Source organism: Lepisosteus platostomus, chromosome 13 (assembly GCF_059453375.1).
Source record: "Lepisosteus platostomus isolate fLepPlt1 chromosome 13, fLepPlt1.hap1, whole genome shotgun sequence".
Classification (NCBI taxonomy): Eukaryota; Metazoa; Chordata; class Actinopteri; order Semionotiformes; family Lepisosteidae; genus Lepisosteus; species Lepisosteus platostomus.
Window position 1 is genome coordinate 25,526,830 of NC_142623.1, and position 576,716 is coordinate 26,103,545.

The 576,716-nt window shown below is 37.0% G+C and overlaps 3 protein-coding genes, 2 long non-coding RNA genes and 1 pseudogene across 10 annotated transcripts; 1 reads left to right on the top strand and 5 right to left on the bottom strand.

The window, feature by feature from the left end:
- Positions 1 to 12,206: 12,206 nt before the first annotated feature.
- col23a1b (collagen type XXIII alpha 1 chain b) lies at positions 12,207 to 129,786 on the bottom strand. Its single transcript, XM_088603841.1, has 30 exons — positions 129,772 to 129,786; positions 116,043 to 116,069; positions 115,408 to 115,434; positions 113,564 to 113,590; positions 113,011 to 113,037; positions 89,519 to 89,590; positions 88,351 to 88,467; positions 78,510 to 78,536; positions 77,998 to 78,024; positions 77,215 to 77,268; positions 75,164 to 75,226; positions 74,626 to 74,670; positions 74,455 to 74,490; positions 73,815 to 73,859; positions 73,185 to 73,262; positions 70,749 to 70,772; positions 67,737 to 67,790; positions 67,129 to 67,173; positions 65,476 to 65,565; positions 64,924 to 64,986; positions 64,385 to 64,441; positions 64,126 to 64,152; positions 60,362 to 60,433; positions 59,846 to 59,899; positions 48,744 to 48,770; positions 48,268 to 48,321; positions 20,099 to 20,185; positions 19,009 to 19,077; positions 17,002 to 17,040; positions 12,207 to 16,767 (listed from the first exon to the last, which is right to left on the bottom strand). Exons 6-30 carry the CDS (start codon positions 89,588 to 89,590, stop codon positions 16,765 to 16,767), a joined length of 1,329 nt encoding a protein of 442 aa, XP_088459967.1. The 5' UTR covers positions 113,011 to 113,037; positions 113,564 to 113,590; positions 115,408 to 115,434; positions 116,043 to 116,069; positions 129,772 to 129,786; the 3' UTR covers positions 12,207 to 16,764.
- A 19,233-nt stretch (positions 129,787 to 149,019) lies between these two features.
- On the bottom strand, positions 149,020 to 377,016 carry LOC148650243 (uncharacterized). Its single transcript, XR_015925828.1, has 3 exons — positions 376,407 to 377,016; positions 374,520 to 374,589; positions 149,020 to 149,066 (listed from the first exon to the last, which is right to left on the bottom strand). It is a non-coding gene; the product is annotated as an uncharacterized LOC148650243 (long non-coding RNA).
- Positions 377,017 to 381,172: 4,156 nt separating this feature from the next.
- Positions 381,173 to 387,720, bottom strand: clk4b (CDC-like kinase 4b). 3 transcript variants are annotated; one of them, XM_088603844.1, is made up of 13 exons: positions 387,542 to 387,720; positions 386,385 to 386,542; positions 384,799 to 385,024; positions 383,931 to 384,021; positions 383,521 to 383,587; positions 383,201 to 383,317; positions 382,952 to 383,118; positions 382,725 to 382,819; positions 382,516 to 382,645; positions 382,181 to 382,263; positions 381,993 to 382,072; positions 381,674 to 381,764; positions 381,173 to 381,550 (listed from the first exon to the last, which is right to left on the bottom strand). In XM_088603844.1, exons 2-13 carry the CDS (start codon positions 386,540 to 386,542, stop codon positions 381,401 to 381,403), a joined length of 1,455 nt encoding a protein of 484 aa, XP_088459970.1. In that variant the 5' UTR covers positions 387,542 to 387,720; the 3' UTR covers positions 381,173 to 381,400. The 3 variants fall into 3 exon arrangements, with proteins under 3 accessions (XP_088459970.1, XP_088459968.1, XP_088459969.1); XM_088603842.1 differs by having other exon boundaries at positions 382,172 to 382,263; XM_088603843.1 differs by having other exon boundaries at positions 382,172 to 382,263; positions 386,385 to 386,581; positions 387,542 to 387,693.
- A 2,056-nt stretch (positions 387,721 to 389,776) lies between these two features.
- On the bottom strand, positions 389,777 to 442,488 carry LOC148650245 (ras-GEF domain-containing family member 1C-like). 4 transcript variants are annotated; one of them, XM_088603847.1, is made up of 14 exons: positions 441,644 to 442,488; positions 418,792 to 418,996; positions 417,178 to 417,300; positions 416,677 to 416,814; positions 414,240 to 414,452; positions 412,224 to 412,298; positions 404,075 to 404,170; positions 402,439 to 402,541; positions 400,957 to 401,036; positions 400,524 to 400,619; positions 398,903 to 398,998; positions 395,416 to 395,539; positions 395,157 to 395,229; positions 389,777 to 394,784 (listed from the first exon to the last, which is right to left on the bottom strand). In XM_088603847.1, the coding sequence occupies exons 2-14, from the start codon at positions 418,966 to 418,968 to the stop codon at positions 394,760 to 394,762; spliced, it is 1,419 nt and encodes a 472-aa protein (XP_088459973.1). In that variant the 5' UTR covers positions 418,969 to 418,996; positions 441,644 to 442,488; the 3' UTR covers positions 389,777 to 394,759. The 4 variants fall into 4 exon arrangements, with proteins under 4 accessions (XP_088459973.1, XP_088459972.1, XP_088459971.1 ...); XM_088603846.1 differs by having other exon boundaries at positions 418,792 to 418,974; positions 441,644 to 442,485; XM_088603845.1 differs by lacking the exon at positions 441,644 to 442,488 and adding an exon at positions 437,636 to 437,759 and having other exon boundaries at positions 418,792 to 418,974.
- A 48,687-nt stretch (positions 442,489 to 491,175) lies between these two features.
- LOC148650246 (uncharacterized) lies at positions 491,176 to 491,554 on the bottom strand. Its single transcript, XR_015925829.1, has 2 exons — positions 491,434 to 491,554; positions 491,176 to 491,340 (listed from the first exon to the last, which is right to left on the bottom strand). It is a non-coding gene; the product is annotated as an uncharacterized LOC148650246 (long non-coding RNA).
- Positions 491,555 to 533,290: 41,736 nt separating this feature from the next.
- On the top strand, positions 533,291 to 534,545 carry LOC148650247 (uncharacterized; annotated as a pseudogene).
- The last annotated feature ends 42,171 nt before the right edge of the window (positions 534,546 to 576,716 follow it).

Below are 576,716 nucleotides of genomic sequence, written 5' to 3' on the forward strand. Positions count from 1 at the left end.
TTTTTAGTGTTTTCTCCTGCTTTTTCTCTTTAGTTTGGAAATGAGACTTTCAACCGTGCCAAGCTCATGAACATAGGCTTTGCAGAGGCTCTGAAAGAGTATGACTATGATTGTTTTGTGTTCAGTGATGTGGACTTGATTCCTATGGATTTTCAAGTGCTACAGCCAGCCAAGGCATTTGTCTGTGTCGGTGGATAAGTTTGGCGTCAGGTAAGTACCTCAGATTAGTGCTTTTTAATAAAAAATACACAAATCACATTTCCTTTCTATGTTCACTGTTTTATATTTTTGAGGCAGTAACTTTTTCAACACTTGTTATACAATCCACAAGTTATGTTATTTAGGGATCTCCCCCTTTGAGGGGTATGTTTTCAACTTAATTCATCCAATCCTGGTTTAGGAGCTACTGAAGGAAACATTTTAAAGGGGAATGATATCTTTGCACTTATTTTGACAATTGGAAAACTTTAATTTGTAAAGGGGGATGCTTATTGTGACAAAGGTACCATAATACTGTTCTCTGTACTGTTATGTACATTGACTGCAGGTTAAGTGCTGTAACTGGAACCAAGTTGGTTCACAATCTTCAAGTTTGCATACGAACCTGGAGCTTGCTCCCTTTCCTGCAGAAGCTCACTCTATTCCATTTATCTGATAAACTTCAGGACAGTCAAAGAAAGAGAACTAAAATGAATTTGGTAATTTTTAACTTTGGTATTATTTCACAAAAATAAAACTACATTAGCAAAGAACACTAAGGATGGAAATTTTTTATTAGCTTTGCAAAATATTTAACGGAATCACTGATTCATGTTTAAAAGGTTGGATAAATAAATCAAGAAGCAGATCATAATTAAGCAAAAACAATGAAGATTTAAGAAATTTGTTTCTTAATTATAGTTTATATGACAATAATAGTTCAGGTGGGTAGCTGCATCAGCATGCTTATTCCATGCTGAAAAGAGAAGAAGAAAACACAATGTTTCAGCCGTGGAGCCTTCTTCAGATGAGGAGCTCACACCTGAAGAAGGCTCCACGGCCGAAATGTGTTTTCTTTCTTCTCTTTTCAGCATGGAATAAACCTATAATGTAATAATAATATAATGTTTCTTTATCAGCCCTATACAATTTCTTGCATTAGGAATTCATCTTTTCGCATACCCCAGCTTTTCTCCATGGAGACACAGACAGGGAGAGAAGCTTGGGGTCAGAGATTTTTATAATATACGCATGCAATTTGGAGTCACTGGCTGGTTTAACCCCCAAGGAGTGCAACAACAAACGAAAGCTGGCCTCCTAATGCATAACACACCCCTCACATCTGGGAAGCCAGACCCTGAACCACAGATGCCCTATACCCATTAGCTGATGTAGAATCAGTCAACGTTGAAGAGGCGCCATGCCAGGTGTTGATGAACACCAGCTCCACTGTGACCATAATCCACCTTGACTGTCTACAGTCAGATGTGCAGCTCCAACAAAGTGGACTGAAGCCAAGTTCAGCAATTGTAGATGCTGTTATGCATGGAGGGACCACGTTATGATGCTGTCACTGAGAAGGAAGGCTGTGGCAAATAGCTAGCTGAGCTCCAAGCACAAAGTTTAGAGTTGTCTGTAGAAACGCGGATGGAGTGAAGGTTAATAAGGTGAATGTGGGAATGTGATCAGGTTAAGAGGATGATAGAAATGAGCAGGTAAAAAACAGTGAGTGGGGTGGGTTGGAAACTGCTTTGTTGACAGTAATTTAAAAAAGGGTTAAATGACCCACCTTAAGGCTAATTCTTCCAGCCAAAAAAAACTGTCTCACAGGAGTCAGCAGAGGGAGCTGGCAACTGGATGTCAATAAGTCAATCGCAGGAGTGTAACTGATATATAGGTGAGGAAGAATTTAGGAAAGCAGACAAATGCTGCAGGTTAAAAAAAAAATGTCTGCTCTTTCAGAGCTCTGTGTTGAAGAGCTTCAATGGAAAAAAAGTCCCGCAAGCAAATAGAATGCCTTTGGGTTCCTGCTCATTCATGGCTGCTGACACTGTAGCACTCAATGTTGGAGCAGTGCGGTGAGCAGTGAAATAGTTTGCTCCTTGAGCAGATTGCCAAATTACTGGCCGACTGATTGAAAAAAAATGACAGCAGCCTGGAATTGTGTCCTGACTGTGTTTGCTTGGGTTTGCGAGCAGACCATGATGTTCTCTGCTGGCTTCTCTCCTTCATGGAGTCAGAGAGATTAAGTAATCTGCAATAATCAAAATATTCTGCCTTTTTAACTGCGTCTCTCCCCTCCTGTACATCTCCTTCCATCCCACACATATTAAAAACTCTTTCTTTTTCATAGTTCCTCAGACTATTTATTGACAGACAATACCAAACACATTATTGACAGGGCCCTTACCCAAGTCATAAAAAGCCCTTGGATTATCAACCCAAATAGAAACTCCAGGACTCAAAAAGGCCACTGGTGCTTCCCTTCCACCCTAACACCCTTTCTCTTCCCAGGACCATCAATAACAACTTCCTCATCTTACAAAATTACTCTTCCACTGGAATCCACTTTCCTGGCCAGCCCTTCTTGTTCCTGTGAACCTGTAGGCTCTTCCCTTAACCGCTACCAACAACCATCCACAACACTTTTCCTAGCACCAGAACATGTGATATAGTGGTATGCAGTAGTGGTGGTATACAGTGGTATGTAGTACTGATACAGTGGTATCACCTGCAAATATATCCAATACAATGCACATTCAAGGAACTCTGTACACTTCCGTATCACCCAGATGACACCATTTTCAACAACCACATTTACTACATCAGAGCTTTAAGGATCAAAGATCTCTCCAAACTGATCGCACCCTACTTCACCTCTAACTGGTTTCAGAACATCTATTGCAGAAAGACAACCTAAACCAAAATTAGTATTTAACCTGGATCATACCTTCTCATAAGCAACATTTTCATTTCCTTCTAAATACTCTCTTATTCCCTTATTTGCAGGTTTCTGCTTTCCACACCTCTCCTCCTGTTTTCCCTGAGTTTGGACAATCATTCTTACCTGCTTTATATCCACTTTATATTCCCACTGCTTCCTTCTTACCTAATCTGTCTTTCCTTCTCCTATGCCTAATTTATCTGCTACTTTGCCTCCATACACAAGAAGAAGGCTTTATAGCTGATATGTTTCTTTTCTATATATTTAAGCATGGAAAGAACCTTTACCTGTTCCTTTGAAGCCAATGCGTGCTGATGCCTCTACCTACACAAATGTTCACTACTATGTTAACTTGTTTGTTAAGTTTTAACGGCACTGTTGTCAAAGACAATTTTCTTTAATTGAAAACTTTTACCTCTGTGGATTGGGGTCATTCATGTCGTCTCTGTTGTGTAGGATCATTCGATATTTTCCAATGACACCTTTAGGGCAAGATATAGACATCCCTTGGTTCTGGAAGCAATCCTTTGCTATTCTCTGAACTCTAAGGCTATAAAATTAGTTTTGTGCTACTGTAAACATAACTTCATACACATTCAGAATTCATCAGCAATTTTCAGAATGATACAAAACATCGTTAACAGCTAAAAATAGCGCTCAAATGCACCGTTTTACATCCAACTGTAATTTGTTACCAGAACGTCATACACATTTAGAATTTATCAATAATGTTAAGAATTATACAAATCATTTACAGCTCAAATAAACGCTACTGTTCACTGTTTTACATCCAGCTGTGACTAGTGTTACAAGAACCTCATACAGTCAGATATTATCAGCAATGTTCAGAATGATACAAAACATCATTTAAAGCTCAAAATACCGCTTAAATGCACCGTTTTACATCCAACTGTAATTTGTGTTACCAGAACGTCATACACATTCAGAATTCATCAGCAATTTCCAGAATGATACAAAACATCTTTAAAGAAACGAATGTCAAAATGTTTCCAAAATGTCTGCCTGTGATATTTTAGCCGTTTAGTTACACGATTTCATATTCATATAACTACCAAGTGATGTTAAATCACTACAACATTTATCTTTTTACAATTACAGTCTAGGGGTTTTGTGAATTTACTGGGACATTTTATTAATTGTAGCAGCAATCACGAGGTGGTTCGTTATGCTTTTGGAAAATCAATCGATCAGCGATGCACACACACACACGGATTCAATAAACGAGATACATTTATTACATAAATTGTGCATAAAACTGTCTGTCTGGATACAGGTGGCAGCTCTTACTGTGAGTGTTATCAATGTGCAACGTATATAATCACGAAAAGATGCAAAACACAAAGAGATACAAATAATATGCTTCAGTATACTGTTCGGCTATACTATCGTTAATCATTCTACATTAGCTACTCAAAAGTAAACACATTACTCATATGAATTGAATTGGTATTGTAGCGGCGCCCTCGCCCAGTGGTGAGGAGGAAGCGCACCTAGGCACTCAGGGTACCGCGAAGCAGGCTGGGGGTTGTAGACCCCGCTCTAGTAAAAAGAATTATGTTAGTTTAAGTGTCCTGTGTAGCTTAGTACGTGTTCCGTCTGTCCTCTTATGTGTGTAAAATGCTATCTTTGGTGCGGTTTTGAAAGGAGAATAAAAGAGTCGCATGTTTTTCTGTCTCATCTCCACTTGTCCTTTATCCTGCGTGAACCCGTAAGCGCTACAATATCAACTTGTGTTGAGGTAACAATTGAATTCTCGAGATGCAATGTAGAATATTGGGTTTACTTATCCAGATGTGGATTCGTATTTCCCGGCACGGACGCCAAAAACCACCTAGCGGTTGCGTCCAATCGCTGCAGCGTTTCATAGGTGTAGTCCCAGCGCTCTCTGGCTCCCAGCCCACCAGTCGGGGTGCAGCTCAGAGTTAGAGGAATTAGGCGACGCTTCAACAGTCTTAAGCTTAATAATGTTAGAACAAGCACGTTAAAACCAGAACCCACTGTAAGTTACCAAGTTAAAGACTTTGATGCATAAAATATTTATGAATAATTACATTATTTACGATGAAGGTGGAAGGTTGTGTACTTGTAACTGAACAATCATGCTTTTATAAACTATACCAACTTTTTAATGTTTAATGATTACCATGCTGTAATACACAGTTTAAAATTATTAAAAGTCAAAAGAGTACTTTTAAGTAAGAACTTAAATTCTTAATTGGAAAAAGCTTGTCCCTCAGTAGTGACCGTATTTTGAATTTTCTGGAGACAGCTCAAATGCTGTACTGTACATGAGAAGTTAAGCTTTATTAGCTCCACCTGGCAGTTTTACAAGATGCTTCCAGATACTATTATCATAACATGCGTTATGATGTGCCACGCCTACCGCATTTTGACGCAGCGTACTTTGCAGATTATGAATGGTTGGATCTGTACATTTGCCTTTATTTATTATTATAATAAAGAGATCTACAGCCTCATTTACCAGAATCCAAAGAATCCAAATCTAAAGCTGGATTCTAGAAGTTTCAGTCAATAAAGAACTGGTTAACTTTAAGACTTGTGTGTAGAGTGCGTCTGTATATGGGGTCTTACCAAGAAGCTGTTTTCCGGTTGTGTGCCGCCTCACATGACATCACATTAAATATTCACAGATATATAGATAAATGTGAATGAAATTTACACAATTTTATTCTCAATTTCAATCAATGATTTAACCTCAAATATGTGACAGTCTGATAACTTATTAAAGTAAACACAATGATAAATGTACAGATGCAGCCATTCAAAATGCGCGGGCGATACCGCATTATTTTCCTGTGTGCTGTACGCAGTCTACCGTGAGTTACCGGTAAATACCGCTAGTTACCGTAAATTCTCCTATAATACCGCAAGCAAAATAATAGTATCCGGAATTTCCGCAAGGTGGAGCTAATTAAGCTCAACCTCTCATGTTTGGGCTGTCGCCATCAAAGTCTTTAACAAAGATATTACTAATAGTATTAATAATGAATGACCTTGGACAAGCTGTAAGTGTAAACTCAAAGTATTGCCCTGGTCCACATTCTTTTTTCTATTGACCGTCTTTGTAAAAGTAACACCACAGCATTTCGCAATCACGCATTTGTTTCCAATCATGCAAAGTACAGTAATTTTTGAGAATCGATTCACCATGCCTTTCACATGCTCATAAAAGAGATTGATTCAGGAACATAAACATATTACCGTATGCAAACTGTACTGTATACAGTATGTATATTTAATGTCTTAACTGTGCCCGTTTTAGTATTGAATATTTATATGGAATTTTACCACTGAAGGGAAATCTTAGTGCCTGAGCATAAAAAGAATAGGAGCATACTGCAACGTGTGTGAAGGCCATAAACAATATTAATTTTGGAACTTAAACATACAGTATATGGCTGGTCTCGGTACTTTAAAGAAAACATACAGTACACACCAGTATTCCATTTCTCCCTAAACATTTTAAGCATTGAAGTCGGTATAACTAACGTGATACCGGAGTCAACAAGCATACTTTTAGAATTTGATTAAAAGGGAATATAATATGGAATTGCGTATCTAAAGAAATTAATAACGGTATAATTATATTCATGTACCGCACAAACACAAGAATAGTACACGCTGTACATTGTCTGTTGATAATGTTTCTGTAGAGCTTTTTCAGCACTCCGCATGTGACCTTGCCGGTGGCACTGTGGGTTAGGTTCCTGACTCCCATATCACACGGTCTGTGATCGAATTTCACTGTGGAACAAACATTTCTTTGAAAAATTGAAACGTTTCCCTTGGTCAGAGATTAAATAAAACCTCACTCGCACCAAACAAATTTATATTTCTAAATATCACAACATTATCAAATTTAAGTCATTTTAATAACAATGAATAGTCACCTATGCGTTACAAAATAAACATTTATATAATCGCGTATCTAAGGAAAATAGCAGTATAACTTTGTTCATGCACAAACAGTGGCATGTTACATTATTAATTTGGGTGTCTCCTCTTGCCAGAAAGCTCTAAAATGCATTTTGAGTGCGTTTTTTGACTTTTTCTAAAGTGCAACCCATAAATAAAGCTGATACAGTTTGACTTAAATTAAACTGTATTACAGCAGCACAATGGACAATGCAACGTAAATTGCAAAAATGCACTTGGAATCTGTCCAAGCCCTACTTTGTCAGGCATTTTCTTTTACTGCAACGGACATAAAAACTCCCTTGCTTTTACCAGAGCGTTTCATAATTTCTAACTACGAAAATTATTTAAACTGCGACACTTACAGTATCATTCATTCCATTCCATTCCATTATCAGTCTTCCATTTCTCCCTAAACATTTTAAGCATGAAAGTTTTATGAAACGGTACCCAAATATGTGATTGCTGTATAGAATGAATTTTAATTTAAAAAAATTATTTAACACGAAAATTATGCTGGAAATCTCGCCTCCTTCTATTTTGAAAATACCTGTGAAACTGGTTTAATTCGTCACAGCCAGCACTCCCGCAGAGAGGGGGGTTGTACTCGTTAATGTCTTAGCCGGAACACATCATTATATCTCATTTTGTACTTCTTTAAAAAAATCGTTTGCCCAGCCACTATTGCTGTTATTGTTTTTATCCTGTAAAGCGCTTTGGGGAGCACAGCTTTCTCACCACTTAGATTACTTTTTGATACCATCCTTACACAAAGCAGAAACTTCTTGTATTTTCCGATGACATACAAGTGGAAAGATTACAGATTTTAATCGTCTTTTTTCTGAACCAGGGAAAATTTGATCATGTTTCTCTATAACAATAATAAAAAACTTTATTTTACATATCACCTTTAAAAGTGGCATCTCAAAACAATACAGTAGATGTAAACCACAGATTACAAAGTAAATACCCAGACAAACGCAAACGCGTTTTTAATAAAATGCTTTTATTCATTCAGCAGAGAGAGAGCGTTAAACCTGGGCGTAACAGCTTTTCCTTTTTCTGATCACTCGCTCTCTGGATAAACATCTCACCTGTCCTGTTCTTTGTTTTCCTAATTTGCCGATTATGCCTGCTGCGATCCACTCCTACCCTCACACCTAAAGAAGACTATTTTAAATTTCTTTGCACGGTCCATTGTGCAATTAACCCTTGTATGTGCTGTCCTTAAGGTGATATCACATAAATGTGATATGTAAAATAATGTTTTTATTATTGTTATAGAGAAACATGATCAGATTTTCCCCGGTTCAGAAAAAAAGATCTAAAGTACTGTACTGTATACTAGTTTGTCACTCTTCTGGTTGCTGCTGGTTGAGGTGTTAGTGGGGCCAGCAGGGGGTGCTCACCCTGCAGTCCATGTGGGTCCTAATGCCCCAGTATAGTGACGGGGACACTATACTGTAAACAGGCGCCGTCCTTCGGATGAGACGTAAAACCGAGGTCCTGACTCTCTGTGGTCATTAAAAATCCCAGGGCGCTTCTCGAAAAGAGTAGGGGTGTAACCCCGGTGTCCTGGCCAAATTTCCAATTGGCCCTTACTAATCATGGCCTCCTAATAATCCCCCTCTATGAATTGGCTACATTACTCTGTTCTCCTCCCCACTGATAGCTGATGTGTGGTGAGCGTTCTGGCGCACTATGGCTGCCGTCGCATCATCCAGGTGGATGCTGCACATTGGTGGTGGTGGAGGGGAGTCCCCATTACCTGTAAAGCGCTTTGAGTGGAGTGTCCAGAAAAGCGCTATATAAGTGTAAGCAATTATTAATTATTATTATTCTCATCCCCTCTTTGCTAAATGGCTTTTGAATAGAGTCACACGAAGACAGAGGTGAAACATCCCTACACAGCCCTGTCGCAGTACACGAATATAATTATATCTTATTAATTTCTTTAGATACGCGATTCTTTTAATACAGTCTTTGCTGTGCTCTAGAGGATCCTTGTGATATTTCGAGCTCTGGTTGAATGATAAGTGTCGCAGTTTAAATAATTTTCGTAGTTAGAAATTATGGAACGCTATGTTAAAAGCAAGGGAGTTTTTATGTCCGTTGCAGTTTTTTTGTAACATGAATATAATTATATCGTTATTAATTTCTTTAGATACGCGATTCCATATTATATTCCCTTTTAATCAAATTCTAAAAGTATGCTTGTTGACTCCGGTATCACATTAGTTAAAGACTTCGATGCTTAAAATGTTTAGGGAGAAATGGAATACTGGTGTGTATGTTTTCTTTAAAGTACCGAGACCAGCCATATAGTGTATGTTTAAGTTCCAAAATTAATATCGTTTATGGCCTTCACACGCGTTGCAGTATGCTCCTATTCTTTTTATGCTCAGGTACTAAGATTTCCCTTCAGTGGTAAAATTCCATATAAATATTCAATACTGCAACGGGCACAGTAAAGACGTTTACTGTAAATCTTTCTACGACAGACCAACGGACCACGAGTGCACCTGTCGGTCAACCAATCACGTATCGCAGTACCGCGCGTCATCGTGCGTCACAATGCCCGACGCCGTAGCCAATTAACTCCGGTACATATGTGTACCCCGCACTTGGCTGCATCTGTAAATAATATGTTCTCATCATAAGTATTCACCATCAATGTTTTTCAAATTTGTCTAGCCACACTAGACCGCCAATGTTTGTGCCTGTTGTATCTGCAGTGAATGGGACTTTTAGAAACACCACATCTGCATTAGTGTTTATTATAAAATATAAAATATGTCTTGCACTACCTGGACAGCATGGTGATGCAGTGGTTATGATTGCTGCCTTGCAATGCTGGGGTCCTGGATTCAATTCCCCACCTGAGGTGCTTAATATTAATAACAATAACTTTATTTTATATAGTGCCTTTAAAGGTGGCTTCTCAAAGTGGTTTACAGAACAACAACAACAAAAAATACAAGAAATGCACAATGAAAATACACAATGAGAGGAGACAGTAGATGGGGGTACTGAATATGGTAGGCGCAAAGGGAAAATAACAGAATCTAGTAATCTTCTATAGGAGGTTTCGGCTTTGAGTCAAGATTTGAAAGAGTTCAGGTGGGTAGCTGCGTCAGCATGCGCAGGCTGCAAAGGAACAAGTAATAGGTTTATTCCATGCTGAAAAGAGAAGAAAGAAAACATGTTTTGGCCGTGGAGCCTTCAAAGGCTGAAACGTTGTGTTTTTGTTCTTCTCTTTTCAGCATGGAATAAACCTATTACTTGTAGATTTGAAAGAGTTTAGGGGAGGTGACTCTCTGATATCCTTGGGGATAGAGTTCCAGAGCTTTGGGGCATGAAATGAGAAGGCCTTAGCCTTTTTTTTTTTGGGCACAGGGGTAAGGCAACACTTTTGAGAACTGTTGGTACAACACCAGTGCCAGAATTGATTAATTATATTGAGGACAATGGGGCAGAGAGTAGTGAAACAGGATTGAAATAAAGCAGTGGGAATGAGATCTTATAGGAAGGTGTTGAATTTCATATGCAAAACCAGTTTACTGACGGATGCAGAGTCAAGAAGAGAGAAGAGAACCAGTAAAGTTGGGCAAGCAGGGAGGAGTTGTGGAGAGAATGTGATGCCAGATGTTGTAGATCTTGGAGCTAAAGAAATCTAAAAATGTGTTGCAATTAGGCAAGTAATATTGTGGGGGCAGTTTGGTTTCAGCAATCTGTTGAAGGTAGAGAAAAGGTGACTAGGGTAGTTATGTGTTTGATAATAAACATAAGTTCACCAATGTCATTGTGAAGAAACACCAAAAGCACTTGTATGGTCTGAGAATGCTGAGCTTCTTTGGAGTCAAAAATAATTATTTCAACATTAAATATCTCTTTTATTAAACATATTTTAACTTTCTCTTTTATCTGTTGTCTAATTCATTTCACTCAGTCGAAAAGACAAAATATTCCTTAAACATATTGTACACCTCTGCTCCAAAATCATTGCTGAGCCTTTACGACCCCTGGCACAGCTTTATGCCCAGCTGATCCTGAGGAGGGCCTATGTAATCATTGTTATACTTGTCTCATATCTTTCATTAATCTTTCGCACTTTTGCTTTCATAAAGATGTTTTTGCCGTCTACAGTGCAAGAAAACAGAAAATTTAACTTCTTTCTGAGGCCATCAGGCTTGCAAACAATGACTGTAAAGAAGACTTATTAACATGTCTATTGGACAGAGCCCACACAACAAATATGCATGTACGAATATAGTACCTTACTAATACACAGTGTTACTTTCAATCACTTACGGAGCCAGCCATTCAGAATGAGCAAGGTAAACTGCAGTACTTTGCGGTTCATGGCCTGCAGGAGACCGCAGTTTTTTAAATTACTCAGTTGTGTGGTTGACAACTTTGTAAAAACACCAGGTGGAGCACTGAAAGTCTAACACGGTGTGTGGAGCATTTGGGTTGTTGCCAGAAAATGCCTGGTTTTGAATTCCAGTCAATGCTGAGGGACAATCTTTTTCTAATTATAGAACTTAAGTTGTATACTGTTTAGACTTTTATTAATTCGATTAATTATGAATTTTCAACTGTGTATACAACTGTGTTTTCAAGCATGTAATACACAAATTGAACTAATAAAAAATTGGTATATTTTATAAATGCAAGATTGTTCAGTTGGATATAAAAAAAGTTTATTATTATATAATCAGCCAACAATTTAAATTTAAAATGTTAAGCCATATATTGTACTGCACAGGAAAAATTGGCTCTGTCATGAGTGTGTGTATCAGGATGAATTATTATAAGTGATTAATGATTTCTTCACAGAATTCTTTAAGTTAAACAAAGGAGGGAAGAAGGGTTATTTTTACAATTGCCAGTAACCGGAGAACAGCTTATCAACATGCTGAAATCCGTACCATGACAGTGAAAACACGGTAACTTTTAGTGAGCCAGTTACTGTTGTTACAATGTTGTGTGGCTCTGCGGGAATTATTCTGTAAACTCAAGAGTTATACAGGAGACACTTTGTGTATCACCTCTATTTATATCTGTAAAAACATTCCAATTTAAATGCAATATGGAATATATTATTAATAATATTAATAATGAATGACCATGGATGAGCTGTAAACTGAAGTTACAGAGAACACACATTGAGTGCATCTAATGACTTGAGAGCATAGTTCATTTTGAACTGAGGTACTAACGTTTTCTATGTTAAGCAATACAAATGACAGTCAATACCTCAACAGGAGCCATTTAGCATCAAGTTATTCTACACTAAGACAATAAGGAAAGATAAAAAAGAACATTCTTTTTAATATTTATAGTGTATATTTAATTTATCAGAACATCTCATGTCTTTAAAAACAAGAGAAGGAATTTACAAAAATAGCAGAAAATTCTTTTACAACCAAATACAACAATAACACTGCCGTCAGCAAGTTAAAACTGAAATTACAAATACACTTCAAAACATTGTTTATAAAAGATGGGCATACTCGAAACTGAAAAAGAAAAGCCTTGATGATACTAAGAAACATACAGCTTCAGAGACAGAGTGCACGTGATGGAGAAGATATTGTAGAGGCATTCCAGAAAGCAGGAAATGGAACAATAGTCCAATGAGGTCAAGGCCAATGATTCTTTTGCTTGGTGAACATATGTGTACTGTAAGTCTGTGTGAAAAGTAGGAATGGTCTGTAGATTCCAGCCCAAATTCTAGCACAATTGTTTTTTAAAGCAAATGTGGTATGTGAACATCATGGAGAACCTATAAGAAAGTATCACTTTTTTGGACTTTGTCTGCAATCTGAAAATGTAAACCTGTGTCTTCTGTTGCATAAAAAATATGACATGTCACAAACATTACAGTGAGACAGACAGCTATAGCTTATTAACACTGGCCATGGCTGCTAGGTACCTTTATTCTCTTTATACTCTCCTTAAATAGTGTAAGCTCAATGTTACAATTTCATCAAAGGCAGGGTTACTCTACTGCCCCAAAGGTGTGAGGGAATGCTTTTGTCTATTTCTTCCCTTATGAATTTAAATCAGAACTTTGTTACAGTACAATGATCAAAGATAATGCCGTGTCATAATATCATAACGTCATAGTGAGTTTTGCCATGACTATGACACCCCCCTCCCCTGTGCGGTTACAATAATACATACATTTATAACCCACTAAAATGTTACCTATACAGATACAAATACAGATAAACGCAGGGATAACCAGGGGCCAAGATGTCATATTTTCACTTAGAGGTCACAGGAAGGTCATTATTTTGATAGAACATATTTACATTCCACAATAACTATCTTGTGCACGTTATAAGGAACTGCATGATGATTTTTCATTTGGAAAGGTAAGGAAATGGGCATTTTTTGACAGAGCATATACAGATTCTTATTTGTAATTCATCATAACCATGACCATCACTGCACCCTCTAAGGAGTTTTAAACAGCTTTTGCATTTCACCTAAAGGAGAGGTCAAAGGTCACAGGCAAGGTGATTTTTAAGGCAGTATTAACCAGTTTATATAAGTGTTCTTCAGAAAATATGAATATACATGCAGTGTATAAGGAGTTACAACAGTTCTATATTTTTCTTTCAAAGGTCACAGTTGTGGGAATTTCTTCATAGAGGAGGCAGAAATTTAAGAAATTTCTTCTTAAATTTGTTAAATAATAAATATGCACTCTGTAGGGTACTATAAGACTGGACGTTTTGAATAATCAGGTCATGAGCAAAGATATTTTATGAGCACATATTGTCTCCTGTATGCGTTCAAAGGTTACCATGGTCCTTTATATACTTTAAAAGGAGTGAACAACCAATTTTGACCAGAAGGAGAGATCAGTCTTATAAGGTTGACAAATTCTATGACTAATCACTTTAATTTAGTTGTTGACTGTAATTCCCTCTACAGAGCTATGATGATTCATGAGTCTACACTCCATGAATCATCCATGAAGTAAGTAACTCACTATCAAGATTTATACAGTATGTCACAACTATTTGAATATGAAGTCTACAAGAAAAAAAAAAGATTTGGAGTATTATTATTGTCAATATTATTAATTTTTACACATAATAATGAATAATAAATAAATGAATAATGAATAATGAATAATATTATTAATTTATTGGACATGGAATTTACCAGAATGAAATATTAAAAAATTCCTTGCTTTGTTCTGCAAGCACTAGAAAGGAATAATTAAAAAAACTAAAATCTAACCAATCTATTTTGTTCATGTTAACTAGAGTTCTATCCATAAAATAAGAAAATATTAGTAACTAAAAATTAAGAAGTCACTTGTGTAAAACGTTGTATTTATAACTCAATACCAGTAATGGATTACCATCTATTAAGAAAAATGAATAAACATTAATTTTGATAACTTTACAACTATGCCTGCTCTTTCCTGTAATATACTGGGTCTTTTTTCAGGTGTTTTTACATACTCTTTTTTTTACAAACTTGCATTAGTATTTGAAAACTTGTATTGCCTTAAGTCAAATTAGTTTAGACGAGTCTGATATTTAGTTTTGGGGTGAAAAAAAAGTTTTACTACAACTCGAAAATGGTTTTCCTCCTATTGTAGCTCGTTTATTTTCAGTATCACTCTTTTTAATGCTGTACATAAAGGGTGATGTCTTCACTATCATCACAAACAAATGAACAAAGAAAGTAAAAATATAAAATTATTTCAAACATCAGACACATATTCACAAATATGGAAAAGCTATTTTAGGAAAGCTTTTTAACCAATTGCAGACAGGCAAATGAAAACATGGACTTACAGCTGAAGATAAGAGCTTGCCCAATCACTGCAGAACAGTGAAAACACTGAAAAAGCCATCAAATAATTGTATGTTTCTTGAAACCCTTCAACAAATAATATGTATGTTGTTCATTATATTTAAAAGCTGTACTCTGATTAACTCAGTGCCATTCTTTATCATCAAATAGAACTGAATATAAAAGCAGTTTAAATAGCTGAACATGTACAGTATGTTCTACTTTACAGTAGTGCCATCTTACAAACCATCAATGCCCACCTAAATATATGGATTAAAACACAGATTAATTATCTTAGTTTCTGTATTTGTTAAACAATCAAGATAACTTATGTTAATAATATTTTTCTTAATTATTATTTGATTATGTAATCTTTTCTTGTGTAAAACTGAAAAGAAAATAATGATATAGCTATGAACATTTTGACCACAAAGTCAAGCAGCAGAGGACCATTTCAGTCAAGAGAAAGCCTTGAGTGTAATGCCCTAATTTATGGTTTTGCATGTTCTCACTAAAACATTCCAAACTGTTATAAAGCTGCAGCCTAAAGTCTAGGAATAGTTATGAATGAACAGCACCAGCTGGGGGTAAACATGCTGTATGTACAGTATAGAGAGAGGAAGACAGAGTAAGATGAAATGGAAAGGACAGTTGACTTTCAATAGACTTTCATAGCAGGAAACCCAATGATAATGACTTAGGTACAGTATGATACCATCAAATTTCTGCAATGTGTAAAGTTGCTCATGGTTTTGCTTCATAACAATTTAGTTAACAAACAGGGCATTTTATTTTTTGTTTTGTTTTGAAGCTTAAGATTTTCAGATCAAATCCATGAGTCCATTTAATTGTGTGCATGTGCCTAGTTCAAATATTCTTTTCTCAAAAGAAAAATACCATTCATAGGAATGCCACGGTAATACGTTTTATAACTGTAAAAACCTAGGTTATAAATAATAATATTATAGTTAATACTGCATGCCTATAGAATACAATAGGCTATTATCTAAGAACACTAACATATGATTAAATGTCCAAACAAAATGGTACATTTGTTTAAATGAAAATGTTGCCTGGACAACTTATGAATAAGTTGCATTACAGTATATTTATATATTTCAGATGAGACGTTATTCAAAAAGGCAATACACAACCCATCAACTTCTTTTCATTAAAAATATGTTTTTAAAAACAATCAAGACAGCACCATTTGTTTTATAGGTCTTAGCATTTCTTTACCTTTCTTGTTTAGACTCAAAACGAGAAGTCACACAGAAATAACAGTGAAGAAAATGCTTTTGTGACAAATAAAGAATTTAGTCCAAAATTCAAGTTGACTTTATGAATTGCTCAGGTGAGTCATCGACTGTTGCACCAGGATCTTCAGACACCCTTGTCGTAGTTGAATTGGTTTCCAGAGTGTGAAATACAGTGGTCTGAGACTTGTGCCCCACTGTCCAATACTTTCCATGAGAAACTGTGCAGTCCCTTTTGTTCCACAGGCCTGACACATGTGTCCTCTCATGTACAATTTAGTAGCCACTCAATGTATTGAGCTCTCCATATCTGTCTAAGGCTCAGACATTCTCTTCCTTTTGGGTCTTAGCCAAGCTGGTTCATCCTTTCAAAGCAAAATAAAAAGGGAACTATTCCACAGCACACAAATGCCAATGAACCAATCCATTTCCATGCAATCCAACACAGCAGACACACCAGTGAGTCAGGTAATAATGTTAGGTGTCTTCTTTACTGGTTAGACCATGTAGCAGCACTTACATTTCCTTACAGCTATGTAAAGGTTATACGTTGTAACTTTTTTTAAAAGAAATATCAGTCCACCAGATGCTCACATCTTCTAAACATCCTCTTTGTGGATTAATAACCACTTTTCCTTTTTTTTGTTTTATTTGTCAACACATCCGTAGTTATTTGATGAATAGAACATTGTCCCTTATAAAAGTTCAATATATTATACGTTTTTTTACAAAAGGTAAAAACGATATTCATCTACAAAATATACCATATCAGTATGTACAGAGGCCATGCTTCATTGTTAGTCATCACTGCAAAACAAAAATATAAAAAATCAGAATGTTAAAATGACACTGCACTGAAATAAATATCTTACATTTTTACTTTTGAAAATGTTTAGCCACTAAGGATTAGATAAATTACAGACATTGTATATGGGACAAAACAAAAATCTGTTCACTATAAATGAATAAACCATTCACTTCAGAGGGCACTTGTTTGCAATAATAATTCAGTGACAAGTACAGCATTCTATGGATACCAACCTTATGCCAGCATCCTGGTATTGGGAGTCCATCTGGGCCCTGTTATTTCAAAGGAAACAAATGTTAGTCAATTTTCATGCAGTGTTTTAGTCGTTTGCTTGTACAAGGAACTGGCAAAATATGCAGTGTCACAACACTTATACATCCGTGCAAATGTGGATATACAGTCACATTTGACAAAAATCAACCAACATGCAGTTGGATTCCACGAGAGTAGCACCAGTAAACACAGATCTTTGCAAAACAATGTCAAGGAAACTAACTTGCAATACATTACTTTTTATATTTCATTCTGTTTAAAGCTATTATAAAGAATATTAATTTCAACTTAATATTACCAGAACTTAAAGTAATTCTTCACTTTGTGGAACTTAAATCGGTTGTGTCAAAATGGATTTGTGCTCATTTTCATCACACAGAAGTACAGTTTAAAAGATATCTTATACATGATACAGTATTATGACACACCATTAAGGCATTGAAGAAAGACTATCTTTTTTTCCTAAGTGAATTTTCCTTCAAGTCAGTATTCATTTGTATGTTTTCTCTCTGTGTGGTCCTTCTTTGTTTATTCTATTTATATTAATACAGTACTTAGTATAACTAAATATTTCAGTGAGTAACAAAAGAGCTCAGCTTATGGGGAAACAGTTTGTAGAGATATTAACATTCCCATACACAGATCCCACTGTCAAAGTATTGTAAGCTGATGCTGGTGGGCTTTTTAATATAATGTTTTATTCTTGTTGAGAAGTTAAATAAGCTAATTTTATTTGATTTATATATGACAAATAATTTCAGCAAAACCAAAAGTGGTTAATCATGCAGTATGCATAGAATGGAAAATATTTACAGCCATGAACAAAATAGTAATTTTAGTAACAAAGTTTCAAAGTAATTCACTCTAACATTAAACAAAAATAAGAAGTGATAATGAAAATAATATAAATAAGCCCTTACAAATGGTATTGGTATATTTTATCAATGAATGGGAAGACACATTCATGGCTCCATTACTGATATTTAGGCTCTGCAGTGCAGATAAATTCAATTAAAAAAAACATAACGTTTGTAATTTAAACAGGAATTGGTTAGTTCAAAACATCAACAATTACTATTCATGCTTTCAAAACTGCATGTCAAGAATTCAAAACATGCAGACAATATTTTGATTAACAGGTTTTGTGTCCCTACTAATTTCTGAAAAAAGTCTTCATAGAAAAAGATTTCAACTCATTTATTATAAAAGAGAGTGGATTTTAAGATCTTTGATACACACTTCACTAGAGAATAACTACCTTCCAACACTTTCTTCTTAACTGTGAAATATCGAAAATGACAGAATCTGTCACACTTTGTGTTTTATCTTTCAATGAAAAACAGGACAGTTAGATGGATGCCCAGAAACTGACAGCAGACAGAAAAAATAATTTGTAGGGGCTCTTGTCAAACTTAATTGCAGAGCATCAACTAAATCCTGAACAAATAGCATTTCACTTCTCAATTACTGGACATACTATATTAGAATAACTAAGCCTGGTTCACAAATAAATCTGTTGATATAGGTTTTAGGAGGCATAAATTAGATTTGAATGTGATGCTAAAAATGTTTGAGAGATTTTATTTTTCATATTTATTTTTGCAGACATCAGCCTGTTTAATCTATAGCCCCTGCAAGTCATGTGAGACAAAGACACACACTGGTATAGTGATGGCCAGTACAGAAGGGAGATTAATGCTTTTTATGGACCCCTTTTTTGCAAAGGCAGGGTCATATCACCCAGGATTCTTCACAAGAAGCCGTCAAGAATATTGGGTGGCTTGCCTCATATCTTGCTTTGCATGATCTGCAAAAAAATCATAAGAGGTAAAGAAGAATGTGGTTCACTTGTCTGGCAAACCTTGCCTGAGCTTGGCAAGAGTGTTTTTTTCTGTGACATTGAAGTGGCCATCATTGCCCCAGAAGGTGGAAAGACAGAAGGACAGAAAGAAGAAGAGATACTGTACCAAGGGGAAGGGAGCATCCAGGCCAGGCAGACCTGTCTCCCCAGGCTCTCCTTTACCACCTTCAGCACCCTGTTTGTGAGATCAACTTGTACTGTTACCAAGAAACTGGTTGTGGAGTCACCATAGTCAAATGTGCTACATTAGATGGCCACAGTCACTCTGAATTTTTAGAAATGGATTAGCATGTTTTTCTTCATTAATCCCTTTAAAATGACAACACTGTAGTACAAAACATGTTTTGTTTTCTTCTTTCAGACTGAATATAGTGCAAATTGGCTGAATACATTGAGAAACTAAGGCATACACAGATATCAAGAAGTTGTTTTCCATATTCAAGACTGTATTCATAGTGACCTTGTGCCCCTAATGTGATCCATTGAATGTCACTTAAAGAAAATTAAGGATGAACCTTACATAGAGACAACTGAATGTTGGTAACAGCTGAGTTTTTCAGTCCAAGTAATTTTCAGTTTTCAATGTATGAACAAGCTCAACATTAACAAACAGAATTACAAATTGACTTGCGTTAAATTGTAACTGAACACTTTATGAATACATCAAATGATGTAAATGATGATTTCAAATGCTGGCCCTTGTTCATTGTATTTGCTGTCTTTTTGGTCTGCAAACACATGTAGAAATGTGTCTCAAAAGTGTCTCAGCCATTATGTTGAGCAAGGAGCCAAGAGATACCTTGCAAAGCCTTCCCAATTTAAGAGTGCTCTCTTTATTTGAGAATAATAATTAATCATTCCTTACACTTATATATTGAGTTTCAGAACACTCCACTCCACTTACGTCTCATCTGAAGGACTGCACCTTTTTACAGTATAGTGTCCCCATCAGTACACTGGAGAATAAGGACCCACACAGACTGCAGGTTAAGTGCCCCCTACAGGCCCCACTAACACCTCTTCCAGCAGCAACCTAAGTTTTTCCCAGGAGGTCTCCCATCCAGGTACTGACCAGGCTCATACCTGCTTAGCTTTAGTGGGTTGCCAGTCGTGTTGAGCATTGGAGCGGCTGGTTATAATGCCCAAGCTCTGCTGATGGGTGAAAAATAAACAATATAAAAGCCTGTTTCACGCACCACTGGACAAGGCTGGTCCAATCCAGGAGGTCCTTGCTCTCCCTTCTGCCCCTTCATCCCCTTTCTGCCCATTGATCCTCTTTCCCCCTGTGGACAAAATGGTTATGTCAACTTGAGAAACTCTCTATTTATTGGTGAGCCATGAGGTCTCAGTGTTTAATGAAACCTTTACCAAGTGCTGGTATTTTCAAAAGATCCATTGGCATGACTGATAATGTTTTAGCTGAAACCAGTAATAAAAAAACTGCAGAATGACTAATGCTGATAAGAGAATACTGGTTAGCAAATAAAATGTGATGTAATCTAAGCAATGAAGCTTACATATAAAAATTAGGAAATGTACAGTATATTTATCAACTGTAGTTCTGGCATATTAGGGTGAGGTTCTGTGTTAATAAAGATTTGACTTTGAACTCTGTGCCCTGAAATTAATTCAGATCATGCTTAGGAGCAGGCAATATTTGCAATCAGAGTTTACTTGGCAGAGTGTTTTAATACATGCCAAGGGATTTCAATTTCAATTTTAGTTTCAGACAATGTTTTGTTAAACCAAATATCCTTTTAGAAATGTTTACAAAACATTGAATACAGTGGTTTCTTTTAAAAACTTAGAACTCATACTTTACTTCTTTCATTCCATAACAAATATCTGTCTACTTTTTTCTTTGTGGATACAAATACATTTTAAAAAGATAGCAATCAAAATTAAAAGATGAAAGCAAAAAGCAGAATACAGTTCTACATGGTCAAAGCTATACCCACAGCATATAATAATCAAATCAAGTCTTTAAGGTTGGTAAAAAAAAAGTTTTGGTAAGGGAGTGTAGAACTTGTGTTTTATCCATTGTTTCATAGCTTCTGTAATACCAAAGTTTTTTTTTTACTAGATTTTACTTTTTTATGCTAGATGTATTGATTTGGAAGAAGCAGACATCAATGTAAAAAACAAGCCGTTACATTTATTGAAGAAAGCGATGATAACACAGCACAGGAAGCAGAGTCGGTGGGAGGTAACAGAAGAGAGAGGAGCAGCAGAAGAAGGGACAAGGAGCTAGAAATGGATAAGCTAGACAGGTTTGCAATGAAGGGCAGCAGTTAGAGAAGATGAGTGCAGCATTGTGGTACTTGACATTAACATTTTTCCATCCCAAAGATGGGCTAAATACACAGGATTTTCATAGTGGGCTAACTGCTCTTCAAATGAATCTACTACAGTGAACAGTTTACCCATTGGTAAAATAAGGACCAGCATTATTATAGCTGAATTAAAATGAGCTGAATTATATTTCTTTTAGCAATTTTTTGTCATAGTCAAATATTTGTTTGCCCAAATATCTTTTTAGAGCAAAATGCTTAAATTCACAAAATGTGACAAGGCAGAAAGAAAGCACTGCGAGAAAAAGGCATAAACAAATTTACAACTGTGGTAGAGGGATGGTTTTTCCATACCTGTGCTCTATTAAGGATTTTCTTACAATTCAAAAACAATAATGATCCAAAACAGACTGCTTCATAGTTGGCTTTGTTGATGTAACAAGGAAACCAAACATGTTCATAAAATACACAGGATTAGAAATGACATTGTGCTTGAAGATACCAAAGAATTCAACCTGCAGCGCATTAAATGCTCTCCAATGAAACGCCAAATTTATACTTGTATACATTTCCAATAACCAACTTCTCGTTTTGACAGTAGATCATTAGGAAGAGCAACAATAACAGGTTTCAAAGACACTCGTCTTTACAGCATTACAGCACAGCTCTTTTTTTGAAGGCTTCTATCTAGGTGAATAGGTTCCAAGTTGCATATAATATCTAACAGTGAAGAAGAAATCCAACATCTTTAAAAGCTTAAAATAATAATCATATAATTTGTGTAGTTAAGTACAGATGCAGCCATTCAAAATGTGCGGTAAAACCCCGTAATGTGCAAAATTATCTGCAGATTAGTGTGGAATACCGCAGTACATGATTGGCTGGCCAAAATGACTGACAGGAGGCACTCGTGGTGCATTGGTTGTTAGTGAAATGATTGCTTCATTTAGTCTCTTCACTGTACATGTTTAAATCCGCTTAATAGTGAATATTAACATGCAATTTTACAACTAAAGGGAACTTTTGGTAGCTGAACACAAAAATAACAGGAACATAATGTTTGAATGTCATAAATGATATCAATTCAGGAATATAAACATATTATGTAAGCTGTTCATGTTTTTCATTCGGTTACATACTGTGGTTATTTTGAAAAAGTTTTGATGTGCTCCTTCTGACTATATTCAGTTTAAATACTTTATAAAAAGTTATCATTTGAACCTTATATCTAAAGAAATTAATAACGATATAATTATATTCATATAGCTCAAATTATCACAATAGTACACTTTCTTTGTAAACATCTGCATCAATTTGACTCATTCACCCGCGATAACTTGGATACTTTTTGCGTGCCCTGTTCATTTATAAGTTAAGTTGTCAAGTGGTTGTGTTGGTGTAATGGCTTAGGCATCTGACTTCCATGCTGGAGGTCAGGAATTTGAACCCAACTCTCGCCATGAGTTTTCTTTTAACAAATAAACATTTCTTTGAAAAACTAAAAAAATAAATATTATGGACACTATATTGAATTTTTTGGTATTTCTAAATATCACAACATGTTCGTAGTTAAGTGATTTATTAATAACAACAAATAATTTTTTTATTGTATTTGTATAAACTTGTATTTTAAACTTCTATTTTGTTTGGGGTGATCTGTCACTGTTTTCACAACTTTCAATTTATTAAATGTCTATTTTTGAGACCCTGAGACGGGGTGTTTCAGACCTCTGTTTAATTTCTAAAATTCCCTCTGTAATTCCTGTTTTCACACAGATAAGAATAAACTACATATGCAAATCTTCTCACAGGTGGAAAGATGTTCTGTGATCTTACCACAGTAACAATCAGTTGAGGCATTCTGAAGTCTGTTAAAATTGATACCAAATAGTATTGGTGAAACTGTTACCTGTCGTGGATAAAGTGATTAGAAAATAGGTGGATTTACACTTGTAAAAAATGTTCCAATTTAAATGCGATACGGAAGATATAAGTACTAATAAATGAACTTGGATGTCATGTAAACTGAAGATTTATAAAGGAGACACATTGAGTCTTTTCTTTCCAGCTTGGAATTAACTTTTACCTACTAGTATATTCCATTGCAGCCACTTTATGTAACACAGCTCCATACTTCTCACAAAGGCTAAGCTAGGTGTTAAACCCCAATGTAGAATAGACAGTTCTGCCAGTTCTGGGGGATGGGAAGGAATTGTCAGTAGCATGCTCTGTTGTCATTGTTGCTCTTTAACATAAAGCAACCTGCAATCAAATGTAGTTTTAAAACTTGAACAAAGATGTGCCACATGCATAAAGCGAGATGTATAGTTTTAAAACCACTACAGTATACAGTAGCTTGTGGAAAATACATTTATTTGTAGTGCATCAAAGCTTAACTCGTTCAGAGTGTCCGACATAACAATAACCCTGAGTTGTTTCATGCTAATCATGCAATCCAACTGAAAGGAGGACACTTTAATCAACACGAAAAGACTTTAGATATATCAGTTAAAAACTATGAAAGCCCGTTACCGCCAGAGAGTAAAAAAAAACGCGCTATGGTATCTTGCAATTGCGACTTTGTATCTCAGAATTCTGACTTTATTTCTCACAATTGCGACTTAAAATCTCAGAATTACAACTCTACATCTTGTAATTGTGACTTTATATCTCAGAATAGAGATGTAAAAACTCAGAATTGTGACTTAAAATCTCAGAATTAGGATTTTATATCTCATCATTGCGACTTTTTATCTCACATTTGCGACTTCGAAATAGCCCAAATTTCATTGTGTGTCCTTTTTGTATTTGGATTGGAATGGGTTCAGGTTCTAAGGCTTGTGCCCTCGCCGCTCCCACCCTAGTTCATGCTTCACTGCATGGGCTCGGACCCAGGTCTTGCCAGCTGAGCTAAAAAATACCTTCTTTAGCCCCACCGGCCAACATCCCTGTTATGCGCAGGGGAGGGCAGTGCCGTTGCCGCACTGCAACCAGATCGTACAACCTGTAAGTCGGCCGTTCCATTACAATATTCATAAATCGTACAAGATCTATAGGCCTAAAGAATTGTCTTATCAAGTGCCCTGATTAAAAATCAAATTAATTACACTAATTTTATGGAATCCCATTTTCGCCAGGGAGGCTTCAATAGTACCCGGATGGAATAGCGGACGGTGAGCTTTTTAAAAACGTTTTTATTTAAACACCAGAAATACAAAAAAGGAGACAGGATATGACAAAAGATACAGAAATAGACACTTCACATCCAGAAGAATTCATAATTATAAAAGCTGAAACTTATACTTTTTACATGGAGCGCACTCCACTACCCCCTGCATCCCCGAGACTAGACAGATCAGCAATACTCAATACCCGCTCCATAAACAACAAGGCTCTTCTTTTATGTGACATTATCAGAGAAAAAAAACTGGACTTTCTGTGCTTAACCGAAACCACAGACAAAACAATGGACTGCTGTTTAACCAACTAGTCCCTCCTGGGTATGGTTTGTTTGACCTTCTGTGTCTCTCAAGCATCATTATTCTTTACATTATTATTATTCTTTATATTATTATTGTTATTCTCATTATTATTTACAACCTTTTTTACAATTTAAGTCCTATTACTATACCTCCTCCCTCTTATTTTAAGTGCCTTGTTTTAAATGTCTCTATCCCCCAATCTACTATCTACTGCCACAGTTTATAGACCACCCAAACCCAGGAAGCCTTCTTAGGTGAGTTTCCTGATTTTATCTCATTTTTATGCCTTAAGTTTAAAAGGATCCTTATTCTAGGGGACTTTTATATACACATTGACTCAAGGTCTTCCAGTCTGGCTAAAGACTTCCTTTCTCTATTGGGATATTTTCATTTTACTCAGTTTGTTTGTACCCCTACACATAACAAAGGATGCACCCTAGATTAGCCAATCTGGAATTATCTGTTTCTAACACTTCCCCCTCATGCTCTGTAAATTTCCGCAACTGGCGATCATTTGATCACCCAAGGTTTGCAAATTCTGTTCTGTCCTCCCTATCTTGTTTCTGTTCCTCAGACTGCAGTATGTACACAATTCAACAGCCAGAATCCTGACCAGGTCTAGTGCAAGTGATCACATTACTCCTATCCTGGAGTCCTTGCACTGGCTACCTGTCAAAAGCCGTATGGACTTTAAAATCCTCATGCTCACCTATAAGGCTCTGCATGACTTGCCACCTCAGTACCTGTCTGAACTATTATCGCTGTACTCCCCACCTCACAACCTTCGCTCTTCTAATTCTGGTCTCCTAACTGTCCCCCAAGTCTGTCTACATTGTATGGGTGACATGGTCTTCTCCTGTTATGCCCCCAAGTTCTGAAACTCTCTGCCAAAGGATATCAGAGATTCACCTTCTCTAAACTCCTTCAAATCGAGACTCAAAACCATCTTCTTTAGAAGAGCTTTTACTTAACTGGTTCCATTCTTTACCCATTCTGCTTCTACTTTTCTTAGTACCACCATCCATGGTCTCCTCTGTATATTGTAATTTTGTTTTACAGATGCAGCCATTCAAAGTGCGCGGTACAGACACCGCAGTACAGATACCGCAGGTATGATGACACGCGATACCGCGGTGCGTGATTGGTTGACCGACAGGGGCACTCGTGGTCCGTTGGTCTGTCGTAGAAAGACTTACTGTACTGTAAACGTCTTTACTGTGCCCGTTGTAGATATTGAATTTTACCACTGAAGGGAAATCTTAGTAGCTGAGCATAAAAAGAATAGGAGCATACTGTAACGCGTGTGAAGGCCATAAACGATATTAATTTTGGAACGTAAACATACAGTATATGGCTGGTCTTGGTACTTTAAAGAAAAAAATACACACCAGTATTCCATTTCTCCCTAAACATTGTAAGCTTCGAAGTCTTTAACTAATGTGATACCGGAGTCAACAAGCATACTTTTAGAATTTGATTAAAAGGGAATATAATATGGAATCGCGTATCTAAAGAATTTAATAACGGTATGATTATATCCGTGTACTGCGGCAGAGCTATGTAGGGCTGTTTCGCCTGCTTGATCATGCGAGCTCTCTTGTAGCCTACTGGTCTAGGTGCGTGACTACCAGCTGGCAGGCTGTGTGTTCGAATCCAGCTGGTGCTGGACTTTTCATTTTTATTTATTTATTTATTTATTTTTTAATCGCGTAACATAAACATATTACCGTATGCAAACTGTACTGTATACAGTATGTATATGTATATTTGATGTCTTAACTGTGCCCGTTTAATTGAATTAAAAAAAAATTATTTAACACGAACATTAAGCTGTTTACATCTTCCGCCTGAGAACAGTCACCCGTTGCTACCCAACGCAGAATGGTGATTGGCTGACACTATCTGACACCCCTCTGATTGGAGAAAAAAGACGTGCTGGCGTGCTATACACACTACCAGGAAGAGGATTTCTTTCTATTCAAAACGTGTATTTTAAAAGTTTAAGAAGTAAAAACCTTACAGCGTACACAGATTTCTAAACTGATCAGGATCGTTATCTTTGTCTTATGCATAATAATGTTCACCGCTCTGTCCAGCAAATTAATAATAAACTTTATTTTATATAGCGTTTTAAACGAATAAGTAATTAGATTGCTCATAAACCTAATCACTTGCTTTTTCTTTTTATTTAGGCTCAGATTACAACTATAGATCGAATTATTAATAACCATAATAACAACCAACCAACAAAAACAACCATATAAACATAATGGTGGTGCTGGACCTTCCAGTTTTATTTATTTATTTTTTAATCGCGTAACATAAACATATTACCGTATGCAAACTGTACTGTATACAATATGTACATGTATATTTAATGTCTTAACTGTGCCCGTTTAAGTATTGAATATTCATATCTAATTTTACCACTGAAGGGAAATCTTAACATAAACATACAGTATATGGCTGGTCTCGGTACTTTAAAGAAAAAAATACACACCGGTATTCCATTTCTCCCTAAACATTGTAAGCTTCGAAGTCTTTAACTAACGTGATACCGGAGTCAACAAGCATACTTTTAGAATTTGATTAAAAGGGAATATAATATGGAATCGCGTATCTCAAGAAATTAATAACGATATAATTATATTCATGTTGCAAAAGAACTGCAACGGACATAAAAACTCCCTTGCATGGTTTCATTACGACCAGAATCGGTCTTGAGATATTTTTAACTTGATTTACAGTATTTGAGAGGTATGTCTTAACACCAATACTACAGTGCTTAAGTACTGCTCACGTATATGTTTCTAGGTTTATATTATGCATTTCATACGGTCAAATTACTTTTGAGCAATAAGAAGCGAGAAACGGTATGCGTTTTACTTTCGTTTTGTGCTGGGACCCGTGGATTGATTAGAGATATCAAGTACATACAAGTCATTTTTTAAATGTTGTAGTTCGTCTTGAAAAAATGTTATGAGTACATCATCTATCAACAATTACACAGGTTCTGTTTCCATATTGCGGATTTTGGTTACGTAATATTATTTTCTAGATTTCACGTTGTGAATATGATGGGATGTCTGATGGGATGTTTCTAAAAATCCACCCTCTGTAAAACGTCTTCTCTAGTTGTCCTGCATATGTATTCGCTAATGAAGCTGTGTGTTCTGAGCCTAGATCTCTACATTTCTGTATGAACCAGCTTAGAGGGCTAAAGACAGCTTGTGTTTAAATTGAGTGTAAGGCAATTTATGCTTCTAAAGTCATGGTCAGCATTTATCTTTGTACTGTGTTGTAAACTTGTTCTGTGCCAAGTCACATTATTTTATAGCGTTTTTAAAGCGTTATCAAATACGGTGTTACTGTAGTTTACTGAGTCCCATGTCACATGGTCTGTGATTGAAACCTGTAAAACCGGTTTAATTCGTCACAGCCAGCACTCTTCAGGTGTGAGGGTCTTCTGCTCAGAATGAAACGCTAAAATGTTTGTGTATATTCTAATGGTAGTGGGGGCGGGGTGTGTGGGAACAGGTTTGGTTGAAACATTTTCTCTGAAAGCATTTTCTTCTTGTAACCGATCTTGTTACAGCATGTTACAGTTTACTATTATTAACCATATTAATTTTAAGTGCTTAATGTAAAATCTTGTAAAAATATATTTTCATTGTTCAAATATACATTAAGTCTGACTATCATATAATAAGTTAAATACAAAACTAAAGAAAAAATAGGGTTAAATATAATTCAAAATATTTTGCTAACAATGTTAACTGTTTATGAATAATAAAATGTATTAACTAAGGAGTAGGATGGCACAGTTGTTAGTATGTTTTTTGTTTTTTTTTAACCCAATCTCCGGGAAACCATTAGTACGATGGTGAATCGGAGATTCTCAACCCTTGCTGCGTACGACTGGAAAAGAATTCGTGATCGGATCAACGAAATGCTTCGTAGGAGGAGGCAGTCTTTTCCTCTTGTCTAACAGTCTGTCCACAAACAAAACATTCCTGTTAGACAAGAGGAATTGAAAAAAAAACAATGTTGTCAATGAAAACCGGTGTGTGTGTCTCTCCCTGCTGGATGTCCCTCTCACAAACTGCTGAATGAATAAAATAATTTTATTGAAAACGAGTTTGCGATTGTCTGGTCTTTAAATTCTGTAGATACGCGATTCCATATTATATTCCCTTTTAATCAAATTCTAAAAGTATGCTTGTTGACTCCGGTATCGCGTTAGTTAAAGACTTCGATGCTTAAAATGTTTAGGGAGAAATGGAATACTGGTGTGTATGTTTTCTTTAAAGTACCGAGACCAGCCATATACTGTATGTTTAAGTTCCAAAATTAATATCGTTTATGGGCTTCACACGCGTTGCAGTATGCTCAGGCACTAAGTAAAAGGAGATGCTTCGTATTGCTTGACTAATTTTAAAAACTAAGTTATAAATATAAAAATTGCAGGCGCTGCTCTGGTGCGTCGGCTCCTACACAGTGCCTGTCTGCCGTAAGCGTTACAATATACATACAGTACCCAACACTGCTTGTACCCATCTGTCATGTAAATAAAACACCTTGAATTGAATTGAATTGAGGGGAGAAGGGGGGGATACTAAAGCCAATACTGGCTCAATGGGCTTTGACGTGCTAATGCGTTGGTTTAACGGTCCGGGTGTGGCAGGCTTCCAATGTCAACTCGACTCGATTAGAAGACAATGAACGTATTTTAGCCCTAAATGAATTAATAGCAAACATGGTTTACATAAAATACATTTTTCCAAGAAAGTTTATAATAATACGATCTATAGTTGAAATCTGAGCCTACTTTAAAAATAAAGGAAAAGCATTTTCAGAGAGCAATCACGCTGTGTTTATGTAGAAAAAGTGATTAGGTTTATGAGCAATCTAATTACCTATTCGCTTAAAATGCTATATAAAATAAAGTTTATTTAGAGATGAATGATCAGTGTCGCAGTTTAAATAATGTGAGTCAGGAAACTAACACAGCGCCACCGGATTTAATAACGCAATAAAAACGCTATAAAATAATGTGACACAGTACAGCACAGTACAACAATACTGACCATGACTTTAGAAGCATAAATTACCTTACACTCAATTTAAACACAAGCTGTCTTTCTGTATGAACCTCTAAGCTGGTTCATACAGAAAATGTAGAAATGCATTAGCCTGATCATGATTAAAAAACACATAATTAAACACGCGTTTGCGATTTAAATCAGAACACGATTTAAATCAATATAAATGTTTATATTGTAACGCATACTGTCCCGCCTCCATTTCTCTATAAAAAATTACTGTTGCACACACACACACAATAGAAGCAGGAACCACTGTCAGAAGGGAAGATATATTCAAAATATCGCAAATATCGATCATGTTGCGATATTTTGAAATATAAAAGTCAATTGATTGTCCATAATATCGCTTACCTATTTTTTCGAAGAAATGTTTGTTAAAATAAAAGTCCAGCACCAGCTGGATTCGAACACACAACCTGCTAGTTGGAAGTCACGCACCTAGACCAGTAGGCTACAAGACAGCTCGCATGTTCAGGTAGGCGAAACAGCCTTACACAGTCCTGCCGCAGTACACGGATATAATCATACCGTTATTAAATTCTTTAGATACGCGATTCCATATTATATTCCCTTTTAATCAAATTCTAAAAGTATGCTTGTTGACTCCGGTATCACGTTAGTTAAAGACTTCGAAGCTTACAATGTTTAGGGAGAAATGGAATACCGGTGTGTATTTTTCCTTGTGATATTTTAAGCTCTAGTTGAATGATAGGTGTCGCATTTTAAATCATTTTCGTAGCTAGAAATTATGAAACGCCCTGTTAAAAGCAAGGAAGTTTTTATGCCCCGTTGAAGTAAAACAAAATGCCTGACAAAGTATGGCTTGGACAGATTCCAAGTGCTTGTACAAATGTGCTAAAGAAATTATACTTTGAGTATACAGCTTGTCCAAAGTCATCCATTATTAATACTATTAGTAATATCTTCAGTAAAGGCTTTGATGCATAAATATTTCTGATAAAGGTAGGTTGTGTACTTCTGTCCAACTGAGCAATCTTGCTTTCATAATATATACCAACATTTTAATGACTGATGATTAACATGCTGTAATACACAGTTCAAAATTAAAGGCTCAAATGCTGTACATGAGAGGTTAAGCTCCCCCTGGCGGTTTTACAAGGCGACGCCGGATAGTTAGTCACGTGACACACGTGAAATGCGTGATACCGCGTGATACTGTGACACGCCCACCGGGGTATGCCGCGAAATACCTCACCCATTTTGAATGGCTGCATCTGTATCTTGTGTATTCTTTTTATTTATTGTTGTTGTCATTCTGTAAAGCGCTTCGAGAAGCCACCTTTAAAGGCACTATACAAAATAAAGTTTTTATTATTATTATTATTATTATTATTATTATTATTATTATTACATATTTCCATTGTATGTCTTGCTTTTTGATTCTTTAAATTTCTAATAGAATATAAGTAAAAAAGGAATTGTACTTTAAAAGCATTAATAGAGGGAACAGTATTAGATCATTTACTTTTATGGACAAAGTATTTCACCAAAATAATTAACAGATTAAACATATCCTTTCTCCAAATCAGATAATTATATAAACATTTAATTATTTATATAAAAATATAAAATATCAAAATCTTTAAATTTAACATTTACCTTTAAATATTTAACAATAACATTTTGCAAATCTATCCAAAACAATTTTGGTACAATTCCTTTTTTACTTCAGCTGGCAAGACCTGGGTTCGAGCCCATGCAGTGAGGCATGAACTAGGGTGAGAGCGGCGAGGGCACAAGCCCTAGAACCCGATCCATTACAATAACAAAAGGACAGACAATGAAATGTGGGCTAGTTCAAAGTCGCAATTCTGAGATATAAAGTCGCAATTGTGAGATACCACAGCACATTTTTTTTAATTCCCTGGCAGAAATTGGCTTCTATAAAAAACACAAAAAACAGGTGGTTTTTCTTATGCACGATCAACTTAGTCTTTGTGTAAGCTGTAAGTTCTTTTTACTTTTTAAACATTTTAAACACTTTAATTTTGTAAACAAAACACGCATTCCATACAGAAATAAAATAATGTTTTCTACAGGTGTTAAGCAGATTAGCATGTTGTTGACAAAAAAGCGCACTGTCCACTAACCGTAAAGACCGTTCTACAGCTTCTATTTAAAAAAAAAACATTTAGAAAAGTTTCATCTATACAAATACCACAGACTATTCTCTATTGTTTTTTTCTGAATGTCACACTTAGTTCAATATTTTATTTACATGTAAATAAGAAAGTCAGGTGTAAGCATATGTAGCAGTTCTTGGAGTTCCTGCTCTTGCCACTCCTGCCCTGCCAGTTCATCCCTCACTGCCTGGGCACAAACCCGGGTCTCTGGCATCACACAACAGGGAACTTGCCAGCTGACCTAAAGGAGAAATCCCCCAGCCGGCGCAGCTGAGATCCCTGTTATACGCAGGGGTATATTCGTTACACATACACTATAAGTAATCAATAATATTAAAATTCGCAATGTAATAATTTGTTGCACTTCTTCCACATCTTGTAAAAAAAAAGCCAGAATTACGTACTATCCCTATATCTGCAAAACACCTGACCATCTACTGTAAAGCTTTCAGTGCTTTGTGTATACTCCAATCACAGCGGGGGCAGGGTGTGTGGGGAAAAGTTTAGGCTACACTTGAATTGGGGCTCTATATTCTTCATACCTGAAATATTGTTTTCTCTGAAAGCGTTTTCTTCCCTCTTTAGTTGTTCTTTTGTAGCCTATGCATGCTGACACAGCTCCCTACGTGAATTCTCGTTCTTGACTGAGAAAGCTTTAGAGAACTCTACAACCATTTTTATTTTCAACAATTGGAAATATGACATTTACATTGGCGTTTTTATAAATTTTTCACATAAGCGTATGGGGGAGTGTCAGCTGTCAAGCAGAGGACCCCCCTTTCCCCCACGGGCAGACTGACAAAGGAACTGGGAAAAGGTGCAACTGCAGTAACCACAAATAAATAAAAAATAAACATTTTTTCTCCTGATCATGATTGTAACAAATTGTCACGTTTCACATCCTTGCGTAACAATCATGACGATCTCATCCAAACAAATTTTTCTTAATTTCGAAACCTTGGCTGGTATGCCTCACGGACGCATGCATAGAGTAATCCAAACAAAAGAGCTGCTGGGCGGTGATCTTGACATGCAGGTGTGAAGTAGAGTTAACAGCTTCCGTTTAAAAAAGGTTATTAATAATATCTTCCATATCGCATTAACATTGGAAGGATCTTACAAGTGTAAAAAGAGGCAAAACACAATGTGTCTCCTCTATAACTCTTCAGTTTACAGAAAAAATCCCCCAGAGCCACACAACATTGTCCAACATTGACCTTCTTGTGTCTAATTTCCAGGGAGTAACCCTGTTACAAAAGGGAACAGCGCATCTATGGTTGACTATGGTTAAACATTACATATGATGCCTGGTGGAGTTTCAGCGTTCACTTTTCTGTAATCTGTACAGAACCGTGATGTCTCATCAATGTTTGGTACCAATAAACAGGGGGGCTTCACAGACTTCCTTCTTTAAACTCAACTGTGCTCCAGTAAATAACGTACAGTTTATCACTTTCTGCAATGATTCTAGTTTAGCAGGATTTCTGCACATTGTTTAATAGGGATGACATTGCCCACGTCTATATCACTGTACTACACAGGTTTGAGTCGGAGTATCTGGTAATAAAACAGAGCGCCTTCCAATACATACAGATGCAGCCATTCAAAATGGGTGAGGTATTTCGCGGCATACCCCGGTGGGCGTGTCGCGGTATCACGCAGTTCACGTGTGTCACGTGGCTAACTATCCGGCATCGCCTTGTAAAACCGCCAGGGGGAGCTTAACCTCTCATGTACAGCATTTGAGCCTTTAATTTTGACATGTGTATTACAGCATGTTAATTATCAGTCATTAAAATGTTGGTATATTTTATGAAAGCAAGATTGCTCAGTTGGACAAAAGTACACAACCTACCTTTATCAGAAATATTTATGCATCAAAGCCTTTACTGAAGATATTACTAATAGTATTAATAATGGATGACTTTGGACAAGCTGTATACTCAAAGTATAATTTCTTTAGCACATTTGTACAAGCACTTGGAATCTGTCCAAGCCATACTTTGTCAGGCATTTTGTTTTACTTCAACGGGCATAAAAACTTCCTTGCTTTTAACAGGGCGTTTCATAATTTCTAACTACGAAAATGATTTAAAATGCGACACCTATCATTCAACTAGAGCTTAAAATATCACAAGGATCCTCAAGAGCACAGCAAAGAGTGTATTAAAAGACACTTGTATTTATCAACGCTTTCTTTTCCTGTACCAGATTTTATGGAACCACTTCAGAGGGGTGTCAGCCAGTCAGATTCCAGGAATCGGCACTTTAAAGGAAAAATACACACCGGTATTCCATTTCTCCCTAACGATTTTAAGCATCGAAGTATTTAACTAGCATGTGAAATAGCGTGTGAAAAAGTGGTACTTTTAAGCTTTTCTGCTAATATAATATGGAATCGCGTATCTAAAGAATTTGTGTGCTGCGACAGGGCTGTGTAGGGCTGTTTCGCCTGCCCGTTCATGCGAGCTGTCTTGTAGCCTACTGGTCTAGATGCGTGATTACCAACTGGCAGGTTGTGTGTTCGAATCCAGCTGGTGCTGGACTTTTCATTTTTATTTATTTATTTTTTAATCGCGGAACATAAACATATTACCGTATGCAAACTGTACTGTATACAGTATGTATATGTATATTTAATGTCTTAACTGTGCCCGTTTAAGTATTGAATATTCATATCTAATTTTACCACTGAAGGGAAATCTTAGTAGCTGAGCATAAAAAGAATAGGAGCATACTGCAACGGGTGTGAAGGCCATAAACGATATTAATTTTGGAACATAAACATACAGTATATGGCTGGTCTCGGTACTTTAAAGAAAACATACACGAAACATGGTTTCATTATGACCAGAATCGGTCTTGAGATATTTTTAACTTGATTTACAGTATTTGAGAGGTATGTCTTAACACCGATACTACAGTGCTTAAGTACTGCTCACGTATATGTTTCTAGGTTTATATTATGCATTTCATACAGTCAAATTACTTTTGAGCAACTAATAAGAAGCGCGAAACGGTATGCGTTTTAGTTTCGTTTTGTGCTGGGACCCGTGGATTGATTAGAGATATCAAGTACATACAAGTCATTTTTTAAATGTTGTAGTTCGTCTTGAAAAAATGTTACGAGTACATCATCTATCAACAATTACACAGGTTCTGTTTCCATATTGCGGATTTTGGTTACGTAATATTATTTTCTAGATTTCACGTTGTGAATATATGATTTGGCCAAACAGAGCCGCAAAGAAGTACATTATAGGTTGTTGTTTTTTTTTTTACAGTTTTATCTAGAACAAGCGATGCTTAAACCTTTGTCTGATTCTTGTGAAACTATCCACACGACAGTTACAGTACCTAGGAGTTGACTTCAGTGATGTCACTGATGGGATGTTTCTAAAAATCCATCCTCTGTAAAACGTCTTCTCTTGTTGTTCTGCATATGTATTCGCTAATGAAGCTGTGTGTTCTGAGCCTGGATCTCTACATTTCTGTATGAACCAGCTTAGAGGGCTAAAGACAGCTTGTGTTTAAATTGAGTGTAAGGCAATTTATGCTTCTAAATTCATGGTCAGCATTTATTATTGTACTGTGCTGTAAACTTGTTCTGTGCCAAGTTACATTATTTTATAGCGTTTTTATAGCGTTATCAAATCCGGTGGCGCTGTGTGTTAGTTTCCTGACTCCCATGTCACATGGTCTGTGATTGAAACCTGTAAAACCGGTTTAATTCGTCACAGCCAGCACTCCGGTTGTAAAGTAGAAGCAGGCGAGATTTCCAGCGAAAAACACCCCCCCCTTCTTCAGGTGTGAGGGTCTTCTGCTCAGAATGAAACGCTAAAATGTAATGTAGGCTCTGAATGGGTTCAATTATGATTTGGGCTTGATTAAGGTCGCTGCCTTTCATCTAAAACCCTACTTGAATCCTTCTAAACTAAAAACCAGTGTTAGTGAGTTCTAAATAAAGAGGTATCCAGGTAACAGTGAAATGGGCGGACAGTCTGGGGAGTTCGCCCGTTTTCCATGTAAATAGTTCCCTGGTTCCGCACCCCTTGGTGTTTCTCTCGCTCTCTCTCGGGTCACCTGATCATTAGCTCAAAAGATTTGAGTGCTTTGTGTATATTCTAATGGTAGTGGGGGCAGGGTGTGTGGGAACAGGTTTGGTTGAAATTGCATTGGAGATCTATGTTCTTCACACCTGAAACATTTTCTCTGAAAGCATTTTCTTCGCAGTTTAACCGATCTTGTTACAGCATGTTACAGTTTACTATTATTAACCATATTAATTTTAAGTGCTTAATGTAAAATCTTGTAAAAATATATTTTCATTGTTCAAATATACATTAAGTCTGACTATCATATAATAAGTTAAATACAAAACTAAAGAAAAAATAGGGTTAAATATAATTCAAAATATTTTGCTAACAATGTTAACTGTTTATGAATAATAAAATGTATTAACTAAGGAGTAGGATGGCACAGTTGTCAGTATGTTTTTTGTTTTTTTTCTTTTTCATAAATACAACAGTAGTACCTGATGTCTCAGTGGCTTTCAAAATTAAATTATGCATGCAAACCTGTGAACTAGAAAGATAACTAAGATATCCATCCATTTATAATGGTGGCAAAGTGGTTAGCATTGCTATCTTGCAGCACTGGGGTCCTAGGTTCAATTCCTGCCATCCTGTGTGTGTGGGGTTTACATGTGCTCTCTGGGTTACATGGTTTTTCTCCATATGTGTGATATGACTCCCTCTCGCACTCCAAAACATACTGGTAAGTTAATTGGTTTATGGGAAAACTGGCCCTGGTGTGTGTGTGTTTGTGTCTGTCTGTCCTGTGATGGACTGGCGCTATGTCCAGGGTGTATTCTGCCTTGTGTCCGTTGCTTACTGGGATCCATGAAAATGTCACTACTAAAGTTAGCTGGTAATGTTGGTATTGTAAGTGGCAAGTAAAGCTCATATTTTAGATTTTGTGTAGTTGCTAGCGTTGAACTGTGTGTTGGATGCACATGAATTGAAGGAATGGGCAAACATAGCTGATGCGGATCCACAGAGCCAGCATATTAAGATGTTTATAATTAGAGGCAAGTTGTTTAAATAACTAGGTATGGATACTGATGTGCAAGAGAGGTGGAAAGGCTGTTTCCTTAAGCCAGCACTATAAAATGTTTTATTCTCAGTGAGATGCTGCCATTTCATAGTGGGTTTCTAACACTGTGTATAGTTCCATCCACACAGTGCCTTTACTTCCATCCATTTCTAATCTCTTTATCCAGTACAGAGGATTTGGAGCCTATCCCAGTAAGCGACGGACACAAGGCAGAATACACCCTGGACATAGCGCCAGTCCATCACAGGACAGACAGACACAAACACACACGCACCAGGGCCAGTTTAAATCTAACCTCAGAACCTTTCTTTTCAGAAGACTTAGTGTCTGTATCTGCTTCATTTTCTAATTTTGGTAGCACCTCTAACTGCTTGTCTTTCTTATATGCATTTACTTTGTAATCTGTGGTCCTTTTATCTGTTTTTACATCTACTGTATTGCTTTGAGATGCCACCTTTAATGGTGATATATCAAATAAAGTTTTTTATTATTGTTATAGGGAAACATGATCAGATTTTCCCTGGTTCAGAAAAAAAGATCTAAAGTATACTAGTTTGTCACTCTTCTCATTCCCTTTGCTAAATGACTTTTCATACTAATCTGATCAATCTAACTGCCAGTTTCTGTGCTTTCTCTATCCTGCTAGATTTGCAATTATTCTGAAAATTTTCATCTTGAAATAACTCATTTCTAAATACCTTTTTCACTGTTAACATCTTGCAGCAACTCTGCGACAAAATATACACTCTGACAGTTCATCCTGCTACCAACATTAAATAAAACAATCTTAAGATTTCTATATTTATGTCTTTATTTAGTGGTTTCATTAGTGACAAAGGCTAAACTTTCTTGGAAAAATGTCTTTTATGTGTTGCGGAAAAAACTGACTTGCTTTAACAAAATATGTTTACAAATCCTTTCACCTGGCATTTTCGTAGTTAGAAATTATGGAACGCTCTGTTAAAAGCAAGGGAGTTTTTATGTCCGTTGCAGTTCTTTTGCAACATGAATATAATTATATCGTTATTAATTTCTTGAGATACGCGATTCCATATTATATTCCCTTTTAATCAAATTCTAAAAGTATGCTTGTTGACTCCGGTATCGCGTTAGTTAAAGACTTCGATGCTTAAAATGTTTAGGGAGAAATGGAATACTGGTGTGTATGTTTTCTTTAAAGTACCGAGACCAGCCATATACTGTATGTTTAAGTTCCAAAATTAATATCGTTTATGGACTTCACACGCGTTGCAGTATGCTCCTATTCTTTTTATGCTCAGGCACTAAGTAAAAGGAGATGCTTCATATTGCTTGACTAATTTTAAAAACTAAGTTATAAATGCAGACGCTCCCTCGGTGCGCTGCTCTGGTGCGCCGGCTCTTACACAGTGCCTGTCTGCCGTAACCGTTACAATATACATACCCAACACTGCTTGTACCCATCTGTCATGCAAATAAAACACCTTGAATTGAATTGAATTGAGGGGAGAGGGGGGGAATACTAAAGCCAATACTGGCTCAATGGGCTTTGACGTGCTAATGCGTTGGTTTAACAGTCCGGGTGTGGCAGGCTTCCAATGTCAACTCGACTCGATTGGAAGACAATGAACGTATTTTAGCCCTAAATGAATTAATAGCAAACATGGTTTACATAAAATACATTTTTCCAAGAAAGTTTATAATAATACGATCTATAGTTGAAATCTGAGCCTACTTTAAAAATAAAGGAAAAGCATTTTCAGAGAGCAATCACGCTGTGTTTATGTAGAAAAAGCGATTATGTTTATGAGCAATCTAATTACCTATTCGCTTAAAACGCTATATAAAATAAAGTTTATTTAGAGGTGAATGATCAGTGTCGCAGTTTAAATAATGGGAGTCAGGAAACTAACACACAGCGCCACTGGATTTAATAACGCAATAAAAACGCTATAAAATAATGTGACTAGGCACAGAAAAAGTTTACAGCACAGTACAATAATAAATGCTGACCATGACTTTAGAAGCATAAATTACCTTACACTCAATTTATACACAAGCTGTCTTTCTGTATGAACCTCTAAGCTGGTTCATACAGAAAATGTAGAAATGCATTAGCCTGATTATGATTAAAAAACACATAATTAAACACGCGTTTGCGATTTAAATCAGAACACAATTTAAATCAATATAAATGTTTATATTGTAACGCATACTATCCAGCCTCCATTTCTCTATAAAAATTTACTCTGTTGCACACACACACACAATAGAAGCAGGAACCGCTGTCAGAAGGGAAGATATGTTCAAAATATCGCAAATATCGATCATGTTGCGATATTTTGAAATATAAAAGTCAATTGATTGTCCATAATATCGCTTACCTATTTTTTCGAAGAAATGTTTGTTAAAAGAAAAGTCCAGCACCAGCTGGATTCAAACACACAACCTGCCAGTTGGTAGTCACGCACCTAGACCAGTAGGCTACAAGACAGCTCGCATGAACAGGCAGGCGAAACAGCCCTACGCAGTCCTGTCGCAGTACACGGATATAATCATACCGTTATTAAATTCTTGAGATACGCGATTCCATATTATATTCCCTTTTAATCAAATTCTAAAAGTATGCTTGTTGACTCCGGTATCACGTTAGTTAAAGACTTCGAAGCTTACAATGTTTAGGGAGAAATGGAATACTGGTGTGTATTTTTTTCTTTAAAGTACCAAGACCAGCTATATACTGTATGTTTATGTTCCAAAATTAATATCGTTTATGGCCTTCACACGCATTACAGTATGCTCCTATTCTTTTTATGCTCAGCTACTAAGATTTCCCTTCAGTGGTAAAATTCAATATCTACAACGGGCACAGTAAAGACGTTTACAGTAAGTCTTTCTACGACAGACCAACGGACCACGAGTGCCCCTGTCGGTCAACCAATCACGCACCGCGGTATTTTGCGTCATTGCGCGTCACGATGCACGACGCCGTAGCCAATTACCTCCGGTACGTGTCTGTACCGCGCACTTTGAATGGCTGCATCTGTATAACTACTGAATGATTTCTTTATCTGTTTTAGCTAAATGAGAGGAATCAAATCAGTCAGAATCTCGGAGTGCCAATTGTAAAAATAACCCTTCTTCCCTACTTTGTTTAACTGAAAGAATTTCGCGAAGAAATCCTTAAACACAAAACTTAATTTAACCGAATACACAAATTAACGCCAGAGCCAACAACAAGCTATGATATTGTACTATTTTTATGTATTCACTATATAAGAAACAAAACAGGAGTAATACTTTGAACTGTTGGGTGCAGTCTTTGTCCATTACCACTACAAGGAGACTATAACTGTGGCTAAGGATCTGCACCTGTGGCTGGAAGGTTGCCGGTTCAAATCCCATGGCCGCCAGAGGAATCCTACTCCATTGGGCCCCTGAGCAAGGCCCTTAACCCCAACTGCTCCAGGGGCGCCGTATAAATGGCTGATCCTGCGCTCTGACCCCAAGCTTCTCTCCCTATCTGTGTGTCTCCTGGAGAGAAAGATTGGCTATACGGAAAAGACAAATTTCAAATGCAAGAAATTGTATATGGCTAATAAAGTAATCTTTATTATAGCTGCTTAGCTACATGTTTCCATATTAATATAACTATCAAGTGGAATTAAATAAATACAATTTTTTTTTGTACAGATGACACTTTGCTAAAATTCATAAAAAATAAAAACGATTACAATCTAATCTTTCCACGTGCAATGCCATTAGGAAGTACAATACGCTCCTGCTTTGTTTAACGATGGTATGAAAAATAAATCTAAATGGTGAGAAAGCTATGCTTAAAGTTAATTAAGGGACTTAGAATACAAAGATAATGATTTACGTTGTTTAATTAAAAAAAACTAAGTGATAAATGCAGACGCGATTGGTGCCATTCGCACTGCATGCTATACAAAGCTCAGGCTGTGCTGCCTCCCTGTAGAGGCAGTATTTTCACAGCCTCTGATTGGGAAAAAAAGACCAGCTGATCTGTCCTACATAACAGGAAGAGAAGAGAATGTGATGTTATTGTTGTACGAAACATGTGTTGCGTTTATTAAATAAAAATATTTTAAACATTTAATTAAAATCTTACAGCATACACAAAGATTCTAAGCTGATCACGAGGAAGAAACATCACCCATTTTTCGCTCATAAAAAGTGGTTTTTAACTATCTAAACCAGTTTTTTACAGCTTTTAAAGTCATGCGATGTTAGGCAGGGACACTTCATTATATCTTTTATTTAATTTTGTTTATAAAAATAAAAAAAAATTGTTTGCCCATCTTGTTGTTAGGCTGTTCTCCGATTACTGGCAAGTGTAAAAAAAAATACTATTCCCCCCCTCCCTTGTTTAACTTAAAGATTTCCACGAAGAAATCCTTAAACACAAAACCATCACGTATAATAATTCATCCAGATACACGCTCATACCATACCCAATTTTGCCAGAAACAACCTTCCAGAATAAGTCTTTGGACTGCGCAGTAGTGTACAGTACAATTTACAGTTTAAAGTTGTTTTTTTAATTTTAAAGTTAAATTTTGGGCTGATTACTGGCTGCTGACATTTGGATTAAGACAAAATATAGATTTTCTCAATTCGGATGTAAACCTGAAAGAGACATCATTTTCACAAAAAGTTACTGTATAATAGTGGACTATATTTATGTATTCGGCTATAGACCGAGAATGCGCTGATCGCACTTTGAACCGCCTGAGTGCCCCTCTACATTACAGTGCTCATTACCACTACAAAGATAATTTAAAAAAAAAAGAAACGCATATCAAAATGTTTCCAAAACGTCAGCTTGTGATACTTTAGCTGCTTAGTTATATTAATATGGAATCGTGAAACTATCAAGTGGTGTTAAATCACTACAACATTTATCTTTTTACAATAACAGCAAGTGGTCTTCTTAATACAGTACATATTCTTCGAAAATGATAAAACATTATCTTTACTTTTAAAGTTATCTTATCTTTTCATGAAGTACAGTATATATGCTTAAAAATGTTAGAACAAGCATGTTAAAACCAGAACCCACTGTAAGTTACGAAGTTAAAGATGCACTTTGATGCATAATTAAATTATTTATGAAGAAGTTGAAAGGTTGTGTACTTTTGTCCAACTGAGCAATCTTGCTTTTATAAAATAAACTGACTTTTTAATGTTTCACATTCTGTAATACACAGTTTAAAAGGATTAAAAGTCTAAACAACATTCAACTTAAATTCTTAATTGGAAAAAGATTGTTCCTCAGCAGTGACCGGGATCCGAAACCGAGCGTTTTCTGCTCATATGCTGCACATGAGACATTAAGCTTTACTAGCTCCACCTGGTGGTACAAGGTTTTCCAGATACTATAATCCTATAAAATAACCTGCGGTATGTTGCGCTACGTCCACTCGCTCATTTTGAATGGCTGGATATGTAACTAAGAGCTCTGTAACTTGGAACACAAAACCAGCAGGTGTGAGGACTAGACTTAGTATCCCCTGTAGCAATGTTTTGAATCTAGGCAGTTTTAAAGACCAATACAGATGCAGCCATTCAAAGTTCGCAGTACAAACCCATACTGCACGCACGAGCCACCGCGCCATACCGTGGTATGTGATTTGCTGGCCAAAATGACCGACAGGGGCACTCGTGGTGCATTGGTCGGTAGTGAAAAGATTTAATCATTTAATCTCCTTACTGTGCATGTTTTAATCTACTTAATATTGAATATTTATATGGAATTTTACAACTAAAGGGAAATTTTAGTAGCTGAGCATAAAAAGAAGAGGAGCATAATGCATCTGAAGGTCATAAAATCATATTAATTTAGGAACATAAACATATTATGTAAACTGTATATTGCTGGTATTGGTAGTTTAAAGAAAATATACACACACCAGTATTCCATTTCTCCCTAAACATATTAAGCATCAAAGTCTTACACGTGGTTATTTCGGAAACGCTTTTACATGCTCCTTCTGACCATGTTACTGTACATTCATATACAGTACTTCATGAGAAAAGTTATAGTTTTAGGCTTTTCTGCGAATACGCTCGATATCAGAGTAAACAAAATTTTATTAATAGGGAATATAATATGGAATCGTGTATCTAAAGAAATTAATAACGATATAATTATATGCATGTACTGTAGCACAAACAGTAGTATAAGACTTTCTATTGACTTATAACCCTGAGGTCGGGTGTTCAAATCCAGCTATCGCCACGAATTTTCTTTTAACAAATAAACATTTCTTTCAAAACCAAAATAGCAATAGCAAAATAGCAATATTATGGACACTCATTTGAATTTCTTATATTTCTAAATATCACAACATGTTAGAATCTAAGTCATTAATAACAATGAATAGTTTCAAACTGCTACTGATATCATTATCATCAATATCTGAAAAAAGTTAATCCTGTTTTTTATGTTCTGTAGCTCAAATCCTGCTTAACTAAAAATTAGACACAAGAAGAGTATTATTGGACAATGTTGTGAGGCTAAAGAAATCAATAACAATATTAATTCAAAGATCTAAATATATTTAACACATTCGCCCGACATTAGAGGGTTTGTCCGCTTGCCTGCGTGGTGACGTCACCGTCTTTCCCTCTGAATAGCTAGCAGGGACCTATGCCATGTAAATCCCTTTAGATCTCCCTTCAGATTTAAAAGGTTATTAATAATATCTTCAGTGTCGCATTAACATTGGAATGTTCTTCCAAGTTTAAAAAGAGGCGATGCTCAACATGTCTCCTTCATACATTTTCAGTTTACAGACCATACAAGATCATTTTTTATGAATAATCGTATCGCATTAAAATTGGAACACTTTTCACAGGTGTAAATCCACCTATTTTCTAACCGCTTTATCCAGGACAGGTAACAGTTTCACAACTCAACCTTCCCCCTGCCTATCTGACTTTCTTTTTAACCCTTTTGTGCCCAAATTGCAGCAGGTGAGAAATAAACAAAGTGAAACTTAAAGCATACACAAATGAAAATTAATATTCTTTACTCAACAGCTTTTTAAAAACAACACCCAATGATGTTCAAATCATGATGTCCGTGATTTTTTTACACAGAAGACTGACACAGCTACTGTATATTTGGCTAGTGTGTATTGTCTGTTTAGGGTTCTGTAGCATTCCAGTTAATGTTGTGTTTGTACTTGCAAGGATAGCGATTACAAACATTAAAAAACATACTTGCTTTATACTGTCCAACTGAGCAATCTTGCTTTTATAAAATATACTGACTTTTTCATGTTTGATGTGTAAGATGCTGTATAACAGTTTAAAATGACTAAAAGTATAAACAGTATCAACTTGAATTCTTATGTCTAATAATATAACTATCAAATGGTATTAAATAAATACAGCTTTTTAGTATAGATTACACTTTTCTGAAAAAAAAAATTAAAAATAACGACCACAATCTAATCTTTCCACATTTGATCCCAAGAGGAATCACAATACGCTCCTGCTTTGTTTAGTGATGGTTTGAAAAATAAATCTAAATGGAGAAAAAGCTATGCTGAAAGTTAATTAAGATACTTAGAAAACAAAAATAATGATTTACGTTGCATTGTCAGATTGTGAATCAATAAAGGCATTTAATTAATTAATCATAATTAATTTAAAATGGGGCTAATGGAGACTCTCTTATTATTTCTGTCTTCTATCTCTTATTGTCAAAACTCGTTCAGTTGTGGTTCTTTTGGCTTCACGGAGGGCTTCTCACATATTTAGGCATTCAGGTAGATTGGCAGGTGAAAGGATTAGTAAATATATTTTGTTAAAGTCAGTTTTTTGCGACACATAAAATACATTTTTCCAGGAAAGATCGGATGACGAGAAAGAAAAATCACCCGTTTTTCGTGCACAAAAAGTGGTTATTAACTATCGAAATTTGTGTTTATCGCTTTTAAAGTCTAAGTCAATTTCTAAGCAGGAACACATCATTACATCTCATTTTTCATTTCTTTTTTTAAAATTAAAACATTCGATTGCCCAGCCTATGGGCGTTTATAATATTGTGGCATTATTATATAGGACGGACACAGTGACTCAGGCACTCGTTGAATGAAAAACGGTGCTTTATTTTTCAGTACACCTGGCATTTTTCAGCCCCCCGCACCCCGCACTTTTTCATTGACAAAAAGTAATGCCACACTCTCTTGTTTAATGCACACAGGCAGCTGAAGCACCATGTCTCTTCCCGTAAAAATTATTTGTCTCCATACTATGGCCGCTGTAGTGCAGGCTCGCTGATTTTTTTGTAATGTGAACTCATCCCAATCCCTTGGTGTATTTATATTATATTCTCATATACGAGCAGAATAGGTTCATTGTCTTCCAATGAAAGACAGGTTCCTTTCGCCTAAGACAGTCAGGAGACAGTAGAAACTCACCACACCCGGACTGTTACAGTAACTCAATCAACCTTAATAGCCTTGCAAATGAGCTCACACTTTTGGATATATACTCGATGCTCCAGAGATGTCACACTTTACTGTACATGTCAAACTGGTTGCTTCCTATTGCAGATGTGCTCCAGCTGAGACTTTTTTTCCTCATAGCACTTTACACTTAGTTTAAACTACCGAGTGAAATAGGTTTAATACAGGTGGGTAGCCGCATACAGCATGCGGAGGCTGCAAAGGAACAAGTAATAGGTTTATTCCATGCTGAAAAGAGAAGAAAGACAACACAATGTTTCGGCCGTTTCAGGCTGCGCTGTTCTGCTTCCTATGGTGATATATGGGTTTTTCGCACGAAGCTCTATTGATCAGTATTCCTCGCGTTGTGAATGTGTGTACACAGCGGTCCCCCCGGGTTCCAGTAAGTGCATAATTATGCATCAATGAAAAACCGGAGGTTTAAAAAAAGAGAATTAGCTCACTAATTTATGTGGAGGCTGTGAAAAGTTATGGTCTTTAAAATGCATTTGGTTTAAAGGCTTTCTGTGTTTCCCTTCCAAAGATATGGACAGAAGAATATTCGAGCGTGGTAAAAAATGGCTTAAAAGCGACGAAGTGAAGGCTGTGAAAACAGTCACCATGTACTTTGTACACACAGCAAGTGTTTTTGTAACTCTAGGAGGTTTCGTGAAAAAGCTACAGGCGTGCCAATTGTTTTAATTTTTAAATACATTTTAGAAAAGTGTCATCTATACAAAAAAGTTGCATTTAATACCACTCGATAGTTATATCAATAGAGATAAGCTCTCTATTAAAGCTCAGATCAAAGATCAAGCACAGATCAGAAAGCAATATCTCACACACTGGGACTGATCTGTGATCTGTGATGTAGTTGAGTGTGAATTGTGGTGCTCTAGCAGGCTGTGTCAAAAAATAAATAAAAACTGGTTTAACAACTCTTTAACATACTGTAGTTTTTGTTAACACACGTTTATCAGTGAAAAGACCACGGGCATTCTCAGAGTAGAATAGGCGTACCTTCCAATGAAAGACAGTTCCCCTAACCCCCACGGAAAGACAGACAAATGTTTTCACTGCCTATTTAGTAGCTATTCAGAGAGAAATGCGGTGACGTCACTGCGTTATCATGCATGCTCTTTAGATAACACAATTCCATATTATATTCCCTATTAGTCAAATTCTAAAAGTATGCTTTTGTTTACTCCGATAGCAAGCATATTCGCAGTAAAGGTTAAAATATCACTTTTCTCACAAAGTATATAAACAATATGGTCAGAAGGAGCACGTAAAAACATTTCCAAAATAATAATTAAATTCTGAAAAGTATGAGTTTCTTTTACTGTGATAACAAGCACAAGTATTCCTGGAAAATGGTAATCACTTAACTTTGAATGTTTTGTGATATTTAGAAAGACCAACAAATTCAATATACTGTCAATATTATTTATTATCAGTAATTATATCAGTAGCAGTTTGAAATTAATTGTTATTAATAAATGAGCTGGATTTGAATACCCAACCTCAGTGTTATAAGTCGGTCACTTAAGCCATCACGCCACTGACGCAGTCACGTGACAAGCACTGAAACAGCTTATAGTCTTATACTACTGTTTGTGCTACAGTACATGAATATAATTATATCATTATTAATTTCTTTAGATACGTAGATATAATATATATTATATTCCCTATTAATCAAATACTAAAAGTATGCTTTTGTTTACTCCAATATTGAGCGTATTCACAGAAAAGCTTTAAACTATCACTATCACTTTTCTCACAAAGTACTGTATATAAACGTACAGTAACATGGTCAGAAGGAGCACGTAAAAACGTTTCCGAAATAACCACATGTAAGACTTTTATGCTTAAAATGTTTAGGGAAAAATGGAATACTGGTGTGTATTTTTTCTTTAAACTACCAATACCAGCAATATACAGTTTACATAATTTGTTTATGTTCCTAAATTAATATAGTTTAAGAGCATGTGAAAGGCATGGTGAATCAGAGATTCTCAAAATTTACCTTGTATGATTGGAAACGAATATGTGATCAGATCAACGAAATGCTGTGGTGTTACTTTTTGTCAATGAAAAACTAAAGTATTTTCGTTTACAAAGACGGTTACAAAAAATGTGGACCAGGGTAATACGTTGAGTCTACAGCTTGTCCAAGGTCATTCATTATTAGTACTATTAGTAATATCTTTGATGCTTAAAATATTCCTGCATAATTAAAATATTTATGATAAAGATGGTAGGTTGTGTACTTTTGTCCAACTGAGCAATCTTGCTTTCATAAAATATACCAACTTTTTAATGTATAATGATTAACATGCTCTAATACACAGTTTAAATTTAAAGTCTAAAGAGTATACAACTTAAATTCTTAACTGAATAAAGACTGTCACTCAGCAGTGATTGGGATTCGAAACCGGGTGTTTTCTGGTGACAGCTCAAATGCGTTAAACTTTATTAGCTCCACCTGGCGGTTTTACAAGGTGATTCCGGATACTATTAACATAATCTAATTTGCATATGGTAGAGTGCAGCATGACGCGAAATGAGGAGTTTGGATGCGACACGCCCACCACGTTGTACTGCAGCATACCACTGCTCGTTTTGAATGGCTTCATCTGTATGTCAGATCCTTTATCTAACATGAACCACTTTGTAGAAAGACATTAGTGCTGTTGTTTTCTATCAACAGACCAAAGCTGTAGCAAAGCAAAACCAAAAGGACAAAAAATTCTGGAGTCATCCCACCTTCTCGCCTCTCTCTCCTCGTTCGCCCTTTTCACCTCTCAGGCCAGGGAAGCCCTGCAAATAACAAAAGGTCCTGCTCTCAGGTTTGTGGCTTGTCATCTTTTTGGACATCTGGAGATGCCATTATTTAAGCCTGCTGGCCAAATACTATATGGATGCGTTCACGGGAATCTTCCCAGAACAGTGCAATCCATACTGTCTAAAGAAAGCACCCCCTTATACAACTATTATTTACTTTTTATTTTTAATGCAGATGATAACCTGACATTTTTAAGACAATTTTCTAACAAGAAGTTGCAGTACTTAACTAAAGAGACCAATTTCACCACACTACCTATTTACTTACATGCAGAGGATCTATCACTTTTGTACGGTTTCACTAGAAAAATACATTAAAAATTGCACCAGCTATAAAAACTTCTAAAAACACAATTTTCTCTCAAACAGATACATGAACATAAACATACTGTACTTACATCTAATCCTGGTTCCCCCACTTTTCCCTATAAAACAAAACAACTCAACAAACTGATCACAATTAACATGACAGTAAACGATATACTGAGTAACAGGGATGTATGATGTTTGCAACTAAGAATTAACTATAACATTCAAACATCATTAGAGAGCTCACTATGTTAAAGAAATTGTTAACATATCTATCTTTTAAATACTTAAGTGATCTCCTGTGAAATCGTTTTTCCACACTTTGATAGGTGAGCTGTTTAAAATTACAATCATATACAGATGCAGCCATTCAAAATGCGCGGGCGATACCGCATTATTTTCCGGTGCGCTGTACGCAGTCTACCGCGAGTTCTCCTATAATACCGCAAGCAAAATAATAGTATCCGGAATTTCTGCAAAGTGGAGCTAATAAAGCTCAACCTCTCATGTTTGAGCTGTCGCCAAAGTCTTTAACGAAGATATTACTAATAGTATTAATAATGAATGACCTTGGACAAGCTGTAAGTGTAAACTCAAAGTATTGCTCTGGTCCACATTCTTTTTTTCATTGACCGTCTTTGTAAAAGTAACACCACAGCATTTCGCAATCACGCATTTGTTTCCAATCATGCAAAGTACAGTAATGTTTGAGAATCGATTCACCATGCTTTTCACATGCTCATAAAAGAGATTGATTTAGGAACATAAACATATTACCGTATGCAAACTGTACTGTATACAGTATGTATATTTAATGTCTTAACTGTGCCCGTTTAAGGATTGAATATTTATATGGAATTTTACCACTGAAGGGAAATCTTAGTGCCCGAGCATAAAAAGAATAGGAGATCCCACTAATATGGAATCGCCTATCTAAAGAAATTACTAACGATATAATTATATTAATGTACCACAACACAAGAATAGTACACGCTGTACATTGTCTGTTGATAATGTTTCTCTAGTGCTTTTTCAGTACTCTGCATGTGACCTTGCCGGTGGCGCTGTGGGTTAGGTTCCTGACTCCCATAACACACGGTCTGTGATCGAATCCCACTGTGGAACCATGACTTTTTTTTAACAAACATTTCTTTGAAAAAATGAAACGTTTCCCTTGGTCAGAGATTAAATAAAACCTCACTCGCACCAAACAAATTTATATTTCTAAATATCACAACATGATCGAATTTAAGTCATTTTAATAACAATGAATAGTCACCTATGCGTTACAAAATAAACATTTATATTGATTTGAATCGCGTTTTGATTTAAATCGTAAACGCGTGTTTAAATATATGTGTTTTTTGATTCACAATCAGACAAATGCAACATAAATTGATATCTTTGTCTTCTAAGTATCTTAATAAACTTTCAGCATAGCTTTCTCCCCGTTTAGATTTATTTTTCTTGGGATCTTGGGATCAAACGTGGAAAGATTAGATTGTAATCGTTTTTATTTTTTAAATACATTTTATAAAAGTGTAATCTATGCTAAAAAGTTGTACACCACCTGCTATAAAGATACATATTGTAATACTTTCGGTTCGGATAGGACAGACACGAGAACTCAGACTTGCGGAGTTAAAGCAAGTTAAAGCCTTGATTTTATATATCACCTTTAAAAGTGGAATCTCAAAGCAAAGTAAATACCCCACACAGATTGTCATGCTACAGATGCAGCCATTCAAAGTGCGCGGTAAAGACACCGCAGTACAGATACCGCAGGTAAGATGACACGCGATACCGCGGTGCGTGATTGGTTGACCGACAGGGGCACTCGTGGTCCGTTGGTCTGTCGTAGAAAGACTTACTGTACTGTAAACGTCTTTACTGTGCCCGTTGTAGATATTGAATTTTACCACTGAAGGGAAATCTTAGTAGCTGAGCATAAAAAGAATAGGAGCATACTGTAACGCGTGTGAAGGCCATAAACGATATTAATTTTGGAACGTAAACATACAGTATATGGCTGGTCTTGGTACTTTAAAGAAAAAAATACGCACCAGTATTCCATTTCTCCCTAAACATTGTAAGCTTCGAAGTCTTTAACTAACGTGATACCGGAGTCAACAAGCATACTTTTAGAATTTGATTAAAAGGGAATATAATATGGAATCGCGTATCTCAATAATTTAATAACGGTATGATTATATCCGTGTACTGCGGCAGAGCTATGTAGGGCTGTTTCGCCTGCCTGATCATGTGAGCTCCCTTGTAGCCTACTGGTCTAGGTGCGTGACCACCAGCTGGTAGGTTGGGTGTTCGAATCCAGCTGGTACTGGACTTTTCATTTTTATTTATTTATTTTTTAATCGCGTAACATAAACATATTACCGTATGCAAACTGTACTGTATACAGTATGTATATGTATATTTAATGTCTTAACTGTGCCCGTTTAATTGAATTTAAAAAACATATTTAACACGAACATTAAGCTGCTTACATCTTCCGCCTGAGAACAGTCACCCGTTGCTACCCAACGCAGAATGGTGATTGGCTGACACCATCTGACACCCCTCTGATTGGAGAAAAAAGACGTGCTGGTGTGCTATACCAGGAAGAGGATTCTTTCCATTCAAAACGTGTATTTTAAAAGTTTAAGAAGTAAAAACCTTACAGCGTACACAGATTTCTAAACTGATCAGGATCGTTATCTTTGTCTCATGCATAATAATGTTCACCGCTCTGTCCAGCAAATTAATAATAAACTTTATTTTATATAGCTTTTTAAATGAATAAGTAATTGAGTAGATTGCTCATAAACCTAATCACTTGCTTTTTCTTTTTATTTAGGCTCAGATTTCAACTATAGATCGTATTATTAATAACCATAATAACAACCAACCAACAAAAACAACCATATAAACATAATACCAACCAAAAACATAGATAACAACCACAATACAAAATCAAATAATCAAACCATTTTACACTCGCAAAGTCATCCAATTATCATAATCCCGCCCCTTATGCAAAACCAAACCTTCCTCCCATCCCAGTTTATCCTGTTTATCATAAACAAAATCCACCTCAATTTTCAACATAAAGCATTACACAAAATCAATACCTCAACACTCCATACTCAACAACGATAATTCACAAACAGCCAGAACATGTAACTACACATTCCCAAACATACCTACTTTCCATAGCCCCGCCCCTTATGCAAAACCAACATCCCTCCCCTGTTCTCTCTCTCCCCTGGCGGTTGTAATTGTTTTTATTTTCAAATAAATTTTAGCAAAGTCATGTATTTTAAAAATCTTAAGATTTTTCTATTTATGTCTTTATTTAGTGGTTTCATTAGTGACAAAGGCTAAACTTTCTTGGAAAAATGTCTTTTATGTAAACCATGTTTGCTATTAATTCATTCAGGGCTAAAATATGTTCATTGTCTTCTAATGAAAGAAGGGTTCCTTTCGCCGTAGTCGAGAGCCTAGCCTTTAACTAGTAAGTACTGTATTTACTGGGTTTTTGAGGGGGGGGGGGGGGTGTCTTTCGCTGGAAATCTCGCCTCCTACTTTGAAAATACCCGTGAAACCGGTTCAATTCGTCACAGCCAGCACTCCTGCAGAGAGTTGGGTTGTACTTGCAGTGTATACAGTACACGCGTTATGCTCTTCGTTAATGTCTGTGAAGTTTTATTTAATCTCTGAGCCATACTGATTCTTCTGGAAGCACACCAGTATTCCACTTTCTCCCTAAACATTTTTAGGATCAGAGTCTTACATGTGGTTATTTCGAAAACGTTTGTACGTGCTCCTTCTTACCATGTTACTGTTTACCGTTACTGACCATATTAAGTTTAAGTGCCTGTGGGCACTTTTCCTGTCCGTGGTGGGTGGACCGTCTTTCATTAGAAGGTTAGTCTGTTCTACACTGAGAATGTAGGGGGGGGGGGTGGGAAGTGCCCGCGGTCATTTAATTAGTATTAAAATCTTAGTTATCTTTCTAGTTCACAGGTTTGCATGCATAATTTAATTTTGAAAGCCACTGAGACATCAGGTACTACTGTTGTATTTATGAAAAAGAAACAAAACAAAAAACATACTAACAACTGTGCCATCCTACTCCTTAGTTAATACATTTTATTATTCATAAACAGTTAACATTGTTAGCAAAATATTTTGAATTATATTTAACCCTATTTTTTCTTTAGTTTTGTATTTAACTTATTATATGATAGTCAGACTTAATGTATATTAATGTATATTTGAACAATGAAAATATATTTTTACAAGATTTTACATTAAGCACTTAAAATTAATATGGTTAATAATAGTAAACTGTAACATGCTGTAACAAGATCGGTTAAACTTCGAAGAAAATCCTTTCAGAGAAAATGTTTCAGGTGTGAAGAACAAACCTGTTCCCACACACCCTGCCCCCACTACCATTAGAATATACACAAACATTTTAGCGTTTCATTCTGAGCAGAAGACCCTCACACCTGAAGAGTGCTGGCTGTGACGAATTAAACCGGTTTTACAGGTTTCAATCACAGATTGGGACTCAGTAAAGTAACACACAGCGCCAGTGGATTTGATAATACTGTACCTAACCAAAATCCGCAATATGGAAACAGAACCTGTGTAATTGTTGATAGATGATGTACTCGTAACATTTTTTCAAGACGAACTACAACATTTAAAAAATGACTTGTATGTACTTGATATCTCTAATCAATCCACGGGTCCCAGCACAAAACGAAAGTAAAACGCATACCGTTTCGCGCTTCTTATTAGTTGCTCAAAAGTAATTTGACCGTATGAAATGCATAATATAAACCTAGAAACATATACGTGAGCAGTACTTAAGCACTGTAGTATCGGTGTTAAGACATACCTCTCAAATACTGTAAATCAAGTTAAAAATATCTCAAGAACGATTCTGGTCGTAATGAAACCATGTTTCGTGTATGTTTTCTTTTTCATCTTGAAATAACTCATTTCTAAATACCTTTTTCACTGTTAACATCTTGTAGCAACTTTGCGACAAAATATACACTCTGACAGTTCATCCTGCTACCAACATTAAATAAAACAAATCTTAAGATTTCTATATTTATGTCTTTATTTAGTGGTTTCATTCGAAGCTTACAATGTTTAGGGAGAAATGGAATACTGGTGCGTATTTTTTTCTTTAAAGTACCGAGACCAGCCATATACTGTATGTTTATGTTAAGATTTCCCTTCAGTGGTAAAATTAGATATGAATATTCAATACTTAAATGGGCACAGTTAAGACATTAAATATACATATACATATTGTATACAGTACAGTTTGCATACGGTAATATGTTTATGTTACGCGATTAAAAAATAAATAAATAAAACTGGAAGGTCCAGCACCACCATTATGTTTATATGGTTGTTTTTGTTGGTTGGTTGTTATTATGGTTATTAATAATACGATCTATAGTTGAAATCTGAGCCTAAATAAAAAGAAAAAGCAAGTGATTAGGTTTATGAGCAATCTAATTTCTTATTCGTTTAAAACGCTATATAAAATAAAGTTTATTATTAATTTGCTGGACAGAGCGGTGAACATTATTATGCATAAGACAAAGATAACGATCCTGATCAGTTTAGAAATCTGTGTACGCTGTAAGGTTTTTACTTCTTAAACTTTTAAAATACACGTTTTGAATGGAAAGAAATCCTCTTCCTGGTATAGCACACCAGCACGTCTTTTTTCTCCAATCAGAGGGGTGTCAGATGGTGTCAGCCAATCACCATTCTGCGTTGGGTAGCAACGGGTGACTGTTCTCAGGCGGAAGATGTAAGCAGCTTAATGTTCGTGTTAAATATGTTTTTTAAATTCAATTAAACGGGCACAGTTAAGACATTAAATATACATATACATACTGTATACAGTACAGTTTGCATACGGTAATATGTTTATGTTACGCGATTAAAAAATAAATAAATAAAAATGAAAAGTCCAGTACCAGCTGGATTCGAACACCCAACCTACCAGCTGGTGGTCACGCACCTAGACCAGTAGGCTACAAGGGAGCTCACATGATCAGGCAGGCGAAACAGCCCTACATAGCTCTGCCGCAGTACACGGATATAATCATACCGTTATTAAATTATTGAGATATGCGATTCCATATTATATTCCCTTTTAATCAAATTCTAAAAGTATGCTTGTTGACTCCGGTTTCACGTTAGTTAAAGACTTCGAAGCTTACAATGTTTAGGGAGAAATGGAATACCGGTGTGTATTTTTCCTTGTGATATTTTAAGCTCTAGTTGAATGATAGGTGTCGCATTTTAAATCATTTTCGTAGCTAGAAATTATGAAACGCCCTGTTAAAAGCAAGGAAGTTTTTATGCCCCGTTGAAGTAAAACAAAATGCCTGACAAAGTATGGCTTGGACAGATTCCAAGTGCTTGTACAAATGTGCTAAAGAAATTATACTTTGAGTATACAGCTTGTCCAAAGTCATCCATTATTAATACTATTAGTAATATCTTCAGTAAAGGCTTTGATGCATAAATATTTCTGATAAAGGTAGGTTGTGTACTTCTGTCCAACTGAGCAATCTTGCTTTCATAATATATACCAACATTTTAATGACTGATGATTAACATGCTGTAATACACAGTTCCAAATTAAAGGCTCAAATGCTGTACATGAGAGGTTAAGCTCCCCCTGGCGGTTTTACAAGGCGACGCCGGATAGTTAGTCACGTGACACACGTGACACACGTGATACCGCGTGATACTGCGTGATACTGTGACACGCCCACCGGGGTATGCCGCGAAATACCTCACCCATTTTGAATGGCTGCATCTGTAATAAAGCACCTTGAATTGAATTGAATTGAGGGAGAGAGGGGGGAGGGCGAGCGAGAGAGCCAGGACAGACATGCAAATAAGATACACTCCACAGACATTCACAACAGCGACATATCATAAAACGTTTGCACATACAGTTAAGTTATTACTTGGTTTTCAAAGTGCAATGAAATACAATATTGTTGTTGTTGCTGTTATTGTTGTTTTTATCCTGTAAAGCGTTTTGAGAAGCCACCTTTAAAGGCGATATATAAAAGCGCTGATTCTTATGGAATGTGTTCCGCCGGGGATTCAAAAAATTTTTTTTTTTTAATCACGTATCTAAGGAAAATAGCAGTATAACTTTGTTCATGCACAAACAGTGGCATGTTACATTATTAATTTGGGTGTCTCCTCTTGCCAGAAAGCTCTAAATTGCATTTTGAGTGCGGTTTTTGACTTTTTCTAAAGTGCAACCCATAAATAAAGCTGATACAGTTTAGACTTATTTTAACTGTATTACAGCAGCACAATGGACAATGCAATGTAAATTGCAAAAATGCACTTGGAATCTGTCCATGCCCTACTTTGTCAGGCATTTTCTTTTACTGCAACGGACATAAAAACTCTCTTGCTTTTAACAGAGCGTTTCATAATTTCTAACTACGAAAATTATTTAAACTGCGACACTTATCATTCATTCCATTCCATTATCAGTCTTCCATTTCTCCCTAAACATTTTAAGCATGAAAGTTTTATGAAATGGTACCCAAATATGCGATTGCTGTATAGAATAAATTTTAATTAAAAAAATTATTTAACACGAAAATTAAGCTGGAAATCTCGCCCCCTTCTACTTTGAAAATACCTGTGAAACTGGTTTAATTCGTCACAGCCAGCACTCCCGCAGAGAGGGGGGTTGTACTTGTTAATGTCTTAGCCGGAACACATCATTATATCTCATTTTGTATTTCTTTAAAAAAAATAGTTTGCCCAGCCACTATTACTGTTATTGTTTTTATCCTGTAAAGCGCTTTGGGGAGCACAGCTTTCTCACCACTTAGATTACTTTTTGATACCATCCTTACACAAAGCAGAAACTTCTTGTATTTTCCGATGACATACAAGTGGAAAGATTACAGATTTTAATCGTCTTTTTTCTGAACCAGGGAAAATCTGATCATGTTTCTCTATAACAATAATAAAAAACTTTATTTTACATATCACCTTTAAAAGTGGCATCTCAAAACAATACAGTAGATGTAAACCACAGATTACAAAGTAAATACCCAGACAAACGCAAACGCGTTTTTAATAAAATGCTTTTATTCATTCAGCAGAGAGAGAGCGTAAAACCTGGGTGTAACAGCTGTCCCTTTTCTGATCACTTGCTCTCTGGATAAACGTCTTGCCTGTCCTGTTCTTTGTTTTCCTATTTTGCCGATTATGCCTGCTGCGATCCACTCCTACCCTCACACCTAAAGAAGACTATTTTAAATTTCTTTGCGCGGTCCATTGTGCAATTGACCCTTGTATGTGCTTTTCATTTAACTTTGAACGTGTTGTGATATTTAGAAATACCAACAAATTCAATATAGTGTCGATAATATTTACTATTTTCGTTTTTCAAAGAAATGTTTATTTGTTAAAGAAAATTCATGGCAACAGCTGGGTTTAAACCCTGGGCCTCCAGCATGGAAGGCACACACCTAAGCCATTACACCAACGCGCCACTTGACAACTTAAGATGTAGCTGAAAAGGTCAGGCAAAATGTCTTCACGTAATCACAGGTGAATACGTTAAACTGATGCAGACTGTTACAAAGAAAGTGGACCATGGTAATACTCTGAGCTCACAGCCTGTGTAAGATCATTCATTATTAATACTAATAATAATATCTTCTGTAAAGACTTTGATGCATAAAATATTGATGCATAATTAAAATATTTATGATGAAGGTGGAAGGTTGTGTACTTTTGTTTCATGATTAACATGCTTTACACAGTTTAAAATGATTAAAAGTCTAAAGAGTATACAGTACAACTTAAATTCTTAATTGGAAAAAGATTGTCCCTCAGCAGAGCAGGATTCGAAACCGGGCATTTTCTGGTGACAGCTCAAATGCTGTACTTGAGATGTTAAGCTTTATTAGCTCCACCTGGCAGTTTTACAAGGTGCTTCCGGATACTTTTATCATAACACGAGGTATGATGCGTTATGATGCCTACCACGTTTTGACGCAGCGTACTTCGCGCGATTTGAATGGCTGTATCTGTATCTCATTAAAAAGAATGACAATTCAATTAATTACAATTTATCTGTGGGAATGTACAGATGCAGCCATTCAAAGTGCGCGGTACAGACACGTACCGGAGGTAATTGGCTACGGCGTCGCGCATTGTGACGCACGATGACGCGCGGTACCGCGGTATATTATTGGTTGACCGACAGGGACACTCGTGGTCCGTTGGTCTGTCGTAGAAAGATTTATAGTAAACGTCTTTACTGTGCCCGTTAAATGAAAAGTGATTAAACCTTTTCTATGAATAATAATTGCGCTCGTTATCGCAGTAAAAGAAATGCATGCTTTTTAGAATTTGATTTGTAGGGAACATAATGTGGAATCGCGTTTCTAAGGAAATTAATAACGATGTTAATTTATAGATCTTAATATATGGAATTATATAGCTGGTAGTATTACTGTAATCCACTTTCTTTATTAACATGTTTCATTTTTAATTTGACTCATTCACGCATGATGAATTGTGAGAGGGTGATAGATGGAGACAAGATGGAGGTTCTGTTATTCATTTCTTTAGATATGCGATTCCATATTATATTACCTAATAATCAAATTCTAAAAAGTATGCCCTTCTTTCAGTTGGGTATGCATGATTAGCAACAAGGGGTCATTGTTATGATTTCTCTATTATCATCAAATGCCTCAACTCGTTCACTTGTGGTTATTTTGGAAACATTTTGACATGTTGCTTTTAACTACATTGCTGTCTATATTGTAGCAATAGACAAAATGAAACTCTTGGAGTTTGTAATGTAGGGCACTCTGAATGAGTTAAACTTTGATGCAGGACAAATAAATGTATTTCCCACAAGCTAAGCTACAGTGGCAGTACAGTAGCAGTTTGAAATTATTCATTGTTATTAATAAATCACTTGGCTTTGAACATGTTGTGATATTTAGAAATATAAAAAATGTCAATATAGTGTCCATAATATTTGCTATTTTAGTTTTTCAAAGAAATGTTTATTTGTTAATAGAAATCTCATGGTGACAGCTTGGTTTGAATCTCTGGCCTCCAGTATGCAATTCACACACACGTAATCACAGGTGAATGAGTTAAACTAATGCAGACATTTACAAAGAAAGTGTATTACTTTGATAATTTGAGCTATATGAATATAATTATATCTTTATTAATTTCTTTAGATACATGATTCCATATCATATTCCCTGTTAATCAAATTCTAAAAAGTATGTGTTTTTTTACTTTGATAACGAGCACAAATATTCATAGGAAAGGTAAAAACATTGTAACTTTTTATGAAGTATAAAAACTTAATATAATCAGAAGGAGCATGTAAAAACTTTTCCAAAATAACCACAGTATGTAACTGAATGAAAGACTTTGATGCTTAAAATGTTTAGGAAGAAAGTGGAATACTGGTGTGTATTTTTTATTTAAACTACCAATACCACCAGTACCAGCCATATACAGTTTACATAATATGTTTATGTTCCTAAATTAATATTGTTTATGACCTTCACACGCATTATGCTCCTCTTCTTTTTATGCTCAGCTACTAAAATTTCCCATTAGTTGTAAAATTCCATATAAATAATGCACAGTAAAGAGATTAAATGATTAAATAGTTTCACTAACAACCAATGCACCACGAGTGCCCCTGTCGGTCATTTTGGCCAGCCAATCACTGCGGTACTGTAGACAATTTAGTTGGTATGGGGTAGTACTGTGCATTTTGAATGGCTTCATCTGTATATTAGTCTGTTGTGAGCACTATCAACTATCTTTGAAGTCAATTCATTTATTTTTACTGAAACTGTCATGACAAGCGCTCTCCTGATTCCTTTAGGCGGTGGCACTGGTCATGACAGAAATAAAATAAGATCACTTTGATAGCTTTCTTTCAACTTCACAAACTGGCACACATTCTTCAACAGTCAGCTCTGTTCAGTAAATATTGTATTGATGACTCATCAGTTTAAAAACAAATATTAAAAACAATTTTAGAGGTGTTTTATTTTAGACATGACCCTCATAAACAGAAGACCTGCAATACAAAGCTACTATTTAATGACTCTACCTTTTCACCTTTGGTACCTGGAAGGCCAACCAATCCAGTAGTACCTGGGGGACCCTAAAAACAGACAGAAAGCTGTTCTCATAAAGGGAGATATAAAAATTGCAGATCCAATACAGGATGACATGAGATTAAAAATAGGCTATGAGTCCATTTTAATAGCTCTGCATGGAGGTGAGACACTGATTTGTGGAACTCCAATAAAATACATCTGGAAATCTGTCCTACATTCCACAGACAAAGTGTCATTGTACGTCTTTAGCTAAAGTATGGGACTTGGAAGAAACTTTTTACATCTGTGTTGAACAGAGTGGAAACATCAGTTCACAAGAATGTAAAGCAGAAATAACTAGATGATGCCACGTGACAAAAGTTATTTTGCTCTGGCATCAGAAAAAGAAATAAATAGTGGGTAATATGTATGGAAGACCAATTACATAGAGCAAAGACAAAAATATGAATGGCTGAATAAAATAACATAGAACCCAGCCATGACTGAAGAACATAATGGAGACTTACTTTCAGTCCAGGGGGTCCCCTCTCTCCAGAATCTCCTTTATCCCCTTTCACTCCATCCATTCCAGGTTCCCCCTATAGAAAGCAATCAAAACAACTCACTCCTCAATAATGAAAAAAACAAGCTCCACTGAAATATCTATGTCCTCTAAAGGCAGGGCCGACCCAAGCTTTTTGGCCACTCTAGGCAAGATCTTGGAAAGGTGCCCCTCCAGATCACAATTTGCACATACACTATCATCAGCTCCAACCCCAAAACTTATCTGATCATTTAGAACAATTAAATGAATAGTATAACTAGAAAATGTTTATTAAGCAGTTTTGAAGAACACATAATAACTTACAAACAAGATCAAGAAGCAGACATTTTGCAAAGATAAAATTTACTTTAATAACTGAAAGAAATAAGGTTAAATGTGAATCCGTTACCTTCTAGTAAAACACCTCAAGTACTCCACGTTTGTAGCTAGTAAATGTGGCTTGTTTACTGTCCACTAGTTATATGGATCTGACAGACTTAAAACCTAATGAAATACAAATATATTATTACAGTGACTTGATTCATACGTTTGGAGGATGGTGTGAGTTTACCAGTTGCAACTACATGTTTCTAATTTTAAACAATTACAACATAGTTTAATGCAAGATTAAGGTCTTTCATAATGTTTCATTATGTTATATGTAATGAAAGATTAATAAAATTGATTATCCCAACATTTATTACTTTCCAAAATTAAATGAACAGCATTCAATGAAATACAAGTAGCAACTGAAACTGCACTGATATTGTCATCTTCGGTGAAGATGAGAGTCATGTACAACATCGACAGTGAAATAAACTAGAACACTTACATCCACAACTGATAATATTATAGTTTATAACAAAATTTAACAGCCTATATTAGCAGAGCAGCAACAGAAAAGGCCACGGGAAGGAATTTTTGGCTCACATTTGAATATGTCAATTAAAGAACTGTTGTGTTGCACATTGAGGGGGCCCCTATTCATCTCACCCCAGATTTTCATCACTAACAGTACTGCTTTCACTCTCCACATATCTGCGCTGAGCAAGACAGCACTTCACTCTACACAGAAGTTGCAGCCTTAAGCGTGTACTGCAAACCTCTTTGGTCTACTTTTTCAGGAGGTTTGCTATCTGGTTTCCCCTGTACTGGAGGCTCCCTGTTTCTGCCAGTCCTCACTCTGCAAAGCAGGTTCAGTGGCCTAAAGCTAGCCCTTGCTCTGTGAAGAAGGTTCAGCAGCCTCAAGCCAGCCTTCACTCTTTGCAGCAGGTTTAGCAGCCCTCAGCGTCACCTTGTGTAGCAGTTTCAGCTCCAAGCCAGATCTAAGCAGTGCCCAGTGCACCAGCCTCAGCTCCTTGCCTGCTCTCTGCATTGCCTGATTCAGCTCCAAGTCTGCCATGTTTAGAAGACTCGCCATTTGATTATTCCGCACCCAAGGCTCCCTTTTTTGACCAACTGACTGTTCACAGCAGCCTCAGCTTAAGCCTGCTCTTCTACTCTTTTGGTTCCCTTTTTAGCAAGCTCACCATTTGGTTTCTGTGCACCCAAGGCTCCCTTTTATAACTAACGGAGGTACGCAACAGCCTAGCAGCCCCTTCATAGTTTCTAGAGTCCTGCCCTTCCTTTTTGACTATTTATTTGGCTGCCCTTTTTCCTTACTATTTTAGTTTTCAAAGAAATGTTTATTTGTTAAAAGAAAACTCATAGCAAGAGCTGGGTTCGAACTCCCGACCTCCAGCATGCAAGTCATATGCCAAAGCCATTACACCAATGGGCCACTTGATAACTTAACCTATAACTGAAAAGGGCAGGCAAAAAGTTTCCAAGTAATCGCAGGGGAATTAATCTAACTGCAGATGTTTACAAAGAAAGTATACTACTGTAATAATTTGAGCTATGTGAATATCATTATATCATCATTAATTTATTTAGATACGTGATTCCATCTTAAATTCCCTATTAATCAAATTCTAAAAAGTATGCGTTTTTTTACTGCGATAACGAGCGCAAGTATTGATAGAAAAGGTTAAAACTTTTTATGAAGTATATAAACTGAATATAATCAGCACATATAGGAGCACATAAAAACGTTTCCAAAATAACCACAGTATATAACTGAATAATAAAAATGTTTATGAAGAACGTGGAATAATGGTGTGTATTTTTATTTAAACTACCAATAACAGCCATATACAGTTTACATAATATGTTCTATATTAATGACCTTCAGACATGTTATGCTCCTCTTCTTTTTATGCTCAGCTACAAAAATTCCTTTAGTTGTAAAATTCCATATTAATATTCAATATTAAGCGGATTTAACCATGCACAGTAAAGAAATTAAATAATAATTTCACTAACAAGCAAGGCACAACGAGTGCTGCCTGTTGGTCATTTTGGCCAGCCAATCACGTACTGTGGTAAAGTGCGCTAAACTGTAATAATTTCACGCAATACAGGGTTTTACCGTGCATTTTGAATGGCTGCATCTGTAGATATACAGTGGTGTGTTAGAAAGTTTGTGAACCCTTTAGAATTTTATGTATTCTGCAAAAATATGATCAGATCTTCATCTAAGTCATAAAAATAGATAAAGAAACCAAATAAAACAAACAACACACAAAAGGATATACTTTTTCATTCATTTATTGATCAAAATGATTCAATATCAAATGCCTTTGTCAGAAAAAGTATGTGAACCTCTAGGATTATCAGTTCAGTTAAGGGGATAATTAGAGTCAGGAGTGTCAATCAATAGGATGACAATCAGGTGTGAAATTGGGTGGCCCTGTCCTATTTAAAAAATACTGTATAAACCTGAGTCTTCACTACCAAAGTCTGGTCTTCACCACATAGGTTTGTGAACACATGCCATGCCTCGACAAAAGGAGATTTCTGAGGACCTCAGAAGAAGAGTTGTTGATGCTCATCAGAATGGATAGTGTACAAATTTTAACAGAATTGTTACTCTCCCTAGGAGTCTATTTTTCTAGGAGATCACAAAGAACCCCAGGGTAACGTCTAAGGCTAATGTCAGTGTTCATGAGTCCACCATCAGGCAAACACAGAACAAGAATAGTGTTGATGAGAGGATACCAAGGAGAAAGCCACTACACTCCAAGAAGAACATTGTTGCCCGTTTCAAGTTTGCTAAAGATCACCTGGATGAACCAGAAGACTACTGGAAGGATATTCTGTGGATGGATGAGTAAAAAATATAACTTTTTGGCTTAAATGAGAACATTGTTTGGCGAAAACAAACACTGCATTCCAACATAAGATGTTCATCCCAAACGGGAAACGGTGGTGGCAGTATCATGGTTTGGGGCTGTTTTAATGCCACAGGACCAGGACAGCTTGCCATCATTGATGGAACTATGAATTCTGGATTGTACCAGCAAATACCAGCAAATTCTACAGGAGAAAGTCAGGGTATCAGTCCATGAACTGAAGCTCAACAAAAGGTGGGTCTTGCAGCAAGACAACGACCCTAAACACACAAGTAAGTCTACCAAAGAATGGTTCAGAAGAAGAAATTTTGCGCTTTGGAATGGCCTAGTCACAGTCCAGAGCTTAATCCAATAGAAATGTGGCAGGACCTGAAGCAGGGAGTTCATGCAAGAAATGTTCATCCCTGAGGTGAAGCAGTTCTGTAAGGAGAAATGGGCCAAAATTCCTCCAAGCCAATTACAAAGGGTTCACAAACTTTCTACCACCACTGTATGTCAAGTTTTAAAAAGTTACCTTTGTCCCTGGAACACCTTGAAGACCCTAGAGAAAAAAAAAAAGTGTTTTTAAAAATAGTAGTTCAAAAGGTATTAAAAATATACAACATTAAAAATGTGGGAGCATTCTTCCTTGCACCAGCAAGTTTAAATCATTCTACAAACTGCAATTATTCAACTATTTGCCGTGCCCTTTCCCTAACTTTACAGTACAGGATTATTTTCTATAAAATTATGCACTTATTCCATGCACTTTACAGACTGGTGGTGCACTTTACCATGCGTCCTTGTGGGCCAGGGGGACCAGGAGGGCCAGGCGGAGAGATCATTTGAACCTGAAACACGACAACAAAAAAATAGTGAGGTCTTAATTTCTGCTTGCAGTGCCATGTAAATCTGAGATATGTTCTTCACCTCACGAAAGCCTCATATCAATAAAAACACAATCCTGTAATTAAGCAGGTCACATTTCAATTTTGAGAAGTTCAAGTGCGGAGCTGCATAAGCAGACATTAGCTGCAAAGAAACAAGTTGCCCATGCTAAAAAGTAGAAGATACACAATGTTTTGGCTTTAGCACCTTCTTCAACTGAAGGATTCATACCAGAAGAAGGAGAAACAGCCAAAATGCTATGCCTCTTCTTTCTACTTTTCTGCATGGGTTTAACCTTTACATGTTTCAATGTCTATCCCAATGCAACGAAAAATACTTTACATATAAAGTAAAAATATGCTCTACCATGTAGGTCTTAATACCAATTTGTGGTTGAATCATTCCAGCTTTTTATATGATATTTATTATATTGTGTAAAACTCACAAGGGTATCTTCCAGGCTTGACAAGATTGAGTCCCCTTTCTCTCCTTTTTGTCCATCAATACCCTAAAGCCCCCAGAATGAAAAATAAATAATGGAGTTATTCTATCAGTTCTTTAAACCAAGAATATATATTAACATGTATTACTATTATCTTGACCAGAATGTAGACAATTTCAGATGTGTTTGCAACCAAAAGTATTGTCAAATGCAATGAAAATTAATGACTCATGACTGTGCCTCATTTAAAATAGTTATCTTTTTCCCTCCCTTTGTGTGGTGCTCTTCTCTTTTAAAACAATTTCCACTATATATCAATTAACAAAACAGGTCCATCATGTACTGTAGCTCTTTAATAAGTGGTTTGGTAGGGAATTCAGCTATTCCTTGATTAGTATACACTTCATGTACTGTATCATCAATATGTAGGAACAAGACTATGTACTGTAAAACCAAACTAGTGGTTTTGAATACAGATTTTTCATGCTAGTGAATACAAAACAGTAGTCTATGTCTCTAGAAAGACATTGATATCTAAAATTAAATCACACTTACAGCAGGCCCAGACAGGCCCATTTCCCCTTTCTCTCCTTTCAGACCAGGCATTCCAGGAGTACCACTGTCTCCTTTCAAACCCTTTGGGCCCTGCATTCAGAAGGCAAAGGAAACATTTTAATATAATTATACCCATTTTCTCGTGTATGTGAAAAAAAACAGTCTAAATAATTCATTTTTTCTCCCAAGCCTTTAGAAAAACAGAGACATAGTTAGAGAATATATTCTGAGACTTAAGAACAATGTTATTCAATTTTAATATTGATGTCAGAGTACATTCCAGCCGATGTGAAAAACCACAGAATGCTTCTAACAAAGAAAGTGTTACATGTTATTGCCAAGTCCAGTTAGCTGTGTGTTTCAGGTGCTAATTGAAAACTTGCTGGAACTCCATACTCAAGGATGAGGGTTGCCTACTTATACATAAGACATTCCTATGGACAGCATCACTTCCTTATAGTTTTATACAGAGCTCTTGGGGCTTCAGATTTAACTTTGTCATCACAACCCTTCCCTTTCTGCAGGAATGCAGTCATTAACTCTTTGAGAACTGTCATTGTAACTGCTGATCAAATACAAGAAAGCTATCTGATTGGAACTTTATATTTTTCACAGGCCACAAGTTACATAAATCATAAATCAAGTCATATGCAATGCCACAGTAGCATCTTCCAGCAGTTGTGTTGGTGCTGGTAGGTGCTGGCACCTCTTTTTGGGCCTCTTCCACCTGTAGGTGTGCACTTGCTCTTGGTGAAGATTGTCTTTTTCTTGGCCATTACATCAAGATGAGGAGTGGGAGAGCTCCAGGCTCTGACATTCAGTGCTTAGTCAGTCTTCATAGCCACACTGTGGCCTAACCCCATCTTTGTGCTTAATCAGCCTTTTATGTGCACCAATTCTTTTGTGTCCAAGTTCCAGTAGCTTCACCATGTGTTGTGCCCCATCAGGGAACTGGAAATCTATACATAAAAGGCTGCATCTTTCAGAGCATAAAGTATGAGTACCTTATTGTGCTCTTCACTTGCCACCATCCAGGTATGCTGATCTCCAAGCACCAGCTAACCAGGTGGATTGTAGAGACTACCCAGTTGGTCTACAAAAACTATGGCTTTCCCAATGTCCTTGGCTTCACTGCAATCTTCATTATAGACCCTCTACAACAAAACGCCCATAGGACCTTTGCTTGTAAGCACTGTGCTTGTAAGCAGTGACTGCATTTGAACTGAAAGAGAATACTAAGATATCATCATATAATCCACCTAAAAATAAATTAATGACTTAAATGTGGTAACTCTAAATTTTGAACTCGACAAAGATGAGTAAATAATTTTCACATGAGCCCAGCTTTGTAAGGCAATAAGTTCAAGAATACATATACATATCCAAGACATAGCAAGGTCCAAATAAATAATGTAATGTTTCCAGTGGATTGGCACTTATCTCCATGAGATAATGATTGTGTTTCTTTTAGAAAACCAGTATTATGATATGCTTATGCTTCTTTCTGCTTTTATGTGTTCATAAAGTAAGCTATGAAGACTCTTAATTATGAAAACAGCAAGAAATCTGTGGTTTTACATTTTGGTGAAACATTTCACCACCTGGACAGTAGAATCTACAGGCATGTTAGACATATCTACAATCAATAATTACCTTTTCCCCATCAACTCCAGGTGGTCCTGGTAATCCCAGTTCACCCTATTCCGCAGATGAAAGTAACAATTACAGTCTTAAGTTTATGAAGATCAACATTCTGGGCAAATGCATAATATAAATCATAATTTTGCATCACTACTGCCAGGCACTGCTGCCCAATTCACTAGACAATTTCAAAGAGTACATACTGTATTATTATTTTTTAAAAGAAGCGTTAAGCTTTCTTTGATTAAACATCAACATTCTGCAAGTTATTAACAGACAATAATTTGTTTCTAATATAGTTTCCTTCTGGATTTTTGATGCCACACTCACAGATGGTGAATTGGTTTCCAAATAAACACATTCAAGTGAATTCTACTTTAAAATTGCACATCTTTGCAGCTCAAAGGCTATTTCTCTCATTCAAAACTATGACAGCGTTACATTGTTTACAGAAGAGCTGTGTTGTAAACAACTGAGCTTAATTTTTATTGAGAAACTGTTTTCAAGAAAATTGTAATTATAATGAACTGAACATTTCTTAGCTGTCAGACAATCTCTTGAATGTCACTTGTGCTGTGTGAGTAATAAGGCTTTTCATGATGACAACACCATTGGTTTACCTTTGGTCCTGGCTCTCCCATTAGACCTGGGGGACCAGGAGGACCAGGAGGACCCTGTGGAAGGACAGTAAAGATAAGGTCTAAAATACGGAATCTGAACACTGGACAGGGTAGCAATACCCTGTGGGTATGTGGATAGTATGCTATTTACCAGCAGCCATATCACCCTGCAACTCACAACTGGCAACCCACTGAAGCTAAGCAGATGTGAGCCTGGTCAGTACCTGGATGGGAGACCTCCTGGGAAAAACTAAGGTTGCTGCTGGAAGAGGTGTTAGTGGGGCCAGCAGGGGGGCGCTCACCCTGCGGTCCATGTGGGTCCAAATGCCACAGTATAGTGATGGGGACACTATACTGTAAACAGGTGCCGTCCTTCGGATGAGACGTAAAACCGAGGTCCTGACTCTCTGTGGTCGTTAAAAATCCCAGGGCGTTTCTTGAAAAGAGTAGGGGTGTAACCCTGGCATCTTGGCCAAATTTCCCATTGTCCCTTACCAATCATGGCCTCCTAAAAATCCCCCTCTATGAATTGGCTACATTACTCTGCTCTCCTCCCAACTGATATCTGATGTGTGGTGAGCGTTCTGGTGCACTATGGCTGCCGTTGCATCATCCAGGTGGATGCTGCACATTGGTGGTGGTTGAGGGGAGTCCCCATTACCTGTAAAGCGCTTTGAGTGGAGTGTCCAGAAAAGCGCTATATAAGTAAGCAATTATTATTATTATTATTATTACCACACTGGACAGGTAGGATAAAACATTTTGTGAACCACTAAAATTAAGTTTATTTTTACATAAAACTGTGTAAGGGATGTGTGAAAATATGATAAAGGAAATACAATTTGGAATTTCCCTGTGAGCTTATTTTACCTCTCCTACAGCAGCAAATTACAAAAGTGTCGAGATGAAGTCAAGAAAGTAGGTGTGGCCAGTCAAACAGTATTAAAAGTAAGGGTAGTTGACACCACAATGGGCGTGGTCATGCTCCCATTCATCCCTGTCACACCCCCTTAGGTTCCTTTTCTTCCTCTTACACGCACTCGGAACTCCACATTCCATTGCGTCTTGGCCCTTTGTCTTCAGAGTCCCAACTTCACCAAGTTGATCCTGTTGCTCTCACTACTAGGGACCTCCTGCTCCTATTCCATTAGGCCACTGTTTCACACACAACCAGTGCCTCGGACTCCCATGTTTTGAAATCCTCTCCACACTACACACTGTGTAGTCTCTTCCGCACTACACACTGTCCCTCTCTAACACACACTCAGAAACCTCTCTGGCGCCTCACTCTCACGCCCTTAGGTTGTGAACTCACAGCTGCCAGCACACCCCACTCACATCCCTGATACCAATGTATTGCTGGGGGGGTCCCTCTACCACACAACCCACTCTGGTCCACACACACTAAAACACTAATCAAATCACAACTCACTCATGAGTGGACACCGACAGCCCTGCTCTCTCACACCCTAGCAGGATGCTGTCCCTTTAAATCTTTCGGCGATCTCCTAAAGCTCCATTACTTCTATTATTCTCCTCCCAGACTGACATTCTCACTCTTTTCCTCACAGGCTATTCCTCTCACAATCCCCTCTGGGATTGTCATTCCCACGTGCTCTTCTAACATCCCCCTGACTAGATTCTCACACCCGCTACTGTCATGCTTCAGCCTGGTTCTCTCACAGCAGAGCCTCCACATTCATCCTCTCACCACTGCAGCAATAGCAAGACTGCTGGATCATTTCTCCATAAAGCATTCAGAATAGTTTTAAACTACTCCTACACCTGCAGTTCATTCCACTTATCACATCAGGTGTGGTTTTTACAGCAACGTCTTCCCCAATCCAGACACTCCCTGCATTGCAACTACAATATTCAAAGAAGCATGTGGATTCGGAGCCAGGCAATAACAAAAGCTCTCAATAAACATTATGTTGTTTAATGTGCCATGTTAATTGTATAATCCACACTCTTTGTCATCAATTATTATTTAAGCAATGCATCCACATTTTACTAATGGAAGCACAGAGGTCATATAAAATAGATCAGAGGCTCAGTAGAATACTATTCCAGATGAAATACTTGGTGTTGATCAAAGGTATGTTCAATATTACAAATTGAAAAAAAATATTACTTTATGATTAATTACATTTACTAATATACAACTGATGTACTGTATAGGAAGTGTTATTATTTTTCAACAGATATCCATAAATGCAGCCTGAACACTTACTGGAATTCTGTGGTTGGGTTTTACAATATTTATAGTTCCAAGATGGAAACTGACCCATGAGACCTTACAAATGTAAAGCCATGCATAACATCCATGCTAGTAAAGAGCTCAAGACTGCTTACATTTCAGACATGTTAGTTCAGAAAGGATGCATACAAGCTGAATTGCAAACCGGTTTAAAAATCCTTTACTTAGATTTCCTTTTAACAAGAGAGTGATTTAATTATTTCTTTGTGAAAAGGAAAACAAAGCTTGAAATAATAACAAAGACACATAAATGGAATACAAAAATTGAGTATATACTGGTATTCAGACAAAATATTCAATTTCTAAACTTACTTGTTTGACAAAACAAAAAATAAAATAAACATCATAAAATATATTAAGCTTTTTACACCAAATATCATTAAACATTTTAAAACTTTAAAGAATAATATTTTTTTTCTCAACTGACATGCAATAAACCAACAATTTAATCACGGGTATAAATACATTGGAAAAAAGGATAAGGTTAATTTAAAAAAAACAATTTCTAGATCAATAGTTTTCCAGTTTTTTTTCTTTTTAAAACAGTAGGAGTCTCTTAAAAGAATCTCATCTTGTTCCTGCATTTATTAAGTTGGTATATACACAATTTTACCTCACTGTAATGCATTCTGCAGAGATAATGAAATATTAGTTATTCTAATATATATTTTGAGCATTTGCAAAGTTTAAATATTCACAGCACACAAAAGATGTGGGTTAGAAAAAGAAAGCCATGCAATTCTGCTGATTACCGCAACACTGATAGCCCGGATTGCCTGGGAATAATAAAGATCACAAGATCAGTGCTTCTAAATGAAGCAAAGTTGGTACAGAGTACATACTTTTGGTTTCCTGCCAGAAATAACAATGCAAAAGACTTCCACAAATAAAAATGTACACTGTTTGTGTATCTGTAATTCATTTCATTTTTAGGGAATAAGATAATTTGACAGAAGGTTTGTAATTACTGATACTTTGCTTTAATGCATTGACTGTGTAGAATAGCATGGTTAAGGTATCCATAACATTAAACTATAAATGCAGTAAATCCTGTTTGAAACAAAAACTATTAAACTTAGAAGGTTAGTTACACTTTCACAAAAAATGAGACTTCTCTTTACAGCTCTGCTGAAGGTGACTGCCTCTGTTTGGTTTTAAACTCAGAAGCATTATCCATCCTTGTTTTGTTAGACCTCACTGTTACTTTTGACATTGTTAACCATAGACTCCTCCTCCAAATAAATATAAGGCTGCTTTTATGTGATTTGCTTCCTATCATTCTAACTGAAAGCTATTTGTGACTATCATCACTCAAAGACCAGAGGTTTCTTAAATTAACAAGTTACACTCAATTAATCAACCTAAAGCTGTGGTCAATCTTTAGATAAGGACAGGGGTTGGAATAAGGACAATCTTTTACTTGGCTACATTATCTGTCATCATGAAGTTCATTTTATTTGTTAAACATAACACTCATATCTATTGTTACTGTTCGAAATGTCTGGTATTGATCCAAGAGTCTTTAGTTTTCCAAGATGTCAGTTAAATATTAAATCTTGGGTGGAACAAAATTCTACAGAGCTAATTACTAACAAAACAGAGGTTATACGTTTGGAACCCTTGTACAAACTGTACAATTTGGATAACTTTAGCATGGCCATCAATGGTTTGAACATTTATCAACTACCCAGCTGTAACACCCTGGCATTTATAATTTGAAACCAGATCGATTTGAACCAAATCTACGTTCTACAAGAACATCACTTTAAAAAAAAAAAAAAACTCACCTAATATTTTGACAATGAAAAGTGAAAAACAAACCAGAAGACACATGTGGAGACTATGTACAAGTGCATTTAAAACTGAGAAGAGGAAGCACTTTACCCAAACAGTTGTGGGGGTCTGGAACAAGCTATTTAGGCAATAACCTGGTTTCTTTCTAGCAACAGCTGGATGAGGTCCTTGGACAAAGTGGATATTAACTACCAAACACATTAGATGAGCTGGGGCTGGCATCATTACATTTGTAACCATTCCTATGTTTTTATTTTGTATGTTAAGTTTATGATTCTTTCTAAAAACAAATAAACAAAGCATAATATAATCTGGCTCCTTTTATTTTAAAAGATTTACTGAGTGTTTGCATTCCATCCTGACTGCTTTGGTCACTGGATTTTGGTGCATAGTTGCTCCATAATGAGGCATCATACATTGGAAAGTCTTTCTCTATTAATGGAGCAAAACAGTGGACGGTTGTACATAATGATGATGTATGAGTTTCCAGTTCATTTAAAAAAAACAAACATAAAAAGCATTTCTTTTTTTCCAAACAATTTCTGATGTTGAATATACATGTAAATGCTACATACATTTATATGTACCGTTTTTTAATTTTTTACTTGTTGTATTTATAACCTGCTTTGAGAGGTTCCAACAATAAAGGCCTTTGTACAACCATACAACCATCAAAGACACAGTAATACTCCACTTTACAGGTACTGCAGATTCTAGTTGACCATTTCCAGATTTTTTTATAAGAAAACTTTCAAATGACTACAGAAGATTTCACAAAGGCATCAGAAATACACAAAACAATAATTTCATAAGGAGAAAAAGCCAAGAAACCTCTAGAGATGTTTATGAGAAGTTTATATTCATAAATCTCTTAAGATTTCTACAAGAAAAAAAAATGAAAACAATTTAAAATTGGTTCTGAGACCAGCCTAAGCCCTCATAAATATTTTCTCATGGGGATGTTTTGCTAACATCTGATGACACTGGGTTTATTTTATCATCCTGTTAATTTAAAAATGGTTTAAAAGTTTCGATCTGAAATTCTATTTACAAATGCTGGTTATAAAGTAAATTTTATCTGATCATTCAGAGCAATTCCACTTCTGAAAAAGAATAAAATCATTTACAAGTGTTTAGGTACATAAGACGATTACCACTGGTAAAAATAAATGGCTTCTCAGTATCTATATTTCTATATATTGTTTAATATAGTGTTTTAAAGTGATTTCAAGTATTGTATGCGGTAATAAAGAAAGAAGCACTCTTTTAGAAAAGATCTGAAGAAGAATTCTTCTATGGAGTTCTGAAAGGAAAGATGCTAAGAAACCTTTGCTGCACTGAATGACTTTGGTACATTAATGTCTTACACTTAACTGCTTTTTAAATATTTATACCTGAAGGGCTTCATGAAGTTTTCCGTTGTAGTCAATAATTTCTGTGGCACCTGGTTGACCTTTCAGGCCAGGTAAACCCTAGGAACAAGTCAATAAGTAAGAGTAATAAAAAAAAAATAATTAGTGATGTCTTTAAAAATAAGACATGATATCAAGGCTTATTATGTTTACTTAGGTGACATGTTTTCACATTTACCTTTGACCTATTCTGTTTCCTAGTTACAAACATTAACTTGTGTGATAATAATGAAATATTGTGTTCTTCTTTAAAATTAAGATTTTATTGCTTGATCAACCCATTATGGATAGGCAATACTGATCACTAATCTTGAAATCTGTTTAACTTGCATTTCAGGCCTGCAGTTTTCATTTTTAAACATTCCTGGTTGTGTGTTTATTTTCACCAGTAGTTGAATGAGATGCCCAAACAAAACTGTGAGATGTATGCAAAGTTTAATAATTAATAAGGACAATTTTTGAAAACATGTTTAATTGTGTGTAATGAGTAATGATACATCATTCAGCTACAACCTAGTGAAGATTGAATTAATGCTAATTACCAGTAAAAGGGATTTGTGCAGTAAACTAAAAACAACACTAATAACTCAACGTGATTTTAAATACACATACTCTGGGCCCAGTCATTCCCTCCTCTCCCTTCTGACCAGGTTCTCCCTGCAGGTAGAGAAGAAATCTACATCAGTATTTACAGGCTATCAGATTTCATGGGACTTACCAACTTCTTCTGCTGTGAAAGGAATCAATCTGGCATACTGTATTCAAACAAATTATTAGCTCATTCAAGCTTATTCAAGTATATAAGAGGTAAAAGAAAAAGAACAGTGGAAGAACATGAGGCCAACATGTATTTTGCATCATTGCATTAGCCTAACATGCTGTCCACATATGTTCTATGTATATGGATGTTTGCCCGTTATGCCTTCCAGCATGTAGGAGCAGCAACATCCTGTTGCTGTTTCTGTAACATTTAGTTTTTATGGGACGGGGTTGTTAGCCATGTGCCCAACCTCCAACATGGAGGATCTGGTGCCCGACGTGGGACACAAACCCATTACCTTGAGTTGAGTCTCATGCTCTACCAACAGAGCTAGTCGTGGCCCTTTTCTATGTATATAACCACAAAAAATATGAGGAAAAGAAAAAAACAAATGACCTCTACTGATTTATGACATATATTCTAGCAACTGTAAAAATTAAATTAAAATTCAGTCTTAGAGTATCTGCTTAGAATGAATCAATGAATATTTACCTTCATTCCATTCTCGCCAGGAATTCCAGGCTGCCCCTTCAATGACAATAAATTAACACAGTAGTTTAACATATAAGTCATCCAGAACAACTGTGCTTACCCACTGCAGCCCAGCATATTCAAGAGATACCTTTACACTCCAAGAAAGGGGTAAAAAAAATCCAAACTCACCATTTCACCATGAGGCCCAGGATCACCCACTTCTCCCTTTTCCCCCTGCCAGAAAACGGAGAAAAAACATTCACCATCTTTACAGGTGCAATCAGTTAGCTACAATTTCTTTCATTGGCTTTAATGTGATTGTGAATTAGTGTGGTGTTGTTGAATGATTTTCATGGAATTAACTATGGTAAAGATTGTAAGTGACTAACACATGGTGTGTACAGGAGTGGGAAGAAAGCCTAAGCCTAATAAGTTGATTCTTAGTGTAGCCTGGGATTCTTCAGAAAAAAGTAGCATACTGTATACTGTATAGTGTGACCACTGTAATTATTTGCTGTCAATGGTTGTTATCTGAATGTAATAACTCATCAGCCAAATGTTTCAGTAATATAACAACCTACATAATTTTTCAAATGATTAAAGTATTAGAAATTTGAGAGGAATGAACCTATTTATAAATATTAAAAAACAAAAAAGGGTTTAGGTGAACAATTTTCCTTCTTGATAAATTAAGCTTTTTTTTCTCATCATCTTATCAGACTCTTACTTTTGTGCCTGGCAATCCGTCCATTCCTGGTTCTCCCTGAGAGCCAGCTGCACCTTGTTCTCCCTGTAAGAGCATTGGAGCATTAAGCCAAACAAGTGAGAGAAACAATTTTGTACAACATCTACAGACTACTGTGGGTCATGAATTTATACAGAAATATTGTTCTAAAAACATCCAGAAAAAATTATTGAGAAAAACACACTTGATGCTGAAAGATATACAGTGCTCCAACTGTTCAACCAGGCTTCTACTGTAGCTATCTTATGGTTAATTTCATAATAAAAATGGTTTGTAAAGTATACAGTGCAAATGAGCCAATAGAAGAGCAGTGTATACAGCACATCACTGTAGTGCACAGTGTGCACAATGCTCTCTATAATGGCTTTTGAAGACTGCAAAAATGAAATTGTTGAGAATTTGTAATGTAGAACAAATAAATATCCATAGATTAAGTTATTTTGATGTCTAATTACAATGTCACAACTTCCATGTCAAATTAATTGTAGTATGTGTGATAGTCACGGTTCCGCACGGGGTCGTGCCCCCTGCCGCACATTCCGGCCCCCACACCTGGGGCGCGAACCCGGGTCTCTGGCCTAACACAACAGGGCTCCAACCGTGTGAGCTAAAGGAGACCTCCCCCAGCCCAGGCAGCTGAGGACCCAGATACACGAAGTGAGGGCGCTGATATCACCACACTAGCTCCGCTAAACCCTCCCCTGCTGAACTTCAGCTCGACGAAGGACACTCCACACTCCCGCCCGAGTCACGGCACCAATGTGACAGTCACGGTTCCGCGTGGGGTCGTGCCCCCCCCTGCCCGTTCCGACCCCCACACCTGGGGCACAAACCCGGGTCTCCGGCGTAACGCAACAGGGCTCCAACCACTTGAGCTAAAGGAGACCTCCCTCAGCCCAGGCAGCTGAGGACCCTGATACGCGCAGTGAGGGCGCTGACGTCACCACACTAGCTCCGCTACCTATGCACAAGAAAACCTTGACCTGAAAAAAAAAAACTTTTCTTTTTCTTAACTAAAGGATTCATAAAAGCTTTAGCACATAACTAAAATGTGCTATGAAAGGGTGGGCAATCAATGGGTTACACTGAAAGTGTGCTGATGGCCTCTTTAGGTGACTAATCACAAGGTATCCAAACAAAAGTTATTCTCCTTGATAAACTTGAAGCACACAGGGGGAGAGGGAAAAATATCTACTGCTAATCTCCCTCTAAAATTTCTGATCAAACAGAATCTGGCTGGGTGATTTAAAAGGCATGGCATCACTATGGGATATCAGAAAGCCTCTTTCCTCTGGCCTGATAGCATGTTTTGGAATCCGACTAGGGTTTCACATAAAACATGAAAGGACTGTCTGAGTTTACAGTGTAAAGGGTCACTATGCTGGTCGGAGTCTGTTGTAGAAAAACTGAAGCTCTTCCTCATTCATCAGACTAATTTACTGACCTCAAAGAAGGATGCTGAGGTGGGGAAAAAACAAGTGGGTTTCATCTACAGTATCTTAAGAGTGGCTGAGATTTAGAAGAGCAAAGGTATTTAAGTAAGAAGGGAAAAACACATTTGGGAACCTCTAGCAAATATCCCCTAGTAATTTCCTGTTGTACTTTCTGTGAAGATTTATATTCGACATGCTAACCATGTATTCTGAAAGGACTCTAATCATACAAGGGGAAATTATTTTACAGTACAGTGTATCAGGCAACAGGGAAAAGTGTATAATATAATGAGAGCAGAATGAAGCAAAGGCTTTAAGTGTATGACATGCCTACTGTACAAAGAATACAGAAATAAATACAATAACTGTAGTAAACTGCAACGGTTATGACTGCATAGCTCTATATTTGCAAAAATCTTTTCTATCACTTTAAAGTTAAAAGTTTTCCAATAAACTTTTTTTAATGAAGACATTGGATGTTCAAAGAGGAATACAAATGCTGCTTGATATATGACATATATGACATTGTTTTACTTTTGTCTTTCGTGAGAGTGGGTGGGATTGAAGCAAACCAAATGCTTTAATGTGCCTGCTACTGACCTTAGGCCCAGGAAATCCCTGTTGCCCTGGAGGACCTTCTTCACCATCTTCACCCTGGCAAAATCAATGCATTGACAGTACAGTAATTTAAATTCAAGAGCTAAATTTTAAATAGCAGACCCAACAAGACGATGAATTAAATTTTCTAAAACCTGTCTAACATTTTTTTCAAAGAGCAATAAAAACAGTATACATTTTTTCAAAAAATCAGGAATTTGAGACACTGAGTAATAGGTTTGTACATACTGTATGAGTAAGTTAAAACCCAAATTAGAAGATTAATGAGTTTAACCTCATAGCAGAAAAAAAGGAACACAATGTGCTCCAAGCACAAAGTTTACTCGATCTGGGATGGTAATTATGTGACCAGAAAAGAGGAAGTGTCGATAATATACTGTAAGTCTGTAAAAGTCGGTGATTTTCAAAGTCCCATACACTTTGATCAAGAAGAAAAGTCCATCTTCACGATGGATAATTATTTGCAACCGCATCTATTCTTCAGGCTATATTTCAAAATCAGATTACACATTTAAATTTATGTACAGAACAATTTATGTTTCAAATGTACAGTATATTAACATTGGTTACTCTGTGCTACAGAAAAAAAAACTCAGTAAAACTCAGTGTTGAAATGTCACAAAATTAACATTTGCTGAAAGTAACTTATGTTGCTGTAGATTGAGAAGTGAAACTTGTAAATTGACGGATGAACTGCTGACAGATGGGAAAAAAATCAATTGTTTTTTTTTTCTGAACTCAGATCCTTGATAACCAAACTCTTACCCTTATTCCTGGAGGCCCACGGGGTCCCTATAGATAGAAAGAGCATCAGAGCAAATTCATATTGTGTACTGTGCAATTTCAAAAGAGATGTAAGAACAGTAAGCCAGGAGAATGAATGATAACTGTTTTACTGTACATTTAAGGCAACAGATTGTAATTTGGAGCTCATTTGTGTTTCTCTTTCACCAAGTTCAGAATTGTTAAAGTTTTAACGTTAAACAAACCTGTCACCCATAGAAAAACATCAGATATATACATAATTCACATTATAGACATTTACTGTATACAAAAAGCCACAATGTCAAAACAATACACCATACCAGTTAGTCCTCACAGATAGAAACTATGTCATCTTATCTTATGAAGTTTATTTAAAAAAAACACTGCACCATTTAATTTGCTATGTAAATACTTTAACCAAATAATAAATACTATACCCAAGATGAAAAAATCTGTAACATATAAGGATGGTTCTCCAGTTATTTAAAGTCTGCCATAAAATTAGCACATACCTCAATCCCATCTGCACCACGAAGACCCTAAACAGACAAGAGAGATTTCCACTTACAACGTCTAAAGACTTGCAGGATTGTTCACAATAATAGCAATCATTGGTTACATCCGCATCCTGATATTGGAACTCTGTTGTCCTTTAGACAATGTGTGCTTGTGTGTCCTAACATTGACTGGATCCCCATACAGAAAATAGTCCTGCCTTTTGCATTATGCTTCCAGGGTAGGCTTTAGGGTGAAGTACAACTTACCAGTTGTAGGATCTTTTCTGAGGATGGATTGATAATTAGGTGCTTTAAAACAAGTCATTATCCCTGTAGAATAAACCCAAAACCTACTGTAGGACCTTGAAACCTACGATATTTTAAATATCAAGATCCAAATACTCTTGATATTTAAAAGAGGCAAGAGCTACCTGCTTAAAGAGCAAAATTTAAGTTGAATTATTGTGTAATTAATATAATCAAAATTAAATAGACTAAATTTAAAAGTTGAACCTCACAACATTCTGAAATTCTGATCAGTTTCTAGTAAACCTCTATTTTCATCTCAGGCAGGAATTCAAAGTTAACACTAGATGCCAGTGTTCTCCAAATCAACACAAAAGGAATGCGGCAGTATCTGGCACGCCATTAAGAACAAGTGCTTGACTAGTTGTGGCTCACACTGCTTTTGTGATTGACATACTTTTGGATCTCTCTTATATTGAAATAAAACCAGCAAAAGAAGGTTCTTTTAGCACAGATTCTGGACACTTACTATACCACACAGGTGACATTTTGGGGTTTGCTAAACACGTGTGACTGTACCTGTGATCGAAAGGGGAGGGACCCTAAGATCAGGGTGTGATTGAACAATGTATCTTATACAACCATTTCCTGCACAAGTCTGGGGCAGTTAGCTCTGGCCCAACCCAAAACTTCACAGGGACACTGTCAAGAGTCAAGAGCACTTGTTAAGAAAGTTTCAAAAAGCCCCTGCCGAGTGGAGTACTTGTGCTGCTCTGGAATGTGTGTCTTTTGGAGTTAGTTTTTATCTGATGTGCTCTGGGTGTGGGTAGACAGTTTTGAATGTTGTAATCACTAGGTATATAAAAAGAGCACTTAAACAATACTAGTGTTGGTTGTTGTTCTGTACATACAGTGATTTTGAGAGATAAATAGTACCTATAGCTAGGGAAGAAGGGCCCTAATTGTTAGGTGGCATAACTGTCAGCAAAACAAAGGTATTTCTTGCATTTAGGGGTCACAATCTGTACCTTTACAATTCTAACTCAATATGACATGTATTATTAAATTAAAATGGATAATTCATTTTCACACCTTCACTGAATTTTGATAAAATCTAATAAAAGAAACACCATATTCAAAATATAACCTATTTTTTTAGTTAACCATTAGGACATTTTTATCACCTGTCAAAATAATCTATTGGCATTTTGTATTGCATGCACATATACCGTATAAAGAGTTTACTGGAAAAAGCTCATCTCATTTGATGTGATTCTCAGCTTAAAACCAGCTACCCACTTTGTTCAAGTCACTAGGAACAGACACTGATACTCTTGTAATTATTAAAACATCTAAATAAAGCCTTTTTCCCTTCCCCAATGCCAAAGTATTTTACCAACAATTTTCGTTCTAATTTTCTATGCTGTATAATGAACATTTGAAACTATGAGATCCAGATATTGCAGTTTTTATCTTGATAATTTAACTCTAATGTACGGAAGCGCATTGCTGCCACTAAGTAAAAAAAACTGCCCCCTTATCTCGTAATAACGAATTATCTTGTAATTAGGTGATAGCAATGCTTACGTCGGTGTATGTTCAACCTGTTACATTGTGCACTGAATCCATGTAGAAGCTGCAATGAAATTGGTACTTTCGGTTTAATGATTGTGTCCAGCCCTGCAGAAACTGTACAGATTTTGACTGGGATTTAGTCATAATGAAATCTTGCAATTTTAAGCAAATATGAACAGAATCATTACAAGCATGAGGACCAGTTTGGTGGGATTTAGAGATCAAAGCAATGATAGTTCTGTTATGAACAGTTACACATGCAATCACTTACACTGCTTAAAACTGTAAGTACGCATGTAACGATATACTGTAGGTATTGTAACGGACACGGCCGAAATTACAAGTTGTGTGAGCCGGTTGCCAGCACAGTGATGTAACCACCTTTCCCTGTGAATAGCAGTGGCCTCAGCCGCCGGGTTGAGGGGAGATCTCCCTTAAGCTCAGCCGGCTGGTTCCCTGTTGAGTGACACAGCGGTGGAGGGCTGACCAGAGGCGGGAGCCACGAGAGAGCAAACTCACGAGAACCCAAAACATTATAGTATTAAAGGAATAAAAGGTTTATTACATGCTGAAAAGAGAAGAAAAGAAACACAACGTTTTGGCTGTGAGGGCTTCACAGCTGAAATATTTTGTTACTTTTTTTTATCTTTTCAGCATGGAATAAACATTTGATAAATAAAGAGAAAAAAGCATGGAATAAATAAAGAGAAAAAAAGTAACAACATTTTGGCTGTGAATATATAAATTAATATTGTAATTAATTTCTTTAGATATGCGATTCCATATTATATTCCCTATTTGTAAGTCTAAGACTTGGATGTTATATCTCAGCGACTCCACCCCGCCCCCGGCAGATTTCTCCTCCCACTGTTCCACAAACACCAATCATAAGAAGTCAGGTCCACATACTGTATACTGAAACAGAAGTGCACACGGCAATGAACGCCAATGTGATATATCATATATAATATTTATAAATATATATAGTATTTGTTTAATATTTTTCTTAATCCAAATTTTAAGTTAAATTACTCGTTTCTGAAATTTGTACAAAATATAGATGTTCTTAATGTGGATGTAGACCAGTGAAAGAGGCACATTGTGTTCGCAACAAGCTATAATAACAAACTGTTTCTACACATCCGGTATATTGATAAGTTGTTCTCCAATTACTGGCCATTGTAAAAATAACCCTTCTTCACTCCTTTGTTTAACTTAAAGAATTTCATGACGAAATCCTTAATCATGAAACTATCATGTTAATCTAGATACACACACTCACGCTAGAGTACATTTTGCCGGAAACATCCTCCCAGAGTAAATCTTTGGACTGCGCAGTAGTGTATTGTACGATATACTGTTTAAAGTTTAAAATTTAAAATTGAACTGTTGGCTGATTACTGGCTGCTGAAATTTGGATTAGAACAAAATACACATTCTCTCAATGCAGATGTAAACCTTGTAGCGGCAAGGCTTATTAATAATACAGGACTTAAGTTTGCTGCTCCCTTGCCAGTCTCTCTCTCCCTCATCTTAGTGATGCTGGAAACAGGGAGGCCATTTCACCACCATTTAAGGTGTTTTTCTATCTGATAGAGTTTCCTGATAAGGAACAAGTCCCAAGGCTGAGATTCTCCAGCCACCCCAATGAATGGTCATCTCTGGCACCTTACTGTCTGGGAGATTCCAAGGGAGAGTCTCATCCCAAGGTTTACAACCCTAAGGTCAGAGAGCATTGTTACTCATCCTCAACCTTGATCAGCCAGTCATCCTGCCTGGTAGTCTCGAATGCCCGTGGAACTTTCAACCAATGAACAACCGTAGCTCCTCCAGATAAAAGAGGCAGCACAAACCCCAGAAGGTCTCCCTCCAGGACATTCTCAGACTCATCTTGGACAATCATGACAGCCAGTGTGTCTGAGTACCAGGACATTACTTTGTTCTAAGAATCAAGACCGGAGGTTGCCCGCATGTAACCAAAGGATCCACCTGAGGTTAGCCCAGCAGCAAGCCACATGAATTGCCGGTAACCCACCATGAATGCTCACCTGATCAATGAGTGAACTACGGTCAGAACTGTTGACAGCTGAATCTCAGTATTTAGGACTAGCGCTACATCGGGAACGAACCGGTCTAAAGAGTGTGACTTGCTTGGACCCTCAGTCACTTTTCATGTGCACAAACTCTGCTAGTTCAGCCAGGACTAACTAGCTGGTCTTTAGAGAGTCACTGCCAGTGCACCGCAGCAGGAATCTCTCCCTCCTTCTCCGACACCTCCAGCCGCACCAGGACTGCCTGGCACCGGGCCAGAGGACACCGACTGGACGCTGCAACAGCCTGTTGCTGTTCCTTTGTGTCCGCGGGAGATCTGAATCCACATAGATTGGATGAGTATTCAACATTCAGCATTACAGCATGATAATTCAATTGTTACCTCAACCCCAGTTGATATAAATTCCTATGAGTGATGTACTTGCTTTTGAGTATCTAGTGTAGAAGTTGTAATCAAAGCTCATTAATGAAATCGTATACAGATGCAGCCATTCAAAATGCGCGGTAAAAACCCGCGGTACGGTAACCTACCCACAAGCCACCGCGGGGCACTGGAGGGTACCGCAGGGCAAGTGATTGGCTGGCCAAAATGACCGACAGGGGCACTCGTGGTGCATTGGTTGGTAGTGCAAAGATTTAATCATTTAATGTCTTTACTGTGCACATTTTAATCCGCTTAGTTTTGAATATTTATATGGATTTTACCACTAAAGGGAAATTTTAGTAGCTGAGCATAAAAAGAAGAGGAGCATAACGCATCTGAAGGTCATAAACGATATTAATTTAGGAACATAAACATTACTGTATGTATGTAAACTGTACTGTGTATGGCTGGTCTTGGTAGTTTAACGAAAAAATACACACCAGTCTTCCATTTCTCCCTAAACATTTTAAGCATGAAAGTTTTATGAAACGGTACCCAAATATGCGATTGCTGTATAGAATTAATTTTAATTAAAAAAAAATATTTAACACGAACATTAAGCTGTTTACATCTTCCGCCTGAGAACAGTCACCCGTTGCTACCCAACGCAGAATGGTGATTGGCTGACACCATCTGACACCCCTCTGATTGGAGAAAAAAGACGTGCTGGTTTGTTATACCAGGAAGAGGATTTCTTTCTATTCAAAACGTGTATTTTAAAAGTTTAAGAAGTAAAAACCTTACAGCGTACAGATTTCTAAACTGATCAGGATCGTTATCTTTGTCTTATGCATAATAATGTTCACCGCTCTGTCCAGCAAATTAATAATAAACTTTATTTTATATAGCTTTTTAAACGAATAAGTAATTAGATTGCTCATAAACCTAATCACTTGCTTTTTCTTTTTATTTAGGCTCAGATTTCAACTATAGATCGTATTATTAATAACCATAATAACAACCAACCAACAAAAACAACCATATAAACATAATACCAACCAAAAACATAGATAACAACCACAATACAAAATCAAATAATCAAACCATTTTACACTCGCAAAGTCCTCCAATTATCATAATCCCGCCCCTTATGCAAAACCTCCTCCCATCCCAGTTTATCCTGTTTATCATAAACAAAATCCACCTCAATTTTCAACATAAAGCATTACACAAAATCAATACCTCAACACTCCATACTCAACAACGATAATTCACAAACAGCCAGAACATGTAACTACACATTCCCAAACATACCTACTTTCCATAGCCCCGCCCCTTATGCAAACCCAACACCCCTCCCCTGTTCTCTCTCTCCCCTGGCGGTTGTAATTGTTTTTATTTTCAAATAAATTTTAGCAAAGTCATGTATTTTAAAAATCTTAAGATTTTTCTATATATGTCTTTATTTAGTGGTTTCATTAGTGACAAAGGCTTAACTTTTTTGGAAAAATGTCTTTTATGTAAACCATGTTTGCTATTAATTCATTTAGGGCTAGAATATGTTCATTGTCTTCCAATGAAAGAAGGGTTCCTTTCGCCGTAGTTGAGTTGACATTAGAAGCTTGCCACGCCCGGACTGTAACACCAACGCATTACCATGTTAAAGCGATTTCATTGAGGAGCCTAGCTTTCTTAACTAGTAAGTACTGTACTTACTGGGTTTTTGAGGGGGGAGGTGTCTTTTGCTGGAAATCTCGCCCCGTTCTACTTTGAAAATACCTGTGAAACCGGTTTAATTCGTCACAGCCAGCACTCCCACATAGAGGGGGGTTGTATTTGCAGTGCATCGGTATACAGTAGATGGGAAAGCCAGAGCAGACTGCTACGCCGCCCACGTGTTATGCTCTTCGTTAATGTCTAAGCTGGAACACATCATTATATCTCATTTTGTATTTCTTAAAAAAAAATCATTTGCCCAGCCTAACAGTATTGTTGTTATTGTTTTTAACCTGTAAAGCGCTTTGAGGAGCCACCTTTAAAGGCGCCATATACAATAAAGTTAATTATTATTACTATTGTTAATTTGCTGGACAGAGAGGTGAACATTAATACACAGAAGACAAAGATAGTGATTTACGTTGCATTGTGCATTGTGCTGCTGTAATACAGTTTTAAATAATTAAAAGTCTTTAACAGTATCAGCTTTATTTATGGGTTTTAAATAAAGGCGATTTAAACACGATTTAAATCAATATAAATGTTTATATTGTAACGCATAGGTGACTATTCATTGTTATTAAAATGACTTAAATTCGATCATGTTGTGATATTTAGAAATATACATTTGTTTGGTGTGAGTGAAGTTTTATTTAATCTCTGAGCCATACTGATTCTTATGGAAGCCAGTTTCCGCCAGGGAGTATAAAAAAAACACACTATGGCATTCTCTCCGATGCAGTGCATTTAAAAACATATCTCTGATGCTGTTCCTAAATGAATATCGTTTATGACCATCAGACGCTTTATGCTCCTTTTCTTTTTTCCAGTGGATTGAACAGGGAGAGGCATTTCATGACGTACTTTTCACTGATGAAACAACAGTGGCTCTGGAACAGTTTTCAACCATGTCGTTTTATAAAAAGGGGAGATATGTGAACAAGCAAAACCCAAAACAAACATGTATGCCATACGGCGTACGCGTTACTGAAGCTAAAAGTTTAGCCTTTGTCACTAATGTAACCACTAAATAAAGACATATAGAAATCCCTACGGTACAGACTGTATATGGCTGGTATTGGTAGTTTAAAGAAAAAATACACACCAGTATTCCACTTTCTCCCTAAACATTTTAAGCATCATAGTCTTACATGTGGTTATTTCGGAAACGTTTGTACGTGCTCCTTCTGACCATGTTACTGTTTACTGTTACTGACCATATTAAGTTTAAGTGCCTGTGGGCATGTTTCCTGTCCGTGGGGGTGGGGGGGGGGGGGAGGGTGTGGACCGTCTTTCATTAGAAGGTTAGTATCTTCTACTCTGAGAATGTAGAGGGGGTGGAAAGTGCCCGCGGTCATTTAATTAGTATCAAAATTCACACTGATTCCCTTGTGAAGATATGGACAAAAGAATATTTGTGCGTGGTAAAAAAATGGCATAAAAACGACAAAGTGAAGGCTGTGAAAACATTCACAATGTACTTTATACACAAAGCAAGTGTTCTCACAACTCTAGGAGGTTTCGTGAAAATGCTACAGGCGTGCCAAAATCGTTTTTTTTAAATTCAAGGTGACTTTGCCGCAGTTTTCATTTTCAGATTGTGAATCAAAAAAGGCATTTAATTAAACACGCGATTGCGATTTTAATCAATTACTGTATTGATTGAAACACACATTCTGTACAGATACAGTACAGTCACATTCTCCTGTCGTCCAGTGGTGTAAAACGAATTAGCAGGTGATTGAGATAACAATGCACCGCCCACTGAGTGGAATTCATGATAAAGGTGGTAGGTTGTGTACTTTTGTCCAACAGAACAATCTTACTTTTATAAAATATACCGCCTTTTTAATGTTTAATGATTAACATGCTGTAATACACTGTTTAAATTTAAAAGTCTAAAGAGTATGCAACTTAAATTCTTAATTGAATAAAGATTGTCCCTCAGCAGTGATCGGGATTCGAAACCGACGTTTTCTGGTGACAGCTCAAATGCTGTACAGGAGAGGTTAACCTTTATTTGCTCCATCTGGCAGTTTTACAAGGTGATTCCGGATACTATTAACATAATCTAATTTGCATACGGTATACTGCGACACGCCCACCGTGTTATACTGCAGCATACCCCGCTTGTTTTGAATGGCTGCATCTGTACCTTTTGTATTCTGCTAACCCTCACTATAAGATTTGTTATGTTCATATGCACATTTGATATATTAATAAATGTATTCTCGTGTATTAGTATCCGTGTGTGTGCATTGCTGAGATATTCCGCAAGGTCAGTTTTCTAATAGCCATCAAAGAATCACTTTGTGACTTACTGCTACAATTAATAATTGTCCCAGTAAATGCACAAAACCCCTACAACCTGAAAGAGACACATTGTGTTCACAATAAGCTATAATAGTAGACTATTTTTATGTATTCGGCTATGTAAGAAACAAACCGAATGTAATGCTCTGATTGGGCTTTGAATCATCTGGGTGCAGTGCACTACACTTCAGTCCATTGCCCATTGCCACTAAAAGGACAATAAAATTTTGAAATAAATGGATATTAAAATTTTTCAACACTTGTGATATTTTAGCTGCTTAGTTACACAATTCTATATTAATATTACTATCAAGTGGTATTAAATCAGCACAACATTTTTAACAATAACAGCAAGTGGAGTTCTTACTACTGTACGTATTCTTTGAAAAGGATAAAACATTATACAGTTCCTTTTTATGAAGTACAGTATATAAACTTAATATGTAACCATGTTAAAGTCATAACCCACCATAAGTAATGATGTTAAAGACTTTGATAAAAATATTTATGAAGAGGGTAGAATACTGTTCTGTATGTTTTCATATTAAGCTATCACTACCATCTACTGTGCACAGTACATAAGATTACTGTGTGTACACTATTACATTACAGTACAGTTTTTGTTTTCTGCTACCAAAATTTACCTTTGGATTTCATAATGTGAATGTTAACCTGAAAAAGGCACATCACGTTCAGTATAATACAGTATAATCAGCTACAGTATAATAATAGTTTAAAATTAACGAAAGTCTAAAGAATTTACATCATTACAAAAGATTGTCCCTCAGCATTGACTGGGATTCGAAACTGGGCGTTTTTTGGTGACAGCCAAAAAGCACCACACTCCCCGTTAAGCTTTTACAGCTCCACCAGGCAGTTCTACAAAAAACTGTAGTCACATTACTGAAAATGTCTAAAACGCTGCAGACTTCTGCAATCTACCGCAATCTTGCACAGCCATTGAACTATGAATTACTGCAGTATCCCTCGCGCGTTCTGAATGGCTGGATCTGCATATACTATATACACACCATGTATTCTTAAAAGACAGCTGCTATGGGATTACATATTTTTAAAGCTGAAGCGAAATGATGATTATGAATACTTTTCAGGCTAATATTATTTAGATATGAAGCTTGCATCAAACAAGTACTAATTTACAGTTTAGAAAGTGCCAGTGTTGGACACAAAGTATTTCCTTACTTACATGAAAAATAATGATCAGTTTTTCAACATTTTTGAAAGCTAGTTTTGGTTTATTCAAATTAAATAATTTAAGTGATTTTGGGTAATTATAACTGTTGAACACAAACCTTTGTGACAAAAGTGTTGTTGTATTATCTGTGAGAAAGATATGTTAGCATGGTTCTCCCATACAGATGACAAAAAGATGTTGTGACCCTTCTCTTTGGTTCTAGAGTTATTTTAAAGATAAAATGGTAAACAATTCATGTCTATGTGAGAACATTTAACTAAACCATCAAGAGATTACAGTATGGTTTGAATATATGCAAAGTGGATTGTCACTAATGAAGTCACTGAACTGGACTGTTAAATGAGATCATCCGACGTGAATACTGTATCTCTTACCGGGTCTCCAGGAAGGCCACGGGGCCCATCTTTCCCTGTGTTCCCAGGAGGTCCTCTGGGACCTGGAGAACCAGGGGGGCCAGGAGGACCAGGGGGGCCAGCCTGTCCTTGATCACCCTAAGAATTAGGGAGAGAGAGCCATCACATACTACCAACAATAATAGTGTTTATCACCAGTAACATTATTACATATTGTACAGAGAAAGCACTCCTGTATTAATCTGGAACTACTATTATTAGTATTCTTGTGCTTTAAGTCACAGAAGTGGGTCTTCTTAGCAACGATTATGTTTTAGAACTGTTTGTGCAAATTTGCAGTCACAAGCAGACAAACACTGGAACTATGCACAGTTCACCGGCATTTGTTGTATTTCACTCTAGTGATACTACTACCAAATTTTTAAAAGGACCTGCAGACCTAAATGGAGTAATTGATTGGTTTTATGCCTCTTAAAGTCTTTCACTTTGAACTTAATTTGGTGGTTTCAGTACCAAAACATCAACAGCTCATAAATAGATTACACTTCATTGAAAATTTAAAGTTTTTTTCCCTGTCTGTTTTCAGAATGTACAGTACATCTGAGGTTAAGAAAACTCTAGCAGAGGTATCTGCTTTGCAGATAAGTAAATGTACTGTATACTATACTCTGTAACATTTGAATAATTACTTGATACTTCTTCTACCCACCTTGCAGTTTTGGCCAAGCTAAATTGTTTTTAATATACATACCTGTAACTCCACAGGTCCAGTGTGCTTGTAGCCTGTCTCACATATTACAATATATTTCACAAAGAAGCTTGGAATTTACCATTTTTAGAGGCAAAAGTGGGATTTTTCCTTGAACCATTCAGATCTTCTTTTTAAAGACAATTATAGTATATTATTTTCTAAAGCTTAGCATTTGTACCCAAGGGCACTGAGCAGCACTGAATAATGATGCTGTTTTCTGAAGTTGTAAAAAATAATCTGTAAAGTTATAACTGCATTTATTTTCAACAAGAGCAACATCAATTTTTTTAAAGAACAAGCACATGCTTTTGTATAATATCAAACAACATGCACAGTATTCTCAGCAATGCAAGAAGCTCTAAAAAAGGTGAGATACCAGAGAGAGACATAAAGACATTAGGACAGAGCACAGGCTGAGACACAAGTGCATAACTCTACCTTTAAAATCCGCCGCTGAAAGCTAGGCTGATCAGCAGAGAGAAATCCATGGTCGAAGCGAGGAAAGACCATCTGACCCGAAAGATTGATGGTGAACAGAAGGGAGGTTGAGAGGAAAGCCACCAGAGGATGGAGACACAGAAGAAGGAAACCAGAAGAGAATATTTTGTACAGTAGTAATAAAGAAGAGGGAGGTTCAACAGGGCCCTACAATGAATAGCATGGCAGTTTCCTCATTCATTATTTCCAGTGCTGCAGAGAACATATATTTTTCAGTCAATTAAGGAAATGGTAAACACATGTTATGTAATTTCAGTCTCTGAAGCAACAGTATGAACACTTGAAGCTGAAGTTCAGGTGCTGCTGGTATGCTCCAAGCTGTTTATGCCTCCACTGCCTGGCCTTAATACTGCAGTTAAGAAAATAAGAAGGAAAAATATAGGGTGCTGATTAAAGATAAAGAGGAAAATGAGATTTAGTTATTAGAATAAGAGGCACAGGTGAAGCATTTCTAAGTAAGGCCAGTGGTAGAGAGCCCACTGTTATGTTCAGGACAAACCTTCACTGTGAGAATCTGATTACTGAGCAGAGCTGCAGAAGCACTCAGGCGTGGAAATCCCTAGAGACACACAATATACAATATTGATGCTTGCTGAAGCTGGAATAGTGTCCTTGTAAAAGTGTGCATAAACTACAGCAATGTTAAGAACCCTCATCCACAAAACAGCTGTGTAAGTACAATTGTGTCACCTATGAACTAATACCTTAATAGCTGCTAAAATCAGAAGCAAATGGTTCTGGCAAAATGTTGGTAACCTTTTTTCAATATCATGTGATGTTGATCATGGGTATGGACCACTCCTGTCTTTGAAGGCCTCAGGGCTACTCTGCCGTTGATCTTGTTCAGAAAACAGATAAAGAAGTCTAATTCATACTTTGTTACTCTTAAAAAATAATTAATTTAACAAAAACCTACTTATTTTAAGACTGTCAGTTTGACCATTGAATATTCACTGCAGATGGACTATTGTTATTAGAGATAGACAGATCATTGTTTTGTGAGGCCCATACCGATCGCTGATTTTCTGTCAGCAGGATCGGCCATTACTGATACAATCCGGGTCGGGTGGGTTGGTGTGTTACTATCCAGCCAAAGACATGGTGTGTTACTGTCCAGCCAAAGACACAAAAGATGGTACAGATGCAGCCATTCAAAATGCGCGGTAAAAACCCGCGGTACAGTAACCTACCCACAAGCCACCGCGGGGCACCGGAGGGCACCGCGGTAAGTGATTGGCTAGCCAAAATGACCGACAGGGGCACTCGTGGTGTATTGGTTGGTAGTGCAAAGATTTAATCATTTAATGTCTTTACTGTGCACATTTTAATCCGCTTAGTTTTGAATATTTATATGGATTTTACCACTAACGGGAAATTTTAGTAGCTGAGCATAAAAAGAAGAGGAGCATAACGCATCTGAAGGTCATAAACGATATTAATTTAGAAACATAAACATTACTGTATGTATGTAAACTGTACTGTGTACGGCTGGTCTTGGTAGTTTAAAGAAAAAATACACACCAGTCTTCCATTTCTCCCTAAACATTTTAAGCATGAAAGTTTTATGAAACGGTACCCAAATATGCGATTGCTGTATAGAATGAATTTTAATTTTAAAAAATTATTTAACACGAACATTAAGCTGTTTACATCTTCCGCCTGAGAACAGTCACCCGTTGCTACCCAACGCAGAAACACAGCCACTAACTAGCAAAGAGAGGACATTAGCTAGCCAATATGATAAAGAAATAAATGATTATTTTGTTTATTTCTTTTGCACATTTATTTGAACATTTCCATCGATTGTACAAGCACTTGGAAACTGTCCAATCCCTAGTTCATCAGGCATTTTACCGGTCTGGCGCCGGTCTGTGTCTTCCAGGATATAATGCCAGCGAACTCTTGTTTTTATGTCCACTATAACAGACAATCTCCTTTGCTTTTAACCGAGCGTTTAATAATTTCCTAAAATGAAAATGATTTACTTTATTTCCCTCACGGGATCAATAAAAGTATCTATCATCTGTCTAAACTATGGGACAGAATTCTGGGGTCTCCCCATACCAGAGATTATGGTAGGGCTTCAGAATGGTGATTGGCTGACACCATCTGACACCCCTCTGATTGGAGAAAAAAGACGTGCTGGTTTGCTATACATACTGTACCAGGAAGTGGATTTCTTTCTATTCAAAACGTGTATTTTAAAAGTTTAAGAAGTAAAAACCTTACAGCGTACACAGATTTCTAAACTGATCAGGATCGTTATCTTTGTCTTATGCATAATAATGTTCACCGCTCTGTCCAGCAAATTAATAATAAACTTTATTTTATATAGCGTTTTAAACGAATAAGTAGATTGCTCATAAACCGAATCACTTGCTTTTTCTTTTTATTTAGGCTCAAATTTCAACTATAGATCGTATTATTAATAACCATAATAACAACCAACCAACAAAAACAACCATATAAACATAATACCAACCAAAAACATAGATAACAACCACAATACAAAATCAAATATATCAAACCATTTTACTCTCGCAAAGTCCTCCAATTTCCATAATCCCGCCCCTTATGCAAAACCAAACCTTCCTCCCATCCCAGTTTATCCTGTTTATCATAAACAAAATCCACCTCAATTTTCAACATAAAGCATTACACAAAATCAATACCTCAACACTCCATACTCAACAACGATAATTCACAAACAGCCAGAACATGTAACTACACATTCCCAAACAGATCTAATTTCCATAGCCCCGCCCCTTATGCAAAACCAACATCCCTCCCCTGTTCTCTCTCTCCCCTGGCGGTTGTAATTGTTTTTATTTTCAAATAAATTTTAGCAAAGTCATGTATTTTAAAAATCTTAAGATTTTTATATTTATGTCTTTATTTAGTGGTTTCATTAGTGACAAAGGCTAAACTTTCTTGGAAAAATGTCTTTTATGTAAACCATGTTTGCTATTAATTCATTCAGGGCTAAAATATGTTCATTGTCTTCTAATGAAAGAAGGGTTCCATTCACCGTAGTCGGGTTGAAATTAGAAGCTTGCCACGCCCGGACTGTTACACCAACGCATTAGCATGTTAAAGCGATTTCATTGAGGAGCCTAGCCTTTAACTAGTAAGTACTGTACTTACTGGGTTTTTGAGGGGGGGGAGGTGTCTTTCGCTGGAAATCTCGCCTCCTACTTTGAAAATACCCGTGAAACCGGTTCAATTCGTCACAGCCAGCACTCCTGCAGAGAGGGGGGTTGTACTTGCAGTGTATACAGTACACGCGTTATGCTCTTCGTTAATGTCTAAGCCGGAACATATCATTATATCTCATTTTGTATTTCTTAAAAAAAAATCGTTTTCCCAGCCTAACAGTATTGTTTTTAACCTGTAAAGCGCTTTGAGGAGCCACCTTTAAAGGCGCCATATACAATAAAGTTAATTATTATTACTATTGTAAATTTGCTGGACAGAGAGGTGAACATTATTACACAGAAGACAAAGATAGCGATTTACGTTGCATTTTGTATCGTGCTGCTTTAATACAGTTTTAAATAATTAAAAGTCTAAACAGTATCAGCTTTATTTATGGGTTTTAAATAAAGGTGATTTAAACGCGATTTAAATCAATATAAATGTTTATATTGTAACGCATAGGTGACTATTCATTGTTATTAAAATGACTTAAATTCGATCATGTTGTGATATTTAGAAATATACATTTGTTTGGTGTGAGTGAAGTTTTATTTAATCTCTGAGCCATACTGATTCTTCTGGAAGCCAGTTTCCGCCAGGGAGTAAAAAAAAAAAAACACACTATGGTATTCTCTCCAATGCAGTGCAGTTAAAAACATACCTCTGATGCTGCTCCTAAATGAATATCATTTATGACCATCAGAAGCTTTATGCTCCTTTTCTTTTTTCCAGTGGATTGAACAGGGAGAGGCATTTCATGATGTACTTTTCACTGATGAAACAACAGTGGCTCTGGAACAGTTTTCAACCATGTCGTTTTATAAAAAGGGGAGATATGTACACGTTACTGAAGCTAAAAGTTTAGCCTTTGTCACTAATGTAACCACTAAATAAAGACATATAGAAATCCCTACGTTACAGACTGTATATGGCTGGTATTGGTAGTTTAAAGAAAAAATACACACCAGTATTCCACTTTCTCCCTAAACATTTTAAGCATCAGAGTCTTACATGTGGTTATTTCGGAAACGTTTGTACGTGCTCCTTCTGACCATGTTACTGTTTACTGTTACTGACCATATTAAGTTTAAGTGCCTGTGGGCACTTTTCCTGTCCGTGGGGGGTGGACCGTCTTTCATTAGAAGGTTAGTCTGTTCTACTCTGAGAATGTAGAGGGGGTGGAAAGTGCCCGCGGTCATTTAATTAGTATTAAAATTCGCACCGATTCCCTTGCGAAGATACGGACATAGGAATATTCGTGCGTGGTCAAAAAATGGCATAAAAACGACAAAGTGAAGCCTGTGAAAACATTCACAATGTACTTTATACACAAAGCAAATTTCCCCCCCCCCCCCTCTCTCAATTCAATTCAAGCTGCTTTATTAGCATGACAGATGGGTACAATCAGTGTTGGGTATTTACTTTGCTTTGAGATGCCACTTTTAAAGGTGATATATAAAATCAAGGCTTTAACTTGCTTTAACTCCGCAAGTCTGAGTTCTTGTGTCTGTCCTATCCGAACCCAAAAGTATTACAATATGTATCTTTATAGCAGGTGGTGTACAGCTTTTTAGTATAGATTACACTTTTCTAAAATGTATTTAAAAAATAAAAACGATTACAATCTAATCTTTCCACGTTTGATCCCAACGGGCCACACCACACAGCTGCCAGCACACCTCACCTTACCAGGCCACCACTGCGTCACACCACACAGCTGTCAGCGCACCTCACCGTGCCAGGCCACCACTGCATCACACAGCTGCCAGCGCACCTCACCGTGTCAGGCCACCACTGCGTCACAACACACAGCTGCCAGTGCACCTCTACATACCCGACCACCACTGCATCACACAGCTGCCAGCGCACCTCACCGTGCCAGGCCACCACTGCGTCACATAGCTGCAAGCGCACCTCACCATGCCAGGCCACCACTGCATCATACAGCTGCCAGAGCACCTCACCGTGTCAGGCCACCACTGCGTCACACATATTTCAGCGCCATATATTTCATGGATATTATGGAATATAATGGATGGATATCTTAGTTATCTTTCTAGTTCACAGGTTTGCATGCATAATTTAATTTTGAAAGCCACTGAGACATCAGGTACTACTGTTGTATTTATGAAAAAGAAACAAAACAAAAAACATACTAACAACTGTGCCATCCTACTCCTTAGTTAATACATTTTATTATTCATAAACAGTTAACATTGTTAGCAAAATATTTTGAATTATATTTAACCCTATTTTTTCTTTAGTTTTGTATTTAACTTATTATATGATAGTCAGACTTAATGTATATTTGAACAATGAAAATATATTTTTACAAGATTTTACATTAAGCACTTAAAATTAATATGGTTAATAATAGTAAACTGTAACATGCTGTAACAAGATCGGTTAAACTGCGAAGAAAATGCTTTCAGAGAAAATGTTTCAGGTGTGAAGAACATAGATCTCCAATGCAATTTCAACCAAACCTGTTCCCACACACCCTGCCCCCACTACCATTAGAATATACACAAATATTTTAGCGTTTCATTCTAAGCAGAAGACCCTCACACCTGAAGAGTGCTGGCTGTGACGAATTAAACCGGTTTTACAGGTTTCAATCACAGACCATGTGACATGGGAGTCAGGAAATTAACACACAGCGCCACCGGATTTGATAACGCTATAAAAACGCTATAAAATAATGTGACTTGGCACAGAACAAGTTTACAGCACAGTACAAAAATAAATGCTGACCATGACTTTAGAAGCATAAATTGCCTTACACTCAATTTAAACACAAGCTGTCTTTAGCCCTCTAAGCTGGTTCATACAGAAATGACATCACTGAAGTCAACTCCTAGGTACTGTAACTGTCGTGTGGATAGTTTCACAAGAATCAGACAAAGGTTTAAGCATCGCTTGTTCTAGATAAAACTGCAAAAAAAAAACAACAACCAATAATGTACTTCTTTGCAGCTCTGTTTGCCCAAATCATATATTCACAACGTGAAATCTAGAAAATAATATTACGTAACCAAAATCCACAATATGGAAACAGAACCTGTGTAATTGTTGATAGATGATGTACTCGTAACATTTTTTCAAGACGAACTACAACATTTGAAAATGTTAGAGATATGTACTTGATATCTCTAATCAATCCACGGGTCCCAGCACAAAACGAAACTAAAACGCATACCGTTTCGCCCTTCTTATTAGTTGCTCAAAAGTAATTTGACCGTATGAAATGCATAATATAAACCTAGAAACATATACATGAGCAGTACTTAAGCACTGTAGTATCGGTGTTAAGACATACCTCTCAAATACTGTAAATCAAGTTAAAAATATCTCAAGACCGATTCTGGTCATAATGAAACCATGTTTCATGTATGTTTTCTTTTTCATCTTGAAATAACTCATTTCTAAATACCTTTTCACTGTTAACATCTTGCAGCAACTCTGCGACAAAATATACACTCTTACAGTTCATCCTGCTACCAACATTAAATAAAACAAATCTTAAGATTTCTATATTTATGTCTTTATTTAGTGGTTTCATTAGTGACAAAGGCTAAACTTTCTTGGAAAAATGTATTTTATGTGTTGCGGAAAAAACTGACTTGCTTTAACAAAATATGTTTACAAATCCTTTCACCTGGCATTTTCGTAGTTAGAAATTATGGAACGCTCTGTTAAAAGCAAGGGAGTTTTTATGTCCGTTGCAGTTCTTTTGCAACATGAATATAATTATATCGTTATTAATTTCTTGAGATACGCGATTCCATATTATATTCCCTTTTAATCAAATTCTAAAAGTATGCTTGTTGACTCCGGTATCACGTTAGTTAAAGACTTCGAAGCTTACAATGTTTAGGGAGAAATGGAATACTGGTGTGTATTTTTTTCTTTAAAGTGCCGATTCCTGGAACACCCCTCTGAAGTGGTTCCATAAAATCTGGTATACGGAAAAGAAAGCGTTGATAAATACAAGTGTCTTTTAATACACTCTTTGCTGTGCTCTTGAGGATCCTTGTGATATTTTAAGCTCTAGTTGAATGATAGGTGTCGCATTTTAAATCATTTTCGTAGTTAGAAATTATGAAACGCCCTGTTAAAAGCAAGGAAGTTTTTATGCCCGTTGAAGTAAAACAAAATGCCTGACAAAGTATGGCTTGGACAGATTCCAAGTGCTTGTACAAATGTGCTAAAGAAATTATACTTTGAGTATACAGCTTGTCCAAAGTCATCCATTATTAATACTATTAGTAATATCTTCAGTAAAGGCTTTGATGCATAAATATTTCTGATAAAGGTAGGTTGTGTACTTTTGTCCAACTGAGCAATCTTGCTTTCATAAAATATACCAACATTTTAATGACTGATGATTAACATGCTGTAATACACAGTTCAAAATTAAAGGCTCAAATGCTGTACATGAGAGGTTAAGCTCCCCCTGGCGGTTTTACAAGGCGACACCGGATAGTTAGTCACGTGACACACGTGAACATACGTGTCGCGGTATGCCGCGAAATACCTCACCCATTTTGAATGGCTGCATCTGTATGAGCTAAAATTGTTTTATTAACAAGTGAGACAACGTTTTTTTCAATCAACTCACATGAAGTAACAAGCTGCAGTCTAACAGTTCTTCTATAGATGAAGATGACCAAATGCCATAATCTGAAAAGTATTCCGACCAGGAATGGCTCTACGTGAGATATCAAGTGGCAGAATCCTACATCTTCAACAAGCGAAAATGGTTGGTTATCTACCGCAATAAATTCCATTATTTTGGTCTTGATTCATTTTGCTTTCGGGCTATTTCTGCTGTACCTCTGGTATTTCTCAAATGTCGCCTGCACTGACGGTTGTCTCAATGTCGGTGTAGCTTTATCCCTCTTTGCTAGCTCAGGTTAGTTTAATTGAAATTCTTTATGTTAATTCCCCCACAAGACATGTTAGTTTTACAAACATTGCAAATATCATTGGCTTGATCTGGATCAGATATTATAAAAAACTGCCAGACGGATGACATGTTTTCATTCCATGGCAAATGGCAAAATTTTGGCTCAAATATTATGCATCATAGATCGGCTCTCAGTATCAGCCAAATGAAAGGAACATCAGCTGATCACATATTTAGAATGTAATGCCGATTCTGATTTATAGCCAATCAATCCTTCTACCCCTAATTGTTATTCTTAGTTTAACAGCTTACATGCTTTCCTCTTCTCAGAGCATACTCCATTTGCTGCCTGTCATTAGTCTGAAGGGACGGAAGCCATTGACCTTAAAAGCTCTCACCTTAGCTGAGAGACATATGTTTTTCTAACATCCAGGGACTTTGTAAAACGTAATTTAGCATTTAAAACCTTTGGGTGACTGTTCAAAAGCCAAAATGTGTCTTTTCATAGTGACAAATAACATTTTTCTTTGCATGCACTGACATAATGACCAATTCTTAGTGTATAGTCCAAGAGAAGAAAAGCTCAGGAAACATTTGTGTAACAATGATGCATGACCAGGTCCTTTTTCTTCCTAACAGACTACCAAAGGTCATGAGAAGTCACCAGATCATTACATCAAAATTAAAACCTTCATGTCTGGTATTAAAATACCATTTTAATTACTTTTAAAGAACTTTGTCTTTCAAAATATAGCATAATGAAACACTTTCCTACCTAAACAGTCTGCTCGCAGAGAGCAGAACGATTTTTCCCCAAGCGTCTTCAGTCCAGCATTTAGCACAACTTTAGTGGAGTTTTTTTTAATCAAACTAGGGTCTGTCTTGGCCACTTTCTCTTTCACTTCCACACAGCTATTACAGTTATTTACAATTGCTAACAAGTGTTTTTCAATACCGAGTTCACTTTTCAAAACTCTTCGCACAGTTAACATAATAGCCCTCTATGTGGACCAAACCATGAATGATTTTTTCATTGCTTAGACACAAAATGTATTCGGTGAACATAGTTTTCAAAATTCAATTAACTTCTCACTCAAGCTCCACTACCAGCAATTTGGTGTATTTTAACAGCCCAATTTGCAAATGCTTGCATATTCTGTCTCAAAACTGCTAACACTAAATTTCAAAACCCAACATATATAGTAAAATCCATGGGGATAGCAATTTGCTAAGTTGCAAATATATTTGAACACATTCAAAGCACAGAACAAAGTTCTAAAAATAAATGTTACTGAGACAAACTGCTGAATGAAGTTATAATAGACCAAACACAGTTGATTCCCATCACAGTTGAAAACTTACCCAGGTGCTGAGAGACTTTCAATTCCATAACCATCTCATAAAAAGAGGAAATCTTTGGAATGATTTTGCTCAACATAGACCCAGCAAAAAACGCAGGAGTGGGTGAAAGACAAATGGCTGGACGATGGAGAGGAAGAGAGAGAGGAATTCGAATGTGTGGTGGCTTTCACCGCAAAGGAAGACCATGGCCTATTGTGTCTGATGAGATAAGAGCTACCATAATAGACCATGTCATAAATCATGGTCTGTCATTGAGAGAGGCTGGTCTAAGAGTTCAGCCAAATCTTAACTGCTCAACTGTCGCATTTATTGTACGAACTTTCCAGCAAACCAACAGGTAAGTTATGCATTTTACTGAAATGCATACAGTAAATATTAGCCTCTAGAACCACTGCTAATGTGTAATTGTATTTGTTCTCAAAGGACTCAATGACTACCTCCCTCAGGGGGAAGAGGAAAGACGTTCAATGCTGAGCAGGACAGGGCCATTGTGAACATGGTCATTGCTGATAATGCAATCAAACTTTGAGAAATTCAGGCGAGTGCTGGCAGATAACACTGTTTTTGAAAATGTTCAAGGTGTGAACAAGCCTTACAACGATAGCTCAGGCCCTGAGAAACATCACATCGGCATGAAGCAACTGTACACTGTTCCTTTTGAGAGGAACAGTGATCGTATCAAGGAGATCAGGCACCAGTATGTGCAGGTAAGGTGTCTATTCAACAGTAATGGTTTTGAACAAGACTTAGGGCACTGATGCACTCATGGAGGTGTAAAGTGTGACCATTGTCCACATGATCAGATGTCCCTCCTGGAAGCAATGGAAGCCGGATGCCTGGACATAATAACTGGAGACTGCCAGTGATGGATCAGGAATGCAAAGAGTGTATATTCTTTCCCCATTGTATAGCAAGAGAGGACATAAGGTGTGATGTAGATGAGAACATATGGCGAAATGCAGAAGAACGGGTAGACTAAAACCTGCATTACTGTACCTGTGACTTATAGTTTTGTTTTCAGTACTACAGTACAGGTTTTTTTATTACTGTAAAGTTCTGTTGCATGTACTGTGGTGGTTCATTGTATACGCAATGTGCAATCCTGTTTTGTAATGGAACGTTTGTTGTATACTGTGGTTATTTTGGAAAAGTTTTTACTTGCTCCTTCTGACTATATTAAGTTTATATACTTTATAAAAAGTTATAATGTTTAACATTTCAATGAATACTTGCGATTGTTATCGCAGTAAAAGAAATGGATACTTTTTAGAATTTAATAGGGAATATAATATGGAACCGCGTATCTAAAGAAATTAAAATAATTATATCCATATAGCTCAAATTATTACAGTAGTACACTTTCTTCGTAAACATCTGCATCAATTTGACTCATTCATTCGTGATTACTTGGAAACTTCTTGCCTGCCCATTTCAGCTACAATTTAAGTTGTCAAGCGGCGCGTTGGTGGAACAGCTTAGGCATTTGCCTTGCATGCTGGAGGTCAGGGGTTTGAACCCAGCTGTCGCCTTGAGTTTTCTTTAAAAAAATAAATATTTGTAAAATGAAAATAGTAAATATTTTCGACACTATATTGTATTTGTTGGTATTTCTAAATATCTCAACACGTTCAAAGTTAAGTGATTTATTAATAACAACTAATCATTTCAAACTGCTTGTATTTTAAAATTGTATTATGTTCGGGGTGATTTGTCACTGTTTTCACAAACTTTATAACATTTATTAAAAGTCAATTTTGGAAACAGGGTGTTCCAGACCTCTGTTTAATTTCTGAAACTCCCTCTGTATTCCATGTTTTAACCTTTTCTATGAATACTTGCGCTCGTTATGGCAGTAAAAAAGCTCATACGTTTTTAGAATCCGCTTAATAGGGAATATAATATGGAATCGTTTATCTAAAGAAATTAATAACGATATTTACAGATCGAAATATATGTATTTATATAGCTGGTAGTATTACTGTAATCCACTTTCTTTGTAAACATAGTTTATTTTTAATTTGACTTATTCATACATGATTACCTTGAAACATTCTTCAGCTGTTCGTCTCAGCTGTGTTTCCGAGCAGCCCTAGACCCACTTACAGCAAAATATTTTCTTCCAACAAATACTTAAAAAACATAAAATACTAAGTATTATGTACACTATATTAACATGTTTGTTTTTTTGGATATATATTATAACATATTCAATGTTAAGTTATATAAATAATTAAATAAAAACGGGAATTAGCAAATGTGAATACTGTCAACTGTTCAATTGGTTTAATTCAAAACACTTTATTCAGTGGGGCAATTTAAGAGACGCCTCAAGCCTTAAAACAAAATTCCCTCCTTTGTTTAACTTAAACGAATTCCGTGATGAAATCCTTAATCACAATACCATTACTTAATATTGAGATACACAAATTCACGCCAGAGCTGACAACCACCTATAATAGTGGACTATTTTTCTGTATTCACTATATAAGAAACAAACCGAAAGTAATACTCTGATCGCGCTTTGAACCATTGTGTGCAGTGCTTTGTCCATTACCACTACAAGGACAATAAAAGTTTTTTAAAAATGTCAAAATGTTTCTTTAATGTCCACCTGTGATATTTTAGCTGCTTTGTTACCTGATTCCATATTCATATAACTATCAAGTGATGTTAAATCACTACAACTTTTATTTTTTTACAATAACAGCAAGTGGTGTTCATACTATGTATTCTTAGAAAAGGATAAAGCGTTATAACTTTTTATGAAGTACAGAATATAAGCTTAATAATGTTAGAACAAGCACGTTAAAACAAGAAACCCACTGTAAGTTGCAAAGTTAAAGACTTTGATGCATAAAATATTTATGCATAATTAAATTATTTATGATGAAGGTGGAAGGTTGTGTACTTTTGTCCAACTGAGCAATCTTGCTTTTACAAAATATAATTACTTTTTAATGCTTAATGATTAACATGCTGTAATACACAGTTTAAAATGTTTAAAAGTCTAAAGAGTATGCAACTTAAATTCTTAATTCGAAAAAGATTGTCCCTCAGCCGTGACTGGTATTCGATACCGGGCATTTTCTGGCAACAGCTCAAATGCTGTACATAAGACGTTGAGCTTTATTAGCTCCACCTGGAGCTTTTACAATGTGCTTCGGGATACTATTATCATATTTCAACTAACATGTGTGGTATGATGTGGTATATTGCACTGCACCAACCGCGTTCTAACGCAGCGTACCTTGCTCATTTTGAATGGCTGGATCTGTATGAAGAGTTTTGAAAAAGTGAACTTGGTATTGAAAAATACTTGTTAGTAATTGTAAAAAACTGTTACATTCTTCATTGATTCCTTACAGGGTAAAGATTTCAAACTTTCTCATGGCTGAAACTGCCATATACTATGGACATTAAATTATCCTAAACAAGACTACTAAATCCAGGCTTGAAAAGAAATTTAGCTATATCATTAGAGCACCTTTATTGTCAGAGATACAGCAAAAGCAGTCTGAATTCATATAAAGTATACACCTGGATCCTAAACAGAGCACATAGGAAAAACTGACTGAGTGTATAAATCAATGAGAGCAACCACCACAATGCCATATGATTGAATGGACAAACATCTCTGATGTTCATGTGAAATTTCTGTCTACACCTCACAGTTTGCATATGTTTAAGCTAATGGTAGGCAAACTAGGAATTAAGCACTTATGTGCTGTATGTGTGCCTAACACGAATGCACTTATAAAATGTCGGTGCCGCCACATGCTCCAACGATCAGCTTGAATTCTTCCTGCACCATTTCACCAACTTCCACCCGTCCCTCAAATATACGGTTAACATTTCTTCCACCACTCTTCCGTTTCTAGACATCCACTTGTCTATCAACTACCCCCGACTGTCCACTTCAGTTTATTACAAACCCACGGATTCACACAGCTACCTCCTGTACAGCTCATTTCACCCCAACCACACTAAAAACTCTCTTCCTTTTTCACAGTTCCTTAGGTTACGACGATTATGCAGCGACGACATCGACTTCGAAAACCAAGCCCTCGAAATGTACTCATTTTTTATCAACAGAGGATACCCCAGCAGTGTGATTGACAGGGCCCTTGCCCGAGCCAAAAACAGCCCCCGGACCATCAACCCGATCAGGAACTCCCGCCGTAACAACCGCATTCCTTTGGTGCTTCCTTACCACCCTAACACACTTCCTATCCCCAGGACCATTAACCAGAACTTTTCCATCCTACAGGATGATCCCTCCATTGGGGCCCTCTTTTCTGATCGCCCTATCATCTCATATCGCCGACCACCTAATCTGCGTAACCTCCTTGTCCACAGCTCCCTTGACCGCCCTCAGCAACCATCCACACCAGGCACTTTCCCTTGCAAAAGAGCTCGCTGTATCACCTGCAAGTACACAGCCACCACCACACTCATTCAAGGCCCCTCAGGACAATTCCGGATCACCCAGACAGCATCTTGTACCTCCAGCAACCTTATTTACTGTATCTCTTGCAGTAAATGCCCAGCCATCTACATTGGGGAAACAGGAAGGAGACTCGGAGACCGCTTCAGAGAACACGTCAGGGCTGTGAAGATTAAAGATCTCTCCAAGCCCATTGTTTCTCATTTCACCTCTGACGGCCACGACCACTCTAATCTCTCCGTCTGTGTTCTCAAAGACGGTTTTCCGAACTCATACATCAGAAAGACCACCGAAACTAAAATTATTCTGCAGCTAGGATCACACATTCTCCCTTCCCTTAACGACAGATTACTGTTCTTTTAAATTTTCTCCATTCATTGGAAGTTTCATTTCACACCTCTCTGCACCCATTCTGACTTCACACCTCTTGATTGGCCTCTCTTTCTGTCCCCTGCTCCCGCCTCTCACTCCTCCTCCCTCTCAACCTTTGTTCTCCCGCTACTTTACCTTTGCCTACTGCCCTGTCTCTCTCACACCTGAAGAAGGCTCCACGGCCGAAACGTTGTGTTCTCTTTCTTCTTTTTTTCAGCATGGAATAAACCTATTACTTGTTCCTTTGCAGCCTACGCATGCTGACGCAGCTACCCACCTGAACTACTACCTTATAAAATGTCACAGTGTATAAGCCTTGGCATAAATGCAATCACTTCTGGCAAAAACACAGAGAACAGTTTGCTGTATCAGATAATGGTATTCACCCTGAAGTCAAACCACAGGCTTTTTCTGCAGATTACACAGATGAGTAGCCTTAAAAAAGCCATTTCCATATGTCAGATTAATCCAATTGAAAACACTCTGATGTTTTCAGAAAGTATTCATTATTTCAGTTGACTGGCTGGCATATTTGGTAGACTTGGATCAAAACTGATTATTTTGAACCCCAGTGTAAGGTCAGGCAATTTTTGATTTGTGTTAAGTCAATGTGAAAAGGAAGACGACAAAGTTCTACTTTCATAAGACGTTTTAAAAAATAGCTTTATAGAATCACATCTGTGTCTCATTTTCGATTGTGACATACTTGCTATATATAATGTGCAGACATATGTTACAATTTAAATGAAATACTAAAAACATTTTGAAGACCTCTTTCAAAGGGTCCCATTATTTTGATGTAATGCCACATTGCATTATGCCCAGATTGATTAATACTCATAAACCAAATTTATGTTTATTTCATGTGAAAGAGATGCTACTTGTAAAGCTTGTATAAAGGAACATATTGCAAGAATTTTCATTCACATAACTGTTTCTGGAAATTATATCCAAGCATAAAAGATTGCTGCTGGAAGAGGTGTTAGTGGGGCCAGCAGGGGGCGCTCACCCTGTGGTCCACGTGGGTCCTAATGCCCCAGTATAGTGATGGGGACACTATACTGTAAACAGGTGCCGTCCTTCGGATGAGACGTAAAACCGAGGTCCTGACTCTCTGTGGTCATTAAAAATCCCAGGGCGTTTCTCGAAAAGAGTAGGGGTGTAACCCCGGCCTCCTGGCCAAATTTCCCATTGGCCTTAACCAATCATGGCCTCCTAATAATCCCCATCTATGAATTGGCTTCATTACTCTCTGCTCTCCTCCCCACTAATAGCTGATGTGTGGTGAGCGTTCTGGCGCACTATGGCTGCCGTCGCATCATCCAGGTGGATGCTGCACATTGGTGGTGGTGGAGGGGAGACCCCATTACCTGTAAAGCGCTTTGAGTGGAGTGTCCAGAAAAGCGCTATATAAGTGTAAGCAATTATTATTATTATTAAATTTAAAATCCATTTTGACATCTGACCTGAAATCCAGTTTAGATTAATGAAAACAATGAAATTAGGAATACTTTTTTTGTCAATAGAGGAAGAAGAATATTGCTTAAATGATGTTCGTCCATTGATGTTGATGAAGACCATGACTATCAAGAGATTATTAAGATTGATTTAAGTGTGTCCTGAGGTGGCTGATGTGTCCAATCTGGGAACGAAAGTCTCTACCACAAATATGACATGTAATACCAGTGTTTTCAGTGGTGGAGGTGCTGACAGCATCGGCTTTTTATGTCTAGTGATGTGCAGTTAGGGCCCACAACATTTAGCATTTTCGTTAAATATTTTGCTCCCTTTTTAAGCATAGTGTGCAGAGATATTACAAGTGATAAGGCATTAAATTTAAAAAAAATATATTTGAGCAAGTGATAGACAATATTTGGTCTCAATTAGTTTAAGATTTTCCTAAGTTAAAAGCTCATTATGACATATATACACATCAGCTACGTTTTTATCACTTTTATTTCATGCGTTAGCATCTCATTCAAGATAATCTATTTATTCTAATGGACTGAACGCCTTAAGTAATTTACATGCCAGATATGTTGCATTATTTTCGAATTAGAGTTCAAGAAACAAGTCTTAAAGTAACAGGTATGGTGAAAAGAAAACTTGTCTTCTGCCCGGGGAATAATAAATCAAGAATACTAAAAGGCATGTCACCAACAGGCAGTGAAACATTAAAAATGTACAGTGATTACTAACAAACTCCAGATCAGACATTTTACTGCAGAGATTGTTGTTTAAAAACTTGAGGTTGTAGACTAAAATGGGTTGGTGTGAATACTATCCAGACAGGAGCATATGCCTTGAGCATATTAAACTTGGCATTGGAACAAGACAAAAACTTTACCATCTGAAAAGGCCACTGTTTCTAGACAGTGTTAATTAGTGCTCTATGGTCCACTCCTGTACTTTCTGTATTGTAGCCTACTGCACAGAATCTCCCCGAACAGCAATAATGCTGTCCTTCCTTCATATTTAAAACAAGTAAAGCAAACTATTTACACGGCTAAATGGGACCACCGAGGCTGAAACAATGTTGTGCATATTATTGGTATGGAGGTGAATTTCTCACTTCTTGAATGGCTGTGAAACTGAAAACCACCTTCGCAAGAGAAGTTCTGCTCATTTTGCAGGCTGAATACCGCAGCAAGGCATATGGAATTGATAAACAAAGTGAAGGAAAGTGCCAACAGGCATATTAAGCAGTGAAAAAGTTCATCTCAGGCTTCAGACATTGAACACGTCAGGTGTAGCCAAAAGGGAAGCTTTAAGGTCTTTGGCCACAAACAGTAAACTTGGCATTCTACCACCTACAAACTTAGCCTTAAAAAATAAGGATGTTGTTCTTTGCTACTTCAAGCACCCCTTTTATAAATTTGCACTGAATCACAGTCTAAAACAGCAATGTGATTAGTTTCTTAGAATTATTTTTCTCAGGCTCTTACAGCAAAAATGTTAACCCATCCAGCAAATGTTTCAAATTTTGCTTGTAGATACCGATTTCTAAAGACCACAGATAAAATGCATCACTCTTGAAGAAAGGATAACTATTCCCCCTAATTGCATACATGCAGACATACATGACCCTTTAACAAAGACCCTTCAGAGTTATGGTGCTATTAAGATGAAAAAATTGCTATATGATGGGATAACTGTCTAAAGAGATTTCAGATTCTACTTATCAAATGAAAAAGAAAATTAAAAAATTTCTCATATCAGAAAAAAAGAAAATATTAAAAATAAATAAACATGGAGCAAAATTAGTTTGAGTCAGGGCTAATGAATATATTTAATATATCCCATAATAGACACGTACAGATGCAGCCATTCAAAGTGCGCGGTACAGACACCGCAGTACAGATACCGCAGGTAAGATGACACGCGATACCGCGGTATGTGATTGGTTGACCGACAGGGGCACTCGTGGTCCGTTGGTCTGTCGTAGAAAGACTTACTGTACTGTAAACGTCTTTACTGTGCCCGTTGTAGATATTGAATTTTACCACTGAAGGGAAATCTTAGTAGCTGAGCATAAAAAGAATAGGAGCATACTGTAACGCGTGTGAAGGCCATAAACGATATTAATTTTGGAACGTAAACATACAGTATATGGCTGGTCTTGGTACTTTAAAGAAAAAAATACGCACCAGTATTCCATTTCTCCCTAAACATTGTAAGCTTCGAAGTCTTTAACTAACGTGATACCGGAGTCAACAAGCATACTTTTAGAATTTGATTAAAAGGGAATATAATATGGAATCGCGTATCTCAAGAATTTAATAACGGTATGATTATATCCGTGTACTGCGGCAGGACTGTGTAAGGCTGTTTCGCCTGCCTGATCATGCGAGCTGTCTTGTAGCCTACTGGTCTAGGTGCGTGACTACCAGCTGGCAGGTTGTGTGTTCGAATCCAGCTGGTGCTGGACTTTTCATTTTTATTTATTTATTTTTTAATCGCGTAACATAAACATATTACCGTATGCAAACTGTACTGTATACAGTATGTATATGTATATTTAATGTCTTAACTGTGCCCGTTTAATTGAATTTAAAAAAAATATTTAACACGAACATTAAGCTGTTTACATGTTCCGCCTGAGAACAGTCACCCGTTGCTACCCAACGCAGAATGGTGATTGGCTGACACCATCTGACACCCCTCTGATTGGAGAAAAAAGACGTGCTGGTGTGCTATACCAGGAAGAGGATTTCTTTCAATTCTAAACGTGTATTTTAAAAGTTTAAGAAGTAAAAACCTTACAGCGTACACAGATTTCTAAACTGATCAGGATCGTTATCTTTGTCTCATGCTTAATAATGTTCACCGCTCTGTCCAGCAAATTAATAATAAACTTTATTTTATATAGCTTTTTAAACGAATAAGTAATTAGATTGCTCATAAACCTAATCACTTGCTTTTTCTTTTTATTTAGGCTCAGATTTCAACTATAGATCGTATTATTAATAACCATAATAACAACCAACCAACAAAAACAACCATATAAACATAATACCAACCAAAAACATAGATAACAACCACAATACAAAATCAAATAATCAAACCATTTTACACTCGCAAAGTCCTCCAATTATCATAATCCCGCCCCTTATGCAAAACCAAACCTTCCTCCCATCCCAGTTTATCCTGTTTATCATAAACAAAATCCACCTCAATTTTCAACATAAAGCATTACACAAAATCAATACCTCAACACTCCATACTCAACAACGATAATTCACAAACAGCCAGAACATGTAACTACACATTCCCAAACATACCTACTTTCCATAGCCCCGCCCCTTATGCAAAACCAACATCCCTCCCCTGTTCTCTCTCTCCCCTGGCGGTTGTAATTGTTTTTATTTTCAAATAAATTTTAGCAAAGTCATGTATTTTAAAAATCTTAAGATTTTTCTATTTATGTCTTTATTTAGTGGTTTCATTAGTGACAAAGGCTAAACTTTCTTGGAAAAATGTCTTTTATGTAAACCATGTTTGCTATTAATTCATTCAGGGCTAAAATATGTTCATTGTCTTCTAATGAAAGAAGGGTTCCTTTCGCCGTAGTCGGGAGCCTAGCCTTTAACTAGTAAGTACTGTATTTACTGGGTTTTTGAGGGGGGGTGTCTTTCGCTGGAAATCTCGCCTCCTACTTTGAAAATACCCGTGAAACCGGTTCAATTCATCACAGCCAGCACTCCTGCAGAGAGTTGGGTTGTACTTGCAGTGTATACAGTACACGCGTTATGCTCTTCGTTAATGTCTGTGAAGTTTTATTTAATCTCTGAGCCATACTGATTCTTCTGGAAGCACACCAGTATTCCACTTTCTCCCTAAACATTTTTAGGATCAGAGTCTTACATGTGGTTATTTCGAAAACGTTTGTACGTGCTCCTTCTTACCATGTTACTGTTTACCGTTACTGACCATATTAAGTTTAAGTGCCTGTGGGCACTTTTCCTGTCCGTGGTGGGTGGACCGTCTTTCATTAGAAGGTTAGTCTGTTCTACTCTGAGAATGTAGAGGGGGTGGGAAGTGCCCGCGGTCATTTAATTAGTATTAAAATCTTAGTTATCTTTCTAGTTCACAAGTTTGCATGCATAATTTAATTTTGAAAGCCACTGAGACATCAGGTACTACTGTTGTATTTATGAAAAAGAAACAAAACAAAAAACATACTAACAACTGTGCCATCCTACTCCTTAGTTAATACATTTTATTATTCATAAACAGTTAACATTGTTAGCAAAATATTTTGAATTATATTTAACCCTATTTTTTCTTTAGTTTTGTATTTAACTTATTATATGATAGTCAGACTTAATGTATATTAATGTATATTTGAACAATGAAAATATATTTTTACAAGATTTTACATTAAGCACTTAAAATTAATATGGTTAATAATAGTAAACTGTAACATGCTGTAACAAGATCGGTTAAACTTTGAAGAAAATCCTTTCAGAGAAAAAACCTGTTCCCACACACCCTGCCCCCACTACCATTAGAATATACACAAACATTTTAGCGTTTCATTCTGAGCAGAAGACCCTCACACCTGAAGAGTGCTGGCTGTGACGAATTAAACCGGTTTTACAGGTTTCAATCACAGATTGGGACTCAGTAAAGTAACACACAGCGCCACTGGATTTGATAATACTGTACCTAACCAAAATCCGCAATATGGAAACAGAACCTGTGTAATTGTTGATAGATGATGTACTCGTAACATTTTTTCAAGACGAACTACAACATTTAAAAAATGACTTGTATGTACTTGATATCTCTTATCAATCCACGGGTTCCAGCACAAAACGAAACTAAAACGCATACCGTTTGGCGCTTCTTATTAGTTGCTCAAAAGTAATTTGACTGTATGAAATGCATAATATAAACCTAGAAACATATACATGAGCAGTACTTAAGCACTGTAGTATCGGTGTTAAGACATACCTCTCAAATACTGTAAATCAAGTTAAAAATATCTCAAGACCGATTCTGGTCGTAATGAAACCATGTTTCGTGTATGTTTTCTTTTTCATCTTGAAATAACTCATTTCTAAATACCTTTTTCACTGTTAACATCTTGTAGCAACTTTGCGACAAAATATACACTCTGACAGTTCATCCTGCTACCAACATTAAATAAAACAAATCTTAAGATTTCTATATTTATGTCTTTATTTAGTGGTTTCATTCGAAGCTTACAATGTTTAGGGAGAAATGGAATACTGGTGCGTATTTTTTTCTTTAAAGTACCGAGACCAGCCATATACTGTATGTTTATGTTAAGATTTCCCTTCAGTGGTAAAATTAGATATGAATATTCAATACTTAAACGGGCACAGTTAAGACATTAAATATACATATACATATTGTATACAGTACAGTTTGCATACGGTAATATGTTTATGTTACGCGATTAAAAAAATAAATAAATAAAACTGGAAGGTCCAGCACCACCATTATGTTTATATGGTTGTTTTTGTTGGTTGGTTGTTATTATGGTTATTAATAATACGATCTATAGTTGAAATCTGAGCCTAAATAAAAAGAAAAAGCAAGTGATTAGGTTTATGAGCAATCTAATTACTTATTCGTTTAAAAAGCTATATAAAATAAAGTTTATTATTAATTTGCTGGACAGAGCGGTGAACATTATTATGCATGAGACAAAGATAACGATCCTGATCAGTTTAGAAATCTGTGTACGCTGTAAGGTTTTTACTTCTTAAACTTTTAAAATACACGTTTAGAATTGAAAGAAATCCTCTTCCTGGTATAGCACACCAGCACGTCTTTTTTCTCCAATCAGAGGGGTGTCAGATGGTGTCAGCCAATCACCATTCTGCGTTGGGTAGCAACGGGTGACTGTTCTCAGGCGGAACATGTAAACAGCTTAATGTTCGTGTTAAATATTTTTTTTAAATTCAATTAAACGGGCACAGTTAAGACATTAAATATACATATACATACTGTATACAGTACAGTTTGCATACGGTAATATGTTTATGTTACGCGATTAAAAAATAAATAAATAAAAATGAAAAGTCCAGCACCAGCTGGATTCGAACACACAACCTGCCAGCTGGTAGTCACGCACCTAGACCAGTAGGCTACAAGACAGCTCGCATGATCAGGCAGGCGAAACAGCCTTACACAGTCCTGCCGCAGTACACGGATATAATCATATCGTTATTAAATTCTTTAGATACGCGATTCCATATTATATTCCCTTTTAATCAAATTCTAAAAGTATGCTGGTTGACTCCGGTATCACGTTAGTTAAAGACTTCGAAGCTTACAATGTTTAGGGAGAAATGGAATACCGGTGTGTATGTTTCCTTGTGATATTTTAAGCTCTAGTTGAATGATAGGTGTCGCATTTTAAATCATTTTCGTAGCTAGAAATTATGAAACGCCCTGTTAAAAGCAAGGAAGTTTTTATGCCCCGTTGAAGTAAAACAAAATGCCTGACAAAGTATGGCTTGGACAGATTCCAAGTGCTTGTACAAATGTGCTAAAGAAATTATACTTTGAGTATACAGCTTGTCCAAAGTCATCCATTATCAATACTATTAGTAATATCTTCAGTAAAGGCTGTGATGCATAAATATTTCTGATGAAGGTAGGTTGTGTACTTCTGTCCAACTGAGCAATCTTGCTTTCATAATATATACCAACATTTTAATGACTGATGATTAACATGCTGTAATACACAGTTCAAAATTAAAGGCTCAAATGCTGTACATGAGAGGTTAAGCTCCCCCTGGCGGTTTTACAAGGCGACGCCGGATAGTTAGTCACGTGACACACGTGACACACGTGATACCGCGTGATACTGCGTGATACTGTGACACGCCCACCGCGGTATGCCGCGAAATACCTCACCCATTTTGAATGGCTGCATCTGTATACCAGATCGATTAACGTATGCTGGCACATTGTCATTGTCACTTGTTAACGATGCTCTTGACTGAATTCAAAGGGATATTTAAAGTCTTTGAAATCTTTTTCTATCCATCTCCTTCTTTGTGCCTTTCTACAACTTTATCCCAGAGGTCTTCTGATAGATCCTTGCTGCCCATAGTTGACTTTTTACTTTGTGATGCACTTCCAAGCAAAAGACACGTACTGTACAGAAACAGTGGATTTTCTTTTGAAATAATCAGAATCAACAGTGGTGGAAGCTAATTAGCTTGTTGTATGATTTGGAGGGCGATTGGTTGTAACAGAGCTACAGTTAATTTACAATTGCTATTACTAAGGGATGCATACAATTATCCCACTAGGTTTTCTAGGTTTTCATTTTGTATGAGCATTTGTTTTTCACTTGGAGGTTGTATGATACAATGTGTAAATCAAAGTAAAAAAATTCTTATTTAATGAGTCTTGATTTCAGGCTGTTAGGCCACAAAGTCCTTTACTTTGGAAAGAGAGTCCATCTATAGGCACATGCACTACACATGGTCACAGTCTAATGAACATTTGCAAATCATCTTCAGCATTACAGGGTTATGCTTTTCCTTTCTATGTTAAAATTATTAATATAATCAAATTACTATTTTCTCCAAGAATGAAAGAGGTTATTAGAAGGTCATGGTGTAGTTCTGCATTGCACTCCAAACTAATTTTAAAATCACTTACCCTTGGACCAATATCTCCTTGGTCCCCCTGTAAAGGACAGAATTTAACATTACTGAATCTTGAAAAGCTTAATGACCCTATAAAACATTGCTTAACACACACACTTGCACAAATAACATAGGGTCTGGAGGTACTTCTCTAAAAACAGCAATTTCATAGGTAATGTAACTAAACAAAGGTGTTTATGGAAACAGAGTAAGGGCTTTTGAAAATAAATTCTAGTAAATTTGTTCAAATATCATAATCCTTGGAAGAGTATGCAAACAATTCTTGATTACCAAAAAACAGGGTCCCATAAGTGTGGTCAGTATAGCTAAACTAATCTACCATGTGCATTCTTATGTAACCTGCTTTGCTGACTCTACGGATATGAACACATAAATTGTTGAAAATTTAGTATTTTGAAACATATAGCAAATCAGAAATTAACTGTATCCTTTGTCAAAGTGGTCTTTGAACAATACCTTAAACTAGAAAAATACCTAACAGCACTTATTTTTTTTTCACTTTTTTTAGTGCTAGTTAATGCTATTGTTGCCATATCTGTAAGTACCTTATCTCCTTTTGGTCCAGCGGGTCCCTAGAAAACAAATCCAAGAATTAGGCAAAAAGCTAAAATTCTGATATAAGTTTTCATAATTGATTATGGCAGACACCAAAGTTTAAAGTTATTAAGAATCTAAGTAATATTCAGTGTATTGACTAATAATTATCAGTACAGCACAATAAACAACAAATAAACTGCATAAATTAGGAAGGAAAATGAAAAGTTAAAGTTAAAAAATAAGTTAATTCAAAGCACTAAAAAATAATAGTTGCATAAACTAAATTAAAAATTAATTTCAAACTTTAGTGTATTGAATAAAATATTCCTGGTACTCAAATTTAAAGCGATGAAAATATTTATGTCCTGCTGGAGTTTGATCCATAAATCAAGAAACTCAATCATAGTCTACTGACACATGGCACACTTGATTCTAATTAATTTTTCAGGACAAATGATAAAAAAAACTGCCCATTGTTTGCTTGCAATCTGGGAGAAAAAGAATAAGATGGCCATCTGCAATTAATAGCTTGCAGATCCTTTTCTCAAGGGGGCTATTGGGCAGCATTTTAAAGCATATTTTGTAGGACATGGCAAATATTGATTAACTGCACAGTTTGTTCCACAACTAATTCAGTAATGTACATCTTTGGGTACAGACATCTCTGGTTTCTGAGCAAAGCAATAATATTATAAAGGAAAACTTCCTAATAATTATCCCTGGCTCATGACAAAGCATTCTTTTGATTTTTAATCAGGCCTATTGTAGCAACACTTCCAGATTTTATGTTAAATTTGTATTCAAATGGCATGATAGCCCAATGCCCAATTTTTGTATTCAAATTATAGTATTCCACCATGTACTGCCATGTCCCAGATCTCTGTCATTTATTATTAAGTTCAGAAAGATGTGGAAATAATACATTCTGCATACATTTTAATTATCAGCAGTTCTGCTATAAATTATTTCAAAAGAACCGGTTTGTAAGTAAATTATCCAAACCTGTGCATTTTGTTCACAAGTTAACTCCACACAAGCCCCATCTACCCAAACAACAGACATACTTGAATCAGAAGACAATGAAAGTTTTCTATTGCTTCCTTTAATAGACTATGTTTCTGACAATTTTCCAGTTTATCTCTATGTACAAAAAAGCCATACTCATTTGTATACAGTATGTATGGTTATGATGCAATTTCTATTTTCGAAAACTGCAAACATATGCAGAAGGGTTTTATTGTTTCTATTATTATATCCTTGCTGATACTGGTAATACTTTAAAATAAGGCATTTCTGTTTAGTAATATACTAAATCACTGAATATTCTCAAATAAATGTATATAATTTACACATAAATATATAAATATAAATGACAAATTTCTTATTAGATTGGTGCATTTTATTATCATAATCATTAACACATATTTTAGTACAGAACTTTTTTTGTTGAGTATAAGTTGAGTGAGTTTTTGTAGTATTGTGTATATATATATTTTATTCATATTGGTGGGCTTACCTTGACACTGATATTAAAACAAAGCCATATTATTTTTTAATGCTGCAATTTGCTGCAATAACCCACTTTTTCGAAATCTTCAACCATTAAGAAGGCAATATTTTCCCTTGAATAAACAGACTGAAAGATTTACTTTTAAAATAAAAAATATTTTATCAATGGGAGAAGTTTAAACCCAAGCTTGTGATGTTTAATCTTCAGTTGTGGGAAAAAAAAATTCCAATGTTCTGTGATGTATGAGGAATTTGTAATGAAAAGTTTCTTCCTCCAAAATATTTCAAATTCAAGGACCAGTAAAACCTAATCTACTACAGATACATGTCGGTTTATACCAACCTGACTCCCTTTGACTCCAGGAAGGCCCTGTAAATATGAAAGAATTTAATAAATTTAAAAACAACACGAACAATTCAAAATTTTAAACCTCAGATAAGCTATTACCTGTTCCATCATGTGCTTAACTGATATGCAAGCCAGTTTCTTTGTAGTTCACTGCTGTCAAACCAAAATTATCCTCACAAATGTTAAAGTCACATAATATGTTTTGGACATCATATTTTCTCCTCAGTAAAGACTACAACTGAAGACTAATGTGAAATATGTCCACTGCACGAACTATGCATGATTAATTCTTTGTCTGACACCCAGTGAAGGCACCACAGATGAAATGTGGTTGTCTCTACTTCTCATTGTTGAACTAATCTTCTAATTATCTATTTGTTCTTTTGCAGCTCCTTATGTAAACCTCTTCAAAGTAAAATTCCCCTAAAGCTAGAATAATTTCAATATATTTTCAGGACTGCTCCATTTAGAAAATTATCTTGTAAATTGTAAATTGTAAATTATTCATGGCATATAACTTTGTTCCATTTATTACCTTTTTTAATGTTCAAAATTAGATCATGTTTAATATTTTAATAATGTTTTTAAAGAGTGATAACTTTGTAAATTTTTAACAATGAAATACCTACCGGTTTTCCATCCAAACCAAGAGGACCCTGAAAATGGAAAGAACTCTTAAAATGATAGTTGCATTGTGGAGGGAAAAAACAATCCACATTTCAGTTGATGTACTGTAGAACCTGCACATAAAAAATGGTTCCACTTCAAAAAGTTTTAGAATTTACTCATATCAACCATTCTTTGCTATCAGTCGGTAATCACTAAATCATCAGAACTCATTCACATGCTTACATTTATTAAAACAATTTCCACCAAGACTGGAAAATGAGAAGCATTGGAAAAAGGGAGTGAAATATTTTAACACAGCAAACAGGAAGGCATAAAAGAAGAAAAACTAATATAGATTTATAACCACACATTTATCCAGTATTTCCGGATAGTAATTTCAAAATGACAGTTTTACATTCTCATTGTTATGACCCCAAGTGTCTAGGGGTAAAGGGGTGTAACATTTAGGATGGTTTTAGATGCAGGTGGGTTTCTGGTGAGGGACTAGGAAGCGTGACAAGTTTTGGAACAAAAGTGATTTATTTTAAAGTTAATAAGTGACCGGTACGTAATTAGGACACAATAACACACAGGGAAAGGGAACTAGAGTGGTGCCAAAGAAAAGAAAATAACAAACAGAATAACGTGAGGGAAAGCTGACCTATCTACCAAAACAAAACCCGAAACACTCGGTCTTCGGTGTGTTCTAACGCCCTAGCTAAACCTTCACTTACTACCCAAAACAATACAAGACAAAAGACACTCACCTGCCCTAAACTAGTGTTACTAATACAAAGACCAACTACGTGTGCAGAATGTACCCGACTAACCCTTAACTAACCCTTAACACAAAAGTTGATACAAATACACAAGTGAACTACAAATACAAATAAGGGAAAATAAGAGTAGACACAAGGAATGGGGTACAAAAGAGCAGAGGTTGATATAACAAGTTTGAGCAAGGTAATGGCGAAGTAAAGATAATACAAAAAAATGAAAGTACAAGGAGATGAACACAAACCAACAAAGCCAAAGCTATACGAAAACACACACAAAGTGAAACGAACGAAAACAGAGAGACGAAGCCGAAGCAAAATGAAAGCGAAACGAAGCTGACCCAAGCAGAACCGAAGTCAAGCGAAAGGCCCCTTCATTCAGAAAACCTCCAAGTTAAATACTGAATAAAATGAGTTCTGATTGGTCGAGAGTTGATTGAACATGATGTCACAACGGCAAAGATGGTTTAGTGATGGACCAATGGTAGGGGGGTAGCTGAATACAGGAAGTGGAAAAACAAAACAAAACATACAGACACACAAGGGGGCATAACCCATATATTCAAGCTTTTAATCATCTCCTGGACACACGCTATGCATAGTAGCCAGACATTCACAAGTTGCTGCCTAAAGGTAACAAAATACCAATTGACTATGGCAATGGTAATTAATCATGTTAAATTGAATTAGACAGAATTCAACAGAATTAAAAATATAAAATCGTATTTTTCACAGTAATTATACAATTTAATAGCTTGAAATGGGGAATTATAACATTTTAATATAAGTTATTAATTTATATTGCCTAAATGGCATCTAAGTTTTGCAGTTGTACTACTTTGTAAAACCACCAGTGAAAGTTTAACGTGGCATATGGCTGTCGCCAGAAAACACCTGGTTTAGAATCTTTGTCAATGCTGAAGGACAATCTTTTTCCAATTATAGATTTAAGTTATATACTGTTTAGACTTTTATTAATTTTAAACTGTGTATTACAGCATATCCAAAATATTGAACTAATTTAAGTGTAGGTATATTTTGTAAACGCAAGATTACTCAGTTGGAAATATAAAAAAAATAGTTTATTATACTGTAGCTTGTGAATGTGATGTGCCTCTTTCAGATTTGCATCCACATAGAGAGAATCCAAAGGTAAATTTTGGTAGTGGAAAATAACAGTAGTAAAACATAATACATACTTAATGTACACACAGTAGATGGTAGGGTAGCTAGATGGTAGGGTAAAAAGTACAAAACAGTATTCAACCTTCTTCATAAATACTTTATCCATCAAAGTCTTTAACTTGGTGACTTACAGTTGGTTATGGTTTTAACGTGTTTATTCTAACATTATAAAGTTTATATACTGTTATATCTTTTCTAAGAATACATTGTAAGAAGACCACTTAATGTTATTATAAAAAAAATGTACTGATTTAACAATGTGTCCTTTTCAGGTTTACATCTGAATTAAGAAAATCTATGTTTTGTCATAATACAAATTTCAGCAGCCAGTAAGCAGCCAATAATTTACTGAATTTACATCAAACTTTAAACCATATATTGTACTGTACAGTCCTGCAAAGTCCAAAGTCTTACTGGGAGGTTACTGGGAGGTTGTTTCTGGAAAAACTGGCTCTTGCATGAGTGTGCGTATCTGGATAAGTTATTTTAAGTGATTAAGGATTTCTTCACAGAATTCTTTAAGTTAAACAAAGGAGGGAAGAAGGGTTATTTTTACAATTGCCAGTAACCGGAGAACAGCTTATCAACATGTTGAAACCCGTACCATGACAGTGAAGACACGGTACCTTTTAGTGAGCCAGTTACTGTTGTTACAATGTTGTGTGGGTCTGCAGGAATTTCTCTGTAAACTCAAGAGTTATACAGGAGATACGTTGTGTATCAACTCTTATTATATCTGTAAAAACATTCCAATTTAAATGTAATATGGAATATATTTTAATAATATTAATAATGAATGACCATGGACAAACTGTAAACTGAAGAGTTACAGAGAAGACGTGTTAAAAGTTTGGAATTTAACTTTTAGAGCAATCCTTTTGGCTACATTTTTTACATAGCCAGATGTATCCAAATAGTTAATTATTATAGCTTGTTGCGAACACGATCTACCTCTTTCAGGCTCAAATCCCACAGCAGGCAGAGGAATACTACTCCGTTGGGCCCCTGAGCGAGGCCCTTAACCCCAGCTGCTCCAGGGATGCCATATGAATGGCTGACCCTGCGCTCTGACCCCAAGCTTCTCCCTCTCCCTGTCTGTGTGCCTGTGTGTCTCATTGAGAGCAAGCTTCAGTAAAAGCATTCAGTGTGGTTCAGTATTTAGTGGGATAATTCATAAAGTATTAAAAAAAGGATATATGATGTGATCTGTTGGAGGCTGTCAGGCAAACTCACTTTCTAGGCAGCTTGCAAATTAGAAATATTGATTCTAACTTGGAAAGATGTAACAGCCAAACAAGTCTTGCAGAGACACAAACTGGGAGACCATGAATGACACCTTGGAATGGCTGATTGCATTTCACACTGTTTTTGTAACAATGGCTTTCTTTTGAGATAAGAATATGGGTTGTGAGACAACTATGGGTTGGATTTAATAACTACTGAACATCTGTGGAATGAACTGAGAGAATGTGTGGCATCCAGGGTCCTGAGACCAGTAAACAAGTATATGTTAATGAGTAACTGTGTTATGTCTGTCTAATTAAATGAAAGAACAAGAACAATTTAGTCATGCTCCTGAATATAACTTTATGAATTTGTTGCAATTTTTATTAGTTTAATAAAATCTTTACTCAGTTGACTCAGGATTCCTTTAGGTAAAATGTTAGGTGGAGCTATGGTAGCTCAGATGGCAAGGGTATCTAGCTCCTAACTGGAAGGTCCTGGGTTCAATCCTAGGTAGCAGCAAGCGATGTAGCTTGCTCTAATTCCTTCCAGATGGCTCCCAGGTCCACTCAGTCTGCTTTCCAAATGAGTACCAGGGGTTAATCCTTCCGGGTTAATGACCCAACTATGCTTCAGCTTCAGCTCAGGGACAGATTATCAGACATTATCCTCAAGAATTTTCTGATACAGAGCAGAATTCATGGTTCATGGTTCAATTATGGCAATTCCTCCAGGTCCTGTGGCAGCAAAGCATCCCCACACCATCACACTACCACCACCATGTTTGACTGTTGGTATGATGTTCTTACTGTGGAATGCTGTGTTGGGCTTTACGCTGGACATAATGGGACCCATGTCGTCCAAAAAGTTCCACTTTTGACTCATCTGTTCATAGAACATTCTCCCAAAAGGCTTGGTGCTTGTTGGCAAATGTGAGAAGAGCATTTATATTATTCTTGGTTAGCAGTGGTTTCCGCCCTGCTACTCTCCCATGAACCCCTTTTTTGCCAAGTCTCTTTCTGATTGTGAAGTCATGAACACCGACCTTAGCTGAGGCAAGAGAAGCCTGCAGATCTTTAGATGTTTTTTTAGGATCCTTTGAGACTTTCTGGATGATTTTACATTGCGCACTTTGGAGAAAGTTTGGCAGGTCGGCCACTTCTGGAAAGATTCACTACTGTTCCAAGTGTACTCCATTTGGAGATTATGGCCCTGTGTTAAAGACCACAGATGGCTTTGTGTTAAAGACCTGAAAACATTCAGTGTCAAAAATCTGCAATAATAGAGGAAATCAGGAAGGGGGCAAATTATTTTTCACGGCACTGTATATAAAACAGTGTGGGAGTCAAACTCATTGCTTTTTCCTTCTATTAAAATGAATAGCTGGAAATTTCAGAAGTGAAGTGGAAAAGAAGGATCCCACACCTCAGGGGTGCCCAATTTCATTTTTTTAGGACTGGAAGGTTTTTGGTTTTAGTTCTACCTGGGCTTTTAATTACCCAGTTGAACTCATTATTTGCCTAGTTGGACAAACAAAGCCTTTTCTTGCTCACAAACAGCTGGGGATTTAAACAGACCTATAAAATTTACTGGACTGTGACCCTCAAAGACCAGACATAACCCTGCTGGCTTTACGATAAGGTTATGGTTACTAGATTAAAGTTTAATGTAGGGCAAGGGCAGAGATTTTGAAGTTAGGGATGTGTTTGCCATTTTGGTAAGACACACACTGATAATTTGTTGTACTGCAGCAATGTCTGGAGCATTTTCCTGTCATTTCAATTGGATGTATTTTTTTAAACTAAACCTCACCTTTGACCCAGACAGGTTTGATTTACACTGCATAAGTATCTGGTTTTAAAACAGATTTCCTGTTCCTGCCATTTAATGTTTGGGCTGACTCAGCAATAATTTCTCTCTTTTATATGCATCTTCTGTATACAATGCATGTAATAAAACAGTGAGAGGAGGACTGTACAAGATGAAATGAAATAAAGACACAACATTTTACCACAGCCCTCTGATTTAGCTGTAAATAAATAATTACTAGAGGTATTCATTCATCTCTAGGACATATTAAGACATACAGATGCAGCCATTCAAAATGCACGGTAAAATCCTGTACCGCGTAAAATTATCTACAGTTTAGCAGTACGTGATTGGCTGGCTAAAATCACTGACAGGCTGCACTCGTGGTGCATTGGTTGTAAGTGAAACAATTGCTTCATTTAATCTCTTTACTGTGCATGTTTAAATCTGCTTAATATTGAATATTAATATGGAATTTTACAACTAGTGGGAAAATTAAGTAGCTGAGTATAAAAAGAAGAGGAGCATAATGTGTCTGAAGGTCATAAACGATATTAATTTAGGAACATAAACATATTATGTAAACTGTATATGGCTGATACAGGTGGTATTGGTGGTTTAAATAAAAATACACAACAGTATTCCACTTTCTTCCTAAACATTTTAAGCATCAAAGTCTTTAATTTGGTTAACTACTGTGGTTATTTTGGAAAAGTTATCACGTAATCCTTCTGACTATATTAAGTTTATATACGTGAATATTTGCGCTCGTTATCATAGTAAAAAAAACACATACTTTTTAGAATTTGATTAATAGGGAATATAATATGGAAACATGTATTTAGAGAAATTAATAATGATATAATTATATTCATATAGCTCAGCTTTTATTAATTATATTTATATAGCTCACAGTTGTACACTTTCTTTGTAAATGTCTGCATCAGTTTAACTCATTCACACGTGATTACGTGTGTGATGTAATGGCTTAGGCGTGTACCTTGCATGCTGGAGGTTGGGGGTTTGAACCCAGCTTTCACCATGAGATTTCTTTTAACAAATAAACATTTCTTTGAAAACTAAAATAGCAAATATTATGGACATTATATTGACACTTTTGATATTTCTAAATATCACAACATATTCAAAGCTAAGTGATTTATTATTAACAACGAATAATTTCAAACTGCTTCTGTACTGCCACTACAGTATAACTTGTGGGAAATACATTTATTTGTCCTGCATCAAAGTTTAACTCATTCGGAGCGCCCTACATTACAAACTCCAAGCGTTTCATTTTGTCTATTGCTACAATATAGACAGCAATGTAGTTAAAAGGAACATGTCAAAATGTTTCCAAAATAACCACAAGTGAATGAGTTGATGGATTTGATAATAATAGAGAAATCATAACAATGACCCCGTGTCACTAATCATGCATACCATACTGTAATCCACTTTCTTGTAAACACGTTTTATTTTTAATTTGACTCATTCACGCATGATGAAGAGTGATAGATGGAGACAAGATGGAGGTTCTTGTCGAAACTACATTCCTCAGAATGCAGTCGGAAATAATGTCGGTCACCCTCAGTCACCTGACCAGCTGATGCACTGCATCACAGAAGATGACTGAAGGATTAGCCCATTAAGAGTGAGTATTTTTTAAACAACCTGGGGGGAAGGAAAAGTGCCCGTGGTAAGTTTTTTCACTGAGACAGTTTTTATTAATTTTCCACTTAAGCGTATGGAGGAGTCTTAGCTAACAAGGAGAGCACTGTGATCTTGACATGCACGAGTGAAGTAGAGTTAACAGCTTCAGATTTAAAAGGTTATTAATAATATTTTCTGTGTCGCATTAACATTGGAATGTTCTTACAAGTGTAAAAAGAGGCGATTCACAACATGTCTTCTCTATAACTCTTCAGTTTACAGAGAAATTCCACCAGAGCCACACATTGTATTATTGTCCAATAATACTCTTCTTGTGTCTAATTTCTAGTTTCGCAGGACTATGAATGTAATGCTCTAATCACGCTTTGAACCACCTGGATGCAGCTCGCTACATTATAGTGCTCATTACCACTACAAGGACAACAGAAGTATTTTTTTTTAAGAAACTAATGTCAAATGATTTCCAAAACATCCACTTGTGTTACTTTAGCTGTTTAGTTACATGATTCCATATTAATATAACTATCAAGTGATGTTAAATCACTACAACATTTATCTTTTTACAATAACAGCAAGTGGTGTTCTTACTATGCATTCTTAGAAAATGAAGTACAGTTGTCCAACTGAGCAATCAGATGGTTACAAAGAAAGTGGACCACGGTAGTACTTTGAGCTTACAGACTGTCCAAAGTCATTCATTATTAATACTATTTAATATCTTAAGTAAAGACTTTAATGCATAAAATATAATGCATCATTAAAATATTTATGATGAAGGTGGAAGGTGGTGTACTTTTGTTCAACTGAGGAATCTTGCTTTTATAAAATATAACGAATTTTTAATGTTTAATGAATAACATGCTGTAATACAAAGTTTAAAATGATTTAAAAAGTCTAAAGAGTATACAACTTAAATTCTTAATTGGAAAAAGACTGTCACTCAGCAGTGACCGGGATTTGAAACCGGGCATTTCTGGCGACAGCTCAAATGCTGTACATGAGACGTTAAGCTCATGACAATGTAAAAAACATGATGAACAGAAAATGTAACATGAAAAAACAGCAGTTGCTACAGTATATGTCCCCAAAACATAAACAAAACTAACATAGCTTAGGGGGCAGCAAGGTCTGCTTTTACAGGCTACAGAAAAAGCACAAGGAATGTAACACCTCCTTCCCATATGGTTTATCGTGTTATGGAGTGCAAACCACCAAGAATTCTTTAAAAAATGGAAGCTGAAAACATTTTAAATAAAAATATTCAGTGGGTACTGATACTTCCTTTCAAATGAGCTTCAAACTGAGAAATCCATTGGGAGACAGGGAGAGACAGGATACATCTGTTTTAAATGCAGAAGAGCTCTTCACACTAAGACTTTTGCAGACAGGTTGGCTTTTAGAATACTTCTTTATTGTATGTGCCTGCACTGTAAAAATACAGACATACTTTTTAATGTGTGTCATGAATTTCAAAGTAAATTTCTTCCTTCTATTTAGAGAACAGAGTAATCCTTGAGATAACTACAGTATAGATGTGTTTTTAAACATTATTATCATGTTTAATTTCATTTTTGCCTTGTTGTTACTCCTTACTTTGGACTGCTTGAGTAACACTGTATATTAAAGCTGCTGAAAAATGTGAGCTAGGACAAATGAAAATTGAAAGTGTTCAGATCAAATGGTCTATCCTAATCCTCTTTTCAATTTATATTACCAAGTTCTAGTAAAATACCACAATTGAGATCTTGCTAACTTTATCTAATTTAACAGTAAAAAATTGGAATTGGAAAATAGTTTACATACAGTACCTATGTTATGGCTTTGTAATGTAAAATACATGTATTGTAAAACTGAAATTATTGGAGTTGATGAAGTTTCATCATACAAGCATTTTTTTCTGTTACTATACTTCTGTCAGTGTATTAATGCTTTAAATGCTTAATTAAAAATGTAACAAAGTGGGTCTTCGGACTGGCCTTTCACAGGCTAGAGCAGTGGTTCTCAACCTGCGGCCTGCCACATGCGAAAGTGCGGCCCACAATGTCTGACCCCTTTTTAATAAATTACATTTGTTTGCAGTCGATTCCTTTGATAAAAAAATAAAAAATAGGTAAAAATAAAAAATAATAAAAAAAAACTAGTTATGTAAAACTTTCTGAATAAATTCGCTGGTGATATTTAATTTAATTAAAGTGCTGCACATAGGCTATAATGTGCGTCACTAGAACACAAGTTCATATTGCCTTCACTGTCACGCCCGTCATACATCTGAGTGCAAAGAATAGCATGCTACAGCAGGATTGCCTAGTCTAGAAGCCTGCTAGTTAATAAAAATGGATGTTCATGTAAGGGGTGAAAAACAGCATAGGCCCAAGGAAGAAAATGTCAACTCAACAAATACAGACCATGAAAACGTGCAAACAGAAAAAAGAATCAGAGCATCAGTGATGAAGGTAGGAAAGTACTGGAAGAATAGAGGAGCCAATTTGTCGTGATTGATAGAGATGGGCTGCCTTTATGTTTGCTTGGTAGTAAAATTATTGGCGCTTGCAAAATGTACAATGTAAAAATAAATTTTGATACTACTCACAAGAATTGTGATAGCAATACCCACCTGATTCAAGTGACAGGTCTCTCAAGATAAGTAATCTAGAACAAACTGCATGTAGAAAATCATGCGAACTACTTTAAAAGCGTCCCAGGCGGTGACACGTTCAAAATTTCATGGCTACTCGCTAAACAGGGCAAATCTTTCAGTGATGGTGAAGTATATATAGAGGTTGGAAAAGTTATAGTGTAGTACACAAGGTTGCTTGAGAAACAGGACGTTTTGGACGGAAGTCCTTCATCAGCTGTGCAACTTCAGAAGCACTTTGCTTATATATACACACATGGTTAATACCTATTATATTAATACTGTATTACTATTATAATATTATACTGTGTATATTATATAATACATTATACATTATATATTATATATTATAATAGCTATTGTGCATGCAGATAAGGCAGGCCTGGTAGTGATTAATATATGCGTCATGCGAGACTTTCTTTTAGTCACAGTTGCAGCCCAGTTGATAAAAAGGTTGAGAACCACTGAGCTAGAGGGTCAATACCTTGAGAGAAGGTAGAGAGCTGATGTGTAGTCGCTCAAATACTTCACTAATGGCAGCTAGAGCTAGTCATGTGATAATGTAATATAGGGTACTTAATTAGGAACTCAGGTGGTGCTGATGATACACATTCTCACCCGACAATCAGGGAGAGAAACAATTTCGAGAGCTGCCTTGGTGGTGTGAGGGGCCCTCTAGTGGTGAACAGAAGATTCCTTCCACTGTGTCACTCCTTAAACATAAATTCATATAACCAGCAATTTGCAAGTTACATTTTTTTTTCTTCTGAAGAGAACCTTTCCTTGAATTAATTTAAAAGCTCTGGTGTTCATTAATCACTGCTTCTGTTTTGACATTGTAGAAGAGGGAACTTGTTCACTGTCTAACACCAAAGAGGTTCTTGAAGAATAAGTCAGAGTCCTATAAATAACCTACAGACTCAGTACACTGATGGGCCTGTCCAGCCAATCTATGACATTCACCAGAGTGTGCTTGGCTGCTTTCTGACTCATGAATGTGAAGATCTCTCTGTGAGCAGCAGCCTAGACTAACCAAGTGGGGCTTCATCGACTGTCTACTCCAATATCATGCTGCACATCAATGTGGGATGATCTCACTTCCTCACAATTCATGTTAGATAAAAAGAGCATCCAGGTGAGAATCCATGACAACAGTTCATTTTGGAACAACCAGACAGCTGGATGGAGAGGCAGAGCAACAGGAAAGTGACATGCTATGAGTGACATGAAACATTCTTTCTCACATGCTGTAAAATGTGAGGTAAAACAATTTTATGGAACTTGTTTAATAAAAAAGGAATGATGGTTTGAAAATGTGTATCTGGGTAGAAAAAGCAGGCAGTAGGCATAATATTACCCTGGTTCGAGTGCAAATCTAGCATTGGCTTTAAGCTGAGAAGCTTAAGCTGGGTAGCTAGGGCTAATGTCACTTCCTCTATATGCAAACTGCACACCCCATAGTCTATTTCCATCTGAAGCAATTGGATTAAGACCTTTTCTACCTCCCTCTGGGTTGCAGGAAATTCCTGCTAAACAGACCGGGAAGCACTACTATAAATAACTTACAAAAGACCACCTGCTACTAATTAACTGAAGGCATTTCCCGTTAATTATTAACTACAAATCCAGAAATGGAGTGTAACACAGGGTAAGCTAATTGGCTAAAGAAATTGCCAGTGAATCAAGTTTGCAGTTTTTAGAAAACTTAATATTTGATACAATAATAATTAAAAATAATAATTTATACAATATAATATTAAGATTTGGTTCTCCATTAGATTTTTAACATAGCTCCTGAAGGTCTGTATTAGCTAAACTAATGGATGATAAATGTTAAAATCATAACTAACATAACAGTGTTCTTGCTATACACACTGAACAAATACAGTATAATGAATTACACTGTACTAACTCATTTAATAAAAGCTGGCAAAACATCTAGAGGTTCTAAAAGGCAATAAGACATTTCACAGACAAATAAGCTCTCAAAGTTTAGGTGCTCTATAGTTCAGAACTAAGAAGAAGAAAGTGGTTATATGTTTTAGATATATTATTATTATTATTATTATTATTATTATTATTATTATTATATTAATATAAATGTATACATTAGAATAAGAGATTTCAGCTCTTCATCAATGTTTCCAGAGAAACAAACAACTTTGCTTTCACATATTTTTTGTTTAGGATTATCACTGGTAAGAAGTCTTCTAATGGACACACAAAAGACAAAAGCTTGTTAGACAGTCTTGTCTCTAGTTTCTGTATTACAGAACACACATCAATGGTATTGCTTCCTTACTAACCACCAGAGGGCCCTCTATGATAGTTTAAGGATACTGTGTAAAATCAAAACTGATTTTATTAAAGGTGATCTTTTGATTTTTTTCAATATGAAACTTTGCCGTACTAAACCATTATTCAATACTTCTTTTATTTGTGCCTGTGCTGACTGAATCTACATTTATAACACTAAATGGATTGGAGTACATACAGTAGATAACATATTATTGTTCAGATCTGTGGTTCTCAACTACGGTCCTGGGGGACCATTCTCTTCCCTACGACCAGGGTTGCTATTGTTAGATTTTGCTATAGCTTGATTCTTAATTGCAGACTAATTGATTTCAATTTTCTATTTTATAAGTTGTTTGGGATTTGCAATTGGTATCAATCCTCTGCCAATTCCACAGTTTCAGAACTCTCCTAACTTCTGTAGATATAAGCAAACAACACACTGTCCTTGTGGGATTGTTGAATACACTGTCATTCCTACCTGTGTCTGCTCATAAGAACTATTTAGCTCTGAACATGAATAAATAAGTTTACAAATACTTAAATGAGCAAGCTGAAGAGATATGGTATAAAGTTCATCATGCTGACACAGCTGTAAACAATGTACTTTAACTTGTGTGCTTTTGAAAACAGGGACTGAGTGTTGAAAAAGTCTAAACAAGTAAGTAGATCAATTACATATATCAATTAACACTGGTGCTTAAGTGCCCATTGAAAAAAAAACAGTAGACATAACACTCCACAGGACCTGGGCTAAGAACTCATAATTTAGTAGCTCCACAAAAAACTACAATAAATAAATGCACCTCTTTTTTAAAAAAATAGCAGGAATAAAGTTAACATCAGACAATTTCTAATTTAGAAGTAAAAACGTGAAGTAAAAGCTGATTCTGACCATCATGGAGCTTGGTTGCATGTAGGACAACCCAAAGACCCAGAGCTTAGACAGTTGAACTGCCTGATAATGCTATTATAGCATGATGGGAAAGCCACAGCACAGTACTTCAGAGGCCAAAGGTCCAAGAAGTAAAAGAAACAATAGTTTGAACCATAAATATTATGGCAGCTTTCCTTTTGGTTTTTATTTATTTACGCTGCCCAATGGTCCATCCTTTGGGCAGCATAAATAAAAATATGCTTTGGAATATATACAGGCTGAGCTCTATTTACTGGAAGGCAAAACTATTTGTGTGATTTCTCTTTAGAGTGTTCCCATCTGCCTGAGATGCTCATGGCAGCTTCACACTTAAAAACCCCATTTCTTTAATGACTTTAAACTCAAATACAAATAATGTATTTGACTTTAAGTTCAAATACAGCTTGATTTCTGAATATTCTGTTCCAAAAACACACTGTCAGCAGTAACACAAAGGGGAAAAAACCTTCTTCTAGACAAGCAAAAACAAACTAAATAACTAAAATATAAATTAAACTATAGTCTAAAAACTATACTTTCAGTTAAAGGAAGGCAATCACTAATGTGATGTTTGCAGATTGAGAGAAGAAGATGAGCCCGAGTTGTCAAATCCTGGTTCTTGGGACTGGTGTTTTCCTTCCAGTTAATCTCTTAATGACCTAAATCAACTCATTACTGGTTTAATTAGACTAATTTATCTACTTGTTCCAGCTGTTGTGCCAGTGCTTTACCTAGACCTAGAAACCACCCCCCTTTCAATGCAGTGTCTGTCCCTGTGTCAAATCCACCATACACAAGTGTACCTCAGCAGGACTAGGATTAAAAAGGGTTTACTCCTTGCTATGGGGACACAAAAAAACAGTAAGATTTGTGTTTACTGCTGACGTACAGGTTGCTACTGTCATTTACCATGATGTCCACAAACAATTTCAATTAGAATAATTGCCATTAGTTTCTCTGAACATAACTAATTTAAGTACATTTAAAATATATAATGGCATGGAGTGAGTCATGGGACTGATGAACTATATCATATATGAAGCTCAGCATCTTTAAATAGTGCAGTGTTTATTGTTATTTCACTACACATGTAAACAGAAACTGAAAGGGGAGAGAAGGATGACAATAAGAGCTCTAGAACATACAAAGGTAAACCAAAGAGGACACAGGAAGAGAAAGCAGCATGGAAAGAGGTGACTGAAGAAATAATAATTGTATCAAAATAAAATATTTACCGGGTAACCATCTCGGCCTGGCGTGCCCTGTTAGGATTAAAGAAGACAGATCACAGACACAAGCTAATTAAAAAAGACACACGTGTTCACAGCTGCTTTAGCACCTACCTAGTAAGGTAGTAAGTTAGTTAGGATGGGCACTCTGATGCCAGTCCTCTCAGCATACAGGTGCCAGGGTAAATAATGAACCACACACCTCGTTATATTGCAGCAGGAGGACAACTAATTAATCCTACGTATGCAAGCTATTAATCAGGCTTCTTTTAAAAGTGTTGTCAGAAAACAACCATTGTTCAAGAGCACCTGAACACTGGGGGAAACAATGATCAAATTTGCCACAAAAAAGAAGATGTAAAATTGTTTCATTTGTCTGCCTTTACCCCTCACTAGTAGTTTGACCTTTATGAAACGTGTCATTGAATTTTAAGTAAAACACACCATTGCACCTTCTTACTTTGGGTCAATTGTACCAAATACAGGGTCCTCAAACATAGGTTAAAAAAAATTAACTTCCTGTGATTGTAACACTAGTGTCAAGAACAGGATGTGTTTAATTACTGCATAAACGATTGTTTGGAATTTATTTCTGCATCAGGGAATAAAAGGTTTATGAGTATGCACACATGTAATTATTTTGTTTTTCAATCTTCTGATTTAAAATTGTCAGTTGCTCCTTTATAGAATACCATCCCTCAAAAACATTTTAACACTAATAGAAAAGAGTTAAATATAAAACATTGCTTGAATAAGTCCAAATTTCTAACATGTAATATCCAAACTATTTGCAGTATATGGCCAGGCACACACAAGTGTTGTGTTTCATCACATGGCTTTACTTGGCGTCATCTAATGACTAGAACACACTTTGTATATTGGAGTGAACAAATTAACACCTGCCTGATCAATAGCAGTGAACCTTAGAGTGATGCCCACTGTCAGGGTCTTTTTCTTCGGCTCCAGCAGTGTTTTACCTTTGTAACAATTACCACAAATACTATTTAATCACTTCTCATCTCTGTTCTTTTCCATACACTATCACATTAACCCCTTTTCTTTATTCTATGTGAATCTCTCCCTTCCAGATTTTTCATCAGATACAAGCATGTTTTTCTTTTATTATAAAACAAATACAGGTGAATGTTTTTTTCTTTCCTAGTAAAAATGAATGGTTTGCTTGGAGTTTTCCTGTGAAAAGGGGGTAGAGGCTTGGGTATTAACACAAACTTTGTTACAATGCTGTCTTCCATGCATTAGAACACACAAAATATAACTATTGTGTTTAGAAAATGTTATTGCTATTCTGCAAAGCCCACAATAATTTTACAATTATTTTACTTTTAAGCATGCATTAGCATCAACATTGCATTCTATAAACATATTCCAATTTCAAGGCTACTCTTTTATAGAAAAAAAAGTCCACATTTCCAAAAAGCAAAAAAAAAAAACTTTAATCTTTTAATTTTTGTATTTCTGGTCTGAACCGCTAATATTTCAACATTTTTGCTAAAAACAGTACAGTTTGAATAGTTCAATTTTCTCTTTTGCTACAAATTGGTGTTCTAGCACGAATATTACCAGATTTAGTGCTGCCGATCTGAAGTCAACACCCTCTCCTATACATCTAGTTAACTAGTGAGGAGACAGGGTGGTTCATTGTTGGTTCATTATAGAAAGAGTTCTGAATGAACTCTGAATGAGTGATTTAAGTAATCTAACTGTTCAACTATTTACTCCTGGTTAGTGTTATGTAGTCTGTATTGACATCTGTTAACCTTTAGCGACACCTAGTGGACGTTCTAGAAAATTCAGTGTTTATTGATTTATCACACAGACGTAACAGGAAGTTCAATTTAAGGAAGTAGTTTAAGCACTAAAGCATCGCGGTAATATTGCCACTAGTTCATCCTCATCCATCTACTATAGGCCTTAAAAACGGCATCATCTGTAAGTTTCATTTTCTCTTTCAGCAGTGATTTTGTCATGTCAGCAAGTTATTTTGCAATATTACTGTTTGTATTGTAATTTAGATACTGTTATGTTAGAAGCTACCTTCCGCTAATGTAAACCATTAGCTTTCACTTATTCATTCAGTACTGTATGTAGTTGAGCATAGTGTTAGCAAAGTTTATGCATAGCTTACTCATACTAGAATTGTCTTTATCATTCGTGCTTGACATTGCACAGTCTGTTAGCCTGTTTTCTAGCGTTTTAACTATGCTCAACTATTTTACAGTTTCACAAAGAAGTATCCAAGTAAAAATCCAAAATGAAACATCAGCATGTTTTCTGAGAGTTATTTGGATGGTGATTTGTTTAGCTGACTGGATAACTGAATAAGAATATGTTCAGTGAGGCCAGGACAGTGAAGAGATGCACCAGTAAAACAGGAGCCTTTACATGAATGGTGGATCAGTCTTTCATCGTCACAGCTTTGACTCCTAAATGACATCTGCAGTCAGTGAGTATATTCTACCTTTGAACTGATCACTCTGTCAATATGCAAGATAAAATTGAGACACAGTCAGTTTTATCCAATTTGTCAGTCATCACTGCATCCATTGTGTCGGTGGCCAGCATTACAGCAGCCAAAGCAAGAGCAAAAGCTGAAGCTGCGCAAGCAAGGGCTTTATATTCAAAAAAAGAGATTGATATCAAGGTGAAAAAAGCCCGCCTTGAAGCCACTTTAGAGGCTCTAGAGCAAGAGAGAGAAGCAGAATTTGTGTGCGCTGAGGCAGCAGTGATGGAAGCAATGGTGGCGGATCTCGAAATGGCTGATACCGAGAAGGGAGTCAGCTTCTGATTTCCACCACAGAGCACGCAGCAGCAAGTAGAAGAATATGTTGCAAGGCAAAACAGTGTCTGTGGCAGCAGACCGCCAGCAGAGAATCATGAACCACAAAGCACCAGCTTAAATAAAAGGTTCCCATCCCAAGCACTAAATGATCAGTTAGAAGGTGAGGCTCCTCCACCAGCTGTCCTGAGGATGTCGCACCTCACAGTCACTGAGAAGTTGAAAGAAGGCAGCACAATTCTTCACCTCCAGTCAACAACTCTTCAAATCAGTCATTGAATCACTCTTTGCACTCAGTCACCCCCTCCAATCAAGTCAACAACAATGTGTGCAGTGCAGAACACTGCTCTGGTAAAAATATAGCAACATTTGACCTTGCCAAATACCTAGCACGAAGGCGGTTTGTGACATCTGGGCTCACCAAATTTGATGATAAGCCAGATAACTACTTAGCATGGAAATCTACATTTCTCAGTGTTATTGAGGACCTAGACCTCACAGCCGGAGAAAAATTTGAGCTGTTGATTAAAATGGCTTGGAAGAGAATCAGCTGAGCATGGTTGCAACATTAAGTCAGGTAATATTAGGAACCTGCCTGCTAGCTGATGTGGGAGAGGCTGGATGAAATGTATAGTTCCCCAGAAGCTATAGAGCAAGGACTGTTCACAGAGATAGAGAATTTTCCTCAAGTAGCATCCAAAGATCACCAGAAACTTAGAGAATTAGGCAACTTGCTGTCAGAAATAGAGGCTGCGAAACGAGATGGCTATCTGCCAGGGCTTTCATATTGGGGTGTCAACCCTATTGTACAGAAGCTGCCATTTGGGCTTCAGGAAAAATGGATGATGCAAGGAACATGCTACAAGGAGGAACACAGGTCTCCTTCCCACCTTTCTCTTTCTTTTCAGAGTTTGTGCGCAGAGAAGCCAAAGCACGCAATGGCCCAAGCTTTAGTCTCACCTCTTACACCATAACCCATGGGAGAAAACATAAGTTCACTGAGAACCACAGCAATACACATATACCAATCTCTGTGCACAAACCTGTTTCTCATCCCCTCCAACCTATTTGTATGCAGACAGTCAGAGCAGTGCATCAGAAGACCCAGACAGACAGTGTCCAATACATTGTAAACTCCATCCACTGAAGAAATGTAGGAGCTTTACAGAAATTCCACTGGAGGAATGTAAGAGGCTCCTCAAAGAGTACTCCATCTGTGTTAAGTGCTGTGCCTCTTCCAAACACATGGCCAAGAATTGTATAATGACTGCTAAATGTTCAGAGTGTGAGAGTGACTGACATATAGCTGCTCTGCATCCAGGCCCAGCTCCATGGTTCCACAACCGCTCTCCAGCTCCCTCATAGCATGGCGGGGAGGATCAAGATCCTGCTGACACAGTCACATCCAGGTGCACTGAAGTGTGTGGAGAAGGCTTTAGCTGTAAATCGTGTTCCAAGATATGCTTAGTAAAGGTTTATCCAGTAGGCTGCTGCAAAGACACAAGAAAGATGTACACCATATTAGACGATCAAAGCAACAGGTCACTAGCAAGGCCTGAGTTCTTCGACATGTTCAGTGTAAAGAGTACCACAGCCCCATATGTCCTAAAGACCCGTGCTGGAGTAACAGAGACAATGGGTAGAAGAGCCACAAACTTTGTTGTGGAGTCTGCCAGGGGCAGAACTAGGTTAACACTTCCTGCAGTCATTGAGTGCAATATGGTCCCCAACAGCAGAGATGAGATATCCAAACCTGCAGCTGCTTTCAACAAGCCTCAGTTAAGAGCCATAGCCCATGAATTACCTCCTACTGATCCTGATGCTGAGATACTTCAGCTGTTAGGGAGAGACATTTTGAGGGTGCACAAAGCCCAAAAGCAACTTAATTGCCCTCACAGTGCTCCATATGCCCAACAGCTGGACTTAGGATGGGTTATTATTTGAGATGTATGCCTTGGAAGCGCTCACGGGCCGATTGAGGTGATCAGTATGAAGACACACATTTTAGAGAACGGCAGGCCTAGCCACTTCAGCCCATGTGAGAATCACATAAAGGTGAAAGAGAAGTTTTGTTTTAGAAATGGGCATCGGCAGTTTTCTCATCCCATCACGAGAAGCTGCTCTGGGAAAGCAATAGATGAAAGCCTCGGATAAACAGCTTTTCAACAAACCAAAGAAAAAAATAAACTTGCTCCTTCAATGGAAGACATCATGTTTTTCAAAATAATGGAAGATGAATTCTTCAAAGACTCCACAAATAGCTGGGTAGCACCCCTACCATTTCACAAACCACGTAAACGTCTGGCCAACAACAGAGAGTACGCCATGAGTCGCCTCAGGTCACTGCACCGCACTCTCGAGAGAAGCCCAGAGATGCAATTGGGTTTTCAACCCACCACATTCCTCACACATGGGAGGCCCATGGCAGCGTATGATTGGGAAAGCACGGCACATCCTCAAATCCATGCACCTACAACTTGGACGTGCACAACTCACACATGAAATCCTAACCACAGGTTGCAACAATTATCAATGCACATCTCTTGGTCCCCGTCTCATCAGACCTGGAATCACCCTTCATCCTCACTCCAGCCATGCTGCTGATGCAGAAAACAGGCACTTCACCTTCAACATGTACAGAGGTAAGCAAAGGAGACCTGTTCAGACATCAGTGGAAGTGTGTACAAAGCTTGGCGGATACCTTCTGGAGTAGATGGAAGAAAGAATACCTTAGCACATTGCAGACACATCAGAAATGGCAGCTCCAACGGCCCAACCTAAAGGTGACATAGTTCTTCTGAAGGACGAGCAGGCCAGGAGAAATGAGTGGCCAATGGGAACTGTTGTGAAGGTTAATCCCAGCAAAGATGGGATGGTCAAGAAAGTGGAGGTGAAAGTCATTCAGCAAGGGCTGTCCAAAGTGTTCTCCAGACCCATTTCAAAGCTATTATTTCTCTTCTCTCCAGAATAGGTGGTTTAGTTTTTATTTAGTAGTGGTATCATATTAATGATACCAGGCGGGGAGTGTATTGACATCTGTTAACCTTTAGCGACACCTAGTGGACGTTCTAAAAAGTTCAGCTTTTGTTGATTTATCACAGAGACATAACAGGAAGTTAATTTTAAGGAAGTAGTTTAAGGCAGTGGTTCTCAACCTTTTTGGACCAAGTACCACCTACAAGTCATCTTCCCATAGGAACCACAGAAAATTTCAATAATCAACATGAGCGCGCACGTACACTCTTACATACACATATAATAAAAATAGAAACACTGTTATAAAAATAACACTGAGCACTTACCATTTCAGTGAGAGGGGTGAGCTTGTTTAGTTGAGCAAAGCCTTGCAATGCCAGGGATGAGGGCAGTGAGCTTCAAACGCAGATCTGGCTCAGCATCCATTTTGCTGTGGTACTTTGTCTTGATTGCAGTGAGAGCAGAGAAGCCTTTCTCACAAAGGTAGGTAGTAGCAAAAGGTATCAAAAATTGCACAGCCTTTAATGAGAGGGCTGGTTATTCACTCTGTCTTTGGATCCAGAAGTGCAACAGTTACTGTCGTTTCAATTCTGACATCAGAGTCGCATCAGATGATAACTCGAGCAACTTCTCTTGCTCAGCACAGGAGAGATTCTTGGGTATTCCTTCGGCATCAACAGTAAAGGGGTTCCTGATCCACTCTGGTGTGGCCTCAACTGGAAAATACTCTGAAAACTGTTCTTTCAATGACAAGAGGTGCACTGCAATCACATCTCGAACAGCAGCATCAAGTTCCACACCATGTGTGTGCAGATGGTTCTGCGTTGATTTTATTAACAAAAATTTGCAGCTTTTTCTTCATAGCAGTGATCTTGTCAGGCACATCAAAAATTGTTAAAGAGAGCCCCTGTAGTCCCATATTTAGCTCATTCAAACGTGTGAATATATCAGCCAGGTAGGCCAATTTTACCAGCCACACCGGATCATCAAATAGACTTGCCAAGGGAGATTGCTGGTCATGCAAAAACATCTGTACCTCAGAGTGAAGCTCAAAGAGCCTCGTGAGCACTCTACCCCTTGATAACCATCTCACTTCAGTATGTAGCAAATGCTGCACATGTTCGCTGCCCATTTCATTACAAAGCACACTGAACAGACGTGAATTCATTGGTCGAGCCTTGATAAAATTCACAACTTTGACAGCAGAGTCTAACACAGATTTCAAATCCTCAGGCATTTTCTTGGCTGCCAAGGCCTCGCGGTGGACGCTACAGTGCGTCCACTTCATATCTGGAGCATCCTCTCTAATTCGTGCAACAACACCGCTGTGTCTGCCTGTCATTGCTCTAGCACTGTCTGTACAAACTCCAATGCATTTATTCCAGTCAATGCCATTCTCTTCAATAAACTCATTCAGAAGCTGAATTATGTGCTCTCCTGTAGTTCTAGTCAGTAGCGGCTTGCAGAACAGAAAGTCCTCATGCGACATGCCCTCAAACTCATATCTAACGTAAACAAGCAAATTTGCCAAATTGACGACATCTACAGACTCATCTAATTGCAGTGAAAAGCATCTGCTCATCTTAACGCGCTCTATCAGCGTACTTTTGACATCATCCGCCATATTCATAATTCTACGAGTGACTGTGTCATTCGAAAAGGCTACAAGGTCGAGCTGTTTAGCAGCTTTTTCTCCACACATAATTAGTATCGGCTCTTTTGCCAACGGTAAACAAAGTTCTTCACCGATAGTGTGGGCCTTACCTGCTTTAGCAATCCGCAAGCTTGCACAGTAAGATGCTTCTTGGGCTTTGGAAATTGGAGTGGCACTGTTCCTTATGGTGTACTTGCACTGCTTCAGATCTTTAAGTTTCCTTTGAAAAAAATCAACATGCTTATCCTTCAAGAGCGCATGTTTCATGGTAAAGTGCCGCCTTAAATGTGCTGGCTTCATGTTTTCATTGCTGAGAATCTCACAGCACATGACACACTGTGGTCTTGGCTCTTCCTTTGTCCCGGTGTAAGTAAATCCCAAATTTAGATAATTTGGATCGTACCGGCTTGTAGCCATTTTCAGACGCTTGCTAACACTAGCAGGTTCAGCAGCAGAGTTTGTGTCAGTGGCCGATGTATAATCCTCCTCAATCTCAACAGGTGTGCGTGATCTGTCGGAGCTGGCATCAGCTTGGTGTCTATTCCTTTCAGCCAGGACATAATACTTGATTTTTGCAAAGTATTCATTTTCAATCAATTGTTGACGAATGAGGCGCTGTTGGAAAAATATTTCCTGTTTCCCCTTTAAAGGCAGTCAGAAGTCCGTCTCAGAAGTTTTTATTTCATGCGCATGGACGTGAAACAGAGATTCTTAATGTATTTTTCTCAAACTAACCCAGAACAGTCCTTAAATATTTTTCTGTTATCTATCATGCTTTCCCATGCTTACAAGATTGGCATTGTTCCAAGATCATGCACATTCTCCCACCTTCCTTTTTGCTGGAGATAACTTTTTTTAAATACAATAGGTCACTTAAGTTCGTAGCATGCATTCTATAGAGTGGTATAGAATTACATTGTAGCTCTGTGTCCACTCAAGTATAAGCGCTCTCTGTATCGTAGTACGTAGGCTGCATATTCGACACGTATTAAAATCGAAAATATGAAAACCCGTCCCGATTTTTTAGCGCACACAACACAGTTCCAGGGTCATATGGCGTACCAGCTGGTGGCACTCCGCGTACCACTGCAGGTACGCGTACCACAGTTTGAGAACCACTGGTTTAAGGCACTAAAGATCAAGAGCGCATCACGGTAATATTGACACTAGTTCATCCTCATCCATCTACTATAGGCCTTAAAAACGTCATCATCTGTAAGTTTCATTTTCTTTTTCAGCAGTGTATTTGTCATGTCAGCAAGTTATTTGGTGATATTATTGTTTGTATCGTAATTTAGATACTGTTATGTTACCTTCTAGCTTCCGCTATTGTAAACCGGTAGCATTCGCTTATTCATTCTGTATGTAGTTGAGCATAGTGTTAGCAAAGTTTATGCGTAGCTCACTCATACTAGTATTGTCTTTGTCATTCGTGCTTGACATTGCAGTCTGTTAGCCTGTTATCTAGCGGTGTAACTATGCTCAACTCACTGAGATTTGTGTTTGTTTCTACAAGCCTTTTTTCTTTGTATTTTACAGTTTCACAAAGAAGTATCCATATAAAAATCTAAAATGAAACATCAGCCTGTATCCTGAGGGTTATTTGGATGACGATTTGTTAAACTGACTGGATAACTGAATAAGAGTACGTTCAGTGAGGCCGGGACATATACTGCAACACATAACATAACAGTATTTTCCAAGTTCTTTAAGTACTGTAGCAAGGGTGACCTTTTTTTTACATTTTAGAGTCTTTCAACCTACATGTGCAGAACATGGCTTTCCTTCTCACTATAATGGTCTGAATGGATGTCTCACTATACATTTCCCTGCAATGTCATCATATGATACTGTGTGAACTCTGAGTTCCAGGCGGTGCTTTAGGATTCCATCAAATGAAGATTCAATTATTTCTTTACTGGGACATGCATCTCCTGCCTACTTTGTCTATTTATCTTGTTTGCTAAGATATGATGAAGTGGGATGGCTGTAGAACCTCTCAGCTAATGTCATACAAATAACCATTAATGAATACTATACTACTATATATATTCTGCTGTTGTCAAAAACAAAATTTTCACAGCCAGCAAATTGTTTTTCTGACCAAAAAGTTTTAAAATCACAAAAAAGTAACTACCTAATTCATAAAGCTCTGAGTAACAGACATTTGAAAAGTGATGTTTTTATCATTGTAAATACATTGTTCTGTTTATGTGTGTGGAGCAATAAGAGGATAACATTAGTTTTGTTCTGTAGCTGAATCAAAAAGATTGGCTACTTAAGCAAGCTACAGAAAGACACTCTATCATAATGAGGCATTAAAAATAATGTTAAATAAAACAGATCAACTCATATAGAACCACGTGTCTTCTATTATTAAAATACTGTAATTAATTATTAACATTGGCTTACAGGAAAGAATGAAACACATGTTTGGCTTTAGCTACCAAGACTGTTCCTTACAGTATAAATATCTGTGATGAAGGATGTACTGTAATAATTGAAATAACATCCCTTAATTCAATTATTAAAACTCTTGGCTGCTACTGCTGCTCATCCCCTCTGACTGCTAGGCTACAACGATTTAGCTAATAATAAAGCACATGCATGAATAATAGCAGGAAAAAGTAGAAAACACTTTCACAGTGACAGCTGTACCCATCACCATCTCATTATGAGCTCCAATGTTTCCCTTGTTGAGATAAACATCCTGTTTATTGCCATTACATTTGTTGGTTTAAATTGCATCTTAAGTGCTACAGGATATTGTTAGATGACTGCAAGCAATGTAATGTCCCCGCATCTACAAAGTGATGTGTATCATCTGGTAATCATTTTCTTACAAGCAGCTATATGGGTTAACCAAGCCTTTGAAAACAGCAAAGACTGGCCTAGAAACCTGCCCCTGACTGCAGACTGAAAATAAAAATCTAACCAGCCAGAATAAGGAAGTCCACTGTACTTACTGGAGGTCCTGAAATACAAACAAACAAAGAATTATTACAACTTAGTTTAAAAACTCCATTAATACCACTTGTGTGAACATGCAATAGCTGAAATTAAATTTCACAGCAAGCAAGCAGAAAACTGACCACATATTTAAGGTCACTCCATTGAAAAATACTAAAGTTGTCTTTACAACAGCACTCTTATGCAAGTCTTTTTTCTGCATCTTCAATGAAATCCTGCTAATGAGTTTTGCATTTCTGCAAACCTCCACTACAGAACATATAATGTTCTGAACTTGGCTATTTCTACAGTAAAAGTGGTCAAATCAGCTTAATTTTAACATAAAATATTTTGTAAGAATTCATGTGTTCCTAATAATTTTGTATCAGAAAGCCTTTATGTGACATAAAGAATGAGAATAAAAGAATGTGGCTGAATTTATAGCAATGTCTTTCCGTATTAATTTATTAATTAGAACTACACAGTCTTTCAACAGCATGGCAAATGGACATTTTTATTACTAGGGTAACATACCAATCAGCCTAAACAGTGAAATCAGATATTGTATGTACAAAACTACATCAGATACATTAATGCAGAGCACCGGGTGTGGAAATGGCAAGAAACAAGTTGCACTATGTCTTTTTTGCCATATCATGTTAAAGCTGATCATGTAAAATCCTTTGAATTCCACCTCAAAGTTTGGTTAGTTTTTGCTATAAATCCCTTTGATATTTTACAGAAAGCATCATTTAATATTATTATTATTATTATTAATTGCTACACTTGACATAGTGTTTTTCTGGACACTCCACTCAAATTGTTTTACAGGTAATGGGGACTACTCCCCTCCACAACCACCAATGTGCAGCACCCACCTAGATGATACGTATATTGATGTATATTGACTACATCAGCAGGTTTAAAAACTATCAAATGCATGTTCTTTATTTCATTGGATACAGATCAAGAGATAGGAAATCAAGACCCAGTCCATTCAACAATTCTGGCTCATTGCATAAAAACTGACTAAAAACAAAAATTGGTGAAATGAAATGGTGTCAAAGACCAAAACTTTCAACCAAGTTGAAGAAAACCAATTTAAAAACCAAAGATATCAACAAATAAACAGAAATGACAATGAATCAGAAAAAATGCCAATGAAACACAGTATGTGACACTTGGTTTTAATGCAAAAGAATCTGAACTTTCTCTGGCACCTGCTAAAAATGCCAATATGCGAAAATAATATATATATATAATATTGTATAATATAAATACTGTATATAAATATTATGATTTTGAGAACATAAACTGTTTCATTTTTTAGTGTATTTTTTCTATTTTACTTATTGGAACCAGATCCTAGTAAAAATGAATATATTATTAATAATAATAATAATAATAATAATAATAATGATAATAATACAAAGCTTAGTATGCAGCCTGGAATAAAACATAAAAATGGTTTAGATTTTAGTCAAGTTACTACTTGAGAACTTATAAGGAGTTACAAATTATTAAAATATAGAACAACTAAATAAACTGTGGGTTAAAATAATTTAAATTAAGGGATAAGCTGAAAACACATGTTTTTATGTTTCTTGAAACCACAGGCAATATTAACAAATCATACGAATATACTCTTATTATGGACTACAATGTATTTGCTTTGTTTTCACACATTTTTCAGATTTTGTGTTTCTATATTCACTGAACTGTTTAGTGTGCATTTTAGTAACAAGATGGATGACTTCAGGAACTCAAAAGTGAACTATGAGCATGCACAGTGGGGTTCATTTCCAACAGCTGAAAATGCTATTGCAAAAGCATCATGAGCTATTCCTTCCTTTTCTGCATGCCTTGTGAAGGAGGCAGGTAGATAAAGACTGAATTAATATAGGATCTACTTCAAAAGCAGAACACTTGTCAGATTGCTTGAATTATCCTACAAGACAAATGGAAGTTACAAATTAGTCTCTCAGACATCCCCAGATGTCCAACAGTTTGGTGCTTCAAGATTTAGCAGACTGCATCACAAGGCATCTCGGATGGCAATTCATTGCATCAAATTAAAAATATTTCAATCATTATTTCAACAGCATCAACTTGATACAAGTAACCTCATCTCACAGCTGCCTCTCTTGTAGGCCAATATATCAGTATATTGCTTAGCATAGGGAATCCTTTATCTTTTCTTTGCACAGGCAGAACATCTACATTGGGACCTGTTGATCTACTGTAGGTGAACTGCACATTCAACAACTTTACTGCACAGCTGAATATCTTTATGAAGGTTAATTGTGATAACATGGAAGCAGACACCATGAGGTTTGTTTAAAAAATAATAATGGAAAATCACATAAAATGTAATCTTTTGCATCATGGAGCCACATTTATGTTTGTGAAGCTACCAAAAGCTATAGGATTCAGAGATTAGGTAATGCAAATTTCTGTGATCTACATTTGGTCACCAGATCTGGATACCGGCACCATTGTGTAAAAGATTCTTTAATCTCTCCACTCACACTGAATTATTTCCTTCAACCCTTTGTTTTTAGGAATAAAGTGGAATCCAGCACTCATAAAAGATGAGAGGTCATAAACATCATTGCAAGAAAACCCACCTTGATTGATCCAAGACAACAAAAAAGGAAAAACTAATACATTAAATTTATATTTACTCATAGATTTATCAAGAAAGAAACTTCATCCCTAAGCTTGAGCTAAGAAAGTTCTATATTAATACATTAGTCTAGAAGAGGCAGAAGTGTTAAAACATATCTATTCTACTAATAGTTAGTAGATATTTGATGTCCTACTTTAATAACATAATATTATGGTAAATACTGTGATTATTCATTTTGTGGAAAGTGTTTAAATATATTTTCTGCTTACAATTTGAGCAATACATTCCTTGGGGATGGGTTTTTTATCGATTCAGACAAGTAGTTCATACAGATAGCATCTGATTTGCAATACAGACTCAGACAAGCAAAAGACTAGTTGTCTCCTGTATGTGTCTAGTAATGCCAGGTTTCCTCAGTGATGTTTCCTTGTAATTGTCCTCTTTATGGTTTAATAAGCAGTGGGTCAGTGGAGGTGTGAGTGATACCCTGCAACTAATGGACAGAATGTAGCCTTCCAGAATCCTGCATTAATACAAGGACTCCCTAAATAAGGACCTTACAAGGGTAATGTATCAGTTGTTTACTCTAAAAAAAGTATAGTTCTACAGGGAGCTGAATAGAAATGTTCTACCATTTCCAGGTGGATGCTGCGCATTGGTGGTGGTGGAGAAGAGTACCCATTATCTGTAAAGCGCTTTGAGTGGAGTGTAAGCAATTATTATAATTATTATAACCCTTGTAAGGTTCTTGTTTCACTGTGCAATTTCACCATAAGGAAATAGCTGAGAACTCAAATAAGAACACTATTTCTTGGAACAATTAGTCACGCCTCTAAAAAATGCACAATATCGACCTCACTCAAAGTAGAAGTAAGTATCCAGAAGGACATCTGTTACATGTGAAAACATGACTTGAAAATGGGATTTTTTTTCTGTAAAAAAAAACAAACTTTAGTTCTGTGAAAAACATCCAGAAACTATGTTGAAGATACTTATACTCTGAGTAGCTTCTTGATGAGCTTCCTGGGTCATAAAAACATAAGGTTGCAAATGAGAGGAGACCATGTGGCCCACCTAGCTTACTTGACTGCTAATAATTAAATTACCCTGAGGATTTCATCTATCTATTGCTCAAGTATCAGCTACATATTGACATGTGTAAAACTCAATACTTAAAAAAAATGTTCTTGTATTTACAAATTTACTTCTGCTTCATTTTCCCTTTGTGTCTTGGTTTCTTCTGTGTCCCTGAGGATTTAGAATACTGAAAGCAGGTCTCTTTTGTGGGCTTCTCTGTTCAAGACTTAAGATTTTCTGTTCTTTTACTGTTGACTATCGGAGTAAAGCATTAATTTCAACCCAGGAATGTACTTCATGTGGTCACAGTCCAGAGTCGGCCATGGACACTGGCGAACTAGATGACTGCCAAGGGCCTGAGGCTGCCAGGCGGCCCCCTCAATGTCTAACACAACATATTTATAATCAGCACATTCAAATGGGAGCAAAGAACAGCGGTAAAGTTATCTGAAAACAGAGGTACACCAAATCAGGTCCCCATAATAATGTATAATGATGTATTCGTTATAATGTTAAAAATATATTTGTTTTTCATTTGGTTAGAATTTGTGAGATCTATGTAACTAGTGAACGCTGGACATGACACATTTTCAAGCTAGACATGTAGACTATTTGAGGTCTTTTAATAGTTAACCAATTCATGTTTCTTGTAGTTGCACACATGCTGCATGGATCGCCTGGCTAGAAATCAGTGCTGCCCAGCATGAAAGCATGAAAGTACAGTAAAAAAGACTATTCAGTGTTTATACGTAAACAACATAAAATGCACAATAATAATAATAGCTTACACTTATATAGCGCTTTTCTGGACACTCCACTCAAAGCGCTTTACAGGTAATGGTCCACCAATGTGCAGCATCCACCTGGATGATGCAACGGCAGCCATAGTGCGCCAGAACACTCACCACACATCAGCTATTAGTGGGGAGGAGAGCAGAGAGTAATGAAGCCAATTCATAGATGGGGATTATTAGGAGGCCATGATTGGTAAGGGCCAATGGGAAATTTGGCCAGGATGCTGGGGTTACACCCCTACTCTTTTCGAGAAACGCCCTGGGATTTTTAATGACCACAGAGAGTCAGGACCTCGGTTTTACGTCTCATCCGAAGGACAGCGCCTGTTTACAGTATAGTGTCCCCATCACTACACTGGGGCATTAGGACCCAGATGGGCCGCAGGGTGAGCGCCCCCTGCTGGCCCCACTAACACCTCTTCCAGCAGCAACCTTAGTTTTTCCCAGGAGGTCTCCTATCCAGGTACTGACCAGGCTCACACCTGCTTAGCTTCAGTGGGTTGCCAGTTGTGAGTTGCAGGGTGATATGGCTGCTGGCTAAATGGCATCGTGAACCCAATCTGTAGCCCTTTGGATTACAGTCACTCACAGTGACGGTGGCAGGAGCAGAGAAGACCTTTTCAAAGCTCAAGTTGATTAAAATATATTGAGGTAAACCCTGGCACAAAACTTTCTCAGTGGACTGGCCATCATGAGCATCAATCACATAGTGGGTCGACTACTATCGTATGAAAATGTAATTGATGAGTTTGCCTCCTGAAAATTTAAGGAATTTATAGAACTTGTATTTATAATTTTATATTTATTCAGTGCAGCACTTTGTAAGTTATGATTTGCTATAATTTTGAAGTAACAGAGGTTCAGTTTAGCATTATTTAGTGTTATTAATGTTCCAATTTAATTATTTCAGTGTTAAAATATGTGATATTTGTAAAATGTATGCTTGGTAAGTTGTGTATTACGTGTTCTTCAAAGCTGGTTAGTAAAAGTTTTCTAGTTAGCTGATAATAGTAGTTTATGTGCAGATGATGATCTGGAGGGGCACCATTCCAAGGTCATGCCTAAGATCCCCAAAAAGCTGGGCCGGCCTATTTTCTAGACTGATCCGAGAATATCAGTAGAAGAAAACAAACACAGCATTTTAGCTGTGGATTCTTCATTGGGTGTGAAGAAGGCTCCCAAAGAAGGCTCCACAGCCGAAACGCATTTTTCTTCTTTTTTCAGCATGGAATAAACCTTTGCAACCTACGCATGCCGACATAGCTACCTACTTGAGTTATATACATTTCTAGTTTATATGTCTTGCCACCTGCATGTAACACTCTTGTCTGCACTTTTCTACATTAGAAAATTTTCCAAATTACATTTCGACATTTTCTACATTACTTGCCAGGTATTTGGCACTCTTGAATTTTTGTTTTAGGATTTTCTTTGCAGTTTATTGCAGGGAGTGGGAGACAAGAGCAGACAATAGTGCAGGACATAGTCATAACAAGACACAACAGTGCAAACATTACAATGCATACAGTCAGTGAGATGGTGGCGATAGCACAGCAGTGGGTGGTTGTTCAGCAGGTGGTGATCAGTCCGTGTGCTGTTTGGAATTCAGTAATCTAACAGCCTGCGGGAAAAATCCTGAGCCCGGTGGTGCTGGCTCTCAGGCTGCAATACCATCTTCAAGAAGACAGGGTGTAAAGAGACTGTGAAAAGGGTCTTTGATGATGCTATGTGCTCTCCTGACACACCACTTGTTGTTGATGCTCTGGATGGTGGGCAGTGAAGTCCTGGTGATGGACTGGGATGTCTTCACCACACGCTGCATAGCTCCCCGGTCCGCAGTTCTCATACCAGATGGTGATGCAGCATGATGCGCTCTCGATGGCGCACCTATAGAAACTGGTGAGGATGGAGGGAGGGAGACCGGCTCTTTTCAGTCTCCTCAAGAAGTGGAGATGCTGTTGTGCATTTTTGACTAAGTGTGATGTATTGTGGGTCCTTCGATGATATGCACCCCCAGAAACATGAAGCCATGCGCTAACTCTACTGCTGAACCATCGATACACAGGTGAGTGTGGATGGCCCGAGTCCTTCTGAGGTCCACAATCATCCCCTTGGTCTTGTTGACATTGAGAGACAGATTGTTGGCCTTACACCAGGCTGCAAGCCGCTCCACTTCATCCCTGTAGGCTGATTCATCGCTGTTAGTGATGAAGCCCACAACTGTGGTGTCATCAGCATACTTGATGATATGATTACTGCTGTATTTGGCAACACAGTCGTGTGTCAGCAAGGTATACAGCAGTAGGCTAAGCACACAGCCTTGCGGTACACCAGTGTTCAGAATGATGGTGTGGGAAGTGTTACCATGGATCCTCACAGCCTGGCACCTGTTGGTCAGGAAGTCCAGGATCCAGTTGCACAGTGGAGTGTTCAGACCCAGTGAGCACAGCTTATGTACCAATTGTTGGGAAATGATGGTATTGAATTCTGAACTAAAGTCTATGAACAGCATTCTGACATAACAGTCTTTACCCTCCAGATAGGTCAGGGCCAGATGTACTGCAGCGGCAATGGCATCTTCGGTGGATCTGTTGTGGGCATACTGGTGTGGGTCTAATGTGGGTGAGGCCTTGATGACTAGTCTCTGGAAGCACTTCATAATGACTGGGGTGAGTACGACGGGGCGATAGTTATTGAGGCTGGATACTGGTGATTTTTTGGAAACCGGGGTGATGATGGTGGATTTAAAGCATTTTGGGACAACAGCCTGAGCCAGGAAGGTGGTAAAGATGTGGGTGAAGATCTCAACAATTTCACTGGCACACTCTTTTACATGCGACTGGGGATGCTGTCTGGTCCTGCGGCTTTCTGTGTATTAACTCTTGCCAGAGTCCTCCTCACATCAGCTAGGGAGACAGACAGTACCTGGTCGCCTGGGGGAGGCGCTGTTTTAATGGCTGGGGTTGTGTGGAGTGCCTTGAACTGTGCATAGAAATCATTCAGCGCCTTGGGTCCTTGTCCACAAAATGCTCCTGAATCCTCAGGGCATAGGCTGATTTGGCTTTCCTGATGCCGCTGGTTAAATTGGCCCTAGCTGCTTTGAGTGCCGCTCTGTCGCCAGATTTAAATGCAGCATTTTGAGCCTTCAGCAGTGAACAGACCTCAGAGTTCAAGCAAGGCTGCTGGTTAGGTTTAATAGTGACAGACTTAGTGATCACAACGTCATCTGCACACTTGCTGATGTAGCAAATGACAGATGATGTGTACTCCTCTAAGTCCAAACAGTCCCCGAACTATGCAGCAGCTCTGAACATGTTCCAGTCAGTGTAATCAAAATAGTCCTGCAGTGTTGAGGTCACTCCTTCTGGCCACACTTTTATTTGTTTGTGACTGGTTTGGGTCTTTTCAGGAGAAGCTTGTATACAGGGATCAGCAGCAGGGAGATGTGGTCTTTCTGTTCTAGATGGGGCCAGGGAGCAGCCTTGTACACATTGCGAATGTTTGTGTAAACAAGGCCCAGTGTGTTTTCCCCCCTGGTTGGACAATGAACATGCTGATAGAATTCCAGTAGAACTGTCCTGAGGTTCGCCTGGTTGAAATAGCCAGCGACAATGAAAAGACCATCCGGGTGTGTGTTTGGTTGCAGGATAATAGCACTGTAAAATTCGCCAAGTGCACCACTGATGTTAGCGCTTGGGGGGATGTACACAGCAAAAATGATAACAACATTAAACTCCAACATTAAATTATGCAATGATGGCTCTCAATTATCAGAGTTCTGGAGCAAAATGCATACAATTTCATCATTACAGACAATTTGTAAGCTTTATCACAACCTTACTTTGAAAATCTTGTTAGTCACTGCTAGAAAAGCTTCCTCTTCTGTCCTTGTACAAAGCTAAATAGAAAATGACATTATCCAAGGCACGGACCTTATAGACCTTATATCTGAAATACAGACAACTTTTTCTTCAAGTGCTTTTCAATTAGAAATGTCTGTATGTCTTAAAAAGGCTTCCTGATACATGGATTTTTAAGCAATAAACAAAGTTCTTATGTTCAAAATTAACTTCAATATTTAATATTCTTTAAAGGGTTAAAATTGTGTGCTAAACCAGACATGTAACAATATTATTATTATTATTATTATTATTATTAATGCTTCATAGTTTTAGAAAAGGCATTGAATTTCATATAGTAAAAGTTATTAAAGCAGACTCCATAGCTGCTTTACCTCAACTCAAACCTTTAATGTTTTGGCAAAGTTATGCAAAAGGCAATACTGTAGGACACGTTCCACTGTCTACTGTTTATGTTCAGATTCACAGCTCACTGGATTCCCCTGCAAATGTGGGAGGACAGAAATAAAGGCAGGCTTACCAGGATCACCTCTTCTGCCTACCCTCCCTCGTTTTCCTGGAGGGCCTGAAAGAAATAAATGTTTCATTTATTTATTCTTTGCTTGAATCTTTCAGACGCCAGCCCTTTTCTGCAGGACTTTGAGCACAGGCACCAGGGGTTCTCTGTTCCTCCAGATGTTCAGCCCCATGTAGGGCTGTCTCAGACCATCTGGTTTCCTGGTCTTACAAAACAGGTGTTTCAGAGCTTTACATGAAGGGCCATTTGTTTTACAATCTGCTGATGGCTGGTTATGGCTTGCTGTTGGTTTGCTCTTTAAGTTTTGTACCACAGGTGGTAAACAAAGAATTTAACTCTTTTCCTACTGCAGTGCATTTTCACAATACATTTTGTAGATTACAAAAAAGCCCAAAGCTACACATATTCTACCCATATCATAATCTAGCAGTAGTCAACAGCTTTGTACTGTATGAATGAAAAAACTAGCAGTCCCTGAAGAGCAGAGACCAGCAAAAACTTTGGTGAGAGAAACTGTGAAATAGAAACCATACTTACATAGGAGAGAAACACAAAGTGGGTCTAGCCTTCCACATGTTTTTTATAATAGGATTTTTTATATTTAAAAAAGATGCTATAGTTTAAACTGATCCCTGTTTGAAGTACCCCATTAAAAAAACCTCCTGCAAGACATTGTATAAGTCATTGAAATTGTGCAGCTAACAAAGACAGGTGGTACTGCCCACCACTAAACATTCAATTTCAAATTTGGTTCAGTTTTTCAATGGAGACTGAAGATGTGATTTTTTAAATTATTTTTTTATGAGCCTAAAGTACTGTGCTACTTATTTCTGAATGATAAGTGGTTAATTACAAAACGGTTAAAAATGAAACACAGTACACTGGCCCTGCCAATGGTTCATTTATTTTAAAGTTCTACCGAAAGAAAATAAGATTAAGAATAAGAACTTTTATTTATAAAGCCATATTCTGAACCTAGTTGTTCAGTACATAATTATAAAAACATACAATTAAAAAATAAATAAAATAAAACAATAAGATAGATAGGTGCTTTATTCCCGTTAGGGAAATTGCAGAAAGCCTTATTGGAGATTGATAAGATAAGATTTTATTGTACCCTGAGGGAAATTTTTTATGGACACCCAGCACTTCTGTACATTTAAATAGAATACAAAAGAAAAGAAGAGAAGAAAAACACTGCACATTATACTATTACAAAAAATAAGAAAAACATTGCACATCATTCTTTTTGTCATCATGCCAGAGATGTCTAGGATTGAACCCAGGGCCTCATACATGCAAAGCATGTGCTCTACCACTGAGCTACAAGACAAAATGTAAGATGATCAGACATAGGCCCCAGTAAAAAGTTGAGTTTTACGTTGAGATTTATAAACTGCCTAAGAATCTCCCTCTAGAGAAGTTACAACAGATGCTTCCCATAAAAATGGTGCAGCAACACAAAAAGCACGGTCACCCATAGCCCAGTATTTAGTCCTACAGATGCAGCCATTCAAAGTGCGCGGTACAGACACGTACCGGGGGTAATTGGCTACGGCATCGCGCATCGTGACGCAAGATGATGCGGGGTATCGCGGTACATGATTGGTTGACCGACAGGGGCACTCGTGGTCCGTTGGTCTGTCGTAGAAAGACTTACAGTAAACTTCTTTACTGTGCCCGTTGTAGATATTGAATTTTACCACTGAAGGGAAATCTTAGTAGCTGAGCATAAAAAGAATAGGAGCATACTGTAACGCGTGTGAAGGCCATAAACGATATTAATTTTGGAACATAAACATACGGTATATGGCTGGTCTTGGTACTTTAAAGAAAATATACACACCAGTATTCCATTTCTCCCTAAACATTTTAAGCATCGAAGTCTTTAACTAAAGAGATACCGGAGTCAACAAGCATACATTTAGAATTTGATTAAAAGGGAATATAATATGGAATCGCGTATCTAAAGAATTTAATAACGATATGATTATATTAGAGTACTGCGACAGGGCTGTGTAGGGCTGTTTCGCCTCTCTCTTCATGCGACTTCCCTTGTAGCCTACTGGTCTACGTGCCCGATTACCAACTCACGGGTTGTGTGTTCAAATCCAGCTGGTGCTGGACTTTTCTTTTAACAAACATTTCTTCGAAAAATTTGAATAGCGATATTATGGACAATCAACTGACTTTTATATTTCAAAATATCACAACATGATCGATTCTAAGTCATTTTTGATAGCAATGAATAGTCACCTTCTTCCCTTCTCACAACGGTCCCTGCTTCCTGCTTCTATTGTGTGTGTGTGTGTAATAGAGTAAATTTTTATAGAGAAATGGAGGCTGGACAGTATGCGATACAATATAAACATTTAAATTGACGCGTGTTTAATTATATGTGTTTTTTTAATCATAATCAGGCTAATGCAACATAAATTGATACAGTATCTTTGTCTTCTAAGTATCTTAATAAACTTTCAGCATAGCTTTCTACCCGTTTAGATTTATATTTCTTGGGATATTGGGATCAAACGTGGAAGGATTAGATTGTAATCGTTTTTATTTTTCAAATAAGTTTTAGAAAAGTGTAATCTATACTTGCCCAGACTGTACGCCTTCCTAAACCTCGCCTTTCACTCCTGTTATGCTCTTCCCCGCGCACCCCAGCTGGGCGCTCTTCGGCCTCTGCCCGGGACGAATGTATATTTTGATATTTACACCCGGCGCTGCACAGAGGGAGCGTCTGCATTTATAACTTAGTTTTTAAAATTAGTCAAGCAATATGAAGCATCTCCTTTTACTTTTAAGTCCCTTAAATACATTGAGCACAGCTTTCTCACCACTTAAGATTACTTTTTGATACCATCCTTACACAAAGCAGAAACTTTCCGATGACATACAGTACAAGTCGAAAGATAACAGATTTTAATCGTCTTTAATTTTGTTACGTTATACGTTTTAGGAACGTTTCATCTAAACAAACACCACAAAACTATTCTCGATTATATTTCTGAATGTTATGTTACACCTACAGTAGTTCACTGCTTTAAATACATCGAATTAAGAAAGTAAGGTGTAGCACTTTAGCTCTTTTTTTCTGAACCAGGGAAAATCTGATCATATTTCTCTATAACAATAATAAAAAACTTTATTTTACATATCACCTTTAAAAGTGGCATCTCAAAGCAATACAGTAGATCGAAAAACAGTTAAAAGGGACCAAAGTAAATACCAGACAAACGCAAACGTGTTTTTAATAAAATGCTTTTATTCATTCAGCAGAGAGTGAGAGGGACATCCAGCAGAAAGAGACACACACACCGGTTTTCATTGACAAAAAGTAATTGTTTTTTTACATTCCTCTTGTCTAACAGGAATGTTTTGTTTGTGGACAGACAGTTAGACTAGAGGAAAAGAGCGCCTCCTTCTACGGAGCATTCCGTTGATCCGATCACAAATTATTTTCCAGTCGCACGAAGTAAGGGTTGAGAATCTCCAATTCACCAAGCTACTAATGGTTTCCCGGAGATTGCAAGGCAAGGCACTTTTGCTTCTGGACCCATCGAAATTTACAGACGTGGTCCACCCCCAGTAAATTTCAAAAGTCACAAGATTTCGAAACACGAGGGCGGCGTAGTGGTCGGCTCTTGCTTTCCCGTCCAATGAAAGGCAGGTTCCTTTTGCCGGAGTCGGGAGACATCAGAGGCTTGCCACACCCGGACTGTTAAACCAACGCATTAGCACGTCAAAGCCCATTGAGGAGCCGGGCGCAACAATCGTTTTGTCCCTTGATTTACTGATCTGCATTATTGAAATCGAGTTCCTGCTCTTTGCAGACGACCTGGTCCTGCTGTCGCCCACAGAAAGGCTGCGGCAGAACCTGTCACTGCTGGAGCAGCACTGTCAGACCTGGGCGCTGACAGTCAATCTGGACAAGACCAGAGTTATGGTTTTCCAGAAAAAAAGCCAGACCTCAGAGAAACAGGTACAAATTCACACTTAACAACAACACATTAACACCTATCAACGGGAGCAGGGCCGAATTAGGCAAGTACCCACTGTTGTTAAACATACAGAAAAGAATATTAAAGTATTGGCTTTAGTATTAGCCATACAGAACATTAAAGTGCCCCTTTCCATTCAGCGGGTGTCTGAGCCGCTGTGTCCTATCTTCTGACAGTCGCTGTTGTGAATGTCTGTACAGTGTAACTTATTTTAAGTACTATATTTTTATATTATATTCCCTATTAATCAAACTCTAAGAGTATGTATCGGCTTGTCCCCCCCTTCCGCCCCTCTCTGTGTACAGTAGAGCCTCCTGTCCAGCCAGCACATGTCCACAGACATTCACAACAGCGACATATCACAAAACGTTTGCACATATAGTTAAATTATTAGTTGTTTTTCAGGAAGTTAAAAAAAACACTTGAATTACTTATCCAGTCTCTCGAAATAAAGTTATTTTTCAAGCAATGCAACAAACGTCGGGCAATGTGTTTTTTTTTAATCCAACATTGACAGCCACATCTTAAATCTTGTCAGTCAGCTCTTTTTTCTCTGTTTGAATTGTGGCGATTCAAACAACCTGGGATAACAAGTGGTCTCAAAGTCACCAAGCTCACAGAGCTTCAACAACAGATGACAATTCCCTTAGTCCTTCCTTAGTCTTCCTGAAATTGTCGGATTACGAGTGAATAAAAGCATCTTATTAAAAACACGTTTGCGTTTGTTTGGGAGCTATATTATGTATTTTTCATATGGAAGATATAATGATGTGTTCCCGCTTACACATCGCACGACTTTAAAAGCTAGAAAAACAGGTTTCGATTCACATTATCTGGCGAGCCTTGTTTTGTCAAAGGACAGCACAAAAAAACAGACAATACACAGGGGGGGAGGGCAAGCGAGAGAGAGTTTTTTGCCCTCTGTCAAAAAAAACCAAATCACCCGGGGCAGAGACTCTGGGGTGATCATTGTGTGGTACAGAGGGGAGCTCAGTCACTCCAAACAAGTAGTAAAGAGAGAAGAGTCAACAGTTGATTTAAGGACGCTCTGTCAAAGTGCAATGAAATACAATATTGTTGTTGCTGTTATTGTTGTTTTTATCCTGTAAAGCGTTTTGAGAAGCCACCTTTAAAGGCGATATATAAAAGCGCTGATTCTTATGGAATGTGTTCTGCCGGGGATTCAAACATTTTTTATTTTTTTTTAATCGCGTATCCAATTAAATAGCAGTATAACCTTTATGTGATATCACATAAAGGACAGCACATACAAGGGTTAATTGCACAATTAACCGCGCCAAGAAATTTAAAATAGTCTTCTTTAGGTGTGAGGGTAGGAGTGGATCGCAGCAGGCATAATCAGCAAATTAGGAAAACAAAGAACAGGACAGGTGAGACGTGTATCCAGAGAGCGAGTGATCAGAAAAAGGGACAGCTGTTACGCCCAGGTTTTTGACGCAATTGTTTTAACTTGCTAATGCATCAGACACATTTCCTAGTGTCCTGGTATTAGCTCATTGGTATGGTGTAAGTTTTATCTGTACCATACCATACAGTATATAGGTACAGAATTCAAGCTGCACCACTGTATCGCTTTGGTAAGGAGACGGACAATGGCCAAAATCACGAAGACTCTCTCACACCAAATAATGAAGATGAAAAGAAACAGGAAGTCAACACGGGACATTGTACAGCATTTGGCTTCGATGGACATCTTTGTTTCTGAAAGCACAGTGAGACGACATTATAAAGGGGAGAGGAGGCAAAGAGAATCTAAACCGAGGACGATTCAAAGGTAAATAACTTTCTAAAAATACTTTTCTTGCATGTAAATACAACTACGCACATTATTTTTAAAAATGATGAGCTACCGGTGATGCAAGTCCAAAGACGGCTATGGGCTGACCTCGGCGCGACCGTTAGTCCGACATCGATAAGAAGAGTGCGCAGGAGGCTTGGATGGAGATACAGAAAAACCAACACATGCCCCATGATAAGGCTAAAAAACAAAGAGGAAAGACTCAAACAAGCGCTCCAATGGATTGAACAGGGGGAGGCATTTCAGGATGTACTTTTCACCGACGAAACAACAGTGGCTCTGGAACAGTTTTCAACAATGTCATTTTGCAAAAAGGGGAGATATGTGGACAAACCAAAGCCCAAACATCCACTGAAGGTTCACGTCTGGGGGGGTATATCTAGAAGAGGCCCGGGACCACTTCTTATTTTCGAAGGAATTATGGACCGGGAATTCTTCGAGGAAGTCGTGGTCACACAGCATATATATCAGGGAGCACTTTGGATCAAGGCACCCTCTCTTTCAAGACAACGATCCGAAACACACAGCAGCAAGGGCGAGGCTTGTTGCAGAAGGAGTGAACTGGGTGAAAACTCCAGCCGAATCCCCAGATCTAAATCCGATAGAGATGGTTTGGCATTTGCTGAAAGACTACGTTCGGAAAACTGCTAAGCCCGTCACAAAGCAGGAACTGATCGATGCGATCTATAAATTCTGGGAGGAAGAACTGACCGAACAAAATTGTAACAATTTTATTAACAGGCTGTTTCGTGTTCTTCCTAGGATTGTTGACCGGGGCGGGGGACATTCGGGACTGTGAGTCTGAGAAAAACAGTCTCACGTTTGTGGACAGTCTGTCCACAAACAAAACATTCCTGTTAGACAAGAGGAATGTAAAAAAAACAATTACTTTTAGTCAATGAAAACCTGTGTGTCTCTCTCTGCTGGATGTCTCTCTCTCTCTGCTGAATGAATAAAAGCATTTTATTAAAAACGCGTTTGTGTTTGTCTGGGTATTTACTTTGTAATCTGTGGTTTACATCTACTATATTGCTTTGAGATACCACTTTTAAGGTGATATGTAAAATACAGTTTTTTATTATTGTTATAGAGAAACATGATCAGATTTTCCCTGGTTCAGAAAAAAAGATCTAAAGTGCTACACCTAACTTTCTTAATTCGATGTATTTAAAGCAGTGAACTACTGTAGGTGTAACATAACATTCAGAAATACAATCGAGAATAGTTTTGTGGTGTTTGTATAGATGAAACGTTCCTAAAACGTATAACATAACAAAATTAAAGACGATTAAAATCTGTAATCTTTCCACTTGAACTGTATGTCATTGGAAAATACAAGAAGTTTCTGCTTTGTGTAAGGATGGTATCAAAAAGTAATCTAAGTGGTGAGAAAGCTGTGCTCAATGTATTTAAGGGACTTAAAAGTAAAAGGAAATGCTTCATATTGCTTGACTAATTTTAAAAACTAAGTTATAAATGCAGACGCTCCCTCTGTGCAGCGCCGGGTGTAAATATCTAAATATACATTCGTCCCGGGCAGAGGCCGAAGAGCGCCCGGCTGGGGTGTGCAGGAAGAGCAGGACAGGAGTGAAAGTGGTCAGGGCGGGGTTTAGGAAGGCCGCCGACCAGTGCGGCTGTCCCACAGTGAAGCAGGCGTACAGTCTGGGCAGGTATAGATTACACTTTTCTAAAACGTATTTGAAAAATAAAAATGATTACAATCTAATCCTTCCACGTTTGATCCCAAAATCCCAAGAAAAATAAATCTAAACGGGGAGAAAGCTATGCTGAAAGTTTATTAAGATACTTAGAAGACAAAGATACTGTATCAATTTATGTTGCATTTGTCTGATTATGATAAAAAAAACATATAATTAAACACGTGTTTGCGATTTAAATCAAAAACGCGATTTAAATCAATATAAATGTTTATATTGTAACGCATACTGTCCAGCCTCCATTTCTCTATAAAAATGTACTCTATTACAAATTTACAATTTGTTGATAATAGAAATGTTAGGTTCTCTAAAGCTTTGTGATAGTTGTCCCACCCAGGCAGCAAAAGATCAGCTGCACTGGTAAGATGTGAAGAAAGATGTGAAGACGGGGGTTTGAATTTAATCCTTTCTGTAGGGGGTTTAGACTTCTAAGTCACAAGCAGGGGTTTATGGCAGGAAAGGGGGTTAACTGATAAGGATTGCAGATGCCAGCTAGGAACCCCCCTGGGTGTAATGTTAAACTGACCATTTGCCCAGAACATCATAAACTGGCCAAATACCATGAACCCCCCTCTTTACCATCAGACCGAGTGACGTCAGAAACGGAGAAGAAAACTGTATATAACCCAAAAGTTTGTAACAGTACGGTGAACAATACTTCGGTTTTGTTGTTTCTTGCGGGAAACAAGACTTCGGCTTTATTGTTCCTTGCATGCAATAAACTCATCTGTTTTACTTCATCTCGGGATCAAGAACCTTATTTCTTCTGTTACAACAAATTTGGCGTAGTCGGCGGATGCTCCAGAAGGCGCAGAACTTCCCATCGGCAGGAGAGACGGTCAGCGCGCACATAACTAAGAGGTAAGGACTCCTCTTTTATTTAAAAGTCCCGACTCTCTCTGACCAATTGGGAAATCTCTGCTCCCTGCGAGAATCGCCCGAGATGACGGAGTAAACGTGAGTTTCTGAATTCCTCTGGCCCGGGGAAGGCACCGGTGTATGTAATGGGTTGGTTGCTGTAAGCCCAGAATTTGGTCTGGCAGGGGTTCCGCGGTATTGTGTACAGGCGTTCGAAGCTGGTGTATGCCTTAATTGCGCGTGGAGTTTTGAACGGGTTTTGGACCCTTACCGTGAAGTTCAGGACTGGTGTGGGTCTTAATTGCACCCGGAGTTCTGAAGGTCAGAACTGGTTTGGGTCTTAATTGCACCCGGAGTTCTGAGGCTCAGAATCGGTGTGGGCCTTAATTGCGCCCGGGGTTCTAGAGCAAGTGGTGCATTAAATGCACGTAGTTCAGGACTGGTGTGGGTCTTAATTGCACCCGGAGTTCTGAAGGTCAGAACTGGTTTGGGTCTTAATTGCACCCGGAGTTCTGTGGCTCGGGATCGGTGTGGGCCTTAATTGCGCCCGGGGTTCTGGAGCTGAGTGGTGCATTAAATGCACGTATAATCCAGGATTGGTGTGGGCTTTAATTACGCCCGGGGTCCTGAGATTAGCTACGCCTTGATCGTGCACAGATTGGAGTGGCGTGGTTTCTGGCGTGGCGTGGTTTTTTTTTTTGTTTTAAAGGAAGCAGGAGTGGAGGAGATATATGTATGTATGTTTTTGGTGTTTTCCTTGTTTGTGAAATACATATACACACGCGCGACACTGGCATGGGCGCACCTCATAGTGGGGAGCGGGGCATTAAGTGGCAGGATTTGGGGGACGTTGAGACCCGAGAATCGCCCTGATTGAGCTCAGTGCGTAAGTCCACCCCGGGGCAAAAGCAGCGATGCTGGCGTTCTGGGGATGGTGAATTACTGATCAAGAAAGGGGGTTTTTGAGGTCTCGTTTCTTACCTGTGAACAGTGCGGTGTAAGTCCTCTCTAAAGTCTCGGAGAGGCATTTAGATCTGGAGGTAACAGACGCCCTTAGCTGAATGAGTGCAGGAATGCACAGGTTTTTCCAAGTGAAAACATCCCCCTACTGAATGAGCTGTTACCTCACACACGACAAAAGTAAATCTTAAAGAGACCGAAAATGTGCGCTAACTGATGGTTTGAGAAAGTGGTGGAAGGGTCCGTTTAAATATCGGAAAAGTGTAAGTTGACGGAAAAGAAGGAGAAAAATATGGAAAAAGCTGAGTTTGTCAGAGGGAATTTGGGGCGAAGACGCCTGTAAAGAAAGCATATATGAGTATTGATTGGCAAAAGCACAAGCATGTAGCTCCCACCCTGGTGCACGGCCGGCACCAGTAGTGGCAGATACATGAAAAAAAGAAAAAAAAGAAATTGGGATGTGACTTAAAAGTGTGTTTACGGGGAAAATAAAAACCCGGAAGAAAATATACTTTACTCGCTACGAAAGAGTATAGGAAAAAAAGCTAAAAGAGGCAGTACAGGAGAATGAGAAACTAAAGAAGGAATTAACTCCTGGTCACGCTGCACTGGTTAATGTGCTACAGCCGGCGACTAAGTTATATCCTGCTCTCCCACAGGGGAACAAACAGGCAGGAAACGAAAATAATTGGGATCAATTCCCTCAGTGGCCATATGGAGAAGGGGGGTCTGATTGGGATAACACTTGGTATGAGTGTGATAAAGACGGATCAGGGTCTCCCCTGTTAGAGGGAGGGCGCCCGCAGATCTGTACTCTCACTCGAAGTGGGAAAGGACTTGATGTAGTAGGGGCTGGCGCCGTTGATGACAGTGCCACTCTAACACTGTCTCGCACCCCGTCGAGGGGGTCTGCAATCGCACCTACCTTCCCTGATTTCCCCCATACGATCAAATCCAAAACCGTAAGATATTGACCGGTGGGCTAAAGTACCGCACCCGAAATTAGAAATGCAGCGAACCTGGAGTGCGCTTCAGGAATTAAAAGGATTCATGTAGAAGTAAAACAAGAATACAGCACATTGTATTACGAAGAGAAAAATATATTCTCGATGTGTATGTGTGTTTTATGAATTTGTGTGCCGGCATGTATGTGTGTAACTGTGAGTTTTGGTATACTAAATGACGGTGTGAGTGTGTTTAGCCAGCGGGACTGGCTAGAGACGTAACTACAGAGACTTGACGAAAATCAACTTAAGGAGATTGGAAAATATAAGAGCGTCTGAAACGTATAAGTACAGTACAGGTGGACGTAAAAGTAGTTAAACAGTTTTTGTATTATTATAAATTATTATAAATTATAATTTATACAATTAGTTGCAATAGTGGAAACAATTTGGTTTTATTCGAATGTCTCGAAACAAGACATGCTGAAACGACTGTAGGTTTAGAATCGAGACTGGGGAGAATAACGTCTTGTGAGAAAATCTGTTTACCTAACGATTAGATCCTGTAAATCCCTTGTAGCCTCCCTAAGTCTGTCCCAGTCCAGTGGATAAAAATGTACTGTTAATGGAGTGTTGGTTTCTCTGTTAGGGGATACTGGAGCACTACTGTCCTGCTTGTTTCACTCCTCTGTTCAACAGTGTACTATAGAGCAATGTATATGGGAAGATGGCAGGAGGCCACAGGAGTATTGGGACAGCAAGTTTTACTTGCTGAGTACCAGATTTTAATGGGTGGTTTTATCCCAGATCTATTGGGTTGGACTATGCAGAACAGGGTATCACGTGGCTTCAACTGGCTGTGATCACTCAGTATGTTGATGGTATTCTGAGTGCTTCCCCTGACAAGGAAACCCACAAGTCTGAGTTGCTTCAGCTTTAGAGTGTCTAATAGAAGCAGTTATGATAAGGCCCTTTTGTGTCTAGCATTGTGAAATTTTAACAGGGCCTGGGTGCAATGTTTTTTACAGGGTGAGCACAACTCTTAACAGATCTGCTTAAGGGGGGAGTGCAGTACAAGGACAAGATTGCCTTGGTTCCCGCAGCAAAAGCCACCTGTAATAATTTGAAACAAGTTCTCTTACAGGTGCTGAGACTGGGGTTTCCTCAGATGGATCAACCATTCCTTTGTATTATTGCAAGTTGCTGACAGAGGCCACCCAAGGAGCCCGCGAGCAGGTCCTGGAGGCGTGGGGACCACCACCTGAAGGAGGGCACAACCTCATCCCAGGAGAGTGGGGGTGGATCAGGAAATTTCCTTCACAGGTTCTCCAGCCCAGGTGGGACGGACCCTACCAGATCCTGTTGACAACCGAGTCTGCGGTTCGAGTGGAAGGAAAAGATCGCTGGATCCACGCGCCACACTGCCGACGAGCCTCATCCCCATTTACAGACTCAGAATGAAATCATTTCTGTTTATAACAATAATTGTTGCTGTAGGACTATGTTCCGCAGGAATTAATGATCATCTCTCCCACAAAGGAGAACATGGAATTAATTCCTTTTTAGGCCTCTCCTATCTGACAGCTAAGAAAACCAACCAAAGTGCCTGCTGGGTGTGTGCCGCATTACCCAAATATGTACAGGGAGGACTTCATATGGGGGCCATTCCTTGGCGTCTCGAGGAAGTCATAGGCATGATCATTTGGAGGGATAATTTAGGAGATTTTAATATGACAAACTATGGGGGTTGCCATAACACGACTTTAACCTGCACAACATTACAATATCTACAGGAGCGAGGCTTAGAGCCCACGAGTTTCACAGGCTCTTACGCTCCTAAATATAACAGAAGCCATACACCACCATACCTGACTCTAAATAAGGAACGTGAGGGAAACATATGTTTTCAGCACACTAATGGTCTGCACTTGGTTGGATGGAGTCGTTGCAACCTTACCATCGCTGCAAATATATCCACCTCTACCTTCCAAATTCCAGGATGGGATTGGCACACCCCACAATTCGGTATAAGTTTCTTATTTTCAGAGGCATGGGGAGCGCCAAACGGAACATATTTCATTTGTGGAAAACGAGCCTACCCATGGTTGCCAGCCCAGTGGTCTGGCTCAGGTTATTTAGGATATGTGGTTCCTCATATCCGTGTTCAAATCCACAGCCCCTTCGGACCTAACCACAGACCACAAAGAAAATTGGCTGATTGGGAATATTATTTAGGTATAATATTTCCACAAGCCGGCATGAACTTTCTGAGTCGAGAGTTAATTCAAATGGCCTCGACTTTAGAAGAATTAGCAAATTCTACCTCATCTAGTCTGAAGGCTGTTAATGATGAGATGGTAGCCCTCAGAACAGTGGCCATGCAGAACCGACTAGCTTTAGATTATGTACTGGCGGCCCAAGGAGGAACTTGTGCAGTAATTGGCACTGAATGCTGCACATATATCCCTGATAATTCTGAGTACATCTCAGATCTGGCCCAACACATTTACAATGAGGGACAGAAATATCAGGACTATTATACTGAAAATTGAGGAATTGGATCTTGGGTAAAGTCTGTGTTTGGGGCCTGGGGCGGAACTTTTTTACAGTGTTTATTTGTAGGAATAGTATTGTTTATATGTATAATTGTAATCATCACGTGCACAAAAACATGTATCACATCTTGCTATAACCGTGGAACGTACAATGACATGGCAATACATACCTGTTCGCCAAGAAAGGAAAGATCTGCCCTGACATTGTATGTATAAAAATAGGCTACACTGACGTATGCCATATTTTATAAGGGGGGAATGAAGAAAGATGTGAAGACGGGGGTTTGAATTTAATCCTTTCTGTAGGGGGTTTAGACTTCTAAGTCACAAGCAGGGGTTTATGGCAGGAAAGGGGGTTAACTGATAAGGATTGCAGATGCCAGCTAGGAACCCCCCTGGGTGTAATGTTAAACTGACCATTTGCCCAGAACATCATAAACTGGCCAAATACCATGAACCCCCCTCTTTACCATCAGACCGAGTGACGTCAGAAACGGAGAAGAAAACTGTATATAACCCAAAAGTTTGTAACAGTACGGTGAACAATACTTCGGTTTTGTTGTTTCTTGCGGGAAACAAGACTTCGGCTTTATTGTTCCTTGCATGCAATAAACTCATCTGTTTTACTTCATCTCAGGATCAAGAACCTTATTTCTTCTGTTACAACAGATGCGACACCGAATATATGATTAATAACCTTTTAAATCTGAAGGGAGATCTGAAGGGATCCCCCCCCACACACACACACAATAGACGCAGGAAGCAGATGCAGGGACCGTTGTCAGAAGGGAAGAAGGTGACTATTCATTGTTATCAAAAATGACTTAGATTCGATCATGTTGTGATATTTTGAAATATAAAAGTCAATTGATTGTCCATAATATTGCTATTCAATTTTTTCAAAGAAATGTTTGTTAAAAGAAAAGTCACAGCGCCAGCTTGATTTGAACACACAACAGTGAGTTGGTAATCAGGCACGTAGACCAGTGGGCTACAAGGGAAGTCGCATGAAGAGAGAGGCGAAACAGCCCTACACAGCCCTGTCACAGTACACGAATATAATTATATCTTATTAAATTCTTTAGATACGCGATTCTTTTAATACAGTCTTTGCTGTGCTCTTGGGGATCCTTGTGATATTTCGAGCTCTGGTTGAATGATAAGTGTCGCAGTTTAAATAATTTTCGGAGTTAGAAATTATGGAACGCTCTGTTAAAAGCAAGGGAGTTTTTATGTCCGTTGCAGTTTTTTTGCAACATGAATATAATTATATCGTTATTAATTTCTTTAGATACGCGATTCCATATTATATTCCCTTTTAATCAAATTCTAAAAGTATGCTTGTTGACTCCGGTATCACGTTAGTTAAAGACTTCGATGCTTAAAATGTTTAGGGAGAAATGGAATACTGGTATGTATGTTTTCTTTAAAGTACCGAGACCAGCCATATACTGTATGTTTAAGTTCCAAAATTAATATCGTTTATGGCCTTCACACGCGTTACAGTATGCTCCTATTCTTTTTATGTTCAGCTACTAAGATTTCCCTTCAGTGGTAAAATTCCATATAAATATTCAATACTTAAACGGGCACAGTTAAGACATTAAATATACATATACATACTGTATACAGTACAGTTTGCATACAGTAATATGTTTATGTTCCTAAATCAATCTCTTTTATGAGCATGTGAAAGGCATGGTGAATCGATTCTCAAAAATTACTGTACTTTGCATGATTGGAAACATGCGTGATTGCGAAATGCTGTGGTGTTACTTTTACAAAGACGGTCAATGAAAAAAATAATATGGACCAGGGCAATACTTTGAGTTTACAGCTTGTCCAAGGTCATTCATTATTAATACTATTAGTAATATCTTCGTTAAAGACTTTGATGGAAACAGCTCAAACATGAGAGGTTGAGCTTTATTAGCTCCACCTTGCGGAAATTCCGGATACTATTATTTTGCTTGCGGTATTATAGGAGAATTTACGGTAACTAGCGGTATTTACCGGTAACTCGCAGTAGACTGCGTAAAGCACACCACAAAATAATGCGGTATCGCCCGCGCATTTTGAATGGCTGCATCTATACTATACCTAAGCTCTTATTATTATGCAGGCAAGAACTTCCAATAAAATAATAAAATAGAAATAGTATTATAATTCCAATTTAATGATAAAAGAATTTATGTTTGTTAAATTATATCATTAATAAGTATACAATCTTCAACCAAAGCAGTACCAAGAGAAAAGAAATGTTACGTGTGAGAATTTTCCTCTTTAGTCAGATATTAACAAAGCCCTGGTGGTCTGCTGTGATTATGGTATGATAAATTTGATTGCCTGTGTGTTTGACATGTTGATTGTGTTTGCCAGAGTCAGAATAAAGAATGTAAGAAAACCCCAGTCTAAGGGTTTAGTATGAAGTACTCTGTTATGAGAAAAAGATGTGTCATAATTTTGGTTTATGCTTTTCACAGGCAATTTCTTCACAATGTTTGAATAAGAACAATAGATGCCGCAAGTGTGCTAGTCAAAAGTTATCTTGAAATGTGATGAATGAGTAGGAAGTAGTTCTAAAAACACATTAAGGCTGAAGGGCCCATCAATTCCCTGATATGATGATATAATTGCAGACAAAGGGGTATATTTTGTCAAAGGAAGTCTATTCCTTATAGTTCAGTTAATGCTATAGAAAATACTATGAACAATTTGAACTTGTGAAAGGCTTTAACCTTTTAACTAATCAATGTGGAATAGAGATAAAATTGGGTTATATGATACATTCTAGTCATTTTCTTTCTTTACATTTGAACCCTGGTCTTCAAAGCAGCATAAGGCGGAGCTTTACAGATAGCAGGAAATTTTCATATGACTCGGAGACCCTAGAAATGATTGTATTCCAGCATTAATAAACATATTTGTGTTACATTCAATAACACACAATTATGTAAAGAGACTCATGGTTTACAGCAAACTTTTTTAAACAGTACAGACTGAATAGCTTTCTTAGGAAAAAAGAACAAAATCAGGAACAGACAAGCTAACTTGTTTTGCAGTGCTGGGATTTTAAATTGGTTATTATTTGAAAAAAAATTCATATAATGAAAACTACTAAAAAATACAGGTATTCAGATAACAAAGATGGATACCTGAAATAAGTCTGGTTCTACAACGTGCACTTTCTAGATGATACAATAATTATGAAAAGCTACATTCTTCAAAAACAAATGAATCAGTCCCTGGGAATGCTCAGTTTTATTTTTTATGAGTTCAGTTTCTATTCAGGCATTGCCAAGTTTTTTTTCACAAATTGTTTGCATCCTCCAATATTTGTTGTTTGACCAATTGGCAAAGTGAAATGTGAATTTACCAAACTAATATTAGATGTCTATAGTTCATATTACTAATGTGTGGAAAAGGTCAAAAATACAACTTATCAGTTTCAGTTCTGAGTGGCACCTTGAAATAGTAATGGGTCCGATGACAATTAAGGTGGGAGGTGGCGATTTACAATATATTAACCTTTATATATTAGGTTCATCTTGAAATCACAGAAATTCTCTGTAGTAGGTAAATATTAATGCGCATCTTACTCCTGGGAATCTACAGTGCGATTTGACATACAGTACTGTAACGCATACGGCGGACATTGCAGGTTGTTCGAGCCGGCTTACCAGCATGGTGACATCCCCACCCTTCCCTGTGAATTGCAGTGACCGCAGCCGCCAGGCTGACGGGTGATTTCCCTTTAGCTCAACTGGCTGGGTCTCTGTTGAGTGTTGAGTGACGCTGGAGGCCCGGGTTCGAGTCCCCAGCGGTTGGGGGCCAACCTGACGCGGCAGTGGTGAGGGCGCATACCCACGTGAACCCAAGAGCGCTACAGTACATTAGCAAAAAGTACCAATTATAGAAACCCCCTGTTTAGGCTGTGTTTGATGATGCTACAACATGACAAATTACATTTCAGTATTCAAGACATTTGAATACAATGATTGGACTTCGTCATATCAGAGGGGTTTTATTCTGCTTTAGATAACATAAATAGAATAAAAGAAGTAGATAATAGAAATTAGGGTTGGGTACCGCAACTGGAAAACATACCGCGGCACTATTGTGCATGTTTATACTGTATATGGAGACTCATATTTTGATTTCATGATTAGTAAAGCATATTGAGTGGTATACAAAATAAATTAATGAAAATTATGTTGTTTTGTTGTTTTATTGGAACCAAAGAACTAGAAATAACACTGAGCAGTGTAACAGAACAATTTAACAATATGCAGATTTTTGTCAATCAATAAATGATTCAATCTTTTTCACAAGGTATTGGAGGTTAATTTTGCTTAGCAAGATAATGTAAAATTCAAAATGACAGGTGCTTGTAAGCTGTAACATTTTTTCTTTACAATGAGTAAAGTTGCCATTCACAACCTTATAAAACAGCATGTTCAATTGCCTTTTGCTATTTCATCTAAAACTTCAATGAATCCTCAATTTTTGCTAAAAACATTGAGACAAGACATTGTATATTGACTTAAACAGCTTAAGACAATCTTACTTGCAAAATAGAAAAAAAATCAAAGCATGTCTAATGGTAGTAATGGAATTAAAAACCTGATCAAGACTAGACTTCCCGACTAGAGTTACAGTAGAATCAGAAAAACTAGAAAAAACAGCACATGTTCAATTGGTCATTGAAAATAACTATGTAACATGTAGCATTAACAATGCTAAACAACCCCTAATATTACAACAACCGTACCAATGGATTTGTAATGGAGTATTTGATGATAATTTTCTCTGATTCTCCATAAAAATATATGGATAGTCTTAGAAATTAGAATTGCCTCAGCAAGACAACTCTAAGGAATAACCATATGTTTTCCAGGAGAAATAAGAAAAATAATCCCAGTGTTATCATCAAATACTCCTTTCCACATGATTTCCAAAATCACATTATATTTCTAAACTTACTAGCCAATGATTTGCAAGAATTACCTTTTTTATAAATTATATAAAAATGTATATTTTTTTTTACTCACCCTTTTAAAGTTAATGACATTTGTATCGCAGTCATTTTGTTCTTTGAATCAAATTTGATTTTATGAATGTAAAGAATAGAAAATATTTGTTAAAACTGAAAAAATAAAACCGCTGACGGAAATTGGTGGAAATCACCGAGCGTACCAATACGGCCTAAAATGTAACACGGTACATACCGTGTGACTAGAGAACCGGTATACTGGTTTTACCATGCAACTCTAATAGAAATAATTTAATATTAATTTCTTTTTTCAAGATAAAGTTATTCGGGATATTTTTAAGTGCTACTGAACCTTGATAAGCAATTAGTTAAAAAAAAACTTGTGAATTCTTTCTATCAAGAAACAAGATGAATAGGATCAGCCTCAGACTAACTATTAGCAAGAAATTGAGTTATACCATTGGCCTCCTCTTCTTTGTAACCTCTTCTGTTTACAGTTCCTAGTATACCTTGTGAATTAATTCTTTACAGTTATTAACAGAATTAATAAACTCAATACCTCATCTTCCAGCAGAAAAAAACAAAAGCCTTTATCTCAACTAATTTGTTTTGGGTTAATTAGTCCTCTTAAATCCAATATTCAGGGACTTAATATTTACTTCACGGTGTGCTTTCATGGCAGCTTTTGTTTTACTTATTCAATATCTTTATTGGCAAAAATACTGTTCAGTTCTTCAACTAGTCTCATTAGTCAGTCTTTGGCCAGTGTATCGACATTAAAAGGGGACCCTTTTACCAGTGAAAGAGCAGACCAAAATCTTCTCAATTTGCATATAATTCATAAAATTACTCTGAGTCTGAGGAGTTTACACCAATTTCTTGAGTTACAGGCAGAGGTTCAACAATAACTAGCTCAGAAACATTGCTGCAAGTTACATGGTATGAAAGGCTCTCATGAAACAGCAGCGTTGTAGATCCAAGTTCTTGTCGTCTATTAGTTCTTAAACAATAGTGACAGATTTCTTCTTTACAGGTGGACTTGTGGAAACATTAACACTACAAAACGAGACACACAGACCAGATGTAAATGCAATTTACACAAATGAGGAAATAATATGATAATGAAGACCACATCATTTCCAAGTTAGTAGGAAGCCAACAACAGCCAAATGAGCTACCTAATACATAGTATTAAACCATTAAAAAGCTTTTACTTAGGATGTGGTTAGAAACAAATAACAAATTAAGTTTAATTAATTAAGTTTAATTTAACTAAAAGTTAACTATATTAGTAATTGGAAACCAAGAGCACTAGCATAAGGCTATTTGAAGCTAAATTTCATACCTGTTTATAAATGCATCTGTCCTGCCCACTTTAATTTCCAAGAAATATAGTAGTGTATTGATTTTGGAAGAGACACTTATTACAGTTTTCTAGAATTAAAATTGCAACAATTTCAAATATAGATTTAAAAAATAAAATGTATTTAATGTTTTGTTTAAGGTTTGAAAGGAAACCAGGGAGGGAACAAATCATTTTTGGTAATATCCACAGTGGGCTTCAAGACGGCTAAAGAAGTTACGGCTTGAGGGACCTTGGATAAACAACATTCCTAACCAATTAAATATCTCCATTTGTTGATACTGAGGGAATTAACTAAAACGTTTTTACTAAATGTTGGTATTATATTTTGTTAACTATGTATCTTTATATTTTTTATATATTTAGAGTTATATTTTACTAAATCTGTCTCAGGATATCTGGTCTCAAAAGATAACATAGCCACATGATGTCTTTACGCACAGCTGACATAGTTCTCATGGAGTGACCTCTCCTGGAACAAATGGTCTATTCATCAGAAGGGGCTGCTTGTCACGCAAGCCGGCAGTAAAGAATATATATGTAATGGTCAGCTTTTTAGAATGACCATGTATAGCCATAAGGCAAACAGAGAGTCATGTGGGAGTGTATCTTGTATTATTTGTTCACTATATAAAAGAGCACTGGAAATGGTGGGTTTTAAATCTTGTGCCACACAACGCAAGACTTCAATATGCATATGAAATAAAGATGACTTTCAACACAAACTCTCAAGCTGATGCCTTTTTTTCTGGCACAACAATACTATGCATGTCACTGTTTATATACAGTTGCAGCCATTCAAAACAAGCGGGGTATGCTGCAGTATAACACGGTGGGCGTGTCGCAGTATACCGCATCATACCGTATGCAAATTAGATTATGTTAATAGTATCCGGAATCACCCTGTAAAACCGCCAGGTGGAGCAAATAAAGGTTAACCTCTCCTGTACAGCATTTGAGCTGTCACCAGAAAACGTCGGTTTCGAATCCCGATCACTGCTGAGGGACAATCTTTATTCAATTAAGAATTTAAGTTGTATACTCTTTAGACTTTTAAATTTAAACAGTGTATTACAGCATGTTAATCATTAAACATTAAAAAGGCGGTATATTTTATAAAAGCAAGATTGTTCTGTTGGACAAAAGTACACAACCTACCACCTTTATCATAAATATTTTAATTATGCAGGAATATTTTATGCATCAAAGTCTTTACCGAAGATATTACTTATAGTATTAATAATGAATGACCTTGGACAAGCTGTAAGCTCAAAGTATTACCCTGGTCCACATTCTTTGTAACCGTCTTTGTAAACGAAAAGAGTTTATTTTTTCATTGACAAAAAGTAACACCACAGCATTTAGTTGATCCGATCACGCATTAATTTCCAATCATACAAAGTAATTCTTGAGAATCTCCGATTCACCATGCCTTTCACATGCTCATAAACGATATTAATTTAGGAACATAAACATATTACTTTATGTAAACTGTACTGTATATTGCTGGTCTTGGTAGTATAGAAAAAATACACACCAGTATTCCATTTCTCCCTAAACATTTTAAGCATCAAAGTCTTACATGTTGTTATTTGGGAAATGTTTTTACGTGCTCCTTCTGACCAAAATAGGATTATATACTTTGTGAAAAGTGATAGTCTTTTAACCTTTTCTGTGAATTCGCTTGTTATCTAACAAATGCATACTTTTAGAATTTGATTAACAGGGAATATATTATGGAATTGCGTATCTAAACAAATTAATAATGATATAATTATATTCATGTACTGTCTGGCAGAATAAACTGAAGAGGTTAGTTAATGCGACACGGAATTATTAAGAATTATCACCTCTTTTTACACTTGAGAACAAATGAGAACATTCCACTCAGTGGGCGGTGCATTGTTATCTCAATCACCTGCTAATTCGTTTTACACCACTGGACGACAGGAGAATGTGACTGTACTGTATCTATACAGAATGTTTGTTTCAATCAATACAGTAATTGATTAAAATCGCAATCGCGTGTTTAATTAAATGCCTTTTTTGATTCACAATCTGAAAATGAAAACCGCGGTAAAGTCACCTTGAATTAAAAAAAAACTATTTTGGCACACCTGTAGCATTTTCACAAAACCTCCTAGAGTTGTGAGAACACTTGCTTTGTGTATAAAGTACATTGTTAATGTTTTCACAGCCTTCACTTTGTCGTTTTTATGCCATTTTTTTGACCACGCACGAATATTCCTATGTCCGTATCTTCGCAAGGAAATCAGTGCAAATTTTAATACTAATTAAATGACCGCGGACACTTTCCACCCCCTCTACATTCTCAGAGTAGAACAGACTAACCTTCTAATGAAAGACGGTCCACACCCTCCCCCCCCCACGGACAGGAAAAGTGCCCACAGGCACTTAAACTTAATATGGTCAGTAACAGTAAACAGTAACATGGTCAGAAGGAGCACGTACAAACGTTTCCGAAATAACCACATGTAAGACTCTGATGCTTAAAATGTTTAGGGAGAAAGTGGAATACTGGTGTGTATATTACCAATACCAGCCATATACAGTCTGTAACGTAGGGATTTCTATATGTCTTTATTTAGTGGTTACATTAGTGACAAAGGCTAAACTTTTAGCTTCAGTAACGCGTACGCCGTATGGCATACATGTTTGTTTTGGGTTTTGCTTGTTCACATATCTCCCCTTTTTATAAAACGACATGTTTGAAAACTGTTCCAGAGCCACTGTTGTTTCATCAGTGAAAAGTACATCATTAAATGCCTCTCCCTGTTCAATCCACTGGAAAAAAGAAAAGGAGCATAAAGCGTCTGATGGTCATAAACGATATTCATTTAGGAACAGCATCAGAGATATGTTTTTAAATGCACTGCATCAGAGAGAATACCATAGTGTGTTTTTTTTTACTCCCTGGCGGAAGCTGGCTTCCATAAGAATCAGTATGGCTCAGAGACTAAATAAAACTTCACTCGCACCAAACAAATGTATATTTCTAAATATCACAACATGATCGAATTTAAGTCATTTTAATAACAATGAATAGTCACCTATGCGTTACAATATAAACATTTATATTGATTTAAATCGCGTTTAAATTGCCTTTTTTAAAACCCATAAATAAAGCTGATACTGTTTAGACTTTTAATTATTTAAAACTGTATTACAGCAGCACAATGCACAATGTAACGTCAATCGCTATCTTTGTCTTCTGTGTAATAATGTTCACTTCTCTGTCCAGCAAATTAACAATAGTAATAATAATGAACTTTATTGTATATGGCGCCTTTAAAGGTGGCTCCTCAAAGCGCTTTACAGGTTAAAAACAATAACAACAATACTGTTAGGCTGGGCAAACGATTTTTTAAAAAGAAATACAAAATGAGATATAATGATGTGTTCCGGCTTAGACATTAACGAAGAGCATAACACGTGGGCGGCGTAGCGGTCGGCTCTGGCTTTCCCATCTACTGTATACACTGCAATAACAACCCCCCTCTCTGCGGGAGTGCTGGCTGTGACGAATTAAACCGGTTTCACAGGTATTTTCAAAGAAGAAGGGGATGAGATTTCCAGTGAAAGACACCTCCCCCCCTCAAAAGTACAGTACTTACTAGTTAAGAAAGCTAGGCTCCTCAATGAAATCGCTTTAACATGCTAATGCGTTGGTGTAACAGTCCAGGTGTGGCAAGCTTCTAATGGCAACTCGACTACGGCGAAAGGAACCCTTCTTTCATTGGAAGACAATGAACATATTCTAGCCCTAAATGAATTAATAGCAAACATGGTTTACATAAAATACATTTTTCCAAGAAAGTTTAGCCTTTGTCACTAATGAAACCATTAAATAAAGATATAAATATAGAAATCTTAAGATTTTTAAAATACATGACTTTGCTAAAATTAATTTAAAAATAAAAACGATTACAAACGCCAGCGGAGAGAGAGAACAGGGGAGGGATGTTGGTTTTGCGTAAGGGGCGGGGCTATTGAAATGAGGTCTAGTTGGGAATGTGTAGTTACATGTTCTGGCTGTTTGTGAATTATCGTTGTTGAGTATGGAGTGTTGAGGTATTGATTTTGTGTAATGCTAATGTTGAAAATTGAGGTGGATTTTGTTTATGATAAAGAGGATAAACTGGGATGGGAGGAGGGTTTGGTTTTGCATAAGGGGCAGGATTATGATAATTGGAGGAATTTGAGAGGCTTTAATGGTTTGATATATTTGATTTTGAATCGTGGTTGTTATCTATGTTTTTGGTTGGTATCATGTTAATATGGTTGTTTTTGTTGGTTGGTCGTTATTATGGTTATTAATAATACGATCTATAGTTGAAATCTGAGCCTAAATAAAAAGAAAAGGCATTTTCAGAGAGCAATTACGCTGTGTTTATGTAGAATAACTGATTAGGTTTATGAGAAATCGAATTACTTATTCATTTAAAACGCTATATAAAATAAAGTTTATTATTAATTTGCTGGACAGAGTGGTGAACATTATTATGATTAAGACAAAGATAACGATCCTGATCAGTTTAGAAATCTGTGTACGCTGTAAGGTTTTTACTTCTTAATTAAACTTTTAAAATACACGTTTCGAATAGAAAGAAATCCTCTTCCTGGTACAGTATGTATAGCAAACCAGAGTCTTTTTTCTCCAATCAGAGGGGTGTCAGATGGTGTCAGCCAATCACCATTCTGAAGCCCTAGCATAATCTCTGGTATGGGGAGACCCCAGAATTCTGTCCGATAGTTTATGTAGATAGATGATAGATACTTTTATTGATCCCGTGAGGGAAATAAAGTAAATCATTTTCATTTTAGGAAATTATTAAACGCTCAGTTAAAAGCAAAGGAGATTGTCTGTTATAGTGGACATAAAAACAAGAGTTCGCTGGTATTATATCCTAGAAGACACAGACCGGCGCCAGACTGGGAGAATGCCCGCAGCGTAAAAGAAAATGCCTGATGAACTAGGGATTGGACAGTTTCCAAGTGCTTGTACAATCGATGGAAATGTTCAAATAAATGTGCAAAAGAAATAAACAAAATAATCATTTATTTCTTTATCATATGTCCTCTCTTTGCTAGTTAGTGGCTGTGTTTCTGCATTGGGTAGCAACGGGTGAATGTTCTCAGGCGGAAGATGTAAACAGCTTAATTTTCGTGTTAAATAATTTTTTTTAAATTAAAATTCATTCTATACAGCACTCGCATATTTGGGTACCGTTTCATAAAACTTTCATGCTTAAAATGTTTAGGGAGAAATGGAAGACTGGTGTGTATTTTTTCTTTAATCGCTTTGTTTATTTGAAAAAATGACCGACAGGGGCACTCGTGGTGCACTGGTTGTTAGTGAAATGATTTAAACATTTAATCTCTTTACTGTGCATGTTTTAATCTACTTAATATTTAATATTTCTATGGAACTTTACAACTAAAGGGAAATTTTAGTAGCTGAGCATAAAAAGACCACAATGTGTCTGAAGGTCAACGATAATAATTTAGGAACATAAACATGTATATGGCTGTTATTGGTAGTTTAAATAAAAAATACACACCAGTATTCCACTTTGTTCCTAAACATTTTCAGCATCAAAGTCTTCATTCAGTTACATACTGTGGTCATTATGGAAAAGTTTTAACGTGCTCCTTATGACTATAATAAGTTTATATACTTCATAAAAAGTTATAATATTTTAACTTTTTCTATTAATATTTGCGCTACTATACTTTTTAGAATTTGATTAATAGGGATTTTTAATGACCACAGAGAGTCAGGACCTCGGTCTTACGTCTCATCCGAAGGACGGCGCCTGTTTACAGTATACTGTCACTATACTGGGGCATTAGGAACCACATGGACCACAGGGTGAGCAACCCCTGTTGGCCCCACTAACACCTCTTCCAGCAGCAACCTTTTCCCAGGAGGTCTCCCATCCAGGTACTGACCAGGCTCACACCCGCTTAGCTTCAGTGGGTTGCCAGTTGTGAGTTGCAGGGTGATATGGCTGCTGGCTACTGCTGGATTACTTGAAAACTTATTGCCTGCCCTGTTAAGTTATAGCTTAAGTCAGTGGTTCTCAAACTGTGGTACGCATACCGGCAGTGGTACGTGGAGTGCCGCCAAGTGGTACGCCAAATGACCCTGGAACTGTGTCGTGTGCGCTGAAAAATCGGGACGGGTTTTCATATTTTGTATTTTAATACGTGTCGAATACGCAGCCTACATACTACGATACAGTGCGTGCTAATAGTTCAGTGGACACAAGAGATACTCTGTAATTTTATACCACTCTATAGGAATGCGTGCTACGGATGCAAATGACCAATTGTATTTAAAAAAAGCTACTGTATCTCCAGCAAATAGGGAGAAAGGAGAATGTGCGTGGTTTTGGAACAATGCTAACTTTGTAAACACAGGAATGCATAGAAATACGGGCTACGAACGCATGTAATCTTGTGAGCACACGAAAGCATGATAACAGAAAAATATTTAAGAACTGTTCTAATTTGAGAAAAATACACAGAGTGTCTCTGTGTTTCGCTCCCATGCGCATGAAATAAAAACTTTAAATAAATACGGAAATAAAAACGGAAACAAGGAAAAATGCAAGCTTGCGGATTGCTTAAGCAGGTAAGCTACAGTACACTATTTCTGAACTACACCGCTGTGTCGGCTTGTCATTGCTCTAGCACCATCTGTACAAACTCCGACACATTTTATCCAGTCGATGCCATTCTCTTCGATAAATTCATTCAGAAGCTGAAATACGTGCTCTCCTGTAGTTCCTGTTGGTAGCGGCTTACAGAACAGAAAGTCCTCACGGGACGTACCCTCAAACTTGTATCTAACGTAAATGAGCAAATTGGCCAAATCGACTACAGACTCATCTAATTGCAGTGAAAAACATCTGCTCATCTTAACTCGCTCTGTCAGCGTACTTTGATATTATCCTTAATTTCAATAATAGTGTGGGGCTTACCTGCTTTAGCAATCCGCAAGCTTGCATTTTTCCACGTTTCCGTTTTTATTTCAGTGTTTATTTTAAGTATTTATTTCATGCGCATGGGAGAGAAACACAGAGACGCTCGGTGTATTTTTCTCAAATTAACTTAGAACAGTTCTTAAATATTTTTCGGTTATTTTTCACGTTTTCCTGTGCTCACAAGATTACCAGCGTTCGTAGCACGCATTTCTATGCATTCCTGTGTTTACAACGTTGGCATTGTTCCAAAATCACGCACATTCTCCTTTCTCCCTATTTGCTGGAGATACAGTAGCTTTTTTTAAATACAATTGGTCACTTGTGTCCGTAGCACGCATTCCTATAGAGTGGTATAGAATTACAGAGTATCTCTTGTGTCCACTGAAGTATTAGCGCGCACTGTATCGTAGTACGTAGGCTGCGTATTCGACATGTATAAAAATACAAAATATGAAAACCCGTCCCGATTTTTTCAGTGCACACAACACAGTTCCAGGGTCATTTGGGGTACCACCTGGCGGCAAGCCACGTACCACTGCAGGTACGCGTACCACAGTTTGAGAACCACTGTTATAACATATTCAATGTTGAGTTATATTAATAATGAAATGTGAATTAGCCAACGTGAATACTGTCAACTGTTCAACCTGTTTAATTCAAAACACTTTATTCAGTGGGGCAATTTAACAGGCGCCTCAAGCCTTAAAATGAAATCATACAGTATATATTGTAATAAGAATCGGGAATCACAAAGCGGTATTAAAAATACCACTGAAACTATAATAATGTTTCTGGTCATTATTAACAGTATTAATTTAATAAGAAGAATTTCAAGCTTCTTCTTTTTTTCTCAGTTTTCACAACCTTCGCTTATTAAAATACCTATTTATGAGAAACGATGCTTCAGATGTCAATAACTTTGTGAACAAATAACACAGAGCCTACAGGTTTAAAGATCATGATTTCTGAAACATTTCACAGCTTTTATTTTAACAATATCTAGTACGCCGATTGTATTTCTGACTGTTATGTCACAGCTCAATATTTTATATACATCTAAATTAGTCATGCTTCAGGTGCATAAACTACTAGTAATCAATAATTAGTATTAAAATTTGCATTGTGATAAATTGTTGTACTTCCACATCTTGCAAAAACATTAATTTGCAAGACTGTGTTCAAACATACGTTAAATCTGACTATAAAAAAAACAGGGTTCACTTTTTTTCTCTCCCCCTACTCTCTCTCAACTGCTGCGATTCGGACACAGAATGGTTAAAAATGGAAACAGATGAGGCAGGCAGAGCAAAGGGGGATGGGGGAGGCGTGTTCCCACCTCTTTGACTAAAGAAAGTGTCACAGAGAAATGGTTTGGGTGACACACAGAGCCGAAAAAGTTTGGTGTGGTCTTCTCTGCTTTAAAGGTACACTCCTTGTGGAAGAATTTTCACCTCAGATGTTTGCCCACCAGCTAACACATAGAAGCAAACTGAACACAAAATGTACGTGCAAGAACTGCGATAACAAACATAAAAAACATACTTGCTTTATACTGTTATACTGTACAGTATTAAAACACTCTATGGTCACTACACTGCCCAATAAACCTCTTTCCCACAATTGAAAGTGGGCAAGGTCACATAGCTGATTCACAGCTGGATACAATTTTATCTAGCAAAAATTCAGTTATTTGTCAACATATTTACTAAAACTTATCATCTCAGTAATGACACAGTGTTAGTCTCTGTTTACATCCCAGTGCTCATGTTCACACTCCCAGTAAAATAAAAAAAAACATTTCTCATGTTGTCAGCTCGCACCAGGGGGAAGGAAAAGTGCCCCCGGTCATTTTAATTAAAACTCATTCAAAGGGTGTGATGTGTTAACACAAACTCTGTTTAACAGAGCCGCTTGTAAGAACAAAGTAACTTTCTTCTCAATTCAATTTCTGCTCTGTTTGTCAAAATCTTTTACTTTGCAAGCAGTACACGACTTCTCAGAAGGTATTTTTTGTCTCTTGTGCAAACTCAACAAAGATTTAGTTTTTATAAATTCGAAATTTGAACGGTATGCATCAGGGACTCATTAGAGTATTGTAGCGAATACGGTTTGCAAATTAGAACATTTTAACAAGTATATAAGGCGATACACAACGTGTCTGCTCTACAACTCTTCAGTGTACAGAATAATATCCGCAGTTACACATCCTCGTCTCAACATAGTAAACAACAGTCACTGGCTTACTTGAAGCTGTAACACGTCTTCACTGTCATGGTACGGTTTCAATATACCGTACAGTATGTTCTCCATTACCACTGTAAGAACAATACAAGCTTTAAAAACAAAACGAATGTCAAAATGTTTCCAAAATGTCCAAATATGTTTCCAAAATATTTTAGCTGCTTAGTTACACGACTCCATATTAATATTACTATCAAGTGGTATTAAATCAGTACAACTTTTGTTTTTTACAGTAACAGCAATAGGTGTTCTTACTACATTACGTATTCTTAGAAAAGGATAAAACATTATAACTTTTTATGAAGTACACAATATAAACTTTATAATGTTAAAACAAGGAAGTTTAAAACCAGAACCCACGTAAGTTACCAAATTAAAGACTAATGCATATAATATTTATGCATAATTAGAATATTTATGATGAAGGTGAAACGTGTACTTTTGCCTAACTGAGCAATCTTGCTTTTATAAAATATACTGACTTTTTAATGTTTAATGATTAACATGCTGTAATACACAGTTTAAAATGATTAAAAGTCTAAAGAGTATACAAATTAAATTTTTAATTGATAAAAGATTGTCACTCAGCAGTGACCGGGATTCGAAACCGGGCGTTTTCTGGCGACAGCTCAAATGCTGTACATGAGCCGTTAAGTTTTATTAGCTCCACCAGGCGGTTTTACAAGATGCTTCTGGATACTTTTATTATATTTCAATTTCCATGCGGTGTAATGCGCCATGCCTAGGGGGTTTTGACGCAACATACTCTGCACATTTTGAATGGCTGGATCTGTAACTCTAGTAATAATATTTTTCCAAGTTGTGAAAATAAAGAGCTCTCAAGTACTGCATAAAATGCAGTTTTACAGAAAACTGAATTAATGGGAGAACTTCAGGTAAGCCCAATTGCATGAATGCAGAATGGAATTTAGTTAGGACCCCACAGTTAAGCCACCTTCTCTGTTTAAAAAAAAGTACCAAGTGAAATTTTAATGAACAAGTGGTCAGGACCTTGCTTTAACATCTCATCCAAAGAATGGTTCCTCCTACAGCACACTGGTTCAGGTTCAGAGGTAAAAGTGACATCTATGACACTGATGAACTATTATTGCCTTCTGAAGTCCAGCCAACTCTGAGGAAAACCTTCCTGAAAATCCTTGAAAAACTAATAAAAAAAAGATGGTGCAAAGCATATGATGATGACTGTTCCTGTCAGGTTTACAGTCCGGAAGCTCTCCATTATGGGTATTTATCACCATAGTCTAAATCACTACCATATGAAATAAGAGGAAGGTCTTGTTAATGTGTTACTTCCAGTGTTCAGTTTCATTTTCAAATGAGTCAGATCTTTTGACTCATTCAGCTTGAATTTCAGGTATTTCTAGAGAACAAGGATGGGACAAGAGGTGCCTTGATGTTACCACATTTCCAGTTGGTCCTGATTAGCTCCTAAATGTTGAGTACAATGAACAATGCACATGCAGACAACGGTGACAGTAACTGTTTATAACAGTAACTGTAAATAACAGTTTCTCCACCAAAGGATGTTTTAAACCCAAGTTAGCAAAGTTGAATACCATCCTGTTAAAAAACAAAACCTTTATTAGTCCCTGGTTAAAACACTTACATTATATCAATGTACATCACCAGTATTGGGATGGATCTGCCCATGTCTGTGGTGTTTAGCAATAATAAGCATGTGAGTAATAAACATCTTTTTGGGTAAAAGAAAATCTGTTGTATGATCAAACTCTTGACAGGGAATAGGGACTTTCATTAATTCAAATTAATATCCTTTTGACACTACCATATTTTTGACATATGAGGAGGGGAAAGTACCCAACTCCAAAACCATAAAGAGATGTGAAATGGATTCAGCAAGTGGATTAAAGTGTGAAAAACAATGGCCTTTTCAAAACTATGGAAAGGTACCTTAGGTCTGGGCTGGATGTACTTAACTGTTTGCAACTGATTCTGAAATGTCTATTACAGGTGTATTCCAGAATATTCCAAACTGCCTAAAATGTCAGTTGAAGATGTGATCCCAAATGAATCTTTGCTCCTCATTGTGATATAGAAGCTATACTCATATGTTATAGTAGTACAACCCATTTTAAATATTGACATGCAAAGTAATAATACAAAATAAAGAAAAAACATGGTGCTGCTGCTGTAACACAGCTGTGACATAGTGGCGTGAAAAAGTAAGTACACCCCATAAAAAGGTTTGTCTTTTTACATTTTTGGACAAAAGGATATTTGATCATCATTTCAACAATACTGATAGATAAAGGTGATCTAATTTAAAAAATAACATTGAAAAATCATATTTTGAACTCATTTGTACTATTTAAATCAACAGAAAAAGTTAGTACACCCCTACCTTTATCATTGCATCAAATGCCTAAAATTAGAATCGGATGCACCAAAACAAGTGCAAATGATTAGAACATCATTAGAGAGTAGCTTGGAGAACACTGCCTTCCAAAAACATCAGAAACCTGTGGTCTGGTTTGGTCTTAGCAATTGAGGTGTGTGGCTACATCATGCCAAGATCAAAAGAGCTTTCTGAGGCCCTCAGAAGAAATATAGTTGATGCCTAAGAGTCTGGGAAGGGTTTAAAGCCCTTTCCAACCAATTTGTAGTCAATCACTCCACTGTCTGAAAGATCATCTTCAAATGGAGAAAATTTAAAATCACTGGCAATCTATCTAGGCTAGGTCGTCCCACCAAATTCAGCCCAAGAGCTAACCGAAAGTTGTTGCAGGAATGTAATATTTCAAGTACAAATACAAATTTCTAATGTAATATTTCATGTTTATTCTGCCACTCAACAGACTTTGGAAAACTTCGTTTATCATGGCAGGGTACAGAACTATACAGATCCAGCTATTCAGAATGCATGCCTGATGCTGCAGCACTTTGCAGTGCGCAAGATCAAACACCCTAACACGACCTTTTAAAAACAATCTTGCACTTTTGCACTATTTTGTAACTGCCAGGTGGAGCACTGAATGCTTAAAGTGGTTTATGGAAGCATTAGGGTTGTCGCCAGAAAATGCCTGGTTTTGAATCCCGGTCAATGCTGAGCCCCTTGAGTATCTTAAATATTAAATTAATTAAAAAGTAGATCTATTTTATAAAATCAAAATTACTCAGTTGGATATATAAAAAGTTTATTATTATACTGTGGCTTGTTGTGAACGTGATGTACCTCTTTCAGCTTTACATTCAAATTGAGAAAATCTAAAAGTAAAAACAGATGTATAATGTAATGTATACAGGTAAAGTACTCAACAGTATCCCACCTTCTTTAAAAATATTTTATGCATCAAATTCTTTAACTTGGTAACTTACGGTGGGTATTTTGGAAAGGTTTTAACATGCTTGTTCTAACATTATAAAGCTTATATACTGAATCATAAAAGGCTTTTCTAAGAATACATAGTAAGAACACTACATGTTGTTATTGTAAAAAAGTTTCACATTTGGTTTTTTAAATAAAAAAAACGTATTGTCCTTATAGTGGTAATGAACAATGAAACTCACCCAGGCAGTTCAAAGCCCGATCAGAGTGTTACTTTTGGTTTGTTTCTTACATAGCCAAATAGTTTATATTTATAGTAAAATAGTTTATTATTATAGCTTAATAATGAATGACCATGGATGAGTTGTAAGATGAAGAGTTATATAGGAAACACATTGAGTCTTGTCTTTTCAGCATGGAATTAACCTTTAGAGCGATCCTTACACATTTTTACATAGACGGACGTATAAAATAGTTTATTATACCTTGTGAATGTGATGTTCCTCTTTCAGGTTTACATCAGCATTAAAAAATCTATATTGTCTTATTGTAAATTTCAGCAAGGAGAAATCAGCAATTTAAATTTTAATTAAGAAAATATTTCACATATACTATACTTTAAAACCATACGGTATCATACTGTATATACAGTATATTTATATGGTATATGATCACACTGCAGTTCATTGATGTGTATGCTCCTGTTTCGGTATATCTGTGGATCTGACTTCATGGGATTCGTGTGTGTGAAACATTGGGAGATGAGACCCAGCAGGGGGCTTTTGGTAATACTATGAATGAGTCCCTGAGGCATATCGTCCAAGTTTCAAAATGATAAAAAATAAACCTTTTTTTCCAATAGAAAAAGGTGCCTTTTGAGAAGTCATGTACTGCTTGCAAAGTAGTTCATTTTGACAACGTTAATGTTGTTTCAAGAATTTAAAATCTGTCTGACTGTACTGTAGCTTTCATCTAAATGAGCAGAAAGTCACCTTGCTCTTATAATCTGTTAGCAGATTTTGTGTTAACACACTGCACCCTTTCGAATGACATTTTACCCCCTTTATCACCCATGTCTGTCTGGGGGTGGGGGTTGTCTCCCTTTCTCAATTTCTGATATTTCCCAAGTAAACTGAGAGACTAAAATCCACGAATCAAGAAAATATCTGCCTTGCAACATTTCTCAAACTGCTCCAAAGTCGGGCGCAGAGTAAAATCTTCTAAACTGAATGCCATGATGGACACCACAATTACCCGTAATACAAAGGACCACTACAAACTAAAACAACCCCAAGTGCATGCAGAAACCAAGGAAAAAATATTGGCTCCACAAAACAGATCAAATATCCTGAACAAGCCCCCAAATATGCTACAAGAAACAATGACATGTCCCTGCCTAACTTAGATATTGCATGACTTTAAAAGCTATAAAAATAGTTTTAGATAGTTAAACACCACTTATTATGCACATAACGCGGTGAATTTTCTTTTTTCAATCTTTGTGAAAGGTGTAAGTTAAAATAATTTTGCCAACGCAACGCAAAACACAAAAAAATCACATTCTCCTCTTGAAACTAGGAGAGTAAAATAAAAGCCCACACCCAGTTTTCCTTCCTCCTGTTGTGAGGTTATAATGCGCTATCTGGATGGCACGAAACAATACCTCTTGTGCTCTTTCCGGTTCATTCATTCATGTTATTACTAAAAGATCTGCTGATCTCCTTCACACTACAGGATGTTGTGTTTGCAAAATTAAAGTGTTTGTGTTTAAACATTTAATTAAAAAGTAAAAATAAAACTTACAGCATACACAAAGGTTGTAAGCTGATCACAAGGAAGACAAAGGTGTTTTTTAACTGTCTAAACCCATTTTTTATAGCTTTCAAAGTCATGCAATGTCTAATTTAGGCAGAGACATGTAATTGTTTCTTATTTTTGACTTTCTTTAAGAAACTAAATGCATTGTGTCATACAGTATTATGTAACATTCTTTATATTTTTGAGAGATTTTAGACAGCTTCGACTGATGCATAAAAAATGTAGCATAATGCGTGCTATGGTGATAAAGCTATTGAGCACAGAACATCTTTCCTTCGTAAAAAGAATTTCATATGTAATTTATTCTTATGTAAGTAAAAACAGAAAATATAGAGTTACAAAAATTAAAAGAGAGGTTGAACCCAATGGGGTTTGTGTTATTCTGCTTTATATGTTCATATATACATAAAGCAGCTTTCAAATTCTACTGTAATTCTCGCCTTACACCTGGGATCTGCTTTATTCAAATTAAGGCTTCTAAAAATGCAACCAGGTACTAGATATTGTTTAAATACAAGTTTTGAAAATGTTTACAAATCATGATCTTTAAAATGCCTGTGGGTTGAATGCTTTGTGTCATTTGTTCACAAAGTTATTGACATCTGAAACATTGTGTCTCATAAATGGGCGTTTTAATTAGAAATAAAAGCCTACGAGAAACAGAGAAGGCAAATGACCCTGAACAAAATACAAGAAGTTTGAAATTATTATCTATTAGCAATAAATTGATAATGTTAATAATGATCAGATATGTTATTATAGTTCAGTTTCAGTGGTCTTTTTAATACCACCTAGTTATTCTCAATTATAATTGTAACATATACAATTTTGTTTTAAGGCATGTTGTAAAGGCGTGTGTTAAATTGCCCTGCTGAGATGAATAAAGTATTTTTTAATTTAACTGAATTAAATCGGTTGAGCTGGTTTTTACTCCCACTGTTGACAGTATTCAAGTTTGCTCATTTTATTATTATTACTATAATATTGCTATAGTATACTTTTTCTATACTGCTACATAGTATTTTATTTTTAAAAAAGGAGTCTTTGTTAGAAGAATGACTTGTGCCCTAAGCGGAAATCAAACACAGACCGCCGGGGTCCGAAAGACATGCATTAAACCCTCTGTACAAACACCCTGCTTGGAAACATAGCTGAAACAAACAAGCCAAAATGTTTCCAAAGTAATAATGAGTGAATAAGTCAAAGAAATTGATGCAGATGTTTTCAAAGAAAGTGGAACATGGTAATACTACCAGCTATATAAAAATATATTATTTTTAGATCCTTAAATTAATATTGTTATTAATTTCTTTAGTTATGCGATTCCATATTACATTCCCTATTAGAGCGGATTCTGAAACGTACACTTTTTTTACTGCAGTTATTGCAAGTATTCATAGAAAAGGTTAAAACATTATAGAATTTTAAGTAGTAAACATTTTATAAATATACTGTAGTCAGAATGAGCACTTTAAAACTTTTCTAAAATATCCACAGTAAGTGACCGAGTTAAAGACTTTGATGCTTAAAATGTTTATGAAGAAAGTGAAATAATGTTTGTTTTTTTATTTTAGCTACCACTACCAGCCGTATACAGTATGTATGTTTATATTCCTAAATTCTTATTTATGATGTTCAGAGATTCTCCTGTTATTTTTATATTTTTCTGGCTAATTAAGGACAAACCACTTCCGTGAGGACCCTTTAAGAACACACTGAGCACCCCCCGGTGGGACGAGCAAGCACCCCGCAAGGGGAGAACCTTCCAGCAACAGTCCCGGAGGGGATTGTGATGAGAGTGTAAAGCCATCGCTTTTCCTTCATTTTATTCTCCTTTTCTTTTCTCTGTCCCACTGTATATCTCTCACCGGGGCAGGCTAAATTCACTTTTTCTTTTGGACTTAAGCTAAATAGAGTTGTTTGTGTCATTCCAGCCTGGACACCTGGACACAGCAACACATTTTGTTTCTTTTTCCTTTTGGTTTTCCCGTTTTTCAGTTTTCACTAACCTTACACTGGTGCCAATGCCCCCTCAGACAGGGCATCAACAGGGTGGCCCCATGGCTCCTCCTGCATTGTTACCTTAGGGAGTCAAAAGTCTTATTTCGGCTATAAAAATGTTTTCATTGTAGGAGAATCCATTCAATTTAAATGGATATCATCAGATGAAAAAAGTTCATTTTATAGTTTAGCAGACAATGAGAATCTAGGTTATTCAGATAAACTGCACTAAAGCATTATTAGGTGTACACAACACTATGGATTGAATACCATACAGCGATGTTTGCTCCTACACAGCTGTTGGACAGACGTTCAGTTTGTCATATGAGGAACTTGTGCTGTGTTTAAAAACAGTTTCAGCTTGTAATTGTGAGTGGACTGGAGCCATGATTCAGTGGATCAAAATAGCTTATGCAACATACCACTCTGCAGGCTATGAACATTGTAGGTCAATTTAATTACTTTCAGTTTTCACTCAGATTACTCCTTTTGTTTTTTCCATCTTTCTTCCCAATTGATTTTCTATTTTGAAATATGTATTTAGAGTTGTACACATTTTACCTTGCAGAAAACCAAAGAAAGTCATGGACATACAATAATCAAAAATGTAGCTGCATGAACAACAAGATCTATGGAAAAAATATTCCTTCAAGTTGAACTAAAAAGGCACAGTATAAATTTATCTTAACGAGTGTGTGGAGTATTATAAAACAAAGTTCCTACATGGTTTTTAAAAGAAAACTTGGATTCTGTTCAACATTCCTTAGACATGTGTTAAATCTGCAAGTCAATACAGAAGTGGGGGGCAGAATTAACTGAAAAATGGATAAAAAGAAGCTGCAGTAATCACCATGACGTCAAAATGAAAAAAGAAGCAAACTCATCATTCACCATAACAGTCTTCACTGCAGCTGACATCCACTTATACTGAAATCATGGAGGACAAGGGCTAATAAAAGTGAGTCATTCTGTGCTATACACTATACATAGAAAAAAGCAATTAAGTTACAATATAATAATAGCAACAGAAAGAGCTTAAAGAACTAATACATTAAGATTTTGGAATAAAGAATTTTGTAATCAAAAACCCTGTTTAAGGTTTAAAAATTAATTATTTTAAGGAAGATTTTTTTAAAGAAAATGGAACCTGCAAGTTAAAAAAGAAGCTGAAAATATCATAACAGGGTTATTCTTGTTCCAGTGTTTCATAAAAACTGCAATAAATCAAATGCATTATGAAGATGTTGCAATCGGAAGACCCCCTTGTGAGGGCCTTGATAAATACTGGTATTGACTATCCTGACAAAGGCCAAGCAAGCAGGAATACACATTGTAATGATTTCCCAAAACAAACCCACATGTGTTCAGTTGGGCCTGTTCAGTGCCTTCATTATTCTAACTTACAGGCATAATGAATGCAAAAAAAAATCCTTAACTGTATACTGTGAAAGTAGAAGCATGACCTTTTGTACTAGGAAACAAGTTACAAAAGAAAGGTCTTTGTGATGATTTTCAAAAAAGTCCTATTCTCTTTCAGCAAGCATTTTTGGAAAGGGGAAAGAAACATAGTCCTATTCTATATGCCTGAATCAATCAATGACAATGAAATGGCAATGCACTCGTAGTGCATTGGTTGTTAGTGAAACGATTGCTTCATTTAATCTCTTTACTGTGCATTTTTAAATCAACTTAATATTGAATATTAATATGGAATTTTACAACTAAAGGGAAATATTGGTAGCTGAACACAAAAATAACAGGAGCATAATGTCTTTGAACATCATAAATTATATTAATTTAGGAATCTAAACATATTATGTAAGCTGTACATGGCTGGTATTGGTAGTTTAAATAAAAAATACACACCAGTATTCTACTTTCTTCATAAAAAGTTTTAAGCATCAAAGACTTTCCTTCAATTACTTACTATGGTTATTTTGGAAAAGTATTTACGTGCTAATTCTGACTATATTAAGCTATATAATTTATAAAAAGTTATAATGTTTTAACCTTTTCTATGAATACATGCACTCCTTATCGCATTCTATTTAGAATTTGATTAAAAGGGAATATAATATGGAATCGTGTATCTAAAGAAATTAATAATGATATTTAAGGATTTATTTATTTTCATATAGCTCAAATTATTACCGTATTCCACTTTCTTTGTAAACATCTGCATCAATTTGACTCATTCACCCATGATTACTTGGAAACATTTTGGCAGCCCTTTTCATTTATAGCTTAAGTTATCAAGCGAGGCAGTGGCATGTGACTCGCATGCTGGAGGTCCCGGCCTGAGCTTTCTTTTAACAAATAAACATTTATTTGAAAAACTAAAACAGCAAATATTATGGAAACTATATTGAATTTGTTGGTATTTCTGAAGCTCCCTCTTTATTTCCTGTTTTCACACAGATAAGAATAAACTAAATACACAAATCTTTTCACAGGCAGAAAGATGTTCTGAGCTCTTACCACCGTACACATTGTTCCATTTTTAAGCATCTGTCGAAGCATTCTGAAGTCTGTCAAGAATCGTTTAAAATATTACCAAATAGTATTGGTGAAACTGTTACCTGTCCTGGATAGAAAATTTACACTTGTAAAAAAGGTTCCAATTTTAATGCGATATGGAAGATATTAATAATAATAAATGACCTTGTACGGTCTGTAAACTAAAGATTTATAGGGGAGACACTTTGTGTCTTTTCTTTCCAGCTTGGAATTAACTTTTACCTAATTGCTGACAAAATAGCGCACTGTCCACTAACTGTATAGACCTTTCAAGAGCTTCTACTTTTAAAAAAACATTTAGAAGTTTCATCTATACAAATACCACAGACTATTCTCAATTGTCACACTTAGTTCAATATTTACATCTAAATAAGAAAGTAAGGTGTTAGCATAAACTATTAATAATCAATAATATTAAAATTTGCAATGTAACTTGCTGCACTTCTTCCACATCTTGTAAAAACATTAATTTACAAGAATTTGTTCAAATATACATTGAATCTGACTATGAGAAAATAAGTAAAATACAAACTTATAAAGTAAAAATATGAAGGTAAAATATAGTTTGAAATTAAGACAGGATACACTTTTTTTCTGTGCCTCTTCCTACTCTCTCTCAGCTGCTTTGATTCAGACACAAAATGATTAAAAATGGGAGGGAATGTTTCGTTCCAGTCAGCGCATTATCATCTCGCACCAGAGGGAAGAGAAAAAGCTGGTAGTGCTTGTCATTTATTTCAGTCTCCTTCACTCTGCCCAGTGATATAACTTTTATATAAACAAGATCTAGTAACTGGTTCAATTTAAAAAACAAAAAAACATATTTTGAATCAACCGAATCCCAGGTGTGAGTTCATAAAGCCAGAATTACGAACTATGCCTACGTAACACCTGACCATCTACTGTAAAGCTTTCAGTGTTTTGTTTGTGTATATTTCTATCGCAGTAGGGGCAGGGTGTGTGGGGATACAATTGAATTGGGGCTCTGTATTCTTCACACCTGAAACATTTTCACTGAAAGCATTTTCTTCCCTCTTTAGTTGATCTTTTGCAGCCTACGCATGCACAGCTCCCTACGTGAATTCTGGTTCTTGACTGAGAAATCTTTAGAGATCTTTACAGCTATTTTATTTTCAACACATTGTAATTATAACATTTACATTGGCATGTTTATGAATTTTTCACTTAAACATATGGAGGAGTATCAGCTGTCCCCCTTCCCCCCACGGACAGACTGATAAAGCAATTGGGAAGTGTTAACTATCCAGCCACTGCAAAGGGTTCAACTGCAGCAGCCAAAAATAAATTAAAAAATCGACTTTTTTTTTCTCCTAATGGTAACTGTAACAAATTGTCATGTTTCAGATCCTTGTGAAACAATCATGACGTTCTCATCCAATCAAAGGTTTGATGTTTTTTTCATTTTGAAACCATCATCTTGGCATGCAGGTGTGAAGCAGAGTTAACAGCTTCAGATTTAAAAGGTTATTAATAATATCTCGTGTTCCATTAACATTGGAATGTTCCTACAAGTGTAAAAAGAGGTGATACACAACGTGTCTCCTCTATAACTCTTCAGTTTACACAGAAATTCTGCCAGAGCCACACAACATTGTCCAATAATACTCTTCTTGTGTCTAATTTCCAGGGAGTAACCCTGTTACAAAAGTGAACAGCACATTTGTCCTTGACTATGGTTTAGCAGTACATACGATGTCTGGTGGAGTTTCAGCGTTCACTTTTCTGTAATCTGTACAGAACCGTGATGTCTCATCAATGTTTGGTACCAATAAACAGGGGGGACTTCCTTCTTTGAACTCAACTGCGCTCCGGTAAATAATGTACAGTTAATCACCTACTGCAATACTTCTAGTTTAGCAGGATTTGTGCGATAAGCACATTGTTTAATAGGGATGACATTACCTATGTCTACAGATGCAGCCATTCAAAGTGCGCGGTACAGACACGTACCGGAGGTAATTGGCTACGGCGTCGTGCATCGTGACGCGCGATGACGCAAAATACCGCGGTGCGTGATTGGTTGACCGACAGGGGCACTCGTGGTCCGTTGGTCTGTCATAGAAAGACTTACTGTAAACGTCTTTACTGTGCCCGTTGTAGATATTGAATTTTACCACTGAAGGGAAATCTTAGTAGCTGAGCATAAAAAGAATAGGAGCATACTGTAACGCGTGTGAAGGCCATAAACAATATTAATTTTGGAACATAAACATACAGTATATAGCTGGTCTTGGTACTTTAAAGAAAAAAATACACACCAGTATTCCATTTCTCCCTAAACATTGTAAGCTTCGAAGTCTTTAACTAACGTGATACCGGAGTCAACAAGCATACTTTTAGAATTTGATTAAAAGGGAATATAATATGGAATCGCGTATCTCAAGAATTTAATAACGGTATGATTATATCCGTGTACTGCGACAGGGCTGTGTAGGGCTGTTTCGCCTGCCTGTTCATGCGAGCTGTCTTGTAGCCTACTGGTCTAGGTGCGTGACTACCAACTGGCAGGTTGTGTGTTCAAATCCAGCTGGAGCTGGACTTTTCTTTTAACAAACATTTCTTCCAAAAAATAGGTAAGCGATATTATGGACAATCAATTGACTTTTATATTTCAAAATATCGCAACATGATCGATATTTGCGATATTTTGAACATATCTTCCCTTCTGACAGCGGTTCCTGCTTCTATTGTGTGTGTGTGTGCAACAGAGTAAATTTTTATAGAGAAATGGAGGCTGGACAGTATGCGTTACAATATAAACATTTATATTGATTTAAATCGTGTTCTGATTTAAATCGCAAACGCGTGTTTAATTATGTGCTTTTTAATCATAATCAGGCTAATGCATTTCTACATTTTCTGTATGAACCAGCTTAGAGGTTCATACAGAAAGACAGCTTGTGTATAAATTGAGTGTAAGGTAATTTATGCTTCTAAAGTCATGGTCAGCATTTATTATTGTACTGTGCTGTAAACTTTTTCTGTGCCTAGTCACATTATTTTATAGCGTTTTTATTGCGTTATTAAATCCGGTGGCGCTGTGTGTTAGTTTCCTGACTCCCATTATTTAAACTGCGACACTGATCATTCATCTCTAAATAAACTTTATTTTATATAGCGTTTTAAGCGAATAGGTAATTAGATTGCTCATAAACCTAATCGCTTTTTCTACATAAACACAGCGTGATTGCTCTCTGAAAATGCTTTTCCTTTATTTTTAAAGTAGGCTCAGATTTCAACTATAGATCGTATTATTATAAACGTTCTTGGAAAAATGTATTTTATGTAAACCATGTTTGCTATTAATTCATTTAGGGCTAAAATACGTTCATTGTCTTCCAATCGAGTCGAGTTGACATTGGAAGCCTGCCACACCCAGACTACTAAACCAACGCATTAGCACGTCAAAGCCCATTGAGCCAGTATTGGCTTTAGTATTCCCCCCCTCTCCCCTCAATTCAATTAAATTCAAGGTGTTTTATTTGCGTGACAGATGGGTACAAGCAGTGTTGGGTATGTATATTGTAACGCTTACGGCAGACAGGCACTGTGTAAGAGCCGGCGCACCAGAGCAGCGCACCGAGGGAGCGTCTGCATTTATAACTTAGTTTTTAAAATTAGTCAAGCAATATGAAGCATCTCCTTTTACTTAGTGCCTGAGCATAAAAAGAATAGGAGCATACTGCAACGCGTGTGAAGTCCATAAACGATAATAATTTTGGAACTTAAACATACAGTATATGGCTGGTCTCGGTACTTTAAAGAAAACATACACACCAGTATTCCATTTCTCCCTAAACATTTTAAGCATCGAAGTCTTTAACTAACACGATACCGGAGTCAACAAGCATACTTTTAGAATTTGATTAAAAGGGAATATAATATGGAATCGCGTATCTCAAGAAATTAATAACGATATAATTATATTCATGTTGCAAAAGAACTGCAACGGACATAAAAACTCCCTTGCTTTTAACAGAGCGTTCCATAATTTCCAACTACGAAAATGCCAGGCGAAAGGATTTGTAAACATATTTTGTTAAAGCAAGTCAGTTTTTTCCGCAACACATAAAAGACATTTTTCCAAGAAAGTTTAGCCTTTGTCACTAATGAAACCATTAAATAAAGACATAAATATAGAAATCTTAAAATTTGTTTTATTTAATGTTGGTAGCAGGATGAACTGTCAGGTTGAGCTGAGTGTATATTTTGTCGCAGAGTTGCTGCAAGATGTTAACAGTGAAAAAGGTATTTAGAAATGAGTTATTTCAAGATGAAAATTTTCAGAATAATTGCAAATCTAGCAGGATAGAGAAAGCACAGAAAACTGGCAGTTAGATTGATCAGATTAGTATGAAAAGTCATTTAGAAAAGGGAATGAGAAGAGTGACAAACTAGTATACTTTAGATCTTTTTTTCTGACCAGGGAAAATCTGATCATGTTTCCCCATAACAATAATAAAAAACTTTATTTGATATATCACCATTAAAGGTGGCATCTCAAAGCAATACAGTAGATGTAAAAACAGATAAAAGGACCACAGATTACAAAGTAAATGCATATAAGAAAGACAAGCAGTTAAAGGTGCTACCAAAATTAGAAAATGAAGCAGATACAGACACTAAGTCTTCTGAAAAGAAAGGTTCTGAGGTTAGATTTAAACTGGCCCTGGTGTGTGTGTGTTTGTGTCTGTCTGTCCTGTGATGGACTGGCGCTATGTCCAGGGTGTATTCTGCCTTGTGTCCGTCGCTTACTGGGATAGGCTCCAAATCCTCTGTACTGGATAAAGAGATTAGAAATGGATGGAAGTAAAGGCACTCTGTGGATGGAGCTATACACAGTGTTAGAAACCCACTATGAAAGGGCAGCATCTCACTGAGAATAAAATATTTTATAGTGCTGGCTTAAGGAAACAGCCTTTCCACCTCTCTTGCACATCAGTATCCATACCTAGTTATTTAAACAAATTGCCTCTAATTATAAACATCTTAATATGCTGGCTCTGTGGATCCGCATCAGCTATGTTTGCCCATTCCTTCAATTCATGTGCATCCAACACACAGTTCTACGCTAGCAACTACACAAAATCTAAAATATGAGCTCTACTTGCCACTTACAATACCAACAGTACCAGCTAACTTTAGTAGTGACATTTTCATGGATCTTTTTTTTAGACGAACTACTAGCTTTATTAGCTCCACCTTGCGGAAATTCTGGGTACTATTATTTTGCTAGCGGTATTTACCGGTAACTCGCGGTAGACTGCGTACAGCGTACCGGAAAATAATGCGGTATCGCCCACGCATTTTGAATGGCTGCATCTGTATGCCTACTTAGAAGTTTGAAAACAGATGCCTTTGCACTCAGGTGGTCTTTATTCCCAGATTACACAGTCAGGACGTAGTACCAAGACAATGTTTAGTTCTAAAACAAATCAGACAACATTAAACAGAGCACTTTAGAGCAGAATGTTATGCGTGGATTGGTAGTTTGGCATTTACTTCGCTAATCATTTCACAAACCATTTCAAGATCTGATTGAGGGAACCCTAAATATTTCTGCATAATTTAAATATTTACGATAAAGGTAGTAGGTTGTGTACTTTTGTCCGACTGAGCAATCTTGCTTTCATAAAATATACCAACTTTTTAATGTATAATGATTAACATGCTGTAATACACAGTTTCAATTTAAATGTCTAAAGAGTATACAATATAAATTCTTAATTGATTAAAGATTGTCCCTCAGCAGTGATCGGGATTTGAAACCGGGTGTTTTCTGGTGACAGCTCAAATGCTGTACATGAAAGGTTAAGCTTTATTAGCTCCACCTGGCGATTTTACAAGGTGATTCCAGATACTATTAACATAATCTAATTTGCATGCTTAAACATGACAGACATACATTGCCTTGCTCTGTTTGTATACCCTGGACAGACATTAGAGGTCTTGCAAAACCATGTTTTGTTGTACTTGGTCTTTTCTACTCTTAAATCACCAGGAACATTTACCACTTGTTTCCAAAATGTGTGACAGACTGTGGATCTTTCTATAAAAATTAATGTACTTTAGTAAAAAACTGAGGAAATCGATACCATTAATGAATGGATCCAGTATATATAAACAGATGCAGCCATTCAAAGTGCGCGGTACAGACACGTACCAGAGGTAATTGGCTACGGCGTCGCGCATTTGACACAAGATGACGCGGGGTACCGCGGTATGTGATTGGTTGACCGACAGGGGCACTCGTGGTCCGTTGGTCTGTCGTAGAAAGATTTACTGTAAACGTCTTTACTGTGCTCGTTGTAGTATTGAATATTCATATGGAATTTTACCACTGAAGGGAAATCTTAGTAGCTGAGGATAAAAAGAATAGGAGCATACTGTAACGCGTGTGAAGGCCATAAACGATATTAATTTTGGAACATAAACATACAGTATATGGCTGGTCTCGGTACTTTAAAGAAAACATACACGAAACATGGTTTCATTATGACCAGAATCAGTCTTGAGATATTTTTAACTTGATTTACAGTATTTGAGAGGTATGTCTTGACACCGATACTACGTAAATACTGCTAACGTATATGTTTCTAGGTTTATATTATGCATTTCATACGGTCAAATTACTTTTGAGCAACTGATAAGAAGCCCGAAATGGTATGCCCAGGGCGTTTTAGTTTCGTTTTTGCAGTTTTATCTAGAACAAGCGATGCTTAAACCTTTGTCTGATTCTTGTGAAACTATCCACACGACAGTTACCTAGGAGTTGACTTCAGTGATGTCACTGATGGGATGTTTCTAAAAATCCATCAACTTTAAAACGTCTTCTCCAGTTGTCCTGCATATGTATTCGCTAATGAAGCTGTGTGTTCTGAGCCTGGTTCTCTACATTTCTGTATGAACCAGCTTAGAGGGCTAAAGACAACTTGTGTTTAAATTGAGTGTAAGGTAATTTATGCTTCTAAAGTCATGGTCAGCATTTATTATTGTACTGTGCTGTAAACTTGTTCTGTGCCTAATTACATTATTTTATAGCTTTATCAAATCTGTACATTGTCTGTCGATAATGTTTCTGTAGTGCTTTTTCAGCATTCAGCATGTGACCGCGCCGGTTGCGCTGTGGGTTAGGTTCCTGACTCCCATGTCGCACGGTCTGTGATCGAATCCCATGTAACGATGACTTTATTTTTTAACAGACATTTCGTTGAAAAAATGAAACGTTTCCCTTGGTCAGAGATTAAATAAAACCTCACTCGCACCAAACAAATTTATATTTCTAAATATCACAACATGATCGAATTTAAGTCTTTTTAATAACAATGAATAGTCACCTATGCGTTACAAAATAAACATTCATATTGATTTGAATCGCGTTTTGATTTAAATCCTAAACGCGTGTTAAATATATGTGTTTAAAGGAGATATACTGTATAAAAGCACTGATTCTTATGGAATGTGTTCCGCCGGGGATTCAAAAAATTTAATTTTTTTAATCGCGTATCTAAGAAAAATTGCAGTATAACTTTGTTCGTGCACAAACAGTGGCATGTTACATTATTAATTTGGGTGTCTCCTCTTGCCAGAAAGCTCTAAATTGCATTTTGAGTGCGGTTTTTGACTTTTTCTAAATTGCAACCCATAAATAAAGCTGGTACAGTTTAGACTTACTGTATTCTAAACTTGATTACAGCAGCACATTGGACAATGCAACGTAAATTGCAAAAATGCACTTGGAATCTGTCCAAGCCCTACTACGAAAATTATTTAAATTGCGACACTTATCATTCATCTTTAAATAAACTTTATTTTATATAGCGTTTTAAGCGAAAAGGTAATTAGATTGCTCATAAATCTAATCGCTTTTTCTACATAAACACAGCGTGATTGCTCTCTGAAAATGCTTTTTCTTTATATTTAGGCTCAGATTTCAACTATAGATCATATTATTATAAACTTTCTTGGAAAAATGTCTTTTATGTAAACCATGTTTGCTATTAATTCATTTAGGGCTAGAATATGTTCATTGTCTTCCAATAGAGTCGAGTTGACATTGGAAGCTTGCCACGCCCGGACTGTTACACCAACGCATTAGCATGTTAAAGCGATTTCATTGAGGAACCTAGCTTTCTTAACTAGTAAGTACTGTACTTCCTACTTTGAAAATACCTGTGAAACCGGTTTAATTTGTCACAGCCAGCACTCCCGCAGAGAGAGGGGTTGTACTCGTTAATGTCCGATGACATACAAGTGGAAAGATTACAGATTTGAATCGTCTTTTTTCTGAACCAGGGAAAATCTGATCATGTTTCTCTATAACAATAATAAAAAACTTTTATACTAAAGAATATTACTTAGTAATATTAATCATCATATTACTACCAAAAAAGTCGCCCCAACAACAAAGATATGATTTCATCATAACACCCTGCCAAGTGGCGAGATATGATTCCTTTGTTGTTTTTGCATAAAGGTTTAAATGATTTTTATGGTTTGGTTAAAAATGCAGTTTGTAAATCCATATTTACCAAACAAACGATAGCTGGAAAGCCTGCTGTTAGCGAGGGCAAACCTGATGTTGAAAGAAGTTGTTACTCTACAAAACCTTTTTCGTTTAAAGCAACAGGTGGGGTCATCTGCCTTTGGGAAATATCATCCCGCAAAGGATATTTTATTCTTAAATTCAGGTTTGGGACCTTGTTAGGACAAATAGGGACTTTGTTAATTTGTTTGTCACACAAATCGTTATCTTCAAGTATTAAGTGCACAGTACAGGGTTCATGTTCTGCTGTCATGGTGGTCTGAAAATGATTTCTTTTTGTATATTAGCTCTCTTCTCAGTACACCGTATAGTTCTGGCTGTATGGAAGGTTTTGTGTTATCCTGAGGTATGCCAGACAATAAATACATGCAGCTGTAAAGTTGAGCAGTTTTTAATGTCATGCTCTTACAAAATAAAGCCTTTAGACAATTAGGAGGTACTGGTATTCACAAGGTAGAAGGTGGTGTTTTCAGAGGCCTAAAGGGAAACTGTTATACCTAATGATTAAATACTTGATGAGACATTTTTTTACTGCATTGTTTATGTATGATCTGTGTATCTCAGCTGAAAAGCTGAGATAAAATAAGATGTATGCATCTAAATAACTGGACCTCAAATAGCAGACCTTATGAGCAATACTGTGTGTATTTATTTAAAATATTTATAGCTCCTCTGGAAAGTTGTTGGGGGAAAAAAAACTGATGTGCTGAAACAGTACAATTAAACACGCTCTGCAGAAAAGGGGATGGTTGTTAGGTCAGCTTCAGTTTTACACGTACAGTACACATTTGATTTCATTAAAATTCTGAGGTACCCTGTATCTGCAGGACTCAAGAGGCTTTCAGTCATGTCACTTTGCAGTTGATGTCTCCTAGAGGTTCCTAGATTCTTATTGTAAATAAAAGGAACAGCATACAGTGGGACTTTTTCAAAAAGGGGGAACAAATTTCAACATCTGACTGCACCGAGCACACAAATATTGGTTCTAGGCTCCTGAATCACCTTTGGTCCCTGGATCATTGCTTTTAACCATTTACACAAGGTTTTTACTGTGAAGCACTTTCACAGCTCAACATAAATGGACCTTCTGGGGCACAGGCTTTAAAGGAGCTTTTTAAAAAAAACAGACTTTGCATTTCCTGTTATAAGCTATTCTTTTAGCATATGACAAGCATGCCCTTATTATGGCGATATCCTCCTAAACATTGGAGAAATAACTCTAGAAGTTCAATTAAAACAGAAATGCTTCAAATCACTTGGGATACAACAAAAAAGTGGCGTATTATAAAGTGTGTTAAAAATGTAGCTAGTTTGTTTTCATACCTTAGATTATAATAAAACCTCACCATTTAACACCAACAGGTGTTTTCTTGAAGTCTGCTAGCTTCAAAGTTTATGGTTTGGCTTTTGTGTATAATGATCGTGAACTGCATTGGAAATGTAGGAAAGTAAGTATTAATAAGCAGGACAATTAAACCAAGAAACACCTAAAGTACTGGACTATATTGCAGATAAACTACCGATCTACCTTTTAAGCCTGTACAACCTGCAGAACTCCAGCTTTAATTGATTGGACTCAACAGCCTAAGTTTTAAGGTTATCCTTACAAGTGTGGAAAAGCATGGGCGTAATGTTGCATCCTTCACTGTTGTTTTAAAAGTTGTTTTTTCCAGCTGTACATGAACATTTCTGTCTTGAGTCTTTCTTAACAATATGGTGTAAACAGTGGTTTCTACTGTGATTATTATTTCATTACTGAAGTAGCCTTTTGATATTTGCACAGTATTTTTTGTTGTTATGGCTGTTTTCATATTCGTAGTTTTCTTCTGTTAAAACTTAAAATCTCTCGCATTAAATTGGCTACAAATGCAAGAATTCAACCAGATATTCTTACTTGTACAATGTATACTGTTGCATTTCAGTTAGTTAATGTAGTTAGTCCATAGTCAGCAATCTAAACTTTATTGTTAAGCTTTAATGATTGATGTTGTACCAGTAACCTTTAGAAATACTATAGTACTTCACAAATGCTTTGTGTGTTTGGAAATCTTTTGAGTAAAAGCCTTATAAAAATAGGTTTAGTTTTTACAGGACATCACAAAGAAATAGGATGGTATAATTCTTATAATTGCTTAGTGATTGTATTTGGAATATTATGGACTAAACAGACTTCAGGGATGCCAGTGGATCATTGTGCTATTTGGAATTATTCCTAAAATCAAGTGACCTCTTTGCTGTAGAATTTTTAGTATTATTTATTTAGTATTAATAAAGAATAGATTTATTAAAGTCGTGCGGTGTGTAAGCAGGATATGTAAAATAATGTAAGATAAAGTTTTTTATTATTGTTATAGAGAAACATGATCAGATTTTCCCTGGTTCAGAAAAAAGACTATTAAAATCTGTAATCTTTCCACTTGTATGCCATCGGACATTAACGAGTACAACCCCTCTCTCTGCGGGAGTGCTGGCTGTGACGAATTAAACCCGGTTTCACAGGTATTTTCAAAGTAGGAAGTACAGTACTTACTAGTTAAGAAAGCTAGGTTCCTCAATGAAATCGCTTTAACATGCTAATGCGTTGGTGTAACAGTCCGGGCGTGGCAAGCTTCCAATGTCAACTCGACTCTATTGGAAGACAATGAACGTATTCTAGCCCTAAATGAATTAATAGCAAACATGGTTTACATAAAAGACATTTTTCCAAGAAAGTTTATAATAATACGATCTATAGTTGAAATCTGAGCCTAAATATAAAGAAAAAGCATTTTCAGAGAGCAATCACGCTGTGTTTATGTAGAAAAAGCGATTAGATTTATGAGCAATCTAATTACCTTTTCGCTTAAAACGCTATATAAAATAAAGTTTATTTAAAGATGAATGATAAGTGTCGCAGTTTAAATAATTTTCGTAGTAGGGCTTGGACAGATTCCAAGTGCATTTTTGCAATTTACGTTGCATTGTCCAATGTGCTGCTGTAATCAAGTTTAGAATACAGTAAGTCTAAACTGTACCAGCTTTATTTATGGGTTGCAATTTAGAAAAAGTCAAAAACCGCACTCAAAATGCAATTTAGAGCTTTCTGGCAAGAGGAGACACCCAAATTAATAATGTAACATGCCACTGTTTGTGCACGAACAAAGTTATACTGCAATTTTTCTTAGATACGCGATTAAAAAAATTAAATTTTTTGAATCCCCGGCGGAACACATTCCATAAGAATCAGTGCTTTTATACAGTATATCGCCTTTAAACACATATATTTAAACACGCGTTTAGGATTTAAATCAAAACGCGATTCAAATCAATATGAATGTTTATTTTGTAACGCATAGGTGACTATTCATTGTTATTAAAAAGACTTAAATTCGATCATGTTGTGATATTTAGAAATATAAATTTGTTTGGTGCGAGTGAGGTTTTATTTAATCTCTGACCAAGGGAAACGTTTCATTTTTTCAACGAAATGTCTGTTAAAAAATAAAGTCATCGTTACATGGGATTCGATCACAGACCGTGCGACATGGGAGTCAGGAACCTAACCCACAGCGCAACCGGCGCGGTCACATGCTGAATGCTGAAAAAGCACTACAGAAACATTATTGACAGACAATGTACAGATTTGATAAAGCTATAAAATAATGTAATTAGGCACAGAACAAGTTTACAGCACAGTACAATAATAAATGCTGACCATGACTTTAGAAGCATAAATTACCTTACACTCAATTTAAACACAAGTTGTCTTTAGCCCTCTAAGCTGGTTCATACAGAAATGTAGAGAACCAGGCTCAGAACACACAGCTTCATTAGCGAATACATATGCAGGACAACTGGAGAAGACGTTTTACAGTTGATGGATTTTTAGAAACATCCCATCAGTGACATCACTGAAGTCAACTCCTAGGTAACTGTCGTGTGGATAATTTCACAAGAATCAGACAAAGGTTTAAGCATCGCTTGTTCTAGATAAAACTGCAAAAAAAAACAACAACCCATAATGTACTTCTTTGCGGCTCTGTTTGCCCAAATCATATATTCACAACGTGAAATTAGAAAATAATATTACGTAACCAAAATCCACAATATGGAAACAGAACCTGTGTAATTGTTGACAGATGATGTACTCTTAACATATTTTTACAAGACGAACTACAACATTTAAAAAATGACTTGTATGTACTTGATATCTCTAATCAATCCACGGCGATATAGTTAAAGCAGAGTCCCCGCACAAAACGAAACTAAAACGCCCTGGGCATACCATTTCGGGCTTCTTATCAGTTGCTCAAAAGTAATTTGACCGTATGAAATGCATAATATAAACCTAGAAACATATACGTTAGCAGTATTTACGTAGTATCGGTGTCAAGACATACCTCTCAAATACTGTAAATCAAGTTAAAAATATCTCAAGACCGATTCAATACTTAAACGGGCACAGTTAAGACATTAAATATACATATACATACTGTATACAGTACAGTTTGCATACGGTAATATGTTTATGTTCCTAAATCAATCTCTTTTATGAGCATTTGAAAGGCATGGTAAATCGATTCTCAAAAATTACTGTACTTTGCATGATTGGAAACAAATGCGTGATTGCGAAACGCTGTGGTGTTACTTTTACAAAGACGGTCAATGAAAAAAAGAATGTGGACCAGGGCAATACTTTGAGTTTACACTTACAGCTTGTCCAAGGTCATTCATTATTAATACTATTAGTAATATCTTCGTTAAAGACTTTGATGGCGACAGCTCAAACATGAGAGGTTGAGCTTTATTAGCTCCACCTTGCGGGAATTCTGGATACTATTATTTTGCTAGCGGTATTTACCGGTAACTCGCGGTATTTACCGGTAACTCACGGTAGACTGCGTACAGCGTACCGGAAAATAATGCGGTATCGCCCGCGCATTTTGAATGGCTGCATCTGTATGCCTACTTAGAAGTTTGAAAACAGATGCCTTTGCACTCAGGTGGTCTTTATTCCCAGATTACACAGTCAGGACATAGTACCAAGACAATGTTTAGTTCTAAAACAAATCAGACAACATTAAACAGAGCACTTTAGAGCAGAATGTTATGCGTGGATTGGTAGTTTGGCATTTACTTCGCTAATCATTTCACAAACCATTTCAAGATCTGATTGAGGGAACCCTAAATGTTTCTATATATAATCAGGTGGCTCTGATGGCTCCAAATAAAGAACCTTAAAAAGTGGATTTGCCAAAAGGACTTTATATATACAACTTTATGTATTGGACCCCTCAAATGACAAGATGGGAGATCCATGGCAGGTGTCAGATACCAATACTCCAGCCAAGAGAGACAGCGCCTTAATTGCCTTGAAGAAGTGTCCCTTGAGCCATTGTTCACAGATCACACTGCTGCACTTACTCAAAACCAGAGGCTTAGTGTCCCATGGATTTGATCCTGAGCCACAACTGCTACTCTGACCCTAAGTTGATCACTCCAGTAGTCGGTGGACACAGAGGTTAGTCAGTCACTGACTCAGTTTTATCTGAATTTTGATTTCTAGTGAAGGAGGTGGCACTTTAGATGCAGCTTTAACCCTGCAGTACAAAAATAGCCAGAGACATCCTGGAAATTTTAAAAGGCCTCATGGAATATAGCAGCGTGTACTAAAATATCAAGCAGTTACAATATGCAAGCTTTACATAGCACTGAACCTGTCGTTCTTTTCATTATAGTTTTCATATGTAGCCAGAGGACTGCACAGACCAAAAAAAATACCCTTGAACTGCCATAATCCTCTGCCTAACAGGTAAGAAGTCTTAGGTCTGTTTTCAACCTTCACCTGCTACTAGTCACTCCTCAGATCACAGAAGATGATTCACTGAGATCTTTCTATGTGGGCTAGGACCTAAACAATTCTGAGGAGTGGATATTAATCCTTGCGATACATATTGTTTAAATGACCATAATTGGCACAAAAAACTAAATGTACCAAATTTGTTGTCAGCAGTGGTCTGAAAAGTGTGGAACTATGTGTCTGCTCAGTTTTAAATCAACCTGATTCTACCAAGTTGCCACAAAACAACTACAGCTCGATCCTCATCACTGCCCACAAAGACCATTTGACTACTGCTTACCCTGTGCATAGAGGTTTGTACCTGACTTGTCTCATACTAAATATGTGCAATTCCCATTGGAAATGCAACCAAATGTAGCTGTAGCTGCTGCAGAATGTTCCTGGGCCAGTGCAAATGAAATCCCCATCCAGATTGTTCATTCCTACACAAGTTATAGTGCTTACCAAGACCTGCTTCATCTTAACCTGCCTGTTTTCTGATCTTGAGATTAGGCCAAACATCTACTGGGGAACTTAGTGAAGCATGCAGGAAAGCCACAGGATGTGCTGGTTCTCACAGCTCTTTTGCCCTCAACTCTGCTCTTCACTCTTCTGGCCCTCTGCATCCACCTGCTTGGTATAGCTTCCATGGAGTTGCTGTCTACCGTATAGTGTCAACTTTCTCCAGGCCATGTTCCAGCAGTCCACAAGCTGCGGTCTTATACCTTTTTTGCTTTTTTGGACCTTTTGTGGCTTGACCTCACAATCAGGCTGGCCTCATTACCAGGAGGTAACAACCCACTCTCTGCTCCTGCAGTCTCCGAATGAAATGACTTCCTTGCTGTCTCCTGCTGCTCACTACCTAGTTGAACTATTGGAGTCCTTCATTGTTGTCTATTCAACCACTCTGGGGAAGCCACACTCCCTGGTCCAGCTGCCACATCTCTTTCAGCACAGAGCCTCTCCCCCTGCTGCAGCTTCTGCAAGCTGCATTGTGATCAGTGACCTGTTAACTTTACTTCCTTTTTTTCTAGCGAGCACAGCTTAAATTTACAGGATTTGGCTGGCTAACCAATGGTACATGTCCTCTCTTCTGACAATGTACTGTAGCAAGATAAGCTTTCAGTGGATTCTAAGATGTTAAAAGCAATGTACACAGCTGAGTACAAATAACACTCATATAAACAGAACTAGATCATGGTTAACTTTATTACTGTATGCCATACCAAAGAGGTAAATCTGGATCTGGTGTGGTTTCCCATAACCTACAAGTTCTGACCCTAGCATTCAAATGTATCTGTTGTAGCCTTTAGGCTCTTGTTACACCTTTAGGCAATCTGCTGGCAACTGTTATCCCTTGAAAAAATATCCCACATAACCTACCCCTTGTAACACCCCTAGCAACCAACTATCAATCCCTTATCCACTGCAAGTCAATGTGACATGCCAAAACAGATGGCAATTATATTCCAAATGCAATGTTCCAGGCAATGTCCCTCTAGTGAATTAATGGTTACAAGTGGAAACTAAAAAATCCGTAGCTGCCTAGAATAAGGGTGAAGGTTATCAATCAATTCAATGTTTTCTGATTTGGTAGTGAATAATTGCGGTAATAAATAATGGGAAAATTACTTTAAAATACTTAAAAATCTCTAGGCCAACTACTTTTATATATTTATTAATGTGACTAATCTACCCATCAATAATTATGATCATTTGCTAAAAAGAGGAAATGTTAAAAAAGCCAAATAATCCACCAGTACATTTTTAAATTTTCACATTCTCTAAATATGGTTGTATATTGCTGAGTTTAACAGCAGTGTGCATTGAATATGAGATGTCAATTTGATTTATGGTGTTTTTAACACACTGATGTCACAAGCAATAGATTGCTATACAATTAATGTTGCCAACACATTGACTCATGCAAGAAGAGTGCTACTTGAACGCCACTGTTATCCAAGCCACCAGCCAGAGGTGAAAAAAAATAACACAGTTGCTTGAAATGCCAAGTGTACAAAACACTTGAAGATTTTCACCTATTTTAATCCTCTTCTGACTCATGTGAATGAGTTTGTCCAGCTGCTATTACTCACTGTACAGTCAAGCTCAAAGACACATTAGTCCATATGGTCACTTTTTGCTGGGATTTAGGGAAAGCTTCAGTGTCTTAGGGCATGTCAGATTTGGCCAAGTGTAAGCGTTTCAGAGGAGCAGCTGACAGTAAATTGTGCCTGTGGCATCACTTTAAACTTAACAAGTGCAATTGAAAAAAATCCCCCTTGTTTGGAGACTTAAGACATCTGGTATCGAACTGCATGTTTTTCCCAATCATTGTCATTTCTGTGTCCAATAAAAAGGTTAGACAGATATCAAAGACACACTACATTATCCTCCAATGAAATGCTTATAGAGGACACTTCTAAATTTGTTTCATCTACCCAGTTTTATTTGATTTTCTATCATGAAGTTGGGCAAAGAGCTAATGTAGTAGCTAAAATGGAATTTTATTCAGTTCCTTAATTTTCTCAGATTAAATATAAATAGGGAGAGTCCAAAAATGAATACATGTGTATTTTATGGGATACCAGCTGACAGTGTCTCTTTCAAGAAATTGTCTGTTATTTGTTGCTTGTGCATTATGTAGAGTGAAGTAATTGGGCTATCTATTAAATAATTTTCTATAGTTGGAACAGGGATAAGCATAGTAGCAAAGCTTCCACTAAGTGAAAGCAAGACATATGAGCTTCTTATTCATGCTATGATGGGAGTGACTGGTAAACAATTTAAAAAGCCAATAGCTATATTTATCAAACAAAAGTAGGATGCTTCATATTTTTAAATTTAGGCAATTCAGGCATTACTTAAGGATGACATAAGCCATATATGTGAAGTACAATTACTAGTGCCTAGGTAATATTGTGCACAGAAAAACCTAGCTTTATTGAGCAGGATTTTCTGAAACTGGCCTATAGAAAACAACTCCTGGAATAACATAAAAGGCTACCAGAACACCCAATGGAAAAACAGTCCATCATCTCATGGGATCACCAGCATATTATTAAAAAAATTATAGCAAAAACCACATCTCCATTTAATAAAAGCAAACATAATTAGTACTGTAATTATTTTATTTTTACAAATGGTATGGTTTTCCTGGACATGTAATGAACATAATCTTCAAGTAGAATCTACAAAGGAAAAAGAGCAGGTGCAAAACTATACCCAAGTCAGCACACTGGGGTCAAAAGGTGATGTTACATTTGTCAATGAGATGAAATTACATTTCCCAGGAGACAAGCACAAAACCTAAGGGGCTAAAACACAAATACAGCAAAATTGTCTTCACTTGTAATGAAGTACTAAAAAAGTATTGCAATATCTTACAGGTTCTCTTAAATATAATACTTAGACACATACTGTATGTGGCCACTACAAAAAAACGTGTGTGGCAGTGCACTATAAGTTTATTAATACATTCTAACATGATTGCATCATCAACTGAAGATAAATTTAGTAATTCCATTAGGAAATTAAGTGCACTTTTAAACAGATCCTGTTTATTCATGCACTTAAAAAGGGTACTCCTAAGAGAAATTCCTTTTCAGTTACATGATACTTTAACTTATTATTCTTAACTGACAGAATAATATGTCATTGCAATAACAATGTTGCTTATTTGTACAAGCTCACAGATAAATACGCTTATTTGTACAAGCTCACAGATAAATACTTCTGTTACTAAGTACTGCCTTTGAGCCCTCTGAGACTTGGTATTTCTGAAGTGAGCCATCCCCAGCATATTTAACCTGGTTTCAAATTGTTAGCACAGATGTTTAACACAGCAGGCTTTATATGATGATGTGAACTCTTGCTTCTCTTAAGCAAGGAAATGGCACCAGGTCCTGTTGCATCTATCCTTTAATGGGTTCAGAATGACAATATTAATAACAATTTATGAATTAATATTTGACACAATCCATCTGAAAGTGCAGCACAAGAACTCTGACTTTTGATGATTTCCCAAAGAACACTAAAAAACAGTACCAAAGAGCTTTCAGACCTGGCACACAGTTCAAATACTGTATTAAACCCTGTAGGCGCACACTGTCTTTTCCCGTCACTGAAAACATCACTTGACTGCAGCCATGCTGGCATCTGTTTGAGCAGCTGAATCCACTTTCTTCGTGCCTGCCAACTTTGATCTGTTAATGAGCTCTAGCGTAGTCTCCCCCCCAACCTCAGTCTTTGGGATCTTATGGAAGTCTGCTGCTAATAGTATGGACAATAGTATTGCCAAGTTGTTTGAAGTATTTATAGGTAGTTTGAACAGTTAATTGGTCCACATCATTCCAGGCCATTTTATATTATGCTAGTGCAACCTGTGACGTATGTGCTTTGAGAAAAACGCTTGACAACCACAGCCTTGCTCAAAACAGAAATGTAACACATGATATCTTATGATTATGTATTTTAAGGAAAAAGATTTAGCTGCTTTCTGTTGTTAAAACAGACCAGCTGATAGGCACCTGGGGCTACAGCAACAGCAAAAGCCAGAATATAAAAAAAACTATTCGGTCCTCTACAGAGTACTGCTCTGTAACATTCATACTTTTTTTCTGTGGAAGTGAAAAGTACTGTATCGATCACAGAGTTCAATAAAATACAATACCATGTTCCAACAACATGTCAGTCTTCATCATCATCACACCCTGGCCTGAAGGAATGAGTCTTTCAGATTGTTTCTTGTTCCAAAAAAGTGATGTACCACTACTGCAACTTATAGTACGTCTGCAACATTTACTATAGTAGTAAGAATTATGATGTAAGACACTTCTGTTGCAGAGTATTATAAAATACAGTACGTTAAGAACAGGACTCAACCCCCAAGCTTGCTGATGTTTTTTCCAGGTAAGAGCTAAATTACAGTACTTTACCAGACCCTTAAATGAAACAATAAGTTGCTTAACTTTCCTTTTCAAGATTTCCATCTATTGAAAGTATTAAAATATGATTACTTATACAAATTAACAGTTAAGAGGAAACCTCCAACCTGCTTAGGAGCAAAAAAACAATTAAAAGAGCTAAAATTAACCATTATTAGTTTACTTAAAGCCTGATAATCAACAGCTGAAATAGAACACAAAACAGCAGCTGTGGGGGCAGAAAAATAAAGAGTACATTTGTTAACAAACTGCACACATTTCAGTTATATTCTGTAGTACTGTTTTTTACCCTTTTCACATCCAAAAGCTTAAAAGAGAAGTCCAAACTGTGAAACTATTTCTTCCATCCATAACAGCCTGTAAGCAAATGCTTCTTGGCAACTGTGGTACAATTGTCTACAAACATTCACCCTGACTTTTGTAGTAAAGAGTGTTACATGGACACTGCTTATGGTGCTTATGTGTGGTATCCTTTACCATACGAAAGATTGCCAATCATAAAAGACATGAATGCTTGAGAGTAAGTAGCTTCAAAATGCCTGCTTTTAAATGATTAAAGATGTAAAGGTTTGTTTAAATTTAAAATGACATTGACCTATCTTGAAGTGAAGTATTATCAAATGTACCACGGGTTACTATGTCAGAAAGCTAGACAATTTTCAGTTTAACAGTGTAATAACAAGATATGTAGCAAAGACAGGAACACAAAAAAATGTTTTCTTCATTATTTTGTTTTATACTGTTAATGTACATGAGGGTATAAGATCATTACAATTACCAACAGTATACTGTCCATTTTGTATTTAGCTTGATTTGTAATTCACTGTAGCATCATGGTGGAGTATTGGTTAGCACTGCTGCCTTGTAGCCCTGAGGCTTTACGTTTAATTCCAGACCTGTGGTAGCTATCTGCTTGGAGTTTGTATGTTTTCCCCTTGTTCATGTGGGTTTCCCCCTTCAGTCCAAAGACAAATTGGCAGGTTAACTGGCTTCTGGGAAAATTGGCCCTGGTATGAGTGTGTGCATGTCTGTGTCTGTGTGTGCCCTTCGATGGACTGGCATTCCATCCAGAGTGTGTCCTGCCTTGAAGCCATTGCTTGCGTGGATAAGTTCCAGCTCCCCCGCAATGTTGTAGAGGATAAAGCATTAGAAAATGGATGGATATAATAGACTGAACATCTTTAAAGTAGTGCTTTGGTTTGAGGGCTTATTTGTGCTAAACGAATGTTCTGTAAACATGGTATTACACATTTACAGCACAATACTGGATATTGTATATACTGTATATGCGATCATCTTTGTATGAGAAGGCAATTCCCAGTTTTAATAGTAACGCTTTATGGGCAAACCAAAAGGTCTAAATAATTCCAATAGCATTTATGATATCACATACCCATCCCCGTTTGACTGTTCTAGTTGTGCTAAGGTTGGCGATTTTAACATTTTGAAGTGAAGGATTTATCCCCACCATTCTATTGATAATGTCCTTGACAATTTTTTTAATTAGCAGATTGAGAAATGTTACTAGTCTGGTGAAAAATGGTGATGATTGTAATTTAATACTCAGAGTAACTGTCAATGCTCAATTTTATTTTATGTGAGGAAAAAAGAACATAAACAAAGAAAACAATTTAATGTTAAATCTTGTAGCAAAATTCAGATTAATTTTCTTAGGTATTTTTCTTGTAAGAGAATCATTAACAAAACCTATTTTAATTTTTTCTGTTGTTTTTACTTTGAAACATGTTGATGTGGTTTGAAATAGGTTCCCCCAGAAAAAAAAAACGACAATCTTTTAACCACAAGCACTCAAAACATTCCAACATTAAAAGAAAAAGATCACAAATTGAGTTAATTTGTACTCCTCAGAGATGAATGCTGGTCTCAAAACAAAGTGGTAGTATATACTATTACAATCCACCCTGAATGTAAATTTACTTCAGTTATGTAAACATCCCAATTAATCACACTGGCCACGTGCCCGACATTATTGCATGCACCAGCTTGAAAAAAATCAGTTCGTATCCTTTAACTGAAAGGAGAAAATATTTCTTATCTGTAATAAAACTGTCATTTACCCATACTAATGCCGAATATTTACAGGACAGCCCATAAAACAAATGTAACAAGATGGGGATGTACAAACCCAAAAAAGTGGTCTATCAACTATAAATGCTTTTCTCCAGTGTCTCATGGTCCTTTGTGAATACACATACATATAAAGCATCCCCAGGCTCCTGGTCATTCAAGGACTTCAATTAAATTTACCTAGAGTAAAGCCAGTGTAGACAGCTATGAAACATGGACCTAAACTTCCTAAACAAAATGACTAAATGCTGTTTTATTCATTTATATCTATAACACAGATAGCACTGAGGATATCATCATACATATTCCTGTCAACCCAGGACTTCTAAGGGACACACATGCTGTGCTCCACACTTGAACTCTCTGATGTTTATGTGCAAAATGTGAACTTGCCTCCCCCTCAATTCTTGGCAGATGAACTGCAATGTAGCTTTAGCAATATCCAATAACATTGCCCTTTGCTGAGCTGGTATTGTGAACCAAAAGTGCTACATTTAGTGTTAACCTTCAAAAAACATTTTTTTTAAATTGCTGCTCAGATATAAGATGATTTCTATACAGGTGTTCTGATCCCACAAACAAGAAAGAACCTAAATGCTGTGCTGGTTGAATATTTTTTGTGGTCTCACAAGAATGGGAAATAGCAGCATTTATTTAATCTAGTAATAAAAATGATTCAGAAGGAACCATGATGGATAAAAAAGGATGTGTACCAAAACAAAGTGGCAAAGACTACTGTATCTATCTTTCTCAGCCTTATTGATTTTGCCAAGGATCAAAGTTTGAAAAAGGCAATATGGAACATCACAGTAGAAACAGCAGTACAACCTTTTCTTGCATTGTTCAAGCTAAAGAAGCCAAATTCAGCGTTTAATTCACTGTGGTATGTAGTTGTCCTCAGTAGTAGTAGAATAGGAGAAACATCCTTTCAGGAAACCATGCTTTCCTTTCTTGTCTGTATATATTAAAACAAATAAGGGACTGGAATTCAGAATGGCACATCCAAGTAACTACATTAAGATAACAAATTAAGCAAATATGTTGCTTATCTTAAAATCAGTTAAATAAATTTCACTGTAAATTTTACTTCTATTTTGAAGCAGAACTACTTGAATATATTCTAGCCTAGCTATTTCCTCTGTTTACCACTTCATTTTAACATGATGAGAAAACAATTATTTTCCAATGACTAAATTAACTTTAAAATTGTAATCATCAAGAAAATACTGACTGGTTTAATTCAGACCCAAGCCATGTTTTAGGGTCTCTCTGACGTGTTGAAAACTTTTGTTTTTCACTAGTTCTCATTTCTTGTCTTGTCAGTGCACTAACCTTCAAAGTCAGATGTGCTGTGAAGTCTTCTCAATAGGGTTAAGCTTGGGCTTTGTTTTTTGTTGTATGTTTATGTCAAGAGTTACATCCTCTTTCCATTAAGAAATGTAATTCAGATCCTAGCCATGTTTTATGGTCTCTCTAACAACTGGAAAAATCCTAAACAAGTGTCACCCTGTTGTCATGTATTCTTCTGAATCATTAACAACAGATCTTGAAAGATTTTTCTTTTTTTATCTCTGTTTTTATTTAGTCTTTTTAAACATCAGCACTGTACAATCTGAAATTATTCACAAATGTTTATTCTATAAATATTTAATGAAGAGTCAGGGAACAATAAAATTAACAGATTAAGGGTATGGAGTAAGCTATGGAGCTATGTGGCTGAATTAACAGAATTCTGAAGCTTGAAGTTATCTTTTTCTATTCCAGTCCATTTTGCCATCATGATACCAGTAAAATAACTTTTATTTACAACAAGGCTTAACATGTAGTTTTTGTGGCTGAGACAAGTCTCCCAGGGAATCCCAAGCCCCCTGTATCCATACTCAGGCAGGTAAATAAAGCAGGTGGGCAGTACTTTTGAAATGCCATTCAATCCTCACAGGTTACATCTTTGTAAGAGGCTCATACTGAAAAACCCCACTTATATTCTCCCCCTCACAGAATCCACAGCAACCTTTAAAGAGTGATGTCCATCATCGATCGGATTCATGACATCATCACCACATGTGTTGAGGCATCTGACAGGTAAAAGAAAAAAAACTGGTCCAGTACCAATACAAACAGGCCCAACCTCTACAATGATTTTTATGTTTTTATGTGACATTTTTTAACCTATTTAAAGGTTATTTTTAGCTGCTGCAGCGGTGTATAACAGCACACTTATAAAGTAGAATTAACTTTGTTTTTGATAATATTACAGCTGTACTGACTGGCAGCCACTGTGCACATTTCTTAAAACTGGAATCTACGGTTCCAACTTATAAATTGTATGTATTTTTATTTTGATTATAAATGGCGATGTGAGTCAATCTCAGGAAACCTATTAGGATAAAAAATGAAGAATGTTCCAGAAGGAAATGACAAAAGGGCTTCTCAGAATGTTCTCAGAAAAACTGCTCATGACCTCATTAAAACAGTACTTCCCTTCTCAAGAGAGTACTAGTGCACACACAGAGGCTATACATAGTTCTAACATGGTCTTCAAAAAATTGAGTAGCCATCTATATCTCCTTAGTTCTCACAGAAGAAACCTTATCATATATTACAGAAGAGCTCTCATGGCAGAATGCTGCAATGTGCGCCTGATAAGATTTTACTTAATCACTTTCATTAGTTCGTGGAATGGCTTTGAAAACCTTCAATCCCAGACCTCCCCTTCATGTCTGGAGGTTCTGCAAAGTCTGTTCTTTTAAATGACATGCCAATTATTTTGAGGGTTACACACCAAAGAACAAAACACCAAAGCTTTGACTAACCCCTGGACCTGTTCTCATCTGAAAACAGAATGAAAAATTTACATGAGAATTGTCTCAATTTGGCATGAACTGTGGCTGAAAATGAAGAATCTGTGCCAGTGCAAATTTGTGGAAAGAACAAGAATTCCTTTCTTAGAATTCATGTCTTACATTATCTGTAACTAAGGATCTAATATCACACTCCCAAAAGATTAATACCTCTCTTTTTTATACTGTTCTTTTATACCAAATTCATAAAGCAAAAATGTCAATAAACATTTAAAACAGTTCTTATTTTTGTATTTTTAACAAACTGAGAAAGAATTATATCTGTAGTTAGAATATGCAGATAAGCGTAAACCCTTAAGCATGACCTTTGGTTAAATAATAAATAATTGTATTGTTAATTAGAACGTTTAAACTTAAATTAAAAAATTAAACCAGTAATAATAGTCACATGTTTAATAAGCAGTAAATCTATCAGTGCCCTTATTAAACTACTTCTTGCCTATGTAGTAGACCAGGGTTCACAATGTGGGAGCTTTCATAAGCCTGATCCATGCATCACTGACAGTAAGAGCAAGTGTTACTCATGCAGTTGGAGAAGGTCTGTTTCCCCCCAATTGCTGCTCAACTCCCACAGAGAGGCAGCAGGCCTGGAGATCAAACAACAGCTGGCTTGTGTACACCTGGTTATCCATGGAGGAAAAAACTAGCTGGAGAAACCAATGCATCAAACTCCGATGATCAGTCACAGTGAATTATTGTACAGACAAAATGTAAGCACTGATGATATCATTTTTTGTTCTCTGCATTATTCCTAAACTAAGTCTCTTCAACAGCTTAAATAACTATACTTCCCAGATTTAATTGCAAACCATTTGTAAAATTTGTAACAGTAAAGTATCTTTGGTGATTGTAAATGTTTTCACTTAACACAACATATAAAAAACACTGGTCAACTCTTCTGCTTTAGGCAGTAGTTTTCTAAAAATCAGTATCATATGTGATGTCTTTTAGTCCTTAGCACTGATGTAGAAGACATGCATAGTTACCAGATTCCTTGAATTTGACTTCGCTAACTAGTGCTTACTGAGAGTTAAATCTGCAATGTGAAACAGGTCACAAAGGATGAACCCAAAGTTTGTGACACTTTCCCACCCACTGTGGTTGATGAAACCCAAGCTGTGTTGGCATGATCTAAGAAAGTTATTTGATCTGCTTAACAGCTCCAGCAAAGGAAATGAAAGCTGTCCTGAAGTATTCAGAAGAGAGAGACTGATCTCAGTTATACCTTCCCAAACATCAACTTAAACAGGTTGGTGGTTGATAAGGGCAGTTTCTGATCCTTGCAGTCCATCACAAACTTTTTAAGGGTATCAAAACAGTATCAAAACTGTATTCGGGGGCTGTGGGTTGTCAGAGAAACGAATACAGAACTTTGTTAGCTAATTATGTTAATTCACTAGGTGAAAAGTGTGTGTGGTGAGAGTTAAGTGTATTTTAATAGTAATATTCGAAAATATTATGTTGCGTCATGTTAAAATGTGTTACAGATACAGCCATTCAAAGTGCGCGGTACAGACACGTACCGGAGGTAATTGGTTACGGCGTCGCGCATCGTGACGCGCGGTACCGCGGTACGTGACTGGTTGACCGACAGGGGCACTCGTGGTCCGTTGGTCAGACGTAGAAAGATTTACAGTAAATGTCTTTACTGTGCCCGTTTTAGAATTGAATATTCATATGGAATTTTACCACTGAAGGGAAATCTTAGTACCTGAGCATAAAAAGAATAGGAGCATACTGTAACACGTGTGAAGGCCATAAACGATATTAATTTTGGAACATTAACATACAGTCTATGGCTGGTCTCGGTACTTTAAATAAAAAATACACACCAGTATTCCATTTCTCCCTAAACATTTTAAGCTTCGAAGTCTTTAAGTAATGTGATACCGTAGTCAACAAGCATACTTTTAGAATTTGATTAAAAGGGAATATAATATGGAATCGCGTATCTAAAGAATTTACTAACGATATAATTATATTCATGTACCGCAACACAAGAATAGTACACGCTGTACATTGTCTGTTGATAATGTTTCTGTAGTGCTTTTTCAGCACCCTGCATGTGACCTCGCTGGTGGCGCTGTGGATTAGGTTCCTGACTCCTGCGTCACATGGTGAGTGTTTGAATCCAGCTGAAGCCATTACTTTTTTTTTTAAACAAACATTTCTTTGAAAAAATAAAATGTTTCCCTGGGTCAGAGATTAAATAAAACCTCACTCGCAGCAAACAAATTTATATTTCTAAATATCACAACATGATCGAATTTAAGTCATTTTAATAACAATGAATAGTCACCTATGCGTTACAATATAAACATTTATATTGATTTAAATCACATTTTGATTTAAATCACAAACGCGGGTTTAAATATATGTGTTTTTTGATTCACAGTCAGACAAACGCAACATAAATTGATATCTTTGTCTTCTTAGTATCTTAATAAACTTTCAGCATAGCTTTCTCCCCGTTTAGATTTATTTTTCTTGGGATCTTGGGATCAAACGTGGAAAAATTAGATTGTAATCATTTTTATTTTTTAAATACATTTTAGAAAAGTGTAATCTATACTAAAAAGCTGTACACCACCTGCTATAAAGATACATATTGTAATACTTTCCGGTTCTGATAGGACAGACACAAGAACTCAGACTTGCGGAGTTAAAGCAAGTTAAAGCCTTGATTTTATATATCACCTTTAAAAGTGGCATCTCAAAGCAAAGTAAATACCCAACACTGATTGTACCCATCTGTCATTCTAATAAAGCACCTTGAATTTAATTGAATTGAGGGGGAGAGGGAGAGAGAGAGAGAGAGAGAGAGAGAGAGAGGGGGGGGCGAGGGCGAGGGTGAGGGCGAGGGCGAGCGAGAGAGCACAGCCAGGAAAGACAGGCAAATAAGATACACTCCACAGACATTCATAACAGTGACATATCATAAAACGTTTGCACATATAGTGAAATTATTAGCTGTTTTTCAGGAAGTTAAAAAAAAACACTTGAATTACTTATCCAGTCTCTCGAAATAAAGTTATTTTTCAAGCAATGCAACAAACGTTGGGCAATGTGTTTTTTTTAATCCAACATTGACAGCCACATCTTAAATCTTGTCAGCTCTTTTTTCTCTATTTGAATTGTGGCGATTCAAACAACCTGGGATAACAAGTGGTCTCAAAGTCACCAAGCTCACAGAGCTTCAACAACAGATGACAATTCCCTTAGTCCTTCCTTAGTCTTCCTGAAATTGTCAGATTATGAGTGAATAAAAGCATCTTATTAAAAACACGTTTGCGTTTGTTTGGGAGCTATATTATGTATTTTTCATATGTAAGATATAATGATGTGTTCCCGCTTACACATCGCACGACTTAAAAAGCTAGAAAAACAGGTTTCGATTCACATTATCTGGCGAGCCTTGTTTTGTCAAAGGACAGCACAAAAAAAACAGACAATACACGGGGGGGGGAGAGGGCAAGCGAGAGAGAGAGTTTTTTACTCTCTGTCAAAAAAACACAAATCACCCGGGGCAGAGACTCTGGGGGGATCACTGTGTGGTACAGAGTGGAGCTCAGTCAATCCAAACAAGTACAGTAGTAAAGAGAGAAAAGTCAACAATTGATTTAAGGACGATCTGTCGAAGTGCAATGAAATACAATATTGTTGTTGTTGTTATTGTTGTTTTTATCCTGTAAAGCATTTGAGAAGCCACCTTTAAATGCGATATATAAAAGCGTTGATTCTTATGGAATGTGTTTTCTTTCTTCTTTTTTTCAGCATGGAATAAACCTATTACTTGATTCTTATGGATGCCCGGTTCCGCCGGGGATTCAAAAATTTTATTTTTTTTATCGCGTATCTAAGGAAATAGCAGTATAACCTTGTTCATGCACAAACAGTGGCATGTTACATTATTAATTTGGGTGTCTCCTCTTGCCAGAAATCTCTAAATTGCATTTTGAGCGCGGTTTTTGACTTTTTTAAAATTGCAATCCATAAATAAAGCTGATACCGTTTAGACTTTATTTTAAACTGTATTACAGCAGCACAATGCACAATGCAACGTAAATTGCAAAAATGCACTTGGAATCTGTCCAGGCCCTACTTTGTCAGGCATTTTCTTTTACTGCAACGGACATAAAAACTCCCTTGCTTTTAACAGTGTGCTTCATAATTTCTAACTACGAAAATTATTTAAACTGCGACACTTATCATTCAACCAGAGCTCGAAATATCACAAGGATCCTCAAGAGCACAGCAAAAACTGTATTAAAAGAATCGCGTATCTAAAGAAATTAATAAGATATAATTATATTCGTGTACTGCGACAGGGCTGTGTAGGGCTGTTTCACCTCTCTCTTCATGTGACTAGTATAGTTTAGATCTTTTTTTCTGAACTGGGGAAAATCTGATCATGTTTCTCTATAACAATAATAAAAAACTATTTTATATATCACCTTTAAAAGTGGCATCTCAAAGCAATAGAGTAAAGCGTTTCATAATTTCCAACTATGAAAATTATTTAAACTGTGACACTTATCATCCAACCAGAGCTCGAAATATCACAAGGATCCTCAAGAGCAAAGCAAAGACTGTATTAAAAGTATACTAGTGACAAACTAGTATACTTTAGATCTTTTTTTCTGAACCGGGGAAAATCTGATCATGTTTCTCTATAACAATAATAAAAAACATTATTTTACATATCACCTTTATGTGATATCACCTTAAGGACAGCACATACAAGGGTTAATTGCACAATGAACCGCGCCAAGAAATTTAAAATAGTCTTCTTTACGTGTGAGGGTAGGAGTGGATCGCAGCAGGCATAATCAGCAAATTAGGAAAACAAAGAACAGGACAGGTGAGACGTGTATCCAGAGAGCGAGTGATCAGAAAAAGGAACAGCTGTTACGCCCAAGTTTTACGCTCTCTCTCTGCTGAATGAATAAAAGCATTTTATAAAAAACGCATTTGCGTTTGTCTGGGTATTTACTTTGTAATCTGTGGTTTACATCTATTGTATTGCTTTGAGATGCCACTTAAAATATGTAAAATGTAAAATAAAGTTTTTTATTATTGTTACAGAGAAACATGATCAAATTTTCCCTGGTTCAGAAAAAAGACGATTAAAATCCGTAATCTTTCCACTTGCATGTCATCGGAAAATACAAGAAGTTTCTGCTTTGTGTAAGGATGGTATCAAAAAGTAATCTAAGTGGTGAGAAAGCTGTGCTCCTCAAAGCGCTTTAGAGGATAAAAACAATAACAACAATACTGTTAGGCTGGGCAAACGATTTTTTTATAGAAATACAAAATGAGATATAATGATGTGTTCCAGCTAAGACATTAACGAGTACAACCCCCCTCTCTGCGGGAGTGCTGGCTGTGACGAATTAAACCGGTTTCACAGGTATTTTCGAAGTAGAAGGGGGCAAGATTTCCAGTGAAAGACACCTCCCCCTCCAAAAGTACAGTACTTACTAGTTAAGAAAGCTAGGCTCCTCAATGAAATCGCTTTAACATGCTAATGCGTTGGTGTAACAGTCCGGGCGTGGCAAGCTTCTAATGTCAACTCGACTACGGCAAAAGGAACCCTTCTTTCATTGGAAGACAATGAACATATTCTAGCCCTAAATGAATTAATAGCAAACATGGTTTACATAAAATACATTTTTCCAAGAAAGTTTAGCCTTTGTCACTAATGAAACCACTAAATAAAGACATAAATATAGAAATCTTAAGATTTTTAAAATACATGACTTTGCTAACATTTATTTTAAAATAAAAAACGATTACAAACGCCAGCGGAGAGAGAGAACAGGGGAGGGATGTTGGTTTTGCACAAGGGGCGGGGCTATTTGGGAATTTGGGAATGTGAAGTTACATGTTCTGGCTGTTTGTGAATTATCGTTGTTGAGTACAGAGTGTTGAGGTATTGATTTTGTGTAATGCTTTAAGTTGAAAATTGAGCTGGATTTTGTTTATGATAAAGAGGATAAACTGGGATGGGAGGAGGGTTTGGTTTTGCATAAGGGGCGGGATTATGATAATTGGAGGAATTTGAGAGAGTTTTTGGTTTGTATTACGAATAATTCATACAAGATATTGAGATTTGTTGTTTTGTTGAGATTTAACTCCACAAGTCTGAGTTCTTGTGTCCGTCCTATCCGAGCCCGAAAGTATTACAATATGTATCTTTATAGCAGGTGGTGTACAGCTTTTTAGTATAGATTACACTTTTCTAAAATGTATTTAAAAAATAAAAACGATTATAATCTAATCTTTCCACGTTTGATCCCAAGATCCCAAGAAAAATACATCTAAACGGGGAGAAAGCTATGCTGAAAGTTTATTAAGATACTTAGAAGATAAAGATATCAATTTATGTTGCATTTGTCTGACTATGAATAAAAAAACACATATATTTAAACACGCGTTTGCAATTTAAATCAAAACGTGATTTAAATCAATATAAATGTTTATATTGTAACGCATAGGTGACTATTCATTGTTATTAAAATGACTTAAATTCGATCATGTTGTGATATTTAGAAATATAAAAGTCAATTAATTGTCCATAATATTGCTATTCTATTTTTTCAAAGAAAAGTCGCAGTACACGAATATAATCATATCGTTATTAATTTCTTTAGATACGCGATTCCATATTGTATTAGCAGAAAAGCTTAAAACTACCACTTTTTTACACGCTATTTCACATGTTAGTTAAAAACTTCGATGCTTAAAATGTTTAGGGAGAAATGGAATACCGGTGTGTATTTTTTCTTTAAACTACCGATTCCTGGAATATGACTGGCTGACACCCTTCTGAAGTGGTTCCATAATATCTGGTATACGGAAAAGAAAGCGTTGATAAAAAAGCCTGGATTCTCATGTATCTGATACAAGTATCTTTTAATACAGTCTTTGCTGTGCTCTTGAGGATCCTTGTGATATTTCGAGCTCTGGTTGAATGATAAGTTTAAATAATTTTCATAGTTAGAAATTATGAAACGCTCTGTTAAAAGCAAGGGAGTTTTTATGTCCGTTGCAGTAAAAGAAAATCCCTGACAAAGTAGGGCTTGGACAGATTCCAAGTGCTTGTACAAATGTGCTAAAGAAATTATATTTTGAGTTTACAGCTTGTCCAAAGTCATTCATTATTAATACTATTAGTAATATCTTCGGTAAAGGCTTTGATGCATAAATATTTCTGATAAAGGTAGGTTGTGTACTTTTGTCCAACTGAGCAATCTTGCTTTCATAAAATATACCAGCTTTTTAATGACTGATGATTAACATGCTGTAATACACAGTTTAAATTTAAAAACTCAAATGGTGTATATGAGAGGAAGCTTTTTTGGCTCCTCCTGGCTGTTTTACAAGGTGATGCCGGATACTTTCCGGCATGATGTCAAATGACGCGATTAACCCCGTGATACTGCGTGAAACTGCGACACGCCCACCGGGGTATACCATGAAATACCCCACCCATTTGGAATGGCTGCAGCTGTATGTATAGTAAACGTTCTAAACAGGGGAAAACAACATGTACGAGGGTGGTAGTCAGACCCTCACTTCCAGCCTGCTGTACACCTGACTTGTATATACTCCTGGAAACCTCTCATTGTTTTTTTCTAATTTTTTAGAAAATAAACTTTTAAAAAAGTAGTCCTATGTGAGTTCCTCCTGTGCACGCCAGTGACTGCACACAATCAACAGTGAAGCTGCTAGAACTGGAAGGGACACGCTAGACGTCACCACAGCTAGGCAGAATTGGGATTTTGACGTAGACGTCATAAGGAAGTCGAGCAGTGCGTTTAGGGGAGTTGTGTAATTCATAAACCAGCGCTACGTCTGTGAGCAACTATAGTCAGTTCTAAAACCCAGATCCCCCTAAGACAGGGTTACACTTACATAACCATCATATTGTATCTAATGAAGGAAATGAGTATCGACATAACAGTAAGCAAGCTACTTTATGTACACTTCAGTAGACAATTCTTGTCCCACTGCCTTAAACCCCTAAAATCATAGTACATGACACCACAATTCACAATTCACTGCATGATTTAGATACATGTTACACATTATTCTTTCAAACTCTCTGTGGTTTTCACAAATTTTGAAGCTCTACCAAACTGTAACATGTATGGCTCTCCACAAATACCAAGAAAGCTTTTACATCTGGTCCAGTATAACTGCGTTTCAGTGGTTGTTTTGCATTTCTTGCTTTTATAATGTTTAGAATAGATACCACATCAAGCCTTTAGTCGTAAAGCGGCTAATATTTCAGTGTCAAATTAAATGTTCTCCGCAAGCAAATGAGAGAATAGCATGCAATGAAAAAAAAAATCATTTGCACCTCATCTGCAAAAGATAATAAAAATGGTGTAAAAGGTTTATACATCTGATGGGTTTTTGCAGTCTTTAGCTTATTTTATCAACTTAATGAGCTTTTAAAAAAAACTTACCATTAAGGCTTTGCAGCTACACATCAGAATATGTTAAATATCAAAAGGAAAATCCACAAATCCATAAACATGCTTTTAATATATTTTGATATACTACCCTTCCTATTCTCTGCCTGTTGAAACAATTAATTTATTTGAACACGTTTGTTTACTTGCTATTGTTTCAATTTTTAGGATTATTGGAACACAGACACTAAAAAAAAAAATATTAAAACTTTTTTTGATCAGTGATATACGGAATGTACTTGTAATATACTGTATGTGCAAATACACTGTTGTATGATAAAGCCGTTAGATATTGGTGGAAATGTGTGTCCGAAACAAGTGCTGAATCATCAGCTACATACTGTATGTTGGATGGCATAGGTTCACAGTCTGTTATAAACCCAGACAGTTCCTAGTCAGGAAGTAAGTCATATTAACAATATGCCATTTTGTATACAGTACCACAGGCTAGATATACAGTATAAACAATATGTTTAAAAAACAAATAAAGACTACTCAAATAGTCCTTTTATGACAAATTTTTGAAAGCACTCCAAAATCACAATGCTGGACACAAAGTATACAACGTTGTTAAGTTCCAGCCCAGAGGGAGTTAAATGGCATTTTGGGATGCTAAAAAAATGACTGTAACATTAGTGTGATACTCACTTCAGAATTCACCCACAGGACACAACGCTCAAGCAGGTGTCCCACCATGTTTCTCAGCACCATAGTTACAGTTACAGCTGCCCACCTCCCGTTCCTAGTTGATTAATAAAAGCTCGACACATGATGGTGTGGTAAAAGACAAGTAATATGAAGGCCTGTTTGGCCACTGAACTGACTGAGCTGCTCATTTTACAGTGACACAAGTATCAGATCATTTTTACCAAACTGAATGGAGAACATTTTGAAAATTGCCCAGTGGATGAAAGTAACAGAGATTCATTGTTAATGTTACCACTGTCCACCAACTGCACATTTTCTGTTTATGTTTTGATCATATTATGACAGTTATCTAAACTGTAATATCACACGTACTTGAGATTGATCTCTTACCATGTTAAAACAACATTTTAAAAACAAATCCATAATATAGTATCCTGCTCCCACTTTCTATTCTGAACAAATTTCTTTATTATTCACAATTATTAACAAATCAGTGAGAAACAAGACAACATTTCCCTCAGTAAGCCCAGAATATCGCTTTTAAAAATAAAGTTACATTCACTGATATGTTCTGGGTTTTAGCAAATCTAAACAACTAATTTAGTGATAAGTCCCAAATTCCTGATCTTAATGGTGTTCAGTCAGAATAGTTCCTTCCCATTATTTAAGAAGTGATTTTTTCAAATGGGGAATTTTTAGATGAGATTAGATAAGACTTTATTGATCCCGAAGGGAAATTGATGTGTTACAGCAGTCCAGTCCAAGACAAGCAAAAAAAAGCAGACATCAGAATGGACAAAAAAGTAGAATACGTACAGTAATACAAAATAAATATAAAATAAAATAAATACATAGGTGTGTGCAAAATATGATCATAGTCACTGTAAAAACAATAAAATATGTGCATAGGTATATACAGATTGAGTGTCCAAAAAAAGTACAATGGAGCAATGCGCTGTCCATAGACGAACAAATGAAGGGCTAACAGTCCTAACCTAGGGCAGCGTTATACACCCTGACAGCCGCCAGGAAAGACCTGGAAAGACCTGCGGAAAGACCTGCGGAAACGTTCCCTTGAACACGGTAGCTGGAGCAGTCTGTTGCTAAAAGTGCTCCGCTGCCCAATAACAGTCCCATGAAGCAGATGAGAGGCTTTGTTCATGATGGCTGTGAGCTTGGTCACCATTCACCTCTCAGCCACCACCTCCAGGGGGTCAAGGCTCAGCCCCAACACAGAGCCAGTCTTCTTGATAAGTTTATTGAGCCTATTTGCATCTCTTGTCATGATGCGGCTGCCCCAGCACACAATAGCGTAGAACATGGCCGCTGCCACCACTGATTCATAAAGAAAATATTCACCACTGATTCAAACTTTTAAGAAAAATTGTCTCAGAGAACACCGCTAGTAAGACAGCAGAAACTGTAATAATACCATTCTTTGCCTGCATCCCCATCTGCCACCCACTGGTTTACTTGAGCAAGGTCAGAATGAAATACCCCCTCACTGAATCGTGAATATCATGGCCTGTATAGCCGACTAACCTCTCATCTTCACATATGCTTTTGCACCGTCTCAGCATGGTCCTACTCTTTTCTGGCAACAGGACTGTGCTACAATGGCTTCCCACTGCACATTTGTAGAGCTCTCCATTCCCCTGTGAGCTGCTTGTGTGAGAGGATTTTCAAAGGCTACAATCAAGCTAATTTTCATCATATACGCAATTCCCAAGATCCTACGCTGGTATTAAGAAAAACAGAACCAGCTTTGAGAAAGCTGGAATGAGACATGCTTAATGAAGAAATGTAAGAATATAAAAATGAGCCATAAAATTTTCAAGGTTAAATGTATTTTATTAGGTAATCAGATTGCACTTTCTAGGGTTGTGGATTTCCCTGTTCATAGTGAGAAAAAATGTTTGGCATATATTTAGATTGCTCAGTGCTGGTTTTGAAAAGATTGTGTTGATAGACCAACCAGAATAAGCAGAGTGTATAAAGTCCAATGGACAAAATAATAGGGGTTATTCTAAACATCTGCAAGAAAATGCAACGTCATGTGACCAATATAGATGAATACAGCCCCATACGAGTAGAAAAAAAACAATTCTCGATTGTATTTTTTAAATGTTATATGACATCCCCAAAGAGCTAGGAATTATACATTTATATAGTAACTTCACTAAGCTATTTGGACATTTGTTATTCAAACCATGTGTCCATGCTCCACATGAAACCACAATTTTTACTTTGTTCTTTCCTCCACAAAACAACAATATCAGTATCTATTGTGCTCACTTTTGAGTATTTAAAATTATAGATGCAGAATATTAGAATATTTGCTTGAATTGCTGCACAGCTTGGGACCACATCTTTATTGTACCATGTTAAAAAAATGACAAACTATTGCTGACACACTCTGTCAGCAGAAATTGTGGTGAAGACTCCAGTCTCCATAAAAACACTTTGCTAAACCCTATTGGTCCTGGTTTGCTAATATATGGTTTTGGCTACTTCCCTTACAGACCAGTGATAATTGGACTTATCCTGCATAGCAATGTCACAGGTTTAGAAGATTCCTAATGTACAATGTTGGTTTTGTGCCCTGTCATTAGTAATGTAAACAAACATTTGACAAACTCAAAATAGTAAACTAAGATATAACATGTTTCCAATATTCCACAGATCTTTATTTTGTCTTAATGGCACTCAATCTAAATATTGTCAAAGAATCAGAAATCATTAGCAGCAATCATTGCTGTCCTCTTCAGGTTTGATCATTATCATTCAGGGGGGTCGGGTTTCTCAGTAAATGGGAGAAAGATTTACAGATGCAGCCATTGAAAATGCACAGCAAAACCCTGTATTACACGAAATTATCTGCAGTTTAGCACGGAATACCGCAGTATGTGATTGGTTGGCCAAAATGACCTACAGGCGGCACTCGTGGTGCATTGGTTGTAAGTGAAATTATTGCTTCATTTAATCTCTTTACTGTGCATGTTTAAATCTGCTTAATATTGAAAATTAATATGGAATTTTACAACTAAAGGGACATTTTGATAGCTGAGCATAAAAGGAAGAGGAGCATAACGTGTCTGAAGGTCATAAACTATATTAATTTAGGAATATAAACATTATGTAAACTGTATATGGCTGGAATTGGACCAGTATTCCACTTTCTTCCTAAACATTTTAAGCATCAAAGTCTTTCATTCAGTTACATATTGTGGTTATTTTGGAAGTTTATAGGTGCTCCTTATGACTATATTGAGTTTATATGCTTCATAAAAAGTTATAATGTTTTTACCTTTTCTATGAATACTTGGGCTCATTATCGCAGTAAAAAAAATCATGCTTTTTAGAATTTCATTGCAAGTTGGTGTAATGGGTTAGGCGTGTGACTTGCATGCTGGAGGTCGGGCGTTGGAACCCAGCTCTTGGCATGGGTTTTCTTTTAACAAAAACATTTCTTTGAAAAACTAAAGTAGTAAATATTATCGACACTATATTGAATTTGTAGGTACTTCTAAATATCACAACACGTTCAAAGTTAAGTGTTTTATTAATAACAACTAATCATTTCAAACAGCTTGCATTTTAACTTTGTATTTTGCTCGGGGTGATTTGTTACTGTTTTCACAACCTGCAATTTATAAAACGTCTATTTTTGAGACAGGGTGTTCCAGACCTCTGTTTAATTTCTGAAACTTCCTCTGTATTCCATGTTTTAATCTTTTCTATGAATACTTGCTCTCGTTATCGCAGTAAAAAACCTCATCCTTTTTAGAATCTGCTAAATAGGGAGTATAATATGGAATTGCTTATTTAAAGAAATTAATAACGATATTAATTTAAGGATCTAAATATATGTATTTATATAGCTGGTAGTATTACTGTAATACACTTTCTTTGTAAACAAGCTTTATTTTTAATTTGACTCCTTCAGGCATGATTACTTTCTAAATATTTTAAGCTGTTCGTCTCAGCTGTGTTTCCGCACAGGGTTACAGCGTGTTTGTCAATAGGGGTTCTTCAATTCATCAGTTGAAGCCTTCTGAAGTCTCTCAAAACCATAAAAATGTAACATAATATTGTGTGGCAGGATTGACAACTGATTCGTTTAATTTTAAAGAAAATCAAAAATAAGAAACAATAACGTGTCTGCCTAAAAAAGACATTGCATGATTTTAAAACCCATAAAAAATGGATTTAGTTAAAAACACTAAATCCACAACAAATGGGTGATTTTTCTTTCTTGTGATCAGCTTAGACTCTTTCTGCAAGCTGTACATTTTTTTTTTACTTTTTAAACATTTTAAACACTTTAATTTTGTAAACGCAACACACATTATGTACGGATACAGTACAATCACATTCTCCTGTCTTCCTGTGGTGTGAAGCAAATTAGCAGGTGGCTGAGAAAATAGCACTCCGCCCACTGAGCTCAGTCAGAGAAGAGGTGGCGCCATAAGGACACCATTCTGCAGCGCAGTGTTTATGGCACTGAGCGTGTCTGCCTTTAAAACTTAATGATGGCATGTAAATCATTTCTTTTAACTTGAAATCTTGTAATCATCATGAAAAATAGTTTTCTCACCAGTTGGTTTTATATTTGAAACCATCGTTAAACAAAGCAGGGGCTTATTGTACTTTCTAATGACATTACACGTGAAAATATTATACATTTTAATCGTTTTTAATTAAATTTTTTTTAGAAAAGTTTCATCTACACATACATCAGACTATTTTCGATTGTATTTCTGAATGTTATGTCACAGTTCAATATTTTATATACATCTAAATAAAGTCACATGCATAAACTATTAGTAATCAATAATTAGTATTAAAATTCACCTTGTAATTGTTGCACTTTTTCCACATCTTGTAAAAACATTAATTTGCAAGACTATGTTCAAACATACGGTAAATCTGATTATCAAAAAATAAGTAAAATACGAACTTATAATATAAAAAATGAAGGTAAAATATAATTTAAAATTAAACCAGGGTTCACTTCTATTCTGTCTCTCCCAACTCTCTCTAACCCGCTGCGATTCGGACACAGAATAGTTAAAAACGGGGACAGGTCAGGCAGGCAGAGGGAGGGGGGAGGGGAGAGGCATTTTCCCACCTCTATGCCAAAGAGAAATGGCTTGAGCAACATACAGAGCCGAAAAAGTTTGGTGCCATTTTCTCCACTCTAAAGGTACACTCCTTTTGGAAGAATTTTCACCGTTTTCCCACCAGCTAACACACAAAAGCAAACTTAATATAAAATGTACATGCAAGAATAGTGATTACAAACATTTAAAAAATGTACTTGCTTTATACTATTATACTGTACAGTGTATTAAAACTAATACTGTATGGGCACTACACTGTGAATAATGCTGCCCACTAAACCTCTTTCCCCAAAATTTCACAGGGACAAGGTCATGTAGCTGATTCACAGCTGGATACAATTTTATCTTGCCTCATGAAAACAAAAATTCAGATATTTGCCAACATACAGTATTTCTTCCTTGCTATCCTCCCATGCACACTATTCATGTTCAGTGTTTGCCTGATGGTGGACTCATGAACACTGACATTAGCCAGTGCAAGAGATGTCTGCAGATCCTTAGAAGTTACCCTGGGATTCGTTTTTTTCTCCCGGAATATTATATGTCTTGCTCTTGGAGTGATTTTTGTTGGACGACCACTTTTGGGACGTTTAACAATGGTGTTGAATTTGTACACTATCTGCCTGACAGAAGATTGGTGAAGCCCTAAGTCCATTTGTACACTATCTGCCTGACAGAAGATTGGTGAAGCCCTAAGTCTTCAGAAATAATTTTGTAATCTTCTCCAGCCTAATGAGCCTCGACAACTCTTTTCTGAGGTCCCCAGAAATCTCATTTGATCGAGGCATGGCATGCATTCACAAACCTGTGTGGTGAAGACCAGACTTTGGTTTATGTTCAAATAGGGCAATGCCACAGAAACTCACACCTGTTTGTCATCCCATTGATTGACACTCCTGACTCTAATTATCCCCTTAACTGAACTGATAATCCTAGAGGTTCACATTCTTTTTCTGACAAAGACATTTAATGTTGGATCATTTTGATCAATAAATGAATGAAAAAGTTTATCCTTTTGTGTGTTATTTGTTTTACTGGGTTCTCTTTATCTATTTTTATTATTTAGATGAAGATCTGATAACTTTTTAAGTCAACTTTATGCAGAAATTCAGAAAATTATAAAGGGTTCACAAACTTTCTAAAAACACTGTGTAATACCTCCATCCACCAATTTTATAATCAAATTATCCAATACAGGGTTGCAGCGAAGCTGGAGCCTATTCCGGGTGCAAGGCAGAATACACCCTGGACAGGATGTCAGTTTATAGCATGCCACACACAGAAACAAACACAAATACAACGTTGCACACATCTACTGTACACCTGGGCCAATTTTACAGAAGCCATTTAGTCTACCAGTACATTTCAGGACTGTGGGAGGAAACCGGAGCATGCAAAGGAAACCCTACAAACATGGGAAGAACATTCAAACTCTGGAATTGAACCCAGGGTCCTAGCATTGCTGTTCCACCATGCCACTCTATAATACCTTCTCTTTCTTAATTAATTTTGACTATCTTGTAAAATGTCATTCTTACTCAAGTATCCTTCCTCTTTAGTTTGTTAAGCTTCTCTATTGTTTCCATAACTTTCCAGTAGCAGGAGCAGAACTGATAGGTCTACAGTTTTCTGGTTTCTCTTTATGAATAGGTGCTACAATTATAATCCTCCAGTCTGCAACTATAGTTCTCATCCTTAGTGAGAGCTCCTCAATCCTTCTAGTTAAGCTCTAAGGTTTCCACAGTTTGACATAAGACTGCTTTATCGATGGTTTGATGGTTCAGCTTTGTCCCCCTTTCTATGCAACAACATATTGTTTCAAATTCTCCAGTCCGTGCAACGCATAATTCATAATCAGAGTCTGAAACACCAACATGATAAAAATAATCAGTACTGACTTGCTTTCAATAATAATCGTGTTTATTTAAGTGGTTTAAAGTGTTGACATGGTTATTTGATCAGAAGGAAATTTCTAAGGTGAAGTCATAAATAGTGATGGTAGTCCCACTGCTGTATTGGCTGAAAAAATAAAACATATTTTAACATAACTTAATTCAGTTAAAGAGGAAATTACCATTTTCTTTAGTGTGTTGATACTTGCAGAAGAAAATGACTGTATTTTCCAGTACAATTTCCAAACAAGCATTAAAATGAAGCAACGGGGTGCACTAACAGTTATGTAAAAGTTTAACATGCAGCTTATTAGAAGCGCACATTACATTTATGTCAAAACCGATGCTGTTCTTGATCTAACAATCTTGTTTCAGAGCTGGAAAGATGTTTTGTTTCTTTGTGGTTAATCTACTTTCACCACAGAAAGTCTTTTTTAATGATTTCCAGTGTAGTCCTAGAACAATATTTTATTTTATTAAAAAATAATGTAAAAAAACATCTCTTTCATTTCTTCTGTGCATGAAAAGTTAACCTCAAGCAGTGCTGGGACTGTGGGTTTAATTCCCGAGGTGCTGTTTGCATGAAATTTGTATGTTCTCCCTGTGCTCACCTGGTTTTTCACCAAATGCTCCATTTTTCTACTGGTAGGTTAATTGTCATCTGTAAAATTGGCCCTATTACAAATATTTACAAGTACTGTAAGTGCATGTTTGTGTCTGTGTCTGTGTGTGCCCTGCTATGGGCTGGCATCCTGACCAAGGTGTATTCTGTCTTGAGCAGTTTGCTGGGTTAGCCTCTTAAGTTTTATATTTTTTAATTTTAAACCTACCCACAATCTGCTTTCACCAAGTGTTTCTATACTGCTTGGCTCACAACAAAGACTCCAGTACTATACAGTGAGAATGAGACTAGGGTAGATATGCTTAGCAAGCACGCTAAGAACCAAGAAAACCTTGATCCACTAATCCCAGCCTCACCTTGACAGTTCACTGTCAGTTGTACACTGGTTCTTGTGGAATTGTGGTCACATTCAGCTAAAAATATGACCCATCTCATGGGTTAAACTCATTATATCTTTTGCACTGACTTTAAAATTATGGTTATGTCTATTATGAGAATTATGTGAACCATAATACACAACAGGGAACAATCGGAAATCATTAAAAACCACATGTCAAGCATTTCAATGGAACAGTAGAGCTACATTAATACCCTGTTAATTTTGCTCTATTGTTATGGATCAAGAGTGCAATATCATTGCTTTGAAAGCTTAGAGCAGGAAAAGCAATCTGGTCATTATTAATATGTATTACAGTCAATATTTATTTGCAAAAAGAGCACACAGGGAGGTTATGTTAGGCAATACAATTATTATTAAAAACCCAGTGTCCTTTAACAGTTTAGCTAAAAGGAAACCAAGCTGAAAAGAGAAAATTATAATTTTCCTTTCAAAAAAGCAGTAACTATGAAAGATTGAGAAAATAAATGGACCTCAACATAATGTTAACGTACGTACTGGTTTATGCAGTGAACAGTATATCCAGACATACAAATGTGACAATTGCCTGACCAGAAAGAGGTCAGTCTTTACACATCTCTTCACTTATCCCATCACTTAGACAAAGGTCAACTTTCAGCATACTTCTACTGGGAGTCGAATGAATGTACAGCAGAAATAAACAAAAGAAAACAAATCCAAGCACATCAATGAGATGCATAAGAGCTGTAAGGAATTAATTTAATGCTGACTAAGCATTGACATGAGCTGGAACAAAAAACAGTGTCCCTTGCAGTAACATTAAGACAAAACATGCTTTTTTAGTAATTTAAATTAGCATTTAAATGTATTTAAGACGATTGCGAAAAGGTAAAGATTTAAAACACTATTTAACATACTAACATTTAATACAATAAACTAATAGACATTCTGTTATCTATTCTTTTTCTTCATGCTTTTGAATACACAAGAAACACGGACTCTTTTTATTATTTGTTTTACTATATTTGAAAAGAAACATAAATGGATGTGACTAAGGGACTGCATAGAAAAAAAGACTGATTCATGTTTAAGCAAATGACATGTCCCATGTTAGATTATTAATTTAATATTTAAGCTCTAGTGTACTAGTTTCATTTTCACCCTATAAACACTGCTTTAATTGTTTATTTGTAACTAAATAAACTTCACTTCTGTATTAACCAACTTCTTGTCAAAAATCTCCAAAATCTTTGACTGAAAAAAAGGAACAAAAAGCATCTCACTGCAACAAATTAGATTTAGAAAGTTTTCAGACTCAATTGTAGCATTCATTACTCACTTGTCATTTTTGGGACATGCTGCAGAAAAAATATATTATTGCAACATCAGAGGGAAAAAAGCATGAAAGTGTAATGCAGAGTCTTTGAAAAGAGGTCACATCTTGAATTTTTTTTTAACCAAACTGCTTACATACCAGTCAGAATTGTGAAGATTCCAGTACCCCCCCCTCATCCGTGAAAACAAGAAAAGAGCAATATTTCAAGGATTAAAACCAACTCACCTTATTAATATGGGGGAGATGCACGTGTGTGGTTCTTCTGAAGTTCACATTGACTTTTGTCAATTCTAATACTGGTTAGCTTCATTTTAAGATGTATTTTGAAGCTTGTTTCAACTATTCCCATGTTTTTAAAATATTTGGGATACAAATAAACTTATAAAATATTTAGTGATTATGTTTTGTAAAAAAAAACAATAAGGGCAGACAACCGATTGAAGTGCCTGTGTCTTTTTTCTCCACCAGCCAAAACACTGACAGTATTTAGAAGTTTAATGCAGAGCTTGGGAATCTATTTTCCTCAATTAACCTATGAAACCTCTGTTAACACAGTAACTAGTAATAATAATTAATAATAATTGTTAATAATAATTAATTAACAATGCTTTCACTTATAGAGCGCTTTTCTGGACACTCCACTCAAAGCGCTTTACAGGTAATGGGGACTCTCCACCATCACCAATTTGCAGCATCCACCTGGATGATGCGACGGCACCAGAACACTCACCGCACATCAGCTATCAGTAGGGAGGAGAGCAGAGTAATGAAGCAAATTCATAGATGGGGATTATTAGGAGGCCATGATTGGTAAGGGCCAATGGGAAATTTGGCCAGGATGCCAGGGTTACACCCCTACTCTTTTCGAAAAACGCCCTGGGATTTTAAATGACCACAGGACCTTGGTTTTACGTCTCATCTGAACGACAGCGCCCTTTTTACAGTATAGTGTCCCTGTCACTATACTTGGGCATTAGGACCCACAAAGACTGCAGGGTGAGTGACCCCATACTGACCCCTCTAACACCTCTTCTAGTAGCAACCTTAGTTTTTCCCAGAAGGTCTCCTATCCAGGTACTGACCAGGCTCACACCCGCTTAGCTTTGTTTGCCAATTGTGAGTTGCAGGGTGATATGGCTGCTGGCTAAAAGTTTCTTTCTGCATTGGCCGGTAATCAAATCCAGGCCTCCTGCATGGCAGGTGAGATTATTACCACTGAACCACCAATGCAGTAACTGAAATCAGGTAGATTTGCAAGAAGGCAGTGCACGTCAGGGATTGCCATTGGGTTTACAGCTTTCTCATTTGTCTGCTCATTTTAGACAACAAAACCCACTTCAGTAAAATAATAATCATCATTATCATCCAAAACCACAACATAAATACATACTGTAGGAATTTGAAATATACATCAGCATTGAAATATGCAGTGCTTAAATATACAGCCAGCATTAGTGATCAGGTCTGTTGTGAGCCTGATGATGACAGCAGCTTTTTTCCCCCCAAAGTGTAAAATTAAACACTTCAGCATTTGACCAGAGCTCGGGGCCTGGAAGTGGCAAGATTTTCTTTGTAAACAAGAAATCCTGAAGTCTGAACTTTCTGTCTGGGAAACTAAACTGACAGAAATTACAGAATACAAAGATACAAAACAGATTAAAACAAAGCCAAATCCATTCATGATACAACTCAGTTTTCCTTTCAGTTTCCTTTGTGTCTTTTTAAGGGTTCAGGTCTGATGCAGACAGAGATAAAGGTGGAAAAAAAAATCATTACTATCTTGAAATAACATTATTAGTTCTTTATAATACATTACAACAGATAGAAGTTCACTTCACTCACCACTGAAGTTTAGAACCTATCTGGGTGACATGCAACTGTTGTTCACATCACAATTTCACTACACAGCAGACAAGTCTTGAATTACTTCTCCAGTGAAGGTAAAATGAGCAAATCAGAACCCCTTAAATTTAATCAGGACACTGCTCTTCACTTACAGATGCTTACAGATGGTGCCAAGGGAACATTATGGACTGATTGTAAGACAGCTTAACAATTTGATATGCTCTTCTTCTCTGTCTACAGACAGATTTGTTTTTAAATTAAGGTACTTCTATTTTATACTGCAGACATCATTGTTTTTTAAGCTAAAAATAGCTAATGGACGTCCAATTCAACAATTAACAGAGAAGATTTTAATGCTCTCTTATCAGGCATCTTAATTTAGTTCAACATGATCTTACAGGTATATGCTTCAATTTCTTATGTTTTACCCCCTAGTTTTAACCGGAAATTCCAGTCGATAAGTTTCATACCTTGTATTTGAAATCAGATCGGTTTGGAGTGACATGGAATGGGAGACAAGGAAGTCTTGGGCGGGGAGGGATTGGAACAAAATCTGCAATGTTTATTGCTATTGCTGGCAGCAGGGCCTTCATGCAGCATGATTTCAAACACTGCCATTCCAGCCCACGGGGGAAGGAAGCCCACGTTAGTTCAGCTGCTCCTTTCTTGTTCTCATTAGGAAGACCATAAACAATGTTTATGAAACAGTCTGTCAGAAATGTATTTAAAAGGCTCTTCTATAATGTATTTATTTCCACAGGACAAGCAGGATATAAAGAAAAGGAAGATTTCCTACTGGCCTACAGAGATGCAGACTGTATTTTAGAGCATAATTCTGTCCTGCAGCTATATTACACTTGCAAGGAACATTAAAAAGGTTAAGCAATGAACAAAACTAATACTTTTCAATTCCTTTAGGGATTAAACATAAAAAAGATCTACACAAATATTAAATGCTATATACAATGAGAAAATTATTTTTTGTCATCAAAATTAAGGTCCATTAACACACTATTCAAACTAATAAAAAGTATAAAACATGATGTTTATAAACAATAATAATCTATGATCATCCTGCATTTTTTTTACAAGTTAAGACAAATTGCTAATGTACGCTTACTTTAACTTACTTTAACATTCAATGATCAATGTGCTTGCTCAGGTATTAGAACAGTTCAGAATTGATCATGTATCGCTCAGACTTCATCAGTATGCATCTAAGCAGTTAAACAGTTCAGTAAAAAAATAGGTTCTGAAAAACCTCAAAAGAATAGCAATAGAATATAAAATGACAACATGACAATCCAACAATTGGAAAGGAAATGGTTTGGAAAAGCTTTAACATTCCTGTATCACAATATAACATTTATACACTGTAAATGCTAACTTGCTATGAAAAAATGTTTCTGAAAAACAAGTGGGTTTGATTATCTAAGAGATTATAGAAGCCACAGTCTGCCTAATGGAACCCATACTGCCTATCCCACTGGAATTTATAGTAATACTGTATGGTACAACCAAACTGCTGTAATGCAATGCAGTTAAAACTTCTGTGGTTCTTTGGGGTTATAAATTGTGCATAAATATGTTATGGCTAATGAAAATGGTGAAAATTCAAACATAAATTACATACTGTACATATCTGAATTAAATGAATTATAAGATAATGTTATATTGTTACGTCCCAGTGTGGTCTGTGTGTGTTTGTTTTGATGGTATATTCCACACTTCCTGACTTTGGTTGTTCTCCCTCCCCATTGGTTCATTTAGTCATCCAATTCGCAATTACCTTGCCCAAACGTATTATATCAACCTCTGTGCTCTTTTGTACCCGGTCGAGAGGGAACGCTGGCGCATTTGGCTGCCGCTCCTCTCACCAGTTTTATTTATTTAGTCTTATTTATGTTTTTTTTTCCCCTTTTCTCCTCGATTACACTGATTTCTAATTTATCTATTTTCATCCGCTTCACGCTATCCGCTCCACGTTACAAATTCACAAATGCGACTTCCACTGCATTGTGAACTTACTCAACTGTAGACTTTCACCACTTGCTACCGCCTTCTCTGGATTTCCTTCCCGTCTCGATTCATCGATCATGTCTGTGAGGTACACTGCACTGCAACTTCTTCAACTAAAACAAAGCTACTTCCTGGTCAAAGACACATTCGATTACTGATGTTTTACTGGGATTTTACGACCGACTCGCTACATCCATCGCAGCACAGGACGCCGTTTTTTTCGTTCGTCTGCCTGCGGAGTCTCTATCCCTGCCTTTCGGCGCACGTCTGTAAGTCCATCACGTACCGGCGCCAATCTAAAAAATCTCCTCTCACTTCCGCACCTGGACCGCACTCCGCTTCCCCCTGCATCCCCGAGACTGGCCAGATCAGCGCTTCTAAACACCCGCTCCATTAACAGCAAGGCTCTTCTTTTATGTGACATTATCAAAGAAGAACAACTGGACCTTCTGTGTTTAACCGAAACATGGCACAAACAAAACGATGGACTCCTGTTCAACCAACTAGTTCCTCCTGGATATGGTTTGTTTGACCTTCCGCGTCTTTCAGGCAGAGGCGGAGGCATCATTGTTAATTACAACCTTTTTTACAGTCTAAGTCCTATAACTATACCTCCTCCCTCTTCTTTTGAGTGTCTTGTTTTAAATGTTTCTATCCCCAAATCTACTATTATTGCCACAGTTTACAGACCACCCAAACCCAGTGGAGTCTTCTTGGGTGAGTTTTCTGATTTTCTCTCATTCTTATCCCTTAAATTTAAAAGGATCCTTATTCTAGGGGACTTTAATATACACATTGATTCAACCTCTTCCAGTCTGGCTAAAGACTTCCTTTCTCTTTTGGGATGCTTTGACCTTACTCAGTTTGTTTGTACCCCTACACATAACAAAGGACACTCCTTAGATCTAATTATTGCAAATGACTCCTTTTTCTCCCACTGCTCTCCCCTTGATCTAGGCCTCTCTGACCACTTAGCCATTCTCTTCAATCTGGAATTACCTGTTTCTAACACTTTCCCCTCACGCTCTGTAAATTTCTGCAACTGGCGATCAATTGATCACCCAAGGTTTGCAAATTCTGTTCTGTCCTCCTTATCCTGTTTCTCTTCCTCTGACCCTCTAGAGGACAAAATACAGTTACTTGACAATGCTCTTTTATCTACCCTCGACACCTTTGCCCCTTTAAAAACTCGAACCATCTCCTTCTCTCGCCCTGCCTCCTGGTACAATGACCATCTGCGATTCATGAAGGCAGCCTGTCGCAAACTTGAGCGTAGGTGGCGTCTTTCTGGCCTAAATGTACATTATCAGGCCTGGAGAGATTACTTATCTGATTATAAGGTTACTATAGAGTCTGCTTGATCCACCTACTTCTCTCACATCATTGAAAATCACCAAAACAACCCCAGACATCTTTTCTCCACCATCAACAGACTGCTCAAGCCAAACTGCCCTACCACATTACCTGCCTCATCACAACTTTGCAACACATTCTTAGATTTCTTTAGTTCTAAGATTGACAACATCCGGCATCACATTCTCTCCACTATGGATATAATTTCCATACCTCCTCCCTCCTCATCCAACTTCTCTGGTTCCCGTCTCTCCAGCTTCTCTCTTCTTGACTCAGCATCCCTAAACAAACTAGTTACGTGCATGAAACCCACCACATCTATTTTAGATCCCATTCCCACCACTTTATTCCAGTCCTGTTTCTCTTCTCTCTGTCCCATTGTCCTCAATATAATACATGAATCCTTGAGCACCGGCATTGTACCAACGGTCCTCAAAACTGCTGCTATTACCCCCGTGCCAAAGAAGCCTAACATGGCTCTCGACAATCTTAACAACTTCCGCCCCATCTCCAACTTACCCTTTCTCTCTAAAATTCTAGAACACGCTGTCACACTTCAGTTACATAACCACCTCATGACAAACAACCTTTTCGAACCCCTCCAATCTGGCTTCCATCAACTTCACAGCACAGAAATCGCCCTAGTCAAAGTCACCTACGATCTCCTAATAGCTTCTGATTCTGGTTCTCTTTCCATACTCATCCTTCTTGATCTCAGTGCTGCCGTTGACACTGTTGACCATAACATCTTACTTTCTCGTCTCGAGACTGTGTTTGGAGTCTCTGACACTGCCCTCAAATGGTTTAAGTCTTACCTCACTGATCGCTGTCACTTTGTCTCTCTCAATGGGTACAGGTCTGAAATTGGTCTTGTCAAGTCTGGTGTCCCCCAGGGCTCAATACTGGGCCCCTTGCTCTTCAGCATTTACATGTTCCCACTTGGTCAGCTTTTAAGATCACATGGCCTCAGCTTTCATTTTTACGCTGAGGATACTCAAATATACATCCATACCAAACCCGACACTGATGTGGCTGTCTCTATTCTATCTAATTGCATCTCTGACATAAAAATTTGGATGACTCAAAACTTCCTTCATCTTAACTGTGACAAGACTGAAGTCATGTTTATTGGTACCCCCCATCAACTTCGTAAAGCCACTCCTGTAACCCTGTCTGTAGATGGCTCTGTACTTGATCTTCAATCAAAATTGAGAAACCTTGGGGTTATATTCGATTCTATCCTAACATTCGACCCACATGTACAGCATACTGTCAAAACATATTTTTTTCACCTTAGAAATATCGCAAGACTACACCCTATGCTATCATTAACTGTGGCTAAAAAGCTGATCAACATATTTGTATTCTATCGACTACTGCAATGCTCTACTCCCTGGGGTATCTAAATCTACTCTGAACAAGCTGCAGTATGTCCAAAATTCAGCAGCCAGAATCCTGACCAGGTCTAGTGCAAGTGTTCACATTACTCCTATCCTGGAGTCCTTGCACTGGCTTCCGGTCACATTCCACGTAGACTTTAAAATCCTCATGCTCACCTAAGGCTTTACATGGCTTGGCACCTCAATACCTGTCTGAACTTTTATCGCCCTACTCCCCACCTCGCAACCTCCGCTCTTCAAATTCTGCCCTCCTTACTGTCCCCCAAGCCCGTCTACATTGTATGGGCGACAGGGCCTTCTCCTGCTATGCCCCCAAGCTCTGGAACTCTTTGCCTAAGGATATTAGAGAGTCACCTTCTCTAAACTCCTTCAAATCCAGACTCAAAACCTTCTTCTTCAGAAAAGCCTTTACTTAACTGGTTCCATTCTTCACCCCTCTGCTCTTCTTAATACCACCTTCCACGGTCTCCTCTATTGTTATTGCTGTATTGTTGTAATTATAATTGTGTCCTATCTTGTGAAATCTTCTTATTTATTGTTGTAGTTTTCTTATTTATTGTTATTGTCATCCTGTAAAGCGCTTTGAGAAGCCACCTTTAAAGGCGCTATATAAAATAAAGTTTTTTATTATTATTATTATATTATTCCTTGTGTCTACTCTCGTTTTCCCTTATTTGTATTCATAGTTAACTTGTGTATTTGTGTGAACTTTTGTGTTAAGGGTTAGTTTAGGCTCTTGGGTACATTCTGCACACGTAGTTGGTCTTTGTATTAGTAACACTAGTTTAGGGTGGGTGAGTGCCTTTTGTCTTGTATGGTTTTGGGTAGTTAGTGAAGGTTTAGCTAGGGCGTTAGAAGACGCCGAAGACCGAGTGTTTCGGGTTTTGTTTTGGTAGATAGGTCAGCTTTCCCTCACTTTATTAGCCAGCTCCATTTTGTTTGTTATTTTCTTTTCTTTGGCACCACTCTAGTTGCCTTTCCTTGTGTGTTATTGTGTCCTGATACGTACCAGTCACTTATTCACTTTTAAAATAAATCACTTGTCACGCATCCCTAGTCCCTCACCAGAAACCCACCTGCATCCAAAACCATCTTAAATGTTACATCTCTTTACCCCTAGAAACTTGGGGTCGTAACATATATAATTAAAACATGTTAGCGTCTAGTAAATCATTCTTCTATTGTGGTCCAATTTATACCAATCAGTTTCAGCATCTCTGCTCTAAGCAGTGAATACTATTAATTATCATCTTAACTGGAAGAAAAGAACATTTGCAGGACACATATCCTGAATAAAAACTGTTGCATGAGAACAGCAAGAAGCCTGATTCTAGCATTGCAGGGCTTTATTTGTTACAGATCACTGCTTTTGCCCTTGGTTAAACAGAACCACCTGGTAGTTGTGGTCATATGATTTGAATTCAGTAATATATAAATCAACCTGATATTACATAAAACAATTCCATAAAAAGGGTACTGAGTATGTTTATAAACTCTACTGCTTACTCATCAGTTCTCCTTATTTAAACTTGGCAGGCATTTATTAAGCTCAATGTATGAGTGACAGTTTAAAATCCATATTGTATAGGTAATTCCAGAGCTCTGGGATCATTATCTCCCAAGTGCTGACACTTTAAACAAGGTACTGAAATGAATGCAATAGCTGTATAGCTTTGGCAGTGAAACTAGCTTATAAAATACCTAGAACATTGGTAAAAAGACCTCAGATGTTATCAAGACACAAAATAAACTGCACATTCATTACAAGTTGACTGCTGGACAATAATCAGTTTATTTAATCTGGTAACTTCACCCTCTAGGACACAATCTTCTCATAATTTGATTAAAAACAAGAAATATCCTTTTAAAATTAATACCAATCCTTTGGTTCTAGATATGTAAAAATATTTAACTAATCTATCCATTTTATTTTCAGTTTGCTTGTCATGGTGAAGGTTGGAGCTAGACATGTCAAATACAGAGTATCAGACTCGTAAGCAGAAAATTAAGGGGGAAAAAAGCAAGTGCTAATTACACTGGCCTTTAAAGCCATTACATTACAAATACATTACTCAATTTAAATACTTTCAGATATGAAGCACATTCACTCTTCCAGTCATTAATGCCTGATTATAAAACAGAGTCCAAAGAGTAAATGAAAAACTTGTCAAAAGATTAAATTCCCATTGAAAGTATTCAGAATCTGCATTAATTACACCAAAACAAGCAAGTCTTGTGCAGGAATCTTATCCGGTTCAGATTAAAAATGAATTTGCATGCACTCCCTGGTGAGCTTTGAGATGCAGCAATGCAACTGAGAGAAGAAGCCTCCAGAATACCTAAATCTGACAACATGATGTGTTTTAGTCACAGCCTTTATAGATTTAATTCAGTGTTCAAAACAAAAAAAAAACATCAGACCTATATTAATGTTATGCATACTACAAGAAGAAAAATATTAGAAAATGTCAAAACGGCAATAATAAAAACTAGAAAACCTGAAAAACATTTACTAGAAAAATGTTTTGAAGGTCTTTAAAATGTCTTCCTTTGACTTATTTTTACAGGGAGAGTGAACTGCAATTATAATAAGGGGAACATGATCATCAAGAAAAACATTATTCTAACACATGATTAAAAATTTTGGATAATGATTTTTATGTCATTTTGGTAATGGAATCATAACATCTCATTAGAGAATTGATTGAGCAAAGTCTATGAGGTGAATTGTCCTGCTGAATGCCAAGTCTGGTGAAAATTAAGAAAGAAAACACAGAAAGGAATCAAGAAAACAATATGCCCCACTAAAGAACACTGTGCATTTGCACCACTTGTATGTTGGAGCAACAACTCAGAAGGACCAGTCAACAGTGGTACCAAGTCCTCTTCATCAACGAATCAAGAGTACACGAGGACTGTGTAGATTGATTTTAGCATGTGTTACAGATGTACAGAATGATTTGGTAATTGATGTGTACAACACAGAAATTGCTGGGAAGGTCCAAGTGTGATGACTGGTCAAGGAAACCACATCCCTTGTAGTGGCTAATAGTAATCTGACTGCAATGAGAAGCAATGATCAGGTTCTGGGACCTTATCTGCTGCCCTTCCTGCAGGCTCTTCTTGATGTGACAGCATTTCAGCAGGGACAGCACATCCTCATGCAGTGTTTATATCAATGGCTTTCATCAATGCCCTACACACCAGCTTTAACACCAACTTTAACTCCTTTTGGCATTTCTTGGCTTGTTTGTTAGAATGGCTTAACATTCAGGACTCAGAGACAGACACATACTGTTGACTGTTCACTCATTCTTGTACAAGTGTTACAAGAGGAATGGACCAGAATCCCATAAGACTGCAGCTGCAACCATTTACAAAAGGCACATGTACAGCTTGTACTAGTACCAATGGTGGTCACACATTCTATAATAATTTCTTTACTTTACTATTTCCTTCACCAAAATGTCAGCAAAACTGTTATCCAAAAATATTATCCTGATAGCTGTGAAAAGTATTTATGTTCAGTATAGATAATACCACCCAAATTGTGGAATTAATTAACCACTTCTTGAAAATGAGTACTCAGCGATACAGAACGTGTGTTCCAAGCAGGTAATGACACATTGCAAGTATAAATGTTGATACTGCATCATTTGAGTGGAAATCTCAAAGAGGTATAATAAAAAATGCACAGGTATAATAAAAAAAGCAGTCGTTGAACAGGAGCGGTTTGCCTGAAGTGTTGCAGTTCTCAAAATGGGTTTTGACAGTCGGCCTGCCATCTCAGTTGACTCTGAACCCCAAATTCTGTCACAAATATAATGGCTTAACTGCCTATTACATAGTTTCTAAGATGCCCTGTCTGTGAATACCAGCCATTTCAAAAGTGAAAAGTAAGAAAACGTATTTGGAAGCCCACAAATTTTCAAATGAAGTCAACAATGTGTTCTAGTTGGAAACTTTCTAAACAAATATTCTCTTAATTGGAACCATGCATATAGTACTGTCTTCTTGCTTACGCTCCACAACTGGTACTGGAGATGCCAAGACTTTTTGTTTGCAGTTAAGAGAGTCTGATGATTCTGGACTTCATATATATAAACCTTAAGACAAGTTTATTTTCTTTCCACTCTTCTCTGATGAAAGCTTATTTTCAAAGCAGGTCTTTGCTTGGAAAATTCCAGCACACAGAAACGTGTTCCTCTAAAAGAAAACAAACCTCATATGGTTGCGAGCTGTTGTGTGACTTTGATGATTTTGTTGAGAGCTGACAAAATGAGTGTCTACTCTCTGTTTCATATAAATTATATTTTGTTTTCACTTCACAAATTAAGAGATTTCATTTTTACATACTATATATATATTTTATGTACACTGTGATTTTTCCGCTTTCTTGGCTGTTTTTCTGATGACTTTTTTACCTTCTGTTATATTAAATATAACCTGCAATATTGCTAACTCTCGCTGAGTTTGCAAGTGTTTTCCACGTGTGCCAGTTTTTTCCCACCTCCTTAAGGTGTGATAGATGCTGCTCTGCCCCCAAAAAGATTCAATCACAACCTCATACACTATACTGTATAGTACTGTTGTTAGAGCCTCACAGCACCACTTTACAGGCAACAGAGAATACACTTCACTAAAAGTCTTCTAGACCAGACCACCCACAACCAGGGATTCACAAGTTTGTTCCTAGTAAAACTAGAGCAGGCTATGCGGTTATAGAGAAATGAAACCAAAAGAACACAATGGGAAAAATGTCCTACTCTCATTTGTGGCCTGCCTGGTGTACAGCTCAATTTAAAGTGCATGTAATTCTGGCTTGTGAAATTTTAGAATAACCTGAACATGTGAAAACCTGAAAAAGCAGCACAGTTCACAAAGAGTGAATAAAGTAATAGGAACAAACCACATTCGTTGGCAAGAAAAGGAAGAGATCTTTTCAATATGAAATTTTCTTGATATGTCTTCCACTTAAATTTGAACAATGAAGGGGTAATGGGCCTCTCTCACACTAACTGGCAGAGGTCCAGCTTGAGGGTGCATCTCAGTAGTGGAGCTCTCCTTATTTTCAGATGCAGAGGAGCCTTTCTACAAGGCCTCTAATCCCAGGCTAGTTGAAATCAAGGTATCTCAGCTGACGTGTAAGAACATAGGGCTCAGCAGATCACAGAAGTAAAAGAATTGTCTTTGCATATTTGCATAAGTCAGGAAAAATAATTTGGAAAAAAGCAATACTGTACATGCCATGCTTGCCAAGACAGGCTCAGGGTCCCCTGGAACCATGAATTGGAAGAAACAGAAAATGGATGGAACATGTATAATACTATATATCTAATATTTTCTCCTTATGCTAACCATTCACTATGCTTTGAAGAAATCCTGCAATTTGTCAAGATAAAACACTATTAAATTGGTATGGTCAACATGTTTCTGTTACAGAAAATGTTGCAAGTATTAATAAGTATGTTTTCCACCAACTAAAGAATATGAATAAAGACAATACATAAATTATCTGCTAACAACAATTGAAATGTATTTGACAATATGACAGTAATTGAAAGGTTAATGAAATGAAATGCTGAACTGTTAAAATGAAATGAACTGTTATGCTGTTGCAACATGTTACATAAATATTTGTCCCAGAAGAGCAAATGACCATAATCTTTCAAAGGACTGAATTTGCGAGAAATATCTCGCAAGAGAGTACCCAAAGAGAGTACCCAACATTATACAATACAAACATTGTACAATTGTAAAAGATGTGACATTTTGACAAAGATGTGTATATACTGTACAATACTTAACACCAAACTCTTGGGGTAAAGACAGAGAACAGTTCACTTCACCAAATTGTCAAATAAATAAACCAATAACTTACTTTAACATGATTGTTTTTTTTTCTTATTTAATTTAATTTATAAAATAAACTTCTATTTCTTTTGTGTATAAAATGCAAAAATGTTCATGTTTTCATTTGAAAATACATAAAGCACCAGTCTTCAAGAAAAGTGGATTGCAGACGTGAACAAATTATTTTTTCTTCAGAAAATATGAAAGACATCCCACTCTTTTCACTTTAATGCCATTTCCAGTAAATGCTAGATTTTTCTCGAACTCTTAACAATGGAAAAATATTTGTTTCCTCCCAATGACCAAATTTTCACGACAGTACAGCATTTTATTGACTGGAGAAAAATTAAATAAAAGTAGCTGCAGCAACAATGTACTGTTCTTTATCAAAATAAAAGACATCAGGACAGTCTAATTTACAAGGCCTCTAAATTCTGTCAGATTCTCATATGTTGGTCTAATCTCATCATAAGCACATCAGATGTTTTTTGCTATAATATAACATCTTTGTCATAACACAAAACACATCCTCCACAGATTACTGTGTCAAGGTGTCATTACTAGGCTTACTAGGCTTCAACCTCATTAAGAATAGCTACAACTTGTTATGCAAAAACAAAAGCAGTCAAGCGCTTTACAGGTAATGGGTCCCCCTCCACCACCACCAATGTGCAGCATCCACCTGGATGATGCGACGGCAGCCATAGTGCGCCAGAACACTCACCACACATCAGCTATCAGTGGGGAGGAGAGTAATGAAGCCAGTTCATAGATGAACTGATGGGAAATTTGACACCCCTACTCTTTTCGAGAAACGCCCTGGGATTTTTAATGACCATAGTCAGGACCTCGGTTTTACGTCTCATCCCTTCACTATACTGGGGCATTGGGACCCACATAGACCGCAGAGTGAGCGCCCCCTGCTGGCCCCACTAACACCTCTTTCAGCAGCAACCTTAGTTTTTCCCAGGAGGTCTCCCATCCAGGTACTGACCAGGCTCACACCTGCTTAGCTTCAGTGGGTTGCCAGTTGTGAGTTGCAGGGTGATATGGCTGCCTAATATCCTCTTATCTTGCATCAGTGATCATCAAATTGGCTCTAAATATCACAGTTGTGTTGTCAGGTTGTGCAACTGATCCTGTCACAAGACAACCTGACATTTTCCTTCATTTGCATCCAATTAGTGGAAATTATACAATACAAACTGAAGCACATTTTGTGGCACTTGCTAGAAGCGATGTCATATGCTAATAGTTTGGCAGTGAGAGGAAAAACATTGTTCTCATTTCTAGTCCTGTCCTTAATTATAAACAAACTGAGCTATATCACTCTGCAAGTTCTTCTAGCCATAACTAGCTTGCCTGAAACATTTCACATAAGAGTAATAAATACATACTGACAGTTACAGAATCCAAAGCAGACCCCTTCTGTTGGGTACCTTTTGCAAAATAAAAAAGCAAAACAAATCCACAAGTCCCACTATTTTACAACCTTCTTTGATCTTTAAGTTCTTAGAAGATCCATTTTTATTTAAAGAGCACTGTCATTTTCTTGTTGCTTTATAAATCTGTGGTGATCTTATATAGAGAATATTCAAATAGCTTTATTTCACAAGACAAGCATCTTCAGATGTAGTAAAGTGGGTATGCAATGCCATTTTCTTGGCTCCTTTCCTTTTTTACCTTGGGTTTTGATTTAGAGCAGAAAGCTCAATGTTAAGGAATGACATCCTGCATAGCACTATTAGGAAGTCCTTGACAGCAATAAATGCAGAAGTTCCAGAAAAATATTCCTTTTCCCTAAGCATTTTAAATGTTACAACAGGAGACAAAACATAAAAACTAAATAGATGGTGTGAAAAAGGCATCAGTGTTCCTATAAAGACTATAGCCTTCTCTAAGTTACAGTACAACACACAACTGGTGGTTGAGAAGTTAACGATAAACATCTGGGTTTTCTCCTGTGAAGTCTGCAATTTACAATGTATGTTAAGAGTTGCGTGGTAAAACCGGTATACCGGTAAACAGCGGTTCTTTAGTCACACAGTAGGTACCTTGGTATGTTTTAGACTATACCGGTATGCTCAGTAATTTATTTATTAATTTTTTTGATTTTCTACTGTTTACATTCACAAAATCAAACTTGATTCAAAGAACAAAATGACTACAATAAACATGCTGTTAACTTTAAAAGGGTGAGTAAAAAAATTCATACTAAAGATAATTCCTGTATATCAAGGTTAGAAATATTACGTGATTTCGGAAATCACACGGAAAGGAGTATTTGATGATAACGCTGGGATTATTTGATGATAACGCTTATTTTTCCTGAAAAACATCTGGTTATTTCTTACAGTTGTCTTGCTGAGGTAATTCTGATTTCTAAGAGTATGGATATATTTTACGGAGAATCAGAGAAAATTATCATCAAATACTCAAATCAAATCACCCATTGGGTAAAGTTGTTGTAATACTAAGGATTGTTTAGCATTGCCGTTGTTAATGGTACATGTTACATAGTTACTTTCCAATGACCAATTAAACATGTGCTGTTTTTCCTAGTTTTTCTGATTCTACTGTAACTCTAGTCGGGAAGGATGTCTAGTCTTGATCATGTTTTTAATTCCATTACTACCATTAGACATGCTTTGATTTTTTTTTCTTTTTTGCAAGTAAGATTTTCTTAAGCTGTTCAAGTCAATATACAATGTCTTGTCTCAATGTTTTAAGAATATATTGAGGATTCATTGAAGTTTTAGATGAAATAGCAAAGGGCAATCGAACATGCTGTTTCATAAGGTTGTGAATGTCAACTTTTACCAAATGTAATAAAAATGTTACAACTTACAAGCACCTGTCATATTTTGAATTTTACATTGTTATCTTGCTAAGCAAAATTAACCTCCAGTACTTTGTGAAAAAAGATGAATCATTTAATGATTGACAAAAATCTGCATGTTGTTAAATTGTTCTGTTACACTGTTCAGTGTTATTTCTAGTTCTTTGGTTCAAATAAAACAACAAAACAACAATTTCCATTACTTAATTTTGTAGACAAATCAATATGTTTTACTAATCATGAAATCAAACTATGAGAGAGTCTCCATATATAAACATGCATAATAGTTCTCGGTATACTACGGTACGCATCGCGGTACAGGCGTGTGCCTCGGTATTCCGTGGTATGTTTTCCAGAGGCGGTTCCCAACCCTAACGTACGTAAACTATTTTTTGGACAAACAGGTTACAGGAAGACAGTCCTGTGTTGTTTTTAGATGTACCATGACATTGTTAGTGTATATCATATTTATTCAGCTTTAAAAAACAAGTAAACTACTTCACATTGAGTTTCGTACATTTTACACTTCAGTAACACTGTGCACTCCTTAGCTAATTCCAATTAAGATAGTACTGAATCTTGTTTTATTCACTTGTTTTATTAACAAGTGAATATTAAAGGACTTTCTTTTTCTTTAAGATAGCACTCAGTCCAAACGCATACAATGGAACACTTGCCATCCAGCAATAAAGGGGTGTCAAACTATTGGTCTATTGGATCTGCTAGGATTTTTTCCACAATTAAACTTTTAATTGTCACAATTAAATTAAATTAGTTATTATTATTATGATTAATATAGGAATTACTTCTGAGGACTCCAGACTTTTACAGCATATACTGGTAAGTATGTATTTCAAAAACTGTTTCCCCCCAAGTCACAAGACATTTCTCTCCTTAACATCAAATACTTCTATGAAAAAATGTCAGATACTTTAACATGGAATAAAACTGTGTCCCAGAGGCATTGCTGGCTACAGTATAGACATGCTGAAAAAATATCTAACAAAGATCCATCTGATTGTATTAGAGATAGTAAGTCATAACACTGCCAGAAGGTGAAATGACATTTGAAATTAACTGAAACAGGGAAGAAAAGCAAAACCTCTCAAAGGGTCTTCTATATCAACACACTTTCTATCAATTTAACACTGAAATATTTTATATAGAATGCCATGCTACTTTCCAGCCTAATTTTTAAAACCAAATGTAAATGTCCCTTTCATATTATCTTATGACCAATATTTTCAATCTGCTTTCTTCTGGGTCTGTACAAATCACTATCTCATCATAAGGGCAACATCAATCCAAAGATCTCATCCAGCCACTTCATGAAAGAAACATCACTTTCACCAACATGGATTTGTAGGTGGTTCCATACTTCCATAACCCTTTAAGTAAAGAAGTACAACCCGTTTACCGTTTTGAATACATTTCTACATAGTTTCCATTGGTCGACTCTGGTTCATTTTTTGCTGCTAACTATGAAGTGCATAGAGTTGACTTTGCTTGTGCCTTTGAGACGTTGAAGTCTAAATACTGGATCAGGTCTCATAGTCTTCTCTATTCAAAACTAAAAAGGCTTGGTTGTTTTTTCGTTTGAATTTACTTTGCTGTTTCTTGAGTGTTGCAAAAGTGAATACTAAGTAAACCACAATCTAGATCATTGGTGTCATAGTGAAATACTACAGGATTCTATTCCTAATTTATATAATCACAATTCTCTCTCATCCTAGCATTAATCCCGCATCAGCAGGGTCCGCTTGTCGGCACGCCCGTCTCCATTTGGTGGTTTGAACCAAATCTTTGAGCTGACGTTGCCATTAAATGCGACCGAGAATACTCCAACCGGCGCGTCGCTCCGCCTGCCGTCGGATTGGGGGGGGCTAGGATAACAAAGTAATGTAGCCAATTCATAGAGGGGGATTATTAGGAGGCATAGGAAATTTGGCCAGGATGCCAGGGTTACACCCCTACTCTTTTCGAGAAACACCCAGGGATTTTTAATGACCAAAGAGAGTCAGGACCTCAGTTTTACGTCTCTTCCGAAGGACGGCGCCTGTTTTACGGTATAGTGTCCCCGTCACTATACTGGGGCATTAGAACCCACATGGACCGCAGGGTGAGCACCCCCTGCTAGCCTCACTAACACCTCTTCCTGCAGCAACCTTAGTTTTTCCCAGGAGGTTTGCCATTCAGGTACTGACCAGGCTCACATCTGCTTAGCTTCAGTGGGCTGCCAATTGTAAGTTGCAGGGAGACATGGCTGCTGGCAATTTATATAATCACAATTGAATTAAAAATATGCATCTCTTTAATGTATTTCGATTCCTAGCTATTAGCCAATTCTCAATCTGGACTTCTACATTTTATTGAATGCCATCCACCTACAATTTCAGAATTAATCTTTTTGAGGAACTTTATCAAATACCTTCTGAACATCTAAGAACACCATATTGTAAGTTCATTTTCTTTCTAGTTACTGTTGTTTCTCGTTCAAAGAATTCAAGCTACTGTTGTCTCTTTTTTGCTGTCACCCATCTAAAAATAAACAGGTTCCATACATCTTGGAGTATATAATGAACTTAAGACTGAAACTGAAAAGCTCATTCTTGGATTTCTTAAGAACAATTGTATCATTCAATGCAGCCAAAACCATTGTGGCTAAGCAAAAACCAAATGTTTTCCACACTGACAGTATTCAGAGTTTATGTCTATTTAGCTTTGTTCAGGATTATACCAGATGTAACAGTATGTAATGCCCATTCATACAACTGGCACGTACAGTAATGTCAATTCAGACAAATCAGTTGTGAATTTTAACATGAAGAATATATTCTAAGTTGACTATTTTTTCCAGTTCCAAAATAAATAGCTGATTCTCCAATTTTACCACCCCTTCTACAAAATTCAGAGCTAGGTTTGACAATGTTCTTCTGCACTGTTGTTTGTTAGTGTATCAGACAATAAGTCAGGAAAAGAGCACATCTTTCGACTCAATAGACAAACAGACCATGAGTGAGCCCAGACCAAGATGAGCAAGCCTGGTTAAACTAAAACATACACTGTCAACAAAAACAGAGTTTCTCTGAAAAATACCACTTTGGACAAGAAAAGTCCAAAAGACGTGATCAAAAACAGATTTAACAAACAAAAAGGTCATACAATCCTCCAGGCCCTGCCTATTGAGCTCCATCCATTGGAACAAACCATTCCCAACATTTATGAAACATTGCTCATACAGCTTGAATGAGTTTAGGAACACAATTTGTCTAAAACAGAACAAAGAACTGTTGCTTTTAATGTTGCTTACTATCAGCAGGAGCATTCTATTTAAAAAGGTAACCTTCTATGGGACAGATCCTTATCTCAAAGCTTTAACCCTCATTTTTATAAATACAATATAATTTATACAGATTTGCTTTATGCTTTACATTCTTCAGAGAATATACTTTTTAATTTTATAAGCACTATAAAATACCCATGCAACTCTCTCCACCTGGTTTTGAAATCAATGTTTAAGTTGAACACTGCAGAAAGTGACACAAAGGTGGACTAAAATCTTCCACAACTGGATTTACAAAACAATGCATTATTTGCAAATAAAGCCTTCTACTGTAAATTATATATTCCAGAAAAAAATACAGCTAAACATGAGTTACACTGTAAATTCACATTGAGAGCTAATATGATACACAGCCAGATTATATGTGTATTTATAAAGTGGTAGTTTAGTGCATTACCAATAAAACTGCAACCAACTACACATTGGAGGGGCCAAAAGAGCATTAGTTAAACACTATGCAGAACATATACCAAGCATTAGAGTTAATACAGCATGCCTGTTAATGCCTGTTATTGAAATAGTGATAATCACACTACTGGAAGACGACATGTGGAGGGTGGAGTGATGGAACGGCTTCTATCCTGACATCATGACACCATTTATCATAGGCATTAAACCACCTAAATGTACTGTGTACATCTTTCCAACCAAATGACAAAGAACCTTTTTCTGAATTATTTTAACATCATTTAAACCTAGTGTACAATAAAACTTTCATTTCTGCGCACCTACTTCATTGAGGGAAGTCGAGAGTCTTTTTTCTTTTTTCTTTTTTTTAGAATATTCTGCTAGAACACCTTAATGAAACCACATCCTCCATTTGTGGAGGCTTTTACTTTTTCTTTTTAAAAATGCTAATGATCAATGACAGAAAGGATCCCATGATGCTTCATACTAACCTACAGTCAAATGACCATTGTGCACTGGTACACAACACAGAGCTGAAAAAAATTCACTGAACATTTGAACTCATGTGTTACTGTGGAAATCTGTGGAAGGCCTGGTTTTAATCTCACCAAAGAAACAGATTACAGAACACCACCACCCTCTCCCCTCCTATCTTATTTTTTGTTTTTTCAAAACATCAGCTGCTCCTAAAGAAGACCTATGTTGGCCAAGACATTGACATTTCCATGAGGAAAGACAGGATAAATAAGGTATTTAATGTTGTTTTGAGAAAGGGAAAATAATGGAGGGTAGGCATGCTAGAATCTGTTATTTTGTTTGTAATAAAATACTGAATGGCCACCTGGCTTGGATAACAAATTCTTGACGGTAGGAAGGGTTTTTTTTAAAGGGTGGTGCTTGAATGAGAACTTTTGCTTCCACCCCTGGTTTCCATCTTTCCTAACAGACTGCAGATTGCCGACGCTTCCCATATCATTCCATAAATATGTTTACACCACATACCCTGGGGATATACAGAGGAAAAGGTCAAGATTAAAATTCTCACATCTTAGTGGGAACTTTGGTCAGAATACATGTGAGAGCATACTGTATGCAAAGAGTAGACATAACAGCACAACAAAGACTGTCATCCAAAGCAACAGACAGTAAAAAAATAAAACAGCTTCTGTGCTGCTGTACCTGAAGCTAAAATGTCTGAAGTAACAAGATAAACTCTTCGCTGGTCATAAACTAAAAACTGCATATATGTAGAAATCCTAACAGATTACATCTAAACGTCAACTACGTTGCTTTATACAGAAATTAAGAACTGTTAACAAGGGAACTATTTACGGTACATAGTCAATAGGTTAGCAATATTCATTAATAACATTCCCAGTCAGACAGTTTCATTAAATGTTTAAATGCTTTATTGTTGTGTTTGGATTGATCCCAATTTTCCAATAAAAAGGCAATCAATTTTCTCACAAGAGCCAACTATAAAAATCAGGGTGGAGGCAGGGGTAAATCATGCAAGGTTGTGGCTTTTCTTGGACACAGTACCTAAGGTCATTCATTTTTTTTCAAACCCCACTGAATTAGATTTATAAACTGGAGGCTCTATTCACACAGTTTCAAGTTTGAAGAGGTGACTAACAAAATGTAATATTTGCTGCTGCTCACAAGACAAGGGTATAGAGACCAACTAGTCTGTACTGCATTAGAAGAAAAAGTTAAAGGTTTATCTGTTGGGAAGGCTTCTCAAATTGAGAAAATAATTTAAAATAATTATTGTATTAATAATAAATTATTTTCAATGTTATTATGTTCCTATTTGCGTCAAATACCATTGCTTAAATTGTGACAATTGTAAAACTAACTAAGCTCAGAAAATACACATCAAAACACTCATTCTAAAAAACCTAGCCTGAAAACAAAACAATAGCAAGCATGATTCATTACTAATATTAGAATCATATTCCCTCACACCTTCTAAAAACTAAAAATAAAAAATAACTTTTAATTCAATTTGCATGTTCACTTCATCAGTAACAATATTACCTCTTGCCATACAGAATTACATTAAATGTGTTAAGTCCAAGTGTGTGGTCTATATCTGTTTTGTTGCTGTTCCACACTGCCTGACCTTGATTGTTCTCCCTCCCCATTGGTCCATCATTACATCATTGTTTCTGTGCGACATCATCTTCAATTAACTCTCAGCCAATCAGAATTCAGATTATTCAGTATATTAGTTGGAGGTTTTTAGAAGGAAGGGGCTTTTTGTTTGACTTTGGTCCCGCTCGGCTCAGCTTTGGTTTCGCTTCACTTTTGGTTTTGATACAGCTTTGTTTCGCTTCGTGTGTGTGTTTTCGTATAGCTTTGGCTTTGTTTTGTTGATTTGTGTTAGTCTCTTTGTACTTTCGTTTGTTTGTGTTATCCTTTATTTAGCCAATACCTTCTCCAAACGTATTGTATCAACCTCTGTGTTCTTTTGTACCCTGTTACTTGTCTACTCTTGTTTGTATTCGTAGCTCACTTGTGTATTTGTGTGAACTTTTGTGTATAGGGTTAGTTGTTGGGTACATTCTACACACTTAGTTGATTTTTTGTATTAGTAACACAAGTTACTACGGGTGAGTGCCATATGTCCTGTATGGTTTTGGCTAGTCAGTGAAGGTTAGCTAGGGCGTTTGAAGATGCTGAAGACCATGTGTTTCGGGTTTTATTTTGTAGTTAAGTCAGCTTCCCTCACTTTCTTAGCCAGTTCCATTCTTTTTGTTGTTTTCTTTTCTTTGGCACCTACCCCTGTGTGTTATTGTGTCTTATTACGTACCAGTCACTTATTCACCTTAAAATAATCACTTTTGCACCAACACTTGTTATCACACCTCCTAAGTCCCTCATCAGAACCCACCTGCATCTAAAAACTATCCCCTAGACACTTGGGGTTGTAACAAATGTTTTTTTGTGAAATGCAGCATATTTCCTGATTGATCAAAATCTCTCTTAAGCATTTTGCTGCCATGATAAAACAATTGATCTTTAAATCTCACACACATGGGTATGACAATTTTAAAATGGAAAAAAGTACCTACCAAGATGGGTACTGTGAAAGGAAAACATTTGCAGTTCATACCCAAAAATGCATTTTGGTTTACAGCATAAGTGGATAAGTTAAAAATTAAAAACACATTCTGAATATTATTTTTAAACAATATCTTTGTTGGTTTTTTCCATATTAAATATGAAATTAGAAAATATGAACTGTGTACAAACAACAACAAAAAACTAAAAGGAAGAATGTGATAAAACATCCAGACAGTTTGCATATTTACAAATAGCTCATACAATGGCAGTGATTCAAAACACAAGTCACATACAGATCCAGCCATTCAAAATGGGCGAGGTACGCTGCGTTCAAACACGGTGGATGTGGCGCAATATATCGCATTACACCGCACATTTTTTTAAAATAGGATAATAGTATCCGGAAGCACCTTGTAAAACCACCAGGCGGAGCTAATAAAGCTGAACATCTCATGTACAACATTTGAGCTGTCGCCAGAAAACACGCGGTTTCGAATCCCAGTCACTGCTGAGGGACAATACTCACAGCATGTCAATCATTAAACATTATAAACTCGGTATATTTTATAAAAGCAAGACTGCTCAGTTGGACAAAAGTACACAACCTTCCACCTTCATCATAAATAATTTAATTATTCATAAATATTTTATGCATCAAAGTCTTTAACTTGGTAACTTACAGTGGGTTCTGGTTTAATTTGCTTCTGTACTTCATAAAAAGTTAGAACTTTTTAAGACCTGTATAAAATTAATACCATCAGACTTCAAACACAATCAAATAAGCCGCAAAGACGTCTGATACAGAAACAATATGAGCACCTCTTTGGAGTTTTTCAATTAGTTAATGAACAAGAACTCAAAAAATTAATTATTAAGACAAAGTCAACCACCTGTCCGCTAGATCCCATCCACACTCAGCTAGCCAAAGATTCTCTTGAAGTACTTGCAGGACCTATAATTAGTATGATGAACACGTCCATTGCATCAGGGGTTGTACGTGATTAATTTAAGGTAGCAGTTGTTAGACCGCTCCTTAAGAAGCCAAATTTGAATCCACAAGTTCTTAACAGCTACAGGCCTGTCTCAACTTACTGTTATATACCGTTGTGGCCCAACTTCAATCGTATCTGGATTCAAATATACTTGAGAAATTTCAGTCTTTTTTCCGGCCAGGCCACAGCACTGAAACTGCATTAAAGAGTTGTAAATGATATTCTGAGCTACTGACGAGGGAAATGCAAGTGCTTGTGCTTCTAGATCTTAGTGCTGCCTTTGACACGGTTGAACACTCTGTTTTGTGACACAGGCTTGAGTTTGAGGTTGGCTTATCTTGAACCGTCCTTAAGTGGTTTACTTCATATTTAACTAATCGTTTTCATCATGCTCAAATATCTAATATTGTACTGCTTCATCAGTGCTGGGACCAATATAGTTCTTTCTCTACCTGCTGCCGATAGGTAGGATAATATGAAAAAATAATATTAACTTTCATTCATAGGCTGATGACACTAGGCTGAGAATAGTACACACTGTACGATGTCTGTTGATAATGTTTCTGTAGGGCTTTTTCAGCACTCTGCATGTGACCTTGCCGGTGGCGCTGTGGGTTAGGTTCCTGTCTCCCACATCACACGTTGGGTGTTCGAATTCAGCCGGAGCCATGACTTCTTTTTTTAACAAACATTTCTTTGAAAAAATAAAACATTTCCCTGGGTCAGAGATTAAATAAAACTTCACTCGCACCAAACAAATTTATATTTCTACATATCACAACATGATCAAATTTAAGTCATTTTAATAACAATGAATAGTCACCTATGCGTTACAATATAAACATTTATATTGATTTAATTGGTGTTTTGATTTAAATTGCAAACGCGGGTTTAAATATATGTGTTTTTTTATTCACAATCAGACAAATGCAACATAAATTTATATATTTGTCTTCTAAGTATCTTAATAAACTTTTGGCATAGCTTTCTCCCCGTTTAGATTTATTTTTCTTGGGATCTTGGGATCAAACGTGGAAAAATTAGATTGGAATCATTTTTATTTTTTAAATACATTTTAGAAAACTGTAATCTATACTAAAAAGCTGTACACCACCTGCTATAAAGATACATATTGTAATAATTTCGGGTTCGGATAGGACGGACACAAGAACTCAGACTTGCGGAGTTAAAGCAAGTTAAAGCCTTGATTTTATATATCACCTTTAAAAGTGGCATCTCAAAGCAATACAGTAGATGTAAAAACAGTTTAAAGGACCACAGATTACAAAGTAAATACCCAACACTGATTATACCAATCTGTCATGCTAATAAAGCACCTTGATTTGAATTGAACTGAGAGAGAGAGGGGGTTGAGGGCGAGGGAGAGAGCAAAGCCAGGACAGGCAAATAAGATACACTCCACAGACATTCAGAACAGCGACATATCATAACACTTTTGCACATATTGTTAAATTATTACTTGTTTTTCAGGAAGTTAAAAAAAACACTTGAATAACTTATCCAGTCTCTCGAAATAAAGTTATTTTTCAAGCAATGCAACAAACGTTGGGCAATGTGTTTTTTTTTAATCCAACATTGACAGCCTCATCTTAAATCTTGTCAGCTCTTTTTTCTCTATTTGAATTCTGGCGATTCAAACAACTTGGGATAACAAGTGGTCTCAAAGTCACCGAGCTCAGAGAGCTTCAACAACAGATGACAATTTCCTTAGTCCTTCCTTAGTCTTCCTGAAATTGTCAGATTATAAAAGCATTTTATTAAAAACACATTCACATTTGTTTGGGAGCTATATTTTGTATTTTTCATATGTAAGATATAATGATGTGTTCCTGCTTACACATCACACGACTTTAAAAGCTAGAAAAACAGGTTTCGATTCACATTGGCGAGCCTTGTTTTGTCAAAGGACAGCACACACTCTCTCTCGCTTGCCCTAAACAGACAAAACACAGGGGGGAGGGCGAGAGAGAGAGAGAGAGAGGGGGGGGGGGGGTGATATGTGAATATGATAATGTGAATTCCACCAAGTCAGGCACCTGTGAATTTGCAGTATTCCCAGAAAGAGCCGCATCCCATCCACTGTTCCTCCAGAAAGCTTATGCAGAAGTGAAGGAATTAAATATGGAATTAATATGGAATTTAATATGGAATTAAACCGGTTTCACAGGTATTTTCAAAGTAGAAGGGGGCGAGATTTCCAGCGAAATACATCCCCCCCGCTCCAAAACCCAGTAAGTACAGTACTTACTAGTTAAGAAAGCTAGGTGTTAGCATAAATTATTAGTAATCAATAATATTAAATTTAGCACTGTAATAAATTGTGCTAATAATAAATTCTATTCTACTCTGAGAATGTAGGGGGAGGAAGAATGCCCATGGTCTTTTTACTTACTGCAATATTATGGACACTCAATTGACTTAAAAAAAATAACTTTTTTTTTACAGCTGGTACAGCACCCCACCGCACACAAGCCCAGCATTATATTCTCATGTATGGGTAGAATATGTTCATTGTCTTCCAATGAAAGAAGGGTTCCTTTTGCCGTAGTCGGGAGACATTAGAAGCTTGCCACGCCCGGACTGTTACACCAACGCATTAGCATGTTAAAGCGATTTCATTGAGGACCCTAGCTTTCTTAACTAGTAAGAACTGTACTTACTGGGTTTTGGAGGGGGGGAGGTGTCTTTCGCTGGAAATCTCGCCCCCTTCTACTTTGAAAATACCTGTGAAACCGGTTTAATTCGTCACAGCCAGTACTCCCGCAGAGAGGGGGGTTGTACTTGCAGTGCATCAGTATAGATGGGAAAGCCAGAGCCGACCGCTATGCCGCCCCCGTGTTTGGGGTGCTTATCATTCTCAGTGCATAACAAGGAAGATTTATAAACATTAACATAATCTCATGGTTAAATAGTCAAGTCTAGCCATGTGTGAGTCTAGTCTCACAGAGCTTCAACAGCAGATGACAACTTGTGAGTTCGATTAAGAATGAATAAAAGCATTTCATTAATAACACGTTTGCGTTTGTCTGGGTGCTGACAAAGTAAAAAACAATTACTTTTTGACAATGAAGAACTGTGTGTGTGTCTCTCTCTCTGCTGGCAATTGTAATCGTTTTAATTTTTAAATACATTTTAACAAAGTAATGTACCATAAAAGTATTGTGAGACATATTTGGGTTAACATGTTCAGTGTTCAGTGTGTGGTAATTTGTTTGGTGCGAGTGAAGTTTAATTTAATCTCTGACCCAGGGAAAAGTGTGGTGTGGACGGCTGAGGAGAGAATGCAGGCTCGCGCTGTGTCCATTTTTCTTTTTGTCTTCTTCTGGCTTGGTCGGATAGTTTTTGTTTTTGTTTTATCAATAAAGTTTGATAATCGGCCAGTGAAAGCTTTGTTGTCCTTCACATGAAAGCCTGAAACATTGTACCAAACCCAGGATTTTACAGTATTTTTTCTTTAAAATACCAATAACAGCAACATACAGTTTACATAATATGTTGATGTTCCAAAATTAATATCGTTTATGACCTTTATGACCTTCGTTATGCTCTTCATTAATGTCTAAGCCGGAACACATCATTATATCTCATTTTGTATTTCTTTTTTAAAAAATAAAAGTCGTTTGCCCAGCCTAACAGTATTGTTGTTATTGTTTTAATCCTGTAAAGTGCTTTGAGGAGCCACCTTTAAAGGCGCCATATACAATAAAGTTCATTATTATTACTATTGTTAATTTGCTGGACAGAGAGGTGAACATTATTACGCAGAAGACAAAGCTAGCGATTTACATTGCATTGTACTTCTGTAATACAGTTTTAAATAATTAAAAGTCTAAACAGTATCAGCTTTATTTATGGGTTTTAAATAAAGGCTATTTAAACGTGATTTAAATCAATATAAATGTTTATATTGTAACGCATAGGTGACTAGTCATTGTTATTAAAATGACTTAAATTCGATCATGTTGTGATATTTAGAAATATAAATTTGTTTGCTGCGAGTGAAGTTTTATTTCATCTCTGACCCAGGGAAATGTTTTATTTTTTCAAAGAAATGTTTGTTAAAAAAAAGAAGTCATGGCTCCGGCTGGATTCGAACACCCAACGTGTGATGTGGGAGTCAGGAACCTAACCCACAGTGCCACCGGCAAGGTCACATGAGGAGTGTTGAAAAAGCCCTACAGAAACATTATCAACAGACATCGTACAGCAAATACTATTCTTGTGTTGCGGTACATGAATATAATTATATTGTTATTAATTTCTTTAGATACGCGATTCCATATTATATTCCCTTTTAATCAAATTCTAAAAGTATGCTTGTTGACGCCCGTATCACGTTAGTTAAAGACTTCGATGCCTAAAATGTTTAGGGAAAAATGGAATACTGGTGTGTATTTTTTATTTAAATTACCGAGACTGGCCATATACTGTATGTTTATGTTCCAAAATTAATATCGTGTATGGCTTTCACACGCGTTACAGTATGCTCCTATTCTTTTTATGCTCAGCTACTAAGATTTCCCTTCAGTGGTAAAATTCCATATAAATATCCAATACTTAAACGGGCACAGTAAAGACATTAAATATACATATACATACTATATACAGTACAGTTTGCATACAGTAATATGTTTATGTTCCTAAATCAATCTCTTTTATGAGCATGTGAAAGGCATGGTGAATCAGAGATTCTCCAAAATTACTGTACTTTGCATGATTGGAAACAAATGCGTGATTGCGAAATGGTGTGGTGTTACTTTTACAAAGACGGTCAATGAATAAAAGAATGTGGACCAGGGCAATAATTTGAGTTTACAGCTTGTCCAAGGTAATCCATTATTAATACTATTAGTAATATCTTCGTTAAAGACTTTGATGGCGACAGCTCAAACATGAGAGGTTGAGCTTTATTAGCTCCACCTTGCGGAAATTCCGGATACTATTATTTTACTTGCCGTACCACGTGGTATTATGAGGTACTATACGAGAATTTACAGTAACTCGCGGTAGGCTGCGTCAAGCGCACCGCAAAATAATGCGGTATCGCCCGCTTGTTTTAAATGGCTGCATCTGTACTTAGCTCTCTTCATTGGCTTCCTGTCAGGTACAGGGCGGACTTCAAAATCCTTCTACATTAGAAATTGATGGATAGCTTAGTTATCTTTCTAGTTCACAGGTTTGCACGCATAATTTAATTTTGAAAGCCACTGAGACATCTGGTACTATTGTTGTATTTATTAAAAAACATACAAAAAGCATGCTAGGGATAGTACGTAATTCTGGATTTTCGAACCAAGACCTGGGATCTGATTAATTCAAAATATTAAAAAAAAAAAACTGCACCAGGTACTAGATCTTGTTTATATTAAACTTATATCACTGGGCAGTGGTGGACGGTGCACTATTTTGTCAGCAACCTTCTAATCTGCTTAACACCTGTAGAAAACATGATTTTATTTCTGTACGGAATGCATGTTGCATTTAAAAAATTAAAGAGTTTCAAATGTTTAATTAAGAAGTAAAAAGAACTTACATCTTACACAAAGACTCAAACTACAGTATGGAAAAACAAGTGTTAAGAAAAAACAGGACATTTGATTGCTGGTTACCTTATATTTATTTTAAAAAATGAAATAAAAGATAGCATACAATGACTGTTCCCACTTAACTCAACCTTTGTGTGACTTTAAAAGCTGTAAAAATGGTTTATTTAACAGAAAGTCACCTTGCTCTTAAAAGCAGCTTTTAAGCATAGTTTTTGTTAACACAACACAACTTTGTCTGTCAGTAAAAAAATGACCACGGGCACTTTTCCTTTCCCCCTATATTCTCATATACGAGTAGAAAAGGCAAACCTTCCAATGAAAACCGGGTTCCTTTCGCCCAAGACTGGCAGGACACAGTCGAAACTCTCCACACCCAGACTGTTAACTCTATCAACCATTTTGACATGTTCCTTTTAACTACATTGCTGTTGATATTGTAGCAATAGACAAAATGAAACACTTGGAGTTTGTAATGTAGGAATTTCTATTATTAATGTCTTTATTTAGTGGTTTCATTAGTGACAAAGGCTAAACTTTCTTTGAAAAATGACTTTTACGTGTTGCAAAAAAAAATGTTGGTGCTGTCATCTCCACTTTAAAGCACAAACCGAATTTGTGCTGCCCAGTAGGAGCACTTTAGGTTCAGTAATTGTAGCCCTTCCTTATCATATGGTAAATATAGTAAAGACAGTTTATATAGACAGTCTAGGGCCTGGAGAGGGATTGACTGAAAAAGATACAGAAATTATGGTAAAACTGACATTTTAATTATATTGGTTCTCCCAATCAACCTATTGTGGAATGCTTGCCTATCCTTAACAAATCCATTTTGGATCACTATGAACTAATTGAGGCAAAAGATTCTCTAGTCTTTTTGCCAAAGCTTTGCACAAAATCGTTGGCATTATTGATAATTGAAATGGGTCTGTATGACCCCCATTCTAATGGTGATTTTCCAGGTTTTAGTAACAACATAATTAATGTACCATTTAAAGGAGGCAGAGTTCTTTTTATATGACTCTTAGTACATGTCCATAAGTGGCTGAATTAGTTTTCTTTTAAATATTTAATAGAATTCAATAGGGATGCCATTGGGCCCTGGTGTCTTTCCTCCATTCATGTTGACAATGGCTTCAGACACCTCATCAACCTTTAAGTTATCCTCTAAACCTGCAACTAAATCCTCCTCTAGATGAGGAAACTCCAGAGTATCTAAAAAGTCTGTCTGCTGGGGCTGGTAGGCCTCTGAATATTCTGAACTATACAGAGTCTCGTAATAACATCTAAATGCATTATTTATCTCTGTTGGATCAACCGTAAGATTTCCGTCATCAGACTGAATGGCATTTATTGCTCTCTGATTGTATCTGTTTGATGTGCCAAGCCAATAATTTGCTAGCTACTTCTCCCTGTTAATAATAACTTTGTTTTAGTTGCAGTAAACATTTTTGCTGCCTGATTCCTTGATAATTCATTATAGGGGGCTTTTACTTTATTCAATTCAGAAATTAATTCAAAGGAGCTAGTTTAAAATATTTTGCCTTCTAGTTCTTTTATCCTTTTATTTTCATCCTATCCTCTAATCTTTTCATTTCAGAGCTTGTATAACTAATCATTTGAAATTTAAGAAATGCTTTAAAATCTTCCCCCATCTCACACAAGCTGAAGTTTGAGTTGTATTTACCTCAGAATAGAAATCTATATGTGCTTCAAGAAATTTTAAAAAGTCCGGATCTCTCAACCAAGTTGTTTGAAAACGCCACCTAGGAGGTCCTCTGAGAGAGTTTGGATAGTTAAATGACACAAATACATGGTCTGAAATGATTATGCTGTCATACCAACATTTTGTAATTTTAGGCAATAATGCTACGGATATCAAGAAATAGTCTATATGAGAAAAGGTTTGATAAGTGTCTGAATAAAAAAAAGCCTTGAGTTCAGGGTTTCTAAATCTTCAAATGTCCAATAGGTTAAAATCTTCTATACAATGCTGTAGCTTTCCTTGTTTGCTGATGAGAAGTGTCAATACCAAACGACCTATCTTTTTCAGGGCAGACAATTAAAATAAAATGACCTGGCAGTGAGGCCAGTTTCAAAATACATTTCTGTAAAAATTGGGATTATCATCATTTATTCCATAAATGTTTACTAGATTAAGTTTAACAGAAAGCAGTTCACAATGGATAATGACATACCTCCCTGAACAGTCACATATTGTATATTTTACTTGTAGAGGAATTGATTCGTAATGACTCCTCTTGCCCGAGAGTTACACAAAGCAAAAAACACCTGTCCCGGCCACCTCTTGCATACTCTATCTTTATCCTCAGGTATTAAATGGGTTTCCTGGAGAAAAATATTTTAGATTTTAATCTAATCTAGATTACGAAACAACAAACCCATACTCATCCCCCATCTGTCACTTCCTGATTGTCATTTTTTAACTTCTGAAAGAATTTCTGTGCAACCGTGCAAAGACTATCAAAGGTGCTGCGCTTTCTTTTGTATGTCGCACAAAATATTGCAGGGTAGATAATTCCGTATCTGAGACCAGGGATATCAGGATACCAGGGAAGAGCCTGAAATTCCTTCATCACCTCATCAAACCTCATCCATTTTAGGTGAAGCTGTGCTGAAATGTCCGGGAAGAACATTATTAGCAGATTTTCAACCATTATAGTCCCCTTGTCTCTTGATGCTTTCATGACCCAAACCTTGTCACTGTAGTTGAAAAATGTTATTATAACAGCCCTTGGGAAGGACCTTGATGGGTCTTTGTTGATTCAGCCAATTCTATGTGCCCTCTCAATGACCAGGAGGGCAGATAAGACATCGTCCCCCTGAACCTCAGGAAGCCACTTTTGTAGAAGCACATATCTTTACCCTCTTTCTTTTCTGGTAGGCCTAAAAGTCACAGGTTCGATCAGTGACAACGATTTTCCAAATCATCCACCTTTACAGTTAGTGCCTTGACAGTCTCGTGCAGCCGTTCTGCCTGTCTCCACAGAGCATTGATGTTGGTGCTACTTCGTTCCTCTGCATCTGTTATCCATGTAGTGTGAATTTTCAGCTCCCCTTGGATAGCATTTAGGATGCCATCGAACCTCGCAGTGAAGTCTTCTTTCATGGAGCAAATGGCATTCAGAATTTCAGGACTCTCCCTCCTCGTCGGTATTCCCTTTAGGGACACTTCCTCCCCAGAACAGATCAGACACCATAAAAAAATCTGACAGTATGAAGTGGAAGCAGAAGAGCTTTAAAATTTAGGTCCTGATGGCACTGCTCTGCAGCCTGTGCTGTGAGGGATGTATAGCACTTGCATCATGCAGTCAAGTTGCAGAGTGACTCTCATGGTCAACTGCCTGAGTGGCAAACAGGTTCTCCACACAGTCAGAATACTTTTGCTAACCAAAAATCTAATTACTGCTCCACCACAGTGCTTTCTTGCTGCCCTTGCATCGCATCGACCATGTGGAGAAGGTTAGATAAGTGGTAAACAAACAACTCACACATACTTCTTGAAAATCAATCTAGGCTTAGTGACAGAAAACTCACTGCATTAACTGACATAATCTCAAGAATTTATCTTAAAGTTTTTTTCTTTCATTTGTTTTGTTTTTGATTACACTCAAAACACTTCAAAAAGGTAAAAAACAGCAAATTCTGTTCTTTTGTATGGGAAACAGCTTCAAATCATCTTCAAAACATCTTTTAAATATGATAATAAATAGCTAAGACCATATTTGAACAGATTTTTTAATCTTTTCATTCTAGTTGCATGATATGACAGTACTATGGGATTTCCTTAAGCATTTTACCTCAAAGACCAGATAGTCTGGTCTCTGTTAAGCTGTGAGCTTTGAATGTGCCCCAAGATACATTTTGGTGGATTACACACACACACAAAATTTGTTTTTCAACATTCAGTCACATGAAATGATACATCAGTAATGTTCTATTGATGCTGAAGTGGTACGCAAAACTATCATAAAACTCTCCAGCCCTGTTCAAATTACTTGAAATCGTCAAGCATTTTACCGGGCACTACCAGCTAAGACCCATCTTGAAGAAATCCTATTGTCAAGACTCCATCTAGCATTAAACTGAGATGTCAACTGTCCTCTTTCTCCAAAACACGATGAAGCAAAAAGCACACTTTATTTATCAAATATAACCCAAGCATTTGCCATAGCAAGTCAATTAATGCTGTGCCTTTAATCACATTCAGCTTCAATGTCTGTGCTTGTTGATTTTTTTCTTGCACTTACGATATGTAAATACGTATTTTTCTGTTTTCGTTATTTAAAGATAAATGTGAGATTACCATACAGTAAACGTGAAAGCTCAATCACAATGTACAATTCATGTGTATTTTATTCGGTATGCTCACCCTTCTAAGGAATAGTAATTTAATAAAACTCATAATCTAAAGAGATTATTGAGAGAGTTGTCTCTGTATTTTCTGAGAAACAGGGCTGTAAAACAGTGGTCTACATGACTTAAATTGAAGCTCTAAAGAGATTGCCATGACTGTACTTGTACATTTCAAACATAAAATGTAAAAGACCACTTCAAGGAAGAATTCAGGACAGAGCTATCTCTGCTTTGACCCTCAAGGAATTATGATGAACTGTGTTTCCATTCCCCTAAGTGAAAGAAAAACAGAACATTCATGAAAATGCAGATAATTCTAGTTAAGAACTTGATGGGAACAGATCTAAAGATGTTAGTTAAAAACAAAATCTGGTTGATTTCTGTAAGAAATGTCTGAAGAAATAAAACTAAAATTAACCTCAACTTTACTACTGCAGTCTGTGCATGTGAAAATGAAAATAAAGCATTTTTAAAATCTTCACCCTATGAAGAATTTTTTGCAAATAAAGAAAGACGCAGTATTTAAGCCCTGAGGAAACATTCTTCAGGGCTCAGAAATTGAGTCACTAACCCTGTCTTGTCTCCATTTTAGTTCCAGGTTCTCAGAAGTAATTTCCAGTGTTTCTCGGTTCTCAGTTTCCAGTTCCTTAGTCATCATCGCCCCTAATCATCTCATTTATACCTCAGCCTCTGCTCTCTCTGCTTCAACTGCACAGCTACTGCCTCAGCCGTCTCCTCAGTCTCAGTTCTGTTTGTCCTCATCAGTGCTGTCTTTATTAAATAAACTCTCTCTGCTTGCCGCATATCTCTGGCTCATCGACTTCTAATTTTCACCGAGTCTGTTCAACACTTTGTCAGGCCCGCCGTAACATTAATCTCGTAGTTTAACATTATAATTGGTTCATTAGTCACTAAAGTCCAGAGATGACTCAAAGGAAATGTGTTTAACCCAAGAACAGAAACAATAAATGAAAATAAATCAGACAATGCACTCATAAAGCAAGGTCTTGCCAAAATACCAAAACAACAATAGGGCATGAATTATGAAACCTACCGATTTAGTTCTGAAAGACTGATTTCACTCTATGAAATCTATAAAATTATTTTGAGATATTCAGTTTTTTTTAAATAATATACAATAAAAAACATTAAATTAAATTTAAGTATCCTATTAAAATCCAAAATGTTAATGCAGACCATGCACAAAATAATTTTATACAAACTACAGTTTACTACACATTCAAAATAATTTTATTTTTCCACATTCATTGATCAATAAATCATAAAATGAAAGAACTAATTTAAATTGTAAGGAGTACAGTACAGTATGTTGTAAGCTCTTCCAGAAGATTAATATATGCAATACTCTTAAAAAATATAACCTTCTGTTGCAATTACATTGATATTTTATTGAACAGACATGATAGGAAATGATGGTAAATTTGTTTATTCTGTTTTTGTCATTGTCTACAACAAAGTTCATTATTGGGGGGTCTACTGCGAAAGTCAGCCCAGTAGTGTGTGATCACTTTTTGAAGCAATACAAGCTATACATCTAAGAGGCATGCTTTGCACCAGTTACAGATGTGGTCTCATTCTTCTTACAGAGCTTGGATGAGATGTGTCTGACAAAAGACCAGAGCTGGTTTACTGTGCTTAATGACAAAAGGAAAGGAAAGGAAAGTTTTTTTTCCCCTCTAGGGTCCAAGAGCCTTACAGGGAGTATTCTCTGCAGCTTCATACAAATTAAATTGCCAGGTGTATGCTGGGATAAAAAGATATTTGTTATCCTTAAATCACTGCAGAGGCTGTTTAACTGAATGACCAGAAGTATCTTTGCTTAAAGATAAGTATATATACAGTAATATCTCCTTAGTAGCAATATACAGTGCCCTCTAGAATTACTAGCACCCTTGGTAAAGATGAGCAAAAAGCAAAAAGATGAGCTATTAAAAAATGTCTGTTATTTATCAGCTTGATCTTATACTGAAAATATGAAAGACAACTAACCTTTCAGTGAGGTAAACTTATTCAAAGAAAAAAATAAGCATTGTTCTCAAAAACACACACAATGAAAAAAATCACAATGATTGGCACCCTTAGAAATTCTTGAACAAATGAACAAAATCTAATTGACATATATTCCCATTCATATTTTACCTTTTAAGCACAGTAGTCATCCATGACGTCCTGTTTCACTGGGGTATAAATATGAGGTGACACACAGGCCAAACACCCTTAGTCATCCATCAACATAGGAAAGATCAGAGAATACACAAATAATGAGACAAAAGGTTGTTGACCTTCATTAATCAGGCAATGGCTATAAAAAAATAGCTTCACACCTGAAAATACCCATCTCCACTATTAGGGCAATAATTAAGAAGTTTCAAACAACTGGAGCTGTGATGAACCTGTCTGGAAGAGGACGCAAGTGTATTTTGCTCCCACACACAGTAAGGAGGATGGTTCGAGAGGCAAAAGGTTCTCCAAAGATCACAGTTGGACAATTGCAGGAGTTGGCTGCATCCTGGGGTCACCGTGTCTCCAAAACTACAAATAGACGCCACCCCCATGCCAACAAACTATTTGGAAGGCTTGCAAGAAGAAAGCCTCTGCTGTCATCAAACCACAAATGTAAGCGCTTGGAGTTCGCTAAACATCACTGGAACTTTGATTGGAACCAGGTTCTGTGGTCAGATGAGACAAAAATAGAACACCAGGGATGGGTTTGGCGTAAAAAGGTCAAGGTCATGCAGAAAAGAACCTAATCCCCACTATGAAGTATGGTGGTGGATCTCTGATGTTGTGGGGCTGTTTATCTTCCAAAGGCCCAGGGAATCTTGTTAGGATACATGGCATAATGGAGTCCATCAAATACCAGGAGATTTTAGATCAAAATCTGGCTGCCTCTGCCAGGAGGCTAAGACTGGGTCCTGATTAGATCTTTCAGCAGGACAATGAACCAAAGCATACCTCCAAAACCACACAAAAATGGTTTACTGACCACAGAATCAAGCTTTTGCAGAGGCCATCCCAGTCCCCTGACCTAAACCCCATCGACAACCTGTGGGGTGAGCTGAAGAGGAGAGTCCACAAGCAAGGACCAAGGACTCTGAAGGATCTGGAGAGATGGAGGAATAGTCTCAGATCCCTTTATATGTGTTCTCCCACCTCACCAGCATTATAAGACTCAGTGCTGTTATCTTGGGAAAGGGAGGGTGCACAAAGTACTAATTACAGGGGTGCCAATAATTGTGACTTTTTGAGGAAAATGTTTCTTTTTTCTTCGAATAATTTTACCTCACTGAAAGGTTAGATTTCTCTCATATTTTCAGTGTAAGATCAAGATGATAAACAAATACTTTTTTTCAAAGCCTTTTTTGCTCATATTTACCAATGGTGCCAATGATTCTGAAGGGCAATGTATACTGTACATATAACAAAGCTCTACACATTTACTTGTAGAGCATTGTATAATCATTCTTTTTTCACTTCTGCTAAGATGAAATAGTGCAACATGTTTAAGGAATAAAGAGTATTTTTATTTACATATGTTTAACCTGTTAAAGACCTATTAACCACACACAAGGATCAGGAATTCCTTTTTTTTAAATGCAATGTCAAACGTTCACCAGATCCACTAAACATCTTGCTGCTCCACTAACAGGTCTTGCTGCTTCAACTACTTCTAGCTTAGTCTATGAATGAAAGACGCAAATCTGTTTGAAACAGATATTCCGTACTCTGTTGGATATTACAAGTAGAACCGTGCAATTTTAAGTAAACATAAAGCATGGTAATTTAATATAGAATTGGCCATTTTCTCCCCAAGCGATAAGTGATCTACTTAAATGAAGAAAGGTAACTCAAAACAGGTTTGCTGAAGAAAAAAAAATACAAAAAACTGATCTGTACAAACAAACTATATGGTAACAAGAACTATTCTTGTATTACTCTGTAGCTGTAAACAAAAATCTCATCAAAAAATGTGCAAAGCTGTGCAACACAAGTGCCTTTTTTATTTAGAAAAGCTATTCTGATTTAATTAAAAATATTCAACAAGTAAAGCATTGTCATCACTACTTGTTTAAAAACGTTTGGCAGATATTTTGAAGGTTCTACTATCTGAACAGAGTCTATTCTTCATTAGTGTAACAATTTTCTGAAGTCTAAAAAAACAAGAAAAAAATCCAGTACACTAATCACGAATGAAAAATGATAAACTGTGGACAGTTAATTAGTTTCTTTCCCGAACCAAGCAGTTCATAATAGTGAAGATGACTTGTGACCAGACTTTAATCATGTTCAGATTCAGATTAGATTGTGTTCAGAGTTCAAACTTTTCTTAGGGACACCATTTACTTTATTAATGAATTAAATACTCTGTTAATGCATCCCAGATGACTCCCATGTAGCCCAAAAACTGACAACAAAAACACAGTGAGGGGAATCCAAGAGCAATCAATGACCTCATCTGAATATGACACATCTGTATGCAACCTGCTCTTTATTGTGCTAAATCAATTATTTTGCAGAAACATTATTATAATCTTTACTAAGACAATAACAAAGAGACAGACATTACTGGCTTGCCTGGGTTATTGATTTTATACAGTGTCTTGAATATACATAGACACCAATATGACCCTTATTCTGAACATATGAAAGAAGATTAAACACTAGTTTAACTTCAAAGATAATTAAAAAGTTCTTTAGAGCCTCGGTGCTCTTTGTTTTGCAATACTTTAAACTCTTTTAGGTCAGTACCTCCCAAAGGGTACCTGTGTGTCTTCTGCTTTTCATTCAAGCTGAACGTTGCTAGCTAACAATTGACCTGAAATGTCCAAATGGAGTTTTCCAAACCATTTCAGTTATTAAACAAAATAATGTAAAATAAAAATAATGATCAGAAATGAGCACAAAACCTGTACCAGATGCTTGGTTTCAGCTCTCTTCTCATTTACAATATTGTACATTTATTTTTCAATTATCTGGTTGAATGTAACCAATAGGCCCACACAGTTACAACACTCAGCACATGGATGTGTCTTTTACAGTATTGCTCTTACCTAAAGCATTATTTGCTCATTGTTAATGTTCTAAAAAATAACTGTTTTGAAAGATGCAGTTACAGATGGAGCCATTCAGTGCTCGGTTAGGACACGTACCGGAGGTAATTGGCTACGGCCTCGCGCGATGACGCAAAATACCGTAGTAAGTGATTGGTTGACCGACAGGGGCACTCGTGGTCTGTTGGTCAGTCGTAGAAAGATTTACAGTAAATGTCTTTACTGTGCCCGTTTTAGTATTGAATATTTATATGGAATTTTACCACTGAAGGGAAATATTAGTAGCTGAGCATAAAAAGAATAGGAGCATACTGTAACGCGTGTGAAGGCCATAAACGATATTAATTTTGGAACATAAACATACAGTATATGGCTGGTCTCGGTACTTTAAATAAAAAATACACACCAGTATTCCATTTCTCCCTAAACATTTTAAGCAATCGAAGTCTTTAACTAATGTGATACCGGAGTCAACAAGCATACTTTTAGAATTTGATTAAAAGGGAATATAATATGGAATCACGTATCTAAAGAAATTAATAACAATATAATTATATTCATGTACCGCAACACAAGAATAGTATTCGCTGTACGATGTCTGTTGATAATGTTTCTGTAGGGCTTTTTCAACACTCCTCATGTGACCTTGCCAGTGGCACTGTGGGTTGGGTTCCTGACTCCCACATCACACGTTGGGTGTTTGAATCCAGCTGGAGCCATGACTTCTTTTTTTAACAAACATTTCTTTGAAAAAATAAAACGTTTCCCTGGGTCAGAGATTAAATAAAACTTCACTCGCACCAAACAAATTTATATTTCTAAATATCACAACATGATCGAATTTAAGTCATTTTAATAACAATGAATAGTCACCTATGCGTTACAATATAAACATTTATATTGATTTAAATCACGTTTTGAACGCGGGTTTAAATATATGTGTTTTTTGATTCACAGTCAGACAAATGCAACATAAATTTATATCTTTGTCTTCTAAGTATCTTAATAAACTTTCAGCATAGCTTTCTCCCCGTTTAGATTTATTTTTCTTGGGATCTTGGGATCAAACGTGGAAAAATTAGATTGGAATCGTTTTTATTTTTTAAATACATTTTAGAAAAGTGTAATCTATACTAAAAAGCTGTACACCACCTGCTATTAAGATACATATTGTAATACTTTCTGGTTCGGATAGGACAGACACAAGAACTCAGACTTGCAGAGTTAAAGCAAGTTAAAGCCTTGATTTTATATATCACCTTTAAAAGTGGCATCTCAAAGTAAATACCCAACACTGATTGTACCCATCTGTCATGCTTATAAAGCACCTTCAATTGAATTGAATTGAGAGTGAGAGAGAGAAGGGGGGGCGAGAGAGAGAGCGAGAGAGCACAGCCAGGACAGACAGGCAAATAAGATACACTCCACAGACATTCACAACAGCGACATATCATAAAACGTTTGCACATATAGTTAAATTATTACTTGTTTTTCAGGAAGTTAAAAAAACACTTGAATTACTTATCCAGTCTCTCGAAATAAAATTATTTTTCAAGCAATGCAACTAACATCGGGCAACGTGTTTTTTTTAATCCAACATTGACAGCCACATCTTAAATCTTGTCAGTCAGCTCTTTTTTCTCTATTTGAATTGTGGTGATTCAAACAACCTGGGATAACAAGTGGTCTCAAAGTCACCGAGCTCACAGATGACAATCCCCCTAGTCCTTCCTTAGTCTTCCTGAAATTGTCAGATTATGAGTGAATAAAAGCATTTTATTAAAAACACGTTTGCGTTGGTTTGGGAAGCCAACTTTAAAGGCAATATATAAAAGCGCTGATTCTTATGGAATGTGTTTTCTTTCTTCTTTTTTTCAGCATGGAATAAACCTATTACTTGATTCTTATGGATGCCCGTTTCCGCCGGGGATAAAAAAAAATAATATTTTTTTTAATCGTGTATCTAAGGAAATAGCAGTATAACCTTATTCATGCACAAACAGTGGCATGTTACATTATTAATTTGGGTGTCTCCTCTTGCCAGAAATCTCTAAATTGCATTTTGAGTGCGGTTTTTGACTTTTTTTAAATTGCAACCCATAAATAAAGCTGAAACTGTTTAGACTTTTAAATATTTTAAACTGTATTACAGCAGCACAATGCACAATGCAACGTAAATTGCAAAAATGCACTTGGAATCTGTTCTAACTATGAAAATTATTTAAACTGCGACACTTATCATTCAACCAGAGCTCGACATATCACAAGGATCCTCAAGAGCACAGCAAAGACTGTATTAAAAGAATTGCGTATCTAAAGAAATTAATAAGATATAATTATATTCGTGTACTGCGACAGGGCTGTGTAGGGCTGTTTCACCTCTCTCTTCATGTGACTCTATTCAAAAGCCATTTAGCAAAGAGGGGATGAGAAGAGTGACAAACTAGTATACTTTAGATCTTTTTTCTGAACCGGGGAAAATCTGATCATGTTTCTCTATAACAATAATAAAAAACATTATTTTACATATCACCTTTATGTGATATCACCTTAAGGACAGCACATACAAGGGTTAATTGCACAATGGACCGCGCAAAGAAATTTAAAATAGTCTTCTTTAGGTGTGAGGGCAGGAGTGGATCGCAGCAGGCATAATCAGCAAATTAGGAAAACAAAGAACAGGACAGGTGAGACGTGTATCCAGAGAGCGAGTGATCAGAAAAAGGAACAGCTGTTATGCCCAGGTTTTACGCTCTCTCTCTGCTGAATGAAAAAAACGCATTTGCGTTTGTCTGGGTATTTACTTTGTAATCTGTGGTTTACATCTACTGTATTGCTTTGAGATGCCACTTTTAAAGGTGATATGTAAAATAAAGTTTTTTATTATTGTTATAGAGAAACATGATCAGATTTTCTCTGGTTTAGAAAAAAAGATCTGAAGTGCTTACACCTAACTTTCTTAATTAGATGTATTTAAAACAGTGAACTACTGAAGGCGTAACATAACATTCAGAAATACAATCGAGAATAGTTTTGTGGTGTTTGTATAGATAAAACGTTCCAAAAACGTATAACGTAACAAAATTTAGACTTAGATTAAAATCTGTAATCTTTCCACTTGTATGTCATCGGAAAATACAAGAAGTTTCTGTTTTGTGTAAGGATGGTATCAAAAAGTAATCTAAGTGGTGAGAAAGCTGTGCTCAATGATAATTAAGGGACTTTAAAGTAAAAGGAGATGCTTCATATTGCTTGACTAATTTTAAAAACTAAGTTATAAATGCAGACGCTCTCTCGGTGCTGCGCCGGGTCTAAATATCTAAATATACATTTGCCTCGGGGAGAGGCCGAAGAGCGCCCGGCTGGGGTGCGCGGGGAAGAGCAGGACAGGAGTGAAAGTGGTCAAAATAAAAACGATTACAATCTAATCCTTCCACGTTTGATCCCAAAATCCCAAGAAAAATAAATCTAAACGGGGAGAAAGCTATGCTGAAAGTTTATTAAGATACTTAGAAGACAAAGATACTGTATCAATTTATGTTGCATTTGTCTGATTACAATTAAAAAAACATAATTAAACACGTGTTTGCGATTTAAATCAAAACGCGATTTAAATCAATATAAATCAATATTTTATAATAAAATAGTGTAAACACCAGGCCGCAGCAGGGTGTTGGTCGAACCGGTGTTCATTGAGGAGCCTAGCTTTCTTAACTAGTAAGTACTGTACTTCCTTGGTTTTGGAGGGGGGGGGGAGGTGTCTTTCGCTGGAAATCTCTCCCCCTTCTACTTTGAAAATACCTGTGAAACTGGTTTAATTCGTCACAGCCAGCACTCCCGCTGGCCGCCCACGTGTTATGATCTTCGTTAATGTCTAAGCCGGAACACCTCATTATATCTAATTTTGTATTTCTTTAAAAAAAAATCGTTTGCCCAGCCTAACAGTATTGTTGTTATTGTTTTTATCCTGTAAAGCGCTTTGAGGAGCCACCTTTAAAGGCGCCATATACAATAAAGTTCATTATTATTACTATTGTTAAGTTGCTGGACAGAGAGGTGAACATTATTACGCAGAAGACAAAGCTAGCGATTTACATTGCATTGTACTTCTGTAATACAGTTTTAAATAATTAAAAGTCTAAACAGTATCAGCTTTATTTATGGGTTTTAAATAAAGGCGATTTAAACGCGATTTAAATCAATATAAATGTTTATATTGTAACGCATAGGTGACTATTCAATGTTATTAAAATGACTTAAATTCGATCATGTTGTGATATTTAGAAATATAAATTTGTTTGGTGCGAGTGAAGTTTTATTTAATCTCTGACCCAGGGAAACGTTTTATTTTTTCAAAGAAATGTTTGTTAAAAAAAAGTCATGGCTCCAGCGGGATTCATACACACAGTCTGTGACGTGGGAGTCGGGAACCTAACCCACAGAGCCACCGGCAAAGTCACAGAAACATTATCAACAGACAATGTACAGCGTGTACTATTCTTGTGTTGCGGTACATGAATATAATGATATCGTTATTAATTTCTTTAGATACGCGATTCCATATTATATTCCCTTTTAATCAAATTCTAAAAAGTATGCTTGTTGACTCCGGTATCACGTTAGTTAAAGACTTCGATGCTTAAAATGTTTAGGGAGAAATGGAATACTGGTGTGTATGTTTTCTTTAAAGTACCGAGACCAGCCATATACTGTATGTTTATGTTCCAAAATTAATATCGTTTATGGCTTTCACACGCGTTACAGTATGCTCCTATTCTTTTTATGCTCAGCTACTAAGATTTCCCTTCAGTGGTAAAATTCCATATAAATATTCAATACTTAAACGGGCACAGTAAAGACATTAAATATACATATACATACTGTATACAGTACAGTTTGCATACAGTAATATGTTTATGTTCCTAAATCAGTCTCTTTTATGAGCATGTGAAAGGCATGGTGAATCGATTCTCAAAAATTACTGTACTTTGCATGACTGGAAACAAATGCGTGATTGCGAAATGCTGTGGTGTTACTTTTACAAAGACGGTCAATGAATAAAAGAATGTGGACCAGGGCAATAATTTGAGTTTACAGCTTGTCCAAGGTAATCCATTATTAATACTATTAGTAATATCTTCGTTAAAGACTTTGATGGCGACAGCTCAAACATGAGAGGTTGAGCTTTATTAGCTCCACCTTGCGGAAATTCCGGATACTATTATTATACTTGAGGTATTATAGGAGAATTTATGGTAACTCGCGGTAGACTGCGTAAAGCGCACCGCAAAATAATGCGGTATCGCCCGCTTGTTTTGAATGGCAGCATCTGTAGGTGTCTGCTTTGATCACAGCTCATATATTTACTCATAACCACTCAAGGGCAAACTCCAGATTCACAGCCTCACTTATTATACAGCATGTCTTTTTCATTATGCCAAAAGACATGGTCTCTTCAGTGCTATCTAGGTTCAAAGGAGATGATGTCACCTTCTGCAACAGGCCTAGTTCAAGGAGATCTGTTGCATTTGGACCTCATTGTCATCACAGGAGTACTAAATCTCAGAAAGCTACAGAAAGTGACTCTTGATTGTGGATGTTTTACATTTGAAAAGCTCTATTGTGCTATAAGATTACTAAACAGAAATTCAGACTTGGTTTTAGGACAATATGGAACAATTCCAATACAATTCCAATACATCCTTGAAAAAACATTTAGTCTCCCATTGTTCAGAACCCTTCCTAAAAATAATCAAATAAAAGAAACTTAAATACTGTAACTAATTTATTTGGGAATTCTTACATCTTGGCTCACAGCAACTACTGCTTTACTCCCTTATGGAGAATGAGGAATATATTTGGATGGATGGACGCCTTCAACCAGGAGCAGCTTATACAAGCATCAGCTATAGGGGTGGTACGTTACTCACTGATATAGGCTGACCTAAAAATGTTTACAAATGAAAGGAAGCAGTTCAGCCTAACTAACTTGTTTGGTTACTAGTAGCTAATTGACTTAAGGATCTTGATTTTATTGAATGATGCCAGTGTATTACCTTCAACAGTATGTTCCAGACTCCCACAACAACTTGAGTAACAAAGCACCTCCTATTCTCTTTTAAAGTTTTAAAGAATCTTTCCAGAGTTTCCACTTGTGTTCTATGGTTCATGTTTCACTATTGATTCTGAATAAGCCCACTGGGAAGACTTTGTGAAGGATTTTGCAGATTTCAAATACTTGAATCAGGTCATCTGATTAAAATTATTTTAGCTTGACAGTGAAGGGCATTTCTGTGATCAAGGGAATATATCTGGTCACTCTTCTCTGAAATTATATATATATTTTTGTATTGTAATCAATCAGAAAATTGTAGAACATTTTTATTTTCTATTTGAATTGAATGTAGTTTACAATGAATATAGTATTAAAACTTATCAAGGGATTTAAGTGATGTAAAGCTTTACAATACATCCAAAATATTTTCTGTGAGTAATAAACTCATTCCAAGATGTCTTATATTACTCATGTCCAGAAAGTATTTTCTCCTTTAGGAGAGGGAAAACAACATTTGCTTATCACAGCATATAAACTGTGGTAATACCACAATACCAATCATGACCCTATCTGTACTCAGTATGGATTTATTTGTATTTTGTCATTAGGAAAGGTTAAAAGTTTTATTTCGATAATATACTTTATATATTTAGAGATGTATCTAGATAAAACATCACGTGATCATTCTTTAGCATTATTTAGGGACTAGAATTCCTATTCCTACAATATAATAATTATGAAGCTTATGAAATTGTAGTACAGATATGTCACAACAAATGCAAATACTCATTACTAATGGCAGACAATGTTTAAATGTATCAGGTTGTCTTGAGCAATTCTGAATAATAAAATATCCATCATTTTTGTTGCAACAGGAAATAAGTGGTTTCAGAAAAGTCATTGTTGATTTTTTTTTTGACAAATCTAATATGGTGTTTAGACCATTGCCCTCTGCTGGACTAAATGTCTAATGTTGGACATGAGGAAACATTGTGCACCAAGTTTCAGTTTTAATTGTTTTTGGCGAAGGTTTTAAAAATCCCCCAAACTTTGGGGAGTTGCAAATTTGCAAACTGAAGTGCAAATCTGTCATTTTCACTTTCATTCAATTTCCCATCAGTCTTTACAATCCTCACATATCTAATGCATTTAGAAGTTTTGAGTGTATAGTTATTTGAAAATGTGGGCAGAAAAAACACTAATGCTAACAATTGAGTTCCACAAACTCAGTTGTTTGACCCCATCATAAATGAAAAGAAAAGTAGTTGTCAAGTTAGGGGCTGGAGGTTTCCAATACATTGCATAAATCCTCTCTCCCGTGAAGGCTCACATTTTTCACGTAATAGCAGAGAAACATTTTCAGGTTATGGTTCTGTAGACGTTTGTACACATTGCAATGTAAAGTTCTGTCAAATATGAAGCAGCCAAAGCAGTCCCTTTTAAGGGAGAGGGAAACCGTGAGTCTTCTGGTGGAGAAGAATAAGGCAGCCTACCAATGTTCTGCTTGTATGTACTGTATGCGCGTTAAGAAGAACTTGTGCCTGGCTGTCACCAGTGCCATCAGCTTCTGGTTTTCAGACTCTAAAGCAACTTGCCGGCAAAAAAAATAAAATTAAAATCAGGCCTCAGCCTGCTTCCGGTGCGTGATGCTGGAGCAGAGAGAATCTCCAAACAGTTCCAAACAAAATATATCATGAAAAAAATTGTTCAACTACGGCACTTCCACAGTCTACTGACTTCCAGATTCCCATAACATGCAACAGAAGTTTGTTTGAAATCAACACCAAATGCAATTAACCAAAAAAAGAACCTCTAGAAATATGTGCATACATTTTTCAACATCAAAGAAAGAGAAAGATCCCTAGATAATATTTTGAATGTAAGCTTAAATACATTTTAAAGAGGTGTAAGATAATCCAATCAAGTATGGAGATTAAGAAACCAATTGAGAAAAGAGAAGAAAAGAAGAAGCAAGCATCTGATTACAGAACCTGGATAAACTGTTTTGGGGATTTATGTTAAACTGCCACAACCCAAAAGTAAGTTACTGTAATTACTTCTGAATAATATGCATTACATTTTCTCAATTGAGCAAAAAAAAAAGTTTCCAGCACACACTGTACTCCTACAGCAGACATTAACATTTTCAAAAAGTGTCTCTAATTTGAAACAAAAAATAATGATGTTGGCACTTTAAATAAAATGTCCTAGATATTTTTAAATAGTATACTGAAAAACTGTTATTTTATTTTTATTATTTTACTGCCTGGCTTATATTGTTTAAAAAGCAATGTATAATAAAGCATACTACGGAAAGAAAAACAAGATGTTTAAACAAAAAAACTTTCACTATTCCTTTGATTTGAAATTGATGCTTCACAGGAGAAAAATCGGTAGTGTAATATTATAGCATTTTTAAAAATCTTGCAACTACAAGGATAACAAAGATGTTAGATGATGTCCCATATGTGGGAAAGAAGACGCTTCTTCTTTCACTCAATGTACCTTTCTACCTTGCACACTCAGTCATATTCTGTAACTGAGGGCTTCTTCTGTTTATCAAACACATTCTTTTATTTTGCTGTTGTAGTAGATTAAAGATGATTGTGCACTTTTTTACTAGATTTCAGGCTGTGAATTAAACATGCAGAACGTTAAAGAATCTATGATAAAACTTTACTTCTTCAGTTAGAAAATGCTGTAGTTATATATGATATCGCATTTGCAATAACTGATTAGTTAGCAAATGGTTCAAAAGAGGTTAAATGTATTACATAGGTTAAATGTGTACTAATTTTTAGTTCAAGGCTTAAAACAATATTCAAGACCTGAAATTCAGGTTTAGATTAGACTGGTTTTATATATTTTTATCTGCTTCTTCACTGCAAGCAATGAAAGATACAGGGTATCTTGTTTCAACTAGGTAAAGCCTTCTTGGCCATAGCTCTTTGACCTAAAATATGTTATTCTTGGCTAATTTTAATAAAAGAGCTCTATTCATTTAAAATCCATGACTGAGCATTACAATTATTCATACATTAAAATTTAAAAACTGTTCCAGGTCACAGGCAATAATAAGATTAAACCTGTGACAACAAATGGGGTCACAGCTTGCTCTCCCACCACACAGCAAAGACAGATTTTCAGAAGGAAGCTTCTGAAAATAATTTATCATACAATTCAGTCTACACTAAGCCTTATCATTCAAGATACAATGAAGATTGAGCAACTTCTAGACCCAGAACTAATTCTAAGTATTTACACTTTTTGAATAATATCATTGAAAAATCAGTCATTATGCTGTAGTTCTGACCACTTGAGAGATCGTAGTTTCATTTACACTATAAATAGAATGTTTTTCCCATCCTTACGGTTTTGTGGTATCTTTAAATCCATACCATCTTGTCCTTATTAAACTGTGGTTCTGCTGACATAATTAACGTAGGTTTATACAGAGCTGAGAAATAAGCCTGTTTACAGAGCACTCTCATCATTCAGTCTAGGCCTTTACTATGTAACCAAAAAATGAAAGTAACCAAAACAGACAGACTGATCACAAACATTCATCATGTCATCAGCCTACTTACAAAGGCAAACTAATAGTGGTGATTATTCTCTAAACACATCCAAATCTTTGAATGCTCTTTAATACTGTAAGATGCTGCAGTAACAAAATGTATTTTTGACTTTTTGTTATTCTTTAAATACGTGTTTAGAGGAAAAACCCTGAGCCTTTGTTTGGACAGGTACACAAACTACTTGAACAATCTATAGCAGTGGTTCTCAAACTGTGGTACGCATACCACTGGTGGTAGTCAGAGTGCCCCCAGGTGGTACACCAGATGACCCTGGAAATTTGTTGTGTGCACTGAAAAATTGGGAATAAAAAATAGACTAAAAATTATGTCAAGTTTTCACCTGTAATTAACTTAATTAGTTTCAGAACGCATGAGATGGGTTTTTCTATTTTAATAAAATTAGTTTTTTCAAATATGCAGCCTATGCACTTAGCTACATCGATACAGCGCATACTAATACTTGAGTCTTCATACTCCTCTCGAGACACAGCTTAGTGCCACATTCGCCAACAGAACAAATGATTGAAAATGAATACCTAGCAAAAATCAAGTATTATGTCATGGCTGAATGGAATAGACGCCAAGAGTACTGACGCCAGCTCCGATAGATCACGCACACCTGTTGAGAACAAGGAGGATTATACATTGGCCACCGACACTAGCTCTGCTGCTGAACTTGACACAGACAGCACTGCTAGTGTTGGCAAGTGTCGGAAAACAGCGACAAGGTGTTTCAATCCAATTTAGCTAAGTGCTCAGTGCTATTTTTATTATATGTGTGTGTGCATGCACTCTCATGTTGGTCATTGATATTTTCTATGGTTCCTGTAGGTAGTACATGGATGCTTTGTTGGATGCTTTGTTTTGATCAGGGGTCATACTTGGTCCAAAAAGTTTGAGAACCACTGATCTATAGCATAAGTAAGAATGGGGGAACACGAACAAGACAATATGGCAAGTATTTTGCCATAGGATTTACTGCCTAGGATAATCAGGCAAACTACTTTAATAGCTGCTGAAAACATTTAAGAAACAGGCAAAGATCATTTTCTAAGCAATACTAAAATACTATTAGTAGGCTAGCACGGACATTAATCTCTTGTGTGGAACATGAAACAACAAATAGCTTTGTTTTATGAAAAAATACACATTAAACAAATGTATCCAATTAAATTAACATACCTGGTTTTGAAGAGACATCCAGAGACAACACCAGGAAGACCAGTAATCAAAAGACATGATCAAAAGACATGGGGAAAAAAGAGATAAATATAAATTAGTTTATTTATTAAAATGATGGATACAGCATTTACAGGTACTTTTAGTGGGCTTATACTCCAGAGATGCATGCTGTGAGAATTCTGCATGTTCCCTCCAGACCTAGGTTTTCTCTGGGTTCTCCAGTTTCAATCCACCTTCCAAAGCCATGTAATCAAGGTTAACTGTGTGTGTTTGGCCTCATGATCAGGATAGAATTCTGCCTTGTGCGTTCCAGGTTAGTTAGTGTTCCAGGTTAGTGTCTAGCTCATTATAACCCTCTACGGATAAAGAGAGAAAACACTGAATGCATGGCAGAAAATCTGCCACTCCGAAGAGCAAGTAAAAGCTGCCTAACCAATTTAGAATAGGCAGAAATCTGTTGTCTTCACTCAAAAGATATACAATGTTGTACATAATGTTCATTACCGAACCCTAGCATCTTTCTTTTGCTATGCTTATTCCTCCCTACAGGTAGATTCATTATTTGATATATTAAAATTGGTTTAAACCATTATTAAAGTCTTAAAATCCTTCACATGTTCAAAAAGCAGTTAACCTGTGCAGAAAAGTTTCTTGGCTGAACTAACACAATTGCAAAAAAAAAAAAGGTTGAAAAAAAAACTTCTATTACTACTAAGCTATAAATAAAGATACATATATGAATTTCAGAAAATGAAGGGCTAACATGATGAGCCCTATAGAAACAAAATGGTGATGCTTACTAAACTGGCACCCAGAAGGATCTCTTCCCATTTGCTGACCCCCAGGCTCCACTTTAAAGCTGAAAGTCAGCCCAAGTGGCATAAGAAAAACACTTTGAAAATAGCAAGAGAGAGATTTAGCACCACAAAAAGCAATAGACCACCTGTTTTCAGGTGTGAAGAGAGGCCGCAATACCAGCACCCACTGGCTCAGACTGCTGAACCAGTATTTGGTTACATCCACTACACATTCCACCATCAATCACAACACATTGCTCTTTTATTTCAATTAATGGTATTGGAGCTGCAGCTGTAAACGGCAATATAAAACAATAGTGATCTATACTGAAATCATTAGGTGTCAAAATATGGGCCAGTTACAGTTACCAACAACACCTTTATAGCACTAAATCCAATTACTGGAACACGAGATCTGAGACTGGGGACAACTACTGTTCAGCTCTTAGAGAACTGCAAAAGCAATTATAGCAATCCCTTTGTCCATTCCAAGGTGTGTGGGTCCATGTGCGTTTCTGTTGCTACTTCCTGACTTTGATTGTTCTCCCTCCCCATTGGTCTATCATTACACCATTGTTTCTGTATTATGTCATCATCAATCAGCTTCTTGTCCAATCAGAACTCAACGTCTTCAGTATTTAACTTGGAGGTTTTCAGAATGAAGGGGCCTTTCGCTTGACTTCGGTTCTACTCTGCTCTCATTTTGCTTTCATTTTGCTTCGGCTTCGTCTCTCTGTTTTCATTCGATTCGCTTTGTGTGTGTTTCTGTATAACTTCGGCTTTGTTAGTTTGTGTCTGTCTCCTCGCATTTTCGTTTGTGTTTATCCTTTATTCGCCATTACCTTGCCGAAATGTATTATATCAACCTCTGTGTTCTTTTGTACCCTATTGCTTGTGTCTACTCTCATTTTCCTTTATTTGTATTCTTAGTTCACTTGTGTTTTTGTGTGAACTTTTGTGTACAGGGTTAGTTAAGGTAATTGGGTACATTTGTGCACACGTAGTTCATCTTTGTATTAGTAGCACTAGTTTAGGATGGGTGAGTGCCTTTTGTGTTGTATGGTTTTGGGTAGTTAGTGAAGGTTAGCCAGACCGAGTGTTTCAGGTTTTGTTTTTGTAGTTAGGTCAGCTTCCCCTCACTTTATTAGCCAGCTCCATTTTGTCTGTTATTTTTCTTTTCTTTGACACCTCTCTAATTCCCTTGCCCTGTGTGTTATTGTGTCCTATATTACGTACCAGTCACTTATTCACTTTAAAATAAATCCCTTTTGCATCAAACTTACATCGTAACACAAGGATTTACAAAAGTCTTCTTCAGATAAAACCTGAAATGATTAATCAAGTGAAACCAATGAATTTCAAATGTGGTATTCAATAAAGGGTTACAGTGAACATGAGCCACATGTAAACGTCACAGCCAGTCTGGGACTCAAGGACACAGTGAAGAATGAAACTGACAGCTAATGTCTAAATAGTTGAGTGGTAAACAGGTGCTGAAAGGTGGGGAGAGACTAAGGGCAACCTTGAAGGCCTATGGGTCAAACATTACGTATTTAAGAAACACAAGTTCCAAGAAGAATAAAATATTGTAATAAAACATAAGATAAAGCTCTGTCCCAAATAATTACAAACTAGAAAACAATTAAACTTAAAACAGCTGACAATTGAAGAGCTCTGAATAACTAGAGTCAGCACTTCTCAAACCAAAATCTGCAGGACACTGCAGATCTTTTCAGAGAAATGCTAAAATTAGTGAAGAGTGAAGGGGTTTAACCAAAATACTCTGAAAACCATCATTCCCTTGGTTGAAACACATCACTCATCATTAAGTAACAGAGACTGATGTATTGAAAAAACCTTTTTTCCCCTTTTATTTATAGGTGCTTGATTTACTGAAAGAAATGTTTTTTAGTAAAAATAAATGTTTATATTAATTTCAATTTTAGTGTCAAACTGAGCAGCAACTAGTTAGCATTACAGGACTTAATATACACCATTCTGCTCATGGTATATAAAGTACTTCTCAGTGTTTTCTTTTTTGTGATTAAGGAGGACGGTAGCAGAAATACTTCAATTGTCCATGAGAATGGAATATTAAAATATGTTTAAAAACACAGACAGATGGACACCTTGCTCAGGTAGTCAACGATCGTTTCTGCTTCTATATTTTTCCTTTCTGAAACAGTTCTCCAATAGGGTATTATAAGCATGTCAGATGGCATGTTTGCTCAGTTCGCTGCAGTTCTGCAAAGTAACCCTAATCCTTAACGGTGCCCAAATACTTCCCGAGGAAGACACACTTCAAAAGATTCAAGCTGCTGATGTAAATAGACTGACACATGGCCATTGAGACAGCTGACAGAGTGTGCGCCTGGGACGTAAGCATGTGTACAACACAGTCAAGGGTGGTCCCATTAAAATAGAGAGTGGGGCAGTGTTCTTTTTGTGAAAAAAAAATAGTCTAACTGAAGCTTTAATTAAATGATGGAAGCACTTAAAAAGTTCAAGGGGTTCAATGTAATAATTGAAACACCTGGTCTGGTATGATTACCAGGACTGACAGGTCACAGATGACTTTGACTAAAAATAGGAGCTGATGACAAGTTATTATTGCACGTGACTATAGTATGTCTCTTATTTCACCTCTGACAATTTGTTAGGGCATGCAATAAAAAGAAGCTTTACTTGAACCATGATCTCTAGGAGAATCAATAGAGAATCCCCCCCAAAAAAACACTTTTTCCCCCACACAATGTTTTCATGTTTGGTAAATAAAACAGCTATGTTATTTCATAAAGACAAAGATATGATTGATCAATAGCTGCTTGTCTCTGGTTTATACTATATAAATTGACACCTGCAGTTTTTATATCAGAGATAGTTTCTAAAACAAATCCATTACAATCAGAGGGTCTGCAGAATATCTGAGTATTTTAAGTATTTTGTTTCTATATACAATACATACTGTATATTGATAATGAATTAAACCACTAAGCTGAAGACAAGAATGGTTACAAACCAGAAGTGGCCATTTATCCCATCCAGCTCATTTGGTAGTTACCAGTTTATTGACTCAAGAATCAACTGTTTTCTGAAGGAAGTCAGAATATCTGCTTCAATAACATGGCAGGATAGCTTGTTCCTTACCTCCACAACCACTTACAGTATGCATCAATGGTGTTGTATAAACAGTAATAAAACTTTGTATAAACAGTAATAAAACCTGACTTTAAAAGGCATGTTCAAAAACTGTCTGCATTGAGAACTACTATTATTGCACGCTCACACATTCAGACACCAGTGCATATCCAGTTTAATACTGACCTTCAACAAGAAATGCTTTCAAGTGTTTTACTGTGATGCCCCGATGAGCTCGAATGCTCCTGCATCATCTCCATCAAATTCCACGGCGCATTCCACACATGGAAGGAGCTCGTCAGGCCCATACCTAACGAGATCAGGCCGGACTTATCAGCCTCGTTAGGGAACCTCACACACTACTTAAACCCTGAGGAACCATTCCCCCCAGGGCTCAGAGATTGAGTCACTAACACAAGTGTGTTTTTGCTGTCTGTTCCAGGACTTTCAGGAGCTAATCACCTTTTTTCCCAGTTTACAGTCCTCCAGTTCCAGTTTCCAGACGCTCCCACCGTTAATCACCCATCAACCCTTCCTGATTCCACCTCAGACCCGTCTGCCCCCTCCTGGGCACTTCTCCTGCCTACCATTTTCCTGCCTGCTTCACCATCTCAGTCTGCCATTCCTCCTTCTATTTCCATTTATTCCATTATTACCATCCACTCAACCAATAAATTCCAGAACTTTACATAATTAATTTGCCTTTTTTCCCATCCACGGGACCGGGGTAACATTTACTATACCTTACAAAAGGAAAAAAAATCTTCCAAATAGCTACATGATGAATTCCTCTAGAGTTAATACCACAGAAGAGTCAGATGAAGACCTGACAAAAAGGCAAACGTTTTATGAAACAATTAGTTCATTAGTTAGTATATAATACTTTACAGTGGTTAAACGCAATTCTTTAATCAAACTTTAAAGTTTGATTTTTTTTATAACTTTGGTTGATAAGCAAGTGAAAAAGAACACTTTTTGAACATTTAATAAGAAAACGTACTGAACAATATTAATAAAAGAGTGGGGTTTCCTGTAATTTGCTTGATCTACCATACATTTAAACCAAATGAGATCACCAAGAGAGTATGGATACATTTTTATCTATGCTGTGGCTGGACACCAGAAGGAGCCATTATAAGTTTCTGTACAGGTGAATTTATTACTCTGCATTTCCATGAAGTAAATCTTTACCTTGTGAAATCTCATTATGGTTTTAACTATGGTTTCAAGTAATTAATTAAAGGTCTTAGTACTTGAATAACTATCTGGTCTTGGTCAAAGTTATAACTGTCATTCAAAAAATAACTTAAAAAACATTACAAAAATGCAATTGTTCTTTGGGATAATTACACATTTTTACCTTTTTTTATTTCTACCTTTGCAAAATTATCTGCTTACATGGCAAGCAAATACAATAACTGCATGATATCCTCTTGCTACAATTTAATATCATTAACATTCCTAAAAGTAAATTCCATAGGACACATCCCCCTTGTACTTTGTTTGATATCATCCTATTTCACATTTCATAAAAATAAATGACACCAAAATACTGTTTGGTGTGCAAATTTATAATAAGGGCCAAAAGGTGCATTCAGTTCAGTATGCCACTCTGTTTAATAAAGAATTTTGGTCTTAGAAAGTAGAAACCTACTTAGAAAGTAGGTTCATAAAACTTTTCACAGCTGTTACTGAAGATCTACAGAGACCATTAAAGACTACCAATAATGAAAGGAATAAGACTCAGTGCTTAGTTCTCTCAACAAATGAGGTTTTACAAGCCCCGTGTTCCTGAATATATTTCACTAATAAGACACAAAGACCCAATATGTTTAAAATTATTTTAACTTTATGGGTGGTATAGTGGTTTTCATTGCTACTTCACAGCACAGGAGGCCCTGGGTTTAATTGTAGACCTGGGGTGTTATCTGTCTGGAGTTTGTATGATCTTCCTGTGTTTGCATGGGTTTCTTTCAGGTGCTCTGGTTTTCATGCAGTCCATAAACAAACTCAGTAGGCCCTGGTGTGGGTGTGGGTGTGTGCGTGTGTGTGTGTGCCCTGTGATGGGCTGGAATTCCATCCATGGTGTACACTGCCTAGCGCCTGTTGTTTGGTTTGTCAGATTAGGTTCCTGCTCCTCCACAACTCTGAATTGGAAAAAGTGGAGAGAAAATGGAAGGATGATTTTAACTATATTTGTCCTTCAACACAAATGTAATAAAAAACACTCCAAGAGCAGACCGACAAGTCCAACTCTGCCTGCATTTGTGTTTCTAAAAGGAAGCTTGTGAATGGTCACACTAATTTACTATTAAACATTGAATAAAGCATTTTAAAAAACATGATTCACGGCCAGTGGCCAAGAGGTAAGTATTCATGAAAATGTCAAAGAATGGTGACGAAAGTTTTAACAATGCCTCTTTTTGCACCACTCCAAAGTAAAATTGAGGAAATGAAGCAGCCTAGTCAAATGGTTTCTGTTAAACAGCATTAAAAAGTGTGCCAGACATCAAATAGATTTTGACATGACTAAGCGGTGCTTGAAAGAAGACAATACTAAACTATGGCATGGCAGAAGCAGAAGGCTTTTAAATACCTGAATATTTATAACAGTTGATAGCTGAAGGCTAGTAAAGGAGGATGCAGTTACTTTAATTATATAGCTGTATCTAATAGGAACCATGTCTAAAACTCCCTGTAGGTTTAGATGTGAGGATTTTCCCCAGCACTCAGTCACTCTGATGATACTTTTGGGATTTTGAGATGGATGCTTTCAGATGTGGTCATCATCTGGTTGTAAACCATGCTCTGCAAACTCAGTTAAGGACAGCATCAATACATTTATTGAAAAGGACTGGACTGCACAGCTTCTGTTCTGCAAGTTTGCAAAACATCATAAATATAATAATAATAATTGCTTACACTTATATAGCGCTTTTCTGGACACTCCACTCAAAGCGCTTTACAGGTAATGGGGTCTCCCCTCCACCACCACCAATGTGCAGCATCCACCTGGATGATGCGACGGCAGCCATAGTGCGCCAGAACGCTCACCACACATCAGCTATCAGTGGGGAGGAGAGCAGAGTAATGAAGCCAATTCATAGATGGGGATTATTAGGAGGCCATGATTGGTTAGGGCCAATGGGAAATTTGGCCAGGACGTCGGGGTTATACCCCTACTCTTTTCGAGAAACGCCCTAGGATTTTTAATGACCACAGAGAGTCAGGACCTCGGTTTTACATCTCATCCGAAGGACGGCACCTGTTTACAGTATAGTGTCCCCATCACTATACTGGGGCATTAGGACCCACATGGACCGCAGGGTGAGCGCCCCCTGCTGGCCCCACTAACACCTCTTCCAGCAGCAACCTTAGTTTTTCCCAGGAGGTCTCCCATCCAGGTACTGACCAGGCTCACACCAGCTTAGCTTCAGTGGGTTGCCAGTTGTGAGTTGCAGGGTGATATGGCTGCATAATATACTTCCGTTTTCTTCTTATTGTGGTGTTCACAGCAGCTCAAAGTACATCTTTAACAGTAGTCTCAAACCTAGCTTTTAAGCCAAGTGTTAATGAAAACAGGAGTTGCACAAAAAAATCATTTTGAGTGTATAGCTTAGCTGCCAGATCTCTGAAGCAACAGCTTAGGAATGGGACACACATATATACGCATGGAAAAATACAAACCTCTTGTAAATCTCTTGTAAATGTGAAGAATCTCATTCACAGAACTTAGCTTTTACTAGCTGTTTGTGTGAAGCATCCACTTGCAAGTTCCATAAATTAGTGCACTGAATTAAGCTCCCACCTTCCCAAAGGTGGCTCTTTATCCTAAGACTGGGTCATTTCAATCAATCAAATCAATCAATCAAAGTTTATTTATCAAATGCACAACAGTACAGCGTGCAGCAGTAATTGCTGGCAATAAAATGTATTTTATAAAACTAAATTTACAAAATAAGGTTTCATAATATTAGTGCTATAGAAATTGAATAAGATAAACTCAGACAAAACACTATATAAGTAGAGCTGCTATGTGTCCAGGGTGTATGCAATACATTGTGTCCAAGTAGTGCAGCATGCCAAATCCAATGAAAACTGTATGTCCATGTACCCATTACGGTGATTTGCTGAAGGAATTGCAGCTTAGCTATTTTGCAGTCTTATTGCCTGGAGGTAGAAGCTGTTCCATAATAATAAGCTGTTGGACTTTGACTGAATGCTTCAATACCATTTACTGGATGGTAGGAGAGAAAACACTTTATGACTGGGATGACTTGGGTCCTTGAGAATGGAACTGGCCTTCCTAAGACATCTATCTGAGTAGATATCCTAGATGTTTGGTAGCTAACAGCCGATAATGAGCTGTGCTGACTTCACCACCCTCTGCAATACTTTGCGATCCAGGGCGGAGCAGCTCCCATACCAGGTAGTGATGCAACCAGTCAGGATACTCTCACTAGTGCACCTGTAGAAGTTGGCCTGGATATGTGACGGCATGCCGAACTTCTTCAGCCTGCGGAGAAAGAATAGGCGCTGCCATGCTGTTTTGACAATGATGTTGGTGTGGTGGGTCCAGGTTAAGTCCTCTGTTATGTTAACTCCCAGGAACTTAAAACTGCTGACCCTCTCCACTGCAGTCCTATTAATATAGATAGGTATGTGATTGCCTCCCTGGTGTTTCCTTTAATCCACAATAATCTCCTTACTCTTACTAATGTTCAGAGAGAGGTTGTTCTCCTTGCACCATGCTGCCAGGGTTTCAACCTCTTCCCTGTACGCAGACTCTTCAGCATCCGTCATCAGGCCGATGACTGTTGTATCATCCGCATGATGGAGTTTGAGTTATGCCTGGTAACACAATCATAGGTAAATAAGGAATAGAGGAGACGGCTATGCATGCAGCCTTGGGGGACTCCAGTGTTTATAGTCAGAGTAGAGGATATGTTGGTGTCCACCCTCACCACCTGCTGACGTTCAGTAAACAAGTCCAGGATCCAATTACAAAGGGAGGTGTTCAGTCCCAGGTTCTGGAGCTTGATGACAAGCTTTGAGGGCACTAATCAACAAACAGCATTCTCACATATGTTCCTTTTTTTTCCAGGTATGTAAGAGGGCTGTATGGAGGGCATCCTCTATTGACCTGTTCTGGCGATACGCAAATTGCAGTGGGTCTAGGGTGTCAGGTAGTGAGGAGGTGATGTGTGCTTTGACCAATCACTCGAAGCACTTAGCCAACTGACTCTGGGTTTCTTAGGGACAGGGACAATGGTGGTTTTCTTAACAGGAAGGAACTATAGACTGAGCTAGAGAAAGATTGAATATGTCCGAGAAGACATCTGCCAGCTGATCTGCACATGCCTTCAGAACATGGCCGGGGATAGCATCAGGACCAGGAGCCTTGTGTGGATTGGCCTTTTTAAAAACTTTATAAATCCCCTCTGGATATGATCAGTGGGTGTTCGCCCTGGATTTCTGGAATCGTCCTGGCTGGATCTGCATTACTGACCTCAAACTGAGCATTGAATGAATTTAGCTCATCGGGAAGAGAGGCAGACTGTTGTGTGATATAGCTGGGTTGCGCTTTGTAGTCTGTAATGGTGCATATACCACTCCACATGTTCTGTGTGTTGCAGCCGTGATAATATGACTCTAATTTAACTCTATATATTTTTTTTACCAATTTTGATGGCTTTCCTGAGATCATAACTGGATTTTTTGTATCTATCCATACCAGCAGAATTTAAAGCAGCTGTCCTAGCTATAAGTTTGACGCTTTTACCCACGGTTTTTGATTTGGATACGTGCGAACAGAAAACCTGGGAACCACGTCTTCAATGCATTTACTGATGTAGCCAGTAACATAGTCCATATACAGATTGATATTATTTCCGGCAGCTTTGCAGAAGATCTACTAGTCAGTGGTAGCAAACAGTGACTTAATATAAAATCCGATTCATCTGACCAACGTTGAATGGTTCTTAACACTGGCCTCTCCTGTTTAAGCTTCTGCTTGTAAACAGGAAGTAGCAGAATGGAGGCGTGATCAGATTTGCCAAAAGGAGTTCAGGGGAGGGCTTTGTAACCATCCCAGAAGGGAGTGTAAACACTGTGCAACGTGTTTATTCCACTCATCGGGCAGTTGATATGTTGTCGTAGATTAGGCATTGCTTTCTTCAAGTTCACACCATTGAAATGTGACTTAGGGTTTCTGACAGAGTTCTCTTAGACTGGCTGACAATTCACAATCCAAAGAAATCTGTGCCAGAAAGTACCAGGCATTTTTACTTATCACTAACTTAGAAGCCCCATTTTTCACTATAGAAAACAACACAATGTTTTGACAGATGACAACAAGCTATATTAAACATTTTAAAGTACTGTGATTAATTGTGACTGGTGGAATAAAACACGTTCAAGAAAAGTGTATTTTTTCCTTCAAAGAATTTTTGTGTTGTTTACACTCGTTTAAAGAAGAGTAAAACTATTTTACTGTACAAAAAAAATCTTTACATAATGTGTAAGTCTGCCTTTGAAAATTCCAGACCATCTTTTAAAGATTTTCAAAATCTGAAATGATTCTCAAAACAGAGTGGAACCACAGAATGAAATTCATTATTGTTAATACAGAAAATTACCAGAGAAATTGTTTTAGCAAAAAGCACACCTTGCTTAATCAGTATACAGAGAAATGTACTTCAGATAACATTATTGAATTTAACAAAACACAAACAATATAAAGTAACTTAAAGAGAAGATGAAGTGATTGTAAAACCTGCTTGTACTGCATTATTAATTGCATTAGCCGTGTAATACAAATTAAGATTGTACCAGTCCTGCACAAATTTCACAGTTACCTCTGTAAAAACACAACTAATTAATCTAGAATTCTAATTTAAAAAAGAAATAAGAAAAAGAGGGAAAAAAACAAAGCACCACATCCATCCTTCATAGTTATAATTTCACCTCCAGAATTTTCAACAGTTTCCCAGTACTCCATATGTGATTTCCTTAGGGATACATAATTATTCAAGTTTTACATAAGCATTACCATTCTTTTTCGTATATAATCTTCAGGAGGATTATAATTACCAAGACATTTACTCAAAGCACAAAGCAGAAATTCTAAACCACTTTTCGGGAAAACTAACAGGTATTTAGCAAGATCAACAGTTCTCAGTTCTGGACATTTTCTTTTGGAGTGGAATGTTAGATTCTTCCATCAACAAACCTGTGTAAACCAAAGGATTGCATCTGGTAATGCCGTTTTATTTCAAAATTAAAATGGTGCTAAAACAAAAATAAAATGGAAAATTGTATTTATAAACAAAATTATAAACTCATTACATAGAACAACTGGATCCATATCTTGAAGGTAAAGATAAATGGAAAGGACATTCAAGGTTAATATAAAATATATTACCTTGCTGGAATTTATTTAAGGCAAAAAATGCAGCCGATTGTGTAGTGTAGCAAGCAAATAGATTTATAAATAGCCTAGGCAATTTATAGATTCATTGCCTATTAAGATGCAAGACTTAAAATTCATATTAAGAAAGGTGTTTACACACGGTTCATTTTTAAATTAGTTTTATCAGATGTCTACTCCAGTAGCAAAAGAAATTATGTTTTTAGCCAATATTGCAAATCACTCGGATCCTTATCCTGTACTGATCATCCTTCAAGCCACGGTATGTATTAGGGATTATTTACATTAATTAATGGGAAAGTTGGAGTGTGTATTTATTATAAACTTGGTGAATTTCATAGTTTAAGTACGTAAAGGACAGTAGGTTAAAGTGTAATTAGTGTTCTTCCTCTGTCATCCCACTTTGTACCTCCCAAAATTAATGTCATAGAGTTTCTTTTATCCAGCACCCAGTCTTCCCAATTACTAACCTCCTCCTAAGATGTCCCTAAAATATGTTTTATTATAACCTATAAGCTACACGATAGTTTATCTTTGCAAGTACTCAAATTCAAACAGTCACACGCATTGCTTTAAAACAAATAAAGAACTCAAAATCTTATAACTGAGTTCTTTCACTGTTTAAAGTAATGTCTGTGCTTGTTTGGATTTGATGGGGTATAGATGTAAACTAAATTCTCCAATGTCACTAAATGGTTAAAATGGCTCAAAATGGTTAATCTTTCACATAATGTTATCAGAAAAGTGTAATCTGGTTCTCATCTCTAATCCTAGGCAACAATGGATGGACAATTGGATCTGTTCCCTTTCACTCAGCAGAGAGTGGCCCCTTGACCTGTGATAACAGGACCAGATTTTCATGTTGCATGCTACCTCCCACTGTTTGGAATCAGTATCATGCTCACAACCATGATGTTCTGACCTTTAGCCCCAGCTAGCCACCATTATGGAAAATATATTGGTTTCTTTCCTTGACCACCAGCTGGAATGGATTTTTCAAAGAACCTGACTTAAATGACACAATTTTGGAACTATTATAAGTCATAATGTAATAGAAGTCCATAAAAGAAACTAGCACAAAACTAGAATGAACAGTCTTGAGGAGACTATGTCTTGTGATGGGCAATGATTATTAAGGTCACCAGCAAGCAGTCCTGCAGCTGTAAAGAGTTTCATAAATTGACCTACCAAGATATGGTTGTGGGTCTGGCTACTACTTTTACAGTAACATATTATAATATCCATAAATCTAAACCTGTTTGTCTAAGTTCCAAGTTTTTTTTTCTACTTTACTTGTTTTGATCTACAAAAGAATTCAAGAAAGAGAAACAGAAAATGTCACTATAAAGACAAATAAATTCTCAAGATGAATGTTTGAAGTTCTTCCGATATCAACAGAAACAACTGGGATATTCACTTACCATGACACATTTAAAATCTTGTTTAAAAAACAGAAGAATTAAAAAAGAGCTCTTTTAAACAATGCAGGTAGCAGTATGTTCTGTTCCGTAATTATAATGTAAATACTCTATTTTTCCTTAACTAGTCTTTTCATCCTAATGTTACCAAACATGCATTAACTATTCTTTTACAAAAAAGCATGTTCCCTGTTTCTCTGTAAAGGTTTCTTACAGAGCACAAGAAGCTCAGATCCAGATGTCTGTAAAGAACTGGTCAAGGTCATCACTGCATCCTAGTATGGATTACTAATGATGAGACAGTATACTGTGTTGTTCCCATCCTTGTAAACTTATAATGATGAAACCCAAACTGGCCAAAAAGCATTCTGTTATTTTTTATACATCCCAAAAGATACAAATAAAATCTATGAAACACAGAGTGACCCTGAAATGTTCTTTTGACTTTGGGTAAGGTGACAGTTTAGTCCCTTCTGTAGTTAAAGACAAATTCAAGAAAACTATGCTTGTTAACAATATTATTGATTAAAACCTAAGCTACAGACATGCAGATTGGATCTCATTTGATTGATACAAGTATGTACAGATGCAGCCATTCAAAGTGCGCGGTACAGACACGTACCGGAGGTAATTGGCTACGGCGTCGCGCATTGTGACGCATGATGACGCGCGGTACCGCGGTACATGATTGGTTGACCGACGGGCACTCGTGGTCCGTTGGTCTGTCGTAGAAAGATTTACAGTAAATGTCTTTACTGTGCCCGTTGTAGTATTGAATATTTATATGGAATTTTACCACTGAAGGGAAATCTTAGTACTGTAGCTGAGCATAAAAAGAATAGGAGCATACTGTAACGCGTGTGAAGGCCATAAACGATATTAATTTTGGAACATAAACATACAGTATATGGCTGGTCTTGGTACTTTAAAGAAAAAATACACACCAGTATTCAATTTCTCCCTAAACATTTTAAGCATTGAAGTCTTTAACTAAAGAGATACCGGAGTCAACAAGCATACTTTTAGAATTTGATTAAAAGGGAATATAATATGGAATCGCATATCTAAAGAAATTAATAACGATATAATTATATTCATGTACCGCAACACAAGAATAGTACACGCTGTACATTGTCTGTTGATAATGTTTCTGTAGGGCTTTTTCAACACTCCTCATGTGACCTTGTCGGTGGCACTGTGGGTTAGGTTCCTGACTCCCACATCACACGTTGGGTGTTCGAATCCAGCCGGAGCCATGACTTCTTTTTTTAACAAACATTTCTTTGAAAAAATGAAATGTTTCCCTTGGTCAGAGATTAAATAAAACCTCACTCGCACCAAACAAATTTATATTTCTAAATATCACAACATGATCAAATTTAAGTCATTTTAATAACAATGAATAGTCACCTATGCGTTACAAAATAAACATTTATATTGATTTGAATCGCGTTTTGATTTAAATCGTAAATGCGTATTTAAATATATGTGTTCAAAGGCGATATATAAAAGCGCTGATTCTTATGGAATGTGTTCTGCCGGGGATTCAAAAAAATTATTTTTTTTAATCGCGTATCTAAGGAAAATAGCAGTATAACTTTGTTCATGCACAAACAGTGGCATGTTACATTATTAATTTGGGTGTCTCCTCTTGCCAGAAAGCTCTAAATTGCATTTTGAGTGCGGTTTTTGACTTTTTCTAAAGTGCAACCCATAAATAAAGCTGATACAGTTTAGACTTATTTTAAACTGTATTACAGCAGCACAATGGACAATGCAACGTAAATTGCAAAAATGCACTTGGAATCTGTCCAAGCCCTACTTTGTCAGGCATTTTCTTTTACTGCAACGGACATAAAAACTCCCTTGCTTTTAACAGAGCGTTTCATAATTTCTAACTACGAAAATTATTAATTAAAATTATTAATTATTGCTTTTTCTGATCACTCGCTCTCTGGATAAACGTCTCGCCTTTCCTGTTCTTTGTTTTCCTAATTTGCCGATTATGCCTTCTGCGATCCACTCCTGCCCTCACACCTAAAGAAGACTATTTTACATTTCTTTGCGCGGTCCATTGTGCAATTAACCCTTGTATGTGCTGTCCTTAAGGTGATATCACCTTAAGAAAAAGGAACAGAAAAAGGATAGAAAAAGGAACAGCTGTTACGCCCAGGTTTTACGCTCTCTCTCTGCTGAATGAATAAAAGCGTTTTATTAAAAACGCGTTTACGTTTGTCTGGGTATTTACTTTGTAATCTGTGGTTTACATCTACTGTATTGTTTTGAGATGCCACTTTTAAATGTGATATGTAAAATAAAGTTTTTTTATTATTGTTATAGAGAAACATGATCAGATTTTCCCTGGTTCAGAAAAAAGACGATTAAAATCTGTAATCTTTCCACTTGTATGTCATCGGAAAATACAAGAAGTTTCTGCTTTGTGTAAGGATGGTATCAAAAAGTAATCTAAGTGGTGAAAAAGCTGTGCTCCCCAAAGCGCTTTACAGGATAAAAACAATAACAGCAATAGTGGCTGGGAAAATGATTTTTTTAAAGAAATACAAAATGAGATATAATGATGTGTTCCGGCTAAGACATTAACGAGTACAACCCCCCTCTCTGCGGGAGTGCTGGCTGTGACGAATTAAACCAGTTTCACAGGTATTTTCAAAGTAGAAGGGGGCAAGATTTCCAGCTTAATTTTCGTGTTAAATAATTTTTTTTAATTAAAATTCATTCTATGCAGCAATCGCATATTTGGGTACCGTTTCATAAAACTTTCATGCTTAAAATGTTAAGGGAGAAATGGAAGACTGATAATGGAATGGAATGGAATGAATGATAAGTGTCACAGTTTAAATAATTTTCGTAGTTAGAAATGATGAAACGCTCTGTTAAAAGCAAGAGTTTTTATGTCCGTTGCAGTAAAAGAAAATGCCTGACAAAGTAGGGCTTGGACAGATTCCAAGTGCATTTTTGCAATTTACGTTGCATTGTCCAATGTGCTGCTGTAATACAGTTTAAAATAAGTCTAAACTGTATCAGCTTTATTTATGGGTTGCAATTTAGAAAGAGTCAAAAACCGCACTCAAAATGCAATTTAGAGCTTTCTGGCAAGAGGAGACACCCAAATTAATAATGTAACATGCCACTGTTTGTGCATGAACAAAGTTATAATGCTATTTTCCTTAGATACGCGATTAAAAAAAATTTTTTTGAATCCCCGGCGGAACACATTCCATAAGAATCAGCGCTTTTATATATCACCTTTAAAGGTGGCTTCTCAAAATGCTTTACAGGATAAAAACAACAATAACAGCAACAACAACAACAATATTGTATTTCATTGCACTTTGAAAACCAAGCAATAACTTAACTATATGTGCAAACGTTTTATGATATGTCGCTGTTGTGAATGTCTGTGGAGTGTATCTTATTTGCATGTCTGTCCTGGCTTTCTCGCTCGCCCTCCCCCCTCTCTCCCTCAAGTCAATTCAAGGTGCTTTATTAGCATGACAATCAGTGTGGGGTATTTAGTTTGCTTTGAGAATCCACTTTTAAAGGTGATATATAAAATCAAGGCTTTAACTTGCTTTAACTCCGCAAGTCTTGAGTTCTCGTGTCTGTCCTATCTGAACCGAAAGTATTACAATTTGTATCTTTATAGCAGGTGGTGTACAACTTTTTAGCATAGATTACACTTTTATAAAATGTATTTAAAAAATAAAAACGATTACAATCTAATTTTTCCACGTTTGATCCCAAGATCCCAAGAAAAATAAATCTAAACGGGGAGAAAGCTATGCTGAAAGTTTATTAAGATACTTAGAAGACAAAGATAGCAATTTATGTTGCATTTGTCTGATTGTGAATCAAAAAACACATATATTTAAACACGCGTTTACGATTTAGATCAAAACGCGATTCAAATCAATATAAATGTTTATTTTGTAACGCATAGGTGAGTATTCATTGTTATTAAAATGACTTAAATTCGATCATGTTGTGATATTTAGAAATATAAATTTGTTTGGTGCGAGTGAGGTTTTATTTAATCTCTGACCAAGGGAAACGTTTCATTTTTTCAAAGAAATATTTGTAAAAAAAAAAAAGTAATGGTTCCAGTGGGATTCGATCACAGACCGTGTGACATGGGAGTCAGGAACCTAACTCACAGCGCCACCGGCAAGGTCACATGCAGAGCGCTGAAAAAGCACTACAGAAACATTATCAACAGACAATGTACAGAATGTACAGCGTGTACTATTCTTGTGTTGCGGTACATGAATATAATTATATCGTTATTAATTTCTTTAGATACGCGATTCCATATTATATTCCCTTTTAATCAAATTCTAAAAAGTATGCTTGTTGACTCCGGTATCATGTTAGTTAAAGACTTCGATGCTTAAAATGTTTAGGGAGAAATGGAATACTGGTGTGTATGTTTTCTTTAAAGTACCGAGACCAGCCATATACTGTATGTTTAAGTTCCAAAATTAATATCGTTTATGGCCTTCACACGCGTTACAGTATGCTCCTATTCTTTTTATGCTCAGGTACTAAGATTTCCCTTCAGTGGTAAAATTCCATATAAATATTCAATACTTAAACGGGCACAGTTAAGACATTAAATATACATATACATACTGTATACAGTACAGTTTGCATACGGTAATATGTTTATGTTCCTAAATCAATCTCTTTTATGAGCATGTGAAAGGCATGGTGAATCAATTCTCAAAAATTACTGTACTGCATGATTGGAAACAAATGCGTGATTGCGAAATGCTCTATAAAAATTTACTCTATTACAAATTTACAATTTGTTGATAATAGAAATGTTAGGTTCTCTAAAGCTTTGTGATAGTTGACCCACCCAGGCAGCAAAAGATCAGCTGCACTGGTAAGATGCGACACCGAAGATATGATTAATAACCTTTTAAATCTGAAGGGAGATCTGAAGGGATCCCCCCCCCCCCCACACACACACACACAATAGAAGCAGGAAGCAGAAGCAGGGACCGTTGACCGAAACAACAAGAAGAGCACTGTCAGGCCATGGCCACACACCACTGATGAGCCCCATACAGGTGGAACAGCTCAGATATTGTGGTTATGACTGCTTGATTATTCATGAGGATAATGAAAAAGTGTAGAATCCAAAAACAATGGCCAATTTTCCCAAAACCCAATTAACCTACCAGTATATCTTTGGACTGTGGGAGGAAACAGGACTGCCTGGAGGAAACCCATGCAAATACAGGGAGAACATACAAACTACACACTGATAGCATCCCATGTCCAGAATTGAACCCAGGGCCTCAACACTGTGAAGCAACAATGCAGAGTACTGTGCCATCATGCTGCCCCAACTGTAATCAATTCTATTCAAATTTTAAGGATAATTTGCTTTTGACTTACCTTCAGCTTTAAACCCTACTAAAGAACACAATCTGTACCATATAAAGCTCACGTAAAAAATATTCAGAAGACAAGATTTTGAAACCAGGACCCAGACTTCTCTGGTCTGTAATTAATTGCTGTATTGACAAAGGTACTGATAGTATCACAGGTGATGTCTGGGTTTATCAACAAGCCACAGGCTAATCCTACACTAATCCTGGCCAGGAAACTGGCCTCAGTCCTTTCATAAAATTATGTCTGTCTACAACCAGAGGGCAAAATTAAAACTAAACAGAAATTCAAGAACATAGATTATCTCTTATCACACACATCTTTCAGGACACAGCTGTGAAAATGAAGATAAACTGTTTTTTATTGGCCTAATTTAAAATGAGACTTTACAATGGATAATAAAATCAATATAAACTCAAAAGGGATGGAAGTGTGCTTTTATCTCTCCCAATAAAAGTTTATTAAATATGCTTTCAATTGAGAAGCTGAAATGAATAAAGAGTAATCTAAAAATGAAAGGCCTTAATTAGAAGTCACAAAAAATGTATTTGTACTTTTGTGCACCCCTTTTCAGGAGGATAAAACATTACATGTTTTTTTCATTGAAGTAAACTCCTCTTTTAAGGAGTAAATCACGTGCATAAAAGCTGTGCTTCTTGGTCATCTTAAATCCAGAAGTATTTAACTATGTCTTGAAAACAACATAGAAAGTGTTAACCAAAAATAAGGAGTCTGGAAATTCCACAAAACGTCACTAAATATCTCAGAAAACAGTATTCCTAATAATGGAAATCACAATGGAATGAATATGGCTTAATCTGACCTAAAATGAGTCCTGCTTGTTATTGCTAAAATTATTATTTTTTAAAACGTAATAAACATTTAATCCACTTAAATATTTCTGCAGTTTTCTTATATGTGGCCCTTAACTGTCCATCTCTCTTAGGAATGATTGATCAGCCATTCTTAAATGACAGCAGAAGAAAATTTGATTTAAATTACTGAAAGAATTAGCCACAAATGAATGCTACTGTCATTTTTTATTCATTCCATCTAACAGCACTGGACTTTTTGGGAGAGGCAGATTTTTGTTGCAAATTAAAATACAAATGTACATCTTTTAGATAATAGGACACAAGCAAATTCAAGGTGTTATCAATAATATAATATTTCATTCATATCATGTACTTGATATGTTTATAATGTTCCAAAAAAGTGTGATTATATAATAAGCAGTGTGGATCCAGATGATAGGAGTATTAATCCCTGTTGCTGCTGATCTTCTACAAGACAAGACTAGTTAAATATGTTAGATGTAAGTAACAGGTTTATTCTATGCTGAAAAGAGAAGAAAGAAAATGCCTGAAGAAGGCTCCATGGCCAAAACGATGTGTTTTCTTTCTTCTCTTCTCAGCATGAAATAAAACTATTACTTGTTCCTTTGCAGCCTACACATTCTGACACAGCTACCCACTTGAACTATGCTAGATGTACATGTTAACTTCATTTATCACTCAATGAATATCATTTTATAAGCACATCTCAGATTATTAGACATGTTTCTCTTCAGGGAATTCAGGGTTCCAGAGAAAATAATTTTGTTTTTCCTCTCTATCCCAGGTACAACTGAGCGTTGTGGAAAATCCATTTTCACGTCTAAACCCTCCTGTCTATTTAATGTCTATTATTAAAAGGCGCCTAATGACAGCTTGTTAAAGAGGGATGGGGTCTGCTTATCTTAATAATGTCATAAATTTGTACAGCACAAATAGCTACAGACAAAGACCACCTGCAGATTAAGATTAAGCGGCTCTGTGGTAGACCAGTATTAACTGAGTCTCCCTAATTTTTAGAATTTAAGCATTTCACTCTTAACCTCCTGTGTGGTTATTGAGCATATTAAACATCTATTTCTGTTTTTTCATGGAAGCATTTTTTTATTTATAGCAAAGGACTTTACAAACAGAACTTTACAAAGCTGCGTCAACTGATGAAGGCTCCACAGCTGAAACATTCTCTCTCTTTTTTTTCCTTTCAGCATGGAATAAACCTTTACCTGTTCCTTTCTCTGTAAACGTACCTTCATCTTTAATACTACTGTCATTTGCACTGTAGCAGATTGTGACCACTGCAGGACTTGTGCTTCACAGATTCTTTACACAGAACCTGACTATTACATTTAAATAATCTCATTACAGTCCCAATGTCTTGAAATCTATCCAGCTCCAGCAGAGAAGTCACAATGCACAGTGTGAGTTTGCATGATCAAGAATGTCCCATGACAAATACAGATCCAGCCCTTCAAAACGCGTGGTGCATCATACCGCATGTTATGATAATAGTATTCAGAAGCACTTTGTAAAACCACCAGGTGAAGCTAATTAAGCTCAACGTCTCATGTACTGTACAGCATTTGAGCTGTCACCAGAAAACGCCCAGTTTCGAATTCCGGTCACAGCTGAGGGACAATCTTTTTCCAGTTAAGAATTTAAGTTGTATACTCTTTAGACTTTTAATAGTTTTAAACTGTGTATTACAGGATGTTAATCATTAAACATTAACAACTCAGTATGTTTTATAAAAGCAAGATTGCTCAGTTGGACAAAAGTACACAACCTTCCACCTTTATCATAAATATTTAATGCATCAAAGTCTTTAACTTGGTAACTTACATGGGGAAGGTTTTAACACGCTTGTTCTAACATTATTAAGCTTATATTGTGTACTTCATAAAAAGTTATAACGTTTTATCCTTTTCTAAGAATACATACCGTAGTAAGAACACTGCTTGATTACATAACTCCATATTAATATTACTATCAAGAGGTATTAAATCAGTACAACTTTTATGAAATTCAAGTGTTTTAAATGTTTAATTATAAAGTGGTATCTAAACCATTTTTACCAGCTTTTAAAACCACACAATGTTTGAGTGAAGCAGGAGCATGTCATTGTATCCTATTTATTATTTATTTTTTTAAAATAAAAAAAATCGTTTACCCATCGTCTTGATAGGCTGTTCTACGATTACTGCAATTGTAAAAAAAATGACCATTCCGCCCTCCCTTGTTTAACTTCCATTAAGAAATTCTTAAACACAAAACCATCAAGTGTCGATTTAAGTGTCCTTTTTTCAGTTGGGTATGCATGATTAGCAACACGGGGTCATTGTTATGATTTCTCTATTATTATCAAATCCCTCAACTCGTTCACTTGTGGTTATTTTTGAAACATTTTGACTTGTTCCTTTTAACTACAGTTAAAAGTAGTTTGTAATGTAGGGCGCTCTAATTGAGTTAAACTTTGATGCAGGACAAATAAATGTATTTCGACAAGCTATACTGTAGTGGCAGTAATTATTCGTTGTAATTAATAAATAACTCAACTTTGAACGTCTTGTGATATTTAGAAATATAAAAAATGTCGATATAGTGTCCATAATATTTGCTATTTTAGTTTTTCAAAGAAATATTTATTTGTTAAAAGAAAACTCACGGCGATAGCTGGGTTCAAACCCCTTACCTCTAGCATGCAAGGCACAGGCCTAAGCCATTACACGCGCTGGATAACAGCTTAAGCTATAGCTGAAAAGGGCAGGCAAAATGTTTTCACGTAATCACGGGTGAATGAGTCAAATTGATGCAGAAGTTTACAAATAAAGTGTACTACTGTGATAATTTGAGCTATATGAGTATAATCATATTGTTATTAATTTCTTTAGATATGCGATTCCATACTATATCCCCAGTTAAACAAATTCTAAAAAGTATGTGTTTTTTTACTGCAATAACAAGTGCAAATATTCATAGAAAAGGTTAAAACATTATAATTTTATAAAGTTTTTTAAATGTATTATAGTCAGAAGGAGCATGTAAAAACTTTTCCAAAATAACCAAAGTATGTAACTGAATGAAAGACTATTGCTTATTTTGATGCATAATGCTTTGATGACAAATTTTTAACTCTCTGCTTGGACAGAACAGCCGCCTCTGGCAAAAATAAAGGAGGAGGCCCATGCATTTATGTCAACCAAGCATGGAGCAAAGATGCTACAGAAATCACGATCCACTGCTCACAGACTTAGAATTTTTTTATGGTAAAATGCCGACCCTTCTATTTACCAAGGGAATTCACGTTGGTCGTTATTACCGCTGTGTACATACCTCCTAATGCTAATGCTAAGAAAGCAGTCAAAACACTATCCAAAGCTATGAGCAAACAAGAATCAGGGTGTTTTTATTATTTCAGGCAATTTTAATCAGGGAAATCTAAAATCAGTCCTGCCTAGCTACCACCAACATTCAATTCAATTTTATTGTCATTATACTTACACAGGTGCATAGTATAATGAAAAGTGTTTCTCATTAGTCACTCAGGTGCAGTATATAAATAGGACAGAAGATAAGACAATAGACAGTAACACAATAGCAATAACAGTAACTTGTAATAACATAACATAAATACCTTGTAATCAAGTAATCAAAACTGCACAATATTCTGCAAACAGAGAAAATGTAACAGGGCAAAAACAGTGCAAGGTAATTCTTGGAACAGTGCAAAATAGTATGGTTAAAAATAGTATGGTTAATTAATAAATATTACGACCGGTACAGTTTTACTGGGGTATCGGGGGGTCAGTACAATTTCGGCTTACATGTCTGTGTAGTGGTGTAGGAGTACAGTCCTTGTGGGTATAGGAAGACGTTAGGAGAGATCATAATATGATGGGAGGGAGTGGGGGTGTCACCAACTTGACAGCTCTGGGGAAGAAGCTATTTTGGAGTCTAGTTGTGTGTGACTGGAGTGACCGGAACCTTCTGCCAGATCAGATGGTAGGGGAACAAACAAGTTATGACTGGGGTGAGTGGGGTCAGACAATTTTGGTGGCTTTTTTCAGGCTCCTGGTGTTGTATATTTCCTGGATGGATGGTAAGGCACTGCCGATGATGTGTTGGGCAGTTTTGACCACCCGCTGTAGTGCCTTATGCGGTGCAGTTGCCGTACCAGACTGTGATGCAGCTGGTCAGTATGCTCTCCATCGTACATCTGTAGAAGTAGGTGAGGATCTGTGGATGTAGGTGTATTTTCTTCAGCCTTCCCAGGAAGTACAGCCACTGTTGTGCCTTTTTGATGAGACTTCAGGTGTTCAGTGTCCTTGTAAGGTCCTTAGAGATGTGAACACCTAGGAATTTGAAGTTATTCACCATCTCCACCGCAGACCCTTCAACGTAAATGGGGGAGTGGACTTTTCCTCGTCTCCTGAAGTCAACAACCAGCTCTTTGGTTTTGCTGATGTTGAGACATAGGTTGTTGGTTCGGCACCAGTCTGCAAGTTGTTTTACCTCCTCCCTGTAGGCAGTCTCATCATTGTCAGTGATCAGGCCCACGACTGTGGTATCATCAGCATACTTGATGATGGTGTTTGTGCTGAACTTGGCAGTACAGTCGTGGGTGAACAGCAGTGGGCTGAGCACACAGCCTTGAGGGGCACCGGTGTTAAGGGTGAGTGTGTTGGAGGTGAGGTTGCCAATCCTGACAGTCTGGGGTCTGCTGGTGAGGAAGTCTAGGATCCAGCTGCAGAGGGTTGTATCTAAACCTAGAGCCTTGAGCTTGGTAGAAAGTTTTATGGGTATGACGGTGTTAAATGCTGAGCTAAAGTCAATGAACAGCAATCCTGTATAGGTGTTCCTTTTATCCAGGTGGGTTAGTGTGGTGTGCAAAGCTATAGAGATAGCATCCTCTATGGAGCGGTTATATATAGAGATAGCATCCTCTGTTGACTGCCCCACCACTAGACCATGTTTATACTAACATACCCAGCACCTACAAAGCGGTACCTCACCCCCCACCCCACCCCCCGGACAATCTGACCATATCTCTCTGTTCCTACTCCCAGCCTACAGATAACTTCTCAAACGCACCAAGGCATCAGTTATTACTGTAAAAACATGGACCAAAGAAGCACAATCAATGCTTCAGGACTGTTTTGAATCCACAGACTGGTGTGCGTTCAAAGATGCAGCCTCCCACAGATCCCACACCAATATCGACATGTATGCATTATCAGTCAAATGTGCTGATGTTGCGAGCATTAAAAAGATACGCAAACTCCCAAAATAAAAACCCTGGATGAACACCGAGATCCGCTCCCTGCTCAAAGCCCGTGATGCAGCCTTTAAATCTGGTAATGAGGAAGAACTGAGAGTGGTAAGGAAAAAATTAAGAGCTGGTATAAAATCTACCAAGAAACACTACAAATCCCAGACAGGACACCACTACAACATGAACGCTAACCCATGACGCTTGTGGCAAACCATACATACAATCATAAACTACAAGAACAAAACAAGCCCTGTAAGTGCTATTGACCACTCCAAACAAGGTTAACACCTTCTACGCACTGTTTGAAACTCAAAACCCTGAACCAGCCACCTGGACCACTGACTCCTGTGCCACCCCACCCCCCACATGATCCAAGTTAGATTTCTGGAAATCACTAAGTAGAGTGAACAAATGAAAAGCTGCTGGACCTGACGGTATCCCTGGCCAGGTACTCAGAACATGTGCCTGACACATAGCTGATGTCTGTACCGACATCTTCAACCTATCCTTGGCCCAGGCTACTGTACCTAGCTGCTTCAAGACATCAACCATTGTGCCAGTACCAAAAAAATCAGCACCCACATGCCTGAACAACTACCACCCTATTGCACTCACCCCCATCATAATGAAGTGCTTAGAAAAACTATTTATACCACACATTAAAGCTAGCATTTCAAAAACGCTTGATCCTCTCCAGTTTTCCTATCGCACAAACCGCTCTATGGGGGATGGAATCTCTATAGCTTTACACACCACACTAATCCACCTGGATAAAAAGAACACCTACAGTATACAAGAATGCTGTTAATTGACTTTAGCTCAGCATTTAACACCATCATACGATGAGACAGCCTACAGGGAGGAGAAAAGAAACAAGCAAACTGGTGTCGAACCAACAACCTATGTCTCAACATCAGCAAAACCAAAGAGCTAATCGTTGACTTCAGGAGACAAGGAAAAGTCCACTCCCCCATCTAAATTGAAGGGTCTGCAGTGGAGATGGTGAATAACCTCAAATTCCTAGGTGTTCCTAGGTGTCTTTAAGGACCTCACATGGGCACAACACCTCCAGTCTCATCAAGAAGGCATAACAGCGGCTATACTTCCTGAGAAGGCTGAAGAAAATACGCCTTTATCCACAGATCCTCACCTACTTCTACAGATGTACGGTGGAGAGCATACTGACCAGCTGCATCACAGTCTGGTACGGCAACTGCACTGCATCCGACCATAAGGCACCGCAGCAGGTGGTCAAAACTGCCTAACACATCATCGGCAGTGCCTTACCATCCATCCAGGAAATATACAACACCAGGAGTCTGAAAAAAAACACCAAAATATGTCTGACCCTACTCACCCCAGTCATAACTTGTTTGTCCCCCTACCATCTGGTAGAAGGTTCCGGACACTCCAGTCACACACAAAAGGACTCCAAATTTGCTTCTTCCCCAGAGCCTCCACTCCCTCCCATCATACTATGATCTCGCCTCACTTCTTCCTGCACCCACAATCCTACAGCCAAAATTGTACTTCAAACTGTACTAGTTGCACTGTTTATTAATCACCATATTATTTTTGCAGTGTTCGCCATATTACCTTTGCACTGTTTTTGTCCTGTTTGTATACTTTTCTCTGTTTGTGTATTTGCACAGTTTTTGACAATTTTGCACTAGCACCATACTGTTGTTTACACTGTTATTGTTATTGTATTTCTGTCTATTGTCTTGTCTGCTGTTCTATTTACATACCGCACCTGAGAGACTAATGAGAAACACTTTTCACTATACTATGTACCCGTGTAAGTATAATGACAAATAAAGTTGAATTATAAAATGTTTAGAAAGAAAGTAGAATGCTGGTGTGTATTTTTTTATTTAAACTACCAATACCAGCCATATACAGCTTACATAATATATTTATGTTCCTAAATTAATATCACTTATGACCTTCAGACGTGTTATGCTCCTCTTCTTTTTATGCTCAGCTGCTAAAATTTCCCTTTAGTTGTAAAATTCCATATTAATATTCAATATTAAACGGATTAAAACATGCACAGTATAGAGATTAAATGATTAATTTATTTCACTAACAACCAATGCACCACGAGTGCCCCTGTCGGTCATTTTGGCCAGCCAATCGCATACTGCAGTACAATGCGGTGAACCGTAGATAATTTTGCATGGTACGGGGTCATACCGTGTATTTTGAATAGCTGCATCTGTACAAAGAACAGACAGGAATGAATTAGATGCTTTTTTATTAATTTCCCTTCTCTGAGCCTTTAATCAAATTTCTAGAATATATTTTGGAAAACTCTCACTGGCTGGTTATACCCCGTCTTGCACTCCTCTGAGTAATCATACAATCCTTGCAAATGTGACTACGCTGATGCCTCTTGGTTTGATCCCAGACTGGAGTGCCTTCGCGCATGGCCATGCGAGTTTTCTCCAATAGTTCTGGTTTTCCTACAAATTTAAACACATGCTGACTACTTGGTCTTTATGCTGTCCCCAAGATGCATGTTGTATGAATGTGAGTTCCCTGAAAAGGACGGTTTCTTCCATTAAATATCCTAACAGGTTAATCCAAAACACAGCTGCAGTGAGGTGAAGCCTAAAAGATTAAGCAAAACCAATGAACAGATGATGAATAGACACTTCATATACCAAGATATCTATAAAGACATTAAAATGTGTTCCAACCATCAATCTATTTTCAATTGAGGGTCATGGGGGAACCAGGGCCTATTTCATCAAGCAACAGGCGCAAACCAGGGTACACCCTGGACATTACACCAGTACATTGCAGGACATGCACCGACACAGACACTCACATGCATATACTCATACCAGCGCAGTTTTCACAAAAGCCAATTAACATAACAGGTTAATTGTATGTCTTTGGCCTGCAGGAGGAAACCCATACGAAAATGGGGAGAACACACAAACTGCACACAGTTAGAAACCTAGGTCTGGAACTTTACCCCGGGATGCAGTGCAGTGAGGAAGCATACTTTAACTCCATAGGTATAACATTACTTATACCTACTTGGCTTTACGTAAAATATTTCAAAGCTTTCAAGAACAGGTTCTCAAAGCTGCATACCTGTTAACCTACAGGTACTCCACAAACCAGAACTATTGAAAACTCCATGGGGAGAAACAATGGCCATTCTAGATGGTGATACCCGAGACAGCATACTACATAATGGTTTCCACTGCTTTTTCGTCAGCTGAAGTGTGGGCCACAATAGTTGGATAATCCATTGGAAAGACAGAAAAAGAAAAACTGCTGTGCAAAATGCATGAAAACAATAAAAAATCAGATAACACAACCCACTGACTTCTAAAAACCTTAAAAGGTCTTGTACCATCGCTGTAAATATTTAACCATTTTATGCTGACAAAAAACCTTGCCAGTGGGAAAATGACCCAGAATAACCCCAGCACAACTCCATTCAACCATCTATTGGCAGGTTCTTTGTGTCCACCACAAATTTTAAGCTTTTAACATCCTGTTCCCCACTAAAACACCTATCATTTCCCAATATGGATTGCACTGTTTGGTTAGCAGTAGAGGGGTGATAAAGCAAACTGGACTTCATCACAGGAGTGATTTAATCCAGTACTTCTCCTGAAAAAAAAATAATATTTTTCCCATTTCAGAAATGTTTGTTTTTTGGTGCCTTTTGTGGAAAAACTCATCCCAGGGACTGCAAAAAAAAAAAGAAAATGAAAAAAGACATGGGAGAATCCTTCAGGAAGTGATTTATGCTAACTCAAGTTGATTAGAAGTATGGACAATTTTGACTGCATTCCTGATTTGAGATTATTTACATTATGGTCTCTACAGGCAGATTATTATTCTAGTTTTTATTTTACTGTTCAAAAGTATATTTTTTGGTACAAACATTGAAAGAAACATGAACCAAGTACAAGTAATTTCCTGTTTACAATGTATTTGATCATCACACACATCACTACAACACAAAGCTACAAAATTTAGCCTGTACCTTTGTAAAATGTATTTGGAAATAAAGGTTTTCTTATCCTTTCATTGCATCGTAGGGCCGAATGCATTTGCATTTTTCTTTTGTGATACAACAATAAACAGATTGTGCAAAGCAACAAAAATGAAAAGCTTAACAAAATGAGAGAAGGTAATAGTTATAGTCCCTTCATCGCCTAAACTCATGTTTCTTTTATTAGTTGCACATTACATTTAGCATTGGTAGAGGGCAGGTCAATACATGTGTAATTTAAGGATAGCTGGAGGGCCAAATGTTGCAAAATCCTTTTGGACTACAGTTAGAAATCAAGTAAATGTCCAGATGATCAGATCCAAATGTGCTGTGTAACATGTTGCGAAATGTTTTTTACATCAGATTTATAATGTTAAATGCAAGCATAAACTAAACTCCAGGCAAGGAAACAGTGGATAATATATGTGTATGTCTGTGTTTCTTTTTAAAAAAACAATTAAAGAGTACCTCTGGAAAAGACAACTATATTACACCTCACATGTAATTTCTTTGGAGTCTGTTTCTTAATAATTAAAAATAATCATATTGAATAATAAAGCATACTGACTTAGGTCATTTCCTGGTCACAGTGAGCCCTCATATACTGTTCTTAGTGAAAATTAATCCTATTTAACCATTATTTAGGGCATTACAGAAAAAGATATAACTTCTGAAATGCAATCAGGAAGACCTCCAATCAACCACATTCATAAAGAGTGACACAGAGCTAGAAGATGGAAAAAGCACAGTGTCAAAAGAGTGCAAAGTACATGTTTATTTCCAAAGCAGTTTCTCCTCCTGCAGTAAGTACAATAGAAACTCTTCCCCTGGCTGTTTTATGTCAAACTGGCTATATCTTCTACATCATCGCTATCAGTTACTACTGATTTTATGTTCAGAATTTACACAATGCAATTTATACTGTATAATGAAACTATGACACTAAAAGGCTAATTAGTTTAGCTAATTAACCAACTTGCAGTAAAGAAAAGGTTGAAGCAAATAAACAGCTTGTTTTTTTTTGCATTTCTAAGATTTTCAAAAAGTGGAAATGTGAAAATTTCTATTCTAGAGCAGAGAAAAAAATTGAAAAAAATCAACGTGTCTTAAATAAAACAGCTACGCCATGTTTTAATTTTTATTGCAGTTTGAAACAAAATACAGCGTGCTAAGAGTTAAGCGCTGAAAGTTTTATCTAGTTTTTAAAATCTTGGCATGAGTGGGGTCCACTACCCTGATAGGGGTCTTTCAGATCTCTCTATGAAAGACAGCCAAGCACAGCCTAAAAATCATTCTGTACCTTTCGGCAGTGGATTCTGACTTAATTCTACTCTGTGATAGATTTCAACAAACATTTTACCTCTAAAGGAGTTTAACTGGCCATGGTTTCCAATCCATTTCTACTGAAAGGATGCCTTAAGAAACTCCTTTGGGAGTTTTGCTATGAAAGCAGCTGTAAAAATGCTAATGTTTGGAAGATGAACCTGAACTGAGAGTTCACAGAAGAATGGGACATGATCAAGGGTACAAGGGAAACTGACCAAGAGATTGCTGTCCTGATTGTGTGCAATTCTTCCCAGAATTGTGAAGTAAAAGAGAAATTTAACTTGTGCTGACAGCTTCTGCATAATGAACTACAAGTCTGAGGACAGAAAGAAGGAGAAAAAAATAAACTTCTTAAACTTGGCTTCAGAAAGAAACAAAAAGGAAAAATACCAGCATGATTTGTCCATATACTGTATGTTGCAAAAAATTTTGCTAGCTTTAACAAAATATTAGTGGATAAATTGTTTTTTTCTTAGTTATTTCTATAATGGTTATTCTATAATTACATTTGTACAGTATATTGCAGTATGTGGAACCCTTGCCATTTTAATGACCTATTCTCCTCAATAGTAGTAAAACAAATTAAGTGTGTGCATATTTTTACTTTTATTTGTTTTTCCCATAAATAAAAACAAGACAGCTTTCTGCACTTCTGACTTTGTGTGATACAAAAATGCAATGTTATTTTTCAGACAGCTGTTATGACAACAAGAAACTTTGCATTAAAATCAGTGACTAGCAGGACCATATAGGAGAGATTTCTGATATTAGAAATTTGGAAAAGGTTATGAATATCGTAGAGAGGGATACAAGAACACATAATTCTTTAGTGGGTAACCCTGCAACTCACAACTGGCAACCCACTGAAGCTACAACAATAACATGGATTAATGAACACAGAGGTTTGAATAGTCTCCTCTCACTTGCAAACTTTCTTTCCCATTAAGATTCCATTTGGTACCAAACTTATTCTAGCCTGACACCCACAGAAAGACAGGAGGTTATAGTTTACTTTATATACAAAGCATATCTCATTACATTAGCCAAACAACCTTGCACATGTAACCCTAAACAATCTTAAAGATCTCATTATTAGATATGGATAACAAACACAACACTACAAGCCATGTCAGTACAACCAGTTTGCCACAGTGAGCACACAATTGGATTACAAGATGAAACCACAAGAGAAAGTTTTCTATTTAACACTTTCTCTGCATAGTGTACTAATTTCCATCCTTCAAATACAATGAATGCTTTAATCAAAGTTGTTCATTAATAAACACAAGACTGAAGATTATAGTTCCAAAACTGATATTTTTTCCCACTACTCTGCATTCATACTGCAATTGCATGAACATCATTATAAGTTTGCTCATAAATTGCCCGAGGTTACTTTGAAGTCACACTGGTTTATATTATTGTAGTAAATAAAATCCTAACCCTGGGTAGTTCTGAATTCTTGCCAAACGATAAAACCACCCCCATCTTAATATATTTCACCCTGCTTTCAAAGTTTTCAGTCTTTAAATATGAGTGCACTTTTCCGTTTTAATTCCTAACATTGCCTCATAAATCCTTTATAGCAAGATTACAATAGTAAGGCCCTGCTTTATGAGAAATCTTTTTTTGAGCCCACAAATAATATGCTTGTTATCAGTCTTTAGAGAAGCTCAGACAGCTGCAATGAGAGTCTTTTGAAACTGATGTGTCCAACTTCACATTGGTCTGACAGGCTTCAAGTGGTTTTAAGGGGACATTACAGGCAGTATGCCTATTCATTTGTTGTCTGTCACCCAGCAACTGTTGAAAAGACAGCTGTACACAATAAATAAAATATATAAGTGTGCATGAGTTTCAATGACATACTGTAGGTAGGTGTTGTCTGTTCAGTCTGAGATTGCATGATAAAACAACGACACCTGCACTAGAAGAGCAGTATGCAAATTACCAAAAATGAGCTGAATTGACTCATTTTTAGAAGGTTACATCACGCTGTGTCCCATTCGCAGCATGCAGTTACAGATCCTGTAAGATATAACAAAGCCAAACGTGACCTTTAATCCCTGAAAGCCAGTCTTTAATCCTATTAATTTAGCCCTCATGTCCACCCTTATCCCACTCAATTCCTTTACAATCTATGTTTACATTTGCCTTTGAGATTGTTGTGGTATAGGTGCTGTAAGCCCTGACTTTGGTGGCCAGTTTTAATCTCTAAACCAAATGACCTCCCATCTCTATGGTACAAAAGTACAAGTACGTCATACTGCTTCTAAAAAAGGAACTCAGTTGGGAGTGAAAAAAACAGGAAATGAGCCCCAAGCCTGTGCATTCAATGCATTCCAATCCAATATGTGACACTATGGGCTCCTGGGGTACTATTAAGTACAAGACTAAAGGCCTGCTATGCCACAGCATGTTCCATTAAATCACTTCCCCTTATTTTCTATTTGTATCTCCCTATTGATTCTGAAGATGTCCATATGGTTGACTTTGCCAGCGCCTTTAAACAGATTTTGAAAATCAATCATATCACATCATAGTCTTCGTTGTTCGGCTCTAAAAAGAATGAGTTCTTTTAGTCTGTCAGAGAATGACAGTCCTTTAGGCCTGGATTTCAGAGTAACAATATCTTTTTGTATTGCAGCAACCAAAACTAAAAACAATACTTAACTATTGAGGTCTTCCAAATGCATTGTACACTCCTTTCACAAACTGAACTCCTGAACTTGAAATAAGCTATGAATATTTTTTTCTGCCCTAAAATAAGACCAATATTAAGACCAGAAAAGCAGAAGTGTAATAAGACTGAAGACATCACAACAAACAGTCTTAAAGCACTCCATGGAAGCTAGACTTCCAGAAGTCTGAGAGAAGAACCACAGAAAAGAAAATCCCAAATTTGTGTTAGAAAGCCTCAGGGACACATACAGGTGGGTCATGATAACACCATTAAATTCAAATTTACTTGAGAAAACATGGATATAGACAATGGTACTACTCCTGAAAAAGTAAGACATGGCAAGCGAGGAGTGAAGCTTGGTATGAAAATCTTGTAGATAAACCTAGTTATAAATTTGTATTTATAATAACAAAAGAAAGGTGGCATAAAGGTGGAGAGGAGGTCATTCAGTTTACTTAGGTTATGGTGGTTACAAGTAGCTTATTGCAGGGGTTAAAAATGCCAGTCCTTGCAACCCACACAATTGCCGATTTCCCCTCACCACCGGAGTGAAATAACTGAACCACTTACAGACCTAAAAAAATCTGTTTGTGCTGTACTCTTATAATTGTTTTCAGTTGTTTTCAACATGTAGGAAGTTGCCAAATAAAACCATCAAGTGTGGAGGAACTTTGGAAGATTGGGAACTCCTAGCTTATCGATCCAAAAAATCTAAATCTCAAGTCATTGCTTGAGGGAATCCACTGTCACAACTTTTACAACAGGTCTTGGGATGCTGCATTGAACTTTCGAAACTCTGTGTATAGAAGCACTATGTAGAACACATCAGAATCGCAAGCATTCTGGTCCAGGGAAAATCACCGATGTTCAATAACATTTAGGTATACTGAGTTAGGATGCAAATTGATACCATCCTCTAAGAAAGCAGCTCGATAACATTCTTGGGTCAATATGATAACTAAATGAGCAAGATATGCCAAATGGTGTGCATTGATCTTTCTTAAGTTCCTAATGCTGAAATGTTTACAGACACTGGGACTGTAACAAAATGTAATTTTTGAGAAAGCTATTGCAGACTAACGCAAGACCTCTTCCACAGCTTCACTTTCCAGCAGCTACCTAACATCTCAAGCAGCATTTGTACAGCTGGACTGCCATCACTACATTTTTAGCACCTAATTATTTAAAAGCCTGACTTTCAACACATTCACTGTTCTTAAATTTCTTATTTCATTCTATGTTGCCGTTTTATCCAACCACCCTCTAAGTATTAGAAACCCTCATTTGCATTTTCAGCTAAGAGAAAAATCAAAATAAAAAACTCAAATTTGACCTTAAGCCTGCTCAAAGATCCTTTCCAATACTTAAAAAAACACTTCCAGAGCAGCGTCGCATATCCCTCCAACTAAAACAAAATCATTCTCTTGTCAGCATCCTCTATAAGCTCCAAATGCAAACCATTCATAAATTTACATTTGATCCTAAGTTGATAAAAAGGCTAGGGCAGACTTTTCCTTATTGAGAGTCAAAACATTTTTTCTGTTGCATTACTAAAACAATTAATCTAAGATTTTTTTTTAAATGAATACTGCAACATCTAAGTAGAAATGTCAGTAATAATACTGATTGAGAGCTATAACTAACAAATATATAACAAAATTATATAACTATGCAGAAAAGAAACTGTTATAGTTTTAAAAGCAATGGAATTGAACCACATTTTTTGCCACAGAAATTACTTTAAAAGAATCTTGTTTTATTTAAAACCTTGAATTCCAAGATATTTATTCATGTGCCAGGTGAGGTTATATTCATACATGGCTTAAAAATTATATCAATAATAAAAATAAGAAGCTAAATAACAATGCCCTATTTGAGAACTGCACACAGTACCTTGGGCTGGGAGGCAGTAGTACCATACCACTCTTATCTAATATGAATGTACATGGGTCTTGACCTCTGATAGCATATTCAGCTTGTTCATCACTGCTTACATCACAGCTTTGTATGTTTCCTTACCTGGTACTACCACAAATCATACTGTAGCAACTTCAAATACAATAGAATGACTTATGCCCTGGCACACAATGAGCATGGTTAACTTGAGTTATTGCTCGGAAATATTATACTCAAAAGCTTAAGCAAAAAATACATTTCTACCTGTTTTCTACACAGCAACATAAAGCTCATCACTGAAACACACAGAAAGACAGAACAACTCAACTTTGAACTTTAAAGGGTCAAGTACATTTATTAAAGGTTATGGAAATATATGTGACAGCTCATGACATTCCTACAAAAGAAGGCAGGAAGAAAAGTGGAGCCCTTTGATGCCACACTGTTAAACCAAATCAAGTTCCTTCAAATACTCAACTAAATGGAGTTGACACAAATTTATAACAGGTATGGAAATAATACAAATCTACAAATGAATTTCAATGGGTGTTTTTAATATTGTTATTCAATAATGGAAATTACCTGAACAAGACTGAAGCATTTCTTTAGATGAGAGGGGTTATGCTCCTGCGCAACCAACATTGCCTGCATCTGCTTATAATGTGAAGGTGTTCTCATTACCATTCAAACAACATGCCATTGGCAAATTAAAACTTGTCCCCCCTAAAATACTAAATACTAAATGCATAAATACTAGACTGAACAACACGTATTAATCAGGACTATGCACGAATAGTGGTTTTATCTACAGTAAGTCGTCATTCAAAATTGCTGGTAAAATGTAACATTTTATTTAGACATTCAGCAAAATTATGAAATGGTTTACAGCGATGTCTTGTGTCCAATGTGGACTAGTATGAGAAACTTTGAGACTGATTTGAAATTATCCAGAGCAGACAAGCACTAATAGTAGCTTCCTGTGTTAACAAGCTACTTTCCAAATGTATTATTTAGAAACTTCCAGAATAATAAGTCAATAAAACTGAGAGGGATCAGTTATTATACATAATATCCAACTGATGAAAGGAAATATAACATTTGTATCACTTCTTTTGGTATTTATTTATTAATGTGGCATGTAAAATGAGTGCGAGTTCAGAATATGCTCATTACAGCAATTCCAGACTAAGAATGCTGACAAATTATAGGTCAATACTTCTTGAGGGTATTTGTAAATAAACCATTTCTTAAGGTCTTTGGAGTAACCCTGGTATAAGCACTATGTATATTTTAGAGACAGTAACTGATGAGGATCAGTAAAAATAGTACGTCTCTAAAGTTTATAAAATGGATTGTCTTTTCCCTGTACACAAAATAATAATAATAAACTTTATTTTATATAGCGCCTTTAAATGTGGCTTTTCAAAGCACTTTACAGAATGACAACAGCAACAACAACAATTAAAAATAAACAATAAAAAATACACAAGATAAACACGATAAGAATACACAGAGGAGACAGCAGATGGTGGTACTAAATACAGTAGGAGCAGAGGGTTAAAGAATAGAACCAGTTAAGTTAAGGCTCTTCTAAAGAAGAAGGTTTTGAATCTGGATTTGAAGGAGTTTAGAGAAGGTGACTCTCTGATATCCTTGGGGAGAGAGTTCCAGAGCTCAGGGGCATAACAGGAGAAGGCCCTGTCACCCATAGAGTGAAGACAGCTTTCGGGGACAGTTAGGAGACCAGAATTAGAGGAGGGAAGGTTGAGAGATGAGGAGTAGGGCGAAAATAGATCACTCTAAAGTTTATAAAATGGATTGTCTTTTCCCTGTACACAAATCCCAAAGGTTAAATATTAGTAGGAGACGAAGACTAGGTTATTTGCTTATAGGAGCTGAGAGCAAGCTCAGACTAGCTTGACATTGATTGTTGACATTTTTGAGAAAGAACCAAAGCACATTTGCATGTGATGTGCTTTTGAATTGTAGAAAAAAACATAACTCAAATAAATCTGACCACATAGCTCTAAACTACTGTTAATAGACCAAGGGACACAAAACATCTGGAACTTGAGAGATGAATTTAAGAAAAATTCCAACAAAAACCTGCTACATCAGGTCTAAATAATAGCAACTGAATTCAAGTGACATTCAAGACTTAGTACCACCAAATAGGTACCAAATGGTGCTGGTTTTCTTTGGGTAATTTTAATCATAAAGGTCTGGCAGTGTGAGCAGATTGGAGCTTAATATTTTGCTGGTATCCAAAGTGTCTTTTTTCAAATAGGAATTAAATCACCCTACCCTGTCTGCAGAGTAACTAAGTTTCACTTTGATAAATTTATCTCAAATATGACCTTTTTATAATCAAGTTTTATGGTTCACTACTTTTATTATAAACATATTTTTTATTAGAGATTTAATAATGAAAAAGAAATGCTCAGAAAAATCCTTCAACACTGATCTCTCAACTTAATTCATCTGATGAACAGTTCATTACTGGAAGTAAACAGTAAAGCTGAAGTGGTATTTATTGCTCGTAGTGTGTTCCTGATTCTGTCTAATTGGGCAGAAATCTGCAGTGTATTTGTTCCTTTGTGTTGTGGTTCTGCATTAAGTGTGTGGCTTCCTGGAGGTACTTCCATAAATAAAGTTCTGTCTTTAATTAGCTTTTTACTCAGACATTTTATGCAAATCCAACTTATCTGTGATGTTGTTTTTCAGGTCTTCCTGGGCTGAGGAGGAAATATGGTGTAAGCAAACAGTAATTTGATTTTATTACATAAAGTCAACCAGGCAGGATGAGGATCCTGCAGCAATTAAAGTTATCAGACTAAAGGATGTCTAGCTAGTATCATGTTTAGATCACTGGGAGGTTAGCCTTGGGTTATAAACACTGCTTGTAAAAAGTAGCCAGACAATCCCATTCTGACTTGTTTGGTTTTGGCTCCTAGTTTTGTTTATTTCTGGTTTTGGCAAACAAGAAACCACCTTCTAGGACCACATTATTTACACAAAGCCCTTATTATGGAAGAAGTGTGATCTTCTTGGTCTGCCCAGCGAACCTTAGAACAGAACTGTGTTCAGAATGACCACTTCATTCCTGTAACTTATCATGTCCTCTTGCATCCAATGCACACAACAATCATCAAGTCAGTCATAAAAGCTTTTCTCCAATCCCCTATACTCATTTCTGTATTAGGGAGATGAACTATAGGCGATACCAAGCTTACACTTTGATTACCATGCTATAAACCTATCTTAGATGGTCAATGGGTGGCTTCCAGAAAAAAGAATGGCAAAAATACCTTTAATTACATGCTATTAAAGGAACTCTTGATTAAATAATACAGGGAAAAGTTGTATGTTTTTAGAAACATAAATATACTCTCTGCACAAGTAAGGAAATTCAAACTGGTGCATTTCAGCTCAAAAGCTTTATTTTACATTCTTTTGAAACAGGAGAGCGGTTAAAGCACATAGTTAAAATTAAATTCAATATATTCCATTCCACCATTCCTAGATGTGTGATTTTTAAAGGTATATAATTGATACATTTTTCAAGTTGTTCACTATCAATCAAATGTCAGACAACTATCTGCAGGACAAGCTGGACAGCACGAAATAAATGAAGTACAAGTTAATTACATAATGGTCTTAAGCAAGAGGACAACATATGAAAAGGAAGGGGGAGTTTTCAGCTGTGGCATTAGTGTTTATTTTTTAAGATTAGTTTCTCTGCATTTCGGTAGTCAAAGCCCAAAGGAGTGTCACTTAAGAATCATGGGGCGTTTCTCTGTCTAATTCATCACAGCCTTCTTTGCTTTTACTTGATGACTTATAATATTAAGCAATTGAGCCAGAAAAAGGTGTGTGCTTCTGAGGAAGCCTAATTTTTTTAGTCCGCCTAGTGTGGAATTTCATTTGTCATCAGTTAAAATGCGTCATGAAACACAGAGTGAAAAATCTTCTACATTTCTCTGTCCCCATCTCTCGCTATCTCATGCACCAAAAGGAAAATTTTCTCTTTTCTTTCAAAACTGAACTGTGGAAAAATCTCAGAAAACCATGTGGTGAAATATGTACAAACAACTAACAAAACAGTTTTTTTTTTTCTAATTGGCAATCAAATACAACATAATAGGTATTTTAAAATGTTAAGAAAGCAAAATGTAATAAACAGGATGAAAACTGTGATAACACATTGACTTGTTTTTCAACCCTTTAAGTAACTCCTCAGAAGTAATATCCTTAGCACATTTAACATTTGAATTAAAGGAAACAATATTACTGACAAAAATCACAAGTTTGCATATTTCTTAAAGAAAGTGCAAAATGTTCTAGTTCAGTGGTTCTCGAACTGTGGTAGGCGTACCACTTGTGGCAGGGAGAGCGCCCCCAGGTGGTACACCAGATGACCCTGAAAATAGTTGTATGCACTGAGAAATTGGAAATGAAAAATCAAATAATTACAAATTATGTAAATTTTTCATCTGTAATTTACTTAATCGGTTTCAGAACGCTTGAGACGGGTTTTCATATTTTCTTTTTAATAAAATTAGTTTGTGTGTCAAATGCACAGCCTATGTATTTGGCTAAATTGATACTGTGCTCGCTAATACTTTTGTGTTCATATTCCTCTCAAGCTTTCAGAGACACAGCTTAGCGCCACATTCGCCAACAGAACAAGTGATCGAAAATGGATACCTCGTAAAAATCAAGTATTATGTCATGGCTGAAAGGAATAGATGCCAAGAGTACTGACGCCAGCTCCGATAGATCACACACACTCGTTGAGAACGAGGAGAATTATCAACTAGGGTTACCATATTTGAACATCAAAAAAAGAGGACACCCTGAGAAACTTTCCTATCTTATCTGCGAAGGGGGTCGGGATGGAGAGGGTTTTCAAAATATCCCATGTTTTATGTTAATCGGTAAAGTAACTGTGATTATGTTTAACTGTGTGAAATGATAAAAGTCCCCTCTGCTGCAATAACAGTATCCTCTGTTTTGCTGCCAGATTTTACAGAAGAATCTGTTCATTTGGTTGACAAACTCTCTCCTCGAATTGCCCTTTTGTGTTTGTCTGAGTTAACATGGGCTTGCAATTCAAGTAACAATCTTTATAACTTTTGTTAATTATTCTTCATGGTGAAAATAATGGGATAGACATGAAGGACCCAGTCCTAGGATTGTAAAATTCTGCCCTGGATTCTGATGGGAGTGATACTGCAAACCCCAGTGCAAGATTTCTCTGGGGTCTTCCTGTTTCACATAAAAGCATTGATTCAGGGGTGTGGCTACAAATGATCAAAAATATGAAGCCACTCAATTTTCATAAGGCTCCTGATGATAATTACTGAACAACACAAATTACCGAACAATATTTTTTGCAACAAACAAATATAAAGTTAGGGGCACAACAGAGGGAGTTGTGGCACTTTCCTTAAAGCTTTCACAGTGTCTGGTTTAAACTGTGAGGGACATCCAAGAAGTCTATTTGTGAAATTATTCTCTGCTTTTCATTTACAATTGACACTTAAATCAAGAAGAGCATTTAAATGTTAGTTATTGTAGGTCCCAATTCCTGCAGCTATAGCAACTTTAACATGCACCTTATCTCTGGTGTTTAACTTGAGTACTCAATTCAATTAATATACAATATGTTACAACATTAATGCTGCCTTGCAGAGCTGGGGCCCTGGATTCAATTCTGGAATTTAGGTGCTATCTGCATGGAGTTTCTGTGTTCTTCCCGTGTTTGTATGGGTTTCCTCCAGGTGCTCTGGTTCCACACAAAGACCAGTATGTCTTTGGAAGGTTAATTTGGTTTTGAGAAAATTTGCCCTGGTGTGAGTGTACACATGTCTGTGTGTGCCCTGCAATGGACTGGCATCCCATTCAGGGTGTACCCTGCTTTACACCTGTTGCTGGCTCCCCTGCAATAATGAATTGGATGAGGTGGTAAGATAATGGATATACAGATATTACAATTTGAGTCTACATAATTAAATACCTTCAGCAAAAGCATTTTTTATATTTCTAGATTTCAGTTCAATTAGTTAACTAGTCATGTTTACAAATGACACCAAAATAATAAGCAAACAGTGTAGAAGCTGCCAGTGAAATGCAAAAAAAAAATAGAATTCAAGACTGGACATACAGATTTAATGTATAAAATATAAAGACTAGTGCACTGTGATACAAGTAGGTAACAAAAAAAGTGTTAGATGGGAAATGTTGTATTACAGTCTGATGCTTATGAAAGAGATTTCTATTGCTACACCATTAGCACTGTCAAGACATTGTGGAGGAGCAATAAAATGGCACACTAAGGGTAAGTAGCTTAAAGAATATAATCTAAATCAATGTGATTTTATCTAAATCACATTACATAAAATTGTACAATGTAATAGTAAGATCTTTTTCAAACTATTGTATATAGTTTTAGTCACCGCATTATCCAAAAGATACTTCTGCACTACAAGCAGTCTAGAGATCCTGAGTGTAAATGCCCTACTCTTACAGGCTAAAAGAAATCGTTTTTTAGTCTCAACAAGAAAATACTAAGGGAACCTGATTTAAGTGCTCAAAATCCTCAAAGGCACTGGCAAGTCAACCCTATGGACATTTTCAGAATCAACAATGAAATATGAACCAGAGGATACAAATAGAATCCAAGTGGCAGTGCATTCTAACTGAGAACAGGAAGCATATTTTTACTCAAAGGGTTGTGGAAGTCTGGAACAAGCTACTCAGCCATGTTGTGGAATCTGATACCATGGCCTCTATTAGGAAACAGCTGGATGAAATCCTCAAATCAATTAACTATTACCAAACAAGCTAGATGGGCCAAATGCCCTCCTTTCAGACTTACTTATGTTCTTTATAAAATTAGATCTTCTAAGTCTGAGCTCTGGTAAAGGACATTCTGAGATCTGCTCAACATTTATTAACTTAAGCACCCATCGCTAAATGATGAAGTTAGCTGTTATTACAATGATGATGATATTTTATGTATGTCAAAATGTACTTTGGTAGGTAACATACTGTAAATATTCTTATGAATTTAAGAAGGTTCAGTACATGTAGGAAAAAAGACAATATATTTGGGTCTACCATCCATAAAAAAATGTCATAATTGCATGGTGTTAAAAATTAGTTGAGATTCTGACAATGTCAAGCCCAGTACTCATTCCCCTGCCAAAATACCCTGTCAAACAGCAGTTGCCTGAATATAAGTTATGACTGAGGTTTTGAGAGATTTCCAAATGGCTTTGAAGGAATCCTGTATTGACTTAAGATACCCAGTATGTGCTTGGACTACTGCCATTACTTAAAAAAGATGTAGATGAAGGGAAAGTGAGTGTTCATCCGGCTCTAATATCATGTCTGAATTAACTCGCAGAAATTAAAGGTCTGTGTGGTTTTCTAGACGTAAAATACAATTCCGCTACCCTTTAAAGATCCCCTTCTGTCTTCAATGAACGGGTTTGGTTCAGTTCCCTTGAATGGCAGAGGAAGCAGGAGTGTGAGCCACCTCAGGAAACTGAAATCTGTCAGCCAGTTACTGAAATTTTATTAATGAACATAATGCCTGGCTTGTTCTTTCTAAAACATATCTTTTATATGTGTATGATTTACTTAATTTAATGCCATTGCAAGTTTGGAACAAGCTAACCAGATCTATTTTAAAATTAATCTCAGAGGACAAATGTCACTTGATTAGAGTTAATACTATTATATAAATTAGTGTACTGTGATTACATATAAAATACCTTCTGAAATACAGTGAATGCTGGAACTTTGTTCATGTGGGTAGAAGACAGTTGTGAGATCTTCACTACTTATCTCAATGCCCAAAACACCTACTCAGGAGAGAATGAGACTTGAGGGCGTGCTCTTCAGTTGTGCCCACTTGCACAGCCATTAGTTATTTAAAATGTTACAAGCTTCACTTGCCCCTTATAGGAGAGTTATGATATAGTGACATTGCTACAAGCCTGCACATGGCAAATATCAAGAATTACAGTTTGCTAGAAGGCAGAGAAAACCTGTTTAAGCCACTCAGAAGAACTACAGGCCAAGTTTAACTTCCAAAATTTAGTGAAGAAAAATAAGGGCATTAGGGGCAGCATGGTGGAGCAGTGGTTACCATGGCTACCCTGAGTTCAGTTCCAGACCTGGGGTGTTATATGCAGGGAGTCTTTTTGTTCTCCCCATGTTTGCATTGGTTTTCTATGCCTGCTTTGTTTTACCTCCCACAGTCCAAAGACATGCTTCTGGGAAAAGACAACTGGCTTCCGGGAAAACTGGCTCTAGGGTGAGTGTGTACATGTCTGTGTCCCTGCGATGGACTGGCATCCCCTCCAGGGTGTACCCCACCATGCATCCATTTCTGCTGAGATAGGTTGCCCAGTACAACCCTGTACTGGGTAATGTGGGTTAGAGAATGGATGGATGAATGGAACTAAGGGCATTATTGTTGTTACAAAAATAATAAAGACAAAATCAGAAAAATAAGTATGAAAGTAAAATCACTGAAACTCTCCACATTGTGAACAAGTAGAAAAAAATGATCACCACTAAAAATCTCACTACTAGTGCTTCACTCACGTTGATTTTCGTAATTTTTCACAAACATTGTGCTTGTCTCTCTTGTAACAAGCATGGCCCTAATGAGGTACAGAAACAGCCCATGTAATGCTGTGGACGTATTACAAATGCATGTTTTCAAATCTAGAAGAAGTACAAGACATAACAATGCAAACAATGGAACATGTGTAAAACTCCACAGGCACAAATTGAGACAAGACGAGAAGCCCTTTTTAGATTGTAAAATTTAAAAACAAACTGAAGTAAAATTTAAGAAGCAACGTAAGAGCAGGACAGAAATCTCGAACACAACCATTAAAACATATGCATACACACAGAAATGGAGGTTATTAGAGCATAATGCTTTGCAGGTGAGTAAAAAAAAACACAAATTATTTTGAAAGACTAAAGTAGTCTGAGTTGAGGAATAATCTGACATGACACAAATGTCTCAATAATATGTACATATAAAGCATTAAGGGGAAGAGAGTTTTTCAACAGTCCAAGCAGAGCACAAGAGACTTCATCCTAATACTAGAAAGGTACTGTAGAAGTGTTCTACTATCAAGTTTTACTATACAGTACTTTAATGCATGACTTGTAAACAACTTCTAAACAAATGAATAAAAAACAAGTAGAAAAGTACACTTTTTGATCATGCTCTGGTTCTAAGTACAAGCATATAACCATCTGGCAATTTTTTGTATAAACAATGGTAAAAATTCCATTAATTAATTTGCATAACAAACTATACAGGAAAGAGAAAACTCAGACTGCCTGCTTTAGCAAACTCTACAATGAAGCTTGCCAGTCTTCCACAGCAACAAATTATTACCACATGTAATGACTGAAAAAGAGGGTACAAACAAAAAACAGCACTTCAGCTCATATACAGTAAATGGAACAAATGAAAATGCAGATTAAAATCTGAGCTAGTGAGCTACACAAATATTCCACTCTCATCATGAAACATTCAGTTCATGCAGGGTTAATGAAGCATTATTGACATGGTCCTTGAGAGATATCTGTTAATGATCAGAACCCCATTAGTTCCAGCTGTGGAGGTAGATTAGAAGCAGGTAGTGTCTGGGGGGGAAGCATGTCTTACATTCTCAAATAATTTTTATTGCAAAAAAAGTTTCCTTCAATCTTCTTTTTTATTTCCCTTTTGCACACATTTAACTCTCCAAATTTGGTATTTCAACTCTATAGCTATTTGCAATTGCACAGGTAAGGATGGAAAACCAATATTTGCCCTCACAGGTCATAGGCATCCTTTCAGAATCTTCTGAACCACTCTTACTTGTGCTAAGGAGATTTGTCATAATACTTACTATGCACTTCCCTTTCCCCATGCATTAAGGACAAAATCATATATAAGCAAAAATATGTTTTACCCTAGAAACCTCACTCTAATTGCTCCAGTAAGTTGCCTCACTATGTAAATGAGTCTTTATCATTCATCATTTTAAGTTATGATTTTTTTCTCAATTTTTTTATTAATTGCAAATCACAAAAGCAGCAAATTTTACAATTGTTGAAGGCAGCTGTTGGTGTTAATTTCAACTCAGTTCCCTGCAAAATGTAAAAACAATGTCTGCAGTGAGACTGAAAACACAGCAACAATGTTATTCTTATGCAAATAGAATTTATTAAGACAATGAACAGATTAGATTTAAAAGCAAGGAAGAACTTTATAGCAAGCAACTCTTCATTTAGAAGTCTTTTAAGTAGAATTATTTTTACCTCTTTTGCATGCTAAAAAGTTACATTATTAAAATTTTCAGGTTTTATTTTTTCTTTTTTTTTTAATTTATAAATGTCAGGTATTCTGTCAAGTTGCAATCCTGGGGAGTGTTGTTGTTATTTTTTTTTTATAACTACCTACATGTGCTGCAGTCTCTCTTCACTGTTTTATATAAAGAGTCCTATTACATTTTTTACCTCTTGCCAGTTCTGTACCACTGCAGTTTTACAAAGGAGAGGTAAATTAGATTTACTGCTACACTTAAAGTGTAATTACTGGCTGTGTCACTCTTGAATCTTATAGGACTGAGAATTCCTTGTGTTGTTAAGGCCATTAGAGAATTACCCTGCCACCTTTTTTCTCAAATGAGAAAGCTATTCTCCTTAGCACTGGCTCTTATCATATACTTTAGGAAGATGTCTATTTCTTGGCATTACCAAACAAGTACAAACAAGTAAACATCTGCATGATGTTCAAAATACTGGCTTTTGATAAAAGGTACTGCATACATTTGGCTCAGTTTCATTTTATGACTGACCAAACCCAATTTCAGAACTGTAAGACTTTTTTTTATTTGTGGTTTGAGCATTTACATTGTTTTATAAACTACAGTTAAAATGTTATATCAAGTACATGTGCAGTGATGTTGCTATATCACTCCTATTACCAAATGCAGCATTTTATAGACAGGTCTCATGTTTATTTAAAATATATAGATGGTCTCTTTTAAATCACACACTTCATTTTAGTTGTACTTCATTTGAATTATACTTTTTTCTCCAATATTTAATATGAAATGTATCTACCTTGTCTACTCTCCATTAGGAGTTTGCCAGTACGTTCCACTGTTCTTGCATCTGATGTTTTCAGAGATTTTTGAGGATGTTCAGACCTCTCTAAGATATTTGATCCTTCATGTTGGCTCTATACAGGCATTTGGATGACAGTCTCTCAGTCTGCAGACTATTCTAGACTTAGTGAAACACAATATCTCTTTTCCCTGGCATACATAAGGCCACAGATCCAATAGTCGCAAGCAGATGGCAGATGAGGGAATACAGTTAAAAGTCTTAAAAGTGTTGCTTTGAAGTTAATTCCCTTGTGTAATTAATTTTTACAACTAATTCTGTGAAGGTATTTATAAAGATGATTTATAAATGAAGAGTGATCCATATTTAAAATTTTAATATACTGTACAATTGACTATCAAATGATCAACACCAGCCAGTTCAATGAAACAGTCTTCTGTACAGAAATAATTTAGCCAGGCCAGTAAAGTGATGATCCAGAGGCTGTTTTTTTTTTTTTGCTGGTGAGAATATCTCGTTATACAATAATAAATCTATCTTATATAGCCAGGAGCTATATCAGCCTGAAACTCACAACTGGAAACCCACAGAAGCTAAGCAGGTATGAACCTGGCCAGTCCCTAAATGGGAGACCTCCTGGGAAAGCTTAGTTTGCTGCTGGAAGAGGCGTTAACGGGAACAGTAAAGAGTGCTTAGCCCGGGACACTATACTGTAAAAAACGGCATAAAAACCAATGTCCTGACTCTCCTTGGTCATTAAAAATCCCAGGGGTTTTCTCAAAAACAGTAGGATGTTACCCCAGTGTCCTGACAAATTTCCCCCTACCCTTTACCAGTCATGGCCTACTAATAATCCCTATCCATGAATTTGCTTCATTACTCTCTGTTCTCCTCCCCACTGAAAGCTGATGTGTGGTAAATATACTTGTTCAGTTTGGCAACCATTGCATCATCCTGGTCAGCGCTGCACATTGGTGGTAGAGGAGGTGAGTTCCCATTACCCGTAAATTGTTTTGAATGGAGCTACCTAAGTATAAGGAATTACTATTATCATTTTTTTATATACAGTGGGGTTTCCATCTGTTCTGAGATACTCTGCAGCTTCACCAGGCTTCAACTTCACAATGAACTAAGGACTTGTACACTGTGTTCATTGGCCTGACCGAGGACATCAATGCAGTAAATTATGAATGAGAAAGGATTGCAGGGTTGCATGTCCAGGATACACTCCATGTTAATATGATGGCTAGTATGAATCAGAGTGGAAAATCATGAGTTGCCTTTTCTGCCATCAGTTGTACCAACAAGAATGTTATCTTCTCACTCAAATACTTTGACAAAGAAGTTACTATACCATTCCGAACAGATGGTAGTGTCTCCAATTGTGAGGCACATCAAGACTTGCAAAAAGAAAGAGGTGCAAAGATAGTTCCTGTTTCTAGGAGACTATGCCCTCACAGCACACAATATACAGAAATCACAAGAATATTCCATGACACAAAGACACAAAGGCATCCAAAAGCTAACTGGAATGTATGAAAGATAAACCTAAGGATATAGCATTCTAGATAAACTGAAATAGAGAGTCTATGCCATGAACCAGTTTCACCAAGTCTGGTGAAGATAAAATATCTACAGGACAAGCAAGAATGCCAAAAGCCACTGCCTCAGTCTCACCCTTTAATTGCAGTCACGCCTGCATCTGAAAGTCAATAACGTTTTTTTTTACATTTTGTACTAGACATTGCGGACTAAGAAAATGGCTAAACTTTGTTGAACACCCATCCATTAAAGTAATGGGAAAATGCATCATAAAGTGGGGTCTTCAGTTAACTTAGTAAGGAAAATCAAACTTCATTTTTACCGCAACCTTAAATCACAAATTTAAAATCACTTAATGTCTTTCCTGATTCTGAACACTAAGAATGTACTTTGGAAATTGCTGTAATTCTGCAATAATTACATTGCTGTGCAACACAAGTGTAGCAATTTTGATATTTGAGATTTTCATGTTGATGTTAAATTACACAGTTTAAGAATACTAAAGATTAAGGAACATTAAAGATTCAAAAGCTAACAACTCCATTTGCAGTGTTGGTATTTATTGAGCTCTCAGTTCCATACTGTATATAATCTACAGTAGGATTAAAATGATAAATATCAACATTAGCACCTGAAAACAAGAATTAATTTGGAAATGAAAAATACAGTACTTTTTAAAATAATTGGATAACGTTATAATCTTAATATTTTTCTCACTGCATTTGTTAAATCCAATTCCCTTGTTTAAAAACTACACTAAGCACTGAACCACTCTCAAATTGATCATTTTATCATGTAAGAAGCATTCCACCTCCAAAAAGCATCAAAGTAGTCATATTTAAAGCAACATTTATAATCTGTCTGTGTTTACTCTGACTGTAGATATAAAGCTAAATTAAGGATAAATCATTAAATTTTCCTTTGCAACCTTAAACTTTGAGATTGTACACAGCACTGGCTTTCACCTTTAATGTACAGTATGTATACGTCACATCCAAAAATAGAACTTTGACAAAATAACACAACTCTATGTTCTATTTAAATCTATATTTAAATAAAGCCCCCAAAGCATTCATTCTTTGTCAACAAATGGATTTTTCAAATTACAGTGAAGTCATAATGAAGCCTGCCAGATGTGAGAATTCCTGGCAATTCTGTTTAGATGAAAAAACAGAAGTGGTAAAGAACCTTTGCCAAATATTTGTATGAGATTCCATTTTATTTTATAACTTTTCTTCTGTACATTGTCATGAGATATTCACCTTAGCTCTCAGCTAATTTATAATATTAATATATTATAAATAATAAATAATATTATTTCCACAACTGAATGGTTCCTTGGATCCTTCTGAATGTTTTGTAAATACTATACTTTGGTTAATGTATATCTAGTATATATTTAAAAAAAAGTCCTTGCAAATAGTTATGAGAATAAACAACTGCTCTTGTACCCAAAACTTTAAAAAAAAAATATTCCACCACCCCACCTTCAAAAGGCAGTTCAACAAGCCTGGTACCTTCTAATGAGGTACATTAGAAACTCTTATAATCTTAAATCTTATATTGAATTGCAGTAATGGGGTTATACATACTCTGCATTTGCTGAAGGGCGCATTTCAGAAAAGAAAAAGTCAGTACAACAGTGCAACTTCCAGCCTCACGAAACAAAGAAAAAGGGGAAAAAATGCAACTTCTTGAGAAATCCAAAAGAGCCTTTATTAGCAAAATGCATTCTTACTTGAGATTTACTCTGGCAATTGAGGAGCAACTAAAATACCTCATCTTAAGAGCCCACACTTTCAGCATTTTCAGCATTTTACATTGACTTTTCACACTGTTCTCAAAACTGCCAAACGCACAGAACAGTGAACAAGTCTGACCCCACAGCACTCAGGGGGTATTCCATTGCCTCAAAAGCTGGGCCAAATTTCCTGAATTTTATACACTAGGGTTACATACCACTTACTGCCTTTGCATACTTACTTTTAGTTACTTACTTAGTTTTCCACATTCATTTCAGTGACACAAACCTCTGCACATCTGAAAATGGAGCTTCTGAGATATTAAAGAGGAAAAAAAACATCTGAAGTATTGAATGATGCCCATCTAATAAAGGCTTGTCCTTCACCACACAGTTTATGACATTATATTTAGGCTAATTTATTGAGTAAATGCTGTTGAAAAAAAATTAAGTGCATCATGGATGTTATGCAGCTGCTATGGACTTTTTCACAGCATTATCACTGCTTTGGAACTTTATCAATGTATTATTTTGTTTATGAACTTTCTATCAGTGCTGTAATACACACTGGTGCATCTGTTGCTTGGCTAGCAAAGACCTCCACTTTAACATTTCAAATAGCATGATCAGATTTAACAACTTAACATAACGATAGATAATGAACCTATTAAATTATAAACACTAACGTACTTTCTTGGTGCCCAAAATGAGGAATCCTGACTCCTGTACAAACAGAAAACAGTTACAATTTCTGTACATTTCGGCTTCTGTACATCAATTGTATATCAATTGCCTGTGTGCTGGTTTCCAGGACACACAATTCTAAATAGGGATTTGATCAGTTTTTCAAATATGAAAATTCAAGATCTTTCAAAGCCCAACAAACAAAAATCCATTGGTTAAGGCCACCTTTTAACTACAATAAACATTATGCATATATCCCAGTCAAGCAATGTAAAGCAAATAACCATTCTGATTTTATTGACACCAAAAAATATATAATTTGTGAAGTGAATCTGCAAGCTTCAGGATTTTTTTTAATCTCAGCTACCATTACATACATAATGTTCTAAAGAGGGTAAAAACTAAAAATACATAAAAATATAACTCCTTTTTTCTCAACTATTTTTTAAGATTTTTCATAAACATCTAAGAACATAAAATGCTACTAATACAGATTCAAACTAAAGTCTTGTAAATGTTTGTTTTAAATAAGAATGAGATAGTCCTTAGCATCATTTTGGGCCTGTTTCCAAACTCAGTGCTACAAGGTGACCTAAGTCTTTCCCTTTCCCTTTGACATTCTCTCTAATCCAATAGTTGAGTAACTGCACTGTACAAAAGCCAGCTGCTGGATGCCATATCCCATGATATCAGGGTTAATGTTTCATATTAATGGGTCAGGCTGGATGGACATGTAGGAAGCCAATGGCCACAGGGATAATGTGTGGGTCACCATTCCTTGGAATTTGCTACTATTCACTTGGAATGGAAATATGAGCCCTATAATTGAGCTTTTCAGGCTTCAGCACAAATAAGGCCCTCCTGGATTTTTAACTGAGGCTGGAATAACTAACAAGGCTTTTAGAGGGGATGGCGATTTTGTTACACTCTGCATTTGCTTTTTTTAAAAGTCAATGCAGGTTTTCATAGTTGGGCAAGAGGGTATAAAAATTACTGTCACTATATAATGACACTCAAGGATGACCTGTTTTCCTGGATTAAAAGCAAATGAAATTGTTCTTAAATGTAGGAGCAAGAAGTTTAAGTTATCCAGTTGAAATCCTACAGTAAAGTGCTGTCACTTTACTCATCCTGTCCTCATGCTGCTGTCACTTTAATGTGCTTTTAGAAGCAAAGATAACCAATTCACAGTCCTTATTTACTACAAAATATTTGTAGTATCATTAAGGAAGAAAAATACTGAAATGTACTGCACAGCCAACATTTCAAGATTTTGTTTCAACTGAAATGTGGAAATACAATCTTCACATATTAAATAAAGTAAAACCCTTTTTGAAGTATAAATGAAACCACCTTTGCATGTGGCAAATAATATAGAGTACTGGGTAGTATGATTGTTATCATTCACTAAAAAAGTGGCTGTACTGCATGTTTCAAACAACAATCATTCTTTTTCTAAAGGATGCCACTTAATCTTCGCTAAGGGATAGAATGTCGACAGCCCACACATGTGAAACTCTAGTCTGTCTGGTCCTGTGTTTTGGAATAGCTGCTTTAAGGTGACAAAATAATTAGGAATAGTATTTTTCTATTCAGAAGTGATATCTCCCTGACACAAAATCTGCAGAACAGGGGAGTGTAGCAGGCTTTTTTGAATACCTCAAAGGTTTAATTTGTGTTGAGTTGTGTTGTAGTATGGAATTTGCTTCCCCTTTTCTAATCCAAATTGATCATTCTTCCCCTTAAAATCACTGAGATGTGGGAAAAAAATCTTGGTTTCCAATTTGAAGATACATTTGTTGAAAATGGCCCAGAGCACAAGGAGTAGACAGTAACCCTATACAGTGCACAACCAAGCACAATGTTGTTTTTCTTACAAAATGTTCAGTTTTATTTTTTGGGTGGATGAAGCAAATCATTGAACACGTCTAGTTCTTTACAGATTTCTTTTAAATAATGAAAAAAATCCATTGAAGAATTTAGTAAGCTTTAATATTATTGCAACGAGTATGGCCTTACTATCAGAACCTAACAATGGTTTTCTAAAGCAAAGAGTCATATTAACCTTCTGCATTCCTGGAATTCTGCAGGGAATGCCAGGAATGTTCTTCTGGTTATGCTCAGACATTTCATCCCTAGATAGTTAACACTCTGTCATGTGCATTAGTCTTAAATAAAACCACAATGAAAATGTCAGAAATAAGACTTTCATTTACTTCCATTTCTGCACATCTTGGATGTTCTTTCTTGCATGGTCCTGTCATGTACGGGTTTTGTACTTCTTGAATGCATATACATTATTGCAAAGTATTCACAGGGCAGTAAGTGCATTTACACTTGCTTTCTTCCATTTGTACATCAGACAGTAGAAACTGAATTATGACCTTGGCAGCTAAATTCAGTCTCAAAACATTTTGCAGAATGTCAGTAAAATGTGGCTGAAGCACAACAAGCAACCATAAAGAACAATCACATACTGTAACAGAAAAAACTACTGTAGTAGTCAAGACCACTCCAGCCCGAGACCACAGGGGGTTGAGTCCGAGACAAGACCAAGACCAGAAAGGGTCGAGTCCGAGACAAGATCGAGTCCAGGAAGAGGTAAGTGGGGGTGAGTCCAAGACAAGATCAAGACCTAAGTACTGTAATGTGTGTCTAACTCAAGGCCAGTTCGCAAATAGTTATATAATCAGGGCTCCAGACTGCGACTGAAATGGTTGCAAATGCGACAAAAAATAAGAATATGTGACAATAATTTAAAATCTAGTCACCATTAGCGACAGACACCAAAACTTTGTTATTTTGTGTCAATATGTGGTCAAATTTCATCTGGTGATGAGGTGTTACTTAATTACATCTTTAGAGTGCATGCCTTTACGTGCTACTGCAAACGTTCCACACGCTAGCTGATCTGCTAACAATGGCGAAGTGTAAACATTTTACATCAGAAATACAAAAAGGGAGACAAAGTATTAAAACAGATACAGAAACAGACACTTCACAGCCAGAGGAATTCACAAGAAGCATAACATTATAGACTTTTTTAAAGAGTTTGATTCCGTGTAGATTCCATTTGATTCTGTCAACAGGTCTGAATGGCATTTCAGAACTTCCTGGCTTCAGGAATTTGCTTGGCTTAGGTATGATAAAGTTAAACAAATTATGTATTGCTACTTTTGTTTTAAAGCCGGTCAGGAAGTTGCAGGGAAAACTGAGTTTTTCAAAGGGACAAAGCATATACAGTGGTGTAAAAAAGTGTTTGCCCCCTTCCTGATTTCTTATTTTGTTGCATGTTTGTCACACTGAAATGTTTCAGATTTCACAGATGTTTCACAGGGCCATGTAGGTTTGGATTTTTTTTTCCCTTAATAATAAAAACCTTAATTTAAAAACTGCATTTTGTGTTTACTTGTGTTATCTTTGTCTAATATTTCAATTTGTTTGATGATCTGAAACATTTCAGTGTTACAAACATGCAAAAAAATAAGAAATCAGGAAGGGGGCAAACACTTTTTCACACCACTGTAAAAAAAGAAAGTCTGGAGCACTGTATAATGCCATCTTCATAAATGTGCCAAACGTAAAGTGTTAGCACAAACATTCTAAACAGTAACAAAACTGGCAATCAGCTCATGTATCAAATATAACTCATTAAATTATTGGCCTAGGCTTATGTTGGTTTAAACGATGACCAGCTTAGTATAGTAGCTAAAATGAATAAATCCTCAAAGAGCTCAAATCCTTGCATGGTTTCAAAACTGCACAAAGATTTTCACAAGCTCCTATTTGTTAAGAGAGTCTCAAAACATTCTATCCTGAATCCCACTCTTTTCTCTATCCATAGTCACAATATTGCTCAGACAATAGGAAAACCTCATATCCACCTTTAATACATTTTTATCATTTTAAACTGAATTTGACCTATATTATCTTTAACCCCTTGCCTGCGGTTAACTATTAGGTTATTATTAAGTGTTGCTTAGCTACTGTGTTGTTCCTTTAGTATTTCACATTGAACTGAAGTAGCAGTCAAACATTTTTATTTTGCAGAACTGAAACAATACAATGAATTTAAGAACATGAATTAAATATATAATACTTCAAATCAAAGTTCTTATAAACTTAAATATGTAATACTTCTTAAAACAAAATTACAAAAATAAATTAAAACATTTTCAAGCACTTAAGTAATAAGTATTCAAACGGCGACTTCGTGTAAAAATTTGAAAAAGAGGGTGCAGTGCACAGGTTCCAGATTACATGCCAGGAAGACAAGCCTGTCAACAGTGCTTGAGTGCAGATCTGTGACAGGTCACAATGTTGCCACCAGTACCGAATGCCCTCGCAGAAGGTGCACTGGTGGCAGGTATGCAGAGGTATTTCTTGGCCAATATAGAGCACATTCTTGTTCTTTGCTCATACTCGCATACATGTTTCCTGATAGAAGAGGTTGCTTGTATTACCGCCTCTGGCTAAAACTGTCGACATTTTGCCATTTTCTGCTCGTGGTCCGACTTTTTAAATCCGAACCGTTTCCAAACAACCGATGAAGCATCCTTCTTTCAACATTTACGTCGCTTGTTTCCTTCTCGCTAACGCTGCCTCTCTCAATTTCTCAGGGTATTTGTGTTTGCAGACGGGCACACCGAACATGTGCGTTTGTTTTCATGGAAAAGGGAAGAGGATGCCCGAGTGCTTCTATTGGCCGCAATGACCTCAGATGTGTCATAAACGTTTGAACCACCGAAGATCAATAATTCTGAACCTATCAGATTTCCAAATATCAGATGAACATTTTCAGGATTATATAATTTGAGCTAAAATACGGAAGAATTTTAAACTATGATGGGTCAATAGTAAAAATTTCCAAACCCCGTTTTGCAACAATGCTAGTGGCGTTCACGGATCAGATTACATTGAGTGATTTTTCCCATCACTTGAATTACACAACTAAATGCAACAGGTCACATGAGCTCACAGCCAAATAACTCCTGAAACGTTATTCTTATGGTTAATAAAAAGGTATTACAACTACCTTAGGTAAAGGTATTGCATCTAATCGCCATTTTCCATGTCTAACCATGAAAACAATGCAGCTATATCATTTTGCTGTGCTATGCATAGCATCATGATTTAGTGGGCTGACAACATTCATGTAGATTATTAGCATCGAAATTAAATGAACACGATTGTCTTTCTCCAGTTAATGAACTTAAAACTTGTTTCAGAAATCGAAGTTTAGGTTCTTGCAGATGGCCCTAACTGTATACCACAACAACCTTGTGATAACCAAAACTACTGAAACCACATTTGCTAGCGAGGCTCTATCCAACCCATTTGGAATTAAATGGGAGGGAAGCGAGCTAGCTATGGAAGATGACGAGTGGACTGAAAATTATAAATTACCCAGGCCAAAACATTCAACGAAGTGTGTCATAATTATGCAATTTCAAAGTCTTCATGTAGTGTAGCCAGCTACTCGATGAATGTGTATATAAATGCATTTCTAATCAGTGAAAATGGCTAAACATTTCCTTGTGCTTTCGCTCAACATGACGATTAAAGTTGGAATTCGTCCCCTTGGTCTCGGTTACGCTACAAAATAGACAACATCCTGAAACAAAATTGGCACCTTGGATCATGGATAATGGACAATGAACAATCATCTGTTATTATTGGATGGGTATGGCCCAATCATAACTTACTTCTGGTTGCAGAAATCTGTTTTTGAGATTGAGCAGCAAAATAATAGGCTACCAAAGATGTACGTGTTCTCTTTTTTTTTAGTGGTCTTGACCAGTCTCGGGGAAAAAATCAGATTCCACCCTTGTCCGAGATCGTAACAAGACCGATAGCAAACGTACCCGAGTCCATGACAAGACAAAATATGGTCTCGAGTACTACAACACTAGAAAAAACACAATGCTTTTCGGGACTGTGATCAAAGGCAACTTTAATTATCCACATTGCCTTTTGTTCAATTATAATTACGGTTTTTCACTGGGAATGTTTTTAAAGTTTAATTGAACTAAATATATTGTTAGTAATGTCATCTCTAATTAACTTAATACAACTTCACATCTGCCATTTAAAAAAGTAGAAACAACCTCTACAAACACCCAAGCCATTTAAACATTTACATGCAATTGGTAATTTGTCAGAATAATGTCAACTAAGTTTCTTATGCAACCTAGGAAACCACAGACGAAATTGAAACAATCTAAAATAAATACAAAGGAACAAGTAAACATTTATTCCATGCTGAAAAGAGAAGAAAAGAAACAAAGTTTCAGCTGTGAAGCTTTCTTAGGGTGTAACACCCAGGTCCACACCTTCGGATCAACATATGAAGATGGCTCCACAGTTGAAACGTTGTGCTTCTTTTCTTCTCTTTTCTGCATGGAACAAACCTTTACTTGTTCCTTTGCAGCCTACGCATGCTGACGCAGCTACATGAACTATCTAAATTAAATAATTTACAAGCCTAGGAATTAGCCAAGTAAATAGTTTACTGAGGCTGAGATAGAACAAAATATATGGATACAAATGAGCACCAGAAAATGTATCATATATAACAGGACATTTCTTCCGTAATTGCCCTAATAACCTTGAGTAGGTTATTTAAACAGTTCTTAATTTCATTAATGTCCTTGTATAGACAATCTAGTGACAGGACAATCAGTAATTTGTTACATAAAACAAATGGTCATTTGACCACTACAGAAAAGCAGTGAGGAATAAATAAGTAGAGTGTAGAGCCCTTCTGAATTCTGAAAGCCGGCTTTTAAAAAATAGAATGTTTTCTCATTGATTTCCAAAAGGAATGAAATATGTCAACTGGAACTTTAAGACAGTACACAGTCATTTCTATATTTCCAGTGCCTTTTTAATTAAACAGTTGTTTTAGGATCACTTATGACTCCTAGTCTCTTGCATGATCTACCCTATATCTACCCATGACCTGTATCATACTCCAAAGTGACTGTCTGTTACCCTCCAGAACTACTTGTTATTATACTAATGTAGTAACAGGTCTAACTAAATCTCCCACTAGTAAACATGTAATTCACACTTGCAGGTGAAAATCTTTCTCCTCTGAAACCAGTGCACCAAAAGTTAATTTTAAACAATTGTGACCAAGGTCTGCTATATTAAGACACTGGACCTTGACTTGAAAATGTCTCTCAGATCTGAATAGGCCTTACAGGAGAAATCACAAGATAATTGATTTACTTTGGAAACAAATCCTGACGAGACATGGCTCAAGAGAATTGAAGCAACAGGGCCCGTCTACGTAATTGGAGACTTACAGTATGTAGTTCTTGTTAGTGCTATAATAAATGCACTTTCTTCAGCAATGCAATGCAGAGACAACACCCAAAAAGACTTAAGTGTCTGGTCTTTGGGATTTAGGGATCAAGATAGTTTACTTGAAAGCATGTCAGACATAGGGAGAAATAAGAGCAGAAACAAACATAACTGCCAATGACTGTCTATGTCAAGTAGCGGGATTTGAGGTTAGCACCGCAGCATAAGTGGTATTACTTAAATATGGATTTCTTTATTGCTTATTTTAGGATTGTGACTTAAATCCCTATTCTATACAACAATGTTGTTCAAGTGAATACCATGCCTTATACTTAAGGCATGGCCCAGGTGATATCCTTGGATCAACTGGTTACTAAAAACCAAACGACTTACACAGACTTAATGGCCTCTATTCATTTGGTACCTCTCTTATGCAATGTACTGTACCTCCAATTTGTAATAACTCGTAGTCCTTCAACATGACCTACCAAGTCATACTAAACTGCAGTGGAGGGATAGAAGCAAGATATGTATAACTCAGGCACAAGCCACAAATGGATTTAGTGGACACACCGCCACGTTTATATTAATGTTGCCTTTATCAATTTACAAACCAATTTTTTTTTAAAGAAATGACGGAGCCTGTTAAAAAAACAAGCAGAGCACGACACACAACAATAGCTGTTTTCTCTCCAAGACAGGGGTGGTTTCAATATGAACTCCATCTGTTTTTAATGGTTTGATTTTGGTTTTTGTTTTTTACACGATCTAAACTACATAAAATAAAACTTCTCATGAAACATTTATTTTGAATTTCACATTGCTTAATTGCACATTTATAACTTCTTTCCTAAAATATTTATTTTATATATGTATACTGTATATATATTAGACATATGCAAGACAGTTCATGAATGGATAGCTTAAAGCATGCAAGAGTTGCTATAGAATGAAAAAAAGAAGCAAAACTACAAAAGGGTAATGCCAGTCTGTTGTATTAATATATTGATGCCGATTTACTGTATTTCTCTTCGTTGTTGTATTGTTGTTTGTTGTATTCTAATAATGTCAATCTATTTCAGCCTAGCAAAGCCTGGAACAAATCAGACAAGCAGTGCTCAATGATAAGGTGAAGAGGTGACACTACTGAAGCATACAGCATGCCACTGATCCTTCTCAGGAGGTGATCACTGTGCCAAGACAGAAGGACTTGTTTGTTGAGAAGAACCTATATTTAATCTATTCTCACATAATGGTAATTGAATTTTTATTTCCTTATATACAAGTTATTTATGCTTATGATGCCCTAAATAAAGACATATTCCATCATGAGTAATTTGATTTTTCTTGAGATTTGTAGTGGATGTAAACAGACTGCAATCAAAGTTATTACCAAAAGGCTAGTTTGTTAAGAAATAAGTAAAGGTTTATTCCATGCTGAAAAAAGAAGAAACACAATGTAACATTTCAGCTGTGGAGCCTTCTTCAGGTGTGTTCCTTTTCTCTTTTCAGCAGGGAATAAATCTTTACTTGTTCCTGTGCAGCCTACGCATGCCGACACAGCTACCTACTTGAACTAGTTTAAGATGTTAGCATTAAAATATTTTCATATATATATACAGGAAATTTCCAACATTTAGCCCTTTAAGTTTGATCAAAAGTCTGATTAATCAGCAATCAAACCTCCATAATATACATCGAACAAAAAGTCCATGTAAAAAGTTTTGGCAAACTTTTCAAAAAGCTTACCTTAAAGTAGCTTTAAGTTTTAAAAAAATCAAGGAAATGCTGTCCAATGCAATACTAAGATTGTGGTTACAAATATTGTACTACTATGTTAAGTTATTAATAGTATATTATAGTTTTATGTAACAGTTTTATGTTCTGAAACAGTATCTAGTAAAGTTGGTTGAATTAATTGTACAGCTTATTTTAAAACAGACTCAGCCCTATTTGCTAGATTTAAAATCTGCTGAAAAAGATTTTTCTTTCTTTGCTTAAAAGCGGGAGAGTTTTATGTTAATGCAGTGACTCATTATGATATAATTAATATGGGTGAATATACAGTATATTGGTTATATCCAAAAGACAGGCGGGTTAATTGTATTACATTCTTTGTTCAGGGAAAAGTTGTGAATACATGGACCACTAAAAAACTGATACAGATTAAGAAGGTTCACTTATGTCTTTGGAAAAACAAAAATAAAAATTACAAATAAAAATTGCATTACTTTACCTTGCACTTTAGCACAAGACAAATTAAAATACAGTTCAGTATAGTTATACTAAAAAACACCACCTAAGAATAACAGAAAGTGGTATAAAAGTTTCTCAGTAAAACTATTTGGAAAGTTTAATGCAGGAGTGACTGTACCTAATTGTGTACTCAGGTCCCCTTGTAGTTATTCTCTGTTCAAAATGTAAAGGATTCAATTTTCGTTAACAAAAACAGAAGATGGGAAACTTGGAAAATTAAATAATTTCCCCCTTTCTGTATAATTTTTTAATCATTCATCATCATTCAGCTAAAATTGTCACTATATTCCCACATTACCCTGTGCGAAATGCAGGCCACACACACTCATAGTTCCAAGATGTACCTTGACAAGCCAGCAGCTTGCCTCTTGTCATAGTGCCAGTCTCAAATGACAGAGTGGAGTTTTAGGGTCCTCTGTGTAGGATTAATACAATACCGAATCATAATGCCATGGAGAACTGCAGTGTTCAAACCACCTTTTCAACATTCCAAAGCAGGACCACAGTTCAGGGACTATAATTGTTAATGAAGTAGTTCAAGTACCACATTGGTGGTGGTGGAGGGGATCCCCATTACCTGTAAAGCGCTTTGAGTGGAGTGTCCAGAAAAGCGCTATATAAGTGTAAGCAATTATTATTATTATTATAAGTAAGTAGTTGCGTCAACATGCGTAGGTTGCAAAGGAACAAGTAAAGGTATATTCCATATACATTTACAAGGCTCCACAGCAGAAATGTTGTGATTCTTTTCAGCATTGTTAATGAAGTAACATCCTGCTGTGAATGGTTGCTGCAACACAACACCATCAAAACTGGGGATTCTCCACATACATTTCTTAGCTTACAAGCAATAGCTAGCAATGTAAAAATGGGCCGGAGGGGCCAAATGGTTCCTATTTACACAGCCCCACCTCACTCCTCTTAAACTCAGGAGTTTCCTGGAATCTCCTAGCTAAACAAAATAACAAGAACTGGAAGAACAGTAGCCTCTGGCCTGAATGTTACAATCAGGGAAGCAGGCTGCTTACTATAGCTGCACTGAACAGCAATTGCTACTCTCCAAACTGGCAACTGATGTGGTATTAATAGTAACATTATTGTATGCATTGTATTATAGCATGCATCCAGAAGGTTCTGCAACATTGTTCTGCTATTATTTGGTAGTGGCTGGGGGTAGTCGTATGAACTGTTTTTATTCAAAGCAAAACTAACAGAATTAGAAAGAAAACAAAGACTCTATTGGGAAAGGCACAACAGCCTTTTCATATAAAATGTATTAAATTTTGTGTTATACTATATCAAAATGTATTTCTACCACAAAAAAACAGAAAGAATCAAATTCAAAGAAACAGCAGCTTGCCACAATTGCAAAGTTTCATCTTTGTGGTCCATTGTGTTTGCCCAGTATGAGGTAATATCCAATAGGACTGCAAATGAACTACTCCAAAATCTTGAATTCTTTTGCAGAATGGTTATGTACTGTATAAAGGGCTTAATCCTTCAAAGACTTCCTAGTTGTCACTACATTGCCTAACATTTCTGTTGACCATTAGGCCTCAGAATAATAAAGTCATTTGATCGGGTGCCTTTTTGATAAACTTCATTCGAGCTACCAACAGCTGATGGAGCTGTATTCTTTAAAGCAGTGGTTTCAAACTGTGGTATGATACCCGGAGCACCCCCAGGTGGTACGCCAGATGAGCCTAGAAATTTGTTGCGTGGGCTTAATAATTGAGAATTAAAAATGTAATAATTAAAAATTATCTAAATGGTCCTGTTTTTTACTTAATTGGTTTCAGAAAGCTTCAGACAGTTTTCAGATTTTCAATTTTAATCAAATTAGTTTATGTGTCAAACATGTAGCCTACATACTTAGTCACGTCTATACATAGTGCACTAATACTTGAGTGAACACAAGGGCTACTATGCATATTATATACCATTGTATAGGAATACATGCTACAAAAAGTTACAGTATCTTTGGCAAACAGGGAGGTACAGTAGGAGGATGTGTGTGATTTTGGAACACTTCCAATCTTCTAAGCACAGGAAAGCAAGATAGTTAACAGAAAAATAGGAAAATAGAATAGAAAAATATTTAAGGACTGTTCTAGGTTAATTACTTTGAGAATAACACACCGAGCATCTCTCTGTGTTTTGCTCCCATACGAATTAAATTAAAACTTCTTTTAACTTATGATACAGTCTTTAAAGGGGAAACGGGGAAAAAATTATCCAATAGCGCCACATTTGCCAACAGAACAATTGATCAAAAATGAATACCTCACAAAAATCAAGTATTATGTCATGGCTGAAAGGAATAGACATCAAGAGTACTGACACCAGCTCTGATAGATCACACACCTGTTGAGAATGAGGAGGATTATACATCGGCCACTGACACTAGCACTGGTGCTGAACCTGACACAGACAGCACTGCTAGTGTTAGCAAGCGTCAGAAAACGGTTAAAAGTGCTCAGTGCTATATTTATTTTACGTGTGTGTGAGTGTGTATGCGTATGTGCTCATGTTGGTCATTGAGATTTTCTATGGTTCCTATGAGAAGATTACTTGTAGGTGGTACTTGGATGCTTTGGTTTGATCAGGGGTAGTACTTGGTCCAAAAAGTTTGAGAACCACTGCTCTAAAATGTGTGAATGCTCAGGAAGTAGCTCACACACTGGATTTGGTCAAATACTGCTCTAAAGAAAAGCAACAGCCATGGGTCTTCAATTACTTGACCTCTTCTTTGGCAGATGTGTTTGTAAAGTATAATTGCAGGTCACAGTCTTTGTTGAGTGATCAGAACCAGATATGGGCTAATCTGTAGAAATGGATGAAGATAATGAATCATCCCTACTTTTGTATGCCTTTTCTTGTTAACAGGGGTGCACTTAATACTTACAGTAAGCCTTAATGATTGAGTCCAATGTATTTCCAGACTTGTCTTAAATATAGCTAGCAAATTTGGTTTTTACTGAAGTGTCAGTGCTGCAGTGCATGCAGACTATTTTACTAGCTCGTGCCTCCGATTTGAGGATTACCTACCAATTATTGCTAAACCTTCCCTCAAGTGTGAGTGCTGGATTATGCCAAACGTCTCAGTGGATTAATGTCATTTGTAGACTTTTCTCTTATGCCTTTAGTCAGTTTTGAACACAAATCTTGAAAGATGAAAGACCAGTGAAAGAACCACCTGTATGCCAACCCCTTGATTTGTAAATCAGTCTGAAAGGAATGTAGCAGAATACTAAACTGAAAGTGATCCCGGTATTTGATGTTCATATGACTAAATCTGTTTATAATAAGGGATGATGGCCATATTAAATATTTTCTGTGGAAGCATTTTAAACATTTACAGCTTGTTGGACTTCAAGGCTCCCCATCTAAAAGATGAATCCCTGAATAAATTAGAGTAGAACATTTTGAAAGGACTGGTCTCAATTCTGGTCTTCTTTGGAGATGATCTTCAGATAGAGACTTTCTTTTATAGATTCAAAAGCAATGCCCCAATAAAAAGATGTTTACTTCCACAAAATAATGTGGGTTTGTGATGCCATGTTTTTGTAATGAACTTGTATACAAAAAAGGGTCAAAATAATTCTGACTTGGAGAATATGACTGCTTCCAGACAGCATTCGTGGTTATGGGAGCATTTGAATCAAATTAAAGAAGATATTGAACAGGGAATGGGGAAAAAAACAGCTGTCAGAATTTATTTTGAGCTGTTGCTATAATAAATTTCAATTATTAAATGTAAATACCTCCAGAAAATATCTTAGAAAAAAGGCTTAATTTCTGAAGTACATATTAGGCCTTTAGTGATTTCCAAGTGACTACTTACTAAGAAGATGTAATTGCTGACCAATTATATTGTCAGTGTCAATCATGAGACATTTGTATTAAATTTGCATTTAAAAAGCTGTATACAACACTTTGTGCTTATTGTCAACAAACATTCAACAATACTGTTCCTAATTTTCAGAAATTGTAATTCTTAAAAGTAACATTGTAAAGTTTACCTAAATAGTCCTTTATGAAACTTAATATCATTTATTTGTATATTTACGTGTTGAAAGACTTTGAAAATAACATCTGGGGTAGCTCTGGCAGACCACTCCAACAAACCTTGATTTTCAGATCTCTCTCCCGCATTTAAATTAATATTAATTCTTAACATTTCATCTTGTGTCATCTAGTGTATTACACAGTTGAAGCATGATCTCCCTTGATCGGAACTCAGCATATTTTACAGATTTTCCAAGGATTCATCTTACATAAACATGTTTATTTTGCTAGGTTTCATATCAATAAGGAAGGCTAGATGGACTTTTTTATAGTTTAATTAGACAGCAAGTAAACATTATACTGGTCTATTCTTTAACTTTCATCTCATAAAAGACCAAGCATCAGATCCACTAAGGAGCTGCTGTTAGCAGGTTAGAGCTAAAACTGAGAAAGATAGCTTTAACACTGAGTAAGGCTCTACAGGGCTTGAATAAAGGCAATAAAGCATTTCATTGCCGACAACACTGCTGTATGCTGTACTGTTCATGCATTGATAAATAAACCTTGATTGAATAAGGTGAAATTCTCAAGTGGGTTGAATTCTCCACTATGGAAGGAGGGGAGGTGGGGTGAACTACTCAGGTGTTACAGGAAGGCTTCCATCTGGTTTCCCCCTTAACCTGATCTTATCTGGGTGGGTTGTCTGCCTCATTAAAAGATCACTACAAATCCTTGCCTTCATTCAACTCCCACACCTCTCGAGTTCAGTGCCTGGGGAAATTGGCTGGAACTATTGTCATGTTCAGTATTGTGAATGGCTACAAAAATCCAGTGTTGTTACCACAGTCCTGAAGAGACATAGCCCCTTGGCTGTAAAACAAAGCAAATCTTGTACCAGGCTAAAAAAATCACATTCAACAGCATTTTATACTGTTTCTCAGTCAGTAACAGTTGTTACCAAAACTCTTAAAATTCAGAAACAGACTTCTTAAAATATTTTGTACCTGATATGAAATTTGTCCGTTTTTAGTGGTGTAAAATGCGTATAAACGTTTATACATCACGTGGGAGATAAAGATCAGAACCTTTAGGGTTTATTTATTAAGGCCTTTAAGAAACCTAGAAAATAACACTGTCACAGCCTCAAATATCCTGAGTCATTTCAAAGCCCAAGCCAAGCTTGTCCAGCAATCATGTATTTACAGGACAAAAATGAGGTGGGCATTTTGAGATAAGAGGACCACTTACTTTAAAAATGGTGACATTATCCAGGACTTTATTTATCTATAAACTAAAGACTAGATAATGTCACCAATCCTAAATTTCAAATTTACAAACAAGAGTAAAAAAATCCAGACAAACAGTCTTGTTCTATGATAACACTGAAGACACCCAACACTTATCACGTCAATAAAATTGCTCTGATAAGAACCTATTAAACAATAGTGGTAGGAAGGGTGTAAGATAGCAGATGTTGCCCATACTACACTTACAAGGAACCTCTGGGGAACGAGCTACTTACTGCCTGTAATCACCTAACTAGGTAGGCGATAGCAATTAGTCAGGTGGCACAAGACTTCATGGTAGAGCTCCACATGTGCTAACTGAGGAAGGGAACATACTGTACCCCGATTCATGCAGAGTACAAGAACAAAAGTACCCAGGAGCTGAAAACAATGCAAGCAAAAAGAGAACAAGGACAGTAATCAATCTTGGTTTGCAATTCAAACTTTATCTGTCTAGATCTTCTGTCTTGCCAGATTTTTTTATCCTGAAAAAGCAGGATATATCCATTTTAGCTGCCCAATAGCATTTTTTCCATTTTGCTTTATAAATAAAAATTCCCTATTTAAAATAGCCCAAAACACCATGCCATCCCATGTGCTGTCAAAACATATAATACAAGCTTTTTGCAATTAGTGACAAAAATATACTTGAGCTACTGTACAAGAAGAGCTAATTGAGATACTTGACGAGGAGACTGGAGAATGCCAATGTCCAGATTTTTGGTTATTTTTTGGAAAATTGATTTGATTTATCTATAAACACCAAAAACATATATTTTTAACCAAATTTAAGTATGTCAAAATTAATTCTGTAATTGAAATGATTGTAACTCAAGATAACAATTAAGAAGCAACATGGTTCAGTTTAAATTCAGTGAGCAAAGTTGCAAGACTGTCATGCTTTGATGAAATCCCAAAAAGGTAAGTGACAAGTCTTATTTTCTTTGTTATGTTGTTTTCTTGGAGAAGACACAAATTTAATTTTCTGTCTACAGAAAGGAAATCCAGCCTCAGCTACAACCATGTGCGTGAGCGATTTCTTCAATCAAATGTGGACTATAACTCTCAAAGGGACTGGAGAAAATGACAACAGCTCGTGTCATTAGGAGATTGTCATCTGAAGAGAGGCTCAACGAGACCTCAGCACGCACAGTTTGGATCCCAAAACATAAACAAACATTCTTATTTGTCATAGACATGGATAAGAAAGTTTGTCTGTATTTTATGTCAGTAAATCAGCTTCAGATAAAACAAAAATGTTGTGAAAGGTTGAACCTAGAAAAAAAATCTTAAAAATATATAATGCTGTTGACAGATAACGTATTATATTTAAATTTTCAATAGTACAATTTGATATAGCCAAAATTAAAATTAAGGGACTGATCCAAGATCATGAACTATTATGTACAGAGGATTTTGTAAGCTATAAAAAAAACAAAAATTTCATAGAATTTGTGTTCTGTAACTATGGTACATTAAATATGGATGTACCTCAATGAATCTGTTTTTCACTAAAGTTAGATTACACTGTACAACTACTTCAAACACAACACGGTCTTTCAAAGGGTGCATCTGCCAGCATAACATTTTCATAATAAAACTTGTACTGTGTCTGATCATTGTATTGATATTTTTTCTCATTTACATTTTACTTTAAGAATCATGAATACTGTAATAAATTCACAATTTCAATTACTGTAAGTCTGTCAACAGTAAATATAGACTCAAATACCTATAGTAGAGTGCTGCCAGTTCTGATGCCTACACACATTATTTACACAAAATAAGATCAAATACTACCATTAGTACATAAATGGTCATCAGATTTCAAAAGAAAGGAATGTGACATAAATTGTTAGAAGGGTTACATAAAGTCATTACAGTCAGAACAAGGTCTGGCAAATGTGATAAAATTAATCCTTAAGCAAATCCAAAGACAAAACTCTGAAGTACTTGGTTCCGTTGACAGAAACACCTAGGTTAGAAACAAAGATGGCTGTTAATGGAAATGTGATTATAACGATTATTATTGTTCTAAGTTAAGGTAATAATTTCAAAATTAAAAATTAATAAAGGAAGAAATCATGCATATATACTGTTCTAAAGAAAAGTGGCATGCTTCCAAAGTTTCTAGTTCACTTAAAATATTTCTGAGATTTTCATTTAGATGTACTTCAGAGTTCTACAGGAACTGGCAGCTACAGAAAGCAAATATGATGGCATCCCCATACAACTTGAAAAAGCAAGGAACCTTATGTCAGAATGTAGACTACTAATTTAAAACTAAACATTTTTACAACAATGGGAAATGTTGGACTGAATCAGGGTAAACAACAATTTTGCTAGATGTGAGAGTTTATAAATCTTTTAAGGATAAGCTTGAAGGAGCTTGACATCTACATGCAGCTGTATGGATCCCTGGCTTCAGCAATGCAGATACCTGTATAGTGACAGAGTCTAAGTGCTACACAAACCTACTATAACTTCACTTGACATAAACGTTACCCTGAAAACTAGACATTATTTTAAATGTCGTTTCACTTCAGTATTTGGAGGTTGTAACACATTGAGTCTATATGTGCTCTTCATTAGAAAAAAATAAAAGAAAGAGACTTGTATCTCATAGGAATCCCCTGCTGTTTTACTGTTTTTTTGTTTTTATTTTTTTAATGTTTTGTCAAGTGCCAAAGCTAGCACATTGTGTATCTGTTGTCATAAGAAATAAAGGGATGCTTTTCTGGGAAACAAATTTGAAAGCTACAGGAAGCTGGAACACATTTTTGTGGTTGTGGTGTTTTTATAGTCAATTAAAATGAAGTGTGCCAAAACAAGAACTTGTTGACACTCCTTCTGGAGCTGCAAGGAGTAAGACTGACAGAGAGGGTCAATCTTTCTACATAAAATGAGAACTGAAAGGCTTGGGGCAAAAAAGGATAAAACACATTCCCACAAGTGATAAGTGCCAACACTAATACAGGCCAAATTTGACTGTTCAGAAAAATGTCTAATGTACGTAACCCCATGGGAAAGAAGCCATCATTTTGGTAGTAGATTTAAATGTATACACATCATATATCAGATCGTCTGAAATATCATTTCCACATCTATTTTCAATAAAACATTGGAAATTAAATAATATTTTGATTAGATAATTTCACACATAAAATTACTGATTGTACCTGGCCATTACTTAGATTAATCTGGCTGCAAAATTAGCATTATTTCTGTTTAAATTAGAACTGTTTTATTATCCTGAGGTTTCTTCAAGAAGTTGTGAAATATAATGTGGCTTCCCACATGTGGAATGGGGATAGACTAACAATGGTACAATTCAGAGGAAACTACACCTGAAATGGTTCATGCATGAACAGTTATGTAACAAAATTTGGAACAATAAACCAATTAACTGCTATACACAACAGTTTCAAAGCCTACTTATGATATGCTCACTACAAATGGTACACCATAGATCACAGCCATAGGAATTTACATCAGACCCAGACTTCAGTTCAAATTTCTGTAATCTTTATTCTGATCTTTTGCAAAACAAAATGAAATAAATCAATTTTGGTTTATAATACCTTTATATTTGCTGGGCATATTGCTTAAATAGCACATTTTTAAATAGCAAAGCACTTAATAGTTGGACCTCTGGACAGAATACGCAGTTTGTGTAGGAGTAACTTTAGATTTAAAATTTGTAAGAAATGTAAAACATGATTCTGAGCAAAACAGACAACAGACAAAATATTTTATTAGTCTTTGGCACAGTAGAACTGCTACATGCTGTGATCACAGTGCTTTCACACAAAATATTTTAGCATAAAATAAAGGCAAAGTGTTAAAAAATAAAAAGATTTATCTGTTTCCAGATGATGTACTGATAATTATGATCATTTGAAAGCATCACTGAATGCATCATTATGAAATACTATTACATAAGTTTAGTTTGGGGGAAACAAAACAGTTTTGCAGAACCCAATATGTAGTACTACTGACTAATAGGGTGAGCTGAAAATGGACAAAGCACAGAATGTCATTTCCTCACTAACCTGCAGCTGCCAGCATTTACCCATTTCACAATAGATGCAAAACCTTCTTTGCAACTCTTCAATGCAAAATAGGCCTCTTTACGGAACAGTGCCTTTGATGAAGGATCATAAAAACCCACACTATCCTTGAAAAAAAGTGATGAAAGAAACTGAGAATGTCTTTTCCAGAGGGGATTTGGGATACTTCAGCACAGCAAAACACTTATTCTTATTTCTTAAACTCTGTGGTGCATAGCCAGAAATTGAAACCACATGAGGAAGAGAGAACAGAACATCTATAGGAATGAGCTTGAACAGAACAGTAGACTTCAACACTTAAAGCCCCCTAGTCTCACATTTAAATGCTTTTTACTGTAAGGGTTGAATTGCTATTGTACATTGGTCATGTAAGATTTAAGGGAAAAAATAAATCCCAGAATTCACATGCTTCGATGTATACATACAATATGAGAAGTACAATGTTACGCAATACTACAGAAAGGCATTCAAAAAATAAGCCAGTTTGTTTTGAGGTAACAGGGGATGAATTATTTTCAATCCAATTTATTTTTACATAGCGCCTTTCACAACAAGGTTGCCCCAAGGTGCTTATTTTTATGTGCAACACATAGAATCCATTGCCTTTGTCACAAATCTGAATTTGATAAAGCCTGCTGAACTAAACTACGTCTCTGGCTTATTGAAATAAGATGCTTCATAATGACAAAAATACCCATCTCTCCAGAATCCCCTCTTCACATCTGTAGTTTTCTCTTAATTCCTTATAGTCTAATATTTCAATGAAGAACAATAGCAGCATCTGTGTTCAAGACTTTGACACTAATTAGAAGAGGGGGAGCAGGTTGGAATACCTTCTTAAGCCTTGATTAAAAAAGGGTTTATTTGATTACAAGGGAAAGGGACAGTGCTATGGCCCTGTGTACAGTATATTAAATAGGTTTTGAAAAGAAGACATTTGTACATTTTTAACAACAAGTCAGTTTGGTTAGTTTTTTAACCAAATTGATGATGAACATCATTGGCAAGACACTTACTTTTCCATTCCATTAAATGACAAGTGATTTTAGTCTCTACATTTTATACAAGGAAGTCAGACAGTTTAAATGAAGTTGCAAAGCTACAACTTGTGGTGCTCAAGACTGATTATGTTAGAGGTATAGCTCCAGGTCCAGCTGTGTGGGAGCAGAATTCAATTAATATATATATATAAATGGTTTGGATAATCCTTCATTTAAAGCAGTGAAAATACCTAAACAATACAAGGAACAGAATAGATTAACAAAACAGGCCATCTAATTGGTAGTTATCACTTAAGCCCTGATTTCAGAACATTTCCCAATAGCTCAGAAACATATGAAGGTTTTGCACTTCAGATTCTTTGAAAGGGTTTGAGTGGGTGTATGTCAGAAAAAAAAACTTATTTTTGGAGACTTTGTGCTTCCTGCATTTTTTGAGGGAGGGCAGTTTAATCATTTTCAGTGCAGCTGCATTCTTACACATCAGGCAACTACCAAGAATAGTATGGAACACAGTGCTTTAATTTGATGAGAATAATTTACACCAAGACCGCACTGCCTTCTGAATAAACCACAGCATGCAGTATTAAAATATAATGATTTCACTGTAGTGTACTACTAAAGTCTATTCCAGTCTGGCAAAACCATAAGTAAGAGCTACACCAACCTATCTGAGCTTTCCAAAGGGATGTATCATAATTTTTATAATTGAATTTGGCCAAAAAAAATAATTTCCTGGCATGGTACAGTGCCACTTTGGTTAGTACTGCTACCTCACAGAGCTTGGGCCCTGGGTTCAATTCCTGAGGTGCTAACTGCATGGAGATTTTATGTTCTCCCCATGTTTTCATTGGTTTCTTCTGGGTGCTCCAGTTTCCTGCCACAGTCCAGTATTGGTAAATGTATTTGCTTCTGGAAAACTGGCCTGGTGGCCTGGTGCCCAGTCAGCAGCCATATCACCCTGTAACTCACATCTGGCAGCCCACTGAAGCTAAGCAGGTGCGAGCCTGGTCAGTATCTGGATGAGAGAACTCCTTGGAAAAACTAAGGTTGTCGCTGGAAGAGGTGTAAGTGGGGACAGCCGGGGGCGCTCTCCCTGCGGCCTATGTGGGTCCTATTTCCCCAGTATATTGACGGGAACACTATACTGTAAAAAGCCGCCGTCCTTTGGATGAGATGTAAAACCGAGGTCCTGACTCACTATGGTCATTAAAAATCCCAGAGGGTTTTTTAAAAAGAGTAGGGGATGTAACTCCAGTGTTCTGGCCAAATTTCCAATTGGCCCTTACCAATCATGGTCTCATAATAATCCCTATCTATGAATTGGCTTCATTACTCTTTTTTCCTCCCCACTGATAGCTGATGTGTGGTGAGCATTCTGGTTTACTATGGCTGCAGTCACATCATCCAGGTGGATGCTGCACATTGGCCATGGTGGAGGCAAGTCCCCATCACCTGTAAAGCACCTTGAGTGGAGTGTTTAGAAAAGCGCTATATAAGTGTAAGCAATTATTATTGGTGTGAGTGTGTCTGGGTTTGTGTCTGAGCATGTCGTGTTACGGACAGGTGTCCCATCATCCAGGGTGTACTCTGCTATGCTGCCTTACGCCTGTTGCTTGCCGTGATATAATAATAATAATTAATAATTCCTTACACTTATATAAGGCTTTTGTCCAGCTCCCTGTGCAGCTGGAACCTGCACCCACACTATATCATTTCTTGGACTAACCCAGAATTATAACAGAGCAATGTTTAATGTGACTGGGTCAACTACATAGCTTCACAGTTTCAATGGCATCCTATTTAACAAGTGCTTTCCTGAAGGCCAAAAAGGCAATATAGTAATACATAACACATTTTCGCCACATTCAGACCCAGTTTTAGTACTCTTCAATGCATTAGTTTACAAATATCACATAAATGCACAAAGTTTAGGTGGATCCTAATTCAGCACATAATCAATTCCAGATAGATTTTGTTTTAACCCATTTCACTCAAGAAACAGCAAGCCACCATGACCCCGAATTGGAAGAAACAGTCAGAAAATGGATGGATAAATTAAGGCACCACTCGTGATTAAGCACTATTATTTTTAGGAAGTATAGTATTAGTCTGTCTTACCAAAGATAATAAAAATAAGAAGCAAAGCAATTCTGAATATTTTGACTGATCTGTCAAATGTGAACTCTTAACTTGCCTACCATTTCTTTATTAGGTTAACCTTTATAAATCACCCTTCTTTACCCCACAAATGCAATACTTTTTGTACTGTAGAATGTGCACACATCAGGACAAAAGTAGCCAGTATTTGATTTACTATATATTTTCCTGCTTTACCCCCACCTTTTCCATATTTCCACTAACATATTTCAGTTTCTGGATTAGCTAGGAGTCCCACTTCACTCTTGTTCCTGGCTGACTTTCAGCTGACAGTATGAACTGAGCTGATGAATTAGTTCATACTGGAAGGTCAAAAGGAGACCTGTAGCATAGGAATGAGAACCAGACCACAGCACATGTATCCTCTCCTGCTTAGAACCTTCATCATAACTTGCAGCACACTTTCATCCACTAGGATTAACATAGCCACACATTCTTTAGCAGTACCATGTCATGCCGGTCATTAGTATGGGAAACATGGCATTACTGGTCTAAATGATAGTTCTGTTGAAAAACCCCTTCTGCCCCAGTCATAACTATTTACATTACACAGCAAATACATTTTAATAAAATCATCAGAAGGGGACATCAGCATTAACATTATTTGGAATAAACCTTTAATAGGAACTACAGAGGTGCTGATTAAAGTGATTTAACAATCACAATTTTACAATAACTAATGTTATCTGAAGGAATCTGCTAAAATGCATTTTATATCTGCAATGGAAATATTTTTTTTCTGCAGGAAACTAAACATTGTGTTTCTAGTTTGATTAACACTAACAAATACAGTTAATTTATTGTAGAAAATGTCTTAGTCATCCTCTCACAGACAGCTGAGGTCTGAACCGGTTTACTTATTATCATGTATTCAGTCACTCTAAGAGTAGCACACTTCTGAGATCATTTACAGAGACCTTGGTATTTTATTATTTTGCTTGCATTTCTTCTCTTATGAATGAAAAAGTCAGATAAAACATAGAACAAAAATAAAAGCCAAATCTCATTTCATTATTATTGAAATTGCACTCTTTAATAATAAATATGATCCTAAGAAAAGGTCCAGTAGCAAATCCTGGCAATTCTGTTGAGGAAAAAAAGCACAAGCAACAAAATATCTTAAAGATGTGGTGTACTGTAATACCCCAGCTTTAATCAACCACCCCAACACATGAACAGAAAGCAAAGATAAAAAACATGGTTCTTTAAAAACTCTCTCACATTTTCAAATTAGAGTGATCTGTTATTAAAAATAACACCCTGTATCTGCCCATCTGTCCTTACTTTAACTATAAGGAATCATAAACCAACTGATTTTTAATAAAGCAAAACTATGGCAACAATTTTTAGTGAGTCTATCTGCTTAATTGTACAATACACTACAAAATGCAGCAACAGTCACAAGAAATTCCAACGTAATTGCACTGTCCTTCACAGCTTTCAAAAGAATTACAAAATATTTAGTTGAATTCGATAAGTAAAACAGAATAGCCCCTTACATGCTATTGTACCTACACATAATATAAGACCTATTCTCATTTTATAACCATACACTTTATCATTTCTTCATATAATAAGGGTTTCTGTTGTTCAATAATTTGATTATGAATACTCTGCTTATGTAGCTGTCCTTTGTAAAAAGAAACTTCAAAGCACTTTGAACTTCATAAAGGGTTCAAAAGTTTGCTTGAAGACTTTTTTCAGGTTTTCTATTTATATTCGATTTAATAAAGTCTTTCAAGGATTTAGTAAAAGCCTGATTTATTTTTCTTATCTATCTTTAGTGGTTTGCTAGTTTGATAAAACTTCAACAGGAATGTGTTAATGTAGATGAACTACACAAAACTATTATTGCATCATTGTGCCAAACTCTGAACAAAATAACACTTTTGTTCACTTCTGAAACCAAACTTACCCTTTTCTAAAAAGTAAACCTCCTTTTGTCTAGTCTGAGGCTGAATATGATAGTTAATATTTCTAAATGATTGATATTAGAACTATTTATATGTCTAAAGACCTAGAAACAATGGCAAAAGACTAAGGTGTTTACAGAGCTGAAGATGTTCTGAGAGACAATGGATAATAACTTTAAACCACTCATTGGTAAATCATTAAGAGTCTTCAGTAAAAAACACAGGACAAAAGTCAGGTAGGCAGAAGCAGAGTGACACAAAGAGAAGGAAACAGACAGACAGGGGAGATGAAGTGTCGAATCAACATTAAAGACCAGATTCTATGTAAGTATTTGAACCTTGATTAAGAGAACATGCCATTGTGTTTTTTGTAGAAAACTCTGATTTCCTTTATCAAGGATCTCCAGGATAAAAATGTTCCCTTCTGGTTAGTAGATGCACTGCTGGGGCATCCAGATTTATAGGAAAATAAATTTAGCTTTAGGTTGTGTTCTGTTCAGGGTGCACATTTATCCCTCTTTGTTAGACTGTCAGTCATGATATAGGATTTCTGAGTACTGGGCAGAAGTCTGGATTTTTCTGTTCAGTCAGGACATAGGCCTCTGAGATGCCCTGTTTGTTAAAAGGGTAACTTGTATGTTTTTTATTGTATGTTGTGTTGCGTGTTACTTAGTTTGTATTAATGTTAATCTTACTTTGACTCTGATTTAATACTCTTTCACCAGAGCTGTGCCGGAGAACAACAAAGAACTCTAACTATACCAACTACTTAGGTATATTTTTGGCATATCTTTAAACAATTTGGGGGTTATAAGTATTTATTTTTATTGGTAATCCTGCTCTGTATTTCCTATTATTTTCTTAGCCACTATATTTGTAACAATATTAAAATTAATGCATATACTGTAGCAATTATTTTGTGAACCCCTTTTTCTATGATAAACTCAAGAAGCACACAAGGGCACTGATTTATATACTCTTAAACTTTTTAATAACTGAGGATAATGTATTCTTTGTTTTGTTGTCCTTTTCAACAGTCCATTTTTTAACAGTCCAAACAGAAAATATATGATATCAGGAAATACTGGAATATGTATGTTACTCGGTTTTAGCTACAACAGGAACAGAGAAGGGATGATATTCTTAAACACGAGCTTCACATTTATGTGCAAATGATACTCCTGGTGATATTGTACTTTCTCTTCAAAGGACACTCTATGGATTGTTTTCGAGCCATCTGGCTGATACTGTTTAATGTAAGACTTTTTCTAGTTCTTTGAGTGAAGTGGAACACAGTGTTGTGATTCTATGTTAAGCCTCCTACAATATCTAGTGACAGTTATAATCCAGAAGACTATATAATCTTCTTGAGGCTTTGTGAAACTATTAGAAAACTAAAAAAAAAATACAAGGAATATATTTCCAGCAAATACTTTTTGACATTTTTGTAGGGAGGGTAGAATAAAAAACTATTTAGAACTATGTACAGTGGTGCTAGAAAGTTTGTGAACCCTTCTGAATTTTCTGAATTTCTGCATACATCTGACCTAAAATGTGATCAGATCTTCATCTAAGTCATAAACATAGATACAGAGAACCCATTAAAACAAATAACACACAAAAGGATATACTTTTTAAATTCATTTATAGATCAAAATGACCAAACATTAAATGTCTTTGTCAGAAAAAGTATGTGAACCTATGCTTTCAGTAACTGGTGTGATCCCCTTGAGCAGCAATGATTTCAACCAAACATTTACAGTAACTGTTGATCAGTCCCGCACATCAGCTCGAAGTTCCTCCTTATAGAACTGCTTCAACCAAGTGATGTTGGTGGGCTTTCTTGCATCAACTCCCCACTTCAGGTCCTGGCACAACATTTCTATTGGATAAAGGTCTGGACTTTGACTCGGCCATTCCAAAACATGAAATTTCTTCTGCTTCAACCATTCTTTGGTAGATTGACTTGTGTGTCTTGCTGCAAGACCCACCTTCTGTTGAGCTTCAGTTCACGGACGCATACCCTGACATTCTCCTGTAGAATTTGCTGGTACAATCCAGAATTCATAGTTTCGTCAATGATGGCAAGCTATCCTGGTCCCGTGTCAGCAAAACAGCCCCAAACCATGATACTGCCGTCACTGTGTTTCACAGTTGGGATGAGGTTCTTATGTTGAAATGCAGTGTTTGATTTTCCCCAAACATTACGTTTCTCATTTAAGCCAAAAAGTTATATTTTCAACTCATCCGTCCACAGAACATTCTTCCAGTAGTCTTCTGGCTCATCCATGTGGTGTTGAGCAAACTTTAAATGGGCACCAATGTTCTTCTTGGAGCGTAGTGGCTTCCTCCTTGCTATCCTCCCATGCACACTATTCTTGTTCAGTGTTTGCCTGATGGTGGACTCATGAACACTGACATTAGCCAGTGCAAGAGAGGCCTGCAGATCCTTAGACATTACCCAGGGGTTCTTTGTGCTCTCCCGGAATATTATACGCCTTGCTCTTGGAGTTATTTTTGTTGGACGACCACTCCAGGAGAGAGTAACAATGGTATTGAATTTTCTCCACTTGTACACCATCTGCCTGACAGTGGAATCGTGAAGCCCAAAGCCTTCAGAAATTATTTTGTAACCTTTTCAAGCCTGTTGAGCATTGACAACTCTTTTTTTGATGTCCTCAGAAATCTCCTTTGATCGAGGCATGGCATGCGTTCACAAACCTGTGTGGTGAAGACAGACTTTGGTAGTGAAGACTCAGGTTTGTTTTTTAAATAGGGCAGGGCCACCCAAACTCACACCTGATTGTCATCCCATTGATTGACACTCCTGACTTATCCCCTTAACTGAACTGGTAATCCTAGAGGCTCACATACTTTTTTCCAACAAACATGTTTAATGTTGGATACTTTTTATCAATAAATGAATTTTAAAAAGTATATCCTTTTGTATGTAATTTGTTTTATTGGGTTCTCTTTATTTATTTTTATGACTTAGATGAAGATCTGATCACATTTTAGGTCAAATTTATGCAGAAGTTCAGAAAATTCATGTATTTCTTATCGATATATTCAGTACTGTTGTTATATATTTTTAACATTTTAATTAAATGTTAATTCATGTACATCTGCATTTCATTTGTTAAATCAACAGTTCCTCAAGGGTATGCAAAAATTTGTAGGCTACAGTGTTCTCTCGCCATTTATTTTAACAGAAGAATGTCAAACAGCAATTTCAAAACTCTATGACTTACAAAACTGACTTTAATAAGACGTCCATTGAGACATGTAACAAAAAGTAAGTCTGTGAATACCACCCACCAGTGAAACAATACAGGAGGCCCAGAGTTGTTCAGAGCAACTCTAATCTTACGATGGAGGAAATAAGCGCCACTGAAGAATCCAGATGCTTGGCAGCCTGACTTATAAAAAACAATACTAGTTTACACCAACTGAACTGCTTGCACGAAACAAACCAAAGGAACAACAGGTTCAGTTAGAGGGTAAAATTAAATGACAAGGCCTTTTCCATAATTATAAAAGGCTAGAGGAACAGCTCTCTAACTGTAAATAGAACAGCCCAGGGCTTCTCTTAACCAAAATGTGGGTAAATACTAAGGAAGGGAATACTTAGGTTCTTTAATTAGAATGCATTATAAGTAAATTCAAAATAGAAAAAGGACACATCCTTAAGTAAACTCCTATGAGCTAAGATGTGGTATCCGTGAAGACCAATGGCCAATAATACAAATTCACAAAAACAACATAATACGTAGAAGTAGGACAGCTTCACATTGCTATAACTTCACCAAATATCTCCAAAAGAGAACAAGATGGGTGGTGATATATTTTATCATTTTAGGTGTGTAACCAGAATACAGATGTAAACATTTGAAACCACAGCAAATGACAATACTGTAAAATCTCTTCTTCCAAGGCTATCTTTATCAACCTAACAACACATTTCATTAACTGTTCTGTCAGATGAATGGCATCATATGAACTAGAGCTTTAATATCAAACCATAAACTATATGAGGAGGGTAATTAAACAGTTTTGATTGTTGGGTAGAGCCATAGGATACCTAGGCCATGTGTGGTGCATTTTGACAAGAAAAAAAATATCAAAAACTGACCTAGAGGAAATAATCATTTAAGCTTTCCACTTCAAGTCTGTGTTTATAAGCACTGAAGTCAACCAGCTAAGAAATTAAACAGTCCTTTCTATGAGAGCAGATTCTTAAGATGGTGCACATATCTAGTCTTTTAATTCATCCAGAAAGGGTTTTCTTCAGAAATTTACACCAAGACAATGTCCAGAATCTACAGTCTAGAAACCAGAGAAGGCATTTTTCTTTCATCTTGTCAAGCCTGTAATGCTTGCTAGTGTGTCTGGAATTCCCTCTAACATAGTACAACTCTCTGACACTGACCAGGACACCCCTACACAACTTCACCAGCATACCAGATGATAAAAGAGAATTATGCCATTTAGCTTGAGCATATGATATTTAAACAGTAAAACTGTTTAAATACCCACTGGTTCCCCTAATATAAAATCAATAGATTAAAAAATCAATTGTAGAAGTTAAAAATTTCATTAATGAGGTTATTGTTTTCAGTTACTTATGCATTACTTGTCATTTTCCTTAAGAAAGACCCTAGAAAGAGGTACAAACAAAAGGAGGCTTTTTGGCCCATCTAACTTAATATTTTTTTCCCAGTAGCTAATTAATCTGTGAATCTCATCCAGCCATTTATTGAAAATAGCCAGAGTATCAACATCAACTACAAGGGCAGTATTTGCAACAAGTTACAACAAGTAAAGAATTTACATATCCTACCATTACATATGATTAATTTTGTTAGGAAAAATCAACAATTCCCTTGTTACTATTCCTAGAAGATGATCTGGAGCTTATCTGATATATGACCACAACAAAAGTGTATACAATTGCTTGGAGATCTTGGTAGTGTTTTGGGAGGAAAGGTAAATGAAAAATAACAAAATGAAGGACCTCCCTAAGAAACCTCTCTTCTAGAATACTTAAATCTAGTCTACTACTGGGTTACATCACAGGGGGTCAAGGCTGCATATGTCACCATGGACTCTTTCACACCAGTGTCACCTCTCTTAGTGTAAATAAACTGTTCTGGCTAATACGACTGTCAATCAAACTACACTCTGTATGGTCCACCTGTCAAGTTTGAAGTTAAACAACAAGATAAGCTAAACCCCAGGTATTTTGCACTCAGACCGTAATTTAAGATTGATCTCCTGGACAAACACAAACTATTTGAAGTTCCCTTTTTCCTAAAACCTTTCTTAATGAGACACTAAAACCTCTTGCCTCAACAATTCCTCAAATCTCTTATAAGTACCGTAGTTAAAACCTAGTGGCTAAGGTCAAGACATAATTTATTTCTCTATAAGAAAGAAAAAACTAATTTCACAGTCAACAGAAAATCTAACGCTAACTTCTTACATTGTGTTTTTGAGCTCTTCTCCAGACTGTGAACTAACTGTAAAGGGAATTATTCATTTTCTAGTTTAGGTAATAACAATATTTAAGCATTAGTAGTGCACTCTGCATGATCCATAAATCTTGTATTAAATTGTTTATGCGTTAAGTTTGTTTTTTTTACCCCACTGTTTCAAACAATTGAAACTGAAGATCAAAACTGCAAAATTTCAATGAAGCACTATTAAAAACCAAAAAATATTAACACACCATGCAGGCTTTATCCATCCATCCATTTTCTGTCACAGAGGAGTCAGAGCCAACTCTGGCGAGACCCGTGCACATACTCACAGCTAGGGCCAACTTTCCCATTTAACCTTCCAATATGTTTTTGGACTGTGGGAGGAAACCAGAGCACCCTAAAGAAACCAAAGTGAGGACAAACTCCACACACTTAGAACTCCAGGTCCAGATTTGCCCCAGCACTGGGAGGTAGAAATGCTAAACATTGTGGCACCATGCTGCCCGTTCTAGGTGTTATTTGTATGCAAGTTGTTTTTATTGTTGCACAAGATCAGAGATACCTTTTCTGGTCTTTGTAAACAACACATCTAAAGATTTTTGAAAGGAGAAAAGGAGAAACACAAATTAAGTTGCATAAAGCTGTCTACAAATGGAAATTTATTTTCTCTGTTGAGATGCTCAAATCTCAATATTTGTTTTATTTATTTGTTTGATGCAATTATAAAAGGAATTTTATTGATAGGCAAAAAATGTAAAACAATTTACAAAGATTTAGCCAAGGGAAATGTACAGTAGCTTCAGTATGTCAGTAGAACAAAAAAATGCTGTTGCTATTCTTTCTTAATAGAACTTTACTAAAGATATGCATATAAGAAACACTATGCCCACTGTAGCGAACAGCTTTAAAGACAGAAAGAAGCCAACAGTCCACAAATTGGTGTTTATAGTGTAGAAAGGAACTCTGTATGTATGTCCTTCTCAAAGACCTAATTAAAACACCTTGAAGAACTGTTTGTTTCAAAAAAGAAACATTTAAACAAAACCTTGCTTATTTTGCACCAGTTACAAAAAATATATATTATAATGGGTCATTGAAAGAGACCACCTGCAAAGTATTTGTGAGTTTAGTGGCTTGTGGCAGGCTAATTATAATGTGGTCTACAGCCTGGCTTCAGCATTTTAGTCTATCTAAACTCCTACATTAAAAACATCTGCAAAAATGCCCTTGGGTGTCTGCAGGAGAGTTTTTTTCTTAAAGAAGTGTCTTTTAACTTTTAAAAGAAGTAAAAAGAATAACAAAACACAACAATTTCATTTTTGAAGAAAAAAACTATACACCATGTGGGCCAGCATGTGCCAGTGGTACAATTCAAATAATGATTTAATCTCATTAAATCACCAGATTATATATATGTATATGTATATATGTATAGAATGTGCTTTCCGTTAATACAGTTTGTGAAGAGGTATCTTTAAATGCAATCTATAGTTTTCTAAAATAACTTTCTCTGAGGGCGAAGAGTAGGAACAAACTGTAACTTATCCACATGGCATCCAAGATAACTGTTTAAATTATATTTATTGATTAGTTAGGGGTAGTGCCAAGGGTTCACTAGTTAATATTTATTTCAAAAGCTGTCTGAAAAAGTTAAATTGACATCTCCTCCAGCAAATCATATATGCCAATAAACAAAAAAGACACAATTCCTGTTATTTGTTTACTTTTAAAGGGAATTACTAGTCAAAAATAAGACACAGACAAACATCATCTATATAATATCATATCAAAGATCTTTAATCCAAAGAACATTAGTTCTAATCTCAAAACACTTAATGATAAACCTAGCATCTAATTATCTGTTTTCCTCTGTCCCTATCTTGCTTTTTAGTGATGGTTTTTACAGTAGTAAGAGCCAATATACAAAGTATGGTGCCAGACTCTTGATGGCTTTTTTCCGGTAGAAAAGTATCAGACCATTTAAACAGGTTCAGCTCCCTTGCTTTTCCAGCCTGAAGTGTCTGCAATTGTTTCTTAATTACTCTCTTTGGAGACATGCGTTTCAAAAGGTGAAAGAGCAGGACCTACATCGTAGCCCCTCAACTAGACTGTGGCCAAACTTTCCCATGCTACGGAACAAAGCTGAGGTGAAACAGCTGCCCACCTCTTCGTTGCATTGAGTCAAAGGATTCTGACATCAGCTTTGGCCCCATTAGGGTGCATTATTTTTTAAAACATCAGAATAAGTATTCGATGTTACGTCAGAACCCATTCGTGAAAACCTATACATTTTGAAGGGAAAAAACACTTCTGACTTCAAATGCAGTTGCACATTCACATTTGTTTAAAACAAGATCTCATTAATGTCTATGAAACATTTTTAGTACATATGCAGTTGTATGAAAAAGTTTGGACACCCCTGGCCAAATTACATGTTTTGTTGATTTTCTAATTGAAAAGGAATTAACACAACCTCTGCAACAAACAAACTTAAACTTGACATATTTCTGCAAATTGTAATGCACAGTTACACTTTACTTTCTGAATTTAACAGATTGAAAAACATAAAACAGTAAATGTGGCATGTGCAAAAGATTGGGCACCCTATCAGTCAGTACTTGGTAACACCCCCTTTGGCAGAAATCACAGCCTCCAAACATTTCTTGTAGCCAGCTAACAGTCTTTCTATTCTTGCTTTAGGATTTTTTTTCCACTCTTCCTTGCAGAATGCTTCTAGTTCAGAAATATTCAACTTGCCTGCACTGCATGTTTGAGATCTTAATATTCAAGTCTGGGGACTGTGAAGGCCATTCCAAAACCTTAATCTTTTGTTTCTTAAAGTAGTTCATGGTTGATTTTGAGCTATGTTTTGGATCATTGTCTTGTTGTAATATACAACCTCTTTTCAGCTCCAGTTTCTTCATTGACTGATTTGTTGATATTTAGTAGAATCCATTCTTTCCTCTACCCGCATAATATTTCCTGTCCCACTGGCTACCACACAACCCCAAAGCATAATAGATCAATCTCCATGCTTAACAGTTGGCAAGGTGTTCTTTTCTTCAAATGCTTCTCCTTTTTTCTCCAAACATACCTTTGGTGATTGCAGCCAAAGAGTTCAATTTTTACTTCATCAGACCACAGCACTTGGTTCCAAAACGCCTCCGGCTTATCTAAGTGTTGTGTTGCATACTTCAGACTTTGACTTTTGTGATGAGATTGCAGGTAAGGTTTCCTTTTGATGACTCATGTTTGTGCAAGCAATGCTGCACAGTGGACCAGTGCACCACTATTCCCTTGCCAGCTAAATCTTCCTGCATATCCTTTGCAGGCATATGCTTTGCATTCCTGACCAGTCTACGAGCAGTTCTATCAGAGATTTTTCTTGGTCTTCCACATCTTGTCTTGACTTCAACAGTTCCCCTTAACTGCCATTTCTTAATGACATTTCAGACAGTGGAAATTGCAAGCAGGAAGCATTTAGATATCTTTTTATAGCCTTACCCTGCTTTGTGAGACTCAATTATCTTTATTTTATAATCCTCAGCCAGCTGTTTAGACGAGCCCTTGGTTGTTGAGTGTAAGCACAACACCCTGAGAGGTTCGAAGACTCAGATAATTTATTAATTAACCTGACTTAGATTAAGGCCTAATGAGTCAATTAAGTTCTGAGACCTTACAAATAAATAGCACCAGTGGATGAACAGGAAGGGTGCCCAAACTTCTGCACAAGCCACATTTACTGTTTTATTTTTTTCTATCTGTTAAATTCAGCAAGTAAATTGTAACTGTCTATTACAATTTGCAGAAATATGTCAAGTTTAAGTTTATTTGCTGCAGAAGTTGTGTTAACTTCTTTTCACTTAGAAAATCAACAAAACATTGAATTTGACCAGGGGTGCCCAAATGTTTGCATACAACTGTATACATATAGTAGTATATTTCATAATTTAGACTTTAAATCCCTTCCAAAAATAATAAAAATTATAAAGGTATATAAATCTCAGAATACAATACTGGAAAGTCCCAATAATATGTGATACCCCAATTTCAGCACATTGAATTACACTGCAATTCTCCTTGTTACAGAAATGATTTTATAATAATACGCTTCTTTTCTGTTTTAAAGATACTTACACAATGATAACTCAGTAAAGCATCTTACCCAGGGGTGCTAGTTTCAAACCCAGAGGCATCTCAACTCTCCATTTAAATTTAACTGAGGAAAACCTACTCAAAATAATCCCAATTCAGAATGCTGCTGAACTGAGAAAACCTTTACAGCGACATCTGTAAATATTTTTCAACAAAGCATCTGTGTTACAGATCGCTGCACTGATACAGATGGTTATCTTATAAACCACACGTGCAGAGGGCAAGATGTCTGACCACCCACTCGTCCACCCTGTTTCTGTACTCCTTAACAGCCCAGACCTAAGACCCTTTTTCTTTTCTTACATCTTCTGTTTGACACCAGTGTCTGCCCAATATCATGTTTCTGATGTGGAACTTAATCTCAATATTTCTAATTTCCTGCCAAGGACCGCAAGTAAATGTCCTTCCCTTTATTTCATTATTAGTCTAATGTTTCAGTACCTACCAACAGAAAGGCAAAGTGTCTACAAATATTTTTGGCTGGATGAGTCAAAGATTTAATGTACGTTAATTCTCCACTGATGACTGGAGTTTGCTTTTGACTCATCAACACATAAGACAAGGATTAAGTTGTGTTCACAATAAGATGGATCATCTTTCATTACTTGTCCAATTAAACAGAATTCTAGACAGTTTTAATGACAAAGAGTGAACCTACTTTACATTCTGAAAATTGAACAGATGTGCTGATTGCTCCATTTTGATGGTCCCTATAGGTAAAAGCAAATTGCTAGTTATTTCAAAAGGAAACAAATGTCTGCACAGGGACCCAATTTGTTATGTTTGGGAACTTTAAACACATTTCAGTACCAAGACAATAAGAACCACAAATAATAACAATAAGTTATGCTTTAAGGAAAACTGTATATTTTACTACCAACAACTGATACCATTAAAAAATAGGATAAGTAAATATGAGACAGTATACAAATATCTCTTAAACCCGTCTGAATTCATGCAGTCCTACAGTAACTGGGTAAAGCTAAAGCAAAGGAAAATATAAAACACCCTAGGGCACTTTTCTGGGCACTGGCATTGAAGCTGAAGTAGAGAAAAGACTTCCTTCCACATGGTAAATAACCACAATAGAGTAAAAAAAGCAACAATTACAAAATCGAATGATAATCTCATCTCAAGTAGCTGTACTAGTACTACTACAAATAGTTTCCAACTACCTATCTGGAAGAGACAATTCTGTAAAATACAACAAAGAAATTAAGAGAAGACTTGATAGCTGTTGCCAAATTTTATACTAAGTCAGTAGAAGCTTCCAGGCTATGCAATACTGGGCAGCTGAGGTCATCCCAAATATTCTCCACCTAAATCAATAGCTTTAACAAATAAAAGCCTTCCAATTTTGCCTCCTTAATTCCCATAACAAAGATGTTCATAAGACGAACAAAGATATTTCGCCCGATATTTCCAAGCAGCATTTATTTACAGATGTGTTCAATTACTTGCTCAAGGAATGGGGGGTGTTAATTGTTAACACCTGAATTTTAAAATCTTGAAGTGTAAATTTCAGTGTAAGTTTTAAGGGAGCACCTTCCCTCGCAACTCTTTCTCCTTAAGCAATGAACTTTGTGTGACACTTCATTTTCACCAAAATGAAAACGCACATCAGCATTCTTGTGAGCAACTTGCTGAGCAGAAAATGGCTACCTAGACTCAGCCGTGTTAATGGGCAAACATTAAATGTTACCTAGCTTTTCCCCTCTCACCCCATTTCTAAAGAAGGAATCAATTACTGTACATGAGTGTTACTCATCCTGTGACCCTTCCAATCCACTACTCCTATCCTGGAGTCCTTGCACTGGCTTCCGGTCAAATTCCGCGTAGACTTTAAAATCCTCATGCTCACCTACAAGGCTTTACATGGCTTGGCACCTCAATACCTGTCTGAACTTTTATCGCCCTACTCCCCACCTCGCAACCTCCGCTCTTCAAATTCTGCCCTCCTTACTGTCCCCCAAGCCCGTCTACATTGTATGGGCGACAGGGCCTTCTCCTGCTATGCCCCCAAGCTCTGGAACTCCTTGCCCAAGGATATTAGAGAGTCACCTTCTCTAAACTCCTTCAAATCCAGACTCAAAACCCTCCTTTTCAGAAAAGCCTTTACTTAACTGGTTCCATTCTTCACCCCTCTGCTCTTCTTAATACCATCTTCCACGGTCTCCTCTATTGTTATTGTTGTATTGTTGTAATTATAATTGTGTCCTGTCTTGTGAAATTGTCTTATTTATTGTTGTAGTCTTCTTATTTATTGTTATTGTCATCCTGTAAAGTGCTTTGAGAAGCCACCTTTAAAGGCGCTATATAAAATAAAGTTTATTATTATTATTATTATTATTATTATTACTTTGCAGCTTCACGTGTTATAACCTGTTACTTAACTGCTATATTAATCCTACTAGTTATCAATTTAAAATAATTAAGAACATGACCATACCAAATTATTGTAAATTATTTTCTCTGCACATAGACAGCAATTACATTCAGTTTGTATTACTATTTTTTTCTCTAAACTTGAGTACATAATGGCCTCAGTCATTTGAAGACTAACTGAAGTATTAAAATGATCTCTATCCTTTAGAAGATGAATTAGTAACAAGATCACTTGGAGACTTGAAAAGGGGACTGTGTTAGTGATTATCACTCCAAGAATGTTCAAAGCACTATTATTACTTTAATGTTCTTGAGATATTAATTTTCTTTAGAAAATTATATAATTCCATGTGGAACTGGTTTTTGGTTTTAAAATATCGGTTATACAAGGAAAAATGTTTATTATTATTATTATTATGTTTATTATTTTCAGGTCTTACAGACATCATCATGATAAATGTTACTTCCCATTAAGTTCTTTCCTTTTGCCTTGTGATTACTTTTTTTTTGGCTCAGGCTGCCAGAAGACTATCTTGACCACAGATAATTCTGTAATTCTGCCATCCTGACGTACAAACATGGATCTAGTTCATCCGCCTATAAAGTATTTGCTGGAGAAGTTAAGTAACTTCTGTAATTAGGGTACTGCACAGTTTTCAGGGTTGTTCCCATAGGGGTATGAGGTTAAGCCTGGGGGCATTGTACCCTATTACAGAAAATTTAAGAGCAAAGGCCAAGAGCAGGCATTTCCTGTCAAAGAGGGGCAACAGAGGGCGCCACAAAGCACTCTGAACCAAGGTAGAGGCATTGCTTAGGTAGAGGCAAGCTCTCCAGCTTCTCTCTTCTTGACTCAGCATCCCTAAACAAACTAGTTACGCGCATGAAACCCACCACATCTATTTTAGATCCCATTCCCACCACTTTATTCCAGTCCTGTTTCTCTTCTCTCTGTCCCATTGTCCTCAATATAATACATGAATCCTTGAGCACCGGCATTGTACCAACGGTCCTCAAAACTGCTGCTATTACCCCAGTGCCAAAGAAGCCTAACATGGCTCTCGACAATCTTAACAACTTTCGCCCCATCTCCAACTTACCCTTTCTCTCTAAAATTCTAGAACGTGCTGTCACACTTCAGTTACATAACCACCTCATGACAAACAACCTTTTCGAACCCCTCCAATCTGGCTTCCGTCAACTTCACAGCACAGAAACCGCCCTAGTCAAAGTCACCAACGATCTCCTAATAGCTTCTGATTCTGGTTCTCTTTCCATACTCATCCTTCTTGATCTCAGTGCTGCCTTTGACACTGTTGACCATAACATCTTGCTTTCTCGTCTCGAGACTGTGTTTGGAGTCTCTGACACTGCCCTCAAATGGTTTAAGTCTTACCTCACTGATCGCTGTCACTTTGTCTCTCTCAATGGGTACAGGTCTGAAATTGGTCTTGTCAAGTCTGGTGTCCCTCAGGGCTCAATACTGGGCCCCTTGCTCTTCAGCATTTACATGTTCCCACTTGGTCAGCTTTTAAGATCACATGGCCTCAGCTTTCATTTTTACGCTGACGATACTCAAATATACATCCATACCAAACCCGACACTGATGTGGCTGTCTCTATTCTATCTAATTGCATCTCTGACATAAACATTTGGATGACTCAAAACTTCCTTCATCTTAACTGTGACAAGACTGAAGTCATGCTTATTGGTACCCCCCATCAACTTCGTAAAGCCAGTCCTGTAACCCTGTCTGTAGATGGCTCTGTACTTGAGCTCCAATCAAAATTGAAAAACCTTGGGGTTATATTCGATTCTGGCTTAACATTCGACCCACATGTACAGCATACTGTCAAAACATCTTTTTTTCACCTTAGAAATATCGCAAGACTACGCCCCATGCTATCATTAACTGTGGCTGAAAAGCTGATCAACATATTTGTATTCTCTCGAATTGACTACTGCAATGCTCTGCTCCCTGGGGTATCTAAATCTACTCTGAACAAGCTGCAGTATGTCCAAAATTCAGCAGCCAGAATCCTGACCAGATCTAGTGCAAGTGTTCACATTACTCCTATCCTGGAGTCCTTGCACTGGCTTCCGGTCAAATTCCGCGTAGACTTTAAAATCCTCATGCTCACCTACAAGGCTTTACATGGCTTGGCACCTCAATACCTGTCTGAACTTTTATCGCCCTACTCCCCACCTCGCAACCTCCGCTCTTCAAATTCTGCCCTCCTTACTGTCCCCCAAGCCCGTCTACATTGTATGGGCGACAGGGCCTTCTCCTGCTATGCCCCCAAGCTCTGGAACTCCTTGCCCAAGGATATTAGAGAGTCACCTTCTCTAAACTCCTTCAAATCCAGACTCAAAACCCTCCTTTTCAGAAAAGCCTTTACTTAACTGGTTCCATTCTTCACCCCTCTGCTCTTCTTAATACCATCTTCCACGGTCTCCTCTATTGTTATTGTTGTATTGTTGTAATTATAATTGTGTCCTGTCTTGTGAAATTTTCTTATTTATTGTTGTAGTCTTCTTATTTATTGTTATTGTTCATCCTGTAAAGCGCTTTGAGAAGCCACCTTTAAAGGCGCTATATAAAATAACGTTTATTATTATTATTATTATTATTATTATTATACATTAAATGGAAAACTAATATTATAAGCACCAGTCAGCTTTTAAATAAAAAATCTCAGGTTTCTGATGCATATTTTGTATAAGCTGTTTTCTCTAATCATCGAAATTAGAGGCTTTGACAAAACAAGGGAGTTTTTTGTTACTATGTTAGTCTTTGATATACATTTTTACTTTCTTTCAATGTTGAACATCACCAGATACTTTAGAAGTATTATTGTTGATGCATTATTTTCATTAATAATATATCAAAATGTACATCCCTCAAGTGCATCTACAGGCAGCTGATGATCAATAGGAGATTGTGTCACTTTGTCAATTATTTACTTAGACTTATTTACATTGTAGTACCCAGGTGTCAGAATTAAGCATTAGCTTAATTGGATTAGCTCTGATCAATAAGGTGACATTTCAATAAAATTCAACTGGCCAAACATATGTGATGTGGTAATCTGGTCCATGTGAATTATACAGCTTGAAGTAATTTAAACTCTTTCAACCATGTCCATGAAGAAATATTTACAACTGCAACTCAATCAATGTAACCTGAGGTAGAAAGCATTAATGATATGTAGCCTGTAAATATAAGATAAGAGATAAGATCACTTTATTAGCCATATACAATTTCTTGCATTAGGAATTTGTCTTTTCGCATACCCCAGTTTGCTCTCCATAAGACACACAGACAGGGAGAGAAGCTTGGGGTCAGAGCACAGGGTCAGCCATTGTACAGTGCCCCTGGAGCAGTTGGGGTTAAGGGTATTGCTCAGTAGCCCAACAGAGTAGGATTCCTCTGCCGGCTGCGGGATCTGAACCGGCAACCTTCCAGCCACAGGCGCAGATCCTTAGCCACAGAGCCACCGATCCGCATTTGTATGGAGTTTCAGTGACACTAATTTTTTTTTTTCTTATAGGTAACCACAGACCGTGACTGAGTTCACCCATAACACTGCTAGATCAAGGGACAGTTAATCGATTTCTAAAACCATATTTGTTGTCTTAAAAATCATGTAGGCAACCCAAACAATAATAATAATAAACTTTATTTTATATAGCGCCTTTAAAGGTGGCTTCTCAAAGCGCTTTACAGGATGACAACAACAATAAATAAGAAGAATACACAAGATAAAACACAATTACAATATATAGAGGAGACCGTGGATGGTGGTACTAAGAAAAGCAGAGGGGTGGGAACCAGTTAAGTAAAGGCTTTTCTGAAGAGGGTTTTGAGTCTGGATTTGAAGGAGTTTAGAGAAGGTGACTCTGATATCCTTGGGGAGAGAGTTCCAGAGCTTGGGGGCATAACAGGAGAATGCCCTGTCACCCATACAATGTAGACGGGCTTGGGGGACAGTAAGGAGATCAGAATTAGAAGAGCGGAGGTTGCAAGGTGGGGAGTAGGGCGATAATAGTTAAGACAGGTACTGAGGTGCCAATAAGCATGACTTCAGTCTTGTCGCAGTTAAGATGAATGAAGTTTTGAGTCCAATTTTTTATGTCAGAGATGCAATTAGATAGAATAGAGACACCCACATCAGTGTCAGGTTTGGTATGGGTTTATATTTGAGTATCGTCAGTGTAAAAATGAAAGCTGAGGCCATGTGATCTTAAAAGCTGACCAAGTGGAAACAAATGTAAATGCTGAAGAGCAAGGGGCCCAGTATTGAGCGCTGAGGAACACCAGACTTAACAAGACCAATTTCAGACCTGTACCCATTAAGAGAGACAAAGTGACAGCGATCAGTGAGGTAACATTTAAGCCATTTGAGAGCAGTGTCAGGAACTCCAAACACTCCAGAAACTCAAGACGAGAAAGTAAGATGTTATGGTCAACAGTGTCAAAAGCAGCACTGAGACCAAGAAGGATGAGTATAGAAAGAGAACCAGAATCAGAAGCTATTGGAAGATCGTTAGTGCATTGACTTCTGTGCTGTGAAGTTGACGGAAGCCAGATTGGAGGGGTTCGAAAAGGTTGTTTGTCATGAGCTGGTTATGTAACTGAAGTGTGACAGCACGTTATAGAATTTTAGCAAGAAAGGGTAAGTTGTAGATGGGGTGAAAATTGTCGAGAGCCATGTTAGGCTTTTTTGGCACAGGGGTAATGGCAGCAGTTTTGAGGATCATTGGTACAATGCCAGTGCTCATGGAGTCATGTATAATATTGAGGACAATGGGACAGAGAAAAGAGAAACAGGACTGAAATAAAGTGGTGGGAATGGGATCTAAAATAGATGTGGTGGGTTTCATGCGTGTAACTAGTTTATTGAGGGATGCTGAGTCAAGAAGAGAGAACCTGGAGAGAAGGGAACCAGGGAAGGTGGATGAGGAGGGAGGAGGTAAGGAAATTATATGCGTAGTGGAGAGAAAGTGATGCTGGATGCTGTCAATCTTAGAACTAAAGAAATCTAAGAATGTGTTGCTTTCAACAATATTTTTCGTATCTTATTTTTTGGAGATTTTGAGACATTGAATGCACTTCGTGACCTTTGTAGAAGTTGAGGCAATGCTGAAATAAAGGACAGTGTTCTACTGCTCAATCAAGCCCTGCAAGTGTGCAATGATAATGATTTTAACTGTTCTTTCAAACTTTTTAGTGTCATTTTGATAAATTGATAAATTCATAACCAATACGTTCAAGTATCTCAAACTGAAAGTATTTAATCACCTCAACAACGAGGGAGATTTGTGGTATCTAGGGCTCATAGACCAGTCAACAGGATGTTTAAAAAGATGAGACAGATTCCTACAGAAACCAAAAGTGGGTTGCACAGATGTACAACTTGTTATTCCTAATACTGTATATGCAACTGGCTTGTGAGCTACATAGTAGATACTAGGAGTGGGAATCTCTACGCACCTCACAATTCAATTGGATTTCAATTCAGGGTGCCACAGTGCGATTATAAATCGATTCTTGATGCATCTCGATTGTTTTCTATACATTCTGATTTTTTTCTTACTGTGTGACTGGAGTACAAGAGACACGAACTGCCATTCATCGGTGATGTAGTGTGTGGTAATCGTGATATAGGATTCTCTTGCAATGGACATCAACCCATCACAGGTTATTGCCACCCTATGTGCTTTCTTCAACGATTCCAAAACTTGAGTTTTGGTGTTGTTGTAGGGCATTGGTATTGCCATTTCACTAAAGTGATGCCAAGACAGTATGTTGTACCTTGACTCCAGTGTTTGCAACATTTAGTGAAAGCCTGGGTTTTCAACAATGGCATAGGGGCGCAAATCTTTTGCAATAAAACTTGCTATAGACCTGGTGATTCGCTTCGCCCTTTCCAAACTATGTGAAAGGTTTGACACTTGCTTGACGGTTCTCTAAGAACAGGCTGTTTTTCCTCCAACTGATGGAAACGTGAAAGATTTTGCATATGTTCATTGTATGTTCGAGCTTGCACACTGCATGACTCTTACCCAGTTCATTTTTACCTTTTACTTCATTAAATCAAAAATGTGTCCATACGGTGGCTTTCCAAGCGGAGGATGCAGGCCGGAGTTTGTCTATACGTCTTTTTGTTTCACCATGCAGACGAAATTAGTTTAGTCTTAACCCCAAAAAACTAAACCATTATTATTTGCTCTATTTGTCCTTTACTTTACATTGTATTGTTTTTATCTGAAATGTTTAGGACTGTGCATATTAAATATATATATATATCGATTATGGAGTTTTGTGCATCGACGCAGAACTGTACAAGAGAGAATCACGATGCATCTAAGAATTGATTTTTTTCCCCACCCCTAGTAGACACCCTGTTGAAGTCAAATGATGATCAACATAATTAATTTATAGGTCATGTCTGTACAATAAAATGTCAGTGAACTTGCTCCCAAAAAGCTACAATTCTTGGCAAAAATACACAAAACAAGAAACTTCAAATGTGAAGTAAATCGATCATGAGCACTTGTAGAGTTAGCATAAATCAGTATTACAAAGCTGTCCAAAGGCCAGATGGCAAGATATTGTCCCCTTAACCCAATGAGACACTTAAGTTCTTCCCTTGGCTTAAATACCCATTTGTTCTCCATTTTAATTTTTATTAGCTGCATAAATAATATGGTAAATGGAAGCAGGTGTCTAAATTTACCCAACAAACAGTTTAAAAAAATATATTAAACAGAAGCCATCTTGTCCTTTCAACCTTATCACGCAGCAGATTCATTCACTTGTTCAGCTGTGAAAACATATACAGCTTCACTGTGCCGCCCCCAGGTGCACAGTCTGCCACATGTCAGCGGTCTGACATTCACAGCCTTTACTGCAGAATATCCTTCTCATATTCCCGAATGTGTTTTGACAACCATTATCTATTTGTATGCATTTTAAAATGTTTCCCAATTTAACACCCCTACTGGGTGCATCTACACATGAGTCAGTTTTCCCATAGTGGCATCAAGTCTTTCTAAATGGAAAAGGTTTCACCTTACATTTTACAAGAAGTGCAGTAAGGCGGCATTTGGCATCTTGAATGCCTGAGCTGCAATAAACACTCAGACTCGCGTGTGTAGTTGCAGAAAATGAGTTCTATTTAGTTTTCCTTTTTAAACAAACTGATAAGGTTCATTTGATGAAGATGATGAAGATTATGATTGCATTTCATTTTAAATTACCTATTTTACTAGATATAGGTCTAATACCCTAAAAGTGCACAAACCATTTTATTAAAAAAGTAGTCTTTAAAAAAAAGAAAGCTGATATTAGATTTATACTATGGTTCACATTAAAGGCATAATGCCTGCCAACTGTTGAGCAGCAACCAACTGTATTTTTTTTAAGCCAAAGAAGTTAACTGAGCTTTAATACAATAAAATTCATATGAAACTTCAAAATCAAATTACATTTAGAAACAAATACCAAAGCTTTTAAAGCTTCACAAGAAGCCTTATAACAACTATATGTGGCCATATGTACTAATCTATAAAAAGATAAAAGCGATAACCTCCAAACCATCTCTGTTTCAGCAACATGACTCACATTACATGCTGTAAAGCTATTCTGTCCACAGCGATTACAGCCTCAGCTGCTGCTGTGAATAAGACTGCAGGACTGTCATTCTCAGGCTTGATGTTCCTCATTCATTTGCATGTTGTTGTTTTTTTAATCGTGACTCTCTTGTTGGCTGCACCAGAGCCGGTCTCTTTCAGAACAAAAACAAACCAAATGATAAAAGCCAGCAGCCTCCTGTGGGAGACTTGTGACTGAAGATTTGCAAGGTTACCTCATGCTGAGATGACTGTGGAGACAAACACATGACAAAAACATACAGAAAGGCAACCTTGAGATCATTACGGAGCTCTGATTGATGACCAATTGTTAAAAGGTACTCAAACTGATCCAGGGAAAATGCAAATTGACTAGCCTTCTAACTCTTTTACAAAATCTCCAAAAAATATCTTACTAGCACAAATGGAACAAGTTCCAAAACTCAGTGTAAGCCCAGGCATTACCAAAATAGGCTAAACAGTTCTTTATAGTTGCAGTTTTAACCTTAAATCAGTTAAAACATGAGTTTAGTTTGGATTTCCACTTACTAAAACAAAACAGTTCTGTGCACTTTTACAAATGTTGAAAACTGAGTCATCATCAATGAAAAAGTGCTGTGACCAGGATGCAAGAGGAGTCTGGAAACTGCAAGTTCCAAAGAATGCTGCGTTAGTCTCAGTGAACTGGAAGATCTTTGTCTTTTTACAAAAGACTTACCACTTCCCAGAGTGCACACATGCAGGACTCAATACTATCAGCAGGAGCGGTGTTACAGCATTGTCCATTTGGTGTGGATAATCTAATTTAGGAAATGTTATTTTGAGCCAACCATTTGGAGCAATGGGAGAGCCATAACTCCCCATTCCACTGATATGCATGTTCCTACAGTATGTGAGGGAGAACTGTTCACCCACAAAGCAAAGAATGAGTGAGGGCCTCTCCCCTGTATCTTAGAATGTAAATAGTTTAGTCATACAGATGCCTGTGAGCGTCAATGGACCATTAGACCAATCATCAAATCACTTTGAAGTTCATTGGGGACCAGTTCTGGAACAGACAGCTCAAATACTAAGGCAACAGTATGGCCCAAGCAACACAGTCAAGCTTTTCAGTTTATTAGAATTTTGTTTTGGAGTGAAGAACAGCCATGAAGGTGAAGACTCTTGCCCCTAATTCTCTGGTGTACTCAGCCAGTTACCTACCCTCTCCCCTGCTATGACATGTTGACTTAAATCTTAAACTAACCATCAGTGTAGCTCTCAACTCATATTACATGCTTATAGTACCTGGGGCAGAGAGATGAAGAGAGAAGAAAAACTTTCACATCTAATACTTCTGGTGTCTAAAACAGAGAACACCTCCACCTTCTTATCTGACAGCCAGGGGATTTAGTCACAAGCTGTTTCATTGCACAAACTCAACTTAACAGCATGAAGGATGGAATTATCATAATTACTATTGAAAATAAAAGACACACTTAAACAACCTGTTTGAGCATTTTGTTTTTAATGGAACGGCATAGATTGCCCTTTTGACTTACAAAAGTTGTACATCATGCAAAAAAATGATCACACTCCAATTGTACAGGGTAGTGTGCCAACATTCCAATAACAGGAATATCAACTTTCAAATTATTCAGTACAACTGTTAAAGTTGCAATAAATATCAAAATGTGCCTGTTTTTTTAATTTGAGTTATTTTTGTATAGAATGCATAGAAGAGCTTTTGTGTTGTGATCCTGTAATGACTACAGAAGCATTCAATATAATGTGCTAATGCACAAATTGGTTTGTATAAATGACAGATGTACACGTAAGTATGAACTTTCCTTAAAAACCTCTCACCAATTTATAGTTATAAAATTGGTATATTGAGTGCCCCATCACAGGCTGGCATCTCTGACTTGTCCCCTGTGCCCTAGAGTTCTGGCTCTGGCTCACTGATGTGTACTCTCACATACTGTACAATAAACCACGTCTTGAATGAGTACTGCAATTCTTCTAAAAATATTAATCTTTTCACAAAGCTTTCTGATTTATGATAAAATGACCATACACAAATAGGAAAGAAATGGCCGTTCATGTTAAATTGTTGGCCTTCAACCTCATCTGTATAAAAGCAGAATATAAAATGTAAATGTAACTAAAAATATAGCATCATTTTTTCCCTATTAGGTATTTCATTGTCTGTCAGTGACTCTTCACAGGTAAATTAAGAATGAGGACCCAAGGAATTTTGACTCCAAATGAACTATCAGTGCTAGACAACTGAGGCAAATTACTCCATAACATCTGCCCTTCATTCCCAGATATGAATTACTCTAAAAAAACAAGTTATTTAAAACTTCACCTTTTCTTTGCCAAATCATCCCATACAAAGAAAGTAAAAATAATAAAATTCTTCAGACTTACATTATTTCTCAGCTAACAAAAGTCTCCATCGCCATTGACATTATCACAGCATTAAGGCAAGTTACAGATAGAACTGGGTACAGAAAGAGCTGGAATTGCCAATGGCCATGTAATTTGTGGTTTTAAATGTTTGGAATGGTATCTGATTCCTTTTTAACTGTATCAGAAATAATTCACCATCTACTGTATACTGCTGAATTCAGGCCACCTGTCTGCCTCACCATTAAACAAACACCAGTCGGTGTCTAGAATACAACTAGCACACCAAGCCCATAACATTTGACATACAGTACCTGGAGGGCAGGAACACTCTTGGTCCACATCTCTTACAGGTCGTAGCTTAGGCATCGCTTCATTTAACCTCTGTGGAGAAAAATAGCTCTTTAAAGAGGATAAAAAGTTTTGCTGTGCTGTAATATTTTTAGTCATTAACTTATAAATCAAATGATCACATCACAAGTTTGTGTGATTAATATTGAGTAATATTAAGCAAACAATATAAACCCAAACATTACCAATACATTTACTGTAATGAAACGATGTAAAGGTTCTGTATAATGTACAAGAAGAGATTCAGTAAAGGTTTATCTTTTTAAACTTCTGTTTTACAGCTCCACTTAACACGCTGAACAATTTACTGTGTTAAGTGTTAGACCACTTTTCGCATACCATACAGTATAAGTAAGTCTTCCATTATTACTTCATTAAAAAAGCCAGTGTTCAATAATAATAATTTAGACTAATGAAGAATAAAATACAAATAAACACAAATTTGTCTGTTGTCTAAACATCACTTGGACAATACTAATGCAATTACTGAAACTCCTTAAATTGAAAACACTGTATTAAATAGTAGTAGGTGACATCAGCTTTATCAACAGTAGAATTTCCTTAGATATTCCATAATCTTATAAAGGTGTTACATTTTCATTCTTATACTATAAGATACAGGCCAATTATGTCTCTGCAACAAAGATAAATCTGTTCTTGTCAAGCCCTAAATGATTTTATAGCATGTTTCTAGTATTCATGTTAAGATAAGGAGAAATCTATCACTCAAACAAACATTTAAAATAACAATCATAACATGCTTGTAAACAGCTTACTCCTTCGAGTATAAAAGTCAAAATATTTAAATAAATAAAAAATTGGCCTATCCAGGATTTCGAACTCATGCTACTGAACTTCAAGTAGCTTTACCAATTACTGATAGGCACGACATAACTTCAATGTTTTTATGGAAACAGTACGGGTTACGTTCAGTGATATCTACCATTCCTTTTGACATTTGATGTTTTGTTAAATTAGCGCTCTTATGCATAAACGTGTCAGGTGCGCCAAAACCCTATGAATTGATGTACATTACATGAGGGTGAATAATGAGATCATAGGCCCTCAATCGGTGGTGCGCTCGCACCATTTTGCTCCTCTCTCTAAATTTCTTAATTCTGTTATAAACTATATGCAGGTATTCCGCAAAGACATTAAAAAATACAGACAGTTTCATAATCTGCGATGTTCGCAGCCTTTATAGCACATACTACATATCTTGCAGAAATAGCTTTTCCCATCTGCAATTTTTGCTTAATACGCTATCACCCGATAACACAGCGCAAATTTGATCTTAAAGGCACTGATTTTTAAGCGTACTTGACAAAGATGCTATATAAAACAGATGCCCGAATATTTGCTTTACATAGTTTAATGAATTATGGATTACGAATTTCAGAGAACTCCGGTGACCCTGGCTTAACATTTATGCAGGCCATGTAGATAAGCGAATGTTTGCATAATGAACTACAGGGGAGATGGTTAAATTTTAAATGTATGCGAAACAAGCTACTCTTAATGAAATGTTACTGTAAAAGGGTTTTACAGGTTTACAGGGCTTAAGTTAATTGCCAATATCACATCAAGGTTTTTACCCTTACAGAACTGGAAGAATTAAGTTAGCTCGCGTTCTGAAACATAAGCAAATCGCATCTGTCAGGTGAGGTCATTTTAATCGATTAACTACTTCTTTTAAAGTAGAAAAGGCTAATCTTCCAAGTACCTTTCGATGTTCCTTTATGGATAACTATATTTGATCACATCACAAAATGCACGTGACTGCGTTTACGAAATATATTTAATATATGTGATGCTACAAATCATTCACCATTATAAAAGTAAACCATTACCTCTTGTATGAGTCTTTCAATCGTATCTTGAAGTACAGGTAATACGTTTCCATCTTCTCCGATGATTGTGGTTTCTGAAGGATGAAATACAGCTCTTTTCTCCATCTCCAAATCGTTCACCCTGTTTTCCAACTGGTATGCTTTGAAACTCACAAAAAAACAAAATGCTAAGGAGCTCAGTGATAATATGAAACACAGAACTGTAGGTAGCGCCACCAAACATCTGAACAGGAGAGATCTGTGGGCACTTTTGTGAATCTCTGCGTTTTTTTCTCCGTTTAATTTCTCTGTAGAATCCATCATTGCGGTGATTTCAGGATAAACTGGCGCTGATATCTTTCCTTCTGGAGGAATTTCTTTGTAACTTTTGACTTCGGAACTTTAAACAAATGTTAGAAAAAATGTAAGATTACTTTTTTTAATGAATTTGTCGCGCTGGCTGCAGAGATCAAGAGTTTGTAACACGCAGAGCTCCACACTGCGCTCAGTTCTGACTCTGGGTATTCTAACCAGCTGTGAGAAATTTGGAATTATATGACTGAAGCTGTGTCTGATCACTCAGGTTAAGCTTTCGCTCAAAGTGAAGTAGAACCAGACCCAGTCAATTTACTTTATGCAAAATTAGAAGTCTGGCCAGTTGGTGATGCGACCGCCCCGACAACCACGTGGGGAAGGAGTAGAAAAATAAAATCAGATGTTCCCTTCTACATAATTCCCACACTGTTATCATATAACTTCTATAAAAAATAAGTCTATTCCGTATTCCAGGTATTTCGCAAACTAAATAGCAGCACATTTTTAAGATTGTATTATTGGATACTTTCTACAGTACAGATTGAAGAAACACATGTGTTCTCTGTATTAAATAACTAAATAACATAAAAACAGTAATGAATTTGGAAAACTGCAATCCCGATCGTCACTTTGACCTTTTCTGGAAAAGTAACAGCCTTTTTATTTCTCGTTTCTCCGCTGCACGTACATATTATTTATTATTCGAATTAAGTTAATGAAAAGTCTTCATTTGATGAAAGATTTTCATTTGATTATATATGTATATATTTGTATTTATAAAAGTTGTTTAATCTTTAATACAATCGCCATACATTTCAGAATCAATGCACGTATTGGTAGCAAAAGTTAATTCAAACATCAGATTTTAAACGAACAGTAGTATTTATTTTCTGTACCCTTTAGGTTCATTGAATACAGCAAACTTTCAGAAAATCGATTTTTTTAATGAAAGTTGCAAAACAGCATTTCTTTGATGCATGAACCCTTTATCCAAAGGCTTAAATGTATCCATCCCCCACTCCCGATGTAAGATAAATCGCCAGACGGACGTAGGCATCCCCGCTGTTTCCCACCAGTGCGCCTGCTTGGAAGTACTATTAAAATAAACGTTAAAAATCGTATCTCAAAAAGTGTGATGTAGACTTTCATAGACGGGTAGGAATTTCGGAAGTCTTTCACAAAGAACTGAACGCTAGCGAACTTTGTACTCAAAGGTGATGTCGGTAGCAATATTTTTAGAAGTCTGAGCAGAGATCATTGCTTAAACCACATAGTCAGAAATCAAATCTAACATGATTCTGTCACAAATTTCCTCTTAAAAAATTCAAAGTGGAGCTGTTTGCTCCATTAAACGAGCGAAGAAAAATATAAGAGAAAGAAATTTCAATTAAAGTACGTTACTATAATAACTAGTTTCCAGTTGTTTCCATTTTCATACTAGCGTCATATATTGCTATTATTCTTTCGAAACAGAGGCATGTAACATGAAAACTCATTACTTCAGGAAGAATTCGGAATCATCCAGGGTCTTGAAATGACTTGAGAGAGAATAGCCTATTCCTGGTGGGAAAGTATGTTGGAGCAGAAATTATATTTTATTTTTCCCCATGTGTATTCTTTGGTACTGAAGTTACGTAGGCGAACAAGAAAACGGCAGTTTACGTTGAGGTTTTGTGACTAGTACTGATGCACTTTCAGGAGATATCTCAGTTCATACCCTGAGCGTCCCAAAAGATATGCAACACATTTAACTGTAAAACGTCAGGCAAGCGCATATCGGGCAAATTTCTTGCAGGGATCAGGATTAATTGTTTTACATGTTTTATTTTGGTTTTATTGTTTTGCTTCTGTTTTGGACTTCTGTGGGAGAAGCCAGACACATTTCCATAGCAGTGGACAATAAAGTACTGTATTTATATTTAAAGAAGGGAGCAGTCCCACCACCATCAGCAACCTCCTGCTTGTTGCTTTTATCCAAAAACGAACATTCCATATTTAAATTACATTGAAAACATGGCATATCAAAGAAAACAGTATCAGTAAAGCCATGAACAAGCCACCAGGGTTCCAGGACACAAATTTATGTGGATCAGTGTCACATTTTAAAACGGAGGCCTAGGAGCTTTTATGGATGTTTTCTCCTCTGGAACTAGTCCCTTTTCAAATTAAAACTGCACATTACACTTTCAAATAAATCTCAAGAGCATACAATTTTCTGCAGAAAACGGGAAAACTGAGAAAGAAGACATTTCCCATTTAGAAAATAATCAGAAGTGGTATTTTTCTAGACTTCCAGTGGAAGTCTATTAGTGCCAGCTCAATGTTCATCGATACGGATCAAAATGCTTCATTTGTTTTTACTTATGTAGGACATCATTAGTGCCCTCTAGCGGACAGTTTTCCAGCTTTCGTTTAATAAATGTGCATGCGTTTATGTTCACTTCGTCTCAATATACTGTGTACACACAATACATATTATAGAAATCATTTAGTCCATTTAACTACTGAACTTAATTAGGAATCGTTTAAAAATCCACGTTAAATAATTTGTGTTCTTATCTCCAATGAACACTGGTAATACCAACACGTTAGACTGCTGCCATCTGCTGTATAATCATGTTAGGTGTCGTTTGTAGTTGTGCAATACATTGAAATTGGGCAAAACCAGCGTCTGGCCTCTTTTAAAGTCTAGTGCAGTGGTTCTCAAACTTTTTGGACCAAGTACCACCCCTAATCCAACCAAAGCATCCAAGTACCACCTACAAGTCATCTTCTCATAGGAACCCCAGAAATTCTCAATGACCAACATGAGCGTGCGTGCACACACTCACACATACATATAATAAATATTATAATAATAAACTTAATTTGATATAGCGCCTTTAAAGGTGGCTTCTCAAAGTGTTTTACAGAAAAAAAAAACATTAACAACAACTAATAAAAAAGCACCATTTCAGTGAGAGGGGGGAGCCTGTTTAGTTGAGCAAAGCAGATGTGAATTAATTTTTCGAGCCTTGATACAATTCACAACAGAGTCTAACAGATATTAAATCGTCAGGCATTTTCTTGACGGCAAAGGTCTCGCGGTGGATGCTGTAATGCGTACATTAATTTCTGGAGCAACCTCTCTAATTCGTGCAACTACACCGTTATGTCGGCTTGTCATTGCTCTAGCACCGTCTGTACAAACTCAGACGCATTTTATCCAGTCGAGGCTATTCTCTTCGATAAATTCATTCAGAAGCTGAAATATGTGCTCTCCTGTAGTTCCTGTTGGTAGCGGTTTACAGAACAGAAAGTCTTCATGGGACATGCCCTCAAACTTGTATCTAACGTAAACGAGCAAATTGGCCAAATCGACTACAGACTCAGTGTACTTTTGATATAATCCTTAATTTCAATAATTCTATGAATGACAGTGTCTTTCAGGGGGAGGGGGGCAGCAGGTCGAGCTGTTTAGCAGCTTTTTCTCTACACATAATACGTGTCAGCTCTTTTGCCAACGGTAAATAAGGTTCTTCAGAAATAGTGTACTGTAGCTTACCTGCTTTAGCAATCCGCAAGCTTGCATTTTTCCGCGTTTCCGTTTTTATTTCATGCGCATGGGAGCGAAACAGAGACGCTCGGTGTATTTTTCTCAAACTAGAACAGTTCTTAAATATTTTTCTGTTATCACGCGTTCGTAGCTCGTATTTCTATGCATTCCTGTGTTTACAAAGTTAGCATTGTTCCAAAACCACGCACATTCTCCTTTCTCCCTATTTGCTGGAGATACAGTAGCTTCTTTTAAATACAATTGGTCATTTGCACCCGTAGCACGCATTCCTATAGAGTGGTATAAAATTACAGAGTATCTCTTGTGTCCACTGAACTATTAGCGCGCACTGTATCGTAGTACGTAGGCTACGTATTCGACACGTATTAAAATACAAAATATGAAAACCCGTCCCGATTTTTCAGCGCACACGACACAGTTCCAGGGTCATTTGGCGTACCACTGCCGGTACGCGTACCACAGTTTGAGAACCACTGGTCTAGTGTGACGAAGTGGGTTTTAAGCAACTATGTGGAAAGATCCCTGCCTAATGTTAATTTCAGTAAACGAGATTTTCAAGCAATTTTATGACCTCCTCCAGTATTTTACACCAATGTAGTTTAATAGCAAATCCTGGATAAAATACTAGTTAGTAAATATTCAGCTGGGTATTCTACTGCTGCAGTGTCAAGAAAATGTCAGGACTGGACTATGGCTTATGGAAAGATATGTTGTGGGTGGGTAAGTTTTAAAAAGACTCAACTGCCTGTCCAACTTTTGCCAAAGTGTATGGCAAGAAGAATGCCATTGTGCACCGCAGAACAGAATGTCACTGGAAAATTTATTCATAATAAAGTACCAACTGGAAATCAAATTTCAAAAACATCCTATGCTGAAAACTTAACTCATTTCAAAACAAAAACAAATGAAGATTAGGCAGCTGACATTTGCATTTATTGTGAAATTCATACTTCAAAAAGGTACAAACCTACTTTAGATGTAAAACAAGGGAAAAATTAAAAAGCTTAACCAATTACAGCATTAAATATTTATACACAGTAAGTTAACAATAACAACATAACGGTGATCACTGTGTGGCAGACTGATGCAGTCCACTGAAGTCTCTCCTGGAGAATGTATAATGTTGGATATTTCAGTACAGACTTTACTTCCTCTTTCCCTTCCTTATGGGGTCAAAGAAGGGATGTTTCAGTGCTTGGTCCAGGGAAATTCTTTTTGAAAAATCATATTCCAGCATTTTACCAATCAGATCAAAAAGCTGTTCATGCTCTAAACTTTTAGAAGCCATGTATTGCTGAAAGAAAGGAAGGGAAAAATTTAATTATACACCATCTTCAACATAAAAGAGTTCCAACTATAGAACTCCAGACACCACGCATCACCATGCGAACCAAAACCTACGAAAAGAAGTTCTTACCTTAAGAGGCCTGCAATGCTTCCTAACATATCTGCCTGCAGAACTGTGCTCATCCCAATCAAGTCGGTCATGATGTACATATCGTCGCTTCCTTTAAAAAAAAGGAAAAATGCATCAGTATTTAATTCAGAAAATAAGTTAACTTCCCCCTTCCACGTGACAGAACAGATGCTGCAGCATGTCTTTTAACTTAAGAGAACAAAAGTGTTCTAACAAACCTTTCTTTCTGAGCTGGACAAAGCTCTCCAAAACACTAACTGTGGAATGTTAATTCCACAAAGTTCCATACTTTGATAAGATCCCAATTCAAAGTCCTCACCTAGTTTTCTGCAACATGTGCGTTGGTATTGGTCCCAGTACTCTCTCCATCATAGCAAGGTGTTCCTTGCTGTCATGTGTCTGCAACAGAACACAAGTATAAATACTTCCTTTAAGAACAGCTATCACTGCTACAAGATAAATGTATCTAAATTCAAGAACTGTTGTACTTTAACTTACATAACTCACCTGAAACAGAGTTAATCCAAGATAATATTCAATTAAAATGCAACCAAGACTCCAGACATCACAAGCCTGATTCCATCCCAGTTCTAGAAAAAACAAAACAGGACCCTTACTTTACAGCTATGTAGTTTTAAATTTAAAATGGCAAATTTTAAAATACTTAAAAGACCTCATACCAATAATTATCAGGTGAAGGCTTTAAATCTTACAATAAATTACTATAATAAAGCATTCAAATGAAACAAAAATGTAATAAGGCTGTATTTGGGGGAAAAAAGTTTTGAAATGATAGGACCCCAAAGGTGCAGTTAACTATTTTGTAATTATCTGTCCCTTACCAAGAATGACCTCAGGGGCTCTATAGTGCCTGGTTGAGACCACTGACGTGTGGTGCTCATGGTCATACGTTGCATTACCAAAATCCACAACTTTCACATCAGGATTCTTCAGGGTTCTTTCATCACGTTTCTGAAACAATAATAAATGAAATAAGAACACTACCCCATCTTCTTTGAAACAACACTAGGCTACCAAAACAGAGACTTACCATTCTGGGGTTGTACTCCATGTAATAATCAGAATTCACAAAAAGAATATTCTCTGGCTTCAGGTCAGTGTGAGTGAGCTTGCTCCGATGTATAACTAAAAAAGAAAAGCAACACCCAACTTTATATATTATACAAGCAACACCCCTGGCCCCCAACTGTGAATAGGTTTTCAAAATAAAATGTGAACAACTTGGATAAATTATTCACTGTAGTGTAAAATACTCACAGCGGACAGCTCTGAAAATCTGGTATGTCATCTCTCTGATCTGGTCCATTGGAAATGGCATAAAGCCATTTTCCTTCAAGAAGTCATAGGTGCTCAGTCCCAGCAATTCAAACACTATACAAATATGGCCATGGTGATCAAACCAATCCAGCATTCTTACACAAGCACTGTAACAAAAAAAACCATCATGAATTCATGGAAGTACAAAAAAGGAAGCAAGATGACAGATATTTAACAGTGGAAACTTACTATTTTCTGTCACAGTCAAGAGAATTTATCTGCTCCAACACTTCAACTTCAGATACTGCTGCTTCCCGATATCGATCAAAATTTTTTATAATCTTCAGTGCTACACGAGCACCCCCTCTGCAACAAGAACACGCACAAAACAGTCAACATTTAAAAAAATGAGGGACCATTGGGAAACCAGCAAACATCAGGCTTGTATGGAACACTTAGGTCTCCAAAAAACAGTTTAAAAACCTAACATGGAATATTAAATTATGCCATATTAAAGTATACAGTCTACAACAATCACATCAATGCAACAGAAGCGTGAAATTACTTACTTCTCATGATCAATGCATTCAACGACTTTTCCAAAGGCTCCTTCTCCTAAAGTGCACACAATTTCATCTAAAGGGATAAAACATAATAGTTAGTGTCATCTAGCAAAACTAGTTGTAATCACATCATCAAAAGGACTATTAAAAGTATGTTATACTAGCATTCTTTTCAGTTTGCTAATGACTATTTTTGCTTTAGTATTTAGCATTACATGATTGAAGCCTTAACAAAAAGTGTTTCTGCAGTAGACAAACAATTAGGTTAGCTATAATATTGTTAATACTAGAAAAGCATTTATTTAAAGAACGTAAATAAAAAACATTTTTAAACAAATCCCTATCAAACCCCCCACTTTATCCTACGCTAACATTTTTTCCGAAAAGTAAAAAATTGGTACAAAAATATTCTATACATCTTGCTCTTAGCACGTCTCCACTGTGATAGATCAGGTGACCCTCCTCATCATCCTCAAAACTCCTGGATCTTTTCCTGCGATGACTCCTCTGGATAGGTCAACCAGGCCGCAACATCATAAACCAGAGTGAATTCAGGGCAGAACGCGCCATTCATTCATTCAGCGGGGAGATATTCAGGCATTCAGATAACGCGCCAGGCCACGGGAGGTTGGCAGGAGCAATTTCAAATTCATCCCCCAGAAATGCACAGGGCCACATAGTTTGTGTTACAGAAGAAAGACATGGCAACAAATTTTCAGATAATTCTCAAAATGGCATGGTAACACAAGCATCAAAACAATTTCATTTTACACAGTTATGCGTTTTATGCATTTTAAACAGTTATGCTTCTTCTGAGATGGAGATCTTCATTGTAAATTCTCTTAAATAAGGATTTTTCATGAGGAGACATTCACAAGTTTACTTTAATAAACAAATGGTCTTCCCTTTTCATTTCTCCGTGAGAAGCTAAATCCCAAATGCGTTTTTAAACCTCATTCCCCCTACAATCACTCAATACAGTTGATCATTCTGACATTCTAGGACCAGTGAAGGCTCCTAGTTCATTACATTAAGTCAACAGCTAAACATTATAAGTATCTCACAAATAATCACAAAGCCCAGCATAACAGGATATATGATCTAAAGGTACAATATTAATTCCAATATTCATATTGTACAATATTGCAGACATGCATTCTCTTGGATTAAACTTTTTAAAACACCTAAGATACACAAGATGGGGCCTTTATATGCAGAAGACAAAAATCCATTCATCTAAACCAGAGACTGAACATACAACAGACAAGCTAAAAATGTTCATACCGAATAGGAACGATAGGCAGAGAAGCTCTCTCTTCCCCTTCGCCTATAGGGACGGCTGCTCCTCCTGCTTCTTCCACTTTGGCCTGAGGACTTGCTGTAATGGTGCCAGTCTCTGTCCTTTAAATGCCCATTGTCATAACCTGAAGAGACTTCATTACTGCACCTACGACCTCTCCTGTCCTTACAGTCCAGCTTTTCATTCAAGCTTTTTGACTCCAAGTAATGCCTGTAGGGAAAACAAAAAAGTATTATTTTTTTACATCAGTAACTCATTTAACACAAAACTATTTACATTTTTAAAAAGTCAAATAGTATTGTTTTTGAAACAGGTATTTCATGAGTCAGACTTCATATCACTGAACTGCTCAGTTTGGATTTTTAAGCTCAACTAACCTTGTGCCTAATCAACCTTGAACAATTACATTTACCACTTTCATATCAACCTGCTCTCTGATCTGCCTTTCTGCAATTTTATATAATATACTAACTCAGTATGTTACCAACACTTGTACTAGACAGTTTGAGATGTCTAAACTTGTTTTGCCACAGCTTCATCCTGTTAAAGCCCCTGAAAGGGCAGAAACAGGACATCTATATTAAGCCTGAGCTAAATATTTCCTGGACCCCCATTTCCTCCTCAGCTATACTGCACTTCCTGCTTACATGATATTAATGGGAGACCTCCTGGGAAAAACTAAGGTTGCTGCTGGAAGAAGTGTTAGTGGGGCCAACAGGGGGCGCTCACCCTGCAGTCCATGTGGGTCCTAATGCCCCAGTATAGTGATGGGGATACTATACTGTAAACAGGAACCGTCCTTCGGATGAGACGTAAAATCGAGGTCCCGACTCTCTGTGGTCATTAAAAATCCCAGGGCATTTCTCAAAAAGAGTAGGGGTGTAACCCTGGCATCCTGGCCAAATTTCCCATTGGCCCTTACCAATCATGGCCTCCTAATAATCCCCCTCTATGAACTGGCTACATTACTCTGCTCTCCTCCCCACTGATAGCTGATGTGTGGTGAGCGTTCTGGCGCACTATGGCTGCCGTCACATCATCCAGGTGGATGCTGCACATTGGTGACGGTGGAGGGGAGGGAGTCCCCATTACCTGTAAAGCGCTTTGAGTGGAGTGTCCAGAAAAGTGCTATATAAGTGTAAGCAATTATTATTACTCCAACTCCGTTAAAATAAATGGGAAAAACGAAAAACATTTTGAAAAATTAACTGTTCTTATTTGTAATTACCTCTGACAGTGTACTGCTTTTGTTTTTTGGGGGGTAATGCATAAAAAGCATTGCAGCCTCCTGAAACCAAGCTTGAACAGACCCATTTACAAATGACCTATGCTTTTTAACCTAGCTCACTAATTCTCATTCTTATCAATTCCATCTGCTGAAGTTTTCCACTCGCGCCGTCTGAGCCGATCACATCTATAACAATTATCACATTCACTTTCCCCGCCAGTCGGTAATTAAGAAGGAAGCGATTGTTTATGCAATCGCAATACTTGAATACATGGGTGCAGTATGCACTGTTAACAATGCAGTCAGATGAGAACAGCCAGCCATTACATGACGCCTACTCACCCTTCTGAGGTTTTATGATGGCGGTTGTGCCTGCTCGGTCTGTTCTCCCTCTCGCTGCTGTGCGATCGCTTCCTCCGCTTACAGCTGCTGTACTTCTCCTCCCAGCTATCGTCTCTGATCCAGCACCCCGGAGAATGCACTCGCTTGGAGTTACGCATCTGCAAACCAAGAAACGGTCTCCGTCCAAATTCAACAATCTGAGAAATTAAAGATTTTGTAACACGGCATTACAAAATCTCCCCGTAGCCATAGCTGTTTACACAACAGGCTTCCATTCCGAGTCGCTATTCTCGCTGCACAACTACTCGAAAAACCGGCAGAACTGCCTCAAACATTCACGTCGTTTACTGTCAACAGACAACCGCGAAGGCAACCTAAACTATGTCTCCTCGCTTCCAACAAAGAAAATACTCGCTTAAAAAAAACAGCTAAAGGTTATGCAAAGGTGTCTTTTCATACGTGCGCGCTGTATGCCCTTGTATGCCCTCGTCGCGTCAACAACATGCAATCTTCAATTTTCAACTATAAAATTGAACCTTAGTTTACTATAAACTACCTTCGATGTAAAGTTTAAATTAACATTTCCATATAACATCCTTGATACAGACTTCGTACCTTTACGTCTCAATATAACACGAAGCGCATAATAATTCCGTTAGTCTGCGTCATCATGACTTGTAACATTAGAGAAATAAAACCACGAAGAGACATGCAAGCAGAAATACAGTGACCCAGTACGCAACTACACTATAAACGATGTATCGACAACTCAAATCAATTGTGCAGGGCCCCGATAAGCACATATACATCGACGAGATGTGTGCAGCTCTTTCATTTATACGATTGCTGTTCTTATCCTGGGCTTCGCTCAAGTATCCTCCATCTTGGCTTTGTTGTTACGGAAAACCAACAGAGGTAGCGATGCACGGTAATTCTCTTTGGTTATTGTACGGTTTTCAATTAAATAAATCCAGATATATTAAGTTCAACTAACCCAAAATACAAGTCTGCACTTTAAAAACATCGTGGAAAAAATCTAGTATCAAGTCCAAATTATAAACAATCCGCCATTAAACCCCCCCGGCCTATATTTGTATCCGTGAAAGGAAAAAAATATACACTAAGTCATCCACTAAAAACCTTTACAATATGCTTACCTCTGGTAAAAACTAAAAGAATACGTGATCTCCCTGAAAAGTGGATAACGCTGAATATTTTCAAGACCTCGATGGAACCATTAACCTGATTCAAACACTCTCAACCCTTCAAACACCAGCCTCAAAATGGTGACCACCGAGAACTTTCCTCGGAAAAAATACCAAGATTATTTAATTACGTCACGTATTCAGACGTCACAATCCCTTATTCTGCTTTCACAGCATAGGTCTGTGGGACATGCAGTTTCTTACATTGACCTTCCGTAGAATTTTTTTCACTCTTTTTTTCTCGTATCGAATATTCAGACGAGTAAAGAACAGTTTGGGTCTTACAAATACAGTCAATACAGCACAGTGTAACGAAATTTTAGAATAATACACACCAGTAAATACAGTCAGTGAGAAGTGCAGTAAAAAGTTTTAAAAATGCTAGTGTTATAACGACAAAATGTGTAGTTTATAGGCCGTTCATTTTTAAATACGAGGTGCTATCATTAGGGGATTCATTTAGGTCACTATGTGATCACGTGATGTGGGCATTAAGTACTACTGCAACTGCCAAGTTTCAGTTCTTAAGCTGTGAAACCAAAATTCCAAGTGAATCAGTGTAGTATTCCAGTTCCGAAACAATAATCATTTTAATGTTGCCAAAAAAAAGCAGCCAAGGGGCCATTGTGATTTATGCTTTAACCACGGAAGCCATTTTGCCATATAGTAACTGAGTTGTAGTAACTGGCCAAACAGGCCTTGAACAGGAACAGGTTGCTTAAACAGCCTTCAACTGATGCATTGCTGTGAACAACAAAAATGATCACAGAAATTCCTGAGGTGTAGTGGTTTCCAATACCAGTGGCAGTTTGAGGTGTGAGAACAAAATGGTGGCCAAAAGACACTATTTTATATAGGAACAATTGGATATCAGATGCTAATGGCATACACAGGGAAAAGATAATCAGTATGTTTTGACTTAATTTGTTGAATATGGTTTATAAACATTAGAGTTTAAATAGGGATAAACCAACAGGAGATAGTGTCCTCCTGTTGAACCTTTGGACATTTTGGACATCAATAATACAGCCATTTTGAGTCATTCTTAACCTGACACATTCTCATGTACTTTTTTCACATACTGTATGTTAATCCTGGTGATACTACTATTAAACAATTCCCAGGTCTTATAATATCCAAGGTTAACTGGCCAAACTTAAACCTCAAATCTTTGAGCAGGAGTAGTTAGGGTGATAGGCCACTATTCTTAATGTAATTTCTGAGCCATTGCAGGGACAGAAGTAGATTTATCATTTTTTAATGTGCAGATTTTAAAAGCTTTATTAACTGTAGCAAGTGTGAATTTGAATTCAATTGTGATAGTTCCTAACCAGAAGATTTTGAAAGTTTGTTAAATATATATTTTAAATATATATTTAAATATATACAGTATATACTGTATGTCAGGCCATCATCTTGGTTGACACAGGACCTTTATTGTCACAAGTTTAATGGCTCTTTTGTCAAACTAAACCTATCTGGTGTTAAATTCTCAAGCTGCAAAGGCTCAGAATGCCAGCAGTTTTAAGAGTGTGAAGAAAAAAAAAGACATGATTTCAGTCACTACTTTGAAGCCTATAATCCTTATGCTAATAAACTAAAGCTACTGCCTGAGAAGCTCACAATCTGCATTCTCTACTTATCTTGTGTGACTTTTGAGATGTGTTGATAAGGATTGATGGCTACAATTGCTATTTTATTAATTTTATGCTTGCCTAATAATATCAAATACAAGGAACGTCTAAAATAAATCTTGAATAATGGGAAACCTGAAATAGGAATGCTCCTGAATCTGAGCATTATTTGAGTTTTAAACAGTATTTATTAAAGCTGAAAGTAGCTAGAAATAGTTTTTAGTAACTGTGGAATACAAGAAGTCATTTCCAGCTGCAGAGAATGTAGTCCCCAAAGCTTCACTCAAATTTAGCCTGTGGAAAGAGTTGGGTTGCAAGGCTAGGAATCACAAGAAGTGAACTTTTTCATGTAACTAATTAATGGTCCAAGTACAATAAAAATGTGCACAGCTTCCAGTGAAAATGCCTTTATATGGAATTCATTCCTGATTAAGAAGAAAAATAAAGTCATCATAGCCATCTCAAGTGAGTATAATCATGTAAAGAATGACTAACTCACCACACAATACAAGCAAGAGGAAGAGCGCACACACAAATAAAATGAAAAATAATACAGGGTTTTAATTTGTATTTTATTTCATAGACAATTTTGAGCACTCACTTTACAAAAAAGTAATTATAAATTAGTGACATCTCAGGCAAACTGTTAAAACACAGTATAAATTACACAGTCAATATATAAATTATAAACACGAAAACATCAGTTGAAGCAGTGTTGAAAGATAACAGCAGAGGCAGGAATTGTCCGGGATGGATTGGGGTCTAAATAAGAAGCAAATGAACTAAAAAAATATACAAAAAAATACAGTCACACAAACATCACAGCAGTACCTATTCACAAAGCATCAGGGACCATTTTTTCTTGTGAAATGTTCCCTTAAAATATTTAAAAAACAACAACAATACTATGGACACATTTCTATGTTTTGTTCAAATAGTTTATCTATTTTTATGGACAACAGACTTTTTCAATGTCATAGTGCCACCAGGGCACTTAAATATGAGATGATCTGTACCCTAAACCAAAACCAATGGTCTACCAACTGGAAAATACAATTTATCAAGCTAATAAAAAATAAATTGCAAAATTGCAGAGAAAGCAACAAAATATGTTCATTCTTTGTGAATAGGGATAACCGTGTATTGATTATGCATCTACATGAATTAATTCTTTATTAACATTATGGTGTGGCAGTAGCATGGAGGAGTTGTTAGGACTCTAGACTTGAGGTCTTGGGTTCAGATCCTGTGTGTGATGCTGCTGTACTTTTGATCAAAGTACTTTATTCACATTGGCCCAGTAAGAGCTCTGCTGTATAGATGAGCATTCTGTTGATTATCAGTATAAATTAAAATTTGTTTTCAATAGACATATCTGGTTAAATAATGGTTTAGAAAATCAAAGACAGTGAAGCAATAAAATTTCCTATATGGAATTAGGTTTTCTATTACGTACCTATTCTCCTTTATACACCCTATACAGTATATGTGACTCACCATAGAAATCTTAAAATCTCTTTGGATTGTGTAGTTTGTGAGTAATAAACAGAGAACTCAGATTTGATTACAGAATAACCTTAAAGTCTCTAGAGTTTTCATTTTAGAAAGAGTTTTTGATGTCAGGCCTTTCCTGTAAGTTAAAAAACAAGAGAGTCCAATAACAATTTCAAATAGCAGCTAATCTGTTATCATTCAAAATTCTTAATTTAAGGTCAAAAGGAGGCAAGAGGTTACTTAGCTTGTGACCAGAGTACAGTTTAGGTTCAGTTTAGGACCTGTAGCAGGGCAACTAGAGGTGCCACACATAAGGAAAGCACAGGTACAAACAGCAGGCACCATGTGAGTATCACTGCCAGATGCATGCTACACACTCACATAATCACACTCACATGCATAATCATACATGCACCATCATACCCAGGCACATTCCAACTTCCTCTGCCCCTCAGCTCAGATCAGAGTAGCCTGTGTTTTTTCGATAAAGAAATCATTGTTCCCATAAGCCATGGATATTAAAAACATTTTCAGATTTTCCTCTGTCTTTTTACACCCAATGGGTGGTTGTTAAATGCCTCTACAGTAAGTGAAAGACAACTGGTGCCTGTTATTATAAAACTGGGATGGGAGTCAAACAACACCTAAGAAACAACTAATTTCATGTTTTGTTCCAGAGAGATAAACTGATAAATATAATACTCAACTTATTATCCTATAAGTATAAAAAATGCTCACATGAATATTGGTGTAAGGGGATAGCTATGTCCACATAGTCATATTTGTGCAGCTTTCATCCTGAAACATTATTCTTTCACTGATACAGATATAGTATGTCATCTTAGATATGTTAGGCAGATATACAAAAGAAAAAATGTTTATGGCTGTAATTTAGAAAAGAAGTAAAGACCCTGTATTTAGCCCTGTGTTCCACATCACAACTACCACCACTGTCTACCACCTCACACCTTTACACAGATCTCCTAGTAAACACTTGAGAGGAAAGGAAAGAGGATTGCTGTAGTCTTCCAATCAAGACAGAAAACAAAACAAGAAAAAAACAACACACAAAAAAAGAAAAAGCCAGACACATCTTCTGTAAACATCATAATGAATGCTATCTCTCAAAGTTAACAATCTTATAATCACTTTTCTACAAATGCCACATTTTCTGTTGTTTGCATTCCAGGAAAATTGTTGACTTGAACAACTAATGAGGAATTTCATTTATTTCAGTCTGGTAGAGTTGGGTGCCACCTCTGTAAGAAGGATGTTGACAGGATACTCTGACTGTACAAATGCAAAGGTTAACCATTTTTAACTTCATAAGGATGATGTGCAATAATTGTGAGCTGTAGAGCAACACAGTGAAATTGGGAAACTGAGTTTTTGTGTTCTGAAGCAAAGCTTTTTAATTGATTAATGAGACAAGGTTTCTGATCAACATCCTTTTTACATAGATAAAAAGGTTGCATTGTTCTTCTCTCTTTAATACAGCAAAATTTTAAAAATGCCCATCTGGGACTCTGCTGTATGCATATCTTCTAATCTACTACATCAGCCAACAACCTCTGACACCCAGTGATTTTCAAACCATATTCAGGAGTAACACTATATGGTATTGTTAATTCTCCAGCTTGAGTTCTTGGTCACAAACTAATAGATTTCTGTTTTCCATTTGGGGCATATTTGTAAATATGTTTCCACCTTTCCAAATTTCTGATCTCATCTGGAGAGAAAACTCACAGATGTGGGTGTTCCTGCGTGTTGGGAACTACTGGGTTAAACTATTATAGATAACTTTCAAAAGTCAAAAACACTAAAGACCTACAGTAGATATGCACAAAATGGTTTGCAGTATTTATACTGTGCAAGACAAATGTCTGCACAATGTCATGTCTTCTTTTTTTACCCACATCCCCCACAGCAAGAAATAACTAAAGGCTAGTTAATAATTACAGCTTTAAAAATTAATAACATAATCCTCATTGATTCAATTACAAAAAAAAATGTAATAATACTTAAGATGAAGTAAGTATGACAGACAAACACCACTCTTGTGCTGCATTCTTACAGTGGCAAATTTAACAAAAAAACATTTTTCTTTTTTAAAAATAAACACGTTGTTCCCTTTCCACAAGATTTCAAATACAAGAAAATAAAATGAATACAGCTCAGCAATCATCCATACAGTAGCAACAATAAAGTTCAAGTGCAGAGGACATTAGAGGTCACAGCAAACTGTGTCCAAAAATCATTTCAAAACATTTTTTTGTTTCCAGCACAAATGAACATATGTTGTATATATATTATGCAAATTCTTTTGAGAAGAAAGTCTTTTACATGCTTTTTAATGATATCACCTTGTTTCCATCAACTAGCTCTTATAAATGTTCTTAAGGAAGGAGAGCCATTCACATTTACCCAAATGTTAAAAACCATTACTAAAACACAGCTACCTGGGAGAGATCTTCAGTGTTACGCTAGAAAAGCACAATGCCCATATCTCTCAGCATGCTACAAGAGTGCTAAAATATTTTTAAAAGTACATCTGTGTATTACAGAATTCTCAAAGATAGAGCACACAACTGAATATCAGTCTATTAGAATCTTCCCATGATTGGAAGTGCTCCTGTTTCAGTAACTTCTCTCCTTTTCCCAATGGAGGACCTGACACTAATAGTTTACTCTCCATAAATGGATCTTGTGAAGAGTGAAGAGTATCACATGAGAAGCAGGTGACCCAAAACCACAGCAGAGAGTAGCATGGCTCATCTAACTTTGGGGCCATTTTTTTGGATCAAATGATAGGGATTTGAAATGGAAGATACACTTATCAAATGATAGAAACAATAAAAAAGGAGGAAACTAAAATACAAATTAAAATAATGCAACATGATGTTCTGGATTACACTGAATCAAATCCTGATTATTTTGAAGCTGGCTACATCACCTGCATTTACTTGTTTTCTTGAGGTGAGTTTTTGTTTCTCTGAATTACATGCTTCTATTATTTGTTCCTGCTATAATATTAATGTTTGCCACATGATGTATGTTGGCCTAAACAGTATCTGAAATGATTTGTTAAGGCTGTTTCCCAAGAAATTAATGGGAAAAGAAGGTGGTGCTGTTCAAAGTGACCTCAAAGTTGCTCTCAGGCAAAACATGGTAATACATTTTATAAGATTTTTGTTTCTCAGAACGTTAAGTGGGTTCTATAATTGCTACTGGTGAAGGTCAAACCTGCTATTTAGAGGTATTCTCTACCTTTTTTGCAAGGCAACATACTCTGTAATAGTAATTATTGTAGTTTACTAGATCATAGTTTAACATAGAGCAGCCCTAAAATGTTTTCCAAGATTAAGCTTGTAGTACAGCAGTAGTAAATGTTATAGGAATTTTGAGCACACAATGGTTTAATACAGTTCATTATAGATTATTAATTATAAATCCTTATTATTGGAGGGCTTTTTCAGCAGACAAGTGAATTGTTTACAGAATGTCTGGCTACAGTGAGAATGGGGGTGCTTTCACAGTTTAGATTCAAGACTCTGTTTCAGAAGGGCAGTTTGGTGCCCAGGCCCACAGAAAGGGCAAAATAGCACCCCAACTATCAAAGTTAGTCAACAATGTATAGTACATTAACAAGACTCACACCATCATCTAGGGGAGAAAAAAAACTAAAAGCAAATGATTGCTTTTGCAAGGTAAATCAGCACATTTCAAAGATGATGAATATAAACAACAGCAAGAGCAACAACAGCAATGAAAAAGTTCACTATATATACATCTGATAAGTCTGGTCCCAGTTCAAGATTTAGAACAAAGAGCAAAAACATTCTAACACTTTGTAAGGGCATCTCAAATCCTTAGTATTTTCCTGTACTGTACAGCTCTGTACATTTTTCCTTGTTTGGTGGCATGATGAATCCTGTTCATCATACTTATAATACAAGTACCTAAGTACCAGCTAGGTTCCTTCACAGTCTGTTTAGTGCAAAGAACATATACTTTTCTTCAAGAATTTTCTGCAGTGTTGTTCTCATGTCTTGCCCAGGATTGTTGATCTAAAAGAAAGGAAAGGGGTTAGCAGAATGCTCACATCCATTTCAGAGCTAATCAAGCAGTGCAGTACTGACACTTTCTTATGCAAATGCATTGGCATTCTGCACTGATCAGGTGGTAGCTCTTGGTCAACATACAGTATTCTGGGTAGTAGGTATAAAAACAGATATATATAAAAAAACAATAGAGGTGGCCATTCAATATATCTACCACACTTGCTTGCTAGTTGTTGATGGATCTGAGGATAATAAGATAAGAAAATGAATGGATAGATTTTCAACTGTGCTCTTGTCAGCTGAGAAATCCTTCAACAGATACACCCTTATTTTCTCTTTCTGAAACATGATCTAAAACCATTTGATTTGACATCTTACCTGAGAGATTTCCACCTGTCTTTTTCTACTTGGTTTTCTGGGCTTTCACTTTCATAGGATGCCAGGTAAAGGCCTATCAGGCACAAATAGAAAAAATTACAGTGAACACAATATTATTACCACTACACCAATAATGCAAGGCAAGGTCATTTTTAACACAAGTACGGAGCATTTTAACACATTACCAACATCACTGTTACTAACCTATGTTCACTAAGGAACAGCATACAGTATACAGCCTATTTACTGTAAACCTCACCATCCTCGTTGAAAATAGGAGCATTATGCAGGTAGTGGATGATGTTTCTATCCTGTTCAAAAGGACACTCCACCTGCTTCCAGGTCATGAACTCTCCCACCTGCTTAGCCAGTTCCAGGAATTTCTAGAACAGAACAACAAGTAATAGTGCTAAAGTGTGTCATTGTAGGATTATCTGTAAATGTGTACTTGTAAATACAAAAGTTTTTTTTTCAAAAGCTCTGGCTCTTTATGCAATAACAGTAAACCGAAATCTCATGTTTTTATAAAAAGACAGACAAACTCAAATAATTTTTCTACACGGCTGCAGCTGTATATTTTGAAAGAGAGCCTTCATTTTTTTAGTAATCATTAACTTTTAATGTCTCAGGTTAATGATATTCCATATTCTTGACTATGGCAGATGGGTGCTATCCTCTTTACATTTTTAGTTATGGACGTTACAATAGAGATATTGGCTAAATCTCTATAGCTACAAGCACTGGACATCTGTTTCAAATAACCTTTAAATTTAATTTATGAAAAAAGAATGTCACAAGATCATGTTAGTCAATATACAGTATTTTTGTTAAATCGCCTGAAACAATGCATTTAGTACTTTGGGTATTGGTGTCCTGTATTGGGGTGCTTACACAAAAGGTTTCGTATGTTATTATATTCATTTAGATTACAGTTTTATTCTACAGTTCATTTCTACCCTACTTTAATTATAAACTTTACTTCCCCTGCACAGTAGAGCATTGGATGAATAAAAAATAAGGTCACTTGCAAGGACACTGTTGTGGGCCAGCAGCATTAATATATAGGTTTCAGATGACCTGACACTACAGGTCGTTTGGGCCATAATAATTTGTATATAGATTCTCTTGAGGTGAATTAGTTAATCAATTGCCTAATTGGTACATGATGAGAGGCACATTCTCACGTGGGAGGCTATATGAAGGGTACTCTGGGGACAGGGTGGAGGAGGAGTAGACCCTAACTTGAAATATACAGTATGTATAGTTCAGTGTATTTCTTTTTCCTCTTTCAAGGTTTGTCTATCTGGTGCCTCCTTTGACAAAGCTGTATTCAGAAGTAACAACTGAACTGTGGTATTTTTTAAATTCTAAGTATGAAAATATTTGTTCAACTGCTTTTCCCTGTTATTTTATCCAATGTTCTCAGAAGCACTGTTTCTCCCAGGATTATTGTAGACTCTTTGTTGCCAGTTCTAGTGCAAATGTAACTTGCTAATAGCAGTTTGGTTAAAGAATTTAAGTCACAAATCAAGAGTTGTCTATGGGAAATAACTCAGTGTTACACAAAGCTGAAGTAGTTAAAGATTACATAATTAGATCAGTTAGATTTAATCTAAATATTACTTTTTGTTTCCTCATTTTAAGTGTTAGTAGTACACTAGACTGAGGAAAGGCATTCTAACAAGTTACAAATTTAAGGGCATTTTTACCATGTTTAAAAGTGAGCAGATGTTAGGTAATTTACCAAGTACTGTATAGTCTTCAACATGTTAAATTACTTAGGAGCAACCTAACAAATATATACTGTATAAGGAAATGGCATTCAAAGGATAGAAATGTGCTATAATTATGAGAATTTAAATCCAACCATCCTACTAATTCTGAAAGATGTTTTGAAGATGTTCTCTTAAAAATACAGGAGCAGTCAGAACACAATGACACTATGCATGTTAAATACAAGAAGTATTATCTGTGGACAAAATAAATGGAAGAAAACAGAAAGCTATTTAATATTTCCAGACGGAGCAAGCACAATTGTTCTTTTAGCAGTCTCTACTTCCCACTCACTAAAATGTTTTCACAATAAGTTGTTTAGGAATGTTACTCTGATTCTTTTTCATTTCAGTTGTGAAATCTAACAGTACAATAAAAATATGATAAAAATTAAAACCGTTATATAAAGGAAAATTGTATTTAGCCCTGAACCTTCATGGCAAGCATCTGTACTCTATGTTGGGTGTCTTTTATTTCTTTGGAATGATATAAAGGGCAAAATAATCTAGGGAACATTTCAATTATTGTGTAAATGTGAACAAATGAGAGTGGTAGCTGAGTAAATAGGTACTATAAAGACATAAAACATTTTACTGCTTGACCTTTAATTCGGCTTTACTGTGTAACTGAAGAATGGAGTTCTTCCTGTCTAGAAATCTGCAGAACATTTGTGAAACTGAGTTTTTCCTCAAAGCAAAATAGAGCAGTGCAAAAAAGAACAGAGTGATCAATAAGATGTAAATCACATAACAATACAGGTCTATGTTAACAAGTGCCGAGTGTCAGGCAGAAGATAGTTAATCATACAACTGAAAGCACCCTCAGATGCAAAGATGGTAGTATCTGCCCACTCAGCAGATTGCTCCTGTTATTGGCAGCAGCAAATTGCAATAATTTGCGCTCAGAGCCAGTAAGTGCTCTTGGGAAGTTTAGGTTGACTAAAGAACTACATCTTAAATTGAAGGATGGCATTGATAACTACTTTAAATTTTGCAAATAGGAAGGTTTTTTCCCAAATATCATTCTGTAAATGAACCAGTAAATCATCTGTCTATATGGGGACAGGGTCTAGGTATATGGAGACACAGGCAATGAATTCAAAAACAAATTTCATCATGTTAAGAGTTATAGGGGCACCAGTAATCCTAAACTGATTACATGTTTTTTTGAATGACCGCAATCATGTACTGTACTTCTGGTCTGACATTTTGTCACAAAGTTTGGAATTAACTGAAATAGTTTGGAAACACTTTATTTGAATGTTGCTACATAATTGATTAATAATTCCTTCATAACTGGTACAAAAGACGTTATAATCACATGCATAATTCTTTACAGGAACATATGTACAGTAATGACATAATGTCATGACCTCTTATGAACGTTATGTCATTGGTGCGTGTTTCTGTAAAGTATTCTGAATGTAATTACAATGTCTTGTGTAGCAGTTCTGAAGGGATAATGAAGTGTTTATGCAGCAACATTCAAATAAAGGATTAACATGCTTTCTCCAACCTCTGTACTTGATTTTCCTGCTGTTGGTTACAATTTTACTCTTGAACATTATTTGTTTTCTGTACAATTCACAGTTATGTTTTTGCACGAACAGCATGGTACAAGAATCAAGGCAGTACAAGTTAAAGCCAGCCCAAATTAATTGCATAACACTAATAAATTCATGGAAACATGCTCAATGTCATTTGCTCTTAATGGCAGGTAGAAGCAAGATCAAAAGAGAAGGCATTATGTTTTAAAAAATACATTTGCTAAAGTAAACTATTCTTATCAGGGAAACAAAATTGAAAAAGGTCATGGTTTCACAGCAGCCTAGCTAGGTGATGAAACTGATGTACAGTATATGCCCTTACTTGTCCAAAGTGGCCTTGGAGAATGGGATCTGCTTTTCTCTCTGAAGGGGGCGAAGGAGTCAATGTCAGTGCAATAAAACTTTTGAGTAGTGTTTATGTCCTTACCTCAAAATTAACATGTCCATTAGGTAGACGGTTTGCACATCCTTCATTCAGAAAATAAATGTCTTTAATTAGCAAGCTGAAAAATGGAATAACAATCTGGAATGGAAAATTAGAAAAGCAGTAAATTACTATCGTTGGTTATTGTTTATTTGAAAAATGTTAATACAATGATCATTCACTGTAAAATGTGGATTCTCAATTTTGATACAAGGTCAGAATGCTTTTTTCGGCTGTGCATGTTTTTAATAAACAGCACCAGCTACATTTGCTGTTAAAGGGGAGTTTATGACTGTATATCTAAAATTTAAATGTATTCTTTTAATTCAGCAGAAAGAAACTTCTGGCTTAACTGGCTTTGTTAAATAAGAGTTTCCACCTCTCCATTGTATCCTAGCAGACCTAAAGGACTTATTTGTATTCTGTGGGCAGTAGAGGTCAATATAAGAGTGCAATATTACAATAAATACTGCCATTAGTCTTAAGTTGAATCTTCGAAACTGGGGGAATCACTTTGCTTCATTAAAATAGAAGTTATTACTTTGTGAACCAGGAGAGTTGAGATGACACAAAGGAGAAGAAAACTTTACTTCAGAAAGTTTTTCTTGGTGCATGTGTCACGCCCTCTGCAGCCAGAGGGCGCTCCTTCTCTGTCCTGTCCCTAGTTTCCGGTCTGCTGTCCTTCCTGTCCCTCTCTTGGGTTATATATTTCCGGGTCTTGCACTCTGTCCTCGCTCAGCATTGAAGTTCGGATGTCCTGAGACCCGCCTAGCACCAGGGCGCCCCACGTCCGCTCTCTGAGGGCATAGGTTTCTATACGGCATTCCTGAACTCTTTGCACTAATGAGCCCGGGCCTTTTTCCCGTCTCGCCGCTACGCATATGGGTCTTTTTCTGCTCTCCTGCTCCCCACGGTTAGTCCCTTTGGACGTCCGTGACAGCATGATTACCAAACAGATCGCCTTATCACATTCTTAGTGATGTCCAAAAATGATGTCCATGCACCTTGAACATACTGTCCTAATAATTACCAGATAGCAAAAGTGCAGTTTCTGTTCCTTCTTAGAATGAGCAAATCATGCAGAGAACTTAGAGACTGCTTAGCTAATTCAATTAAGGAGGAACTTTAGGTGGGCAAGTTTATGTAAACATAAAGTGGAATTTAGCCAGGATATAGTGGATACCTCTGTTCAAAAACAAACAGTGCCAAGGGATCTTTGACAACCAAGTATTTAGAACCTCAATTTAATGTCTCATGTAAAGTTTAACACTTCCTACTTGCTAAATTGCAAAATGGCCTTCCATAATGAGGCGCATTTTTGGGATTTCAAATTTTTAAAATAAAGAGTTACATTTAGTAGTCCACAAACAACTAGACACAAGACCAAGCCTTCCTTAGCATTTCAGATCTGATCACATTGGGCTACAAGAAGGTATTGCTGCCGTACTTATACTTAAAGAAGTCCAGTTACTACAAGGATGATTTCAAGTATATACTAGTTTCCAAAGGCTTTCTACATCCAGTGAAAAACAGTGACTTGGAGGTGTCAACAGATAATAAGATTTAACATATTTCACTGAATTTAACACTTGAAAGCCTTTAATATTCTTTGAGCATGCTCTACCTTCTCCCTGTTGCTGTTTGCAGTCTGTGATCTATGCGCTGCTCCTCGCAGAGCAGTCCTGTAATTGTAGAAGTTTCCTGTAGGATCCATTTGATGCTGCATAGTGGAAGAGACAGAATATTCTCTAAGAATAATGTTAGTGTACCCCAATTGCTTAACAAACTACTCAACAGTAAGTAAAGGTTTTAGTTTAAATATCTCAGTCTTAATAGCTCCAGCCTCGAGAGTTAATGACAGAATGTTAAATGTTACAAACCATGAAATTATAAGATATATGATTCCTTGAAATAGATATTGAGCAGGCAGCTAAAGCTCTGAAGTATAATCAGATATATAACTTTTCATTGAATACCTAAAAAACATGCTCACACAGGCATTTGGCATAATGAAGGAGTTGCAGAAGTATGAAATGAGGAATATGGTCAGAATTTACCTCCAAAATGAAAAATTTTGCAGTTTTAACTTTTCCCCAGGTTTTCTTCAGCCGTGATACTGGACTCATATTCATGCCAGCTAAAAGAACAGGAGAAATAAATATATGTATATACAGAGTGGATACAACCAGGTCAGCTCAAGGATGCAAATGTGCATGTCTTATGATTACAAAATGTGTGCTCATCATCGTAATACACACCACAGATTTAAAACCTCCTAGTTTAATAAACTGTTGACTACAGTTGTGAAATCCACCTGTCCTGAAAGTTTTACATTTTCTGAATCATATCAGGACAGGAAAAAAGAAAAGTATGATTGTGCCAATAAATGGTCCATTGAAGTTTAAACAAGAATGCAAAAATTCTAATTTTCTTTGTAATGCTACTGTACAATGAAGTTTCACATACATTTCACAGGAAATTGGTCACTTATAGTAGACCCTAAAGAATAGTGAGAAACTACATTTAATATTCCCCTTACAGGGATGCAGTGTTAAAGGTCCCTAATTGTATCTACAACAATTTAAATCAGTGGTTCTCAAACTTTTTGGACCAAGCACCACCCCTGATCAAACCAAAGCATCCAAGTACCACCTATAAGTCATCTTCTCATAGGAACCACAGAAAATCTCAATGACCAACATGAGCGTGTGCGCACACACACATATAATAAAAATAGCACTGAGCACTTGTAGCCATTTTCTGACGCTTCCTAACACTAACAGTGCTGTCTGTGTCAAGTTCAGCAACAGAGCTAGTGTTAGTGGCCAATGTATTATCCTCCTTGTTCTCAACAGGTGTGCGTGATCTATCGGAACTGGCGTCAGTACTCTTGGCGTCTATTCCTTTCAGCCATGACATAATACTTGATTTTTGCAAGGTATTTATTTTCTATCATTTGTTCTGTTGGCAAATGTGGCGCTAAGCTCTGTCTCTGAAAGCTCAAGAGGAGTACGAACACTCAAGTTTTAGCCTGCGCTGTATCGACATAGATATTTGAACATAAACTAATTTTATTAAAATAGAAAATATGAAAACCCATCTCAAGCTTTCTGAAACCGATTAAGTAAATTACAGATGCAAAAATTACATAATTTTAATTATTCAATTTTTAATTCCCAGTTTTTCAGTGTACAAAACACGTTTCCAGGGTCATCTTGTGTACCACAGTTTGAGAACCACTGTTTCAATTATTTACTTGTTAAAATCAAAGCTTCAATGGGGCCAAATCCTCTGTCACCGCAATATCTCCTTTGAGCTTCTGAACGACATAAGCTTTTCATACAGTACCTGTGGTCACAACTTTAGACATGCAGAGTGTCAACTTCACCTACTCTTCTAACAAAGGAAATATCCAGAGAAAGTACAAAGCAAAGGGGGTTTACGCTGACTTGCACAAAAAAATCCTGTCCAATTTGCCGCATTTTCCATTACTGATGTTAAGCTTTAATTTTCACCATTCAGTGCAGTATGGAACTTACAGATGATGGCCATAAGTGAGTTGAAGTTGCCAATGTTAAAACACTCGCGAGCCACGTCGATGAAGAACTCAATTACTTGTGCTCTCTGCTTCTTCTTTGCTGGCTGCAAGAAACAATCAGACGTTGTTACATTGAACCACACTGTCAGTTGCGTCAGCATGCATAGGCTGCAAAGTAACAAGTAACAGGTTTATTCCATGCTGAAAAGAGAAGAAAGAAAACAATGTTTCGGCCGTGAAGCCTTCTTCAGGTGTGCTTATACCTGAAGAAGGCTCCACAGCCAAAACGTTGCGTCTGCTTTCCACACTGTCAGTTGACACTTCAGCCATCCTTTCTTTAACCACATAAGTCAAATGAGAACAAATTCTCATATACAGTCACTAATTCTCAAAAGTGAGAATGCACAACTTAGTCATTTTTTAATCAGATGCACTATTGTCAGTGTAGTCTGCTGTAAAAACCTCCAGTGGTACTGAATTCTTTGAGGCTTTAATAGCATACTAAATGTTGCAAAGGAACAAGTAGTAGGTTTATTCCATGCTGAAAAAAAGAAGAAAGAAAACAACATTTCGGCCGCGGAGCCTTCTTCAGGTGTACTAAATGTTGCTTGGGGTATCGCAGTGGTGGAGTTGCTATAAGCTCCTGCTGCCCCACAGCTCATGAGTTTTTAGTTAGATTGTAGACTGTGAAGTCTTCTGTATTGAGTCCCATTTTCTTTATGGTTTTCTATAGCTGCTCTGGATTTCTCCCATATTCCAAACACATTGTGGGAGGAATACATCGATATGTGGTGTCTCTGAATTGGTCCTGTGTATAGGTCCTGTGATTGACGGGCATCCAGTGGGCATTTTTACCTTGTGCTCTGTGCTTTCAGAAAAGTCTCTGAAGTCTCATGGTAGTCATGACTATTACCACAAATAACTAGCTTTATGACATTAGATGAAGGAAATCATTTTAATTTTAATACTGCTAGACTTAAAAATAAATCAAAACCCGATCCATTCAACTCTCATTACACATAAATATATAATATTTTTAGATATAGATATTTTTTTAAAATGAAAACAATATAGTTGAGTTTGGAGAAAAAGAATCATTTTCATTGAAAAGAAAACGTACAAATTACCTGATTAAGTATATGTGAAGTAATTCACTAGGGGGCGCTAAAACATTATATTGAAGCATAGAACTAAAGTACATACAATAAGTGAAGTGCATGGATCCTGAAGAATAATCAACCATTAAAACCTGTTAATCATAAAGAAATAACTAATCAAGATAACAATTAGGCTAAACCACATGCTGTGTCGTATGTGTATGTTGCCTCCAAAAAAAAACAAGAAACATTTTTTATGTAACTCAAAAAGAAAAGATGCATTTTGAAATAGTTTATATTTTTAATAGTTTAGGAAGAAATCACAAAATTTTTGTATGTTGTTTCTTCCCACTAATTTATGTTTTAAAAAGTCATAATGTACAGAAAGTTGTTTGTGCAGTAGTTACTATCCTTGATATAAGAGAAACAGTAATGCTACTGCTGTGTCACATGTTGCAAACAAAAGTCTACAGCCACCACTAGCCTCTCTGGATAGACAGCAAATAAAGTAGACTGTAGTGAAAAAACATTTGTACACACCATGCAGATATCTGTGGCTACAAGATAACAGAGCCTGTTGAACCACTTCACATAGGCTTCTAGGTTGCTGGTTTTCTTTTGTTCACTAAAACATGGCTGTAAACAAGAAACAAGATATAAACAAAAAGACTTGGAAAACTTTTGAAAGAAATATGCCTAGGGAACAGTTATTTTAAAATATACAAATATTCAAATTCTTAACTGTTTAAGACAATGAGGTTAAAGCATTTCTGATCAAATATGTTTAAGTAAAATATGTTTGTACAGAGAAAAAAAGCCTGTTAGAAGGTCTGGTGCCTTTTGAGTTGTTTACTTATTTCAAATTCAGCAGTGCTTTGGCCTTTCTTTTATTAAGAGAATTAACTGCTTACATAAATGTTCTTTGCTTTCTGTTTGTTCCCAGAACCTAAGGGGTTTTGAAAATTCAAGCAGATACTGTGCTCTCCTGAGACTACTGAATACCAAAGCACATTCTAAAAAGAGGGCTTTTAAAAGTTTCAATTCAAGTGTATTTGTTATTTTAGCTTGAAAAAAGCAAATATTAGAAAACTGTGTACTGTATTTACTCTTAAGATTTCCCTTGAGTATTTTTTAACTACTTCTTTACTATTTGTTATTATTAAACACAAGGTATTATCTGACCTCTATTATTGCAGCAAATACTGCATATATTGAGTATACCTGTAGGCTTGTCTGTCTATATGTTTTCAACAATCAAATATCATAAAAGAGCCTGTAATAATTTATATTTTTTGAAGATTTTGATTAATGGTTTTCTTGGCCAAATTTAGAAAAACATTAAAATGTATTTCCGTTGAGACCAGATTTTATTTACCAAAATAACCATTGAACATTTTCAAGCTTTAGATATGTTTTTAAAGACTGTCATAGGATATTCAGAAAGGGTAATAAGATCACTTTATTGGCCATATACAATTTCTTGTATTAGGAATTTGTCTTTTCGCACACCCCAACTTGCTCTCCATGAGACACAAAGACAGGGAGATAAACTTGGGGTCAGTGCACAGGGTCAGCCATTTATACAGTGCGCTGGAGCAGTTGGGGTTAAGGGCCTTGCTTAGGGGCCCAACGGAGTAGCATTCCTCTGCCGGCCACAGGATACAAACCGGCAACCTTCCAGCCACAGGCACAGATCCTTAGCCACAGAGCCAACACCCCGCCTCATGGTAATGTTTTATTTACATCATTCTCTACCTGCATACTGAAACCATATAATTATATCACTCACAGTGAGCAGCTTTTGTTTCACTGTTTTTTTTAAATATTGCAACAGGTCTCCTGCTATCATGATCTCATTGTTAATAAGCTCATGTCTTATTTGACTAATTCCTTTCTCCTGTCCATCACTAACTCACTGTGGTGCCTACAGATGCTTCCTTAGCAGTCACTCTTCTGGAATTCTTCACAACTTTCTCCAAACAAGTTGAACATGGATGACTAACAAAATTTGTTTTCCCACAGATACTGAAGATAATCCAGCAGATTTGGGTCTTAAAAAGTTAATGCATACCTATCAGAGTGTTTTGAATATGGTACAGTATATTTCATTATTTTGTAGCTAATGAAAACAACAGTTTCTACAGATCCAGCTATTCAAAATGTGCGAGGTACGCTGTCTTAAAATGCGGTGGGTGTGGCGCAATATACGGGATTATACCGCATGTTAATTAAAATATGATAACGGTACCCGGAAGCAACTTGTAAAACCGCCAGTTGGAGCTAATAAAGCTTAAAGTCTCCTGTACAGCCTTTGAGCTGTCGCCAGAAAACGCCTGGTTTTGAATCCCAGTCACTGCTGAGTGACAATCTTTTTCCAATTAAGAATTTAAGTTGTATACTCTTTAGACCTTTAATAATTTTAAACTGTGTATTACAGCATGTTAATCATTAAAATGTTGGTTTATTTTATAAAAGCAAGATTGCTCAGTTGGACGAAAGTAAACGCCTTCCACCTTCACCTTCATAAATATTTTAATTATCCATAAATATTTTATGCATCAAAGTCTTTAACTTGGTAACTTACAGTACATGGGTTCTGGTTTTAATGTGCTTGTTCTAACATTATTAAGCTTATATTCTGTACTTCATAAAAAGTTAGAACGTTTTATCCTTTTCTAAGAATGCGTAGTAAGAACACCACTTGCTGTTGTTGTAAAAAGATAAATGTTGTAGTGATTTAATATCACTTGATAGTTATATGAATATGGAATCATGTAACTAAGCAGCTAAAATATTACAGGTGGACATTTTTTAAACGTTTTGACATCCATTTCTTTTTTAAAAAGTTTTATTGTCCTTGTAGTGGTAGCACAAAGCACTGCACCCAATGTTTCAAAGCGCGATCAGAGTATTACTTTCGGTTTGTTTCTTATACAGTGAATACATAAAAATAGTCCACTATTATAGCTTGTTGTTGGCTCTGGCGTATATTTATGTATCTGAATAAATTAAGTGATGGTATCATGATTAAGGATTTCTTTGCGAAATTCTTTAAGTTAAACAAAGGAGGGAAGAAGGGTTATTTTTACAATTGGCACTTCGAGATTCTGACTGATTTAGCTGAAATGGATAACGAAATCATGCAGTAGTTATATGTATTGGAAGGCGCTCTGTTTTATTAACAGACACTCTGACTCAAACCTATGTTGTACAGTGATATAGACGTGGGTAATGTCATCCCCATTAAACAATGTGCTTATCGTGAAAATCCTGCTAAACTAGAAATTAGACACAAGAAGAGTATTATTGGACAATGTTGTGTGGCTCTGGTGGAATTTCTCTGTAAACTGAAGAGTTATAGAGGAGACATGTTATGGTTCGCCTCTTTGTACACTTGTGAGAACATTCCAATGTTAATGCGACATGGAAGATATTATCAATACCTTTTAAATCTGAAGCTGTTAACTATACTTTACGTTTGAAACGTGACAATTTGTTACAGTTACCATAAGGAGTAAAAAAAGGGTACTTTTTATTTTTTTGTGACTGCTGGAGTGGCTTGCAATGCCTGGATAGTTAACACTTCAAAATTGCTTTATCAGTCTGTCTGTGGGTATTTTGTCAGTATATTTTATAAAAGCAAGTTTGCTCAGTTGGACAAAACTACACCACCTTCCACCTTCATCATAAATAATTTAATTATTCATAAATATTTTATGCATCAAAGTCTTTAACTTGTTAGTGGGATCTGGTTTTAACGTGCTTGTTCTAACATTATTAAACTTCTGTACTTCATAAAAAGTTATAACATTTTATCCTTTTCTAAGAATGCATAGTAAGAACACCACTTTCTGTTGTTGTAAAAAGATAAATGTTGTAGTTATTGAACATCACTTGATAGTTATATGAATATGGAATCATATTCATATAACATATTCATGTAACTAAGCAACTAAAATATTACTGGTGGACATTTCGGATACATTTTGACATCCGTTTCTTTTTAAAAAACGTTTATTGTCCTTGTAGTGGTAATGGACAAAGCACTGCACCCAATGGTTCAAACCGCGATCAGAGTATTACTTTCAGTTTGTTTCTTATATAGTGAATACTGGCGTGAATTTGTGTATCTGGATAAATTAAGTGACTGTATTGTGATTAAGGATTTCTTCGCAAAATTCTTTTAAGTTAAACAAAGTTACAATTGGCACTCTGAGATTCTGACTGATTTAATGCCCCTCATTTAGCTGAAACGGATAAAGAAATCATGAAGTAGTTATATGTATTGGAAGGCGCTCTGTTTTATTAACAGACACTCAAACCTGTGTTGTACAGTGATATAGATGTGGGTAATGTCATACCCTTTATAAATGTGCTTATCGCACAAATCCTGCTAAACTAGAAGCATTGCAGAAGGTGATAAACTGTACATTATTTACTGGAGCGCAGTTGAGTTCAAAGAAGGAAGTTCCCCCTGTTTATTGGTACCAAACATTGATGAGACATCACGGTTCTGTACAGATTACAGAATCGTGAATGCTGAAACTCCACCAGACATCGTATGTACTGTTTAACCATAGTCAAGGACCGATGCGCTGTTCCCTTTTGTAACAGGGTTACTCCCTGGAAATTAGACACAAGAGGAGTATTTTTAGACCATGTTGTCTGGCTCTGGTGGAATTTCTCTGTAAACTGAAAAGTTACAGAGGAGACACGTTGTGTATTGCCTCTTTTTACACTTGTAAGAACATTCCAAGGTTAATGCGACAGAGAATATATTATTAATAACCTCTTAATTCTGAAGCTGTTAACTCTACTTCAAACCAGCATGTCAAGATCCCAGTTTCAAAATAAAAAAAACATCAAATTTTTTATTGGATGAGAACGTCATGATTGTTTCGCAAGGATGTGAAATGTGACAATTTGTTACAGTTACCATCAGGAGAAAAAAAAAGGTTATTTTTTATTTATTTGTGGCTTGACAGCTGACACTCCTCCATACACTTAAGTAAAAAATGAACAAAAACGCCAATGTAAAAGTCATTTTTACAATTTGTTGAAAATAAAAAGGGTTGTAAAGTTCTCTAAAGCTTTCTCACTCAAGAATGAGAATTCACGTAGGAAGCTGTGTAAGCACGCGTAGGCAGCAAAATATCAGCTAAAGAGGGAAGAAAACGCTTTCAGAGAAAATAATGTTTCAGGTGTGAAGAATACAAAGCCCAAATTGAAGTCTTTCCCCACACACCCTTAGTTTATGCAAACACTTGACTTTCTTATTTGGATGTTAATAAAATTTTAAACTTAGTGTGACATTCAGAAAAAACAATTTAGAATAGTCTGTGGTATTTGTATAGATGAAACTTTTCTATTTTTTTTTTAAATAGAAGCTGTAGAACGGTCTTTACAGTTAGTGGACGGTGCGCTATTTTGTCAGCAACCTGCTAATCTGCTTAACACCTGTAGAAAACATTATTTTATTTATGTATGGAATGCGTGTTGTGTTTACAAAATTAAAGTGTTAAAAATGTTAAATTAAGAAGTAAAAAGAACTTACAGCTCACACAAAGACTCTAAGATGATCTCGCGGAAGAAAAAACACCTGTTTTTCGTGCATAAAAAGTGTTTTTAACTGATTTATATATATAAAGTCTTTTCATGTTGATTTAAGTGTCCTTCTTTCAGTTGGGTTTCATGATTATTGTTATAATTTCTCTATTATTATCAAATCCCTCAACTCGTTCACTTGTGATCATTTTGGAAATATTGTGAAATGTTTCTTTTAACTCGGACTTTGTAATGTTGGGCGCTCTGGACGAGTTAAACTTTGATAAATGTATATCCCACAAGCTATGCTGTAGTGGCTTTAAAACTATACAACATCGCACTGTTTGCATGTGGCACATCTTTGTTCAAGTTTTAAAACTACAGTATGGAAAAACAAGTGTTAAGAAAAAAACAGGACATTTGATTGCTGGCCGCCTTATGTTAAACAGCAACAATGACAACAGAGCATGTTACTGAAAATTCCTTCCCATCCTCCAGAACTGGCAGAACTGTCTATTCTACATAACATTACACAGTGGGGTGTTAACACTCCTAGCCTTTGTGAGAAGTATGGAGCTGGGTTACATAAAGTGGCTGCATTGGAATATACTAGTAGGTAAAAGTTAATTCCAAGCTGGAAAGAAAAGACACAACATCTCCTCTATAAATCTTCAGTTTATAGACCATCCAAGGTAATTTATTATTAATAATATCTTCCATATTGCATTGAAATTGCAATGTTTTTTACAAGTGTAAACCCACCTATTTTCTAACCGCTTTATCAAGGACAGGTAACAGTTTCACCCTTCCCCCTTCCCTTTGCCTGCCTGACTTGTTCCCATTTTTAACTATTTGATGCATAAAAATATAGCATAATGCCTATGAAGTCACTTGCACCTGGGATCAGCTTTATTCTAAAAATGCAAACAGGTACCAGATATTGTTTAAATAAAAGCCCTGAAATGTTTCACAAACGCGATCTTTAAATCTGTAGGTTGCAGGCTCCGTGTCATTCACATTTTTATTTCATTATTAGTATCACTTAACATTGAACATGAAAAACACAAAAAATGTTAATATAGTGTACATAATACTTACTATTTTATTCTTCAAAAAGTCTTTGTTAGAAGAAAAACTAGTGCCCAAACCGGGTATTGAACTTGGATCGCCTACATAGAACCCCTATCAGCAAACCCGCTGTACCAATGGGCTGCTCCCAAACATAGCTGAGATGAACAGCTTAAAAATGTTTCGAAAGTAAACGTGTGAATGAGTCAAATTAAAAATAAAACACGTTTACAAAGAAAGTGGATGACAATAATACTACCAGCTATATAAATACATATATTTAGATCCTTAAATTAATATCGTTATTAATTTCTTTGGATAAGCGATTCCATATTATATTCCCTATTAAGTGGATTCTAAAAAGTATGAGGTTTTTTACTGTGCTAACGAGAGCAAGTATTCATAGAAAAGATTAAAACATGGAACACAAAGGGAGTTTCAGAAATTAAACAGAGGTCATGAACACCCTGTCTCAAAAATAGACATTTAATAAATTGAAGTTTGTAAAAACAGTGAGAAATCACCCCGTACAAAATACAATTTTAAAATACAAGCAGTTTGAAATTATTAGTTGTTATTAATAAATCACTTAACTTTGAATGTGGTGTGATATTTAGAAATACCAATAAAGTCAGTGTAGTGTCGATAATATTTACTATTTTAGTTTTTCAAAGAAATGTTTATTTGTTAAAAGAAAACTCCTGGCAGCGGTTGGGTTCAAACCCCCAACCTCCAGCATACAAGGGACACACCTAACCCATTACACCAACTTGCCACTTGACAACTTAAGCTGTAGCTGAAAAGGGCAGGCAAAAAGTTTCCAAATAATCAAGGGTGAATGAGTCGAATTGATGCAGATGTTTACAAAGAAAGTGTACTACTGTGATAATTTGAGCTATATGAATATAATTATATCACATATTATATTCCCTATTAATCAAATTCTAAAAAGTTTGCATTTCTTTTACTGTCACAACAATCGCAAGTATTCATAGAAAAGGTTAAAACATTATAACTTTTTATGAAGTATATAAAGTTAATATAGTCAGAAGGAGCACGTAAAACCTTTTCCAAAATAACCAGAGTATGTAACCGAATTAAAGACTTTGATGCTTAAAATGTTTAGGAAGAAAGTGGAATACTGGTGGGTATTTTCTATTTAAACTACCAATACCAGCCATATACAGTTTACATAATATGTTCATATTCCTAAATTAATATTGTTTATGACCTTCAGACACGTTATGCTCCTCTTCTTTTTATGCTGAGCTACTAAAATTGCCCTTTAGTTGTAAAATTCCATATTAATATTCAATATATAATATAATATTCAAGCGGATTTAAACATGCACAGTAAAGAGATTAAATGATTAAATAGTTTCACTAACAACCAATGCACCACAAGTGCCGCCTGTCGGTCATTTTGGCAAGCCAATCACGTACTGTTGTATAACACGCTAAAATGTAGATAATTTCGCACGGTACGGGGTTTTACCATGCATTTTGAATGGCTGCATCTGTAGGTAACAGCTGTTTTTGTAGCTCATTTTTACAATAGTTATCTCAGAAAACAAATACTGAAATCGTAAAAAAAAAACATTACAATGTTGCTGGTATCAATGATAAAATTATAAATCTCTACTTCTTAAAACTTAAATATAGTGCTAAATAAGCTCAGTTTTAATAAGTTCAATAATACAAATCAAATAGAAATTGGAGTTAAGATTTTAAACATAAGACATTCAAACTCATTCTGCTAAAGAGCCAGAAAACAGACAGGGGTTATAGAGCAGCCATAGACTAAAGGTAAAACAAAAAGTTTTAGTGGGGCACTGGAAGACAAATGAACACAGAATAAAGTAGAACTAATGTGCCTACTTACAGTACGTTTTCCACAGTGACCTGAAATGGCATTAGGTTCGCCCAAAATATTATAATTATTCCAAGGATATCTAGGGTTCTCTGACAAAGCACAAAAACATCTTATTTTATCATAAAGTGAACTACACCTACAATCTCCTACACTGCTTGAACTAGATTTCACTCTAGCTTGTAGATTGAAAGAACTTTATTTTACCTTTGTGCCATCCAGAGGATCTTTATGTACAAATGCCTGAACAAATTCCTCTGGACCAATGTGGCTCAGTCGTTCCTAGAAGAAAATTTAAATAGCGGATAACCCATGAAGCAAAAAAAAACAAAACACAAATATTTGCAATTATACTGTACAGCACATGTATTAAGCAATAATCATGTACAATCACAATAAAAACTAAACCAGTTACATTTAATTAAGAAGATCATATACTTTGCAGGTCACAATACGTGATTGCTCAAACAATCTAAATCTGCTCTTGCAGCCACTGGCTAATATACTGTAGATGTGGTACAGTATAGTACAGTGTCTTTCTCTAACAGAAACATTTTTATTTTTATAGATACATGACATTGTCAGATCAAACATCCTTTCTCAAGCCTCAAGCACTATGTAGGCAGCAAGCCCATCATAGGGTGGTTTAAAATACAAACTCACTCAGGCCTAAAAAAAATTACCTCAGGCTGCTAAAGCTGTCCTTCAGAATAATGTAAAAAGTGAAAGTACTGTTTCATTCATAAAAGTAACTGCTGCCTATGGCATAATTAAAAGTTGTTGATATTTAATGTATAAAGTACATGCACATTACAAGTGCTTTCAGCTAAACTAGGGGTAAAGCTGATATTAGTTATAAAGTGAAAATAATCCATTAAGACCAAAAAGCAGAAATGGCACTTGTGTGGTTCTGTACATTTCTTTTGTACATTTTCAATTGGAAGACCACATCATATGAATTTCCAATATTTATATCATATCCATTTGTTTTTCTTCTGATCTGCCTCTGTGAAAATGTAGAAATTTCAATATCCATGAATTTGTCACCCCATCTCTTGTCTTTTCAACAAATGGCTTTAATAAAAGCAGGTGTAAGTGAATGGTGAGGAAAATGTCAATGCAGATTTCTGTGATTAATATAATTTAACAACTCATAGCATGCAGTGGTGCCAGAAGCACAAAGTCCAGTTTTATAAGCTTACCTAGAATTACTCTACTAATTTCAGGTATCCAATATAATTTACTAACAATAAATGAAAGTCTCAATGAATTACAGTACCATAAGCATTCTTCTTTCAAGTAAACGTATGCATGAATATATTCCAATACATCGGTACACTGTACACTTGTTGTCATAACTACTACTGCTGCTGTTGTTAAATCAGTCAATAATTCAAATTAATCTTTTGTTTTTCCATGTGTATAGAAAAGAGGTTATACATCATTTTAATCTTACATTAGAATGCATCAATTAGTTTCTCATTTCTGAAAGACAATTTATTAGTGTTAGTTTGCAAGTTGTCTAATATACTGTATGTTATAAAACACGTATCAGGCAGTTAATACTGACAAAATCTTTATCTGCTAGAATGAGAGTCATAAAGAACTAATATATGCTTTATTACTTGCACCAGAAAAAAATAGTTTAAGAAAAAAGGTTGGGAATAATGGGAAAACATGCTACATTAGCAGAAAATAGAACCAACCATTTTCCTCTTCTGTTGCAGTCCATCTTCTATCTGAATTGGGTATTAAACTTAAATAATAAAGTGACTTAAACAATAAAGATGAGTGCAGGTTGAGCTTTGTGATCATGCTTTTGAGTCATGGTCATGTCACTAGCTGACTGATACTAGGATTCCCCAAACAGAGCAGCACAATTGGTGCTGTTGAGGGTAGGGTGTGCAAAGTCACTCGATTAATGAGCAGTGAGTTAAGATGTAAAAAAACACAACTGTCAATTCCAAATTGGGTATAAGCAAAATAATTGAAAACTGAATTCAATATTCATAGGGGATGCAAAGGTTGACAAAATGATTCCAAAAGCATTTTCCTATCAGTTCTACCCTCATTTTAAGATTTAAAGAAATACCTTCCACTGCTATTACCCCAGAATTACTTACAATTGTAATAAAGTCTTCTAAAAATAAACAATGCAAGAGAACACAATTTAACAATCATTGATGATTTGGTGACACTACCATAGCAGCACAGCTGACTCACCAGTTCCACATGAGTGAGTTGTTGTGCGAGGGTGTAGGGGTCATTACAGATGCTCAGGATATCCCTTTGAATGGGGGGTGGTTTAGTTTTGAAAGCCACCAGCTTGTCAGAGACTGAGGCATTAACTTTGACAATGCTCTCTTCACCCTGGTTCAGAGTGGTCAGCTTCTGATTTAGGTTCTGAAGAAGCTGGTTCATCTTCTTCCAGTATGCCTGCAAAAAATATTTAATATATATATATATTCAGCTTTTGCATACTAAATATACCCTTTTGCTTTAAATCCTCTGGTTCCTATCACAAAAATAGTTAGCACCTTTATAGTTACAGCAACTATGACAATATTTTAGTATTGTTGAGAGGGTCTCTGTGAACTTTGCTCACACCTTTTCTGCTGAAGCTGCAATATTTTATAAGGTGGACATACTAAACTGGTTTGAACTGGATTGGAAGATTGGTTGAACACAAGGACTACTATGTTATTCTATACTGTGTTATATAGGAACGTGTGCTACGAACCTAAGTGTTAAAAGAAGTTGTCTTTGGCAAATAGAGAAGAAGAAGACGAGTATGATTTTGGAACACTGCCAATATGATAAGCACAGGGAAGCACTATAGGTAACAGAAAGATATTTAAGGACTGTTCGAGTTTAATTACTTTGAGAAAAATACACCAAGGATCTCTGTGTGTTTTGCTCCCATACACATTACATAAAAACTTATTTTAACTTCTGAGATGGACTCCTGACTGTCTTTTAAGGGGAAGCAGGAAAATTTATCCAACAGTGTTCTCCTATAGTAAACTGCACAATATGGCATACCTTCAATTCTTTTTTTCTTTACAACTGACAGTATGTTGAATTATCCAAGCAGGAGAAGAAGCATAGAAGCATGCAGAGAAATGTAATAGGATAAAATGGGAGGAAATAAGATTGTACGTCTAATAATAGACAGGAATAAGAAGATATGTTTATTACAGTGGGAAATAAGGCCATATTAAACCATCTTTAATTGCTGAACGGAGTGTAAAGTCAATGTGAACCACCATATACAGTAGGTCAATGTGGTCCAGGGTTAAAATGTTAATTCTAATCAGATTTGGGTCACTTTAAATGGGTAATGTCCTGCTTGCTTAATTTCATGCAGAGATCTAGAATTAGAATGTATTTACCAGATAGCATCAAATACAATATCAAACAAACAGCATCATACTGTTTGGAGGTAGAGCTAAGGAGTGCAAGACTGCAGTTACCCAGGGTGGGTGGGGTGACATAACTCTCAGAGCTTTTTGTGTGTTCTCTTTTCCCGATGTACAAAACCTACACTGCAGCAGACCTTTGTAGTCTTTCCAATTAATTTCTAAACACATGTTGTGTACCACAGGTGAAATGTCCCTCAGAAATAAACCTGTGCCATACTTTGCAGTGCTTTTGTCTCACATAAAGAAAATCTGCAAACAACCACACATTCATCAATGCCTTTGGCCTTTTCTTTAATTTACTCTACCAAATCTCTGCTCGGGCAGTCTGCCGAAAGCTTATAGATTTTAATTTAATGTTAGCAGCAAGGACTTGAGAGCACACCCAGAGACAGAGCTGGAAATGAGGGTTGGGGGCATTAGCTAGCTCTTTTTAATCTGTGATTTGTGGGGCTAACTTGCACTGCATCATAATCAGAAGACTTGAGTTGTCTTTTAGTATGCAATACCATTCCCAGAAAAAAATGCAGTTATGCTGAGGATGTAATTATTATGCACAAGACTACACATTGCCCATTCAGATAAGATTTTTAATTAAATGGAGACAACCACTGCCTTTTAATCTATGATACTAATAGCTATGTAGAAAAATTTGGGCTACCACTTAAAAATTTCATAAAATGTACCTATGCAAGAAATGAATCTATTTAATCTCTCTGATTTTGTAAATTACATGCAAACGTTTAAATTTTTAATATTATTGCAATAAAAAAGAGTTAACTTTTTATGATAACTTATAAAGCCTTCCAAAATTCATGAAGACAAGCTGAAACAGGTTTGACTTTAAGGTCCAGGGTAAATTGTTTACGTGTCTCAACCCAAATCTCTCATTCTGGGGTTTCAATTTCATAGATGTGCCATCTTAGGTCATGGGTTTCATGAGAGAGAATTTTCACCTTTTACTCAGAATTAGCCTTATGAAGAATAGGGCTGAAAGATTCCTGCTTGGTCCTCAGAGGTAAGGGCTTTTTGTGACTGAGCCACCCTGTTTCAGCTATAGAATATATATTTATCAAGGAGTACCATGAAGAATAAAAAGGAAAAGAAAACAATGCTAACAAAGTGAGAAAGATATGAAATGGATCTTATCATGAATCTTATCAAAATCAGGTTATAGCATCTTTATTTGCATTTTTTAAAAATTTGCTGTTTTTCACAAATTTGCCTGATTGCCCACTTACCTCATCGCAGGGAGCTATCCTATGGATTATGTCCTTCAAGTGCCCCACCATCTGTTCCTCTCTGAAGTCAGAGGGAAATGTTTCTGTCCACTCTGTCAACAATTGCAGTATCTTTGGCCCAAACTTGCGGACTTTTGCCTGTAAAATAGAATCCTTCAATTTTTCTGAGGCTGATTTAATATAATAATGTAATGTAATATAATGTAGTTTCATTTCACAAAAATCATTGGCATCAGTAGTGGAAAAGTATAAATCTCAATAACATTGTTATTAACTTTGTAATGTTTAAGAAGACAAAAACCCTGTTGTTTCTTGCAACAAAAATCCACCTGAAATAGGCAGGTGTACCGAATGCATATTATTTTGATGCTTTGTTGGGAAAGAAAGACTACACTCGACTGCATGTACAGTATAACACACCTCTCACTTCCTTGCATTTGAAAGCTGTATTAACAATGTTTGAAAAGATCAATAGACAATTTTGAATTAAAAATCACCCACCTTATCAAGCACAGGGTCATCCAGATGTTGCTGTTCGATACACATATGGCAGACTCTGGAAAGCAGGTCATGGGGTTCAATGAAGAGGCGAGAGCTCAGCAAGAAGGTAAAGATATAGGCTTTCTATGGAAATAGAAGGAGACAGGAGAAGGAGAGAAGAACAGACCTCACATTTCCAAAGCAGCACACAAATAACAGATCTTGATTCCACACAAACTGTTTGTACATTAGAAGTGTCTACTCCTGGTGCTAGAAGGCCAGTGTTTCTGCTGGCGTTCTAGGTATCTTTAATCCACCAGCAAAAATGTTTTTTTCAATTTATCCAATCATATGTTGAATCTCTTTTAGAACTGAGCTGAAATGATGACTTGAAGACACACCAACCCTCTGTACCAGGACCAGGACCAGATAATAAAAGTTTTTATAGGCTATTCATGTGAAAAACTGGAATCCCTATAAGAACCTTTTTTTATTTTTATAGGTTTGGACTGTGCACCTTTGAATGTCTGAACTGCTAATTGCAATCTAATCATTGTTTTTGTGAAGTGAGAAAGTGTTTCACTTGTTGATTTAAGCAGCAGCTTTAGGTGGGACAGGTTTTGAAAAAGTAGTCAGGGCCCCACTGTAGCCTTAAGTTTACCAGACTAGGGCACTGGTTCAGGCTCTGGTCTAGAATACCTCCTATTGCTCCACAACCACCACTAGCAACAGAAAAACAGTTTTTCCACTTCCATTGCAATAGTGACAAGGCCCTGTCTTGCTAAGTTTCCATGGTTTGACTAGAATAGGACAGAAGCTAGTACCAGTGCTGTTAGAAACTAGATGTTAACACAAAGTTCTAGAAATTAACACATGGATAAAAAAGGATGTCAAATTTAAGTAAATGAGGAAAGATTATGTTTAACTTAATAATACCTTTTAAAATTTCATGTGAGATACCCCATTTCAGTTTAAGAATCCCCATCTTATCCAAGATGACGTATGGAATTTCAGTTTAAAGTAGTACTGTATGTTGTACTGTCTCTAATATAAATCCCAACCTCCTGAATATGTTATCCATACAGTATTTGCAGGGCCCAGAAGTAAAGAATTCAGAATTCATCCATTGCTGAACTATAGAACCTCAAATATCTCATGTATTATAAAACCCAGTTTTGGGGAAAGTTATTTTTAAAAGTAATCCATTAAAGTTACAATTTATTGTGTAAGAAAAGACATTCTAAAATGAAAAAAATTGCTTTTCAGAGAAACTGTATTACTTTACATAGTAACTATACACACACTACATACACCAGGGTTACTGATCACTTTTTAAAGTAAATTTTCCATCCAATCTTTATCAATGGGAGTTGGTCATCTGCTAGATTTTGCTTATTCAAATTCTGAATTATATTATTGAATAATAAGAAACAAGATAGTTACCTAGTAGAATGAACTATTACCAGACTTCATTTTCAAGGCTTTTTTTATTGACCTCCTGCCAATGCAAGGACATCTAAAAGGCAGATACAGTATGAATGCCAATTGAGCTGCCCTACATTACCAGTTAAAACCATTATGTAAGCAGAGTGTTAATGCATGAACGCCACCCTGTCTGGAGGCTCCCAGGCTCACCTCAGGGTAATACTCAGTGGTGGGGACCAGGTGCTGAATGAGAGTGTCCAGAGAAGCTGAGGTGAGGGTGCCGTCCTGCAGGCTGAGGCCTTCTTGCTCAGGCTCTTTCGTAGGCTGCAGATGGGGGCTGAAGCCACTGGGAGTGAACATACTTGTAGAGCTCAGCGTCTGGGGCATGCCTCCCTGGGAGAGATATCACCACATACTTTACAGACATGTTGATAAATCCAGATGAGCAACAGGTATTGTACAAGCTGCTTTAGAAATGTGCAAGTTACTTAAAAATGTACATTTAGATTTTTTAATATAAATGTACATTTATATTAAAATGACTGGCTGGAAGCATTTTGTTTCTCTTGGTCCTCATAAATCCCCCATGGCCTCAGTCAATCACGGTGTGCTGCAGGGTACAGTCTTGACCAAACATTTTTATTTGACTCTCTTCAAATCTAAACTCAAAACTCACCTATGGCTTTTCCAACCTTCTATCTTATACAGTTTTGTTTATGTTTTCTTTTTCCTTTTCTTTATCACTGAGCATCCTTGAGTTTGGAAATATGGTTTATAAATAAAAGTTATTATTTGTACTACTACTGCTACAGCTTTGGCCCTTGTGACACAGTGGCATCCCATAGAACCTATCCCTGTGTTTTCTTGTCCAGAGCAGGTGCAGGAAAATGTAGGGAATTTCCTAGTGAGAAGACAATTGGTCAGGTTACATTTAAAACGAGGAAGCAGATCTTCCAGGTGGTTAGTTAAAGGGGAACTGCAGTCCCAATTTCTCAGACCAGTTATTAAATCTTGGTAACAAAATAAATGAATTGATGGTATAGAAAAAATGTACAAATTCTGAAATAAGCTCAAAATTGTGAACTTTGTGAAAGTACTGTATGATTGCCATTGTTGTCGCAATTCGCTGGTCTCACCAGGGGCAAGAACAAGAGCTCACACAAATTGTGATGTGGAGCAGCCCTTCCTGCTCACTAGTCACTGTAATGCCTAATGTAAGCCAGCAGCCATATCACCCTGCAACTCACAACTGTGAGCCTGGTCAGTACCTGGATGGGAGACCACTTGGGAAAAACTAAGGTTGCTGCTGGAAGAGGTGTTAGTGGGGCCAGCAGGGGGTGCTCACCCTGTGGTCCACGTGGGTCCTTATGCCCCAGTATAGTGATGGGGACACTATACTGTAAACAGGTGCTATCCTTCGGATGAGATCTAAAACTGAGGTCCTGACTCTCTGTGGTCATTAAAAATCCCAGGGCATTTCTCGAAAAGAGTAGGGGTGTAACCCCAGCGTCCTGGACAAATTTCCCATTGGCCTCCTAATAATCCCCATATATGAATTGGCTTCATTACTCTCTGCTCTCCTCCCCACTAATAGCTGATGTGTGGTGAGAGTTCTGGCGCACTATGGCTGGTGTCGCATCATCCAGGTGGATGCTGCACATTGGTGGTGGAGGGGAGACCCCATTACCTGTAAAGCGCTTTGAGTGGAGTGTCCAGAAAAGCGCTATATAAGTGTAAGCAATTATTATTATTAGTAATGTGATGTACAGTATGAGCGAATAAGTACATACTGTATAGCAGACATTTCACCACAGAGATGTTCCAATGTGATCTGCATGCAGAGTTAACAAGTACAGTAAGTAGCATCTGTAAGCAAAACTGTCTTGAAGTCAAGGGCAATATTTCTATTGGAATAACAGAGATGTATTCACAAGCCTGTTTGTTTAAAATGCAATAAGGCCGCTTCAAGTCATTGGATGTTTTGTTACCTCGCTCTGAATCACAGAATATGGTTTTACAAGTTACTGTGTACATTTTACTTTTATTGTGGTTTGAAATACACTCATCAAATGCTGATTCTTTCTAACCCCCAAATTTAAAAATACTGTTGAAGTTCTCTTTTAACATTTGTCGTCTGAAGACAGATGTCAACAGTTGTGTTATTTCACCAGACAGAGAGAGGCAAGGAAGCATCTGACTGACCCAGCACCTGATTGGTGATGGAGCTTTTGTGAGTTTTGCACATGGAAGTTTCTGTGAGAGGAGTTTTGAGTAAACCTTTCAGAGTATAAGTTTCAAAGAGAGAATCTTAGTACAGTCCTGGTACAGAGGTATTTTTGAGAAACAGTGTTATGAATCCGGTAAGCACCTTAGGTTTCTGGTTATTGAAGGAGTGGGATTAAAAAAATACAGTTACAAAAGAATATTTCCCCACAATGTAAATAAAGAGTACTGGCTTTGTACCTCATTGCTGTGTTTGTGTATTTTTTATCTAGACTCACGTACTGTATTAAAAGATTGCTACTACTGTGTTCCATCCCCAGCCGTGTTACAAGGAATGTTTTGACCCTTTTGATTACTGAGCCCCTTAACTGTGTACAATTTAGTATTATATTCCTATATATATATTAGTATTACTAATTGGGTGGGGCGGTAGCACTGTGGCTAAGGATCTGCAGCTGTGACTAGAAGGCTGCCAGTTCAAATCCTGTGGCTGGCAAAGGAATCCTACTCTGTTGGGCCACTGAGCAAGGCCCTTAACCCCAACCTCTCCAGGGGTGCTGTATAAATGGCTGACCTTGCACTCTGAACCCCAGCTTCTCTCCCTGCCTGTGTATCCCATGGAGAGCAAGCTGGGGTATGTTAGAAGACAAATTCCTAATACAAGAAATTGTATATTTTTTTAGTATTTTTTTATTTTACAGTTAACCAACAAATTAACTACCATATAAACAGATCATGCCACTTAAGTTTGAGAATAATCCTACTTATACAATATGCAGAATACAGAACAAAAACAGGGATTTGACACACAGGTACAGCAGGGCAGGGGCACATAGGTGATTTGTGTGAAGATATGTTCCTGTCATGATCCTCACCAAGGAAAGGGAACTGAAAGGCTGTGCCCCTGATCCACTGTCAGCTACACAGAGGAGAATATGCCCACCAAAACTGATGAGAGGATCATATGTTGATTCTAAGAAACGAAATACAGAAGCCTGTGCAAGCCATATTTCAGCACAAGGCACATTTTCAGGCCCATTTCTTCAGCAAGCACCTTAGCAACAGGCAGTGCTAAAATCATTAATACAGTCTTGGTATAGAAATGCCAACGGTTACTGAGCCAGACATATCATTCAAATGTTGTGTCATAAACACAACATGTTTTGTGTTTTTCAAAGTCATCTGCTTTCCCCCCCCAGAGTTCTAATGGCATATTTGTACTGCAAACTGGAATATGGAGTCCAAGCATACTGTTAGCTTTTGGTCCAAGATCCCACTTTAGCAGTACCCTGCTAATCTTATGTTGCCACTACTATTTCTGACTGTCAGTTAATGCCAGTATGGATCAGGACCTTAAGCCTCCAACCTAGACTGTAGTGCTCATCCTGGCACTGACATGCCTTAAAATGCCTTTATCAAATTCACCACTAACAAGCCCTTCGAAATTCAAACAAAAAACAACAACACAATTTCTTATAACAGTACCCGTTTTTAAAAATTAGAGTCCAAGAATTTGTAATACAACTTATGTCTCCTTCCTTTTTAATCTTTTATTATTGTTCTATAAATAAGGTAATTATTTATAGGTAATAAGGTCCGTTTCAATCTATCAATTACCAACATATTGAAACACACAGAACAGGAAATTAAATGTATTAAGATGGCTGTGAAAATACATCAGATTGGGGAAGAAACCTATTATTTTTTAGCAGCTAGTGTTGAATACCCAAATGAATGAACAGCCTTTGAAAAAAAGAACAGCTGTCTCTCAACTACGGTAAAATTAATAGATCCCTGCTATAACCTCCGTCTGAAACCAGCCTGTTATAGCTTTTTATAGAGCCACATCGATTTTACTTCCATTTACTGGTGAAGCACATCAGTCTTCACAATAACCTTCGCATTACCTTTATAGTATACTGTCTATGTAGTGCAAGAGTTCTGTAGCATGTAGCACTTGAAATGTATTGTAGATAGCCATAAAAATTCCATGCCCCATTCTTTCGAATGGGTGCTCTTGGGTATGATAATGCATATTGAAGCAGTCAAAAATTTTGTCAAATTTTATTACTTTTAGAACCTCTTGAGGACTTGAGTTTTTTTTGCTTAGGATTGCAATCAGGAAAAGCAGAAGTTTATAACTTTTTTTATGTAAGAGGGTTATTTAATTGCAAAATAAACCATTGCTCCTCTGTAGTGCAGAGTACATAGGAGCTACAATAAAACTGACATTTGTGTATCAGATTATACCATAGCCCTGGAGCAGGGTCTCAGGCTTTTCAAGCTGGTTGTTTTACTGCCTTAAGCAGGTCCTTGGAGAAACAAAATATCAGTGTGGTAATTTTGTTTCAGAGTTCCAGATCCATCACTGCCAATGGACATTTTCTTTTTACATTTTATTTCAGCATATCTTTTACACACTCTTAACTGGAAACCAAGATAACATTCACATATACCTTAAATACTTTGATGTTTTATTATTGTGTAAATTATTCTATTTAATTTCAAACTCATATGCAAATATCAAGTGATCAAAAGATCTGGCACTTATAACTTGCTGGTAAACAATACTTAGTAAGTTGCCGCATACTAAGGAATGAATGCAAAGCAAAACCCAACCAACAGCAGACATAATTTGTTTCTGAAAGCTATTTGAAAGTGTAGCTGTACTGTGAAGCAGTATCTATACTGCACATATCCAGCACTACAATATTAGTACCGATCTATATTGCAGAAGTCATTAGAACGATTGCAGAGATCTGTTAACTTAGGCCATCTCAAAATATTTGTTAGAGCAAAGAAAAGTAACTGGTACCGACAGCTGCAACAACAAATGCCCTGCTGCAAGTGTTAAAGGAGGAAAAATAAACAGTGGAAGCCATAAACAAGGAAAACACACCATAAACAAGGTGTCAACTCCTGTCACATGTTAAAGTGTGAAGTTCTGTAGTAACTTTTGTCTCTCAGTCTGTACTGTATATAAGAGTTGGGAAACTCTTGCAGGATGTCATTTCTGCGGGGCAGACCCAGTGCATGTTATGTACTTATTGAGGCTCAATAAAACTCAATCTGCACACAAGACTGTGTCCTGCTCCTCTGATGAAGAATTTCCCACATCAAAAGAATTGTCCCTTATAACTTGCTGGTAAACAATACTTAGTAAGTTGCCACATACTAAGCAATAAATGCAACACAAAACCCAACCAACAGCAGACATAATTTGTTTCTGAAAGCCATTTGAAAGTGCAGCTGTGAAGTCAGAAATGAGCAAAAATATTGCCAACCATCTTTAATACAAAAGATTTTATATTACATGATTGCATTTTTAAAATTGCCTGTGAAGATTAAACAAAATCAATTCTTTCTTTTGCAGATTACAACTAAAAATCAGGAATATATTAAAGTATGCTTGCCCGTATCTACATCATAATTTTAACCATGAATCTCTGTATCAAAGTATAGTGTAACGCATATGGCCACCATTGCAGGTTGTTCAAGCTGGCTTACCAGCGTGGTGACGTCACCGCCCTTCCCTGTGAATAGCAGGGACCACAGCCGTCGGGTTGACAGGAGATTTCCCTTTAGCTCAAGTGGCTGGGTCCCTGTTGAGTGACGCCGGAGGCCTGGGTATGAGTCCCCGACGGTGGGGGGCCGACCTGAGGCGGCAGAGGTGAGGGCGCATACCCACGTGAACCCAGGAGCGCTACATGGGTGTCAGAGTGGGATGGGATAGCCCTTCGCCGAGGACGGCGAATTAAGCAGGGGAGAGTGTAACGCATACGGCCACCATTGCAGGTTGTTCGAGTCAGCTTACCAGCGCAGTGACGTCACTGCCCTTCCCTGTGAATAGCAGGGACCACAGCTGTCGGGCTGAAAGGAGATCTCCCTTTAGCTCAAGTGGCTGGGTCCCTGTTGAGTGACGCCGGAGGCCCGGGTTTGAATCCCCAACGGTGGGGGAACCGACCTGAGGTGGCAGAGAACCCGGGAGCGCTACAATATGTATTAAAATTTAATGCAGTCCATTGACAATATTCCTGGTATTTAGTACCGGAAGACCTCATATTAATGTGGCATTTGTTTTACCTGTTTCTGCTCACTTTGGATGATGACACTTCATCTGTAATGTTCTTCATTTGTAATGTTCTACGATTGTGTGGTGAGACACAGCTCCAACTCCATCTACAAATATGCTGATGACACTACCATCATTGGTAGACAAGGAAAGTGTAGTGTCAATTGTAGATGACACATACTGTACCATCCTCAATTTCCCTTCAGGATCAATAAAGTCTTATCTATCTTATCTATCATTGGCCAAATCACCGGAAATGATGAGGAACCTGATGGAGTGGTGCCTTGACAATAATAACAGTGTCAAATTCCTTGACACCTTCATTACTAATGATTTAGCAGGGTCCCAGCATGTAACTGCAGCAACAAAGAAGGCACAACAGTGCTTTAACTTCCTCAGACATTTGAAAAAAAATGGTTAATCTTCAACTGTCCTTACAACATTTTACAGGTGCGTTATTAAGAGTGTGCTAACGTGTGGTATTTTTTGGATTGGCAGAAGCTCGATGTCTGACCAGAAGGCATTACAGGGGGTGATCAGGTCAGCCCAGTCCATCAATCACTGGAGTACAGCTCCCCTCTATTTCAGACATTTTTACAACTTGCTGTCTCAGGAAGGCTGTAATTATTGCTAAGGATACCAGTCATCCTGGTTTCTAATTTTTCTACCCCCTTCCCTCTGGAGAGCGTTAAAGGAGCATAATGGCACAAACTTCCAGATTCAGAGACACACACTCACACTGATGTTTTTTGTTCTCACACCGCATGTCTGACTTCTTTTAAGTTATATGTTATTTAACTTTTTGTTGTTTATCTTTGTATAGGAGCGTACATGTAAATAAGCATTTCATTGCACTTGTGCATATGACGATAAACTGAACTGAACTGACTAGGAGACACTCTGTTTTTTAGATTGGGTTAGAATTAATCAATTAAATATACAATATACAAAATATACAATTAAATATACTACACAAATGTAGACATGGATTTTGTATTAGCTTGTGTTTTAAGATATGGGATCTAGTGTTTCTTTGACTTCTATATTCTTATCAATAAACTCTGCCTTCATTATACTGTCCTGTTAACCTCTTTCAGATTCTGCTTGACTTTGGTACCATAACCATAGTGCAACTGGTTGGTCAGCTGTTGGTCTAGATAACAGGAATGAAAAAAAATTACGGGTACAACTTCTAAACTCACTGGAACACAGATACCACTGCTCTTTAACAAAAGGACAATGTTGCAGGAGAAAAGAAGCAGTGATCGTCTTGTGATGCACCAACAGACAAATCATTGTTAGAATAATGTGAAATTAATGTGAAAATGTAAGCAGGGAATGAACGTCTCTTGTCTGCACTATGTACACTGAATAGAAAAATCCATCTGAAAGAGAAAAATGTCTCTTCATAACTCCAGTGGGCCAATGCTGAGTGAGTGGAAATCAAATGGATAATGACTTCTCTACATGAGAACTTTTTCTAGTCATGTAGTGCTCAGTAAGGACTTAGCAGCTGTGAAGCACTGAGGTTTAATCCTTTCACGGTTAGACACTTACTAGATGCAAAGAGAAGTTTGGTCTATGAGAGCATATACAAACTTCCAAGAAACAGGATAAGCACTTCACTTGCAATATTAATTTATTCTCTCTTGTTTATTCTCTTTTACAGCCCTTCATGTCAAGTAGCCTCCCTAACTTACCATAAAATATACCAAAAACCTAATTATGGACTTATCTCCCTCTACCCCATCTAGATGAATAATAATACATTGAATATACTATTACAGCACATTGCAGGTATCATATATCATGGTTAATGTGCCCTGCCATGGTGAACTGAACACCCCTTAAACATAATGGTACTGGAAATGTAGGAAAAGAGGTATTAAAAAACAAAGGTAGCAAAACATTTGAAGCTGTATAATAAAACTAAGAAGCAAAACTTGCAATGTAAAGATGTGATCACTGTGTACAGGAATCACAGCAAAGATAGAATATTTCAAGTTTTGTTTTAAGCTACAAGTGTTTCTACTAATAGACAGTTTAAGCAAACTAAACCAGTTTACAGAGGTTTAAACAAAAATGATAAGGCAAAACAGACTCTCACACAAACAGTGTTCAAATACCATTGTGTTTTTTTTTCCAGATTTATGATGCAGCTCCTAGGTCATAATTCACGACTGCTGTATTAATAATACACAACTGCTGTATTAATATTGTATAGGAGGAAGAAGAGACAAATGTAACTCATTGTTCATACTGTATTCCCAGTATAGTTTATATACTTAACCGTCAGCCTGGTTTACTACTTAGTGAATGTCTGAGAAGGACCCATGAGAAAGAAAGAACATATTTTGAAAAAGTTCAGAAAACCACAGAAAAATCAATATTTTTTTCTCATTTAAATTCTATTACCCATAGGCTGGCAAAGCTAAATTTCAACTTAAAAAAATCATGAACTAAGATGTCACAGTTCATTATCTACCTTTTTACAAATGTCTTTTTAAATTAATATTCTTTGGCAAGCTGTGAAGCAAGTTTTAATTTTCAAGCCTACAATTTCACCCCACCCTCAGCTACAATAGGATTTGAGTTTAAGAGGTGTACACTGTACTTTGTTATGCATGAAAAACATCTTTTAAGTGTAAATATTTATCTGGCTTGAAGGTTGTATACCAAGTTCTTTAATAATTATGTTGAATCATAAGATCCTTAGGGTATTCATGCTTTTTTTTAGCAAATGACATTAAGCCCATCTTGACGACAAATGGAAAAGCAGCAAAAAAGATTTCCTTAATACAATTCAGAAATCAGTTAAATCACTAAATATATTTCAATATTTTTGATGTTTCAAAATGTTTAATCAATTAATGTCATTTTAGTATTTACTTTGTAAATCTGTCCTTTGATCAAATTAGGTTTCCTGGCTGTCTTGCCAAATCAGTAGATAATAAACAAAGGCTCTTATTCATGTACAGCAGCCCAAACACGTGAGTCACAAAGGAAAGAAATGTTTTAAAGTGTGGGGGCTGTGGTGGTGGAGTCTGGTTTCATCATTCAAGAATAATTACCACATAGAGGAATTGCATCCCTAACCCTGATCCCATGAAATAATCCAAAACAAAGATTTTAGAATTTCTCCTAAACAGTGTTAATCCTGTTACTTCTTAGGGAAAGGGTCATAGTGTGGCAAAAATACTTTAATATAACTAACAGACAGACAGCAAATGCTGTGATTATTTTTACTGTGGCACAGACACCTCAACATCAGAGCAGGCAAAATGGACACAGGACAAGGTACAGCTTTTACCTGCTGGGCTCAGTCTGTTAATTTAACTGATTGCACATGTTGAGGATTTATAAAAACATGGATAATGGAAGACGCTCAGTTTTGGCTTGCAAAAAAAAGATGAAATGCCTCTTATTTTGACCTACTATTTTTAACTGCGGTTTTTAGAATTTCCTTTATTCTAAATGTGCATTTAAAGAATATTCTGGAGATGTTTCCTACTGACACAATTGTTAATTTAAGCATGAAGACAAAAAGGCATTCTTGGAATAATCCACAAAGCAGAGCTGTTAGTAAGCTGCCTCAGTCCTTTGGACTCTGATCATAATAGAGATGGTATTTTGTTAACCCAAAACTTGTTTCATGGCATTTCCCCAAGCCTACTCATACATTTCAATCTTTCCCTTCTGCATTTCACATTTGGTTCAAGTGGAACAGGTTACAGAGAAGAAAACATTGAATATCAGCCAGTTAAAAACTGTCCTGCATCTCTGGTCCTTAATATACCTGGGCCTGCTATAAAGAAGTGAATATCCTACTGAATATTCACTTACCTATAGCAAAAAGTCAAGTTTTTCATTGCTTCTCTTAACTTGCATGCAGATACGTTGGCCGTAGCTGCTACATAGCCTGATTACCAACGTACTCGTTTGGCTCCCATTGTTTTCTTCTGTCTCTGTTTCATGTTACAATGTCACAATTTCCGTTGATATTCCGAGGTTCTGATCATTTTGCAAACCTGACTGTAGGGTTTCACAAATAGCAGGTACTGTAAGATAGTGCACAATAAGAAGAAGACAAAAACTATTTGAGGAAAAATGTATCAAATTAAGACAAAGCCCAGTCAGTTTCCGATTATCTGTGGAAGCCTTAAACATTAACATTTTCTTAGTGTAGCTAAAGGACAGAAAACAGAAATATTAGAGTAATAGGCAATACAAATGTATTTCTGTGAAGAAAAACTGTCGAATTCAATTCAATTTATTTTTATATAGCACCTTTCACAACAAGGTTGCCCCAAGGCGCTTAATGTGTGAAAAACACATACAGTACTAAAACCAAAAAGAACAGTACAGACTAAAAAGAACTGTACTTCTAAAATGTGATGCATATATATTCTTTGTAATATTTGTAGCCTGCCTTGTCAAATGACACTCATTACCAGTCTATTTTGATCATAATATTTACCATACCACCGAATATAACGTTCACAAAAACAAGTTTAGAATACACCCATTGTCAGACCTGCTATATTTATACCTCAATGTGATATGACGACAAGTGGCACACATGATGTGGCAGTGAAGTAACAGAAATTTGAAAAAATTAGGCTTTGCATCTCATTTTTGACAACTTCCAAAATACTGATACTTGCATGTGCACATTAATATACAGTAAGTACATCCTTGATTGCAATGGACAGGATGTTTCTAGCTTGATTTTGTATAATTATAATTACAAAGAAATGAAAATGACACTTCAAAAAGGTTTTTACTGTATCCATATAGCAAACGGATCTGCAAAATGCACTAAGAATTTAGTGTCAGGTGAAATAACAACACAACTTGTCACAAGGAGCCTGTGCTACAACATGAATGCCTGTAAACTACTGAACTAGTGGTCAAATGTGTTATGCTTTTTCCTTGTGTCTTCTGCATGATTAAACTGGTTATGTGTCTATGACAATAGGCATGCAGTAAAATTCCTGTCCTCTACTTGATAATGAATATCTCCTGTATCATTATCCAGAGTTACCGGCCTGAGAAGTCTTAGTGTCTTGCACATGTGTGATCCCAGAACTCCTGAAGTTAATAAGGGAAGACAGTGGCGAGTTAGGTCACTTATCAACCTACTGTATAATGTGAACAGGAAGTGTAAAGAAGGACAACTTGTAATTGAGTTGAAATGGCCCTGGTTTGAGTGTGTGGATGTTTGTGAATGTATGTGCACTGCAATGGACTGGCGTCCCGTCCAGGGTGAAACCTGTCTTGTGCCCGATGTTTGCCATGATAGGCTCTGGCTCCCTCATGACCCTGTATTGGATATAACTATTAGAAAATGGATAGACGGATTCAAACTGTAACAACTGGAAGGCAAATTAAGAACTAATGGCCTCTTACACACTTCTGACGATGCTTCTACAGAGATATTAGCCTAAAATGCATATATACTGTATATATCAATCCCTTTTATGAAGAGAATGCCTTCTCCTATGGTGCTTCAGGTGTTGAGCATACTGTGACTAAACAAACTCTGCTTTGTAGCATTATCATGTATTGTTATCACTAAATAAAACAGCTGTTCTCTAGCTATGAAATACTACATAAATTCACTATGGGATTAATTGAATCATAGCAACATCAAGTGATTCATCAATATTGGCACTAAAGATACTATCACCTTGATTCTTATAGTAAAAGTATTTAACTAAAACCTAGCATTGTGCAACATTTCCTTGGAGACGGCAAGGCCTTGTGGGCTATGTACTATCACCAAACCTACAACTATAATTTGTTATTCCACAGAAGGGGCCATTTAGACCAACTCAGTGGTTCTCAAACTGTGGTATGTGCACCAGTTGTGGTACACGGAGTGCCGCCAGGTGGCACACCATATGACCCTGGACCTTTGTTGTGTGCACTGAAAAATTAGGACGGGTTTTCATATTTTCTATTTTAATAAAATTAGTTTGTGTAGAATACGCAGCCTACATAGTACGATACAGTGCACGCCAATACTTCAGAGGACACAAGAGCTACTATGTAATTTTATACCATTGTATAAGAATTCGTGGTATGAACAAAAACGGACAATTGTATTTAAAAAAAAGTTCTCCAGCAAATAGGGATATAGGAGAATGTGCATGATTTTGGAACACTGCCAAACTTGTAAGCACAGGAAAGCATGCTATGAACGTAAGTGACCAATTGTATTAAAAAAAAAGTTATCTTCAGCAAATTGGGAGGTAGGAGAATGTGCATGGTTTTGGAACACTGGCAATCTTGTGAGCACAGGAGAGCATGATAGATAGAAAAAGGTTAATTTGAGAAAAAAAAATACAACGAGCGTCTTTGTTTCGCTCCCATGTGCATGAAATAAAAACTTATTTTAACTTCTGAGACGGACTCCTGAAACAGAAACGAGGAAAAATGCAAGCTTGCGGATTGCTAAAGCAGATAAGCCCCACACTATTTGTGAAGAACTGTTTACCGTTGGCAAAAGAGCTGACACGTACTGTATTATGTGTGGAGAAAAAGCTGCTAATCAGCTCGACCTGCTGCCCCCTCCGAAAGACACAGTTGTTCATAGAATTATTGATATGGCGGATGATGTCAAAAGTACACTGATAGAGCGCATTAAGATGAGCAGATGCTTTTCACTGCAATTAGATGAGTCTGTAAATGTCGTTGATATAGCCAATTTGCATGTTTATGTTAGATATGAGTTTGAAGGCATGTCCCATGAGGACTTTCTGTTCTATAAACTACTACCAACAGGAACTACAGGAGAGCACATATTTCAGCTTCTGAATGAAATTATCAAAGAGAATGGCATTGACTGGATAAAATGCATCGGACTTTGTACAGACGGTGCTAGGGCAACGTCAAGCTGACACAGCGGTGTAGTTGCACAGTAGCCAGGGTATCAGCAACAACAAGATGCTCGTTGGGTTGCTCTAGACTAAGAAACCATGTTAAGAAAAAATTTCTGTGTAAGGTAATGTCTCCTGTTCCTAATTTTCAATGCATTTGCCACTTGTGTCCTCATATTTAGATGTCAGTTGTAAAGACATCTGATCAGATGCCCTTGAGAATTCATTAATCAGGTCACTTCATAGTCTTTGCTCAAAACTAAAAAGATTTTAGATTTAAAAGGTTAAGCAGACCTGCTCTTCCCATACTGACTAACCCCTAGAATTCATATCCTATCCCCTATTACCAAACAGACGATCCTCTTCTTTATCTATAATTTTAATTTACCCTCAACCTCTTTTTATGGATAAGTTCACTAGCAATATGTTGAAAGATTACAGGAAACATTTTAGATCTATGAATAAGATCACTTATACAGTATCCTTACATACAATTGATAGAAGATCATCAAGCCCTCAAGGTCTGAACTGTACTTCTAATTCCTGTATCGTATTGTACTTGTTCATCCTGGGGCACATTGGGAGTGAAATATTTAATATATTAGCCTTATATATTAATATATTTCCTTTTTATTACCTAAAACCTTCCTTTTAACTGAGGACTCAGCACACAACGTAATCACTCATGTATCTGCTCTTCTGAATGCTACTTTCTACACAAGCTCTGGCAGAAGCCTACTTAGCAGATTGAAACAAAGCTGGTAGGAAAACCAAAGTACATCATAATACACTAGAGGAAGGGACAAGTCTGCAAAAGAAAACAGATCCACCAGCAGATGTCAATTAAAATGACTGCATTCACTACTGTGTCTTGACTACGGCCCCCTAGGAGAGTCCAACTCCATTAATCCCATTTTTCTTTACCATTTAACTATGCATTTAAATAGCATTATATGTTCTGTGCTCTAAATCTCAACAAGTAAAAAACAGGTGTTTAGTAATACTTTCTAAAGGGAATAAAATCTTAATTAATTAATTTTGCTTTCTCATTTTATTCTGATTGAAATGTGACTTTTTGCTTTAGGGAATGCACAAAAGAACATGATAGGACAAAATAAAAATCGTACGGAGCCTGTTAGAAATCACAAAAAAGGTAAAAAAGGTAAAAGCTATTTTTTTCTTTATTTTTATAAATGTATCTTTATTGACAAATAATTTAATGTAGTTCGAACTGCAGTATGAATGCCTGTAACATCTTTTAATGTATCTTTGAAATATTTGAGGAAAAAAACAGTCCAGAAGTTGTTGATGTTTAATATTTACAACATTACAATCTATAACTGCATTTTTCTATTTCATATGTACATCTAAGGCATTTTTTCTTCCATTATTTTGATTGATTATAAGCATTTTTTGGTATTCGAGTCTAATAAACAGATGCTGTGTACTGCATCTCTGATGCTACCAGAATATCAGTGTGGCCTCATTAGGATATAAAGTTTTTTTACTGTGCTTTGTTATGAGATACAAATTAAAAGCAACATTTTCACTTGATTACACATTTCGCTGGAGCTTCTACAGAAAAACTTTCCTCTGACTTACCCTTTCAGTGCTCAGTAACGAAGCATTGGATTGACCATTTTTGGTTAATAATTAAACTGTATAAGGGCTAAAGGAATAAAGTTGTTTGTCAGGGTAGAATCCTGTCACAGTATAGCAGCCAGTCACGGTAATATTACATAGGCATATTCTGCACAAAGTCATAAAATGTAGGCTTTTCCTTAACACTGAAGTGGAAGAAGTGCTTACAAAATTGATGGAATCAGGCAGTGGTTCCACTGGTAACTAACTGGCTGTGATTCAAATACCAACAAGATAACATGAACATTTTAACAAATCTTTTTAAAATGAAAAAAAGAAAACCAATGCAGAACAGATCTTTTCAGTTTCCAAAATCTGTATAATTTAATTCAACTCACCAAATAAATTATTATTTTTAGCAGGTATATGAGATTCTTTCCTTGTCCATAACAAGGTCTCACTGAAATTTCACTGCAACACCTTCAAATAGTGATCACCACTCTACCTTATTTTCTGAATCCTTTTTACTTAAGCATTGATAAGCAATATGTCTACTTTAATTTGACCAAATTTAAACTGAACTCTTTCAAATCAGTCACTTTTAATTGAAATAAATAAGCAGTAAAATGGGCCTGATCGTTTGATCTGGGAGTCCTTGGTGGGGATCAAGTACACCACAGACAAGCCTCTACAAAGACAAAATCCTAGCTCTCATGCAACAATATGTTCAGTTCCCAGTCACAGTATCAATCTAGGAGACTGAGTCTCTCTTGAAAAACAAAATAGGATCTGTATGGTTAAGTCTACAAGTCTACAATGCCATTCCTTTAAAGAGCCTGTTTGCACATATACTGGCTTATCAAAATAGGAGGCCTTGTGCAATCCCCATTAGCCTAAATTATTTTGTAAATGCAGTTATTCTTTCTATCTCATCCTTTATGACACCCCTGGTGATAGGTAAATCTATGTGGCAATCATCTTTGCAATAATGCAAATATGTTTCTACACACTCCATGATTGCTAAATTATTAAGATGTTAATACCCTGTCATTGGACTTATGTATTTCATATTCCCCATTAATGACAGTCCTAAATACTGAAAACTAGCTAAATTAATTGAGAAACATCATAAATATGGAATAAGTCAGAGGTATTACAGTATTAGTTTTAAGTAACTGGCATCTCTCACCACTAAGATGTAGAGAGCGACACTATTAAAAATAGTTATTAAAAAAATCTAAATCTGTGCATATTATTATTATCTTGCATATTTATTTTTACTTTTTTCCCTTGACTTTAGAATTTCCAATACTACATTCAAGTAACATTAGCTCGACCACCACTAAGCAATGCAGTGAGTCCTGATTTCAGAGCCTAATCCAGATAATCTCAGCTCCTGATTAAAATAACTTGGTTGCTCAGTCAATATGTAGCTGTCACCACAAATTAAACCTGAATCATTTCCACTTGACTTTGCTAAGGTTTTAAGTCCTTCCGAAGGGATCACTGTCACTCAAAAAAGCTCAAATGATTCTGTACATAGCTAAGAAACATTTATATATACACAATTTATGTAAAATGTCTTTAGAATACTCAGGATTGAAAGGTGCTATATAAGAATAAATATTTTTTCCAAAATTGTGCAAAACCTGGATACATTTATAGACCAAAATAACTTTAAGTGACATTTACAAAAAGCTGTCAGATGCTGTAACTCTGCTTTTTCTACAACAGAAATCTGAAAATGGCAGGCTCCGAAGTAAAGACTGAGATAACTTGAGGAATAAAGTAATCTAGAAAGATTTTGGCAAGTGCAATGAGTCATAGACTTCATTCAGTTGATGCCTTAAAAAGGACATGCAATCAAATACTAACGTTTACACTCTGAGATTTCATTAAAGTGGATGTCTCCCCATTTTACAGTATACTCACTTGGTATCACTGGATTGAACAGACTATATGTTATTGTTCCATTATGATCAAGTGTTTGCATAGAAGTAACAAAAAATAAAACACTATTATACTTATCATTCATATTAATCTCATGATCACAATTTGACAGAAAATGATTAAGGTTTGTTTTGTCATCTTACTGTACTCTACATTCTAATAAAGACTGAAACTGTTCAGATTCAACTACAGTAAAGTTGAATAACAACACTAACTACACTTGAGCATAAACCAGCCCAGATAAACCAACTATAAACCTCAAATCCAACTGTGCTATAATGTTGCATATTTTTATTTTCTTATCTTTTCATATTTTTTTTTGCAAGCAACTAATCAGTGATACACCATGTTTCACACCTGCCAGACGGGTTCAGTCTCCATTATTTCTGTATGACTAAAACATGTTCAAAACCACACATAAAACAGCCCTAAGCAACAGTATGTTTGAATCTTCCTAAAATGCAATACTGCTTCTAAAACACTTTCACTGCACTGTAATTCAGGTGCAACATTGGAGACCATGAAGTTGTTCTGTGACAACATCCTCAATAAAAGTCAATACAAAAAGACTTAATTTCTGTTACTTTGAAAATCTGTCTACATCAGATCATACATAGCAATATAGAACTTATTTATTAATTATTCCACATACTTTTATTATGGTCACATATTGTATAATGTCCTATAATAGAGATATGTATTACAAAGTCATTCTTATCATGACTTTGTTCAAGACTGATTAACAGTGTGTATCTTTTACAGTATACATTATATCCCTGTCTTTTTTTACTTACTGTACCATGACAATAGTGATTATATTACTTACAATACATCTAAAATTCAACCCATAAATTGATGTGCATTGTAAAGCGATAGTACATGGTGTTAAGAATGATGTACACAATCCAAACATTATACTCATTCTAATTAACATTTGGTATATCTTTAGAAGAGTGTATAGTTTAATTGATATATATATAGATTATTTTTATAAACTGATAAAACTCCATTATAGATCGACAGAGATAGATATTCATGAAGTGAAAGAACATTCAGCACAATTTCCCATTAGCCAGTAACAGCTAGTATCTAGATGCACCAAAAATCTGAGCGTAGGAACCACAAGGCTGGCATTGAATATAGTATCAGTTATTAGGATCACCTGAACATGTTCCAGCATATTGATAGGATAATGAATATTAAACATTAGCTCATTACAGACAGGCTCCACTCCAGTTTTATACAGTAGCAGCCTTGGAGTCATAGCTGGCTATGTGTCAGTCTATAAAGTCCAGTCTACAAGCACTAGTTGCAACTAGAGGCATGTGCAACCATATGTGTTGCATAAAAACAGTTTCAAAAGCCTTGGGTATAAACCTTTCAAACTTAGAAATCAGCACCTACAATAGCACCACAGAAAATACACAAATACCCATCAGGACGTTTCTAACACTTTGTTAGAAAAAAATACTGCACAAGATATTGTGAGTTATGAGTTTATAAGATGTAGAGATAGTACACATAGGGTTAAAGAGAGCTCACAACCTTGTTTCCACAGAGGCTTGTATAGTATATGCATTATATTAAAACTAAATTTCCCTCTTCCTAAGTTTTCTTATTTTGCCTTTATTTTCTTATCTGATTTGAGTAACAGAAACAAACACAGAGGTAGTGAACCAAAGACTGAAACATTATCCTTTTACAACTTTCAGCATAAGAACACTGCCTTTCTGTCTGCTTCTTTCAAATGTCTCAAGTAACAACTGTGAGGCTATAAAGCTGTCATTTAAAGCAATGGGGGAAACTTACAATGGTTTACTTCAATCCAAAGATGAAATGTTATTAAAACCATTTACAGCCATTTTAGAAAAAAAACAGTAAAACGTTTAAGTCATTCAAACAACAAAGGACTAGAAATCTATAATACATGTAATTCACAGTTTCCTCAAATAAAAAAAAGTATTTTTTTCTTCCATAGAAGTGTAGTTCTTAATGTATCTATATTTTATCATCTCTTGTTGGGCTTACGAGACCAGATGGTGCTCTTTCCTCAAGGGAAAAAAAACTCTTAATTAGTAGACTAACTTGTTGAGAAACCATAGAATTTTCAATGATTCATATCTTTCAAGACCAGGGTATGTTTTGTTAAAAGGGGTGCCTGAAAACTACTTACACTATTGTAGAATCACATGTAAAACGAGGCAGATCAAAGTAATTTCCATACTATAAAACCCCCATCAGTGATAAAAATAACAATTTTATGTAATGTACTAAATATTTATTCATTTTAAATCAGCAAAATAAATCATACATGTTTTTAAAAACAACACAGTCAGGCAATAATTACCATTGCTGCCTCTGTGTGTTGGGTTCAATTCTGGACTTGTGGTGCTATACAGTATATCTGGTGTTTGTTCTCCATGTGTCCGCTGGGTTTCCTCTGGGTGACCCAGTTTCCTCCACAGTCCGAACACATACAGGTAGGTTGCAAACAATCTTCAAGCATTAGGAAGAATGAATTAGACACAGGGCACCAAAGCTTAATTTCATACACATCTACAGATCATGTCGGACACTGTGATCTTGACAACACTTCCTACAAGAGGTATGTGGACAACCTCCAAGTTTATCTGCCTCTCCAGAAAACCTCCTGGAACAAAACTGTATTTAAAGTGAGCCATAATGTGATCTATTATGATGACAGATCATATTACTTTTTCTGATGTTATCAAGCAAGCATATTGCAGAAATTAGGTCTAAAAGCTCTTAAGAACCAAGAAGAATGAACAATGTGACTGGAAAGGCCAAATTTAAATGTAAATATCACATCCATTTGTATCTAAATATCAGTAATGAGAGGTGTACAAAGACGAAAGCACTTGCCCTATTTCCAAGCAATGGGACAATCTGTTAACTTCATCTGTTAACAGAAGCTGGGCGTGTTCGCAAAATACTGCTGTGAACATATATCAAGGTAAAATTGCAACCTTGACATTTTATTAACAATTAATCTGAGGCTATATATATAAAGCCTCTTTCACCTCAACGGATTGCTGTATTGTAAGCAGTATTTCTTTTAATCCTCTAATAGTTTAGCAAACTCTAGTGAGAGACTAGAGCATTCCAGATCTAATTATTTTGTCCATTTTTGAATTGCAAGAAATATATCTGGGGTATAATCTGAAATCTATCTGGATTCTCCTTTAAATAACTTATTCCTTTTTCATAGTCATGTCTCATAAAAACAAGAATAGGAGCCAATCTCCTGCCCTGTAAACTACATCCGTACCTCTAGTAGAAACCCAGGTAGAATTGATTGTTTTAATCAGTAATACAATGAGTCTTTGTGAAGTACACTGTTAAAGTAGAGGAAAATAAATAGAAATATACAGGCCCCCGAATAAAGTGACAAGCTGTCTGATTAAAAAAAAGCTTTACTATTTTCTATTTATTTATGGTCCGTTACAGTGTAGTAAACAATATTGCAAGACTATTTACATACATAATTTTGGTTATAGAAAAACATGATTAAAAATAATGCTTATGTACATACTGTAGGACACATACTATAAGTGAAAAGAATGTACAAAATTATCAATTAGAGTAAATATCTAGAACAGAGAGTGCTCCATATTCCACCAGAGAGGAAGTTAGTCAGTGTTTTCTATTCCTGGGTATAGCAGGCTGCTGAATGTCTGACAGCTCTAAAACAGTAATGCCATGTTTACTACTCATTCTTAAGAAATATTTCAGGACATTGAGAGAGGCTGAGACATTATTTTTTCCCATTTCCTCTTGTAGGCTTGCATCTGAACATCTTTTGTCAGGGAAAGTTTTACTTTGTAGAAAATCAAGATGTGTATCTTGTTTACCCAACAAAATATGGTTAGGTTTGAATTGCTTTTGACCCTAACAAAATACATTCAACGGTCATAATTTTTAATACAACGGCCATAAAAAGTATCACTGTAATGTGAATACTCCAGATTTTACAGCCAATTGTTGTTCGTAGTGCAGTTACTCTTTCCACTGCAGAAAAACCCTTCTCAAAATTGGGAGTCCATCAGCTGAATACTAATATTTACATCCAGGCTGAAAATGCATAGCATGCACTGCACTATGCACTTCTGAATGAAACATGAAACAGTTGCAAAACATTTACAACATTTCAATGCAAATATTAAATTACTTGACCATTTCAAGAAGTTCACTATCCAAAGATTCTTTAGTGCCAATGAAATTGTTATAGTCATATATTAAAAGAAACCCAACATAATCTAATTACTCTCTTCACCAGACCCTTATGAAAGGGAGGACTGATCCACCTGATGCCATTGGGCTAATAAACAATCTAAAATACTAATTAGTGTTGTGGCTTGAGGGCTTGGGGAGAGGAAGCTTTTAAAGCTTTTAAAGAGTTCAGAATTGTAGTGGCAGCTTATGCAGAGGAATTAGTAGTGTAAAGAGCTGAGGAACATGCTTAGAATAAATTTTCAGTAAGCCATTAAGAATGGCTGTGGTGCAGCTACAAGCAACCCCCTTCCCCCGTGGGATCCCCGGGCCCTCATCCTAATTAATGACAAAAGGACATTATGCCATTTTTCTGTGACCTTGCGTGCCATGGAATGTCACTTAAACTATGGCTGCAATGGATTAAGCATTACCCAGCAAGATGGGGAAAATACACTAGCGGCTTGTCAACAGGGTAGCTACTGACTGAGAAAATACTATCGTCAATCCTAGTGGCCTTTGACCTGCATTGCCATGGTGACCCTTTTAAATGGCTCCCCCACCCCCACCCCCACCCACCTCTGTCTAGATTTTGATTGGAAAAATACCTCATCATTAACGGTATTAGTGACAGTAATATTAATTAGCCCGTTCACGATGATCACTTTCTATTTACATAAAAGACCAGAGCATATTTCTTATTTTGTGGTTTACTATGCAAGATAAATTGCATAACAACTTGTAAACATATAAAGTAAAAACTGATGCATCATTTTTGCTTACTAAAATAATCTAAATGTGACTCATTAATCAGCAACTAATTATCTATCTCAACATACGATTTTGTGATTAATTTAATAATATATAAAAACATGTTGCCTTATTAATTATTGTATGCATCCATGTTTTCCATAGCGCACTGAGCTTTACCAGTCTACTAAGCAAAAATTATCGACTCAGTTACACAAAACGCTTTATTGTAGCATTTTTCTGGGTCCTATTTTTATCTTATCGCGTCACCGACATTGTACTGCAAACCAAGCAAAGAGCTAAATCAAAAAGCTTTTTCTTTATGTATAGATCGACGGTTGCTAATTATACAGTGTTAAGAAAATCGTATTCTGAAATTTCAGTCATGATTAGACTGAGAATGGTGAAATAACATGAAGTTAGTCATCACAGAGAGCTTTTGAGAAATTTGGTTACACCTCTCCCGGTGTCTTTGCTAACGGCTGTCAACAGACAATTGACTCACAGAGGAAAACATGTCGTGTGCTTAATAAGAAATGCTTTAAATAACAGTATTAATTTAATGTATTTTATATAGTTATTAATATCTATGATATTACTGTTAAGATGCCTGAATTCAATGCGCATTTCCTACACACAACTTTTGTGTCCAGATAAATCACGCTGCAGAAGACACCAGCACCTTTTGAAATGTGTATATATACGTACATTGCATTAACGTTACAAAACCCAAGTACAATAAATGGTAAATTAATGTATAAGAAACAATGTAACTATAGATCTTCAATCTTATTTGCGCATGACCCCCTATACGGAAGCAAATTATGTAATAAAATATGTATCTTACGACATAATACTACTTAAACACCACACGTATAGAATTTTAGGTTTGTTTAAATAATTTGGTTGTTTAGATTGGGGAGAGCTGTTTTAGATCGAAACCAGATTACTGTTGTCATTACAAAATTATGATGGTGCTAAAGTGTTAAATTTTGGCCTTAGTCACACTTAGATCGAAATAGGTTAGTGCTTCAAATCACACTACAACAGTAACAAGAAAATACAGCCTTCCTGAACCTTAATATACAGAAGCGACAAGAGTCGCATCGTGTCTGATAAAGGCATCACGCCAGGACAACTGGGCATTTTTAGCTCAGTGGAAAATAAATAATGAAACAAAATCACACTAACACATTAGCACGATGCCGTACACACGTTCCAACAAACACATTGGCTAAAATAAATCAATTAAACCGACTTTGTAGCATCTCCGTGCACCAGAAGGTGCGCTTCACTTAAAAATAAGGGAATTTAAGGAGCAGAGTTTTTGCATTCCAAGGCACTTCGGATTAGCCATCAGTAGCTCTTTACTCACCAGTGCTACACACACATAGTTCCTGTGTTTCTGCTTCCTGCTAAATGATCTGTTTATAATATTGGCATGAATGTAAATAATCCATAAATAAAGATGTTAGATTAAAAAAAATGCCCCGTTTAAAATGGATCTTGATAAGACTTTCAATGCCAGTATCCACAAGAAAAGGAAAGTGTCTTGTCTTGCACTGCTGATATGATTTGTAAAAACAGGGATCCGATTAAACGCCTTGGTTTAAAATACAAATTCCCAATCCATATGCTGAATCCTCCTGATTGAAGTGGTCCTCAAGAGTACATTCCCAAACAAATCATTCGGATACCCTCCTCTTATTCGTGGAACGGTGTTTTATTTAGTTAATCCGCCACAAAAACGGATTTAAATTTGTTTAAATAAGAACTGGCACAGAATCGCAGGCTGCTAGCGAGCACACCTCTTAAAGAAGCTAAGAGCACTGAAGCGGAGCAGTAAAGCAGGATACTACTGAGATGGGAGGGTTTGAAAATAAACCAGCTCCCACAGTCGGCAGCATCATGTGTCCTTAAAGAAAAAAAATCGAGAAAAACACTCATCACGTCGGTGAGGTGCCAGAAGGACAAACCAACATCCTTCTAACCGCGAGCAGTAGGCTCTCTACAGAGATTAGCTAAATGCGATATGCGTTTGAGAACCAGGTGCATCTTATTTTTTCCTCCTCTAGCTCGTACACAGACTAGCAACTGGACTCTGCTGTAGTTCCTCAAGGGTGTGTATAGTCTGCAATACTCCCCCCTTCTCTTTCAACCGGGCAGTGCTAAATGCGAAAATTCAAATGAGCATATGGCTGGGAAGAAAAATATCTACACCACTACAACACAGATCACAGGGCAGATATAGAAAATGGATAATTTGGGAAAGGCGCATAAAACAGGAGAAAAAATTCCGCCTTCCGGGTTCAACCCCCAAAGCTGGATGGACTAAGCGTCTTTGTAGATATTATTCATTACTGGCATCTAAAAAGTTATTACTATACTCGAGCTCGTAAAGGCAGAGAAAAGTGAAGATCTCATAAGACGACTTATTTTAAAGGAAGATCTGCATAGATTGCATATTGGTGTCGTTTTTATTGCTTTAAGAAAGTAACATTCACTTCGAAGGTTAAAACGGGAAACATGAATAAGGCAACACTCCACTAACCGTAGCACACATTGCTATTTAACAGGTAAATTACCTGTTGCTTAATAGGGTTACTCCTACTGTATCTTTCTTTTAAGGGAATTTTCCCATAAGGATGGGAATGGTCCCGTAAACTGAATTATTAACAAGCAGCTTGTCGCTTGTTTAAAAATATATGTAGTCATTAAATTCATACTTAGGAAATATCTAACAAGATAAACATATAAAAAATGGTAAATGTATTGTATTGATATTGTCGAGCAGTTTCATCCAAACTTTCTGATGTACAGAGTGAGTTCCGAAGGCTAAATATTCAGCATTTTGTAAGGAAATGTAAAGGAAGCACCGAAGGGATAGAAGCTACTATGCAGGTATTTTAACAGGCCTCTCGACGGTAGGAATTGCTTATAAATGTGTTCACGATGGCAGTTTAATACGTTTATACAACATATTAAAACCCCAGAAATAACAACGACAAATATTATGATCATATTCAGATATTTCTGCCAAAAAAATCATTTTCTACGTTCTATTTACAATATTGAGCTAAAATGTAACCACCAGAACAGCTACAGAATATGAACTATTTTGTTGTCAAACGCCAGAAGAAATGAATTTACGTACACGTTTAAGCCTAGTTTGAATTGCACGTTATGCCTTTTTTACTTTTAAGCGCTTCTTTGGAAAGTTTTATCATTTTCAATGCGTATCCAGTTTTAAAATATGTTTATATTGTTTGCACCCAAGATCAACTTTTTACGTAGATTATTCATCTAAAAAAATCACCCACGCTTCACTTTCAAGCGATTCTTTGTAATCAGAGTGGAACAGCAGTCTTAAAAACGGTGGGTTTGCATCAGAACGGGGTCAAAAGGGGGCGCTATTTCCTCTAAGACGGGCACTGCAGTAACAAGAGATACAGGTAATTTGGGAGGTGTAGTTTTCTAACCTTTTCATCACTAAAAATTAAAAAAGATATCCTTTGTTCAAAATCTCTTTCTATGACGTGAAGTGTATATGCTTCTAAATAATTATTCAGATGAAAACTTGTATACCTAAACATTTACCATCTATTTCAATTTTAAAAGAAAAAGTTTATACAGTATGTTGTACGTAAGAGTTTCAAATACTGTAATTAAAAATGAATTTAGGATGTACTGAACAAAAGTCCTTCCGCAGCAGTTAATTAAATTAAATGTTGATTTTTTTTTCTGGAGAAAGACTGAAAAATAGTTTCTAATTGTTGTAATACTGTCATGATCATAATCCCTCCTATTAAGGGCACTCTGGCTCTTTCCCATTTTGCAGACTCCGTGCACCTGCCCTCAGTCCTGCCTCTCTTTATTTTAGCCAGGTGCTCCCACCACTCTGAGCTCTGCATTGGAAGATGGATGCCGAGGCCCGGCTACCATCAAGTCGCCCTACGTCCGCGGCTATCGGTGTCCTGACCCTGCTGAGTGCTCAGTGCGCCTGGCCTCATCATCCTGTTTTTATTTCCCTGTCCCTGTACTGGATCCCATTTCAGTTTTTAACTTTGTCTTGTTTTCGTCGCGGATGGATCAACCGGGTTAGGACCTTGGACTTCGCCCTGGACGTCCCCCTGGACTCCGCTGGACTTGTTTGCCGTGGCCACTCCCCCCAAGCACCAATTCACTGTTGTCACGCCCCTCTGTTTGTCAACCTGCCCTGATGCTGGTCATCTCCTCCCTGTTGTCCTTTTTCACTCCCTTCCGGATTATACCATCTGCATAGGGTTGAGAACTACGCTCCGTTACACAGTACTGTTATCAGACCTATATGAATGCAGATTAATACTGACAACAAATTTAATTTTACATTTAATCCAGATCTTTAGAGAGCCGCAGCATGGCCTTCCACAAAATACTGCATCTATTGCTCTGTGCAGAGTTACATTTGACCTTGGGCTAGTCAATGCTGGTGAAGTGATAAATCCATCTGCCAAAAAAACACTTTCATTTTGCCAGATATCCATGTAATCTAGGAGATAATATAAAATATGTATTATATTATATTAATATGTAATATAGGCTTAATCAAGAGTGCTATAATACTATCTGTCTCTAATATGTTAAAACACTTGTCACGGTTTGTCATGATTTTCATGGCATTGGTGTATTGGATTAATGTTAGTAGAAAAAGCTGGGTATGGCAAGACATTTTCTTCAGGTCATGCCATTGTAATCTTAACAGTGTGTGGTCTTGCTGGAAAACAACATTTCTAGACTGGCTTGCAGGTACAGAAAACTGTTGAGTCAATAATTTTGTTACTGACTAGATAGGCTACCCTCCTATTGGATATAGGAATTCCTTCCTACAGTATATCATCCCACTTTCACTGACCTACTTAAACAATACAAAATGTGGAAAACATTTTTATACATATTCTATCACCTCTGTTAAGGGCAAAAGGCATTCATGAATAAAATCTTCTAGCCTTATTTGCCTTCACCTCAGGTATTCTGTGGTACACAGAATTTTTCAAATGTGTTTCTTACCCTGAATATCCTCTAGACATGCAAACCATTTACACACAGATGGTGAGATACAGTCAAGTTGTTGATAAGAGCATTATTTCATCCTGGAATTTCTCATTCTCTGGACATTGCAGTCTGAAAATTGCATACTGATTGCACAGATGGATGAAGTGGATGTTTGGACCTAGGCTGATGCGGTAATTGTCTGCCTTTCAATCTTCTAACCTGTACCTACAGAATGTTTTTTTCTGTTGGTTGTTGAAACATAAATGCCATTCTCTTCAATCATGTCAATTACATCCAGGTATCTTTATTACTTTCTGCCACTTTTTATTATTTTCTGCTTTCTAGGACATGTTCGTAACTCTAATATTTTCGTTTAATTTAATTCATTTTGTTTTAAATTACAATTTATGTAGATTCTTAATCAATTTCGCAGTTCTAATTTACCCAAAATACTAGCACTGAACACTTATTTATGAAATCTGATGTCCTGAACTTAGACTGCCATTTTCCCGAGGAAAAATACTTCTTAAAGGAAACCAAGAAACCTACATGCTAACTATTTAAAATATAGATAAAATTATATTTGCATAATGAATGATTGACCTGAAATCTAAGACTGTGGTACATGAATTTTGTGTCCAGACACATTATATGAGATTTTTCACACAAAAGAAATTATAATAAACAATATCCTAAACCAGGGGTGCTCAACCTTTTTTAATGTAAGATCTACTATTTCATTTGCAGTCCAGTGCGATCTACTAGTGTGAATTTGAAGCTCTGATATAGGAAAAACTGTGGGCACATCAGTACAATAACGATAACCTAAAATGACAGCAAATAAAAGCAAGGTATTCATGTTATAGTGAACAAGTAAAAGGAATATCCTACCTTAATGTGAGCATTGGCACTGAGAAGCTTACTTGAAAACACTTATAATTTTTTTAACCTGTTGACACTGCTGATCATGTCGATGACACTTTTATTTTGTCCCTGCAGCTGAACATTCAGCTCATTTAGCAGTTCAGTCAAATCTGTGAGGAACTCCAGAAGCCACTGGTCATCCTCTAATTGGGCATATTCACCACGTTTAGATGACTTGAGAAATTCTTTGATTTCAGGCAACAGCTGTCTGAACCTCTCCAAAAATGTTTTGTTTTTGAAATCTCCAAACAGCAAGTCAGCAGCCTCAGCAAACGCTTTTTTAAATTGTTTCTCGATGATGGGAAGGTTACTTAATGTCAAGACACCCACTTATCCTGCCAACTTTCTCTGACTAAATGGGTTAAGCAAATGACATCTAAAAGCATCTAGTGCATTGAGACCTTTCCTTTATTAAAATAATCAAAGCAAGAAAAAAGAGGTATTGATATCCCCCAAAACAGGTTCCTAAAATCCAGTTTTTCTGGATAAACACTTATTTATTTACAAACTACATTGATTTTTACTGTACTGAAAGCAAAAATTCTATATGTTGAATTTTAACTGTACAGAAAGGGATTTGCTTGTTTTAAAAATTTAGTAACTGTTTATTTTAAAATACAATGGCTTTCCACCACCAAACAAAAGCACAAAGAACATGAAGAATAAATTACCGAAATCTTGATTACCTTAATATTATGCGTTTGTTTATTTATTTGTGCAATGATTATACTCAAAATGTCTGTATAATCAAGACAGGCACCTGAGGCAACATATCAGATATTGTGAATCGTATATATGGGAAACAAAAATCAGATTGTTCTGTATCAGCATATTTTTTTCTGATATTCATCCTTGAACAGAAATAGATGGGTATCAAACTTGAATGTTTTTCTTTAGGATATAGATGGAGTTTTTGTATGTTCTCCCTATGTTCATGTGGGTTTCCTACAGGTGCTCTGGTTTCCACCCATAGTCCAAAGACATGCTAGCATTTTAATTGGCTTCTGGGAAAATTGGCCCTTGTGTTAGTGTGTTTGTGTACCCTGTGATGGATTGGTCTCCTGTACAGGGGTTATTTTATCTTGTGTCTGTTGCTTGCCGTGTTAGGCTCCAGCATTGAACGTGACCCATTACCAGATAAAGCATTTTAAAATATTGATGGATGGAATTCTTAACCTTGTATATACAAGTAAAGATCACAATCACTTTTTACCAACTGGTTTCACTAAAGATCAAAGTAGTCATGAAAGCAGTGATTTAGAAAAAGAAAAACTCTTGCCATAAGTACTCTAAGTTTATAAAAACATTGAAGTCTGAAGAATGGTATTCTGTGATGGTGTAGAGGTGGGTTAGAAGTACTTTTGTGTGCTGATTGATGTGTTATTCTATGCCCTTCAGATTGGGTCTGCAGTAAGGTGCAGATTGATTTCCAATGCATCAAAATGCTGGGGATTAATGACATACTTTCACAGCTTTTATGTAATTAAAGCTTCAGGTACAGTATTGATTAACCATTACAGCATCATGGTTTCAAAGATATAACTCTTTTGAATTTATTGTCATCTAAATTTACACAATGATACAATTAGTTTTTACATTTAGTTTTGAGTTTAAATGTTTAGTTTCTTCTTCTGGACTTGGAGTTGTTTTCCTTTTTTTTTGTATGGAACATTAAATCAAATTGAAGCAATAACAACAACAACAACAACAACAATAATAATAATAATAATAATAATAATAATAATAATAATAATAATAATAATAATGTCAAAAGATTAACTGGGTTAGACTTGATTTAATTTGACTACTTTATTAGACTAGGGTTAAAATTTTCTTTTTTTCCCAAGAAACCCATAGACAGTCTCCATGACCCTTGTCTAAAACCTCTGATTGCAAACACAAACTCAACTGAATTATAATACAGGCTAACTTTCACACAAAGAACAGCTGCCAAATCATCTTTGATTTTTATGTAATTCAAATGGATTTGTATTTGTAGATTTTTGTTGTGTGTGGTAATATTATATATAAATATATTACATAAATTAGATGGATGTATGGTTTAGCAAGCAAAGAAAATCTAAGGGGAATGGATGTTTAAGATGATCGATCTTTATTGTTTTATTTATTGTGCCAGCTTGATTCAAATGTCATAGCCACATTTCTTTCAATAAACAAGCCTACTCAGATCAGGGAGGATATGAGCATGATGAGAAGACAATAGAAGAGCAACAGATGTCTGCTGATATGTCTTGATCCCAATGTCTTGTGCACAAGCTTGAACAAGAATGGAGATAATGTTCCTTTAGAGTATTATGTTTTTAATTAAGAACAAAGATCAGCTTTGTGTTTCCCATTCTCTTCTCTCATTACCATAGGCATTAGGCAGGAATCCTATTGTTAAAGGTTCCTGTTGTTCACTCAAAAGAAACCATCTCTATGCACCGTTACCCCACCTCTCCCTCTTCACTAGTGGGAATAACCTGGAATTTTTTCATTATTAGTTAGGAAGACAGGAAGTGGTTCATATCTACTCCTGCAATGACACATTTAACAGCTGTATTTAGCAGTAAACACCGCTTTTATCTGCCTTCAAAGGGCTTGAGCAGTAGTGACATGTCATCAAAATACTTCCTTGAAAGAGCTCTGCAAACCTTACTTGAATTTCCATTGCTTCTTTTATATGTGAGGTGCATTTTTAGCAGTGAGGATAAGAATGACTGTCTTTTACCTCTCAATGTGCTGTGTTCTGAACAGTTCGAATCTGGCATCAGACATAAATTGAATAGCAAAAAATTCCATACCTTGGTTTAGGCAAATCACAGCCTGAAGCCAGTGAAAAATGTTATAAATATGATCAACTACACCTCAGCAATAGCAAGTGTGAGCCTGGTCAGTACCTGGATGGGAGACCTCCTGGGAAAAACTAAGGTTGCTGCTGGAAGAAGTGTTAGTGGGGCCAGCAGGGGGCGCTCACCCTGCGGTTCATGTGGGTCCTAATGCCCCAGTATAGTGACGGGGACACAATACCGTAAACAGGTGCCGTCCTTCGGATAAGATGTAAAACCGAGGTTCTGACTCTCTGTGGTCATTAAAAATCCCAGGGCGTTTCTCGAAAAGAGTAGGGGTGTAACCCCGGCATCCTGGCCAAATTTCCTATTGGCCCTTACCAATCATGGCCTCCTAATAACCCCCCTCTATGAATTGGCTTCATTACTCTGCTCTCCTCCCCACTGATAGCTGGTGTGTGGTGAGCGTTCTGGCGCACTATGGCTGCCGTCGCATCATCCAGGTGGATGCTGCACACTGGTGGTGGTGGAGGGGAGTCCCCATTACCTGTAAAGCGCTTTGAGTGGAGTGTCAAGAAAAGCGCTATATAAGTGTAAGCAATTATTATTATTATTATTATTTTTGTTTACTGCTGTATTAAACAGAGCCAAGTTTCCAGCTTTCTACCTCTTCCTTACTTATTAATTTGCCTGAGAAGTTGCAGTCCAGAATATAAGCGACTGCAGCTTCTCAGGCAAATCCTCCCACACACAAGCAGAACTTGCACACGTAACTATTCTCTGAAAAGGACCCCATTCAACCATAGAACAACTCCACTCTTCCAAAGTGCTGTGAATGAGATGACGCATTCTTTTTTGTTATGACATTGGTGGCAATTTCACCCAGCCATTTTTCAAAAAAAGTAATGGTATCAACTTTGTTGAAATGCCTCTGTAGCCAGTTCTTCCCCCACCCCTCCAGTTCACTGCTGTGCAGAGTCAAACCCAGTTGGGGTTCTATTTGAGCCTGCCTTAAAGCAAAAGTGCTAACAACCATGCTGAAATTTCAATAATGTTTCTTTTTGTTGCACAATATTTAAAGTTATAATATTATAAGTTCATTACCTTTTTTAGAAAAGCTTAGAACACCAAATCAAATGGTACACCAGCCGAACTGAAGTAGACAGGTGATACATGAAGGCACATTATTTACTTGCCTTGTATTGTTAGAAACTTTTAGAGAGTACCTTACAATTTTCTTGATCTTTAGAAATACTTGAATAGATCTGAATAGAAATACTTGAATAGATCTGAATAGAAATACTTGAATATAATCCTTACATTATAGCCTGCTGCAACCATGGCTGCTGGTGCTGCTATACATGCCATGTGTGTCTCTATGCTGGCCCACCAGGTAGATACATCTGTTCTGACCAAACTATCCTATTCTCCCCACATGTCCGGACGGTGCCCAGGACAGGTACCATCTGATTTGGATGCTGCATCACTGCCATGGATTGAAGAGGGACATCGTGGATATAGCTATCGTTTAGGAGGATTTTGCTGGTCTACAAAGATCTGCACAGAGTACTGACATATAGAAGACATGATGGATGGATGGACTAATTCATTTATTTCCTTTTTTTAACTTATATAATGTTAGCATGCCCAAAGGGGTTGGGCAGCCAGTTGACCTTGGACCCCTAGAGGTTTTTTTTCTCCTTACTTAGGAGTTTTTGGTTCCTCTGCTCTGTTGTCTTCTGGTCTTTTCTGTTTTGTATTCACAACATGTATGGTCACTTGCATTGTTAAGCACCTTGGGGCAACCTTGTTGTGAGGCACTATATAAAAATAAATTGAATTGAATTGAATCTGTATGAGCAACCTAGGTTTGTTCTGCACAGTATGTCTGATCCTGGCAGCTGGCCTCTTTATTGTTTTTATGCACTATGTAGACCCTTGAAAAGAAAGAAGAGTTACTGTAAAGGGATATTTTCCTCACTACTAAGTTCTTTCGTACACAAAGAGCCCCTTGAATGCACTGAGAAATAAATACTTCCTGTAATCCATGAACAAAAGATGTCAGTTTTTTTATTTACTGTAAAAACGCAGGAGGCAACTGAAAAAGGCCTTTTCTTCTGATTCTGGGATTCCCTTAATTTCCTATGAAAGGCCCCAATGAATAGATTTATACATGACCTGTAGTACTGTGTGGCTTTGTGTTCCAACCTTTTTATTCATTTTAAAAGGGTGACAAAATCTAAGGATTCTTGTGCAGGCTGATGACTCACTTGCACAATACCAATATTATAGCATAAACAGTTGACAGCGGTCTGCTATATATAGAAGTTTGATCTTCAATTGCTTGATCTACTGTCTTTTATACACTACAATATTTGAATGCAGAAATACCACTGGGAAACAAAAATATATTATTTGATTTGAAGAAGACCGGGTGAGGTGTATATCCAGAAAAATGTTAACAAATGCATTAAAAAAGAACATTCTCTAGTGTGTGCATGTGTGTTTAATGCCCTCATAAACTGTGCATTGTAAAACCTAGTAAGTCATAGAAATATTATTTCATCCCATTGCATATTGATGACTGTTTATGTTTTCTTGTTATCTGAATTTTTCTCTTCTTTGTCATCTCACACAATCTGTGAAATGTTTCATGGTGTAATTGTTACTGTGAACAGAAAATAAATCTGATATGTATATTTGATATTTATTTGCTGATATGTCACCTGCAAGGCTAGGGTGTGTTTCTAAGCTGTTTAGTGAGGTATTTTAAGTCTCATAATAATTGTCCACAAAAATCCAGCTTTACTCCACATCAATGTTTCAGTTATAGTGTATTAAACCTAAATATCTTTGTCATGAAAAATAAAGAATTTAATTTGTTGGATTCAAGTAATCCATTAATCCCTCGGGAGGGGGATCAGAATACCTCCTGGGTATCCCTGCCTGTCGTAAGAGGCGACTAAAAGGGTTGTGTCAGGAAGGGCATCCGACGTAAAACCATCTTGCCAAAACCATGGTTGAAAAGAAATTTGAGGTGGAAGGTAACAGAGGAAGAGGCAGGCCTAGAAAGAGATGGATAGATTGTGTGAGAAAAGATATGGAGGTATGTGAAGTGAGTGAGGAAGATGTGCTCAACAGAGACAAATGGAGAAGAGCAACCAAAGCAGCTGACCCCAGGACAGTCTGGGACTAAGGCTGTGAAAAAGAAGAAGAAGAAGAAGTAATCCATTATCAGAAAACAGTTTATTCCTGTTAAGTTTTTTGAAAGGTAACATTTGATCCAAATACAATTGATTCTCTGAGTTTTAGAAGTTTGATACATACATAAGAGGTAAAGAAGAAAATAGTTAGCTTTGGTGCTCTGCCACAAAAAAGCAGAATGGGGAAAATCACAAAGTGAAGAATTGCTGGCCCCACTTTATTGAGATGGTCTTTCCAATTTGGCTTTTGGAACTTTTCCAGTGTTTGTAGCAAATAAAGCAGTCATACTGCCACATTCATCTGGGTTTGCTTTGTGATAAGTTGTTTCTGGATGACTTTTTCGACTGTATGCTTGTATTTAAAAAAAAAATCATTTTCAAATTCTTTTCGTTTTGGATCTTCAATAGCAAATCCAAATTGAAAAATACAGTCAAAAATGTCATATTTTTCTAGCTACAGTATTTCCTCTGTTTCAAACCCCACAGACCTAACCAAATTTATTATATATATTTACAGCCTCTGCAGCTTCTTTTAAGGTTAAAGTAATCAAGGTAATCAAGAGATCATCTGCAGTGATTGTATTATTCTGTAGTGAAATTGTTGTTTGGCCTTTTCTGTTTCACAAGTGGTGCTCACTTTCTGCTCTTCCTTTCAACCAAGAGAAGCGCTCTCCTGCATGTACAAAAATTCTGTGATTTATTAAGTGACCCATTTCCCGAATTTCTATAATAGGATGATGATACAACAGTTGTTCAGATTCCCTGTAGTCCACACACAAATGAAATCAACTATTTTCTTCCTAACATGGATGACCTTTGATGAATATGAAGTGCTTGATTTCTGTATCTATTGTCTGCTGAGTAGGTCAGGAATGTAGTTCTTAATGTCCCAGTACCAAGGCTGAGAAATGGTATTGTAAGTCTGTTTCACCAAATATTTGGTTTAAGCTCAATGACAAGAGTCCCAGGTGTTCTAAGAGCTTTCCATGTTCTCTCATTGTTGTCTGAAGTTGTCTGCTGCTCTGTTGGGATGTATCTGAGATCTTCTGTAGTGTCCCACAAATCTTCAGACTTCTCAGTGCACAACCACCTTTTAATTGCAGAGGATAATGTTGCACCATTATCAACATGATGACATTGTAGCTTGTTCCTGAAGTATTGGAATAATTTTCATCAAATGCACACTTTGTTCCTTTGTAACTTGTGCTATATAGATTGATGTCATTTCCTCTCCTATTTTCAATTGTCATTTTCAATAACAAGATGGATTTAGACTGTTCTGCAAAACTGACAAGCTGGATTAGCTGCTTTTTAACTTCCAACCCATGAGGCCATTAAGCATCCTCTGGCTGAACACCATTATCTTATACCACTTTACATCCCTGTGTAGGCTGCAAAGGAACATGCTTTCCATGCTGGAAATAAAAGAGACACAATGTTTCAGCTGTTCTATTTTCTTTAGCCTTCATTGGAATGTTGTATTTTCTTCAGCCTTATTTAGCTGACGCAGCTGCCTACTTGAACTACATTTATAAAGTCCTTTGCTCTAAATAAAAAAGTGCTTGCATGAAAAAAACAGAAATTGAAGATGTTTAATATGCTCAATAGTTCTTAACACCCAAAGAAGGCTCCACAGCTGAAATGTTGTATCTCTTTTCTTTTCAGCATGGAATAAACCTTTACTTGTTCCTTTGTAACATTAATGCACCTACTCCCATTCAACACTGTACTTAATGTTTTTTTCCCACTGTCTCTACCATCTTCACTTGTTTCTCAGAACAAGTGCTCCTGTGAGTATACTAACTTATACAATTTGCTTCAGCTTGTGCAGTTTCTGACATCTCCCTTTTTCTGCAACAACCTATTGCCCAATGGTCACTACTGCTGCACTAATCATACTTAGTAGTAATCATACTTATCAGAAGGATTTGACTGCTCCCAATCAGAACAGCATCCCAGGATAGATTCTTGGGGTTTACCCCATATGACTAGAAGCAGTTGACCTGTTTCTCTTACTGTTTCCTAAAGGATCTGAAAGCACTTTAGATATAGCAGGAGCCTGCTCCATCCACCATTAAAGTTCAGCACATAGCTGGGAAAGCACAGAATGCACATTATACACCTGTGGCCTCACTGAACAGCAGTTCTGGTCGAGAAGTAAGGAATTACTACAACAGCTGAATTGAGGTAGTACATTAGGGAGGACAGTTTGGAATTTTGTAAAGAGACTTTTTTAGAATATGCTCTCCTACCGTTTAGGAGGAGATACCAAATCCCCTGTATAAAGAATAAGAGAGCATTTACTTCATTTATACCTAAAAGCTTTCAATTGTTGAACAATGAAAAGACTGAGTGATAGGTAGTGATCTTATTATTATTGTTGTTGTTTTAGATACTTTACGAGCTAATTATCTGTTTTTAATCTTATGGTACTGGATTGGATGTACAGTAGTATCATATTGTTGCTGTATTGTATTATTGTCATACATTATCATATATGGTATGAGCTCTTAGGAAAATAAAGGTTAATTCACTTTAATTAGTTTTGTACATAATAAAGCTGCATAAGGAATACCACAATTGTAACCAATTTCATTCTGTTACTTAAAATTTCAAGAAAAAATGTTGAAACTTTACCAGCTAGCTTTTTGTAGGTTATAAAATATTAAACCCAGCCATATAAAGAAAACACATATTTTGGCCTCTCTCCCAGAGTTATAGACTGATCTTCGTATATTTGATACACAACAAAACAAATTGTTTCTTTCAGGCCCTCTTTACAAAGACTGCTGACACATGAAGCACTTACAGAAAGTGGGGTCATCACATGGCTTCAGTGATAGGTCTCACAGCATACATTTCCATTGCTTTACCCTTCACTTTGCTGGAATTTACACATGCTGGACTGCACAATAAACCCAAGTCAGGGCTGCAGAATACCTATATAACTAAATCATAAGGAGGTTGGGGGCAATTTCTGGGTGAATAGATATCTGGTATAGTCTGCATAATTTGCACAATTGTAAAAAGTGATAATAAACAACCCCCATGGTCTACCATAACACTAGTATGACAGAAGTCTACAGTATGTCCATCAAGGGCAAGCATCCACATACCCCATCCTATACAAAGGGTTAGTGAACCTACATGACAGTAAATAATTTACTTTTTCATTTTTATCCCCCAAATTCTTTATGCATATTTAACAACAGTACTAAGGCAGTAGTTCTGTTACTGAAAACAGTCATAGAAAAAACAATCACTTTGAGAAAATGACAGCTCTACACTGTACCCAGTTTTGTAACAATTCAGTTCCATTAACGTCAGTAAGGCTGTGACTTAGGATAAGCTCTGATTATGAATGTGGTTTGAGTTGAATTACCTAACAACTGTTAGTCTGTGACCATTCACTCCACCAGGTGCTAAATAGCTGATAACATAGAATGATGCCTGCAAAAATTGCTATAATTCTATACTGCATTTCATACATTCTGAAATGGCATCAATAAGGCAATTGTCATCTTCTAAATAGAAATGTACTGGACCCGCAGTGGAATCCAGAGGTCTCTAAATACTGGATGTGTCTATTTTGTGGGGAATTAACGCATAGATTCTCTCCCTGGCCTTTAGAATTTTTATAACCTTTAACATTCAGCACAGGATAATGTGACCTCCATTGCAGCCAAATATTTCTGCATTTCAATTTTCCACATTTTATTTTAATTCTACTTAATTCCAAGATTGAAAGACACCTGATCCCCTACTTCCCAGACTCTCTGCAGTCACTCAGTGGTAACCTACTTCAGACATATTTTTTTCTGATATTTTCTATCAGAATGAAAACCATTGTGTCAAATTTTGCTTTTTTACCCAGATATGATCCCTTTTTATCAATGCCAGTTATATTACTGAAAGGTCATTATACAGATTCATATCTCTTTCCTTTAGAAATGAAGAACCTTTTAAAAAAAAAGGAGGTACAAACCTTCTTTACCCTCCATCATAATGGGGAATGTACGATCTCTTGCCAACAAGATGGAGGAGCTAGCGGCGCTGACGAGGAGCCAGTGGGAATATCGTGAGTCCTCTATTATGTGCTTCACAGAGACTTGGTTGAATGAACTGGTTTCCGACGCTAACGCTACAATAGAGGGTTTTCAGATAGTGCGTGCGGATCGGAAAATCAAGGAGAGCGGTTAAAAGAGAGGAGGAGGGCTAGCAGTGTTTGCGAGTAACAGATGGTGTAACTGTAATCATATAACTGTAAAAGAACAGCTCTGCACCCCGGACATTGAGCTACTAGCAGTTAGCCTGCGGCCATATTTACCTACCTAGGGAGTTCACGCAGGTTATTGTTGTGCTGGTATATGTCCTGCCCTCTGCCGACGCAGCCTCAGCGTGTGACGTCATACACACTGTTACAGCCGGACTACAGACTCGTCACCCACAAGCCATGTTCTTGATAACTGGCGATTTTAATCATGTTTCGCTCTCCTCTACCCTGCCTACTTTTAGTCAGTTTGTTAAATGCCCTACTAGAGATAACAAGACTTTGGACTTGCTGTTTGCTAATGTCAAGAATGCCTACAGCTCCACATCACTCCCCCCCCTTGGCAGATCTGACCACAACCTTGTTCACCTCCTATCTCTGTACAAGCCTCTTGTACTACAGCAACCAGTAACCACCAGGACAGTGAAGAGATGGTCAGCTGAGGCTAATGATGCACTGATGGACTGTTTTGAAACAACGGACTGGGAGATACTCTGTGAGCCTTATAGAGATGACATTGATGGTCTTACCCACTGCATCAGTGACTACATAAACTTCTGTGTTGACAGTGCAGTGCCCACCAGGAAAGTGCGCTGCTTCTCCAATAATAAACCCTGGGTCACCAGTGATCTGAAGGCCATCCTAAATAGGAAAAAGAGGGCTTTCCAGGCAGGTGACAAGGAGGAGCTGAAGCAAGCACAGAAAGAGTTAGGGAGAGCAAAGTGGCTTATGGGAGGAAAATGGAGGACAGACTGAGGGAGAGCAATGAGAGAGTGAGTGTGGAATGGCATGAGGAAGATCTCCGGATACAAGTTGTCCGGCGGCCAACAGAGTGAGGGAGGCCTGGAGAGGGCCAATGAGATTAATCTTTTCTTCAACAGATTCGATAGAGGGTCCACTGTCCATTCACCTCACAGGCCTTCACCCCAGACACCCTCTTCATGTCCTCAGTCACCCCATCATGTGATCCCTCCTACTCCTACTCCATCTTCCCCTGACCTCCTCGGCCTATCCATCACAGCTGACCAGGTCAGAAGGGAGTTAAGGAGACGGCGCCAGTTTACAGTATAGTGTCCCCGTCTTTTTTTGTTTATTTTAAGGAAACAATAATCTATCAATCTCAGTATGCTTATGGTAGCACAGCCACCTGGATACACAACCTGACATGAGGTAAATAAGATCTCTAAATATCTCATAATAACTACCTTATTCTCTTACTACATGTAGCTACAGTACGTATACAGTATGTTCTTGATTGTATACAGTTTCTTCATTTTGATGTCAAATTCTCTCTATTTTAATTTTAAGTACTGGCTGTGTATTATTTTATTTAAAAAAGTAAAGTGTTTCAAGGTGTTTTTTAGTTACAATGCATTTCAGTTGGGGAAATAAAACCCTGACACTTCACCCTACGCTGAAACAATCAATCTTTTTAAAACATATTGATTATTTAAAATTATTCTGCATTTTCAAGGAACTTTTCTGAGTTATTACAATGATGGTTTTTGAATGAGACAGATTGCATACTTCCACCATCTCTGACTGTAAGTACAATTACATATTCCATACGAGGGACTTACTGTATACAGGTAGTAATATAGAAAATAATTGTATTTCAGTTCCTAGGCTGATTGGCATGACCCAAGCAATTCATCACCTTTAATTAGCATTTTACACTTTTACTAGTCAGAGCCCAAACACTGCATAACAAGAGGGGGTTCAGAAGAGCTGAAATACTCTTAAAACCTGGTGGTTAAGCTGCCTCAACTTTGCTTTCCCTACCAATTCCCAGAACAAAAATACAAAGTAGAACAAAATAGAGCAGGTGACTTATTTTTTTAAAATCAGGATTGTGTCTAATACAGGTAAAAAGTTCTGTTGCTTTTATAATGCACTGCTGTTGAGTAATAATGAGTGCTGTGAGTCACTCTTCTATTTCAGTGCACTGAAGTGTTTCAAGTGTGTAATGTTTTTAGAGGAACAAGAAGGAAGCAAGCTTTTATACATAGGAAAAAAAGAAATAACCAAAGAAAGGAATCTAGTATATTCAATTTCTAGCCCTCAGATTGAGCCAAAGTTTGAATTCTAACTTGGATAGTGTTGTTCTTTCATTTTTTCTCCATTACATTTTCTATACAGTACATGAAAAAATGAAGTTAGAAACTAAGAAGCTGGTACTATAATTTATATAATAACTACAATGCCTTGGGACATCAGTAGCCAGGGAGGTACATGTGGTATTGCTTGATGATTTTTAGATTAAACTTCTGAACTTAATTTTATATTTCAAATTAAGAATATACATATTCTTTACATTTATATATATTACAGATCAAGATATAAACAAGTACTGCCTGAGCATCGGCAGAGCGCTTCTTATCCTTAGCCAGGGAGTGAGCGGTGTGCCGGTGTGCAGTCGTCTGGTAAGGCGATCCTTCTTCATTGTATACGATACGGGATTTCTCAGTAAAGGTAAAGAATAATCCTTCCGTAGCTGTTTTGCAACTGTTCTGGTTCTGAGTAAACCTGATGACCCTCAGGTGTTGTAGCTGCGCATTTCCACGTGCCACGGAGTAGACAGTGCAGTAGGAGGTGTGCTCCACTGTCACATAGCCCCCCCAACTCCAGCTTAGAGGGGATACCCTAAGCATCCAATTGGTGTTGTCTGGAGAGGGCATCTGCTTTTCGGTGGGCAGTCCCCGCCCGGTGTTATACCACGAAATGATAAGGCTGCAGGGCAAGGAACCACCTGGTCACCAGGGCATTTTTCTCCTGATTAGATTTCATCAAGGTGAGGAGTGCATGATCCGTAACGAGGGTGAATTCCCAGGGCAGTAGCTTTCTACTTAAGTAAATGACAGGATGTTCTTATCAGTTAAACTCTTGAGACGAGACTCCCCCAATGCCCTTTTCAGAGGCGTCCATTTGTAAGATAAACCTTTGTTGGAAGTTCGGGGCCCTTAGGACTGGATCCTGGCATAAAGCGACCTTGAGGTCAGTAAAGGTTTTAGCCGCCTCCTGGGTCCAGCGCACAGTCTGGGGAGCGCGCGTCCAATCTGTCAGAGGAGTAGCCCTCTCTGCAAGGTGAGGAATGAATAGTCCATAATAATCTAACAATCCCAATAACGCTTTTATTTGGGATTTTGTTTTTGGTATCAGCCAGTCTCGGATGGCCTCTGTCTTGTCGATCTGTAGCCGGATTTTTCCCTCTCCCACAATATCCGAGGTATTTAGTAGAGGCGAATTCGAACCAGCTTTTCTTCAGGTTAATATGGAGACCCACCTCCTCCAGTAAGGAGAGAACGGCCTCGGAATGTTCCAAATGTGCGGGCCAAGCTTAATTGAAAATTACAAGGTCGTCCAGGTAGGTGGCCGCATAATGGAGATGGGGTCTCAGAAGCCGGTCCATCAGGAATTGAAAGTTGGCAGGGGCTTCATAGAGTCCAAAGGGCAGCACTTTGTATTGGTAAAGCCCCATTGGAGTCGAAAAAGCGGTCTTCAGCTTTATCGGGTTCGAAAGGGGGATTTGCCAATATCCTTTCATAAGGTCCAAGGTGGTGATAAACTTGGCTTTTCCCAGCTTCTCCAGGAGCTCATCTATCCGGGGCATCGGGTAGACATCGAACCGGGAGACTGCATTGAGTTTCCTGAAGTCATGCAGAAGCGCTAGGAGCCGTCAGGTTTCGAGATGAGCACAATGGGGCTGGACCAGGGGCTGTGGCTTTCCTCGATGACGTCCAGCTCCAACATCCTCTGAATTTCCTTTCAGGATCTCCTCATGCTTCATTTCGGGTATCCGGTAAGGGTGTACCTGTACAACAACTCCAGGGGGCATCTCTGCCTGATGCTGTACCAGACGCATCTGCCCCGGCAGATCTGAAAAGAGATGACGGTTCCAGTGCAGAAGCATTCGGGCTTCCTTGACCGGTGGGGGGGAGAGGTTTGGAGAGAGAGATAGAGATTAGGGTCCACGATGGAAGAGGGAGAGTCGTTGGACAGTAATGCAGGGATGGCCTCTTCCAAAGTGGGATCTCTCCAAGGCTTCAGGGCATTCATGTGATGTATATATTCCTTTTTTCGGTGGTCTTGATGGTATTCCCTGTAGGTGATTGGCCTGGTGTGTTCGCGGATTTCATAAGGTCCCTACCACCTTGCATAAAGTTTGCACTCCGGTGAGGGAAGTAACAGCATTACGCAATCCTCAGGGCGGAAGATTCTTTGCTGTACTGAATGATCATAATATCTCTTCTGGCTGTCTTGTGCTTTCTGTAAGTGTTCCTCCACTAGGGGCTTTAGCTGTGCAAGCCTGTCTTGAAAGGAATGGACATAGTTGGGTAAGTTGTGGGAGGACAAGCGCTGAGACTCCCAAGCCTCCCGGGCGAGGTCTAGAATCCCCGGGGTTGTCGCCCGTATAATAGCTCGAAGGGGGAGAACCCTGTGGAGGCTTGGGGTACCTCTCGGATGGCAAACAAGAAAAAGAGGATTAAGTCTTTTTAAGCATCTGTTTCAGTGTTTTGTTTGTGGATGCTGCACTGAAGTTCTCAGGCATTTTATGTGCAGGAGTTTAGCTATCTCCTGTATCAGTCTTGAGGTGAATGGAGTCCCTTGATCAGTTAATATTTCCTTAGGTAACCCAAATCTGGTGAAAAGGCTTACCATTTCCTTAGCAATGCTGGTGCTGACGGCCCTACATAGTGGTATCACCTCAGGATACCTGGAAGGAACCCCCGGGCGGCGGGAGCAACGAAAAATAAGGCGCCTAACTAAGAGGTAAGGACTCCTCTTTTGCAAAAAAAGTCCCGAAGTCTCTTGCCTGCCACTAAGAGGCAACCCGACGCTCTCCAGAATTTTTAAGTCAGAGACTGAGTCTTGGGTAACCCCTGACTACGGAAGCGACCAGTTGGGTTTTAAAGGGAAAGTAAAGGGGCGCCTTGGGTTGCAGTAAAACCAACCGGTTTGGGTTGGTGTACTGTTGCGGTAAACCCAGCAGGGTATTACAATTATGAGAAATGAGGTGTTAATCAGCAATTACATCTTCATATGAATTTTGTCTTAATGTGCATTACACAAACTATCTCGTGGAGAGGAATCGAAATAAACATGAAAAGACAGTTTGCTTTATTTTTTATTTTGCCTGAAATATTATATCCTTAGTCAGAAAAATTAACCTTAGCCATGTTATCACAAAATAGTGTCACCTTACATACTGTATGTCTGTCTCCCACAGAAGCCACACTCACTCATTTGATACCCCAGGACAGGGTAGAAATAACGAACAGGCTACCATAGGCTGTAGTCAATTGGCCCCAGATTGATCAAGGGTCCCTGATTGGCCAGAGTATTTTTTTAAACTGACCTGTGGGCCTGATCAGGGGCTCTTGATTAGCCAGGGTATTTTTTTAAATGGACCTGTGGGCCCCCATGTGTCCATAAAAACGTTGAATAATTTGTGAACTAATCATTCGTTAGATGCAATGGGTTCACAGTTCAAATTTATTTTGGCGGATTAATCGGGTGATCTCTGATGCAAGTTTACGGTGGCTAGCCTCAAAATGTGCGATAGAAAATAGGATAGTGGGGCGCAAAAACTAAAAGCATGGCGGTTCATGTTTTGTATATGCTTTGTATATGTTTCAATAGTACAGAAGAATGTGAAATTTTGCAGGCGATACCAGGTTACACATATACCCAATCTAGCCCAGAGGTGCTGTGAGGGTGTGGGAAGCAGAGGTCTCCTGGCTTTGTGAGTTGGGTTTATGTGGGAGGCAGGAGCCACGAAATTTGCAGGGAATATCAGACTCCACACTTGCACACTGCGGAGAAGGGTATCTCTGGGGTATCACCAGTGAGTGTGGCTTCTGTGGGAGATGGACATATGTGAAGGGATACTATTTTGTGATTACATGGCTAAGGTCAATTTTTCTGCCTACCGATAAAATATTCCACCAAAGCAAACTGTCTTTTCATGTTTATTTCAGTTCCTGAGTTAATTAACAGCTGATTAACATCTAATTTCTCATAATTGTAATACTTAAGTAAACCTGAAATTCAGAATTGCGCATTTACTACATTCAAACAATGCTTGTGTGAGTCTTTTGTTTTTGTTCCATAAATGTATATAATTGTAATACTTATGTAAACCTGAAATAGAATTGCGCGTTTCCTACAGACAATACGATATGTGCGCACGAGCAGGCAGACAAATCATACCTCTGATTTTCACTGCACGTGCACATGCACTTTGAAAGGGGATACAGATTTCTACTGCATACTGAATTCGATATGACACCGGCATGTGTGTGTGTGAAAGACCTCGGTGCGTTACTGTGAATTTAGGTACAGTAGATGACGGTGCGAGTGTGTCTAGCCAGCCGGACGGGCTAGCGACTTAACTAAAGAGACTTGACTAAATCAAATCAAAAAACAACTTAAGTGACTAGAAAATATAAGAGCGTCCAAAACGTATAAGTACAAATACCAGCACAGTACAGATGGACCTAAATGAGTTAGATAAACATAGTATTTGTCTAAAATTAATTGAAACAAAAGTTGAAATATATGAGGGCAGTACAGTGCCGCAGTGGTTAGCATTTGCACTTTGTACTGCTTAGCCTTAGGTTCAATTAAAGGTTTGATTCCTCGTCTGTAATTAAGCAGATTTAATTGAGTGGCTTGAAGCCAGATATCACTAAAATGCTGCAGATTCAGAATCATGACCTGGTGGATAAAACCACTATGAAATTTACAGACCAAAATTCCACCCGACAGATTTAATGGAATATGTATGCTTATGTGCGAGCAGTTGAAATGGGGTGGGTTCCTTAGAAATCTGATAAGCTTCAGAAAATGAATAAGACAGGGTGACCGAGGAGGAACCTCCCCGGAGTGCCATTATGATAAAAAATTGGTAATTTTAAGAAAGACTGCAAAAAACGCATACAATATGAAGAAAGCAGGGAACTGCCCTGTGGCTCAGCTGACAGGGAAGGACAGAAAAGTTTAATTTCTCAGCTCAAAGATTTGTCTGAGGAGGATAAACAGTTTGAGAGATCTGTTAAACTAGAGAACTCCCTTGTAGTCTACCTAAATCTATTCCAGTCCATTGAGCACATTGAGCGAAATGAGTTAAAACTAAGATGTACTATTAATAGTGTGTCTGTTTCTCTGTTATGGGATACAGGAGCACAACTGTAATGCTTGTTTTATTACACTGCTAAATGGTGTGGTGTAGAGTATACGGGGAGACGGCAGGAGGTCACAGGAGTAGGGGGGCAATGAGTTACGTTACTGTACTTTCAGAAACCAAAGATGTTAACATTAATTTAGGAGGAGCTGTGCACTTTATTACCCGAATGTGGGTTAGTTCCACCCCAGATCCTTTAGGCTGGGATGTCCTGCAGCATTTACAAGGAATTACTTTAACTGTACAGGACATTGTGGTGCAAATTAACATTTGGTCTTTACAAAAGGATGAGATTAAGGAAGTGTGCCAAAGACAAAGTCGAATGTGGGCTGCTAGACGTGGAACCTGTTACTTTCACAGGATCACCACCCCCATGTACAGGTCCTTATGGAAAGACGTGGAGGAGAGAGTGCGACCAGTTGTACAAAAGTTCCTAGAACAGGGAATAATTCGGAAGACCCATGGCGCCAGCAACAGCCCCATCTGGCTGGTCAAGAAAGCCAGTGGATCCTGGCAGTTCACAGTGGATTATAAAGATGCAAATCAGTACACTGATAGATGGGCCCCCTTGGCTGCAGATGCCTCCACCATATTCCAGCTATTGCAATCTGATCGTGCTGTTTTTTCTGTCATAGCAAATAGCAAATGGTTTCTGATTAGTACCTTTACACCCAGAGGTCCAGGATTGGTTTGCATTTATTGTTGATGGGAAGCAGTACCAGTACCTACCTCAAGGGCTTCACAACAGCCCGACGCCATTTATGTTAACCTCAGTGGTCATTCAATATGTGGGTGATATATTGATTGCTTCTCCCAACGAGGAAACCTACAAGTCTGAGCTGCTTCAGGTTTTAGAGTTTCTAGCTAAAAAGGGACTTAAAGCTAATTATGATAAGGCCCATACTGTATATGCCTAGAAACCGTAATTTAACTAGGCCAAAATATAAATAAGGGAAAAAGGGAACTCACTGAGGATAGAGCAGAAGCGATCCGAGGGTCTACCGTACCAACCACTGTTAAGGAACTGCCTTACTTTCTGGAATTGTGTCATTTTAACAGAGCCTGGGTGGACTCTTTGCAGTGCAGTCAGAGTGCAGTCCAAGGAATAGGGATTTCCTCACAGCTGCAGGTATACACCTGTTAAGAACACAGGGTTGGTCTCTGAAATGTTTGAAGCTTTGCAGCTGCCGACTGAACACCCGAGTGGCCCTGGGTGAGCAGGACTCTGAGACCCCTCTGAGACCACTGCTGGTGGAGAAAAGACAGCTGCAGGACATTCAGACTGAGGACTCTAAAACAGAGAAATGGACATGGTTAGAAAAGAATGTGAGGCTGCGTGATGATGGGGTGTGGTGCTGTCAGCAGACCGGATGCCCTGCATGCCTTCACAACCTAATGTCCTTTGTTGCCCGACAAATACATTCCATTGGACACCCAGGTGTAAGTCAAATGGTGCATACCAAAACTGTGTGGGAACCGGGTTTGCAGCATTAGCCACTAATGTGGTATCTCGATGTTATGCATGTCAAAAGAACTCAATTATAGGTCAATTGCGGGTGCCACCTCTCAGACGGCCTGATCCTGAGGGACCTTCCATGCACTGGCAAATTGAGTATTGTAGCTTGCCGATATGTAAAGGAAAAACTGGACTTTTAGTGATGGTGGATATGTTTTCCCGGCAGGTTGAGGCATTTCCAGTTAAAAGAGCCACTGCTTCTGTGATTGTTAAACACTTGATGACGGAGATAATCCCTCGGCGGGGGCGGCTGCTTGGATTCTGATCAAGGGACACACTTCACTGTCACGCTGTGATCACCTCACTGGGAGTGAGGTGGGATTTACATTGCCCCCATCACCCCCAGTCTGCATGGATGGTGAAACTAATGAACAGAACTCTGAAAGACCGACTGACGAAACATCAGACTTTTGGGACCCTGTGGGCAGATGCTCTGCCTGCGGTCCTGTGAAGCCTGTGGGCTGAATCAAACAGAACTGTGGGACTGAACCTGTTTGAGATCATCACGGGCTAACCAATGAAACTCCCTGGAGGGCCAAATTTGGCTACCGTATTGCTGAGTTTACTAACTGATTCTCTATTGCAATATTGCAGATTGCTAACTGAAGTGGTGCTGGACGTGTGAGGACCTCCAGTAGAAGGAGTACATGACCTCATAGCTGGCGAGTGGGTGTGGGTGAAGAAAATACCCCCCACCCAGACGTTGCAACGGTGCTGGGGCGGACTGTACCAAGTGCTACTGACCACCTACTCACTCACTGTCATTGAACCGCAACACCAGAGATAGAGTGAACAGAAATAATGCTGTTGCTATTGTTTCTGTGTCTGGTGGGCTTCCTAAAGGGGGCCAACAGTGTACATGTTAGGCCTGAGGAACATCATTCTGATATGGGGGAATATGGTATCAACATATTCTTAGTGTTGTCATATCTATCAGCCACAAGTAACAATCAGAGTTCACGTTGGGTCTGGTATACCAAGATCCTGATGATTGGGGTATGTTCACATGGCTTAAGTCTGTGCTTGGGTCCTGCAGGGGTACGCTTATGCAATATTTGTTTGTGGGACTTACCTTATTTGTTATTTTATCCTAGTTATATGTTGTATAAAGTCTGTATTTACTCACTTTTGTACTAATATCATTGCCTCAATAATAGTGTTGCATATAGGGGACGCTGGGGAGGAGCTCAAAACCTTTCCAAGGCCTGGTAAAAAGACAGAAGTTACTGCCAATTTAAAATTGTAGGAGAAAATAATTGGTATGGCATACAATATTTTCTAAGGAGGGATGGAGGTAATAAAGAGTTAAAAAGTTTTAAGCAAGTTAATTCTAAGTTTCTTGTTCTTTAAATACCATATCCTTAAGGTCCAGGGCATTCTGCCAAGCGCATGACACCTGCACTCTTGTTTGTCTTATTTTGGTACTCGTACTCTCATGGATCGAGCTCTGCTGCTTAGCAACCCTAACGATAAGAACATTCTAATCTGCTCATTATACTATATATATACTGGGAAGATCCACTGCAGTTTGAGCTCCACTTTTCTATCCCGCTAAGTGTTTTCTCCTTGTGTACACAATAAAGACTCCTTTCTCTGACAGAACCTGAGTCAAGTTTCTGATTCAACAGTACACTTGAGCCAGATCTGTTCTATTCACATGTTTGATCATGTATACTGTATGTAGTATGTATTTATATAGGGCTGCATTAATTTTAGTTAATATTGCTGTGATTTATGTGATAATAAGGACACAAATGTGAATGTTTTAAAATAATTTTAAATGAGAATTAACGTTGTATATATGTTATAGTTGTGCACTGTAATTTTGTCATTGTTAATGTGTCTAGGATGCAATCTCGCATTCCATTGGTGAGGAAATTGACCTGAAATAGCTTTAGTTTATTTATCAGGACAAAATGCTTTTTCTGAAGCTTGGTTGTCCACTTGATATGCATGAATGCAACACAAATTGTTTGTATGTCTAGTTACAGTATAGTATCTGATCTTGTGAATCTTGTGAATTAGTTGAAAATCATTAACAATGCTGAATCTTTTGTTCTCTTTATCGACTGCAGTGTAGTTGTTACACAAATATATTACAGAAAAAAACTGCAATTCATCACAAACACTATCTCTGGTATTCAATGAAAAGCATCTGAGCAGAGTCCTTGAGCTGTTCTGAATCACTGAATCCTGTAATACTTTGTGTATTAATATTGTTAGAATAAATTGAGGGATTGTACTGTAATGCAATGCAGTGCATGCTGGTCCCACTGTGCTGCTATGTAGAATTAGATGTTCTCTGCAATCACTGTAATTTTGTCGCAGCTGTGTTGCAAACATGGTCATAAAGTTCAATTCAATTCTCACTCAATTTTAACCATTTATTTCAGACTGTTTACAAACTCCATATTCCTTTCAGCAACAAATATAACACTCTGTATATTTCATGGAACAGAGCAATGTACATTTATTCTGAAAACTGATATGATTTAACAAGCTGTGAATTATTGCCAGTAACTGTGCCACCTTTTATTTTGTATAATTGAAAATAACAATTTGAATTTGTTTGGGGATCCTGCTGTTCAAATAGATATTAATCTTTTAGATGCTCTTTCTTTTATTATAAAAATCATTACCCCTTGAGAAGTTATGTGTTTGGAATGTGGAGTATGCATTTCAATGCCCCTGATTTTGATTTTGTAAATCTATGACAGAACCCTTGATTATTCACTTCTTGTCAACTATCAGCACATTTTGCTATTATACTGTACTCATGGCAAACATACAGTAGATGTAGGTCCAGCCTGCCCTAACATTGATGAGAACTGTGTTACTAGGTTTACAGAATCAAACACACTAGATGTTTATTCATTTTTGTATTTTCACCATATGAACGTGAGAAACAGCAAAAAAAATAGTTGAGTACATACAGTTCATGACAGTGAGCCTGTAAAACATTACACACTCACCATTTAATACAGTAGTACTGATCTAATGGTTCACCAATTTCTAACCACAAAAGCACCAAAACATTTTTTTTAATTCAGTCTCTGTCTTTCTCCATCTGTAATTTGTACAAGGATGTTTTCACGACCGCCAGCCAGCGGAGACCTACTCTTAAGTGATCTAATTAGCGCCAGCAGTGGGTTATTAATAACAAGCGTTGCAGCACGTGTTAACCCACCTGCAAACACTCCACCGTGCGGCAAACCGCGCTATTTATACCATCCTAACCTGCTTCCCGCTGCTCGGTATTGAGTCTACTCCTTGAGAGTTCTACCTGGCGGTTTTCCCGTACTTCTTTTATTCTGGATTCTGGATTCTGGATTCTGGATTCTGGACTCCCCTTCTGCCTTTTCTACTTTGGACCTTGCCTCTTGTCTCGGACTGTTTGCCTCCTGTGTTCTCCCCGGATTTCGACTTACCTTACCCCTTTTGACCACGACCTTGCCTCTTGCTTCGGATTGTTCGCTTCTATCACTCTTCTTGGTTACTGAAACACCCTTTTCCTTTGGACCACATACTTACCTATCATAATGGATTGTTTGCCTGCATTGTCAACTACCCACTCCTGCGTCTGCACAGGATCCTCATATCTTTCCACCAGGGATTCCTAACAGATGTCTGGTATTTACTCTTCTACATGATGGAGAGTTCAACATAATCAATAAAAACATCAAAACATTGTCTTTTAAAGTTTAGATTGGTATAAAAAGTTCATACACAAGGAGGACATGGATGGATTTATGATTGTATTTCATAAGTATTTCTCTAAGTTTTATTTTAGCAAAAATGAATGAATGAGAGAATTATCTCTCAGCAAATTTTAAATGCAATGGTTGATTAAAAAAACAGCACCACATGGATTGTGTTCATATAACACGTCAACAGTCACATTTCTTTGTCTAAAAACACTTTTTTAAAATATATTTTTACTCATTAGTGAGTGTGCTACAGTAGTTAAGCACAAATCAATATTGGTGCATAAAAATGTTGAGGGAAATGCTTTAAATATTTAAAACAATTAAGTAGGGCATGATTCTGGTGGTTTGTACACTATGTAGTAAAACTGAAAATGGTCAAATTGATTTATTTCTGCACTCCACTACATTTAAAAAAATAATTCCCAATTCTTTCATTTTAGCACTAGATTGCTACAAAGTTCAGAATTGATATGCAAGTACCTGTCAATACTGAAAACAGATGTGAAGAATCTATATATAAAGATATTTTTATAAATATAAAGGAATATTGAAGAAAACACAATATTAGGAAAGAAATCTGAGTGATGATAAAACTTATACCTTGTTGACTACTAGCATTAAGATGCAGAATAACTTCCTAGGATAGTGCTTGTTGAGTAACAAAGTAAATATACTATGACAAATGCTGATTTATTTATGGTGGCCTTCTGAGACCAGCATGTCCAGAATTAAGTTTTCATTGTTATTGTACGTAAAAGCTTTGGGTCTATGGAACACCCATAGTAAAATCTATGTTTTATTCAAAAGGTTTACCCAGTGTCGCAGTTTTCCCCACCAATTCCCATTCCAGCCTCTTTCTCAAAAATATCAGCTCCCTGAAACATCACCCGTTGGCATGTCAGAGGGTAGTAATTTGTCCAGATTTAATTCATTTGGACGTGCACTTCAATGGCCATGATCGAACCTTTTTTTAACATGTTTCTTGGAATGATGTCAAAGTTAGGCAGTCACACAGAGAGGGGAGAAAGAGGGGAGAAAGTGGTGAATTTGACCATATTTCCCTGTCAAAATACCTTTAGATTAACTGCCACACAATTCATTAGTAAATTGAGTTGAAGGTCGTGGAGAAAAAAACCCTGTCTAGATTAAGCTAGATGTCTGTGAGCCCATGGGGTATTGCCCACAGTAAAAACAGATATCAACTCCTTTAAATGTAAATGTATTTGTGTTAGCAAGAAATTGCAAAATTTGTCAAATAAATTACACAAAAATATTTTCCTGGAATGTATTCCTTGAAAGATGTTATCCTTAAAACTGAAGGAGATTGGGAATCTTTTGCCTTAAACTTTTTCCCCATCCTCCAGCTACTTATAGAAGTGTGAACAGCAGTATCATTAGTTACTGCTTTTAAGTGTCAGTGTCACAATAATTAAGAAACAGGGAACTAAGCTGAAGAAAAGAACAAATACAGCTCAAACAGCCAAATGTGCTCCATTCAGATAAGCACTAGGAGAAAGGGAGATGAGCACATCAACAGAAATTAATGACTTGCTAGCTTAGGCAATTTTTTTGAAGCTGTGCAGTTGAAGGTCTCAAACTACAGGAATGGTCATAATGTTTGGCTAGAAACTAAAAATAAGTCATTCATTTCCATATCTATTCCACTATATGAACTATAAGAGTTATCCATTAATAGTGATATATTACAATGCTTTTCCTTTATACCACAAAAATTTAATACACACCTTCACAAAGCTATGTAACTAAAAAGAAGATGTCAGCACAACTTTAGCAGTAGTCATCTTATTTTACAACATAGAATATTATGGCAGTCTGTGCATAGATGTGATTTAGCAGATTTGCCTTCAGTATCTGATTTATTTATTCATGAATTTACCTTGCATTTATGAGGATTCAATCACATAAACAAAGGACATATCCAACTGTAAAATAGTTGTGCAAGCATAAAAAATATTTTAATATATTGTTAACTTACAGAACTGCCTGTAAGCTATTGAACAGTGGTCCTTGAGCTTTTTTTAAGCACTCCAGTACAGATAAGGTAGAATTCCACTTTTCAAATAACAAGATCAATATTAGTATTAGATGCTTTACTTCTGTGGATTCCTATCCATTACAACTCTTATTTTACAAGACATTTCCTGCAATACATTAACTCTTGAACAACCACTTCATCACTGAGAACCATCCAGCCTGAATTAAGGAATTAAAAAGCCTCTATTTAAGACTTAATTTGAGTTTGATTCTTTTAGATAAAAAATGCATGTGTATGCAATTACATGTGACAGAGCAGTGACTATCTGTCTTCTAAACACTTTCTGTTATTTCACATTAACCTGCAAATTAATCTATTCTTGCAACTGCTCAAATCACTCTTCATTCTCATTGTGCCTTTAGTTTACAGACTTAGATTATATGTTAAGAATGGGCTATTTCCCCAAGAACACAGATCACTTAAAAATATACTGCACTGCTATGCTTCCTATGTGTTAGAGATACCACTGTTGCAGAAAGCAACAAAAACACTGCTTTTTAAAATGTCACACTACAGCTTATCTTGATATAGTTGCTATAGATATTTATACTGTGCATTCATAAAAGTACCAAGGTAACTTAGTCATTTGTGAATCTGATTGGGGAATACTAAAAGGTACAAGGAATGTTGGCCATTTCTTATTTTATGAGCACAAATAACTGTGTTGCAGATATTGTCTCTACAGAAAGATGATCATAGTGATTCCTTTCATGTCATAAAAGGAGGAAGTGAGTAAGGAAGTTATTTTCTCATTTGTACTTCTCAGTAGTTATTTCCATTCTGGCTTCTTAGTAGAATAACACTTTTATAAGGAAATAAGTAGTATTTAGTAATCCCTCACAATACCTGTGTAGGCTAGTTGCTGAAAACAATAATAAGCATTCCAGGTAGATGGATTTGGATTTTTTAAATTTATCTTATTATCTTTTTATTTGTTTTTAATACTATCAATAACAACAATTTGGTTTAAAGCATTCCATTCATTAACAATCAGATAGCCAGTAAGGCAGCATCCTGCCCAGTGATACAAAGAAAAAACAGATGACAAAATAATGGAATATGGCATATGGGGACAGCACTGTATAGCCCCCCAATTCCAAAATACTACTAGGAAAAAAATACATTAGAATTGGTGATTTTCAATGTAAGACCAAAGGGGTGACCAGGTCTTCCAAAAATCCTCAGGTCTCAAATGGAGATCATATGTTAGTTTTTCTACAGGTAAAAATGTAGCTACCTGAGAAAGCCACATTTGAACCGTTGGCACCTTAGTAGCCATAGTAGCAATATACATTTCTTCTCAAAATGAAACAGCATAGAAAATAAACACTCTTTATTAAAACAGTCTTTATCAAATTTAACAGTGTAGCCGCTATGTAGAAGGTAGAGGTCTGCAAACATAGTAAAAAGTATACCCAAAATATTTTCAATGACAGAGTGCACATTACTCCAGTAGTGTTTGATTTTGTCACACTCCCAGAAGAGATGAATAAGGGTACCTATATGAGAGTGACACTTAAAGCACTGATTCGATCTACCTGGGTATATCTTGTGCAGACGGATGGGGTTAGATAAAATTTATTGAGAAATTTGGAATTAAGCTCTTGTATGGTAATAGAGGTGCATTTTGGATACTGCTTCTCACAGATTGTCAGCCAGTCTTCCTCAGTAAATGAGTGTCCCAAGTCTCGCTCCCAGATAGTTTTCAGTGGAATTTATGATGATCTACAGTTATTAACCAGTACACTATATAACTTTGATAACATTCCTCTAGAGCTACCAGGAGTTGTTAGTATATTTTCAACCTCAGAAAGCTCAAATCTCAATCTTTCTTTCATAAGAGACAGAATATAATGCCAAATTATAAGAAATTTGTAAAACTCAGATGTGGGTATATTAAATTCAACTTTAATCTGATCGAGGGATTTTAAGGCCTTTTGTGAAAATAAACACAAATGTCCAAATGTCCTTTTTCATCCAATCCCAAAATACTATATTTTTCACTTGTGGAGGGAAGTCTGGATTAAAAGCAATAGGAGATGTGATGGGCAGGTGGATATGTTAAGGTATGATCTAACATCCCTCCAGGCTAGGAGAGCACTGTATATTACAAATTTATCCGAAGGATGTCTCAATTGACTGAAGTTATTGATAAGGGGAAGGGATTGTACGGGTAATGGCTGACATGCTACTGATTCCATATTAAACCAAAGAGAATCACACCTCTACTAGTACGCAAACTAACCATCTGTTTTATCTGAGCAGATCAATAGTATAGTTGAAAGTTTGGAACACCCGCACCTCCCTTCTCTCTTGACTTTAGTAACTGTATACATTTAATTCTAGGTTTTTTATTATTCCAAATATAGATATGTATGTATTTAATTCTTTAAAGAAAGAAGAGGGTAGGTGGCAAGGAAGAGACTGAAAGAGGTAGATCAAACGTGGGAGAATATTCATTCTGATCACATTCATCCTCTCAAAAAAAGAGATTGGGAGAGTGCACCAAGTGATCAATCCTACTTATTTTTTTTTATTAGAGGGGTGTCATTTTTAATAACAAGATTACGTAGATTTGGAATAATAAAGATGCCAAGATACTTAAATCCCTCCTCCACTAAATGGAAGGGGGATAAGGATCTAATATTCACATTTGGGGGAATATTCATGGGTAGTGCCTGTGATTTCGATAATTTAATTTTATAACCAGAAATTTGACTGTATTGTGAAATACATTGCAACCTTGCAGGAATTGTTAAATATAAGAGAACACCATCGGCATAAAGGGAGATTTTGTGTTCTTCTTCCCCTACCAAAACCAGAGACAGCAGTGATCCTTATGGCCTCAGCAAGTGGCTCTTTGACCAAAGCAAAAAGGAGGGGTGACAGGGGATAGCCTTGTCTTGTGCCCCTGCCAATCTGAAAACCACTGGACATGAGACCTTGAAGATTGGAATATAATAGTTTAATTAGATTAATATAGTTTGAGCCCAAGTTAAACTTCTCAAGAGTGGCAAAGAGAAAGTTCCATTCTATTCTATCAAATGCTTTTTCAGCATCGAGAGAGACTAGAAGTGTGGGTTCCTTATTCCTCTTGCCCAGATCTATAATATTAAATAAACTATGCAAATTGTCTGAGCTATATCTGGACTTTACAAACCCTGTCTGATCGGGTTTAATAATATTTGGTGGCATATTTTCTAACCTTCGCCAATATCTTACAATCAGAATTTAACAAACTTATGGGTTTATATGATGCACAGTCCTGTGGATCCTTATCCTTTTTCAGAAGCAAACAAATAACTGCTGTATTTTAAGTGAGCCTTGATCTAGTAAATTCTGGAAAACTGGTAGCAAAATTGTCTGAAGCTCAGGCCAACACTTTTTATAAAAATTTTATAAAATTCTGGACGGTAACCATCTAGACCAGGAGACTTACCCGAGGGCATAGATAAGATTACATCCAGAACCTCTTTGGGAGTAAAAGGGGCATTAAGGGTATTCCTATCAGCCTCAGAAATGGTGGGGAGTGACAACTTATCCAGGTATGATGTAATATCAAACTGTGATACATTGTTTTGTGGCCTAGAAGTCTCTAAATCTGTTGTTAATTATTTCACAGAAGGGGCCATTTAGACCATCTAACTCAGTGATTCTCAAACTGTGGTACGCGTACCAGTTGTGGTACGCGGAGTGCCGCCAGGTGGTACGCCATATGACCCTGGAACTTTGTTGTGTGCACTGAAAAATTGGGACGGGTTCTCATATTTTCTATTTTAATAAAATTCGTTTGTGTCAAATACGTAGCCTACATGCTACAATACGGCGCGTGCTAATACTTGAGTGGACACAAGAGCTTCTATGTAAATCTATACCATTCTATGCGTGCTACGAACTAAGTGACCAATTGTATTTAAAAAAAGTTATCTCCAGCAAACAGGGAAGCAGGAGAACATGCGTGATTTTGGAACAATGCCAATGTTGTAAGCACAGGAAAGCATAGAAATGCATACTACGGACACTGACAATCTTGTGAGCAAAGGAAAGTGTGATAGATAGAAAAAATATTTAAGAACTATTCTAGGTTAATTTGGGAAAAATACATCTAGCGTCTTTGTGTTTCGCTCCCATGCCCATGAAATAAAAACTTATTTTAACTTCTGAGACGGACTCCTGAAACGGAAACGGGGAAAAATGCAAGCTTGCGGATTGCTTAAGCGGGTATGCCCCATACTATTTTTGAAAACTTTGTTTACTGTTGGCAAAAGAGCTGACACGTATTATGTGTGGAGAAAAAGCTGCTAAATAGCTCGACCTGCTGCCCCCTCTGAAAGACGCAGTCACTCATAGAATTATTGATATAGCGGATGATATCAAAAGTATGGTGATAGAGCTAGATGATGATGAGCAGATGGTTTTCACTGCAATTAGATGAGTCTGTAAATGTAGTTGATTTGGCCAATTTACTCGTTTACGTTAGATACGAGTTTGATGGTACGTCCCATGAGGACTTTCTGTTTGTATGCCGCTACCAACAGGAACTACAGGAGATCATATATTTCAGCTTCTGAATGAATGTATGGAAGAAAATGGCATCGACTGGATAAAATGCGTCGGAGTTTGTACAGACGTGCTAGAGCGATGACGAGAAGACACAGCGGTGTAGTTGAATGAATTAGAGAGGTTGCTCCAGATATGAAGTGGACACACTGCAGCATCAACCGCGAAGCCTTTTCCATCAAGAAAAAGCCTGATGGATTTAAAATCTGTTAGACTCTGTTGTGAATTGTATCAAGGCTCGACCAATGAATTCACATCTGCTTTTCTCGACTAAACAGGCTCACCCCTCTCACTGAAATCGTGCTCTTTTATTGTTTTTTTTTAATTGTTGTTGTTCCTGTTGTCATTCTGTAAAGCACTTTGAGAAGCCACCTTTAAAGGCGCTATATCAAATAAAGTTTTTCATTAAAATATTTATTATATGTGTATGTGAGTGAGTGCTTGCACGCATGCTCATGTTGTTCATTGATATTTTCAGAGAAGATGACTTGTAGGTGGTACTTGGATGCTTTGGTTTGATCAGGGGTGGTACTTGATCCAAAAACTTTGAGAACCACTGCCTTACGCTATACATGAAAAAACTTCAATGAAGCTGCAAACCTGAGAAAAATAAATCGAAAAAAGAAACAAGAAAAACTTACCCCGAGCCCCTTCCCCAAATGACTGGGCATGAACAATCCGAACAGGTCACTAAGCCCGATCAATAAGCAAACCAATAGAGATGTGAACAGTGAACACATCTGAATATCTGCAACAAAAGCAGATCCCGCTCCCAACTAACATGAAAAAATAAAAGTGTAAAACAAGACCCTGCCCTAGATAACACACTAAATTTTAAAATACTTCCATAATGCCAAATTACACCATAATAATGTATACTGTATAATGCTATAAAATTAGGACGATTAGAGCTGCAAGTGACATTTTTTAAGAAATTGGAAAAGATTAATACAGCTAATTATGGTGTGGTACTTAAGATCTTTTCAAATCTATGCTATTACGATTTTCTCTGATTTGAAAGCAATGAACATAAAGGGGCCTACAGTATAACTTCTCTTCTCTGTTTACCTTATTCCACCAATTCCAAAAAGTAATATGAAGTATTAGTCTTTGATATTGTCCATAAATTCCTTCACAAAAGCTGGTGAGGAAAATACATGTATCTTTTCTATGAAACCCATCTTGATTTATTTCTAAGGACACCATCCTTTATTATTTTCTAAACTAGATGTGAAGACAGAGCTTCACATTAAAGAATTTCACCTCAAGCCCAAAAAACCACTTCCTTCTGAGTTGTCAGTTATTGCTGGAGACAGGCTATGTCTGGCACAGGAAAACCAGCCCACAAATATTGTTTTTAAATATAATTGAGTTAACATTGGCAAACTAGTATTTCCGCCCACAATAAAAATAATAGGTACAAGCAAAAATCCCTCCTTTGGAAATCCTGTTTGTGAAGGCTTTCCAACACCTCAACTATCCCATAGTTCATATACTGTACTCTGCTTTATACAGTACTTCTCAAAAATAGTCTGCTTTTAATTTACAAAGTGTTGTTTATTTTGATTGTAGAGGTGCATTGAGATGCGATTTATAATCCCAGACCCTTATATACCTCTTCTAAAAATGTCAAAATATTTGATTCAGTTAGATACATTTTTGATTCATTAGTACAAATTAAAGACCTTTTGGGAGTTTGAGCAAACATCTGTAGGTTTAGGTTAATTTTTGTGGATTTTTGTGCAGTAGATATGACACTGTTTCATATTAAAAGAAGATTTTTTTATTTAACTACAGGTATTGAAATAATCGGAATTATACCGTGTCAGTGCTGAAATCATTTAGCCACTTAAATGTGTTCCAGGATTCTTCATTTGTTGTCAAATGTTTATCAATATTAAAAGGTCACAGCATGTTTATGTCATGGTAGATAAAGACCCTATGCAAGGCGGTACAATCCAGAAGTGACTGTAGTAGGACATCAGGGAAGACACAACAGGATCAGGTTAGGTAGAAACACTTACTTCCTGTATAGTTTGAATTTTTGAATTACTTCCTGTATAATAAGAAAATGGTATAAACTGGATGGGTTTAAACAGGTGCCCAGCAAGACTCTTTTCTCTTTCAGGGGTTGACAGAATCATGTGTGTGTCTGGGTGTTTTGCATAACAGATATTGCTACTGAACTCAGAATACAGGAGATAGTCTGTAGAGTAATCATGCTCTGCACTTTTCCATCTTCGAACTCTCAGAGAGTTGTGGAAATGGAGCTTCAGACTTCAAAGGATAATTACCTTGGAAACAGCAGAATGAATCCCTCTAGATTTTCATGTTGAGGAGGTTTGGCTGTATCACTTAATTAGCCTGACAGGGCCTGGGTTAATAGCTGCAGGATAGGAGAACAGGCTAGAGACACCGGGACTCTGGGAATGTCAAATTACAGCTGAATACTGCCTGGGGAGTCAGTATTCCTCCCTTGTCATTTGTTGGTGGTTATAATTAGTGCCACACAAGCAATGGGAACCCACAGATCTGCCTTAGTTTGTTAATTGAATGTAAGCTTTGCAGTAACCTGCAATCAATTTACATGGAAAATGAAGAAGAAACTTAGAACTCATTAGAAAGTTATTCTCGTTAAAAATTAGCTTCTGCAGGCAAAGTAAAAAGCTCCTCTACCCTTCACTGAATAAATCCATATAATTACTTAATGTGGCTCTTTTAGTTAAATACATTTTATTACTATTAAATTGGAATTACCATTTTTTTGCTTTTATTTATAACCTTCCAACTTGGAATATGAACTTGGAGTTGTACAAAACAGCTATGATTACAACCCTGAATTACACAGGGAAAATGTCAAGGACTGGACTTGTCCTCTGACTCGCCCACCTGTCATAGTCATATTTCAATGTGCTGCAGGCTCTGCATCAGCATGAGTTGTTTTTTCACGGAAAGCTGAGAAGAACCTGACCAAGTAATGCCTATGCAATCTCAGCCAATTGTGCTCTCCTACTTGAGAAGCCTCAGTCTTCTTTATAATGTTTTTCATTACCTCAAATTACTTAAGAACTCAGAATAATCTGTTTACCAGTTTTTCCTAAGTGGGATTGTGTTTAATATTTCAGATATTTAAATTAGTTATCTATAATATCCATAAAACTTCACCAATAAGCATTTGTAAAACAGGAATACAATACTTAATATAAAAATGCTGTAGAACAACGTTGGAATATTCAATATGTCTAAAATCATTTAATTAAGCACGTATTAGGTTCTCAAATCGTCACGCAAATTGGACATACAGTGTATGTGGGTCCCTTTATTTTCACTGCAAATACCTTCCTTACAATCAAAAAGCAAATTAGGCATTGAGTTTCATGATGTGTAGACAGTTCAGTTGTGCAGCTTGTACTGAAACAAACTAGAAGAGATCTGCCCTCTAGAATGATCATTTACAAGGCTCCACAAGCTTCAAAATGCAATAAACTGTGGTTCTATGCAAAGCAAAGATATACATTGTTTTGGTTTACTTTTTCACAATATTTAATACTACACAGCAAAATACAATTGCATTACTTGAATCCATTGACAAAAATCAATTTTTAATTTTAATTTTTACATTTAATACTTGTACTGTAGCAAATAATGTGCTGATCTGTAAGAAATAGAATTGAAGAAACTGCTTAGAAAATTGAAAAAAAGTGTTTAAAGACAATTAATCAATAGGAGATACATTTTGTAATTTTGAGAAAGACAAAAACTTGCTCAACTCACTTTGTATTTAATAGCAATTCACAAAGTGTACAAAAAGGCTATCCTTTTTTAACATCTTCATTCTTAGTTCAAGAAGGTAGCTGCGTCAGCATGCGTAGGCTGCTAAGGAATACGTAAAGGTTTATTCCACGCTGAAAAGAAAAGAAACACAATGTTTCAGCTGTAGAGCCTTCTTTGGGCGTCACACCCGAAGAAGGCTCCACAGACGAAACGTTGTGCTTATTTTCTTCTCTTTCAGCATGGAATAAGCCTTTACTTTTTCAGCTTCATTCTTTTACCAGCTTAATCCCTTTCTCTGGTAAATATTTTGTCACAATGATGAGTTTAACGGCTCAGATATCCCTTTTCCCCCTTGCTTTTCCTTTATAAATTATGTTGTGCCATATGGTCATTTTTCATGAATGAATTGCTTAACATGAATTTCAACCTTCATAAATATAATTAAATCTAAACATGTCTCTTCCTAGAAAGGTCCATATAACATTTGTCATACTGCACCACTTAATTTATTGGCATGCAGAGTGTTACGCAGAAGTATAATGAAATAGGTTATAGGTATCTGAAGCAGTGGAGGTTTTTAAAAGAATACTAAACTTAAGTTCTACATGAGACATACTAAATGCCTAGTGTATTTGAAGGAGAGTGACAGCTATTAATTACACAGGTAGGCGGGGGAGTTAAAGTGAGCACAGCATAGATTTAGTTTAGGTTTTGTTTGAGTAACTGCTAATTTCCTGATAATCCAAATAGATAGCTGATGTTTTCTGAATCCCCAACTGCACTGAAGGTAGTTACTACAATCAATAAAGCATTTGCACATTAAACCTTGAAATAAGATGAGCCCTGGAAAGCCAACAATCAATTCTGTTTGGAGCTGCTGTTGGACTTCACCCCAGGAGGTATGCAGCAGAGTATCTCATTTCAACCTCAGTGTGGGCACCTTGTATCCATTCTTCCATCTTTCCCCTGCAATCACACTCTAAGCTTTTAATCAGCTCCAGCTAATGCTGTCACCACTCATCAACTGTTTAAACAAAACCTTTAATAACTTATTCATTTCTAAGCTGTGCAAATATTTGCATTAGCAACATGCCACTGGTGCATGGGATATTATTGCTAAGCTTTCCCTCAACATGAAACAAAGAAATATCCAACTTTCTGAGGCCAGTATCCTGGGAACTGTTTCTCATGAAGGGCTGGGAGAATCAGCAGTCTGTAAATTAAAGTGCCATGTCTAACTAAATACTGTATGACCCACCTTTGACATAATCACTATCCTTAACAGGAAGGAAAAGCTGTCTGGAGTGTGTAAAAGCATTTCCAAGAAAATCTTCCTAGACCTTCTCAGAAGTTAAATTTAAAAACTGCTTTTAACCGCTTTTGTAGAAAAACAAAACAAAACAAAACAAAACAAAACAAAACAAAACAAAACAAAACAAAACAAAACAAAACAAAACAAAACAAAACAAAACAAAACAAAACAAAACAAAACAAAACAAAACAAAACAAAACATCACAATCACTACTAGCTTGTTAAAGGATAAGGACTAGAAAATTACATCATTCATGTCATTTTTGCATTGAATGATCCACCTAAATTTTCTTCACAGAGCGTACACGAACCATTAGAGTTGGTATATGTTGAAATTCTAACCCCATTTGTACACTCTTTCCAGGGGTCACTGTAGACAGATTTATATACAGTTGCAAGAAAAATTTGTGATTTCTGCATTAATTACACAGAAAAATGTGGTCTGATCTTCAACTAAGTCACAATAATAGACAAACACAATCTGTTTAAACTAATATAACACACAAACAATTGTACTTCTTCTTGTCAGTACTGAACACATGATTTAAACATTCAGAGTCTAGGTAGGAAAAAGTACGTGAACCCTTGTATTTAGTAACCAACATATTAAATTATACCACCAAGAATCTCTCCCAACATGTTCCTTACCAACAGCACTGAGAACGAGGCACTTACATACTGTATACTTTGTCCCACAATCTCACTACAACAATCAAATTCAGAAAGTAGCGGTAAATTAAAACATTTCAAGAGCATTGCCTGAATGTTGGGGGTGGATAATGGTCTGTGACATTTTACAACTGAATTTGGACTCTGATTGCAGTTTAATGAGACAGATCCTATCTTCCAGCTTGCAAAAAGTTGTTCATCTATAAAAACTGGCAAGCACTAGCCCAGTGTGTATCCTTCTGGAATGAAAAAGATGATTGTTTAGCTACCTTCTCATAGCTGAACTGTTGATGTCTGGGTTGGTACAACTTGGTATTTTTGAGGCAGTGGAACTGACAGTGCTAAAATGATCACAACGATGGAGCATGACATCTAATACTTATGCCTTTAACTAATTCTATTCTGTAGAAGATTAAAACCAAGGCATCCAATTAGAATTGCTCATGCCTAACAATATTCCCAGGAGACTGGCTGACCTGCCACAAAACACACAAGATCAATGAGGTCCATTTCAAGTAAAGAAAAGTTTCATATTGATCTATAAATCTTTACTGGGCTCAAAAATGTAAGAAGCCTTAATATAAAGTATACTACCAAAATGCTGTCAGAAAAATAAATCACAGTACAGAGCTTATTATGTAGAATTTATACAGAACAATATTTACCTTTACATATATTCTTATCATCCTTAACCAATCCATAATCTGTTCTGCAACCTAATTTCATGACAGACTGACCACAGAACATATCTCTCTGCAGCTTCTTTTGTATTAATTTAGATCTGACGATAGAAGAAACATGCACACTCATATATTGTCATATTTGTATGAGGAACCGGGCTTCTTATTCTTGGCAGCAGCCTGCAACGATATTTGTCCACATATTGCTGAACCCTGCTTATTCAAGTTAATTACCTGTGTTCCTCAGTGGAGTAGTAAAAATACAAATTTCATAGACCTAAGGGAATTAAGGGCATTTTAAATAACAACTAGAATTTAGTCTTATCCTATGACAAATAAGCGTAAAAGACCTAGTTAATTTATTCAGAAATGTATTGTTTTATTTTGTTTATTTTGGTATGAGTCTGTACCACGAAATTCATTATACAAAACTAACCTGCCTATCTACCTAAAACTATCTGACCTTGACATGAACAACATCAAATACATTTAATGAAATTCCACTGGAATAGCTCACTGTGTATTTCTCTTTTTTCTGGAAAATGTATTTAATCTCTGGGAACTGTGTACTGTACTCCACAGTTCTTCCCCATGTCTCTTCCTTCACAGAGCTAGATTTCCTATTACAGTAAGTGCCTTAGAGCTTTTTTAATGCCAAAAAGCAAACAGGGTCTGACAAAAAGCTTTCTCAGACGCCTCCATTTATACACAGCAGAAGAGCCAATGGAACATGGCTGTAAGTAATAAACCTAGGGCACCCTGTTTGTTCACCATTTAATAGCCTCATCTAAAGGCTTTATTTGGAGACTTACAGGTAGTCTCACCTAGAGCCACTCCACTTAAAGGACTACTACTGGTGACCTAGTATGTATAATTTCTATCACATTGCCCCATACATTGTAACAAAATTTAAATATAAAAATAAAGACATTCTCTTAAAAATGTGGCTACAAATCAAAGAAAATATATTGTTAAAATCTGAAATAACTTTTCATGATGGATAAATGAAGTCTTAAACATCAAAAATCACATCAAAAATGGATCATAACATCTCATCTACAAGGGAACACAAACAGAAAATGTAAAGATTAAAATATTACTACTAAATATATGAAGCCTCATTTCTGATACTTCCTGAGTGTTATTTTATGAGACTCCACAAACTCAGACCTGTTGCCATTTTTCTCCTGACTAGTGACAATCTTCCATTCTTTATCTTGAAATTGTTTGATTTTTATTTAAAATATTCCTTTATATCCGTTTTAAAATGGCTTTTTCTGTGGTAATAGTAATGTGCTAGGAATTCACAGGAACTATAGGGCAGTCACCTGTGTCTAATTGAGGGTTGGCTTAGATTACTATTAAACTCTAATAGCTTGTCAAGTCCCATCACCTGGGAAATGCAGAGCCTTTGAATTAATTACTGCAGTTTTTTTTCCTGGACCGGAGCTATAAACAGCTGGCTATTCAGAAACTTGGTGTAAAACCTACCATTAGAGCCTTAAGTAACCGCAGTCTTTATTGTGATTCACCTCATCAGAGTTTTGTTTTTCACCCCTTATTTATAACAAAAGGTACTCAGAGCAACATGATGAGGACAATGTTGAAAATGAGATTCTTTCACATATGAAGTGTATGTTGTATGAAATTCAATCTCTCTATTGCCCATACTAATGCAGACAACAAGTGTATGCCTTTGTAGAAAAATCTAAATTATACCTACCTATCTAGATCTACTGTATTTACCCATCTACAAAGGTAAAATCAGAGAGAGAGAGAGAGCTAATAAGTCAGACCTTCATCCCCTGTTTTACAGTTGATTGCTAAAAATTTGGATGAGCAAGTCCAGGATTTAAATTGTTTGACAGTAAATGTCAGTTACCACTGAACTGGAGGCAATAATTTACATTTGAATTGACAGCAACAGTGAGAGGGTGCTGACATTTCTGAGCTGTATTTAAAAATCAGATGTGAAAAAAATAAAATTTGGACATTCAGATCCAGAGATCATGTATACTTACTCACCTTGTTGTTGCTTTAGCAATGACACCCTGGCCAGATGTAAGCTGGTGGTGAGTGTATGTTGTACATGAGCAAATGGAATATATCTTTTAAGTAGTAAGTCACCATTTTCTGCATGACTGCAATGTTTCTGTGGCATAGGACTTCACCTGGCCCCTAGCCACCTTTAGCATCTCTGCCTCCAGTCATTTTCCCAAAATATTACTGCAGGTGATGAACTGACTATTGCATTATAATTTAAGTTAATTGAATGAATGAAACCTACCATTCATTAAATGAATTATGTCAACCTAGGACATGCTGAATACTGTCTTTCAAATCTTTCTGACTATACAACTTGTAGCTGGTTAACCAAATAAAAAGTATGGATGTAAAAGTTCCTGTAGTCCAATATTATTTTGGCTAAGCTAGATCTCAGTATGTAATAACTGAATAAAACCCCTCATTAATTCAGGTATGATGGCCAGTAATTATGTTACCTATATCATAATTAGCTTCCACCGGTGACAGCTTCTTAGAGAAAAAGGCACAGGGGTGTAAGATGTTCCAGTCTCCGTGTCGCTGAGAGAGCAGAGCGCCAACTCCATGGGCAGAGGCAAATACCTCCTCCACGAAAGGTCGGGAGGGGTCGGGGTGTCGGGGAAGTGGGGCTGTTGTGAACAGATGTTTGAGGCAGAGGAAAGCCTTATGGGCATCAGAGTTCCATCTGCCAAGGCCAAGACCCTTCTAGGTAATAGCAGTAATGGGTGCTACCACCTAACTAAAGTTATGGATAAATTGACGGTAGAAATAGGCAAACCCAAGGAATCTTTGTATCTGTTTGAGGTTCCTAGGTGTGGGCCAATCTCTAATAACCGCCAACATGGAGGAGTCCATCTCAATACTCAAAGGTGAGATAATGTATCCTAAGAACTGTATTTTGGAGGCATGGAAGATACACTTCTGCAAATTCGCAGTTTGTTCCTGACTAGGTGGGAAAGGACCTCACGGACATGAAAAATGTGATCTTGTAGATTGCTGGAAAAAATCAGGATATTGTCGAGATATACTAGACATATTTATTGATTATATCCCTAAAGATATCATTTATAAACGACTGAAGACAGAAGGGGCATTGACCAAATGAAAGAGCATAGCTAAGTACTCATAGTGCCCATGAGTAGTCATAAAAGCTGTCTACCACTCGTCATCCTTTCTAATGTGGATGAGATTGTAGTCGCCACGCAGGCAACTTAATCAATGAGGGCAGAAACATTAAAGAGAAAATTACCCCACGAAAGAGATGTGAGGAGACAGGGTCGAGAGTCGGGATGAGGAAGGGAGATATTACTGACTCTGGTTGGAGCTGGTTTATGTGGCGGGGTAGACGGTCTGACGGGACAGGCAGTGGAGATGGTCAGCGGAACCACAGTACAGGCAGTGGCCCTCACAGCGACGCTTGTCCTTCTCCTCAGGGGTGAGTCAGCGATGAATGTCAGGGGATGACCTGGGGGAAGGTACAGGTGTTGGTTGGCGACTGTGTTCCAGATGGCACTCTGTCTTCCTTTCCTGTCAAAATCCAGGACCTGGGAGACAGCTGCTTTAGGGAGTGTGATTCAAGGGGTATCAGAGTGAGGTGGTCTTTGATCTCCTCTGATAGGCCCCTGTGAAACTGGCAGACTAGCATCTAATTATTCCAGGATGACTGGGCAGCCAGGGTTTGAAACTCAGCTGCATAATCCCTAACCTGCTCGATGCCCTGCTACAGAATTGACAGGTGCAGCATGAGCTGTTCAGATCCAGTGTTGCTGAGGGTGGCTTCCAGGCTGTCATGGAAAAGACAATAATCTGCAACCTGGGGACCGTCCCGATGGAGAAGCGCTGCAGCCTATTCTAGGGGCCTGCCAGTTAGCAGTATTTGGCCGGGTCGCCGTCGAACTTTTCAGGGGTGGTATTGGTGAAACTGCAGTCGGGAAGGCAAGAGCTGGTGTGGGGGTGGCTGGCTGGGGAGAAGAAACTGGAGGAGATGAGGCCGTGGGGAGCTGAGAGACATGATAAGAGAGTTGCTGAAGTGAAGCATGAAGCTGGGTAAGAGCATGCGCGTGTTGATCCATCACCAGGCATATGCTTTGAATTCCTGCGGGGTCCATCGTATGGCTCGGTATTCTGTTATGGCACTTGTAACGGGACCCTATGCAGGAAGAGAGCCGAGGTAGAAGAATAAGGCAAACTAATCCGTCTGGGGAAAGACTAGTAGCGAGGTCAAGAAGTAACAAGTCCAAGGTTGGTAGCCAGTCATCACAGATCAAAGTTAGGGGAAAGCAAGGGAGATTGCTAAGGAGGCAGTGAGCACGCGGAATGGAGAGACTCCAAATACAAAGCGCCAATGTGAGATTAATGAGGGTTTAAGTAGTAAGGGGAGAAAGACATGATTGGATAACAGGGTGATGAGAGTAATTAGTGGTTGCAGGGGTTGTGAAAGGTTGTAACACATGGTCCTGATGTATGAGTCTGATGGACCTTGGTAGGAAAACAAGCATCTTTTTTTCCATATGTGCTCAACATGAGTGATTTTAATTGCATCCCAGAATAACATAACTCTGTTTTTCCAACACATATTTAAGGATGTAACAGCACATATTCTTTTGAACCTCAAGGCTCAATCATGTGGCATCACCATACGCAAGCACATATCAGAAGTGTTGCAGGCATAGGGTCAACAAGTCAGTGTTGTTTCTTAAAAATAGTTTTGAGCACATTTTGAAATAGTTCCTTATAACAGTTTGGCTTGCTATGAAATAACAACATCAAACATATATTACCCGTGCTTTATGTGGTGCCACACAGAATCTATTGAATTGAAAATAAAAATTTCCCTGAGATCAGGTATCAATCCTTTCAGTGTACACTGATGAACCAACATAAAAGAGAACAACCCAAATAGTCATGGAGGATGCATAGCGGGTGGGATTAATAACGTGTGAGGGATTTTCGGTCTCCAGGGGTGATTACAGCTACAACATGCAGAGGTAGAAATTACACCAAATGCTCATAGAAACCCATGGAGATATGAACCCACTCAATCTATAGCAGTTCTGTGTGTTGTGGGTGGTAATTTAATAGATACCTATGGTTTGAATTATATTTTCCACTATTTATCCGATAACCATTATCTAAGCACTTGAGGCTGAACTGACAATAGCCAGATCTTTTGTTGCTTTCAGCATGTGCACCAACAATCGTAACTCTTGTGACTTCACATACATTCGTTTTTTTTTCTCAAACAACAGGACAGTGAGGCCTGTCCTGCTACTGTTAAAACCTCAGGAATAATGCAGTTATTTCACCCTGCAAGTCACAACTGGCAACCCACTAAAGGAATGCAGCTGTGAGCTTGGCCAGTACCTGGATGGGAGACCCCCTGGGAAAGCTAAGATTGCTACTGGAAGACATATTAGTGGTCTGTGTGGATCCCAATGCCCCAGTATAGTGTTGGAACACTATGCCGTAAAAAGGCACCGTCCTTCTGATGAGACATAAAACCAAGGTCCTGACTCTCTGGTAATTAAAAATATAATTGCATTTCTACAAAAGAGTAGGGGTGCTTCCCTGATGTCCTGGCCACATTTCCCCCTGATCTTTCCTAATCATGGCTATGAATTGTTCTCCTCCTCACTGATACCTGATGTGTGGTGACTGTATTAGGGTCATGCTTGAAGGATAATTTCCATTCTTAGTGGGACCCCATGAAGTCCTCTTCTTCTTTTTGACTAATAAACGTCCTATTGCAAAAAAAAACAGAAAGAATCTTCTGCACAGTTTGTCTGTTCATCAAAATGCTGAAGGAAACTGAGAGCTAAACTGTACAGAAATGGTTTTCAGTAAACTCCATTTTAGATATCAGTGTAAGATTCTTCAGCATTAAACACCATTTTTAAACCATTAGAACACAGAATAGCCATTGTCCATGCTTTTATATGGAAGTTATTCATACATGACCTATGTGTCTAAAATACTTCCTTGCTGCATGAGGTGTTTGACTATGATGTGCATTTTCTAAAGCTGTCACTACTTAGTCAGACAATTCCTGAGTGACAGTCTTATAGAAAATTCATTGGAGTCTAAACAATGAATTAAAAAGGAATCAAAAGCCTTTGTGACCTAAAGTTCTTGTTGGTTGTGTTTGTTTCAGTACCACCATGTTGAACAACTCACAGGAATGAGGCAAGTCAAGAACGTGTCCTGTCCACTTGGATTTCCTTGTTTTGGCAAGATTGTCAAATCAACCTTGTCAAATCTGATTAGCAACGCAGTTCTAACCCATTACAGTTCATTTTTTTGTGGAATTGAAATGGTTGGCATTATTATAAAGGGAATATGACACAGGAGGCAAGACAATAAGATTTAATAAATCAGACTAAAAAAAATCTTTGTTATCTTGGATTTTAACAATGAGCAATTGAATGAATGTGCTTACATTTACAGTGTATACATCTTTCTTCAATTATATGTATATAATTGAAACAAGTCTTTTAAGATGCTTAATGGATAAAACATTAACCAACAAATTAATAAATTAACATGCACTTAAACTAACGTGGCCCCACCAAGAATGTAGTAAAGTAAGAATTAAGATGTCATTTAATGCCAGCTGCACAGTGAGGCTTAAGATTGCTTAGGAGGAGGGAAGGTATTTGATTGTACAGATGCAGCCATTCAAAATGGGTGAGGTATTTCGCGGCATACCCCGGTGGGCGTGTCGCGGTATCACGCAGTGTCACGTGGTTAATCGCGCGTCATTTGACGCTCTGCCGGAAACTATCCGGCGTCACCTTGTAAAACCGCCAGGGGGAGCTTAACCTCTCATGTACAGCATTTGAGCCTGTAATTTTGAACTGTGTATTACAGCATGTTAATCATCAGTCATTAAAATGTTGGTATATTTTATGAAAGCAAGATTGCTCAGTTGGACAAAAGTACACAACCTACCTTTATCAGAAATATTTATGTATCAAAGCCTTTACTGAAGATATTACTAATAGTATTAATAATGGATGACTTTGGACAAGCTTTATACTCAAAGTATAATTTCTTTAGCACATTTGTACAAGCACTTGGAATCTGTCCAAGCCATACTTTGTCAGGCATTTTGTTTTACTTCAACGGGCATAAAAACTTCCTTGCTTTTAACAGGGCGTTTCATAATTTCTAACTACGAAAATGATTTAAAATGCGACACTTATCATTCAACTAGAGCTTAACATATCACAAGGATCCTCAAGAGCACAGCAAAGAGTGTATTAAAAGACACTTGTATTTATCAACGCTTTCTTTTCCGTATACCAGATTTTATGGAACCACTTCAGAGGGGTGTCAGCCAGTCAGATTCCAGGAATCGGCACCTTTAAAGGAAAAATACACATTCCATTTCTCCCTAACGATTTTAAGCATCGAAGTATTTAACTAGCATGTGAAATAACGTGTGAAAAAGTGGTAGTTTTAAGCTTTTCTGCAAATATAATATGGAATCGCGTATCTAAAAAATTTAATAACGATATGATTATATTCGTGTACTGCGACAGGGCTGTGTAGGGCTGTTTCGCCTCCCTGTTCATGCAAGCTGTCTTGTAGCCTACTGGTCTACGTGCGTGACTAACAACTGCCAGGTTGTGTGTTCGAATCCAGCTGGTGCTGGACTTTTCTTTTAACAAACATTTATTCGAAAAAATAGAATAGCGATATTATGGACAATCAATTGACTTTTATATTTCAAAATATCGCAACACGATCGATTCTAAGTCATTTTTGATAACAATGAATAGTCACCTTCTTCCCTTCTGACAACGGTCCCTGCTTCTGCTTCCTGCTTCTATTGTGTGTGTGTGCAACAGAGTAAATTTTTATAGAGAAATGGAGGCTGGACAGTATGCCTTACAATATAAACATTTATATTGATTTAAATCGTGTTCTGATTTAAATCGCAAACGCGTGTTTAATTATATGTGTTTTTTAATCATAATCAGGCTAATGCAACATAAATTGATACAGTATCTTTGTCTTCTAAGTGTCTTAATAAACTTTCAGCATAGCTTTCTACCCGTCAAGATTTATATTTCTTGGGATTTTGGGATCAAACGTGGAAGGATTAGATTGTAATCGTTTTTATTTGTCAAATACGTGATTGTATTTCTGAATGTTATGTGACACCTACAGTAGTTCACTGCTTTAAATACATCGAATTAAGAAAGTTATGTGTAGCACTTTAGATCTTTTTTCTGAACCAGGGAAAATCTGATCATGTTTCTCTATAACAATAATAAAAAACTTTATTTTACATATCGCCTTTAAAAGTGGCATCTCAAAGCAATACAGTAGATCGAAAAACAGTTAAAAGGGACCAAATTAAAAACCAGACAATCGCAAACGCGTTTTCAATAAAATTATTTTATTCATTCAGCAGTTTGTGAGAGGGACATCCAGCAGAGAGAGACACACACACCGGTATTCATTGACAAAAAGTAATTGTTTTTTTTTTACATTTTTCTTTTACATGTTTTGTTTGTGGACAAACGTGAGACTGTCTTTCTCAGACTTACATTCCCGAATGTCCCCCGCCCCGGTCAACAATCCTAGGAAGAACACGAAACAGCCTGTTGATAAAATTGTTACAATTTTGTTCGGTCAGTTCTTCCTCCCTGAATTTATAGATCGCATCGATCAGTTCCTGCTTTGTGACGGGCTTAGCGGTTTTCCGAACGTAGTCTTTCAACGAATGCCAAACCATCTCTATCGGATTTAGATCTGGGGATTCGGCTGGAGTTTTCACCCAGTTCACTCCTTCTGCTATAAGCCTCGCCCTTGCTGCTGTGTGTTTCGGATCGTTGTCCTGAAAGAGACGGTGCCTTGATCCAAACTGGTCCCTGATATATGGGGCAGCATGCTGTGTGACCACGACTTCCTCGAAGAATATACGGTCCATAATTCCTTCGAAAATAAGAAGTGGTCCCGGGCCTCTTCTAGATATACCCCCCCAGACGTGAACCTTCAGTGGATGTTTGGGCTTTGGCTTGTCCACATGTCTCCCCTTTTTGCAAAATGCCATTGTTGAAAACTGTTCCAGAGCCACTGTTGTTTAGTCGGTAAAAAGTACATCCTGAAATGCCTCCCCCTGTTCAATCCATTGGAGCGCTTGCTTGAGTCTTTCCTCTTTGTTTTTTAGCCTTATCATGGGGCATGTGTTGGTTTTTCTGTATCTCCATCCAAGCCTCCTGCGTACTCTTCTTATCGATGTCGGGCTAATATTCGCACCGAGGTCAGCCCATAGCCGTCTTTGGACTTGCATCGCCGGTAGCTCATCATTTTCATCGGTCAGTTTGTCGATAGCTCGCACAATAGGACTTGAAAAAAAAAAGAGATCAGCAGTTAGTTTTAAAAATAATGTCCGTAGTTGTATTTACATGCAAGAAAGGTATTTTTAGAAATTTATTTACCTTTGAATCGTCCTCGGTTTAGATTCTCTTTGCCTCCTCTCCCCTTTATAATGCCGTCTCACTGTGCTTTCAGAAACGAAGATGTCCATCGAAGTCAACTGCTGTACAATGTCCCGTGTTGACTTCCCGTTTCTTTTCATCTTCATTATTTGGTGTGAGAGAGTCTTCGTGATTTATACATTGTCCGTCCCCTTACCAAAGCGATACAGTGGTGCAGCTTGAATTCTGTACCTATATACTGTATGGTATGGTACAGATAAAACTTACACCATACCGATGAGCTAATGCCAGGGAAAGACACTCCTATTTTATTTAAAACACAATACACCAGGAAATGTGTCTGATGCATTAGCAAGTTAAAACAATTGGGTCGAAAACCTGGGCGTAACACCATTTCCTTTTTCTGATCACTCGCTTTCTGGATACACATCTCACCTGTCCTGTTCTTTGTTTTCCTGGTTTGCTGATTATGCCTGCTGCGGTCCACTCCTACCCTTACACCTAAAGAATACTATTTTAAATTTCTTGGCGCAGTTCATTAACCCTTGTATGCGCTGTCCGCGCCCAAAATGCAATTTAAAAAAAGTCAAAAACCGCGCTCAAAATGCAATTTAGAGCTTAATAAGATACCCTCCACAGGCAAAATTAAAGACAAAGTTAAAGACGATTAAAATCTGTAATCTTTCCACTTGTACTGTGAGTCATCGGAAAGTTTCTGCTTTGTGTAAGGATGGTGAGAAAGCTGTGCTCAATGTATTTAAGGGACTTAAAAGTAAAAGGAGATGCTTCATATTGCTTGACTAATTTTAAAAACTAAGTTATAAATGCAGACGCTCCCTCGGTGCCGCGCCGGGTGTAAATATCAAAGTATACATTCCCAACAAGAATTGTACCCATCTGTCATGCAAATAAAACACCTTGAATTGAATTGAATTGAGGGAGAGAGGGACCGGGGTAAAGTTAGCTTGAAGTTCGAAAACGATTTTGGCACGCCTGTAGCGCTTTCACGAAACCTCTTAGAGTTGCGAGAATGCTTGTTTTGTGTATAAAATACATTGTGGATGCTTTCTCAGCCTTTACTTTTTCGTTTTTATTACATTTTTTTGACCAAGCACGAATATGCTTTTGTCCATATCTCCGCAATGGAAGCACAGAACGCCTTCAAACCAAAAGCATTTTAAAGACCACGACTTGTGGATATTTCCACAGCCTTTACATCAATCTATCGGTGAGCTAATTATCTTTTTTTAAACCTCCGGTTTTTCATCGATGCGTAATTACGCACAAACTGGAACCCGGGGGACCGCTGTGTGCACACGTTCACAAAGCGAGAAATACTGTTCAATACGGCTTCATGCGAAAAACCCGTATATGACCATAGGAAGCAGAACAGCGCGGTCTCCAATTACCCAGACTGTAAGCACGGGAATAAAGCTTTGTTTGATTTCTGAAACCCTTCCTTTATGTCCTGTTTTCATTCAGGTAAGGGTCAACTATATTGAAAATACTACTGACAGCAGGAAGATTAAAATATTCTTTACTCAGCAGCTTATTAAAAACAGCTCCCATGATGTTCAAACCGATTTTTTACACAGAACACTGACACAGCTTTGTGTTCTGAATCTCTTTTTCTCTTGCTTTTATTTAATGTGGCACAATGCACTGGTTCACAAACCAATAGCATTTAAACCACAGCACCCACAATGCTGCAGGTAAGTGTTTTGCACACTAAGCAGGTCATCTGACTATTCCCAGCTTTGTTTTGGGTTATGGAACCTTTATTTTTTTATGATTTTCTGAAGATACTACAGGTGGGATGGGTGGGTTGTCTTCATGGCTCAATAGCATTTCAAATACAGCACCCACTCTGCTGAAACCAAGTGTTTTACACACCAGACAGGCCCCCGGACGTCGTACAACCTTGCTGTGGCTGTGGCCCCTTTCTTTAATTTTTTATGATTTTCTGAAGATTACACTACAGGTAATACACTGGGACAGGTGGGTCGTCTTCATGGCTCAATAGCATTTCAAATACAGCACCCACTCTGCTGAAACCAAGTGTTTTACACACCAGACAGGCCCTCGGACCTCGTACAACCTTACTGTGGCTGTGGCCCCTTTCTTTAATTTTTTATGATTTTCTGAAGATAACACTACAGGTAATACACTGGGACGGGTGGGTCGTCTTCATGGCTCAATAGCATTTCAAATACAGCACCCACTCTGCTGAAACCAAGTGTTTTACACACCAGACAGGCCCCCGGACCTCGTACAACCTTACTGTGGCTGTGGCCCCTTTCTTTAATTTTTTATGATTTTCTGAAGATAACACTACAGGTAATACACTGGGACGGGTGGGTCGTCTTCATGGCTCAATAGCATTTCAAATACAGCACCCACTCTGCTGAAACCAAGTGTTTTACACACCAGACAGGCCCCCGGACCTCGTACAACCTTACTGTGGCTGTGGCCCCTTTCTTTAATTTTTTATGATTTTCTGAAGATAACACTACAGGTAATACACTGGGACGGGTGGGTCGTCTTCATGGCTCAATAGCATTTCAAATACAGCACCCACTCTGCTGAAACCAAGTGTTTTACACACCAGACAGGCCCCCGGACCTCGTACAACCTTACTGTGGCTGTGGCCCCTTTCTTTAATTTTTTATGATTTTCTGAAGATAACACTACAGGTAATACACTGGGACGGGTGGGTCGTCTTCATGGCTCAATAGCATTTCAAATACAGCACCCACTCTGCTGAAACCAAGTGTTTTACACACCAGACAGGCCCCCGGACCTCGTACAACCTTACTGTGGCTGTGGCCCCTTTCTTTAATTTTTTATGATTTTCTGAAGATTACACTACAGGTAATACACTGGGACAGGTGGGTCATCTTCATGGCTCAATAGCATTTCAAATACAACAGCCACACTGCTGAAACCAGGTGTTTTACACACCAGACAGCCCCCAGAACCTTATACAACCTTGCTGTGGTTGTGGCCCCTTTCTTTATTTTTTTAATAAGAATTTTAGTTTTTCAATATTGCACCATTAGACAGGCGGTACATGGGGATTGGGGGGTGCTATTCATGAGTCAATAGCTCTTCAAGCACAACAGCCACAGTGCTGCAACCAGGTGTTTTACACACCAGACAGCTCCCCTAACCTTATACAACCTCGCTTTGAGTTGTTTAACATTTCTTTCAAATCACTTGGGTTCATCAATCATTTGATCATTTTTCAGCGTGGAATAAACCTATTACTTGTTCCTTGGAGATTACCATCTGCTGATAAAATATGATCGCTATATTGACCATATACAATTTCTTGCATAAGGAATTCATCTTTGCATACACCGATCCCCCCGGAGTCCCAAGTGATTCTGGTTTTGGAAAGCTAAAGGACAATGAGCTTCACGATACCAGGGGGACAGTGGGTGGTCAAGTCTCCCCTAAACAATGGATCTTGTCAGATTATGATGTCAGTGCATTTAATAAATGTTGTTGAACTCTCTTTAGCCCAAATACAGAGGAGCCCAGACCCAGAATGTTACACATACTGACAGAGAGTGATCTCATTATGTGTGTTTGGATTTTAACAACTATTTTTATTGTTTGCTAGAACCAAAACAATCTATGTTAGACATTTTCATCTTCAGCCAAAAATACAAACCTGTGTACGTTGTGTGGTGCAGGTTCTTGTCCCATCCTGCTCTTGGTCCAGGTTGGAGGGTTGCACCGATTCTGAATCTTGTTAGCTGGTATGGATGGGTTTGGGGGTGTTGATACCAGAGTGGTCCAGGAGGGGGATTCAGGTGTCTCGGGGGCATTCTTGTTTTTCTATGAGTTCAGGTTGATTCTGTTGGTTCTGTCATGAATCTCCCTCACGCAGGCAAGCGCTCCCGCATTCCCTCGAGCTCTCCCCATACCAAACGTGCACATGTCAATCAGTCCTCTACTTAAACCCTCATCTGTCCCCCGGTCATTGCTCACGATTGAGATTCTCTCCCGGAGCTTACCTACTAACTACGCCTTTGCCTTACTATGACTTCTCCCCTGGACCTCGACCCCGCTTTTCCGACAACTGCTTTAGCCACTCGATTTTGTACCTTCGCCTGTTTTACGCTTTCTCGGATCCTGACCCCAGCCTGTCTCTTCATTTACGCCTCTGCCTACCGACGCAACTTCTACGCCTTCCCGGACTCGGGCCCCTGCCTGTTTACTCCGACTACGCCTGCGTCTCGCGCCAACCCTACCAAGGGCACCGCATTGGATCCCTATCCTCAGCAGTCAGCCCCTGCGTGACAGGTTCTGAGTGTCTTGGTTACATCCGTTTGTGTGTATAGATGAAAAAGCTATTGAAGAGCACCCCCACACCCCCCACCCGTCTCGGTGGAAGTTGCCATGTTCAAAAAATCCTAAAAAGATAATTAAAGTTGCACACAACAAAGCATGACTGTGAAAGGTCAGGAGGCCTGCCTAGTGAGCACAACACTTGATTACAGTAAAAAAAAACATTAAAAAATAAAGAAATGTTCCACAACTCAAAGCAAGGTTGTATAAGGTTAGGGGAAATGTCTGGTGTAAAACACCTGGTTGCAGCACTGTGGCTGTTGTGCTTGAAGAGCTATTGACTCATGAATAGCACCCCCCAATCCCCATGTACCGCCTGTCTAATGGTGCCATATTGAAAAACTAAAATTCTTATTAAAAAAATAAATAAAGGGGCCACAACCACAGAAAGGTTGTATAAGGTTAGGGGACCTGTGTGGTGTGTAAAACACTTGGTTTCAGCAGAGTGGGTGCTGTATTTGAAATGCTATTGAGCCATGAAGACGACCCACCTATCGCACTGTGTTACCTGTAGTGTTATCTTCAGAAAATCATAAAAAATTAAAGAAAGGGGCCACAGCCACAGTAAGGTTGTACGAGGTCCGGGGGCCTGTCTGGTGTGTAAAACACTTGGTTTCAGCAGAGTGGGTGCTGTATTTGAAATGCTATTGAGCCATGAAGATGACCCACCTGTCCCAGTGTATTACCTGTAGTGTTATCTTCAGAAACTCATTACAAAATAGAGAAAGGAGCCACAGCCACAGTAAGGTTGTACGAGGTTCTGGGGCCTGTCTGGTGTGTAAAACACTTGGTTTCAGCAGTGTGGGTGCTGTATTTGAAATGCTATTGAGCCATGAAGACGACCCACCTATCACAGAGTATTACCTGTAGTGTTATCTTCAAAAAATCATAAAAAATTAAAGAAAGGGGCCACAGCCACAGCAAGGTTATATAAAGTTAGGGGGCCTGTCTGGTGTGTAAAACACTTGGTTTCAACAGTGTGGGTGCTGTATTTGAAATGCTATTGAGCCATGAAGACGACCCACCTATCCCAGTGTATTACCTGTAGTGTTATCTTCAAAAAATCATAAAAAATTAAAGAAAGGGGCCACAGCCACAGCAAGGTTATATAAAGTTAGGGGGCCTGTCTGGTGTGTAAAACACTTGGTTTCAACAGTGTGGGTGCTGTATTTGAAATGCTATTGAGCCATGAAGATGACCCACCTATCCCAGTGTATTACCTGTAGTGTTATCTTCAGAAAATCCTAAAAAATATAAAGAAAGGTTCCACAACCCAAAACAAAGCTGGGAAAAGTCAGAGGACCTGCTTAGTGTGCAAAACACTTGCTGCATTGTGGGTGATGTGGTTTAAATGCTATTGGTTTGTGAACAGAATACCCCTATCCCAGCGCATTGTGCCATATTAAATAAAAGCCTGAGAAAAAGAGATTCAGAATGCAAAGCTGTGTCAGTGTTCTGTGTAAAAAATCGGTTTGAACATCATGGGAGCTGTTTTTAATAAGCTGCTGAGAAAAGAATATTTTAATCTTCCTGCTGTCAGTAGTATTGTGAATATAGTTGACCCTTACCTGAATGAAAACAGGGCGTAAAGGAAGGGTTTCAGAAATCAAACAAAGCTTTATTCCCGTGCTTACAGTCTGGGTAATGGGAGACTGCGCTGTTCTGCTTCCTATGGTCATATACGGGTTTTTCGCATGAAGCCGTATTGAACAGTATTTCTCGCGTTGTGAACGTGTGCACACAGCGGTCCCCCGGGTTCCAGTTCGTGCGTAATTACGCATCGATGAAAAACCGGAGGTTTAAAAAAAGATAATTAGCTCACTGATAGTTTGATGTAAAGGCTGTGGAAATATCCACAAGTCGTGGTCTTTAAAATGCATTTGGTTTGACGGCGTTCTGTGCTTCCATTGCGAAGATATGGACAAAAGAATATTCGTGCATGGTCAAAAAAATGTCATAAAATCGAAAAAGTAAAGGCTGAGAAAGCATCCACAATGTATTTTATACACAAAACAAGCATTCTCGCAACTCTAAGAGGTTTCGTGAAAGCGCTACAGGCGTGCCAAAATCGTTTTCGAACTTCGAGCTAACTTTACCCCGGTGAGAGAGGGGGGGAGGGGGACAGAGATACTGTAGACAGGACTCAAGGCAAATAAGATACTTATGGGTACACAGGCATTCACGACAGCAACATACGAAACGTTTGCACGTACTGTATAGTTAAGTTATTACTTGGTTTTCAAAGTGCAATGAAATACAATATTGTTGTTGCTGCTGTTGCTGGTTGTTTTTATCCTGTAAAGCGTTTTGAGAAGCCACCTTTAAAGGCGACATATACTGTAAAACCGCTGATTCTTATGGAATGTGTTCCACAGGAGATTCAAATTTTTATTTATTTATTTTTTAATCGCGTATCTAAGGAAATCTCAGTATAACTTTGTTCATGAACAAACAGTGGCATGTTACATTATTATTAGTTTTTTTAACAAGGCTCGCCAGCTAATGTGAATCTAAACCTGTCTTGCTAGCTTTTAAAGTTGTGCATGTGTAAACGACAATTAAAATAGAGAAAAAAAGACCTGACTGACAAGATTTAATTAATGCAGATCAGTAAATCAAGGGACAAAACAACTATTGCGCCCGGGTCCTCAATGGGCTTTGACGTGCTAATGCGTTGGTTTAACAGTCCGGGTGTGGCAAGCCTCTAATGTCTCCCGACTTCGGCAAAAGGCACCCGCCTTTCATTGGAAGACAATGAACACACTCTAGCCGTACATGTGAATATAGCATAAATACACCAAGGGATTGGGTGAGCTCCCATCACAAAAAAAACTGCGAACCTGCACTACAGCGACCATACTACAGTATGGAGACCAAGACCTTTTACGGGAAGAGACGGGGTGCTTCTGCCGCCCCAGCTTCCAAAGAGCGAAGGGTAAGCAAATACAGCAGACTTCATCTGAAATACGCGATTACAGCGCATATTACAAGGTATTATTGCCGTTTTGAATTTTAAATTAAATTATAATTATTTCTTCGTAGCCTGTTCTTCAAGAAAACACCGCACGGGCGAAACGATCTACCACCAGGACAGTAAAAAAGAAAGCGGTAAGACGGAAAAAAAGAAAAGTTTATTTTGACTTCTGTTCCGCGACTGATGAATACTACTGTGTGACTTTATTTCTTACATGAATTATGTTATTTTGCCACAGGCCGTGGGTCTCTGCTCTCAGCCACTGGCCAGGGTGCAAACCTGTAGAAGCAGCACCTGTATGGAGACATTTCGGCAGCAGCTGGAGCAGTACAATGCATTACTGGGGAGGATTGGGAGGCTAGAGACACTCCTGAAAATGCAGAGGAAGGAGACAGTATGTTCCAGTAGTCAAACAGTTGAGCAGCTGTCTCCCGAAAAGTGCCTCTCCCGCCGCGCAGGTTGCAATGCCTGGCGGAAGCTCTGCCCCCCGCAGAGCACACACCGCCTCAGGACACTCCATCCCGGCCTCTCCGTTCACCACCGCGCAGGAATCTGTTGATGCCGTCCCCGCCGTCTGTCTCCCCCCAGGAAGCACAGCCGAATTCACAGACGCCAGTGGGACGAATAATTCTCCCAGATGTCCAACTGCTACCCATCACCCAGGAGTTGGAGGGGGGGTTGTACTTGCAGTGCATCGGCATAGACGGGAAAGCAAGAGCCGACCGCTACGCCGCCCTCGTGTTTCGAAATCTTGTGACTTTTGAAATTTACTAGGGGTGGACCACGTCTGTAAATTTCGATGGGTCCAGAGGCAAAAGTGCCTTGCCTTGCAATCTCCGGGAAACCATTAGTACGATGGTGAATCGGAGATTCTCAACCCTTGCTGCGTGCGACTGGAAAATAATTTGTGATCGGATCAACGAAATGCTTCGTAGGAGGAGCCGCTCTTTTCCTCTAGTCTAACAGTCTGTCCACAAACAAAACATTCCTGTTAGACAAGAGGAATTGAAAAAAAACAATTTTGTCAATGAAAACCGGTGTGTGTGTCTCTCTCTGCTGGATGTCCCTCTCACAAACTGCTGAATGAATAAAATAATTTTATTGAAAACGCGTTTGCGATTGTCTGGTATTTAATTTGGTCCCTTTTAACTGTTTTTCGATCTACTGTATTGCTTTGAGATGCCACTTTTAAAGGCGATGTGTAAAATAAAGTTTTTTATTATTGTTATAGAGAAACATGATCAGATTTTCCCTGGTTCAGAAAAAAGATCTAAAGTGCTACACATAACTTTCTTAATTCGATGTATTTAAAGCAGTGAACTACTGTAGGTGTCACATAACATTCAGAAATACAATCACGTATTTGACAAATAAAAACGATTACAATCTAATCCTTCCACGTTTGATCCCAAAATCCCAAGAAATATAAATCTTGACGGGTAGAAAGCTATGCTGAAAGTTTATTAAGACACTTAGAAGACAAAGATACTGTATCAATTTATGTTGCATTAGCCTGATTATGATTAAAAAACACATATAATTAAACACACGTTTGCGATTTAAATCAGAACACGATTTAAATCAATATAAATGTTTATATTGTAACGCATACTGTCCAGCTTCCATTTCTCTATAAAAATTTACTCTGTTGCACACACACACACAATAGAAGCAGGAAGCAGAAGCAGGGACCGTTGTCAGAAGGGAAGAAGGTGACTATTCATTGTTATCAAAAATGACTTAGAATCGATCATGTTGCGATATTTTGAAATATAAAAGTCAATTGATTGTCCATAATATCGCTATTCTATTTTTTCGAAGAAATGTTTGTTTAAAGAAAAGTCCAGCACCAGCTGGATTCAAACACACAATCTGCCAGTTGTTAGTCACGCACGTAGACCAGTGGGCTACAAGACAGCTCGCATGAACAGGGAGGCGAAACAGCCCTACACAGCCCTGTCGCAGTACACGAATATAATCATACCGTTATTAAATTCTTTAGATACGCGATTCCATATTATATTCCCTATTAATCAAATTCTAAAAGTATGCTTGTTGACTCCGGTATCACGTTAGTTAAAGACTTCGATGCTTAGAATGTTTAGGGAGAAATGGAATACTGGTGTGTATTTTTTTCTTTAAAGTACCAAGACCAGCTATATACTGTATGTTTATGTTCCAAAATTAATATCGTTTATGGCCTTCACACGCGTTACAGTATGCTCCTATTCTTTTTATGCTCAGCTACTAAGATTTCCCTTCAGTGGTAAAATTCAATATCTACAACGGGCACAGTAAAGACGTTTACAGTAAGTCTTTCTACGACAGACCAACGGACCACGAGTGCCCCTGTCGGTCAACCAATCACGTACCGCGGTACCCAACGTCATCTTGCGTCATGATACGCGACACCGCAGCCAATTACCTGCGGTACGTGTCTGTACCGCACACTTTGAATGGCTGCATCTGTAGTTTGTGTACCATGTTCCAATACTTAAGTCATCAAATTGGGATGATGATATTTCAGTGATGATGACTTTGTAGAGCTAATAGATAAGGATAATACACAAGTTAACCTTTTTTTCCTGATTTTTTTTAAATTATACTCTTTTACTATTTTAACTAGTGTTTTAGAAGGAGACACAGTACGGAATCAGCTCATGTTAATGTAATAAATGATTTGCGGATAACTTCTGATTCTGGGTCACTTAACATTCTTCTTAATTTCCATTTAAGAACAGTTTCTGATGCTGTCAGAATTACTGCATCAAAAGCTTTTATGGGTGCATGGAAAAAGATAATTAGACATGTTGTTGAAACTGACACCCTGTCTTCTTTCAAGAAATAGCTGGATAAGATCCCTGGACCAATTACAGTAGCCACTAAATGAACAAGATGTTCTCTTCTCTTTTGTAACCATTTTATGTTCTTTTACTTCTTATTTTACTTTATCGTGTATTACAGTATATGTTTTCTATTGTATGACAATTTGAGCTGTCTGAAAAGAGTTTGTAAATATAATTGTGCCACTACTACTAATACTATTATAATTATGGTGATCATCATTTGTATAATTATGCATTTTTCAAGAAAGATGCCACTAACTTCTCACTGTTTTGTCTTATAAAGCTACTACATCGTTGAGTTTTCATGAGCGCATTTCTTTTTCAGTCTGAGCCAAACATATTTAAATATTAAATGAATAAGTAGCTGCTCAAGAGAAGTAAAATCTAAACGTGATTCTCACTAAGCAGACATGGGACTTATGATGCAATTATTGTTTCATTCCTTTGGTGTTAATTTGCTTTTTGAAACTTTTGTTCACAAAATTACCTGTGAATTGTATTAATATGTATTGAATAATTATAAAAGAAGTGTTAGAGTGCATTTTTTGTTTGTGTACATTTCTTAAAATAATTTTTAAAACTTTCAAAAGAACATTTCTCTTCTGTGACATATTTTTAAATAGAGGAAAATGTTTTTCTTGGGAAATCTGATAGAATTCCTCATACACATTTTTAACATGGGTTTACACAATAATAATCAGAAATTATTAGAAAGAAGAAAATGTATATAATTGATTCTTTCTTGTCCAGATTTATCAAGAATCATCATAGACACAAGACTAAAACTGGAACTTGATCTAAAATGACCAGTCCTTCCAGGAAATGTGATCATTGCTGTTGGCAGATTAATAGTTAATCCGTCTGCTGGCTACATATTTTGTTGTGAGCTTTTTTATCATCCTTGCCATTGAGTAGCACTTTGAAAGGGTGCTCATGGTTAGTTTCCAAGCCAGCTCTAGAGAAGGACTGATGTCTTTTAGACCTTGCTTTACAAGAGAAAACAGCAGCTGCTGAGTCCAAGGGCGCTCACATTCATCTGTGCTGCTGTGTGACATGCACAGTGGCCATGTGGATTTGTATTCATCAGAGAAGTTGTATAGTTCTTGCCCAAAATATCTAATTACTCCTCATCTTGGAGTATGACATTAATACAGAAGGCAATAAAATCACAGTCATTCCTCACGTTAATTCATTTATAAATCATATCAGATTGCAAATGGATTACAGTATTTTCATTTCAATTAATCTTATGACCTGCTATTACAAATATTGCTTGACAGTAAAATTTCAAGACAGTAAAAATACTAAAAACATTTGCTGTTTCTAAATATCCAATATAAAATATGTTTGTCTATCCATCTGTGTGCTTCAAATAACAACCATACTTTGAATGCCTAAAATCTAAAAATCTAAAGATTTTTAAAATTTGATTAAAATCTAGCAGGAACTAGAACTGCAGCAGCTGACATCCTCCACTGTCCACTGATGCCCTCTTGTTTGATTGGAATGGATATTACAAATTAGAAAGTTTAAAAATTGTTTCCACAGATTAGAAAATGTCACTTAAGAAATACTGTAGTAAATAATGTGACAGATTTATGCACAATGTATGTTGTAAGGGACAATAAACTAAAAGTATTTAACACTTCAGTAACAAAAACACTGACATATGATTATAATCAGATTCACTTCTCACAATTAAAATGATTTAGAAAACTGAGCCCTAACAATAAACTTGTAATGATCAGGATGATACTGAATATTTTCTTGGCAAGAGGCCTGGCTATTTGGAGTAGTAGAATTATCTCCTGTCTGAAGGAGCACTGTGTGCTTTGGAGCGTTTACAGTAGGTGTTTGTAAGACCCTGTTCAAACTAAAGTAAAATATGATCACCATGCTGATCAATGACTCTAATAACAAAGATATGTGCTTGTCACTAAAGTTGAGTCTGTGGAGGAGGAGAAATTTCACTGGACTTGTTGAACAGAATCCCATAAGAAACCAGACTGAAGTCTCCCACAGTTGGTGTAGGAGAATTCTCCACTGTCTGAGGAGGCACTTTGTGGTTCAGAGCTGGAAGGTTCCGGAGAACTATTCATGAATCCTGGTAGGTTACACATAGGTTTATCTGTGAATGCACTCCCTTAAGTTTGATATCAGCCAGATTAAACAAATACAGATCAAAATGTTGCTGACCCTGTCTATAATAATATGTCTATTCAGTAACAAATAATAGGTTTATTCCATGCTGAAAAGAGAATAACCTATTACTTGTTCCTTTGCAGACTACGAATGCTAACGCAGCTACCCAGCTGAACTACGTCTATACAGTAACTATAATAATTTAGTTTGGTTAAGTACGTAAACAGATATCGGTTTCAAAACTGTTCACAGGTGGAGATATGTCTATTTTTTAAACATTGCTATGTTTCAATTTTTTTTATAATCACCAGATAACTTGAGGAAAGAACAGTGTTTATAGTAATCAATATCGCACTAGATCAGCATGAGAGGTGTAATCAGGAAAAAACTGGAAAATGCAGAAACGACATTTTCACTTTTTTGTATTCCAATTTCCTTATGATTATTTGTTCGAAGGTTGGCATTAAATGGCTAAACAGTTTCAGCAGCAACAAAATGAAGATGATGTCATGTTGTGTTTACTTTCAAACTCTCAATGCAGCCATGTTTTATGTAGAAACATGTTTTGAAAAAATAAATGCTATGTGAAATGTCAAAAAAAAGTATTATTTTCATAGTTTTTCAATGAGAGCAATTTGAAATTTAATAATAAATGGCAATCAAGTGGTCATCTTGTCATTTACAAGAATAGTATGATAGTTGTTGTGTGATAAATGGGATGTTTAAAGCTATGATTAAGCATGGGTGTTGAAGATATCAGTAAACTTTTAAATCAGTTTACCAGCTCCAAATTATTTATTTTAAAACACAGTTTAAGCCACCATCTTAATCAAGCAATATTATGTTCATGTGTCATTTACCAAGGTCCAGGGGTGTCTAACCAGAAGCAGCTTGAATGTTCAGAATTTAGTGATGAAAATAGTCAAAGACATGGTCATCATAGTACACATTGTACTGTATGTGTAGTGCATTTTACGTGATGATAATAATCAAGTTTGGGTTGAACTGGTTAAATAGCAGCTTGAAGTCTGCTGTAATTTGTCAGTTTTGATGTTATCATTTTTATACATTGTACTTCAATTTTTGAAAACTGAATCCATTGTGCAAGGGGTGAGACATACCGATGTAGAGTTGAATATCTAAACTGTTTTTGATTAGAAGACGACATGGCAGTCATCTTTGTTCATTCAACATTTTAAATGCATTGTCTCTAGAATGATACCTACTGTACCAAGATTGGAAGACCTGACATTTATTATATGAACCTGTGAGAAACAAATGTTTGTAAATTGTTGGCATGTTGAAGATCTTTAACTCTGCTTTGCTTACCTGTCATAGTCACCTGGCATGTTGTGTGGCCAGCATTTGGCCCAAAAAAGCCCAAATTGGTTTAGAATCATTACCTTGTTTATGACCAAGGAGAGGGCATGAAAGAATTTCTGGCAAAAAAACAACACCACCTGTTCAGTATTTGAGTTAATTCAAACCATTTTTTTTGCTGAGGACATTCGTAGCTTGCAGTGTGTATCCTACTGAAAGTTATATTTCATCTCTGAAATGGAATTTATTCAAACAAGAAAGGGTGATTTTGCCTTTCAAGATATGGAGAATATAAAATGGATATTCTGAAAGACTTCTGCACCCCCAAAACCATAGAAGCAAATATTACCCCCCCTTCATGTTATATGTTATTTATGTAGAAAAAACATATGAATTATAATATTATTAATTCACTACTTCTAAGATTCCTACTGTATGTGCAGATTCTCATGCTTTGTACTGTAACGCATACGGCCTCCATTGCTTGCGAGAGCTGGCTTACCAGAGCGGTGACGTCACTGCCCTTCCCTGTGATTGACAGGGACCTTAGCCGCTGGGCTGATAGGAGATTTTTCCTTTGGCTCAAGTGGCTGGGTCCCTATTGAGTGATGCCGGAGGCCTGGGTTCAAGTCCCTGACAGTGGGGGGCTGACCTGATGCAGCAGTGGTGAGGGTGCCCATGTGAACCCCAGAGCATTACAGTACTCTGGTAGAAGCTTCATTCCAAATCTGCACTATAAATTGAACATTTGACATTACTAGATTAGGTATTAAAAGTAAACTTTTTTTAAATATGGGATTTGATTTGTGCTTGTTTCCTATTTTTCTAAATAAAACTGCAATTTACGGAAGCGCCGCTGCTAATAAGAAAGTATCAGATATTTCAAGGAACATTTAAAGAACCTCCCTGATTTGATTCATTAGTCTGGAATCATGCTTCTGTGGGTGGATTGTAGTGGAGGTGATCTCAAAGCCCTGGAATAGTAACAACACAATCAGCATGATTCTCAGCGATGGCAGAATAAAAGAACATAATCTTCACCTCAAATGTGATCAGAGCCTATACTCCTTAGATGGATGCTCATTAAATCAAAACTGCATTGAATGAAAGCTTGTAAATCTTAAGCTTTACTGGAATTAATGGGATTTTTTATTACAATATACACACATAATTATTCCTCTGCTGCTTCTTTCATGTTCTGATTTGGTGTAAGATGCCTTCCTAAATTAATGTGTAGGTGGATGTACGTGGGATAAGAGAAAGTATACTGATTCTAAGTCTTCCCTACAGTAACATCAAAACTTGTCTTGCTTTCATTATCTTCCTCTCAGGCAACTTGATTTGCCGTGCTGAAGGGTTTATGCAGGAGTAACTGATTTCAATGACCGTTCAAGTCAGCAGCCTTGTTGTCTATATTGTCTAAGATCAGAGCATGGATATTGCATGGAGCATGGAAGTCTTACTGTGCTCTTGGTAATATGTTGTCGTTTTTATGACGGGGTGCCTTGCAGGGTTGTGATAAGAGAGATGGAGGACTGACAAAGAAATAAAATTGCTGTCTGTAGTTTTGGCTGAGTGTTATTCATTTTTGACACTACAAAAATGCATTAGGACTAACAGGTAGTGAAAATGGATTTTAGATTTATTATGTTGATAAAACAGTGTACAATATGTGACGTTTAAGAAAGCAAGTACAGGGCATTTAGATGAAGATTTTAAAACATTGTAATACAAAATAAAATGGACAACATTGTGAGCTTGCTGTTGTGTATTCTGTACAAAAGAGGGGATGTCTAGGAGTGTCCTTTTTGTCCAGTTGCTTTACAAATAATTACAATTAAGTCAAATAAAATCATAAACTAAATTTAAAAATGTTTCCAGGTTAATTAACCACTTAATAAATGAAAACAACAAATGATCGGTTCTAGATAAAAGCCTTATCACAGTCACAGATAGAGTGAAGCTGAAGAAAGCAAATGTTCAAATGTCAGAGTACCATGCAGCGCTTGGCAATTTGAAACAGCAAGTGCAATAAAATTTGGAAGAGAGAGTATTCAGGTCCTGATACAGCAACAGTCCTGATACCTGTAACGGAGGCGTTCTTTTGGGACCCTATACAGACGACACAATCCAGGGATGAGTGAGGAAAACACTGGGAAAAAAGCATGCAAGGGTCAGAAATGAAAACAAGGGGCGTTTCCATGGCGCGCAGGTGTTCTGGAGGGTGAGTCCAGGGTAAACAATCCAAAACAGAGTCCAATGGGAAATCCAAGACAAGGCAAAAGTCCAAAGCCGGGCGGTCCATCCGAGACGAAGACAAACAGGATTAAAAACCGGAGCAGGATCTGGTGGAGGGTTGGGCGGAACAAGGGGGGAATGGGACCAGATGCTACAGGTCCTGGAATCGCCTGGTACGGGAACCAATGCAGAGCCTGGAACAGAGTGAGCATCTGGCTTATAAGATGGGCTGGATAGGAGGCTGGAACAGGGGGCAGGTGCACAAAATCAAGTCGGAAGTGAAAGAGCCGGAGCACCCTTAAGGGGGAGGGACTACAATTGTGACAATACCACTGAGCAAAGTCACAATAAATATAATGGTGTTGCCATTATGACAAGCTGCCCTCTGTCATCTGAAACCCCAATCAAGCTGAGGGAATCCTGAACTGTGGTGCCCTGGAAGCAGAGCTGAAAGACCCTGACACAGGCCAGGCCTCTGCTTCCACTACCTCTTTTCACCTTTTGAAACTGTGTGAAAGAAGTAGGATGTTTTTCCTTAATAAATCTTTCATTAATAGAGCAAAAAAAATACTACAAAGCAATCAAGCATTCAAAATGGATAAAATTACAAATAAGCATTGATGCATATTGCAACTCTCTCATTAGTCTCACTCAAGATCTCTTGCAGGTAACCTGATTACTGGCTCCTTAAATTACATTGTTTTCAAAAGGAGAGGCCCAGTCTCCTGACAACACATTTGTTTTGACACATGCCTGCAGAGTATCTTCAGTGTGGAGAACTGCACAAAGCTAAATTTTCAAAGCTTAATTATTTTCTTTTCATGGTCCATGTACAGTAAGTAGTTGTTAGTCATTTAAGTTTCATCCTTTATAATTGCAAAAAAGTATTTTAGCTATTTACAATAAGCAGATGGTAAGAGTGATATAAGGCTATCTTTCTTTATTACTGTTATGTACATTGTAATATTTCACATACTATATAATTAATTACTCTCACCTAATTTATGTCCAGCACAGGAGAAACTCTACACATTTTTGGTCTCAAAGTAATTGCTATAATGTATTTTCATGCATTGCATTACATTTGTAATTAAAACCGTAGAAGTTCTTTACAACAGAACCAGTGCTTTCCTGATTCACTTGATGTGTTTTAGAAGTTTGGTTGGGCTTTGCTTGACCTGAGTACTGGGTATTAAATAGCAAGACTACTTTGCACCAAATGTGTCAAAGCCAAGCTTAACATCAAGCTTAACATGAAATTTCCTTCTCTTCTTCCATTCCAGTAATATTGACTTTACATAATACTACATAAATGGATATGTAGTACCTTTGAATGTTTTTAATTAAAATCATTTGAATTTGAATTTTCTGAGTGATATTTTAATCCGTTTTAGGGTATATATTTTTCAGTGAATGAACAAAACAGATAATAAAGGTTAATTATGACATTGTTTGTCTACATAACACTCTTAACATTTTGTTAGATTTTTTTCTTCGTTACATTTATTCTATATAATAAATTATATAGAAATAATTGAAAGCATGCCAGCAATCACACATGCTGCACAACGGCTACATCCTTTAACTAAAAAAGCCCAGAAATAATCAAACTGAATATGTGACACACACACTAATAAAATACCCCTTGACTATTCAAAGATGATTGTAATCCACCTTTTGAATGTACCAAGCTAATTCAAAACTCCACAGATGAAAATGCTTCAGGTAAAACATTTAAATTGTGTATGTTAGACACATTTAAATGCTATTCCATTGTTTTTTTTAAACAGCCTTTTCGTGTTCTGGTGTGCAATTTTAACCAAGCAACTGTCTATAGATTGGGCTATACCTCATAAAGTTGAAATCAGTCTTTCCAATATGTCATTGACCACAGTGTCAGAGAGAAGCGATAGAGGATTCTAAATCTCGTTTCACAGATGGACCATTACAGGAAAGAAAAGGGAAGCTAGTAGGAAATGTCTGTGGTTAGCATTTATCAGAGGAATCTTTAACTTTCATATCCTACACATCTGTTGGCTGACTTTTGCAGAAGAAGCATTTAAGATGTGCCAACACCTTTACAGCTCTAGAACTTTAGAAATTTTAAAATGTACATACTTTTGAATTGATCAAATCACAGCTTCTGGTTTTACTTAATGTTGAATTGCAATGGTTTGCTATTCACTCACATCACATCAAATCACATAAGTTTAGATTAGAAATCAAAAGTGTTAAGACTCTTTTCTTGGATGCATGCCTGTGCTTATAAAATCAATCAACTTGATTTTGTAGCCTGACTGCAGTCTTTTCTAAGGTTGATTCATACACCAATGACAATAGTTGCCACACATTCACACTGCCACATTACATCGTTTATCAGCATAGAAACCTGTAACATAGGTCCTTCTATAAATAACAGATTACTTTTCACCATTGCTATCTTGTTCATCTATCCTATTTGCTGTCTTCATCAAAGCATACAAGAGAGTCAGCTCCCCTATAAATACTCTGAATTGATTGTAATTAAACAAATATGTTTTCTGATGGCAAATTACTTCCTATTAACAAATGAATATAGCATCAATAGCTAACACATTTCTAACAGAGGTAATCACATATAGAACAAACAGTAACAAACATATACAATACATTGAAAAAATCAATTTATTATCAATATAATGGAACGACTAATCCTTTCTCTCATTCTTCTTAAAGGCCTTGTCATCATATAAAATAAAGTTGTTATAATAGATTCAATCTATTATAATTTCAATATTTCAATGTTTATACTATAGTGATCTCATGTGTAATCAACCATGCCTGAGAACAATTTCTTATTTTGTATCCAGTGCCCAAGCCTGCACATAAAACACTACATAATTTTTACAGATTCCTGGAATTAGCTGTTTAATTTGAAGGAAAATATTGCATTATCTTCAATGTCATTTCATTCTTATTGCAAACCCTGTAGCATCTGTTATTCTATATTTTTCATTTATTTTAATGTATATATAAAAAATTAAAATGAATACAACTTCAAATAAGGCTGCTTACAACTGAATGAGAGACTTTGCAAGGTATAATAGCATGCATTCAAGCTTTGCTTTGACATCTGACTTTTGACCACTGTCTGATGTTAAGTTGTTTCACAAACCCATCACTGAGCAATTGTGAACACTCCTTGGTTGACCCCTGCAAAAACCTCTGTGTCAATATGCTTATTGGGACATTCTCCCACATATTGTGTACCAGGAAAGGGCTTCAATTCCACAACCCACAACTGCTATCTCCTCCACAAAGTGATTAATTGCACTGCTGACTTGTGCTGGGCAAGCAGAGGGCAGCATAATAAAGTATTAAATCTGTACTCACCTGCCAGTGATGGGCACAGTTGACAAAGAAATTGGCACTCTTCACAGGGATAGGCATCTATTTACTTATGTCACGACTTTAGAGAGATCATTAACCACAGAGTATTTATTACAACAACATTTCACTGGATGTATTGTGTTTAAATTAAAGACAACGTTTTTTTCTAGTGTGCAGCTGTGTCATTTATCATACTTTTCAGTAAGACACACTGTTTTATATAACTGGCATTTAGGTAGCATTAATATAGGGATGGCATTTATAACCAGAAGCTGCCCTATTCACTAAAACAGAAAAGGCATTTCAGCCTGGCTGTCAAATATAATGATTACTGCATTTTCGTCCCCTGTATTGGTGTAGTTCTGTAACTTCCCCTATGTACTGTAGTTCAGTTTCAGTTCCCTCAGTTGAATTACCCCATTACTATCATCTATTCTCAGCATAACACTATACCAAGATGTCTAAAACAACTATGTCAGTAGAAAGCTATACTTGTTCTGTGCTGTGAAAATGTAGTATTTTTGTAAAGTCTGTGTCTTTTTGCAATTAATAAAACAGTAAATTAGATTTCTTCTTCTTTAAAAATGCTCATTGCCTCTTTTAAAAGCCGAAAATATGTTTCTTAACCTTAATGAAATCAATTAAAAAAACAGGAACTTTTAAAATGGTAAAGCATATACAATGACTGTCTTAGTAATCTAAGAAATGGAAATTAAAATGAGATTACATGAACAATATTACTATGTTTGAATTTTGTTCCATTATCAGTGCATTTTCCTCAGAGCAGTCTTATGTAGCAAAATTAAATGTACTGTTGCTAAGATACTAAAGACAGGAATTCACATCAGGGGTCTTAAACAAACCTATCTGACTATTTCTAATATAGAATCCTAAATTCTAAAGATGTTTTTTAAAAGAAAATGTACTGTCAGGCAGTCTTATTTGGGAGTTTTTTTTCCAAGGAAATTGTTTGCCTTTCCCACCATCTTAGCATCCCAAGTCTTTAAGACCTCAGCCTCTGTTGGTTTTTATTACAGATGAGCTCTTAGTTGCTTAACTGAACTTACAGTACATGCTACTTTATAAGAACCTTGCAAATATTATAAAAGGAGTTTTATAATTCTGGCAATGTCACATCCTTTACACTGAAGGTTTCCAAGACAATGTGAAAACTTTTTTTTTTGCAGAGGGAAAAAATTATAAAGGTCCAGTGAATTAAATTATTTGCTTCTTTCCCTTCTACGGATGACATTTTACAATTGGTTCATAAGGCATCCCACATCAGATGGTTTGAGAAAATCTAGCAGGGAAAATGGATTTAATGCTATGCCAAAGGAAGCGTATTTTTCTCATGATCAGATTATCCTTTTGACACAGATTTTCTACAGCAATGGGTGAGAGTGTGATTTTATCAGGAAATTTAATTTTCTTCACCAGGACAGAGCAAGGCCACATTTGACTGTCTGAATATTTCCAGGAATTTGCATATCACTCTTTCGTTTAAAAAGGATTCTAAAGAGTTTTACATATAGGAGAGCCTCCACTTCATGCACCACTGAAGTGCTGCATCCAATTGGGAGATACTATACATGGAAGCAAGCATCAGCAGTCCAACTACCTGAAAATAAATATCGACAAAGGGGTAAATTTAGTTTGGCCAGAATTAGCAAGCTCAAACTAGACGTTAGCCAAGACACTGGCGGTCAGTAATGTTTTTAACAGTGTCATGGGATCTTTAATGACCAAATTACCAGGGCTTTTGATTAACACCTCATCTGAAGAAAGGAATAACCTGCAGCATGGTGTACCCTGTCATCATACTGAAGCTTTGGCTTAGACATGATTGTCCATAGCGATGAGAATCACCACTTTCAGAAGCCACCTGATTTTTCTTAGTGGTCTCCCATCCTTTGTACTGACTGGGCACAACCCTACCTTTGGAATCTTAAATATAATAACATCGTACTACATAGTGGTATTAATGCTGTCAACTCTAGAAAGAGACAAATTAAATACTAATTAAGTGCTTCTCTTAAATCTCATAGGAATAAAAACAGATTAACTGTGAATCCTGACAAACGAATTATAATAAGCCCTAACAAAGAATGTTTTTTTTCCGTTGAAGGTGTTTGTTTAAAAGTCAGGATGAACAATTTTACCAAAATAAAATAACAGTGAATTAAACTCTGCATTTTGTATCCATTTAAAGGGCTGAATTAAACTTTAAAAACAAAATCAGATTTACAGAGACATCTTCAAGCTAATCTTCAAATCACATTCTCACCAATTACCAATTTCACACTTTCTCAGTGCTTCCAGCATGACTCACAAAATGTGTCATTTTTCTTGATAAATTATGCAGCTGAAGGAGAGAGTGTGACCTCTGATCTAACAAACAGGAAAGATTAAAAAGTAAGGTTTAGTTCTGGCAGTTACTTTATTCTCCAACCATTAAAGATGCAAGACTTTGTTACATACAGTACACACCTTCATCTAGAAGAACCAGAGTCTCCTGGTTTACACTTCAGATCAGCCAGGGTCCTGGATATCAGAATAATTGGTGGACCCATGGCACTCTTCAAAAGAATAGAGGTGTTAACCCTGTTATCCTGGCTTACTTCCACTTTGGACATCCTCACTCGGGCAAAACTAAAATTTTAAAGATATAAGTGAAATAATGTCTCACTTCCCTACCTGATCTCCTATGTAATGGGACTGCTAGTGCTTAATGACTGCCATTATCACCTAATGTACAGAATATGAACACTGCATTTCACCGGTGGATCAAGTGGGTGCCCTCCAATATTTTAAAATCTTTGGAATGAAAAAATCCTATATAAATCCAAGGTTTATGGTAGAGTGACAAATGAAATAGATGCATATTTATTATTCAAGTGAACTATATGGGAAGGTATGAATCATCTTTTACTACTTTGTACAGCTGCCTGGCAGAAGACAAGAATTTTACAACCTATCTCAGAAATGCTTTCTGTGGGTTTGCATGAATGTGCACGTATGTAGCATAAGCCAGATAATAAATTGCTTAACTTACAGGCCTTGTTGGGACTTGGAAGACAACAGTCTGACATTTAAGGAATATTCAGCAAAACCATCAATCACTGCTTGCATATTTACCAACATATTAATCCAAAACGACTGATTTTATTAATAAAAACTAAGATAATAATAATAATAATAATAATAATAATAATAATAATAATAAAAATAAAATAGATATATATTTTATACAGCGCCTTTAAAGGTGTCTACTCAAAGCGCTTTACAGAATGACAACAACAATAAATAAAAAGAATACACAAGTTGCCTGAGAGACACGGAAGGTCAAACAAACCATACCCAGGAGGGACTAGTTGGTTAAACAGCAGTCCATATTTTGTCTGTGCCAGAAGGTAAATCATGATCAGCTCAGGCAAGTAAGTACAACTTTTTTTTTAAGGAAAATTTAAAAATGTGTAATTTTTCAAGTATTCTTAATTTTACTACAAATTTAAAATATATAACTCTACTTCTTTCATATAGTTATGATATATCTTAGAAGAAGTATTTCAATGGTATCCATCTGGTCCAAAATGTGCAAAAACACATTTTTGGAACCAAAGGTTTGCAGACTGCAGTAAAGGTTAAGAACTTCTGCCACTACAATATCTCTCTGTTGTAATCCAAATTTCTCCATGCACTTTTGTAAGTGTTTGATATCTAAAATTCTCCTTTGAGGAAGTCCATATGAGTTTTTAAGGAATTTAAGGAATGACATTTAAGGAATATTCAGCAAAATCATCAATCACTTGCATATTAACCAACATATTAATCCAAAACCCAAAATATCAGCAACTGCTTTTGCAGGCCAGAGTAAATACAGGGTTTGCAAAAGCTGATATAGGCCGATAAAGAATTGAATTAATGATAATAATTGTAATTAAAATGGATATTGTGGACAAAATATTTTTCTTGATTTTGTGATCATAGAATGGATGGGTAGATGGGTTATGGTGGATCATTGTGAAATATTGGACTGATATGTCCTCTGTAAGTATTACTATATTCAAATTTAGAACCATATTTTTTACAATGCTTTTTGATAAAAATTTGCTCTTGATAAAAATCTTCTAAAAACCATGTAATTCCAAACATGAAAATAGGCATTTGAATCATAGAAACTAGATATTGATGATATTTATTCCATAATCTTAAAGATATATAGTGAGTAATGAAAACATCTGCCAGCTCACCTTACATTTTGTAATTTTCAATGGAATTGTCAGACATTTCACCAAGATAATCTCTTTCACAATGTGGGTCATTGGTAGGGTTGACACTGCTAAAATAACCTGGTAAAGATAAACAAATCAATACAGACACTTTGAAAATCAATTCCAGAGAAAACAATCTTGATTGAAAATGTTATGCTTGGCAAAATACTAAAGGATAATAGATATTACATTTTTCTTTATGTTAGTGAATGGTTGTTTCCTTTTCTCAAACTCTAATCTGAAAACTGTTTGTGCATACTGTAGAATTGCTGTGACATTAATTGATTAATGTATAAACTGATTAAATAATGCAAATTGTTTTGTGAATATAGAGAGAAGGGAGTTGAAAAGCAACTATCAAAAGTTAAAAGGACTCAAATGAATCAGCTTGCCCTAGCTGTCCATTTGATTGAGACATACATGTCAACAGTTTAGCACCTGCCATTTTAAAGATAGCTTTCTATCTACAAGAAGGCAGGTTTCTACTCCAAAGAAAAAAAGCCATGGTGACAATTACAATGAGGTGTTAAAATATGCAGCTGGGGCTGCTAACCCTTTTTTTAGAAGAGCTGAAAGAATCATCCTTTATTTAACCAAACCATACGTTGAGAAGATGTTCATTTGCAAAACACCCTCAAATACAAAGGTGGATAGTTTAATCTAACTCTTCAGATTTTTGCAATCATTGATTATGATGTTGCATCGGTGTGAAATGAAAGAGGGAGCAATGGCACTTAAGGGTAATTAAAGAAACTGATTTCTTGTCAGCAGCAAAAACAACCACTTGCATTTCATTTGGTCATCAAGGTAATTCACTAGTCTGAACTCTTGAGGTATTGTATTCAAGCTTCAGAAATGATGGAAAACAAGCAGTGCTGGTTTTGTCCTAACTCTTGGCATGCAAATGTGTCAAGGATATCTCTAGGACAATTTACCATGTTTTACCGTGTTTCACCAGGCTTACACCATGCACTATTTTCTTTGCCGGCCAATGTATTTGTCATGCGTTACCGCACTTTACCATTTTACTGTAGCTTAAACAGGATTTCTGCCACACCCTCTACAGCTAGCGGGTGCTCCTTCTCAGTCCTGTTCCTAGTTTACCCTGTGCTTTGCTTGTCCTTCTGGTGTGTCTTTGCGTGGGGCTATACTGTATATTTCTTCCCCTTTCTTCCTCTCTCAGTTTTGAGGGTACGGATGTCAAGAGACCCGCCTAGTACCAGGTCATCAAACGTCTGCTGCCTATGGGCATAGATTTCTATACCAACATTGTCTGACCCCCTGAGCCTGGGCTTACCTCCTTTTTGCCTCTTTTGCCTCTACGCATAGGGTCTCTACTGCTCTCCTTGTCATTCTATGGCATACTCTTCCAATATCCATGACAATTTCAATGTTCTACAGAACTATTAGCCCCCATTTTCCCCTCAGTGTGCAGGAGGAAGATTTTGATAAAGAGGGTAACATCTGAGATGGATTTGGAGAGTATGAAAGATACCCATCGATGGATAAACTGATATATTTTAGCCTGCAACATGTTTTTTAAATTATATTTATAACCATTCGTGTCTGTAACTCCACTGTGGTATTTTTTCACACGAGCATTTTATAGTTGCATTTAGAACTTCTGTTTGTTTTAGAAAAGTACCTGTTTCCTAGGACTTGGGGTTTCTAATTGAATTAAATTTGAAACTTTAAGAGTGTTTCTTTTTCAGTTGGAACATATGAATTTCAGTTTAAGTTTTAAATACCTATATAGACTTGACAGCTGCTCATATTGACACACCAGTATTTATGTTTATGTATCCAGGGAAAGTGATATACAGTAGATACAATTATTAAATTTCACTGTAAGCAAGAAGTAGCTATGAACATACTGTATAAAGAGGAAACAATTATTGGTATGACTAGAGATGTAGTGAGGGATGACTAGAACTACAGTCTTAGAGTTTAATAAGCACACTAATCCTCCTAAAAGCAGTACAACTAAAATATGAGAAACACACCAGTTCCACAAAGTCCCTATACATGTACGATTGATTTTATTAATAAAAACTAAGATGTTAACAGCTTTGAGCACCACACTGACAACTGCAGTTTAAAGAGGTGTGTAGGACTTACAGGACAACACACAGTTTGCCCTTTGTGAATAAATCAAGAGCAAAGACAATCACAGGTGCTTATTTTGGCATTTGTTCATTGCACCTGTCTGTGCAATTAAAAAGGACTAAAGGTGCAAATCCCCTCATCACCCTTAACTAAAACAGTATCTCTAAATGGCGGAATACCAGATTTGTATTACTTATTTGTATTTAAAATAAATACAATCTTTGGATGAAAAAGTCAAATTTAAAATTAAGGTTAATTACACTTCATTGCTAACTTAAGCTGATTTAATACAAATTTAATACTGAGGTTATGCAGTACATATACAGCATCTTGGTATGACAAATTTTGAAGTGTATGGAACTCCATGTAAGTTTATATAACTTTATAAACTCATAATAAAAGAGACTTACAGAATGTAGTTATTTATAGCATTATTCGGTAGCAAAATTTCCAGGAAATTGATTAATATACCCATTAATCAGTGGTTCCAAACTGCAGGTCCACATACCCCCTGGCAGTGTAAAATGCCTTTTCTATGGGTGTAAAACAGTTTAGATTTTTTCAGAAGGTAATAATAAGAAGAATAATAATAAAAATAAAATATATATATATTTTATACAGCGCCTTTAAAGGTGTCTACTCAAAGCGCTTTACAGAATGACAACAACAATAAATAAAAAGAATACACAAGTTGCCTGAGAGACACGGAAGGTCAAACAAACCATACCCAGGAGGGACTAGTTGGTTAAACAGCAGTCCATATTTTGTCTGTGCCAGAAGGTAAATCATGATCAGCTCAGGCAAGTAAGTACAACTTTTTTTTTTAAGGAAAATTTAAAAATGTGTAATTTTTCAAGTATTCTTAATTTTACTACAAATTTAAAATATATAACTCTACTTCTTTCATATAGTTATGATATATCTTAGAAGAAGTATTTCAATGGTATCCATCTGGTCCAAAATGTGCAAAAACACATTTTTGAAACCAAAGGTTTGCAGACTGCAGTAAAGGTTAAGAACTTCTGCCACTACAATATCTCTCTGTTGTAATCCAAATTTCTCCATGCACTTTTGTAAGTGTTTGATATCTAAAATTCTCCTTTGAGGAAGTCCATATGATGACAGATTTTAGAACACATCTCTTATTTGACAGTTTCCATGGAGATTAACTCATACTGAAGAACTATTTCTTTACAAGTTTAAAACCTAGGGCCAGACTTTATTCTTTTGTTCTTTGTCACCACGGTTACCTGAGCACATTTTAATCTTATAAAACTAGCAACTATTAAAATAATTATTTTTTGGAGGTGGGTTGGGGAGTGATAGCATCTCTTTAAAATATCTCAGATAAGCATGAATTATGTTCACTTTTAACCTTACAAACCAATGTCTGCAATACTTGTACATATCAGCTTTAATTTAGCCTTAAGTCATAAGCACAGAATATTTGTTTTTGCAATAGGGTAATATGGTCTCGATTGCAAGAGGAAATATTAAGAGCAATCTCAGTTATTGTGTTACGAACTGATCCTTCATCCAGACACAGTTTCAGATCTTTTATATAATGGAGAACCAGATTGATTTGTGTGAGCTCTCTTGCATCATGCTTGTCAAGGCACAGACAAACTTCAGCAGATCTTCACTTTGTAACCATTATAAACTGTACATGCCTTCATTTGTGTTGAAAATATCCTGAGTTAAATTTTCAGAAGATGTGATAACTCTACATGTGTTACGATCCCTGCCTCCCAGGCAGAAGAAGGCGTAGCCTTACTCCATCAGTTTACCTATCAGTTTTCTTATTTATCACCACACCCCCGTCTTACCCTATACTTAAACACCTGTCTTTTCCTACCTCCTCGCTCAGTATTGGTTTTCCTTTCGAGCTTCCAGTTGCGCTACTCCTTCTTCTGCCTTGTGTCCTTCTTGGTTTTCGGTTTACGTTTTTTTTCCCCTTTTGACGACGGTTTTTCGGATCACGGTTTGGCTTTGGTACTCTCACTCTGTTTTGGATCTCTGGCTTCCCCTGAACTATCGGATTGCTCTATTGTCTATGGTTTCGGATCACGCTTTGGCTTCAGTAACTCGTTCCCTTTTGGATCTCTGGCTTCCCCTGGACTCTCGGCTCGTTTCTTCGACTACGGCTTTCTTTGGATCACGGCTAGGCTTTATCAGCTCCTGCAAGTGGGTTCATTCACTGGTTTCGGTTTCTCTTACCCAATCCGTAACAGAATACTGAGCCCTTTAACATGGACCCAGCGGAGCAAGAGGAGATTCGCTCGGTTTTGGATCAGCACTGGCAAGCCTTACTCCAGTTGCAGGCTTCCGTCCAACAGATTTCCGCGCACCTGTCGGCAATGCCGCCCACCGGCAATCGAGAAAGCAACGCTGGAGCTGCCGCTTCGGCTCCGCCCCCGCCAGCTCCTACACCTGCCCCTCTACCTCTTCCAATTACTCCACCTGACAGGTTTGACGGCAACCCTACGAAATGTCGGGGCTTCTTAGCACAGTGTGCGCTGGTTTTCAGGCTCCATCCGGAAACTTTTTTTTCTCCTCAGGACAAGATCGCCTTCATAGTTTCACTGTTAACCGGCCGTGCTTTGGAATGGGCTACTGCCCTGCTAGATCGCGGGGCTCTTGAAGTTCAGGATTATGATCTTTAGGAATTTTTAGGAAAAGGGGGTTTTTTGTTGTCCCTTAGTTGGTCAAGACTCCGCTTTCCGCCTCTCCTCCATCCACCAGGGCCGCAGGTCTGCACAAGATTATGCCATAGATTTTCAAGTAGCAGCAGCGGAGACTCACTGGGACGATGAGGTCCTTATTTTTCTTTTTTGTCAAGGACTTAGTGAAGAAATAAAGGACCACCTGGTAAATATTGGGCAGAACCTTGGAGGAAGTAATTTCCCAGGTGTTGGAATTAGAACTCAGAATTCGTCAAAGGAGTACTGAAAGATCTCGCACACCAATACTAGAGGCTCCTCGGCCATCACCTACCAGAACTTTAGACTCAGAACAACCTATGGAAATAGCCCACACCCAGTTAACCCCTGAAGAAAGAGAGAGACGCCAACGAGAGGGTCGCTGCATGTACTGTGGAAAATTAGGACACTTTAAAGCTGACTGCCCTGCTTCATACTCATCCTTGAGGCGCTGCCCACCTTCTCAAGATCCTAAGGTGAGTGAGATAATTCAATCCCCTCAGTTTTCCTCAGGATTTTCTATTCTATCTACACTTCTGGGGTAATCAACGGATGCCTCTTCTTGCTTTTATTGACTCAGGGGCGGCAGGAAACTTTATAGACCCCTCCATCGCTCGAACTTGGAACTTACCCTTGACCCTGGTGACTCCACCTCTTCGTGTTCAATCTATTGATGGTTCCCCAGTATCTCCTGGACTTATTAGGTGGCAAACTGAAATTATAAGCTTGCAGATTGGCGCCACCCATGTGGAAGACATCTGGTTTTATCTCCTTGAGACCCCAACACATCCCCTTGTACTAGGCTTTCCTTGGCTACAACAGCATGACCCTAACATTTCTTGGTCCCGTAAAGAAGTTTTAACTTGGGGACCCAGATGTATTAGAAATTGTTGTCATCTACCCGTAAGAATTGCACTCACGGCGACGTCCCCTTCCGGTGTTCTTACCATACCCCCTCAATATTCTGATCTACAGGAAGCATTTAATGAGCAGGAGGCCTTGGCCCTCCCACCTCATCGACCATATGATTGTGCCATTGACCTTTTGCCAGGTACTATCCCTCCTAAAGGTCGTATATTTCCGCTCTCCAATTCTGAATCTGAGGCCCTGAAAGTTTACATACAAGATTCTATGAAGGTTGGACTTATACGTCCATCCACTTCACCTGCATGTGCCAGTTTTTTTTTTGTGGAAAAGAAGGATGGTGGGCTCCGTCCCTGCATTGACTATCGTGGCCTCAACGAGATCACAATCCATAATCGGTACCCTTTGCCTCTAATTCCAGCAGCACTTGAGTCTGTGCATGGGGCCAAGTTCTTCACCAAACTGGATTTACGAGGGGCCTATAATCTAATCCGCATTCGGGAAGGGGATGAGTGGAAGACGGCATTCATGACAACCCATGGACATTACGAATATTTGGTCATGCCTTTTGGTTTGGTTAATGCCCCAGCAGTGTTTCAATCTTTTATTAATGACATTTTTCGGGATCTGCTACAAAGATTTGTCTTGATTTATTTGGATGACATTCTAATTTTTTCTAATCTCCATGTCAGAGAAGTACTCTCCCGGCTCATTTGGAACAAACTTTAGGTCAAACTGGAGAAGTGCACCTTCCATGCTTCTAAGATTCAGTTTTTAGGTTACATCATCTCTCCAGAGGGGGTGGAAATGGATTTGAATAAAGTCTCCGCTATTACGGATTGGCCCACACCCAAGAATCTCAAACACATACAACGATTTCTCGGCTTTGCTAACTTTTACAGGAGGTTTATTTGAAACTTCAGCTCGGTGGTCGCTCCAATAACCTCTTTAACTCGGAAAGGACCAAGACAAGGTAAATGGACCCCTCAAGCAGAAGAGGCATTTCAGCGCCTGAAACACCTATTCACAACAGCCCCCATCCTAAAACACCCTGATCCTTCCTTGCCTTTTGTTGTCGAAGTGGACACTTCTGGCCATGGTGTGGGTGCTGTTCTCTCTCAACGTCATGGAGAAAAACAGATTCCTCACCCCTGTGCCTTCTTCTCTAAGAAGTTATCCCCTGCACAGATGAACTATGACGTTGGTAACCGTGAGCTCTTGGCCATTAAGTTGGCATTGGAGGAATGGAGGCACTGGCTAGAGGGTGCTCATCATCCATTTTTTATTTACACTGATCACAAGAACCTGGAGTATTTGCAATTGGCCAAACGCCTTTGTCCTCGCCAGGCCAGATGGTCCCTTTTTTTAACCAGGTTTAATTTCCTTATCACCTACACTCCAGGCTCTAAGAACATCAAAGCAGACGCTCTCTCATGGATCCACGACCCTCCGGAGGCCGAATTGATTCCTGAACCCATCATCCCTTCTGGTAAGTTCCTGGCAGCTGTAAGATGGGACATTGAGGTAATTGTTCAACGAGCCTTGGTTGGACAGACGGTACCTCCTCAGTGCCCTCAGGACAAATTGTTCGTCTCAAATCCAGTCAGATCCGCAGTTTTACGATGGGGACATGACTCCCGTTTCGCTGGACACCCTGGATTCCAACGTACCTTGGATTTAATCTCCAGAGACTTCTGGTGGCCAACTATGGCCAAAGATGTCAAGGAGTATGTCCAGGCCTTCTCTATCTGTTCTCAAATGAAGTCTTCCCAGATGAGGGCGGCAGGCCTTCTTCAACCCTTGCCCATCCCTGACTGTCCCTGGACCCACCTCTCAGTTGATTTTATTACTGACCTTCCACCTAGCCAAGGACACACAACTATTATGGTAGTGGTAGATCGCTTCTCCAAATCTGCTCATTTTATTCCCCTGCCTTCTTTACCTACGGCTCGAGAACTAGCAGAATTGTTCGTACTGCATATCTTCCGTCTGCATGGCATCCCTAAAGATATTGTTTCAGATAGGGGCCCTCAGTTTGTCTCCCGATTTTGGAAGGCCTTCTGTAAGTCGCTGGGCGCTTCAGTTTCACTTACTTCTGCTTATCACCCTCAGGCCAACGGTCAGACGGAACGCATGAATCAAGAACTGCTGACCTACTTGCGGACCTATATCTCCTCTACCCATGATAATTGGGTATCCTTGCTTCCATGGGCAGAGTATGCACACAATTCGTTGTATACTGCATCTACTGGCATGTCTCCCTTTAAGTGTGCCTTAGGTTATCAACCTCCTCTTCTCCCAGACTCCCATCCCGACACGGAGGTCCCATCGGTTCAGGACTATATCACAAACCTGCAGACCTTCTGGAGAAAGGCCAAAGCCACCCTTCTTCGCACTGCAGCTCAGCAGAAGAAGGTGACTGATCGGCGCCGTCGAATCCCACCCAGATTTCGACGTGGTCAATTTGTTTGGTTGTCTACCCGTAACCTTCCTCTAAAGCAACCTTCTGGCAAGCTTGCTCCTAGGTACATTGGTCCTTTTCGTGTCCTCACCCAGATTACCCCAGTAACTTATCGGCTGGCCTTGCCTCCTACCCTTCGGATCCACCCTACTTTCCATGTTTCCCTCCTTAAGCCCTTTCACAGATCCACCCTGTCTAAACCACAACAAAAACCCCCACCGCCCCGAGTAATTGATGGACTCCCTGCTTACACTGTCAATAAGATCCTGGATTCCTGGTCTCGTGGATCCCTGCAATATCTAGTTGATTGGGAAGGCTACGGTCCAGAGGAGCGTTCGTGGGTTCCGGAGGATATTCTGGATCCCAATCTCATCCGAGACTTCCACCTCAACTTCCCTGATCGTCCCGCTAGGGCGTCAGGAGCCCCCCGTAGAGGGGGGGGTAATGTTACGATCCCTGCCTCCCGGCTATGGAAGAGGCAGAAGAAGGCGTAGCCTTACTCTATCAGTTTACCTATCAGTTTTCTTATTTACCACCACAAACCCGTCTCATCCTATACTTAAACACGTGTCCTACCTCCTCGCTCAGTATTGGTTTTCCTTTCGATCTTCCAGTTGCGCTACTCCTTCTTCTGCCTTGTGTCCTTCTTGGTTTTCGGTTTACGTTTTTTTTCCCCTTTTGACAACGGTTTTTCGGATCACGGTTTGGCTTTGGTACTCTCACTCTGTTTTGGATCTCTGGCTTCCCCTGAACTATCGGATTGCTCTATTGTCTACGGTTTCGGATCACGCTTTGGCTTCGGTAAGTCGTTCCCTTTTGGATCTCTGGCTTCCCCTGGACTCTCGGCTCGTTTCTTCGACTACGGCTTTCTTTGGATCACGGCTAGGCTTTATCAGCTCCTGCAAGTGGGTTCATTCACTGGTTTCGTTTTCTCTTACCGAATCCGTAACAACATGCATCTTCGGTATTGATTGAAGACCAAATAATAAGCAAAAAATAATTAACTGTTTAAATGAAATGATGCTAACCTGACAAAAAAACATGTCTATGTCTAACAAAAATAATAAAAACAAATAAAAATCAATAACAAATGTATCAATTCAACAAGAAATATCAAAGAATCTAGATTATTTTAAGAATAAAGTTAGTATGATACTGTTCCCATTACACAGTAAATGCACATTAGCTTTTAAAATGCCACTTTTAAAAGCTCCTTGAATATTTGTGCCAAAAAAAAACACTTATGCAATTGTATAAAAACTTGTACAGTATATGTCATTGTCTGCAAATTGGGTGACTGTTAAAATCAATGTAGGGAGTACACTATGCTGTACAAGTCACATAATTATAGTTATGCTTTCCTTTTGGGCTCTCTGTTTCTGTCAGAGAAACAAAAGCATTTTCCTCTTCAGTAAGATATAATTAATAAGTACAAAAGAATAAAAGACTGTCTGAGAAATGGTGTTTGAATTTAAGATATTTAATTACCACCTATATTTTACACTTAACCTCCCTGTAAAGAAATGTGTATTGTTGAGGCTTCTGTCAATTGGACTGCAGGGTCTACTATATGCAGTTCCGTGTCTCTGGCTTGTTATGTATGAATAACAACAGCAAAAAATGTGCCTAGAAACACTTACAGTATGTCCTCAGAAAATTCTAAGAAATGTATGTGCAAACATCAATGCAAAAAATAAAATGGATAGCTGGAATTCTGCAAAGTAATCTAAGCAAACATTATTCCAATAGTTTGCTTTCTATTAATTTGATTTTAGTTAATTGGAATAAGAATTATCCTACATATGAAATTTTTCAAACAATTGTTGAAGTGGTAAGCAAGTGCCCTTTATCATGACTCTTACATTTGCAAAGCCTTCTGACTTTTATTCATTGGGATATCTTTCTGATTTAGATTATTTGCAAGCCACATGACCACTTTGAGCAACATTTTAACCAGTCATTAATGACCACTTTTTCTTAAATTTGATATCATGGTAGTGTAAGTACTTGAGACAGGGCACCAAGCTATGTTGGAAATGGGATGCAGACAACCATATCATTTTTCTATTAAAATTCCAATTGCGTATCAGTCCATATACTATACCGGTACTAAACTGTTTCAATTAAAAAGGTATTATGATCTGCCTTCATTATACATTTAGCACATGTGAACATCATCTCCAGACCTGTTTAGGCTTTTTACAACTACTATGGTTTTTTAAGGGACTGAAGAAATGGATATGGATATCACCAAGGCAAGTCAGGGATGTGAGGTGAGTGGTCCAGCACTCCCATCTGTAACACTGTAAGCTCCCAGGGCTGAAGCAGGCAAAGTACTGTATATGTGGTAGAACGTTGCCCCTTCAGAATGAGAGAACATCCCTAACAATGCCTTTGATAATACAAATAATTGTATTATCAGTAATCCTACTTAGTTGGCCCCTGAGCAAGGCCCTTAACCCCAGCTGCTCCAGAGGCAGCGTATGAATGGCTGATCCTGTGCTCCGACCCCAAGCTTCTCTCTCCCCGTCTGTGTGCCTGTGTGTCTCATGGAGAGCAAGCTGGGGTATGTGAAAAGACAAATTCCTAATGCAAGAAATTGTATATGGCTAAGATCTTATCTTATCTTAAAAATAGAAGAGGTATAGTAATTGAATGCTTTGACATCTGCCATTCTCAAAGGTTTCTCACCCACACCCACGTGTTTACAGAATGTATGAACTGTACCTATTGAAACCAGGTTAACTCAATGTCAAGCATGAGAAGTCATCATCTTAATTATTGCAAGACCATTGCACACCCTGAAATTTTTAACAACCTAAGTGTATCTGGCAGGGATTATTATTTAACAATATGAATCACTTTGTAACAGTACAACATAGTGAACAGACACCACCAATATTAACCACAATCACTTTTTTACAAAAACACTATTGTGAATTTTAGTCCTGGTTTTATAGCACTACAATCCAACTGAACTTTTAAGAGGTACTTAAATTGCAGGTTAAAAGATAAACTACAGTGTCAGCTCACTACCCACAAAATTATTTTCAGTCACTTTGAATTGGAATTACTTCACTGAGGCATGCTTGTTATATAATTTGCATTATAACAATGCACTGCCAGCAAAACTGAAAGGTTGGTATCTCCATGAATATTCATAAATGAATGAACATAGATATTTATTCATGATTAATACGAGCTATCACTTTAGCTTCACACTGCTAGACATGGATCTCTACAATTTATTTCTCATTACTCTTTATCAATGTCTTCTAAAAATATGCTGGAAACTGAGCAAGAATCAGATTTTGTTTTCCTTTATAGAAGCTTCAAAGCTAGATTGAACATAATAAATATATGAATAAGTTAGCATGAGCAGCTACATCAGCTGCATATTTATACATGTATAGGTTAATTCCACCTCAAAAATATAAACAGATGTGCAATGGTTCTTCTGTGGTTCCTTGGTCAGGCACACAGAGGAGAGAAAGAGAGAGCAGAGATGTGAAAAGTAAAAATGACTAGCTGAGGCGGGGATCAAGATACATCAGCTTCACTTCCATCCAAAATACTGTGATGTCAATGGCAACTGTGGACTATTAAGTGATTTTGGACCAGATGGATATCTGCAGAGTAGTTGGTTAGCAGTGAGAGAGAAGATGTAAATGTTCTCTCCGACTTACCTTGCATCAAAGAGTTAAATTTCTTGTCCATATTGAGACTGAGAAAGTAGTGACGAATGTCATGAAGGGAGGAGTTAGTAATTAAAGGAAGATACTGTAAAGCTACTTACTTTTTGGCCCTGATTGAGATGTCAGCATGAGTAACTTGCTTATTGAAGGAAAATAGTGGTCATGTTTTTGGTCTTAAGTCAACTCAAGAACCAAAAAAAACATAAAGAATTTCAGATGGAATCATTTTGTAAAACTGTTGTTGTGACACTATCTGTACACATATAAAAGATGATCAGAAAGCCTAATCTTGGAGCCAATTGCTGTAAAGGGGCAAAATGAGACAATGCCACCACAGAATTTCCTCTAACCACAACTGTTACTGTATTCAATCCAGGAATTATTTCTACTCATGGCTCCACATGGAATGATGTGTCTGAAGGTTAGGATCTACAGTAGGCCGTTGAATAAGACAACAAGGTATGAGAATGCAGCATTAGTCCATTTTCTGCTGAAAATTTGTTAGAATGTTTTGCATCCACACAAATGTCAAGCTGTGGATGGCTGAGCATCAGGATGTGGTAAGCTGTGACTTCCCCAGCTGGCACACAAGCCTCTCAGTTTCCATTCCAGTTAGTATTGCAAAGAAGGGAAGATGTCTCAGGACTCTGAAATGCTTGGCTTCCATTCCTCCTAGTTAGTGTTGGCAATGTTATTTTTTACAGAGCAGTTTCTGCTTATTTTTTAATCAACATTAAATTAGTACACTGCAAGTTGAGCTCTTGTTTTGAAATGCACAGGTAAGTACAGCCTTATTTCCATGGGGAAATCAAAACTTTAACACAGTACATCTCTTAAGCAATGAAAGTCTTTGACATTCGTTTGCCTCAGGCCTGAAACTAAAGAGTACTAGATTAAAAGCAGTAATTCTGTTTTGCCAGATTTCTCTCCATATACATAACTTTTAATTTTAGAGAACAATACTGCTCTGTTATCATTAAAATATAAAAAGGTTGAATTCTCATTTGAATGGAACTGTTTCACACAAGCCTTCTGATTTTTTTTTTAAATGAAGCAGCACTAAGGCTTCTTTGCTGTGGTGTAGCTGAGACACCTTAATATGAAGATACCCTATTAGATTTTATTTTGGACAATAAAGATCAGATTATTATTAATTTTTTTATGTTATTTCCTTCCTCTGATGAAGAATACGTTGCAAGACCTTAGTTGTTTATTGCTGAATAGGCCAGTTCATTAGCCTATTCATAAACATAAGCACATTTCATCCAGACTGGTGAAGTTGTAGTTTCACCATTTTTGCTGGCTTCAAAGCTTAAGCTAAACTGAAACACTTCATCAAATGTGTACAGCAAAATGATAATCCAAATTATGTCCTGCATATAAGAAGACTCAGCCTACATGTTACTCCCTAATATGCTGTATGGGAGAAATGAGTTATTGCAAACAACAAAACAGGCCATGTTCCTTCTTATGGATATTGTTAACAACTACCACTCCTTAAACGCACAGAGAACAACATCAGAATCAGCAAAAGTCAACTACAGTATAGTTGCATGACATACTCTGATTTTGGTGATCATGGATATCTTTAAATGCTGTAGTAATAATGATCCCAGGTAGTGTGCCTAATTATTATAAAAAGTCTTTTAGCATGATCAGCCCAAGCAATACACAGTGCATGGAGATATACTGTAGCATCAATTTGAAAAATGACAGGTGAGAAAGGCTTAAATGCAGAAGCTTTTTCACACTTACTTTGCCAGCATTGGCTGGTATAGACTTAAGTGCAAGATTCTCCAGCTTTGTGTAATGTGTCATTGAGAACACTCAGGTTAACCTTCCAGAAGCATGCGGATTTAAGTTGGATATTTATAGTAAAAGACAGCATCTGACCTCAGGGTGGGCTACTAACCCAGAAGTGGCACATTGATTTACGTTCCTGTTAGCAGGCTCTCTCTCTTATTACTCTTCCTTATTTTCACAATGTTCAAGCAAAATATTTTTGTGATAAATTGTATAATTTATGACCCCACTGAAAATCCTGAACAATTCATAATAAACAAAACTCTGGATCACCTATTTTCACTGATGACTTTAATATACCATAAAAAAAACATGGAATGTACCATTTAAAAAAGTAAGAGAAAAGGAAAACATAAGGAAAGGTATGAGATGAGAAGTCATTTAGTGAATTATTTATTGCCTAACTCACAAAACAGAATTTTAGAAAAATGCACATTGTACAAACATTACCAAAAACATAAATTACTTTTACATATTACTGTTTTTATACAGTTTTCAGAAGACTTAAATGTGCAGTTATCTCTTCATTATCTGAATGAAAATGTAGAGAACAGAAACATACAGAAAAAAATAAAAACAAACAGAAAGAATAATTTATAATATTTTTGTCTCTGAAGAGTTAAGCTATAACTTAGCATCAGGACTAGTACTACTGAAGAGAGAAGGCAGAGAATGATCGAAGTGTTAGCCTTTACAGAAAAATCTCATTACAACTCTAGTCATACAGACAAGAGTGTTTGCCAAAACAAAAGTGAGACAAATCACATCAACAGGAAGATCTGCTGCTGGGGGACAAATTAGAAATAGTATCCTATCTTGTAACTTTCTTCCCTCCTGTCACAGTTTTGCTATGAGCTACATGATTGCCTCTCAGCTGTTTCTAGTTATATACAGTAACAGCTCTGAAGCATGGAGTAAAAACATTCACTGAAGCTCTTCCTGCTACAGGCTACACTATAGCTTTACATAGAGTGTTGTTAGCAGCCTGTAGTATTCTAAAAGTTTTTGGTACTCGTGACATCCTTCAGGATAAATATGTCGTAATGTTTGGAAAACGTACTCACTTAACTTAATAAGCATTCAAAACCCTACAGTTCTCCTTCCAGTTCGCCAAACAAAGGCCTGTATCACAGTGATTCAGTCAGATATGTTTGTTTTGTGCAAAGGCTTTTCTCATTTCATTACAAACTGTCAAAATAATAGTTACTGTATATCTGGGCTATCAAAACGTTTCTGAGAAAAGTGTTATTAGTGATTGGATTACAGTAAAATAACTGACACTTAATAGACAATTATGCACAACAGCCGACAATGCCATCAACATTATTATTAATATAAATATTTTTTAAGTTCACATTATTTAAACTGCACTTCTATTTTTGATAAAATCAGGGTACAAACTAACTGATTTAGTTTTCTGTATGGAAGAAATTATTGATTCTAATGCCTGTGGCATGAAGGTGAAATGTATGAAACAATTGACCATTGTTTCTTCATCAGTAAGATTTTTTAGCAATTCAGTCTTTCAGCAGCATCAATTCAAATTTTACCTGCCGCTACTAAATCATTAAATAATGAAATTCAAGAACAGTCAACAAAAACTGAATTCAAAGGTATTATAGCCTTCTCTGTCAATTCTGTTTCCCAAAAACTAAAGGTCATTACTTTTCATTGGTTCATTGAAAGTTCATTGTATGCTTTCAATATTTTGTGAAGCAATCAATATTCATACAGTATATCTTCCATGAAAAGTAAAAGGATCAGTTTTATACAGATTAGATCCTCTATAATTACAGTACAGCTCTGAGCATGTTCTAAAACATTAATTGTATACATTGTTTTAAGAAAATAAAACAATTTTCACTTATTATTCTCAGTAGTGCACAATGTCTTTCCCCAATGATGTAAACCAGTGGTTCTCAAACTTTTTGGACCAAGTACCACCCCTGATCAAACCAAAGCATCCAAGTACCATCTTCTCATAGGAACCCCAGAATTTCTCAATGACCAACATTAATTTCTGGAGCAACCTCTCTTATTCGTGCAACTACACCGCTATGTTGGCTTGTCATTGCTCTAGTACTGTCTGTACAAACTCCGACGCATTTTATCCAGTCGATGCCATTCTCTATGATAAATTCATTCAGAAGCTGAAATATGTGCTCTCTTGTTGTGCCTGTTGGTAGCAGCTTACAGAACGGAAATGTACCCTCAAACTCAAACTGACATAAACAAGCAAATTGGCCAAATCAACTACAGACACATCTTATTGGAGTGAAAAACATCTGCTCACCTTAATGCGCTCTATGAGCGTACTTTTGATATCACCCGCCATTTCAATAATTCTATGAGTGACTGTGTCTTTCAGAGGGGGCAGCAGGTCGAGCTGTTTAGCAGCTTTTTCTCCACACATAATACATGTCAGCTCTTATGCCAACGGTAAATAAGGTTCTTCAAAAATAGTGTGGGGCTTACCTGCTTTAGCAATCCGCAAGCTTGCATTTTTACCTGTTTGCATTTCAGGAGTCCGTCTCAGAAGTTAAAAGAAGTTTTTATTTCATGAGCATGGGAGCGAAACACAGAGACGCTCTGTGTATTTTTCTCAAATTAACTTAGAACAGTTCTTAAATATTTTTCTGTTATCTATCACGCTTTCCTGTGCTCACAAGATTACTAGCATAGCAAGAATACTATGTATTCTTGTGTTAACAACATTGCCATTGTTCCAAAATCACGCACATTCTCCTACCTCCCTATTTGCAGGAGATAGCTTTTTTTTAAATACAATTGGTCACTTACGTCTGTAGCACACATTCCTATAGAGTGGTATAGAATTGTATAGTATCTCTTCTGTCCTCTCAAGTATTAGCGCGCGCTGTATCATAGTATGTAGGCTTCATATTCAACATGTATTAAAATAGAAAATATGAAAACCTGTCCCGATTTTTCAGCGCACACAACAGTTCCAGGGTCATATGGCGTACCAGCTGGCGGCACTCCGCGTACCACTCCTGGTACACGTACCACAGTTTGAAAACCACTGATGTAAACAATAAGGGCAAATATGTTTAATATCACAGTTTTCATTTTGTCTAATGTTCTATGACAATAAACTTGTCACGGATGTTGGAAAGGATGAACCGTGGAATGGCAGGAGAGCGAAAAAGACCCTATGCATAGCGGTGAGACGGGGGTAAGCCCGGGCTCAGCTGTTCATGGAATGCCATATAGAAACCTATGCCCTCATGTAGTGGACGTGGGGTGACCTGGTGCTAGGAGGGTCTCAGGACATCCGAACGTCAATGCTGAGCCACGGCAGACTGAAAGACCCGGAAATATATAGCCCTAGAGAGAGAGAAACACCGGAAGGACAACAGAGAACCGAAAATGAGAGACAGGACAGAGCAGGATCTCCTTTGAAGTGTAATATCTTAATTCTGACCCCTGCTGGTCATGAGTCATAATTCCTATCACATCCATTGTACATCACGGTGTTCTTCACATGATGAACAAAACAAGTCTAATGGTTTTCATGACATGAAACTTTCATTGTATTAATGTATTAATAATTGTATTATGCAAAGGGGTTTAGAGTGGCCAAGGACACAAATCAATGATATGAAACCCATATTCTGGATTAAATGAGCCAACATCTGTGTACGCAGACTGAAAAATTATTCATGTAGGAGGAGTGTTCAAAGGATAACGTGTCAGAGTGTCTGTAGCTTGACTACCAGAAAATTTGGATCCTTTTCTTACAGACACCGTCCAGTGTGGATTCAAATTCTTCCTGGTCAGTCACAAGACCACTGTCTTTAATATAATGTAGATGGGTGAAGGTGCTGTATTTGTAACATGTACTATCCACTACTGGCTCTCAGTCACCTAATAGAATAAAGTTTTGATGCACAGAAGCAGCAGTATTTTCCAAGTGTGGACTGTTTCCATTGACCTTTCCTACCTTACTCAAATTACAGTGAAATATACTAATGTACTAATGTAACTCAAAAATGGACAGTTACTGTTTGAAACATCAAGTTAAAACAGATTGAAATATCTAAACGTTAAAAGGCCTGTAAGAGGACTGAAAATTTCAGCAATCAAATTGCATCAGTTGAGAACAAAAGCAGCTTGTTATCAGAGCTATATTTTTTAATAGACCCCCGGGATAAGTAATTACAGCTTCACAGAATAGAGTTATTTTCCTCAGCATGCTATTTCACTGTATGTTATTCCCCCAATGGAATCTTTGCAAATGAAAATGTTACTTCTTTTAAGCACACAGAAGCAGGTGCTTTCCATTAAAATATATGATTTTATTATTACTATTATTATTAATATTAATAATATTATTATTATGCATAACAAAGTGCTGGATCCTGTGTTAAATTTCAAATTGAGGCACCTTCTGTGCAGAGTTTGCACATTTTCTCGCCTTCCGATGATATGCTGGCTTGGTTAATTGGTGTGTCCAAATTGTCCTGTGTACCCTGGAAGGATTGTTATCCATCTTGGGCATAGTCCTACCTTGCACAATGTACTTCTGTAATGGGCTCCAGTTTACCACAACACTCACCAGAAATGAACACTTTTATGATAATGTGCAGATAGTATTAATATTGCTGATTGAAACTAAATAAGATTCAGAAAACCAAATAACTAAATACTTGTTCTTTTGCAGCCTACACATGCTGATGCAGCTACCCATCTGAACTACTTCAACCTACTTCTGCTGCGACCCACTATGCCTTCCTCTAAATCTTTTTCTAGATCTCTTCCTCATTCCTTCTCTTCCTCCCTGGGCTACTTGCCCCCTCTCTTAACATTACGTCTCTTCACAGCGATATGTTCCAAGACCAGGCTTTCTAACTACCTCATATTCCTTTACAGATGTGGTTGTTATAATATAATTCCTAAAGGATTTCGCCTAAATTTTAACACTTTTTCCGTTGACTCTGACACCACCCAGAGTAACACTCAGAGACTTCTACAACAATTTTCGCGGAAACTAATGCTTTCTACCATTTTTTCCCTCGAACAACAGTTTACCCTTTCTGACAACAACATCAAAGAAGCTAAGGAATTTTTACGGCTAACAGCTCCACATCATCTTCCCTTTTATAACTAACTTCATTAGATCCCTCAAACTACCAGTTCCGCACTTCAGAGAAGGAAAAAAAACTCAATCGTCTTCTACAGGAAAAAACCATCAACACCCCTACTACCTCCACAAGTCCTCACCTTGTTAGTATTGTATACTCTCTGATCTTTCCCTTTCACAGGACATGCGATCTCTTCTCAGCAAATGCCCCAGTTTTGTACCAGTCCCCAAGAAACTGGACATCCCCCAAACCCAAGCTGACCTGAACCGCTTTTACCGCAGGATTCATCTCAGAGCACATTTTGCTGATGACTCCTTCTCACAGGCAGCTGACAACAACCCGGTGATTGATGTTATTAACAATATCAATCCCAAACAGAGCTGTTGGACTCCTCCCTCCGGTCATTTTCCACCAGTCGATTACTTCATTAACCAATGCATCAATCAAGCTCCCAAGACCCTTTCTAAACCCAGGAAACACAGGTCTAACCTCACCCAAGGAGAAACTCAGGCGCTCCAATCTCCCTGCAGTACAGATGATATTGTCATTAAACCAGCAGACAAAGGAGGTGCTGTTGTGCCAAAAAAAACTTTATATTAATGAAGCCTCCAGACAACTAACCGACACTTCTGCTTGCCATCCTCTCCAACACTGGCTACCATAAGGAAGTGGTATCCACCATCTCTCTTCTTATCAGCAGAAAGGAACTCCCCCAGGAGGCAAACTGGCTCATCGTTGAACATCCCCAGGAGATCCCAAGGAGGAGGAATTTTACCTCCTCCCCAAAATCCACAAACCGACACCACTGGATGCCCCATCGTCTCAGCATGCAACTGTCCGACTACTCACATCTCGGCCTTTCTTGACAGCCTGATGAGACCGCTGGTTGAATGAAAGGCTCCCTTCATATATCAAGGACACTAACCATGCCCTCCAGCTTTTTAACAATTTCCAGTTTCAGGGTCCAGAATGCTACATTTTTACAATGGATATCACATCTCTCCACACCGTCATTCCCCATAATGACGGTCTTAAAGCCCTCAAGCATGCGCTGGACAAATGCACAGCCAGGGCCGGATTAATGAACAGGCTAGCATAGGTTGTAGCCTAGGGGCCCCGGATTGATCCCTGATTGGCCAGAGTATTTTTTTAAACCGACCTGTGGGCCTGATCACGGGCCCCTGATTGGCCAGGGTATTTTTTTTTATTAATTGGTCCATTTAAACATTGAATAATTTGTGAACCAATGATTAGTTAGATGCAATGGCTTCACAGTTTAAATGTATTTTGACGGATTCATCTGGTGATCTCTGGTGCAAGTTTACAGTAGTTAGCCTCAAAATGTGTGACAGAAAATATGATAGTGGGGCGCAAAAAAGAAAAGCACAGAGGTTAAAAGAGCAGTGTGAGCAGAATCTACTTAAAAAGATCCCCAGATTGACTGGTTATTTCAAGTTTGTTGAGCCAGTGCAACAACAACCACGGTTGAAAAGTTAGCTGCAGCTAGCTCTAGCCTGGGCGCAGTCTACATCAATGCCAATCATGAGGACGAGCCAGCTCCCACAAAGAAACATGAGTCAGATGCAGAGCCATCTGAAAAGCCACCGCAATCTCCACAAGATCAATGAACCATGTCTGAGCCGCTGCAATGGCTGTTGCACCTGCTGCTGTGGAGCAAACAGCTCTTGCTTCCTATAGCTTGGACCCAGCATGCTGGGGTAAAATAGATGAAACAGATGCGGACATTCTGCAATAAATTTAGCCTGAAATCGTGTCAAAATCAAGACATGGATGTTGCAGCATCGGAAAGACAACAAACTCGGAAATGGCGAGTGTGTCAAGAGAAAGATTGCTGTATTCTCCTTCGAAAAATACAGTGTTTTGTTTTGCATGTCAATTATTTGGGGACAACGCTAATCAGTCCGGACTGACTGTAGGCTATAGTGATTTCAAAAATGCCGCTGCACGCTTGGCTGAACAAGAAGCGTCTGAGAGCCATAGAAAGGCTATGGTTGCATACGTTATGCGCTGTGCTGATAATGGCCTAATAGATAAGAACTAAAAAGGAAGTTTGATAATGAATATGAGTATTGGACTAACGTCTTAAAAAGAATGGTTGCAGTGTTGAAGTTCTTAGCAGAGTGAGGGCTGCCTTTTTGGGGGACACAGTGAAACTTTTGGGCGCCACGAGAACAGGGACTTCATGGGTGTCCTCGAAGTTATCAGCGAGTTTGATCCCTTCTTGACAGCCCATATTGAAAAATTTCTAATCGCAGTGTATTGACTGATTTGAGTCTATTGACTGCAATGGACTTGCACGAGTTGGGAGTGTCCTGCTGTTCTTGAAATAATGCGCTCAAACAGGGTGGTCATTGGTCCCTGCTGTGCTGATCTTGTTGTTGTTGTGTATATCGGTTTCAAAGTAGGCGTGCGCATGATTTCTGTTGTCAGCTTGCAGATTGGCTGTGAATTTGATTTATTGGTTGCATTGCTGTACTTCCATTACAGGCTGTTGTAGTGTGTGTGTATTTGGGCTCCCTGTGTACGTGTGTGTTCCCTGCTTGTGCCATGTCACATTCCGTTTGGATCAGATGCGTCACTGAAATATTACAGTATTTTCTCTTGCTTTTTTCTGGTAATGGGATGGATAGGGGATGGGGGCTGGAGAGGGGGGGCCTCTGATCACCTAATCCGCCACTGCGCACAGTGCTCGATCCACCCACCCACACCCTTGTACATCTTGCAGAATTGGTACTCACGCTCAATCCCTTCTCATTCAATAACCTTTTCATCAGCAGGTTTGTGGAGTTGCCATGGGCACCAGAATGGGACCTAGCTATGCCAATATTTTTGTTGGCAGCATAGAAGAATGCTTCTTCACTTCCTACACTGGTTTTGTCCCTTACCTCTACAAGCGATACATCGATGACTGTGTCGCTGCTGCCACATGCTCTAATAACCAGTTAGAGCACTTCCTGTTTCACTTCACCAACTTCCACCTGTCCCTCAAATATACAGTTAACATATCTTTCACTACTCTTCCATTTCTAGACATAAACCTATCCATCCCCGACTATGTACTTCAGTCTACAAACCCACAGATTAACACAGCTATCTCCTGTAGAGCCAATTTCCCTCCAAACACTAAAAACTCTCTCCCTTTTTCACAGTTCCTTCAGCTACAACGACTCTGCAGTGATGGATTTCCATAACCAAGCACTCAAAATGCACTCCTTTTTCATCAACAGAGGATACCCCACCCAGATTATTGACAGGGCCCTCATCTGAGCCAAAAACATCCCCCGGACCATCAAGTCAATCAGGAACCCCTGCCTAATAACCACATTCCTTTAGTGGTTCTCTTCCACCCTAACGCACTTTCTATCCCAAGGACCATTAACGAAAACTTTCCATCCTACAGGCTGATTCCTCCACTGGGGCCCTCTTTTCTGACCTCCCCATCATCTCATATCACCGACCACCTAATCTCCGTAACTGTCTTGTTCACAGCTCCCTTGACCACCCTCAACAATCATCCACACCAGGTACTTTCCCCTGCAACAGAGCTCGGTCCATAACCTGCAAGTACATATCTCACACCACACTCATTTACGGGCCCTCAGGACACTTCCAGATCACCCATGTGACCTCTTGTACCTCCAGCAACCTCATTTACTGTATCTCTTGCAGGAAATGCCCAGCTATCTACTTAGGGGAAACTGGAAGGAGACTAGGAGACCGCTTCAGAGAGCATGTTAAGGCTGTGAAGATTCTCATTTCACCCCTGACAGCCATGATCACACTGATCTCTCCGTCTGCGTTCCCAGAGAAGGTTTCTTAACTCCCAAAGCAGAAAGACATCAGAAGCAAAAATTATCTTGAAACTTGGTTCACATCTTCTCCCTTCTCTCAATGACAGATTTGTTTTCGTGTAGTCTCCTCTATTCACATGCAGGTTTCGACTTCATACCTCTCTTCACCTCTCTCCACTTTGCATCACCTGAGTGGCCTCTCTGCCTCTCCCCTCCTCCACTCTCCCATCTTTTGTTCTCATATGCTATTTAATCATTGCTGTCTGCCCTGTCTTTCTCAAACCTGAAGAAGACTCCACAGCCGTAACATTGTGTTTACTTTCTTCTCTTTTCAGCATTGAATAAACCTATTACTTGTTCCTAAATAACAGATTTGCAATGATTATTTCAATATAATATTAATTTCCACCATAAACTTTAGCTGATCATCTGTATTTATATCTCTTAAGCACATAGTTAAAAAGACGTATAGTACAATGATCCAGAAAAGGTGAATTGTTTCTAAAAGTTGTATCATAGTCTTTTAACATTTGGTTGTAACCTTAAGGTAACATTTTACATTAATCGCGATGAAAGGCACATTTTTTTTTAATGGACTACACCTTTTGTTACAATTCCAGTTGAAATTAGGTTAAGCAATACATGGATATACTGAGATACAAATACCAGAAATATTTAAAGCCTATTGATCATTCTTTGCTTCATAGTTTCACTATACTAATAAAAGATTTACAGGAACTTCTAAATTGAAGTGTTTCTTCATGAAATTAGCACGTTTGCAGCTTCTGTGTTTCATGTTGAGAAAGAACTGCTGACTAAAGCTCCGTTTTGAATGTGAAATCAATTATTTTCAATAAACAAGAAATCATCACCATCTGCTTGGAGGCAAAAAAGATAGTATATCTCTTTTTTTTTGTTATAGTTTGAATAGCAAACATACTGTATAATAATACATTTAGCATTTACCACCCAATAATATGTTCACATGTAAATGTGAGAGGCTAATTCGATTCACCTATCAAAGTACTTACTTCCTGTAATGCAAATAACATTGATAAGCTGTTAGGCTGTATTCTTTATTTATCACAGACTTCAATTGGAGTGCAGGGGAAAAACTTTGGATTTCAGGGTAGCATGAAAAATTTGTGTGTTTTCTTTTCTTAACAATAATGATATCTTTGAGAGCAGTGCTTGAAATGTAACACAGCAAACTAAAGCTCCTAGAAAACATAGTGTAGTCTTTTTCTGTCCCAACCTGAGTCAATTAAAACGTTGACACACAACAGTTGATTATTCAAGACAATGGCTTCATAGAAACTATATTTACCCATAATACACATCAGAGCCTGCTTACGTAAGTCCAGTGATGTAACTGAGATGGAAGTTTTGGAAAGAACAAAAACCCAATGGTGCCAGGCCTCTAGGAGTTGAGTTTGAGGCCGCTGATGTAATGGGTATAAACTGACTCAGGGCCCTTGAGCAACATATGATAACTACATGCGAAATTTCTGTCCTATATACTCAAGCAGGCAGAACAATAACATTAGCATGTGTAGAAGGAAAACAAATTGATCTACTGGGACAAATGCTTTTGAATTTCTGCATTGTTTGGAATATGGATCTGTATCATCTAAACAAAGTGAAAATGTATTTCTCCTTTTTCTGTTATCATTTTTATAAAATAATTGGAAATAATAAACATTATAAAATAAACAAATGATTGCATGAAAATAATTGGTTTGAAGGAGGTTGAATGTTGCTTTAAATTAATTTAACTGAAACTCAGAATAATCTTCATTACTGGCGGAGCAAGGCCAGCTTAGCAGAAACATATTTCACAGCATAATGGAATGCTTTGTTACAAATGGTTAAATTGGAGATGAAATAAACTTTCATCAGGATCACAAAGGCAAACACCACTCTATAGAAAAAAAGCAGAAAATTAATGCATTTGTGTAGCATAGAAATATCTTCAGAATAATTACATTTAAAACCAGTCAAAGGAAAGAAAGTGAATTAGAAGTCACAGTGAGCAATACTTCTGCATGTGAAAAAAGGTAATGAAAACATCTGCAGAGCTGTTAATGTCAATCTTTCAGCATATAACTATAAATGTATTATTTCACAGACACCTACTTTACATTGTAAAGGTGTTTGTTTTTTAAGCGTCTGAGGCACAACCTGCAAAAACCAAGCTTTTGTGGTTCACAGTATGCAGTCCTGAGCTGATAGTACTGTTTAAAGTGTATGGCTGCAATCATGTCCCATTTATGGACTCCCCACTTGCCATAACTCTCTGTGGGTGGGTTTAATAATGATAAACTAGACAGCTTTTATCTCTTCAGTGGAGCAATATTCTATTTTGACATTAATGCCTGCTTTGCAGAGTCCATGATATCTAGGCACATGTTTGATAGGGATCCTTACTTCTTTTCCTTTCACTAGTAATGTAACCATTGGGGGAAGTGGTCAATGGGTGCCTGTTTATACAGGCCGTGTCTCGTATAAGGCAAAAGAAAAAAAAAGAAATCTTGACCTTGGGGTGATCTATATGTCACACTGTAAACTTGCTCAGTAATTTACTCAAACACCTTTTCAACTCAGCTTCCTATTCATCATGGAGGTTCTGTTGCACAGGCTGCAATCTTCAGCAGAGGTGCAACTACAGAAGGGCTTTTTCCCCATGAGTGCTTAGTGTGCTATCCTTTGCACTCTGATGAAAAGTGTTCTATGCTTTCATTGTCTGAAGTGACAAGATTTATTATGCCCTGCATTATATATCACCGCGGCTCGACTAAGAACAGTAAACAAGATATGAAAAGTAATTATAGAGATAATGCACCAAAGAGGATGGGGGAGTGGGTTCTTCTCATCTTAACCCTTGCGAGAGATCTCTAAATTGAAATGTAATTCCCATGGGACATGCTTTAATGCCAGTACAAATATAGAATAGAAATGCAATCTAGCTGGTTTTGACAAGCACGTTCACTTAGTTATAGTTTGTCTAGGGTCATTGGTGCACTATAGATTCAGCATTTACACAGTGTTAGGGGGTTTCAAAGGAGAGTGTCAGGAAAGCCTGGTAATTTGACTCTCCTTCTACAGCTCATTAGAGTACAGATTATTTTCACTAACCTTGTCTAGATTGCTGCAACATGTACTGTATATTGTATGATTTTCAACAGAAAAACATCTGACATAATGTTATTACTACTAAACAACTAAAACCAAAACCAAATCAAATGATTAAATTAATAGTAGCAATATACTGTACAGTTCAAGTAAAGCAACCAGCAACCTATATTTTCAAATATGCTTTTTACAGTGCAAAAGCTTCTAAGTAATATTTCACTAATTGAACATTTCACTAATTGGATCAAACTAATTGATGGGTCCTTTGTCTGAAAGACTGCTTTGTGCTCCTGAGACTTTTATTTCCAACTGATCATCACATAGTTTCTTACTTTGTCCCTCTTCTCATTTTGTTTTCAAAATGTCCCTTTTCCAATTACAATATTCCAAAAGATCATATAACAACCTCCCAAAATAAAAAACAATCTCCCTTTAATGAGTAAATAAAATAATGTGAAATATTTTATCTTGGTTTATGTAGCCAATAATGTAGGAAAAAGAAGATAAGAAAGTGACTTCTGTGGTCAAATTGTTCATGATCAGTGATTTCTAGCTTGTCTTTTTCCTTAAAATATACTTTATCATAAGCAAAATTATTCAACAATATATTTTTAAAATACTGTATGTTATCAGCTGAATTTAATCTGTAATGCTGGCAAATGTTCAAATTTCTCTTGGCCATATACCAATCTAGTGCCAGACAGGCTTAGTGCATTCTACTGAATAATGATAACCCATGAAAAGAGTGGTTGCAATGGTATAGTAAAACTGTATAGTGGTTTATAAAATATGACTGGAAATTGTATAGCTACAGTATGTCTAAAATATGCAGAAAAGGTAAAACAATCTGGAACCTAGTAATAGGATCTCATTAAAATAATAAGAAGTCAATTTGGCTAAGATGGGTATTTTAGCAGAAATTCAATGAGCTTTTGTTCTGAAGAAACTTGACAAATGCCTCTCGGTCTTCTCATTGCCGTGAAACCTGTTGATTACCTGTTGAAACACATCTCAATACATTTTAAAAAATTTCTTTGTACTCAACATTTCAGATTATAAAATATTGAGGTGGTGTAGTAGCAGAACATTCATAAAGTACAAAAAATCTAAAACAGAAGACATCCAGTATATGATTATTAAAAGCCACAGTAGAGGAAATGGTTATTATTACATGGTTAGAAGAAGCCCTGGTTCCATGTCCTAATATGTACCTGTCATCAAAAGTTTGAATTACCTTGCCTAACAGTTTTTAATCTTCAGACACTTTAGTATTTGAGATTTGTGAATTTAACTTATATTCCAAATACCTTCAGAGCTAAGTATAAGAAGCACAAGAAAATTTCAATTTATTCAATAGGAAAATTCCAAATCCTACAAGCTCCAAAATAATAAATTGCACCTTAAAAGTGAGGAGCACACCCTGTGTTCATGAATTAGCCGTATCTGGTATCTGCAGCAGGACCAATGTTGTCTATGTCAGCTCCTGCAGGCTGGACTTGAAATGTGGTACTTGGTGAGATATGTCTTTATATCTCTATACAGAGATATATGAAGGAGTAAGAGCTTCTGGTGGTTTTCCAAGGCTTTGGTCCTTCTGGTTTTAAAGTAAAGGTCAACTTCTACGTAATGAATCTCACTACTACAGTGCAACAAATCTTAACAAAACAGCACCAGCAGAACCTCTTAATGATCCTTCATATAAAAGTAAAGTGTCTAGATCTTTTGCTCTTGACTGACATATCTGCATGTAACTACCTGTGTCTTACAGTATTTTACCAAGGGCTTGAGGAGTAGTTGGCTAGATGCCTAAAATGTCACCCCCCAACTGAACTGGGTAACTGAAGTGAAACAGAATATGTAAGCCAAGTGTATTAAGTAGACATGCATCTTGTCTTGCACCAAAACATTAATATTAGCAATATTAGAAAGGTTTATGCAGGATATGCTGTTAGGGGTTAGAAGAATTGCTTAGCTGTAATGCTACAAAAGGAGTTCAAGTAGGTAACTGCGTCAGCATCCGTAGGCTTCAAAGGAACAAGTAAAGGTTTCCATGCTGAAAAGAGAAAAAAAAGAAACAACATTTCTGTCACGTAGCAGTTCCTTCCGGGCCCTATGTGGACGACGCAATCCAGAATAGTGAAGATACATGAGGGAGAAAGTCATGCAGGAAAGGGTCAGGATACAGGGGGGCATGTCTAAGGTGAGCTTGTGTCCTGGGGAAGTGAGTCCGGGCGAACAAACAAAGCCAAAGTCCAAACGGGGAATCCAAACGGGAGAGAAGAGTCCAAAGCCAGGAGATCCATCCAGGGGTTAAAACCATGAGCCGGGTCGGGACCGGCGGGGCAGGGGATCAGGAACAGAAAGTTAAAACCATAACGAAGCTAGACACAGCAGGACCCCAGGCTCTCACGATGCGGAAATCAATAAGGAACCAGGAGTGAGGTCCGTGTCTAGCTTTTAAGGGGGAGCGAGAATAGGAAACAGGTGCAGACACTGGGAGGGAACAAGGAAGGGCTGGAGCACCCTTAAGAGGAGGGGTTAGCGATTGTGACAGTTTCGGCTGTGAAGCCTTCTTCAGGTGGAAGAAGAAAGCTCCACCCGAAGAAGGCTCCACAGCTGAAACGTTTCTTCTCTTTTCAGCATGGAATAAACCTTAATGTGTTCCTTTGCTTACTACTTAAGGTTTAGTTCCAAACCACAAGCAAGGAGTTAGGGCAGAATTCACCCAATATAATTTGAAGAGACACTAGTAAACTTTTAACCCCCTGAAATGCCCAAATGATAAAGGCTCTGTGCAATTAGAAATATGCTTTTTTAAATGAAAAATGACATTGTTCTGCTCTTTGGATGGCACTGTCTGTCCTTATACATGTTTTTACCGCTTAGCAATATCTATGTTCACAATACACTACATAGAAAGAAAGGTAACCTTTTACCTGGGGATTTGTATTTTTTCACCTGAGATCTTAAAGACAAGCATGAAAATATTCAAATTTGTTGGTGTTTTTAATACTTCTTTCACCATTTTAACTTCTGGTAGAATCAATAATAATTAAATAATATAATTTCCTGGAGATAGAACAATATGATAAACTCTTTTTTTCATCAGTGATATAAGGAACTGATCTTACAATGTGGAATATTCTTAAAATGGGAACTTTTTTGTTATTCTTTGCAGAATATTTAAAATAAACACTAATTTGACCAACATAATTTGAACAACAGGCTTTTAAGGAGTCCCTTCTATAAGTGGAAAGTCTGTTTTAGGGGAAAAATAGAGATAAATAAGCCAGCTTTCTTGGCAATATAAGAAACATAAAAATTAAACCTATTGGGCATTTGTCTTTTATAAAGTTACACATGACTTTAAAACCAAAATACAATCTCAAAAGTCAAAATTAGAAGAATTTAGAAGAGCTCACTGCCTCATTGGCTCTGGCCTGCTGGTTGGCTGCTGTGGCTTATAGAATGATACTGTATGTATGATACTGTTTATTGTCTGGTTATTTGTGATATCTTCTTAAATAACATATTTTTCTCATATGTTTAGGGTGTATAACCTTTGAGTACCTAATTCCATCTCAATGTGTGCTGCATGTTTGAGAGAAGGTATATATACATTGTATTAGTCTCTCCCTATTCCCTTACCTAACCTGACCATCTTAGCATACATAACCAGAAGACACAGCTTGGATCTTTAGCACTTACAAGCAATTTCCATCTGGACTCTCCAGGCAGTCTCCTAGCAATGGAATAATAGAGCATGATGAGGCAAGTAAGCTCTTCCCATTTCACCTCCTCTGTTTGTTGCAGTGTAAATGCTAAATTTGCATTCTGCCAGCTAGCGCATGCAGCATGGAGCTGGCACTATCCTATATGTACAGATTTGGCTATCTTTTTGTTTGTTTCTTCATTAGTTTCTGCCAGAAAATAAAAAGAAACACTGTGAGTCACAGCTGAAAAAAAAATCTGTCTTTCAAAGACATCTTATAGGTAATTGTATAAATGCAAATGAAAAATGTATACACTTTAATATACTTATTATAGTTCATGTCTTTGTGTACAGATGTTATTTTTAGAAACATTAATGTAATCGTTTTTTTAAAGATCAATACATTGCTGTATAGTAGAACCCATCAAATTTGAAGGCCTGATGGAATATTTTATTTCTTAAAAATCTTGCAGCAACTCTCTATAGTCAGTCCTCCTTCAATAATAAAGTTTTCCTTTACTGCCCCTAGAACAGTCCACATTATTTGCACTACATCCACCTGCAGAAATGTAGGGACAACACACAAAATTCTGATTAATGTTTATCCATTGCCGTGCACGTAACCTCTATATTTGGTACCTAGAAAGTTAATGCTAAGTCATCCGTACATGACATTTTCATTGTTTGGGTTTTTTAGGTTAATTTCCACATTCGGTTCTATTTTTCTTTATTACCTAGACAACATATTTATTTACCAACACACATCCACCTACCCCAGCAGCTTTTAGACATATTTTTACCATTGAAAAGGGCACTTAGTGCTCTCTTATTCCATTTGGTATAACTGTTATTTTCCAGTATTTTCTGATACGGTTGGAACTGCTGGTTAAATTTGCTGAAAAAAATTAATCTGGTTAAAAGAGGAACATAATTTCATTACTGTACTTTTAACCTCAGAGAAATGATGAGTTCCAGTATTTAAATGTTAAAATCAGAAATGAAGCCTTTAAGAACAGTACTGCCACTTATGATAATTTATTTCATGAGTCCTTTTTTTTTTCTCTGTGTGGTCTCAAACACCTCTTCTACTCATGAATTAAAGTTAAGTGAATGTTTTTTCCTCCAAATCATTTTAAATCCATGCTTAATACTATATATCTCACCATCATGACATTCAAAACCATGTTTGTTCAATAGTGGACCTCAGTTTTCAACAGTGATAAAAGGAATGGAGTTCATAACAAAAGTTCGGGAGGGATGACAACAACCAAGTTCAATCAGACTCAGCTGTCAGTAACTAGTAATCGTTCCTGACATCCATTCCTCTCCCAAACGCTATAAATACCTATGAGATCTCTCACTGTCTCGCATGCATCCTTGCACAGACAGTACTACGAAGCTGCCTACACCATACAATCAATATTCCCGTTTGCTGCTCCAATGCACAGGAACCGCAGATTTCCTCGTTCTCTGCGTACCAGCTAACTATTGATCTGACTCTTCGTCATTTTTCAACATCTGCCAGCTTAATCTGCAGGTCATGCCTTTCCCGAGACCGAGACCCACCATTGTCGACCCTTTGTTTAGAAAAACCTACCGTTCGACTATCCAGTTACTTCTGTTTTTTTTAATGGGCAGCTCTCGCCAAACACACATTCACCACCACGTTCACAAATCTCCCATTCGCAACCTTTTCTTCTGTTATCACCTGGACAGCAGCACAACGTCACTAAACTATGTTTAAACAGCTTTCGTATAGGGAAATATCTAGAAATATTACTCGTTTTCCTATCAAAGATATACTTAACGTATTCAGCGCTCACAGTAAAGTATGGACCACACTTCCAGCCAAGAGCAGGGAAGAGAAAAGTGCAACAAACATGCATTTCTGCCCAGTTTTCCACAAACCTGTTGAACCGTAAAGCAATAAAAAAGCTTTGAACTTCGGAGAGAGTAATAAATAACCATGGCCCTTCAGCACGCTTCTGCCCAGCTCACAGCAGGATGGAGCCACCTTCACCTTCAATCCCACGACCATCCATTCTGCAATCTTCCTGTGTTTCTTCAATCAGCAGTCTGTATTTGTTTTCCTTATTGTGTCTAAACTCACACCTCTAAATCACAAGCCCCCTCTGTTCTTCGTTCATGTCCTTTTATTCTCACTTTTCTCCTGCACATTTAACTGCATCTCGTGTCCCTATCCCCACCGTTCAATTCAGCCCCAGGTTCATTTCTCCTATCTCCGCTTGCGTTCCTGTCTCATTCGTGTTTCTGTGCCCGGTGTCCAAATCAGCCCTTATGTCTTGTGTCTTGACCCCCACTGTCAAGTTCGGCCTTAGGTCCATCCCTCTTGTTCCCTGCTGCTACCAAACCTTGATATTCATACAGGTAAATCCTACTTGTGTCCCTGACTCATTCATGTCTCTATCCCCAGCGTCCAATTCAGCAACGGGGTTCATTCCTCTCATTTTGAGCTACTACTGATGCGAACTTCTCCGCTCCAGTTCTGCTCTCACTTCACTTTCCAAGCCTCACCTGCTTCTCTGTCAGTCCAGCAGCTTCTCAGTTACAGTACTACAGGGCTGACCCATTCTCAATAGGCTGACCCCCAGAGTTTTTTTTATGTTGAGTGGTCAACAGCACTTTCAGTTCCGTTTCAGAATCTAAGCCGTTAGTCCCTTATACTTAACTCTGCCTCGGATACAAAGAGATTACACGTCAACAGGTTTACACGCCTCAGCATTGCACACTCACTCTCTTTGCCCAGGAGACTCGAGACTGCCAAGAAGTTGCCATTTATTGCTGTCCCTCATTCTATTCACATTAGGAATAAAGCGAACAAGTCTCCAAATTCCACTGCTGCTTTTGGGGGTACAATTGGAAACTTGGGCCCTTATCCATTCAGATAACACCACCATTTTTAGTCAATTTAATAATGCCAGAGGCTTCCTTTCCTGTTTATGAAGTTCTCGCAAATCAGGAGCTATTGCGAACGTTTCTTCCAACTCAAGGATGCCTCATTGCTGCTCATGCATATTTATTTTAATAAGCAACTCGCCTAATTCATCGGAAGCCTTTGTTTACATACAATAACACTAAACAAACACTCCCCTAGTTGCTATCCAACTTCTGCGATGACCCACAGTTAACACCACAAATTCTTTTAAACTCCTCTATGCTTCATAATTCTGCATTGGTAGTTTGGGATCCCACTTGGTTCTTTTGGGGGTCCTGGTCTCCTTGTCCTATGGCTGGGAGGTCAGCCCTCAGCCAAGCGGTTTAAGCCAAAATTTCGCTCCATGATGCTTTCATCTTGGGTGTTGTCATTCCTAGTGAATTGGAAAAAACACATAACTGGGAATAAATGCGTATTAAATTTTAAAGCCAACTGAATGATAAGAATAAAATTAGAAAGAACTGCTTTCTAATATAAGTTGTCAATATCAGCTGTTCTGCTTTATTTCACCTCCTATTTGGAGGTTACTTACAGGATTTGTGCTTTCCTGGTGATTGATGATTCACCCCATGAGTGCTCCGGAAGAGAATCAATAAAGAGATCATTTCTACTGAAGAGCAGTTGCAAAGCAGAAAGAATAAGCCTTGCTTAGAGGAGCATCTGCTCTTTTTAACTGTTAGAGTAGGATTCATCAAAGTACAATTGTGATATGAAAGTAGCCCTAAGGCAGAAATTGATCATACCTGTACACTGAGCTGGTATTATTGAATGTGGGAACAAGTAAAGGTTTATTCTATGCTGAAAAGAAACACAACATTTCGACTGTGGAGCTTTCTTTGGGTGTCGAATGAATTAAGTTCATTAAGGATAAAGGGTAGCACTTTAAAATAAGGTTATGATATTATGGGTTTATAAATGCTCTATTAATAATGAACTAACAGGGATTCATAGTTTATTGAAAATCAACAAAGTAATAATTAAGGATTAACAAAGGTGTTCTTAGACCTGTATTAACTCTGATTTTAAAGCTTTGTAAATGTTTTCTTAAAATGGATCTAACACAAACTCATAGTTTATAGAGCATGAACAACACATTAACAGATGTCAATTTTTTTTTTGCTAAACATGAATTCTCTGCTCTGTGGAAGAGCAACCGAAGCTGTCCATGGCATACCCTTTGAAGAGATCCACAGTTTACTCATCTACAAGATCACAACTGAAAGTATACTAGATATTTATTGGAATCATAGATGTGTTGAACAGAGTGTGCATGCAGCTCCAGGCTGTTGACTCCTTTCATCCAGGACAGTGGTAAAATTGCAATATGTTCTTTTATAAATGGGCTGTTACAGTATTCTGTCACTTATAACTATCAACCACATTCAGGCTAAACCTTATGAACAACTTTCCTATTTACTTACTGTCACACCCTCTGCAGCCAGAGGGCGCTCCTTCTCTGTCCTGTCTCTAGTTTCCGGTCTGCTGTCCTTTCTGTCCCTCTCTTTCCCTTGGGCTATATATTTCCGGGTCTTGCACTCTGTCCTGGCTCAGCATTGACGTTCGGATGTCCTGAGACCCGCCTAGCACCAGGGCGCCCCACGTCCGCTCCCTGAGGGCATAGGTTTCTATACGGCATTCCTGAACTCTTTGCACTAATGAGCCCGGGCCTTTTTCCCGTCTCGCCGCTACGCATATGGGTCTTTTTCCGCTCTCCTGCTCCCCACGGTTAGTCCCTTTGGACGTCCGTGACACTTACCCCACATTTGGTTGGTATATATTATTAACAGGCATTTGTTTAGGCTTTATAAGCCTTTTATACATTATTTGCAGTACCCCATGTAAAGTGTGAGTGTATTCATGCTTATTAATGCAAAATCATGTGGCAGTAAACTATTAATAGACATCAATAAAGCCTTTGTAAACCACATATTAAATGTGCCAATAATACAGATCACATTTTCAAAACAAGATTCTTTTAAGGACAATAATTGTAACCACTGTTAGTAATGTTACAGTATCTTAATGAAAAATATTTGTATTTTACACACGAATTAAATAATAATGCTCTAATATGCATTTATTAATAAATAAATGGACTATTTATCATTATGTTTTGATGGTCTTTATCCACAATACGTGTATTCCCTTGGTGTAGTTAAAACACTGTTCATTTTCTCCTCAATACTACATAAGACTGAGTGATTAAGAAATAATTATGAACTGCATTCATTTTAATAAAGGTTTTAATACAGTATAGCTTTTGTATTGTGTTCTGTAGATTATGCTTACATAAATGCACAAGCTTTGTAAGTACACCTGATTTGGTCATTAGTACTGTATTGGTACTGAAAACTTAAAAGGTTTTGATCAGGAGGACATTGAAGTTCCACTGGTACCAAAAATAATGTGTGTAATATGTGAATATAGACACATCACAACATTAGGCATTTCGGACATTAAACAGAAAATGCAAGGATTACTTTATATAAATAAGGACCTGTATGAACTATCAACTAAGGGTGGTAGATAGTTAAGATACTAAAGAACGTTTTTTAAAAAAAGAAAAAATGTATACTGTAGTACTAGTGTAGGTGATGTAATGCAGGCTGATAGTGAAAATCCAATCACTATCGTCCATCTTTGGTTAAACTCTGTCCATCAAAAAGCACTTGTTTTAGAGGATTGCAAAATAGCTCATCCACTGAATCAAGCTGTGAGTTGGTTGGACTGATTATTTTATATAGTATATCACTAAAGACAGAAGTGTATGAAATGTATGAATTAAAAAGAAAATGTTTAAAAAAGATAGAGTAATATACTACTTTTCCAATCACTTTCTTATTATAGTATAGTAACTCAGAAGATAAAAACAATTGCTCAGAATTTCAGTTGTTATGGTATTAGGATCTGTAGCTGTCCAGAGAAGATGATGTTCGTGTAGCTGAATGATTGGAAATGACTGAAATGTCTTTTGAAACCTCACAAATGACAAGTAATTTAGGAAGGGTTTTTGTGCCTGGTTAGGAGTGATGATCTATTACAACAATGGAGGTATTTAACTTGTGAGTATTCACTCATATAAAATTTCAGACTATGAAGTCACATTTTTGAGCTATCAGACCCAGAAATCAACTCCACCACACTTTGACCTGCTTTACAATCTTCACATACATACAGTACATAGTGAAAAAAACACCCATAGCACAACCATACTGTATAAGGATACAGTGATAATTGGCCTTTTCTTTTTAATGAGTTGTACTTTGTAATATACAATGGGTCTGTTGTCTACACTGGAATGTGGATTATAAAGCGCACAATTTATATTGTTGTGTTACAAGCAAAAAAGTCAGTAATGAAGTATTTGGTGAGGAAAAACGATTTAAAGATTTTAAATGCCTATAGACTATTTCCTTACTTTTTCTGGTAGTACCATAAAGAACAAAACATTTAGCACTTGGAATTGGAATACAATTCTTTTGCTGTTCTGTTCTTCACTGAGCAGTTTCAGACATTGACAAGTACAAAGATTACTTTGCAAAAAGGCTGGATTCAAAAGGTGTGCTCTTGCTGCCTAGTTACACAACACACCCTTGAATAGGCCAAGGGCATCAGTGTTAATCAATTAAGATGTAAAAAGCCAATAATGGCATGATGTATGAGGCCCAATGTTGAATAATGAGAACACTTTTTTTTTCAATAGCCATTTAATTTACACATGTTGACATTTACAAATTACACTCTAATTCCAAACAATGTCACAAAAAAGGAAAATGCTTCAATTCTTTGTCTAACCTCTTCCCCCAATTCAGGATCACAGGGGAGTCAGAGCCTATTCAGGCAAACAACAGGTGCATGGCAGGGTAGAACCTGGACAGGACACCAGACTATTGTAGGGCACACATAGACACAGACATACACAGCAGGACCAATATTCCCAGAAACCAATTAACCTACCAGTATGTTTTGGGTCTGTGGGAGGAAACCAAAACACCAAGAAGAATACCCATGTGAACATGGGGAGAATAACTTACTCTCCACAGATAGCAACCCAGGTACAGAATTGAACACAAGTTGCAAAGCAGCAATGCTAACAACTGTGTCGCTATCCATGCCACCCAAAAAAAGGCAAATCAAGCATCAAAATTATACATTATGTTGAAATTTCAAAAGAAGTAATACAACAAAAATCAACTAATAAGTTGAATAATTATGTACTTTTAATTTGAATTGAGCCTCATGCACAGCTGTCTATCAGTGTGCTAAGAAACCTAATCATGAATTTAATGACTTTAAAGAATGTTTAAATCGTAATATTCTTTTGTTTCAGATAATTGTATGTTTATTGAAATTCTAGAGACATTGAGACATTGTTGTCGAACCTGTTCACCTATTGGTCAAAATAGCCATCAATCAGTTCTCATATTTACTGAATTTCTGGCATACATTAAACACTTTTATTCTGGCTTGACCCCAAAAAAGTACAGTAACGGATAAATACTTTAAGTTGAAAAATATAAGTCTTGTTGATGGTTTTCTGTTATACAATCATCAAGTGTGAAATTTTAAATTAGCCATTACAGATTTAAAAACAAGCAGACTGATCAGAAGAGAAAAGAAAATACTGTAAATAATTAAAAACAAAGTGAATGTTCTCATCAGGAATTCCCTTGCACATTTGTGATGGTTACTGACACATTAGTTAGATGAAAATCATCAGGAGTCTTTTAGGAGTTAATTGCATCACCGGAGAATGGTAGTAAAGTGGCTGGGTTTACAGCACAGGGTTTCCCATATTACAATAAATATTCGTTACCTAAGGGTAATGGTCTTTATACTGCTGGGTCAGCATATCCTAATTGCATTAATGCATTAGCATGCACTTAAAAGAGCTGACCATGTGTATACATCATCAACAATATCTGGAGCCAAGACTGTTTTTTACTTGCACTTGATTAAATCCCCAACACAGCAAATGATTTTTTATATAGAACATTTATGCATTTTAAATCTTGTTTAAAAATTGAATGCAAGAAGCAGCAGAACCACCCTTTTTCCTTTTGCACATCACACCATAGCTTAGTGTACAAATACAGCCAGTTTTACAGAGTCAATCCCTTCTTGTTACCTTTGAAGAATTGTCTGCATTTTGATGCAGCTCAATGAAGATTGTTTTAGAGCTTTGAATTTTTACAATTTCTAAGCACACTGTGACAGATTCCTTCCAATACTCCTATATGTCTTCAATAGAAATCAGATGGAATGTAAAGAATCAAATCGTTTGACAACTGAAACTTGATGGTATACCATATTGCAATGGGGAATTCAAAATAACATTATCCTGCAGTAAGGTCATTTTTTAATAAAGCAGAAGTAAAGTAAATTGTTACCAAGTGTAGCATTGCCAAAGCAGGCAATTCCTTACAGTGTAATACACTGTACAACAGAGTTAAAAAAGTCAATTTGTAAACATGTTCAAATACTACACATTGAATTTATAACATTTATCTTCCAGTTCTTCCAGGTCCAGAAATACAAGCTGCCTCTTCCTATGTGTGCCAAATGTGGCGCAGTATTCAGATGTAGCGGCGAGGCTTATTAATAAGAAAGAATTAAGTGTTTCTGAGCTTTCCCAAATTAGGCCTCATCTCTCTGTTCATCTCTGTGGTGCAGCCACAGAGAAACTATTCATGCAGGGTTCCTTTGATAAGGACAGCTCCCAAAGGGGGTTGCACTTAGCTAAGCCTGGCTATCATGATCAATGGTCATCCATTGGCGCCTATTTGTCTAGAGAGTGCCAGATGGACATCTGGACTGCATTCCTAAGTGTCAGGAGTAAGTGACTCATATCTCACCTTGATCAACCAATCAGGGACTGGTAGGGCCGAGTAACCCACGTGGGACTCTGATGCCCATGGAACTTTCAGCCAATCAACGAGCTGAAGTTCCTCCAGGTAAAAACAGGCAACACAGAGGGCCTGAAAGATTCGAGAGATTCAGTAAGATTCAGAAGGGATTCAGTGAGATTCAGTAAGGTTCAGTAAGATTCAGTAAGATTCTGGAGAGGATTCTGTGGAGGGAATTCAAAGGAGAATTCCAGGGCAGGACGGCCCAGGAGCAGAAGGCTCCCAAGGGCAGGACATTCTCGCAGCGCGCCTCCTGACCATCCTGAGACTCAGCCCGGACAACCACGGAATGGCCAGTGTGTCCGAGTGCCAGAACTTTCCTTTGTTCTAAGAGTCTAGAGTGGAGGTTGCCAGAGAGTAACCAGCAGCAGGCCTCTTGAACAGGTCGGAACTGGCGACAGCTGAATCACTATTCAGAACTAGCTCTTCACCAGGAACGAACCGGTCCTTTTCCTGACTTGCTGGGACCCACAGTCATCTTTTCTCCTGTGCACAAACTTTGCTAACTAGCCGGACAGTGAGCATCAGCAGCACACCGTCGCAAGCCGCACAGTGCAGCCTGGCACCGAGCCAGAGAGCGTGGATTGGACAGCAACAGCCTGCAACTGTTTCTTTGTGCCCGCAGGAGATCTGAATCCCCAGAAATTGGATGAGTATTCAACTTCAATGCATTACAGCTCGAGAATTCAATTGTTATCCCAACCAGTTGATATCAATTTAATTCCTAAGAGTTATGTACTTGTTTTGAGTATCTAATGTAGAAGTTATAACCAAGTTAATTTACGAAACGGTCTAAATGAATGATATACTGAACGTATGTCCTCTTGATATGTGTAACACTTTGTAACTGACTGAATATATACCTTTTGTATTCTGATAACCCTCTCGATAAGATCTGTTAGTTTTAAGGCATATTCTATGTATTAATAAATGTATCCTCGTGTATTAGTACCTGTGTGTGTGCGTTGTTTGAGTTATGTCACATGGTTGGACTCTAAAGCCATCAAAAGAATCAACTTTGTGATTTACTGCTACAATTAATAATTGTCTCAGTAAATGCCCAAACCCTACAGAACTGGTGCCTTCAGAGAGCCACTACATTTCATTTTGGCTATGGCAACGTTACATATTTGGCGTCCCTGAACGGCTATGAATCACCACATATTTGGCGTCCCTGAGCCGGTTTTCTTACACAGACAATAACAAACCACAAACCCAAAATAAGCAGTGTTACAGTACATCCACTGAAAGTGATTTCTCTCTTGTGGAAGAGTTGAATTACGCTGGTTTGAGAAGGGAATCACGAAACTGCTGGCGCCGGAGCTCCTGACCGCTGACAATATAGCCGTGTCTGTCATGGAGGCTGAAGTCAGGGCAATTTTCAGACGGGTGAACATAAGGAACATATATGTCCTTAAGTCCTGTCCAGACCAGTTGGCCATGGTTTTTACGGATATTTCCCATGTGTTTTAAGAAAACTACCATTATTCCAGTGCCAAAGAAAAATACTGCGACCTGTTTTAATGATTACAGACTAGTAGCACTTACATCCACCGTAATGAAATGCTTGGAAAGGCTGGTCATGAGGCACATTAACACAATGGTACCTGAGTGCTTAGACCCCCTGCAGTTTGCATACTGGCGTAACAGGTCTACTGACTATACTATTTCCCTGGCTCTTCACACTGCCCTGGCTTATTTGGATGATAAAGACACATACAGTTTAACACAATAGTTCCTTTCAGACTAGTCAGGAAGCTTAATGACCTGGGCATCAACACCTCTCTATGCAGGTGGATTATGGATTTCCTCACTGGCAGACCACAGACTGTGAGGGTCAATGGAAAGCTTTCTTCCACGTTGACCATCAGTATAGGTGCCCCTCAGGGCCGTGTGTTTAGCCCTCTGCTGTTTTCCTTGTTTACCCAGGATTGTGTGGCCAGACACAGCTCCAATTCCATCTACAAATATGCTGATGACACTACCATCATAGGCCGTATTCACTGCTAATGATGAGACAGCCTACAGGAATGAGGCCAGGAACCTGGTGGAGTGTTGCCTTGACAATAATTTCTCCCTCAATGTCAGAAAAACCAAAGAGCTGGTCATCGATTTCAGAAAGCAGGGTGGGGACCACACCCGTATTCACACCAATGGTGTGGCTGTTGAGATAGTTAGCAGATTCAAGTAGCAGGGTACCTTCATCGCTAATGATTTATTGTAGTCCCAGCATGTAACTGGAGCTACAAAGAAGGCACAACAGCACCTTTACTTCTTCAGACAGTTAAAAAAAATAGTCTATCTCCAACTGTCCTTACCACATTTTACAGGTGCGCTATTGAGAGTGTGCTTACAGTGTGGTATTACAGTGTGGTTTGGCAGCAGTTCATTGTCTGACCGTTGGAGGGGGTGATCAGGTCAGCCCAGTCCATCATTGGAGCATTGTAGTACAACTCCCCTCTATTTCAGACATTTTAACAACTAGCTGTCTCAGCAAGGCTGGAATTATTGCTAAGCATACCAGTTATCCTGGTTTGTAATTTTTCTCCCCCTTACCCTCTGGTAAGCATTATAGGAGCATAAAGGCACAAACGTCCAGATTCACAGACAGTTTCTTCTCACAAATTGTCAGATACTGAACTCTACCCCTACCACTGGCCCACACTGATATTTTTTTTTCTAAGATGTACAGTATGTTATTTAACTTGTAGTTTTTGCTGCCGCTGTTCTGTGTTTATGTTTTTGGAGTTTCCTTAATCTCTTTTTATCAGAACATACATGCAAATAAGCATTTCATCGCACTTGTGCATATGACAATAAACTGAACTGTTACTTGACACAGAAAATAACTGTTAATTCAATCATTCTTCATTTGTTTCATACAAAACTGACAGACTTTCAAAACCTAATATGTTGAGCAGACATAAAAGTACCTTGGTGAAGTCAATTCAGCTAGAATTTGTTCTACTTGCTTTGAAGAATAAAGAGGTTAAACTGATAAGCCATTTTGTTATAGTATGATGCAGTAGGGTCTCAACATCTGCATTTAATATTTCTCAAAATCTGCATTTAACATTTGAAAATTTGTAATTTGGTCTTGCTGCTGGGGTTGGTTTGGAAAAATAGCAGAAAAACGAGGTGAAGGTTGTTAATTCCAACTCTCAAATAATGGCAGATTAGGATCATGAGATGAATCTATAGTCAGTGATTGAGCCTCTCCCTGCTGCCTGCCCAAATACCTACAACCCGGCATCCGCGTCTCAGTGTGGTCTTGTATCTATATCGTAAGAAACACTCCCAGTTGTGTTGGGGGTGTGGGGAATGAAAGACTCGAGACAACTTTACAGGCTCGTAATTTTTGCTTGTTTCTTTACAGTTCAGAAAATCATGATAATCACAAGAACAACAAGAGAAACTGTAGGCTGGAAGCAGCTGAGGGATTCATTTATTTTATTTATTAGTTTATTTTAGCTAGTTTAATTTATAAGCTTGTGATTACTGTTTTTTCTTTTTCTTTTTGCTGAACAATGTTATTTAAATTAATTTAAAAACAATGCATTAGCTCTTTAATTATAAAATAAGGGAGGGTTACTTATGTATTTTACATGCTATATACTGTAATACATTATGCAACAGTAGAGCGGTGGATTTGGTTACAGTATATGTTAATATAGTTATTTGCAACAGTGCTCCACACCGAACTATTGCAATTTTATTTACTCCTAGTTACTGTTTATGAGAGAATTATATGAAGAATATCAGCCCTTACATTTTAACCCTACCTTTTGTTACTCAATGCTAGCATGTCACAATATTTTTTGGCATTTTGAGTGGTCTGCCAACTCTACTACGCTTTGGACCTCTAGCTCTCTTGATGGTCCCATTCTAGAGAAAATCAAGCGAGTGGACTCCTTCAGATATTCCCTGGTCTCTTTCACACAGCTCTTACTTCTACTCACTTTATTACATTTTCCTTTTGCTCTAAGTAACTGAGAATTTCAATTTACTCCATGGCACCCTGTTCTCTTTCTTTACCTATTCTCTCCCTTGTTGCATTACAACTCTTTTCCCTGTTGATTTTGTTTTGCCAAGGATGCTCCTTTATACCCAACACTAGTGTCCCTGACACAGTGGGTTTGCCATTTTTCCCCTCTTTCTTTTGTACACCCATACTCATTTTCTGTCACTTGAACCTCCCTTCTGTAGACCCTTTTTGTTGTGAAAAGGATACACTGCTACCTCGCCTCCCTCCTCCAAATGCTAACTCATCCTGGCAACTCTGGTTCAACAAACTATTCTTCTTTCATACCAGCACCATTGGGCCTGCAAAACAAGCTACCTACATAGCCTACATAGTCCAAGACATGTGATGCATCTCAGCACAGGATTAATTTGATTTTCTTCAAGCCATCCAGTCTTGCTAAGTCCTGCAGTCCTGGTAGCCTATCCACTGCAGCAAGAAACCATAGCTCATAGAAACCATGAGGGTTCTCTCACACTGCCTAACAGCCTCATTCTGCTGTAGTTTTGAATTAGCAGGAGCCCATCTTGTTGCAGTTGTGACTCTTGTTACAGAGTTTTTAAAATCAAAGTGATAGTGGAATCTTTTACATGTTTGAAGTAGAGCTAGGATTGGACTCTTGAGATTAGGCTTACGTAATAGTACAGGTACATTTTACTTGTCTTTAAACTATAGTATAAGTGGTGTTTCACCAAATAGGTTATTCTGGTTGATCTTTTGGTTTCCCTTCTGGATCATGAAACTTAAAAAAAGTTACAGCACTAAACCATGAAACAATATGATCAAACATTGGGTGCCTAGAATTTTTGTCTTTTACCAGACCTAAAATTCAAGCAAGTACATTCAGGATATAAAACAGGAGCAGATTATTTACTTAATACTGGAGTCTGGATTTTAGAGCCTTGCAATGTGACAGTTGTGTCTTCATTGATATCTTTCTGTAAGCAGCTCAGCAGGGGTCTTTGCATAATTAAGCTTGATCTTTACATCATGATTGGAACTATGAATTTGAGCTGTCTTTTAAAATCACATTAAAAAGTAGCTTGTTTCACCTTTATATCTTGTACAGTATATCTTCAGTGTGGGCTCTGATATGGTTGCTTCTTTTGCTAATCAATTCTTTACAGAACAATTACATCCCAAAAGGTTCCTTGCTAACTTACTGTTCTATATTTGTACTCTGTCATTGTCCAAAGGATATACTGTATGCATTACATTACCACATCCATCATTTGTAAAACATGACTACTTTGCAGATAAAAATAGATTTAATACTAGAGCAATTGTCCAGACAGTTTGTTTTACAGTACAAAAAGTGTTATGCATATTTTTAAAGCTGAAGAGAATATTCAGTGCAGGGAGCATGCGATTACAGTTGAACAGAATTTAGAGAATTAAATTGGTAAAGTTATTTTCTTTAGCTATTTGAAAGAAAATGCTGCATTTTTATGCATTAATATTTTGTATTGTCATGATATTTCGCATTTGCCTTGATATTTGAGATGAAGTAAATGAAATTCGTTTGGTATGTAGAGAGTTTACAGTTTCTAAAAGTGTAATAGTGTTATTGTAGGATTTTATCAATAAAGGCATTAGATAAAGCTAAGAGAATTCACTGGGAAGTAATAAAGAAAACATAGGCGGTTCAAAATAATTATTTTTCTTCATTGCTTTTCTCATTTTATCCCCTCTAAGATAAAGATGAATAACCTAAATCATTAACTATGTTCACTCAAAACAAAAATATTAAGTCTGATATAAAGCCTATAATAATTACAGTAACTTAATTTGGTCTGTTTCCAATTTCATGGCAGGTCATTGAAAATATTTAATATCTAAAATGACTACTTTGCCTTCACTGACATCACATAAAAGAGCAAAGGAAAAGTCAAGAAACAACCAAAGAAAAGTCATTTTTGCAGACCTAACCATTGCTGGCATATGAACTCATATCAGCAATCTACTGAGGATAGTGAGCAAGCATCAGAGGTCATTTCTTTGACTCTATATGTATTTTAAAATCGAAGAAGCAAGATTAGAGATTTTATTTTTTTAAATCACTACAGACTGGGCTGCATAACGGACATTTCTCTGTACAGAATTGGCATCCTTTGAGGTAAAACTGATGTTGTTATGGCAACAAGGTCTTCAAGAGTGAAGTGATGCTGACTTTTTTTTTGTTTATGCTTTTTATTAGCTCTTGGCCTACAGCTGCAAACCCCTAGCCTGCTGAAATTTAAAGAAAAAAAATACAGTAAATATAACTTGGGAAAATCCAGATCTGTGGTATTAAACTCCATCATATGACATCACATTACATTAACATAGATTTTACCAGGTTCTTTCAAACATTCTAGAACTGTATTTTAGATGCCACTTTCCATGAAGATTTTTACAATCTGGAAATTAATTTCAAAGGGTGAAAAAGAAAATTAAAGGTCGTAAGACATATTAATAAATTTTCCCACAATGCTATGCTACAGTACCAACTTCCCACCCACACATACAAAGTCTTGGTAAAGTAATCTTTCAGAACACAAATTTAATAGTTGTTATATTAGCCTTAAGCTACCAATGGAAACATTGCATTGATGAGCCACAGTAAAGGTTTTTAATGCCTGAATATTTGTGACTGATTGTGGGGCTATCATAAAAGTAGTATCATTTTTCCAATGACAGAAATTTGTAGAAGAATCTTGAGAAGATCTTCAATCAGCAATGGATCAATAAAGACAAAGACATTAGCAATTTTATTCAAATATAGACTTTCTGCATTGTTTTCACACTTTTTTTACTATGTGAATTTCTAAAAAAAACTTTTATGTGGCAGATATCTAGAAACTGATTGAAGTATCTATATGTGAATTATGTAAGACATTTATGATAAATAGCATTTCTGTTACCATCAAATGAAACTGTGGACAGCCACAGTAAGTATAGCTTGCTGAGCATTCATGTAGTTTTGTCCCATTATTCCAGAAAATTCAGGGAACTTTGCAAAACAGATGCTCTTATAATTGATTTATAATTGGGTGGTAAATATATTATTGCTTGCAAAAGAAATTGCTGTCAATTGCAAAGTAAATTCAATGTATACAATGTTAGTATACAGTAATTGAGATGGATGCTGGATGGTGCTTCCTAGACAAATAAACAATACTTAACTATAACTATACTTAACTAAACTAAACTTAACTTTAAGGAAAATCCAAATATGAAACTATTGTCACGATCGTCTTCCCTGCTCTACTCAGAATACTGAGCCAATCTGGAAACCTGGGACTTCCTCTTTTTTTTTTTAACTTGTACCTTTTTTTCTTTAGGGCCTCAGGAGCTGAAGGCCCACCTATCTACAGGGCTCAGGAGAAACCCAAGGCCTTTTCCCCAGGCATCCTGACCATCTGAGTCCGGGGTTCAGACTGCCGTCACTGTCCCCTGTTTGTCCTCCTGTCCATTCCTTGCCATGTCTTCCCTTTTGTCCTTCTCCAACCAGTTCCGGATTATGCCATCAGCACAGGGTCTTTACTACGCCTTTCATGGGAGTCCAGACTGGCTAAAGTAGAAATGGATCCAATCACCTTTTGTATTTCCCATAAGGCTGTAATACTTTTTTTTTTCTTTTTACATCTGATGCACCGACCCTGAGCATTTTTTCTAGAGTAGCTTTCTCAAATCCTGTGATTCTATGAAGTCTATATAGTGAGGGAAAATGGTATGTTTAGTAGTAAGAGAATGTCACAAGCCTTCAGCTATTTATTTTTAACAAACAATTCCTTAGCTCTGGTTCTAAGTGCTATTATGACTGCCCCATTAATTCCCAATTTTAAACCTTTCTGATGGAAGTCTAAAAAATGTGTCCAAGGATTTGCTTCTTGGATTTCAGTGTCATTCCTTGATATTTAAAAGTGAGGCCGCTACATGAGTAATGTACTCATCACCTCACCCAGCTCAGAACTGATCACTGGGAAACTGTGTATTGATTAACTGATTTTCTTCATTGTCATCTTATATAAGCTCAACCTTTCTTAGTTCTTACTCATAAAATAACATGTATTTGAGTTAAGCTCTATTACTGTGTTGAAAGAGCAAGTACAGGAAGCCAGTTCCCTAGACTTTTGAACATTTTATTCTTTGTCTTTCAGCACAAGTGAAACAAGAATGGCAGTATTAGACACGTGAAGCATTTAAACTTGAACTTGAACTTTATTGCCATATGTAACTGGTACATGTACTGGTACAATGGAATTCAGAAAGTCTCTCGATTGTTAAAACAAGTGTAAAACCACAATGTGCAGACAGTGCATCAAGACAATGTAGACAATGTACAAGTAGACAAGTAAACAGTTTGAATGTAAACAATGCAGACGTGTAAACAATGACTGGAGATGTGCAATAAATAAGAAATCATAATGAGGTAGATGGTTTAGGTGTGGTCCAAGGGGCATGGCTAAATGTGTTTGCCAATTGCACTGCTTGTGGATAGAAGCTATTGAAGAATCTAGTGGTAAGTGTCCGTATGCTTTTGTATCGCATGCCTGACGGCAGTGGGGTGAAGAGTGCATGCCTGGGGTGGTGACTGTCCTCTGTGATGGCCAGAATTATACAACGGCAGCGGTCCTCATAGAGCTGTTTAATCTCGGTGAAACCACAGCTGATGATTTTCTGGGCCACATTCACCATTTTCTGCAGTGCCTTTCTTTCTTGAGAAGAGGTGTTGCCGTACCACATGGTGATCCCGTTGGTGAGCTCTCGATGGTGCAGCGATAGAAGTTCACCAACACAGGTACTGGCTTCCCCCAACGGTTGAGGCACCTCAGGAAACAGAGGCACTGCTGAGCCTCATTCAAGATAGAGTCCATGAGCACAGTCCAGGTTAGATCATTAGAAATGTGAATTCCCAAAAACCTAAAGCTGGTGACTGTTTCCACTTCCATTCCATCAATACTGAGTGGGCTGTGAGTGTGTGGCCTGTGTCTCCGAACGGCCACTATTAGCTCTTTTGTTTTATTTATGTTCAAGTCCAGGTTATTGTTATGACACCACCTAAGCAGCTGCACGACTTCATCCCTGTAAGTGGACTCGGCATTATCTCTGATCAGACTTATTATAGTGGTGTCATTTGACAGCTGACTTAAATGAGGCATACAAAACAAAACTAGGCAAAGTCAAATGAAAGTTTTGGTGTGCTTATTTAACAATGACATAAACCTCTTGGAACCTCAATAGCCTTAAAGTCTCTTTTGAATAGGATCTTGACCTTTTAGCATCACAAAACTCACCATTGCCTAAGGAGACAACATATGACACAGATCCAGGAAGTGACTGAGAGGTATCTTTGAATCCTGGCAGGGATGCACATACCCTACTAACCAGCATTGGGACAGCTACTGTATAGTCATAACTCCTTATGCTTCACAAACACTAATTTGACAATCAAGAATAGCAAAGTCTATAGATTTTAGATTCTTATATACAAACATCTGAAATGGACAGTCAAACTCAGGCCAACCACTACTTCAAACATGAGAAAACTCACAAGATAGGAAGGTTTTTCCTTTCTTGAAGTGTCATGTGTACCTGTAAACAGCTGATCACACTGTAGTAGTCATTTAATTGGGATATTTCTAGAATCATAACGAGGTGCTTAGATTACTAAACTTGAAATCAAATCAACAAGTTATATACAAGTAGACTCACGTGATTTATAATCTTTCCTTTGTTCTTGCAATTTATAAAGCTAGGGGTCCTCAGACATTTGTAATAGTAATCATTGGCATTGGTGGATCCAGCTGTATTGGTATATTCTTACTTTATTTTCAGTTTTAGTAAAATGATACTCTGGCCTATCTTGCCTATCTTTTGGGAAGGGGTGTTAGATTTGAATGAACATGTAGCTAGACAATTGTCAACTTCTTTATTTTCTCATTCTAATCTAACAACTAAAATGTTACAGACAGTACTACCAGTTTTTAACAGTATTTATCATTTATTTTAATTTGGAAGTCCTCAATCCTGACTAGCACTCTTTGTGAAGAGCAAAAAATAAATCTAAAAGTCATCAGATGGAATGCAAGAAACCCAAGTTTGTGCATTTTTTACTTCCTCTTCATGTTAAAGTGGCTTGTTCTATTTTTCTCTGGATGAAACAGATGGAAAAATCAGGGATTATATAGCAGAATCCATTTTTGCATATGGTCTTTAGCTTTTTTGTATATCAAAGCAATTAATCATTTGTCCTGATCTGATACAAAAATAAATGCTCTGATTATTGCTCACCATCAGCAGACATTCTTTAAACACCTGTATAATTTAACCTTTATTTAACACAACTGGGTTTTTGAAAATTTCTCCCAATGAGATCACAGGGTTTGGGGATGGACTAATTTGGCTTTTGAAAGAACAACATTCAAGCAAATATGACAGCAGTTATGATGAAATAAAAGCTTCATTGAAAGAGTGCTGAATTTTGTTGGAGCAAAGCCAAAACATTCATCCCCCATGGGAAAAACATACTGTATTGTCTTCCACTGTCAAAAAAAGTAAATCACTGTAATGAATACACATACAGCTTGGCTTAGAGTGTATTTGTGCATCATCAGAGAACACACTGAAATGGCAGCATTTCTTCACCGAACGTTTACTGAGTGGTACAACATTATTTAGTAGCAGAAGGTTATGGCATTAAAATCTTCTGGAACTAATAATTAATATTTGACTTTGTGAAGCTCTAATTTCAGTTATTACACTCCAGATATGCATAATCTTTTTTGCTCTTTGCTTATTTCTTTTTTGTCTGACTACAAAAAATATGCCTGTTACTTCCCAGTGTGTGGTCTGTGTGTGTTTTTGTTGTTATGTTCCACACTTCTGAATTTGATTGTCCATTGCTCCATCATTACACCACTGTTTCAGTATGACAATCAGCTTCTCAACCAATTAGAGTGCATCTTATTCAGTATAAAACATGGGGGCTTTCAGAAGGAAAAGGCCTTTTGTTTGACTTCAGTCCCGCTCTGCTTTAGTTTTCACTTCGCTTTTGGTTTTGCTTTGGCTTTGTTGGTTTGTTGTTTTGCTTTGTGTGTGTGTTTTTGTATAGCTTCGGCTTTGTTGTTTAGTTGGTTTCTGTTAGTTTCTTTGTACTTTCGTTTGTTTGTGTTATCCTTATTTTGCCATTACTTTGCCCAAACTTGTTATTGTATCAACCTCTGTGTTCTTTTGTATCCTGTACTAGTCTACTCTCGTTTGTATTTGTAGTTCACTTGTGTATTTGTGTGAACTTTTGTGTATAGAGTTAGTTCAGCTTATTGGGTACATTTTGCACACACGTAGTTGATTTTCTTGTATGAGTCACACTAGTTTAGTATGGGTGAGTGCCGTTTGTCTTGTATGGTTTTGGGTAGTCAGTGGAGGTTAGCTAGGATGTCGAAGATGCCAAAGACTGTGTGTTTTGGGTTTTCTTTTATAGTCAAGTTAGCTTTCCCTCACTTTCCTAGCCAGCTCCATTTTGTTTGTTATTTTCTTTTCTTTGGCACCACTCTAGTTCTTTACCCCCGTGTGTTATTGTGTCTTATTTCATACCAGTCACTTGTTCACCTTAAAATCATCACTTTTGCACCAACCCTTATTATCATGCTTCCTAGTCCCTCACCAGAATCCACCTGCTTCCAAAAATTATCCTAAATGTTACACCGCTTTACCCCTAGACACTTGGGGTCGTAACAATGCCCAAAGCACTTTTTAAGGCAGGTCTCTTTTATTTTACTCAATTACAGTTTTACACATTATAAGCAAGAATAGTCCAGCTTTAAAAAGTCCAGCTGTGAAAAAAGGCAGTAATGGGAATGAAGTTGCTTTTCCTAATTATAAAATGTTTTATTTGGTTTGGTTTGTCCTTGTTATGTTACAAATACTAAAAGTTTTTAATATAATCCTGCTTACATATAGACCTTAAAATACTTCCAAAAAACAACTGTCACTTTTCATTTCCATTAATCATGTCGTGTTAACTGACTCACATGCAGCTTGCCATGGTTAGTCAATCCTGTTAAGGACCAGACACTACAAGTAATTCCCTGCAGAATTTAATTAAAGAAGGCATTGTGGCACACTACATTTTTATGAACATGAGACAAGTTTATAAAACAAAAGCAGTGAAAACAACCATTCCCAGCCCAAGAGTTTGGATAATGCAGTGTACTGTGAGGTTAAATTATAAATTTGTAAATAGCTATACCTAATAAAAACTTGCTCACCTAATACTCTGTTAATTATATTCCACACTTGGTATCCACTTGGGAACAAGATTGTTATTCAGTTGAAACTGCATGTTTAAGAAATACTTTTATTACTCTTCCAAGAGTCTCTGTGCTAAGCTATTAGTTTGCAGTACTTGAAAAAATAGATTGCAAATTGTCATGAACTTAGATGTTTCAGATAGGGAACGCCTCTATATAAGAAATTTATCATCACTGCTATGAGATTAAAAGACCAGTGTCTTTGCATAATCCTTAACAAATGTTGAAAATGAGAAAGACTAATTATAAAGAACTTATGTAATTAGTTGTGGAAAAAAGATGGATTCAACACAAAGCCAATTCAGGGAACAAACTGCAGGCAGAAGGATACCTAACTGGATAATTGTATAAAAAGAGCATCTAGAAGCCGAATTGTTATTTGTCTAATGAAACACCATTACATTATCCTTAAATTGTTTTCCTGGGCAGCACATGTACTGTCTGGCATGTTGAAAAGTATTGTGTATTTAAACACCTATATCAAACAGGTTTCTGAAACATAACAAACTTTCGATTCAAACTGTGTTCTTGGAGAAAATATAGTGGCTTAGACCCCTCTCCCTCCCCTGCCAACAAATTAACCCAAATTCACCCACAACAAATTAACAAATGTATTGGTGTGAAGTATGGTTAGAGTTGCTTGAAATATTTAACGATCATTCCTAATGTTGACAGTCTGATTTGTGAAATCAATTATTGTTTTTAAGGATTGATTCAGTCTTATTTTTTGATGGGTTTAACCATAAACTCACAGAGATTTAAACTATGGGGTGCAAATTTCAGATAAATTAATCCTACCAAATAAGTCCTTTTTTCATTTATGCCATCCTGGAATTTGGGAATTGGTGTTAAAATAGCTTGTTTGGACTCAACGTATAATCTCAATATGTTTTTTCAGACATATGATTTTTTAAATGATCCCTGATTTCTTCATAAGTCTATGAGAAGCATAAATGAATTTTCAAAAAGACTATTCACTTTTAATGAGATGTTAATTTTTCAGTGATCATGACTTGGAAATAAAAATCAAAATTTTAAATGTTTCATAAATAAATATTGCCACACACATGCCTCAGCATGACAATCACTTTGGCTTACAAGAGAGGAAAATAAAAATAAGAGCTCCGTTTGGAAAGTAGGTCATTTCTGCTGCATTCAAGTAGTTTTTATTCAGCAGTATACCGCTAACAGAAAACCTGCTGCTGGAAAATCCTTTTAGCTGAAGAGCAACATTTTTTCAAAAGGCTTAAGTTTGATGAAATAATGGAAAATATAATCAAAAGTGACAAAATTTTATCCGCTATGATAGTTCATGCTATAAAAGTATTTGAAACCCTTGGAGCTCATGCTGCAAATCCAAAACCAATGTGCAATAAATGCATTACCACTGCTTTTGAAGTAAACAAAATTATTTTAAAAAATCTATGTGAAAAATTAAATAAACAAAAATTAAGGAACCAACCAAATAAAAAATAAAGCTTACTTAAACAGGTAAGAGTAATCCTCTTGTAGGCATGATAAAACATAGACACACTCATCCTCCAGGGCACATTCTTAGGGACATGAAGTAAAAAAAGAAATTCCAAGTCTAAAGCAGGAATTACAATAAGTTGGGAATTGAGATAAACCAGGAAACTATAAGCTATGAAAAATAGGTACAGAATTATAAACTGTATTAGAGATGGTATAAAGGACATTATTACTAAGGTAAAATGGCAAAGTATTTTAACACAAATACCCTTTAAAGTATACTTCACCTTTGAAGTAGTAATTCACAGCATTTTTTGATAATGGAAATATTATCAAAAATTATGTTATTTTCAATTCACTTTCAATCTAAGTTAAAAAAAAACTATTCCAAATGATAAATTACATTATTTTTAGTAGATGTGTGTTCTTCGACTTGTGTTATAGTTATGGAAACAACATAAACTGCAAAACCAATAACTCAACTTGCCCCTCCTGTTACAGTTGAAATAGAAAAACACAGTCTGCTGATATCCAATGTTGAATGCCTGTGTTTCTAAAAAAGATACTGCCACTGCTGTTCCTAGGCAACGCGCAAAGTAAAACTGCTGAAATGAACTGAAAAGTCTCAATTCATCATGCATTTGGTTTGCAATTGACTGAGCACACTGAACACTGTTTTTGCAAACAAACAATCCTACCGAGAAAAATAAATTTGATTTCTTAAGCTTTGTCAACAAAAATGTTTCCTAGCATAAAGGTAGTTGAATTTTGTTAAGTGTGGCTATTAAATATCCCAGGCTGTAGACATTTATACTGCCCACATTTATTGACCCACTGAAAAAACAGTCACATGAAATTCTGCCATTTGCCATTTTATAAACGTAAGTCTGCAGCTTATAAAGATTGACAATCCAGTGATGAAAACTTTATGCGGGTTGCATTCTGTAAGTGATTTCTAAATACTACAGTAAAATACATTGCAAATGTATATTTTTACCATAAAAGAAGGTCACGCCCATGAATTGATGCTGTTTAAAAATGTGTTAGCTTGGTATGAAGAAACCAAACACTTAAGAAATATCTGTTTCAAGTTGAATGCAATTCTTCTTTTGGAAAATAATGTTGTTGAGAAGATACTTTAAACTGAAAGAGACTAGAAGGTCCTGTAACTGAGTTACTTAATCATTAGATCATTCAGTTACATCATTAAGCCAGTGCTTTGTTTTTTGTGCATAAGAACGAGGTTAACATATTAGAGGAAGCCATTTGGCCTACTAGCCGATGTGGTAGTCAGTAAAAACAGCACAAACCATTTTAGTAACCCAACAAGAAAACCTAGAATGGTTCAACAAAGCAGCCTTAAGTGTACTGTTATATTCCAATTAATTTTTAAGTTTTTATTTGCTTTTTAACATCATCGTCTATCATCCATCTATTATCTAACTACTATAAGACTGCAGAGGAGTCAGAGCCTATCCCTCCAAGTGGCAATTATATAATTAAAGGTAAAAATGTGTTTCTTATGGAAAATAAATGTTTTAGAAATTTGGTGTAATTAAACAAATTCATCCAGTTATGCAATTATAAATATGGGACTGAAGTACATGTTGACTCTTACCTTTTCTATGGGGATAAAGATCTCCTTGAATAAACTCCTCTCCTTGAATAATGTGCAGTTTCTGTGGAGAGTGTTTGTCAACAGAATAAACTGAAATAATTGTTGATGCAAGAAATGGTTCCAACGTTGTTAAGAAATTTATTAGACTACAATTGTGTTTGTATAACAGCATATGCTAAGTTTTTGTATATTTTAGCATATCGTATTATATCTTTATTTCATTAGTTTTAACATTTCTAGGAAATACCCAGGATTAAAAATTAAATCTTCATACTACGCAAGGTTTTTAAAATGTGCAGAAGGTGGGTGCTTTTATAAACTTGGCAAGACCTGAGAGTTGATTCACAGCTACTAATGACCTAGAAATTATTTTGAAAACATTGTTAAATGTTACACACACAGCTTAAATTCACTGTATATTCTGTCATAGGGTTGCATAATACTTCTGGGAACATAATGTGCAGTCTTTTATACACTCTATGTAAATGCTTATCAACATTTCCAAATTTTTCTAACTTTACTGCTTGTTGCATGCATCTAAAAAAAGATAATAATAAAAACAATAAGAGAGTCTCGCATCATCCAGGTGGATGCTGCACATTGGTGGCGCTCTATAAGTGTAAGCAATTATTATAATAATTATTATTATTACATCCTAATCAATCAGAAGATGTTACCAAACCTCTTCAGACAGAATGAAATTTCAGCCCAGACAGATACCACCTGCTGTCCTAGAGTACCTATTCGGCCGGTACTCTTTTTGTGAGAAAATTCAAAAGCTTAGTGTATCTTTCCGTAATACACAGGAAATGAAAGGAAAATGTCCTTTATTTTACTGTACATATGAAAGTGTGGCAGGTTGACAAAACAATCAAGGAGAGGATACTGGAGCTTTAAATCCATGAATAAGTCATTGTAAATAATTTTTTTCTGCATAGTCTGACCTCAAAATCACATTTCTCCAGTTAAACGTCAAAATTGGACTCCAAGTTTCCACTTACAGTTTGAGCTCTTTTGAGCCCTGAACTTTCTTATCATAGGTCCACATAGGAGCCTCTTTCAAGATCAACATCAATATCCAGATTAAAGAGCTGTTCGTATATTTAATTTGTATGATAATTTTTAAAGTTATTTCTTTAGCCTTTTCCGAATGTCAGATTCCATCTAAACTAAAGAAAGGACTTTCTCTGAACTTCAACTACACCACCTGATTTCACTGAATTAGATATATTGTACCTGCATTAAACACTTTTGTTTATTCTGGGCATTTGTGTATTCTCTAGCCTGATGATCAGATAGGTGATTTAAAAATTAAAAACTGCAAATTATTATCAATCAAATCAATCAATCCTATAAGAAAAATTCAGTCCTAAAAATTTTTAATTTCCCTCTGTGCAATATGTCATCCTGGAAACCATCAGGGGGCCTGCACTAAACCAGCATTTAAAGAACTGAAATGACTTGAAATCCATGACCTTGAAGCAGTGTTTAGACTATAATGAGACTTCAGGTGGGTAGCTGCGTCAGCATGCGTAGGCTGCAAAGGAACAAGTAATAGGTTTATTCCATGCTGAAAAAAAGAAGAAATAGAACACAACATTTCAGCCTTGGAGCCTTAAAGTCTTTATGAGACTTTACATCTGGATAGAAAACCACTAAGGACATTTCATGTACTTTACATGTGACATGCTGAAACGTTCTAACAGAAAATGCAGGCCTATAATCTGATCTTTTTTGTTATAAAGTAATAGGTCACAAAACACATTTGTAAAAAGAATAAAGCATATGTTAGTTGAAACTTGAGAAATCCATCACACAGAGCTACTTCCTCTTTTTCTCTCCCCCCAGGTTAACATGATTGTTAGAGTACTGGAGTTTACAATGGCCAAAACTATGTTGGAAATATAAGTCACGTTGTGTTTTATATACAATATATCCAATTTGTAGCTAGTTATTAGACATTGAACTTATAGGTTTGGAATGGTATTTTTTTTACTTCATTTTTATTTGACCTTTATAGTCTCAGTGGAAAATGTTGAAATGTTGGAAAATGTTCACGTTTGTTCATGCATGAAGCTGTCTTTTTCTCTTTCGATTGACGTATTGATCAATTGACGTAAATGCTTGATAGAGTTTTTATTATAACTCTTATGTAGCTACAAATCAGACAAAGTTTAATCTAATTTTGTTTACTGGAAAGGCCTATTTTGACCTTTGACCTATTTTGACTTATTTTTGACTACATTTCTTTGATGGATAGAGTATATATAAAGTAACCAAGGGCCGACTGACTATTAATAGTTGAAATTAGAACTGTCTCTACTTTATTAAAAAGGGTTAAAATGTCAATTTCAAGAATAACACAGATATGTCAACATTTTAACCTAGATATGAATCAGTTCTTCAAAATGAAAATGGTTCCTCTGCCTCTACACAGACAACCACAGCTGTATGACAATGCAAACACATTAGATAAGTGTTGTGTGTTTGTAATGGAACATTCTAACAACAGCTAAAAGGTCCTCTTTATTGCATGTGCTTGAAAATTAGCCTTGTAAATGTATCCATAATGTACCTTTTCTGGAGAGGATTCTGTGGACTGTTCTAAAGGGAATTCAAAGGAGAATTCCAGGGCAGGACGGCCCAGGAGCAGAAGGCTCCCAAGGGCAGGACATCCTCGCAGCGCGCCTCCTGACCATCCTGAGACTCAGCCCGGACAACCACGGAACGGCCAGTGTGTCCGAGTGCCAGAACTTTCCTTTGTTCTAAGAGTCTAGAGTGGAGGTTGCCAGAGAGTAACCAGCAGCAGGCCTCGTGAACAGGTCAGAACTCTGGACAGTTGAATCGCTATTCAGAACTAGCTCTTCATCAGGAACGAACCGGTCCTCTTCCTGACTTGCTGGGACCCACAGTCATCTTTTCTCCTGTGCACAAACTTTGCTAGTTAAAGCCAACACTAACTAGCCGGTCAGTGAGCATCAGCAGCGCACCGTCGCAAGCCGAACAGCACAGCCTGGCACCGAGCCAGAGAGCGCAGATTGGACAGCAACAGCCTGCAACTGTTTCTTTGTGCCCGCAGGAGATCTGAATCCCCAAAGATTGGATGAGTATTCAACTTCAATGCATTACAGCTCAAGAATTCAATTGTTATCCCAACCAGTTGATATCAATTTAATTCCTAAGAGTTATGTACTTGTTTCGAGTATCTAATGTAGAAGTTATAACCAAGTTCATTTATGAAACGGTCTTAATGAATGATATACTGAACGTATGTCCTCTTGATATATGTAACACTTCGTAACTGATTGAATATATATCTTTTGTATTCTGATAACCCTCTCGATAAGATCTGTTAGGTTTACATGCATATTCTATGTATTAATAAATGTATCCTCATGTATTAGTACCTGTGTGTTTGCGTTGTTTGAGTTATGTCGCATGGTTGGACTCTAAAGCCACCAAAAGAATCAACTTTGTGATTTACTGCTACAATTAATAATTGTCTCAGTAAATGCCCAAACCCTACAGAACTGGTGCCTTCAGAGAGCCACTATGATTACATATTTGGCGTCCCTGAACGAATATGAATCACTACATATTTGGCGTCCCTGGGTGGGCGTGGCAAGACTGAAATGAGTCAACCAAGCGGAATAATTCATATAAAACGCCGCGGGTTTCATACACGACAATACAGTGTGCTGAAAGCCGAAAGGAAAAAAAGTTCCCCTTGCTCTTTAAGCAGTGCTTGATTGTTTTGTGATCTTTTGCAATCTACCGGGTTGATTGCATACTTGATCTTGTGGTTTTCTGTGGTAAAACTGTATTTTCGTACTTAAAAGTAATACTCTTTAAGTTTAACGATGGTTGCTAAAAGGTCTGAATTCGAGTCGCTATTAAGCACTCTCTCTAGCAGCGACAGGTCTGACCACGATCTCTTCCATATCTCCGTCAGCGGAGAAGCTAGAATAAATCTCCATTCTCTGAGAGAGCTAGCGAAGGACATAGAGAGATTTGACCCCGCAGTGTCAGAGAATAATATCGAGAGTTATATTCAAGACCTCAGGTATACCCTGCAGTACCTGCCAAATGCCACAGAACAGGAGAAAGTGTTTCTGGTCAGGAAAACTACCAGCAGAGCTGTACATGAGTGGATGGCTAGGCAGATGAAAGAAGTCTGTAATGATTTTGAGCAGCTGTGTCAAGCACTTATCGAAGAATACAGTGCGTTTATTGACCCGACTGCCGCAATAGCCGCTGCCCTTAACATTAAGCACGAGAGAGCAGAGTCCCCTCGCGAATATTACGAGAGACTTAGACGAACTTATTTTGCAGGGCGAAATGATGAGGGTTGCGAAGAGAGCACACATTTCAAGGGTTTATTCATTGCGAATCTCCACCCGTCAGTCAGAAAGATGATCTTAATGCATACAGATGCACAGACCATGAAAATGACTGATATTAAGAGATTCGTGCAGAAAGCCTGGGAGTATGATGTCCAAAGTTGCTCTGAGCAAAAAGCTGCTAAAGCGACTGTGTTCGCCGTCAGAGCCAGCAGGGTTAATTCCCTCCTGCTCGAAGGAGCACAGGCTCCTGAGCTGGCTAAGCCCCGTTCCAAAGCACTCACACAGGACCGCACCCAGCGTCCTAAGTGCCATGAGAACACCGGGGGAGGGAAAGGGCTAGAAAAAGCTGAACAAAAGGATTCAGTAGCCGCCCGCCTGGCCAGGCTTGAACAAGCTTTATTAGGACAGGGACAACCGCTCCCCAAGGCTGCCGGAAGCGTGAATGAGCTGATACTCTCCACTGGAGGAGGCGGAGACCCGCCCCCTCTCCCTCCCTCAGTCTATCTGATTGAGCGGAAGGGTTCCTGCCTGGATGAATTCAGCCACTCCCAAGTGAGTGCTGACTCCACCCCTGAAGTCACAGAGCAGGCAGTAAAACAGAGAGGAAAAGCAGGAAGCTTTTACCTCAAGGCTGCCATGGGAGATGTCTTACCCAGTGAGACACTGATTGACACTGAGGTTGAAAGGTGTTTGATGTCACACGGCAAGCTCAAACGGGTAGAAAAAGAAAAGGGCATGCGACTCAGAGAGGAACCTTTGGTGGATCACCAGAAAGGCAAAGTGTGGAAACAGGTCAAGGCTCCTAAGTCTTCTGTACAGAAGGAAAGGGGGGCCAAGAGGCAGACTGTGCTCACACAGTGCCCACCGAACACAGAAGCCCATGCGGAGATTCCTTCTGTTCCCTCTGGACAAGAAATAAAAATATTTTCTTGTTCCCCGAATATACAGGGAAGTCGTGTCCCGGCCGAGGTCTCAACAGCCTCCCTGCCACAGGAGTGGTGCTCCAAGCAGCCGCCTGATCCACCAGGTAAAGCAAACACCTTTTACATCCCTAAAGAGGAGCAGATCTCCCCACCTGGCGATGAAAAGGAGCTTTCCCTGTGCACCCTGGCACCCAAGAGGGGTCAGGACCACCACCCCGCAGTGGTGGAAAGGATCCAGATGGCAGGAGAGCAGGTTGGTGATGTAGCCCCCACCCTTAGCCCTGAGAGGTCCTCTATTAGTGAGGATCTGCTTGAGCAGCTGTCACAGGGCCACCGCCAGGTGCCCCTGGTGCAACATTCACAGGTTAGACAGGAGGTCCAGCTGGACGCTGAGACTACTGCGCTGTGGACACACCTGATCCCAGATGCTGATTCCCTCTGCTTTGACCCAGGGAACCTGCAGTCAGGTAACATTATTTCTCACGACTACCAGGTAGTGAGTGAGACTGACCTGATTGTTCCTGCCTCAACGGCAGGGTTTCCAACACACCCAGTCCCCCAGAAGGGACAGGGAATGAAAGCCGAGCCGGTTTTCTTACAGCCACCAGCTCAGTCTGTCAGTCTGAGTCTGACCAACAGTGGTTCAGCCAGACTGGAGCTGGATGGTCAAGTCACCCGCCTGCCAGTGCAGGACATCGCAAAGAGAGGTGTCAGAATCCCCGCCTGCACTGACATGGGCCTGGTGAGTGATAGTAAGTTCAAAGACAGTGAACTAGCTATCCCAGTGCTGGGGCAGCTCCCTGAACCCCTAGCGAGGGAAGGGGGGAGCGAGCAGGTGTCCTACACCTACCCCCAGCAAACGATTGGAAACATGCCGATAGAGGGATTCCTCAATCAGGAAGTGTGCAGGGTGGACCTGAACAGTGAGAATAGGATAACAATCCCAGATCACTCAGGTGCTCCAGATGACCACTCAGCCGAGGGTCAGGCATGCTCCACCACTGCACCACCCCCTGCAGGGTTCCTAGAGCACAGGCATGAACAAATCGAAAAAGCAAATGCCCTGGAAAAGGAGGAGCAGCATCAGCAGCTGCGTCAGATCTCCCCAGATTTCCAGGATGTTGGTGCCCAAGATGCCACATGGCATACTGAGAAAGACACCATGTACACGCTGCACCAGCTTAGAAAGGCAACAGTCACTCAGAAGGAGATGACTGGGATCAGCCACCCGAAAAGACTTTTGGGAGGACTGATTGCTGCCGCCACTGTTGCACGTTTGCTTTTTCTGGTAGGTTTGTGTGCTACTGGCACTCTCACCCTGACTGCCCCAAGAAGGCAGGTGTCAGAGAGGCCAGAGGGTAGTGACAGACTGTATCGACAGCAGCAAAAGTTGGAAAGGTTAGGGAAAACCCTACAGGCAACTTCCTATGCAACAGGGTTAAACCTTATTCCCCAAACAGTGGACATGATTGTTGGTGTTATACAGTGGGTTTATGCTTGTGTGCAACAGGCCAGAATGTTGACACAAGACCTGTTAAGGGAGTTTAGTGCCACTGTGGCCAGTCTAGCCATGGCACAATTCCCAACCCACTTGATTCCACTCTTCTCAGTAGAGGAGTATGTGACATTAACCCCATCGCTCATAGCTCACCCAGAAGGCAATCCAAGATTGAATTCGGTTCCAAGTCTTGAGATGGGTATGGCTACCAAAGCTATCCATTGGCTGTGTCTAAACGATTCACCAATGAAGGGTGTAAAGCTACTAACGAGCAGAGGGAGGTTAATGGACCCCATGAGGAGCAGGTGGGAAGTAAATGGCTGGTCAGCACACCACATTTAACTGACACTATGACTTGTGACGGGCATGATACAGCTACCGCAATGCAGCTACCTAATCAAACAGTTTTCCTGTAAGTTCCCGAGGAGGCCATAGTACAGCATGGTAACTTAACACTGTACGGTCTGGAACCAGACGATATAAGACCAAACTTGAGGTCTTGGATGCCTTCAGGTGCCACACTATTGAATTGGATAGAAATCCAAGAAACAGTAAGCCCTGAAGAGGTACAGGTAGTTAGTTTGCTTTAATGGAACAAACCTCCAAACCACCCTAGCAGATACCCAACACAGGTGGTGTGGTTTATCGGAGGGCTGGGAACAGGAACCGTTGTTATTGTAACACTACTGCCGGGTAGTTGGATCATGACTGACAGTGTACTCTGAATGCTGTACTCTCGCATCAAGATGTACTCTGGGTAGCATGAATGAGTCAAAGGTAGCATGTCAAAAGAAAGGAAGTGACTTCTCCCCAAATATCTACTACAGAGGTATCAGATATTGACAGTGAACTTCCTGATGTGTAATTCCTAGACTTAGATAATGTCTCCTACCGTGTTTATACATACTCCAGATGTTATTCATCCTGTTTGTATCCAATGCTGGTTCCGGTATGAATTCTCGAGGAGTAATGTAGACATTTAAGATTAATGTTCTAATGGCAAGGGACATCACTTAACTCTGTTTTGTTTTGAAGGCAACAATGCCTCGGGACCTCGTGGCCTTCAAAAAGGGGGGATATGTAACGGTGAGGCTTATTAATAAGGCAGAATTAAGTGTTTCTGAGCTTTCCCAAATTAGGCCTAATTTCTCTGTTCATCTCTGTGGTGCAGCCACAGAGAAAGAATTCATGCAAGCTGATTTAAGATGTTTTCTTGTGATAAGAAACCAGCTCCCAAAGGGGGATGCACTTAGCTAAGCCTGGCTATCATGATCAATGGTCATCCATTGGCGCCTATCTGTCTAGGGAGTGCGAGTTGGACATCTGGATTGCATTCCTAAGTGTCAGGAGTA

What these genes read in the sequence shown, in the direction of transcription:
- col23a1b (XM_088603841.1), bottom strand. Translation starts at nt 89,590, where the DNA reads ATGGTCTTTCCTCGCTTCGACCATGGATTTCTCTCTGCTGATCAGCCT. An exon ending in AGGGATTTCCTGGGCCTAAG is followed by an intron (nt 75,227 to 77,214) that starts GTCAGTAGCAGG and finishes ATGCTCTTACAG; the next exon opens with GGAGAACAAGGTGCAGCTGG. An exon ending in CTGGGCCTCATGGTGAAATG is followed by an intron (nt 74,491 to 74,625) that starts GTGAGTTTGGAT and finishes TTGTCATTGAAG; the next exon opens with GGGCAGCCTGGAATTCCTGG.
- clk4b (XM_088603842.1), bottom strand. Translation starts at nt 386,542, where the DNA reads ATGCGTAACTCCAAGCGAGTGCATTCTCCGGGGTGCTGGATCAGAGAC. An exon ending in AGACGTGCTAAGAGCAAGAT is followed by an intron (nt 383,588 to 383,930) that starts GTATAGAATATT and finishes TTATCCCTTTAG; the next exon opens with ATGAAATTGTGTGCACTTTA. An exon ending in CTTGACTGTGACAGAAAATA is followed by an intron (nt 383,119 to 383,200) that starts GTAAGTTTCCAC and finishes TTTTTGTTACAG; the next exon opens with TGCTTGTGTAAGAATGCTGG.
- LOC148650245 (XM_088603845.1), bottom strand. An exon ending in GGATAGCTCCCTGCGATGAG is followed by an intron (nt 414,453 to 416,676) that starts GTAAGTGGGCAA and finishes TATTTTTTGCAG; the next exon opens with GCATACTGGAAGAAGATGAA. An exon ending in CAAAATTTTTCATTTTGGAG is followed by an intron (nt 400,620 to 400,956) that starts GTAAATTCTGAC and finishes TCCACTATGCAG; the next exon opens with CATCAAATGGATCCTACAGG.